This window comes from Alligator mississippiensis, chromosome 3, assembly GCF_030867095.1.
Source record: "Alligator mississippiensis isolate rAllMis1 chromosome 3, rAllMis1, whole genome shotgun sequence".
In the NCBI taxonomy this organism is placed as follows: domain Eukaryota; kingdom Metazoa; phylum Chordata; order Crocodylia; family Alligatoridae; genus Alligator; species Alligator mississippiensis.
The window spans coordinates 103,232,326-103,809,041 of NC_081826.1; the positions used below are offsets into that span (position 1 = coordinate 103,232,326).

General features: G+C 42.6%; 1 protein-coding gene, 1 long non-coding RNA gene and 1 pseudogene across 7 annotated transcripts; 2 read left to right on the forward strand and 1 right to left on the reverse strand.

Moving 5' to 3' along the window:
• The first annotated feature begins 31,985 nt into the window (after positions 1–31,985).
• On the forward strand, positions 31,986–443,048 carry CCDC102B (coiled-coil domain containing 102B). 6 transcript variants are annotated; one of them, XM_014606758.3, is made up of 9 exons: positions 31,986–32,090; positions 44,653–44,752; positions 75,464–76,084; positions 81,499–81,719; positions 92,305–92,407; positions 139,328–139,537; positions 266,145–266,315; positions 324,924–325,023; positions 441,367–441,455. In XM_014606758.3, the coding sequence occupies exons 3-9, from the start codon at positions 75,491–75,493 to the stop codon at positions 441,369–441,371; spliced, it is 1,404 nt and encodes a 467-aa protein (XP_014462244.1). In that variant the 5' UTR covers positions 31,986–32,090; positions 44,653–44,752; positions 75,464–75,490; the 3' UTR covers positions 441,372–441,455. The 6 variants fall into 6 exon arrangements, with proteins under 6 accessions (XP_014462244.1, XP_019346171.1, XP_019346165.1 ...); XM_019490620.2 differs by having other exon boundaries at positions 31,989–32,090; positions 324,924–325,027; positions 441,367–443,048; XM_019490626.2 differs by lacking the exon at positions 324,924–325,023 and having other exon boundaries at positions 31,987–32,090; positions 441,367–443,048.
• LOC109283896 (uncharacterized) lies at positions 281,778–311,550 on the reverse strand. The gene is made up of 3 exons (XR_002091218.2): positions 311,018–311,550; positions 283,516–283,572; positions 281,778–282,897 (listed from the first exon to the last, which is right to left on the reverse strand). It is a non-coding gene; the product is annotated as an uncharacterized LOC109283896 (long non-coding RNA).
• Positions 443,049–484,504: 41,456 nt separating the features above from the next.
• Positions 484,505–485,778, forward strand: LOC102564943 (small kinetochore-associated protein-like; annotated as a pseudogene).
• The last annotated feature ends 90,938 nt before the right edge of the window (positions 485,779–576,716 follow it).

Below are 576,716 nucleotides of genomic sequence, written 5' to 3' on the forward strand. Positions count from 1 at the left end.
TACGCCTGGGTGACATAAATCAGGTGGCCATTTTTAATGTGTCCTAAATTCCCACTAATTTATCCAAGTGTCTGTACCTAGATTTAGAGTTTAGCCTGAACGCAGTTAGTGAATTAGACTTCCTCAATTTTTTTATCTTTATAGTATAGAACTCTGCCTCAATTATTATAAACCATTATTTGCTTGTAGATTTTTGTTGTTATTCTTTTTTACTTTATTTGCTGCAATCACACAGGGAAGTTGAGGTTCCATTCTCTGATTATCTGCACAAGGCAGATGTAATATGTACCTCAGACTGTAATCACATGTTTATTATTAAAATATAATGTCTGATACTGAAAACACTTCTACAAGTAACTTCAGTAATGTGAGTAGTTCAATGGTGCATTGATATAGGTATAGAATCAAATAGAGTCAGACTCCTGAGGTTTACCAGTTAGACTCAATAAAAATTGTCTTCTAATAAAAATAATTTTACTAAACTAGAAGATTTCTAAATGAAATATCATAGAAGCTGATGTAGACAATCCAGCACTATGAAGCCATGTGGAGCTAGGTAAAACTGCTTACATTCCCTCCCCAACCCGACCCCATCCAGCTCTTATTCCCAACTCGACCCCACCAAAAGTTAGCCTATATTTATTCCTACAAGAAAGCAAAATAGCATTTGAAATCACTAAAGCATATGTGTCCAGTCTTAAAAAAAGGTTGGCAGAAGTGATGTCTTTAATGTGTTTGGAATGAAGGCATATATGTTGGGATTTATCCCAGGACACTTTTTATTGATACAAAGCCCTAGACAACAGAGAACAGAAATTTCAGCTGCCTTTAAACATATGTTTAACCGATTCATAAGAAAAATAACTTTTAATTGGAAATGTAAAAGTCTTTCTTCCTACAACATGTTTTTCATCAGTGTTTTGTTATACTAATATGGTAATGCATACCTGCAAAGAGCTATTCTGCAGAAACCTGATTTATGTTTTTTCATCAGATAAATAAATCATGGTCCCAGGAACTAATGTGTCCCCAAAATAAGTTTGGGGACCTTTTAGGCCTGGGAGAGAGAAAAATATGAAATTGTATTTGTTTTGTTTTATTTTGATGAGTTAGTTTTATTCTCACTAGGGCAAATTCTAAGAACTTTAATCTGACAAAACTCTCCTTGACTCCAGCACTTTTTGAATATAAGTAATGTAAACTCGTTTTAAATTGCTTTATCGGAACAACCCATTAAGAGTCGCTTGCAGTTTCCATTTCCCCTATCCTAAACTTTTAATAGTATTATAACCAGAAAAAATTGGGATAAATCTTAAATATGTGCTTTCAGGGAGGAAAAAATATTTTTCAGTAATTCCTGTAGAGAGGAAAATACAGGCTCATTGCAGCTAGTTGATATGAGTAGCCAGAACTCCCAGAATCCTCTGGATGAACCCCAGATTGGCTCAAATAGCTGATGTGCAGTTTTGCACTTAGACCCGGAGACTTAGCAGAACGAACAAACAGCAGATAGGGAAAAAGTCAGGTCAAGAAGTCTGAGTAAAGAGAAAACAAGAAACAGGTTTGTGGTATCTAAGCTCGTGACTAATTGTAAATATTGCTTAGAAAGATAGAAGTACTTAGAGAAATAAAATAGGATAGCAAAAGTACCTAGCAACTGCCTAGCAATGATGTTGTCACACCAAGTCATAAAAGAAACAGCAAAGGACAACAAAGTTGTCTCTGCTGGACTGCATCCCAAGAAACATTGGGTGACCAATGCAGACAGGAACCTGGGAGCATCACCTCAGCATGGTCAACTGATTGAGTACTTGTTAAATGCACCCAAGACTGTTGCAGTGTGGTTAGATTCACTGTAAGGTGTGTAGCATTCTTGGGGGGGAGGTGTGGCCAGTAAAGCTATGCTTGATTTTTAATCGGACAGGTGTGCTATATGGTACAATCTGTATAAATTCCCTGAGCTCTACACCAACAATTCCTAAAATTATCTGAAGTCTTCTGTCAAGCAGCCCGTTTCTACACCCCTTGAAAGCTTATTTAGTTTTTTTAATGTAATAGATAATATTGTTAAATACTCAGCAGCAATCTCTTGACTTTTAGTAGTTTTAGTTCATTTTGTAATTTTGTAATGGAAATTGAAACCATCTGATATTTAATATAATCTAATATTTAATAATATAATATAGTTTGTGTGTGTAATATAAATTCCAAATTTTGTCAATTTGGATTGTGATTTGCCCAGCTAAGTAATTTTCTATTTGGGAAGTACTTGAATAATAAACATGTCAGATGAAAATAGAGGTCAAATTCTCCAGGCCCTACTGCTACTATTTTCTTTGTGCTGGTATATGGAATTATGAGGTGCAAAACAGTGAAGACACAGACTTAGAGTGTTTATTGAAAAGCTGTTGTCATGAGTATGGTTGGGAGAGCATGCTTAAAAGTGATTTCTTGAAGGTGAAATCAAATATAACCAAGATCCTCGGAACTGATATCCATTAATTATCCCATAATCTTTGTAGAAGAAAATGGATGGCCATGAGCAAATTGTGTTGGTCAAATTCCTGTCTAGTTTCAGTTAGACTTAGTATTTTCTCCATTGCCTGACTCCTTATACACTTCATGCTGTTAAATAATGATCAACGGGTTGCGATTGTGAGTAAAACAATTCCTGTCTATATAAAACGTGAAGAATATTTTGAGATAATTTAGGACAACAGGTGTGTGTGTGTGTGTGTGTGTTTGTGTGGTGTTGAGATGGAAGTATTTGGGCTGACAGGTTAAAGTATTCTCACACTCATTATCTGACTGTTAGCTATATCTGAGGTGTATTGCTTGAAAGTAGACTAGCAGAGATAAGATTTTGTTTAGTGTAAATACACTGTTACACATGTATAATTTAACTATATTTACCCTGTTTAGATGCAACCTGGAATTAATCTCAGGAGTAAGAAACTCTCCCAAGGATTCCTTCAGTCCTTAGTTTGTTCATGTAAATTTATCTTTCCCCATGAAATTAGTAGTGTTTTTGTTTGGGTTTTTCATTCTCTGGCAGAGATGGTGGGGAGAAAGGGAGGGTCTGAATTATGGAAGGTGAAGATTCCTAATGTGGAAATAGCCAGAGAAAGGACTGCTTTATAGATTTAACCAGTACCCATCTTGTGACAGCTCTGTTCTTCCTGCTAGCAAAGCTCAACCATTAGCATGATATTCACGCAGCTGCACAATGACAATCCTGAGGATCTTTTAATGAGCCTTAGTAACTCTACTGGCAGTATAAACTGACTAGGTTTCTGGCTGTAAGGCAAAGATGACTGCAGGAGACTGTTTCACAAGGGTAATTTGTACCCTTCTCTGTTTCCTCCAGATTGCATCTGTGCCAGAAAAACCTTGCAAAATTATTTTCACAGATACCCAAAAGGAGGGGACTTTGTAGGATGATAGAGTTCAAGTGGAAGGAAAATGTGAGGCTGGAAATGGCAGTCCCTTTTTTATAGAGGGGAAGTTTTAGAGAGATTGGTATTAAATCTGCCTTCAAGGGTACTCTGCACATGTATACACTGAGAATATTTTCCAGTCCAATGCAGTGTTTAAACTGAAAAGATTAATAACCTGGGGTTACTAGGTCATGTTTCCGTTTCATTTAAATTTATAAAACAGCAATCACTGTTTCTTAGCCAGATGTGAAATTTGGATGCCCCTAATAGAGAGTAGACATGCCAAAATAATGAGATTGATTTTAAATCACCTGTAACACACATCCTAGGTTTATGTATTTGGTAAGGCCATTATGTGCATCGGTGATATTTGGCTGTGTTCAGAAATGATCGTAGAAAATCAATAAGGAAAAAAAAGCAAACAGCAAACATTAGGTGTTTGTATCATTATAAGAATGCTTGTGAGTGAAAATCACACTATTGCTTCCTGTGAAACAGACATGCTCTTCAAGACATAGGTAGATTTGATTAATTTATGCTTCTTATATGTCTAGAGTTGTCTAGTCCCCCTCTGTGAACATACATAACAATCATTAATGGTAATGGAAGTTGCATGTGTATATCAATACAGGAATACATTTAATAGCCAGATTTATTCCGTATGTCATTCCCGTTGGCACAGAATAGTTATACTTCTTAAAGAATCAACATGCAGAAAGTTATAGCTCAATAACATCAATGGTATATCTCATTTTTTTTATATCCGATTAAAGAATCTACAAATTTATTTGGATATCAGGCCTGACTAAAATGTATTGTATTCCAAATATTCCAGAAACATACAGTATTTTTATTTATTTTTTGTCTTTTATGTATAGTTGAGTTAACCTGGTCATAATACAATTGAACATCTTATGTTTGATTAAAATTGTGATTAGATCCACATAGTTTTGGTTTTAAAATATTCTACTATTTAACTTGATAGCTTGGTTCCTAAGTTAGAAATAGCCACAGGTATAGAGGAAACTTAATCCTATTGTATGAGGTAAATGCATGTATATTCCTGGAAAAATAGTCTTTTTTGTCTCAAATCTGATTTCTTAGTCTTTGAAACAGTTGCGACTAGATCATGCAACTCAAAGTCAGATACTCAGAGCCACCTTGCTTCAGTAAGTAATTATTTTTAACACCACCTTAAATTCTTATAAAAGGTAACATTATAAAATTCCTTACTGAAACAAACACACACAACAACTTCAAAATGTCACCAGTAGAATATTTCTATCTCCACTTCACATGATGCCTACATGGTTGGGTGGGTGGCCAACTGGCTTAGGGACCACAACCAGAGAGTGGTGGTGGATGGTTCCTTCTCGGCCTGGAGGGAGGTGGGCAGTGGGGTCCCGCAGGGTTCTGTCCTCAGACCGGTATTATTTAATAACTTCATCAGCGATTTGGACGAGGATGTGGAGAGCACCCTCTCCAAGTTCGCTGATGATACCAAGTTATGGGGCAAAGTTCATAGATTCATAGATGTTAGGGTCGGAAGGGACCTCAATAGATCATCGAGTCCGACCCCCTGCATAGGCAGGAAAGAGTGCTGGGTTTAGATGACCCCAGCTAGATGCCTATCTAACCTCCTCTTGAAGACCCCCAGGGTAGGGGAGAGCACCACCTCCCTTGGGAGCCCATTCCAGACCTTGGCCACTCTAACTGTGAAGAAGTTCTTCCTAATGTCTAGTCTAAATCTGCTCTCTTGTGGCCATTATTTCTTGTAACCCCCGGGGGCGCCTTGGTGAATAAAACCTCACCAATTCACTTCTGTGCCCCCGTGATGAACTTATAGGCAGCCACAAGGTCGCCTCTCAACCTTCTCTTGCGGAGGCTGAAAAAGGTCCAGGTTCTCTAGTCTCTCCTCATAGGGCTTGGCCTACAAGCCCTTAACCATACGAGGGGCCCTTCTCTGGACCCTCTCCAGGTTATCCACATCTCTTTTGAAGTTCAGTGCCCAGAATTGCACGTAGTACTCCAACTGCGGTCTGACCAGTGCCCGATAGAGGGGAAGTATCACCTCCTTGGATCTATTCGTCATGCATCTGCTGATGCACGATAAAGTGCCATTAGCTTTTCTGATGGCTTCGTCACACTGACGACTCACGTTCATCTTAGAGTCCACTAGGACTCCAAGATCCCTTTCTGTTTCCATGCCACCAAGCAGGTAATTTCCTAGGTAGTAGATATGCTGGACATTTTTCCTCCCTAGGTGCAGCACTTTACAATTCTCCTTCCTGAATTGCATTCTGTTGTTTTCTGCCCGTTTGTCTAACCTGTCCAGGTCTGCTTGTAGCTGTTCCCTGCCCTCCGGCGTGTCCACTTCTCTCCACAGTTTTGTGTCATCCACAAACTTGGACAGAGTACACTTCACTCCCTCGTCCAAGTCGCTGATGAAGACATTGAAGAGTATCGGTCCAAGGACCTAGCCCTGCGGGACCTCACTGCCCACACCCTTCCAGGTCGAAACCGACCCATCCACTATGACTCTCCGGGTGCGACCCTCTAGCCAATTCACCACCCACCGGACTGCGTAGTCATCCAAGTCACAGCCTCTTAACTTGTTCACCAGTATGGGGTGGGATACCGTATTGAAGGCCTTCCTGAAGAGTAAGTATACGACATCCACCCCTACTCCTGCGTCCAGGCGTTTTGTAACCTGATCATAAAAAGTGACTAGATTAGTCAGGCACAATCTGCCTGCTACGAACCCATGCTGGTTTCCCCTCAGCATAATTTGTCCTGCCGGGCTCTCGCAAATGTGGGTCTTGATAATTTTTTCAAAGACTTTGCCTAGGATGGAGGTGAGACTGACTGGCCTATAGTTGCCTGGGTACTCCTTCCTCCCCTTCTTGAAAATGGGGACCACATTGGCCCTTTTCCAGTCCTCCGGGACTTGGCCTGTGCGCCACAAGCGTTCGAATATTCCCGCAAGTGGCTGTGCAATAACGTCCGCCAGTGCCTTCAGCACCCTTGGATGGAGCTCATCCGGGCCTGCCGACTTAAATGCATCCAGTTTCTCCAAGTGACTCTGTACCATCTCAGGGTCTACGCATGGTAGTCTGGCGCCTTGCTGCTGCCTATCTACAATCTCAGTGAGAGACTTGTCGTGCCCCTCACTTAGGAACACTGAGGCAAAGAACTCGTTGAGGAGTTCAGCCTTGTCCCCCGTCTGTCACCAATTGCTTCTGCCCATTTAGCAGGGGTCCTATTCCTCCCTGGGCCTTCCTTTTACTCCCTATATATCTGAAAAACAATTTTTTGTTATCCTTAACTTGGGGTGCCATCCTCAGCTCCATGGTAGCTTTGGCCCATCTAACTGCCTCCCTACATGCGCGAGCAGAGGTATACTCCTCTTTGGTGATCTCTCCCTGTTTCCACTTTTTATGTGCCCCCCTTTTGGCCCGTAGGCTGCCCTGGATTTCTCTGGTCAGCCAAGGAAGCCTCCTGGCCCCTTTCCCTCTTTTTCCTCGCGTCGGGATCGTCTCCCTCTGTGCCCGAAGGATCATTTCCTTAAGGCACAGCCACCCTTCCTGGGCTCCCATCTCTTCAAAACTCCTACTCTGCAGTGCATCCTTGACTAATCGCCTGAGTTAATTGAAATCAGCTTTCCTAAAGTCTAGCACTTTCACCCTACTAGTTACCTTACCCACTCGACATCTTATAAAGAATTCTATTATTTGGTGCTCACTGTCCCCCAGATGACCACTGATCTGTAGGTCCCCTACCATATCATCCCCCGTTGCCAGTACCAGGTCCAGTAAGGCAATCCCCCTAGTGGGACCGTGTACCTCCTGCGTCAGGCGGAGGTCCTGTACACAGGTTAGGAACCTGCATGAATGGTGGGACTTTGCTATCTGTATCTCCCAGCAGATGTCTGGGTAGTTTAGGACCCCCATGACTACCGCCTCCTTAGTTTTTATGGTCTCCGAGAGCTGCCTCAGGAGCCCTGAATCTAGTTCCCCCCCTTGGTGTGGGGGTGTCACAGAGCACGGAGGTGCCCTGTTCCTAGAGAGGGGAAAACTGCCAGGGAGAGAGCCCTAGCAAGGAATAAGGAGCCCAGCTGGCGGTTGCCAGGGCAACCAGGAGGTCAGCTGACTGAAATGGGCAGGGCCTGGCTCCTATCTAAAGCGCAGACAGGAGGCCAGAGGCAGTTCCCTGCCAGCAGCCAGAGGGGCAGGAGCTCCTGGAGTTAAGATGCAAGAAGCAGCCTGACTGCAGGTACAGGTCCAGCTGAGTAAAGGGTTGCAGCTGTATGATGTCCGAGTAACATTGTTATAGCCAGGCGGCTTATATTTAAGTTGTAGCCAAGAGGCTTGAGTTTGTGTTCTGCTTTGTTGTTTATAACCGGTGGTTTGGCTAAGGCTATAAGGGGATGGAGGAGGCCTCATAGGAGACTTACAGTGGAGTGTGAGGACCCCAGCGCCAGTGAGGCTGCAGCATAGGGGGTGTGTAGACCCTAGCCCCCAGAGAGGGGCGTTTGAGAAGCCCTAGTGTGTGCGTGGCGAGCCCCAGAGAGGGGGCCCTATTGAGAAGCCCTAGTGTGGGTGTGGCGAACCCCGGAGAAAGGGGGCACTATTGTGAAGCCCCAGTGTGGGCACGGAGAGCCCCAGGAGAAGGCCACATTATTTAGGAGTCCCAGTGTGGGCACTGAGAGCTCCAGGAGAGGGCCAAATTATTGAGGAGCCCCAGTGTGGGTGCAGATGACCCCAGAGCGGGGGCCGCAGTATAGATGAAGCCAGGAGAAGAGGGCACAAGGTGAGATAGGGCCGGGGAGAGCCCTAGCACCGGAGGGAGCGTGTATCCAAGGAAGTAGGGCCCAGAGAGCCCCAGAAGGGGCCAGATAGTGATAGAGCTGAGACAATGGCTATTCCATCGGTGAGGTGTGGACTGCGGTGTAGGGGAGGAAACGGAGCCGCAGATAGCGTCCCCTGGCAACGGGGCAGTATAATGGCAGCCTCCCACTAATTAACATCAACTAATTAATTAACAGCAAGGCATGACAGGCGAGAAGGTGGGCGGTTGCCTCAGGAACAGGTGTGCGAGTCACAGTTTAGCTCGGCCCAGAAAGGTTACTTGTTACAGGGGGTCTGTACCAGACCTTACTACCAAATCCCTTTCTCGTTGCCCCCCATGTAACCTAAACCACAATCCTTCTAGTTTCTCATCTTTTGATTCCATCTTGATGAGGGTCGATGTATATTGCTCATTGACATAGAGCGCAACCCCTCCCCCTTTATTCCCCACCCTGTCTTTTCTGTACAGCCTATAACCCTCAATATGTACCGCCCAGTCGTGGGATGAATCCCACCAGGTTTCTGTTAGCCCTACTAAGTTGTAGGTGTTTTCTGCAAGCAGGAGTGTTAGTTCATCCTGCTTGTTCCCCATGCTCCTAGCATTAGTATATGTTAGTTAGTTACACTGGAGGGCAGTGTAGTTAGTACACTGGAGGGCAGTGTAGTTAGTACACTGGAGGGCAGGGAGCAGATTCAGACCAACCTGGACAGGTTGGATCAGTGGGCAGAGAGAAATAGGATGCAGTTTAATAAAGATAAATTTAAGGTACTCCACCTGGGAAGGAGGAATCCCCAGCATACCTATAGGTTGGGGAGTGTCCTCAGCAGCTCGGAGGCAGAAGGGGATCTTGGAGTCATAATTGACTCCAAGATGAACATGAGCTGGCAGTGTAATGAGGCCATCAACAAGGCCAATTGCACCTTGTCATGCATTAGCAGGTGCATGACTAATTGATCAAAGGAGGTGTTGCTTCTCCTTTATGCAGCACTGGTCAGGCCGCAGTTGGAATACTGTATCCAATTTTGGGCACCACACTTTAAGAGGGATGCGGAGAATCTGGAGAGGGTCCAGAGGAGGGCCACTCACATGATTAGTGGCCTTCAGGAAAGACCCTGCAGGGGGAGGTTGAGAAAGCTGAATCTCTTCAGCCTTCACAAGAGACGGCTGAGGGGAGATCTTATAGGACGCCCCAGGGAGTGACTAGGAATAACGGGTGTAACCTAGTTGAGAGTGGATTTAGGTTAGATATTAGGTAGAAATTTTTCACAGTAAGGGTGGCTAGGTTCTAAAATGGGCTTCCAAGAGAGGTGGTGCTTTCACCTAGCTTGGATGTCTTCAAGAAGAGGCTAGATAGTCACCTGGCTGGGGTCATCTGACCTCGCTCCTCTTTTCTGCCGGGGGCAGGGGGTCGGACATGATGATCCATTGTGGTCCCTTCCGACTCTACAATCTATGAATCTATGACTCTATAATACTATGGTATTACAAATACTATATTTACTTCAATACCATATGCATCTTTCCCGCAAAATTAGCTCCCCAAAACTGGGGTGCATATGCTAAGTGGGGAAGCTACCTGAACTAGAAGCATCACATTATGATATCTGCTTCACTGGGCAGCAACAGTGGCATTTCTATTCAGGTAGCTGAGAGAGTCAGTTGATCAAAAAAGCAGATCTTCACTCTAGAGATGTTTACAATAGCCTTTTCTTTTTATATTCTTGATGTTCCACTAGTCAAGCTAACCTTTCTACAGTCAATTTTGCATCTGCTAGCTGCTCCTAGTCTCTCTCCTCTTATTCTAAAGCCCTGAAGACTCGTATTCTCTTTTTCAAAATCATAGATCCATCCATGGGAACCAGTCTTCTTCAGCAGCTAAGGTTTCAGTTTTTGGTGAAGTGGGAAAGGGAGGGTGAGTGAGTTAAAGATTAGGCTCTGTGCCTGTTATAGGCAGCCAGAACTTGGCTGAAATCACTTTTTTTTCCCTTCATCCTGCCTTTCCAAAAACAAAGTTTGTGGTTTGTTTGGAGGCATGCTGTATGCAGGAAAATATGGCATTATATCACATAATAAATCAATTACACATGATAAATAGATAGGAAAAAGAAGATAAAATTATCTTTAAATCTTTTCCCCCATTTTTATCTCTTTTTACTTGCTCTACTGCCTCTTTGGGGATGAATGAACTGAAGGATACCAAAAGCTCTAGAATGTAAAGATTTCACAGAATATGTATATTGAATTAATCAGCCTCCTTTGAGACTTACAGGAACTTTTTATTCCTCTGAGATTTGAGAAGATTCAAAATTTCTTTAATTTTTCTTCAAAATTTTCAAGTAATTTAAACATTTTCACTATTTTATCTGGCTTTTACCTGCCACCTTGCAAGAATGCCTCAACACTCCAGCTCACTAAAAACCATTATATCCTCATGGTAAAATTGGGGAACTGCAGCCTCAACAACTTTACAGTCTGATAGCTGGGGAACTGGCTCCGTGGTCAGACCCGGAGAGTGAAAGTCAATGGAACCGAGTCAACATGACACATGGTGACCAGTGGCATCCCCCAGGGCTCAGTACTTGGACCAGTACTCTTTAATATATTCATACATGATCTGGATTTGGGTGTCAGAAGTGGACTGCCTAAGTTCGCAGACGACACCGAATTATGGGGAAGTGCGGTCACACTATAGGATAGGCTGGCGATTCAGGCCAACCTGGACAAATTCTCAAGGTGGGCAGCTCAAAACCTGATGACATTCAACACTGAGAAATGTAAGGTGCTCCACCTCAGAAGAAAAAACCCACATCATGCTTTTAGGCTTGGCAGTGCTACACTCACTAGCACCATGACCGAAAGAGACTTTAGGGTTGTGATTGACCACAGGATGAACATGAGCCACCAATGTGATGTTGCAGCCAGCAAAGCAAATATAACTTTGGCTTACATCTACCAATGCATCTCAAGCAAGACACAAGAAGTCATCCTCCCACTTTACTTGGCCTTGGTAAGGCCACAGCTGGAGTACTGCATCCAATTCTGGGCTCCACACTTGAGTCCAGAGGAGAGCCACATGCATGATTAGAGGTCAAGAGAACAGGCCTTTTGAGGAGAGGCTGAGAGGCATGGAACTTTTTAGTTTAGAGAAGCAAAGTCTCGGGGGTGACTTGGTGGCAGCCTATAAGTATATAAGGGGTGTACATCAGGAAGTGGGAGAACATCTGTTCATCAAGGCACCCCAAGGGAAAACAAGGTCTAATCGTCACAAATGCCTGGAAGACCATTTTAGACTGGACATAAAGAAAACTTCTTTACAGTCTGAGTCTCCAGTCTGGAATAGATTCCCCATAGAAATGGTGCAAGCACCTACTTTGGATACCTTTTAAGAAATGCTTGGATGCTTATCTTGCTGGGGTGACCTGACCCCAGCTGACTTCCTGCCCCTTTGGCAGTGGGCTGGACCTGATGATCCTTCAAGGTCCCTTCTAGTCCTAATGTCTATGGAATCTATATTGATACTGATATAGATATTAGATGTTCTTAGCATTTTGTTCCGGTTTTTTCCCAAATTTGTTCTATTTCTTTTTTCTCCTCTCCATACCAGGTTGTTTTTTCCAGATATCTAGGTTATACCCGTTACGTACCTGAACATGGTTCTAATGACCACTAACAACACCTGGAAGAAGAAATATGTTAATACAAACAAATAAGAATGACTTCTGCTTCAAACAACCTTTGCATTTTTTTCTCCTCTACAGCAGTTTGGATTAACCTGTATATATTTACAACAGATTTTAATTTGGGTCTTCAGTTATTGATAGGTATAGCCTTTAGGGAAGATTAAAAAAACAAAACCAAAACACCTGAATAACATGTCACTTAGCTGCAGTCTATTTTGACCAGTTAATGTTTGGAGGGTTGATGTCAGCATTCATTTTATTTTCTAGTTTTATTGCACAGAAATGCCTAAGAATTTCAAATGTTTGCAATTTTGCTCATGTGCATAGTTTCATCTTATTATCAATGAGAAAAAGATAATTAAATTTTCATGAAAGTCTAAAACCTTCAATCAAGACCAACACATGTCTTCAAGTTTATTTCAGAGAGAAAACAGGCCACTTATTTGGAGATGCAACTTGTTCTCAAAAAGGTGCATCACCCATATTTATAATATTGGATTGGATCCATTGTCACTCATTTCCTCTACTCAGGGAGCTATCATAAGAGCCTTGGACACTGTATTAAGTACATAAATTATTCCTTAGGCCTTCTATAATTACCAACTTTTGGCCTGATATAAGGTTAACGCACTTATTCTATCTGCATGTCATCCTCTTGTATCCAACTTCAAGAACTGTGGCCTGATATCAGAATAACATGTTTAGATGTATCCACTCAATAGAGCTTCCATTTACTTACTCTTAGGTTGAGGATCACATTTATACAATCTTGACATGCATTGCAATCCTTCCTCCTCTTCATCCCACCAAGTTTTAGTAATAAGAATTAAGTCATAGTTCTTTTTGTGTAACATGCCCTCATCTTCATCATCATCCTTTTTAGGCATGTCTGCATATCGCTCTATGGCAATGTTGTTACTGCACCGTACTTTAGTACTTCTGTACTGCCCTGTGTGTGGCACATGGTCAGTTTTAGCCACTGCTGCTCTGTAATGGTGTACTAAAATGGGGCAATGTGCTGCTATGGTGAAGTAGCTGCCGGTCACGTATATACTCACGTGATCACTATATCGCCATAGTGCGTCATCGTATGGTGACATAGCACATCGCTACAGTGACGTAGGGTCATGTGTACATGCACCCTTTGTTTACATGCGCCCTTTGTTTCTCATGGTCCTTGCATTGGTGTATAGGCATTGAAGATACTTTGTGGACTGCCCTGCAATTTTCCTTTTTGTATCTTTTTTTACTCCTTTTATGGTTTACTATCCTTCTTCCAGAATGTAGCCCCTTTTCCTAATCCTCATCTCTGGATCCTGAGTATTGACTGATATATTTTTATTTTCATTCCTCATAGGATCTAATATAAAGCCCTACTCAGCAAGTGAGCCAAATGATGTCCAAAATGTTGTTCTTACTCCTTCACTGGAAAGCACTTAAAATAATACTAGCTTAAATAATAATTTAATTTTATATTCAAAAGCAAAATTATGGGTGTTTGAATGGCTGAGAAAAGTAGAGTGTGAGAAATGAAATTATAATATATGCTTTTCTACATCATCAGGCTGTTTGTGTCACCATATGAGCATAGACATCTTTGCTTTTAAATTCTGTCCTGTAGGGCTGTGTGAAATTTCAGCCGCTATTTCATTTTGGAGGTGTTTCTCCCCATTTCATTGCCCAAAACACTGAATCCAAATGAAATGGAAGGCTTTGAAACATCTCCAAGATTTCATAGATATCAGATTTCATAGCCATTAGGGCTGGAAGGGACCTCGGAAGATCATCAAGTTCAGCCCTCTGCCCCAGGGGCAGGAAGTCAGCTGGGGTCATAGGATCCCAGCCAGATAAGCATCCAAATTTCTCTTGAAGGCATTCAATGTAGGTGCTTGAACCACCTTCAGTGGCAGGCTATTTCAGACCTTGGGGGCTCAGACAGTGAGGAAATTCTTCCTTATGTCCCGCCTGAAATGGTCTTGCAGGAGTTTATACCCGTTTGACCTTGTCATCCCCTGGGGCACTCTGGGGAACAATCTTTCCCCCAGATCTTGGTGAACACCCTTGATAAACTTATAGGTGGCCACCAGATCACCCCTGAGCCTGCGCTTTTCCAGGCTAAAGAGTCCCATAGCTCTCAGCCTGTTGTTGTAAGGTTTGTTTTCCTCACCTCTGATCATGTGCGTGGCTCTTCTCTGGACTCTCTCAAGCTTCTCCACATCCTTTTTGAACTGTGGAGACCAAAACTGGATGCAGTACTCCAGCTGCGGCCTCACCAAGGCCGAGTGCAACAGGAGAATCACATCCTGGGATTTGCTTGAGAAGCATCTCTGGATGCAAGCCAACATTTTGCTTGCTTTACTAGCCACAACATCACATTGAAGGCTTATGTTCATCTTGTGGTCAATCATGACCCTCAAGTCCCTTTCATCCATAGTGCTAGCCAGCGTAGCACTGCCAAGCCTATAAGGATGCTGCAGGTTTTTCCTCCCAAGGTGGAGAACCTTGCTTTTTTTTGGTGTTAAACACCATCAGGTTCTCATCTGCCCATTTCCTGAGCCTGTCAAGGTCAACCTGGATCACCCTCCTGTCCTCAGGTGTGGATGCTTTACCCCAGAGTTTGGTATCATCAGCGAACTTGGCCAGTCCGCTTCTCACTCCAATGTCCACATCATTAATGAAGATGTTGAACAATATAGGTCCAAGGACAGAGCCTTGGGGGACCCCACTGGTTTCAGGGCACCATGACGATTGACTTCCATCAACCACCATCCTCTGGGTCTGACCACGGAGCCAATTTCCCAGTCAGTGGATCGTGGTGGACCTGAGGCCACAGTTGGCCCATTTTGCCAAGAGGTGATCATGGGATACGAGATTGAAGGCTTTTTTTAAGTCAAGATATACAACATCAATCTCTTCTCCCTTGTCCAGGTGATAGGTCATATGGTAGTAAAAGGAAATAAGATTGGTCAAGCAAGACCTACCCGAACAAACCCATGCTGGCTATCACTCAGGATATTGCTGTCGGCCAGTCTATTAAGAATGGCTTCTTTAATAATCTTTTCTAAGACCTTTCCCAGTATAGAGGTCAGGCTAATGGGCCTGTAGTTTGCCAGATCCACTGTTCTCCCTTCCTTGAAGATAGGCACCACATTGGCCTTCTTCCAATCTTCAGGCACCGAACCTGAGCACCAGGAGTTCTAGAAGATCCATGCCAGGGGCTAGGCTATGATGCTAGCCAGCTCCTTGATTACCCTGGGGTGTAGATTGTCAGGGCCAGCTGACTTCAAGGTGTCCAGCCATTGAAGGTGTTCCTTCACGAGGTTAGCATTCATGGAGGGCAGGGAATCTCCCTCACCCAGAGATAAAACACAACCATTCGAAACATTTTGGAAATGTTTTGAAAGTTTTGGAGGTGCCCCCCTGGAATAGTCCGGCACAACCCCACAGCCCTCTTTTAGAGTGTCAGGAGGCTGGGGCCGGGTGGGGGATGGGGCCAGGCAGGGCAGCCAGGGGGGCTCCCCCCCACTGGGGCAGAGCCAGTCACAGCTGGAGGAGCCGCTGGAAAAGTCCCCATAGTTGCCCTGCCTGGCCCCATTCCCAGCTTCCTGGCACAAAAAAAAATAGCACCCTACACTCACCAGCTGCAGCACGGGTGATTGGGGCCTCTTACAGCTTGTGGCAGAGCCACCCTGCACAGTGAGGGGCAGTGGGGGGCAGTGGGAATTGTCCTCTCCTGCTTGTCACCCGCGTGACAACTGTCACATTGCATGGGTGCAGCACGGCTTGGCAGGGCACCGCACACTGTCTGGGAGTTGGGGTGGCTGCACCTGTCAGCCAGAGCCCAGCACTGCTCAGGCCCAGTGGCCCCAGCTCCCAGACAGCACACAGTGCCCTGCCAAGCCCTGCTGCACCCATGCCATGGGGTGACTTCTGCCCAGGTGCCAGGTGTGGGGGGGCAATCCATGCTGCCCCCACTATGCCACGCTATGCGGGGGGGCTGTGCCACAAGCCCTCAGAGGCCCTGATCACTGCTGCTGCAGCCAGTGAGTGTGGCGCTTTTCTTTTTATGTGCTAGGAGGCTGGGAATGGAGCCAGGCAGGGCAGCCATGGGGGCTTCTCCTGTGGTTCCCCCCACCAGGGCAGAGGTTGATACAGCCGGAGGAGCTGCCAGTGTTACTTTAAATTCCAATGCCAAATCAAGAGCAAGACCTTACAAAGAGGGATAAGTTTAAAATGCCACGTTTATTGATTACATGAATTGGACATAGAGGTTCAGACATACCACTCATATAGACGCACACATGCACATTATTACACACAGGCACACACAAACACAAAACAACCATTGCATTCAGACATTATAGTTACCAGCAGCAGTTGTTCAATAATGGCACTGAGTGGCCGGCCCAGGCCTTGTTGAGGGAGAGAAGGATCCTGGAGATAGCAGCTTTGGAGTGGGGTGGAACAGATGCGGCTGTGCTCTGAAGAAACAGCAGTTAAGAAAGAGACTCACCCAACTTGGCATTTTTAAAGTCCTCTTTCCTAGGGATTGATATGCTTTGTTTCAGTGCTTTGGAATTTTTTTCCATACCCAGCATCCGGTTTTGCAGTTGTTCTTCATTCATCTTCAGCTTATCTCAGCCCAAGGTCAGTTTGGTCATAAAAGTTGGTATCTCAGCCTTGGAGTGTCCTTGCTGCCCATCTGGCAGGAGGTGTGCCTCCCTCCTCCTCATTATCTCCTTTGTGCCCTAGGCCTCAAAGGGATTCTTCAGCCATCCATTAATTAGCTTACTGACTGGTAACTTACATTTGGCACCTTGTTTTTACATAAACAGTTAAATCTTCTTTTCCCATCTCTATGCCATTCTCTCACCATTCATCCTTTTACATACATTTATTCAAAAAAGGGAATACAGAGTTCATTCACTTGTGTCAAGCAGAAGAATACAAAATGGAGTTTTCAAGTTACTTACAGGACAAAACTAACACATTTACATTTCACTACTATTACACTCTATGTTAACATCAGCTACATTAGTTTAGTTCCTGCTACACCAGTGAATCTGCAGCCATCAGAGTGTGCTTGCCTCTCCTCAGTCGATCCAAACCTATGAAACAGCATCAAAACTCTGAAATGGATAGAGCTGAATTGAAACGGAACAGTGATCCAAAACACTGAAACAAATCACCATCCCCCAAAACCGCTGAATCTGAAACTGAAATGGAACAGCCGTTTTGCAAAGCCCTACTATTTAGATAAGCATTGACCAAGTGCAATAATGTTCATGCAATTTGTTGGTTGGACGCTATGTCTGAAAAGAGTTCTTTGTAGGATTGGGATCCACATTTTTAATTCAGTTAATATCATACAACTTTTTAAATGCATTTTTGGGTACACATAGCTTCTGACCTTGCACGATTTATGATTTCCAATATTATATTGTTAGGTGTAAGTTATGTCTATTTCCTTCACCATAGTATCCATGAAGACTTTATGCAAAATATGTTTTTACTAATTTATCTTAGAGTAAAGTAGTGTTTGAATTAAATTAAAATACCACTGGTATAATGGCTATTTTGCACAAGAGAAGTTTATAGCATATTTTTTCAGATAAATAATATTTAAAAATTTTGAGGAGATATCAAATATTTACTTTTCTGGAGCACAGAAAACATGCAAATATACTGTCATACTTTACCTACTTGGTATTTTACAAAGTATAGACATTTTCCTGGTAACAAAAGATAGAAATTAAAAAACCAAATATTTTGCTTGTTGATTACTCAGAATACCCTCTCAGGTCAGAGAAGGTATGTGAAGAACTAATGCAGGATCAGAAGTTAGAGCCAAGATGAACAGCAGCCCAAATAATATGAAGACTTATCCATGTACCTAAAATTAAGTATGTGAGTAACCTTACTTAAGTCAGTGGAACCATTTACATGTTTAATGGTTGTAAATGCTTGTAAGACCAAGATCAGACTAAGCATGATACTTGAAATGAAGCATCAGATAAAGCATGCGAGTTCAAGTAAAGAATCAGAAACAGAGAATATTGGAAAAAAACAGCACATGAAGAATTTTGTGCATGACTGAACAAGATGGAGAAACATCCTGGGAGGACAAGAAATGAGAGAACTGCACCCTTTCAACATTTTTCATTGAAAAAAACCCAACAATACAATGAAACATCTCATATATCCTGGGATTAAGGTTTATATTTGAGATGTGGAACATACAAGTTTAAGTTTCTGCTTTGCCTAGAAAATGATAATTCACTGAAATTAAAAATTTGATAGGAATATACTGATGATGGCAAAATTTTGTTTAAAATTAAAATTAAATTATTTTGAGCTTGCTACATTGTTTCAGTTTTTTAAAACTAAATACTGCAGCTATCTGTTTTTTTTAAATGGCTTAGATTCAATTTATTTTTAAAGTTTATATTCAGAAAGTTAACTAGAATGAAACATTCAAGTCAAGCCAAAATGATTTTGGATTAGCTGGTTCCATTTATTTGTTTAATTTTATTCTATTCTGAAATGGAAAAAAAAGAAGAGAATCATTTTCCTACGAGACAAAAAAATCTTGTGCTGCCCAGTTCTAGGTGGGTTGTGATGAAAAACAACAGTAAGAATGGCAATAGGAAGAAACAACAGGACTTGTTCTATAATAAAATAAGAAGTCTACCTAAACTATGGATTTACACCCCCACTTTTCTGTCCATTTTGCCAGCTGCAAGTGAAAATATTGCCCCAAATATCTGTCCATTCATTGCTTGGGATATTTTTCATTCTTACAATTAATCCTTTTTTTGGTTTACCAGTCAGGAAAGACCTTTAATTCACTTCCTTATATGTTATAACAGCTCTAAGTCGTATCCATTTACCAAATAATTATTTCTTTCTAATTTATCTCCATCTTATATGAATCCTTTCTGAAATGCAGATCATTGAGGCTGTGAGAGTGGAGTTGTTATGGATATTTGACAGTTGTAATGAGGGAAATGTGTTGGTGTTTTGGGAGAGGGAAAGGGGCTGGTTATTTTTTAAAATTTTTGTAAGACTATAGCATTACTACTTCACTTAAAGTAACTTCTATTTAGAAGCAAATTGTGGCTTATATTATGTGGGTGCACTGAAATCATCTGAAATGAGTCATAATCGTCTGCTTGTACAAAGAAGCAAGCTTGAACATACCTATGGTAGCACGGATAGCAAGTGTGACAGCAATAAGCTGATGTCTGTACTTCTTTAGCTTCACTGGACAACAGAAGGACCCACATCTGTTTGACTTACCCCTTCTTTGGCACTCCATGGTGGGAAGAAGTAATAAGACTCCCTCATATTCCCTCTTCAAAATAAAAACTGCATACTTTATTCTAGATTTGATTCCTAATTGAATAAATATCTTGGGTATTTCCATACTGAGGATTTATTTTACCACTAACAATTTATTCTCAGTTAATGATCAAATATGAACATTTAATAGTATTTTTGCCCTACAGGTATCTCAGACCTTGTAAATGTGGTGCATTTGTTCAGAGATTCTTTGGAGACCATTTTGTTAAGTAATTTGTAATTTATGAAAAAGGAAAACTTTCAAAACAAATCCAGTTGCAGTTAATATAAACATTTCAGAGGGACACAGATCTTTTTGCATGTTTTATTCCTATTTCTTGTTGTAAAACATTTGGAATGTGTCTGAGTTGTGCAGTTTTCAAGAGAAATTAGTATAAATTCCTTCCAACAGGACAGGCAAATTTTACCTGACAAACACACCATTAAGTGATTAGGAAACATCTGGGAGATAAAACAGGAACAGTCCAAATAGCTCAGTTGACTTCTTATGGAAAACTTTAATCTGATTTTCTTCCACAGTAGAAGCCAGTTCTGCCACCATGTGAGAGTAGCTTTATATATAGGCATGGTACCATTGAGTGAGTATACAATAATAACTCACCTGCACACGTATTGGCAGATTTGGGACCTATTTTACAACCTATGTTGATTATACTTCAATCCATAGTGAAACCACAAATCAGTGGCAGCTTCTGCATGACTAGACACTGCAGCAGTTTTTAAGGTAACATGTATAATGTGCATCATCCAGTCTAGGATTCATTAATTACCAATATGAAGTTTTATTCATCTTTAAAAAAAAATGAAGAAGAATTTTCCCAGGGTATTGAAAGAAAACTCATGATCCAGAATGTGGAAAGATTTGTGAACTGACTTGTTAAAAATGTTTGACCTAAAGAAAATGGGTTGGATCACCAAGTGCTGTAAATTGTCAGTTGACAGCAAGGTACTTAGGACAACTTAAACCAACTGAGGGTCTGCTACCAGCTGCTGTCAGTACAAGGACAAAACAGGACTTGGAGTTGACATACTGTTAAATTATATACTTTTCACGGTATTTGCAGAATATTTCAGTATAAAGGCATTTTTTCAAGATTCACCACTAAACTGCTTTTACTAATGTGAAACATATAAAGCTGCTTAGTTATGCAATAGAAAAAAGATTGAAAATTTGAAAAAAATCCCTCAACAGCTGAGCTAATTTTATCTACAGTTTACCACACATGATGTGAACATGAATACTATATAGTTTCTATCAAATTACCCTATGGTTCTTACTGGTCCTTTTCCAATTGATATTAGGATTGCAGTTAGCAACAGAATTTTAGAACTTTTGGAATACAAATTATCTGCAGCTGTGGACTTCTTGAACTGAAATGATGAACATGTTTAAACTGTAAATTACAAAAAAATTATTTCTAATCATGGTCATTTTTTCCTAGCCTTACAAGATATTGAGAAGACTGCAACAAAATAACAAATCAGCTCAGATGGATTTTTTTCATATTGAAACAAGGTATTTTGATTGTATACTAATTTTCTCAATTCTTTAGTCTTATTTTTTACATTAAATTGTGCCAAATGTTGCTATTGTTGCAATACAATTTTTGTACTTATTTAATCAAACTTGATTGCACTTTCCCCGCATTATCTTTTATTCTTCCACCCCTGGGAAGGAGTAGACATATGAAAATCTTATTCACCTTCCATGATGATTTTAATCTGTTACACTTATAGAGTGAGTGAGGACTATTCCTATGTTTATGGACCATAAGATTGGTCTCTAGTAAACTGTAAAATATTCATCATGGAAGCCAGTCTTTTATTTTCTCTCTAGAGAGAAGCACACTGGTAGTGAAAATGTATAAATCACAACTAAGAAATGAACTTTGAAGCATGGGTCAGTTATCTTATTTCTTGCCATTATAAAAATAGGGTATGTAATTGTCAGCAGAGGTCCTTGTGCTGCTTGTGAAGTATTTTGACAAAAGTGGTTTCATTTCACCTTCCCATAGTAGAAATCAGCTGATGGTATGGTGCTACAGAAATTAGTTCTTTGCAAGGTTCATAAAGTGAGTAAAGGGAGAGGTCAGGAGGGATGGTCTGAAGGCTTGTTCACAGAATAGTTTTACAGCCTCATGGAAGTTTAAATCTAAACTTGAACTTTGTGAACAGAGGGGACATCCACAATGTTACAAAGAAAATTGGCTCCAAATGGCCTGAACTGATTGTGGAGTATCCAGTAGTTTGTAGTCATACTTGGGTCCTGATCATCATCGATCTCTGGAAAGACAGGGTGAGTTTGCAAGAGATTCCTTATGGAACCCTCTCAAGGAAGAGAGCTTGCCCTCCCTGAAGCTGCCTTTTGATCTGATGCAGATATTTTTTTAAAGAATTGGAATAATGGTTGTTATATGGATAATTAAGTTATCTTAAATACTCTGGAAGAAATTGTTCTAGCAGGAAACTTTTTGCATCTTGAGCAACAGTACTGATTCTAAGTCCTTGCAAGCCTGAGATCAGGGCCAAACAGGTTAACAAGTTGAATGTTGAACTTGCTTGTAGTACTTTAGTAAGAACTGTGCTCATTCTTATAAAATCAGTTGCCATTATAAATGACTGTGAAACTAGAAGTAAGTCCAAGTACCTTAAATTATTTTAACTGAAAAGCATCATTCTGATTTTTGGGAGGTCTTATCTTACAAGTATTGTCCAAAAGCTTATAGCCCTACTAAATATTTTCTAACCTTTAAGTGATAAAACAAGTAGTTTTATTGTGGCTTGTATTTTGAAGAGAATGGCTTTGGTTTCTTTGGAAAGAGCTATAATGTAACTTTAATTTTAATACTTGAGATAGTATAAGAGATTGCATTGCTTTGGAGAATGTTGACTTCTGCTCTTTTGAGAAAGACCTGACCCAGTTTGGTCCTCTGAGGCAAATTAAACAAACCTTTTTACTTGCTCTGCTAATCCTTGGATGGATTATGTCTCTTCCTTTTGTTAAGTCCCTGAGAGGGTCTTGTTATTAGGAAATTCTGAGTTTTGTTTTTCACATTCTATTAGCACTCTTCTTTGGATCTTCTAGTAGGATTTGGTCTAAGTGGGGAGAGTATCTGGAATGTTTTCAAAGATCAAATGTACCAGAATTCAAAGGAGTTCATCCCACACTATGCAAAGGGGCAACAATCCAATGTACTCCTACTGCCATGTATTGAAACATGTGCTCTCAATTACCAACATTGCATATACCATGTCTAATTAAATATTCCTAGTGTGAATGATTTTTTTACAAGAGAAATCTAAGCCCCATTCCTTTGGTGAACATCTGATGATTCAACTTGATTTAAACCCTCTGATAATCTTGGAAGATGACTAAACTATTTATACTAACATGCACCTCCAGTATTACTTGGTTTCTGTTTTGTAATTGTCGTCAAGTATAGACTTTGGATCAAGCAAATATTAAAATCAGCCTGAACATGGGGCACCTAACTACTTAGTATCGAATGCAAACCTGAAATAACTACTGACATATTTTTAGATGGTTTATAAAATTCTTTTTCCTGGTGTATTCTGTGTAACACAGCACTAGAGATATACATAGCAAAATCTAGACCTATACACAATCCAGGTGCCTATATACAATCAGGCACCTGAATTTTAAGTTGATCTAATAAAAGATATCAGATTCACCCAAAGCACCTTATCTGCATGTGTCCTTAGACCAACACGGCTACAACCTACAGCCCTATATACAAACAGTGAGGCTACTGTGACGCACTGTAATTAATTGAGTCTGCCAGTCCACGGTAATTACCGTGCTCCAGCCGACTCCAGTGTCTCTTGTATTCATGTCCCTGAGCTTAAAAATGGCAGTGGGCGCACTTTATATAAAACTTGAATGAGCTTTAGATAAAGCGCCCTTGCTGCCATTTTTAAGCACAGGGACATGGATACACGAGATGTTCTGGGCACTTTAATTAGAGTGGCTCTGGCCAGAGCTGCACACAGCGGCAAGAAGCAGAACCTGCATGGCCTGCGTCTATCTCACAGGGCTCCCCATGGCATATGTGCAGCCCCAAGCATGCATGTGCCATCAGGGGAAGCCCTGAAGCCCTGTGCGATGGAGCTGACAGCCTTCCTCACTGCATGCAGCTGCTGGGATTCCACTAGAAATGATGGGGAGCCCCTCCCCCTGCTCCTATGGTGGCAGGCAGTGGGGAAGGCTGCTTGTTCCTTCGCACATGTGCCATAGAGAGCCCTATGCAGTAGCAGCAGGCTGTGCTCCTTGCTGCCATGTGTAGTTTCCGCTCTGTCCCCGCCACAGCTCCCCCTGCCCCTGCCACTTCCCTACCTGCTGCCCGGAGCGAGTGCTGCAGCAGGGACAGGAGGAGAGCTGGTGGAGGCCAGGGAAGCCAAGAAGGTCCCCCAGTGGCTGTAGCAATGGCAGCAACAGCCCCTCCTGAAAGCTGCCAGCTGACTGGGCTGGGGCCTTCTGTGTGCCAGGGTGGGAGCGAGGCACAGGGGCTGAGTGGGATACAATTGATGGGTGCCTATGGGCTGGATGGAATTGCCTGGTGGGTCAAATCCAGCATGCAGACTGTATTTTGCCCGCCTCTGGCCTAATAGATAGTGAACTCGATTGTAATATGGGTTTTATATCTGGCCCTCTTACTGGTCTGTCAAATACTTTGGGCACTTCACCTCTCTGTTACTGACCCCGTTTTGCCGTCTCTTAAATGGGGATCACACTTATTTCTTCTTTTGTAATTATTTTTGCACGAGTGACAAGAGCTAGGTATCCTTATTATTCTCATGTGACTTGTTTTTTTTTAAAGCCAGAGGCAATAGAGATGCTACGTTATACCTCTCAGTAACTTCTTTCAGGTCTGGTTTCTCCTTGCTATTAAAAATAAAAATGCAACTTATTTTGCAATTGAATTTACTTAGCATCCATTTTTAGACATAGACTTGAATATAATAATGTATATTGTCATAAACACTATCAGGTAGACGAGGGTGGATCCAGGATTTTTTAAAAAGGGGGTGAGGAGCAGCAACCAGTATTTTAGGGGTGGCTGGAACCCATCTCCAAGCCACCAGACTAATGGGCAGATCATGCTGTGGGAGCAGCAGACAGGGCCTTTTTTTTTTTAAAGTCCTCATTCAAGTAAGAATCTTCTCCCTGTCCCACTCTTGGCACTGCCTCCTTTTCCATCTGTGCTCATGGTACATCTCTTCTCATTTCTTTCCCTTGGCTTCTCCACTTATTTTGCTAGGTACAGGAAGGGTTTGGGGTGATCTGCCTGTCACTGCCACTGTTGTCCTAGCTGCTGCTGCCCCACTCCAACCAGGGCTACAAGGAACAGCTTTTTAGGGTCCTGTTCCCTCTCCCTGCCTCTGCCCCTGCTCTTGGGCTCTTGGGGAATACTGGAGGGGAGGAACCTTTCTGCTGCCGCACTGCCACTAACCCTGATATGCCTAGCTCCAAGCAGTCTGGCTAGAATGGGGCAGCAGCTTCATTAGGTATGGGAAGAGGAAACGAGAGGACGGGGGAGGTATCCCTTCACGTGGAGGGCACAAACGAGGGTGTGGGGCAGAGTGGGGGTGGGTCAGATTTTTATCTATTTCTAGAATTTAAAGGCCCCAGCTGCTTCTCCTGTGATCCAAACGGGGCGGGGGGGAGGTTGTGATTGGAGCACTGTACCCCCTCTGGATCTGCCCATGCATATAGGTATTCACAAACCTTAAGTGGTGTTTTTCTAGCCACCTCATAACATCCTCTTGTATTAATATAATATGTAAAGGTTTGTTTCAAAGTTGGGGGACTTTTTCTGAATAAAAGCTTTTGAACAGACTTGTTAAGAGATGCTGCTACTGTCAGAGCTGATTTGAATCAGTGCCTTGACACAGTGGGACTTTCTAGCACAAGGCACAGTAAGGCAGGGGAAGTCTCGGCATGGTGAAGAGTTCCGGCGTGAATAGAGTTCCCGCCGAGGAAATGCAGATTTGCATAATGTGATTGGCTGATGTTAAATTATTCCCACATGGCGGCTGGCAATTGGCTCGCTAGCCGTATAAAAGGTTAGGGGCATTTCCGCCCTAGTTGGAGAACTCCGCGATTCCCCCTGGAGTGGAACTCTGGCAGCTTGATCACCTGCCAATGACTCCCCGTCAGCGAAGCCTTGCGACGTACCCTCCGTGTTGCATGCCCGAGTTAGACCCGAGCTACCCGGTCTACAAGAGCTCCTCGATTACCGATTAGAGAATAGAATTGTTGCAACTACGATTGCCTGCGCTGTATATGACTCTACAGTGTAAGTAAAGCTACCTCTGTTTTCCAATTGATACGTGTCTCGTTTGTGCCTAATTCCACTCCGGTGATAGAGAGTACCCATTTTCCCATCATGGGATCGCAGCCACAACCCCAGCTAGCATTCCCGAGGACTTCTGATCCTCGATTCCCCCTTGGCCCCCACATGGCGTCACGAACAGGATCAGCGGGATCGGGATTAGGATCAGCGGGATCGGAGTCAGCATTTGGGGAAGATCTAATGGAGCAGGAGCTAGTGAGAAGTTGCCCCTGGCGTAGCGGGAGACGCCACGTGGCCAGCTCCGAGGAACTAGGCGCCCACATCGCGTATCACCAGGCAGGCGGAGTGGGTGAACGGTTCATCGATGGCTACCTTTCACTGAAGGAAAAAGGAGAAGAGGTATCGAAAGTATGGGAGGCACATCTGCACCCCAAGGCGTTCGGATGTGTGATGGGCGGCGAGAGAGTCCAGTTCAGGCCCCGGGAGAGAGGGAACACTGCACCCCTCACCAGATGGGAATCGGGCGACGTGAACCCGGCTCTCAGCCAGGAGTTTGCTTGCTGCGTGCAGCTTGCACGGGAGGGTGAGGAGCCGACGACGGCTGATCGGTTTAACCCCCCGCTGGCACTCGGGTTGAGAGGCCATACGAGTGTAGCCCCGAGGGGTAAGAGAGAGAGAGTATTGGATGTGTTGCTTTGCGCTGCGACAACTTTGCTGTGGAGGAATGCAGACCTAGAAGCCCGACTGCTCACGGCCGTTGCGGCGGCACAAGAAGCGGCAAAGGAGAGAAGCCCCGAGTTGATGCCACTCCAAGATGGCGCCGAGGAAGGAGTGAGCTGCCTGGAACTGGAAGAGAAGGGAGGAGCTCCGGGAGAATCGGCGGGAACCCGTCCGGTGACCCTGCCTACTGACGCGACGTCGCTTCCGGCAGTCCCGTCTCCTTTCCACGGGGAGGGGGCAGTGAGCGGAGGACATCTGCCCCTCTCCACAGATGCAGCAGCAGCTTCGACAGCAGCTACGTGTTCTGTAGCAGCAAGCAGCTGAGTGTGGGAGACAATCCACACCACCCATCACACTAGGACCTGGACTGAGCTACAGGAACTGTGTAAGGAGTCGAAGATTAAGCCCGATGAGACCTTGGCTGTATGGTTAGGACGTCTGGTCGTGGAGTTTGGATCCGACCTGCTTGATCTAGAAGAGGCTAGTTTCTTCACTCGACAAGCCTCGTGGAGTGGAGTTTACGCCACCGATATAGAGTGGCTGACGTATAACACTCACTGGCCTGTTCCGCTCCCAGCACTCGTCGCGGGTCAAGTGGATCACAAGCCCCACGTCTGGCACGAGGGTCGTCCGGCGAGGATCAGTGCAGAGCAGATCCTACTGGGGGTGATAGGAAGCTCGTACGGTTCCTGGAACCCCAGGGAGCACGTGCTGGGATTGACACCGACCCAGCAGCGGAGACCGTGGCCGCATCGCCACCTGCAAAACCCTGGAACTGTTCCAGTAACTTTTGACAGCATAGAGGCTTGTGTTGAGGTGTATGGAGGGAGGAACAATGTGTGTTGGTCCACCGTCCTTCGAGCCCTCCTCAACCCGTTAGCCGGCCAACTGGCCTGCAGCCTTTTCGACAGCTTCTGTGAGTCCAAGCGCTCATGAAGTCAGACACAGGGACTTCGAATGACCCAGAGTGAGTGTGGCAACCGCCGCAGAGGACGAAAGAGGAGAGGATTATGTTTGGTTTCCTATTGCACCACTCCAGACTCACGAAGCGACAGCTGTGGATCCTGGGAGACGAGGGTCAATGGCAGTTGGCCCATGAGTTGGGTTTCCAGTATCCAAAGGATCTAGACGGTGACTCCGGAGCATCCTCATCGTGTTAGGCTTCATTCGTGACGGTGCATTTGGGGGCGTGCAAGAGCCATCCGGAGCTGAGTCGAGTTCAAGCACCTGTGTCACGTGCTTGAAGGGGAGTGGGGAACCAAGAAAAGAGATCTGATTACCTCTCCATATGCATAATGTTATATAAGTTGATTAACAGTGTCTAAGAATTCCTTTTTCTACAGTGTCTACCCAAGGTTCAAAATACATGTCAGAAGCGGATCCAGAGAGAGAAAGAGAGACGCAGAGGTCGTCTGATGTGTGACTCCACCATGACACCTATTGAACTCCTCGTCACTGAACTCTTTGTAACCAATATATTGATGTGTATGTGTGTTGGTTATTATTTGGTTCGGTCCGTAGAGGACAAACTACTGTCGTTGTATACTTTTGTACATAGTCATTTATCTTTAAAAAGGAGCGATAACTTGGATGGTGTGCACGTGCTTCAAGTCCCAACTGTGTCTTTGGCAAGGGGGCATGTCAGAGCTGATTTGAATCAGTGCCTCGACACAGTGGAACTTTCTAGCACAAGGCACGGTAAGGCAGGGGAAGTCTTGGCATGGTGAAGAGTTCCGACGTGGATAGAGTTCCCGCCAAGGAAATGCAGATTTGCATAATGTGATTGGCTGATGTTAAATTATTCCCATGTGGCGGCTGGCAATTGGCTCGCTAGCCATATAAAAGGTTAGGGGCGTTTCCGCCCTAGTTGGAGAACTCTGCGATTCCCCCTGGAGTGGAACTCCGGCAGCTTGATCACCTGCCAACGACTCCCCGTCGGCGAAGCCTTGCGACGTACCCTCCGTGTTGCATGCCCGAGTTAGACCCGAGCTACCCTGTCTACAAGAGCTCCTTGATTACCGATTAGAGAATAGAATTGTTGCAACTACGATTGCCTGCGCTGTATACGACTCTACAGTGTAAGTAAAGCTACCTCTGTTTTCCAATTGATACATGTCTCGTTTGTGCCTAATTCTGCTCCGGTGATAGAGAGTACCCATCTTCCCGTCACGGGATCGCAGCCGCAACCCCAGCTAGCGTTCCCAAGGACTCCTGATCCTCGATTCCCCCTTGGCCCCCACAGCTACAAAATGTCTCGGCCGGGCTGAGCCGACTCGAGGTGATTTAAAAACTGCTCGTTCGTCAGGGCGGGCTGGTGAATGGAGAGGCTGACAAGGCTTAATGGTTGTAAAAAACTTTACTTACGTCGCGGGTGGCTGCGACGGAAACGGTTTGGTCGTCTGGACAACAATGTGAGTTGCTTCAGCTGGTGAGGCCAATGCCAGTAAATTCGTCCGTAATTCAAGCCGGTGGAAAAAGGGTACGTCTGGGACTGCGTTCGGCGACGGGAAGAAGGATCGATAGGTGATCAGTCTATCGATCAGCTAGCCGCAAGTCGGATCTCTTTCGAGGCACTCTGCAGCGTGCTCAAAGCTCTTTGACTTGGGCGGAAGTCGCGCTAGTTTTTAAACGGCCAGCAAGCCAATTACCGGCCGCCACGTGTGAATAATTTAGCACTAGCCAATTACGGGGCACAAATTTACATCCGAATGGCAGGAACTCTTTGCACCATGCATTTCTGTGCTGCAAAGAGAATGCATCCTGCAAAAACAGCTGCAAAGTGGCGGGAACTCTCTCCTGCACGCGGGCTCTCTATGCAGCAAAAACCCTCGCTGTGCAAGAGACTCTCGTGTGTCAAGAAAATTCCATAGTGCCGAGGCACCAAACTCACTGGGTTATGACACAAAAGACCAAAGGAAACGTGTTATGGTGAGTGCTGGAAACATGAACTATGTCATGGAAATAGCATGCAATATGTTTCAAGTAATGTGCATAACTGTGTGGGGGCTTGTCCCTAATACATTAGTGATTATGGAGTGCCTACAGTATAGTCTAGTACCTCTTTTTTTTGGATATTGCGGTTTTTAGGGTGCCATTCTGTATGTGGATTGTGGCATCAAGAAAATTTATTTTAGTGTAGGAATATTACAGAGAAAGTTTTATGGAGGGGGGATAGTTGGAAACCATATATAAAAAAAACCCCCATGGAGAACCATATTTATGTTCACAAGACCAGCAAAAGAAGCTATAAGCTACAGTCAAGCCCTCAGGTGCTACTGTATCTGCTCCGAGGAAAATAGTAGTGATTCCTACTTGGGCAGCCTAAAATCTGTCATTATGCAAGGACCCTACAGTACCAAAATAGACTGTACCTTTGAAAGAAATACTCTGCAGTAACCTGCTACAATACAAAAAGAAACCCCACTGTTGCCACCTACCACCACACACTAGAACTGATTAGAAGAATCAAGAAACAACCACAGCTTCTGCTCAACAAAGATGAGACATTAGGGAAAATATTCCATGCCCCTCCACTCCTGGCTTTCAGAGAACCCAGTTCTCGCCCAGTTCACTGTCAGAGGCAAACTCCTCACTGTTCAACAGGCATCAAGTGGGACACAGCCTTAGCAATAAATGCTTAAACTGTCAACACACATCTCCGCTTCTACTATAATCAACACACCCCTCCGCCACAACAAACAATTCAGAATTCATGGAGAGACATATTTTCCCAAAATTACATTTCTGATTCAATGTACCAGATGCCCTCATGGAAATTACATGGATGAAACTAATCAACAGCTATGCATTGGAGTCTAGGGACAGACATTACACACACACCGGTTTAAACGATCAGAAACTTGTTTAAATTTGTAACACAACAGATGTTCAGTGCACATAAACCAGTTTGAAAATGGCTGAATCCGGTTTGAGATAAACCTGGTTGAACGTAGTATCAGACTTAACTGATTTGGCTCAAACTGGTTTAGGCAATGTCTGTCCCAGACCAGAGTGAACCTTCACGGGAAGCAGTATAAAGGACACAGACACACACATGTTGATAAGGAGCACATGTTTTATAGAACAAGCACTTCCTTTTTGACCTCACTATTCTCCTGCTCAAGGGATATCTACCAAAAACCTTTAAAAGGTGAGCTTGGGAACAGAAATTCATAAGCTGGCTGGACACTAGGAACTGAGGACTGAACACCAATATTGATTTTATAACACACTATAATCTACCTGATTCCTGAAATTATTCCTACACACTACAGGTGATAATGACCCTTTTCCTCTTGAAAGGTCTTGATCTCCCATCAATTGATCTTCTTTTCTTCTGCTAATTCTTTGTCTGCTACCCCTGGGAATTTCTCTCCCTCTCTAATTTCATAGATCTACCCACTGTGCCTAACAATTTCTGTGCTTGCTTTCTTCTTCAGACCTGAAGAAAAATGCTTTGCATTTAAAGGCTTATCTAATTCCAAATAAAGGAGCTGGTCCAATAAAATATATCACATAAAAAAGTCCTTGCCTCTCACATAACTCCTGGACCATTACAGTTACCACATGTCTCTAGCACTACCATGTCTTATTACATGACATACAAGAATGGATCCTAAATCTGTGGTTAGGGAGTTTTAGGCTAGGGGTTTTAGGCTTTATAACAAAGTTATTGAATTATGGCACAACCTAGGCCCTGAAATCATGGGATTTTTCAGGGTGCATGTGTGGAGTTTTCTTTTTAAATTAAAAACTTCAAATATTAAGTTTCTCAAGAGACTCATGACCTGTTACATCACATACATGTCTGACTTTATGCCCCTAAGAGTTCCAACTCCACCAGTGCTTAGAGGTTCCAGAAATTTGGCAACAGGGGAGCAGCAATTAATGCTGCCACTGCTCCTCTGCCACCAAATTCTTGGACCCATGGGGAGATTCATGGGCTGCATGACATGACCTCATGAGCCAGGTCTGGCCAATGGCCTGGAGGTTGATTACTACTGATGTAGTATATCACAAGTCTTTGTTGTTTTGCAGCCTTAATAAGTAGTTTGTTTGTCACAGGAAAACCCAAGGTGTGCTAGTACTATACAGCAGTGGTTCTCAACCTTTTTTTGTATCAGGACCCATTTGTAAACATTAATGGCCAGTCCCAACCCAGTGCCCCTCACACCCCAGCCCCCCACTGTGTGGGGCAGGTGGTGGATATGTGGGGCATGGGGGTTCACAAACACTGCTATACAAAAATGTAAGAGGGATTTTTTCCATCCCCAAGGTTATTCTTTTTTAAATCTGAAAGACACCAAAATAAATAAGTGGCCTTGTTTCATTTGAAGATGCTAATTCTGAAATGAATCATTGAAGTCAATGGTACACTTAGATTAGAATATTCTGAAATCTTTGAACAAATTGGGGTCATAATTTATAACCGACAATGAAAGAAGGGTTAGAAACACAAAGAGAAGCAATGTTTAGTAAACAATAATAAGCACAGTTTTAATTTTGAGTGAATGACCTGTATTTAAAAAAAATGTTGTGGCATTAGTTTTGATAAATCCTGACCAATGGGAATTGTTTTTCAAGTTACTGTGGAATGGCCTTAATGCTGCGAATAATCCTGTTGGCCAAGACCCCAGTGCTCTGCAGATGAGAAAAGGATGCAGGAAATTCTGTTGTTTACACATATGTCTGTAACACTGAGAAGCGAGAGCAGCCCAGCAAGCCTGAGGGTAAGGGGATTTAATATGCTTGCGAGTTTATGATTTAATTTTTTAATGTTCCTGTTGGGATAGAAGTTGTTGTCATACCCAGGGTGAAGCTGTAGAACAGCAGATGTGCATACCACCTGAAAAGATAATATGTCTGAAAAGAAATGTAATTTTTGAGTACACAACTAGTTTGAACTTTCCTTTCCTTTCCTTTCCAATTTGCCTCCGCTCGGTAAAGTTTATCCAGATATGTAAACTATACTTTGACTACTTAGATATAGTGTTTGCTTATCTAGACTAATCAGGGAAGATTTTAAAATCTTCAGAATATGTTAAGTGCTTTAGATTTTTATAAGTGATGATAACTTCTGAAAAATGAGTGTAAATATGTATTATTTGAAAGCTTCTACTGTCTTGGTGTGTATACGTGTATGTATAAAAGAATCAAAACTTGCTTTATTTTCTATTGCAATAGGAAGAGGTGGTGATGTTTTGGTCATTTTCCACAACCTCATACTGTACTGTACAGAACTTTGTCTCTGGAGTATAGTATTGTTTGAGTTTTGCTGCCGTGCTCATAAATTTCTGTTATTGTTAGCAGGAAGTTTTGTGGTCAGAAAGAATTTCTAATTTCAACAATGTAGATAGTGATAGTTATCTTAATTTCCTTCTGAAAAATACTTGAGTGCAGGCATGATTATGGACTAAGGGAAAAAACAGTGTTAGTCTTTTGCTTAGTTTTATTGCACAAGTGTAATGTAATAGGCTGGCACTACAGAAAGATATATAATTTGTCCACTCTTTGAAGGGGTGGATTCCCAGATGGAATGTGAATATGTGGAATATGTAGACCTATCCCTAGCCAGAGCTCCAAATTCACCAAATGATGTAGAACAGTCTAATAAACACATAGCAAATAGTTATAACAGAGTTTTTGTTCTTTTTTTAAAAATAGTAATGACCTGTCTTTCCATTCTCACTAATTTCATTACAGTTCCCCACATCATCAGTGTTTCTATAAATCAGCCTTGTTCTGTTAAGCATGTCAGAATATTGTTTATTTTGCATCTTCATAGATTTCTGCTGCAATTATTTGCCAGTGCACTGAAGATGCAAAACATTATATAAAAGCTAAGTATTATTAATTGGGCCAATTCTGTCTCATGCACTCAAACATTCCATTGAATTCTGTAGGAGTTTAGGCATGACATTTCAGTCCTTGAACCTAATCTTGCTTGCTTTTTTTGCATTTGTTAAATTCAGCCTGATATTTCCCTTAAAAATATAAAAAAGTTATGCTCTTAATTTCAGATTTGTAAAAGAAATGATTTATCAACATACATGGGCCCTAATCCAGCTGCTAGTACAATCAAAGCATTGCTATTGATTTTTGTAAATCAGAATAAATTAAAAGACTCAAAGGCTCCATCTTGTTTATCCTAATCTGCTAGTTGAATAATCAGATTAGTAAATTGATTAGTCATTATTGTTAAGACCTGCATGTATTCTTCAGCATTTCACATAACACAGCAAGAAACCTGCCCTACTTTTGTTGCACACAGAGGTCACAGTGAGACTGTTGCCACACAGAAGTTTCAGAGGTGGTTGTAAAGCACTGCTGGCCAATAGCAAGTTTTTAATGGCAGCTGCTCTCCACAAAAAATATTCTAGTACAATCTTGTTTCATGGTTCCTATATTTTCTGTTTTTCTTTGAGTTGTCCAGTAGAACTACTGCAACAAGCATGTATCCTCTTCCATTTAAATATTGCATTTTATACTTGCCCCTTTTCCTGAATAAAATGGTTATTGATCACTAGAAATAAATGAAAAACAGCTGGCAGGTTAGTACAATTTAATAATAGTGACAGAAGGACTTGACAAAAAAAAGTCTGTTATAAATCATTGGATCCTTTCATATCTCTTTATAAACAGGCTGTCCTGTAATTTGTAGACTTCATTTTGTGAATATGTTGAATTTGGTTTCATTTATTTTAACCGACTAGATTAAAAACAAAAACAAACAAAACAAACTTGAATTTTCCCAGCACCAGAAGAGGGAGCTATATGCTAAAAGATTCATATTGGGAGGGGGGGGGGGGGGAACAGGCAGTTATGTACCTCTGCTAGCTGTATGGTTAGAGAGAGCTGTGGTTTGAGTTTTTATTTTTTGTTTTCACTTTTTTTCTCTCAGCTCTGATTAACAGCAGAGCTGTGACACCTTTCTGACTGACACTGCCATGATTACTTCTATATAAAATGGTCCACAGAGTGGACTAAACAACATGACTTACCTAACCATAAATCTGCATATGCCTGGTTTAAGTTAAACCTGCTGGGTATATATCCATTCTGTAGAGGAAAATTTCTATGATGGTAGCAGAGATGTATTTTACTATCTTTACTTGAAACTATATATGTTATGGAAAAGTGGTTAAAAAGAACAGAAGAATCTGGGCAGGTCCTTCAAAATTTAAACATGCAGACACGTGCACACTTTTTCAAGAAGGATCCATAGAAATGGATACATAGAAATTTAAGGTTTTATCTTCTGATGTCATTATTTCTTTAAGTTTTAAGCCTCATTCTTCCTTCATTATCTTGGCCTCTGGTTCATGTCCTTTGCTTTTACTTGCTTCCTTCCCTAGCCCAGCAATTTCTGTTTCACTGAATACTTTAAATAGCAATACCAATATAACACTGCCACTATAAATTTATAAGGGTTTAATTGATCCCTTGACCTAACTGCATATCCTGTAATAGGAAATCCTTACTGCTCTTAGGTTTTTCCATATTGTTCTAAGCCAGGGGTTGCAAACATTATTTGGTTGTGGAAAGACCCAGCTCTTGGTAAAGCTGGACCAGTGCTAGTACCCAGATGCTCCTACTACCACTTCCCTCTACGACCAAGCTGAGACATGCCATGGGTGAAGTGCACGGCTGTGGCACAGTGCAGTGTGGTGCTGCTGAGCCCTCTACTGCTGAAGCCCCCTGCTCTGTTAGCCAGATCTATGAGTGTAGGTTGCTGACCCCTGTTCTAACCCTACTAGGAGGCTCAGTTACCTTAATCCACATACAGATAGATAAATGTGCTCTTAAATGGTATTATTAATGGTGAAATGCTTGAGTCCAGCCTCATTACAGAACATAATTGACTCTCTTCATGCCCTGCTCCTAAGATTTTTAATCTATTGTACATTCTTTTTTTTTTGCAGCACAATGAATAAGATTTAATGGACATGATTCAACATTAAAACTTTGTGATCACATAATACTAGCATTCATTTCTTGTGCTGCATGTAGAAGACAGGTGAAATGATAGGAAATATTTTCCTAACATGCCACAATCATTAGGAAAAGTGGCCTGGAGCCAGATATTTTTGTGCAGAACTTTCCACCACCTGTTATGGTCAATGCAATAATCTTTCATTGATTCATTGATAGATCTGTTGTGAAAAGACCTCCCTGAAGGCATTGTACCCAATTCTTTTCTCTTACTTAACTGCATTAAATTCATCAGACCTAGTCTTGATTTTATATCAGTCAAAGTAATAGAAGAGCAAGGATTCTTGTGCCAAATTCAGCCTGGTTTAACTCCAATAACTTTGCTTACCTCCAATAATTCTGCAAGGAAGGAATTGGCTGGATAATTCCTTACTGCTTATGTGTTACTGTATCTTTTCCAGTTGACTTGTAAACCTTTTCTATCATTTTTCTAAATGTTATTGTTGGCTAAAAGTATGTCAGCTTCTCTTCTGCCTGAAACACATAAAGAAAAAATGTGCAGAAAGACTCCAACTTGTGTCCTTACTCATGCAATTAATCTAGTCACTTTCTGTGGGACTATCATGAACCCACCAAATCTTGGTGGGGAGAGGGTTTGTGGGGTGTTTCACAGATTTTTTTTGCAGTTGTACTGATGTGGCATGCGTGGTCTCATTGAAAAACCCATGTTGTGCTGTATCTATTTATATCTCTTTTATCACTTTATAAATTGTTGTGCTTTCTGTATATATCGTTATGATTTTGACTTAGTTCAGCCAAAGAAAATGAGGAATGCATAGTTAAGGGGAAAAAAGAGTAGGAGAAACTGTTAACTATCTCTTGCCACTGTGTTCTGGGACCCTGATGGTTGCCACTCCCAACTGCAGATAAAAAAGGGCCACTCTTGGAAAGGGACCCAAGTTATTGTTTGCTTGTAATGGGAAAAACTGCACAATAGCATAGAAATCTGAGTGAAATGGCCCATTAGCTAGAGAATATTAGCTTTCCATGCCAGGATAGAAATTTCTAGAGGATTCTGAGACGCTTGAGGAATGGGGACTATACTGGTGCAGGGACTTTCTTGAAGGTATTTTAAAGGCTATCTGTGGGGTGGCAAAGGTCCTTGGAATTTCTCAAGCTTTGGAGGATCAGGCTTTGGAGGAGTCCAAGTCCCTAGCAGGATCAGTAGGAAGGCTGGTCTTGGAAAATACCGGCTGGTATCTCTGAGGCTAAATACAGATGGTCAAAAAGCCTGAGGCCGAATCTATTCGGTCTTTGCAGGTCAGTCTAAATTACATAGATTGAACCAATAAGTAAGTGAACAGACATTCAAATCTGATTCCAGAAATGCAGCCACATGCCTGCAGTGGCCCAAGCCAGAAGCCGGGGGCACTAGAGCACACCTCCCTGCTTGGCTGGAGCAGACAGCTTGGGTCAAGGCTAGCCTGCTCATGTTGTGAGGGGGGTTAATAGGGGAGGTGCAAAGTATCCTGGGATGCTGTGACAGTATGTGTGAAAAATCTGTAATGTGGCCTGAAGTTAAATGAACAAATAATCTGATGCCAGGGAGGAACAAAACATATTCTTTTCTCCAGATGAGAAAGAAATGTGGTAAGGCAGAAAGGGGAGAGTATGCTGGACACAGACTATAGCACTGAAAGGAAAGGATTGTTGCAGGAGCTAGAATTGAGATCAGACATGGACGACTGGTGCCTCCCAAGTCTGGGGAGGCACCAGATTGCCAACTGCGGGGGTTCCCCCAGAATCTGATTGCCAACCGGGGGGGGGGGGTGGGAACAGTGGCCAATCACCGAGCCAGTGGCGAAACCAGAAGTGCACTTCCACCGGCACTTCTGGTTTTGCAGCTGGTCCTTCCAGGGTGTGCACGGCTGATCTCAGGGGGTGCACCCCCTATGCATGTACCCCTTACACATCGCCAATGAGATTAGGCATATGCCCTAACTAGTTTAAGTATATAAGGGTTTTGTTACACGTTACTCTTTAAACGTCTGAAAAGTTGATCGGTGTTAGTGTTAGCTTGAATTTAGAGTAGCTGCACATACAGCCTGAAAACCTTCTCTGACTGTCCCTGACTTGCACATCTATGACTTGCCACTGGAGGGCTGGTTAGCCAGGACAGCCTTCTATCCCTGCTGTTAGGTGGAAGCAGGTTGAAGAGATGGGGTGGGAGCGTGAGGCTGGAAGGGGGAGAATTAAGAATGGGGACTGCGTAGTGAAATGGGAGGTGGAGAGGTAATGGGTGGAAATGGTGGTGGGGGCTGGGTGGTGAAATGAAGTCAGCCTGTCACTGAAGCCACTAAAGGATAAAATAAAAAAAAGTAAAAAAAAAATACAATTTTAAAAGAAATATAAAGAGTAAATAAAATAGAGAAAGTCTCCAATTTTAATATATTGGAGTTGAGATTGAGTAGCTCCAGCTAGCTCAGTTCCCACCTCTGGCCCACCCTCCCTCCCTCCCAGATCAGTCTATGCCCCTGTGAGGTGCCCAGGTCACACCCCTAGGGGCAGGAGGGGAAGTTGCCTTGGTGCCAATATCATCCACTGGGTAGTAGAGTTCAACAGGTCGAAAGCTTGTCCACACAGAACAGGAGACTGGGGGAGGGGGACACTGCATCCTGTGATGCTGGCAGACTGAATCTTAGGCACCTTGTCTCTAGAAATTGGCTACACATTCATGGAACACAAGCTGGGTAGCCTAGGCCAGAGAGAAAATTGCCTTGGAGTAGCATAACTTTAAGACACCGAAAGGGTTCTAAAAACTAGTTTATATAGCCTAATGTGTGGACAAGCCAAGGAGTTAAATGTTCTTTGAGCCACCTAAAATTAATGTGTAATAAGACCTTTAGGGGCTTGTCATAGCTGCTGCTTTTATAAAGAATAGTTTCCAATGTATCAGGCTCTTGATATTGGCATATAAACCATATTCAGGATGTGGCAAGGACCAACTCTTCTAGTCTTTAGTGAAATGTTTTCTAGGTATGGTGCACAGTTAGAAAATATGAAGTCCCTGTTAAACTGTTTAGAAATGTTGCCATGAAATTGCTTCTTTAAGTTAGTGTTACCACATTTTTACTGTTCAGTATATCTGTTTCCATTATTGGCTTCATCAAAAGGCATAGTCTGAAGACAGTAGTTCTAAGAATTAGGATTTTTGAATGAAGTTGGAGAACGAAGATGTCTATAGTGCAAGTCTTTATTGTACTATTGTTACCATGAAATAGTACCTATGTTATCTCTACATGAATTACTTTCAAAGTAGGGACTGCTTGAAAGTGGGAGTCATTAACATGTTTGTTAGGTGATTTCACATCTGCTTTCTAGTAAGTAACCCTAGCTGATATGAACGCATACTTAGAATCATAGAAAATTAGGATTGGAAAGGACCTTAGAAGGTCATCTAGTGCAACCCCCTGCCCAAAGTGGGAACTTCCCCAACTAGATCGTCACAGCCAAAGCTTTGTCTATCTGGGTCTTGAAAACCTCCAAGGATGGAGATTGCGCCACTTCTCTGGGTAACCTGTTCCAGTGTTTTCATAGATTTCATAGACATGCGGGCTGGTAGGGACCTTGGAAGATCATTAAATCCAGCCCACTGTCCCAGGGGCAGGAAGTCAGCAGGGATCATAGGATCCCATTTTACTACCCTTCTAGTGAGAATATGCTTCCTAATATGCAACCCAAATTTCCCTTGCTGCAACTTAAGACCCTTGCTTCTTGTTCTGTCTTCTGCCACCACTTAAACAGTCTGGCTCCATCCTATTTTGAACACCCCCTTCAGGTAGTTGAAGGTTGCTATTAAATCCCACTTTAGTCTTCTCTTCTTTAGACTAAATAAGCCCAGCTTCTTCAGCCCATCCTCATCAGTCATGTGCCCCAGCCCCCTCACTATTTCTGTTGCCCTTCACTGGACACTCTCCAATCCTTTCTGTAGTGAGGGGCCCCAAAACTGAACACAGTACTCCAGATGTGGCCTCACCAGTGCTGAATAGAGTGGAATAATCACTTCCCTCAACCTACTGGCGTCACACTTACCAATACAACCCAGTATGCTGTTAACCTTCTTGGCAACAAGGGCACAATGCTGCCTCATATGCAGCTTATTGTCCACTGTAACCCCCAGTTCCTTTTCTGTAGAGCTCCTTCCTAGCCAGTCAGTCCCCAGCCTGTACTAGTGCATAGGATTGTTCCGTTCTAAGTGCAGGACTTTGCACTTGTCCTTGCTGAACCTCATGAGATTCCTTTTGGCCCAATCCTCCAGTTTGTCCAGGTCACTCTGAATCCTAGTTGTACATTCCAGCGTATCTAACTACTCCCCCGCCCCTCCCACCTTGGTGTCATTTGCAAACTTGCTGAGGGTGCACTCTATGCCATGTTCCACGTCATTGATGAAGACTTTGAACAAAACTGGCCCCAAGCCCAACACTTGGAGCACTCTACTTGATACTGGCTGTCAAGTAGACATTGAGCCATTGATTACTACTCTCTAAGCCCAATGCTTCAGCCAGTATTCTATCCACATTAAAGTCCATTCATTCATCCCATACTTCCTTAGTTTGCCTGCAAAAATGTTGTGGGAGACTGTATTAAAAGCCTTGCTAAAATCAAGGTACACCACATCCATCAGTCTCGCCACATCCACAAAGCCAGTCATTTTATCATAGAAGGCAGTCAGGTTGGTCAGACATGACTTGCCCCTGGTGAATCCAAGCTGACTGTTCCTTAGAAATGGTTTTCTTGAGGGTTGCTCTGTGATTTTTCCAGGGATTGTTTCCTGGATCCTCTTTTTTCCCTTTTTTAAATATGGCTACTATGTTTGCCCTTTTCCAGTCATCAAGGACGTGTCCTGATGGCTAGTGGCTTTGCAATCACATCACCCAACTCCCTCAGATCCTTAGTTGCACCCTTAGTAAGGTATCTTTAAAGTACAGTCAGCTTTCTTAACTTACTTAACTGATTAAATACTCTCTAAAAAGAATCCTTGATAAATTTTAAGGTAGTGTAAGGGACCAAGTGTAATCAGGTAATATCTAAGCTGCAAACATATGTTGTTTTTGTTGTGGAATCGATTGTGCTGGGATGCATCTCAGCACAGATTATCCGGTTGCTTGGCAGGTACAGATGTTGTCTCTCAGGATCAGGCTCCTGTTGCTCCTAGGTCTTCATTGATCTAGTCATACAGGACAGTGGCCCTGGGTTCCTGGCCCTAACCAGGGGATCCCCATGGGGTTACCTTGTTCTGCATCATGAAACATACACCCTGGAATCCCTTCTGGTGCAGTTGGAAAAATATGAGCAGCCCTGGGCTGCAGGGATTGTATGATAAGTGAGCAGGTGTCCTCTGCAATAAGGCACAACAGACAGTTACAGTGAATTGTGAGGTAACCATATTTGGGCATTTGGGATGTGACAAGTGAAAAGGATGCCTGTTTGTTCACATGCATGACTGGTGCCTCCTGAGTCAGGGTGCACTTGCCACCCCCCCCGCCCCAGCAGGCAGTGAGAGACTGGGGGTGTCCCCACCGTGGCCAATTGTACCCACTGGAGGGGGTCCCCCTGTGGCCAATTCCCTGCCAGTTGTGCTCACTGACCCAGTAGTGCCAGCGACGCTTCTCCTGGAGCACCCACCCCCCGGCTGGCACTTTCAGGGAGGCCACCAGTGCTCCTGCCTGCCCATCGCCTAAGCCATGAGTGCTGGCTGTGAGGGGGTGCAGTGGCGCTCTCAGGGATTGCACATGCACCCCTGTGCACCCCCTATGCATCACCACTGTTTGTTCATGTTCTGTGCTCCCCTAATTTTTTCTGGTGTGATAAGGGTGACATTTGTTTGCTGTCTTAGCATAGCTGGAAGAAATATATCAGTATAACTGTATCAAAATAACACACTGTTTGGTGCTATAAAGGTACCAGAGATAGAGGTGTACCATTAAGAAGTACTTTCTTGAAAACTTAAGGACCTTGTTGCACGTTGCCCTGTGAGCTGCTCAAATGTTGATTGGTGTTAGTGTTAGTTCCAGTTTGGAGCAGTCGCACATTCAGACCAGCAGGGGCCTTGGGGAATGAATAGTATGAAAATCTCCACTCTCTTTCCCTCCCTTCCCATTCCAGGCTTCCCCCTTGCCCTCTGGCCCTCAGGGCTCCCTTTACCCTCCCTGCCCCTGGATAACCCTCCACCCCTGCCACTCAGCCTGATAGCTCACCTGCACCCCTTGTGTCCTCCAGCTTAATTGTGGCCACTCAGACCAGGGAGTGGTAGAAGCATCAGCAGTGGCTAAGCAGGCAGGTTCCCCTTCCCTGCCTGCTCCCCTGGGAGCCAGCAGATAAAAGGGAGCTGAAAAGGGTAGGATGGTGAGGGACCGGGGTGGGGGGGGGGAGGTAGAGTGGAGAGCTGGGAGTCTGATGGAGTGGGGGAGGCAGTGACCTGATTCAGGCTGGCAGGGGCTGGTGGTGAGAGGCAGTGGGCCTGATCTGGGCTGGTGAGGAAGTGGGGGTTGCGAAGGATGGAGGCCCAATTGGGTGGGCAGGTGGAGAGTGGGCCCAATCTGGGTCAGCGTGCAGGGAGTGTTTACACTAACATGTAGCCTAAAGCAACCCCACATTAGTGTAACATGAGTTGGGTAATACAGAAGTGAAATAAACCTTCTCTGGAGTGGTGTAACCGCCTAAAGGTTGCTTACAACTAGTTTCACATATTGTGTGGACAGTCAAGTGGTTAAGAGCTTCAGGAGCCACCTATTGTTAACAAGTAACAAAGCCCTAACTTTTAGAGGCCGGGGAGAGGGACGGAGAGAGAGTTGTTGTATGTTCCTTCTTGAATAGTTATGAATTCAGAATATTTATCTATCTATTTATCTATTTATTATAAATTTAGCTGTATCTCAGTAATACACTCTTGTACACACTGAAGGCATAGTTCTCTATGGCCTTATACATTTGCATCTAAGCAAAGTTGGTATAAAATGCCAAATGCCACCATTCTGATTTGGTAATATTTTTCTATTCCCATGAATAGAAAGAACAGCTGTACAGGGCAGTTAATAATCTGGGTAATGAACATGAATGACCAAAACTATAAATAAAAAAAGAAATTACTCTTCCTTTCCAGCCTGTAGAAAAACACTTGAGACATGTGGAAGGCTTTTACATTTCTGCTTTTAATGATTTGGGCAGTATTTGTCTTTTTAGGTACTTGGATGCTACAGTGACAAATGGAAAGCACAACAGGTTTACATGGGAAGTAGGCATATTGTTGGGAGTGAATTTGTTTCAGATTCCACAGTTCTGTTATAGGGGTTTTTTGAGGGAAATGTTGTGAAGCCCTGAAAAATGCTGGGGTGACTCATTTTGTTTTGAGTTCATATAAAATAATTGTTGAAAGTAGGTCACTGTTTGGGTGGGTAAAAGTCAGAGGATTATGACCAGAGTGCAATGTGGGTTTTTCTAACATTTTTAAGTAAATATAGGACGCTGCCAGAATACTTCTCAGATGAAAATTTAAACTTTAGACTGAAGAAAAGCAAAATCTAGGATTTTAAGAGTAGTTCAGTGAAACACTTCCCTGAAGCATAAACTTCCTCCACGTGGTAATAACAACACACATGTTCTAGTAGAAATAACCAGAAATTAAAATAATGTTATTATAATAAAGAAAACCAGTTTAGTATCAAATGATACTGTTTTATCATTTTCAAGAAGCTAAACGAATGGCACCCCAAAAAAGGTAAAAAGTTACTTATGTGACAAGAATAATACTGGAAGGGGTCTGTTTGTTTTAAATTCTGAATTTACTTGTTTAGCTAACATAAAACAAGTGCTGCTCATGTCAATTTAGGTACTTCTTTTAAAGGAGGCTCAGCAACTTATAGGACTAACTCCCTTTATTAAAACAAAACTAGGGGGGAGGGGAAACCCACGCTAAAAAATCAGGCACCATGGTAAGTCTTCAAGCCTAAATGGCTTGACAGAAGTTTATTTAATACATGTGGGTTTACAAATTCTTCTGTGCTTCAGATAATATAAGAATTAGCGTAAATTCAATAACAAGTTTGTTGGATGAACATAAGCAGCTGACCTCATCTTTTAGCTTTCCTTTGTTCTTTGATTTCTGTTACAAGTGACTTTTTTTCTACATAATGCTTGTAATTAAAAAAAAAACAAAAACAAATTAACAACCCCCCTCCCACCCATGGTTAATTATAAGTGACACAAGCAAAGGCAGGTCTCTCTCTTGCAAACAATTTATATCTCATTATTCCAAGACTTCATGATATTCCTTTTGTTGCAGGGTGTGTAATGGGTTCTTAATGAATATAGAAAGATGGCAGAGGATGCATGTACAAAGGTAACTCTTGGCTTCTGTCTGAACCTAGAGACCCCACTGGGTTAGTGTAATTAAGGCATTTCAGCTTTCTTGACAGACAACACACAAGAAGCCAAGTGGCTAGCAGTCGCATCCAGTTGATTTCCAGCCCAAATAACCAAGCCGGCTTTTACAGTTTGATTGACTGGCGGCAGTATTTAGCAAGGCTTGAACCTTTTCTCTGGAACCATGCAAGGTACCTCAACATTATGCTATTCCACTCTCAAGAATTATATATGCAACCAAGGTAATAGGTGTGTGTGTAATGGCTGATCTGCTGGAAGAGTTTGAGCAGCACGTTATGGACTGTGTTACTTTTAAATCTTTTTGATACTTAAGTGTTGACATTAAGCTAGAGATTAGACATGTAAGTTATCTATGTAAAACCACTGTTGGGCAAAAGTATTTCAAACTTTCTTTTACCTCGAAACAACACTTGTACCTCTGCATGAACTGAAAAAGATACTGAGTCACGTATCTGCACCCTTGGGCTTATAAATAGGGTTTAATCAACTCACCTACATGAATTAAATGCCTTGGTACTTTTTTAAAAATCCTTCTAGATAGCCAGCAGGGTCTGTAAGCATGATGACATTTTTTTAAAAAAGGGGGGTGGAGGTGGAAGAAAAGGGGAGGAGAGAAGCCAGAAAAAATGAACTAACATTAACCAGTGCAAACTGTTCTGTTCTGCACATTTTACTTGGGTAGTACAAGGTCTGTTCTCTGCTGTCATTTTTGTTACAAACTTCAGTGGAAACAGAATTGTGTCCAAGTAACTCTTGCTATTCATCAGGAGGTATTTGGTATTTTCTGGACTAGGCAGGTTAAATACCTGTGCAAGTAAACATTACTGTAGTTAAAAGAAAAGTTAACTTAATTTTCTTAAATGGATTCACTGTCTATGGAATGAATTGACTAGATTACTCATATGGTTGACTTTCCAGATGATCCTAATGAGCATCAATCAGGAAATGAAGAATTTCATGCAAAATTACTAAACCTGCTCTGCACATTACTGAAATGACATCAGTCTCCATTGCTGAGGTAGGCTTTTGGTCTCACAGGGAATTAGTGTTAAAATAAATTAAATCAGGGTTTTTTGGGGGGAGGGGGAGGAGGAGAAAGGAGTACACTTTTTCAATGAATAGGATTATCTGAAATGGAAAGAGACCATATTCTATTAACTGATTAAATTAGTGGCTACAAAAAGGGAATACAGACTGTTATGGGAATGTAACATTTTACTTTTCTAGTTAATTTAGTTGCAGATTTCTGCTATGTCATATGAAAAACACTTGTATATACATAATGAGTGCTAGAGAAACCATCTGTATTTCAAATTCCCATTTTCCTGAAAGTGATTACAATTAGGGTCCTGTTTTCCTGCTTTTGAAATGAAAGTATTAGGAATATACAAAATCTGAATCTAGTTCATCTCATGACAGAAAAAGGCAATAGGTTAACAAGAACTTTGTTGCTTTTATTTTTATATAAGGTCATATTGTATCACATCTGGTTCTTTGAATTAGGAAAAGGATTCTTTTAAAGATGAGATTGCATTTCTTAGTTACTTCATGCATTATGGCATGACAACTGTAGCCTGCAGCGTTGGGTAGCAGAGTACAAAAAGGAAAATTGGAACTGGTAGTAGACCTTGATTATGCTGCTGCTAGGCTGCTGGGTGATCCTGGGCATTTCTCCCTGTTCTACAGTTTCCACATCTGTAAAATACAGCTAATGATACTGACTCCTTTTGACATATAGGCTAGGTACAAACACTCAAAAAGTCTGAGGCAGAATTGATCCGAGTTATGCAGTTTTCTGTAAGCAGCATAGTTTAGATCTGTAGCAAACAAAACACACATTCACCTTTTGGTGAGGGAGGCAAATCTTAGGCTGGATTCTGCCATTTTTAAATAAGCTTGTGCGCCAAACTTCTGCTGTGTTTCAGGTATGGACCCATTTCTGATCATTTATACCAGTAAAACTGTAATGTCTACACTTTCCCTGATGTTTAGCACTACAATATTTTATTTACTTATTCTTTTATCCAGAGGTGATACCCTTAGACTGAAGAACTCACAGGCAGTTGGTCTACCTGTGGGTGGTCTGGTAAAGATGCCTGGGCTAGCATGAAACCTAGCTTAGCATAGACTGGCTGTGAGTTCTGCAGTCTGTTCTGTGTTCTCTGTTTCTGTGCCTAGGCTGCTACTAGTACCTGAAGTAGCTAATTTAAACCTGGCTGCAGCAAAACTATGTTACATTACAGTCAAGGGAGTGTCTGAAATACATATACGGTTTTGGCAAAGTAGAAAATATGATTTTGTGTTGCAAACAACTTGCCAAAGGTTGCAGAGCCAATTGATGAAAGTAGCAGGCCTGGGACCCACCTGTGCTGACTCTCAGGCATGTCTATATTGCAGTCAAAGGGGTTTAGAAAGACAACAAACAAGTTGCAAAAGTTTGTAAAGTAAATCAATGAAAAAAGGAGACTGATACCTGGGTATACTGACTCACAGTTCTCTGTTTTTAAATAGTGTTGCTAACCCTAATTCTTCAAAAGTTGTGAGACTTTAAAACTTGAGAATTTCATGGCTGTAGAGGAGTAAAAGGACTCAACACTAGTTACAATTCTTATGGGCCTACCAGCTTCCCAGATCTATGTAATTAAGAAAAACACTGAATTGCATAGGTTTTGACAATATTCATAGAGCTTGATGCTTACTTGCACTTACTTCAAGGCTCCTTTGCAATAGCAAGAGTGAAGTAAAGCAGCCTTAGTGTAAATTAGTTTTGCAGAATGGCCTGGCCCCTACCACTCAGTAATGCAGATTGCAAAATCCTTTCCCAGACCTCGGAGGCCTTGTTAAAAGATGAGTATGCATAAACATTTGGAAGATCCATTGGGATCTCCTGTTGACTTGAAACATTAACCCAGAGTGTCCTCATGAAGAAGATATATTTCAAGATGAGAAAGAGCAATCAATCAAACTTTCAAGATGGGAGGCCCCCTCAATCCAACTCTGGCGGAAAATGAAAACATTCCAAGTCTCCATCTAAACATGTAAATACATATATATTAAGGTTAGAAATGTCAGTAGCAATTTTAATTGGTATAAATGACACTTGCATCATAATCTTATAAAATATTTCTAATATTATAGCAATTCTCCTCCTGTCCCGGCTTATAGTTTGCAAAGAAAAATTCAGTGTTTTTCTTTTGATGTAACTGTGCTGAGAAAGTCATAGCTACAATAAATCATCCTGTCATTCTAATCATGCTGGTATTATTTTGATGCCTTCTGTGAAACAGTATTTCTTTTCCTTTAAAAAGGAAAAGTCTCCAAGCTTTTTCTTGCAAGATATTGGTGGATACTTGTTAAGGAAGGACAATTTTTTAAGGCAATTTGGAAATCTTATTTTGAACCATGCACTTTCTACACTAGATTCTATTCTACCTATTAAGTTTCTAAGTATGATCCTGTCCACAATTCTCAAGTCCCTAAAACATTAATTAACATGAAAGGTAATTTGGTCCATGTCATCTTTGCTGCTTTTTGTCATATAGTATTACAATTAAGAGGAAGATGCATTACAAAAGTTAGGGGTTCTAAGCAAGATGGACTAAGACTATGGTTAAACAGTGAAAAAATAGAATGGATCTGACCCTAAGTGTCCAAAAATCACTTGATTAGGTTTAGGGAAAAAAAAACTTGCTGCAAGCAAAACTCAGAGAGATGCTGAATGAATTGTGTAGTTGCATGTCAGGGGATGACTGTGATCCTGTGCAAAAATATATAGCATGTGTTCCTTTTAAAAACCTGCCAAATATTGATTACCTGACATTGAAACCATAATAGTAGAAATGGTTTATTTAAACAGCCTGAAGCTTAATAGGTTTGCCTGATACATCAGTGATAAGTAAATTTTCACCTACCAAGTAGTGGACAAACTATTGAACCTATCCAAACCCTGAGGATTTCAATTTTATAATTTTTCTCTGTTGCAGAGGGGATTAGAACCTATAAAGTTCTGGGAGCCAGTTCCATGTTCAGACCTCAAGTTTATACTGGCCCTCTGATAAAGTGTGGTCAGTATATCTTGAAAATATCTATCACTTGGTCATAGAGATTGGTTATCCTAGTTACTCCAGGAAGCAACATTGCATCTGGCTTCCCTAGATGAGCCCATAAAAAAAATTGGAAAAAAAAATTAGTCGGCCAAAATTAAGCCACAGGTAGCTGGTGAACCGTACACAAGCCAAAGCACTCTTGTTGCAGTACCTAGTTTCTCTTGCAGCTTTGTTAGTCATACAGCTGGGAAAGTTATTGTCGATATGTTGTAAAAGTTTATAATGGAACAAAATATTTTGAAAAGTCATTATCGTATTGTAGATGATAGTTAAAGCTGCTGTGCTTAAATGTTGTGTTTTGACCTTATGAGCTGTAAGTGACAACACTTGTGTATATAAATATTTGCATCCATATTTAATTTTGAGCCTTTGAGTACAATGTATCATATTTCAAAGACCTTATAATAAATGTCAAACTTACATATGTTAAGAATTTTGCAAGATACTAAAACAACACTTGATGAATTAACCAACAAACTGAAATTCCAAAAAATGTATGTTGTTAATTATTGGGCCATATCTTTTAGAATAAGTCCATCCAGTATACAGCTTATTAAAAATGACAGTGAAAAAAGTATTGGAGGGAAAGAGTTGCTTGCTCTTTGAATGTCTGGCCAACTATGGAGTATATGTGTGTAAGTTAAATAGAGAACGTCATTTAAACAGGCATTAAACCATGTAAGCATTTAAAACATTTACAGATATTCATTAGCATTGAATTATCACATCTGGCATTTCTTCAGAGTATAATTTCTGTGGTCTCAACATTTTTCTTGTTTTCTGTAATAGACGTATGCAGTCTCTGCACCATTGTTTTACGAGGGTATTAGTTAGCTTTTTCCACAGCAGTAGCTAAATGGACAATGTTGGATGTTCAAGGTCTGTCTCAGGGAAAATACTTTTTTGGACTTTAGGAATACCATTTGCCATCCCTCCTCCCCCCTGCAAAATGGTCTTTTAAGATATTCTTTGTATCATCCACTGTAATCCAGGAAAATATTAGACCAACTTCCTTGCAGGTGTAAACAGTCAAGTTGCACTGATTTATACCTTCAAAAATTTGGCTCTGTAGTTTAATTTAGCAACAGGAAGTACTGTAAGAGATTAGATGAATTTTAAGGCAATCTTGCAAAAAGGTTACTTATAAAAAGAGAAATACATTTTTTTAATTGTGTGAGATTAGACCTTAATTCAAATTACTAATAACATCATGTGGAAACATTAATGTATAGAATTAGACACCTTAGACCAGCCCACATGCATTTTATATAATAAAATAACTAAATTGCAATGTTACAAAGTTTATTAGTTATTGAACAAGGCAATAAAATACATCTCAGTGGTTCCCAGTGTAATAGGGCCAAGCCCTGTTACTGAGAATGGAGCTAGGACAACAGAGTTGGAAGGCTTGATAGCTCCACATAATAAGCAGCAGGCAGCTAATTAGGTAATGGCCTGCTGAGGAGGAGCAAGGTTATATAAACCCTAAGCCAAAAGAAAAGGCCATTCTCACTCTGGTGGAGCGAGTGACAGCCCCTTGGAATTTCATCAGTAACGGCATGTGTAGATGAAACAGGAGCCCTAAATTGAAGCAGTGAGTTTTTAAAAACACCGCTTCAATTTAGGGCCAAGTAAACCGCCATGTTGTGCACACACCCATGCACTTACCTGCCTCTCTGGTGGCGGGGTGGGGAGGGCGAGCTGCCGGTGGGTAGAGCGGTCCCTGGGCGACAGTGGGGCCAATGCTTCCCTCCACAGCAGCAGTGGCCCCCCCTCCAGGCGGCACCCACTTGCAGGCACCTGGCTCGGGCAGTCCCAGGGGGCGCCACAGCCACGGAGGGAAGCATTGGGCCTGCGCAGCTCAGGCAGGCAGGCTCTGGAGGAGGTTGGAGGGGGGGAAATCATCAGGCTCTTTTTTTTTAAGAACAGAAAACTTACATTGGAAAAAATGGATTCCAGCTCTATTGGATACTTTAATTAGTTGCCTTCCAAATAAAACACACAATAATTTGTTTATCAGGAGGTTTTTTACAAGTCTGACTTCCTTGTAATTTTTAACTGTACTGATGAAAATTAAGTAGTCAACTTCAACTGCTTACCCAACAGACCCACATATATAACTTCTGTTAATGGGTTTTACACACATTTATCAGTCATAAATGTGTCAATAAAATGGAATAGATAAATGGATAAATATGACCAGCAATCCTACTCTAAAGTTCTACAGGATTTTATTAAATAAGAAATCCTGTCATTTTCTCAGTTCTTATACCTCTGCTATAAAGTTATCTAGGTCTTTAGATTTCTGTTTTCCCCTAAATCTATATGGATGGGCCCTAGTACAGCATGGAAAGCATATATTCAAGAACAGAGTGAAATGAATTTGTTGCTACAATAAATCAGTGTTTTCATAGAATGGAATTATTTCTGAAAGTGTAAAGTTAGAAGGAAGTTTTATGGACTTGTAATTGGAAATAGTGGAAATATGTAATAACATGCAAGAAATCGTGATTTCATATGAAAGTAGAGCTGGAAGGGACCTCACAAGTTAATCTAGTCCAGCCCCTGTCCAAGGCAGGATCATTCCCTATTAAACCATCCCAGCCAAGTGTCCATCCCACCTGCTCTTAAATTGCCGAGGATGGAAAGGGCACAATATCTCTAGGTAGCCTATTCCAATTCTTGACCACCCTCATAATCAGAAAGTTCCTCCTAATCTCCAATCTAAATTTCTCCTGCTGCAGCTTGAGGCCATTGCTCCTAGTCCTATCCCCCGTGACTATAAAGAAATGCCTATCTCTAGGCTCTCTATAATTGCCCTTCAGGGATTTGAAAACTGATATCAAATCCCCTCTCACTCTTCTGTTTTCTAGAATAAATAACCCTAGTTCTTTCAGCCTTTCCTCATAAGTCTTACTTTATAAGCCTCCAATTATTTTGTTGATCTGCAAAGAACTCTTTCTAAACTGTTCACATGGTGTATGAAGTGTAGGGCCCAAACCAGACACTGTACTCCAGGTGAGGTCTCACCAGTGCTGAAGAGAGCAGAAGAATCACATTCCTATTAAAATTACTCTCTATGCTGTTGGCTTTTTTCCAATAAGAGCACACTGTTGTCTTGCATTCCACTTATAATCAAGATCAGGTATTTGTAATTTGTAATTCTTGATCTTGGTGTTCTCTCCCCTTTTGGGATATGGAGATAAAGTGGGTTAGCTTTTTCAAGAGGAGGGACTTCCCAATTGCTTAGGAGTCATCTTTCTAGCTAAATGGAAGCATGACATGTTCTGAAGAGAAGTACCTCATTCTCCTAAAAAAGAGCCTGTTATAGTTGAATTTGTCAATCTTGTTTTGAAATACCATTATTCATGAGCTAGATTCTGGGAAAGGATAAGGGACAATACATTTAAAGGTTCCTCATGCTCCTTCTGTATCTTCTGTTGTGCCATGTTTTAGTGAGGAGTGCAAACCTAATCTTTATTCTTGGGTCCCAATTATTATCTTCTAACACTTTCATGCATGGGATGCCTGAGTCAGAAGCCTGTAGATTCAAACTGTTAAATTCACTCTGGTTGTCTTTATTGTCACAATTTTTGGTAGTCACCAGCATATTTAGCTATTTCAGAAATAATGCTTTTTAAAGTCATGGAATCTAATCTATGGACCTAGCTTCCTTTGTGCTGTAAGAGGCTTCTTTATGTAGATCCTGACCTGCCCATGCAGAAAAAGTGGCCACCTGCCTTCAGAGCCTGCCTTTATCTCTGGACCTTATGGAAAGCTCCAAAGTAGTCAAGTAGCCAGGAGGTGGAAAGATAGATGGTGAGAAAATGGAGATACAGAAGAGGTACACACCTGACCACTGTAGCTCCCCGGGGTCTGTGGGGTTAGTTAGGGAGATGAGTGAAGGATACTTCCTACAACTTTGCTCAGTTTGGGTGATCATGTTCATCAAAGTCCTCTTCTATAGATTTTCCTTTTGCTTGGGAGCCTGTTAATCTAGTCTACTGTAAAGCTAGACTGTACTCTAGATCAGTTGTCCTTAACTAGGGTGCTATGAGATCATTTTAAGGGAGTCATGCAGTATTTGCAATTTTGGGAGTAGAAACATCTACAAACATTTTATAAGATAAACCCAGAGATTTCAGATAGGAATCAATAGTATCAAAAACCATTCTGACTTGTTGTGGTCTGAGTTCTTTGCAACAGAAAAATAGCTGTATGATTTCTCCTTATTCAAGAAATGAGCAAAAGTTCTAAAAATTGGGATTTTCCAAGGGATCCCTTGACTCTAATGAGGGGTGCCTTGAGTCTAAAAAGGTTAAGTAGCATTACTTTACAATGGTTTGTGGGATAGAAATGTAGTAGGTTGGGAAAGGAAAACCAATATTCTGTTGGCATATTTTATTCTTCCCTCTTCTCTGTTGTCTAGATTGTTTAAGAAAAAATCTGTTTCCAGATCTGTAACTGGTAGCAGCTCAAGCTTTCTATAACTGGAGGCAACTAGTAAGTAGACAAATATTTTTAAACTTCTGAAAAATCCTGTGTTTAAAAAAAACAAAACCCAAAAGCTAGGTTTCTCAGATTCGTGCTGTACCCCTAGGACTTATTCTACACAATTCATCTCTAGCTGGGCTCATCATGTGTAAATCTTCATTTAGATACATGACATTTGCTCTGAAATGTTGCCATCCCTTTGACATACTGTAAAAACCATTTTGTTGAGTTCTTCAACCATGTTTTGAAAGTCACAGAAAATGAAGACTATTATTAAGATAAAAGAAAGTAAAATGCATATTAATTCATAAAACTTTAATGATGCGCTGGTCCCTTCTCATTCAAGGAGCACGATAATGCTATGTGGTTTTTAAGGCTAACTATGAACGTTAAACCTATCCCACTTAAGCAGGCAGAAAGTGCTGTAAAGCCATAACTGAGCAGAAGTTCATGGCTCTTGGAGCACTTTAAAAATGATTACTTACACCTAATTAATCCTTGAGGGATGAGGTATTAGATTAAAGCTCTTCATAGATTCATAGATTCATAGATGTTAGGGTCGGAAGGGACCTCAATAGATCATCGAGTCTGACCACCTGCATAGGCAGGAAAGAGTGCTGGGTCTAGACGACCCCAGTTAGATGCCTATCTAACCTCCTCTTGAAGACCCCCAAGGTAGGGGAGAACACCACCTCCCTTGGGAGCCCGTTCCAGACCTTGGCCACTCGAACTGTGAAGAAGTTCTTCTGTCCAGTCTAAATCTGCTCTCTGCTAGCTTGTGGCCATTATTTCTTGTAACCCCCGGGGGCGCCTTGGTGAATAAAACCTCACCAATTCCTTTCTGTGCCCCCGTGATGAACTTATAGGCAGCCACAAGGCCGCCTCTCAACCTTCTCTTGCGGAGGCTGAAAAGGTCCAGGTTCTTTAGTCTCTCCTCGTAGGGCTTGGCCTGCAGGCCCTTAACCATACGAGTGGCCCTTCTCTGGGCCCTCTCCATGTTATCCGCATCCCTCTTGAAGTGCGGTGCCCAGAATTGCACGCAGTACTCCAACTGCAGTCTGACCAGCACCTGATAGAGGGGAAGTATCACCTCTTTGGATCTATTCATCATGCATCTGCTGATGTATGATAAAGTGCCATTAGCTTTTCTGATGGCTTCGTCATACTGCCGACTCATGTTCATCTTGGAGTCCACTAGGACTCCAAGATCTCTTTCCGCTTCTGTGCCACCCAGCAGGTCATTTCCTAGGCAGTAGGTATGCTGGACATTTTTCCTCCCAAGGTGCAGCACTTTGCATTTCTCCTTGTTGAATCGCATTCTGTTGTTTTCTGCCCACTTGTCCAACCTGTCCAGGTCTGCTTGCAGCTGTTCGCTGCCCTCCGGCTTGTCCACTTCTCCCCACATTTTTGTGTCTTCTGCAAACTTGGACAGAGTACACTTCACTCCCTCGTCTAAGTCGCTGATGAAGACATTAAAGAGTATCGGTCTAAGGACCGAGCCCTGCGGGACCCCACTGCCCACACACTTCCATGTCGAGCCCGACCCATCCACCACGACTCTCTGGGTGCGACCCTCTAGCCAATTTGCCGCCCACCGGACTGTATAATCATCCAAGTTACAGCCTCTTAACTTGTTCACCAGTATGGGGTGGGATACCGTATCAAAGGCCTTCCTGAAGTCTAAGTATATGACATCCACCCCAACTCTTGTGTTCAGGCGTTTTGTAACCTGGTCATAAAAAGAGACTAGATTAGTTAGGCATGATCTGCCTGCTATGAACCCGTGCTAGTTTCCCCTCAGGATAATTTGTCCTGCCGGACTCTCACAAATGTGGGCCTTGATAATTTTTTCAAAGACTTTGCCAAGGATGGAGGTGAGACTGACTGGCCTATAGTTGCCCGGGTCCTCCTTCCTCCCCTTCTTGAAAATGGGGACCACATTGGCCCTTTTCCAGTCCTCCAGGACTTGGCCCGTGCGCCACAAGCATTCAAATATTCCCGCCAGTGGCTGTGCAATGACGTTGGCCAGTGCCTTCAGTACCCTCGGATGGAGCTTATCTGGGCCTGCCAACTTAAAGGCATCCAGTTCCTCCAAGTGACTCTGCACCATCTCAGGGTCTATGCATGGTAGTCTGGTGCCTTGCTGCTGCTTCTCTACAATCCCAGTGAGAGACTTGTCTTGCCCCTTACTTAGGAACAGTGAGGCAAAGAACTCGTTGAGGAGTTCAGCCTTGTCCCCCCTGTCCATCACCAATTGCTTCTGCCCATTTAGTAGGGATCCTATTCCTCCCTGGGCCTTCCTTTTACTCCCTATATATCTGAAAAACAATTTCTTGTTATCCTTTACTTGGGATGCCATCCTTAGCTCCATGGTAGCTTTGGCCCATCTAACTGCCTCCCTACAAGCACAAGCAGAGGAGGTATACTCCTCTTTGGTGATCTCTCCCTGTTTCCACTTTTTATGTGCCCCCCTTTTGGCCCGTAGGCTGCCCTGGATTTCTCTGGTCAGCCAAGGAAGCCTCCTGGCCCCTTTCCCTCTTTTTCCTCGCATCGGGATCGTCTCCGTTTGTGCCCGAATGATCATTTCCTTAAGGCACAGCCACCCTTCTTGGTCTCCCATCACTTCAAAACTCCTACTCTGCAGTGCATCCTTGACAAATCGCCTGAGTTAATTGAAATCAGCTTTCCTAAAGTCTAGCACTTTCACCCTACTAGTTACCTTACCCACTCAACGTCTTATGAAGAATTCTATTATTAGGTGATCATTGACCTCGAGATGGCCACCAATCTGTAGGTCCCCTACCATATCATCCCTCGTTGCCAATACCAGATCCAGTACGGCATTCCCCCTAGTGGGACTGTGTACCTCCTGTGTCAGGTGGAGGTCCTGTACACAGGATAGGAACCTGCGTGAATGGTTGGGCTTTGCTATCTGCATCTCCCAGCAGATGTCTGGGTAGTTTAGGTCCCCCATGACTACCGCCTCCTTAGCTTTTATGGTCTCCGAGAGCTGCCTCAGGAGCCCCGAATCTAGTTCTTCCCCTTGGTGTGGGGGTCTGTAGCAGACCCCTACCACCAAATCCCTTTCTCCTTGCCCCCCATGTAACCTAACCCACAATCCTTCTACTTCCTCATCCTTTGATTCCGTCTTGATGAGGATCAATGTATATTGCTCATTGACATAGAGCGCAACCCCTCCCCCTTTCTTCCCCACCCTGTCCTTTCTGTACAGCCTATAACCTTCAATATGTACCGTCCAGTCGTGGGACGAATTCCACCAGGTTTCTGTTAGCCCTACTAAGTCATAGGTGTTTTCTGCAAGCAGGAGCGCTAGTTCATCCTGCTTGTTCCCCATGCTCCTAGCATTAGTATATAGGCACTTGAGCCCCATGACTGGTGCCTTTGCTGCCCCCCAGCTCCGAATCCCAAGGGGCCCCTTATTTCTTACCTTCTTATTGCTTACCTGTGCTGTACTGCTGGCCGTCCCATGGCTTGCAGGTTCCCAATGTTCTTCTTCTTCAGGCTGGGCTGTCCTTGTGGATGCCACATGGTTTGGTGGTCCACAGCTTCCCCCGCCTTCATCTTCCCCTCCCCCCGAAGTGTTTAGTTTAAAGTCCGCCGGAGGAGATCCGCCAATCTAATAGAAAACACACGCTTAGCTTTGGGGGACAGGTGAAGCCCATCCCAACTGCATATGTCCCTCGTCGTCCCTTTCTATTAGAGCGTTTTATCGAACATCTGTGCCAGATCCTATAAAAGGTTAACTTAGCATGAGATCACTGCTATCCCAGGCAGCATTGTCCAGGTCTGTGCTCTAGCCTTGGGCAGAGCTCCTGTGCTCTGCCCAAGTGCTCAGCCTGCCCTGCCCTCTTGGCTCTCCCTGACCCGAGTCAGTAACAGCTTCTGATCCCAGTCCTGAGTACAGCCTGTCTGTAGGGAGGGAGTGGAAGGAGGGGAATTTCTGTCTCTGCCCCACCCGAGTCCCACGCACGTGGGGGTGGTGTGAGGGATGGGAGTCTGGGGTCTCTCCTGGCAGCTACGTAGGCCAGGTCTGCGTGACAGAGACGCTCAGGAACCTGCTGTAGCTGGAGAAACCAAGCCTTTCTGCTGTGCAGATCCTTCCCCCTTCCTCTCCCACAAGCTTGTGGTCACAGGCCAGAGGCTCCATTTTCCCAGCTGTAGTCAGAAGCCTGGGGAAATAGAGCCTGTCTGCCATGCAGTCCTATCCTGTGCCTGCAAGCTTGCACAGTTGGGTCTTGGTTGGGGCAGGGCTGGGTCCATGGGGTAGAGAGGCTCCATTTCCCTCCACTCTCTCCCCCCAGCTGCTGGTGCTGCCAGCTGGTGGAGGGAGCAGTTGGGGCTGGCTGGGGAGAGGTGCCCTGCTGGCCATTCAGGGGTGGCCAGCTGCTCGGCTGCTGCTGCAGCCTGTTCAGGCAGGCTCAACCCTTGTCCCCTGAGCTGAACAGCATTTGTCCAGTTCTGTCTCAACCTAATCTAGATCATTTTGAGTATAGCTCTATAATTAGAGTGCATCCACCTTGGGCTTGAATGTCTGGTCTTAGCTGAAGAGTCCTGATCTTGGGTAATCCGTACCTGCAACAGAGCCAGGGAAAGGGCTAAATGGTCCTATCTACATCTCTGTTTCTCTGCATTCTACTTATCCCTACTCTCTTTATTTCCCTGGGGCTTTAATAAATCGCACATGTAGTTCAGAGTCCTAGGTTCAGTCTTTTTGTTGTCTGCTTTTGTTTTCAAGCATATATATCCTACATAACTTCCCAAATGACTGTGGAACAGTTTATCCAGTCCTCTGCTGCTTCAAAACTTTCATTCAGAATGACAGAACAACACTCATGGTCTGAAGACCTGCTAAAACTGAACTTTCTTTTTATGAACCCCAGTTTTTATAAAGGTCATATTTTAGTCTTTCACAGAAATAACTTTTTATGAGAACTATTCATTGTCTACAATTAAAATGAATATAGAAAAGTTTGCTGAATGTGCCTATTCTCCATCCAGTCTAATTGCATATGCTTGTTCTCTTGGGGGATGTAGAAAGTCCACAGTGACACATGAGGTCTGATTACTTCCAATATACAATACAGTAATTGGGCTGTTTTAACCTCAGTATCTGCTTCTAATGTCTTCATATGCTGTTGCTTATCTTTTATTTCCTTTTAGACCCTTTATTTATTGTTTGGGTTCCAATATACTTGAGTAGGTCAGGCAAAATATTCAGTTTCTTTAAAGGATGCTTTTAATAAACTTGTCTGTTGTAATTATTAGAATGACCTTGTTTTCATTGTCCTTGATTGTCTTGTTTTCCTATCCTTCCTGTGTGTTTTAACTTAAAACAGTCACCTTTCTTCCTGGTCAATTTTGAAGAAAAATAATTTGATACAGTATTCCCCTTCCCCCTCCCCCCATCCCACCTACCTTGTATTTTGGGTTTCCATGTGCCAAAGACTTTTGTGGAAAACTGAGTCACAGGTGAGTGTTTATATAACTTTCTTTGTGTTATGGTCAGAGCTCCAACTTGACTTTTGTAATAATGGGCTTTGTGCCTGTGAAAATTCCTTCCATCCCAGAAGGTCAAGAGATTAATGCTGGAAAAATGGAGCTCCCATTCTGTAAGAAATTGCAACATATAGGAACATCATTTTCCTCTTGAATCAGAAGAAGTATCTAATCTATCCTGTAAAATGAAAATTCCAAAACTCTTCAATTCAGGAACATCTTATAACTTCAAGGACAAAAATGTTGTTATTAAAATGTTTAATCTAATTATACATTTTATCATATTTTGTATTAAATGATTGAAACACATTTTTATAATATCTAGTTTTGTTGAAATCAGCATTTATGTAGACCATTTTAATGTTAACAAACAGCTATTTTCTGTTGCAAAACATCATTGAAAATTTGACCCACTTTAGTTAACGGTTTCAGTGGAAAGTAATTGTAAATTAATGAAGGGAGAGGTTTCAGTGAATTTATTTATTTATTTATTTGTGGTTATTAAGGACACTCCTAAAGAAAGTTTGGATTTATTGGGAGAGACCCTTTCAGTCTTCGTATCAATGGGGATATAGTACTGAATTTGAAGAGGTCACAGTGATGGAAGATTTTATTGCTTAACAGAAGATCTATGGCATTTCTTACTGTATATGAATTTATCTGAATTGTTATGGCCAGTTCCAGAGATGACCCTAGGGATGTATGGAGCTCGGGGCATATCAGCCTGTGTGGGGGGAAAGGTGGTGGCGATCTGTCGGAGTGGGGGGCAGGAAGGGTGGCGAGTAGCCAGAGTGTGGAGCAGGGGCCGGGGGTGGCGAGCGGCCAGTGTGTGAAGCTGGTGGCATATGGCAGCCGTGCAGAGTGGTGGAGTCGTCGGCATGCAGGTCTGTGGGGCCCCCCAAAATGCGGGGCCTAAGACAGTCGACCCAATTCCCCTCCACCCCCCCCAAAGGGATGGCTTTGGCCAGTTCTTTTTGCCCATGATGCCTAGGCTTCCATTGGAAATAATAGGCATAATGTCTAGACAAATATGTGGTCGTTGGTATGGTTTTTCCTGCAGTATCCAAATAGCATTGAAGAGTACAAAATTCATATAATCCTATACCCTTTTCAGAAGTCCTCTGTTGTTGATATTATAATTTTTGAGGGAAATGATTTGAAATATTTCCTGGTTTCCTTGATTTTGCTTATGTTTTAACTTTTAACCAATGCCCTTCATCCAGCCACCAATTTTAGTGAGGCATTTTAAAAGGTGAGAGACTATGCTATTAACAAACCTGAAGGATACAGATCAAAGTTGGGTGTCACCCGCTCATTACATTTCATCAGCTGTTTTGTCCCATCAGCTTGGCATGCTAGAGAGAAATGGTAGTCTAATTTTTGTCGGCACAATACATTTCATTTCTCCTGTAACTTCACAGGTAATCTTCACCTTAGATGTGATGACTAAACACAATTCATGATGATTATATGCTGTTGGAGACCTCATTTTTTTGGAGCCACTCATTTTCTGTATGTTCCCCACACGAATCATACGTTTTATATATATATATATATATATATATATATATATATATATATAAAATTAAAGTTCTGTGGAATTGCTTGGAGAATCCCACCTCCTTTATATTCCTAATGGTGTAATGATGACTTCTCTTAACTCAGCAATGTTGTCATTTCTCATTTCCTTTGTTCCTCTCTTGATTCTAATCTCCTGAGTGACTAAATTAGGAAGCTAATTTAGTCCTTCCACACTCAGCAGTAGTGTAAAAATAACAGGTCAACTCCTCTCTTCTTCCCAGATCACAGCTGTCCTTGGAGAGCTTGAGCTGTCTGTCTTCCTTTGTACATAAAGGGAAATAAATAGCTTCCTCTCAAGTCCTGCTCTCTTTCGGTATTTGTGCCCTAATCCATTGCTATTTCCTTAATTTCAGCCAACATCACTATTCCTTACCAAACAAAACCTTTGTTACAGTGTACTATTGGGAATAAAGACTACACAACTTTGACCTCATGGAGGTTCCATACCCTTATATACATTAACTTTTTTAGGCCTCTTACTACATTATTGCAAAGAATTTCTCTGAGGATTTTTAAGCTTGTAACCACACTGCAATTTGCCTCTTCCCTACTTTTTCTGTTTTCTTTTCTCTCTTCCTTCCTTTTTAACCAGCAGTAGTTATCATATTTTCCTGCATATAACACATAGCTTTAAAAAAAATCTGCTGGAAACTGCTGTGCACATTATATGCAAACATATGGTAAGAACCGGTTTTCCCACTTACAAGTAAAATAAAAAATATAATTTGCAGTGATCCACAGGGAGCAGAAGAATGACCAGGCTCTGATCTCTAGTTGTTCAGTTATGTGCTACAAGGAAAGTTTTTTTCATGCTGCTTTTGAAAACTAAGATACGCATTATATTTTGGGGAATGTATGAGAGAAAATATGGTATTTCAGGGAATGTTGTATGTGAGAAAATATGGTATTTTACTCACATTGTGGCTTCCAACTCTGAAGTCCTTATTTGAAAACTGAATTCAGGATACGTAAAGAACATTATTTAAGGATAAATTTTGAGCAGTCCTGGCTGCTTCAAAACCTGTGAACAAAATTCTATGAGATGACCACTCCTTGGTTGGATCAATAAGGATGCTGGCAGATATTGTGGGGGGGAAGCTTTACGGGAAGCAACAGTGTGTTACTTCGACTCGGCTCTGGAGCATCTGTATAGATCAGGCACTTCAGCAGGACTTTTTGGCGCTTTTAAAGTGCGCTGAGTTTAAAGTAAAGTGCTGTTTTTTCCCCACATCTGCAAGCAGCCTAAGTGCTATGTAAAACTTGATTCAGTTGTGAATTTTGTTTCATATACTGCCTTTTCTGCCTTTTCAAGTAATAAGCAGAGCTGTCCCTAGAGTACGGCTGGTGACTCAGCCCCATGCCACAGAAGAAGCATGGAGATACCCCTCTCTGCCCCTTTGCGGGGGTACCACAGCTCTGCACAGTGTTAAGGGGGCCCTGCACAGGCTGATTTGCCCTGGGTCCTACACCCCGCTAGGGTCAGCTCTGAAAGTAGGTGTAGGGTTTTCCCCCCTATTTGGGGGGATCTAAAGGTTTTATTGTGTGAACTTTCTCTCACTACATTACAAAAGTTTTAAAATGTCACATCTTGATCTCTTTACAAGGGATCTCTGGGATCAGGCCTTATGCACTGGGGTGTAAATGGATTGTTTTGATTTCTCAAAATCTCAAAAGGCCAACTAAAGGAACCAGTCAGTGCTTTGGCTCTACGCTATAAGAAAAGATGTTTCTTTCAGATTTTTATATTTGAGGATAAGAAAAAAAGCTTACAGATTAAAATTTCCCATATGACCAGTCTGGAAAATAACTTCTTTTTTTTCATATGAGAAAACTGTCTTAGTCTCTTTTCAGGAAAAAGATGGGTGCTAATTGTCAGGGCCGAGGGGCTGTGGCCAGCAGCCCGGGCACGTGGGCCAGGGAAGTCAGCACGGCGGACTAGAATTAAGCACTGACGTGTGGAGGTTGATTAAAGATTGTTTTACTTACACCGTAGATGGTCGTGGTGCAGGCAGGAAAACTTGCTTAGTTACAGTTATAGATAGAAGAAAAGAAGAAAACTCGAACAATGAGAGCTCTCTGAACCGATATAAGAGTCCAAGCTGTGACTCTCAACGAGCGCGCAGGGTAGGGATATGTCAGGGATCGTTCGGTGACAGGGAGAGACTCTTGATGGCTGATCAAACCACCATTCGGTCCGAGATTTACGTAGAAATCCACGAGGTAATCATGGACTCCTTGCCAGAATTCTCTCGGATTTCTCCCGGAATTCTCAGAATCGGGGTTCTCAGGATCCTCCTGAGATTCTCAGAGATCTCCGACTTGGGCGGAAACTGCTCAAGCCTCTTATATGGCTAGCAAGCCAATCGCTAGCCGCCACGTGGGAATAATTTAGAAACAGCCAATAATGGGGAACAAATTTACATACGGGTGGCGGGAACTCCTTTGCACTAGGGTTTTCTCTCTGCAGCTGAGAATTGCACCGTGCAAAGAAAGCTCCATGTGGCGAGAAATAATTCTGCAGTGCCGAAGCGCGCACACAATCATTGGGTCATGACACTAATAATTGAAATTGCAGTGCTACTTTATAAAGAAAGGAATGCATCAACGAATGTACAGATAGATGCAAAACTTAGAGAGCAAATTTTTAAAGTTGCATTCTTATTTGTTGCTGCTTTCTTTTCGTTTCAGCTTTTTTGTCTAGCACATACAAGGAATACAATGTCTGAAGAATCAAAATAAACAGCTTGTTAAAATAGCCCATGCTGTCATTTGTGTGTGTGTGCATGTGCTTGTATTTAAAAACAAAAAACACAATGCAAATCTTTAGCTGCACAGTTCAGATGTTTTGAAATGCTCCTTTTCCCCTTTCTTTAAAAAAACAACAAACAAAAATAACAAAGCTTGCTAACATCTGAGCCTGGAATCAGATCTGTGTGGGTGGACCCCTACAGAGCTTTGACTGAATGGAGTCAATGGGGCTCGGCACATGTCCGTTTGTTTTGATCCATGGACTTCCAGACATTCAAGAAAGAGTAAATCATTGAGAAGAGATTTTGATCAAACTGTTCTTTTGAAAACAACATTTTTAATTTTTAAGAATGTCTCTTGTTTTCATTGTGAGGGGATGCATTGTGTGCCAGTGCCTAGTCTTTATTGTCTTTTTAGTAGAGCAGTCCTCATAATTATTATAAATGACAGTAATATATATGAGAGATTTTACATCTTATTAACATACTGAATTTTTTATCGTAGTTACTGAGATTTCTATGCAGCTTTAGAGCAAGTTGTTGATAAAGTGTGAAGAAAATGGGAACAACGTAGTACATTTTAAATATGGCAAAACTCTAACACTTATAAAAGGGGGGAAATGATGCATTCCTCAATTTAAAACAGAGCACTTAAGAAGTAGGGAAATATTTCTTTAAAAAGGAAGGGGGGGTGTTAAAGAAATATTAAAAAAAAAAATTCTGGACTACGGTATTTTGTACGCTGTGGTCTGCTGTAACTCCAGTAATGTCTGGAAAGTTATAGTAGCATAAAATGGGGTAACTTAGTGATCTGGGAGCATTTTTGTTCTGACCCAAACTTGTTAAGCTGCTGGCAGATGTGCTGCATCTGTTACTGGAACTCCTTGACAGCAACTGATATTTAATAATACCATAGGGCTGGGGTATATCCAGAAATAGCTGTACTAAATTGGTTCGTTCCACTATCCTTCATGTCGTGAATACCACACACAGTTTTGCTTTTTTTTATCCCTTCATCTTTTGGGCTTCAACAGTTGGAAGGAAGTCCTAAATTGTCAGAAATCACATGTATTTAGCACAAAAATATAAAGCTAACCTCCCCTCCCCTACCTCCAGCCCACACCACTGAGAAGTATGAAGATTATCCTGTGTCCAGAAAATATGATCCTCTCCCACTCCTCCCCACAAAAAAAAAAACTTCAAGATGCATGGATTCTTCATTGAACAAACTCACATTTTTGGATATATTCCTTTTTATGTATTCAGTTGTTGCCTTTGTTCCAGTTTTTAGATTGAATGATTTTGCTGTGCAATACAGCTGGCTTTTTTCTGCCTTCTGTTAGAATGGGGGTGCTTACAGGGTTGTGTGTGTTGCTGCCTTGTAAGACTTCTTCCATTCCTCTATCTGGTAGAAGAGATGAAAGCAGTAAAGGATGTGATCTCATTTGAGATAAGCTTGTTTATAAAGATAATGACATCTCCTTAACTCAAAGTATTGGTACGATTGTGAACTTTATTAATCCATGATCATGGCACCTGTTTTAGACTCTGGGAATGCCTTGGTTGAATTATCAGGTATAATTTCTCTTTCTCTTTTTGTTCTAAAGAATTTTGGTAAGAATCTGCAATAAAAAAAAAAATCCCTGAGACAGATGTATGACAACACCTGTTTAAGGCCTATGTCCTAATTTACTTCTAAGGCACCTACATGTAAATATTGCAACCCTTAATATTTGGGTGCTTGGCTTCACCCAGAAGTGAAGGATCACTGGAATCAACCAGTTAGGTTCCCAGACTGCCTATACATTGAATTGGGATGGGGAAACTTCTGTTAGGCAAGAATCCAGCCCTACCCTTCCCAAGGCTATAACAGCTGGACCACAGACTCACACTTCCTTTTGCTTGTTCTCCTCCTGGCTCCCTAATCTTTCTTCCTTGGCTGCCCAGTGGGCTAGGTTCAATGCAAGAAGGTTTCTCACCTAGATTAGGCCACCGTCCGTTTATCTGTCAGAACATGCAGAATATTTTACATGTTCTTTGGAATGTTTTTTTCACAAAAATGAAGGCATTCAGGCTGTTTGGATTTAGGATTGCTCTTTGGGGTAGATAACCATCTCATCTTAAATGACATATATGTTCTATAAAAACAGTTATAGTTTATAGATAAAAAATAATAAGAGTCAATGAAGGCATGTAGAAGCATAGTGGGGCTGTTTTGTGGTCCAGGGTTTCATAGCAAAGATTCTGCATAATGCTGCATAATTGCTTCTGTTGGCATACTGCCTGTTTTCATGTTACCCTAAATAGAAATTTGTGGAGCTAAGGGACAGCTAACACGGAGAGACCTGGGGTACACTAGGCCCTGAATGGATGTTTTAGGGACTTGTAAACTCTGGTAAAAGGTTTAGGCTAAGGTTTATGTTGAACTATTATTTTTAAAGAACTAGGAAGACTAAACTCCAAAAGGAGAGGATAAGCCTAGGTACTGAGCAAGGGCCTTTGTGAAAAGTTAAAGATGACATAATGGCCCAGCCTAAACGCAGGACCCTATTTAGAGGTGCAGAGGGAGAGGAAGGGGGCGGGGGAAAGCTCTCATATTTACACATGCATTTCTGTCAAACAAACCAAAAATTCAGGCACAGTTCTTACCCTGAAAAAGGGAAAAATCTAGGAGCTGTAATAATGGAATTTTCTTGTGTCTACCAACTAAACCATAAACATGAAAGGTTAAATACATTGGTGCTCAAACTTTGGCCCAAGAGCCATGTTGTCTAGCCCATGGAGCTCACCATGAGTCCATAAATTTGGTGGTGGGGGAACAGTGGTAGCATTAATTGCTGCTCCCCTACTGCCAAATTTCTGGACTTGTTGAATAATGCCTGCAGGGCCCTTGCACGTGGGAATGGGTGGATGCATAGTCTGGGAAGCAGGCAGAATTCATGGCCAGACCTAGGCAGACAAGCCTGGATCAGGGTGGGATCCTTGGCCAGATCCTGGCACACAGAGATGGGTTTGGGCCAGTGGGCAGGGTTGGGCTGGTGCATAGCTGAACCTGACCTGGCACATAGCTAGGATTGGGTGTGTGGGGTTGGAAGATTGGGTGCCTCCGTTTTAATACTTGTCTTATTACCAGCTTTCACAACATAAGTCAAGAATTCTTCATTACCTAGATAATGGCACAGTGCATTATTCATGATTGCTAATAACTAAACCCAACCAACCAACCAAATAAAAAAAAATCCCCAAAACAAGGCAAATATTATCTTATTTAGGTGTTTTCAAATACTGTGGCTTTTAAAAAAATAGCTTAGAACTACTAGATGCCTGTTTCATGTTGTTTCATATATCACTCACTGTGATATCATAAGAATGTATTCATATCTTCTGTGTATGCTATGCTATTTTAAATTAGTTAACTAGAGAAATTCTTTATGGAGAGTCTGTGCATAAGCCAGAGACAAGTCATTTGGCTTATCAATAATAAGTACACTATTGGCAGGAAAAAGGAAGGGATCCTCTGGGCTGACTGCTGTACTCACTTCTCCACTGTCTAGAAGAGAAAGCTGGAATGCAAGAGGAAGGAGATTCAGACAATGGAAGCAGTATGGCACAGTCCTCTGAAACATCAGGAGAGTATGTGTTTAAAAACATAGGAGAGTATGAGTTTAAAATGGCAATAGTCTTAGCAGGGCATATGCTTCTGGTTTCTTAAATGACTTGTACTGTATACATAAGACACAGCAGATTTGCACCTTATGGGCACATCCACACATGCAAGCACGTGTGCTTGAAGCAGCTCAAATAGAAGTGGCGCAAATTTCAGCCGGGGCTTTTTGCCTCAGTGCATGTGCCTGGACATGCACTTTGTTGTGAACAAATTGGGTCACTTGGAGCAAAATAACCCAGTCTGGCTCCTCCCGGATCTGCAGCCAGGGGGAGCTAGAGCCCAGGACCAGCACCTGTGCTGGCCCCAGCAGTATAAAAACCTGCCCTGGCTAGTAGCTCAGGGCTAGTTGCCCTCAGGAACTTCTGAGGCCCAGCCAGTTGGTATCTGGGGACACTAGCTCCTTGTGTCAGCTAGACTGCTGAAGCAGCATCCCAAATTCACTTTTTAAAATACCCCTAAATCCACATTCTTCCACAATTAGAACAAGAAAGAGAGAGAGAGGGATTGAACAGATGGGCAATGTTTTATTGCTATATTTACAATGTTAAAGAAATTTAGAAGCCTCTAGCATCATAATAAAATAAATCCTAAATATCTATATGTTTGAATGTTTGCTTTTGGTTTCTTTATCACATGGTGGATGTGTGATGGGGTGATGTGGGGTTTGCATGACGGGGTGGGAAGGGGGTGGGGGAATGTGAGTGGGTGTGTGGGTAGATGTGGGGGATGTCAGTGTGTGAGTAGGTGTAGGGGGACTGTGGGTGTGGGGGCTGCTTAGGTGGGGTGGGTCTCCTGCATGAACGCCGCATGCCCCCAGTAGCAGCAGGAGTGTGGCGGCAGCGGTAAGCAGGGAGCTCCCACAGATGCCGCCAGCGCTGTCAGCGGCAGGGGTGACCGCTTACCAGGAGGAGTGACCACCCACAGATGTCGGCAGCAGCTAGCAGTGATCGCTGACTGCCCACCAGATGCTGCCAGTGGCAGGGGGGCATGGTGGCAAGCGGCGACTGCCCACAGGCACTGCCGACAGTGTCAGCGGCGCCTGTTCTGAGGGTGTGCACCGCCATGTTCAGGGGATTCATGTGCACCTGCAGGGGGTATATGTGCTGCTAATGGTCCCCTACCCCCCACAGGGCAGAGCCTCCCCCCACCCCCCCCACAGCACGTGGACTACCCTGCCTGGAGGGTCCCAGCCCCCCCGGAGGTTACGGCTCCTTGCCAACCCCGCTGCTGGTCTCCAGCCCTCTGCTCGTACCTCTGCTCCTCGCCAGCCTCCAGAGGCTAGAGAGGAGCACGAGAACAAGCAGGAGGCTGGAGAGAATAGGAGAATGAGCAGGAGTCTCATTCCCCCCACCCCCTGCCCCCCATTCGTTCCCCCTGCTCCCCGTTCATTTCTCCCCCCCCCACACACACACACACTCCCTGGCAGTAGCAGAGAAGGAGCAGAAGGCTGAAGAGAGCAGGGGAAGTCTCCAGCTCATTTCCAGGGGCTTGTCTCCAGCCTCCTGCTTGTCTCCAGCCCTCTGCTCATTCTCCTGCTTGTCTCCAGCCTCGGGAGGCTAGAGATGGGCAGGAGACTGGAGACGAACAGGGAGACATTCCCCTGGTGTCTCCAGCCTTCTGCTCATTCCCCTGCTCATCTCCAGCCTCAGGAGATGAGCAGGGGAACAAGTAGGAGCCTGGAGAATGAGCATCTTCAGGGGCTGTCTCCAGCTTCCTGCTTGTTCTCCTGCTCCTGCTCTAATTTTTTAGTTCCCTCACATGTCTCTTGCAGTGTCTCAAAGGGGTTTGAGGTGCTGCAAGAGGCACATGCACACTCATCTGGATGTGCCTTATAAGCTAACTAAATTAGAGATGTATAATGTGAGCTTTCATGAGCCTGAGCTCATTTCATCACATGCTGTGAGAGGACATGCACAGAGCAGTTATCAAAAAAAAAAAAAATGGATAGGGGAAGGTGGAAAGGGGGGGAAATAGGGCAGTTGTACTGGGAGAGGCAAACAAGTAATAAATCCATAAGAAAAAAGGTCACAAAAGCTAATTCAGGTAATGGGTAAAAATCTGTAGTCTCTGTTTTTAAACCATCCAACACAATCCAGTCTGTGGATGATTTCTTACTCCACAATTTAACGTTCAGGTTTATTTTTAAAGTTTTGGTGCCTAGGAACCTACTCTGAAATCTAAAATAGTTGTGTAAGGACAAAGCAGGAGAGTGCCATGGAAGCAGAAGTAATGTTCTCATCAGTAGGGCCCCACCAAATTCACAGTGGAAGTGGGATGTGCAGTAGCTACTTTATCTTGCAGGTTCCCCCATTCACCCCCTCCCCTTCTGGTTGGTGGAGGGGTCATGCCACTTGTTCCTGATTGGCAGGGAGGCGAAAACTGTGTTTTAAATGTGGTGCTGTTTTTACTTCCTGGCCGGTCAACAGCAAACAGCAGAGCCACTTGGGCTCCTCAGCCAGTCAGCAACACGGGGGAGGGGATGCAGGGAAACCTGCAAGATTAAAGGAGTTCTGCACAGCCCACTTCTACTGCAAATTCAGTAGGGCCCTACTCAACAGGGATAATATTCTTTATACCTTGCAGTCCACCCCAAGAGGGATATTGGTGTACAGGAGAATGACACCCATGGTAGTTAATATAGTATTAGCTAGAAACTTGTCAATGGAGCCTGGTTTCTTAAAAAAATCATGGTGTCTTTCAAATGGCAGCTCTAGTTGCATATCGGAATAGGATAGAGGTAATATAACTAGAAACTCCCTCCATAATGGTGCCAATGTCAGGGGCTTTCTGGGTTGCCAGATTTTGTGGATCTTGGGTAGTAAGCAATAGTTGCCTGGCCAAAGTTCCTGGGAGGTTGAAGTATTAATTCTTTTAAAGAGTTTCTTGTCTGATGCTGCTTTATCCATGTCAAAAGTTGTTCTCTTATCAGCCTGTTGTATGATAATATCAAGATAGTTTTTACGATTGAGTATGGCTTTCCATTTCACAGGACTGAGGTTCTAACATAAGTGATGTTCTTTTTTTGGCAATCTCAGAGTGAGTGCAGAGGTGGAAACAGGTTATATACAAGTCCATAGTGGGGCTGTGACTCTCGGGTAGTGTCTAGGAGCTGTTGGGGGGAGGGGGTTGTGCTGTGTATGGGTCTGGCCTTTTAGCAGGTTGATTTTGCTGCATGACTCCTTGTCATAGAAATATTTCCTTAGTCTTAAATGACAGAAAGCAGTCTCAAGGTCTCCCTGTTGAGTTGTGTAATAGAACAGAAGGAAAGACAATGAGAGAGTACTGACACCTCAGCTGGGCTGAGAGTGGCTGGATAGCTTGATGCTATTACTGTGAATAGCAGCGGTGTTTCAGCATTTGAGTTTGGAAGGTTTGGACCGATACTCTTTAATGTCTTCATCAGTGACTTGGACAAGGGAGTCAAATGTACTCTGTCCAAGTTTGCAGATGACACAAAGCTATGGGGAGAAGTGGACATGCCGGAGGGCAGGGAACAGCTGCAGGTGGACCTGGATAGGTTGGACAAGTGGGCAGAAAAAAACAGGATGCAGTTCAACAAGGAGAAATGCAAAGTGCTGCACCTAGGGAGGAAAAATGTCCGGCACACCTACAGCCTAGGGAATGACCTGCTGGGTGGCACAGAGGTGGAAAGGGATCTTGGAGTCCTAGTGGACTCCAAGATGAACATGAGCCGGCAGTGTGACGAAGCCATCAGAAAAGCCAATGGCACTTTATCGTGCATCAGCAGATGCATGACAAATAGGTCCAAGGAGGTGATACTTCCCCTCTACAGGGCGCTGGTCAGACCGCAGTTGGAGTACTGCGTGCAATTCTGGGCGCCACACTTCAAGAAGGATGCGGATAACCTGGAGAGGGTCCAGAGAAGGGCAACTCGTATGGTCAAGGGCCTGCAGACCAAGCCCTATGAGGAGAGACTAGAGAAACTGGACCTTTTCAGCCTCCACAAGAGAAGGTTGAGAGGTGACCTTGTGGCTGCCTATAAGTTCATCACGGGGGCACAGAAGGGAATTGGTGAGTATTTATTCACCAAGGCACCCCCGGGGGTTACAAGAAATAATGGCCACAAGCTAGCAGAGAGCAGATTTAGATTGGACATGAGGAAGAACTTCTTAACAGTTAGAGTGGCCAAGGTCTGGAACGGGCTCCCAAGGGAGGTGGTGCTCTCCCCTACCCTGGGGGTCTTCAAGAGGAGGTTAGATGAGTATCTAGCTGGGGTCATCTAGACCCAGCACTCTTTCCTGCTTATGCAGGGGGTCGGACTCGATGATCTATTGAGGTCCCTTCCGACCCTAACATCTATGAATCTATGAATCTATAAGGTTATGCTTTCTCTTTGCTATTTTTTTTAAATTCCATTTTGCCTATCTTCTCATACATGGGTTTCCTGCTTACATTCCATCTGTATGTGTGCAAAGGAGACAGCATAGGACAAAAACATCTGGTCTTAAGTAGTTGTCTTTCAACTACTGTTTGCATGGAGATGATCAGGAAGCGAGTTTTTTGCCTTATGAAATGTGAAATGGTGAGATTAAAAAAATGCATGTTGGGACAGAACCAAGATATTTCCGTTTCTGTAGAAACCAGAGAGACACCTACCCCAGAGTCGCCAGTGGTCAAGACACTCACCTGAGATGTTGGCTAATCAAGTCAACAATTCAAGTCACAGATCAGGCAGAGAAGCAAATTGAAATTGAACCTGCATGTACTGGGTTTGTTTTGTTTTTTTTAATTCTAGAAGGAGAGATTAAAGATGCACCCAGATGGGAGCCTCAGAACTTGCACTTCTGTGAACTTAGGCAGCCCAGTTTTCAGAGTCTGTTTTTTCGCTTGACAGCTTGGGTCCATCTCCAGTGTTTTCTTTTCTGCTATAGTATATAGTACAGCAACCACCTATTTACTTAACATAAAAATCTATTCATTTTCTTACAGCTTGGAATGCTCCCTTCTTTCTCTTTGCTTTTGTTTTTCTGTCATAGAGTATTGGGTAGATGACAAGTTCAGTGCTGCTCTGAATCATGTGGGTGATCCCTGAGCTCTAGATCACCCGAGTTGTCAGCTGAACTCATCTCGAGGAAATATCGAGTATCATGGGAGAAGCAGGCAGTTAAATGTATTCCATTTATATTCTAAATTGGGGAATCAATTATATATAATGGGGAGAATGAATTCAGTCCTATTTCTCTTGGCTGTTGTCCTGGTTTCATTTATATACTTGGGGACCATATTTTTGCCTCGTCTATAAAGTGACTTCAAGTCTTTATTTACTGAACATCCATTTTTGATTGGAAATATAAATCCTTTTACATAATCTTCCACTCCTTTTTAGATCAGCAGTGCATAGATGGTCTCCATTACCAATCTGGTGCATATAGTTAGTGATAAAAGAGCTTAAGTTTCAGGGTGTTCCTGTTCTCCTCTCTTTCTGACTCCTTCAGAGGAGGTGGGATGGGGACTTACCGTTTCACTGAAATAGTTATGAAACGCTATTACGTTCTTTTCTTATTTTACACCACCTCTAACTTTTGCCCTTACCACTGTTTCTGATGCTGAATGGCATAGCTTTTTATTCTTAATTTTATTCTGTGATTTTTGTATACAAAGATCAAACACATATATTCACTACAAATAATATACTTGGTTCTTTTTTAGCATAAATTTCTTTTATAAAAGGAAAATAGTAAAAGCTTCCATGGGAGAGAGAGAACAGTCAACATTCTGCATAATTGGTTGCTGTTTCTGAACATATGCAAATCTGAATCTGTTAATTGGATGCCTAAAAGGGACTTGAGGATAAATTAACTGCCCAAGTCACAGAAAGTGATCCAGATCAACCCGTATTCAGTATCTACAAAAAAAAAGTGCACTTGAACACTTCTGTTTTTGCAGAGAGAAAGAGTATGCTCAGGAGCATTCCAGCTAAGGCATATAAGCTGCTGAGCGCACTGGCCCCCTACACATGCAGGTAAAGGGGCTATGGGATCCAATGAGTGATTCACACAATTGCGCATCCTGCAATACCACATGTGCATGGCAGGATGGGTGACTGTGGAATTGTGCATTAGTTCCCATTATACCTTATTACTGGTGCAGGGGGAGCCCAACCTGGGACTCTCTCTGCACCAGCAAGAAGCAAGTTCTTGCAACTGGGACCCCCCTTAGCTGAGGAGCTCCCAGATGCTGGGGCACCCCATGCACCACCACCCTCTCCTAGGAGATCACTGCTGTGGCAATCCCCACATCCTGGAAGTCTGTGGAACTACTTGGGCAAGGTTCACTCCTGTGGCTGAGGCCCATAGCTAACAGGGCTCCTCGCCTCAGGGGAGACCCTACTACACATGCAAATTAAAGCTCGAACACAACCAGCTATAAAATTAGTACACATTTTCAATGTCTAACTTTATAGCTAGTTGGAACTTTTTATTGTGTGAAAGCTGCTTTGCATGTATAGCTGGTATCAAGGTAATTGTGCAATTAACCAGTTAATTGCACAACACCTGTAATGCATAAAGCAGGGCCGTAGGTACCTAAATTTTACCTAGGCTTCTGGAGCAGCTTTGTCTTTTAAGCATCCCCAGAGCACATCTAACTCATACAAAGACCATTTAATGCTGGTCCAAGTTATAACACCCACATATCTTGAAAACTTGTTATGTTGCACTTTTTGTGTTTGTTTTTTTCTTACAGTCTGTTTAGATCTTTGGAGACTTCCATGTCTGTGAGCTTTCCTTAGTTTCTGCAGGACTTTCTGTAACATTTTAGAATCTTTTCTAGTTAGATACCAGACTTGTGGACCTGTTTTGTTCCACTCATATAGTCTGTGGACAAAATATGTTCTATCTTACTGTGAATTTGTTTTCCCCTTGTCAGGGTTCATTTGTTTTCCTTGCAAAACTTCTGGGATTTATATTTAATAATATTTTATAAGATGCCTGGCAAAATGGAACTGTGATCCAGAGGTTGATTGATAATGATCAATATACTAATAATAAGCAATTTCTGTTCAGGATAGTAGCAAAAATTATAGAACAAAGCTGATTTATCAGCCACTTCAAAAAATATAAATGTAAATTGTTGCATCATATTTAGACCTAGTTTTGTCCTCAGGAAGCAGATTTTAGTGCAACAAAGCAAAATTTAAAATAACAACATACCACACAGTGGGTGCGTCTACATGACATTATGTCACGGTAGCAATGTGCTATGGCAACATAGCATTCACAAGCAAAACCCATGATGCTGCAGTTATGTCACCATAGTGATGAACTCCCCCATTATAGCACATCACTATGGTGACATATGTGCGCGCCGGGTCTGACCCCGGGTCGCTTTCGTCGCTCTGCATGCGGGCTGTGGCCGGCAGCCCGGGCAGGCCGGGTCGGAGAGGGAGGTCGCCGAGCTAGAATTAGGCACAGACGCGTAACGGTTGATTTTAAGATTGTTTACTTACACCGAGATGGTCGCGGTGCAGGCTGAAAAACTTGCTTGAGTTACAGTTGCGGATAGAAAAGAAGAGAGGCGGACTAGAGTTCCTCCGGAAACACTCTTCTAGCCCATCCGGTTGGAGGCTCTAAACCGCGAGCCTGTTGGACCAACCGGAGAAAGTCTGTCCGGTAAAGAGCTCTGAATAGACTCACTCACACGAAGTTTGCTAGGCTCCGTGGATCTGTCTCTTTGGCGCGCAGGGAAGGATACGTCTAGGATCGTACGGCGATGGGGAAAGGCTAGAGGCTGATCAGACCTCTGTTGCCTGCTTAGAATGCATTGGGTCCGTGAGGATCCGCAGCACTTACAGATCTTCACACAGTGCGAAGTCTCCTTCTCCTGGTGTTCGTGGAGTTCTCCAACTAGGGCGGAAACCACACAAGCCTTTTATACGGCTAACAGGCCAATCGCTAGCTGCCACATGTGAATAATTTAACGTAAACCAATAATGGGGCTCGAATTAGAATACAAATGGCGGGAACTCTTTGCAACGTGCATCACTGTGCTGCAACTTAGAAATGCACACTGCAAAGAAAGCTACGAATTGGCGGGAACTTCTTTTGCACCCGAGGTTCTCTGTTGCAGCAGAAAACTCCACTGTGCAAAGAAGCTGCAATTTGGCGGGAACAATTTAGCGGGGAGCAATTTAGCTGTGCCGAAGCACACAAAACTAAAATTCACAACTTGGGTTGTGACAACATAGTGCCAAAAAATAACCATGTGTGGTGCACATGGCTCAATAGAGGCTGTTACTGTAACAGTGGTTCCATAGTGGTATGTGTAGACATGTCCAGTGTTATTAACCACTTCAGCTCTTAACAGGAATAATCTAAAGTTGTCTTTGAGAGTAATTGTCTTAGCTTTGAAGTGCAGTCAGTCCAAAAAAAGGACTATTAGAGAAGTCCAGATTGCATCTTTGTTAAAACAAAGTGTGAAACCTCTAATAATAAATGTCAAGCAGTGTTGTAAATATTCTGCAAAGAATTGTACCAACTGAAAATGGTGGCTGCAAACAACTGGTTCATCTGATTCATGACCAAGAATTTCAAAGCTTCTAATTTAATTAGCATAAATCAAAAACAAAGCATAATGGCACCTCACCCTCCCTCCCCACCACACACCATATATTATTCATTTGAATTATTAAAAGTTGAAATGGTACGTATGTATCTTGTTTGCTAGACTCTATCATTTAGGTTGTGTTTCAGGTCAGTGCATTAATTTTAAAATTAACATAACCACATCAGATGAACTACTGAAAAAAACTGGATGTTAGACTGCAGAAGCATTTAATCTTCTGTTAGTATGGCAAGATTGTCACATGCATTTAAAATATAAAACAGGATGTTAATGTTGAGTAGGGATGGGAGTAGGAGTAAGTTCTTAGAGGCTGCTATTAACCCCTTCCCCCAGCCCATGAGTTGATGTAGATAGTTAGAATCTTCTCTCTAAATATTCCTTAATTTTGTTTTTCACTTGTGTGTGCTAGCAGAATGAAATTTGCTAGACAGGGAGTATGCCATGCTCTGTAGATTACTGTATAGCAGTTTATGCTCTCTGAAAGAGAAATGGGAAGAGAAATTCCGCAGACTGCTCTTAGAGTTGGGACAGGCAAATGCCACTCAGTATATAAGCAATAATTTGCCCTAAGAAACAAAAGATGACATCCAGAATTGGTTAGGCAGTTAATTTAATTATTACTTTACATGGCTAAATTTGGAGACATTATTCAGCTGAAAATGTTAATAAGGACCTCGACTTCAGGGTGAAATAATACTCTGTGGACTACAACTTGCCATGAGGCATACTTTGGTTTTAGGGAATTTCTCATCTGTTCCATGCTTTATATACTGGCTTCAATTTAGTAATATGCTAAAGGTAGAAAGCTTCTTTTAAATAAGTTCTTTAGTTTCCAAGGATTTTTGATACTTTGATGCACCTAACAGTTTGCCTATGGGCTATCTGATGGGCACTTATACTTTACTCAAAGCTCAAGTAGGAGAAAATTATTAAATATTTATTTTTTAAACTTGTGTTTTTGAAATTCATTGAAACTGAAGCTACTGCAAACAAGTACTTAACTATTTTCAGACATATTATTTTTTCTGTTTCAGAGGTGAAATCTAAATAAGAATTGAAACATGGATCTAGACTCAGTCCCTAAATTAGATGAAGAGACAGAGATTTTCAGGACCCAACAAAGACAGACTTATGAACTGCTGGGAATTGGCCAGGGGACTGGTATTTCCTGTGACTCAAGTTTGCCATCTGAAAGATCCTATCCTTACTCATCTCATCATCCTTGTGTGCATATTAATAGCAGCAATGATTGGGGGATTTCTGAAGAGCTACGAATTCGAGAACTGGAAGAAATCAAGTCTAGAGCAGCCCAAATGGAGAAAACCATGCGTTGGTGGTCAGACTGCACTGCCAACTGGCGGGAGAAATGGAGTAAAGTTAGAGTAGAAAGGAATAAAGCCCGGGAGGAAGGGAGGCAACTGAGACTCCAACTGGAGACTACAATGAAGGAACTGAGTGTTCTGAAAAAAATGAACCAAGACTTAGCAAAAGAAAAGGAGGAGTTAAAAGCTGAAATTGCTCAGAAAAAGAAATATAGTTTCTTAGAGGTACCTTATTTGAGAGAAGATGGTCACCATTTTATGTCTCTGGAACAAGAACCTGTTAAAGAAGTGGTCAAGAACAACATCATCTGTGGTATGAAGGATTCTTGTAAGGTAAAGAATTTTAGCTCAGTGAGACTTTTTCCAACTCCAGGAGAAGAATGAGCTATGAATTTGTATCTAAACATTTTGGGAAATTTCTATTTCTGGTCAGTATATGCAAGATACACTTATTTATGCTCTCTGACAACATTGTACAGCTTTGCTTTTCTCTACACCCAAAAATTCAGTACATATTTACATATGCATTTGAAGTCCAAGTTTTACCATTAACTACATATACACTATTGTGTCAGAGTAGTGCTGTACCTAGACTTCTGGCGGCCCTGGGTAAACTTTTAGTATTGGCCCCCCCTTTACTGGGGATAATGATTTTTTTGGTTGCAAAAGTCTTTATCACATCTATGATATCAATGTCTTTAAATAGTTCATTTTCAATTGATAACATTGCTAGTCACGTATATGCTCAATATTATTATTATTAATTTTTTTTTTGCAATTGTAATTTTTTTTTTCATTTTTGGTCCTCCTTTCTGTCTGGGCCCTGGGCAGCTGCCCAGTTCACCCATATCTATGTCTGGGTCTGTGTTAGAGAGGTAGTCTGTTAGGTCAGTAATATTATTTAAAGTTATTTTGAGTTCCTCCAACCCTTATGTACCCTCTTCCAAAATGCAGTGTGGATTTCATGGTGTCCAAAGGTATTGTTAAACAGTCTTTACTGACTTGTGGATGCAGGCACAGATGAAAGTGAGAAGTACCTAGTCGTAGTCCTAGCCTTTCAACATTCCTCCTGCCCTTCATCATTAATTAAAGTTTCTGTAAGAAAAAGGACAGCCCTTCTCTATAGAATGGGAGGATTTTTATGGAGCTAGGTTTACAATGATATTGCTTCATATTAGTGATGATGTCTGTGGACTTTTAATGAGTAGAATAATTTGCTGCAGCTCTACTCTTCTGTGTCAATATAAAGATACAGGGTGGACATTTTTGGCTAATGTAATTCCATGGACTTTAAAGAAAACTATACTACAGCAGGGAGTCTGACCTATAGTTTATTTTCAATTTTAAGATTATTGCAGCTATTGGAAAAATGGAATTGTCTCCCACTTAAAAGGATTTCATTCGAATAGGCTCTGCAGGTCTTTCTCTTCAGTCACCAGGCTTAAAGAAAGATCGGTTTCTTCCTGCATAGCTTATATTAGTAGGTGTGAAGTTAATGATGCATTAATGATGCAACCTTTTTATTAGATGGATTTCAATATAATGACTCATCTTGTAATGTAAGTAAGATATAATTTTAGTCGCTCTAAAAATGTGTTGAATTCAAATGTGAATTAACCACTATTGTGACAAAGTACTCATTAACTTAAATTTGCAATACTGATTTACCAGTGTATTCATTTAATTAAATAAGGCAACTACAAAAATATAGAAATCTCTTTGAATTGGTACATTTAATCTTAGTTGATGTCCATAAAAGCTAAGTAATTTTCCTGACTTGAATAATGTGCACTCAGTGACGTTATGCATGTGAGTTTGTTATGGAGTTGTATAAAACTCCTAAACACAGACTTTCAACCTCAGATTTAAACAGTAAGTGTTGTTTTCTGTTAAAGTCCAAAAAAAAAAAATAGTCTTATTTCAATCAGTCTGTTTGCCACTGAATTAAATAAGGCCAGGATTCCACCCTAAGGTTACAAACCTGCAAAGACTTATGTTTATACTTTAGTATAACCATATTTCCAGTTCCAAAAAACAGGACACCTGTTGCACGGGGGGATCGGGGGTATATAATTGTGGGGCTAAGTGATGCCAGTTCCCTGCCCCTACCCATTCTGGTGCCTTTCACTCCCAAGCCATAGCCACCCCAGCCCTGCTGGTGCCCTTCACTCCTAACCTGTAGCCCCCTGCCCCAGACCTGGAGGGGCAGGCACCTTTGCCCCCCCTTCCCCTGCCCCCCCCAACAGTCCCCAAGCCCTGGTTCTCTGACCCCTCCCCACAGATTTACCTGTCTGCAGCTGTGGAGCTGCTCCCACCCCCCTGACAAGTGCATGCCGGGCCCCGTATGTGTGCACCCTGTCTCCAGTTGCCCTCCCCCGCTCCACCCAGCCCCAAGTAGCTCCTTGCTAGGGCAAGCCAAGAAGTGCAGGGAACAACTTCAGAGCTGAGCTGACCAAAATCCCAGACATTTGATCATATTTTTTTTAAACCACCTGGACGGAGATGGGATGATCCAAAAAGATAACAAGTTCGGGAAAACCTGGACATATGGTAACTCTATATTATACCTTTACTTCTGAAATAAATGTAAATGATTTAATGTTGATCTGTCCAACTTTCATGTAGTCCAGAGTTGCTTGCCATGCCAATGCACAGTCTTGGACCATACACTGCAGGGCAGCTCTGTCAGGATCCCAACCCTTCCTCCCTTGTGGGCTATATCAACAGCATGTAGCCCCTTACCTGCTTTCACTCTGGACTTTGCCAGTGGTACACAGACCCCCAGGAGACCAGCCCCACTGCATGGGTGGTGCCAGAAACATGTAGCATCCTGTTTCAGAAACATGTGGCATCCTGTCCCACAGGCTGTGCCAGGAGTATACAGACCCTGCCTGGTCACTTCCTCGCTGTGTGGCAGTGGGAGAAGCAGCCACTAGGGCCTGTTGGCTTAATGTAGCCAATGAGCCTCCAGTTGAACAATCTTGATGTAATGTATCAAGTTAACTACATAGATTAATATGCATTGGACTAAGACCCGAAGAAGTGAGCAGAAAACATATCTCTAAATTATTTACCATCTTCATCAGTGTAGGTTAATGTACTATCTGCTATTTAAAGCATTATAGCTCCTGTTCATTTTAGTTTGACTGGAATGTCCATTTAGCTAACCTGAGAATCATTTAATACAACTTTCAGGCATAAGTCTAAAAAATTCATATGAATGGATTTCTCCAGACTCGCACTGCATCTTGAGATGACCTACATTACTTTAAGAACTGACTGGAATTCTTAATGAGTATTCTTAACGGGAGAATTTTTTTTAAATGTCCCCTCATTTGTATCTACAATTTTGTGCACAAAATCAAAAATCCTTTGCCAACAAAAACCAAATGATATGCCCTCCCTTTGCCACCAGGGATTTAAAAAAAGGGTAATGCATATTGCACATGCAGAAATGGGCCTGATACAAAAGCCAATGAGGTTAGCAGAAAGACCCTAATTGACTTCAATGTCACTTGGAGCAAACACTTAAGAGCAAAATCTGGGTCTTTCTGAAAAGGTTGTACAAGTATAAATTTCTCATGTGAGGGTGGGTGTGACAAGTTTAACTGAAAACTTACCAATTGCAGCTAATATGCAAGCAGACCCATGTTCTAGCATTTTAGTATGTGTTAAGTGCTCTTGTGGCATTGCAAAGTTGTTCCCTTTCAAGTGAGGGAACTTAATACCTACTCACTTTAATACATCACTACATTCCAATGATTTTCCACTGCTGTAAGTGAATGTGTCAAACCATACTAATGGAACTTTGCTGCTCCCAAAACTCTGTCCTGTAGAAGTGAGTAAGTGGGGCTTAAGCTTTCTGTGCTAGGTTTACTCCATATCCTTCCACAGGGATGTAACCTGATGTCCCAATGCTGACTTAATTTAATTACATCATTTAGGAATCGAGGGCACTTGTACACATGATGCCATTAATATGGACACGTGATGAAAATTTTACTGTGTGTGGCTTAATGGCATCACAGTGTACACATGAAAGATTTTAGGGGGCTTTAAATGACTTTGCATCATTGCAAACTAAACTACATATAGATATAATTTAGTTTGCAACTTTGTAAATTGCAATGATGCTGCTATCAGCTCGCCCCCTGGCCACAGGAGAGGTGGGCAGGCTCTGCTGGAAAAAAGGATCATGCCCCTTGCCACTTTTGCCTTCAGCAGGCAGAAGCAGCAAGGGGCCCAATCCTTTTTTTTTGGCTGAGCCTTCCTGCAACTGGGTGGCGAGCTGCCAGCGGGCCGAGGAGCCCCCTGAGCTGCAGGAGGCCCTCATCCTTCCCTCCACAGTAGCGGCACCCCCCAGGGCCACTCAAGTGGATTGCTAGCAGGCCGGGTGCTGCCCCAGCTTGAAGGCAGCACCTGGCCCAATCCAACTATTCCCTGAGTAGCTTCAGTGCCCCATGCACTGTCCCCATCGCCTGGGACTACCCAGGAATGGGCTGGCTTGCCCTGGGGCAGCACAGGAAGGTGGCAGGTGGGCACCTGAGTATGCTGGTAGCCAGAGAGGGCACTGGGGACGGTGCACAGAACACAGAAAGCCTGCTGAGCCCAAGCTTCCCCAAGCCCACCCAGGCTTCCCACACCCTGTGTGCCATCTCTGCTGCCTGGCAGCCAGCACACCCAACCGCCCTCGTGCTGCCTCCCTGAGCTGCCCCAGGGGCAAGCCAGCCTGTTTCTGGGCAGTCCCAGATGGTGGGACGTCAGTGAGGACAGTGCACAGGGCACTGGGAGCCCCGGCAGGCTCAGGAAGAGTTGGATCTGGGCCAGTGCTACCTCCAAAGTGGGGCAGCACCCAGCCCACTAGGTGGCCCCAGGGGGCACTGCTGCCATGGAGGGAAGGACTAGGGTCCCCTACAGCTCGGGATCTACTCGGCCCTCCAGCAGCTCATCCTCTTCCCAGCCATGGGCAGGCTCTGGCTCCAAAAAAAAAGAAAAAGGATTGGGATCCTCACCATAATGTGACAGAAAAATTGAAATGGTTTAGTTCTCAGGGTTTTATTTTATGCCCCACTGTTTCAATTTAGGGGGCATAGAATAAAACCTTGGGGATTAAATCCCTGTCACGTGTACAGGTGCCCAGAGTGCTGTCTGACGCACCAGCTGATTTAGTGTCCCAGTCAAGGACATTACTAAAAACATTTTGTATGGATCAAAAACTAATAAAAGGAAATTCCTTTTCACATTGCGTGTAATTTAGGTGTGGAACTCATTGCCACCAGGTGTTGTGGAAGCTGACTGTTTAGCCAGATTCAGACACGTATTGGACATAGACCTGGAAGAAAGGGACATTGGTAGGTTTTGAGCATGGGAGTTAGGGATACAGCCTATGAATTTTAACTTCCTATACCTTAAATGCTGGAGGCTGCAAGTGAGAGAGGAACAGTGGAAAAAAATCCGGGTCATACCCAGCTCCCTTTCAGCATCTACTCTCGGCCATTGTGTCACACAGGATACTGGGCAAGATGGACCTATGGTCTGACCCAATAAATAGTAGTTCTTATGTTCATCTTTTCCTGATGTGCAAGAGCCCCTGATATTCTTCCTGTGTGGCAGTATGTGCTTATGCCATGGCAGGCCCTTCAGACTTCATATTGAGATTACTTATCCCATAAATGGCTGCCTTTTTAAGCTTAGGATATCATATCTTCACTTTTTTTTTGGTTTGTTTTGCTCCCTCCTTTCCTCAGGATATGAAAATTACCGAAGACATGATAAGAGACAATCAAGATACAAGATTCAGTCTACAACTTCATGACTCCTTGATTGAAGGATCTCTTGGCAGATGTCATGAAAAGCCTAGGCAAAGGATGGAAAGCATAGCCCAGCCTCTAGAGAATGAATCGATATCTGTTTCTGCCTTACATTTGCATTTGGATGAGACTCAGGATGTCTTAGAAAAGGAAAGACAGTAAGTGCAAATTATATCCTCCTTAAAGTAAATCACATTTTAAAATATTTTTTAAAAGAGTTTTAAAAGGGTGATGCAACTCTGTGTGCATTTATGGCTCATACATTTCCTTGGATAATGTCAAGTTCTGTTAGCAGTCATCTGATTAATATTTTTAGGGGGACACACCTAGCATAAGGAATTTGTTTTTGTTTTGTGGTGACAGCCATTTTTATGCTATTTGAAGATGTTTCAATATTTTTGTATGTTTTTGGTCCATATACTTGAGAAATATTCCATATGGGCCTAAAATAGGCAGGTGGGATTAGCAAAGGATGCTTGTTGCAATTTCATATTAGGATTATTTTATCTGGTCTTTTGTATATAAAGTTCCTGGAATGTTCTACCATAGGGTTACTCTTACAGACCCATATGGAAGCTTCAACTAGTTCAGAGTATAATTCCATATATTCTCCGTGATACAGGATTTTGAGATGAAAGGTGTTATAAATGTGAAAAATATCAGTAACAGTAATGCCTTTTCATTTAAGTTTTATATAGAAAATTGAAAGCTTGAGGGACTAGAAATGGAATACAAAACTTTCATTATAGGACATTGATATGAATCAGTTGGCATAAATATTGAATTAGTTATTCAGTGCCCGGAAGGAAGTGACTTGTTTATTTCATATTAGTTGCTAGAAGACAGATGTCTGTATTAGGATTGTTTGTAGCCATTGGGAATTAACTGATGATCCCTGTGGACGAGATTGAGGCACATTGACCTAACCTTCAAGGAAGCTTGCAATGTGTGCTTAAACCCGTGAAGACTAAAAGATTTCAGTCGCCAGCACACTCTCTCTGATTTATTTAACTCAGTGTCTTGTCCATAGCAACAGCAGCAGTAAATTCAACATCTTTAGTTCAAGAAACTGGCAAAAACAGGCTATTTTATGGTACTTCTTTTCATAATTGTCCTGTTGCTATTGTGAATCTGTGGCTATACATCTGTTTACGAATTGGTTGTGGCATGCAAGCCATGCAGGACTCACACAGCTATTCTTTCATCACAACAAAATGTTTCCCAAGGATATGGTGAATGTGTTTATCTTTGTGTTTAAAACTGCCTACTTTCCTAATTTCCTCACAAATCTCTGAAAATTGATAGCTGATGTGAGCAATCCTAAAGAGCAATCTCTGGTATTCCTGTCAGTTGCTACTACCACCAATATGCCATGTTGTATTATATCTGTCACTGCATCACCAGGTTATATGTTACATAGTATGTTTTCCTTATTGTGTTATCAAAAGAGCCGGTCAGAAAATGAGTGGTAAAAATACACTAGTTGTAGTTCCCTTTATGTCAGATAAACACCTCCATTCCCACTGATGTCAAAAGTAATTGAAAGCACTGAGATTTTGTAGGATTTTCAGTGTTTTGAAGAATCAGTTCCCTTAACAGGTAGTTCCTTCCTTGTTTCCATCCACTTCTGATCTTACTTAGTGTCACTTGTTCAAAATTGTGAAGTGTCTGCAAATTTCTTTGCTCTCCTTCCATATAGGTATGGATTGAAAATTTGAGGCTTATGAATGTTTAAAGGAGAAGCAATCAGGATTATAGAGAACTATGAATGGAAGAGACATTGCAAGAGTATTTAGTTCAGCCTTCTGCTCAAGGCAGGATCATCGCTGACTAAACCATCCTAGTAAATATCTGTCCAACCTGCTTTTGAAAATTTCCAGGGATGGGGATTGCACAGTATTTCTAGGTAGCCTGCTCTAATACTTGACCACCCTCAGGGTCAAATATGTCCTCCTAATCTCCAACCTAAATTTCCCCTGCTGCAGCTTGAGACCATTGCACTAGTCCTGTCCTCTATGGCCACATACTACTATATAATAATTTTTCAGCTGTTTGAAGACTATTATTAAATCCCGCCTTAGTCTGGAGAAAAGAAGACTAAATAACCCTAGTTCTTTCAGCCTTTCCTCACAATTTTCTATCTCAGATCTCTAATAATTTTTGTCAAAACTCTTTCCAATCTGTCTATATCCTTCCTCAGATGTGGGACCCAAAATGGACATAGTACTTCAAGTGAGGCCTCACCAGTGCTCAGTAGAGCAAAAGAATCACTTCACTTGATTTGTAAGCGACAATCCTATTCCTCCAATATAGTCTTGTCATATTTTGTAAGAAGATACCTTTGACTCGTATTCAGCTAATAGTCCTCTGTAACCCCTGGCCGTTCTTTACAGTACTGCAGCCTAGCCAGTATTTCCCCAGTCTGTATTTGTGCATGCAATTATTCTGTCCCAAGTGCATTACTTGGAGCTTGTCCTTGTTGAGTCTCATCTGATTGCAGACCATTTTTCTAGTCTACTCAAGTCATTCCAGATCCTAGCCCTGCTCTCCAGAGTGTCTGCTATTCCACCCAATTTGGTTTCATCTGTAAATTAGCTATCCATGCATTCAATCCCATTATACTAATCATTAGGGAAGCTCAGGAGAGGAGCATCAAGGAGCATATCTGTGGGGGCGTGCAGGGGAGATCATGATCAGGGGCAATCAGCATGGGTTCACCAAAGGCAGGTCCTGCCAGACCAACCTGATTGCCTTTTATGACTAAGTAACTAAATCCTTGGACAATGGTGTCACTGTGGACATAGTCTTTCTAGACTTTAAGAAGGCCTTTGACACTGTCTCTCACCCCATCCTCATCAATAAATTAAGTGACTGCGGCATTGATGCCTGCACAGTTGGATGGGTAAAAAATTGGCTGACGGGGCGCACCCAGAGAGTAGTGGTGGATGGGTTGTACTCAACCTGGTGAGGTGTGAGCAGTGGGGTACCCCAGGGCTCAGTCCTTGGGCCCACACTGTTTAACATCTTCATCAGCGACTTGGACGAGGGGGTGGAAAGCATGCTGTCCAAGTTTGCTGATGACACTAAAATGTGGGGCGAGGTGGACATACTTGGAGGGAGAGAAAGGCTGCAACTAGATTTAGACAGACTACAAAAGTGGGCAGATGAGAATAGGATGGGGTTCAACGTAGATAAATGCAGGGTGCTGCACCTTGGGAGAAGGAATCCACAGCATACATACAGGCTGGGGAGTTCCCTTCTTGAAAGCACAGAGGCAGAAAGGGATCTCGGAGTTATTATTGACTCCAAGATGAACATGAGCCGCCAATGCCAGACCGCAGCCAGCAAGGCCAGCCATACCTTGTCATGCATCCAAAGGTGCATCTCAAGCCGGTCCAGAGAGGTGATACTCCCCTTCTATGCGACTTTGGTCAGGCTGCAGTTGGAGTACTGCATCCAGTACCGGGCACTGCACTTCAAAAAGGATGTGGCCAGCCTGGAGAGGGTTCAGAGGAGGGTCACCCGCTTGGTGAGAGGGCAGCAGGACAGGCCTTATGAGGAGAGACTGAAGGACCTTAACCTGTTCAGCCTCAGCAAAAGGAGGCTGAGGAGGGACCTGGTGGCTGCCTACAAGCTCATCATGGGGGATCAACAGCAAATAGGCAGAGCTCTTTTCTACCCAGCACCACCTGGGGTGACGAGGAACAATGGTCATAAGCTGATGGAGAATAGGTTTAGGTTGGAGATCAGAAGGCAATATTTTACAGTTAGGGTGGCCAAAATCTGGAACCAACTTCCCAGGGAAGTGGTCCTCTCCCCTACCTTGGGCATATTCAAGAGGAGGTTGGACGATCACCTGTCTGGGGTCTTGTGAACCCAGCATTGATTCCTGCCTGTGGTAGGGGGTCAGGCTAGATGATATGTTCAGGTCCCTCCTGACCCTAGCTACTATGAAACTACCTAATTTGGCATTTCATGGAAATCATGAAACTGGACATTGTTGATGAAATCCACAACACCAGAGAAAAGAAAAACTTAATAAAAATAAAATTCTGGTTTCCCAGTGGGATCCAACAGTCCTCATGGCCACTGCAGCCCAGCCTCACAGCTGGCCCAAAGGGGAGCAGCCAAGATGGTGGTTGCTCCCCCCCCCTCCGATTGGATCAGAGGGCCACCCATCATGTGGCCCCAACCCTCTCTGCCAATCAGGGATGGTGAGGTGATGAGCTGAACAGTGAACAGCACTCCCAGCCAGTGAGTGGCATTCAGCAACCAGCAGGAGTCAGTACTGGAGATGCACTATTGTTTTCTGGAAGAGAAAAATGAACAGAGACACCCAGTTTTTATTCTTTTAGCATTTGTTATTCTTCTGCTTATTAACTTCACACTAAGTCAGTTTACCTCTCTGTGCCTGTGTTTTCTTTCTACTCTATTTCTTTCCTCTTAGAATAAGCTCTTAGAATAAGGCAGGAACTGTTTCTAGGTAATAGATAGTGCCCATATTATACATTTTACTGACTGGGGCCTTTACAATCTACTGTAACACAAATAATAATAGAGCCCCTTATACCCTTAATTATACCCTTATCAGGTGACTTATATGTAGACTACACTGGGAAGTTCCATTTTCTTTTTCAGAAGATGTATTTTACATAGACTTTTCAATATGTGCATTCATTGTAACTACCCACATAGAATTCTATACACATTATGGAACATTTTACTTAAGTGTTCATTCTTTTGCTGTCCAGTGTCATAAAATGTCCTGCTAGTTAGTTCTCCCTCTTCTTCTATAGGGTCTGGATTACAGTATAATTCGCATCTCTACAATGTATAATGTCCTCTCCTCAGTTGTCCTATGCTTCATGTTCTGCTGTAACTGATCAGAACAACATCATTCTTCTAATTCAACTATACTACTGATGGAGTCAGTATTTTTATCCTTTTCAGCTCTCATTTTATTATGGCTAATGGTGATGGTGTGAGGAAGCAGCATTGTTTTCCCAGAAGTTATTTCAAATGTCTTTGAAAAATCCTGGTGATTATTTAAGAGTTCATAAGCTCTATTAAGGTTGATTTTCCTGGCTGCTTATGTTTTGCTATGAATTTATATGGGATATAGATTTCTTTTTAACAAAATGTCCACAGAACTGTCTCACATGAAAATCACTTTTTGTAGAGGTACACCGATACATTGGTCCGATATCAGATTGGCACTGATATAAAGAAAATTGGCTGTATCAGAAATCAACCCAATGAGGATGATAATTTGGCCAATTGTGAAGGAGTGAGAGAGAACAAACCAAAGCCCTGAGGTGCCTTGCATGCTGGGCAGTGGAGGTCAGGAGAAGAAAAGGAGCCTGCAGCAACAGACAGAGAGAGTGAAAACAAACAACACTCACAGCATGCAGGGCTGCAGCTGGAGGCCGGAAGGGAAGAGAAACACTCATCACATTTCCGGAGCAGTATCTCACTTTGGATTGGAGGAGGGAGTCTGCTGAGAGGTATTTCCAGCCCCGGAGAGGGGCAGAAGGGGGTCAGTCCCCAGCAGGCCGCAGGGAGAGAGGAGCAGCTGAGCATCTGGGCAGGCAAGGGTTACGAAACTTGCGGAGGAATGCTGCAGGAGTGACCCTGAGCAGGAGGCAGGTGGAGGCCTGCACGCACATGGCTTTTGATAATCTCTGGAGCGGAGTGTTAGCTGAGGATCTGGGAAGAGAGAATACATGCTGCCTTTGATAAAATCCGGAGTGTAGTGTCTGGAGGAAGAGGCCTGAGGAAACTGCTGTTCCAGGTTAGAGCCTTGCTGCGCATGGGAGAGATTCCACTGGGACTGTGAATGTTCACAAGGGAGCTGGGCAGGCCTGTGCACAACAGCAACTGGACTAATTGGTTTGTTTTGCTGTTGCAATTGGGATTTTGAAAACCTGACCCCAGGTGAAAGGGGTCATGGATTGAGCCTGGCAAGGAAACTGAGAGCATTTGGGGGTTTTCTTGTTTTTGTTCCTTTTTTTGATATTTTGAGCACAGGCCAAGACCAGCCCTGGAAGGGGTGCAGCTAACGAAAGCCAAAAGTCACCCTGGTGCTAGAGGGCTGAACAATAGACTAACTGGCAGTACTGCAACCTGGCTGCAGAAGGACTTTGAGTACCAGCTGGAGAGGCTAGGCTGGGGTAAATGGGAGGTTTGGAGCCCCACAGAACAAAACATGAATTGAGACCGGGCAGGATCACCTTGGGCAGTGCCTCCTAGGAATATAATTTCATCAAAGTCGTGGCAGGAGAGAAACACAAGACCAACTTCCTGGCAGACTAGGTGATCTGCAACCGAGGTCCACCCTGTCACCGCCTGTAGGAAAACAAACTCAGGGCAGTGGTAGCAAGCCCTACAACACCATCAACCATCACACCAATAAATGCCTGTGTGAGTGTGCAGCCACAGCACAGCGCACAGATGGTGAGGAGCAGAGCCTGCCAGTGTGGAAAGCTGCGTGCAGCTGGTAAGTCCATTGTGGGGCATGGAGGGGGTAGATCAATGCCCCTTATGTTGAGGGTGGGAGGGAGTGGGAGAGGGATAGATGCTGCTCAGCTGCGGGGCACGGGATGGAACTGCGGCTTGTCTGGAGGGGGTGGGGGTGGGAGTGGCTCCCACCGCTGCTTGCTCCCCAGGAGGGCATGGGATGGAGGGAGGCGTGTGCCACCGGATCTGTGCAGGGTAGGGTGGGCAAACAGGCTGCAGCTGCAGGCTGGGGCTGGGGCTGCACCAGGTTCTTCTCCGCAGGGGTTGGGCTTGGAAGGGCAGCTACCCAAATTTCAACATAGCTCCCCCCTAGCCCGCTCCTCCCAGCACCACCTCTGCCCGCCCCAAGCCCAGCCCCAACAAGAAGAGCGTGGTTCATCCCCAGTTCCAGCCTACAGCTGCAGCTCACCTGTTCCACAAAGATCTGGGGGCACATGCCCCCCAAGCCCTCTCAGGGTGCAAGAAGCGGTGGGAGCCGCCCCCCCCTTCATTCCCCCCAAACGACCCATGGCTCCAACATATGCCCTGCCCCACTCCAGCTGGGCAGTCTGCCCCTGCCCCACTCCCTCCCTCAGCTCCGGGGACATTGATCTGCCCCCCCATGCCCCTTCTCTCCCCCCCCGCCCCTTCCTGCCTCCACCACAAGGGACTTACCAGCTGCATGCAGTTGTATTGGAAATCAGATTGGTATCGGTCGATATGCCAACTTAAAAATCAGCTATCGGTATCAACCCCCAAAATCTCTATTTGTGCACCCCTAACTTTTTACTTAATTCTTCGTAGTCTCTCAGTGTTAAAACACAAAACAAAACTCTTGTGCCACAGAATTATTTTCTCATCAAATATTAATATATGAGGCTTCTGTTTTTTCAGCTCTTATCCAGCCCTTTTGCCTTTTTGAAGCATCTAAACCATATATAAAATACTTTCCTTCTAAAGCTAAATATAAGACTGCAATAACTCTGCATGTTAAGACACTGAACATTTTCAGCGCATGCTTTTAAATCATGATTTTAGTCATATTTAATTCAGATGCTTAGGATCTAATGGAAAGTACAGATGCTTTTATGTTTACTGTTAATCTAATAATATTGTTGTGATGAGGATCCAAAAGCTATTTTTATAGTAACTAGTTACACTTTTTTCTAATTTTGATTAATGGCTATGGACAAAAACCTATCTTTGGTTAAAGGAATTTGGATGGCTCACAGTGGCATTAAACAAATAGGATAAGATACTGAAAATATAGGTATAAATAATCTTGATTTTTTTTTTTTATCGTATTTTTTGACCACAAACTTCAATTATGAACTGGATTTTTAGTTATACTCAAAGTAAAGAATCTAAGTAGTGCACTCTGCTGCTTCTAAATGATATTTCTTTACTTAATCTCTGGATAGTAGAAATAACACTTAATTGCTCTGAATTAAAGGGCAAAAGTAGCAATCAGAGTTCATTATGTAAGTATGACAGTACCTTTCTCAAAGGAATCCTAGAATACTGTATTCTTAATATTTTTTAGATATTTTTCTGGATGTAGGAAGAGTAGATCTTCATGCTCAAGTATCCTCCTGGAGGCAAATAAATATTTAAGTTGTCACCTTAATGAGAATGTACTACTTCTGAACTAAATGGATCTGTATTTTGAAAATGTTTCTAACACCTTCTTTCAGGAGCAATTAACATTTGAAATGGTTAGGGAATACAAACAATATTTTAAAGCATTTCATTTTTTTTTTAATATTTTAAAAAAATATGGTTTCTATTTTAGCACAGTACATATGTTTTGTGCAGTATCTTGTGGTACTTCTCTGCCTGTTCTCAGAAAAAGTGGTTAGACTGACTATATCGTTGCAAAATACCCAAGTGTAAGGAATGGAGATAAATTAAAAAAAAAAAAAGTCTTAAGTATTTAAATTCCAGTCAGACAACCCTCTTCAAACAAAAATATTTTATGTTTTCTAGAATAAACACAGCAGTGGAATCATAGGAAAAAATCCTTTGCCACCCATCTAGCTGAAGTACCCCAGACTGTGGTGCTTGATTTTTGCTGGAGAAATCCTTGAAGCTGGATGGAAAGTTGAGAGTGCAAAGAGCCTGATAGCTCTAAGACACTGGTAAAGCACAAAAGATGAGCATTTTGGCTAAGGACAGACATTACACTTAAACTGGTTTAAGTGCTCAGAAACTGGTTTAAACCTGTAACAAAACAGATGTTTAGTGTACATAAACCAATTTGAAAATGGCTGAAACTGGTTTCAGATAAACCTGGTTGAATGTAGTATCAGACTTAACTGATTTGGCTCAAACTGGTTTATGCAATGTCTGTCCCAGACCCCTTCCTAGTTCAAGATAAGCCAGACACCTCCAGCATCTTAGCATGCTCTCTGGGCTGGATGGGGCTCTCTGGTTCACAGCAGGGCTGGCCCCTCCCCTTTGCTCCCTGGGCAAAGCTCCTTTGGCACAGACTTGCAGACACAGCAGGGTCTGCTGGCTTCCCTGTGCCCCCCACCCCTCTCACCACTTGATGCTTAAGCAGGGATCCCTTCCTCCCCTCTCCCAAAGCACAGACCATAGCCAGCATGTGGTATGCTAGCTAGTGCTGTATAAAGCTCCTTCAGAGACATCAGGGTCTCCTGGCTTCCCCCTGCCCTACTCCCCACCTTTTGCTGCTCAAACAGGAATCCTCCCCTCCCTCCCATCTCCCACAGCACAGACCCCAGGCATGTAGTGTGCTAACTAATGCCGAGAGATGTCTTTGTGTGTGTGTCTCTCTCAAATTTCACTGGAACAGGCAGGCAGAGAGAACAGGGGTTTTGGAGCTAATCAACAGGTCACCCCAGTAAGCTGTTTGAGAAGAGTTTGAAGTAATGGGAGAGAGGCTACTGTTTTGCTGATCAGGTGATAAAGACTCTTATCAGCTCTGGGCTACCTTGCTCACCTCACCTGTCAGTTTGCTGCAGACAGTCTGACAATCAGGGAGGGAGATTGAAAAGCTCCATATCATCAACAGATACATGAACTGTACACCCCCTCTTGCCTCAGAGTGCTACCAGGGGGCTGGGGGCTGACAACTCTTCCACTCTTTGAACAGCCAGCAGGAAAAAGCTTGGGATGGTGCAGGCAGACCTCCCTAATGAGAAAGTCCTGCCAGGGCCTGGCCACACCCCTCTCAGCTCAACTCTGTGCAAGGGAAGGGAGGGCTGCTCTAGAACCCCCCAGCTTCTAACCTGAGCCACTGCAGGCATGTGCCTGAATTTCCTCAGTCCAGAGAGAATGTCTGTCCAGTTTCCAACTGGTTCAGCCTAGCCAGGTTAGACTAACTTGCAAAGGTTGAATCAATTCAGGCTCAGGCTTTTTGAATGTCTGTCCTTAGCCTTTTTGGTGAGAAGTTCATAGGAAGAGCAGTAACACTTAATGCTCCTTACCCACCAACCATAGGAGGAAATCTGATAGGCCTTTCCTGGTGGTACAAGGTGAAAAATTTCATTTTTGAAATGCTAAAACAAGAATGGGCAGGAACTGGATACAACACATTTGTAGATGTTTCCTTCAAGATTGTATGTCTAAGGTGAAATGGAAGAGATGGATAGTGATAGATAAACTTCTTAGTGTTGAACATGATCTACACCAACTTAAAGTTATTGAGATAAGCAAGTGAGGACTAAGTCCCAAGGAACTTAAAAAGCTGGTGCAGAAATATGCCAAGTCAATTATAAATAACTTTACCTAGAAAGGGGAATGGAGCAAAAGAAAAAATATAGTTGAAAAAGAGTTGCTATTCATTGTATAAACAGGGAAAGCAGCCTAGACAGAACGAAAACATTGGAATGTAGTACTATAGTTGTCAAATGGTAGGTGTATTGTGCACTTACCTTTCTTAGTGCTCTGTTTCATTGTTTCATCTCTTTGATGCATTTACTCTGGCAGTTTTTGCCCTCACACAGTATATTGGGTTAAAGGAACTGATGGTTGAAGTGTATTTAAGTCTCTTTTTAGCCTTGTATTTCATTCATGTTTTGCAATACTAAGTTGTTTTCCTTTCCTTTGCCATAGGTAAATCTGTTAGATAAATTTGTGCAAATGCTGTGGTGGGGAAAAATCTTGCAATAAAGACTTTTAAAAGGGAGAAAAGCAGAGAGTTAGAAACAATACAGAGGAGGTTAAAAGCAATAACTAGATTATTTGAATATTTTTGTGACTATATTTGTTGATACATTTTTGTAGAATGAATTTATTTCTGGAAGTAGAGAAGCTGGAATCTGATTTATCTCTGTGGAAATGGAAATATGAAGAACTGAGACAGTCTAAGATGGAGAACCTGAAACAGGTATGTTGGCAAAAGAGTTATGGGGAACACAGAACAACATTGAAGATGTGGACAAGTATAATAAGAGAATGTTGAATTTGCATAATTCAGGGAACAACATGACAAGGAGCTACCTTGAAATTTTCTGTTTAAAAAAAAAAAGTCTATGTTGTTTGAAATTTAGTTGTGTGAGGAGTCTTACTACTGAACTTGAAAAAGAACTATTTGAAAGTTGAGTAAGAGGGTCTTAGACGGGACCACTTCCATACATTTTATGTACGTATTCTAACTATTACAGTGCTAGGATTTTTCTGGCTGCTGTCAAAAATGTATACCATGCACATTAACTACTTTTTATGTTTTAGAATCAGTCATTGCTTACTCTACACTTATTATATGCTACTTTTGCATTGCTGCAAGATTTTTTTATATATGCATGTTATCTGTGTTTGAAATCTGAGGTAATTTAAAAGCTCATACTTTTGGTGATATGGTTTCATGAGTCTATGTATGTGTTCGTGCAGGCTTTTAGGTATTTTTGAGTTTTTAAATGTTCTCATGGTTAGTTTAGCAAAGTTTTTGAAAAAGTTTTACCTGGGTGATATCCACTTGTCTATAGGACTGAAAGATACAGGTGTTAAGGATTGAGATTTCATGGGTGTTTTTATACATGCTTTGGGGACGGAGAGGGGCACTTTAATTACAGCAGCTCTGGGAGCTGCTCTAATTAAAGCACCTGCACAGGACACTAATACAGAAAACATGGAGGCTTCTGGAGTGCACTAATTAGCATGCTCCAGAAGACTCAATTAATCACGTCTGCTCTGATGCCGTGTAATTACAGTGCATTGGAGCTGCCTGTGCACACCTACAGGTGATGTCTTAAAATGATTTGGAATAATTGTTTTGCTCTAGCTGTAGTCTTAAATGTAAAACTAGTGGTTATTCATCTTTCTAAACATCTCAGTATAGCATGTAAAATACAAAAAAGCTTTACCCTTCTGATCTACTAATGCAAAGAGCTGGATAAATATTTTTTATTTCTGTTTTTTTATTAACTGTAATTTTTTCACAAAATTCACATGTAGGGAGGAGACATGAAAGGATTTTATAAAGTATCTTGAATAGTTTTATGTGAAAATATTGAGAGAGGAAGTTTTGGAAAACAAACGTTTTTACAGACATTTTCAAAATCTTGCTTCAGCTTTCAGAGAAGTCAAAATGTTCTTTTTTGTCTTGGAAACACATATGTTTTAAGGGTTACAAAATTAGGAGGAGCTTTGGTTAAACCACAGGTCTCAGCAAATGGTACATTTTAGATTGATTCACAATGATTTTTCTATTAGATTTTGTTTAATCAAAGTAACTCTGTAAGCTTCTCTCAACAACACTTCTTGGTTTGACTTAAACCCACTTTTCCCCAGTGTTGACCACCAAACTAAGAAAATTATTATTCACATATCTGTACTAGCTACTCCCTCTCTCTCTCTCTCTCTCTCTCTCTATATATATATATATATATATATGTTAAAATATCTTATCTATTTTCATATTAGCTCCACCAATTTATGGATTCACTGGACTTGGTTCAGTAATGTTAATTCAGCTATGCATGAAGGGAGCTGTATGTTGAACCCTTTTTTCTCACTTTTTTGGCTATCTACAGTTAAGTTGTTGTCCTTGTGGGGATAATGCATCATTCATTGTGGTTTAGAGTTCAATGTTTGGGGAAAAAAAACAAATCCCTTCTACCAACAATAATAAATATTGGCCACTATATCCTGTGGGATTTGGTGAAATACTGAAACAGACTCATGCACAGTGCTTTTCAAGGATGCTTGTAGGGCAAGTGAAGTTTATTGTTGTGAACTAACAAATACAATTGGATATTTTCCATGTCCTTAACTTTGAGAGTCTAATGCTTTGGTTCAAATTTAGGTGACATGTCCAGATCATTTTTTACAAAATCTCAAAAATCCTGAGAGCCAATAAATCCCAGTTTTTTCAAGGTTCATGCCACTTAAAATAGTCACATTGCTGTAAGTGACAATTAGTGCTTTGTTTCTTTTAAAAGACCAAAATCCAACTAATCTCACCTGGCCTAAGCAATAAGTAAAGGAGTACAGAAACTTTAAAATTATCATACTAAAACATAGCCAAGTTCAGTTGCAAGAAGCATATTTGCATATCTTAAAAGCAGGAGACACAATCTGCTTTTGTCTGTGTGTGTGTTTAAAGCTTCACTGAATCACTGCAACAGTGTTTAAAAATTATAAACCAGTTTCTAGCCTTCAATTAGAAGAAGCTCTGACAATAAAAGTAAAACAATTTTGATATAATATTGAAGAAGGATAGAGCATTATGATGCCTGTACAGTAGATACAGCACTGCATCTGTCCTGGTCAAAGTCATAAGCCTGAGACAACTCATTTAGGGAATAGCAATTAGGAGTCTTGAGTTCTTTTCACCAATTTTCCATTGTGCAATCACTTTGTGTCTGTGCCTTCCTTTATTCATTTGTGAAATAGTTGTAATTGTATTTTTTTGTTACAATGTTTGGGACAGATGGTGTGGTGGAGGGACTGTATTTTTATAAAAAAGGATATATATTGTTGGTTTGAATGAGTCCTGTGGCGATGGGCACCATAGCACATGCCTGTGAATGAATGAATAAATAAATAAATAAGTCCTTCTTCTGACATTGATGTTCATCCCACCTTAACAATATCCCTTTCACACCAGTTTGCTGGTCTCTTCTAGCCCTCCTGGAAAACATGACGGCTATGACAAAAGGAGCTAATATGGTTTTAGCTGAAAGTTACATGCCAGGCCTGACATCTGTGACATTAGATGACTGTGCACTCTTAGACAGTTATTGCTTTTTGATTTTTTCCCTTTGAACTCTTCAGTGGTTATATGGAATATCACACGTACAAGAATCAGAGGTAGCTATGTTAAGTCCTTGGAACTCTTCTTAAAAATGCAAAATTAGAAGCAATATACCAGGAGTCTTCAAACAAGGAACAATCTTTGGAAGTCTGCTGTGGAAGATTTATATTCTACAGTTCTTGTTTTTCTACCACAAAATTGTTTTCACATATTTCAGTGTTCTGATAAATGCTACACAGCAAGCATTGTACACTTTTAGTAGTTTTCAGTGATGGGGTTTTTTTTTAGCAGTCTTAAAGCTAAATAAAACATAATTTTTACTTAGTAATTTTACAATAAATTAGAAATGGAAAAAATATGTGCATATACTGCTACTTGCCACTGGTGTGCAGTGTAGACTTAAAAATGCTTCAGTAGAGACTAATACCTTTTCATTTATTTAAGTTAATTCTGTTTTTGAGGCAGTTAACAAGTTTAAACTGCAGAGCATAAACTCTTAACTGAGCATATAAGTTAAGAGTTTAAACTGCACCTTTTACTCTGGCTTGTCTAATTTTCTGAAACAGATTTTTTTTAAAGTCAGTTCTCAAAACAAATGATAAAAAAAATCACCAAAACTGGCACTTAATGCCAACAGGAGTACCGATACTGGGAGAAGTGCCTGGAACCGAGTGGACATTGCCATGAAATGAATAAGCGTTCTTCTTTAGTTGAGGCATATTTACAAGGAAGCATCAGGATGCCTGACCTGTCACTGCTCTTCATGTTCTGTGTATAAATAGGAGAGTCAGAACCTGATCACCAGCTGTTGATCTTTGTGCAAGTTTAGTGCTAGGGAAAATCTCTTTAAATGTCTTTCAAAAAAAGTGTTCCAATCTCTACATGCTTTAAATGATAACTTATGGGTCTCTCTACATACTTCTTTTGATTTAAAAAAAAAAAGCTAAGACAGCTGAGATGTAATAGTTTTTCCTGGTAGGGAAAGGAGGACGACAATGCACTGGATGAAGGTGCTAGACGTTTAATCTTTCTATACGTCTCAGAATAGGAACCTAAAGTTGGATCCACAAAAATTTCAAAATTTGAACCATGAGAGAAGCTAACTTCACAATTGTTCTCATAATGATGGGTATCTATACAAACATGAGATTATCCCCTAGTACAGTGATGCTTTAGCCACCTGATAGATACTTCCAGTAATCCATTCCAGTAAAGTACATACCAGATTTCAGCATAATATCACATTTAGAATGCTAGAGAATTCGTGTTGTTTTCTTACAGCGTTCAGAAACATAAGCAGTGGTGCATGATGAAGCATCAGGGGCTGTGACGCCAGCAGTAGCACCTATCTTTTTGTGACCTTCTCCACCCCCTTCCTGGGGTTAGTGCCTGGGCCTGGTATGCCAGTTATTCCCCTTTGTTACAGTACTGATGGCATTTATAATTTGCTTTATGTTGTTGCATGGTGTTATGGCACTTTCCCCTAAACAATACATTTTATCTTAACCTGGAAGAAAATGATTATCAATAAAAATGATACGCTAAATGACAATATGTTCAACTATCATAACTATTTCTTTAGTGTGCTGGTTTCAGGATAAATTTGATCCAGGAATCACAGAGGAGTCCCTAGTCATTAGTCTACATGACCGAGCCAAGGTCAACGGTTCTGGGAAACTTTTGTTATTGTTTGAAGATTGTGATATTCAGAGTTCTCATGAAACCAGATGACAGCCAAGGTGAAATAAGTGGAGTCTAGTTCACCTCATATCAGTGGCTGCATCTAGTGTCATTTGTAAGATAGAACTGGAAAGGCAGAAAAATCACATATTTTGCCTGGGCTAATGCTTTGTCTTTCTATATTAATAGACCAAAAAGAGTTCTAAGCCTCAGTAAAATATTACTGTTCAACAACCACATGATTGTGCCAATGGTTTAATAACTGTCTTAAAAGGAGTACCATGTAGGTGCTAAAAGAGTACCATGTAGATGCTAAAAAGAGTACCATGTAGCTGCTTTGTCTTCCTAAATTACTGTAGTTTACATATAATCTAGTAGTGGTAAAACAACAATGTCTGGAAATGTTGTTCCAATCCTTCTTATAAGAAGAAATTTACAAGAAAGAAAGCTGCTATTCTATCTGTATATAAGGTTGCCAATTTGTCATCCCTTTTTTATACCAATGAATATAGAACTAGCAGAGCTCCTTTTCCTGTCTAGCATTAGGCAGAGTTTCCATGAGTAAATAACATTTCACTATACCTGATTATAATAGAAAGCAGGTAGTTACTATCTTAAGAGCACTAGTTTGGTTGGTTTACCTGAGCCTTCCCCTATTCCATAGATCATGAAACTTAGAAATGATGACAAGACATACTAGCTCACCCTATAGCCCGTGTGGAACTTTTTGATTATGTTCCAATGGTATGGTTAGCATATGCTGGCTCTTTTTCATTCAGAAGGTGCCTGCTTACTGGACTGCAGTTAGGCCCCCCTAGTATAAACCCCATAACTCTTTTCCACTCAGAGCACCAGCTTCAGCAGGAAGGTTTAGTCCATAGCCTTCATACTAGGAGTCTAAGCAAATGAGAGATATGGGTTAAAACCCCTTGTTTTTGCATTATTTGCAAAAAAAGATACGAGCCAAAATCAAATAGAATTCCTGTTTTTAGTTTATTTTATTTCTTTTTCTACTCTACTCTTGTATATTGTTTCATTGTATCTATTTTTAATATTATCATATACTATGCTTTTTTTTAATTTTGTTTAAACTGATAGAATATGTAATTCTCTAGTATGCTTCTACCAATAGCTGCAGATTGGTAGCCTTCCCCCATTATTTAGATTTTGGTTTCCTTTGGTTGAAAAGCCATCAATTTCTCCCCACAGGAATTTTGAAAGATAAGTTTTAATTTAATTTATATTTGACCAGCTCTTGTCATATATTGTAAGGCTTAGCTGGAATAAGATGCTTTTCATGAATAAATACCCATTCAGGTGAGTGTCCATTTCCCAACTTAACCCTTAATGTTAAACCTAATTACTAATGAACAGGGATCCAGGTCTTCTGTTTGCTGTGGAAAAAACACATTTTCTCCTTTAACAGAGAAAAACATGGATGCTGTCCTTTAAAGAAGAAAAATACAGGAAACTGTGGGTTTCCCCTTGCAGGCTGGCAGAGTTTTGGCCTGCAAGGGGCTGCATGGGGCTGGGGGAGGGCGGATGCAGGGGGCGCCACATGTACATGTGTACACACACATGCACATAGCAACCAGGCAGGGTGGTGGAGAGCAGTTCCCGCAGCTCCCTCCAGGTAAGTCTATGGAGGTAGGAGGGGAGGGGGTACAGTCAACACATTGGGGGGTGAGGGATCACAGCCAACATAGTGGGAAGCACAGGCTTCCCAAGATTTCTGCACCCACAGTTGGGCATGGGGTGCGGGGCTCAATTGGGTTGGACCAGTTCCAGGCAGGAAGGTGAGGTACCTCCTGTCCAACTGGCAGCAGCAGGTGGCACAACTCCATGCCACCACTGCCACTGCCCCTCATCTTGATGGCTATGGTGGCACTGCACTCCCTCCTGTACCAGTTCTCTTCCACTGTGCCACGGAGGTGGCTCCTGCCTGGAGCTGCTTTGATCTTGCTACAGCCCTGTACCCTGCTGTGGGTGCAGACATCTTGGGGGGCACATGCTCCCCCACTCCTCCATGCATCACCTGTGCTCCTCACCCTCCTGTCACGAGTGAGGAGCACCAGTAGGGCCAGGGGGCTGTGGGTTGGGAGTGAGGCGCAACAGCACAGGCAGGGCAGGACACTGGCATATCAGTGCTGCTCAGCACCACAAAACAGTGAGGAAGACAGCTGCAGCTTGGCCCACATCCTGGTGAGCAAAAGAGGCAGGGGGAGCTTTGATTTTCCATGATAAAAAATAAACAATGCCAAAACATATAGGTATTTAGAGTTTATTTTATTATAATGATTTGAGGCACTAGTAGGCTTCCAAAATGCTTTAAAGTTGTAAATATATCAGTAAAACATTGTGTTCAACTGATACCTATCATACCTGTATATGGAGAGCGCCATTTCATTTTAATTGTGGAAAAACGCATATTTAGGGGAATGGGTTAGCCAGAGAACTTGGGATTTTTAAACAGAGAAAACCAGGATCCCTGCTAATGAGCTAGAAATATAAGGAAACATAAGACATATCTACCGTACCTCAGTTCCTATACTTCTGCATGATTTACATAACTGCCTTGGCAGGACTTCTGAATATTATTGTGTTGTATGCCTCCACTTTTCAAGTCATACAGGCAGCTCAACCCCATTTTATAATTTAAATTAAATCAGAATACTGATGTTATTCTCCTGGTTTCAAAAGATTTTGCCAGGATACATTAGGAAACGACAGATGGATCAGCAGATGGTAGAGCTCCACAACTGGAGAAGCCCCAAGCATTTAGTGCTGTGATAATTCAGAGGTATTTTCTCTATATTCCTGTGATCCAGATCATACAGAGAATTCACATGAATTTTGGGATTTTTTTGGTAAAATTGTGCATTTGCTGCTTATGTAAATACACTTTGCTACCTTAATCAAGCATGTAGGGGGCAGGGGCGGGGAATAAAATCAGATTTGTTTTAGAAAAAGAAGTTTGTTTTTGTCAGGCATAATCTACACTCAAAAATGTTGTATCACTTTCAGATCAAAAATAAAACTTGCTTTTTGGGGAGTGGGGGAGAAAGTTGCAGTAAACCAATCAAGCATTATTCTTATGTTTAATTTGTTCTGTGAATTTGTCTTTTCAGTCTTTGTGCTTAGGAAGGTTAACTGAGTGACAGTTAGATGAGTGCCTTTGAGCTCTTGCATTGCATTTTCAGTTTCTAATTAAGACAATGGGCTCAACTTTAGGGGGGAAAAATCATGTTGTTTTGTTTATTTAAAGTCAAATGTCTGCTCTCATTTAGACTTTTGGAACAGCTCTGCTTTCTGTAACAACCCCTGAAGTGAAATTGTTCAAAGCTGAAGCTGCTGAAGTCAATGGGATTGTTTTGATTTTAGTGGGCTTTGAATAGAGTCCCAAATTGGGTTGGTAGCTGACAACAGGATAGAATTTATCCCAGAAGACTCTTCATGGGCAAGGGTCATTTAATAACTAAATTAACTTTCTTTTTTTTTTTTGGTGTGCCCTAGATAGATTGGGTAGGAAGTGCCCTCTAAAACACATTGCAGTATGTGGTTACAGGCACATAGGGTCCTGGGGGCATGCACACAATGGGATGATTACCATGTTCTAAAACTGGCTCATTTAGCTGCCTGTGTGTGTCAGATGGTAGAAGATTGAAGGTACTGTGTTCCACCATGAAAGCATCCAGGTGGACAGTAGCGACATGTAGGAGGTGTCTCAGGGGGTGTGCATGCACCCCCTGAGAGCTCTGGTGCACCCCCTGACAGGCTGCGCTCTCCGCTTAGGCGATGGGCAGGCAGGAGCACCAGTGCCCTCTTTGCGAGCACCAGACGGGGAGTGGGCGTATCAGGTGAAGCACCGCAGCCACTTCCCGGTCGGCGAGATTGGCCACGGGGGATCTCCCCTCCCCGCCCCCCCCAGTCACTGACAGGTCGCTGGTGGGGCACATGCCCATCTGACTCAGGTGGCACCAGTCGCCCATACAGTGGAGACAATGTTATATGCAGTCTGGGGGATGCAATTATAATCTCCTTTACAGTTATTCATGTAAACTTAATGCAACATCTTTTGTATTCAGTTTGCACTACCTTAACTCAGACTTACAGAAGATTAAGTACAGATCATTTGTTATGATTTTTGTGACTGCAGAAATCAACATCTACAAACTCTAATATGGATTCAGGGGATTCTATGAATCTCATACTGAAATAAATTAATTTATGCTACAGTCTCCATTTTGAACTGTTAAAGAGTTCAAGAGTAGCTAATTAAGAGAGGAGCTATGTAATTAATTTGTGGAAGGGAAACAGCACAGAAAAATACTAATGCTTGTGTAGGGCAGTGTTTATTACTCTCTTTATACTAGTTCTGTTGGCTGATAGTGGAGAAAAATATTACTGGTAGTGCCACAAAGGGTACCTTTCTATACCATTTTAGTATTACAACTGGCTTGATAACTTGCAATGAATCAATTGGTATGTTTGTTGTTTTCTGCTTTTGCATTATTCATGTATAGATAACAGGTTTGAAAGCATCCATTTGTTCAATTATTTGTAGAAAAAATTCTACAAATAATTCTTGGTCTGAAGATTATCAGTCATATTATTTTAAATATTTGATCAAGTTTTTGTTCATGCAGTGTTTCTGTTCCCTGGTTAGATAAATACAATTCTTAGAATCAGATTTCCGTTATACAGTAAAATCCCTGTTATTCGTCACGAGTCAGGAATTGGGAGTGCTGGGTATCTAAAAATGCTGGTTACCTGAGGCTGGTAGTTGTCGGCCAGATGTGGATGGGGGTGGGTGGGTAGGGTGGCAGCTGCATGTGGAGTAGGAGGCGGGGGTGGGGGGGTGGTTGCACCCAGAGCACCTGCAGCACAGGGTGGTGGATGGTGGTGGCAGCCACTGAATGTGAGCTTCCCCCCCACTCCTCCCCCCTCCAATCCATGTCTGGCCAGCCAACCAGCCGGAAATTCCAGTTAATAGAGTGTTCCAGTTACTCAAATGCCAGATAACAGAGATTTTACTGTATTTGGTAATATTCACTTAGGTTTTTTCTGCTGCAGTGAAAATATCACTTACAAGAATAATCATAAAAAAGAAGGGAGCAAAGGCACTTAAAGCAAGCTTTGTTTGTTCATGGCTTTATCATGATGCTATTCTTGATATTCAGTTCTGTTAAAATAGGTTAAACTGGAATTTGGGACTTATGGAATATCTGATGTTCAACATTGCTTAGTGTGCCACAGTTTGGCTCGTTTACAGTTACACACAACATACCGAGAAACATCTCACTCTCTGTCTGCTTTAGTCCATAGGCACGATGATATTGTTCTCTTATGAACACACCCACTGAAGTACTGTTAACCTGAAAGTCTTTAAAGGCCTTCTATTCTAGTCTCCAATACCAAACACTTTTTTGCTTCAAAGTTAAACTGGAAAGAAAGATAGGAGGTTATAACTTTGAAGAAGGACTCTTGTGGTTTGAACTGAGAAGAGTGACCTAAGTGCCACTTTATAATGACTCACAATAGATATTCACCCGCTTTTATGAAACAATATGCCATGCTCTGAAAACTAATTGTACTGGTGAGTTGTTGTGAGGTAATTTTTATTATTTTTGTAGCTTTGGTATTCACAGTTAGCTGTCATTGGTGGTAACTATACAACTGCTGAACCTTTATTTTTGGAGGAATTTCCATTAGGAGCTTACAAATCTCAGCCAGCTACTCTGCAAGACCACCAAAGCATATGAAGGACCTCAGAATGTAGATAATGAGGCTTTGCTTTACCTTATGAAGTCCAGTACCACGTCAAGTATGGCTGTCATCTTTTTTTTTTTATTTTCTCCATTCTTGTGAGTTTTGGGGCTGTCTCATAACAGCAGTGTTTTTGACTTTGCAGAATTCACTAAACAGTTAAATTCACCAGAGGATTCATTTTTAGGAATACTCTTTATGTATGCAAGAAACTTTTTTAGTCAGTAACTTAGTATGCATTCATTTTAGGGAGGGAATATTGTCTAAAGGTAGAAGCCTATTTTAGGTACTATTGTCAATTGTCACTGACTCATTCTGCAACCTTGGGGAAGATGGGGATTCTCTTTGTGCCTCTGTCATGGTGTCCCTTCTCTGCTCTATCACTCTTCCCTCACCACTCTAGGAGGGCATTTGCTTGGGACTACTCCAGCTTTGCCAGCCCTGGCATGGCTTCTAGAGCAGGGGATGGAGCATTGCTTTTTTCCTACTCTGATATCGTGGCCTTTTGGTCACCAACTGTCCCTGGTTGGGGCAAAGACCACACAGCCAGAGTTTCTCTTCCACCTTCAAAGACACAAATCTAGTCTACACAGCACAGAACACCCCAAAATTAACTCAGCTGTTCCCTTTCCAATCTCCCAAACTCCTGAGTCCCAAAGCTCCTATACTGGTCTTTCTCCAGACCGTTTCAGCCAGGATGGTGGTGCTGGTGGTGCCAGGGTTAGGTGTCTCTTGAAGTCTCTGTCTTGTGTACATCCTACATCCCATTGCTGTCTCTTTAACCATTCTTTTCACTGGCAATCGACATTATAAGAACATGAGCACTTATAACAGAAATGTTATAGTAAAACCTATAGTTCAACACAGACTTTTTTTGTATATTGAGTACATAAGATAACATCCATCTTGTATAGGTGCTGACATAAAATTTGTAAAGTGTTTTTTTCGTGAGTGAATAAATAGAATTTCTTAGATATTATAAGTTTACATATCTGCAGCTACCAGGCTTTGCTTAACAGTTAGTCAAATAAGTCTCTACAAACTACTGAAATAGTTCCAGGCAGTGTTTTCTTACCTAATACTTCTATCACTTTATTAAATAAGATATGGGTAGTAGGAATGTGCAAAATGGGCCATTTGATTTGGATTTGAATTCGGCCCAAATCAGGGACAGTAATTTGATTTGTTGATTAGGATTACAGTCCTGATTCAATTCAGCCAAATCCGAATCTGAAGAGCCCAGGGGGCACCAGTCGCCAAGCTGAAGGCGTTCCCCAGCAGACCCAGAAATGGACCGGAAGTGTTACTGGTCCACTTCCAGGTCTGCTGCCAAGCACACTAGGGACCCCCCCACTCCCCACACTCCTGTGGGATGCTCCATCTGCCCCAGCATCTCAGCATTTACAAGCCACCTGGTACCTTGAGATATGTAGAAAAAAACATTTAAAGCTGTGTTTTTTGTCCGAATCATTCAATCTTTCTGAATCTCTCTGAATTGATTGGGAGGGTTCCAATTCGATTTGGAGAAATTAAAGGGTCTCCTGATTCGATTCAGATTCAAAGATTCAGCCGCTGAATTGAGCCAAATCTCTGCCAAATCGAATCAGGAACTGAAGCTCCACACAACCCTAATGGGTAGCTTTCCTTAGCTATATTGAAGAGTGCTACAATTCATTCTGCTGAAATTAAGGGTTGTTTGCATGATGCATGGCAGTTCCACAAGATGTTAGAGATGCCTGAGTTAGGTACTCCATTTCCATGCCCAGGCTATATTACCTAAGCATTTCACCCAGCATATCTGACTTTTCGCCAGAGCAAATTAGCTTAGGCTGTTTCTGGTATCAGAGCTATGCCAGGTATCACACACTGGGTTGTATGGGTATAACTTAGAAGTAAAACTTGTGAAGGTGACTACAAACTGAAGTTACTGAGATCTCTTAAAATCATGCTGAACACCATTACTCTCCCCTTTCTTTAATCACATCTCTTATCTTTTATCTTAAATTGTAGGCATTCTGTGGCAGAGACTCTTTTAAATTTATTTACTGCACATTGTTCAGAAATCTGCAGTAGACCACTCAAGTCAGAAATCCAAACTTGTTTATCCTTGGTTTGGAAAATTAAGATTCTTTTAAGACTTGACCATGGTATTATTTGCTGTCTAATAGAGAAGGTGACTTCTACTGATTTCAGAGATTCACACAATTTTTTTTCCAGACATAGAAGCACGCTGTCCAAAAAGAAAAAGTAGTTTTATCAGCTGTTTGATAGCATGATAGATTGGCATTATCAAACTCAAGTCCCTAACAACTGTTAGAGAGACTATGGTAAATGGCTTTTAAAGAAACTCATGAACACGCACACCACTGACACAATTGCCCAATCCATTTAGTTCATGAACATCCCTTCCCCTCCCCACAAAGACACTTTTCTCTATCATTTAAATATTACTTGCATGAAAAGGGCAATAGGCACAATTTATTACACTTTCCAGTACTGTTTTTGAAAGAAAACTTGTTCTCAACGGAGACATGTTACACCCTCTTTGAAATGTAAACCAAAAGTCTATTACTGAACCCTGAAACACATGGGGGAATTAGTGAACAGGCTTTTAGATTCTCATAAAGCTAAAATGTCATTGAGGCAAATTAAAGGATGAAAGCTTGTGCTTTGCTTCAGATCTTTTGGTTAAGAATGCTCCAAAGCAGCTGCCCTTCGAGATTTAAAATTAAATTAGAAGAAATAATTGCTATAATCCCTTTGCCTAAAACAATCTTTGCCATTTACATAGGTTTTTGAACACAGTTTGTGTAATCTTTTACTGCTGCCACCCCTGCTGTGTATTTCTGTCATAATCCAATCAACTACACGAAAAGCATGCTAATGTTTGTAAAAATCCCATTTGAAATGAACATCAGGGACTCCAATTTCCCTACCCAGCTGTGGAACATAAAAATGAAGGTGTGATTTCTGCGCCCCCTGCCCCCCTCCCCCCAACCCACAGATACTGTCTAGGTCAGAAAAGAAAGTTTAATATATGGATTTGTGTTTGTTTATTCTGTTGGATGAAAATCTCACTTTTTCTTGTATATTAGCAAAGACGTCTCTTTTGTGGTTTTGCAGATAGAGAAGTGCTGATTCTTCAAATAAGTGATGTCTTGTCAAGTTCTAAGGATTTTAGTTATTGTGAGTCATTTATCTTTTTTTTTTTTAAAGGAGGTCTTCAGGGATTAGTCAACATTAATTGTTTCTTCACTGAGGTTGGAACATCCTTAAAGTCCACTAAAACCTTATAGAACATTCATTTAGATTATTCTTGGTTTGGACTATAGTCATTTATATGCAGCTTTAGGCAAAAAAAATAAAATGCAGTTAGAAAATTAAATCATACTAATCCTGTTTTAAATATCATTTACACATAGAAATATATCTAACTGTGCATATTATACAACACATTTTGAAGGAAAATGATTTCAAATGTTGAGTGAAAAGGCTTTTGGAAGGTGATATGCCACATAATGGATTTTAAAAGATTTTATATTGTAGCTGCAGAAATTAATAGTTGTATGATCCATTGCCAATATTAAACACAGGATACAAAATTAAGGATTATACCTGTACAACAGATCTTACAACTAAAGACAAACATTTATTAAAGGATGCACCAGCATTCCCACAGAAAATGAATTAATTTTCCTATTCAAGCCTGAAACTCACAAAGGCACTTTAACAGGTGTTTACATCCATTGCTTCAGGCCTCAGGCATTGTCAGGGAAGATTTAACCCTATAATCCAACTCCTGAAGTTAGAATACTCTTTTTGGATAGAAGTCTTCGAATATGTGAGCATAGTGGAAAATAGAGAGCGTATTTGCAAATTATTATTAGCAATTTTCAAGGAATGAGTGCACCTTTTAGAAGCATGGGATAGAAGCTAGGGATTGAGCCAGACTAGAAAAAATGGTGCTGTATATCATCAGGGTTCATCACTGGTGCAGCTACAACAGTGCCAAATACAGAGAGAATGTTTTAAAGCTGTGCAATAGAAACCTACCCTGAATCATAGCACTGTGTCAAAAGTTCATGTAGTCTGTCAGTCTAACTATCAAATTAGCCCTGTTGCTCTCATGGTATAGCTGCACTAGTGATAGTAGTTTCTATAATAATAAAAGGAGTACTAATTCTAAAGGGAAGATCAATCCTACACTTGGGAGGAGACTCTAACATAAATGTGTCCCCCTGTTTGTAGAATGAGTACAAACTATAAATGCTTCTTCTGTAGATAGAAGTGTAATAGGATAGGAGTGGAGTGAAAGTAATTGATGTGCCTACTTAAAATATGTATTTTTCTTCTAAAATACCATAAGACTGTTTCAAAGTCTGGAAAAAGCAGGGGAGGATGGAGGTGGTGGGAGGGGCAGGGAAGCAACCTGGAGAGATGGATGAATTAAAGTGTTGCATTTAGTTTCCAAATTTGAAAAATTCTTCCTGCTTCTGGGTGCCTCTGGGATTTGTAGTCCATAGTTGCAGCCAGCAGTAAGTTGGAGTGGGGGAGGGGTCTTTAACCCCACCTCCCTGATCCCAGACCCAGGATTTGCTGAGGTTTGCTTGGCGGGGAGGGGGACAGTCCTCCCCTCCCCTCCCCTCCCCGCTTCAGACTGGGCTGTATCCCCAGCAGGACTTGCCCTCCCCCAACCTCTTGTCAGCCATCCCTTACTGCTCCAGCTAGGGAGCATAGGGACAGGGCCAGCGCAGCTCTCTGGAGTAGACAGCACAGCCCAGCCCCGGGTTGAAAAACATTCTGGGATGCTGGGGGCTATGATGTAACTTGAACCAGGAAGGGGTCTGGGACAGAAATTTCATAAACCAGTTTGACCCAAATCAGTTAAGTCTGATGCTATGTTCAACCAGGTTTATCTTAAACCAGTTTCAACCATTTTGAAACTGGTTTATGTGCCCTGAACTTGTGTTCTGTTATAGGTTTAAACCAGTTTCTGATCAATTAAACCAATGTATGTGTGACTTCTGCCCCTATCCCTGTTCTGTTGATTTATACTAGATTTAAACTGGTTTCTGATCACTTAAACTGATTTATACAGGTTTCCCTCACTTTGTGCGGGTTCTGTATGTGCAAATTGGCTCTTATGCGATGATCCTATTTATAACAAAAATTCGTTATATGTGAAGTAAATTCACTCTTATGCGACTGGTGTGGTGGAAGCCCTCAGTTAGCTGCTTTGTGCAGTGCATAGTGGGAGTGACGCACACCAAATTATAGTCTCCTGTTTGGATCTGTGCTCTTCACTTGCTGTCTGCGATACGTGTTTCTGTAGTTGCCATCCCCATTATGGCTTCTAAGTGTTCCGCTAATTTATCTCCTGTTCCTCTCCCTGGTCCATCAATGAAGCGCAAGAGAACTTCACTAACAGTAACACCCTTCACCACCCTCTCTTCACACCAACTAAATATTCACCACCACCTTGTGCTTGTGTGTACTGTCTGCTGTTGGTGAGTACCAAAATTGTCTTGTAAAAGTGGTAGAAATGGGTCTGGGGGTCAGTACAGTCGAGGTCTTGAAATGTATCCCTATTTGTTACATTGTAAAGTGGGTTCCCTTTATGCGAATTCGAGTTATGCACCTTTTCCAGCAATGCATGTACAGTGTAAAGTGAGGGAAACCTGTGTATAACTTCTGTCCCTAGCCACGGTGTTTTGAAAATCCATACTATTTATTGATGTTTGAAGTAAATATCAACAGTTATCCTTGAGAATCAAATGTGAGATTTTTTTTCCCCAGTGGTTTTATCACTGCATATTTTTGAGTAAAGAGAAATCAGCTTTAAAAACTAAGATCTAAAATTCAGGTAATTTTAAAAAAATTAAAAGGAGTAGAACTAAGAAGTCTTCTAGGGACTGAAAGACTTGCTTCTAATTTAGGATTCTAAATATTATTTAATATAGGAAATTAAAATGATTTAAATGGAAAAAAAAATCAATTTATGCAAAAGCACAAAACTAAATTCCCTTCCTGATGCTAAAACAAATAAAATAAAATATTTACTTTGGAACTTGAAAGGAATACCAACCCAATGCCACATCGCAGCAGATTTTACTTTAGATGCCTTTGGTGCTGCAAAATCTGGGAACCAAGGCTGGAAATGAAGTCTTTATAACTGGAACTGGTGTCTCCCAGTTCAAATCCATAAAGTGATATATCGCTGCAGTGACTACTGTTTATGCTTATCATGTATATCTTCTGGTGCTCCCTGCCTTTCTACAAACATCTGTTATATTGTGTTTTACATAAACTCCTTCCTTGAAACAGAATTTTTGTACCGTGCTTAGCACAATGGGAGGTCTGGGACACAACTGGAACCTCCAGATTCTATCGAGTGTATATAAACTTACTAATAACTACAAGTCATGTAACAACACATATCATGGATGCCCATAAGGGCCTAAATCCCTTTCCTTCTTACTGTCCAAGAACCGTTTTGGCAGTCTTCTAAGACATGTCCAGAGACAAACCTTTTTAACAAGTTTTCTGTTAAACAGTAGCAATCCATTATAGGTGACTGATTAGATGTATCTAGTCTAATTACAATGACCTTGTAGGGTGGCAAAAGGACTGTCATTATCTCTGCCTGTGTAGTATGCCATCCTTATAGGAGTGTGATGCTTGCTTTGAACTATGTCATACATCTGAATTTGTATTGATGAAATGGTGTATTTGTCATGCCAAATATTACTATTTGATAGCAATAGTATTAGTGTTGAAATGCAGTTTTTCTAGTATTTAATCTTTTCCCTGATAGAAATTATTGACGCCAGTAGTTTAGAACTACAAATAAAAAGTTATATTTTAGATGTATTTGAGGATATTAACATTGTAGTGCATGTTTGCTTTTGTTTTGTTTCCATTTTGCCTCCTTACTTTGGCAAGTGCCCTTCATCAGCTAATTTCTTTTCTAGAGGAGAATAATTTCCATTGAGAGAAAAGATGTTCTCTTCCCTTCCACATCTGTTCACATCCCTATAAAGTCCTACGAATCCATTAATAAAGTTTTATGGGAAAGAGTTTTGATGACATTATTAGTGATGGCTGGCAAAATTAAGACTTGTTCTAGTTACCCAAACTCATGAGTGGTACCAAGTGAAATTTTGTTTGTCTTTCGATTTAACAAAGCTTTGTTTGTTTGGAAGTGGGTTACAGTGTGTTGAAAATGTTACAATATGATTTAGATTTCTCTACTCATACAACTTAAATTCATTATTAGTCTGACTGTATTATATGTTGTCAGGGAGAAAAGTAGACCATGTATTATACAAACTACTTCAATAATTTTGCAAAAATATAGCTACCTAAGTGTATCAAACAGACATAGAGGAAGTAGAAAAAAAATAATCAGTGAGGAGAAATATCCTTTCGAGAAAGTTATGGATCAGTCTTTTTCATTGGGTAAAAATCTGGGGGGTAAAAGGCAACATAACAGGTAGTGTATAATCGTATGGTGTCCATAGGGAAAAAAATAGAGGAGGATGTGGCTATTTACTGTGAATTCCTTCTTTGTGGTCTGTGCAGTATTGATAAAAACATGAAAGTGCTTATTTAAAAATTTGATAAACAGATGACAATGAGAGTAGGAAATAAAAAACTAAGTAGCATATTACAAAAGACTGGTAGCATGAAATAAGCAGTAAAACTATACAAATGAGAGTTATCTAATTTAATTGAAAGCTTAATCTATCTCCTTGAACACACAGCATTTATCCAGTTTTTTAATTTTTATGCTTTCGTTCTCTCTTTGTAGGAGGCTTATCATAAAAAATGGCTAGAGATATCTTGTCTGTCATCAGTCAGTATGAAATTTAACTATGTTTAAATGGACTCTAGACTATATGGGAACTTTGTTTTTTGGGGATTTTTTTTTTTCCTAAGAAAATATACTTGGGACAAAGTCCACAATACAGATGCATTTTAGTAGGCCAGAAGAATTCTAATGATCAACAGTGCTATCTGCCAGTGTGCAAACAAAAGCCAATATTTATCTGAAAATAGCAGCCAGTGAATGTTTAAATGACCTTAAAATAAAAGATAAAGAAATGAGGGATCAGTATATAACAATAATTTGACTGAAATAGAAATATACACAGTTGTGATACTACACAGTCTTGTAGGACAATATCTCTATCTTATTCCAAAGGTCCTGCTATTGCTTCTGAAATTTAATTGAAAGGACTTTGTTATAGCCTTACATTTTTATACAGAAAAGGAACAAAGAAAGGGTTTTTGTTTTGAAACAAGGTGGCTTTCCAGCTCTGGTTATTACTAAACACGGTGTGTGAAATTGATCCAATGTGCAAATTAAATAGTTTATCACTTAGACTGATGGTTTCAATAGTCTGCTTCCAACTTGAAGTTGGAAAAGGCATTAATGCTGACTGTTTTATCACAACTACTTCAATATACATTGATTTTGATTGTTAAGTGATATTGTTCATGAACAAACATTAACGACGCTTTCATGTTGTTGTCTAGTATGGACAAATTCACCTTTTAGAGCTCTTGCTTGCAAATAAAATGCACAGAGATAATTGTTTTGAATATCTCTCTAACTAGAACAGGAGATCAATACATATAAATGTTTGGGTAAATTATTACTTCTAGTAAGGAACCAACTCATTGGCACATTTTGAAGGAGGTGGTGGTAGGCAACCAGTCATCTTTTCCATGCACTCTTGTCCCAGTTTCTCTTTGTGGTTAAATTTTATGAATTTAATACATACCTCATTGCTTATGAAGAGGACAGATACTATGGCTATTTTATATATGATTCAGGAATCTATAGTTCGTCTGTTGACCTTTAGCTTTCCCTCTCTGTAATACAGTTAGCTGAAGTGAACAATACAAAGCACGGGGTTTTGTTTTTTGTGGACTGGAAATGAATCAAATTACATGCTGCTGAGATTATTGAGGCTTAATTCAACAAGGTGCTTAGGCATATGATAACCTTTTGACTATGGTGTGGTTACTTATGGCTATGCATGCACTTTAGTACATCAGAATTTTGCTAAATCAGGACCTTATTTGATTACCAAGCCAGCCACTCTATGTAGACAAAAGCACTGTACCAAATGTGTTGTACCCTGAACCTGCATGAACTTCACCTAAGGAAAAGTTCATGCATCCAAAACTCATTGCAAGATCAGGACTGAGCAGAGATGGAGCAAGATGGGGCACAGTGGTGCCATCACATCCCCCTTCACTGTCTAGAGGTCCCATCTTGGCTGCCAGATGCATTTACCCGTGAGCTCACTCTGTGCGTGCAGTAAGCTCTCAACTGCCATTGCATCCCTCCTTTTTGCCATCCTGGATCTGCTACCTGAGACGAGCATTTTTCTCTGTCTTACTCTCACCTACTTGAAATGAATAGCTACCTCTTAGCAAGTTTAGCAAAGGGACAAAGCCTGAACGCCCAATAAGGAACCAATAAGGTTCCTTGAGAAGCTTTTAATACCTTGTAATTTTATAATTAATAAACACTTTTTACTCGTGAAAATGGTGCATCTCCTATCAAAACAGAAACCAATCCCACAAAACTAAACTAAAACAACTGGAACCTAAAAAAAAAAAAATTAAAAATCACATTCATTATATACATGATAAGTATATTATTCAAATGCAAATGTATAGACTGAAATATATTTAAACATGTAAATATATGAATAAATATTGTCTATACAAAATAAAAGCTGAGAGAGAGAGACCAGTTCAGAATAGCTGTAGTCATAATTGTGAGAAGTTGTTTCTCCTAAATGGTGTAAAGAAATGTCAAGGCAACGCAAGAACCACCCACTTCTGTTTATTATGCAAATAGAGCAACCAGCTGTAGGGTAAAGAGATTTCCATTCTTCGTTTCAGGCTATGAATATTGGGAGTAATGACATTTTTAAAAAGCTATTTAAATTGTTATGTATGTATGTGTTAATTTACAAAAAACTGACATTTCCATAAGTTTAGGAAAAAGTGTCCTTTTTTGAAATATTTTTTTGTAAAATAGAAAATGATAATTGCATTGCCAGATTAGTTGACATCTGCCAGTGAGAATGTTTATTACATAAGTTATGATGGTATTTCATATTAAATTAATAGTTTTTCCATTATATTTTGGCTTGGATAGATACTGCATTGTAAACAGTAGTCTATAAGTTATGTCCTCCATCTTGCAATCACTCACTCATATGCTTAACTTTACACACTTCAGTGTTTCCATGACGTACACACACATATTTTATTAAAAGTGTGTGCACAGGTCAAGACTCTGGTATGCTTGAGACTTTATTAGGTAACTTTATTGGCAGATAATATGCTATTGGCAAGAATTCTGAGTGGAATATTTGTATAGGAATCTAGGTCTTAGGAGTCCATGGTTATTATTTATTTTTTAAGTAGCATACTCCCCTTTGAAACTGCTTTTTCTTTTGGGATTTACTGCCTTCTCATAGACTTCATGTGCATTTAGTGTGTTATCAGAGGGTTTTTTTAGAGTTTTTAGTTTGTTTAATATAGTGTTAGGGTTACCATATTTCCAGCAGCAATAAAGAGGACACTTGGGGGAAGGGAGGAGGAGAGGGGTGAGGGGCATATAATTAGCAGGGGGGGCAGTGATATGCCTGTGCCCTGCCTTAGCCCCTCACTCCTAAGCCCCTGCTCCCACAGCCTCCTGCCCCGCAGCCCTGTTAGTGCCCCATGCTCTGGACCTGCTGCCCCCTGCTCCACTACCCCTGCCGGTGCCCCTCACTTCTGACCTGCAGCCCTGCTGCTCAAGCAGTGCGTGTGCGCGCATGTGTGTGTGCGCGCGCACACACACACACACACACACACTCTCTTTCTTTACTTGGCTTACTGGGGCCTGTGTGGGGACCATGTGACCCCTGACAGCCAGTTACATTGCCCTCTACTCCCAGTTCCAAGCAGCCAGCCTGGGAGAGTAGAGCGAACAACAAAAAACCCGGACATTTGCTCTTATTTTAAAAACCTGCCCAGACGCAGCACACAGGGCCAAAAAAGAGGACAAATCCAGGAAAACCTGGCGGTATGGTAACCCTAGTGTAGCTTATTGGTTCTGTATATTTATGCATTTGATGTTGATATTATTTAGAGCTAATTTGAGGGCTGGGCTGGGCTGTCTGCTCCAGAGAGCAGGGCTGGCCCCACCCCTTTCCTCTCTAGCCAGAGATCCAGTTGGCGAAGAAAAGGGGTGAGAGACTGCAGCCTGGAGACAGCAGTGTCTGCCTGGCTTCCCCTTACCCAGCCTTCCTCTTGCTTGCTGCTCAAGCAGTGATTCCCCACTCTTCCACAGCAGGGACCCCAGCTGATATCTTCCACACTGCCGTCACGCTAGCTAATGCGGATAGGTGTCTGTGTGTGTGTCTCCAATTTCACTGGAACAAAGGCAGAGAGAACAGTGCCTGCTTAGGGCTTTCTGGAGCTAATCAACAGGTCAGCTGGTAATGTCCCTCCGTTCCTTCCTTGGAAATAGCTGTTTAAGAATAGCATGAACTAATGAGAGAGGCTTTGTTTTCCTGATGTTCTGATAAGCTGCCTGCTGGCTTGCTTGCTTCAAAGGCTGCAATCTGTCAGTGTTCAAGAGGGGACAGAGAGAGGTCTGAGAAATTACCTGGTTTGCAATGAGTGCAGTGCCTGTCACTGCTGCAGACAGTATGAAGAAGTAGGGAGAGGGAGATTGAAGTGCTCAGTATCATCAACAGATGCATGCACTCAACACAAGCAGTCTTCCCTCCTAAAATCCCCTGTCCCTCCTCCCCACTGCCTTTTGCCTCACAGTGCTAGCCAGGGGCTGGGGGCCAGGGGCTGGCAACACTCCCATCCCTTGAGCAGCAAGCCAGGAAAAGCCTGGTGAGAGCTGCTTCCCCTACCAGCCCCTTCAGACATACCCCGGCTGGGAACCGTGCAGACCAGGGTAGGGGTTTAAACCCCTCCATAATCATAACATCCTGCTGGGGCCTGGCCATGTCCCCCTCAGCTCTGCAATGTGAAAGGGAAGGGAGGGCTTGCTTTAGCCCGCACCCTTCCAGACTGAGCCACTGCAGGCTTGAGCCTCCATTTCCTGATTCACAAGTGAATGTCTATCCACTTGCAAATTTGTTCAGTCTCTGCAGGTTAGATTAACTTGCAAAGATTGAATCAATTCAGGCTCATGCTTTTTGAATGTTTGTCCCTAGCCAAGGTGTCATGGATACGAAAACTCATTAAGCCACAAAAGACCTGAATGACTGATCATACAGAAATTAATAATAATTCTAAAAAAAAGTAAAAATTCTAGCAAGCCAGGTGAAAAAAAAAAGTTGAGTTTAAATGGTAGAAAGCAGAAACATCTACTCTTTTTAATGGAAATATTGTGAGGATAAATTCTTAGATTTTTTTTTCTGGAAAAACCTTGAAGTGCTGTTGTCTGTCAAAATTGCCCTTGCATTGTATGGCTCTGAAATATATATGCATATTAAAGCCAAGTGTTGACAGCCTCTTTAGTTTTAATTGGTTTCCTAGATACTTGTTAGTATAACCTGTCACTCACCATCTTTTATGCCCATGAACTCTGCTTTCTTTCTTTTAAGCTTCAGACTGTCTATTTGCATAAATGTCAACAGGTGTGCACAGAAGTGTTTGATATAAAAATTATACTCCTAGTCCTATTAGAAGGAGAAAGCTTCTGAAGAACTATAGCATGGTAGAGATTTCTCAACATACTCAAAAATTTTCTCAGTTTTAACTCTGTTGAAATAGGCAGGGCTATATCAATAGAAATTGTCTGGAATCCTTTGGGCCAGTGTGAAACTCTCTGTTAGTGAGTTACGTGCTAATAATATTAAAGATGTTCAAAGCATTTTGGAATTTCAAAATTTTAATTAGGATGAAACATAAAAATCTCCATATAATTTTAGGGTAAATAATTGTTTCAGGGTATTCAAAACATTTTTTCTAATTTTACCTTTTTTGTATTATATTTGTGGAAAATCAAGTAATATGAAGAAAATGAAAATTAATTTCAAAAGTCAGCTAGGATGATGTAATTTAAAAATGTTGAAGTGAAATGCTGATGATGTTACTTTTCTGTGTATGTTCAAATGGCACTAAGAACATAAGAACATACTGGATCAGACCAATGGTCTATCTCACCCCAGATCTTGTCTCCAACAGTGGCAGTAGTTGGTGTTTTAGTGGGAGAGCATATGAACAGGGTATATCTAGTGACCTATGTCTTGTCGTACCCACCCTGGTATCCACCATTGCTTTAGAAATGCCAGAGAATACATCCCTGATTGTTCTGTTTAATAGCTATTAATGGCTCTATCATTCATGATTTTGTCTAGTCCCTTTTTGAACTTGGTTATACTATCTGTCCTACAACCTCCTGTGGTAAACCTATCTCCTACTAATTTCAGTGGTTGTAATCTCCCATAACTTCAGAATACTTCTAGTATTCTGGGAGTTAGTGAAGAACAGCTCCCTATTCACTTTGTCCAAACACTTCATGATTTTATAAACTCATATATCATATATTGTTTCCCCTTCTTCTTTACAAACTGAAAAGTCTTAGACTGTTTTAATCTTTCCTGGTATGGCAGCTCCATCACCTTGATCATCCCCTTCTGTGTACTTTTTCTAAATCCACTATATCTTTTTGAGATGTTGAGACCAGTACTGCACACAGTATTCAAGATGTACTTGCACCATGAATTTGTATAGTGGCATGATGATATTTCTCATTTTGTTTTTAATTCCCTTATTAATGGAGCCCAATGTTTTATTGGCTTTTTTTGATTGCCAGTCTGCACTACGCTTATGTATAAGAGAACCATGAATTCAAGGTCTCTTTACAGAGTTGTAGCTAGCTGTAACAGCTGATATATATAATCTAGGTTATTTTTCTCCATGTCTATTACCTTGCAGTCATTGACATTAAAGTTCATTTCCCATTTTTTGCTCATTCAGCTTTGTGAGATCTTTCTGCATTTTGTCTCCATCAGCTTGGGGATTTCACTGTGCACTCCCATTTTGAGGTCATCGATGAATATGTTGAACAAAACCAGGCCCACCAATCTCTTCATGACTGCAATTCTTACCTTGTGCCACCACTACTTGTCCCTGGGGAACACCCCTTCCATGCACACAGCATTACTGGGTGGTGGGGAGAAGGGGAGGCTGGGGCCAGCACTGGGGTCCCAGGGGTCTCCTGGGGCTGCAGCAGTGGCGATTCTGCCATGCAGAGCCTGGCTGGCAGTGGAGTGTGACTCAGGCTGGCCAGGCTCTGGCTGGCATATGCTGCTGCCATGTGCACCACTCTGCTTTTTTTCTCCACCCCTGGATATCCAGGGATCAAAAAAACCCTCCATGCTGCTCCCTTGCAATGTGGAGAACTTGTGGTATGAGGCGTCATAGCCGTGTTATGCTTCTCCATAGAAATAGCTGCTTCTCTCAGTTTTAAATCTAAATTCTGTTAATAAACAGAAGTGGGTGTGATTCAGATATTTTCAACCCTTAAAAAAAAATTCAGACCCAGAATTCAGAGTTTTGGCCAAACTTTTCCATTTAGGGAAGCATGAAAAAAATGCCTTCAGTATTTTTTTCTAAGACGATAAGAGAGAAATATATAGATAAAATATATTGCAGGGCTTGAGCTAGATGTAAATCTTATAGAAGGATCATAAAATTTGAGACATATTGTTGATTTGAAAATAATACCATCTCTCCTAATGTAGTCTCGAGTAATAACTAAAATTATTATTACTAACTTATTATTTTAGTAAAATTATTATTATTATTTTATTAAAATTATTTTAGTAAAATTATTATTACTAACATATTATTTTAGTAATAACTAAAATAAGTAAAAGAATTTAACTAAACACATTATATGTTTTATTTTAGCATATGTTTAATTATTTTTTCTGCTTAGTAAGTTTCTTCTGAAAAGCATTTTTAATAAAACTTGAAGGAGCAGAAAATCTGTTTTCATAATTTTAAAATGAATCTCATCTTACTTCTAGTTATCAATCAGTATTGTCACTATTATTGTCAGCGCATACTGTTAAAAGTTCTCTACTAGAAACTGAAAACCTTTAAAACTTAGTAAGTTTAAACGTATGTGTATCTTGACTTAGAAAAAAACACATTGAAATTCCTTTTAGATAGTGGGTATAAGTAAGATTTTGAGAGTTTAGATATGCTTGTGTATTAAATACACTTGCATCCTCCTGATTGTAGTGTCCAGTGCATGTGTTGGTGCCCTACTGCCTCTCTATAGACTTGTAAAGGCTTGAACTAATTTTTTGTGTAGGTGCAACAGTCAGTGCATATACTACATTTGTAGGTCTGGAGCTATAAACTGGCTGAAATACCAATAGCATTATGATGATGGATGAGGCTTTCTTCAACCAGCTAGCAAAGTTTCCCAATCACAGGCCCTGGTTCTCGAGGGAGACTTCAATCACTCTGACATCTGCTGGGAGGGCAATACAGCAGTGCACAGATGATCCAGGAAGTTTTTGGAGAGTACTGCAAGTACCAGAGCAGCCAACTAGGTACAATGTTCTTTCCTGCTCACAAACAGGGAAGAATTTGTGGGGAATGTAGTAGTTAATGGCAGCTTGGGCAGCTGTGACCATGAGATAATTGCATTCAGGATCCTGAGGAAAGGAAGGATGTAGAGCAGCAGAGTAAGGACCCTAGACTTCAGAAAAGCAGACTTTGACTCACTCAGGGAGCTCAGAGGCAGGATCCCCATGGAAACCAGACTGAAGGGGAGAGGAGTCCAGGAGAGCTGGCTGTATTTTAAAGCCTTAGTGTGAGTGTAGGAACAAATCATCCTGATGCACATGAAGACTAACAAGTATGGCAGAAGACCAGCTTGGCTTAGCAGGGAACTCTTCAGTAAACTAAAACACAAAAAGGAACCTTATAAGAAGTGGAAACTTGGACAAATAACTAGAGAAGAGTATAAGAGCACTACTCGGGCATGCAGGGATGAAATCAGAAAGGCCAAAGTGCAGTTGGAGTTACAGCTAGCAAGGGATGTAAAGGGTAACAAGAAGGGTTTCAACAAGTGTGTTGGTAGCAAGAGGAGGATCAGGGAACATGTGGGTCCCTCACTGGACGGGGGAGGCAGCCTTGTCACAGAGGATACAGGAAGGCTAAAGTGCCCAATGCCTTGTTTGCCTTAGTCTTCACAGCTAAGGTCAGCATCCAGTCTACTGCACTTGGCAGCACGGTTTGCGGGAGAGGTGAATAGCCCGTGGTGGTGAAAGAACAGGTTAGAGACTACCTTGAAAAGCTGGACAGGTACAAGTCTATGGGGCCAGATGGGATGCATCCAAGGGTGCTGCGGGAGTTGGCTAATGTGATTGCAGGTAGGTCCCAGATGATTGGAAAAGAGCAAATGTAGTGTTCATATTTAAGAAAGGGAAAAAGGAGGATCCAGGGAACTACAGACCAACCTCACCTCAGTCCCTGGAAAAATCATACAGCAGATCCTCAGGGAATCCATTTCTAAGCACTAGGAGGAGAAGGTGATTAGGAACAGTCAGCATGGATTCACCAGGGGCAAGTCATGCCTGACCAAACTGATTGCCATCTATGATGAGATGACTGTCTGTGTGGATGTGGGAAGATTGATGGATGTGGTGTACTTTGATTTTAGCAAGGCTTTTGATACCGTGTCCCACAACATTTTCCCAGGCAAGCTAAGGAAGTATGGACTGGATATGGGCTGGATGAATGGAATGTAAGGTGGATAGAAACCTGATTGGAGCTTTAGGTTTAGAGTAGTAGTCAATGGCTCGATTTCTAGTTGGCAGCCAGTATCATGTGCCCTGGGGTCGGGCCTGGGGCCTATTTTGTTCAATGTGTTTATCAGCTACCTGGACGATGGCAGACAATGCACGCTCAACAAGTTTGCAGATGACACCAAGCTGGGGGGAGTAGTAGATACACTGGAGTGTAGGGTTAGGATTCAGAGTAACCTAGACAAATTGGAGGATTGGGCCAAAATGAATCTCATGAGGTTCAACAAGGAAAAGTGCAAATTCCTGCACTCAGGACAGAACAGTCCCATGTACCAGTACAGGCTGAGGGCTGACTGGCTGGGCAGCAGCTCTGCAGAAAAGGACCTGGGGGTCACAGTGGACAATAAGTTGAATATGAGCCAGCAGTGTGCCTTTGTTGCCAAGAAGGCTAAAGGCAGGGCTGTCCCTGGGGGGGGGGGAATCGGGGTGACTGGCCTGGGCCCTCCATTTTAGGGGGCTCCCCATGGACCTGGGTGGAGTGGCAGCGGCAATAATTCCTATGTATTACTATATAATACTCATACCACATAAAAATGAAGTGGAAAGGATTTCTGAAAACCTAGAAGAAACTGGTGCCCATAACAAGATGAAAAGAAAGATTTATTAAATAAAAGTAGGGGTAATGTTTTGTTGATTTCCCCCCTTCCCTCCCCCCCCCCCCGCATCTCTCATCTTGTACACATTCATAACCCTCTGCATATATTAAGCAATAGATTTTGTAAAGTTTCAGCTTGTAACTCATGTATCTTTGGACAATTTAATGACTCATATGTACAAATCACTGTAATGGTAAATTTATCATTTGTACAAAAGACTGTTCTCTTGGAAGCAGACAGGCAAGAAAAAATAAATAAATTGCTTATTTGTTGTCATTTAATGTCAACATAGTGCAGTGATATCAGCTCGCACCAGATGCAGAAACATTTGAATGATACAGAAAAGAAGAAATATTTGATTACTAAAGATGCCTGAACTCAGATGCATGTCTCATTGTGAATAAAAACTCATTAAAAGTTCAATCTGTTGCAGAATTTAGTGTTTCAAGATATTGTCAGCTGCAGTGGCATATATCATGTAGTCACTTTATTTCTGGTGGACTTAATGGTGTTCTCGGCAGACATGCTTGCAGCAACAAACAAGCAGAGTGATTTTTTTCTGGTATCAAATTGATGTTTGAGGTATTTGTCATATAAAATGATGGCAAACATTGGTCTTTCTCTTCTCCCATGGAAGGAATGCCATGGATTCTGCAGATCTTTGTTTATCTGCTTTTAATGAAAAGGGAGACTAATCCAGAAACCCTTAAGTATGCTGTAATAATCATTGTAGAGCCACTAGCTATTATCTATATTGAGTGATTACCATGCTTGCAGACCATCATTGTGCTTACCCAGAGCACAGCTGGGAACTCAGAGGCAGCTCTGAGGATTTCCTGAATATCAAATGAACCCTCATAGCCAGAGTAAGAAGCAGTAAGAAGAGCAGGAATGTGATGACAGAATAACAAGCAAGATGAATGTTTTGATCCAACCTGTCTTGGTACCTGAGGGCGCTTGTCCATATGACACCTCTCCTGTTTCCACGTTACCCTTTTCCTGTGTCCACATGACAACAATCACCATTAAGCTAGCTACGTAGCACTGTGTCCATGTTATCAGCTGATTTTATCATTTTTTATTTTTTTTATTGTGGTAATTTAAAACACTTCAAGCATGTGTTAGTTTTAGCTCCTGAATTTCTTCCATGAGGATTATTTTTATCATTTTAAATTTGTAATGTGGGTCTGACTGATGCCCAAAAACGTGATTTTCCCTACTTTGCAACTGTTGCACCACTGGGTTCACTTGAAAATCTACGGAAATCCATGGAAGTTCATCTAATTTTTTCTGCACTGATTTTTCCAGACGCCAGGTACTAATCTTGCAAATTTTTACTGATTATTTTATTGCTTATATTAGATTAATGAAAAATGAGATTTCCAAAAAATGTGTTCCACCTTTGCACATGCACCGAGCTTCTGGCTGTCCCTATCAGCCTCAGACTCTTTCCACATTTCCCCCCACCCCTGCTTGCTCTTGCTGGGACTTGGGGGAGAGAAGGGGGAGGGGGCATCCCTGCCTCCAGGCCCTCCCCAACAGTGCCACGATGCCCTTCTCACAGTCAGATGGCTGGCCAAGCCAGCCACAGCCTCTTTCCACCTGGACCCCAATTTTTTTTTTCCCCTGCTTGTTACTGCCGGGACTTGGGGGGGCACCCCACCCCCAGGCTCCCCCCAACAGTGCTATGATCACCTTCTCACAGTGACCCAGCTCCTTCTGGCATGCCCTCTAGTGCATTTTACTAGTCATAGCATAATAAGTCCTTATGTTGTAAATCACAACCCATGTTACTTATTTAACTGTCTTAAACTAAGACAAAAAAATTAAACCAGGAACATTTTTAGTGACTAAATGCCGAGTGCATGTACAAGGCCCCTGAGACACCCATCCTGAAAATTGTTTTCTAGCTGCTTCCTGGCAAAAAAGTACCTTGTCTCACCCCATGGTTATAGAACAGTGATTTTTCAACCAGGGGTGTGGCAGCACCTTGGAGTACCTAGAAAACCTTTCAAGGATGACATGAGGTGACACACAATCATAGCACTGTTAGGTGTGCAAACATAATTCACAAGATAAACCCAGAAATTTCAAATGGAAATTCATGGTGTTAAAAGCATTCTAACCTGCGGTGCTTTTTCTGAATCCTTTTCAACAGAAGATTGCTTTATTATTTTTCTGTAGGCAAAAAATCTATGAAAACCAAGAGCTGACATTTCCCAAGGGGTGCTTTGAATCTAAGGAGGAGTTCCTTGAGTCTAAAAAGCTTGAGAACCACAGCTGTATAGTATCTGCCTACTGGTCAGGAGATGATGGAAGGGAGAGACTGTTTGTTATCTCCTGACACTGCTGTGAATCGGACAGTGTGATGGGAGTAGGAATCTGTCATATGCAGGAAGCATTGCATCTAGATCTGCGGGGCAAAATATGTTAGGTATGATTTAGAATAGTTACTAAAATCATAGCAGTATTTTGGGTTATTTTAAATCCTATCCAACTAAATACCAGAATGCCTAAAAACAGTTTGGAGGAGAGGAATTGATAGTGCAAATAGGAACAATTATTTGTTAGTTAATTCAGTGGTCTAGGATTTGGGTTTAGGTTTGCTTTTTAGCTCTGCTGCATACTTTGAATAATGTGGAGGAGTCCAACCTGTAAATGGAGATAAGAAATCTGTGTCTCACTAGGGATGAACAGGAAGCAATTGAGATGTTCAGGTTCTCTACTGATGGGATGCCAAATGGCAATTTTATAGTACTGGAAAGGTTTTTGGCCTCTATCTAGATACAGTATTCCTTCAATTATAAAATGTCCAATTAATTTCTGTGTACTGTAATTCAGCTGCAAATTGTGTTATGCAATTTGCCTTTTATACTTCTGTTTTCAAGAGTGAGAAAGCTATGATGTGCTTTGAATGAAACAATGCTTGTAGCTCTATCTCACATTGCCTGCATGAACTATATATAAATACATATTCTATTTCCCTATACATAAAAGTATTTAAAAGGCCTTTTTTCCTCACCTGTTTGCATGTATGCTAAGGTAACTTAAAACTAATTAAAGAGACATTCTCTTTGATCTATATATTTTAAATTACTTTAAAAATAAATTAACTAGATATAGATGCAGTGTATCCTGACTAGAAAAAAAACCTGTACAAATATTTTAACAGGGTTTTTCTTCTTAGAATGAACTTGAGTCTGGGAGAAGTTGACCATACCAGGAAACAATGAAATTGACTATACAAAAAGATGTGTCAAATACCCCAAGAAAAGTAAACAAAAATATTTTTTGAATAACGAACTGGTTTGGTAGAGGTAGATTTAAAAATAGTAATATGGGAAGCTACACCATTTTAGAGAAATGTGCATTATAAAGAAGAATGATAGATTTTTGCATTATAAATTACTTAAATGATAACGTTAGTTATGAACTAATGGATACAAAAGCTTTCTCAAGCAGCAGCATGTATGAGAGAGGGAGAGAAGGCTATGGGGATGAAAAAGAAATGGACATACTTTTAGGAAGTAAGCAAAGCAACTTCTTTGTTGGTTAATATCATTTTACTTGTATTCAGTACATTCCTAAGAATCTAGTATATTGGCTGTAGTGGCAGAAATGTGGTGAAATATATAATAAATGTAAACGCAGTTTTGCCAGTTTTAGGAAAACTAAATTAGATCAGTAAAGAATGAATGAGAGTATTCTCTTTGCTGTGTGTCTGTGAAGACATTAAATTAAAAAGTGTTCCTTCATCAAATTTTGGTTTTGGAAGAATGTTTCTTTATGAACTTAATAGTTTAATATCTTCCTTCTTGATAAAAACATTACTTGATCAACAGAATGATAAATTTCAAGAGATTTCTTTATGTTTGCCCTTTATCACAGAATTCAAAATGTCCTTTGTTCATCTTTTTCTTTTCTTAGTTGTCTAGCAGATCAGACTCAGAGTTTACTGTTGTAACTATGTGGCAAATCTTTCTTCATGGTCCAATGTTCTCTGCGCTAGTGACGCTATTAAAAACTCAAATTAATGTCTCCAGTCCTTCAAACTGATAGCCCATAGTCTTAAGTACCCTTCAAACTGTTAAAATGTTTAACTTATTTGTCTATTTGGTATTTGCATAAAATAGTTTTTGCAACTATGAACCTGAACTGTTTTGACAAAGTGGAACCCTTTTAGATGCACTTTGCTGTAATAATGCTTTTAGTTTTATTTCTAGTATCTAGCTTGTAGCTGCAAGGGGAATACAGTATTGTTACATATGTCAGTATCTACAACAAAAAGGGCAGAAAAATACAAGGAATTTTAAGTGTTCTAAAGCTAGGGGAGTAATGTGACAGCCCTGGTATGTTAAGAAGTGACTGACAAAAGGCACATGCAAGCGTTCAAATGAATAGGTGGAAGCAGGGCCAGACGCAGGCATGGGCAAACTGGGTGGCCATCCGGGGCTCAGACAGAAAGGGGGCCCTAAAATGGTAATTTTGTAATTATTATTATTATTATCATCTCTGGCAAAGGAGGGCCTGATACTAAAAGTTCACCCAAGGCCACCGGGAGTCTAGGTAGGGTGCTGGGTGGAAGTTAAACCATTCAATTCAGCCAGTTAAAAACCTCAATGACAGAAATGTGTACAAGTATTTATCAGGCCCTGTTCTGCAAACAGCCTGTACTGCTGATGGCACCCAGGCAGGGGGCCCCAGAGCATACATCCCAGCATGCTTTGCTGGCTCTGCAGACTTCCGGGAAACAAATGATAGCAACCAGGGCAGAGGTCAGGGCTGATTGGCTGGTATCCCCAGGGGGCAATGGATTACACTGAATCAGGCTCCCAATGGAAAATTAAAGGGAAAAAAAAGGAAACAATTTGTCACATAAGGAAAAATGTTTCACTAGAATTTTTTCAATGGTCTGTCAAGGTTCTTTGGGTAAATGTGATATCTTTTATTACACCAACTAAATAGTTGGGCACGTTCTTTGTAAGCTTTCAGGCACAGACACCCTTATTCATGCATAGGGAGAGTTTACTGGTGTTTTGTGATCTCCTGGGTAGAATAGAAGCCAATATGCAAAATGCAGGTCTGTGAAAATGCAAATGCATGGCAGTGAGGATCACAGGTTATGGGAGACCATAGGTGTGAGACAGGTAGGTGGGAGGGGAAAAGGGGAATGTTGACCTGATGATAGAACATAGCTGGTAAAATGTAGAGAGGTTACCTGGGGTTATATTGTCTGTGGTTTGTGTTTTGCCAGCTGCACTGGGGTTATATGGTCCAATGGTCTGTGTTTTGCCAGCTGCACTGCTAGCTTTGTCTGCCCCTCATGCCCTATCGATTCATGCAGGGAAGATACATTGGCAGATAAGGTTCTTTGGGTAAATGTGAAATCTTTTATTAGACCAACTAAATAGTTGGAAAAATTGCTCTTTGCAAGCTTTTGCAGGCTCAAGGGTTATTTCCCATCCCCACAGGATTTAAATGTTGCATGTGGTGCCCAGGTGAGGGGCACATATGGTGATTTAATGTCTGTTGGGCCAGGGAAGCTCTTAGAGAAGCAGGGCAAAAATCCCACCTGCTCCTCACACTGGAGGTCCAGGGTTTAGAGAGAACAATTTTTCCAACTAATTTAGTTGGTCTAATAAAAGATATCACATTTATCCAAAGAATCTTGTCTGCCTACGTCCTTAAACCAACACAACTACAACCAACAACCCTGAAACAGGGAAGACACATTTGCACTGGTGTAGATATGATTAAATGAGCTACTCTACCCATCCCTCTTAATGGATGGGAGTAGGTGTACTTGTCCTCAGATGTATTTTTGGCCCCTTGTGCCTGTGCGTAGTTTGCTGTAAAATCAGAAAAAACTTTGGGTGATATTGAGAGGGGACATGTCCCATACAGATAAGGAAGGGAGACATGTCCTATGCAGAGCAGCAGCAGGATAAGAAGCTGGTCATGCTTATCTTTGTTTGTCTGTCTGGCTGTCTTTCAACAGTTGTATCTGTTGGAGAAAACCACAGCAGAGATGATCAACTTAATTTTTTGGAGCAGAATGCACCAGTGAGAGTGGGTGCTCACAAGCTGAAAAATGAGTCTGGGCAAATTGATCAGATAAACCAGAAAACCAGCCACAATATCTGAAAACTGAACCTGAACCTGCAGCTTTTTAGGGGTACCAGAAAGTTTTTAGTTAACTTTTAAAGCTGTCATGGGCCACCGCATTTAATTTTCACTGGAAACTGAAGTCCTAAGCTGTTGTTATGATGGCACTTGCAACTAGGCTGAAACCCAGCAGCCCTGGATGCTTTAAGGATTTCAGTCCAACTTGATGGAAGCCTTTCAATCCGAATTGATGTGAAAGGGATCATTCAGCATTTTAGATTTTGGTGGTTCTTCTTAACTTAATTCCAGGGCTTCTGGTTTTTGCTCATTCCTGCAGTTTTCCTAACTATGGCCAGGGGATAAGGTGAATGATGCAGATATTGGGATCAAAAGATGAATCAGGTTGTACATGCAAATATTGGATCTCTTACCTAAGAATATAAATCCCAGACTTTTTCCCAATAGCAACATTAAAAGTATAGTTCTTGAGCCAGCCATTTCCAATGCAGATTTCTTTATCTAAAGAGGAGGCATACTTTTACAGCATTTTTAAATGCTAATTAATAGACATCACTGGAACTAACTGAAACTACTGATATAGTATTTTTATTTATGTAGTCATCAGGTCATAATCCTGGTAGCAAATGTAGCATATGCAGATCTCTTATGATGAAACAGATAAATGGATGCATTACTGCCGTTGAAGAATTGGTAAGACATAAAGTTCTTTTGGTTTGGTAATATAAATCACAACCCTTGGTCTCCGACTAGATGGCAGGGGCAGCAAGGGGAACCTTGGTTCCCAAGGAAGCAGGCTTGAGGTGGCTTTCCCATCCCATGGGATGGGAAAAGGCTTTGAAATGGGCTTTAAATGCTGCATGTAGTGCCCAGGTGGGGGGCACATGTGGTGATTTAAAGTCTACTGGGCCAGGGAAGCTCTCCTTAGAAAAGCGGCTCCTCACACTGCAGTTCCAGGGTGTAGAGTGGATGGGGGCTTTGCCACAGAGCTGTTGGGAGCTTAGTGGAAAGGACAGTGCTGTGAGCCCCCCTGTTCACTTCTCACACCAGTCACCAGTGTGAGAAGCAGGCAGAGTGCTTTACCCCACTGCTCCATTCCTCCTGGGAATGGGAAGACTGAAGCAGCTCACACTTTCCCTAGAACAGGATTACTTCTGTCTTGGGAAGGCATAAGAACCAGGGGAGAGGGCTCAGTTGCAGATTGAATGTCTGTACTGTCCCCTCACCTGGAATCATTTCTAGTAGTGGAAATTTCCTGCTGCTAGAAATAAACATTTGTATATAGCCACTAATTGATTCTGGGACTTGAGAACATCTCTGTTACTCCAACCTGACTGAGAAGATGCTTCTATATGAAAAGTACTCCTTGCAAGATCTGTTCCTTTTGGATAACTATTCTGTTCCTTTTGGATAACTGTTCTCTCATTTCCAGAGGTTCTTCTTTATTCTTGTTGTCTGTTTTACTTTTTCCTTCCCTCCCCTCCCCACAAAAAAAGATCTTTATGATCAGGCCGTAGAATAGGCAAGTAGGAGCTTTAGTTCTATTCCTTAGCCACAGGCTTGAACGAACCACTTAACCTCTCTGTGCTTCATTTCTCCCCACCATAAAATTGGGGTCATGAGTACTTACCTTGTCAAAATTCATTTCTAAATGCTATTGAAGTGCTTTGAGACTTCTGTATGGAAGATGCTGTGTTGAATAAGTAGGAGGTTTTTTGTTTGTTTTGCTCTTTGACCATTTTAATGAAACAGTGAGCTAATCAGGACTTACCAATACCCTATAGGTTTTACTATATGATGCTTTAGAGAAGTGAATGATGTAGAATTTCAGAGGAATAATGGATGTGATTTTCTGGAGTGAGGACATTGAATTATAATAAATCAAATGTTACCAAAATTGCCTATTAATGATTAATTATGTCTCTCCTCTCTCTTTGTGCAGGTACCTAGAGGCCTTTGAGTGTATAAAATATTTAAATTTACTATTATTGTAGTTTGAAGACATTCTTGGGTGCTATGAATTTAATTTCACAGACATGAAGATAAGTAAATTTAATCTTTTACATCAGATCTTGGCCTGGTAGTCTCCTTCTTGTCTGTCTGACTGAAATCAGAGCTCAGATGGCCATGTAATTTGCTCTACTTGAATCCAGCCAATAATGAATTTCTATTGATTAGTGTAAGATGACAGTATTCAAGGGTGAATTTGCTGGCTTTGAGTTTGGTGGATGGGTCTATTTTGAGTCTTAGGGTTATCTTGGATTCCAAGTCCTCTGTGTGCATGTATGTTTCTGTCCTTGCAAACTGCACTTTAATATCTAAATAAGACATGTTCCTTCAATGAGTGCTGTAGAAATTGTTGTTACTGAATGTTAACTAAAAAACATTAGGTTCATTTTTACTAAGTGCAGAATTTGGCATGATGATCTCCTTGAATTTGATTCAAATAATTAGACAGTAATTTCTGACTAGAACTATAGCTATTGTATGCTATCCAGTCTCACATCACCTACATATACTTATTCATTAGAGACTTAATTCATTTAGATTTATAAAATGCTAATCGCACTGCACTTTATTGAAGAGTTGTTCCTAACATTATGTTGTCTTTTTTGGGAATGAGGGAACTGTGTTTCAAGAGTTGGTTGCCTGGCCCTTTTCCTCCAATTTAAAAGCTTTGGGAGCACCAAAGAACCCAATTCCTGTCAGATTTCTTAAGAACACTTTCATGTGACACGTTAACTTGTTTGATCCTGGTTAGCATCAGCAGATAGACTTTGTGGCTTCTACCTCTAAAAAGAACTTTTGAGTAGTAATGACCCCAAACACTGCAGATGTATTACCATAATGCTTTGCAGTGCTTTTAGCTGTTTCTCTAGAATACTATGTATATACTATTTTTGGTTAGCGCAGGCTATGATGTCCTTGCTATACCTTCTTTTTGGCTTGGCTAAACGGGAATCCTTATATTGAAAGCTTCCTGTTATCTTGTTTGAATACTGGGATATATAATAACTTCTGAACAAACAGTACAGGAGCATTTTCCTTTGACTGTGAAGCAGTGAACTTTCTGTTCCTCCTGAAAGTTTTCTGTGAAGTTGGAAAGTGCACATATGTTAGGAGGGGAGAAGTATTGCAAGAGGTAAGCCCAGGTTTTACAGAAGGTGTTTTATGTTTTGTGGAGAAAAGGGTGTGTTTTCAGAAGAAAAGGTCTCTGGATAGACTAAATTGTGTGGGTTTTCATGCTTACATAGTATACGCAAATGTTAGAGTTAATACAGCTTTATATGTAGGTTATCTGTTGGTAACATCCTATTATCCCAACTAGTTTACTTAAGAAAGGCTAAGCTAGACTATACTGTGATGATCAAACTTTATAGTGATTTGTGTGTATCATTCGTATTGCATTGACTCTGTATCATATTTTAAGGTATCCAGGTTGTTGCCATATTGGTCTAGAGGAAAAAGTAATTAGGACTTGTGGTAGCAGTGATATTTTTTATTAGACCAACTAGATATTTGCAAAAAAAAAAAAAATAGTTAATTGCAAGCTTTGAGGTACAAACACTCTTCATCAGGCATCAGAGAAAAGATTGTAAAAGTTATCCTGGGTACAAATGAAAGTTCATACTTTATAGGAGAGTTGAAGGTGGTAAAATTTCCTATTTAGAAAAGTTCATTTTATATACAGACTCGGCTCAGAGAAAAGGTGGAGTTTACACACAGCATTGAACTAAAGACTACCTTTATTGTGAAAGAATGATGTTCAAGAAAATTACCAGATGTGATTTTGGTTTTACACCTTGACTAAAGTATGGCATCACCTATAGGATTCTGTGCTTTCCTCAGGCTTCTGTATTGCATACCAACAGTGGTTGGTTTGATCCCAAGTTTTCAGAGAGATTTAACCAGATTTTGGTGGCTGAGTTTGCACTAATTGTGCATACAGTATATGCATTTCCATCAAGACCACTTCCCAAATGCTTTACAGTTTGTGTAACTGGCCTGAGGTTAATTTATAAATGTATAGATTTTATATAACCATGATAATTTTTTTTCATACATGCTTTCATCTAGAGGATGTAGATGTAGGTGTTATGAAAAGAACATTGCACACCTACTCCATTATGAGAAATATTAACATTTTTGGAAACTAATGGAAAGGAAATTATTATTATTTTTTAATTTTGCTGCAAATGTAGTTTCTTCCACATACACTCCAGTGGAGTAGAAATGGGCAGGGGTTAAGAGGAACTGGAGTTTGATTTGTATTTTCTAAAAGTCTAAATTTTTCTATTTTGTATGTCTTTTTTCTTGGCTAAATAAAAACAATTTCATTTTTCATTGGGGAATCATAGTAGATTTTTATTTAGGAAGACAAGTATTTGATTTTTCTTTCTCGCTTACCTACATTAATTTTGATTCATGCTTGTATCAGAAGTAGATAAATTATCTTGGCTATTTCATTTCTCCTTGAATTTTTTTTTGAGTTATAAATTAGGTTGTGTACCCATTACTTAAGCAAACTCCAACTGTATAAAATGTCATTAAATAATGCAACTGAAATGGAATGATAATGTTATCTTTTGGATATAAGGAATATTAACAAATGCTGGATTATCTTTAGCACAAGACATATTTGCAACTGCTTATCTTTTAACTTACATGACCCAGGATGGCCTGTGGTCATGCCAGAAAGTTGGGGGAGCTTATGAAATGTTTCATTTTCTCTCATATTTTTAACCCGGAGGGTACCCGCTCTCCAATTGAAGGGATGTTAGCAGGTATGGGAATGCTGTAAGAGCATCGTGGTTTAGCTGTAGGCCAGCTCGCCTCCTTACCCTACAGAATGAGGCAGAGACCAGGACACCCAGGCTAGGGACAGACATTAAAAAATTTCATAGACATTAGGGCTGGAAGGGACCTCGGAAGATCATCGAGTCCAGCCCCCTGCCCAAGGGGCAGGAAGTCACCTGGGGTCATAGGAGCCCAGTAAGATAAGCATCCAAATTTCTCTTGAAGGTGTTCAATGTAGGTGCTTGAACCACCTCTGATGGCAGGCTATTCCAGACCTTGTGGGCTCGGACAGTAAAGAAATTCTTCCTTATGTCCAGCCTGAAACGGTCTTGCAGTAGTTTATAACCGTTTGACCTCGTCATCCCTTGGGGCTCTCTGGTGAACAAACATTCCCCCAGATACTGGTGGTCACCCCTGATAAACTTATAGGTGGCTATCAGATCACCCCTGAGCCTGTGCTTTTCCAGGCTAAAGAGCCCCATAGCTCTCAGCCTGTCATCATAAGGTCTGTTTTCCTGACCTCTGATCATGCATGTGGCTCTTCTCTGGACTCTCTCAAGCTTCTCCACATCCTTTTTGAATTGTGGGGCCCAAAACTGGATGCAGTACTCCAGCTGCAGCCTTACCAAGGCCAAGTACAAGGGGAGAATGACATCCCGGGATTCGCTTGGGAAGCATCTATGGATGCAAGCCAGTGTTTTGCTCACTTTACTAGCTGCAGCATCACATTGAAGGCTCATGTTCATCTTGTGGTCGTTCATGACCCCCAAGTCTCTTCCATAGTGCTAGCCAGCATAGCACTGCTGAGCCTATAAAGATGCTGCAGGTTTTTCCTCCCAAGGTGGAGAACCTTGCATTTTTCAGTGTTAAACACCATCAGGTTCTTGTCCGCCCATTTCCTGAGCCTGTCGAGGTCAGCCTGGATCACCCTCTTGTCTTCGGGTGTGGATGCTTTGCCCCAGAGTTTGGTGTCATTGGCGAATTTGGCCAGTCTGCTTCTCACTCCAATGTTCACATCATTAATGATGTTGAACAATATGGGTCCAAGGACAGAGTCTTGGGGGACCCCACTGGTCACAGGGTACCATGACAATTGACTTCCATCAATTACCACCCTCTGGGTCTGACCACGGAGCCAATTTCCCAGCCAGCAGATCGTGGTGGACCCAAGGCCACAGTTTGCCACTTTTGGCAAGAGGTGATCATGGGATACCAGATCGAAGGGGTTTTTTTAAGTCAAGATATATGACATCAATCTCTTCTCCCTTGTCCAGGTGATAGGTCACCTGGTCATAGAAGGAAGTGAGATTGGTCAAGCAAGACCTACCCGCAACAAACCCATGCTGGCTATCGTTCAGGATGTTGGCGTTGGCCAGTCCATTAAGGATGGCCTCTTTAATAAACTTTTCTAAGACCGGGATAGGGGTCAGGCTGATGGGCCTGTAGTTTGCTGGATCCACTTTCCTCCCTTTCTTGAAGATAGGCACCACATTGACCTTCTTCCAGTCTTCGGGCACTATACCAGAGTGCCACGAGTTCTCAAAGATCCATGCCAGGGGCTGGATTATGATGCTTACCAGGTCCTTGAGTACCCTGGGGTGTAGATTGTCAGGGCCAGCTAACTTAGATTGGAGGTTAGATAAGCATCTAGCTGGGGACATCTGAACCCAGCACTCTTTCCTGCCTATGCAGGGGGTCGGACTCGATGATCTTTTGACGTCCCTTCCGACCCTAGCATCTATGAATCTATGAACTTGAAGGTATCAGCCAAAAAGCCTGAGCCTGCCTGAATTTATTCAGTCTTTGCAGGTTAGTCTAACCTGGCTAAGCTAAATCAGTTTTGTAACCAGAGAGACATCCCAGAAAAGCAGTCACATGCCTGCGGTGGCTCAGGTCAGAAACTGAGTGGTGCTAGAGCAGCCCTGCCATCCCTTGTACAGCACTGAGCTGAGGGAGGGGACATGGCCAGACCTTGGAGGGTTGCTTTGATTACCCCAGTAGGGAATTGATAACAGTGTTTATCACCCTCCTAACAAAGTATTTATCACCCAATTAAGAAAACAACAGAGGGACATTACCAGCTACCTGTTGATTTTGTCTATTGATTCTACCTGTTGATTCAGCACAGACTGTAGCCAGCATGTGGTCTGCTAGCTAATACACAGACACCTCCGCAGCAAGGCAGAAGGGAGAGGGGAATTCATGCTTAGCAGGGAGTGTTGAGAGGAGTGGGGAAGCAGCCTGCAGTCTGTGCTGAAGCTCCAGCAGAAGGGAAGGGCCAGCTCTGCTGTGAAGCAGAGACCCCCACCCCACCCAGCCCAGAGAGCATGCTGGGATGCTGGGGGTGTCTGGTTTATCTTAAACCAGCAAGGGGTCTGGGACAGACATTGCATAAACAGGTTTGAGCCAAATCAGTTGAGTCTGATACTACATTCAACCAGGTTTATCTCAAACTGGTTTCAGCCATTTTCAAACTGGTTTATGTGCACTGAACATCTGTTCTGTCACAGGTTTAAACCAGTTTCTGATCACTTAAACTAGTTTGTGTAATGTCTGTCCATAGCCCCAGTGCTACTTAACTATTTACAGATTTAATGATACAACATAACATAAAACTTATAACCATAAATTTACATTCAAATATTTCTTTCTCCCTCTCTCCCCCAACAATAACTCTTGTTCACTCTTATCTTAGGCACAGGCTCAATCTTGTGTGGCCTCCTGTTCAGTGTGTAGCCCCTGCCCCTCAACAGGCAAAGGAGCTCTCAACAACAAAACTCAGGTTAATTACAATTCAGCGACAGGAATAGCTGGCAGTGACAGGAGAATAATTGAACACAATAAGGTTACATCACGTGTACAGAAATAACCAATACAGTAAATTCAAACATAAGCATCTTACAATCCTGTTATCCTCAGAGGAAGAGCTAGACTTGGAGTTCATGAGGCAGCTCTCAGAGACTGTATGGTCTAGGGATATAGTTGTCATGGGGGACCTAAACTACCCTGACATCTGCTGGGAGGAGCAGTCACCCAAATCCAACCATTCACATAGGTTCTTAACCTGCATACAGAACCTTCACGTAACACAGGAGGTATACAGTCCCCCTAGAGAGAATGCCTTACTGGACTTGCTGTTGGCTACTGGGGATGACCTGGTAGGGGAGTTGCAGATTCGTGGTCACCTTGGGGACAGCGACCATCAATCAGTTGAATTCAGCATACAGTGCAGGGTGGGAAAAATAACTAGTAGGGTGGAAATGCTTGATTTTAGGAAGGCTAACTTCAGTGTGCTCAGGTGTTTAGTCAGTGATGCACTGCAGGATAGGAGCATAGGCAAGATGGAAGTCCAGAAAGGGTGGTCATTCCTAAAGGGAGCGATTCTTTGGGTGCAGAGGGAGATGATTCCATTTTGAGGGAAATGGAGGAAAGGGGCCACAAAACCTCCGTGGCTAAACAGAGAAATCCAGGGAAGCCTAAGGGCAAAAAAAGAGGCATATAGGCAGTGGAAGCAGGGGGAAGCTACCAAGGAGGAGTATACCTACTTGGTCCGCACTTGCAGAGAGGCAGTTAGAAAGACCAAAGCAAATAGGGAGCTGAGGCTGGCAACAGAAATTAAAGACAAGAAAATGTCAATTTTTAGGTATGTAGGGAGTAAAAGGAAGGTGCAGGGCATTATAGGACCCCTAGTGAACAAGCAGGAGCAATTAAGGATAGACAAGGGGGACAAGACTGAGCTCTTCAATGAGTTTTTTGCCTCAGTTGCCTTACTTGGATGGACTTGCTGTGTTTAAGTCAGTAGGCCCAGGTGAACTGCATCTGAGGGTGCTGAAGGAATTGGCCAGAAACCACTAGCATGGCTGTTTGAGTACTTGTGGCTCTTGGGTCAGGTCCCACAGGACTGGAAAAGGGCCGATGTGGTCCCTATTTTCAAGAAGAAAAGGAAGGAGGATCTGAGTAATTATAGGCCAGTCAGTCTCGCCTCCATCCTTGGAAAAGTCTTTGAAAAAATTATTAAGCATCATATTTGTGCGAGTCCAGTGGGAAAAGTAATGCAGCAAGGCAACCAGCATGGATTCATAGCAGGTAGATTGTGCCCGAGTAATCTGGTTTCTTTTTATGACCAGGTGACAAAATGCTTAGATGCAGGAGTAGAGGTGCATGTCATTTACTTGGATTTTAGGAAGGCCTTCAATATGGTATCTCATCCCATTCTCATAAATAAATTAAGAGGCTGTGACTTAGATGATTACATGGTCTGGTGGGTGGCAAATTGGCTCGGGGGTCGCACACAGACAGTGGTGGTGGGTGGGTCGATATGGTCCTAGAAGGATGTGGGCAATGGGGTCCCTCAGGCCTCGGTCCTTGGAGCTGTGCTCTTCAATGTTTTCATCAGTGACCTGGACGTAGGTGTGAAGTGTACTCTGTCCAAGTTTGCAGATGATACTAAATTGTGGGGCAGAGTGAACACACCGGCGGGTAGGGAATGATTGCAGGTGAACTTGGACAGCTTGGAACACAATATGATGCAGTTCAATAAGGACAAATAAAGAGTGCTGCACCTAGGGTATAAAAATATCCAGCACATCTATTGGCTGGGAAATGACCCTCTCAGCAGCACAGAAGCAGAAAGGGATCTTGGAGTCATAGTGGACTCCAAGGTGAACATGAGTCATCAGCGAAATCATCAGCAAAGCTAACCACACTTTATCATGCCTCATGCAGCTGCTGTGGTCGCATCCACACCTGAAGTCTCCATGCACCATTTTGTGCACTGGCTCTCCAGCCCTGTGCACCAGTCCGTGCACCAAGGGTTTCTGCTCCTGCCTCATGCAGGTTTGGGGATGCAGGCTGCCTCATGCAGCTACCCGGGCCCATCCACTCCCGGACCCTCTGTGCACTGTCATCACGGGTCTCTCCACGGCAGGGCTGGGATCCAGCCACTTGCTGCTTCCCATCTGGCAAAGACATCTTCAGGGCTCTCCTGGAGCAACTGCTCCACCGCTGCTGGTCAGCTCCACCAGCTCGTCTCAAACCTTTTTCATCGTTCCTTGACAAAGCTACTTCATGTGCTGGGCACGCTGGCTTTTTATCCCTTTTTGAGGCTCCAGCCTCAGATTGGGAGCAGACCAATAGTAAAGCCTCAGGAGTTAGTTCCCTTTCAAGTCCTCTCTTTCACCTAGTTCCTGGGTCAGGGCAGGGCTGCCTTCTTTCTGCCTTGCTCTGATTGATGGGGAAGGAAAACTGTCTCCAGCAATGGAGTCCGAGCCCTTCAGGCTCAAGCTAACAACAGTTCAGGGCTGCTGGCGAGCTGACCAGCCAGCCTGCCACATATTAATTCCCCGTAAATTCATATAGGGGAACACATGAGTGTATGATTAGTGGCAGGTGAGCATGTGACCATTCTTAGCACTCTATTTAGTTCTAGAAATTTCCTCAACTTATGTAGCCCACACAATATGGTCTTGGCATTTTAATTTTGTGTTATATTAACAACTTTTTCTCCTTGCAGCTTTATTTCCTTTTGCATTATGCTGTCTAAACAGGCTTAGAATAGGCAAAACAGAACAAGCCCATCCCAGGCACCTAATTTTTGCCCGAGAAGGGACTTTTCGTATACAGGAGACATACCCTTGTATCCTTTGGGACTGCAAAAGATGGGGTCCACAGCAAGATCAGTGCCTGTATAGGATAGCTCTCGTGACTTTGGAGACCATTAACTTTGAGGGTCCACAAAGGTTTTGACGTTTGATTACATGGATTTAAAATGGAAAATATGGATTGGCTCCATTTTGTTTGTTAAGATCAGCTGATACGGTAGATTCAAGTCCAAACTTTTTCAGCGTGGAAGGTAAAGATTTCTAGACACTGAAAACTTGTGTTGTCTGAATTAAGCTATGAGTCTCCAACCACTTGCACACGTACATGCACACGCACACACACACACCCTTAGTTGTTCAGTACTTCCATTTAGATAAATAGGACAGCCCCCAGATGTGGGCCACAGTGAGTTAAATGTGGAAAAAATAGTGTATCTCATATTTATAGACTGAGCAATCTTCCCTCCTATCTTGACTTGCTTGTATAATTACTAATAGTGGAGTTTTTGGGGGGACATGAAGAGGGAAGTGAACAGGTTTGCAATTTAATTTACCTAAGTAATATGCCTAAAACTATTATTGCTTCTTTGATGCTATGAATGCCAACAACTACTGTACCTTGAACACGATTGTTTTTTAATGTTTGCTACAAAGGTAATTTAAAATAGAACTAGGCAGTGCCTCCAAAGAGCAAATCTAAAATAAGACCATATCAGCCTTCTTTCTAAAGTCTTGCTGGCTTGTACTGTCTTTTTCTGCTGTAGAAGCTGGATATCTTATAGCTTTTAGCTTTTGGCAGACCATATAATTTTATCAAATAATTGGCTTTGGTCTTTACAAAACTGCAAGTTGCAAAGTTCACATTATTTTATGTAAAACTTTTTTGCTATTTTATTGATGGATTCCTCCTCTTGTCCTTTTCCTGTGTTATGTTGCTCGGATCTCTCATTTTTGACCATTTCCAACCTATTTAAAGCTTTGATAAGTGCCTGTTATCTGATTTCTGGAAGAAAAAAAATCAATTCCTTTGACCACAGCTTTTCCTTTGAAATCTGGAGAACAATTGATACACCCTTGACATAACCTCCATCCAGTTGTCCTTAAAGAGTAAAATAAAATTCCTCTTCAGGTGTTTATTCTCTCTCACTTAATAGGATGGCATTTTGTTGATACTTAACTTCATTCGTCAATATTGCACTGTTTAACATTTAAGGAAAAAAAAAAGTCACGACCATCTTGAATTAAGGGAGTACTGTGTCCTACCTTGAAATACAAGTTTTCATCCAAAGACTGCTAAGCGAAGAAACAAGTTGTGTAAGATCTTTGACTCACTTGCTCTGGATACTGAGCTATTTGGCTTTGGTACTAAAATTAAAGCACAGAGTTTCTCTGATAGAGCTGTACATTAAAACATTGTTTGCTTCATACACAATGTTTAGATTTTTGTATTCAGTTTTGTGTATTCTGTTTTGTATTCATCCCAACATTAATTGTCTTTTGATCAAAATAGGTGGCATATGTTTGCATACAGTATAAGAAGCTTCTTCTTTAGAATATGAATAATCCAAGGTGTGTGTGTGTGTGTGTGTGTGTGTGTGTGTGTGTGTGTGTGTGTGTGTGTGGGAAGATATGATAGAATTCTATAAAATAATGACTAGTGTGAAGAAGGTTTAAAACAAAGTTCTGTCTTGCGTAGTATGTAATTAACTTGTGGCACTAGCTGCCACAAAATCTTTAAAAAGTCTAATGACTTAACCAGGTTTGAAAGAGGAATAGGTCCATCAGTGGTTATTAAACATCATAACAGGGCTGTAACCTACAAATTAGGACTCTGTAGGCATCTAAATGCTGGAAGTTGTAAAGGAAAAGGAGGGACAGGTTCATCTACATTAGGCTCTTCATAAATACTCTTTGCCTTAGCATAACTGTGAGATATGGGAACCTGGGTTAGATGGACCAGTTATCTGACCCAGTATGGCATTTCTTATATTCTTGTTCATTTTGAAGGGCGTTTCGGGAACCTAAACATGAGCTGAGAGGCTGCTCCAACGTGCTGCAATTACAGTGCATCAGAGCAGACTCAATCAAGTCTGCTGAAGCAGGGTAATTGCCACACACTAGCCAGCCTCCTTGTCTCGTGTATCAGTGTCCCTGCACTTCAATATGGTGGCTGGGGAGCTTTAAATAAAGCTCATTCAACCAGCTTTAAATAAAGCACCCCCACCACCATTTTGAAGTGCGGGGATGCTGATATACAAGACGCTCCAGGCACATTAATTAGAGCAGCTCTCAGAGTCTTGGCCTCCAGGGAAGGCAAGATGAGGAAAGCACCACTGGCTGCCCATCCCGCTTGAGAAGAAGGGCTGGGCAGCCTTGGGTCCAATATGATCAGGCCTTCAACTTTGATGAACAGTAGGAGTGGAAAAAGAATTAAAGCAGTATGAAACTGTACCATTGCAAGAAGGGATCCATCCCTTCTTACATATTTCCTGGATCATCATAGCTACAACAACACTTTAACCCTATTTTTTAAATATTTTTTTAAAGATGTCCTCTGTAGGGATAGCCCTTCACCTCACACTAGAAGTACATCTTTTACAAATGTTATTCTGTTTTTCTTTTCAGCTGGAAAGACTACAGTCTGAGAATGCCTCTGAGTGGGGAAAAAGAGAGATTATTGATGCAGAAAAGCAAGGTCTGAAGAGAGAGAATCGAATGTTGAAGGCCCAGGTGAAAGAAATTCAGGAACTGGTTGACAGGAAAAATGAACTTGCACCAAGCAACTTGGGTTCTGATTCTGAGATGGCACAAAATGAACTTCTGAAGAAAAATAAGGTATGAACTTTAATTGTCACAATCATTTGGGGAAATACATCTGCATAACAGTTGAATTTGGATTGATACAAAATGTTACTATGAAAACAGCTGTATTACAACATGCCTCTGTTTATCTGCACCCACCATAGGCCAGCAGAAAGATTTATTTCAGCCCAGAGGCAATGGTGAGATGGTGGAACTCAACAACTGGCTATTCAATGCATTTGCTTAGCCTGGGAGAAGGTACCTTACTCCTCCCGTGTTTCAGAATTGACAGTGAAATGGGTAGATGAGAGTGAAAACTTAGCAACAATAAAGAAGGGATATAGATGACTAAATAGAGTTTTAAAAAGTCTTGGAGAGGAGGACTGGCTTTTTGTAGCAGGAGGGGCCTGGTTTAGATTCATAGATTCATAGATGTTAGGGTCAGAAGGGACCTCAATAGATCATCAAGTCCGACCCCCTGCATAAGTAGGAAAGAGTGCTGGGTCTAGATGACCCCAGCTAGATACTCGTCTAACCTCCTCTTGAAGACCCCCAGGGTAGGGGAGAGCACCACCTCCCTTGGGAGCCCGTTCCAGACCTTGGCCACTCTAACTGTGAAGAAGTTCTTCCTAATGTCTAGTCTAAATCTGCTCTCTGCTAGCTTGTGGCCATTGTTTCTTGAAACCCCTGGGGGCGCCTTGGTGAATAAATCCTCACCTATTCCCTTCTGTGCCCCCGTGATGAACTTATAGGCAGCCACAAGGTCGCCTCTCAACCTTCTCTTGCGGAGGCTGAAAAGGTCCAGTTTCTCTAGTCTCTCCTCGTAGGGCTTGGTCTGCAGGCCCTTGACCATACGAGTTGCCCTTCTCTGGACCCTCTCCAGGTTATCTGCACCCTTCTTGAAGTGTGGCACCCAGAATTGCACGCAGTACTCCAACTGCGGTCTGACCAACGCCCTATAGAGGGGAAGTATCACCTCCCTGGACCTATTTGTCATGCATCTGCTGATGCACGATAAAGTGCCATTAGCTTTTCTGATGGCTTTGTCACACTGCCGACTCATGTTCATCTTGGAGTCCACTAGGACTCCAAGATCCCTTTCCACCTCTGTGCCACCCAGCAGGTCATTCCCTAGGCTGTAGGTGTGCTGGACATTTTTCCTCCCTAGGTGCAGCACTTTGCATTTCTCCTTGTTGAACTGCATCCTGTTGTTTTCTGCCCACTTGTGCAACCTATTCAGGTCTGCTTGCAGCTGTTCCCTGCCCTCCGGCGTGTCCACTTCTCCCCATAGCTTTGTGTCATCTGCAAACTTGGACAGAGTACATTTCACTCCCTCATCCAAGTCGCTGATGAAGACATTAAAGAGTATCGGTCCAAGGACCGAATCCTGCGGGACCCCACTGCCCACACCCTTCCAGGTCGAGACCGACCCATCCACCACGACTCTTTGGGTGCGACCCTCTAGCCAATTCGCCACCCACCAGACTGTGCAGTCATCCACATCACAGCCTCTTAACTTGTTCACCAGTATGGGGTGGGATACCGTATCGAAGGCCTTCCTGAAGTCTTAGCTGGGAGGTTGACCAAGTTCAGGTAAGACAAACCATTGGTTTACTGCCAGGCTGCCTTGATGAATACAGGTGGATACATAGAGATTTCCAAGAGAAGGATGAGCTAGGTAGGGGCCTTATGTTTAGGAAGATTTCTTTCTTTCTCAATCTGTTTACTCTTGGGTCTTGTGTTTTAACTGAACGTAAATTTTATGCAAAAGCTTTTTGTATCCAAATATGTTACATCTGCTATGTTATTTCTGAAGAATTAATATACATACCAGAACACACACCATTAATGAGAATCTGGGAAAGTATTTTTAAGTTATGGCAGATGTCTGAAATCAGGATTGGATTCTGTAGATGTGCAATTTGACAGAAAGGTACAGCTCTTAATAGGGAATGCAGACAAAGGGTCCTCATTGATGTGCCTAGGAACCCCTCCATAGAGGAATGTCTGGAGGGGCTCAAGACTGCATGGGATCCAGTGATTGGCTCCTTCAACAACCATTTAGGCAGTGAACAGTAGAAACAGTTGGCCAGATACTGCTCTTAACAGGGGAGCCTGACTCATTTCAGAGAAGCTCTCAGACTTCAGCAAAGTTTGGCATAGATGCACATGGGTATTCCCTTTAAAATCCATGGGACTTGTTCATGCATCAAGCTATGAGTGGCCAAGTGTTTGCAGTACTGTGGCTCTAATGTATTGCTTGTATCAAGGCCTCTGGTTAGTCAGGCCTGGCCAGTCCAAGCTCTTGAGCTTCCACACCTGATCTTGATCCCTGGGTAATGTGACTGCCCCATTACTTTGGTACTGGATTGGCTGCTGAGCCCTCAGGACTCAGCCCTTTTAAGCACACTTGCAGCCTCAGGCTGCAGCATTCCTTGACAACAGCCTCAGTCTACTCTGCCAAGCATCGCATTCACTACTATTTCTGGCTCCGCATTCAGCTTTGGTTCTCCCTGCTCTTGGATCTTCCCTGGAACTTGGTACTGGCTCTCTCTTTCGTCTGGCTCCTCACTTGGCTTCAGCTTTCTCTCTTACCCTATTCTTAGATCTTCTCTGGAACTCGGCACCAACTCTCTTGATTCTCCTGGCTTCTGACCACGGCTTGCACCCCAGACTATGTCTCTTGGGGTGTCTTTACACGTGCTTCAAAGGTGAAAGGCGGCACTTTAATTAGAGCATCTCTCAGGAGCTTCTCTAATAAAAGTGCCTGCAGCATCTCATGTATTCAGTATCACTTCCAAATGGTGGCAGGGGCAATTTAAATAAAGCTCATTTGATGAGTAAGCTAATTAGCATGCTCCAACAGACTTGATTAATTGCTTCTGCCCCAATGCTCTGTAATTAGAGTATGTTGGAGCAGGTGTCCCACATGTCTACAGGCACCTGCTCCACTGATTCAGATCCACCCTGATGCCTCAGTAACCTGCACCCCCACCCAGCTGACCTCCTAATTGCCCTTCAGGGACTGAACTCTTACAGCTTAGCTTCACTTTTCATTGGATGAAAAACTCTGTATACCAATTCTCTGTTGGAAGTCATTATTCCATAAAACAGAATGGTGTAACCCCTCTCACAATGAGGTACAGGTGTGTGGCTGGGGTAGCTCAATTCAATGGGAGGGTACAAACCAGCTTGATTTATTTTTGCATATAAACATACAGACAGTAAATTGTAACCCAGCATGGAAACCTGATAACAAAATTATCCCTCCAGATTTTTTGTTCTAGGTTTTCAAATGATTAAACCTCTGCTTTAAAATATGCTTTTCTTTTTTCATAATATTAGAATAACTTCTATAGAAGTCATTTCTTTCACACTATGATACTGAAAAATCTCACTCTTATTGTCTTCTGTAGTGACTAAGAAACCACAGATTATATTCCTAATGTTCTATCTTCCTGAAAATATTTCCATATTATGACTTACTTTTAAATATTCTAGACTAAGATTTATTTGAACTGATCAGTACATATGATATTCCTGTGTAGTGAAATGCAGTTTGATGATTGAAGACCTATTGCTTTTGAGTTGGTGAGTGGGCCATTTGTGTCTCACATGTACATATGGTCCTTGCACATGAGTGAGTGCTTTTGGCTAACAGTGGTGGAATTGTTGTGTTTTCACTATAGATGCTCTTGTGCCTTTAACACCAAAGGTTATAAATGGCAGATAAATCCCCACTGTATCTCAATTTCATTTTGCCTCTTATAGCAATGACACAGAAACCCTGTACTTCCCTAATTAGCATTCCTATGATGGAGCTTGGGTAGCCTTTTGCAGGCTTATCTTTCAGTATATCTTATATGCTTCCCATTAGTCTAAATAAGGGAAAATTGAATGCCATCATTTTTAGTGATAGGAGGAACAATGTAAAACACTACTCTGGGTACTGATAACAAATATTACTATCTAAGGAATAGACAGAAACAGACATAGAGGCCTAGGGATTGCTGAAATGTCTGCCTGTGAGTCAGAAGAATCAGACAAAGACACTAAGCTGAAAAGACAAAGAGCAATGCTTGTAATATTGCTGCAGAGAATATGTGCTTTTTAAAATGGCTTGGAACTGTAAAAATACTTTTTTGAGTAGAGTGCTGACTTGAAGGAGGCTTGGAAGTATGAGGAAGAATTTGATTGCAACTAGGATCTGGATATTTAACTTTCAGTCCATTCCTTGTACATAAACAGGATTGCATCAAGTATCTGATTCTGTCATCAATTTATGCTTTTCATGGAAGCAAATGGCAAGAACCTAAATTCCCTCCCCTGTGGACAGAGGCTTGATCAGCATTTTCTTTTTGTATTTGAAGACTCTCATCAATACCTTGTTCAGCCTTCTGTTTTCTAGTCTCAATAATAGCAACTCTTCCAGCTCAAGTAAATAGAAGCCACAGTAATGTGATTGGGTAGTGCTGCTTACTAAGTCTATAATAAGATACTAGTTGTTCTATCAACCACTATTACCATCTTCCCCCTCCCAATCTCTCCCCCAACACTCCATTTAGGTAATTTTTAGTTAGGCTGGATATGTTAGGCAACATCATTTTGAGCTTGCACTGCTGTAGGCACACTCAAATGCAAGTAGTACAGTACAGAGATTCCAAACCATTAGGCCGCAGCCCACAGGTTGGCTGCCAGGTTGTGGCACGAGTCCCCTGCTTGCCTCCCCCCACATCTGTTTGCCAGCACAAGCATCTTCTATCGCTGACATGCGGGGTTAAAGCTGGGGGGTGGGGCAGCCCTGGAGGGAGGCAGCCAGCTCTGCCACTCTCGTGCTGGTCTGCGGCACAAAAATGGTTGGGAACCAATGGTTTAGTATACACAAGCATTTAAGCTAGCAAATTGTGCACAAGTGCCATGAATAAAATTTAAATTTTATACAACATTGCTATTATGAAGAATTGTGTTTACAAAATGTCATTATACATTAGACATTCTTAGCTGACAGAATACTGGCTAAATATTCAAAATATTTCTATTGGCAGTTTTGAAAAGGTTAACATACCTTGTTGTTTGATATCTGAAAAAAAATGATGAAATACTTGAAATCAGACTTTGTTTTTACATGGTTCTATTGATTGCACTTCTTGGAATGGAATATGTATTTAAAATAATAGTTATAACATTTGACAAATAGTCTGGCAACAAGTGTTAAATAGATCCAAGTGATGTGCTTTAGAAAGAGATAGAAGATAAAATATTGATAATATAAATCAATCCCTAAAACATTATTCACTGAAGAGTTTTATTATCTTCAACTTCAAAGATCAGCTTGAGCCAGAGTCTGAAATTAATTTTGTTGAACAGAAATGTTGCTTTTCAGTCTTAGCTCTATTCTTAAGTAAAGGTCTAGAAGACGAGAGATTTTAATTCAACTTTTATAAAGCTCTACAGAAGGTTAAGGTGTATTTTTCTTTTTATATTTTAAGTAAAATATTCTTAAAGATGGTCTCGTACAGACAGTTCATTTCTCCTGAGAGTGTAATTGCCTGGAGAAACCAGAAGTATACAAAAATCCAGGTTTTTTCTTCCAGTGTAAAAATGGCCACACATGGAGAAAAGTAACCTGGGAACACACAACGTTAGATCACTCCCTGGGGAGTTTATCCTGGGAGAGCAAATGTGTACATGGCAGAACATGTCCCTTTTAACAATCCCTACATAGTGCTGACCTTGGGCACTCTGGGTCAGCCAATCAGGCTGCTCTTCTGCCATCTGTCACCATATAGACCAAGAGAGCCTGTAAAGCATGTTGTAATATGGGCAGAGCACCTCCGCCCGCACCTTTCTGCACAGTGTGAGTACTGCAAGCGCCAGTCTGTATGCCTGTATACCTGGCTCTGGGTAACTTTTTCTACCAGGAGAACAAACCTGGGAGAGTTCTCCCAGATTATTTCTGTGCATGCAGCCTATCCCATGCAAAAATCTTGTTACTGGGAGAATGTTGACCCAAGTGAAATAAATTTAATCTTTAGTGCTCCTCTAAGATGCTATATGGTTAACAGTGGAATCCTGAAGCCTTTTAAGCATCTGCAGTGACAATACAACTTAATCACACTGTTAGGGATGTACCAAAATTATGATTTTGTGATTGTTGCAGAAAATACAAAATCTGGCATTTTCCACAAAATCCAAGAAAATGGAGTCCCAGAAAAAAGCAGGATTCCATGCAAAAATAAGAGGTTTTCCTTTCCCCCACTCTCCCCCAGGCAGCAGCCAAGATGGCTACTGCCCCAAACCCTCACTGTTGATTAGGAAAGAGGGCTGCCCTCATGCAGATTCTCAAACCTACAGCCCAGGCAGACAGGGGCAGGCCCAGGCCTTCCATGTTTTCTCCATTAAGTGGGTGCTATGGGGGAGCAGAGCCAGGTCAGGCTGAGGGTGGTGGGGACAGTGTGGCCCAGCTGGGGTGAAGGGAGCAGTGAGGCCTGGTAGCAGGGTGGCAGCAACCTGTCTCCATGCCTGCATGGGTCTGGGGAGGAGCTGGAAGGAGGGGTATAAGAGAAGGCCTTCGTGGGGCCGATTTAACCATGGCCCACCCACCTGTTTCTGGGCTAACCACCCACCTTCTCACCCACCATGCCTTGTTGGTAGTTAATTAATAGATGTTGCTAAGTGGGAGGCTGCCCATGTCCTGCCCCGATGCCAGGGGTCCCTATCTGCGGCTCCATTCCTCTTCTACACCACAGCCCAAGCCTTGCAGATGGCATCTTGGTGTTATCATAATTACCAGCCCCCACACTGGGCTCCAGAATCAAACCCTGCCTGTATTCCTCTCCTCAGGCAGTCTCATCCGCCTTCATGCTAGGCAGCATAGCTCCCTGAACTGCTTCCCCTTTGGGTGTGGTCCCCCCGGGACCTTTGGCTCACTAGCCCTGGCCCACCTCCAAGCCAGTCAGAACCCAGGCCCAGGGTCGAAGGGCCAGGGGCCCACCGTGAGCAACGCTCTTGGGCGTTGCTCACGGTGGGCCCCTGGCCCTTCGACCCTTCCGGTTCTGGCCCTGGCATAGACCAGTCACGGGAAGTCCGGACAGGCCTGAGTCTATGGCCCATTTTTCTCTCTCAGGGGGTCCATTCTCCAGGCCCTCCAAACAAGGGGTAACCCACCTGGTTGTGGGGGCTAGGGGTTAAGGCGCCCTGACCCTCATTTCACCGGGGTGGTAACTGGCCTGGCATTTCCTGGGGGCTCCCGTGCCACTGAGAGCCACACCAGGCCATCCACTCCCAGCAGGGTGCAGTTTTAGGTCATACCCAGGACCAGGAATCTCCTGACCATCCCCTACAGCTCCTCCCTTACCTCCAGATGATACCAGCAGTCCTCCAGCCAGGCACTTTTGTTGCCTGGCCTCCAGCAGCAGAACTGCCAGTTTATATGGGCAGCCCTGAATCTAAAATGGCTGCCCTAATCAGGCATCTGCCAGCTGCTGCCTTCTGGCCCTTAAAGTGGCAAGCACAAACAGTGCCCTGCCACAGGGGGCTTATTTTTTTCCCCTCGTGCAGGCCAGGTCTGGACAGGGAGGAAGGCCAGATCCGGGGGGGGGGGGGGAGAGCAGGGAGTGGGGCAGGGGTGGCTTGTTGTTCCTCTCTTGCAGGCTAGGGTCAGGTGCAGAGCTGGTGTGTGATTTAAAAAAAAAAAAAAAAAAGATTAGTTTCTCATCCATTCCATTACTTTCTGAGACTGTCTAGGGAAGGGTATCTCAGCACTAGCTGAGATTGATTTTTTGTGTGAAACCTGGACTGAGATCACTAAGAAAATAGGTAACAAAGACTTGTAGAACTTACAATATGTGATTGGTTTGTTAGGACGAGGGAGAAATATTGGTGGTAAATTTATATGAACAAAATATCTTTTGTTAAAAAAACAGTTTTATATCATTTGAAAATATTTACAGTGTTTACCCAGTTAATAGGAGTAAGGCAAACCTAGCAAAAGGATTAGTCATGGCTACACAGATCTCTCTAGGCCCTATCTCTTTAAGCTAAACCTAATGGCTACATTCTACAGAAATACTGGAATCAGTGACCTCCTATGTATGTATGGGAAGCAATGAGCATGTTCTCACTCTCCTTTTATCTAAAGTATCTTTGCTGCCTACATTTTAACTTGGAGGATATCAAGTAGAGCTGGTCAGAAAGGTAAAGACATTTTAGTGTAAAATCTGACATTTTTTTTCATTGCAAATATTCAGTCTCTGTTCCCTGGCCATATGTCCCCTTCCCTTCTTGCCTCCCTCCCAGAAAAAAAAATAACTCTAGGAAGAAAGAAGCACATATTGCACATGGCTTCAAAATTGTTATAAAAAGTCATAGAACAAATTAAATATTTTGTTTGTTTCAAAATTATGGGAAAGATCACCTTTCTTAAAAGGCTATGAAAGGAAAGTGAAAGTGAGACTACTGTTTGAATTCAAAATTTAAAAAAAAAATCAATGGGAAAAAAATCAGTACATATCCCTTCATAGAAGTCTGAGTAATTGTAGGGAAGATAAAATACAGATTTTTTTCCCCATAGCTACAAATGGCATACAGGACAATCACCTTCCTGAAAAGACCAACTGCCTACACCTCAAGTGAGAAAAATAGAACCAGATAGCCATTTTGAAACAGGGCAAAACAAAACAAAACCTTTGTCATGATGAGTCTCCTCAGAAGATGACCATTATTCCTTTAAAAAAAAACTCAGATCACCAGAAATGTTCACACAAAAGCAGAGCCTAGAGAAGTCAGGAGGCTGGCAGAAGTAGGAAATGGAGTGTGTTTGTATGGGAATGTGAAGGTTGAAAGTTGGGAGAGTCTGGAAGCTCACAATGCAGTGAAGTAGGCAGAGTAGGAACATAGAAACCACTATATGCTGCTGACAGTTCCTAAAATGAAAGCTTTTCCTGTTGATTTTATTTTGTTATTTTTGAGGTTGATGCCACAGACACCCAGATGATTAGAAATATTGAATGGTAATAATCTTAGGTTTTTTTTATTTAGCATTCAAGTATGACAATTTCAAATTAGAAGAAATCTGAACCATTTCTACAGATCTGTGCTAAGATGAACTTAAGGTTGAAAATGCATGTCTGCAATTTACGTAAAATACACCAAATTAATACCCTCTGTCTCCCCAATGAAAAACCCTTGGAAATCCAAAGTTAACCTTAACCTGGATGTTTTCTGATTTTTTGAGCTATATACATGACTAGTCATGGTACCCAGTAAACCTCAGTCTCTGCCTTTTATTTGATACTGAAAGTAAGATAAGTAGTTAAAAAATCTACTTTCTTTTAAATATTAGTTTTGATGATATCTGAGAACAAGCATTATTATGTACTAATTATAATGCCATGGAGATTACATATGTAATCCTAAATCAGACATTACTGAGTTTAGAGCAGCCCCATTGTTATATTTAGTGTATTCCTTTTATAACCAGATAATTTAATGAAGGTTTGAGTTTAAGCCCACTGAGTTTGTGTTTTAGATGGGTACAGAGTCTTGTTACACAGCTTGCAAAAATCAGTAGATAAATATTTGAGATGACTTAGATGATTATCATCCATGCTCTATAACTGAACGAATATATTTTAAAAAAATGCTAATTGATTTAAGGAATTGTGAAATTGCAACAATTTGAATGGTCATTTATTCATCTGCAATACCTATAACTATGTACACATATCTGCTTCTGATAGTATATAATTATAGAGCTGAAGAGTAGATATCCGATAGAGAAAGCTCATAACTTCCTGGTCATTTATCATGTCACAAAATGGCAAATTTGTTGAAATTTAAGAGTAGGCTTCATAAAACCAGAAGAGGTTACAGTATTTCTTTTTCCTGTTAAATTTTGAAGTGGCTCAGATGAAACCAAATGAGAATTTATCATGTGTAGATAACAATATATAAACAGAACACACATCAAACTATGAACATTTTTAAAGGATATTATATTAGGATCTAAGATTTTAAACAAAACAAAACAATATTACTTGGAAGAGAAACCATAATTTATTTCTGTGCCCATATGTGTGTGGTGTCTTGGTGACCTGGATATAATACAAGACTAGATGAGATTTTAAATAATGTTATACTCACTTAGTTTAGTGAAAGTAATGTAAACAATACAGTCTCTTTTACTACAGAATGAAAACAACAATGTAAAGAGAAAATGTCTGCCTGCATATTTTCCAGGAACTGAGCAGTACTTAATATGTATCCTAAAATTACAAGAGCATACTGAGTCTCTACATGTATGTATGTGTGTGTAGAAAGGGGAAGGCACTTCTATATTTAAAGCAAACTCTTTCATACTTCAAAATTGAAAGGTAATGGGAGATTATATTTTTCAGGTTGATTACAGCAAAAAAACCTAATAGCTCTATGTTAAAAATATTATATACATATACACATATATTTATGTGTGTGAAGGGTAGGCTCACAGACACTAAACATGATGAAGCCATTCTGTGTGCGCACACTCTGAGTGTCTTGAGTCAACTAGATACAGCAATGGGGCTTTCACAGAAAGATAGTAAGTTGTTTCTAACAGAAAAGCCAACTTCCTGCTCTCTCCTTTCTCTTGGTGGTTTCCCATGTGAGAATATGGTGTAGTCGTTCTCTTGGATAGAATCAGTATGTAAGAGCTGAGTTTTTGAAAATGCAGAATGTCAATTCTAAGTCTAACCAATTTGTAGTTTAGTCATGCTGTTTTCCATAAATCAGACTCCAAATCCAATGCATGGGTCAGAGTCCAAACATTCCAATGTGTGAGTTGCTTTATTTCATTTTCACATGGATAAATTGGGTTGGGGCATTGTTTTTTTTTCATCCACCATTTCTAGGACCTTCCTCAAGAGAGGCAAACACCAAGCAGGCCACCCCTGAATAGGACTGCTTGGACACCTCAGTAGCTGCCTCACGTTCCTTATTCCTCTTACAGAGTCCTGCAACCATCACACCCGGACCTTCAATGCATACATCTAGGCAAGAGTATGGAGGAGTGGAAGCTGTCCTGGACTTAGACCTGTGTCCATCCCCCTTTTGACCACTGAGACTGTGTCCAAAGGCCAGACTGAGTCCAGATGTTCAGTACCTCAGTGGTTGTACCTTCTGCCACAGAGCAACAGATTAGAGCTGCTGCTGACACCTCAGCGAGGGTGTGTTTGTGTCAGGGTGATGTCCCTTACTCTTACTCCAACTAAAGAATACCCATAAGGCAGTGGGGTCTAGGGTTTTGATGTGCCCTATGCTTGCTTTACTCTGGAGTTTGCAGTCTTGTTGTATTGTATAGGACATAGGACCCCCCCCCCCCCCGCCATGAGTAACCCCATTATGTTGCCACCAGGCCGCCCAGTTGGATGCACTTTACAGCCTTACCCATATATATATATATATATATATATATATATATATATATATATATATATATATAAAATGCATAAGTGAAAACAGTAGTAATAGAACTGAAAAACAAAGCATTCAAGTGTATGTTAAGTCCTATTAGTCTATTTAGGAAGGGAAGATATAAAGTTAAATGTATTATTGACCATTTGAAAGGCAAGGAATGTTGTCATTCATATATTTTATTGGTTCATCTCTGTAGTTGGGAGGGCCACACAAGCTTTCAGGTACCACTGTTCACTTCCTCATGTCTCTGACAGGAGTGGGGGAAAGCAGGCACAGCAGAGCTAAATTACAGATAGAACAAGGACTTGTGCAAGCTTCCAATGCAAATAAAAACAAGATATAAAAGATGAGATTATCAGATTGCTATCAGACAAGAGAAATTCAGCGGAAAGGGTAACCTGATAGGTTGAAAGAGGTAGTTACTCAGGTTAGTCTGAAGGTAAGCGGAAGACAGGGCAGGTTGGCACCTTGTAAACTAATTTGGTCAGAGGCACAAGCTTTTGTGGATGACAGGCTACATTGTTTGATGCAGGCTATTGCATCTGATGAAGGCTGTAGCCTATGAAAGCTTATAACTCTCAGAACAAGTTTTAGTTTGTAACATGCCACCCTACCCTAACTTCTGGTAAGTGGAAGAGCATAACCATTCAAGGGGGTCTTTATTACTTTTGGAGAGCAGTAAGATTAGGGAGAGATCATGAAGTCAATGGCCATGGACAGGCATTACATTTGTTCTGGGAGAAAAGCCCCTGTCAAACAAAAACAGAAAATATAGCCATTCAAGAGATTTCTTGTAGAAGAGAACTGGGCTTTCTGCAATAAAGTTAGATTGGATACCTACGAGGAAGATTCCCATCCTACCCGTTTAATTTGAATAACTGTACTTTTCTCTCAGGACAGAGGGACACCCAATATGCCACTGTCCTCTGTTCTCCTTCCCTCCCTCCCTCTGAGGGACAGCCCACCCAAAGGTGAGCTAGGTCTTAGTATCTCTGTTCTGGTGACTAGGATTATTTCTCTCAGTTTAGTCCTTTTTGGGTATAGGCTATAATTGATGATCTTTCTTATCAGTTCAAATGTGGGATGGTAGGTGACAACCAAAGGTATGCAGTCAGTGAGGATTTTCTTCTCACATTGCAATAGATTGCTGTGGGATATTTGATGGCTCTTTCAAAGGTACTCATTTTTAAATAGTTTAAGATTAATTTTATCCCCAAAAGAGGGAAAATGTATTATTCTTATAACTTTTTAGTAGTAGCAGATGTTGGATGTGTCTGTGTGATACAATCAAAGCAGACAAGTTTTCCCTTTTGACAACATTTCATAAGATAAAATAATTAAATCCAGTGGCAGCATGAACACAAAAACTAACATCCTTCAAGTCTTCAGTCCAGCCTGAACAAAATGGAATGAATTACATTTCATTTGGCTGAAATAAAATATACGGGATTCAAACACTGGTATCAATTCTCTCCCACTCCAACCAATACTTTATCATCTCTGTAAACCTATTTGCTTAACTACATTTTATGTGAACTACTAGTACATCAATGATACCCATACTAATAGTACAGTACAACAGTGCTCTTTAAACACTGACACAATATATTTTTTTAACTTTCTTTTTTCCTAAGCAGGGATTGTTTCAGATGACCTGTTAGAAGACACATCTTACAAGTTTCCGTACAATAGATAAGAGCACTTACTTCCTCAATCTGATTTTTAAAGTTGACAAGTGAATTTTAAATGCATTTCTCCAGAGGGTGAAGTAGGAACAACAGTTGAATGTAAAAGTCTGTCTGTCTTTAAAATAAAAAGAAAGGCAGGGTGGCATCTTAGGGTATAAAAAGCTGTAGCCAAATGAAGTGGATCAGCTATGCTGGAATGCGTGTCATCCTACAGCTCATCCACTTCATTGGGTGAAACATATTGCCTTTTGTCCCATTCATTGATGCTGCAGGATAGTGGGCAGTGTGTTCTCTCAGGGTTTGAGGGTCCCAGTTGTGTGGACTGCAGGAATTCCCTTGCAAGTTTGGGCCCCTCAAGCTCTGGTAGCTCTTGTCCAGCTTTCCCTGCTTACTGAGAGATGTGCCTAGGATCTTTGGGATGCATCTTGTTAAGTGGGAAGAGTTGGGGAATCTCTGCTTACTAAGAGGAACCCCTAGGATCTCTTGGGCATGTCTTGGAAAGAGGGATAAGTTGAGCTTTAGCCACATACAGAGATGCACCTCCTGGATCTCTGGGATGTATCTTGGTAAGCAGGGAAAGATGTGGTGTTCTTGTGTATTGAAATGTGCCCCTAGGATCTCCAGGGCACATCTCTGTAGGTGGAAAAAGTGAGGGTTTCCCCACTTACTGTGGTGCTCCCCAGAGATCCTGGAGGCACATTTCTGTAAGTGAGGAAACCTGGACAGGCACTCCTATGGCTTAAGGGGCCCAGTACTGCCTGGGAATTCCTAAGGTACACAGACTTGGGCCCTGAAAGCCCTTGCAGCACCTAGGGCTGGGGAGTGTTGGTAATTCTGGGTGCCTGAGCTCTTATGCCTTAAATAGACTGCTGCCAGTAAACAGTGGTAAGAACTGATACTACTTTTATTGCAAGCCACTATCTGTGACAGAATGAGGGATATGAATGTGTGTTTGCTTGATCTTTGTTCCTTCTTAAAAAATGTTATGGCAGTACAAGTTGACAAAGAGCAGGGTCTGGTTCAACCCTTAAGTGCTTCGGAGAGGTGTAAGCTTTTGTACGTTGGACAGACTGAGTGATCCCTTTGTGCAAGAATTAATGGACAGCAATCTGACTTAATTCTAGAAATATATAAAAACTTTTGGTAGAACAATTTATCTTCCTGGGGCATGCCACCATTAACCTCAGAATAGCTGTTTTTAGCAAACAAAACTTTAAAATACAACTTGAACTTGAAACTGTGGGATAGAATTCATCTAAGATTGTGTGAAGTGTGGTCTCAACAGACACTACAGGTTCTTATCCCCTTACCTGGACCAACCTAGGGATTAATTGCCTTTTTAAAATTTCTTTTGACCTATTTGGCCCACCTTCTGCTCCCTCAGCAATGCCCTTTCTATATCCTTTGTATTTAAATTTCCTTCTTTTTAGAACCCCAGTTTTCTGCAAATCCATTCATAGCATCTGATGAAGTAGCCTGTCCTCTAGGAAAGCTTATGCCTCTCTGAAACACTTAGCCTCTAAGGTCCTTCCTGTCCTACATTCTGTCTGTCTTAGGGTTTGTTTCATACAAAGATAGACTTGTAACACATGTGTAATTACCACAAAAAGGTGACTTACCTCATTTCCTTTGGTGGGGAAGGACAGAATTGTACAGGTGGTCCTCAACTTATGATTTTTCAAGTTACAATGAACAGCACTTAAGATACTTATAAACTGACACCCTTTTTTGACCTTCCAATGTGGGGTTTGACTTTACCACTCTCAATACAGCTGCATCCAGCTGGTAAGACTGGTGTGGTGGAAGGGGAATGAGAGGGGGAAGGGAAGGCATGTGGGGTGCAGATAATGGCCCCTCGTGTTGAGGGAGGGGCTGGGGCTGAGGCAAGATGCTCATCAGGTGATGCACTCATATGGGGGGCGTGTGCCCCAGATCTGTGAGGGATGGGGCAGGTGGGGCCAGGGCTGCACGGGACTGTGCTGGGAGCAGGGGATTTGCCCTCCTGCTGCTTGCCCAGCCAGGGCAGGGTGAGCGCAGGACAGGGCTATTGCGCTGTCTCCGGACAAGTGGCGCACAGCAATGGAAGCCACCTCACACAATGAGCCGTGGCTCCATCCTGTGCCCGCCCTCCCCTGGCATGGGGGTCATGTGCCCCCAGATTGGGGTGGGTGGTGGAGTGGAGGCTGTGGTGGAGCTGTAGCTCCTCCATAGGCCCTGCCATGCACCTGAAGCACAGCCCGGTGCAGCCCTGGTCCTGCCCGCCTTGCCCTGATCTGTGGGCACATGCCCCCCCATGCCCTGCCACCACTTGCCCAGCTGGGGTAGGGCGGGTGTGGTATGGAGTCGCAGCTTCTTGGTGGGGGAACGGCTCCTACTGCTGCGTGCCATTTGTCCGGAGTTCTCACAGCGGCCCCATCCCACACCTGCCCTGCCCCAGCTGGGTGAGCAGCGGGAGGGCATAGCCCATGCTCCCAATGCAGCCCTGGCCCCGCCTGCCCTGTTCCACCCTGTTCTGCACAGATCCAGGGGCATATGCCCCCCACCCCATGACCTCCTGGACGAGTGGTGGGAGCCGCTAGACAAGCAACTTGCCCCAGCCCCTCCCTCACCACGGGGGACGTTGTTCCTATGGGGAAATTGGTTCCAAGTTACAACATTTCAACTTGAGACGTGGTTTCCAGGAACCAATTATGTCATAAGTCTGAGGACTGCCTTTACTGAAGTTTTGTATGATTATTGTTTCAAAATGTACTACTATATATCCTCCTTTTGATAGTACTATTACTGTAGTATTATAAACTATATGGTACTTATAGCCCTTAACATGAACACTGATGTGAGAGGATGAAGAAATAAAGCTAGAGATGATCCCTTATATGCTATGGATCTGGTAATGTTCCATCACCTGGCACAATGTGGCTTTGCAGTAACCTGTTTTCAGAAACCTGTTTGCCCAGAAGGCTAATCTTTTACATTTTCTAGAATTTTATTTTATCTGCTCTTTTTTTCTTGCATCTCCCCAGTGCAGCTCACTTATTGAATCTTTATAGCATTATATGATGCTACAGGCCCGTTAGTCTTACCTCAGTCCTAGGGAAGCTCTTTGAGAAAATTATCCAGGAGCACATCTGCGAGGGACCAGCAGGGGGGGATCATGCTTAGGGGCAACCAACATGGATTCATTCGAAGCAGGTCCTGTCAGACCAACCTGGTGGCCTTCTACGATCAGGTCACAAAATCCTTGGATGCAGGTGTCGTGGTGGACATAGTCTTTCTGGACTTTAGGAAGGCCTTCGACACTGTCTTTCACCTCATTCTCATTAAGAAATTAGGTGACTGTGGCGTTGATGCCTACACACTCAGATGGGTCTCAAATTGGCTGCAGGGCCGCACCCAGAGAGTGGTGGTGGACGGGTCTTTTTTGACCTGGAGGAATGTGGGCTGTGGGGTCCCCCAGGGTTCGGTCCTCAGGCCTGCACTGCTCAACATCTTCATCAGTGACTTGAATGAGGGGGTGAAAAGCACCTTTTCAAATTTGCGGATGACACTAAGATGTGGGGAGAAGTGGGCATGCTGGAGGAGAGGGACAGGCTGCAACTAGATCTAGACAGGTTACAGGGGTGGGCAGATGAGAACAGGATGGGATTCAATACTGACAAGTGCAAGGTACTGCACCTAGGGAGGAAGAACCAGCAGCATACCTACAGGCTGGGGAACTCTCTTCAAATTCAGCACAGAGACAGAAAAGGATCTTGGTGTCATTGATTCCAAGATGAATGTGGCAGTGCACTGTGTGTGTCTGCCACTTGCAACCGGTGGGTTGCGTGCAGCGTGCATAGACCCCGGCCCCAGAGTGAGGGGGGCAGCGACGAGAGCCCTATTGAGGGGGCCAGCGATGAGGAGCCCGAGAGGGGCCATACATCGAGCCCGGTAGAAGGCCAGCACAGTAATAGGCCTCGAGGGGGCAGGGTCCTGTGGTGGTCAGCCTGAAGGAAAGAGTACCCTCGACTGGCCCAAGCTGGGGCCAGGACCAAAAGGGTCAAAAGGGCCGGGGGCCCACTGCGAGGGATGCCCAAGAGCCAGGGGCCTGGAGTCCCGACTGGCCTGGAGGTGGGCCAGGGTAAGACGCCAAAGGTTCCGGGGGGAACCACACCCGAGATGGAAAGATAGCTTCGGGAAAGGGGATAGCAGGATGGTGAGCCCAGTTGAGAGGATAGCAGTGCGTGGGGCCTAGAAGACCGGAGGCTCAAGAACATGAGGAGCCCCAGTGTGACGGGGCCGCGATGATTTAAAGGGGGAGGTGTGTGGCAGCGCACTGTGTGTGCTGCCACTTTAAGGGCCTGGAGCTGGCAGCCTCCAGGTGCCTGATTAGGGCAGCCATTTTAGAGGCAAGGGCTGCCTATATAAACAAGGTAGTTTGGCTGCAGGAGGACAGGCAGCAACATTGACTGGCTGAAGGGCTGCTGTGAATGACCCAGAGGTAAGGGGGAGCTGAAGGGGTGGTTAGGAGGCTCCTGGTCCTGGGCATGACCTGAAACTGCACCCTGCCGGGAGTGGGTGGCCTGGTGGGGCTCTCAGTGGCGCGGGAGCCCCCAGGAAATACCAGGCCACTTATCACCCCGGTGAAAGGCGGGTCGGGGTGCCTTAACCCCTAGCTCCCACCACTGGGTGGGTTACCTCATGTGTTGTTGGAGGGGCCGGGGTGGCCAGTGTTGTGAGGGGCCCAGAGGGCGGACCCTGAGGGAGAGAGAGAGGGGCTAGAGACCCAACCTGAAGGGAATAGTACCCTCGACTGGCCCATGCTGGGGCCAGGACCAGAGAGGGTCAAAAGGGCCAGGGGCCTACCGCGAGGGACGCCCAAGAGCCAGGGGCCTGGGGTCCCAACTGGCCTGGAGATGGGCCAGGGCCAGTTAGCCAAAGGTCCTGGGGGGACCACACCCGAGAGGGGAAAATAGCTTCGGGGGGGCTAGTAGCCCGGATGAAGGCGGAGAGGCCGCCTGATCAGGAGGGATCATAGAGGGGTCCTGTTTAGAAGATTCTGGGGCCCAGCGTGGGGGCCGGAAGAGATGAACACCATGATGCCATCTGCGAGGCTTGGGCTGCGGTATTAGGGGAGGTCAGAGCCGCAGAGCGCCCCTGGCATCGGGGCATTACAATGGGTAGCCTCTCGCTTAATTAACATTGTAATTGAACTAATTATCATCAAAGGCGTAGCGGGCGAGAGAAGTGGGCGGTTGGCCCATTGAGACAGGGGGCGGGCCGTGGAGATCGGCCCCCGGGAGGCCCCCGAGCACATCGATCGATGTTCCCGGCCAATGCACCACTGTGCTCGGGGGCCTCCCGGGGGCCGATCTCCATGGCCCGCCCCCTGTCTCAATGGGCCAACCGCCAGCTTCTCTCCCCCACCACGCCTTTGATGATAATTAGTTCAATTACGATGTTAATTAAGCGAGAGGCTACCCATTGTAATGCCCCGATGCCAGGGGCGCTCTGCGGCTCTGACCTCCCCTAATACCGCAGCCCAGGCCTCGCAGATGGCATCATGGTGTTCATCTCTTCCGGCCCCCACGCTGGGCCCCAGAATCTTCTAAACAGGGACCCCTCTATGATCCCTCCTGATCAGGCGGCCTCTCCACCTTCATCCGGGCTACTAGCCCCCCCGAAGCCATTTTCCCCTCTCGGGTGTGGTCCCCCCGGGACCTTCGGCTAACTGGCCCTGGCCCACCTCCAGGCCAGTCGGGACCCCAGGCCCCTGGCTCTTGGGCGTCCCTCGCGGTGGGCCCCTGGCCCTTTTGACCCTCTCTGGTCCTGGCCACAGCATGGGCCAGTCGAGGGTACTATCCCCTTCGGGCTGGGTCTCTAGCCCTTCTCTCTCTCCCTCAGGGTCCGCCCTCTGGGCCCCTCACAACACTGGCCGCCCCAGCCCCTCCAACAACACATGGGGTAACCCACCCAGTGGTGGGAGCTAGGGGTTAAGGCGCCCCGACCTGCCTTTCACCGGGGTGATAAGTGGCCTGGTATTTCCTGGGGGCTCCCGCGCCACTGAGAGCCCCACCAGGCCACCCACTCCCAGCAGGGTGCAGTTTCAGGTCATGCCCAGGACCTGGAGCCTCCTAACCACCCCTTCAGCTCCCCCTTACCTCTGGGTCGTTCACAGCAGCCCTTCAGCCAGTCGATGTTGCTGCCTGTCCTCCTGCAGCCAAACTGCCTTGTTTATATAGGCAGCCCTTGCCTCTAAAATGGCTGCCCTAATCAGGCACCTGGAGGCTGCCAGCTCCAGGCCCTTAAAGTGGCAGCACACACAGTGCACTGCCACAATGAACATGGACCACCAATGTGGGGATGCAGTAAGGAAGGCTAACCGCACCTTGTCATGCATCCACAGATGCATCATGAGCAGATCCAAGGAGGTGATCCTCCCCCTCTACGCGACACTGGTCAGGCCGCAGTTGGAGTACTCTGTCCAGTTCTGGGTGCCGCACTTGAGGAGGGATGTGGCCAGCATTGAGAGGGTCCAGAGGAGGACCACTCGCATGATCAGGGGGCAGCAAGGCAGGCCCTACAGGCGGAGGCTATGGGACCTGAACCTGTTCAGCTTCCACAAAAGAAGGCTGAGAGGGGATCTGGTGGCCATCTACAAACTGGCCAAGGGGGACCAGCAGGCTATGGGAGAATCCCTGTTCCCCTGAGCACTACTAGGAGTAACAAGGAATAATGGCCATAAGTTGACTGAGAGTAGATTCAGGTTAGATTTCAGGAGGCACTACTTCAGTCAAGGTGACTAGGATCTGGAGCCAACTTGCAAGGGAAGTGGTGCTCACTTCTACCATGGGGATCTTCAAAAGGAGGCTAGATAATCACCTAGCCGGGGTCATTTGACCCCAGCATTCTTCCCTGCCCGTGGCAGGGGGTCAGACTTGATGATCTGCTCAGGTCCCTTCCTTTCAACTATGAAACTAGCATTTCTATGTGGTGGTAGTGTTAGAGGGATGTTGTAGCCATGATGGTCCAGGAAATGTGTGTGGGGCAAGGACTTCTGTGGGTGATTTTTTTTTTTTTTTATTGGACCAACTACATCATTGGGATAAACAGGATTGCATAGGACTTAAAAAGAGTTTCATGGGTTGAGTGGGGTCTATTGTAGGGTTGCATAGCTTTGTCCCTCACATTTTAGCTTCTAGTATGATCATCATGAAATAAGGAAGCTTATAGTACAGCTCTGTGTATTTAGACCATAAACCTACTAGTTTGCTACTCATCTTTTAATCAAGTAAGTTTTCATCGTAAAAGAGTCTGCATATACCTGAACGAATAGAAAGACTATTATACCTAAAATTAGATGAACCATAAAGTTCCGATTAAATGTACTAGAGCATTCATTTATTTGAACAATGCCTATGGATTGTAGTCATATAAAGACTATCTAAAAGAAAGATGTGACAGTTCCATAATAGGAATCTTTAAATTGTGTACTGATATTAAAGGTGACCAATAAGCAAATCCATTTCTTAACGAGTTTTCCAATGTATGATTTTAACATCACCATATTTATTAATTTATCAATTAACTTCTAGGTTTTAGTATGTACTAAAACCAACTTAGTTTGTGGCTTATTAAATGGAAGAGATAAGTGCAAGATTCTTTCCCTCTATAGCTTAGAAGAACTCCAGTTAATGTAATAGCAAACATTTTTACCTATAGCTTTTACTCGAGGAAATTAAGTTTTTTGCAAATTGAAATTGACTGTATCTTCTTCATATGTTTCTCTGTCATATGTGAATCAGTATGGAAATCAGCAAACAAACACACAAAATTGTACTATGGGAGATTGAGAAAAGCCTATCTTCATTTATAAGATTTATCTTTGATTAAGAATCTCTTAGTTAAACAGATGTTAAATTAATTTCATAATGCAAACTTTCAGTATATCAGAAGGTGAATGATGATAACGTAAGAAAAGAATAATAGCCAATTATTTTTGTTGTCATAGCTTTAGTTAACCATTCATTTTTTGTGGTATAGGAACACAGGAATGCAAAAGGCTTTGTAGGTTACTAAGTCCAGTCCTCTGCATTTAGTTGTCCAAAGGATCCAAAAATATTCTAGATAGGAACCTGGGTAGTTTTCAGGATTAGTTGTTGGCAGCAACAGTCCCTCAGTTTGAGGATGATCTCTTCCATGGCTCATTCATAGGCCTTGAAGAGTCTTAGGAGTCCAATCCTTAAGCCACAGATCTGCCCATAGAAGTTTTGCAAGTCTTTCTGCAGGAAAGAGTAGACTGCAGGCTGGGATTCCTGTCCTTGTCCTTCCTCTGCTCTCTCTTCTCTGCTTCAAGGAAAAGATACTTTATCTGAAAATGGGCTGCCGCTTGGTTGCAGTGCCATTGGAGTCAGCAGCTAGTTCCTTGCAACTCTTGATGTCGGGATTTTGATGTCAGCATCCGTTTTATTGAGGAATGCCTTAAAAATGTCCTTGTAGTATTTCTTCTGTTTACAATATTTCAGGCCACTACTAAGCTGGGAGTAAAGCACTTGTTTTGGGAGTCAAGACCTGTGCATCTGCACACAATGTCCAGTCCAGTGAAGATGGTGCTTAAGGATCACCAATTCAATGCTGGTAATATTCAACAAGGTTGCTGGCATTTGTGTAACAATCTTCCTTTTTAATGTAGAGGATTTTTTAGAGGCCTCATTGTTAATTCCTTTTCAGACTCTTGAGATGATGGTAGTAGGTGACCTACATTTCATATCCATAGAGGTGAGTAGGGAAGATGACTGCATTGTAGACCTGCATCATGGTGTCTTTCTGAAGATCATGATAAATAAAGATATGATGAAGCAGTATCTCTGAGACAGATTTCATAGACATTAGGGACTAGAAGGGACATTGTGAGATCGAATCTAGTGCCCCTGCCATAGGCAGGAAGTCTGTGGGGATCAAATGATCCCAGCAAGATAAACATCCAAACACCTTCTGAATAAGTCCACAGTAGGTGCTCAAACACCACCTCAGGGGGTGGGAGGGAGGGGGAGGTCTGTTCCAGAGTTTGGGTTACTTTGCTAGCTACGGCATCATATTGGTGGCTCATATTCATTTTGTGATCAATCAAGACCCCTGAGTCACTTTCGGTCATGCTGCTAGCAAGCATCGCACTGCCAAGCCTATAAGTATGGTGCTGGTTTTTCTTCCCAAGATGAAATACCCTGCACTTCTCTACGTTGAATGTCATCAGGTTTTGGTCCACCCACCTTGGGAGGGTGTCCAGGTTGGCCTGTATCCTCCACCTGACTTCTAGTGTGGCCGCCTTCCCCCATAGTTTAGTGTTGTATGTGAACTTTACCAGTCTGCATCTGACACCTGAGTCCAGATCATTAATGAAGATGTTGAAAAGTACTGGCCTGAGAACTGAGCCCTGAGGGACCTCACTGGTCACCTTGCACCACATTGATTCGCTCCCATCAACTAGTATTCGTTGGTTCCAACCCTGGAACCATTTCCCCAGCCATTGGACCATGACAGTGTCGAGCCCGCAGTTCCCCAGATTAACCATAAGGACATTGTGGGAGACAAAGTCAAAGCCTTTCTTGAAATCAACCTTGTGTCCCTTATCAAGGCAATGCATCACCTGGTCATAGAAGCTGACGAGGTTGGTGAGGCAAGACCTTCCAGTGACAAAGCCATGTTAGCTGACATTCAGAAAGCTGTCTTCCATTAGCTTGTTGCTGATTGATCCCTTGATGATTTTCTCCAGGATCTTTCCAGGGGTGGACATCAGGCTGATTGGCCTGTAGTTCCCTGGATCTTCCTTCCTTCCTTTTTTCCTTCAGTGGCTACTGAGGTAGCAGAAGTGATTGACCACCTCAACAGTCTTATCTTCAATGGTAATTTGGGGAGGAGATCCTTACAAAACAGCAAGAGAAGGCTTGCTTGGCAAGGTGACATCTCATCTTAGCAGAAAAAGGAGATGTATCAACTCCTCAAAGATGAAGATCAAAGGAGGATTCAGGAAATCAAAAATCAATGCTACCAAGATAAAACCAAAGAGATCCAGCAATATGTTGACAAACACAAAATGCACAGATTTTTCCAGGCTACAACAACCATTTACGGCTTACCTTCCCACAGTCCTACTTTCCTGTGATTGCAAGATGGCTTGACACACCTGATCCCCTCTCCCCTTCACCCTTGCACCCAGAGCCTTGTAGTCACTTTTGATATGTTCAGGGGTCACCCCAAGCAGTATCATTGGTGCCTACATGGATTAACAGTATAGGGTAGTATTCAGAGTTCCAAATGAGGCTCAGTTATCTTTCTGTGATGTCTCAGATCCAGGTTCTGGGTAATGCAGACCAATGTCAATATCAGACAGCAACAATAGTCAATCAGAGCTTCATGCACCCTTAATCAGTGCAGGCTAAAAATATTGAAATGATTCATTTATTAGAATAATTACTAGATTTTACAAAGTAGGTATTGTCTCGGAAACAAGCAAGCACATTTGTTTGTTTCATGTTTGTATATTCCTTCAAGGCAAGATACTTTAATTTCACTGATCCAATGTTTCTGAATTGGTTTCCAGTTCTGACAGCTTGGAGTATTACAGGAGTCCAGCTATCAGAAATTAATCTGAAGGATTTATGTAATCCATGTATTAGTAATACTCAACTGTTGGTTAGAATATATTTTAAATATTGTTTCTATTATAATCAACTGAAATTTCTTTTTCAAGAAGATCTAACATTATTTATACCTTACACCTATATTTTTATCCCATTTTTCAATGTGTATGTAATTATCACATATTTAAATTCTATCCTCATTGCAGAAAATATAATAGGACAGTTCAATACAAATCAATCAATGCTGTGCCAGAGATAGTACAAAAAAAATCCTCATTTTTAAATCCTCATTTTTAACATTTGTTATCAAGATAAGTAGAATGTTGTCTCTGTTACATTCTAGATGATAACTGATCTCAAAAGAAATGCAATGAATAGATGAGCTGTAAAACCTGTAATTAGCCGGGCTACTGATGTTTTATATTTGTGTAAAATTTGTTTTTATCTGAAAACACTAAATCATACAAAATGAGATTTCAAACTAACATAAACCTCAAACCAAACAGCTTGTATCTAATGAGTAGTAAATCATAAAATTATTATAGACCATTGGGAATTGGGCATGGAGTAGGAGAGGAGGAGGAAAAGTATGACATTTTTTAGTTCTTAAATCAAAGGCACTATTTTATTTTAGCTGGATCTGCCCATTTTACTTAAAAACTAAGTTCCTGAAAAACTAGAATTAATTCTGCTCTTTTAATACAGTTTTGCTGCTTTTGCACAGAAAGCTGAAGCATATAAAACAATCAGCTGTGTATAGAGGGAAACGCTTGGTGGGCAGGATTGTTTTGTTTTGTTTTAATAATGATGAACAGCTCAACCATCACTACATCAGTTTTTAACACAAGACAGCAAGCTTTGCCTTTTTGGTCACTTTTCTTGACATTTTAAAGGAACCAGAAATTCATCATAATGCCATTTCTTTACTACCATAAAATCAATGTCTCTCAGTAGCTTCATCCTGCTCTTTGAGGTTGATTGTTCATGTGTGAAAATCTTTCTTTGAACAGAAGGCTGCTACCTCAACTACACCACTTGATGCCAAGTTCCTTTTTTCCTTCACTTATTGTGAAATGGACAGAAGTACTGGCAAATGCATACACAGACATCTCACCAAAGATACTGTTGCTTTATCACCTTAATTATTGCATCATATCAAAATACAGTCAGTTTTGAAGATCACTTATGAACTCTAACTAGTGTGTACTTTTTAGGTGGGATGCATCTGTGGGAATGCACTTCAAATTTATTCCATCCTCTGCATAGGTTTCCAGTTGAATTCCAAAATACACTCAATTTGCTGCTGCTTGTATGCAAAGCTATTTGGAAAAGGATCTGTGGGTTACAGTGGACAATAGGCTGAATATGAGACAACAGTGTGCCCTTGTTGCTAAGAAGGCAAACGTCATACTGGGCTACGTTGGTAGGAGTGTTTCCAGCAGATAAAGGAAAGTGGTTCTTCCCCTCTGTTCTGCACTGGTGAGGTCACATCTGGAGTACTGTGTCCAGGTTTGGGTCCTCCCACTATAGAAAAGATGTGGACAAATTGGAGCAAGTCCAGCAGAGGGTAACAACAATGATTAGGGGGATGGGGCACGTGACTTATGAGGAGAGGCAGAGGGAACTGGGCTTATTAGTCTGAATAGGAGCTATCAACTATCTGAAGGGTAGTTATAAAGATGATGGAGCTAGACTCAGTGGTGGCAGATAATAGAACAAAGAGCAATGGTGTCAAGTTGCAAGCAAGGAGAGTCTAGGTTAGATATTAGGAAAAACATTCTCACTAGGAGGGTAGTAAAGCACTGGAACAGGTTACCCAGAAAGGTTGTAGAATCTCCATCCTTGAAGGCTTTTAAGACCAGGTAGAAAAAGCCTTGGCTGAGATGATATAGTTGGAGATGGTCTTGCTTTGAGCAGAGGGTTGGAGTAGATGAACTCCTGACCTTAATTTTCTATTATTCTATGATTGCTGTGGCACAGAAAGGCTACAACCATGCTGGATCCCGATATCTGAAGTACAGTACAAACCATAATAAATTATAGTCTCTGCCCTAAAGAGTTTACAGTTTATAAGGCAAAACTTAGTGGTGAAGGAAAGTAAGTGGGATGAGATAAGATATGGGTAACTAATACAGTAGCATTTGCAGTTTGTTAGCTAGTCAGTGCTAGTAGTCATAATTCTGTCTACCCAACTGTTGCTGGCTGTCTTGATTATGGAAGTGTTGAGTTTTGAGGAGAAAATGGAATTATGTCAAAGTGGTAGCTCTTTACAGATTTTGCCTGCATGGTATGAGTGAATGTTTAGTACCAAGAATTTGTACTAAATAACATACTTTTATAATGTACATCTGATAATTATTGTGTCATTGTTGTGCTTTAAATTAATTGGTTTTACTTATTCTAGAACTAGCTAGAGAATACTGAACTCATGTGTGACAACACCCCTTTGGGTGTCTGTCACTTTAAGGGCTGGAGCCGCCAGGTGACTGATGAGAGTGGCCATTTTGGAGAGTGACTATTTTGGTAGAGGGACTAACATCTCCCAGTGGAGCTGCTACTCTGAGAATATCTTGGAGTTAAGGGTGAGCCTAAGAGAAGAAGGAGGCCTCATTGGTTCTGGGCATGACCAAAAATTGCACCCTGCCAAGATAAGGAGGCCTGGTGGTCCTGCCTGTGGCGGGGCAGGGCCATGCAAATACCAGGATTGAGAACTTCCCTGGTGCAAAGTGGGTTGAGGCACCTAAACCCCTGCCCCTACCTTCAGGTGAGTTATTAAGAGAGTTAGACAGGGGGCTAGGCATGCAGAGTATCTGCACCTGAGCCCTATGGGGTGTTAGACCCTGAAACAGAGCCAGGCACACTGAAGAACAGCACCTGAGTCCTAGGGGTGTCAGACGCCAGCCCTGGGAGAGGGCGGAGTGAAGGTCAGGCACTCTGAAGGAAGAGAAGCACCTAAACCTATCGGAGAGAAGACCCCAGGCCCCAGAGAGTAGGGGGTGGAGTTGTGGCCTGAGAGAGGGGTGTAGTGGCCTGGTTAGGTGCCAGGGCTAAAGTAGGCCCATAGTTGAGAAATTGCTTAGTCCTGTTCAGGTGAGGGTCATGGGAGCAGCCCAAAAGACCATGCCAGGGCTGACTGAGGGGTGGAGAGAAAAGCCTGAGGATCTCTCCAGAGTTGGGTGGAGTGCGTGCGGCCTGGATAGTATCCAAGAGACTGAGTGAGAGCCAATGGAGTGCAAGAAGCCCCAGTGAGACAGGGGTGGTGTATGTGTGGCTTGGGAAGGCAGCATAGGAAAGATGCAACTGTGTTTCCAGTTGGACCCAGCTTTGAACCAGAGATGAAACACACTGGGACATCAGTGAGGCATGGGGCATGTGTAGGGATGGTAAGAGCGTGTACTTATCGCCCATGGTCATTTGGGTGCACGAAGGGCAGCCTCCTGCCTATTTAATGTCACAATCATTTATCAACAAGGCATGGCAGATGAACAAGGCGGGCAGTTTGCCCAGAGACAAGAATGGGGCCATACTAGTACCAAGCCTGGAAGATGCTCTTGTCACATCATGTTATTTTTAACTAATGCAGTTTGGTAGACAAGCACAATAGCACGCCTTAACACTTGTTGATCTGATGACAAATCCTTTGTTACTATTAAAGTCCTATAATGCTTTTGTGGTGGATAAACTGTGGTGACCTCCATGATTTGTTCTTTTGTTAGATTTTTAGCTGAGGTTTATTTTATTGGAACTACTACTTAGGATGCAATTGATTTTGTTTTTAAATCTCATTTCTACTGAAAAGTAAGAGGGGAAGAAGAGACCAAAACAACTCCTTGTACCAGTCCAACAATGATGTGTTCATTTGCTCTATTAATGGAATTGCAGTTTAGTCAAAAGAAAGTCCTTTTAACCCTGGAAATTGGCATTGATCAACACTTGCTACTTTTCACTTTCTTTTCCAGATGGTTTCTAATTGTCTAAGTAAAGACTATAGTTAACACTGATGCAGAAAAGCTTGTGATCAATTTATAGAGATAGACTTGATCAGACTGTTTCTGATGTGACTGCTATATAATTTTAAGAGTTTCCAAGTACAGAGTTAATGCTTTATTAGCACACACTTCAAATTTTAGTAATGGATTTTCATCCAAATTGCATATTCCTTTTCCTGCTTTTCAATCTCTCAAATGGATCTTTAAAACTTCAGTTATAAAACTTGCATAAGCTATATAAAATCTTTTTACTGTCATATTTTACATTTACAGTAAAAAAGAAAAGCTAGATTTTTTTTGACACATGTTAAAGCAAAACTACAATATCAATAATTAAGTAAACAAGATTTCAATATCTACTACAGTATGTATTTGCTATTGATATATCTGTCATAAAATTAACACAACCCCATCTGTATCTTCTCATGGCAAACAATAAATGCATACCAAATGTAAAGTGGACAAGGTTCCTTGGGTGAATCTGATATCTTTTATTAGACCAATAAACGATCTAATAAAAGATATCAGATTCACCCAAGGAACCTTGTCTGCCTATGTCCTTAGACCAACACGGCTACAACCTACACCCTTACCAAATGTAAGAGATTTCTGGAGTTATCCAACTTCAGTTGAAAGGCTGCAAAGGAGGCTGTAGAAAATCTTTAAGTTGTGTCTGGGGAATTTTCAATTTGGTATTTCAGTGACTGAAAACACTTCTTCTTTTCATCTTTAAATCTCATTGTCTTCCCTAATTTAAAAATAGGAACAATTTCAGGGAAAAATGTTTAAAGAATGTTGGAACTATGATGTGGGATACAATTGATTTTGTTTTTAAATTTAACATCTACAGAAGGATTAGGAGAGGAAGAAAAACTGAAAACATTTCCTTGTACCATTTCCAGCAGTGATGTGGCTGCCACAAAGAGCTTACAGTTTAAAGGCCAAAATGCAGGTGCTAGTGTCTCAGAAAGCCTCTGTTGAACTGTAGCCAAAAAGTACTTGAAAAATATTGCTTAACTTAAAAATCCAACTCTTTGAGTTAACCTAACTACATCAGAATAGAAACTTCCAGCTTTGGCTTACTTTAACTGACCAAACTTTCAGATGAGGAAAAGAGGGACACTCAAGCTTAAACATATAATGTATATTTCTGAACGTTGGCCCCTCATTTTCCTGAAATATTCTATTTTCTGCCTTCATAGTACATTTGGCAATCTATTATCTGGATTAATGACACTTCTTTTTCAGAATTAATGTGTCAATTGAAAATAAAAAAATGCAGGCAATTAGAAAATAGTTGAGTGAAGATGTTTCCACAGAATTGGTATTTTTGTAATTTTCAAAGGAATGGAAGATATGACTATGACCCTATTTTTAGGCAAACAGAGGAATAAAATGTGTGGGCTTCTTTAGTTTCCCCTCTTTCCCAATAGAAAATAACCTAGTCCTGAATGTCATAGTCTTCACTCTGGTGAGTGATAATTGAAAGAACACAACTTGAATTTAAGAGGCAGGAAATTAATTTGAGCTAATTTAAAATACTATATGAGAAGTCTTTATTAAATGCAGAGAAAACATTTCTATCAATACATCTCTTCCCTGTCTGTCCACTGTAAAGAACAAAGGTACAAAATCTTTGGAAGTCCCGTAACATCAAGCTGCACCCTAGGTATTTCATAAATCATTCTCCAAATTTTTCCAGATAGCTCTGTTAGATGCATACTTTTGGCAAGCCTGTACATTTTCTCTCATCCTGTTGGAATATTAATGTATTGTATTGGATTTCCATTTTTCCCTTAATTTTCCATCTCTTCTTTCTTCTGTGCTTCATATTTTATGAATGAAAAAAAAACTAAACTACTTTTTTATTAGCCATTTGAATTATGCTTAATTTTATAAGAAGCAGCATTTGAAGCAAGCATGACTAGTACAAAAGTAAATCGGGAACAAAGTGCTACAGGCATGAAACCCTAATATACAGTGTTTTGTGCAAAGGTCCCGAGACTGCAGTCAACAGATGTGGAGCTGGCAGTGAGTGACCCCTTTAATAAAGTTACCTAAAAGTTTCCATTAAAATGTTTTTTGCGAAATCTTTTATATGCCAATTGTTTGCAGCAACCCTTTGAAATACAGCAAGTTGCTAGCTGTTCTGCACAAAGTGGCTTTTTGTCAGTCCCCTGAGATTCCATTGAAATATGATCAGGTTTATAAGGTGCCAAAAGCTAGAATTTCCCAGACAGATTTTAGCAAAATTCTTACATTCCTGAACACCCTTGTCCTGCATTCTTGCATCAGCTCTTCTGACTCTGCATAAGGAGCAGCCTGGAACAGAATCTTATTTTGGTGCAACCATAGTAGCTGTAGCGCTGGGAGAGAAGAGGAGTGGGAGAGGAAGAATAAGATTAAGTCAAGCCATCCTGTGCACTGGTGAAGACAGGGTGCCATGGAGAAAACAGTTTATGCAAAATGTGAAAAAAGGGTAAATTAATCTTTCTATGTTGGCTGAGATGATATAAACTGCGTTTAAGTATGATGTTCCGCAATTGTTGAATATTTCATAGATTTCATAGACATTAGGGCTGGAAGGGACCTCAGAAGATCATCGAGTCCAGCCCCCTGCCCCAGGGGCAGGAAGTCAGCTGGCATCAAAGGATCCCAGCAAGATAAGCATCCAAATGTCTCTTAAAGGAGTCCAGAGGAGGTGCTTGCACCACCTCTGGAGTCAGTCTGTTCCAGGCCTTTGGGGCTCGGACAGTAAAGAAGTTCTTCCTTATGTCCAGCCTGAAATGGTCTTGAAGGAATTTGTGACCGGTTGACCTTGTCATCCCTTGGTGTGCTCTGGTGAACAGGCATTCCTGCAGGTCCTGATGTACACCCCTTAACTTATAGGGGTATATATATTGTATTGGTTCCTCTCATAACTTTGGTAATTTTGGGTACAACATTTAATTTGTTATTGATAGCCCTGTTAAAAATTGCCCTTTAAATGGGTACCTGTGCAAGTATCTGATTCTGGAATAGTTGAGCATTTTTTTTCTTCCATGTCTAATCCTTACTATGCTTAGAACTGATTACATTTAAAATGATTACTCTCCATTTACACTTTCTAGTTTTATGAATGATAGGAGTATAGGTATTGGCAATTCTGAGTTGTCATAAATCTTTGGATTTTATCAAAGAGTGTCCAGTTGTCACATACCATGAATTGAAAAGAAATGTTTTTTAGACCCAGAAGTTAATTTTCCAGATGCTAAATGCAAGTGAGTGCATCAGGCATTTCCCAATCCTTGGCATTAAGGGTTTAAAGCTGCATCAATTTACATCAAAGATATTGATGATAGGAGCTGAGAGATCAAGGTGCTTATACATTTTTCCCAGTCTGCTTTTCTGAAAAGTCCATCTGGCTGCAGTGATTAAATGAAGAAAACTACTGATGCTTCAAAACACAGCCCTGCTATGCTGAGAATAAATTTTCCTTTTATTAATTTGGTTTGGTTTTGAAGCTAACAAAGAAACTCATATAGGAAAGGCGTAAGCAGTAAATCTGTTAAGTGCATCTATAAAATGGGTAGTAAAGTGGGAAATAAAGAAAAGATGTAGTAATGTTACAAGAAGGAAGCTGATTGTATGTTGCAGAAATATACTGGGATAAATCACTTTATAATACTTTCACGGCAGGAACTGAGAGGAGAGAAAAAGTGAGGTGTGTAAGTGCTTGATAAACAGTGCATGTAATGAAATACATGAAGAAGGGAACAGGAACAATACATCTTTATGGATTAGGATGAGAGAGAACAAATGGGATTTCAAAGCAAATTGGCTGCTGTGGACCACCAAGTTGGAAAGAAAGAATTAGTTATTTGCTTCAGAAACAAATCTCAGAATCAGATTTGGTATGGTAGACATGCTCAGATGCTTGTTGTAGAAAAGTTTTGAATACTAAATCTGATACTAACTAGGATTAAAATCCCTTTTAATAAGAATTTATGCAGAAATCTCCCCCTCCCCCCCCCCCCCCAGCTTCTGAAGTCCTACATAACTTTGTGATGGGTATAAGAACTTAAAGAAACAAATTTTTCATGTATAAAACTGTTCACAACCACCACCATAGAAGGAAACAATGCTGCTTGCCAGACATTTTCATTTTCTTCTGCATGCTGTATGGATTGTACAAATGAAATTATAGCACAAACTGCAAACTGAGGGTGGAGTTGGTGATCTGTGAAAAAAGGATCTGGGATTCTCCACTTACATACATTTTAGCACATGATTTACCTTCACCATCTCCATTTTAAAAGAAAATGTTTTCCATAAGCCTTTTTATATGCCTCCCAGAAATAAGTTGGCTCTACCAGAAATGATCTACTGGCTCCACATTGGAGCTGGGAGAAGGTAAACAGAGCTGACTGGGACCTTGTACTCAAAAACATACCTGTTTTGAAAAGACACTCACTGGGAAAAGTTTCTTGGGTTCAGGATACAGAGGGGATGCTGTATCAGAATAACTAATAGTCGGGGTTGTCAGGACTTTTATCCAGAATGTGGGAGACCCAGACTCAAGTTCCTTGTCAGTGACTGAAATCTGAGTCTCCTGTATCTTAGCTGAGTACCCCAACTACCACCCTGTTGGCTATTCTGGGTCAGCACACATGTTCTAATAAAAGTCTGTTTTCACCCAATGCAGAATGGGAGAGAGCATAGAATCTTGATGTGGGAAATCTATCTTTTCCTTCAGATTCCTTCAGCAGAGCCAACAAATAGGAAAGATCTATGAATCTGGAGGAAAAGGGAAATTTTGATGCAAGTGAGTCCTGGAATCTCTTAGTATGAAATAGATGGAAGGAAATGGAGCAAGGCAGTGATAGGGGGTTCAACCAATTAACATTGTTTATGTATTCCCCATCTCTGAGGAGACTGGTGAAAAAGGTCTATTTTTGACCAGATTAGGTTACTTCACTTTCTCCCAAGAACTAAAGCGAGGTCTTTTGCTTGTAATTAACATGTCAGTTTGCCCTAATCACCTGTGTGGCAGACACCTGGGATTTATGAGACATTTGTCTCTTAAGCCTTTCCTTTTAATGCAAGTTGCAACCTAATCCATTAATTTAGATCGTGGTTACACTGCTATTTAGATCTGGATGGGTTACAAAAGTGGGCAGATGAGAATAGAATGGAATTCAATGCAGAGAAGTGCAAGGTGCTGCGTCTAGGGAGAAGGAACCTGAAATATACTTATAGGCTGGGGAACACCCTTCTCAGTAACACAATAGCTGAAAGGGATCTTGGAGTCATTGTTGACTCCAGGATGAACATGAGCTGCCAATGCGAGGAAATTATCAGTAAGGCTAACCGCACCTTGTCGTGCATATACAGATGCATCACAAGCAGGTCCAGGGAGGTGATTCTTCCCCTCTATGCAGCAGTGGTCAGGCTGCAGTTGGAATACTGTGTCCAGTTCTGGGCACCACACTTCAAGAGGGATGTGGCTAACCTTGAGAGGGTCCAGAGGAAGGCCACTTGCGTGGTCGGGGAGCAGCAGGCCAGGCCCTATGAAGATAGACTAAAGGGCCTGAATCTATTCAGCCTCCACAAGAGAAGACTGAGAGGGGATCTGGTGGCCATCTATAAACTCACCAGGGGGAACCAGCGGAAAATAGGTGAGGCTCTGTTCCCCCAAGCACCACCTGGGATAACAAGGAATAATGGCCACAAATTGATTGAGAGCAGGTTCAGGCTAGATATCAGGAGGCATTACTTTACAGTTAGGGCTGCCAGGCTCTGGAATGGGCTCCCAAGGGAGGTAGTGCTCTCCCCTACCTTGGGGGTCTTCAAGAGAAGGTTGGATAAATATCTGGCTGGGGTATTATGATCCCAGCACTCATTCCTGCCCAGGGCAGGGGGTCGGACTTGATGATCTGTTCAGATCCTTTCTGACCCTAGTAACTATGAAACTAAAAAAATGCGTGGAAGGACTTGTAAGAATCCTACTTCTTTCCATTTTGAATACAAGCATCAGAACTACAGAGGCTCACACTCTTCTTTGGAGCTAATCTGTGAGTCTCTGGGTTGTTTTTTATATACCCCACTTAAAATTTCGATTTTACTTAGGCAACTATCCGCTGCTATTTTATCTTAAGATAAGCATAGGAGAAACTAGGGATGGCTGGTTAATTTGGGAGGTGCTTTTTCCTGAAAATCTCTTGGTCTGTTGCACTGAAAAAAGAGCTAGGGTGAAATGTTTATGTTTTGGTAAGCTATCAAAATTATTTTGGATTTTTCATATTTATGGCAAGAAAAGCAGAAAAACTCAATTTTTTCCCTGTGTGACAGCTAAAACCCCTTTCACAGATGACTGTCATTATGCACCGTCTGTTTCTTTATGTTAATGGAACACATTGTATGTAGGAAGAATCATCTTTTGAAAGCCAACATTATTTCATGCTTCATTACATGAAATGCCTTCTAACTCTTTGATTATATATAAATTTGTTACCAAAAATCTCAAAAAAGCAGCTTGTGATTTACAACTTAATGAGTTCTCATTATTGTATCATACAATATTATTATTGTATAATAATTATTATTCTGATATTATTATGCAATTTCTCATTATTGATTTTTTTTTTAAATGGGAGGGAAGCTAAATCGCTATTTCACTTCTAAGTTATTTCAGTGTACCCAAATCAGTTCATGCACATACATTTGTTCCATATTGTGACCTTTGTAATGACATATTCTATACATCATAAACTCTTTTGTTTTAAAGTACTTTATTAACTGTACATAACTATAACATACATGAGGAAATTAGACTGTACTCATAACTATTTTATATGGGAAGATTTTAAGTATTTAAGTGGTAATAGTGGCTGCTGAAGTATTTCCCTGGAATAGAAAGTGTCTTGCGACATTAGGTTCTCATTCTTCAGAAAAGTGTAAGTGAAAGGACTAAATAGAAAACTTCTGATGGTATCCCTTTCAAGTTCCCTCCTCAGATCTTTGGAAAAGCCAGCAAAACATATTCTAGAGAATCCACCACAAACTCTATTGCTGAGATCAATGTATCCAAAAAGGTGGAGATGCAATAAATGGCATCAAATACACTACTGCTTTCCTGTATATCATAATGCAGAAAGAGATAGGTGCTGTCTTCACAAAACCAAGTGTAGGCCAATGGTTTATGGGGTTGAATAAACCTAGTTTGGAATTTTCTGATGGAAATCATGTTCAGGAAACCCTGACCTGTTAAAAATTAAACTTTTAATGAAATGTTTCAACCAAACTATCATCAAGTTCCTAATATGCCAGGTGGAATTTCTGATAGGCAGGTGAGGGCAGAGGCAGACCTTAGAAGAGCTGATCAGGCTGCTGGACAAAACACTAGCCTGGAAAATGGCAAATCTGGGCACCAAGGTATTTTTTCAGTTCTGGAGTGGGGCTGTTCTTATTCTACCCTAGCAGAGCACTTATTTTGGGGGTAAACAAATATACACTAAGGTAGGGACTTGAACCTGGATCTTCCACATTCCTGGCCAGCGCTGCACTAAGCATTGGTCATTTTGGAGAGAGGTATTTTGTTCTGCTCCCTATTCAGGTTAAGAAAAACTTGACAAGTTGATGGGATGTGAAAATTAATTCTACCTAGTGATACTTTGGGCTTCAAAAATATTGCATGTTCTAGAGCATATGCAAGGATTTTGCTGCCCTTATGGCATTTCCTGGCATTGCTTACTCCAGTGCCAGCTGAGGGCTACCTTTGTGTTTTGTTGCCAGAGGCTTCCTAGGAGCAAAACTTTTTCTATAATGGGGGTCACCAAGGTATATAAGATTTTTACAGGGGATGAAGCAGAGTTAATCACCATTGCAAACTTCTGTTTAAATTCCCAGGTGTTCAATGGGTAGCATACTGTGCAGAACAACTCTATTTTTTAATGTCTTTTGCCTCCCCTGACTGTTACGATGTCATACAAAGTACATATGTGATAGCTGTAGCTGCCTTAGAGAGTCTGCCTGCACCACTAAAGTGGAAACTAGCGCACACTGTTCATATACTTCTGTCTGGGTTGCAGTCTAAATTGCTGCCCTTCTATTTGCCTTTGATTTTTATAAGGTATGTGCCAGTGGGTCCTTAAACAAACCAATCTAACTCTGAGATGAGACATAATGGTCAGGTAGAGACATTACACTTTTACCAGTCTAAGTGATTGGAAACTGGTCTAAACCCATAACAGAGCAGAAGTTTGGTGCACATAGACTGGTCTAAAAATGGCAGAACCCAGTCTAAGATAAACGTGGATTGATGTGCACTCAAACTTAATCGATTTTTGGTTAGGCCAGTTAATAGAACTTCAGTACCAGTTCCCCTGTCAATTCCAATTAAGTTGCTGTTCATCAGCATTCCAGGTGCCTTTGCCTTCTGCCCTTGCAAGGAGGCATGCTAGCGCTGCCCACACTCAGCTGCTCTGGCTGACTGCCCAGTGGGCCCCGCCCCCAAGCTCTCCCAGACCTGAGCCACCATAGCACCTCTCCCATGCCCTGCCTCCTACCTCCAGCCATCTGTCAGTTGCAGCCAGGTAGCAAGCAGGAGGGGAGAATAGAGGCTTCTACATCTCTTGCATCAGCCCCAGGACTGGGACACTCATGTCCTGGGGCCATGTCCCTGTACCCCATGATGTGTACACACACATCTGACACCAAGCCCAGGATTTACCCCTGCAGTTGAGCACAGCCCCACAGACCTGGCCCTGGCTCTCCCAGACCTGAGCCAGCACAGCAGAGCCCTTCTTCCCAACCCTACCTCCCACCTCTGGCCACAGCCATGTGAGGGGGGTACAGAGGCTTTTGTGTCCCCTGTATTCACCCCAGGACCTAGGCACCCCTCTTCCCAAGCCATGCCCCCAGACCCCATCATGAAGCACCCCACGATGTACACACAAACCTGACACTGAAATCAAGAGAACTCCCATAAGCCAATGCAGTACCACAAGGCCTGACAGGCCTGCAGGGCACAGGCAGGAACACAGATGCCTCCCTTCCCCCCACCCTGCTTTTAGCTGGCAGATGCCTGTGGCTGACAGATGATGTGGCAGGGGGAGTGGGGCATGCTCTCCCATGCCAATCTGGGCTGACCCAGGCACTTGGCTTCACTCAGCAATCTTCAGTAGTCTGGGGAGCCTGCAAGGCATGCTGCGAGGTATGAAGTATCCCCAAGTTGATGGCCTCAGCCAGTTCAGGCAGCCTGTGCCCCAACCCCCTGCCCCCACCAAAAGGCAAATGCGTGTTCTGTTTGCCACTGATCTAACCTACACTGCTTACAGAAAACCATGCAACCTAAATCAAGTATGCCTTGGGCTTTTTAAATATCTGTACTTATCCAATGTGAAAGTGATATCTAAATAAAGCATCTGCTCTATGTACATTGAATTATATTTGTTTATATTCATGAAAACTGTCTACTGCTCTTTTAGCAATGCAGAGTTCACACAGCTATGTAAAAATAAGACAGATTTGTTTTCATCTGATCCCTCCTCAACATAACTACTGGTATGTAGCAAAGTTCTACTTGCAGAATCAAAGTTTTTGATGATGCAAAAAAGCAGCTAGAAAATTTATGAGATTTCAGGTGAAATTTGCAGGCTAGGCAGCTCTAGATAGGGACCTACTGAAATCGCAAAGGAAGTATGACGCATAGTGGCTCCATTAATCTTGCTCATTTCACCAGGTGCCGCCCGTCCTGCCCTGATTGTCACAGGGGCCCCAGTGGCCCTGCTACTTGTGCTGATCAGCTGAGGCAAAAACTGTGACATATTTAAAAATGCATATGTATTTAAATATACAGGGTATGTGCAAGTATTACATTTTGATCGACCTAACCAACCTTGATTAGGTCAATCTAAATGTCCTATCATACGGGCATTCACAGGCTTTAAATCAAACAAAATTTGTCACACACCTCATCTATTCATTAACCTCCAGAGGTGAACTAACTTGAGATTGATAAAGGGTTAATCTGAATGTCTGTACATGTTCACAGCCTTGGGTCTGGGAAAGCCCTGGTTAGTGGGATCAGAGCAGATACATTTTTATAGCAAAGCTTGGCTGTAGACAGTAGATCTAATAGTGCATTTTGGATGAAAACACCAGCTGTCCTGGTGATAATGGCCATTGCAGACATTTGCATTGGTGTTTAGGAAATTAATTTGCTGGGTGGAATATTTCAGAGTCAGTTTTATTGGTGTCAGAACTAGGGGGAAGGAAGGAGTTGTTAAAGTCCTAGTGAAATTTCTGTAGAGATTACTTCCCATGTGTCTATATGATGAAAAGATCATCAGTGCAACTTATGTGTACCAGGGGGATGTGAGGACAGCTGTGGAGAAAGTGGACTTCAGGTTCTGTCATAAATGTATTGGTATATTGGACAGTTATAAATGTGACCATTGTAATGCCATTCATTTGTAAGTATAGGTAGTCATCAAATCTGAAATAGTTGTGTTCACACACAGCAGGAAAATTCAGGAGAATGTGATGGAAATAGAAGTAGTGTCCTTGTTGGGAATAATATGATTTATGGCTTGTAATTTGTCCTCATGGGGAATGTTGGTGTGCAGAGATATGACATCCATGGTAGCTAATATGATGGTAGCTATCTTTCAAATAACTGTCAGCTCCTGTAGCATTTGTGAATAAGATTGAGTCAACCTAGCCAGAAACTCCCTCCACAATGGTGCTAATGCCAGAAACAATGGGATGTCCTGTTTGTAGGTCTGGGTAATAGGTCAAAGTTTCCTAGTCTTTTACTAGCACTAAGCCATGAGTGTTGCTCATTCAGCAGTTTTTAAAAATGAGGCTGAAAACATGGCAGCAAGTTAGTAATCAAATACTCACTCAGGAACATAGTACTGCAGTCTTTGTGTTGGAAAATATTTTACAAAGATAATATTTTACCTCTCCAGCCATGCAAAAGCTAGAAGAGGGCACGTGCTCTACTGTCCCATATAAATTTTCTGCCTGTAATAAAATTTAAATGTAATCAGGTATAGAATCGGTCTTTCACTATGTCCTCCTTAGAGTGAACTACACCTGTGATATTGCTTGGGAGCAAGCAGAAATTATTATTGATTTGTATTGTGTTATTATCTTAGTCTTCAGAGAGTAAAATAGACATTTAGGGATATTTATAACAATGTGCAAAAAGGGTAATTATGTCATCAATGTTGGGCTTGCACATTGTTATAAGGAGTTTATAAGCTTATTGACTTTCCTTTCTTGTGAATATTCTCTGTGTATTCATATGTTTTACTTTAATATAATTTTGGTTATTTAGAATTGGTGGAAGATCATTAGAATGATATCAAGGATCAGATATAAGATTGTATTTTTTTAATATTGCTTTGCTACATTTCAGTTTACAGTGCATAGAAGTTGATTCATGACACGTTAAAACTACATAACTTTGGGTTGGTGTGGAGTGGTAAAATATTATGTATGTAAAACATTATTTCCTTCACAGAGTGACTGAGCACTCTTACACCACTTCTCAGACATACTTTCTGTCTTATGTGCTTGAATAAGGTCTGTTCTAGAAATACACGATAAACTATAAATCATTTTACTGAGTACTGGCTTACTTAGCACACAGCTAAAGTATTACTCAGCTTGTCCTATACTGTAAAGGCGGGGAGTATTTTCTGTTTTTTAAGCTCTCTTCAGAGCAGGAAAATACATCAAATTCTTTATTACTAACAAGAAGAATTCAGATGCTTCAGTATGGATGGCCTTTCTGATTCAATTACATATAAGACTTTTGTAGCGATGATTTTCTCATAAGGGTAGGGAAAGGAGAAAGGGAAAGTGTGGCATGAGACATTTACAGCATGGCTGACAAGACTCAAACACAGATTCTAGTCATCAGATGCACTTTCTACTCTCTTTAAGAGCTATGGAAGCAACTTTTTCCATAGTCCACCCTATTCAGGTCATGGTCTCCTGTTAGGCATAATTCTTATCTATAGCTCCTCCTTTAGATCAACCAGTGCAACTGCACCTGCCTTTTGAATACTAATCCTGTACTTGGATTCACATTTGACTGCCTTCCCTGCTTATCTTTTTAAAAACAGTACTTTCCACATACAGTTCTCATGTCCTATGCTCAGGCTTAATGGGTCCACAGATATTTATTAAAGTAGTAATCTAAATGACAACTAGATCTTCCATTAAGTTTTGAATTGTTCTGCTCTATTGTGTTTTCAGGAAGAGTAGCACCCCATGTGCTGCCCGCCCCATGGTTTTTTTCCTACCTTTTGCATGTTTTTTCTACCTTTTGCATGTTTTTTCTTATCTTTCTAGACTTTTTTTTAATAGTGGTTCTTAACCTTTTTTGGTCCTGAGAACTGGATGAGTGATGTGGGGCTGGTCCATGATCAGGCCCCACACTGCCCCAGCCCTATGTCTGGATCAGGGCTGTGTTGCCTCTGCTTAACCCTGTGCTGCCAGATCAGTCCCTCTGCTGATTCAGCCAGTCCCTGTGTGTCTGAATCAGCCTCACATCACCTCACCTGGCCCCCGCATGCTTAGATTTGGGCCCCGCACCTCCTCCACCCATCTCTATATGCCTGGATGAGGCCCTGAGATGCCTCTGCCTGGCCCTGCCTCCACCTGGCCAAATCTAGAACACAGGCTCATGCATAGTAACCCACAATGTTTCCCATGGGTGCAAGAACTTTGCAGTCAGGGAGTGACAATTAAAGCTGCTACTGTTCCCCCACAATCACCAAATTTCTAGGCCTGTGGGGAGCTCTGAGGGCTAGATGACATGGCTACATGGACGGGGGGTTTAGTACACCTGTTTTATACTGTCTAGATACTTTTTTCAAGTACATGTGCTAAAATAATCTATTTTAGATGCAAAGCTAAACACACTGTGCTGGAAAATAAAGACACTCATGTGTATCATTTGCTGCAACGGTGGATCAAATTTTGACACATTTACTTATGCACTTCATGCATACTATCATTTCTCCTTTAAGGATGGCAGATTCTGCCTTTTTATGGTTTTAATCTCACTGAGAGCATCTCTCATTTTGATTACTAAATAATTGCAAACATAAAGAATGAGAGCAATGTAGAAGAAAAATACCTGCTTGGGAGAGAGCAAAGTTCAATAAGTTGTATAAGGAGGCTTGGAAGTTTGTAGTTTACTAGAATATAGATGAAGATCAAGGTCAGTCTTTTATTTTATTTTCTGATGTGTGCAGATTGTACTTAGACACTGGAATCTAGCATTTCTTTTTCTAAACAACACTATAAATGCCACTTAATTTGTAACGTATTACTGACACCAAGGATAAAGGACTGACGTTTTGTAGCCATTGAAGTGTGATATAAACAGGCCTTTTTCTAGTTCAGTGGATCAGAAAAAAGGAAGTGTACAGTCTAGAAAAATCTTGACTTTTCAAAAAATTATAATGTAGTTTTTTTATATATTCATGTGTACATATATTTCATATATATATTTCATATAGATATCATTTCATAGATTCACTTTCAGCTGAATTTATTTGGGATTTTGTTTTTGAAGAAAAATAATTTTTGGAGGGAAGTAAAACTTTTGTTTAGTCAAAGACCCATGGTTTTTAGTAAGAACTTTCTTAAAGGTTTTTTTCTTTCAGTCGGTCTTTTTTCAAAACTAGCTTGTCCTTTCAAGGAAAGCCAGGCTCTTAAATGGAATGTTTATGCTATAAAAATAGATATATTATGTTGAAATTAGTTATTTGGAATTAATTATTATGTTGGAACTAGTATATTTCTATATAAACATAATATAAGTATGCTAGTTCCAACAAAGTAATTTTGTGTTCCCATAAGCAGCTGATTCTGAAGGCTTCCTTTGGGAAAGCTGTCTGAAATATGAATATTAGAGGACAAAATATATTGTTATTTTACTGAAAATGAGTAGAAATCTTTATGTATTATATTTAGAGAACATAAATTTTGTCTTTCTAGTTTATTTCAGTCATTTTCGGCTCCTTTCCTTGCTTATTGATCTATTATTCTTCATTCTTCTTACTATGATTCTTTTCCAAGAAAGAAAATATGTTTTGTTTACTACCAAAAATAGTACAGCAAGGTAGTTTCCTTTAGCAAACTGTTTCTTTTCTAATATTTTTAAAAAGTTTTTCTGTCTACTGTATAGCACTTCCACACACAACAGGCAGGACAGTAAGTGAATCAGACTTTCCAAAGAAAACCACAAACAAACAAACAAAAAATCCTAAGTTTGCCTTCTCCTCCTGAGGGTGAAAGGATGCTAAATACTGAGAGATTGCAGCAGTGCCCCACGGCATCCAGGGCTGAGAGTCCTGCAGCTGACGGGACTGTGGCTGCACCACACAATGGGATCCAATACGCGATCCCACAATCACACCTCCTGCCATGCACTTAGAATCCTATTCCTATCCTAAATCTCAGTTATCACTTTTTTTGTTGGCTTTATTCCAGCTAAGTCAACGCAGTAACAATGAGCATTGAGAAATGTTGTATACATGCTTTAGACAAAAGAAATAAAGTGCCTCACTATAGTATCCCTGAGACAATATTGTACAACAAAATGTGAAAAGTCCATTCATGGTTTCAGTGATACAACTATGTTGCACGCAGTCAGTGTGGTTTATAGTTCAGCTGTTGATTCCTAGTAGATAATGGATTGTAACGATTTTTAATAGTGTGGCTTACTGAAGCATGCTAATACAATGCAACCTCAAGGTATTTGTCATAAATGTTCTGGAAACTCTTGTAGAACATCAGGAAGGAGGTTGTTTGTCCATGTTTATCTGTGAGTGAGGGCCAAAGTTATATGCTCATATAGTAGTACCCTTTTGTCACTTTTATGTTTAGGGTTGCTTGCTATTGAATATAGCATATTTGGTAACTGTTCACCCTGAAGTGATAAAAATATGTTTGTTGCAGTTCTTTCTTTGGGTGTAGGAAAATGTATCTAAGTAAAAATATTTTTATGTACTTACTACTATTGAGGATACTGAGAGTCTTTATTTTGGCTTTTTGTTTTCTCAGAAGTAGTTTCCAATCCATGCACTGTTTGGATAGCCCATTACAGAATTTTGATAAAAGTAAAAGCATAGTGATCAATAAGCAATACCCAGTTAGCTGGGCAAGCCAATACTTTAAGAAAACAGAGGCTTGATCAAGCATGTCTGGCTCAAACTTGTCTATGAATGAAATGATGGAAGGACTTTAGTATTATTTCAAAGATAATAACCCCTTATTCTAGTTCAGAACATTGAGAGGGGACATGCAAGAAAAAATCATCGGGGTTCCTTTTACAAGATAGGAGGACATGTCTACACATGCACACTTACTGCACAATAATTTAGGTTACTGTGCAATAACTATGGTGGCTTACACTGATTTGGTTATAAATTTGCTACCTGCATGATGCAGGTAATAAATTTGTGCCCAAGTAGTTACTACACAGTAACACACACACAGACACATTACTGTGCAGAAACACTGTGTATAGAATGACTTGGGACTAACTTTACTCCCAAGTCGGTCTATACACAGCATTACTGCGCTATAATGCCTGCACATGTAAACACCATCTTAAAAACATCTTACTGTGCACTAACTTACTGTGCAATAAATGCACGTGTAGATATGCCTAGAGTGTAGGACCTGGTATGTTGAGTCAGGGAGCTGTGCGCGATAGGGCTCAATTGTCATCACAGATATGTCAACTCTCAAGATGTTTTCTAGAGGCAAATAGTTCCAAGAAGAATCTAAAGGTTGTGAAGCCACATGTCTTGAATGAGCCAAACTGCAGCTAGTTTGGCATTCTAGAATGTGCTATATATAGAAGAAGAAGAATCCAGGGTACACTGAAACTCAATCTTAAATTAGACCGTCATTGTGTCTGATTTTTCTTTTTCATGTGGGTAGATCACTATAACCTTCGAGTGCAATAAAAGCATGTTTTTTTATTTAGTCTTTGTGGTGGACTACCAGAAGGGTGCTAGCCACTTAAGGGTGGTTGCAGGCTCGGAGTGAGCCTACTGAGTGAGACACAGGGAAAAGCCTCCCCCAGGAACCATTATAAGGGGGAAGGTGAGTGGCAGTGCACCTTTGGTCCCTGCCACTTTAAGGGTTGGAGCAGGCAGCTGGCAGGTGCCTGATTAAGGCAGCCATTTTCAAACTTAGGCAGGCAGGGGAGCGGTTTGCAGCCAGTAACTGAGGAAGCAACACCACCTGGCTGAATTGCTGCTCAAGGAATGGGATGGAGGTAGGGGTAGGAGCTATGGGGATGGTTGGAGGCTACTGGTCCTGGGCATGACTTGAAATTACACCCTGCCAGGGAAGGGTGGCCTGGTGGGACTTCTTGTGGCAAGGGAGTCCTCAAGAAATGCCAAGCCAGTTACCTCCCCGGTGAAAGGTGGATAGGAGCGTCTTAACCCCAGCCCTTACTATCTTGGTGGGTTAACATCGGAGTGAGTAGTGAGGCCAGGCACACCTGAGTGACACCTGAGCCCATTGGGATGTAAAACCCTGGAGAGGAGTAGTGGGCCCAGGCATGCCCAAGGGTGGACCCTGAGCCCATAGGGGTGTAAGATCCATGAGAGGAGTAGTGCGGCCAGGCATGCCCAAGGAGGTACCTGAGCCCATTGGGGTGTAAGACCATGGAGGCCCTGACCAAGAGGTGAGTGTGTTGAGGCCCTGAGAGAAAGGGGCAGAGAGGTCCAGGTTGTGGGGGCCAGGGGGGATCCAGGAAAGGGTCGGCTGGGTTGTGGCCACAAATCCGGCATGTACAGATGGGTACTTTCGACTGCTGGAGTAGAATTAGGCACAAACGTGTACTGGTTCAAACAAAGATGGCTTTACTTACACTGTCGAGGTGTACAGCGTAGGAAGAAAGTTAACTTGAAACTTCAGTTTCAGTTTAACCGAGGAGCTCTGATAAGACGAGATATCTTTCTAAACACGAGCATGCAGGACACGGGGGTACGTCGGGGTCGGTCAGCGACGGGGAGTCGTCAGTGGTTGATCAGTCCACCACGTTCACTCCGAGATGGGCACAGAGTTCTCCAACTTGGGCGGAAACTGCTCCAACCTTTTATACGGCTAGCGAGCCAATTGCTAGTCGCCACGTAGGAATAATTTAGAACCGGCCAATAATAATGTGTGAATTTGCATATGAGTGGCGGGAACCTTTCCACGCCGGGGTTCTCCACCGTGCTGAGAAATTCCCTCGTACAAAATCTCACCGTGCCTTGTGCTAGAAAGTTCCACTGTGCCGAGGCACTCAACCACTAAGCTCTGCTCTGACACAGGTAAGCCTTTGGGTACCTGAGGCCAAGTGAGGCAGCAGAGAGGGAGCTGCAAGTAGAAGGGGTGAGTCACTAGCCCCAAATTCTGAGTGAGTGGGAGGTGTTACTCAGTAAAGGGCCAGGGATGGAGTCAGCACAATATCCTACTAATTGCCCAGCCACCGTTCAGCTGAGGGTCAGAGGAGAGGCCCAAAAGGCTGTGCTAGGGCTGGCCAAGAAGTGCAGAGTCCTGTATGATTCATAGATTCATAGATTCATAGATGTTAGGGTCGGAAGGGACCTCAATAGATCATCGATTCCAACCCCCTGCATAAGCAGGGAAGAGTGCTGGGTCTAGATGACCCCAGCTAGATGCTCATCTAACCTCCTCTTGAAGACCCCCAGGGTAGGGAGAGCACCACCTCCCTTGGGAGCCCGTTCCAGACCCTGGCCACTCGAACTGTGAAGAAGTGTTTCCTAATGTCCAATCTAAATCTGCTCTCTGCTAGCTTGTGGCCATTATTTCTTGTAACCCCCGGGGGCGCCTTGGTGAATAAATACTCACCAATACCCTTCTGTGCCCCCGTGATGAACTTATAGGCGGCCACAAGGTCGCCTCTCAACCTTCTCTTGCAGAGGCTGAAAAGATCCAGTTTCTCTAGTCTCTCCTCGTAGGGCTTGGTCTGCAGGCCCTTAACCATACGAGTGGCCCTTCTCTGGACCCTCTCTAGGTTATCCGCATCCCTCTTGAATTGTGGCGCCCAGAATTGCACGCAGTACTCCAACTGCAGTCTGACCAGCGCCCGATAGAGGGTGCGACCCTCCAGCCAATTCGCCACCCACCGGACTGTGTAGTCATCCAAGTCACATCCTGTTAACTTGTTCACCAGTATGGGGTGGGATACCGTATCGAAGGCCTTCCTGAAGTCTAAGTATACGACATCCACCTCTCCTCCTGTGTCCAGGCGTTTCGTAACCTGGTCATAAAAAGAACCTAGATTGGTCAGGCACGATCTGCCTGCCACAAACCCGTGCTGATTTCCCTTCAGCATAATTTGTCCTGCCAGGCTCTCACAAATGTGAGCCTTGATAATTTTTTCAAAGGCTTTGCCAAGGATGGAGGTGAGACTGATTGGCCTATAGTTGCCCGGGTCCTCCTTCCTCCCCTTCTTGAAAATGGGGACCACGTTGGCCCTTTTCCAGTCCTCTGGGACTTGGCCCGTGCGCCACGAGCTTTCAAATATTCCCACCAGTGGCTCTGCAATGACATCGGCCAGTGCCTTCAGCACCCTCGGATGGAGCTCATCCGGGCCTGCCGACTTAAAGGCATCCAGTTCTTCCAAGTGCCTCTGCACCATCTCAGGGTCTACGCATGGCAGTCTGGCGCCTTGCTGCTGCCTCTCTACAACCCCAGTGAGAGACTTGTCGTGCCCTTCACTTAGGAACACTGAGGCAAAGAACTCGTTGAGGAGTTCAGCCTTGTCCCCCCTGTCTGTCACCAATTGTTTCTGCCCATTTAGCAGGGGTCCTATTCCTCCCTGGGCCTTCCTTTTACTCTCTATATATCCAAAAAACAATTTCTTGTTGTCTTTTACTTGGGTTGCCATCCTCAGCTCCATGGTAGCTTTGGCCCGTCTAACTGCCTCCCTACAAGCACGAGCAGAGGAGGTATATTCATCTTTGGTGATCTCTCCCTGTTTCCACTTTTTATGTGCTCCTCTTTTGTCCCTTAGGCTGCCCTGGATTTCTCTGGTCAGCCAGGGAAGCCTCCTGGCCCCTTTCCCTCTTTTGCCTCGCTCAGGGATCGTCTTGCTTTGTGCCCGAAGGATCGATTCCTTAAGGCACAGCCACCCTTCTTGGGCTTCCATTTCTTCAAATCTCCTACTCTGCAGTGTGTCCTTGACTAATCGCCTGAGTTCATTGAAATCAGCTTTCCTAAAATCTAGCACTTTCACCCTACTAGTTACCTTACCCACTCGACGTCTTATGGTGTATTCTATTATTAGGTGATCACTGTCCCCCAGATGGCTACCGATCTGGAGGTCCGCTACCATGTCATCTCCCATTGCCAATACCAGATCCAGTATGGCATTCCCCCTAGTGGGACCGTGTACCTCCTGAGTCAGGTGGAGGTCCTGTACACAGGTTAGAAACCTGCGTGAGCGGTGGGACTTTGCTGTCTGTGACTCCCAGCAGATGTCCGGGTAGTTTATGTCCCCCATGACTACCGCCTCTTTAGCTTTTATGGTCTCCGAGAGCTGCCTCAGGAGCCCCGAATCTCTTTCTTCCCCTTGATGTGCGGGTCTGTAGCAGACCCCTACCACCAAATCCCTTTCTCCTTGCCCCCCATGTAGCCTAACCCACAATCCTTCTACTTCCTCATCCTTGGATTCTGTCTTGATGAGGGTTGACGTATATTGCTCACTGACATAGAGCGCAACCCCTCCCCCTTTCTTCCCCTCCCTGTCCTTTCTGTACAAGATGGCCCTCTGGGGTCACTCAAGGGAACAGGGCAGGGTAAATGTGGCCCAGCAAGGGGCAGGAGTGAAAGAGGAGGCCCGATGAGAGAGGTTGGAGTGAGAGAGGCCCCAGTCAGAGCAGGGCAGTATGAGTGAGGCCCTTGATCAGGGCAATATGAGAGAGGCTTAACACTGTGTTGAGTTGGGCCCGGCCTCAAGCCAGAGTTTGGCACAGCTCATGGGTACATCAGTGAGGCATGGGACATGAGAAGGGAAGGTAGGATTTGTGTGTTTACTGCCCTTGGACATCAGGGTACTCGAAGGGCAGCCTCCTGCCTAATTAACATCGTTAATTTACAACAAAGCATGGCAGGCGAGTAAAGTGGGCAGTTTGCCCAAAGACAGGCAAGCAGGCCAGTACTGTGACTACATCTGGGAGTATGCCCCCTGTCATAGTCTTGATTTATGGAACTTCTGTTCCATTTGTTAACAAATCCAGATAATAGTAGCTGACCTAATCATAGAAATTATTATTACTTTTCCTTTTTATAGACGCCTCTGATTGGCATAGATTCTACCTTCCACATGAGCGGATAAAATTTGATTTTTAACTTAAAGATAACTTCAGAGTGTTGAAAAAGGAAGTGCTAAAGAAATGGAGATAGAGGAAAAGAGCAGTTAATTTATGAGAGAGGAAAATGAGATGACCAAATTTCAAAAGCAAGAAACCCCCCCCCAGGAAACCAAGAACACTATTTTCTCTTATTTTCTAAACATTCCACGACAAACATACTGAGCTTCTAACCACTGACATATTTGTTTCGTTTGCTAAATGACCGGGAAAATGTATCACTAATACCTACTTAAAGACAGAATATATAGAGAGCGCTATTTAAAAAAACTGTATGATTAGTGCTTTTGGATGATCTATTTGTGTTGTATGAGGTGGAAGAAAATTCTAAGTCCTAATACTGATAATCCATTATGACTATATTTAGAAGTAGTGAAATTATATTTGAACAACTATAGAACTGTGGCACATAACAGGTTAAGCTATGAAACCAGGGAAATGGGACCTTTTAATTCCAATTCAGCCTTTCCTTGTTTCGGTTATTATCCATAGCAATTACCAACTTTTTGAAGGGACTTACTATTTCTGCAGTGTTACAGATCAAGAAATCCATCTTAATAATTTATTTATAAAGCATTTAATATTAATGACCCAGATATGTTGGCAGAACTCAAAATGCTTTAAAAAAGATACTTCACAGTATATGTGCTGCTTGCTTATAAATGCAGATAAGTCAGTTTAATTGAACAACAGATGCAGCCCTCAAAAACATGTTAAATGAAGTGCACCAGTATATTTCTATATTAAATTTTATAAGAGCAAATCTGCCTCATATGCCTGAAGCACAGAGGTTTACATTTTGGAATGGTGAAGGTCACATGCCAATCAAACAGAAGTGGTGAAAACTAGTGTTGTAAGGAACAATGACTAGAAAAGCTTCAAATTCTATTAATTCTCCCTGCAGAGATGGAGATTGTTTTTCTTAAGAGACAATAACATTTTGCCTCCAAGGCTTTTGGGTAGCTCAGATGGTGCTTCAACTTGCATGCAATACAAGTAGTAAGAGGCTGCTATTCTATTTTATTCCTTTTAGAATTGGTTTTAACCCCTCTGTAATTGTACCCTAAGGAATGTACAGTCCTTTATAATGGTATATTTAAGCACTGAAGTAATCTAGTTAAATTTGATGTGAACTCAGGATGATGTAAATAATCAATTGAACTCGATATTTAAAAAAAAAAGTGTCTGTGTCTGTATGCATGTGTACTTCTAAAGAGGATGAAAAAGTGGGGAGAAGTGAGGCTAAAACTAATCTGCCTCTTATTTCCTCTGGTTTAAATAGAGTAGACTGTTAGTTCTTTACCCCTAAAATGACAACAAATGTTTCAGGCAGAACGTGAAACTCACTTGGAATTCAGTGGTAAAATTCTATAACTGGCCATGCAAAGTATGACACTCCAGAAACACTTGTTTTTCTACAGTTCAGATGGGGCTGCAAAATCATTTATAGTATTTTGGGAGATACTACTGCTGATACTGTGCAAATAGTACTGTATCAAATAATATAGCTTGTTTTTTACTTGTGTTAGAATATTTACAGTGAAACTGTGTTAGGTTGGATTTGTCCAATGGCAGCCTTAAATGCTGCAGTCCAGACAGCTGCCCATACTGGTGATTAACCACTTTTTGAAGGATCATCACTGAGAGTCCTCAAGGTACCAAGCTGGGGTATTGACTGATTCCAAGCTATTGATCTGTCCCAAGGAAGCAAAAGTCTCCCTACACAGGAGCCTACAAAAATTGTTGGGGGGAGGGTGGTGGTGGACATGGCTCATGGATGTGAAACGTAACAGTTGAGCACATAGAACCATAGAATCATAGAAAATTAGGACTGGAAAAGACCTCAGGGCGTCATCTCATTCAACCACCTGGTCAAAGCAGGACCAGCCCCAACTAGATCATCTCACCCAAGGCTTTGTCTAGTTGGGTCTTTAAAACCTCCAAGGATGGAGATTCCACAACCTCTCTGGGTAACCTTTCTCGCTAGGAGGGTAATAAAGCTCTAGAACAGGTGTTCCAGAGCTTTACTACCCTCCTAGTGAGAGAGATTTTCTTAATATCTAACCTAAACTTCCCTTTGTGCAATTTGAGACTATTGCTCCTTGTTCTGTTATCTGCCACCACTGAGAACAGCCTAGTTCCATCCACTTTGGAACCACTCTTCAGGTAGTTGAAGGCTGCTGTTAAATCCCCTCTCAGTCTTCTCTTCTCCAGATTAAATAAGCCTAGTCCCCTCAGACTTTACTCAAAAGTCATGTGCCCCAGCCCCTAACCATTTTTGTTGCCCTCTGTGAACTCTCTCCAATTTTTCCACATCCTTTCTGTAGTGAGGGCCCAAAACTGGACACAGTACTGCAGATGTGGCCTCACCAGTGCTAAATAGAGAGAAATAATCCTTTCCCTCTATCTACTGGCAACACTCCTACTAATTTGGCCCAGTATGCTGGTAGCCTTCTTCACAACAAGGGCACACTGTCGGCTCTTATTCAGCTTCTTGTCCACTGTAACTTCCAGGTCTTTTTCTGCAGAGTTGCAGCTTAGTCAGTCGGTCCCCATCTTATACCGGTGCATGGGATCATTCTATCCCAAATCCAAGAACTTGCATTTGTCCTTATGGAATCTCATGAGATTTCTTTTGATCCAATCCTCCAATTTGTCTAGGTCTCTCTGAATCCTAGCCCTACCCTCCACTGTATCTACTACTCCCCACAGCATGGTGCCATTGGAAAACTTACTGAGGGTGCACTCCACCCTATCCTCCACGTCGCTGATGAAGATATTGAACAAAATCAGCCCCAGGACCCAATGCCTGGGGAACTGCACTTGATGCCAGCTGCCATCTAGTCATAGAACCATTGATTACTAACCTCTGAACCCAGCCAGTTTTCTATTATCTATACAGTCCATTCATCCAGCTTGTACATCCTTAGCTTGCTTGCACGAGCACGGTATGGAGACATGAACCAGTTCTTCTCAGGAGGGCTATCCAGTGTTGGACATAAAAAAGACTGACAGGAGGGGTTCTATCTAGCTTGGAACATTGACAAAACCTGAACTGCAGAAATGCCAGGTTAATGCTAGGTAAATGTGCATATTGGGTCAGTTATTTTCAAATACAGATTTTTTTTTTGGTAAGCTTGTGTTTCTTTGCTATTCCGCTATATTGTCTTCTAAGGGCTTAAAAGATATGGGCTCGGCATCCTCACAGCTTAGTTTGAGGCCTGAGAGATTGTGCCTAAAAATTGGAGGACTTTTGTCTCAGAGAAGGTCTAAAGAGTCTTCTTTATATTGCCTTTCTGCCTGATTGGGACAGGCAGAAACATGAAGGCCTGAGAATGGAGCCAGTGTATGTGCTCTGTGCTTTTATTGCCTTTTATTGGGCACCTGTACACACCACAGGTTTTAATTCTCATTAAATTAAATAGGTTTATAAAATTAAAACTCATTTATTTTGGACAGTCCAGCACTGCCCCCCCTCAGCTTGGAGCCCCCACATCTGCCCCATGCCCATGGCCTGCCATGCAGCTGTGGAAATAGAGAGCCGGCAAACCGCAGGAGGAAAAAAAATTAGAAGCAATTTGGAAGAGAAAGCAATTAGAATGGGGTGAACTACAAAAAAGTTGCATCACCATCTGGTGGACAAAGAGGCTCATTACATGTCTTTGAGTGCCTTTGTGTTTGCATGCAACAAATCCATGGACAGTACACTTTAATTCCTGGTGAATGAAGCTAAACTATGTCCGAGGAGTTTTAGTTTAATGTGCCAGAAAGATTTTTAAAGCTCCCAGAAAACCTGCTCATGCAAACAGTCACACAGTTGCAGCGCAAGAAATGGCAAAAAACGTGGCATGTACTAAAGCCCTTTGTGTTTAGAAGTGAGGTATGAGAAAAAACTAATGTAAACTTCTTGCTTTAATTGCTTAAAATCAGTAATAGCAAAATATACCAAAATTGAATGGATTCCAAATGTCCCTTTTCCTGTATATGTATGTTATAACCTGTTAGAAAATATTATAAAGGCCCCTTGATTTTAAATACATACAGCATAAGCTTTGTCAGACCTCAGATTCTGTTACACACCAATTTTAAATCAAGGGAAACAGTAAAACTCCCTTGTCTGGAACCTGATTCTAAGATGGCCTTAAGTGTCGGAACAGGTAGAACAAACTTGTGCTACACAAATGGTATGATGAGAAGTTGTTAGAAAAAAGTTTAAACCATCTTGTGACTTTCCCTGCTAAATTATTCTACAATTAAAACATCCTGCTTTTCTTGATGTAGAGCTGCCACTGTATGCTTTCTAGGTAGCTGTCATTTGTGAATTACTTAGTGTATCTAAAAGGCTAGTCCATTCAGCTTAAGGAGAGCAATCAGTGAACATACGATTCACCAAACGAATTTATCATAAAAACTATCACCGCATTCTTTGCAATGACATACTCAGTCTTGTGGCATATGCATGGTTTGCAACATCTACCATTGTTATTTAAATCTATTGATCTTTTCTTGCAGACTGATACTGTATCACTCTTTGAAGCGGTCAAGCCTTCTTTCCTTCTCATGTCACTGCCACAGCCAACATTTCCCAGCATTTAGCTGCTATCCTGTTCTCAACAAAGTGGTACTTCAGTAGGGCAGAAATGCATTTTTTAGCTGGCCTTCCTTTGCCTAACTGTATTCTACCTCTGAGTGTAACAGTTGTTTAGGAGTGCACTCATCACCCATGGCTACTATTGGTGCATCCAGATGAGCTCACATGTGCCTCTTGCAGTGTCTTAAACCCCTTTGAGAAGCTGCAAGAGGCATGTGTGGGAACAAAAAAAATTCTCAAATATGCAGGGGGGAGCAAGACAATACCCCAGGGGAAAAAATCGGGTCAAGGCATGGTCCCAGACCGTGCCCTGAGGCAACCGGAGGCTTGGTCCTCTACAGAGATGCCCTGGTAGCCTGCCGGAGTGTCTTTGTTGTTCACCCTTTCCCCAGTCGTGAAGTACGCTGCCTGCCCATGAGGGGCAGGCAGCGGTGCAAGCTGCAGGGACCTGGACCCAGCTTCTGCCAGGTAAGTAGGGGGTTGGGGGGGGTTGGAGGAGGGGGGAGGGGACCTTCCCCAAATCCCCGTTCATTCCCCCAAGCCCCCCATTCATTCCCCCCTGTTTGTTCCCCCCGCTCCCCACCTGCTTTTCCACCCCACCCCCCACATTCACCAACAGTAGCAGAGAAGGAGCAGGAGGCTGGAGAGAGCACAGGAATGTCTCCAGCTCATTTCTGGGGGCTTGTCTCCAGCCTCCTGCTGGTCTCCCGCCCCCTGCTCTTTCCTGTGCTCGTCTCCAGCCTTGGGAGGCTAGAGATGAGCAAAAGTACCAGCAAGAGGCTGGAGACAGCCGCTGGAGATGAGCTGGAGACATTCCCCTGCTGTCTTCAGCCTCCTGCTCATTCTCCATCCTCCTGCTTATTCTCCTGCTCATATCCAGCCTTCTGAGGCTTGAGACAAGCAGGGGAACAAGCAGGAGCCTGGAGACAGCAGGGGAATGTCTTCAGGGGCTGTCTCCAGCCTCCTGCTCATTCCCCTGCTGTCTCTAGCCTCCTGCTTGTTCTCTGCTACTGCTGGTGAGTGTGGCAAGGCTAGGAGAGCAAGCAGGGAGCTGGGGGAATGAAGGAGGGCGGGGGAATGAATGGCAGATGGGAGGAATGAACGGGAGTGCAGGGGGAATGAATGGGAGCAGGGGAATGAACGGGGGCAGCAGGAATGAACAGGAGATGGGGCAACGAATGGGGGGGCAGGGGAATGAATGGGCAGGAGCAATGAATGGGCTGGGGGAACCAACCGGGGTGGGGGTGCAGGGAACAAGCCTCCTGCTTGTTCTCCTGCTCCTCTGCAGCCTCCAGAGGCTGGAGAAGAGCAGGGGAATGAGCAGGGGGCTGGAGCCCAGCAGGGAAGCTGGGGGGGAGGGGCTGGAGCAACCTGGGATTTTGCAGGCAGGGTAGTCCATTTCCTGTGGGGCGGGGGGCTGTGCCCTGTGGGGGGCAGGGGACCATTGGTGATGCATAGGAAGTGCACACGGATGCACGTGCACCCCCTAAGTGTGGTGGTGCACCCCCTCAGAAAAGATGCCACTGACACTGTTGGCAGTGCCTATGGGCAGTCGCTGCTTGCCACTACGCCCCCATGCTGCTGGCGATGTCTGCGGGCAGTCAGCGATCGCCTCTCGCCATTGCTGTCACTGCCAGTGGCATCTGCGGGTGGTCGTGACCCCTCCCCCCACTGCTGACAGCACCAGTGGCATCCGTGGGAGCTCTCCACTTACTGCTGCCACCATGCTCCCACCGCCACCAGCACTGCCGTGCCCCCCCAGCCAACAGGGGCATGCGGCATTCATGCAGGAGACCCGCTGCTCCTAAGCAGCCCCCACACCCACAGTGCCCTCACACCCACAGACCCTCCACACCCACCCACACAGACTCACATCCCCCCACATCTCTCCACACACCCACCCACATCCCCTCACCTCCCTTCCCACCCCCTCCTGCGAACCCCACATCCTCCCCCATCACACTTCCACCATGTGATAAGGAAATCAAAGCAAACATTAAAACATAGATATTTAGGATTTATTTTATTATGATGCTAGAGACACTAGTAGGCTTCCAAATTTCTTTAACATTGTAAATATAGCAATAAAACATTGCCCATCTGATCAGTCCCCCTTTCTCTCTCTCTTTTGTTCTAATTGTGGAAGAATGTGGATTTTGGGTTATTTTAAAAAGTGAATTTGGGATGCCGCTTCAGCAGTCTAGCTGACATAAGGGGCTAGTATCCCGAGATACCAAGTGGCTGAGCCTTAGAAGCTCCTGAGGGCACGTAGCCCTGAGCTGCAGGCCAGGGCAGGCTTTTATACTGCTGGGGCCACCACAGGTGCTGGCCCCAGCCTCTAGATCTGGGAGGAGCCAGGCAGGGTTATTTTGCCCCGAGTGGCACAACTTGCTCCATAACAAAATGCATATCTGGGCACGTGCTCCGAGGCAAAAAGCCCTGTCTCAAATTTGCACCCCTTCTATTTGAGCTGCTGCAAGTGCACATGCTTGCATATGCAGACATTCCCTATGTGTCCAGTCGAAATGAGTTGCTTCTCTTTTGTCAATGGGTTCTTTCAGCATATTAGTACTGGATACCTGTCAAACCATGTTGATCCCTTAGAAGGGGACATAAGAAATATTAGTGGACCTTCTCCAGCTGCCAGGCATGTCTTGTGAAGTATCCAGGTTTACACTCATAAAACAAAATGCTAAGAACCACATCCATATAAACATCTTTACCTTTGAGACCTCGATTCCTCATTGCCTCCATCTCTCTGTCATTTTGTCAAGGATTGCATTTGCTTTCAGGATGTAGGAAACAGCTTCCTCAGTGATGTTAAATTGATCTGTCAGTATACTGCTTAGGTAGCAGAACTCATGAGACATAGGAAGTTGCTCTCTGCCAATGTACATAACTGTGCCAACTGATATAAGACCTTGGTTTAGTTAAACTGAGATGCCAAAGCTGCCTGTGGCAGCCTCAAATGCACAGTTTATGCACAGTCATTTATGTAGACCAATTTATAGAGCAGCTGAATCATGACCTGCAGTTTTGCTTGTAACCTCACATGATTGCTCAATTATGATTACATGAGTAAATGGTACTGAATCTTAACATTGCACCAAATGAAATGCCGCGAACCACCTTTTTTTGCAGAGTGAATAGAATTGATCCAAGAATGCAACCTCATTTTACTCTATTAGAGATAGGTCACTTGCTACATATTGCTTCATGAAAGTGGCTTGGGATTATGAGAAACTTTTCAGGATGCCCAGCCTTTGCAGTTGATCCAGTTTCTGGAGCTTGCTACAAGTAAGAAATGGATTCTTGGTATCAATAAAAGTGATGGAAGTCACAGTTCTGTTGCAGACTTTTGTGGCTCTGCTGGGCAACAGAAATCCTGGTCACCATGCCCTGGTTTGCTTCAAAGCCAAAATGAGACTCTGGAGGCTTGCAATGTAGCATATAGTTAAGGAGAATATGATCCAGTAATTAACCCACAGTTGCTAAAAATTAGGTTCCCTCATAATAGTTGCTGCACTCTGTTCAGTCTCTTGTCCTGGTGAAATCTGAGTTTTTAAGGGACATATCTCTTTTGTTAGATTCAGCAGAAGAATTTGTATAGTCTGAAAGTTAGCATGTATGACTTAGAGTGACTCCTGAAAAATCATCAGGACCTTCACATTTTTCAACATCCGCACAGCATCCAGAACTACTTCCAGAATAGGTTTATGGTTTAGGATGTCAATACATTTCTCCAGGGACACCTTGTTGACTGCTTCACATTAGAGTGAAAGTCCAACAAGTGCTGCTGTTATTGCAGAGTCTGACTGTCACTGCTTTTACTGTCATTGATATGTCCTACATTTGATCAAGGCTGACATGAATTTCCTGACAAATCTCTCGCTAATCCCATGAACATACAAGAAAATAAGAATTTTGGGGATATTTGATGGATTGTCACTTTTAGTTTTTAACCTAACAAATGTTGGATGACATCATTTGAAATAAACCAAATCTAGGGTACTATCCCATCTGTTACTTATCATACTAACATATATATCCTGAATGATCAGCCAGGTTTGTTTGCTAGCTACTTGTGTATTCTGCTTTCTCATTGGTGAGACGATGGTCTAAAGTTCAGAGAGACTGCCCTTCCTTAGCTGCTCATTATCCTTGGCAATTGCCATATTAGAAAATGGATGGTGTGGATCTAGTCTGGTTTGGCCTCTCCCTCTGAATTGGTCCTGCATGAATGGCACTTAAACTCCCACAGGCACAGTTTTGGGAATTACTGAGGTATGCAAACTCTTCTATCAACAAGATCATAACCCATGGGAAGGGTAGAGGTAGAGTAATAACGTCCAAATTCACATTAATTCTAAGATCCACTCTAACTAAATGAGTGAGTCCAGTGATTTAGCAAATGCACGTCATGGTCCAAAATAAAAGGAGATAACGTCATTTATGAATGTGAATTTGCTCGAGGCCTTAAATGAACAAGCGGTATAAAAATTATATCAAGAACGGAGTAATACAAAAAGTTCTTTTTATTTTGTCAGTTGTAAGTTTTATTCCCTGTGCACAAAAAATTGTTCTCAGGCAAGGGATCTTCTCTTACACCAGAATGTTTGTTCTGTTCTGCCCTGGAGAAATCAGGTCTGCTTTTCATAAAATCAGGAATTGGTATTTAGAAATGTCATCACAGATACAGTGGCATTTTCTAATGTATTCCAAGATAAATATAACCTTTCACTTTATTTTTGTTGTTGAAATTATGTGCTGCCATACACAGATGCTTATTTTTGAGATTTATTTTAAAATAGTATCAAGTCATTAGATTCACAAGCAATTTTTCTTCTGTTGAGACTTCCATGCAGTAATTAAGCCATAAAGTATAATACAGCAAAATTATAAATAATAAAATGAAACAGCTGGATATCAGTATGTGGTAAAGTCAAGGGAAAGAAGAATAATTATATATAATAGTTCTTTATATTATTTAATCCATGCTTTGGTCATAAGCAACCCGATATGGGTGCACTGAAGTATTTCATTTCACAACAAAGGGATGTTACTAATTCTGGCAGTGTTTTAGACATATGTTGTAGTGAACTGGAAAATCAGATTGGACATTAACCATGCCCGCTGTATGGAACTTTATGAAATAGTGAAATCAGTCTGTTTTTGTTTCATGATACTGAAATAAAGACTTGCTTTCTCCTTCTCAATAAATGGCATACATTATATCCAACTGTTCTGCTGTCTCTCACCCAACACAACTCAATGGTAGGAAAAAAGCTTTCCAAAGAGTCTTCAACATTAATTTGCCTTCTTCTATGGTCTTGAGAGACACTTTGTTAGAATTGAATATCCTTTACTGAAGAAAAGGAAAACAATCTAGGTCTCTCACATTTCTGTTAATATGGAAAGATAAATTGAGTATCATTTAATCACACGGAAACTACTTGTAGTTACTTTGCATCTGGTAAGTGATTCAGTGATAGCTATTCCCTTATTAAATGTAATCCTAGAAAGAAATAAAACCCTACTCTTCAATACTATCTTGAGGAGATTTTTTGAGTTATATTTTATCATATTGATTGCATTATTATAAACTAAATCAGTGTTTTCTTCATGACAATCAAGGGTGAATGTGACAGGGTGCCTGAAGCACCCTGCCATGAACAGAATGAGAGAGAACCAAAAGACAAAAACTTACCCTGAGGAGCAGGAGGAGCTGCGGCAAACCTGGAGACATCAAACACTGCACTTGAAACAACTGGGGGAGTCAGCTGGGTCCGTGGCAGATCAAAGGCTGCCATGGCAAACCCAGCCACTGGGGTTCAAACCCAAGAACAGGAAGGTGGCACAGAAAGAGAAGGAGGGGGAAAAAAAAAGAGAAACCACACTGGAGACCTAAGGAGGAACAGCTGGATCAGATGGGCAGTGAATAGGAAGCTGCCATGATGGACCCAGCTGGGGAGAGGGAGATTTAGGAGATGCCGAGAGAGGATCCCAGGGCAGAGGAAGGGAGGAAACAGAGACAGGAACAGAAGAGAAGAGAAGGGAACAGGGAAGGAGATCAACTGAGGAGCCAAAGTGAAAGCTCCAGCCTCGTGACTTACCTGATATAAGACCCAGCGGGGAATTGGAGCTGACGGTGAGGTTTGAATGACCGGTGAATCCAGTACCAGAGGGTGAGAAGAACCACTTCAGGGACCTAGGGGAAGAAGGCATTGGCGAAGTTACTCCCCAGGGAGGGGAGGCAGAAGAGAGACTGGGTCCCAGTCACATGAGGGTGATGGGGGAACCAGAAGAGAGACCGCTGTCTTGTGACCCATGCAGAGAAGAACGAGGCAAGCAGCCACAGGGCAAACAGCCACCTAGACAAGGGCCCCAGTCCAGGGCCCTTTGAACAGGAATAGAATCGATCTTAGAGGCAATCAACAACGCCTGGAACATCAATTGTGGTGAGGGTAGGATATGGGAATGGTGGAGCCCTGAGAAGAACCGCTGACATCTTGAGTCCATAGACATTGTCAGTTGTCTCCCAGAAGTGTCTAAGTGTATCTCCCGTAACACCGAAGGTGTGGCAGGAAGTCTGCAACAACAAGAAACTACTATTCCAGCCAGGAGGCGACGTCACTGGGCAGCGCGGCAACCCCCTTACAGTTCAGTTATACATTATACTTCGACCATAATAAGGACACTTAAAATATGACTACCTGCATGTTAAAGCTCACAAACTCATGCAAAGTTCCCTCTGAGCATCGCAAAGTTGAAGGCCGAAGGTTAACTCTGAGCCATACTACACAGCTCATGTTAGGGTAACTTCATGTCTGTTCTATGGAGATAAAACAAGCAATTTGCAGTCCTCCAACATCCCAGGATGCACTGCTCCAAGCCCTCTCCTTCCACAGAGCAGGGATAGAGTCCAGGTATCCTAGTTGCATCCCTACTCACCAGCCCTCTAATGGCAAGTCAGAGATGTGCAGGCTAGAAACTAGATTAATTTTCAATGTGACTGCTCACAGCATGTTCTAACTTTCACAACTTTTATTACTGCTAGTAAATGTTTCCCAACAAAATTTGCTGACTCAATGGCTTTTTATGCTAGGAGACACCTGAGTTGGAAGCAAAACTTAAATTACATAGGCCCCAGACAGACGCATGTCCATGGCAGGATGTGTGATTTGGGGATTGTGGATTAGATCCCAATCACATTTTACTCGGAAGCTTGGACCCCTGAATCTGCAAGATGAAACCAATCAGCTGATTGTCACCTGGGGCTGGGAACCTTGGCCAGTAATCAGCTAGACCGGGGTGGGCAAAATGCGGCCTGCCAAGCCATTCTATCTGGCCTGCAATGCCCCTTAAAAATTAAGAAAATTTATATTTATCTGCCCTGGCTGCCTGTCATGTGGCCCTCAATGGCTTGCCAAAACTCACTAAGTGGCCCTCTGCCCAAAATAATTGCCCACCCCTGAGCTAGACACACATGGAGCTTAGCATCAGGCTACAAGAGATTGGTGCCAAGCTCCCCATAGACCAGGAGTTATAAAAACTGTGTGCTGCCCAACTGAACAGCACACATGGTTTTGACAGGTCCTGGTGAATGGAGAGCCCAGCATGGGGTTGCCTCAGCCTGATGGCCAGCTCCCTGTGTTTGGGGAGCTATAAAACCATGGGTGCTGCCCAGATGGGTGACACAATGGCACAATAGGTCTTGACAAATCTCAGTCACACCATTAATTTAAGATGCGATACAAATGAGTCAGAAAGTCATTCCTCATTCTATGTGGAATCACTTTGCGGCTCTTTTACTGCATTAGCATGCCTTAAACTGAGTTGCATGTGTGGCTGGTTACTATTTAAGGTGCAATTAACCTGTTTACCAAGTCTTAAGTCTAACTTGTGTCGGGGCCTTAGAGCCACAAAAGTTGGAATCCTGGATAATCTACATTCTAGAATAATAAAGGAATTGGCACTGGAATTCATCTAGCATGGGTGTTCACTGATTCTGTTACTTTGGAGTTAGTATCCTAAATAGCAAAGATATAGTCCCTTTTATTTAAAAAAAAAAAAAAAAAAAGAAGAGGTGTGGAGGTTGGAGGAGGTGGAGATGCTTTACCTCTGGTATGTTCTTACTGTTTTGCATATAGTGTCATGCTATGTGTGTGAGGGTGTGCAGTGGTCCTGTAGATTATTTGGATAAATTACTGCATGCAAATACAGGGGACTGAACTTGATAATCTTGGGGCCCCACTTTAGATCTATGTATCTATGCAAAAGAGGCTGGATTGATGTGAGGTATGGGTTTGGATCTTTTAAGCCTAGTAGAATCTCTTCATGAATTACTTCAGAAATCAGTTTCTCATGTCCATGAAAATAAAATTATATTATTAGTATTACGTTCAGAAATGCTATTCTTTTTGTATTAACGATAATGTAACGTTCAGGTCATTATGGATCAGTGAGACCCACAATGTGTAATTCAAAAGTATATGGCATGGCATAGAATAGTACAGCAGTATACATCTAAGTCAACCTGTTACATGGCTATTTTAGATTATTTGATCTTCATTCTTGAAGACATAACATTTTAGCAACAGCAGCTGTATGGCACCAGTGAAATGGATTGCCACAGTGTATATAGACAATTTATTGGGTATTCAAATAAACCTGGGGTTATAGAATAGTCTTTCATTTAAAGGAAATAATATACATAGGCAAGGGTAAAAAATATTATTTTATATACATGCCCTTTGTGTGCTAGCATCAAATTCAGGAAGTCGCATATGATTAAATGATCATTTAGGGTGTTGTACTCAGTTGTGTGTGTGTATGTGAAAGAGGTTAGTTAAACACAATCCAATACTGTTGTGGTCAGTTCTAATTGCATTTTCTTGGTGGGTAAGAATCCTACACATTTTTTTTCTTGCCACCCTGTCTCACCCAAGCCCTATCCCAATGTTCAAGTTTCTCATCCACCCATTGTTTTGTCATGTCTCTTCCACAGCCTAAGCCCTAACACAGCATCTACCACAATGGGGCCCCAGTCTTTAATTGTGTTCTGGGAGTTACCTAAAGGAAAATATTAAATAATGAAGAAATCAAGGTATCTCTTATCCTCTTGTTCTTGATTCAAAGACAGAATGTTTGCAGGTAATGAAGTAGCTTGTGTTTTACAGTATTTTAGCAAAATTTGCAGTACATATTGCCAAGGAAAGATAATTACAGTTGATCTTAACCCGCAAGAGGCTGAGTACTAAATGACTCTCCAAACAATAAATAAATAAAATATTTAAGTTTACTTTGACCCCAAAGAGACCAACATCACTTATACTTAGGCATTTCCTACAGTATCAGTTTCTTGTTTCTTTTTCTTTCTTCATGATTAGTCTACATTGATGTCTAATTTTTCTTTGTAATTTTTTAATTCCCTCTTCTTCCTGGTAGCTGAGCTCTGGCCTCAAAACTGACCTCAGGAATCCTTCAAGACTGAGTATATAGGTACAAAGGATTTCTTCCTTTAATTAAGCTAGTCTTTTTTTTCATGTAGTAAGGACTACTTTGCCAAGACTACATTTGTATGAATAGCATTAGGCAGATTTGCTAAATACACTTCCCCTTTACATTAAAAGGAAAAGCAGAACATTAAAAAAGTCACAACTTCTCAGAATGTATAGTAGTTCTGCATTTTTATTTTTAGAAACTTTTAAAATATCTTCTAATTAACTACTTTTCTAGAATTGAAGTAACTGCCAAAGTTTGACAGAGTAAGAATTGTAAGTTTTAGTTATGATTCTGGGGTGCATCAGATTCCCATATGCTGCTTTAAGGAAAAATAAGTATTACATCTGTGGTTTTTATTATAACATATGGGGCAAGCTAACCACATTTTTCAAAACAAAATGCTGTCTCTCATGTGATTAAGGACTACTTCAGACTTGTGTGTTGTGTTTATTCTTTTAAGTGATCATTTTATGGTAGCCAGTTATATGGTTAAACACATTATTTTAATTCTCAGTGCAAATTTGGTGGTATCAGAAGGCTTGGCTATATATTATAGCTTTCTTGGTGTGTTTAGGGGATTGCTGGTTCTGTGTAGATACATAGGGTGGTCTGTGGGTTTCTTGTGTATGGTGGCTTGTATTTTACCATTCTGGATATTGATCATAGTGTCTAAAAAGGAAATGTTGGTGCTGGAATTTTCAAGAGATAGTCTGATGGAGGGGTGATGGTTATTGAATTTGTGATGGAAATCAATTGGAGACTACAGGTTTTTGGTCCAAATGATGAAAATGTCATCTATACATCTTAGGTATAGCATGAGTTTGATAGTGCAGTTCTTGAAGAATTCTTCTTCCAGGTGGGCCCTAAAATGTTGTTACATTTGCCCGGGGATTGCAGGAGGGAACAGCAGAACCACAGGCAAAGTACTGCTCTCTGAATAAACTAGCTTTATTGTTCTATAGCTTAACTCCTTGGTCTTCTGAGAGCAACACATGGTACCAGAAGTGGGGTAGGAACCTACACAGGGAAACTGAAAAAGGAATTAGATTAGTTAACATGGACATAATATAAAAAGAGCAACCAACTGCTTTGGTTCAATCACTAGTCATAATAGGGAAAAAAAAAGGATGGATCCGTAAGATTGTATCTGGATCCTAAGCAAATGAACAGATGCATCAAAAGGGAGCATTTTCTCATTCCCACCAGGGAAGAGGTTTTTGGCAACATGGCAGAAGCTACATCTTTCTCCGCTTGGGATGCCTCTTCTGGGTTTTGGCAAGTTCCCCTAGAAAAGAACAGCACTAGATCATGTACCTTCAGTACACCCTTCAGAAGGTATTGCTTTTATAGGCTTCCTTTTGCACTGTGTTCTGCATCTGAAGTATTTCACAGAAAGGTAAAATTAATTTTTGAAGGTCTTGATGAAACTGTGGTTTATATTGATGATGTATTAGTTTAAGGAAATACTATGGAAGAACATGACTTGAGGCTAAGAAAGGCACTAGAAAGAGCCTGCAGAGCAGGTTTGAAACTGAACAAACAAAAATTCGAATTCAGGGTCAAAGAAGTAACATATCTTAGAGAAAAGCTCTCTGAGAAAGGGGTGCAAATCAATCCTGCAAGGGTTGAAGACTTTACAAACATGCAGCCCCCTACAGATAAGGAAGGAATACAAAGATAAGTGGAAGTGATCAATTTTGTAGGGAAATAAGCCACCTAACTTAGCAGAGAAGACCAAACACCTTAGACCAGTCCTACAAAAGAATACTCAGTGGATATGGGAACGTGAGCATGAAGCTGAATTAAAAAACTTGAAGGAAAAAATAATGAAAGCTCTGGTACTAAAATACTATGATCCTAAAAAAAACATTAAATTGTCAACAGATCCTTCTAAAAAAAACATTGGAGCAGCTTAGCTTCAAAAACATTGGGAATAGCTGGAGATCAGGAGCATATGCATATAGGACACTCTCTAAGTCAGTGTGTCAATATACACAAATTGAGAAAAGAAAGTTTAGCTGTTGTATGTGGCTGTAAGAAATGTCATATATTCATCTATGGGAAGCCTAAGATAACTGAAACTGATGATAAACCTTTTGTAATGATAGCAAAGAAAGGGTTATCAGACATGCCACCTAGATTAGAGACTTTTCTTTCAACTACAAATGTATGATCTAGACATACAATACATGCCAGGACAACATCTACTTATTGCAGATATGTTGTTCAGAGCATATGACACAATAGAAAATGACAGAATTCCAGACTCAGACATAGTACAATGGTAATCTAATTAAGAGAGTGATTCCTGTCACAGATAAAATGTGGGCACTAATTGCAGTAGCTACTGCTCAAAACAACACATTGCAAAACATGATAAAAGCTATTTGTGCTGGTTGGGCTGAAAAGCATATACCTAGCCCCTACTTTCAGTTCAAGGAAGAGCTATCAGCATTGGATGGCATTTTGTTCAAAGGCTCACAACTTCTTGTTCCAGCAGTGCTAAAGAAAGACCTGTTAAACAGAATATATGAGGGGCATCTGGGCATTGAAAAATGCAAAAGAAGAGCAAGGGGTGCTCTATAGTGGCCCAACATAAATAATGACCTAGAAGATGCTGTAAAGGTTTGTACAATGTGTCTAAAGTACAGATCAACACAAAGAGAAGGGACCATGATGGTCATGAAAGAGCCTGTAACTCCATGGTATCAAGGTGGCATTGACCTATGCATGGATGCAGAAAAGAACATGCATTATTGCTGGATTATTATTCTCACTATCCTGAAATTGCATTGCTCAAAAGCACAACAGTCCTAAATACTCACAATCCAATAGTCTGGTGGAAAATGGAGTACAAATAGTGTTTACAAACAAACTATTTAAATCCTACAACACATTGATTATTATTTTTCTTGTTAATATCCATGTAATGACCCAAATAATGGGGGTCTCTAGTTAAACCTGCCCCTTATTCTTTGAAAGCCTTAAAATGGTTGTGGCTACTTACATGATTAACTAAATACTTAATAAGTCAGTTCAACTCCTCAAACTTGTTTTGAAATAGGCATGGCTGAAAATCCTCTAAAACATCATGAATATGGAAAAAAAAAAAGATTCCTATCATTTTTATCTCTGGCAAACAGCTTTGAAAGTTGAGTAAATCAATTTTAATAAAGTACAGTTCAACTGTAAGGGAATTGTGAGCTGCCTAATTAGGTCTTTCCCAGTCTCCTGTTAGTCAATTCCTCTGTTATAATGCTTGTATCTTTTGCACCACCTTTGAAACATCATTCATGTTTGTCCTCTCCAGTTGATGTTATTACAGTCTTCCAGAAAAAAACCCACATTCTTTTGTCAGTATATACCATCAGACAGTTCATAAGGCAGTCTCCTCCTCTGTTGCTTGGCAGGACTGAGATAAGGGAAAAAGAAAAGTTGCTTGTTGTCTTCACAATTTTATACTTTTATAGATTGGTCATTTCTAGAAATGGTCTTTTAACAGTTTTGTTGAGCACAATATATAAAATAGACCTAAAGAGCTGTATAACAGTAAAATCTTATACTGCTGGTTTGGCCTTAAATGCACAATGTATATCTATACATAATTCCATTCTTTTTACATAAAAAAGCTCTAAAATCAAAACTTCTTCATTATGATGCTTACTTCTTTCAGAGAGACATAAATTATTAGGGGGTGCTTGCCAGTCCAAAGCATGCTGAGCCAGGGTACTTACTCCCATCCTCTGATAGCAGTTCCACAGCACTACAGTACCTAAAAGGTGGATGTTCTTAGAACTGTTTTAGATGTGGACACCTCTGCACTGCAACAATTGTGAACAGGTTCCCTATCAATGACATTCTTGGAACAATTCAGTTTCAAGTTCAGTTCTCGTGTGTCTGTACCCAAGATTCGTTTGCCTAGTATTGCTAACCACTACTGAAGACTCTCCTTTTGTTCAATCAAGATAGTTTGGATGGAAGAGGATCTGGTAGCTGTCTCACTGCTCCCATATAACTATAACAGACACCATAGTGAAGTCCACAGTTTCAGATTTATTATGTTTTTAATTTTGGAGCCTCTGGGAACTACACTAGCACAATACAAATACTAGCAGCCCATGGTTAATTAATTGCTCCGCCTCTGATTGTTTCCTACTGCTGTTATAAAACCATTTTTCACTAGGAGGGTAGTAAAGCACTGGAACAAGTTACCCAGATAGGTTGTGGAATATCCATCCTTGGAGGTTTTTAAGAGCCAGGTAGACAAAGCCTTATCTGAGAAGGTATAGTTGGGCATGGTCCTGCTTTGATTAAGGGTTTGGACTAGATGACCTCCTGTTGTCTCTTCTAGCCCTAATTTTCTATGATTCTATGATTACATTATAATATCACAGTTAATCATTGCTGCTTCTCTGAGTATTAACAAGGCTTTGGTACGCTTGATACAAATTCTTCCCTCTCTGCCCCCTCCGTGCCAAATAGGGCTCTGGGAATGTATGTGCTCCCATCTTTCACTAACAAAACATTCATTCGTAACAAATTCTCTTGAGTACTTTTAGTTACACAATACTTGCTTTTGAATGGATCTCAGAAAAGTAAGATGATGGGAAGAGAACAGCATGCATCTAGTCTGTTGAGTGACAGACTGAATTACAATTTTTTCCACTTCAGGTACAAAGTGCTGATGGAAGATTCCAATTATTTAGGATGATTAGTACAGGTAGTTTCTAATAAAACTATCTTTTGTTGTAATTATTCAAGGGTGTGCAAGTGACTTAAATTTTATATGAAATGTATTAAACTAGAAAATTGTGATAAAAATCATCACAGATATTAGCATTCTCAGAGAGTTTTTGTCCCCATTTGAGCATAAGAGGAAGAATGAGCAAAGAGTGTCTTCATTTACATAATGAACAGAATTTAAGTGGTATATATCTTGTAAAGCACAACCTTATGAATAATGCATCACTTTCAAGTGACAACAAGATTCTATGGCAGTTGTGATGCTTTTTAAGTCCCCAAATGAAAAATGCCTCTAGTTCCCCAGAACATACTAAAACATTTAACATTAAAATAGAACAGATCGTAGCAAAGAGTATCATGTTGTTATCATGGCATCATAGGGGGAAAAAAGGATGGAAGGGACATTTAAGAAGTCATTTAGTACAATTCTGTGCTCAGGACAGGATCATCCCTTTCTATACTATTTCAAACAAATATTTATCTAACTTGTATTTAAATTCCCATGAAAGATCCAGTAAAATGTATAAGTAATCTGTTCCAGTACTTAGCCACCTTTATACTTCGAAACTTCTCCTTAATATGTAACCTAAATATCCCTTGTTGCAATTAAGTTCATTACTACTTGTCCTTACAAATGATCATTATTCTCTTTATAAGAATCTTCAAGTAAAATAGTGTTTTTATCAAATCTCATTTGTCTTCTGTTTTCTTAACTATATAATCCCAATCATTCTAATTTCTTTATTTATCACTTCTTCTAGAAATCTAATCTCTTCTGTAGCTCTCCTCAGGACTGTTTTACAGTTTATTCACATATTTCGTGACGGATGATACCTACAACTGGACAGGGTACTTCAGGTGACATCCCGCCAGTACTGAACACAATGGAATAATCATCTTCTATTACTTTTATTTCAACTCTCTGGTCAAAAAATCTCAGCATGCTTTGAGCCTTTTATTTTGTTTTCAAAAACATTATACTCTTGACTCATTCAGCTTGTGGCCCTGGTCCCTCATGTCTATTTCAGTAGTATATACAGTATAACCTCATAAATCCAGATATAAAAAATCCAGAATTACTGAAAATGTGGCACTTTTTTAAACTACACTCCATCAGGGAGTAGGGGCTACCAGTCCTGGAGCAGCAGAGAGGGAAGCTTGCATGCGGCAGCTGCCACCACTATCCACCACCCTGTGCCACTACTCGCACTGCTCCGGGACTGGCCGCCGCTACCTGCCCTCCCCCACCCCAGTCTCCCCCCCTTTCCGCCCTCCCCCTCCCCCCCCCCCAGCTCCGGGACTGGCCACCACTCCAGGATAGGCCACCACTCTGGTTTCAGAAATCTGGAATGTTCACATTTCTGGCAGGTGCTCACTCCTGAGCATGCCAGATTCATGAGATTATACTGTATAACTAAGCTTTCCCCATTTTGTATTTCTGCATGGATCCTTCCTAAGTGTGGTACTTTGCACCTATTATCATCAAATTTCCTTCTATTTATTCCAGCCTTTTTTCAAGTTTACAAAAAGATTATAAATCCTCCACTACTCTACCCAAATTTGGACCATTAGTAAATGTATTACATGTGACCCCTATTCCATCTTCCAAGTCATTTAATCATGAAATTGAACAGCACAGCACCCAGAACAGACTTTGTGGAACTACCCTTGATATATCCTCCTATTTTGATGTTGAACAGTGAATAACTGTTTTGAACAGGGTTATCCAACTAGTTGTGCACCCACTTTATAGTTTCATAATGACTGTATTTCTTTAGCTTGCTTACAAGAATGTCAAGGGGAAGAGTGTTAAAAAACGTTACTCAGGTCAAGGTATATCACTTATCCTGTTCATATTCACAAGATCAGTCACCTTGTCCACATGGAAAATTGGTTCAGTTAGGCATGATTTATCCATAAAAAACCTGTGTCACTTGTTACTTATCTTGCTATCCTCTGGGAGCTTTTCAATATCTTTCCAGGTATCAAAGTTAGACTGAGTAGTCTAATTCTTTGGGCCCAACAAGGTAATATATTTGCCCTTTTCCAATTTTCCAGGATTTCACATGACCTCTGAGCTCTCAAAGATAATACCCAAAGGCTTTGCTATTAATTTATGTAGAAGGACAGCTGATATGATGTCCATTACAGAGAGAAAAGGGGATACACCAGCAGGAGCAAAGGAAAAAAAAAAAGTTACCTGCGGCCAGACCACAGAGGGAAAAGCAGGACAATGCTGAGCACTGGGAACACAGGTGCTCCCAGTGAAGTGCTACCTGTACTCCGGCAGAGCCAAGGCAGATTGGCTTTTGAGGGAGGAGCTGGAAGGTAAAAAGGAAACAGAGAGTGGAGACAGATTGCCCCCAGGGCAGGGGCCAACAAGAGAGAGAGAAGAGCTGTGGCAAGAAGCAAGTCTGGATCAGCGAGCAGGGCAACTCTGAAGACATAGGTATTTGCTGGGCGGGAAGGAGAGCTCTGGGAGGAACACTGAGTGGGGGGAGGGCTTCCCCTGTGTATATGAGATCAGGAGATGCCAGAGTGAGGAGCAGCTGGATGAAAGGCAAACCCCCTCCTCTCCATCTGGGGAGAGAACCCAAGGTGAGAGATGCCGCAGCAAGCAGCTGCCAGAGTAGTTAGAAGGCTACAGAGGCTATGACCCTGAAGATTAAAAGGGCCAGCCAGCAAGGGTCAGCTGCCAGTTGACATCTGTTCAACTTGCACAAAGGGCTTTGAAGAGAACAGCTCCAGTCCAGGGGAGGGCAGAGGAATGCCATCCCACTAGGAATCAGGGAAACAGGACAGGAAAAGGACAGAGGGATTGTCATGACCACAAGACCTGTTAGAAAAAGAGAAATTGAAGTGATATTTGGAGTGACACCAAAGCCTGGGTTCTCAGGTGTGGTCAGGACAGGGTGAAGGGAAGGTAGGAGCCCTTTGAAGAAAATCCTGTCATATCTCTGACGCCTACTTGGAAGACCACCTCCCAAGCTCGGGGTTCTTTCTTAATGTATGTATTTTTCCATCAAGGTGTGGTGGGCAAGTGAGAAAGAACCACAAGACTAAATGCCAGGGAGTGACTAACACTTGTGGTACCAGCATAACGTTTACAGTATGTTAGTTGACTTTTTTGGGAAGAGGGAAGTGAAAAAGTTATTAAACACTTGAGTCTTTTCTGCATTGTTCATTATTAGCTTCTTTCTCCTAATTTAGTAAAGAACCTCCAGTTTTCTTTGTCTTCCTCTTACTTATTTTTCTTCATTTATTCTTATCTCATCTTTTATGTCCCTTGATAGCTTTATCTCAATTTGTGCTTTGGCCTTACTGATTTTTGTCTTTTTATGTTCACACTATATTCTTATACTCATCTTTAGTCATGTGGTTAAGTTTCCATTTTTGGTAAGATTCCTTTTTAAGTTACAAGCTATTGAAATGCATTGTTTAGCCATGTAGGTCTTTTGCTTCATTTCTTATTTTTACCTTGCATCAGGGTTACCTGCTTTTGTACCCTCATTATCAGCTTTTTGAGGCTAAACAGTTCTACTGGAAAACCTGCCCTTGGCCTCGCCACCCATGAGATCTTACCATGTCTCTGAATTCGTTAATGTGCTTTTTTGAAGTCTAATGATTTTATTCTATTTGTCTTCTTTCTTCTTTTGCTTAGAATCATGAACTATCATTTCATGATCATTTTCAATCAGGTTTCTTTCTACCTTCAGATTCTAACTTAGTTTCTTCTTGTTGGGGGTAAGTATCAGATGGAAAAGAACACAGCCCTACTTGGTTTCTCCACTATCTCTACCCACGCAACTTAAGAACATACTGGACTGCACTGACGGTACCTTTTCTTCAAATATCACAGTAATTACAATCTCAACAATAAGCACCAGGACTTGTGGTTTGGGTGCTTCAGCTGATTGGCTGGTTTTTTGTTTTTTTTCTTTTGTGGGGGCAGGGGTTCTTGTTGTTGTTCAAAACACAAACCAACCAAACAAAAACAAAAAACTTGTCAACCACCTGCTTTGGTGGCTTTATGGTAGACATTTACCATGACATCTCCTTTTCTGATTTCCTATTTTAACTTAACTCGGAGACTATCAAAAGGTTTCTCTCCCAGTATGTTCTATATCTCAGAATATGCTTATATAAGGTAACATCTCTTTTTTTTCCTCCTGGCTTGTCTTTCCTGGACAATTATCCCCCATTTTGCAGACTTAGTAGCGCCTTTAACCAAAATGGTGAAGGCAGCAGCTCCAACCAAAATGAAATGGACACCTGAAGCAGAAACAGCATTCTCAAAGGTGAGGGAGGCCCTGTGTACGCAGCTATTACTGTATATGCCAAACTTCAATGAACTGTTTATGGTGTTGACGGATGCATCTAACTGCACTATTGGGGCAGTGTTGGTTCAAATGGAGAAAGGAGAAGAATGTCTACTATCATATATTAGTAGAAAATTACACCCCCTGAAAAAGAATTATGCAACGATAGAAAAAGACTGTTTAGCAATCAAATGAGCTATAGAAACATTGCAATATTACCTGTTAGGTAGGAAATTTACATTGATTACAGATCACACACCACTACAATGGCTTCAGAGCATGAAGACTGATAACTGTAGACTGATGAGGTGGGCCCTCAGTCTCCAACCGTACTGCTTTGAGGTGGAGCATCGTCCAGGGACTAAAAACATGAGTTCAGATTTTTTATCTAGACAATATGAAGAGGAAAAGGGTTCAGAGGGAAAAAGAGTACCCCAGACAAAAAAGAGAGGGGGGTGTGTAACAGGGAACCCTACCCTGCCACGAGGAAACAGGTTCACCCCTTTAAGGCCAGGACTTTCTGGGCATGGAGGGCTGGTGAGATAAGCGTCATAGAGAGGCAAGAAACCACACAATCTGCCCTAAGAAAGAGACCAGGAGGCAAGGGTCAAAGATAGACGAGCCAGATGTTAGAGGGAGAAAAACCCCCAAAAGGTAGTCAAAGAGCTCAACCAACAGAGAGTGCAGCTTACCAAGGTTGACTAGTGTGTGCGGGGGGGCTGCCTGTGGTGGGGCAACTCCCATAAAATCCCACATGGTGCACCTTGGGGAAAAGGTGAGAAGGAGGTGCCTGAAAACCTCCGCCTCTATGTATTCGAATTGTCAGTGAGCAAGAACAAGAGTGAAGACCCATCCTGGTGAGTCTGGGTCTTAAGGGGGGAGGTGTGTAGCAGGGCACTAAGGTGCCTACTGCTCTAGGAGTAGAGATAAGAACCCAGGTGCAGGTTGCCAGGACAAATAGGCAATGAGGGGGCTAGTGGCCCACACCTGCCAGAGGTCAGCTGACCAGAAGGGGCGGGGCGGGGCCTGGTGCACTTATAAACACCAGGGCTGAGGCCAGGAGGGCAGTTCCCTGCTGACAGCCAAGGGGGAAGGAGCTCTGCCTGAGTGAGCAAAGGGGAGAGGCCTGACGGCACAAGCAGCTCCTGATACTGGTGAGAGAAGGAACAACCCTGGGGTGGCTTGAATGAGATTTTAGCCGGGCAGCTTGAATTTACGTTATAGCCCAGGGATCTGAATTTACATTCTAGCTGCAACCGTCTTTTGTTTGCTGTTTAATGACCAGTGGCTTGGGTGAGGCTATAAGGGGATGGAGGAGGCCTCATAGGGGACCCACAGCAGTGTGCAGACCCCAACCCCCAGAGAGGGGGCAGCAAGAAGCCCCCAGAGAGGGGGCAGCGATTGACAAGTGCCAGGGAGGGCGCAGAGCAAGACAGGGTTGCAGAGGCCCCGAGCACTAGCGAGCGCACGCGGGCTGCGGAGAGCCCAAGCACCCATGAGGTGCAATGCCAGACAAGGCTGTGGACAGTCCAGGCGCCAGTGAGGCACAGAGTGAGACAGGGCTGTGGGGAGCCCAGGAAGGACAAGGGGGCCAAAGGGTAATGAGGCCCAACACTGGAGAAGGCTAGAGCCTCAGAGTCGAACCCTGTTTGGTGGGTTTTGGATGGGGAGGTCTAGCTAGAGAAAAACAGGGGTCAGGCCTGGGTGGACAAAAGACCCCAACATACAAAATACAATAAGCAGTTTCCCACTCGCAAGAACAACAGCAATAATTTCCATCAAGACATGGCAGACGAGTAGAGGGCGGGACATAAGAGTTCCAAAGCAGAGTCCAAGGGCACCCCATGTAAGGTGCAGATTAACAGGGAAGATGATGCTGGGGAGGGCAACCTGTTACAAGGGGGTTGGACTAGATGACTTCCTGACATCCCTGCCAACCCTAATTTTCTATGATTCTTTGATCTCCATCCCTTATTGTTCCTATTTCAAAGGAATCCTCCCTCAGTTTGTGTCTTTTTTTCAAAACTGGTCTTACCACTCTCAGGATCTCATTTCTGTTTAATACTCCTATTCCATGGTCAAAGAAATCCAATCCCTGTGCGGAACACACATCTCATTCTTTATGATACATCCTTCTGCAGCTGGTCCTTTATCTTGGACAAGAAGGATAAAGTAGAAAACATTGTCTCTGTCTCCTTCATGTCAGAGTAGTACTCACTTTCTATCTACTCAAGGTCACATCTTCATTTTCACTAACAGAATTAGCTCTTTCTCCTGTGAAACTCAGCTGTTCTTCCCCTCAATGATTGGGGCTCAGAGGAGTGGATCATTGTCTTATGGGAAATGTGATCAGCTGCCAGCTTTTTTTCTTAACGACCTGTTTTTACTCTTCCCTATAGTCTTTTCTTACTGACTCTTCCCTAGTCTCATAGGCCTCCTACTGCATCATGTCAGCTAAATTTCTCCTGTCCTTGGATGTTTCTCAGTCTAGCTACCAAATCCTTCAACTTCATTTCTTTTTCCTGGGGAAATCTACTTTGCCCTACCTGTTAATCTTTTCCTGTAAAAGAAAACCATGAGCTGTATGAAGGCATGTGAGGTCAGAAGGTTCGTTTGCTTATTTTACTGAATGTGTGAAGTAAACTAACTGTAGTAATAGCTTAGGGGCAACACAGAGTGTTCCAGTCATTGTACCTTTTCAGTTTCTTGTTAGAACAAAAATATTCCTTCACTTCCTTTGATCTGCCAATACCTCAGCTAACAAAACAAGCCTCTGAAACACAGAGGAAACTTCCCTTGTAAACTCCCCCATTAACTGGCTTGTTTGTTTGCTGCTGGCGTTGATTGCACCTAGTGTTGCTGGTGTCTGACTGGATTAGGTTTGTTGCCTAGCATACCCCGACTTCTTGTTAACAACTGTTAAGGTTCAGCAATTTTGAACAGCTCACTTCCCCCTGCAAACTGTGCCACAGATTACCTTTTTATTTGAAAGGCTTGTTGGAATAGTGGTTTTAGGAGGACAGTAATCTCAAACTTGATTTGGTCATTAATTCATGTTAGTGCTTACCCTGGTGACTTGAATACTTAAGGTCAAATTAATCTCTGATATGTCTGTAAGTGGGCACAAGCTCCGCTGAATTCAAAAGTAGCTCACCCCCTTTGGGTCTCTGTGCCCATATAAAGAGAGGGATGGATTTTTATATGAGATAAGACCCCGTTTGATCTCACCTGTGTGCAACTATTAGCTAATTTACAACCTTTTGAATCTCATGGCTGAATACATTAGTGTAACTTGCACCAGGAGAAGGGGGTTATAAAAAGTCCTATACCCAGCTAGCAGTAATTACTGTTAGAATTTAAGGTATACTTAGAAGAGTACATAGGGTGTTCAAAAGGATTTGGAACTTATGGTAGAGGTGATATATCTTTTATTAGACCGACTAGATTTTTGCAAAAAAAAAAATTCTTTAATTCAAATACACCCTTCTTATCTATGGCTTCGTGTAAACTGAATAATCTTTTGAACCTGCTACCAGGGAAGTAAAATGCTCATAGACTTAATGGGAGTAAGACTGTGCCCTAACCAAGATGACTGGAGCAAACTATCTGCCCCAAATTATTCAGGCAATACAAAGGAAGTGGAAACCTCCAAAGCATACCTTCAGGTAAAGGAAGTTGCCAATGGCATAGAGATCTTTATACCTTCTGCCACACAAACATAGATGAAGGGGATGTGGTACGCCCTGAATAAAAGTGCATGAAGGGAATGGATGGAGACCACTGCATTTAGATTTCCCACCAGCTGGAGAACTTGTAGGGATCATAGGAAGCTGGTGCAAGGTACAGAAATGTGTTGTTAAAGCCCCTTGTTTTCTCATCAGTGTGTTTCACACAGTTCAAGCTGAATACATGTGGTTGGCTGATAAAGCAAATGTTTGTGCCAAAAAGAGGAGCGAACTAAGAGATGAGAAAACCATGGCATCAAAAGAAGAAAATGTGAATTGCTTTTTCTAGTTGTTCATGATTGTCCTAAAGTTGTCTTTGGCATTATGGAAATATTCCTTTAATAAGGCAAGCTAATTATTATTAACTGTAATACCCATCTTATTTTTAAAATATGATCTTTAAAAAAAAATGTCTTTCAATTTTAGTTACAGTTTTCTTTGGAAGAAGTACCATGGTTTCTCTACATAAACTCCACAAGTCTAAATTTTTATCCTGTTTTTAGGGATATGAATCAATGTGGGCCTGTTCTCTTGGGATTAATATACCAGTGGTGATTAAATGTATGAATTTCTGTAATAGATACTGGCATTTACTTCTATTCTGTAGCTCACCTACACATTGACAAAACATGCATAAAATTCCTAGACTTGAATCTGTACAAACTTCATAGAAGTATCATTAGCATTTTACAAACTTGCTATGTAATTATAAATTAAATTCACCAAGGTTCAAATTCAATATAAATATATGAAACTACGGTTTATTCTGCACCTGAGAGTTGGTTTGTGTTTCTGTACAGATGTTTATCAATTACCAAGTACAGTCCAACTGGGATACTCATAATTGAGTTACACCTTCAATAGTTATTTAATAATTGAAGCTAGTCCCAGTATTATATGGTGTTTCTGCCATAAAGAAGGGCTGTCACTATTAGCTTAGTAAACAGAAAGTTCTTCTAAAGCAGTAAGAACATTCATTCCTTTTTGCATATGTACCATAAATTATCTTTTATTAATAAGGCTTATGGAGACAGTGATCTCAAAATTAATTTGGTTATAGACCTCACAGAAAGAAGACCCCAATTATTTGCTTTTTATCCTTGGAAGGGAGACAGTTATTTTATTGCTGTTCATGTTTTGTCTACTTTGGTAAATGTGCTATTTAATGGATAGCAAAATATGACTGGTCAAATGATCATGAACAATTTGTAGGTTCTCTAGCAGAGGAAAAATCAAACTAACAGTGGTCGAAATTTGAAAAACTATTTAAAAATAAGAAATAGTCTGCTCTATTTCTTTTGACCCCAGCTCCATATTTGTGTGTGTTTGAAGGGCTCCTGTGGCTTGAAACTCAACTGAGACATGTACTATTTTGTCATGTACCAATCTCTGAGCAAATCAACTGGTATCTAAATCCTTTCTGCAAAGATTAGCTCTCATTACTGTAGATAAATAGGAATTCATCTGCACCACGATGTTGATGAGTCATATCAGGTATTTTATGGCTAAGTATTTCGTATGAAAGGTTAAAGATTTTAAGAAATCAATGTCTCCCCTTGAAAATTGCCTACATATCAGTTGTGCAGCTTAATGAGATTTTTTTTCTGAACACCAAGGGCTCCTTTGGAGCAATCCTGAGAGTAGTATATTTATCAACCATTGACTTCAACCTCTCAACCATTATTGGGAAGCAGAGTATTTGCATTTAATTAACACTACTGTGACAAATTATATGAATAATCAAAACAAAGAGCTTGCTTATACCTTTTTGCCTGTCTTTTTTTTGTCACCTATGGTAAATGAGAGATTTTTATTATAGACAGAAGCCCTACTCAGGCCAACCTTTCCATTTACTTAAATTTGAATTGCTCCCATTGACCTCAGAGGTTAGAATAGTAGATATTGAAACCTCAATATTGTTTCAAAACACCTTGAAGGACTTTGCTTTTAACCTTATACTTCCTATAGCCTGTTCACATGTTTACAATTCAAATTAAAAAAACTAGAGGGCTCTGACTCCTAGCAGGTGAGGGAAAATGCATGTACCTAAAACCAGTGAGAACTGCAAAGTGATTATTTATTTATTTATTTATTTAGCAAATGCAAATCTGCAGAGCTGAGCAATAGTCTTCTTGTCAACTGAGTTTAAAGTTATTAATCCACCACTTTGTTTGTAGAGGGGACACTCCTCAATAAGGTACAACATTGTTTGCGTCTTTCCACAAGAACATTGTGTTAGCACTGAGGCCCCAGCAGTGGAGTTTGGCTGAGCCAGGGGCCCTGGCCTGTCCTGATCCTGTTTAGCAGACACCACTCTTTACAATGTTAATTCAAAGCCAGCAAGTTGACGAGTGGGGTTTGTCACAAGGAACTTATTTGTGACTTCCCATGTTCCCCATTCCTTGATCCAAAAGGTATCTGCAGGCAGGTCCTGATCCAGGAGCTCCATAAGGGTCATCATAAGGAAAGGTGGGCTACTTGGCCCAGCCCCCCAGGGAGAGAGAGAGGTAGGGGGGTACTCACCTGTCCCCCTCCAGTAGGGCAGGGTCCCCCAAATCCCGGGCAGGGCCCCCTTTTGCCCAAGAGCAGCTTCCTCGACAGCAGGCCCACTGCGCATGCGCACAGTTTAAAAGAGCCCGCCGACTGGGAAAAAGCCCCAGTTAGACGCGGGAGTGGCGAGAGACGCGCGGGTAGAAGCCCTCTGCGCCCCCACTCCACCGAAGCCCCCCAGATACCCTCCAGCAGCCACGGAGCCCCCCGTTGACCCCCAGCACAGCCGGAGGTAAGCAGGGCCTGTGGAGAGAGGGGGCTAACCCCTTAGTGTGTGTGTGGGAGGCGGCGGCTGAGTGGAGCTGGGCTGGGTCAAGCCCCACCCAGGCCCCTACTTCGCCCAGCCCCACAGGGAGTCACGTGACCAGGCTGCGCAAACAGGCGCGCTTCTCTGCCGGCATGTGAGTTAGCACCGAGTTCGCGCGGGAGGGACCAGGACCCTGCCTGCGCACCCCCCAGGGTAGACAGTCCCAGCCATAGCCAGCCTACCAGCGGCATGCCACGGATGGGCACACGCCGCACCCCGAGGGTCCCCTCGGGCTCCGCAGCCCCCCCCTCTGGCACCTCAGAGACGGCCACCCAGACGGAGCCCCTGGTTCCGGGCTCCATGCAGACGGAGCCCCTGGCTCTCGGCTGCGGGGGTTGCCTGTCCCTTTTTCAGGCTCTGGGGCCTGGGAGCATGGTGACCTCCCCTTGTGGAGTCTGCTCCCTTTTGGGGTCTCTGGCACGCCAGCTGGAGGAGCTCCAGGCCACAGTCCAGAGACTGCGTGCCATCAGGGACTGCGAGCAGGACATAGACTCCTACTGCCAGGCCCTTCTCCCCCCGGAGGCAGATGGTAGACCACAGTCTCCCTCCAGGCCAAAGAAGGACTCCGGGACCTCCCGCTCTGTCCATCCAGGGGCATGGACCACGGTGGTCAAGGGCCCTAAGGCCCACCGCACCAAGGCCCCTGCCCCGCCGGAGCTGAGCAACAGGTATGCACCTCTTGCTGCTCCAGCAGAGCCTGCTGAGTTGCCAGCTCCTGCAGGCAACATGGGCCCAACTGCAGCTCCCACCCCTGCTCTCCCCAAGACAAAACGTAAGGTGTTTGTTGTGGGAGACTCCCTCCTGAGGGGGACGGAGGGGGCAATCTGCCGCCCCGACCCCTTAGCCCGGGAAATCTGCTGCTTCCCGGGGGCCCACATCTGGGACATTGCGGAGAGGATCCCAGAGCTCCTAAAACCCACAGACCACTATCCCATGCTCCTAATTCATGTGGGCACCAATGACACAGCTCAGAGCGCTCCCAGCCAGGTCATGAGGCGCTACAGGGATTTGGGAGCGGGGCTAAAGGGTCTGGGGGCACAGGTGGTGGTCTCGTCGATCCTCCCAGTCTCAGGCTATGGGCCGAGGAGGGAGAGGAGGATCCACGTGGTCAACCAAAGACTGCGGCGCTGATGTCGTCGGGAAGACTTTGGCTTTCATGACCACAGCCCACTCTTTGGCGAGAGAGGCAGTGAGCTGCTGGGAAGAGATGGCCTCCACCTCTCTCCCCTAGGGAGGAGGCTCTTCTCAGCCAGACTGGCTGACCTGCTCCACCGGGCTTTAAACTAAGCCCACTGGAGGACGGGGGGACTACCACCACTGCTGGCCCACTCAGCAATCCTTGCAAAGCCAGCAGTTCAAGGCACTTAAGGGAGCCCACCCCTGCCCCAGCCCTGGTAAAATCTGTGGGCAAGGAAGGAGCCCCCCAGGGGGCACTTGCTTGCCTGTACACAAATGCCAGGAGCTTGGGGAATAAGCAGGAGGAACTCATCCTCCTGCTCAATGGAAATAATTATGATGTCATAGGGATAACGGAGACCTGGTGGGACTCCACCCATGACTGGACAACGGGTATAGATGGCTATACCCTGTACAGGAGGGATCGTGTACAGAAAAGGGGCGGGGGTGTAGCTCTCTATGTTAAGGAAAGCTACGCGTCCCTGCAAGCCGATATTGGCGACCAGGGTGGATGGCTGGAGACCCTCTGGGTTAAAATCCATGGGAAACATGGCACAGGGGACACAATGGTGGGAGTCTACTACAGACCTCCCACCCAAAGTCCTGAGCTTGACCAGGAGTTTGCCCGGGAACTGGCTGAGGCCACATGCTCCAGGACCACGGTTGTCATGGGTGACTTCAATTACCCGGACATCTCGTGGGAGGATCGCTCAGCAAAATCTGAGCGGTCACAAAGCTTCCTCTCGTGCGTGGATGACCTCTACCTGACTGAAGAAGTCTATGGGCCAACGAGAGGCAAAGCGCTGCTCGACCTGGTACTGGCTACTGGGGATGACCTAGTTGGCGACCTAGTGATCAATGGGAAGCTGGGTGACAGCGACCACGAGCTGATCACCTTCACCATCCGCTGAAAAGCTGGCAAGTCAGTCAGCAACACGGAAGTCCTTGACTTCAGGAAAGCCGACTTTGACAAGCTCAGGAGGCTTGTCAGTGAGGCCCTAAGGGACCATGACCATGGGAAGAGGGGAGTTCAAGAAGAGTGGTTGCTCCTCAAGGGAGCGATCCTCAATCACAAACTAAGTCTATTCCATCTCGGAGGAAAGGCAGCAAGAGGGCACAGCAGCCCCCCTGGCTCTCCAGGGACCTAGCAGACCTCCTGAGGCTAAAAAGAAAGGCCTACAAAGGATGGAGGATGGGAGTCACCTCCAAGGAGGAATATTCTGCACTGGTCCGGTCCTGTAGGGAGCAGACCAGGAAAGCCAAGGCTGCAACTGAACTCCAGCTAGCTTTGAGCATCAAGGACAATAAAAAGTCCTTTTTCAGATATGTGGGGAGCCGGAGGAAAAGCAGGGGCAATGTTGGACCCCTGCTGAACCAGATGGGGCAACTGACACCCAGAAAAAAGCCAACCTATTAAATAGGTACTTTGCGTCGGTCTTTCATCAGTCCCATGGGACGCCCATGCCCACTACGGGACAGGGAAGTCCGGGTGAGGGTGATCCCCTGCCCTCCATTGATGCTGATTTTGTGAAGGAATGTCTTGAGAAGCTGGATACCTTCAAGTCAGCTGGCCCTGACAATCTTCACCCCAGGGTACTCAAGGAGCTGGCGAGCATCATAGCCCAGCCTCTAGCACGGATCTTTGAAAACTCTTGGAGCTCTGGTGTAGTGCCCGAAGACTAGAAGAAGGCCAATGTGGTACCTATCTTCAAGAAAGGGAGGAAAGTGGATCCGGCTAACTATAGGCCCATTAGCCTGACTTCTATCTCGGGGAAGATCTTAGAAAAGTTTATTAAAGAGGCCATCCTTAATGGACTGGCCAACGCCAACATCCTGAAGGATAGCCAGCACGGGTTTGTTGCGGGTAGGTCTTGCTTGACCAATCTCATTTCCTTCTACAACCAGGTGACCTATCACCTGGACAAGGGAGAAGAGATTGATGTCATATATCTTGACTTCAAAAAAGCCTTCAATCTGGTTTCCCATGATTGCCTCTTGGAGAAACTGGCCAATTGTTGCCTTGGGTCCTCCACGATCCACTGGCTGGAAAATTGGCTCCAGGGTCGGACCCAGAGGGTAGTAATTGATGGAAGTCACTCATCATGGTGTCCTGTGACCAGTGGGGTCCCCCAAGGCTCTGTCCTTGGACCCATACTGTTCAACATCTTCATTAATGATGTGGACACTGGAGTCAGAATCGGACTGGCCAAGTTCACCGATGACACCAAACTTTGGGGCAAAGCATCCACACCAGAAGACAGGCGGGTGATCCAGGCTGACCTGGACAGGCTCAGCAAGTGTGCGGACGAGAATCTGATGGTGTTCAACGCCGATAAATTCAAGGTTCTCCACCTTGGGAAGAAAAACCCGCAACATCCTTATAGTCTCGGCAGTGCTATGTTGGCTAGCACTATGGAAGAAAGAGACTTGGGGGTCATCATTGACCACAAGATGAACATGAGCCTGCAGTACGATGCTGCGGCTAGTAAAGCAACCAAAACGCTGGCTTGCATCCATAGATGCTTCTCAAGCAAATCCCGGGACGTCACTCTCCCCTTGTACTCGGCCTTAGTGAGGCCGCAGCTGGAGTACTGCATCCAGTTTTGGGCTCCACAATTCAAAAAGGATGTGGAGAAGCTTGAGAGAGTCCAGAGAAGAGCCACGCGCATGATCAGAGGTCAGGGAAGCAGACCCTACAATGACAGGCTGAGAGCCCTGGGGCTCTTTAGCCTGGAAAAGCGCAGGCTCAGGGGTGATCTGATGGCCACCTATAAGTTTATCAGGGGTGACCACCAGTATCTGGGGGAATGTTTGTTCACCAGAGCACCCCAAGGGATGACGACTAGGTCGAATGGTCATAAGCTACTACAAGACCGTTTTAGGCTGGACATAAGGAAGAATTTCTTTACTGTCCGAGCCCCCAAGGTCTGGAACAGCCTGCCACCGGAGGTGGTTCAAGCGCCTACATTGAACACCTTGAAGAGCAAACTGGTTGCTTATCTTGCTGGGATCCTATGACCCCAGCTGACTTCCTGCCCTTTGGGCAGGGGGCTGGACTCTATGATCTTCCGAGGTCCCTTCCAGCCCTAATGTCTATGAAATCTATGAAATTTGGGTGGATTAAACATATCATTGTAAAATGGTAGATGAGATGCAGCATGAATGGTTTTGACCAGCTTTCGAGTCACCATCAATCAGTGGATGTGTTAGGGAGTGATATTTGCAAGGACAGGAAGCCAGGGGAGGGGAGCTGAATGGAGGGTTCCAGTTATGATATGCGTGGTTGCGTTCAGCTGTGTGATAAGCAGTTGATATATGTACCAGAGTTCTGGTTTAGAAGTGGGAGAATCTCGGGATTCCACCATTAAACAAGTGAGGACAAGACGCCTGATCAATTTGTAGGTCTTTTTAGGCCAGAAAAGGAAATGGTGGTACAGCTGTACTGTTAGCTCTCAATGTCAGGTTTATATACTTACTTTTCTATAGCTGAATCATACTGTAAGAAATACATTTGGGATTTTTGACCATCTTTGCTCTAAAAAGAGAAAAATATGGTAAAGTAGGATATTATAAAAATTTTACAGCATTTATTATGGGAATGGAATATAAATAAAAAAATTAACTGTAAAGGATTTTGTAATCAAGAGGTTTGTAGTAAATAGGGAGGTCATACATTACTGATAACAAGCAAGAAAACTCATTCACAAGAGAACTTACATTTTAATAACAGTGTTGTGGATAAGCTTTTAGATGTGCAATACCATTCAAAAGCTATTGACCATTATTTAACGCAAGACAGAGTAGTCTTGAAATGGCCCCAAGCAGTTTGTTAGAGAATACATTCACCATCCTGCCTATACTTTGAATGTTTCATTTAAAAAAAAATACATGTAGGACACAAACCATTTTTCAACAAAATAAGCTTTCAGCTTTATTACTAAAGTTTCAGACCTTATTCAGATATCCCTAGGAGGCATGAATTGTTTGAGTGCTAGGCAAGTTTGAAGGCAACTCACCCCTTTTACTGGGATCATAAATTACTACTTTAAAATGCCTAATCGTATCCTAAGAATCATTATATCTTTGGCATTGCACATGACATGATGGACAGCCCTGTCCTGAAGGAAGAGCTCTAGCTGAGTGTGTTGGAAAACAGTAAAGCAGAGAGAAAAGTTGATGCTTTTACTACTTAAATTATTGGTTTTAATGAGAATTCCCAGTTCTTTTCACTTAATCTTCCATGCTTTCAAGCCATTTAAATCGGCCTCTGATGATTCATTGCAGACAATGAAATGAATGCTATTTATTTTATCATATTTTATGTACTTTTTAATTAAGGCAACTTGGATGAAACTGAAGTTTTATTTCTTGACTTATTTTCCACCTTCTACTTAGCGTAAACCACTGGTGGGGAATAATATTGTGTTTATAACCTCATTTTTGTTGCATCTAGTTCTAACACTAAAAATACAACTGTGTCAGGCTTGTCAGTTCATTTTCCAGTGAATTCAGAGAAGTATTTAAAAGGGCTTTCTTTCAAGTGTGAAAGACTTCAAAACAAAGCAAAATGTGATTTTCTTTTTAATCTAGTACTCCTAAAACCAATGTGCTTAAGCTCTTGATTTCTTTGAGTGTTTTCCAAGCCCACACAGTTTGCAAATCATCTTTTCACTTTTGGTTGAGAGATTTGTTGATCTTCTATATGGGGAATATAAACTCAGTCCATGGGGATTATATGCAAGAAGTGTAAGAAGCAGAGTTGGTGTCCTAGGCAAACCCTGATAAATAGACATGTGGATTCCAAGAACTGGGGTTGGGGAGGGGAGGCAACAGGAGTCTTACCCATGCTGGGAGCTCCTAAACTGTCCCTGGCTGAGACGTTGCTACTCCTACCGTGTGGTCTGGCTTCCCCAGCTGTTCTTAAAACAGTAGTTGAATATTGTTTTGAAGATCCTGGCATGGATAAGCCATAGGGCTGTTCATGCGGCCAGGGAGCAGACTCTGACAGGGGTGACAGTGATTCTGGCATCCCTTCTAGCTTAGTGCCCAGGGCGGGTGCCCCTCTCTTACCCACCCTTAGTTATACTACTGTTTATATGAAGTGAAATCTTTCTTGATTCGAATACTAGAAGTTCTAGCATTGTGGATCAATTTGGTTCCTCCATAAAAATTACTTCATGAATTATCTAAATTGAGAATATTAAAAAAATTATTGAAACAAAAATACTGTACGACTTTCATGTTGATGAGAAAGTTGTCGGCTTTTCAAAGTAATATCCTAGCAAATTGATTTTATGTATGAACTGAAAAGCATCTGTTTTGCTGGAAACATTTCTTGTGGATCTAGTCACCAACAGTGTTATAACTTTTGGTGAGAAATAAACAGGAGCAAAAGGCTACAGTTTTCATGCAAATGTGCCATAGAAGGAGAGAGCAGATGAGAAAATCTCTTTATAAATAACAGGTTCAGCTTTAGCCCTTTATTTTTTTTCTAATCAATTTAGAAATATTGCTAAAGGGCTTCGGATAACACATATGTCATTATGTTGCATTCCCGTCCCCGTTCCCTTCACGTTTTTCGTCCTTTCTTGCACTCATTTGTTTCTAAAGACCTGGACTTGAATGGTATCCTGTGTAATAACAGAAAATTTGTTCTATTGGATGGTCTGTCTCAACCTACTACCTGTGCTGAAAAGCTACAACCATGTGGCACAACTGACAATTTCTTTTCAAGAGAAGCCCAGGATAAAGCTACAAGGATAGTTGCTGCGACAGGAACCAATGGAAGAAGCTTGTTCCCATTGTGAATGAGTGTCTTCCATCAGATAAGCTGGAGGTATGTGATGTCTATAACTACAGCTATGTTAAATATCTCCTATAAACCGTAGTGTGTGCTGATTCTCCTTTGAAGTAAACACTAAGCAATTAGAGAGGTCTGTAAAAGCAATACAAAAGTGTTCCTGTACACCAGGGGTAGGCAATTATTTTGGCTAGAGACCCGCTTAATGACTTACAACCCTTGACAGCTCACTGTAAAGATACACCCCTTGTCAAACTGCTATGCCTTGCCACCTGGCAGGTACCCTTTCCCCTGGCCTCCATCTTGGGACCAGAAGTCCCACTCCTAACCCCTGACCTTTGCCATCACATGTCCCGCCCCTTGCCCTGGAAGTACTCTTTTTGGGAGGGGTGAGTTACCATCTTGAAATCGGAAGTCCTGCCCTGTCACATGGTCCATGACATAAGAATGCCGACCTACCCATCACCAAACCTTGCCCCCTCACTGCCATGTTGGTCCCAGAGTCCCCTGGCCCCATCATATAGTCCCTGACATCAGAAGGTCCTCCCCTGGACTGGGAAACACTAGGCCTCCACAGGACCTGCCCTCATGGTGTGTGGCCTACCCCTGAGGCCCCAGAAGTTCTGCATTCTAGGCCATGAAGTACAAGCATGACCTTTAAGGTAGCGAGGGGTTGTGACCCCTCTAAAAACTTGCCCCATCACCTTTGACCTATTGGTGGAGGTTTCAGGGGCACCAGACCTCCCTGAGAATGGCACCAAACCAATCTAGTTGAGGGCACACACACACAATCTTTCAGAAGAAATCATTTTAACAAAGTATAGATAAAAAGTCAATCATATATTAAAACATCTACTATAATATATTTTAATTTTATTCCAGAAAATACTTTTGTTCTGATTTGTTTGTGTTTTAGTAGTGTATATAGAGGCAATTGCATAAAATAGTTCAGAGTAGTTTTACTTTTTATTTATTGTGTGTGAAGGGGTAGGGGAATCTGTGTGGGGTGGGGGGACGTGTATGTGGTATAGGGTGTGGGTATGGTGGGGTGTGTGGTTCAGGTGTAGGTGTATGTGAGGTGGGTTGGGTGTGTGCATGTTGGGGGCTGTCCAAACACTAAATCCTGAGAAATAGCCACAGGTGGTCAGGGTGAGGGAGGGTCAGGGGGTCATGCAGACTGGATGGTGCAGGTGCAGTCCTCCCCCCAACCCCCAGCACTTCATGTGGGACTGAGCCCCATGCACTCCCACCTGGGACAGCCCCCCCACCATGCTTCAGCCAGCTCTGTGCTCCCACTAGCTCCAGTCCCATGCTCCCACTGGCCCCAGCCCTAGCCCTGCACTGGCACCAACTCTGTGCTCCTGCCAGCTCTGGCCCCATGCTCCTCCTAGCCCTGCCGTCCCACCGGCCTGGGCTCTGAGTTCCTGCAGGTCCCTGGCCCATGCTCTATCTGGCTCCATGCTCCCACCAGCTCTGGCCCTGCACTTCCACCAGCCCTGTGCTCCTGCCAGCCCCACACTCAGCCCCCAGCTGCAGCTTCCCCCCTGCCTACCCACTGCTGCTTCCTGTCCCTACCTGCTTCCCAGAGCACTGTAGCAGGGACAAGACGAGGAGCTGCTGGAGTTGGGGGAACAAAGCAGTTCCCCAGGTGTCTGCAGCAGTGGCAGTGGCAGCCCCATCCAGAAGCTGTGCACACTGATCAGGGCCAGGCTGGGCCCTCTGGCAGTTAAGGGTGGAAGCATGCTGCCCTGAGTGAGAGTGGGCAAGGCTCAGCCTCTGCAGCATGCAGTGGGCTGGGCTGGGCTGGGCCAGGCCAGATACAGTTAGTTGGTGGGCACCTGCCCACGAGCTAGATCCAATCAGCTGGTGGGCTGGGCTTGGTCCATGGGCTGTATTTTGCCCACCCCTGCTAATCACCAAAAAGACAAAATTCCATGGAAAGGCCCAGTTCAGAAAGACTAAAACTAACAAGAGACGGTATGTTTTATTCAGTATGTTATTTTATTTTATATTTATATTTTATTCAGTAGTTAACTTGTGGAACTTATTACCACATGAAGCTTCCGATAAATTAATTGGGCTCAAAAATGGACTAGACAAATTAATGGATGACAGATCTATTAATAGCTATTAAACAGAATAGTAGGGAATATAAAATCTAGTATCCCTACATCAGTAATGAAGAGGAGATAGATCACTCTACATGTATTTGGTTCAATGTTCTCCCTCTAAACATCCACTCTTGTTACTGTCAGAAACAAGATACTGGGCTAGATGAACCATTGGCCTGATCTAGTATAGCACTCCTTATATTCTGAGTTTGTGAATTTGATTTCTTAGTTTATTGGTAACTGTCTTTTTACAGACCTCAAAAATATTCTGGTGCTTGGGAATGACTCCTTCTTTCAGAGAATGAGGCCTTTAAACCCAGGTATTCCTGGGCACAAAATACCAGCAGCCCCTTTGCCTCCTAGAAGCACTAAGTTGGGAGACTGACTAAATGGTTTATAGAAGAAGGGGGATAGAAGGTTAGGCAGACCAGCAGGAATTATGCTAATTTTTCCACTTTGACTTTGAAGTTCATGAGGTTTGATCCCAACCTCACCCCATTTAAAGTAATTTAAACCATTTAAAGCAATGACTTCTGGCATTGACTAATTACTTGAGAATTTCAACTTGTTTTTCCTTTTTTTTTCTTTAAGACTTTGGCCATTATAGTTGTGGACAGATGTTTGAACTTTAATCTTAACTTCTCAAATCCAAAAGATAAATAAAAGGTATGCCAAACTTTCCATTTTAAATCTCACTATTTTAAGTCAATCTTGTGATTTTGGGGGGCAGGGGACAGCAGAATGTATGCTTCTCTGCTGACCAGCACATTTTGTCGTTATCTGAAATCTGTAGAGATTTGCCTCTGCACAGAATCTGAGAACAGCAAAGAAACAAAGCATATGCTTATTTGTCAAATATTGAATTCAAGGGGATGTCAGCATGTACTGAGATTGACTTTTTTCCCTTCTCCTCTTTTAAATTTAAATTAGGCAGATTTTCCAGCCAGCTATAATCCAAACACATTAGCCTTCAAGTTGGCGACTGTGGCACATGTGAGAAATTACTGGGTCAGCTCTGAGAGAAGATTTTAAAGGAAAAGGGATTCAGTAGCAAACTAAATCATTTGTGCCTCCCCACTTTCCTCTGCAAGTTTGAGGGAGGACAGATCAAAGAAGTATTACTAGCTTGGCAGGAGGAAATCCTTCTCAACATCAAAAAGGGTCATTAGTCAGTGTCTCTAGTATAAAATAATCTCCCCTTTCCTTTATTTATTATGTTCCATAATCTTTGTTGGTTTGTTGACAAGGCTGCTCTTGATGTTGAAAATACGGGTGGGAGATATCAGAAATCATTATGCAAGGCAATTGATCCTAGTCTAGAGGAAAAGATTCAGTGCCTTGTGAACAGTAAATTGTATGGTTGAGTGAAGTCACAATTTATTGAATCTGCCCAACTGACAATAAAACTGTAAACACAGGAGGTTTGAGGGCATACTCCATACCTTTTATCCAAGAATATTTTCAAATGATGTGAGATGTGCATAAATTCCATTAGCAAATGGGCTACATGGAAATAATTCTCATGCCCAGCTGTAAATTCTCACTACTCTTTTTCTGCCACTGAGTACACATGTCAGTAAGAGGGAAATCCTCAGTGGAAAATATTAAGAGGTGGAAACAATAGTATTTGCCGTAATTAGAAGCATGCCACCAACACAACACAATTTTGAGTTGTGCACTTGATATACTTTCCTTATCCTTCATATTTCAAATGTAATGGCACACTGAACACATTCTACTATTTTGTGGAATTTAACATAAGGCTGTATTTCTCTGAAGCAAAGTCGCTTCAAGGGCATCTACTGGTATACATATAGAAGAAGGAAATTGATGTAAAAGATTTGATGCCCATTAAGGGGCCTTCTAGCAGCGAAATCAAAACTGAAAGAGAAGCCTCCCAGATTTTTTTCCATTGCAATTTTATGCCTGTTTCCCAGACAAAACTTTAAGTGTGCACATAATTGGACTAAACTACATGTTATGGCTAGGGACAGACTACGCATAAACTGATCAGAGACTGGTTTAAAGCTGTAATACAGCTTATGTTCAGTGCACATAAACCAGTTTCAAAATGGCTGAAACTGGTTTAAGATAAACCATGAATCTCTTGAATGTAGTATCAGACTTAACTGATTTAGGACAAACCAGTTTATGCAATGCCTGTCCTAGACCCCTTCCTGGTTTAAGTTAAACCAGAGTCCCCCAGCATCCCAGATGCTTTGCGGCCCTGGGCTGGGCTGTCTGCTCTAGAGAACAGGGCTGGCTCCTCCCCTCTGCTCCCTAGCCAGAACTGTGGTGAAGACTGCAGGCACAGCAGGGTCTTCCTTGTTTCCCCTGCTGTCCGCCTTCCCTGCACTGCTTGCTGCTCAAGCAGGGATTCCCCCCTCCCTTCTTCCCATTTCCCACAGCATGGACAGACCCTAGGCATCTGGTATGCTAGCTTATGCTGAGAGATGTGTGTGTGTCTCCAATTTCACTGGGACAGGCAGACAAAACAATGTCTGCTAAGGGCTTTTTGGAGCTAATCATCAGGTCAGCTGGTAATGTCCCTCCATTCTTTCCTTGGAAAAAGCGGTTTAAGAAGAGTTTAAATTAATGAGAAAGCCTTTTGTTTTGTTGATGAGCTCATAAACACTGTTATCAGCCTCCTGCTGGCTCTCTCACCTGTCAGGTTTGCCAACAGTATGGAGAAGCAGGGAGAGGGAGATTGAAAAGCTCAGTATCATCAACAGATGCATGAACTGTACCCCCCTCCCCCCATGCCCTGCCTCAGCTCAGCACTGTGGAAAGGAAGAGAGGGATGCTCTAGTGCCCCCTGGCTTCTAGCCTGAGCCACTGCAGGCATGTGCCTCTATTTCCTCAGACCAGAGGGAATGTCTGTGTAGTTACAAACTGGTTCAACCTAGGCAGGTTAGACTAACCTGCCTAGATTGAATCAATTCAGGCTCAGGTTTTTTGAATGTCTGTCCCTAGCCTATGAAAATAAATTCTACCTGTTGTTAAATAAAACTTTCTATCCCTCTTGAGTTACAGGAACAAACTTATAGCATCTATAGGGTGATGATAGTATTGAAGCAAGTTGTTCTGAATGTGACCAAAAAAAGTGTCTTTGCTGGGGCATTCTGTTTGCTTGAATGTTCATGCTTTCATGAGGTAGCTGCTTGTGATAGCTGGAAGCCAGTGTAATAATGCCATTGCCATTTAATTGAATTGTTTAATTTACTATAAGAGTATAAATATTACTGAAGATAGAGCTCTGTCTAAATGGGATGATAATGAAAACACAAAATATAGATAGGTTGAATAATCTAAACTGATCATTTATTTTGCACTTTGAAAGACATACATTTGTTAATTTTGTATCTCTTAAAAAAAAAAAAGAACTTCTTGCTAGTTGATCATTTTTTCAATACATTTCTCTATTGATTATGCTGCCTTGAGGTTGCAAATACATCAAGCACACTTTCTCTTGTCTTATTTCTGGCATGTCATTAATTTGTTTACACTTCTAATGAAATCTACATACGTACAGTACTAAAAATCAATAAGCAATTCAAGTAAAACATCTCAAAGGCTCATTTATATGCCTGGTGAGTTTTCACATGCCTGACAAAGCGCATTGATAATTGAAAATGAGCAGATGGCATGTTAACCGTTATAATAGTCACCTTTGCTTGATAAAGTAATGGATTCCCCATTTGCGTCTCCATGTAATTTTGAAAATGTTTGGGACCTTTTCTATTTTAGCATTCTGAAAAAGATTGTCAATCATTAAAAGCAAAAATTTAATGGACAACCAAATCCCAGAGTAGTTAGATTTTGTTCCTTTTAAACATTTAGGTCATGCAAATTACCGGTATGATTGCTTTTCATACTTTTTTTATTACACAATCTCAGCTAGATCAAAGCACAAGATTGCTCTACAGATGATAATTTATATTCCCCATATATTGTATACATGATCAGCTCAGCTCAGTACTTATCTAGCCGTAGCAAGACCCCCCCAGTTTTTCTTTCTTTTTTTTTTTTAAATGCATTCCTTCCCTAACCATTTCTAACTTTCTTTCTGATCTCTGTATTCCGTATAAGTAATTAGTAGTATTAGGTAAGCTAAGTTCTTATATGACAAGCCCCCTTTTTTTTTATATATATTGTAAATAGTGTTTTGCTAGGTTTGTATTGATTTTTACTGTTGCATATTGTATTATTATCATTTTTGTATTGATTTTTATTGTTTCATATGGATATTGTATGGTTTAGGCCTGTGTTTGTAAGTGAATCAAGGTAATGTTAAGTTTCCATTTTGAATGGCGAGCCTCCATCTTGTGTTCTCTGCCTGGGTATCTCCTGTGTTGCAACTGTATGACTCATGTACCCCTCCCATATAAATTGGCTCCCGGATGAGTGGGAGTAATTGGGAATGATTGAAATACAATGGTAGCAGGCCTCTACTGAATGGCCTGTAACAACCGGGCCATCACCTCACATTGATTCATCCAGGAACCACAAACCTCACCCAGGAACAGAGACAAGACCAGCATTTGAAAGACAAAAGACACTGCAGAACCAGCAACTCTACCATTGTACCCCACCATTACAGACACCCGAAACTGCACATCCCTACTTACAGCACACATGCTCAGTACACCAGGGGCTAACCCTTGCCTGGGCATGCCTCCTGTCACTAGGGTCACACAAGGTCTGCCCCTATAAAAAGGGGCAGTGAAGACAGACCCAGTGGGAAAGCCATCTCTATCTGAACCAGACCAGCTCTACGTCACGCTGCCTATCCACCCCAGAGGCCCTGCCAGCAACCCCCTCTGGACAACACTGAGCTGAAGGAGACCCAGAGTGGCCATCAAGGACCAACTTTCAGCCTGGGATAGGTAGCTATCACCTGCACATTTCCTCCTCCAATTTGGACTCTCTCTCTCTTTCTTCCCACACTTCAGCCCCTGCACCAAGCCTCTTTAAACCCTGCTGCCATTGTGCGTGCGTGCGCGTGCGCGCGCACGCAAACAAAGGAACCAATAAGATATTGTGTCACCGTCTCCCCTGTTCAATAAAACCACTGTCATTTGTAACCCTGAGTTGGGCTGTATTTTACTGAGCCCCAGTCCCTTCCTCCATCTTAAATTCCAATTTCTGTCTCTCAGCTTCCCCCTCTTTTCCCTGCCACCTCTCAGCTCCTCTCTGTCCCTTCCCTGTTCCCCTGCTGCAGCCTCTTGGCCCCATTGCTTTCTGCCATCTCTCAGCTCCACTCTCGCCTCTTGGCCCTGTTGCTTTTTGCTGTCTCTCACTCCCGTTCCTGCCATCCACCACCTTCTTCCTGCAGCCCTTCCTGGCATTTCTGCTGCTTTTAGCCTCCTGGCCCCATTTCTGCTGTCCACCGCCTCCTTCCCATGTCATTCCCCAGCTCTTCCTGCCATTTTCAGCCTCTCAGCCCCCTCGTTTCTGCCTCCTGCTACCTCTCCCCATCTCTCTCCCTCTCCACCTTCTGTTCCCAACCTTTCCTGCCCCCCTTCCCTCTGTGTTATCCAGCTTTCCCCCACACCATCTCTAGCCGCCCCTTCTCCCACACAGTCCTCTGGCCTTCCACTAACTTCCCCATAGCTACTTTGGGCTGCCCCACAGGTTTCCCAGCAGCTGGAGTCCTTCTCCAGTTCCTGGCACCAGCAGCCCCTCCCCCTGTAGCTTTCTGAGCTCCCCGGCACTCCCTCTCAAGCACCCCTGGTTCCTGGAGCCAGCCCCCAGTTTCCTCTGCACCCTCTCTAGCTCCCCTGCACCCTCTGTCCCAGTTTCCCTCTCCCCACTTACCTTTTGGTTCCCCTGTAGCTCCAGCTTCAGCCCTAACCTCTGTGCCGGCTTCTCTCCGGCATCACTCCCCTGTTCTGCAGGGTTTGGGCATTGTCCTTTAATCAATTAAGGTCAATTAAACTAAAGTAACCCCTAAGCCTTAGTTCTTCAGCCCAGCTCTCTCTAGTCTACCAGTTCTAATCCCGGTCCCGGTAACTTTCACTCCCAGCAACCTTGCAATCCCTACACTTCCATTTTCTTACCTTAACCTTTCCCCAGGTATCCCAAATACACCAAGCAAATACACACACACATACATACATACATACATACATACATACATACATACATACATACACATCACAACACCCTCATTAGGAACTCACCTGTGTGTACATGTAGGTGAATGGTATGTATGTGAACTGATATACATATATGTCACTGTGTGCATGATATACGAATTAGTGATCCATGTGTGTGTATTGGGTGTGCAGGTATTGATAACTGATAATTGATTCTGGTCTAATTTTTTGGTCTGTATAGTGTGTGCAGGTGTTTGAACTGGTGACAGGTCTGCATATGCCTAGGCTGGAAATTGACTCTGTGTGTGTGTATATACACCTAATTGATTTCTTTGTTTGTGCATGTGCAATTGTACACTGTGCCCTCATGTCTAGCAGCACAATTTTGAGATCCTGGGAGTTGGCCTGACCCCACAGGGCAACATAGCTACCTATTTTCATATTTCAAATATGGGAGCAGTGGATTTCTTCTTTAAAATCGTAAACAGCATAAGTACTAATGTTGAGAGTGTTTAATAGCACAGTTGTATTTTTCATTAATATTAAGGTCTAGCAGCTGAATACCCATTTTTTATAAAATAGATGGCCGATTATTGTTCCACTTCTTTCCTATTAAAAAGCTAGTTGGAGTAGTGCCCTTTGTATGTGTACATATAATAGACATGCAGAGGACTTAGATATCAATTTTGTTTGCTGCTTATTTCTTAGATGATTATGTAGATAATCTTTTCTTAAGCATTGTACAGAAATTGATTTTAATTAGTAAAAACCAATTGAGAATATCCAGAAATTTGGATAAGCAATAGGTCTGTGTGTAGCTTCAGTCGTTGAGTCAATTCAGTGGAGATTTGACCCAACTCGGTGGCCAAATCTCTTAATCTGAATTGAATTAAGAGACCCTTTAATCTCTCTGAGTTGAATCGGAACCCTCCAAATCAATTCAAAGAGATTCAATGATTCAAACATAGACACAGCTTTATATGTTTTGTCTACATACCTCAAGGTACCAGGTGGCTCGTGAACATTGAGATGGTGGGGCAGATAGAGAATCCCATGGGAGTGTGGGGGGGGGGTCCCCAGCGCACTTGGCAGCAGACCCAGAAGTGGACCAGAAGCACTTCCAGTACACTTCCAAGTCCACTGTGGAGCACATAGGAGTGGGGGGGGGCCTGCACTTCTGTGGGATGCTCCCTCTACCCCACCATCTCAGAATTCACAACCTGTGCCTGGTACCTCAAGGTATATAGAAAAAACATTTAAAGCTGTGTCTATGGCTGAATTGCTGATTCTCCGAATTGGCATTGAATCTTCAGATTCGGATTCAGCCGAATCGAATTGGAACAGTAATCCGAACAAATGTCCCCTGAATCAAGCCAAATCTGAATCCAAATTGAATACAGCCTGATTTGCACACCCCTAATAAGCAATATTAAGTGAACCACAAAATTTTCTGTAGCTGCCCCAAACTCTGAGTTGTAATAAGTAGAGAAGAATTTAGAGCCGCATGAAGATCAAACTGTTTTGCATCTGAAAGCTGGTCTTAGACCTTTTCTTTTCTAATGTAATAATAGACTGTATACATCAGCGTAAGGAAGGTATGCCTGGCAAACTGAACTGGTCAAATCAACAAAAGGTAGCCCATGGCATGATGCCCATCAGCAGCCCATGGCATGATGCTCATTTATTCAGCCAAATACTCTTAATTTTTTTGCATATTCTCAAGATTTCCTTTTTCTGGACCATCTTTTACCAGAGAAGAATCATTCTGTAACTATATTGGCATTTTGTTTAAAACAAAACAAAACAAAACCCTAGATTTTTTTTCTTTTAATTTTTATTTTTGTGTGTTCTTTTCCTGACTCTCGTCAGGAATGGAAACCAAAGGAAGCAATATAGGACAGGAGATCAGGAAGTGAGGAAACAGCTTGCAATGATACAGCTTTATATTCTTTAAAATCAATCTGGAAAAGCTTTCTATTTTAAGATCTTAAATCATACCATTACCAGGAATGCTAAACCTGATGGGACAACTGACAACCAATGCCAAGGAAAAAGCCAACTTGCTAAATGGGTACTTTGCATTTGGTCTTTCAGCAGTCCCATGGGATGCCTCTGCCCATTATGGGACAGGGAGGCCTGGGTGAGGGAGATTCCTTACCTTCCATCAATGCTGACCTTGTGAAGGAACACCTTGAGAGGCTGGATACCTTCAAGTCAGCCGGCCCTGACAGTTTACACCCCAGGGTACTCAAGGAGCTGGCTAGCATCATAGCTCAGCCCCTGGTATGGATCTTCAAGAATTCCTGGCACTGGAGAAGTGCCCAAAGATTGGAAGAAGGCCATTGTGGTGCCTATCTTCAAGAAAGGGAGGAAAGTGCATCTGGCAAACTATAGGCCCATCAGCCTGACCTCTATCCTGGGGAAGGTCTTAGAAAAGATTATCAAAGAGGACATTCTTAACAGACTGACCAATGGCAAAATCCTGAGGGATAGCCAACATGTGTTTGTTATGGGTAGGTCTTGCTTGACCAATCTTATTTCCTTTTACGACCAGGTGACCTATCACCTGGAAAAGGGAGAAGAGACTGATGTCATATATCTTGACTTTAAAAAAGCCTTCGATCTGGTATCCCATGATCATCTCTCAGCAAAACTGGCTAACTGCAGCCTCGGCCTCACCACGATCCACTGGCTGGGGAATTGGCTCTGTTGTAGGACCCAGAGGGTGGTGGTTGACGGAAGTCAATTGTCCTAGTACCCTGTGACCAGTGGGGTCCCTCAAGGCTCTTTCCTTGGGCCTACACTATTCAACCTCTTCATTAATGATGTGGACATTGGAATCAGAAGCAGACTGGCCAAGTTTGATGACACCAAACTCTGGGGTAAAGCGTCCACACCTGAGGACAGAACGGTGATCTAGGCTAACCTTGACAGGCTCAGGAAATGGGCGGACAAAAACCTGATGGTTTTTAACACCAAAAAATACAAGGTTCTTCACCTTGGGAAGAAAAACCTGCAGCATGCTTATAGACTTGGCAGTGCTATGCTGGCTAGCACTACAGGCAAAAGGGACTTGGGAGTCATGATTGAGCCTTCAATGTGATGCTACAGCCAGTAAAGCAAGCAAAATGCTGACTTGCATCCATAGATGCTTCTCAAGCAAATCCCAGGACATCATTCTCCTGTTGTACTTGGCCTTGGTGAGGCTGCAGCTGGAGTACTGCATCCAGTTTTGGACTCCACAATTCAAAAAGGATCTGGAGAAGCTTGAGAGAGTTCAGAGGAGAGCTACACTCATAATTAGAGGTCAGGAAAACAGACCTTATGATGAGAGGCTGAGAGCCCTGGGACTCTTCAGCCTGGAAAAGCGCAGGCTCAGGAGTGATCTGGTGGCCACCTATAAATTTATCAGGGGCGCTCACCAGGATCTGGGGGAATGTCTGTTCACCAGAGCACCCTAAGGGATGACAGGGTCAAACAGTCGCAAACTCCTCCATGACCATTTCAGGCTAGAAATAAGGAAGAACTTCTTCACTGTCCAAGCCCCCAAGGTTTGGAATAGACTGCTGCCAGAGGTGGTTCAAGCATCTACTTTGAATGCCTTCAAGAGACATTTGGATGTTTATCTTCCTGGGATCCTTTGACCCCAGCTGACTTCCTGCCCCTGGGTTTGGGGTCTGGACTCGATCTTCTGAGGTCCTTTCCAGCCCTAATGTCTATGAAATCTATATTTAGATGCATTTCAAAATGCTTTTTTTTTTTAGGAACGGGTGCGCTGATAAAGATTTTTTAGGCCAAAACCAATGTCTGATTATTGACTAGCCATATCAGCTGATACTGATCCACTTGCTGTTATGCAGCCTGGCAGCTTGGAGAGCAGCATTCTGTTGGTAAGTCTGTTGGGGGAAAAGGCGTGTGGGGGAAAGAAGGAGCATGGGGGTGCAGATAACAGTGAGGGAAGGAGTCGGGCAGGGGTAGGCACTGTCCAGCCAGGGCAGGGCAATAGACAGAGCTGTGGGCAGCTCATTTGGGGGAGAGGGGGGCAGCTACCACTGCTGTATGCACCCCTGGAGGAGGCATGGGGGGCTCCTGGATTTGTGCTCAGGAAAAGGGTGGGCTTCTCATTGTGCACTTGGGGCCAGGGCTGCACTGGCCTCTTCCTGGTGGGGGGGGCTGGGCCACTGCTGTGCTCAGAGTAGGCCCGGATGGGGGTTGGGGTGGGGCGGGCGGCGGTGGTGGCACTGGGAGGGGAGCTACAGGGTCGGCTATAGCCACCCCAGAATTTACCATAGCCCCCCATAACCCTACTCCCAGTGCTGCCACTGCATGCCCTGAGCACAGTGCTGGCTCAGCCCCCCAACTGGTAAGAGGCTGGTGCAATGCTGGCCCTTGCCCACAGCAGGCAGCCCAACCTCACCCTGCACACAGATCCAGTGGGCACATGCCCCCCATGTCTCTCCTAGGGGTGTGCGCAGTGGTGGCAGCTGCCCCCCCCCACTGCGCCTGGACAATCTGCCCACAGCTCTGCCCTGTGCCTTTCCCTGCCCCGGCTGGGCAGTGCCTGCCCCAGCCCCACTTCTTCCCTCACCGTGGGAGCCTCAATCTGCCCTCCCCACCCCTTCTGCCCTATACCTTCCCCCCCCCCCCCCCCCAGATTTCCTGGCTGGACACTATACTCCAAGCTGCAAGACTTCACTCCTGGCCACGTGCATGCTGCAGCTGCGCACATGCATGTGGCATTTGTCAGCGACATTATTGGCCACATCAGCCAAAAAAAAAAACAATTGCTGATATGGCAGAGCATCAGTGGGGCGCTCACCACTAAGGAAGGTTGGAAGCTCTGTGGGAGCTTGTGGGATGAGCAACAGGGAAAACCCTCCCCAGGAGACATTTTAAGGGGGAAGGCATATGTCAGAGCACACAGGGTGTTCTGCCACTTTAAGAACAGGTCCAGGCAGCAGGCAGGTGCAGCCCAGTCCTGATGAGTGGCCATCTTAAGACTCAGGCCAGCAGGGCTGAAGGCAGTAGTTGCTGCCTGGTGCAGAGGAAAGAACATCTCCCAGCGGAGCTGCTGCTCTGGAGACAATACAGAGGTAATGGCAGGAGCTTATGGGAATGGCTTGGAGGCTTCTGGTCCTGGGCATGATCTAAAACTGCAGCCTGCTGGGATAGGGAGGCCTGGTGGTCCTGCCTGTGGTGGGGCAGAGCCACTTAAATGCTATGTTCGAGGACTATCCTGGTGAAAGGTGGGTTGGATGCCTAAACCTCTGCCCCCACCGTCCAATGGTTTACATGATAACATTGGAGAGAGAGTAGTGGGGTGAGGGATGTCCATAGGGGATACCTGAGCCCACTGAGGTGCAAGACCCCAAAGGGGAGTCGTGGAGGCCAGTTAGCTTTCAGAAGTGCCTGAGCCTGAAGGGTTGGAAGATCCCGTAAGAGGAGCAGTTAAGACCCTGAGAGAGCAGGTGAATTGTGGGCCACGCATGCCAATGAGCAGCACCTGAGTCTGTGGGGGTGTTCGACCCCAGAGTATGGGGTGGAGTAGAGAGTGGCAGTTGTGAAGCCCTGTGAGTGAGGGGCATGAGTTGGGGCCCTGTGGGCAGGGGCTTGTGTGGAGTCCCTGCTAGATTTGGGGCTGGAGTTAGTCCAGGTAAGCCTTTGGGTGCCTGAGGGCACAGGTGGACCAGAGGCCAATTGGAAGGCAGCAGAGGAGGAGCTGCAAGAACAGGGGGCAAGCCATCAGCCCCTTGATGGAGAGCAGCTGGTGGAGTTACCCAGCTACAAGACCAGGGGCAGAGTCAGCACAGCATTTTGTGAAACGCCCAGCTCTCACTCAGATGAGGGTAGCGGGAGCTGCCCAAAAGGCTGCACACTTGCTGGCCAAGGAGTGAAGAGTAGCAAGCCTGAGGACCCTCCGAGTCAGGGTAGGGTGAATGTGGTCCCCGGAAGAGAAGCGGGGGGGGGATACGAATGAAGGATGGGATGAAAGAGACAGTGAGAGCCAGTGCAGTGTGAGAGGCATCAGTGAGAGGGAGGTAGAATGAGTGTGGCCCTAGCAGGGCTGAATGAAAGAGACTCAATACTATGAGGAGTTGGACCCAGCCTTGGGTCAGAGCTTAGCACAGCTGTGAGCAACATCTGCGAGGCTTGGGACACTTAAGGGGAGGTTGGAGCATGTACTCAAGGCCCTAGACACCAGGGCCCAGAATGGGCAGCCTCCCACCTAATTAAAATTGTAATTATTTAACAGCAAGGCATGGCAAATGAGATGGGTGGGCAGCGTGCCCAGAGGCAGTGGGAGACCAACACTGTGGCTGATTGGGGGGGTGCCCACATTTGCCACATCTGATAAGTCAAATGTCCTTTTTTTCAGGTCCAGTGTGAAAATCAATGTATCGGTGCACCCCTACTTTCAGTACGCAGGTCTTGGATTCAAAGATGCTTGGTCTCTCATGAATTACTTGTTTTTTATGGTCAAAATGATTTAGGTCTCCCTGACTAACCACATAAAAAATCACTGGCTATTATTCTAACTTTATTAAATGATGAATACTTTTGAAAACAATAGACTTTATAAAGTTAAGGTGAATTGAGTAGAAGTTCTGTAAATCCAAAATTTTGACTTTTGCCTTAAAAAAAATTTTTCCTATTCAAAATAACTAATCTTTTAAAAATAAATATAGGCTATTTCTTCTAAATCACAAAGCCACGTGGCAGCAGAACACAGACTTTACTGGGACTACCCAGAAGTAGGAGGATCAAATGAGATATAGGAAACCCTCAAAAAGAGGAAATTCCAATTGAAAGAGAAATGTTTTGAGGCAGAAAGGATACAGTTAATATCCTGACTAAACCAGGCTATTTGGATAATAATTTGCTGCTACTTATTGTGAGAACTCTTTAAATTCTTAAGGTATTTTATCTAGATCTTGAGCACGTTCTTCTGTGTATAGAAGGTGGAGACTGGAGGAAGAACAAGTATAGACTCTTCCCTAAGTTTCAGTGGATGTGTCTACACTGCACTGCAGACGCCCACTGCACAGTTGTTACTATATAGTCATTTAGTACTTGCATAACTAAGTGCTAAATGACTGCACAGTAACTGGCATTACTGCACAGTAATGTCTTGGCATGGTTGCCTAGTGACACTTACTCTGCAGTAGCATCACATCATGCCTGGCAATGCTACTGAGCAGTAGTAATGAAAGTAAGTAAGTTTTGCTCAAACTTTGGGGGTGCTAAGGATATATGTATTACATCTGAATTATGTCAGTTACATTCTTTTCTGGTAAAAATCAGTGAGGAGATCGATATGTTCAAAATACCTGCCTGGAGGAGTGCAATGTGTTAACATCTGGTATAGTAATTGTTATCATAGTGTGTTTTGTGACAAACTGTTCTGAGTGATCATTAACTATCGTATTTCTTCTACAAATGCTGAGTCTTAAATTCCAGTTTAAACAAAAATGAAAATGAAAAAATTCTTACATGTGGCAGATGTATCTTTGCTAGATGTCTGTTTTTTTCAGAATGAGAGTCAGAAAATTTGGATCTGCCATTCAAATCAAAGCTGTTTTTATGTCTGTATGGACACACTATCTTTAAGCAATAGAGAGAGAGTTTACAAGGGAGGTTACAGAACCAAATTAATTTTCATGGATATCTTATCAAACATGACTTGTTGCTGACGATACTGCAGACCTCAGCAGGTGTGAATGGATTCATCCTAGAGTGTCAGTTTATACTTGATAGATCTAGAAGGTACTATCAAACAGATTTCTTTTTTGTTGCCCCTCCCTTTCAGTGTGTATTGGAGCCAAAAGATGGATTTTTGAGGGATGGCAGTTTATAGGGTCTTTAGGAACTTGCTAGTTGCATCTAGACTGATATTTCCATTTGTTCAGATCTGGCTGAAGTAATGCAGTCAGATAGAGATTTGTGTATGGAAGCAGTCTAGTTGGCTGTCACCCAACAGATAGGGCTTAAATAATGTGTTTTATATGAGGGGAGAAAACAGATTTTTTTCGATGGTGCTCTTGGCTTTCAAAAGGCTTAGGCTGCTTCTTGGAAACCCCAAAAATATTAAGCACTGCTTAGGAAGAAAGATCACTACACCTGTGTTTCACAAGCTATCTTTTTGTTTATGGATGATGGCTATGATGTTTTCTTTTTACTAATAGGGAATTAAATGGGTTGTGGCCTCTCTGCCTGAAGGATATTGTTCCATGTCAATATAGTCCACTAAAGCCCTCTGGCTTATGTAAACAGTGTTTGACTTGAAGGATTCCTGTGAGAATTCCTCAACAAAGATTTTTATAATCTACAAATCCTGTAGGATTCCTCTGTTATTCCCAGCTTTCCTTGCATGAGGCAAATAAATGTTATTGTAGGCGATATTGATAACTGAAAGCTTTTTCATCACTTCCTACTTTCTATCTTGATCTGAAGTATTTTAGGGAAGGCTTACCATGATTAAGTGAGGTTTAGCATCCAGGAAAAGTGCGTGTGTGTGTGTGTGTGTGTGTGTGTGTGTGTGTGTGTGTGTGTGTGTGTGTGTGTGTGTGTGTGTGTGTGAACATACATGCCCAGTCTGGAGGAGAAAGTTTCTCCACCTATCTTTGATAGGATTTTGTGTCACAGGATGAAATTACTGAAGCACAGGAAAAGGAAATCTTTCTATTGGACAAACTGGGTAAACTCCCAGAATTCTGTGTGCGGGGGAAAGAACAGGGAGAAAGAGTGTGTATATGTATGTACATTAAAGTATTATAGTAGTTTGAATTCATACCTTTTCAATTAGAGAAACACTAGGCATCAGTAAAAAGAGAAAATTCATAGGTGAGATTTAACTTTATGTTTGTTGCAGTCCTGAATACTGTGTTAGTCTAAGATGTATATGGATGAAGAATGGTACAACCCAAAACAGATCTTATAGAACACAAACATCATTCTTCACTGCCTGAGTAATCCTTTTTTGACATTTATCTAACAGCAAGATAAGGCCATAAGGAACTTTAACTTGGTTGGCCTGGAAAAATATCAGCACATCAAAACAGCAGAGTAACTGATAATATCAAAAGATGATAAATCTTTCACTCAGACACATATGAAATCCCTAAACTCTTCTCTCAGTAGATTAATGATATTAACCCTAAGTATGGTGGAGTAAGTATGGATAAAACAAAGCATTCTCAAGGTTTCCTTTTAAAAATCATTAAATCAAATCTGGGACTAATCTAAAATGTAGATATTTTGTAACCTTTTGTGCCATTTGCACAGTGCATAAAGTGCTATACTTCTGGTAAACGGGTTTATTAATATGAAAACACGCTAATACTTAACGGAGTTTTAATTTCCATTTCAAGGTACTATTAACATAAAAGAAATTACTATTTATATTTGTTGGCCAGCTTGTAAGTTTAAATGTCCAGAGTGCTCCAATTAGCTGTGCAAAACAAAAGAATTGTAAGAAATCTGCATAAATCTATGCTAACAATAAAAAGTTAGTGGCATTACAGGAGACTAAAGTATCCTCATGGTTGTGTGTGCTTTATTCTGGACTGTCACACTTTATTTAGGAAGTGTTTCAACCCAAGTTCATTGAAGTTAATGGGAAGACTCATGGTTTCCAGTGGGTTAAAGTTCAGGCTGAAATGGAATAAAATCTAAATATAACTCTTCAGGTCATTTAATGAAAAAAAACAATTTTTAAAAATCCAATCTTAAAGGTAGAGGAATGTACCTACTGACAATAAAACTGAAAGCAAGTCTGAAAAGTTTAAATATATTTTAAAGTACCCATGGAATAGCAATGTTGGTTGTAATTTCATACAAGTTAACCTTTCATGTAATTTCCACTAGTGTTTACTTTACTGCTCTTGTGTTGGATATTAAGCACTTGGAAAGACATTTGGGAAGTAAGTTTATTTTCATGCATAAGATTTTTGTCTATAAGTCCATCCACAGTCATACAAATAAATTCCTAATTAGCATCCTTTCAAATACAAACTGTTCCTTTAAGCAATTTTGTATTATGATAAGTTTATAAAAGTATACTTTTTTATGAATGAAGCCTTGATCTTGCTTTCATATGTCGCAAAACCTAGAACAAATTATCATAGTTGTCAGCAGTTCCCATGCTAGTGTGCAGACGAATGGCATGGCAACTGTAATGCATAAATCACCACCAGCTGCCATAGTGCTGATGGCAATGGTGCAGTCCACCACTGCTGTGACAGTGGCTATTTTTTGTGATATTCCCCCACTCAGTTACTGTATTGCTAGTACAGTGATTCTCAACCAGGGTGCCATGGCACCCTGGAGTGCCTTGAGAACCTTTAAAGAGTGCCCTGGGGTATCACTCAGTTTCAGCAGTGTTAGGTGTACAGATGTGTGTCGCATAATAAAACCAGAGGGTGCATCCAGACGAGTGCACACATGTTTCCCCGGGGACAGATAGCAGCAGCATGTAGTTGTGATGCTGCTACTTGTCCCCAGGGAATACTTGTGCACATGCACTCTGGTGTGTGGCAAGTTACCTCAAGTGGGGTAGGGGAGGGAGCAGAGAAGGCTGGGACCAGCAGCTGGGCTGGATGCAGTAGCCTTACCTGGGGGCATCCTGAAGCTACAGCGGTCCAGGTGTGTGGAGCCTGGCCAGCAGCTGAAGTGTGGCTCCAGCCAACCAGGCTCCAGTTTTAGGTGGTACATACTGCTGCCACATGTGCTTCCGTGCTTTTTTCTGCTGCAGGTTTTTTGACACCTCAGGGAATGTGCGAGTCTCTTACTGAATTGGAGGCAACCTAGTGACACATGATGCAAAAAAAGGCTGAAGTACTCAATGCCTTTTTAACTTCAGTCTTCACAGGCAAGGTCAGTTCCCAGAATATTGCCCCAGGCAGCACAGTTTGGGGAGAAGCAGCCCTCAGTGGTGAAAGAACAGGTTAGAGACTATTTAGAAAAGCTAGATGTGTACAAGTTCATGGGGTCAGATGCAGTGCATCTGAAGGAACTAAGGGAGTTGGCTGATGTGATTGCAAAATGGCCATTATTTTTGAAAATTTATGGCAATAGGGAGAAGTCCCACATGATTGCAAAAGGGCAAATATAGTGCCTATCTTTAAGAAAGGAAAGAAGTAGGATCCAGGGAACTACAGACAAGTCAGCTTCACTTCAGTCCCCTGAAATGTACTTGGAGGAGAAGAAGGCAATTGAAAACAGTCAGCATGGATTCACCGGGGCAAGTCATGCCTGACCAACCCAATTGGCCTAACCATCCAACTCTGTGGATGTGCGGAAAGCAGTGGATGTAATATACCTTGACTTTAGCAAGGCTTTTGCTACCATCTCTCACAGCGTTCTTCTAGCTAAGCAGCAGCTCTGCAGAAAAGGGGTTACAGTGAACAAAAAGCTGAGTATGAGTCAGCAGTGTGCCCTTGTTGCCAAGAAGGCTAACAGCATACTGAGGTGCATTACTTGGGGTGTTGCCAGCAGATGTAGGCAAGTCATTATTCTGCTCTATTCTGCATCAGTAAGGCCACATCTGGAGTACTATGTCCAGTTTTGGTCCCCACACTATAAAAAGGCTCTGGACAAGGTGGAAAGAAGACAGCGAAGAGCAAGGAAAATGGTTCAGGGGGCTAGGGCACATGACTTCTGAGGAGAAGCTGAGGGAACTGAGTTTATTTAGTTTGGAAAAGAAAAGACTGATAGGGGACTTGATAGCAGCCTTTAACTACTTAAAGGGTGGTTCCAAAGAGATTGGAGCTGGACTGTTCTCAGTGGTGACAGATGACAGAACAAAGAGCAATGATCTCAAGTTGAAGCAAGGGCAGTTTAGGTTGGATATTAGGTAAACCTTTCTCACTGGGTGAGTGGTAAAATACTGGAACAGGTTACCTAGAGAGGAGGTGAAATCTCCATCCTTGGAGGTTTTTAAGGTCAGGCTTGACAAAGCCTTGGCTGGGATGACCTAGTTGGGGATGGTCCTGCTTTGAGCAGGGGGTTGAACTAGATGATCTCTTAAGATCCCTCCCAAACCTAATTTTCTATGATTCTATAATCTCCCAGTGTCAAAAAACCCTGCCGGACTGCAAATTACCAGTGAGGCGAACACCTGCATGTGTGGCATGCTGCAGATGGGTCTGCAGCATCACAATCACATTAAGTTTGGCCCCAGGAGCAGTGTGAGATGCACTGGTGTAAGCCTGTCATGCCCCCACACCCCAAGGCCCCCCCCCCCCAGCAACTGCAGAGCACTGCTGGAGGTAAGCGGGGCCCATGATGAGAGGGACTTAGCCCGGTGGCAGAGTAGAGCCAAGGAGGGCCTTGCCCTGCCCCGGCTCCTACTTGGCCCAGCCCCCCAGGGAGAGAGAAGAGGGGGAGAGGGTACTTACCAGTCCCTCTCTGGAAGATCAGGGTCCCCCAAACCCCCAGGTAGGGTCCCCCTCAACAGAGAGTAGCACATTGCCCACTACAAATGTGTGGAGTTTAAAAGGGACCACCAACCAGAAAAAACATCAGTTTGGCCCGGGGAGTGACATGAAATGCACAGGTGTAAGCCCGTCATGCCTCTGCAACCTGAGCCCCCCCCCCCCCCCAGTAACCCTCAGTTATCACAGAGCACCCTGCCACCCCCAGCATTGCTGGAGGTGAGCAGGGCCTGTGGTGGGAGGGACATAGCCCAGCTGCGGGGCGGCGGAGTGGAGACGAGGAGAGCCTTGCCCCACCCCGGCTCCTACTTCGCCCAGCTCCCCAGGGAGCTGTGCGACTGGAGCCTCGCAAACAGGCCATGCGAACAGGCACGCTTCTTGGCCTGGCACGTGAGTTAGCACAGAGTTTGCACAGGAGGGTGAACGGGAGGGCCTGAGCCCCCACCTGTGAGCCCCCTAGGGTAGGCAGTCCCAGCCGCAGCCAGCCTACCAGCGGTATCATGTGGATGGGCATGTGCCGCAACCCGAGAGTCCCCTCGGGGTCTGCGCCCCCCCTCCCCCGGCACCTCAGAGGCCTCCACCCAGATGGACCCCATAGTTCCAGGCTCCACGCAGATGGAGCCTCAGGCTCTCAGCTGTGGGGGCTGCCTGACACTTTTTCAGGCTCTGGGGTCCGGGAGCATGGCCACCTCCCCTTGTGAGTTCTGCTCCCTTTTGGGGTCTCTGGCACGCCAGCTGGAGGAGCTCCAGGCTGCAGTCCAGAGACTGCGTGCCATCAGGGATGGTGAGCAGGAGATAGACTTCTACAACCAGGCCCTTCTCCCCCTGCAGGCAGAGGATAGACCAAGGTCACCTTCCAGGATGAGAGAGGACTCGGGGACCTCCCATTCTGTCCAGCCAAAGAGTTGGACCAAGGTGGTTAAGGGCCCCAAGGCCCGCTGCACCAAGGTCCCCACCCCGCTGGAGCTTTGCTACAGGTACGAACCTCTTGCAGCCCCAGCAGAGCCTGCCAAGCTGCCAGCTCCTGCAAGCAACACAGTCTCAACTGTAGCTATCACCCCTGCTTTTCCCTAAGACAAAATGCAAAGTATTTGTCATGAGAGACTCCATCCTGAAAGGGACTGAGGGAGCAAACTGCCACCCAGACCCCTTAGCCCGGGAAGTCTGCTGCTTCCCGGGAGCCCGAATACGAGACATTGCAGACAAGATCCATGAGCTCCTCTGGCCCACTGACCACTACCCTATGCTCCTTATCCATGTGAGCACAAATGACACGGCTCGGAGCAACACCAGCCAGTCATGAAGTGCTACAGGGATTTGGGAGCGGGGCTTAAGGGGCTGGGGGTGCAGATGGTGTATTCATTGATCCTCCCAGTTTCAGGCTATGGGCTGAGGAGAATCATAGAATCATAGAAGTAGGGTCGGAAGGGACCTTGCAGATCTTCAGGTCTGACCCCCTGCCTGGGCAGGAAGAAAACTGGGCTCAAATGACCCCAGCCAGGTAGGCATCAAGCTGCTTCTTAAAGACCCCCAGGGTAGGAGCCAGCACCACTTCCCTTGGAAGTTGGTTCCAGATCCTAGCCGCCCTAACTGTGAAGTAGTTCTTACGGATGTCTAATCTAAACCTACTCTCCAACAACTTGTGGCCGTTATTCCTTGTTATCCCAGGGGGCGCTAGGGGAAACAAGGTCTCCCCCAAACCCTTCTGGTTCCCCCTAGTGAGTTTATAGACGGTCACCAGGTCCCCCCTCAACCTTCTCTTGTGAAGGCTGAACAGGTTCAGGTCCAGTAACCTCTCATTGTAGGGTCTGCCCTGCAGTCCCCAGATCATGCGGGTGCCCCTCTTCTGGACCCTCTCAATGTTGTCCACGTTCCTCTTGAAGTGGGGTGCCCAGAACTGGACACAGTACTCCAGCTGTGGCCTGACCAGTGTCGCGTAGAAGGGGAGGATCACCTCCTTGGCCCTACTTGAGATGCACCTGTGGATGTACGATAAGGTCCGGTTAGCCCTGCTGACTGTGACCTCGCATTGTTGGCCCATGTTCATCTTGGAGTCAGTAATGACTCCAAGATCCCTTTCTGCCTCCGTGCTCTCAAGAAGGGAGTTTCCTATCTTATAAGTGTGCTGCTGGTTACTACTACCCAAGTGTAGCACCCTGCACTTGCCAGTATTGAAACTCATCCTGTTTTTGTTAGCCCACCCCTGCAACCTATCCAGGTCTTTCTGCAGTCTCTCCCTCCCTGCTAACGTGCCCACCTCTCCCCATATTTTGATATCATCAGCAAATTTGAACAGGTTGCTTTTCACCCCGTCGTCCAAATTGCTGATAAAGAAATTGAACAGCCCGGGCCCAAGGACCGAGCCCTGGGGGACTCCGCTGCCCACTTCCCCCCAGGTCGAATATGACCCGTCCACCAGGAGGGAGAGGAGGATCGAGGTAGTGAACCAAAGACTGTGGTGCTGGTGTCATCGGGAAGGCTTTGGCTTCCATGACCACAGTTCACTCTTTGAGAGAGGCAGTGAGCTGCTGGGAAGGGACACCCTCCACCTCTCTCCACTGGGGAGGATGCACTTCTCAGCAGACTTGCTGACCTGCTCCACCAGGCTTTAAACTAAGCCCGCCGGTGGATGGGGGGACCACAGCCACTGCTGGCCCACTGAGCAACCCTCTCAAAGCCAGCAGGCCAAGGCACTTAAGGGAGCCCACCCCTGCCCCAGCCCTGGAGTTAGTTGTAGGTAAGGCAAGGGCCCCCAAAGCGACACTTGCATGCCTGTAAACAAATGCCAGGAGCTTTGGGAATAAACAGGAGGAACTTGTCCTCCTGCTTAACACAAATAATTACGATGTCAAAGGATAACGGAGACCTGGTGGGATTCCACCCATGACTGGGCCACAGGTATAGATGGCTATACCCTGTACAGGAGAGATTGAGTGGACAAAAGGGGTGGGGGTGTAGCTCTCTATGTCAAGGACAGCTACGCATCCCTGCAAGCTGACCCTGGCAACCAGGGTGGACAACTGGAGATCCTCTGGGTTAAAATCCATGGGGAACACGACACAGGGGACACAATGGTGGGAGTCTACTACAGACCTCCTATCCAGGATCAAGAGCTTGACCAGTTCACCAGGGAATTGGCTGAGGCTGCATTCTCCCACTGCATGGTTGTCATGGGAGACTTCAGCTACCCAGACATCTCATGGGAAGAGCGCTCAGCCAAATCTGAGCGGTTGCAAAGCTTTCTTTCGTGTGTGGATGAGCTCTATCTGATGCAAGAAGTCTATGAGCCAATGAGAAGTAAAGCGCTGCTCAACCTGGTTGTGGCAATGGGGGATGACCTAATCAATGACCTAATGATCGAAGGGAAGATGGGTGACAGTGACCACGAGCTCATCACCTTCACCATCAGCTGTAAAGCTGGCAAGTCAGTCAGCAATACAGAAGTCCTTGACTTCAGGAAAGCTGACTTTGACAAGCTCAGGAGGCTTGTCAGTGAAGCTCTAAAGGGCCACAACACAAAGGGGAGGGGAGTTCAGGACAAGTGGTCGCTCCTCAAAGGAGCGATCCTGGATGCACAAGCAAAGTCTATTCCATCTTGGAGGAAAGGCAGCAAAAGGGCACAGCAGCCTTCTTGGCTCTCCCGAGAACTAGCGGACCTCCTCTGTCTAAAAAGACAGACGTACAAAGGATGGAGGACTGGATCCACCTCCAAGGAGGAATACTCTGCACTGGTCCAGACCTGCAGGGAGTGAACCAGGAAAGTCAAGGCTGCAACGGAACTCGGACTTGCTACAAGTATCAAGAACAATAAAAAGTCTTTTTAGGTATGTGGAGAGTCAGAGGAAAAGCAAGGGCAACATTGGACCCCTGCTAAACCAGATGGGAGAACTGACAACTGACTCCCAGGAAAAATCAACTTCCTAAATGGGTACTTTGTGTCGGTCTTTCAGCAGTCTCACAGGGCGCCCCTGCCCATTATGGAACAGGGAGGCCCGGGTGAGGGAAATTCCTTACCCTCCATCAATGCTGACCTCATGAAGGAACACCTTGAGAGGCTGGATACCTTCAAGTCAGCTGGCCCTGACAGTCTATACCCGAGGGTACTGAAGGAGCTGATTAGCATCATAACTCAGCCCCTGGCATGGATCTTTGAGAACTGGTGCTCTGGTGAAGTGCCTGAAGATTGGAAGAAGGCCAAGTGGTGCCTATCTTCAAGAAAGGGAGGAAAGTGCATCTGGCAAACTACAGGCCTATCAGCCTGACCTCTATCCCAAGGAAGGTCTTAGAAAAGATTATCAAAGAGACCATTCTTAACAGACTAGCCAATGGCAACATCCTGAGGGGTAGCCAGCATGGGTTTGTTGCGGGTAGGTCTTGCTTGACCAATTTTATTTCCTTTCACGACCAGGTCACCTATCACCTGGACAAGGGAGAAGAGATTGATGTCATATATCTTGACTTTAAAAAGCCTTTCATCTGGTGTCCCATGATCACCTCTCAGCAAAATTGGCTAACTGCAGCTTCAGCCTCACCACAATCCACTGGCTGGCGAATTGGCTCTATGGTAGGACCCAGAGGGTGGTGGTTGAAAGAAGTCAATTGTCATGGTGCCCTGTAACCAGTGGGATCCCCCAAGGCTCTGTCCTTGGGCCTACACTATTCAACATCTTCATTAATGATGTGGAAATTGGTATCAGAAGCGAACTGGCGAAGTTCTTCACCTTGGGAAGAAAAACCTGCAGTATGCTTATAGACTCGGCAGTGCTATGCTGGCTAGCATTACAGGCAAAAGGGACTTGGGGTTCATGATTGACCACAAGATGAACATGAGCCTTCAATGTGATGCTGCAGTTAGTAAAGCGAGCAAAACACTGGTTTGCATCCATAAATTCTTCTCAAGCAAATCCCAGGACGTCATTCTCCCATTGTACTCAACCTTGGTGAAGTTGCAGCTGGAGTACTGCTTCCAGTTTTGGGCTCCACAATTCAAAAAGGATGTGGAGAAGCTTGAGAGAGTGTAGAGGAGAACCACATGCATAATCAGAGGCCAGGAAAACAGACCTTATGGTAAAAGGCTGAGTGCCCTGGGACTCTTCAGCTTGGAAAAGTGCAGGCTCAGGGGTGATCTGGTGGCCACCTATAAGTTTATAAGGGGTGCTCACCGGGACCTGGGGGAATGTTTGTTCACCAGAGCACCCCAAGGGATGACAAGGTCAAAGAGTCACAAACTCCTCCATGACCGTTTCAGGCTGGACATAAGGAAGATTTCTTCACTGTCCAAGTCCCCAAGGTTTGGAATACACTGCCGCCAGAGGTGGTTCAAGCACCTACTTTGAATGCCTTCAAGAGACATTTGGATATTTATCTTGTTGGGATCCTATGATCCCAGCTGACTTCCTGCCCCTGGGGCAGGGGGCTGGATTTGATGACTTTCCGAGGTCCCTTCCAGCCCTAATGTGTATGAAATCTAAATCTAAATCCACATGTACATTCTCATCTGAACATTCCCAGAGATTTTGAAGAGAAATCTATAGTGCCTTGAGTTTAATGAAAGGCCTCTCAAATTTATCAAGGGGTGCCCAAGCTTTAAAAAGATAGAAAACTACTATGCTAGTATATAGGATCAAGGTGCCTAATTCTTACCTACATATGTTGAAAGGAAATATAGAAGATCATTTTTGCCTGGAACCCAAAATTTTCAATGATCCTAGGCAGTCTTCTATCCAGATTTTTCCCCTGATATTGTCATCCTTCAAATGGAGACCTGCATCCTCATTTTGCTTCCTAATAAATCAACCATGCCATGTAGTGAGGAGTTATTGCAGTGTTGCATAAACTGTTTTTCTTCTAGTTGTGATCTACACCACCTTCAAAAGTTGGGCCATAGTCCCAAGGATGCCACCTTAATCCACACGTGGAGAAAACATTCAGTTGAAAGACAAAATAATGTTTTGACTGCGTTTGGCACCACACAACTGTATCTTGAAATTTGCCAACACTGTAGGAAGCAGGATAGCTAAATTAGTTTGTTCACCACCTACCAGCACAACCATGCTGTTCTATGGAATATTTTGCTTAGTTCACATGCAGAGCTGGTTCTGGAGTTTCCTTCTTGGCCCTTACCTTAAGGCAGCAGAGATCACATAGAAAATTATTCTAAACATAGTTGGCAATGAAATGGGAATCACAGGGAAGGTAGACTGCTGTTAGCTTGCTCTTAAGGGAAAGATAATCTGACTGCTCTTTTAGTTCAAATTTCCCATTTTAGAAATATTTATTCTAGTTCATTATTTGAAACAGTTTTCTCAGTAACAGAGAGGAAAGGAGGTCTCTTGCTCAAAGCATTCATCTGGTAATAATGGACCAAGATTGTGAAAAAGTTTAGGAAGACTTTATCCCTCAAACTGTCCATGTATTACTGGCCAGTTCAAACATGCCTCATGGCTGTTAGCCCTAGCTGCTGCATCCCAAATGTAAAAGACAGTCTTCCCTCGTTCTGGTAATTAATAGGTCTAGGCTCTATACGTTGCCCTGCTAGGGTCTTCCTATGAGAGCAAGTCATTTTATAGACCTGTGCTTCAGTTTTCCTCTCTGATTAAACAGGGGTGATATTTCTCTGCGTTGCTACATTGTTGTGGCCACAAAGCGGTTGTTTTATGAGGCTTTTGGAGAATTTAGTACTGAGTATCATAGTGAAGCCAAAAAGAGTACTAAATAAGTAGCATTATTTTTACTACATTGTAACATCTACATAGGAGTAGCACAGCATTGAGCTCACTGTTTGTCAGGTCTTTTCCTTGGAAATTCTCTGATTACATGTTACGCAAGTGGATATGGTTTTTAGATGTTTTTCATAGCTGGAGTATACATATGGATGGGTGTGTGTGTGTGTGTTCCTTGCCCCACAGCGTATGTGCCCTTCAAACTTAAAATTGACTTAATCCAACAAGTTTTGTTTTTTTATATAAAAATATAATATCGAAGCTCTTGCCACTTTTTTAAAATGCAAAAGATATTTACTACAAAGAGTTCTCTGACTTTCCTGATTAAAGTGTGTTTTAAAATGTAGCAAAGGACCTAGACTCGATATTAATTGTAATATAGATTTTGTCCTTGTTATTCTACTCATTCTTTTCTTATTTGATGTGTAAAACCTCTTGGTCTCTACCACACACTTACATATGCCTAAGTACAGGACAATATTTAGCCAACTATTTATAAATTCCCAGTTTTGCCACAGTAGTTTTCCCTACAGTAGTGCTCCAAATAAAATATCAAGAAACAAACCACAGGTGACCTAGTAGCACAAGAGTGTTTCTTTAATGAAAAGGACCTTTAATTACACTCTACTGCTATGGGATGTGCAAGACTATAAAATTGCTGAGGAGCAGAGTAAGTAATTGAATAACACTTTAAGTATAAATTTATTAAATGAATTACATTTACCGAAGTGATTAGAGACACGGTACAACTATATTGAGCACACCAAGTATATAAAAATCTAAAGCAGTTGCTTGTAACTGTGGCATAGTTTCTAATGGGAATTTGTCTTGGTTATAATAGTAAAAGTGATTGATTCTACAGATCTTCCAAAGCTTATTCTGTAAGTTATTCTTACCCTAATAGCACCTCTGAGGTAGGCCATTTCATTTTATATTGCCTGGGAATATTTGGCCTAATAAAGGATTTCATAAACTAGTAAGAATTTATAACATGAATGCAAACTGAGCTGTGCTTACCAAACAATATTTTATACCACATTATCTTTAGTCACATTTTATACGAACAGATTTCACACTAATTTTTTGATACCTAATGTATTCTTCATCATCTATAGTGGTACTATTAAAATGCAAACAAAATGACATTGTATTACATAATTTTATGTGCCATGAAATCCCTAAAGAGGAGAGTAAACAGCATAAAATGAGCATAGGAGCATAAGCAAGTAAGGCTGGAAGGGGCCTCACAAGGTCATCTAGTCCACCCCCTGCTCAAAGCAGCATGGTTCCTGACTAAATCATCCCAGCCAAGTGTCTATCCAACCTGCTCATGAAAATTTTTAGAGATAGAGATTCCACAGCCTCTCCCAGTAGCCTGTTCCAGTGCTTGACTACCCTCATATAGTTGGAAACTCCCTGTTAATCTCTAGCCTAAATTTTCTCTTTTGCAGCTTGAGGTTATGGCTCCTAGTCCTGTCCCCTACAACTGCCAAGTAAATCCCATCATCATCCTTTCTATAATTGTCCTTCAGTTATTTGAAGATAACAATCAAATCCCCCCCTTAGTCTTGTCTTATCCATACTAAAGGGGGAAGGGGAGTTGGGAGGGACAAGGATCCCTTGGTAAGTACTTTCAACCTTTCCTCAAATCTTGCTTTTGAGGCCTCTAATCATTTATGTCACTGCACATGGACTCTGGTCTGTACACATCTTTCTTAAAGTGGGAGGCTCAAAACTGGACACAGGTACTCCAAGTTAGGTCTCGCCAGTGTTGAATAGAGCAGAAGAATCACTTGATCACTTGATTTGAAGTGGCACTCCTGTTGATTCAAGCCAGTATCCTGGGGGGTTTTTTTGTTGCTGTTGGTTTCTGTTTTTGTTTTGTTGTGTTTCAGCTTTTTTGGATTTTTTTTTTTTTGTTTTTTGCAACAAGAGCACAATGTTGGCTTGATTTCAGTTTTGGGATCACTGTAACCCACAAGTTCTTTGCAGTACTGCGACCTAGCTAGCCATTACCCATTCTGTATTTGTGCATACAATTATTTTGTCTCATATTCAGGCTTTGCACTTGTCCTTACTGAATCTCATTCAGTTGATTGAGGACCATACATTTGGTCTATCCAGGCCATTTTGGATTCTATCCCAACTTCCTGGAGTGTCTGCAACTCCCCCCAACTTGGAGTCATCAGCAGATTTGTTAAGCATGCACTCAATCCCATCATCCAAATCATTAATGAATATTTTGAGCAATACTGGTTGCAGAACATACTCCTGGGGAACCCCACTTGATACCTCCTCCCAATTGGACATTGAGCCATTGAGGGCTACTCACTAAATACAACAATCCAATCAGTTATGTATCTATCTTATAGTACTTTCATCTAGTCTATGAGGATGTCATGGGAGACCATGTCTCTGGTCTTCCTCTTGCTTTTGGTATACTTATCCCTGTAGAAGGACACAGGCTGAGTGGCCACATGGATGGAGTCTGGGTGTCACACATTCAACAGGTGTCTTACTCCCATATTTTTATATCTTTCCTGCCACAACTTTGGTGTAGCTGGAAAAAGGTGTCAGGAAGTAGTACCTGATTGTATAGCTTTCACTGAGACCAGCGTGGGCTACAATGTCCCAGACCTAGAGTCTTCTGTGGGGCTTCCCTACACCCCATCCCTTTCCACTTCAGTGTTTTGTTGGTGCTTGGAATAGAGACCTGGTTTCACTAGGCATCTGGCTTCATTGTTAGGCAGAAGTGTCCATGAAGGAAGGAAACTGAACAGCCCGGGGTCAGTATGCATTGACTGACCCCAGAGGTCTTGATAAAGTTCTATAGCCAGCGGAGTCCAGCCCACATCAGAAAATGAGTAAACTAATATAACTTAAATAATGGTGTCTGTGCCTGCTTCAGGAATTGCCTTGGCCCAGCAGCATATCTCAGCCACCTTCCTCCAGGTGGTTGGAGCTCTTCAAGGGTTTACCCCTTCTATCAACCCAATCTGAGCCGGCAGGTCTGTCCTGGGTGAAGCCCTTTGCATAATCTGGGGCCACAAGTATTACAAACCCCATTGGAACCCCTAAACACACCTGAACTCCAGTGGCTGAGTGGCAGTCAGGGTTCCACAAGGAGAGCCAGTGTTGTGCTGGTCCTTGATCCCTGGTCCTTGGCCACAGCCTTTCTGGGGTTGGTGCTGTCTTACGTAGGGAGTTTTGGGTTGGTCTGGGCCAACCCAGATCCCTGCCTTCCCCCACGTGTCCCATGGCTACTGCCAGGTATTGAGAGCCCCAAAGGGGCTTATCAGCCCCTGCTTCTGTGCCTTCCAGGCCCTAGTTGGCACTATCTGTGCCAGCCACCTGCCATCTTCTTGGGCTGAGGCCCGTGTCCATTTGGAGCCCAGGTTCCAGCTGTCAGCCTGGCTTGGGTAATGGACCAGCAGAGAGCCCACGGTCTGTTCGCTGCCCATCCCACCCAAGGAACGCTAGTACGGCAGAGTGTGTTGTCAGCCTGCGGGCTTGCTGCTTTTCCACAGGGTTAATTGGGAGTCCACTGCCTGTGGAGCATGCCAGCAGTTGTCACCCTGGTAAGTACAGGGCTTGGCCATTCTCAGCTACAGTCCCTTTTTATTGCCCTTTTATGCCCCTTACCAGCTGCATCTAAAATTGTGCTGTGGTCTTTATGATTTTCTTCCTGCATGTATATGCAATACTCTTATATTCTTCCTTAGTACTACAATTAAGTTTCTACTTATAGGTTTCCTCTTGAGTTTTGACTCATTGAAGAGATTGCTGTCTATCCAGCCTGACCTCCTCTTGTACTTCCCATTTTTCTGTTGCATTGGAATAGCTTGCTCTAGTGCCCCTGCTCCTGTGCCTTTCTGGGAGTACAGCCACCTGGACTCCTTTACCCAAAAGACTTACTTCCCAGGGGATCCTGCCCACCAGGTCCTTGAGTTTGCTTAAGTCTATTTTATGAAGTCTAGTGTCTTTATTCTGCTTCTCTACTTCCTTCCTCCCCTTAGCATGATCATCAGTGACTTTAATAGTCATAGCGTCACATGGAGTTATAGCAAAAGTTATGAGAATGACAACTTGGTCAAGATGTGGGCCGAGGCGTATCACCTAAGTCTGATCTACAATTCAGAGCTATCTGGGTGTTTGTCTAGCTCCTGACAGAGACAAAGCTACAATCCAAACCTCGCCTTTGTTGAGAGCAATATAAAAGTTATGTGCAAAAAGCTGTGTTGGAACTATTTCCCCACACACAGCACAGGTCAATTGTTATAGATGTCACAGCAGTCATAATTCCAAATATGGCACCAATGCATATATGTTTCAATTTTAAGTAATCAGACTGAAGAGACTTTTCTGAAGACCTTTACAAGTAAGTAGCACACATCAGGCAATTAGTCAAGGATGCACTGCAGAGTAGGAGTTTTGAAGAGATGGGAGCCCAGGAAGGGTGACTGGACCTTAAGGAAATGATCCTTCAGGCACAAAGGGAGATGATCCCAATGCGAGGAAAAAGAGGGAAAGGGGCCAGGAGGCTTCCTTGGCTGACCAGAGAAATCCAGGGCAGCCTGCGGACTAAAAGGGGAGCATATAAAAAGTGGAAATGGGGAGAGATTACCAAAGAGGAGTATACCTCCTCTGCTCGCACTTATATGGAGGCAGTTAGACAGGCCAAAGCTACCATGGAGGTGAGGATGGCATCCCAAGTAAAGGATAACAAAAAATTGTTTTTTAGATATATAGGGAGTAAAAGGAAGGCCCAGGGTGGAATAGGATCCCTACTAAATGGGCAGAAGCAATTGGTGATGGACAGGGGGGACAAAGCTGAACTCCTCAACGAGTTCTTTGCCTCAGTGTTCCTAAGTGAGGGGCAAGACAAGTCTCTCACTGGGATTGTAGAGAGGCAGCAGCAAGGCACCAGACTGCCATGTGTAGACCCTGAGATGGTGCAGAGTCACTTGGAGGAACTGAATGTGTTTAAGTCGGCAGGCCCGGATGAGCTCCATCCGAGGGTACTGAAGGCACTGGCCGACATCATTGCAGAGCCATTGGCAGTAATATTTGAACATTCGTGGCACAGGGGCCAGGTCCCAGAGGACTGGAAAAGGGCCAATGTGGTCCCCATTTTCAAGAAGGGGAGGAAGGAGAACCCAGGCAACTATAAGCCAGTCAGTCTCACCTCCGTCCTAAGCAAAGTCTTCGAAAAAATTATCAAGGCTCAGATTTGCGAGAGCCCGGCAGGACAAATTATGCTGAGGGGAAACCAGCACGGGTTCATAGCAGGTAGATCATGGCTGACTAATCTAGTCTCTTTTTATGACCAGGTTACAAAACACCTGGACACAGGAGTAGGGGTGGATGTCGTATACTTAGACTTCAGGAAGGCCTTCGATACGGTATCCCACACCGTACTGGTGAACAAGTTAAGAGGCTGTGACTTGGATGACTACACAGTCCGGTGGGTGGCGAATTGGCTAGAGGGTCGCATCCAGAGAGTCGTGGTGGATGGGTCGGTTTTGACCTGGAAGGGTGTGGGCAATGGGGTCCCGCAGGGCTCGGTCCTTGGACCAATACTCTTCAATATCTTCATCAGCGACTTGGACGAGGTAGTGAAGTGTACTCTGTCCAAGTTTGCAGATGACACAAAACTGTGGGGAGAAGTGGACACGCTGGAGGGTAGGGAACAACTACAAGCAGACCTGGACAGGTTGGACATATGGGCAGAAAACAACAGAATGCGATTCAACAAGGAGAAATGCAAAGTGCTGCACCTAGGGAGGAAAAATGTTCAGCATACCTACTACCTAGGGAAAGACCTGCTTGGTGGAACGGAAGCGGAAAGAGATCATGGAGTCCTAGCGGACTCCAAGATGAACATGAGTCGGCAGTGTGACGAAGCCATCAGAAAAGCCAATGGCACTTTATCGTGCATCAGCAGATGCATGACGAACAGATCCAAGGAGGTGATACTTCCCCTCTATCAGGCGCTGCTCAGACCACAGTTGGAATACTGCATGCAGTTTTGGGCACCACACTTCAAGAGGGATGTGGATAACCTGGAGAGGGTCCAGAGAAGGGCCACTCGTATTGTTAAGGGCTTGCAGGCCAAGCCCTGTGAGGAGAGACTAGGGCACCTGGACCTCTTCAGCCTCCGCAAGAGAAGGTTGAGAGGCGACCTTGTGGCTGCCTATAAGTTCATCACGGGTGCACAGAAGGGAATTGGTGAGGTTTTATTCACCAAGGCGCCCCCAGGGGTTACAAGAAATAATGGCCACAAGCTAGCAGAGAGCAGATTTAGACAAGACATTAGGAAGAAGTTCTTCACAGTTCGAGTGGCCAAGGTCTGGAACGGGCTCCCAAGGGAGGTGGTGCTCTCCCCTACCCTGGGCGTCTTCAAGAGGAGGTTAGATAAGCATCTAGCTGGGGTCATCTGAACCCAGCACTCTTTCCTGCCTATGCAGGGGGTTGGACTCGATGATCTATTGAGGTCCCTTCCGACCCTAGCATCTATGAATCAAACTAGTCTAGACAGATAACTATGACCTCTTTGTAAATGCACTAGGCAAAATCTCCAAGAGGCATATACCTTGAGGAGGCAGAGCTGAGTATATATTAGGGTTTACTCTGATGGTAGGAACTGAATACGGAAAATATCAGCAAATATTTCAAAGAGATCTTTTTTCAGAAAACACCGTTGCAACACGAACACCCCTAACTGACAAGCCCCAAGAAGAAAGATGATGGAAATGGAAAAAATTGATTGAAGGAATAGATATGACCCACACTAGCAGCAAAGCATAGTTAACCATTCACAAGCTGAGTAATGACCCAAAGAAAGTACATCAATACTACAACATCACCGCCAACGGGGTGGGTCACTAACTTCTATTCAATGGTAAATCTTCAAACAAATAGCCTAAAATATGGATTAGATGGCAAACTGCTCTGAAGGAAGATCAGTTTAGCACGCTATACACAATGGATTAACTTGATGCTGGAATAAGTCATGTGAAGAACAGCAAAGCAGTTGGACTCAATGACATGCATGGAGCAGATTAATCTCTACAGTGCTGCAAGTTAGGTGTATTACGCCTTTTTAAGAATTGCTCATCAACCCTTAGAATACATAAACCATGGTGACAAACCCATGTAATAGTTCTGTAAAGCCAGGGAAGGATGCCTCTAGCCCAGATAACTTTAGTCATTTCTGTGCCATCGTTGTAAACTACATGAACTTCTTATTTTCAGTTAATGCCTTTCACCTCATATTGGACAACATCTAATACTAGATAGGTGACAGCAGGCACACGGTATTCTGAGGCAGCAGCAACGGGGCATAGAGCCCAGCCCACAGCAGCAGCCTACCTCTGCCCTGCACATAAATCCAGGGGGCATGTATATGCCCCCCATACCTCCCCAGGAGAACCCCACTGTCCCCCTGGATGAGCCGCCCGGGTTTCAACTGTCCCACAACCTGCCCTGGGCCCCCATTCACCCCAGAACCTGGCCCTGCCTCTGCCCCATTACCTTCCACACTTGATCTACCTCCCCACCTCCCCCCCATTCCCCTTCCCCTTCACATACTTGTTTGCCATGCTGGACAGTGCTTCATATACTGCTGAGCTGCAATCCTGGCTGCATACAAACTGTGGCTGCAGCTGTGTGTCTGAGTTTGTGCCTGCCCCTCCCCTCTTGCTGCTGCTGCCCAAAGCCCACACCCAAGCTGCCCTGCAGTCCTCTGCGCTGCCACCGCTGCCCCACGCATGGGGAAGCTAAGCCCCATTAGCCCTGACCTTCCACCGCCTTTGGCAATCAGATGCTTTGAAATGGACCTGGGACCCCAAAAGGACCTTCCCAGAGGGACTAATGTAGACTGGCCAACATGGGAATACCTGAATCACCTCTGCACGCAAACTGGAAGATCAAAACCAAACATGATCAAATGGGGCTACTCTAATGACACAAATATATGTGACTGTGGTGAAGTGCAGACTATGGAGCACCTGCTCATTTGCCAGCTCCTTTATGAGACCTGTATAAAGGAGGACCTTGCTTCAGCAAGCAAAAGCACCATCACTTGTGCATGATTCTGGAAGAAACATCTAATTTATGACAAGGACATAAGAAAAAGAAGCAGCATGTTGAAATGCTTAATAGCTACTTTACCTCCGCCTTCTTTAAACCAGCGCTATAATTATGTTATTATTAACTATATTAACAATTTACCTGAAGAGGCAAGAAGTTGTATAGCATCACATCATAGATCTGGTAGAACTCTCCTTCCTGGATAGTCACCAGGCTGCATTATTTGGTTCTCACCATGCTGGAAACACTTAGTTCTGTTATTTTGGTTTTGCTATTGTAATCTTTCACACAAATGAGATCTCATGGTTCAGCTGCCCCGGGTTGGTACTAGATTCACAGCCCAGCCCTGATAGCTTGCTCTGGGTGACCACAGCTTTCAGACCAACCACAGTTCCTCTGGTTCATATTATGTGAATTTTATTGATACACAGTATTGGGAAATAAGAGCAATGCAGGCAAAGCAAGTAAGATGATTACAACACATATTACTCATATTCCCCAGTGCCCAGAATATATGGAAGGCAAGTGGTGCGACCAGCCAGTACGTAAATGCCACTTCGAGGTTTTTTGCTTCAATGTCTGACATCAGCAACTTTGGAGGTCAGGATCCGATGCTCGCTTGGTATTTTGAAAACTTGTTTTGTATTCTTTTTCCACTGATGACTCTTCACTTCTGGGTATCATCAATTGGTTTCCTTGGGGCCATCATGCTGTCCATTTTTTCAGCTAAAATCCGGTCTTCATAAACCGAACACATACCCACGTCTTAATTTGGTCATTTAATTTAAAACTGGAAATCCCCAGGGTTTTTGCAAGTGAGCACTGTAGCCCTGGAGGCAGGCCTATCTCTATTAGGAAAATAAAGTTAGGATGTTTTCTGTTTCCCAGGATGTGTATGTTTTTTGGTCTCAAACACCTTATCTGCCTTGAAGGCTGTAAAACTGCGACAAACAGGCTTTTAGAAATCAATCATCCCTTGCCATTCCCCTCAACTATTGTTCTAATACAATCTCTATTTTACCTACAAGCCAATTCCTAAAAGCAAACCTCTAAATATCATTTTCTAGCCATCCCCCTATACCTTCAGACATATGCTGAACCCTCTCCTCTATAAAATATCCCTGTCCAGGTATGCCTTTTCCATACTTCCAGCCCTGTGGGTTTTCTAGTTATAGTTGACCATTCACTGAATACAGATTCAGTGTAAGTACATAACGCTTAGTGTAAGTACATAACACTTTAAGCATTACAGAGGTTACAAAGTCAGTTGCTCTTTAGATAGCACAAGATGTGTGTGTATACAACCAAAAGCACTAAAGCAGTAAAATAAAGCCTTGTTCTTCACTTGATGCAAGTCTGGGATCTGTAGTGTGTACAGGATCATTTCTCTTTTTCCTTCTCTGGAGCAGTGATTTCTACTTCTGGTTTATTGTCATTCTCTCTATAATGTCTGGTGAAAATCTGCCTCTTGTAAAGTTGCAGTCTTTCTATTGCATGAACCTGTGGTCACCCTCCTGTCATGTTCAAACAAAGTTCCCCACCAGTTTTTCTCTTGCTTTGTAAACAGCCTCTACGGGCAGACTAATTTTTCTTATTCTTGACATTTTGTTCATGAATGCTTCTTTTTCAATGGAAGAATATCAAGGTTTAATAATCCTCCATTATTGGCACTCTGTCAGGAACTACATTTCTTCCTCACCTCCCCAACATCTACTTGTTTCAACATAATACACAGGATAAAGAATAGCTTTTTGGGTGTATAAGTCTCTGAGAATAAAATCAAGGTTATAGTTTGATAATGAAATATACAGATGAATATACAGATACATTAGAGCTACTGAAATCCTACACTAATGGCAATTCTGAAAAGAATTATTTCCCATCCCTTTTTGCTTTGTGATATTTATTTTCATCAAATGTATCTCATAAACTTCCCATGACCGAAAGTTTTAAATGGATAATTAACTAGGCAGGCTGCTTTCCGCCCCCACCGCCCCCATTCTGCTGGTACTTTAGATATCCAGGCCATCTCCATCTTAATTCCAGGATATTGTGACTGAAAAGGTAGGCTTAAATTCTGTGTTTAATGTTCCTCTCTTTATGTAATCAAGTTCCCATGGTTCTTTGAATTCTGTGATTTCTGATGAAAGTAAAAAGTTCTGTGATCTTTTATTATACTTCTTATCAATGTAAAGCCAGATAGATTGATTTCCTGGGTAAAATCATGCCCTGGGTCTGCCAAGCTTTAATGGAAGCTAAGCTCTTATAAGTAGGAAACAGATATCACCTGGGCCAGTGCACCCTGAGAATTCTTATAGAGGATCAGGGCTCTCGAACCCTGGAAGCATTTGCTCAGCATTCCCCGCTTACAGACATGCCTACATGAATCTTCAGGGCAAGTATCTGTACGCATGGAACCCCAGCTTTCCCAGTTTACAGAGATACACCCTGAACATAGGGAACATGTTGCTTGTTGTCCTGCATGATCACTGGGCAGGATAGTGGGCCATATGTGCTTTGTCAAATGAAATGAACCAGCTGTGCTGGGACATATCTAAAAACAACCCAATCTTCTTCTTTTGTTGATATCTATTTATACCCTTAGTTTCTTCTGTTCCTTCTGCAATCAATGTGGAAGAAGACAACAATGATATGGGTCATGTCGTTTTTAGACCTCCTGTGTGTTCCTTATGCTATACAATCTACTTTGGAGAAGCCCTTTCCATCTAGCATCATACTTCAGAAATTAACATGTACTTTGGAATAAATTATGGATGGAAGTTTAGGCCAATTTTATTTGTTGCTTTCCTCTTCCTCTCCCTTTGGCAGCATATCATGGAGGAATGGAGTGGAGTTACCTTACACCTTTGGATTTTCAGAGCAATTCTGTGAAGATACACAGTGCAATTCTACTCCAGGCTATTTCTCAACCCTTGCTCCCCATCCTTTTTCTTACAGGGAAAATAAGATAGCTGTCAATGAAATGTCTTTCCCCTTAGCCTCTACAACAGCACATTTTTACTTTGTGCTTGGTGGACAGCATGCATTAGCCGGAGGGAAGGGAACAGCTGCAAGCAGACCTGGATAGGTTGGACAAGTGAGCAGAAAACAACAGAATGCAGTTCAACAAGGAGAAATGCAAAGTGCTGCACCTAGGGAGGAAAAATGTCCAGCACACTTACTGCCTAGGAAATGACCTGCTGGGTGGCACAGAAGTGGAAAGGGATCTTGGAGTCCTAGTGGACTCCAAGATGAACATGAGTCGGCAGTGTGACGAAGCCATCAGAAAAGCCAATGGCACTTTATCGTGCATCAGCAGATGCATGATGAATAGATCCAAAGAGGTGATACTTCCCCTCTATCAGGCGCTGGTCAGACCGCAGTTGGAGTACTGTGTGCAATTCTGGGTGCCGCACTTCAAGAGGGATGCGGATAACCTGGAGAGGGTCCAGAGAAGGGCCACTCATATGGTTAAGGGCTTGCAGACCAAGCCCTACGAGGAGAGACTAGAGAACCTGGACCTTTTCAGCCTCCGCAAGAGAAGGTTGAGAGGCGACCTTGTGGCTGCCTATAAATTCATCACGAGGGCACAGAAGGGAATTGGTGAGGTTTTATTCACCAAGGCGCCCCTGGGGGTTACAAGAAATAATGGCCACAAGCTAGCAGAGAGCAGATTTAGACTGGACATTAGGATGAACTTCTTCACAGTTAGAGTGGCCAAGGTCTGGAATGGGCTCTCAAGGGAGGTGGTGCTCTCCCCTACCCTGGGGGTCTACTTTTTAAAGTATCAGCTAGGGATGGCAGGTTATGGTACATGCAACTCAGGACTCCTGAGAATGGACCATAACATTTATGTCATAAGAACAGACTCATTAGCTGAGCTTTAAAAAGTAATGTTATTCACCAGTTTTAGCAAAGGAATTTCATGAGAGGGAACACAAGGTAACTGATCTCAAAAGAACCGCTATAAGACTTGGAGGATTCATGTACATGAAAGGGAGATTTCTTTTCATCTCTGGCACCACAGTAAGTCTGAATGGGGATAGATTAAATTTCCCCTGCTTTCCAGCACTGTAGAAAGAAAATTGCACCACTTTAAGATCCATAAAATGGAAGGATTCAGAAAGGGAAATGAGATGGCCTAATTAGACAACAAAGAAAATATTATCATTTTTTAATGATGGCTATCTAACATCTACTAAGTTTTCCAAATAAAAGCTTAACTACAATATCAGTCATCTTGCATTAGCTTGAAGTGTGCTCATGTTTGATGTATTCAGAAAAGGGGTTCTGTTTGTGTTTAAACTGACTTTAGTGCAATGGAGAGAGAGATATGGAGCCAGAGAGAGAACAAATTCATGATAAGTTGTTCATAAGCAAAGTTTTTATTTAAGCAAAGAAAGGTTCCTGATAGATGTTACATTTGAAATGCAATTAATCTTTTAATAGAGCAATACATTGTAACATGCCACACATTTAAGCAATTTACCACTTGATAGCAAGCCACAGAGATGGCCATCCAGCCACAAAGGTGTTACTTGTAAAACATAGAATATCTTTGCAGCTCATTTGTGCTGCACATTAATTTGAATATGTGACATGCTACATGTAGGGTAATTGTATACGGTCCTCCAGCATCCCAGGTTAGACTGCTCTGTCCCCTCACTCCCCTTCCTGCAAGGTAACTCTGTGGCTCATGCTGAACTCTGTTGCCACAGGGCGCCTCTGCAGAAGAAGTAATGATTCACTCTCTTCCCTTTCATCAACCACCCTTCAAACCTGCTTCATTGAAGAGAGATTAGTACTTCTCCCCGCTGAGAAGCAAAGTGTAAACAGACACACAACACAACAGGATTAACATACACATAATAATAATCTCAGAGGAAGGGAGGGGATTTATTTGGAAATCTGCTGGTGGGGACAAGATGGGGAGAGGTAAACCATATACACCAAAGCACCTCATAAGGTGGTCCAGGAGAGTACAAGCCCTGCCACTCCTTTCTCTTCCTGCCCATTTGCACAGGTCTCCCCTGCCATGTGCTAGGGTCAGGGAAGCAGCTTCTCCCAGGGGAGCTCAGAAATCATTTCTCATTTAGCAGCACACATGAAGGTGTGGAAGGGGGGCTGATAGCCCCTGCCAGCAGCTCTCCAGCTCTGCCAGCTCTTTGCTGGCAAGTGCTGGCAGAGCAAGTTCCCAGGGCCCTATGTTCCACTCTGGAGAGCTTGCCCTCTGAACGTGAAGCAGGTCACATGGCCTGACAGTTTCCATCAACAACATTACCTGTTGCTTAATGGAAATAACATTTGCTAGGGAACTAACTCTCATATGCATATTGTTTCTTTCCAAGGTAACACTTTTTTTTTCACTTCACTCTCATCTTGCTTTGTACATGTTCCAGATTTATGGCCAAACAATCACTCCCTTAGCACAAACGAGAGGGGTTAATGAATCATGAAAGTACATAATGTACTTATATAAAAGTTGGCAAGAGAAAACAGTTATGTGCAGTATATTGTTGTTGTTGTTGTTGTTGTTGCTATTATTATTCCATTGTTCCAGAAACTGATTCACATTTATTGTAATATTTGTTTCCTCTGCCTTGAAATGGTCACCACAAGGATTTTGGTCATTTGGAATCTTCTCTTGATTACCTGTAACAACAACTGTGTATTGTGGTAAAATATCTCTTAATTTTCAGAGCACTATTTCTCAGACACAAATACCCGTGACATTTTTTATGGCTACAGTATAATATGCACTATGCCACTGAGGGGACTTTTTCTTCTTCAGTAGTAGGATGACATGGCCACAATACTGTGATAAAATGCCTTGGGACAGATATTCTACTGGTTATAATTTTATACAGTTTCAACACTTTACAACAGCTTAGATCTGCAATTACATTTTTTGTAAGATGTTCTGAATAGGTCCCTGCATTTTAAATTTTACTCTAGAAATACAATATTCTGCCTGTGTGACTAAAAATAAGTGGAACACACTGGTCTTTTGATATGAGAGTCTGGTAGTGGTAATCCCTATAGAAAGCTTCATTTAGGAGGGTTTGGGTTTTTTTTTAATGTACAGCAGCTCCTGAATGTGTCTTATGCCTGGTATACACTAGTAACTTTTGCTATTATAATAAAATTGGCATAGTGGTAGATGTTTCTTTGGCCTTATTATGTTTGCAAATGACCTAGTTTAGACACAGTTAGACTGATAAAAAATGGCTTTTGCTGGTTCACACTACAGGGGAATTGCTGGTATAGCTGTAGACATGATACAGTGTTTAACTGCCTTTTTTCCCTCTCTTTAAAAGGAGATCCTTGATCTGCAGCATGCTCACAACAAGCTAAACAAGCAGTATCAAGATAAAGTGGCAGAACTGATGCATACAAACAAGATAGTCGAACAACATGAGGCTGAAGTTAAGCAGCTGAGAATTCGTGTGCAAGACCTAAAAAGGGAGCTAAATCAGGCAGAAGATGAGGTATTTAAAAATTTCACATGACTAAAAAACCTCTTGTCACTTGCTTTTTATTCATGTATCTAAGAGTAATACAGTTACTATGTTTAAATATTTGTAGAGTTGTATCGGTTGATGGACCCAGTCTTGGAAATGAGACATAGAATTTGACATATTTGGTCATTTTATCTATTGTCCTACCCATGCAAGATTATTGTGATTCTACATAAATAGACTTGTATTGCATTTGCACTAAAAATGTCAAATAAGCATTGGACAGCTGGATGAATTCTACAAAACGTGTATGCATATAAAACCTAAACACAAAAGAGATTGTATTTTAACATACCATGGGGAACACATTATGGAAATACTGATTGTTCAGCTCCAAGAATGCATTTGCAGAAGGGGGCTTTATATATAAAATAACAGTTAAAAATCACCACAGCACAAATATCTGCTGCTGAATATTTTCTTTTAGGTACCAAACTGTAAATTAACCCATTTTTTCATTAATTACCCTTACCTTGTTTACCTAATTTAGGAACAAAATCCTCCATGATGATTTAATTTATGCTTGCTCAAAAGAAGTGTGTTGAGGAATGTATTGATTAGACATGTATCCCTATTTAAAAATGTATATACCTGTGCTCCATTTCTTCTTGCCTCGCTTCAATTATTTCTTCTTCTCTGTCTGGTAAAGGGGGACTTTAATCTGAGGAAGTGATGGTTTAAAGTGGTTCATGCTTTGCGAATAGTACCCTCCCCACAAAAATGTATAAATTTTTTTAATGAGGAAATGATATAAATCCTCAGCCACCTTATGGAGGGCAAAATGTAGGAAAGAACATCTTTTGCATTCATAGAATGTTTAGTGATATTGCCTGAAGAAGAGCACTCCATAAATCTTTGCTATGGGCTTCTTCTCTCCTCTTTAAAAAACTGTCTAGATATTCCAAAGCATGTAAAGAAAGATGGCTTGTATTTTGAAAAGTGACTAGTGAATTAGGGTTCACCATCATTCAGTGGTCCAACCTGACATAGCTAAAATGAATTTGAAAGTTATTGAAAAATGAAGGGAAAAAATAACTCAGTTCAGGCTGGGGTGTGTGTATATATATTTCCCTGAAAGACAGCTTTGTTGAGTATCTTTCAGGGCCTACAAGGAACATCTGTCACAACATGAGAAAATGCTACTTTGCCACTTCTGCAGAAATTTGTGCTAATTCTATGACAGAGGAGAAATATCTTAATGACTAGGGCAAAATAGAATATTGTTATTGTAGTTTAAAACCTGAGTATCTCCCTGCTGTATTTCTGAGTTTGGATTATGCAGTGGTTTGGAAGCACCTAAGAATGACCTGATTACTGTGCTACAGATAAGCCCTCTGATACTGAACTTCACATATTTGCTAAAAACATTTCACCAATCTCTACTGATGATGCATTTCTTTCCCTTAAGATATGTAGCCTGTCCCCAGTGCCATAATTAGTAGCTACTTTCTTGTAGGATAATCAGTATTCCCAATAACAAGAGTCTCCAGGGCTGAAAACTTAGTTTATTACTCTGATTGCTGTTTGCTGTACACAGCCATTACAGTAAGGCTCCTCTTATTCCCTATATTTTAGAAGAACAGCCTTTGCTTTAGAGGCAGTATGCTTTCCTGGCCCTATATGCATTTGATTTTTAGAGTCCATTAATTACATAGTAGAAGATGAAATGAGAAAAAGCAAAACTTGTACAATGAAGAAATCTAGAAAAATAATAGTTTTATAAAGAAAATCCTGATGGATATGGGACAGTCAGGAAATCGGTAGTGAAGCATAAAAACTTTCACTCCTTATCTAAATCAATAGCAGAAACACAGTCACTGTTGTTATCTGACACACAGCTGCTTTTATTGGAAATTAATTGGTAGGCCTCTCTTTTAGAAACTGGTCTAAGAAGTGAGCAATCCAAATTAAAGCTCTGGTTAAAATTGTCAGAAGGAGGGTTAACTAAGGAAAGTATAGACATAAAGAAAAAAAAAAAACTTTTTAGAGTTGAAATGCACACGTTGTAAGTAGGGATTGTCCAAAGCTACTGCCCACTGTGTCCCTACATTGTGAAAAAATGTAAGATTTCCATTTCTTTCGTGCCAATCTCCTCCTAAATTCACTCTGATAAAATATAGGGAGTACTTTCTTCAGCAGTTGTCCTTTATGAACTATAATTATGGGGTTATCAGCAGAATAAAGAAAATAATTTCAGCCATTAGCAAGAGGAGCTAAGACTATTACCAAGTACATGATGCTGAAACCAGCATGTTGAGAGAGATATTATAGATGTCACTTTTTTGTCCCCTGCCTATAGAGCTTGTGTCAGCTATATTAGTAAAATGCTGCTGCAGGATTAATCACCTAAACACAATATTACACGATTGCTATGAAAATTCTTGTTTAAGAGGAAGAGAAAGCAGATATATACTCTATATTTCAAGAAACTATCAGATTAGTTATTTATCTTATCTATCCTATTGCAGTTGTTTACCTATGATTTAGCAGAAACATGGAAATGTTCTTAAGTACTGTCTGAGGAAGATTATTTTTGCAAATAAGGTTTCCCTTTTATTCCTAACACTCAGATTTAAATTATCAGTAGCACATTGATACATTCAGTAGACTAAAAAATTGTGTTTGTGATACAATAAGCAATATGTCTTTAATCAACCTCAAAAGCAGTTTGCTGCTCTATATGCTCTATTGCCAGGAAATTATCTTGTGTATTCAGGGTGAAATGTTCAACCTGATTATTTCTATTCTTGAACCCACAGGAAAATGGAAAGTTTTCAGTCTTTCTGACTCTGCTGTTTTTTATTTTATTGCATGATCCATATTAATTTTCACTGGCACTCTTAGGAGTTCATTTATAGCTGTAGTCTGTCTTAGCAGATTTTGAAGGCATATTTGAAGACATTCTAGACATTCAGTTAAGACCCTGGAAGTCTGATTTATGCAGAATAATGCAGCAATCTGTGCTGATTCCAGATTTACTCCTTATTCTATGTAGTATTTAGAACACAAGTAGTTAAAACTGGCATGGAGATTTCAATGAAAAAAACCCAAATACAGTCTTTACTGAGATTATTATAAACTTTTCACAATTTTTTTGTCTGCAACTAGAGTTTTTCTTTTTTGTTTGTTTCTGGAGTTCTTTGGTAAAACAAATATCATCTTGTATAGTGGTAGCACCCATTGTTTAACTTCTTTTATATGAAGCTCAGTGTTTGTACAGTGCCTACCATAATGAGATCTATAACTCAAGCTGAGGAAAATAGAAAATTGCAGAAACCCCGGCAACCTAAGTGTAAAAGCATGATAAGGACAGCCAAAAAAATTTGAAGACTGTTTTGCCAGAGACCTAAAAGGTCATAATATGTCTTTATATATACACATCTTTTCTATTTTTATATATATAGAGTACATCAGAACTGGGAAGCCTGCCAGAGAGTTGGTGGGGCCCTTAGATCACTAGGGTGCAAAGGTGGACTCAGGGTAGATAAGACAGCAGCAGTGACACTAAATGAATATTTTGTATAAGATGATGTTGAGGAGATTCCCACATCAGATAAATTGTTTTTATGCGATAAATATAAAGGACTGGCTCAAACTGAGATGATGATAAATGAGATATTAGAAGATATTCATAAATTGTACAGTGAGAAGTAACAGGTGGTATTTTCTCAAGATCAGAAGTGACTCAAATACAAAATTGCAGAAATGTTAGTGACAGCATGTAACCTCTCTCTAAAATCAGCCTTTCTGCCAAAGGATTGAGTGGTTGCCCATGTAACATCAGTCTTTAAAAAGGTGCTGGAGGTGAGCCATGGAACAACAGACTGGTGACAGCAGCCATGGAACAGCAGACTCATCTAAGGAAGAGACAACATAAGTTTATAAAGCGATCTCATCTCACCAATGTGTTGGAATTCTTGGGGGTGTCACAATCATGTTGATAAGTGACATCCAGTTGATTATACTGTATTTGGATTTTCAAAGAAACTGAGCTGTCATTGGAACAGAGGAAAGATCCTCTTGTGGATTGAAAAAAGAGACACACAAAAGAATGACAATTGGCCATTTTTCACAATGGAGGCAGGTAAGCAGTGGGCTTCTGGAAAGATTTGTGCTGCAGCCTATTTTCATAAGTGACCTGGAAAAGTCAGCAAAGAGGAGGTGGAACAAAAAGAGGATATCCCAATAGGGAGGTGGCAAAAAAGCCTGCATGTGATGCAAAATAATTTTGTTTAGTGAAATTGAAACTTGTTGGCAAAGAATTTTAGTGTCATATAGAAAGATTTCAGAAAACTCTATAAGTGAACAGTAAAGTGGTAGATGAAATTCAATTTTGAAAATTACAAAGTAAGGCTCATGGGGGAAAATAATTCTAATTGTACACACACACAATGATGGGATCTTAATTAGCCATTTCCACTCGAGAGATCATGGAATCATTGCAGATAGCTTGCTAAAAACTTTGACTCAATATGCAGAGATGGTCAAAATAGTGGGGGAGGGAAAGAGGAATAATTAACTATTGACAATAAAACAGAAAACATCATTATACAAACTCATGGTGCATCCATGTCTCGAATACTGTGTGCAGGTCTGGTCATCCATGTCAAAATGTATATGCTTACAAAAGTTATAGAGAATGGCAGCAAAGATGTTCAGGATTACAAAACTGGTTCCACATAGAGAGAGAGTGAAAAACCTAGGACTCTTCAGCTTGGAAAAAGAGGTAACTTAATGGGAATATGATAGAGGGGATTTGTGAATGCTATAAAAAATAAATATGAGACTATAATTTATGATGCTTAAATTTAATTCTATGCACATTAGTTCTTGTATTCTATCAGGCAGCCTATTTAAATTAAAAAAGGCAGTGCCTTTCTGTCACCCCACTTGTCACTACTCTGTCACTTAACTTGTGGAACTCATTGCTGCAAGATGCTGATGAGACCAGCATTATACCTGTATTCAAACAGGGATTAGACAAATTTGTGGAGGATATTTATGTCAGTGTGAGCATTTGGGGGGGGGGGGGGCGGAGAGGGGGGCGGAATCTTAAGTTCATCTCCCTACTGTACTCGCCTGCCATAACTTGGATGAAGAAGGAAAGGAAGGGAATTAGTGCCTTTTGATGTTAGAAATTAGTAACCGCCACCCAGATGTTGTAGGCTCAAAATGTTAGTTTATTTTCTCAACAAAAGAGTTACAGTAACGGTAGTCTTCATCAGTTGCTTCATTGATGAGGGCAGCCCGGTCTGTAGATTTGAAGTTTCTACCCCAGATAATGCCGATACTTGGTAAATGATTGTTGCTGACAATTGTTTCATTAGTGGGACGCAGATGCCATGTCTCTTACTCCTTACAAGCATCTCGCACTGGGAGCAGCCCCCTGCAGCTCCCTCTCAGTTTATCTTACCGCTTTCAGTGCTGCCGCCTTCATGACCAGTTCAGGGGTTATATTAATTCCAGTCACCCCCCATATACATCGAGAGATCCTAGCCCTCTTTTCTCAGACTCTCAGCAGATCCTCCTCCCAATGCCTTTAGCATTCCCGCACTCACCAGTGCCATTGCTTATTTCTGAGGAGAATACTTTCTTTCATACCAGACCGGCCGAGCCTCCCGGAGTCCCACACTCCCAGCGTCCTCCCTAGTTATCAATCAGTCTAGTAATTTCTTCTCTGAAGTCTCAGAGACTCCCTGTTCCTCTTCTTGTGCCCAAAGGCAATCAGTCCTTACTCCGCTGCTGGCTTTATGCCAGTTTTGGTGGGCTAATCACCCAATCCTTCTCGGGTGTGTAATTCCCTCCACCTGGCAGAGTTCAATCTTGGGTCAATCTTGCCTGACTTTACCCAAGTAACAGGGCTCCTGCCTGAGTCCCTGTTACAGTCAGGAGCTATTAAACACAACAATCATGGATATATAATCCAAGGTTTAGGACATCATTGAGCCTATGACTGCTGGGAAGTGGAAGGATGCATTACTTTCTGCTTAAATTCTTCTTCCTCTAAATAATTTGCCTTCTCCCCACTGTCTGACAAGTAGTCCTGGATCCCTAGTTGCTGGACATATTTCTTAAAGCACTGATGGTGTCCTTTTATTAAAAAAAAAAGCAATTCATGAAGATTTTTGTTTACAGTTTTGATTGATTTGGGCCATTCAAGTTTCACTTAACTTTCTGTGGAAAGCAGATACTTTCTGTGAAAAAAACACTCTTCCATCAAGGCTACACATGCCCATTGATAGCAACTCCATAGCTAAGGATACATTAGATTGGTGCTTGAAACAGAGCAAAAAAATCTCTTATAAATAAATTATATGGAAATCTGTAAATGATAACAAGGAGGTGAGAAAAGGAAAGGAAATGGTGATACTGAAGAGAATATAGGGAAAGATGGGAAAAAGGCAGGAGAGAGAAAATGGTGCAGTCGGGCTTGTGAGGAGCAGGCTTAGGAACAAACTGACAGATGGAAAATAAAATCTGCTTATATCACCAACTGTGAAGGTATGCTGTGACATATGGTGTGGTCCAGGCATTGCTTGGACCAACTGCTCCTCAGGGCTGAGTCTGCAAAACATCCCATTGATACTGGTTGACCCCTGAAGTGTTTGCTTTATTTTTCTTGACTCGTATGTATAATGTATATCACTTCAGTTTAATGCAGGATGCTGAATATAAAATAGCTAGGAACAGCCTGAAGCAACAACAGTTTATGGAGATGACCATAGGAGCAGCAAAACTTTCTCAGGGGCAAGAGTAGCAGCAGTTGCAAGACATGAGAAAGAAAACAAGTCAGATGGCCTATTTTCTTCTTGATATTTAGAAATCTGCATTAAAAAAAAAATTGTAAATGTGTCATTTGTACCTGGACTTCTGTGCACAATCCCAAAAGATCAAACTAATTGATTTGTGCATGCAACATGCAAAGAAATACATAAATCAAGTGATTTATTATATTAAAATTTCAAATTGGGTTCAAGGTTTCTGGAGACTCTGTATACTATCACAGGAAATATTTAAGTGTGCTATAAAGTAGGGCTGTGTGAAGCTTCCATAGCTGATTCAATTCAGAGGAGATTCTGCCCAATTCGGGGACCAAATCTCTGAATCCAAATCAAACGGAAGACCAAATGAAAGCTCTAAATTGATTCAAAGCATCCGAATCAATTTGGAAAAGCTTCAGAAAAGATTCGGCCAATTCGGAGATTTGGCCATAGACTAAAGAGGCAGCTAACAGCTGCCTCCAGCTGGTAAGTCTGTTGGGGTTGGGGGAGGGAGGGATTGGGGCTGGGACAAGCTGCCCAGCTGGGGGGAGGGGGGGGGCACATTACTCAGGAAGGGGGACAGAGGGGCATGGGATATGGGCATGGCAGTGGTGGGAACAGGGGCTCTGCCCTACTGCCACTTGCCCAGCTGGGGCTGAGGGGACGGGATGTGGGTGTGGCTCACTTCTGGCAGAAAGAGGCAAGTGGCAGTAGGGTGTAGGCCCCACACCCAGCACTGCCGCATCCACAACCTGTGCCTGCCATGCCAGCTGGCAAGCGGTGGCAGGACAGAGCCCCTGCTCCCAGTGCTAATGAGGGTGTAGCAGTGCCGGGAGTGGGGCTATGCCATGCTTCCCCCTGGAGTGAACCGTGCCTGCATCACACCCCCCACCCCACCCCACGCCGGCTGGGCAAGTGGCAGCAGGGCATACCCCCTGTGGTTTCCCCATGGGGGCAGAGGCAGGCACAGCTGGAGGAGCCACAGAAGCCCCCATGGCTGCCCTGCTAAGCCCCATCCCCCACCCAGCCCAGCCTCCTGCACTCACCGACTCTGGCAGCAGTGATTGGGGCCTCTAGGGCTTGTGGCAGATTCCCCCATGCAGCATGAGGCTGTGGGGGGCAGCAGGGATCACCCCCTCATCTGGCACCCACACACCAGCTGTCACATTGTGTGGGTGGAGCGCAGCTCAGCCGGTGCTGCGAGCTGTCTGGGAGCTGGGGCCACTCCACCTGTCAGTTGGAGCCCAGCACCACACAGCCCCCATGGCCCCAGATCCCGGACAGCATGGAGCGCCATGCCAAGCCAAGCCATACTGCACCTGTGTGATATGACAGCTGCCATGTGGGTGCCAGGCAAGGGGGCAATCCCCGCTGCCTCACACTGCCCTGCACTGTATGGGGGGGGAGGGGGGCTCTGCCACAAGTGCTCAGAAGCCCTGATCCCCGCTGCTTCAGCTGGTGAGTGTAGGACATTTATTTAAAGCTTTGCACTCACCAGCTCTGGCAGCAGCAACTGGGGCCTCTGGGCACTAATAGCAGAGCCCCCTGTGCAGAGAAGGGCAGTGGGGGACAGTGGGGATCACCCCCATGCACTTGGCACCCACTCTGCAGCTGCCCCATGATGCAGGTGCAATGCGCCTCAGCAGGGCACCATGCACTGAGAGCTGGCGCAGCTACATGCATCAGCCCGGAGCCTGGTACTGCTGGGCCCCAGCTCCCAGACAGCGTGCAGCACCCTGCTAAGCTGCACTGCACCTGCACCATGGGGCAGCTGCTACACGGATGCCAGGTGGGGAGGGCAATCCTTTCTCCCCAATGCTGTGCATGTGCCACGAGTGCCCAGAGGCCCCAATTGCTGCTGCTGCAGCCAGTGATTGCAGGGCTTTAAGGGTTTTTTTAAGTGCTGGGACTAGGATGGGGCTGGGCAGGGCAGCCATGGGGGCTTCTCCCACAGCTCCCCCTGCCCAAGGAAAGGCAGGCACAGCTGGAGGAGCCATGGGAGAATCTGCAGCTACCCAGCTGTGCCTGCCTCTCCCCAGCCAATCTGAATCACCAAATCTTCCAAAACTGATTTGGCTGAATCAATTCAGGACTGATCCAAATCTCCGAATCGAATTGCTGTCCTCTGAATCGGCCAAATCTGAATTGAATACTTCCCTATTCTCACAGGCCTACTATAAAGTAGATTAAAGTTTTAAGTAAAATACAGTTCGCCCACTCCCTATCTGCTTATACCAAATTTAATCCCACATACCCTTTTTGTACGGCTAAGAAATAAAGCCTTGTAAAGAGTGACATACAATTAAAATGTTAACAGAAACTTTACTAGTGTCAGTAATATAGGGCCAAAATGCAATTGTCTCAGAATTCATCTTTTTTTAAGTATTATCACATAGGGGAACATTATGATTTCAGTATGAAACCCACATTAAATCAATATGAATTAGTAATTTTTTTTCTTACATTGCATCTACTGTGAAGATATTCAAATTAATTCACTAAGCAGTTAATTCATAAAACAGTTCATTTGAGACTGCTGGAAAAGCCTAAAGAAGCAGGCTAACGGCCAAGGTCTGGAACGGGCTCCCAAGGGAGGTGGTGCTCTCCCCTACCCTGGGGGTCTTCAAGAGGAGGTTAGATGAGTATCTAGCTGGGGTCATCTAGACCCAGCACTCTTTCCTGCTTATGCAGGGGGTCGGACTCGATGATCTATTGAGGTCCCTTCCAACCCTAACATCTATGAATCTATGAAACGGGGTGGGGGGCGTGAAACAAGCTAAAAACCTAGTAAATAAGCTATTTGCAAGATGATTTGCTGAAAACAATGATGTTGAATTGGTTGTATTTAATTCAGCCAGGAGTCCTCTCACCTCCTTCAAGCAACAACCCCCCCCTCCAACCCAAAAAAAACCCCAAAAAAGCAAAACTAGATTTTGCATGTCCCCTTGGGAAGAGAAAAAAGCTGGACAGCACTTATTAAGATGCTGCTGCTCAGTTTAACCTCTGCCCTTGAAGGTCCTTTTTTTTCTTTTTTAAAGAATGTATGTTTACTATATCTGAGAAGAACAAGCTACTTGTTACTACTTGCTACTGTTACTGCTTCAGAGGTCACAGTTAGACTTGGGGGATGAGAGTAGGGAGAAATGTATATTTTACACTGTTTTGTCTTCAATTAATAATTCATTAGATAACTAATTCATTTTAATAGAATGCAGAGAATCCTCCGGGATCAACCTTCCCACCTTCCTCACTCCCCCACATGCTTTTTTTTAAATCTACTTGTTTACTCCTCCATCACTCTTAATGTCCATATGAAATAGAGTAGATATGGCCAGAGGTGTTGGTACCCATCGGAATGGAAAAAAAGATGGACTTGTGGGTAAGTTGCTATATTAAGACATGGGAGTTTTTTTATGCTTTTAGGCTTCCTGTGTAATCTTGGTCAAATTACTCCACATCTGCCTGAGTTCCTCATCTGTAAAATAAGGATAATATTCACCTACCTTGGGGGAGTATATGAAAATAAATTCAGTATTGCTTGTGTCAAAGTTAAAATAATAAACTGGGGCAGAAATTGGAGGTACTATGATATGACCATCCCTTAGGTAAAAGGAGCACTCTGCACTCAGCCTAATCTAGACAAGAAAATGTTTTTAAAAGTGGTCAGTATTGACTCCCAATGGAATCAATAATATTGAATAGCCTTCAGCATTCAGTATAGTTATATATTATGCTCATTGTCAAATCTTATTTTTCAAAGTTTTATCTGGTCATAGGAAGGACTTTGAAAGAACTTTATCCCTGATATATAATTTTGGCTTTGTTGTGGTTTTCTTCTTCATGCTGAAGCATCAAAGAGTGACCACAGTAGGAAATCAGATACCCACTGAGTTGGGGTATTGCTGCCTAGTGGTACAGACATGTTTCCAAGGCTGGACTTGGCAAATGTTACTGACTTGCTTAGGGCCAGGCTGATGGCCAGATTTAGAGATGAGAAGGAGTTTTCCTCAAGGTCAGATTGGTAGCCTGATTGGGCACAATTTACTGGCTAGGGATCATTTGTATATGCCTCATTCAATGAGTTCCTCACTATCCGGTATTGCTGGCATCTTAATATCTCCTATTCTCTGTCTGTGGTGCAAAGTTTAATTTTTTTGATTATTCAAATATTTGGTTAAACAAAAGCCTTTGGTTTTTATACAGGGTACTTGGAAGAAAATAGTAGCATGACATACATAGGATCTGATGCTCCTATCTGACCTTAATTTCTGTTAAAGTATGAAATTATGAGACAGTCAAAAATGTTTACTTGTAACACCAGAAGATCATTTTCTGCTTGTTTCTGTAAAATTGTAAACACAAGAAAGTTCTTGACATAGTTTCTGATCATGAACATTTACTTTAGGTTTGGATTTTCAAAAGCATCTCCCTTTCAAGCACTCTTGGAAAATCTCTTCTCTAAACAGAGATAACTCAGTGCTTGTATAGACTCCATTTTGCTTGAAGAATGTTCAACAGTATTATAGTTCTGTGATGGGAAATAAGCCATTGAATTTTATTTTGCAGTCCTGTATGCCTTTTCTTTATAACTTTTCTGTTCAATTAATGATGAATAAGGTACAACTGAGATTATGGCATATGTTATAGGTATGCTAGTCTGACAAAGTTCTTCTGCTGTGGATGTAGCTCTTCTGATTAAGCCATACCTTATACTGGTATTGTAAAACCATACTCTCTCCCTAGCAAAACATACTGAAAGGGCAATTTGCTGAAATAACTGTGTGCATATTAACTGCTTTTGCCAATGATTTCTTACCTTTGATCAACAATATTAGGCTGGAAGAAATCTGAATTTTAGATATTACCTGAATCAAACTTGTCAAACTTGTGCTTCAAAACACAGTTTTGAACTCATTCTTTCCCAGTGAAGAAGCTAATCAGGGAAACTAAGGCACAACATTATTATAACACAAACACATTGATTTCTGAAATATTACAAATAAAACCATAGCCTGTCAAAATGGGTATTTTTCAGTATTTTCATTACCATGGAAAGGACATTTGGCTGGTCTTCATTGTTGTTATTCCATTTTTCCTTTTGTTTTTCTTGATTTTCTGCTCCAAGGCACAACTCTCATGGATATAAAGCTTAGCAAACCATGGCTCATAATGAGTATCCAGCTTTATTGTAGTCCCAAATTTGGTTTTGCTTCTGGCTTCTGCACTATGTGGGGAGGGGTTGGGTGGGAATTAATCTAGAAGTACAATTGCACCTCCATTCCAGTCTTTTTGGCTTGAGCTGAAATGAAACAGTAACAATTCTACAATGCTTGCCTGAAATAGTTATGACTGACCTAAAGCTGCCAAAAAGTCACCGCCCATCTCTCAACAGATCAGTAAAGAAGAGCACCCCTTTCATATTTTTGGGTTGTGTTGGTTTGGGTTTTTTTGTTTGCTTTTTGGGGGTCTGTTTCTATGTGTGTGCATTTGGAAGCACTAATAAGAAAAAAAATTTAGACCCGTAAGCAAGATATAAACACTTTTCCTTGTAACAGCCCCCACTCACTATGCCAGGAAAGGGATGAGAAACCAAAGCCAGTTTTGTAACTCTCAGTTTTACCTGGTGTGACAGAATCTAGCCAAGCTCTTCCCCTTGGGATGTCACTGGACTGCTTTCAGGGAAACTGGCTGACCCTCCTGTGTGTTTAAGACTGTGGAGTCTGAACAAAATCTAGGTACTTGCTGTGTGTAGATGGAACAAGGGGCATGTGTGCACAACACTTTAAAGCGTGTTAAATGCTTTTGCAAGGCTTTAATGGTGTTGGTGTTTGCACACCTCAGTGGTGTATTGCACAGTAATCCCAGGCACTGTAGCTAATTCAGCAGCATAATACACCTTAAATGATTTGGGGCGCAGCAAACTAAAATTCCTCCAAGGAGTTTGCTGCCCTACAACTGCAGAGTGACGCACCGGGCTCTGTGCAGCTCAGGGGCTCTGCAGGAAGCACGTGTGGGCAGCCTGGCAGCAGCCTGGGAAGGCAGGCTCCGCCCCAGAAAACGAGCAAGCCTGATCTTTTATTTTATTTTTTTCCCTGGAGCTTCCCTGCCTCCCTGAGCTGTGTGGGGGCCTGGTGCTTCCTTCCACAGCTGCGTTGCCCCCAGGAATGCCCGAGCCAGGTGCCTGTGGGCGGGTGCTGCCTGGGGATGGAGGGGATTGCTGCTGCTGTGGAGGGAAGGACCAGCCCTCCCCACCCCACCCCCCACAGCCCAGGGACTGTTCCACCCAGCAACAGCTTACCCTCCCCTCCCCACCACTGGAGAAGCAAGTAAGTTCAGGTATGAGCACAACACAGAGGTTTAAAGCGCCTTAAATTGAAGTGGTGTTTTCAAAAACCCACCGCTTCAATTTAGGGCCCCTGTTTCATCTGCACACTGGCTTTAATGTGCACACCATTAGGGTTTAGATCCACAGTCTGCTACCTTTTCCTGAGAGCCAAAACCAGTTGATTGTTCCATTGAGTGAAGTACTGAATACTGGATGCATCTACACCAGGGGCAGGCAATTATTTTGGGTGGAGGGCCACTTCATAGATTTCATAGACATTAGGCCTGGAAGGGACCTCAGAAGATCATCGAGTCCAGCCCCCTGCCCAAAGGGCAGGAAGTCAGCTGGGGTCACAGGATCCCAGCAAGATAAGCATCCAGTTTGCTCTTGAAGGTGTTCAATGTAGGCGCTTGAACCACCTCCGGTGGCAGACTGTTCCAGACCTTGGGGGCTCGGACAGTAAAGAAATTCTTCCTTATGTCCAGCCTGAAACGGTCTTGTAGTAGTTTATGACCATTCGACCTAGTCATCATCCCTTGGGGCGCTCTGGTGAACAAACTTTCCCCCAGATACTGGTGGTCACCCCTGATAAACTTATAGGTGGCCATCAGGTCACCCCTGAGCTTGTGCTTTTCCAGGCTAAAGAGCCCCAGGGCTCTCAGCCTGTCATTGTAGGGTCTGCTTCCCTGACCTCTGATCATGCATGTGGCTCTTCTCTGGACTCTCTCAAGGTTCTCCACATCCTTTTTGAATTGTGGAGCCCAAAACTGGACGCAGTACTCCAGCTGCGGCCTCACTAAGGCCGAGTACAAGGGGAGAATGACGTCCTGGGATTTGCTTGAGAAGCATCTATGGATGCAAGCTAGCGTTTTGGTTGCTTTACTAGCCGCAGCATCGCACTGCAGGCTCATGTTCATTTTGTGGTCAATGATGACCCCCAAGTCTCTTTCTTCCATAGTGTTAGCCAACATAGCACTGCCGAGCCTATAAGGATGCTGCGGGTTTTTCTTCCCAAGGTGGAGAACCTTGCATTTATCGGTGTTGAACACCATCAGATTCTCATCCGCCCACTTGCTGAGCCTGTCCAGGTCAGCCTGGATCACCCGCCTGTCTTCTGGTGTGGATGCTTTGCCCCAAAGTTTGGTGTCATCGGCGAACTTGGCCAGTCCGCTTCTGACTCCAGTGTCCACATCATTACTGAAGATGTTGAACAGTATGGGTCCAAGGACAGAGCCTTGGGGGACACCACTGGTCACAGGACACCACGATGAGTGACTTCCATCAATTACTACCCTCTGGGTCTGACCACGGAGCCAATTTTCCAGCCAGTGGATCGTGGAGGACCCAAGGCGACAATTGGCCAGTTTCTCCAAGAGGTGATCATGGGAAACCAGATCAAAGTCTTTTTTGAAGTCAAGATATATGACATCAATCTCTTCTCCCTTGTCCAGGTGATAGGTCACCTGGTCATAGAAGGAAATGAGATTGGTCAAGCAAGACCTACCCACAACAAACCCGTGCTGGCTATCCTTCAGGATGTTGGCGTTGGCCAGTCCATTAAGGATGGCCTCTTTAATAAACTTTTCTAAGATCTTCCCCGGGATAGAAGTTAGGCTAATGGGCCTATAGTTAGCCGGATCCACTTTCCTCCCTTTCTTGAAGATAGGCACCACATTGGCCTTCTTCCAGTCTTCGGACACTACACCAGAGCACCAAAAGTTTTCAAAGATCCATGCTAGAGGCTGGGCTATGATGCTCGCCAGCTCCTTGAGTACCCTGGGGTGAAGATTGTCAGGGCCGGCTGACTTGAAGGTATCCAGTGCATCGAGATGTTCCTTCACGAAGTCAGCATTAATGCAGGGCAGGGGATCACCCTCACCCGGACTTCCCTGTCCCGTAGCGAGTTTATTAAAACTTAATAAGTTTTGGTGAGCTATCAAGGGCCAGCCCTTCCTTTGACAGCTGCCCCACCCCCTGGTTGCCATTTTGGGACTGGAAGTCTCACCCACTGACACCTTACCCCCAACACCTGACCTTTACCACTGGAAGTTCCTCCCTTTGCCCCCTCAAAATACTCCTCTTGGAAGGGGGGTTGCCATCTTATAACCACAAAAAACAAAAACAAATCATACACAAACACCTACTGGAACATATTTTAATTTTATTACAAAAAATATTTTTGTCATGATTTGTGTTTGCCTACTGTATATAGGGGGGATTGCATAATAGCTCAAAAATAAGTTCTTAATCTTGTATATTGTGTGTGGGTGTGTGTGGTGGGGTAGGGTTCTGTGTGTGTACATATAGGGTGGGGGGTGTATGGTGGGGTGTGGAGGGGGTGGCTGTGTGGCGGGGCATAAGGTATATTAGGGGATATGTGGGGAGTTGTGGGGCAGGGTGTGGAGGTGTAAGCTTTGTAGGGTGTGAGGAGGGTGGGGGGGTGTGGAGATGCCTGCAGCACCCCCCCCCCCATGGCACAGCAGCAGCATTTGAGGGTGTTCAGGGCTCTGGAGCCTGGTGTGGTGCAGGTCTGGCCAGTGCTGCACATCTTGGCGAGGAGCACAGCCTTCCACCGAGCAATCTCTATCACCAGCACTCCCCGCACTCTCTGGGCATGGGAGTGCCCCAAGCACTGGAAACAGCTGCCTTCCCCACCCCCCAGGGAAAGGTGCCTGGGGCTTCTCTCCCATGCCATGTAGCCCTGGTAGGGAAGACAGGCGGTTCCATCACCTGGGGCTTCCCTCCCATGCTGCACAAGTGCGGGAAGTGCTAATGATACAGATGGCCCAGTGGAGGCTGTGCCCCTTGCCACGATGTGCAATACTGGATGTAGCTGTGCCCCACCGGGTGCCTGCACCCCTGGTCTACACGTTCATTAATGTGCTTTTGCTAATGCACCTTAAATTTAGCACCTCCATTGTTAGGTACTAGAAAATCTCACATTATCTGATTTTAATGCACATTAGCGAAAGCGCATGGGGTTTTTTGTGACACTTTAATGTGCATCAAAATAAGCTAATTCAGATTAAAATGCACATGTAGATGTGCCCACTGTGAGCCTTCTTATTTATGTTTTAATTCATCAGGAGCTAGGTAGGCGCAGAGATGGACAAATAGGCATTGTGCAGAGTTTTTAGAAACAGCATTGCTCTTTGCTTAAAATCTAACATATAACAGAGGATAGGTGATTAGAAAATGTAAATGGCATGAATACAGTGCACCTTACTCTTGGTTCAGATGAGAAGTTTTTGTCTTCTCTTATCTTGGCTAGTCCTGCCCCTAAATTGGGCCCTTCCTGCTACAAAAGCCTATTAATGAATATGCTTTTGTAATTATCCTTTCTTGTCCAAAACATCTATCTCTGTGAGGGAATTTCTTGCTTTTTTCCCTTTGTAATCCCATTCATTGTCAGCTGGGCTCTTTGTTCAGCCTTTAATAACTTTCTGCATCTCCAGACTTCAGCCATCTATAGACAAATATTTATAAATTGGTTTCAGATTACTCACCATCCTAAAATGTCTCCACCTTATAAATTCATTATTAAGATTTAATGACTGATCTAAGGGGAAAGTTGTGAAAGTCTTGTCAGAGAAGGTGAATGCAGATTGATGGAGGGGAACACATGATTCTCCAATTGTGATAGCACCATCTAGATAATAACTTCATAATATCATTGTAACAAAGAGAGAACCCCAAAGGGGAACTCACCTGGGGTCAGAGAACAAAGGCAGTGTGAGACCGCGCCAAGCCAAGACAGCAGCGGGCCCACAGCCATGGCAAGAGAAAGTGCCACATCAAAAAAAAACAACCCATGAAAAGAACAGCTGAGCTGGGGAGAGCCAGGATTGGCTCCCACACCAGCGTGAGCATGTTTTATGGCCACGTGCCAGCGCCAATTCAGCAGCCAGCCCACAGAACCGGGGATAAAAACCCTGATGAGCAAGAAGCCCGGGGGACTGGAAGTAGGTTTCCTTGTGGGCACTCAGCATCTCACAGCAGAGCCATGCCCCGCAGAAACCAAGTGGTGGCAGCCCCAAGAATGGGCTGAAAGACAGCATGAGCCCAGGAGTGCGCAATTACTTACCAGCAATAGAGCTGTGGATTCCAGACATGTTCCAGGTGGACTGGGCTGTCTCAGAACCTGTGGAAAGAAAGAAAGACTGCTGTCTATGCCACAGCAACATCAGGTCAAAAGGATTGAGACTAACACTGGGGAGCCAGGTAACCCAGGGACAGATAGAAACTAAGTCAGTCCCTCTGAGGCAAGTGCTAACTGAGGCGAACTGACATTTCTGCACGGATGACCATCTTGGTTGGTCAAGGCATGAACCAAGACCATGACCCAAACCCAGAAGATCGGGAGATGACAACATTGGTTGGCCCTAGGTGGGGTGTACGGGAGGTGGAGCCCCAAAACAGGAAGATCGACGAAAGGATCGGAGGGGACCAGGCGGGAAGGAACGTACATCTTCCTCCCTACTAAACATATTTATTTCAGCAAAGGCCTGGGAGGCGAGAACTACTGAGGAACCTCAGGAACCTGTCTCGATCATTGACCATCTTTCCCGCGAACAATGGCAACATTCGATAAACTGGCACACACCAGACGTTCTGGTGAACGACATGGTCGCTTACAATAATCTATAATGAATAATTAATAAATAGGCTCTGCAAATCACCATATCAACTCACTTAGTAAATTGGAAGAGTTAATATTATATGTGTTCTTTGTGAAGTAAATGCTGGAGACCATTAAAATGAATCCCAAAACAGAACAGTAGTTGCTAAGATTTATTTAGATGCTACTTATATTCATAGATTCATAGATGTTAGGGTCGGAAGGGACCTCAATAGATCATCGAGTCGGACCCCCTGCATAGGCAGGAAAGAGTGCTGGGTCTAGATGACCCCAGCTAGGTACTCATCTAACCTCCTCTTGAAGATCCCCAGGGTAGGGGAGAGCACCACCTCCCTTGGGAGCCCATTCCAGACCTTGGCCACTCGAACTGTGAAGAAGTTCTTCCTAATGTCCAGTCTAAATCTGCTCTCTGCTAGCTTGTGGCCATTATTTCTTGTAACCCCCGGGGGCGCCTTGGTGAATAAAAACTCACCAATTCCCTTCTGTGCCCCCGTGATGAACTTATAGGCAGCCACAAGGTCGCCTCTCAACCTTCTCTACTTGCAAACTTAATATATGACAAAGCTCAAGTATAGCACCAAAGTTTACACTAAATATTTCTTTTATGTCATTTCTCAAGGATATATCTTTCAGGATATTTTGTAAATGATCCCAGCCTTGTGATTTAGGGCTGAAATTTCTTGGAGAATGGTATGTTATCCTTAGGATCATAGGTAAATTTCAGGTTACTCTTAGGACGTTATGTGACTTACTGTTATGATCCTGATAGTTAAATTTCAGGATGCTGTTACAGTTTATTTTTAAAACATTTTAAATCCTTGAAATGTTATGCCATCATAAAGTTAGAACAGTGCTATCTCAAATATGCATACTGTGACATGCTGCTAGAGGCCCTGGTGAGCAGAATCGTGGACCGAAGCCAGGATTCTATCTGTTTGGCTAGAGGAGGGGAGGGTTGCACACAACTCAGAGGCAGAGAAACAGCATGTGTGGCTTCCCTCACACCACAGCCAGCAGGAGCCACCTGAAGCCACAGGTGGGAGAGGAAGTCTTGAAAAAGAAAACTGCTTGAAGTGAATGGGCAGGGAGGAGAAGTAAAGAGAAAGGAGTTAAATAATAATAAGTATTATTATAATTATAAAGGACCAAAACCTTGCACGTGTTTCATTGGATTGGGATTAGGATGGGGATGGGGATGGGAGTTGGGTTGGGCAGAGCTGAGACCCAGTAGGCTTGCTGTATGTGACACCTGTAACACCATCCTTATATTGTCCAAACTGCTTTGCCTATGGCCGTTTTCCTCTGGGACTCCAAAGTCTGGATATCTGAACACGGTAATCACCCAAATCCGTTTTAGATTATCATTGTTTGTTTCTTGCCTCTGATGGAAGGGCCTTTTGTTTCCTCTCAGTCTGGCTCTACCTTGTGATGCAGGGATTTTGTAAGAAACTGTTAGGTATTTTTCTTTTCTTTTCTTTTACCCCACCAGACCATAGGTGTGAATTTAAATCCAAATCCTCAGGTGATGTAAATTAGCATAGTTCCATTCACCAGCTAAAGAGCTGGTTGCTAATGTGGATCTTGCTGCTGACAGCAGCAAATAGATTATGAAAATAAAATTACAACAGGTGACTCATAATTTAGTACATCTTGCATGACATTTTCAGGCACAGCTGTCTTGCTCCATAACACTATTCTGTGCAGCATACATTTACCTTATGTGTTTATAATAGTATTGCAAGCGGTAATATTAGTTGCCAAGTCAAGTATTGGGCAATTGTATAGACTATTACAATTTAAAATTCTTAGAAGCTAAATTTGGAGAGGCTCAGTGCTCTGAATCCTATCAAATTGGTAGTTTATTCCTTTTCAGGTAATACCTCCTTGAGCATGTAATTTCTGTACAATTTTAACTGCTGCATGGATGTAGTTATCTTAGGAAGTAATAAGCATCTTCCAAGACCCACTTTTAGAAGAAAGATATGACTGTACTTAATTTCTTACCATTTTATCTCTGTATCAAGCACAACAAAACTTTGACTTTTCTCTTATTGCACTAAACAAATTGGAAATGTTTTTGATTAACTCTAAGTTTGAAAGTTGTTAAATCATAGCATGAAACCTCACTTCTTATTCCCAAATAGCTAAATACTCACCCAGAGTTCTTGTGAAATATGTTTTGGTTTGGTTTGGGGTTTTTTTTACTAGCAAAAGGAAAACAGTTTATGGCTTCTTTAAGATTCCCCAGTACTTTGGATAATGAGGTAGAGGCATCCCCCTGACCAGGAGATGAGTCATGTAAAGAGGCAGGACACAGGACTGGCTGGGGAGCAGAAACTTTCCTGCCTCAGCTCTGTGACAGCTTGAGGGCAGAGGTGGCCCAGTGCTCATCTGGAGCAGACAAATACAGGCTGAGGCTAGCCCACCTAACCTGCAAGGAGGCATTAGTGGGGCCCCACAAAAGACCCTGGGATGCCAGAGGACTGCAACCTAAGTTAATTTGGGAGGAGATCTGGCACAGAATTTCAATAGACTGGCCTAACTTAAATTGATTACATCTGATACTACATCAGTCCAGGTCTGTTTTAGACCAGGTTCCACTATTTTTTTCCTCGATCAGTGTACACAGAATTTCTGTTCTCTTTATGGGGTTAGACCAGTTTCTGATCACTTATTGTGGTTTATGTATAATGTCTGTACCTAGCCTGCCTTAGTGGCCTGAAATGAAAATGAACTTAAGGGTAGGGTCTATAGGAAGCTGAAAAGGGGAATAGGGCTCTTTAAGTATAATACAACTCCTTAAAGTAATACAACTCCTAAAAAGTATCAATACTTTTTACCTTATGCAAAAGGAATGAGATCACTCTTTAACCACCATATGAAGGGAGCAGGAGATGAGGTGCCAGTAATAGGCTCGGGATCAGTTTAGAAAGAGGAGTACCAAATAGGTGAGGATGATTAAGAAAAGAATGATGATGTACAGTGTATTATTTATTTTCAGGTAATGTTAACAGGTGACTTAATTAAGATGGAGCCTAATTGAACCACATCCCTTGCATCCTGTCTTGTCTTCCTCCATCTTGTAGCTTACTGTGTCCTTAAGAAAGTGAGACAGGCTTTTGTTTCTTCCTTTCAGAAGGCATTTTAGCTCACTCTTGTTCTTTGTTGCAAAACAAAGGGTCTAGAGAAAGTGAAAACTCTAAATAGGGTGGGAGTGTTGACTCATACAGGAAGTAGTTGCTTTTGCTTTCCAAAATTCTCCAACAGAATTTAAATTTACAAGAAAGGGCGATCTGGCAAGTAGAGACTGGAGATTGTGTGTTTACATTCATTAATGAAAGCAGGAGAGAGATTTGAATTGAAGTTAGAAGGGTGATCAGAGGAGATACTACAGTTCTGATCTTTTATTTTCTGAATTTGACACGCGTCTCGGACTCCACTTGCTTGGCTGATACACTCATGTTGTCTGAAGGACTTTCCTGAGCAAAAGAAAAGCAATCTTGTTCTTTATAATCCAAGATTAAGAATAGCAGGATTTACACAACATCTTAAGAAAGATCAGCAACAGCCCAAGAGTGCACTAGCAGGAAGATTTCATGTACCAGGGCTTTGGACATTCCAACCAGTGCCTGCATGGGTGAAGGTCAACTCTTGTTTCTGCCTGTAAAACATGTGCTAGTTAGAAAAATCACGATCTGGTTAAGAAGACTAATATATGTCTGAAAGTCATATTTTGCCCTGTTTTGGATTCTCATAGGCAAGTCATACTTGTTATGGCAGGAGGGGCAGTACACAATTCTTCAACTTTCAATCTGCTTCCTAAAACACTCTGTTCAATGGCTTCTCATCATTATAGAGCCCCCATAAGCATCAGTCATCTGGTTCACTTGTTACTCTTCTGTTTGAAATGAATGTTCAGTAGCTTGTTTTTACAAGTTGTTAAACCACTTGGAACATTTTGCATAGAAAACAAAAAATGTTAATATTTTAATGAAAAATAGGGGAAAGTTTGAATCTCAAATCTTCTTTCTTCCTTACAGAGTTTGTACTTTGGAGTTCAAGAGCTATGTAACTGAGCATATCCTGGCTCTCAGTTATTCTACATTATGTTGTGTGCAAGTCTCAAGCTACACTGAGGCTCTTATAAAATGTTTTTAAATACCTAATGAGTATTCCTCTGCCCCTTTTTCATTTCTTATTTGCAATATTTTTTTCTTCCATTTTTTGGTGTAAATCCTATTTATTTTAATGGGTAGTGGTAGATTCCTTATTTTCTTGAAGAGGTGATGCTAGTTTTATCCTTTCAGCCCAACCCGGGTCATCAAAATCCCCCCTCCACTCCTGAGGCGGTATGAAACCTTGGGATGCCCATATATTTATTCATTAAAACCAAGAACTTTTCTTTCTGTTTCAATAATGCCTGCTGTTTCAACTCAGAAGTATACTTGGGAGTAAGATTGATTTGAGATATATATATATATATAGTACCTAAATCACCTTAAGATAGAATCTGAAATAATGTATAGAAAATGTAAGTGCCAGCTGCAGTTTTTAATTTACAGTACTGCTCTCTTTCTTAAGATCTTGTGGATCTTGTTGTTTATTGCAAGTGGTAATATTGGTTGCTAATTCAAGTATTGGGCAATCTTATAGAATATTTAAGATTCAAAATATTTAGACTAAAATTGGAGAGGGTCAGTGCTCTGAATCCTATCAAATTGGTAGTTTATTCCTGTTCAGATAATCTTTTATCTGTTGGTAGAATTGGTAAACATTAAGTAATATAAACAGTCCTATTCCCTTCTGTGAGTGAACCCCCCCAAACAAAACAGATAAAGAGAGAGTTTATCAATAAAAATGCCGGTGGTTAAATATGGAAGGAAGTAAATATAAGTAAATATAACCAAGAATAAACATTTTATTGCTGGAGTGATTCTTTAAATGTCTATTTTGTATGGAAATGATTTTTATTCCCTCAGCCCTGTTAGCCCTGATGAAGACCAGATGGATGAAAAGCTGTTGTTCTGATGTGTGACCAGCAAAAAACAAAGTAAAAGTGCTTACAATTACTGCAGTGGTATCAGTAATTAGTGATTTCTGTTGGAATAACTTGATGTGTACCAAAGCAGAAACCTCTAATGTAATAGAGTGCTTTCAGATTGCCACAAAACATACAGTAAGACCTATGGAGGCCTACTGTGCTAAGGAGATTAACTATACTTTTTATTAAGCATGCCTACAATTCATGCTTCATTAAACTTTGGTATTGATCCCAAGTTCAGTTTGTAAGATATGATGGATTTGGGAGGGGGGGTGGAGAAAACAGCATCCTAGCAGTAGGAACAAATATCAGAAAAAGCATCTTAGCTAGGTAGTGCTGCCATCAACTGGCAAATATCTTTGATCAGGTGGTGAGATACTATCATTCTGCATATGGCTTTAAATCAGTAAGCAATTATACCAGGAACTGGTGTGCCCTAGATGTCTCTATCACTTTTCATATAAAAGTTAGTCACACATAACTTTGTTAAACTTTACCAATTCAAGTAGAAGTTTACCATACCTCAGACATTCTTTTCCCTTGAATCTTTGAAAATAAAAAGGATCAGACTGTTCTGAGATGGATGTAAAGGAAAGGAAAACAGTTTTTTCAGATAAAAGTCCTACCATTTTAATTGAGAAGTTTTGTACCTCCATGATTTGGTGCAAGGGGCTGAAATCTGGCAGGAAGATTGTTCTAATGTCAGATGATCAGGGATCCTGGTTTTCTCTCTTTCAAACACCCAAAATTCTCTGACTAAACCTCCCCAAATCTGTGTTTTTTCACAATTAAAATGAAACACCACTGTGTGTGTATGTGTATCTGTATTATTATATGTTACCTATATATATATATATGTATATATATATATATATGTGTGTGTGTATATATATATATAATGTATATGTGTGTGTGTTTGTGCATGTTTGTGCATACACACACACACACACAGTATAGGGTACAGGTAGCAGTTGAACACAATGTTTTCTTGATATGTTTTCTGCCAGAGGGTAACCCCCAGCTGGCCCTAAACCCCAGACCCCCAGTTTGTGAGGCAGGTGGTGGTTGTGTTAGGGGAAGGCAGTGGGCATGTGGAGAAGTGGTTGTGTGGAGCTTCCCAGAGCATGGCCCTTGTCCTGATGGTGCAGGGCTGGTCTGGACTCACCAGAGCTTGACCCCTGTTGGCCTGGATGGGCCCCACACTATCAGGGCTGTGCACCAAGCTCTGGCATGCCCAGACCACTTTGTGCTATGGGTGGGCCCCCCAATGATATGCAGCTAGTCTTGGCCATCAGGGGCAAAGCTTTGGTGAACCCAAACTGTCTTGCATCACTGGGGGGGGGGGGGCACGGGGGAGGGGGCCTGAATGCAAAGGGGTGGTCTGGGCACACATATTGGTGACACACTGGGAGGAATAGGGAAGCACGTGCCTTCCAGATTTCTACAGGCTGCAGGGCATAGGGCTTCAGCCTGACTGAACCAGGAGACTCACTACTGCCACTGCTGCTGTTGCCAGGAGTCCTGCGCTGCTGCCACTGCCAGGAACCCCACGCCACCACCCCTGGGAGTCCTGTGCTGCCACTGCCTCCCCAGCCCCAGTCACCAATTCTGCCCTAGGGGTGCCCAGCCTGGTGGGCAGGGATGCAGCATGTGCTCCCCACCACCCTCACTGAGCCACCGCTGCTGCCTCAATCTTGGTGTTGTGTGGAGCAGGACATGGGGCTGCATCCTGGCTGGACCCAACACCCCACAGCGTTGGGGTGGCTGTGGAGATCTCGTATAAACTTACCCACAGCTGCTCCTATCACCCTGCCTGCCTGTATTGCTCACCGTGTGTGTGTATGCACATGCATGTGGCACCCCTGCCTCTGATCACCTTCCCCCATTGCCCTCAGCCCCAAGCAGCTCCTTGCAGACTGGAATTCTGCCAGCCTGTAAGGGGACACCCACAGTTTCCCACTTCTAAAGGAAAAATCTGGGTTTTTCTCCTTTAAAGGGGAAAATCTGCATTTTTCTGTGGGAAATAGAAAACCCAGATCTCTGAAGATGATGATGCCTTACCCTGTTCTCATGGAAAAACCACTGAAGTAGGTATGAGTATATACACCCAAAAAATCTAATTTATACATATTCAGTGGTAAATTTAGATACCATAATTTCTCCGAAGAAGCCAGCTGTAACAAGCATTCTTCTGCCTGAAAGTGGAGGACCTGAGCAGAACTTTTTTCTGAAATTGCTGCTGTTGGCTGCTCTGGAATTGAGCAGCAGCACTGAGAGAAGGAAAACTTGCTCACATGCTCTCAATATTCCCTCTGCTGCTGGTTAGTCAATTTGAAGGTAAAAGTTATGCATCTTGATTGCAATGGAGAGAAGATTGGGAGGTTAAGGAGGTATTGAGAGTAGAAAAAACAGTGAGAGGAACTTTCCTCATGGGGAGCCTAACCTATCTAAGCAAGGAGCCTTTAACAGAGAGAAGAAAGCCACAAGGAGCAGGAGGTAATGCTCAAAGATTTCCACCATCAGTAGAGGAGCCAAATGGCAGAAGCAGGAAAAGGAGTGTCACAAGGTCTGACTGGATAAAAAGAGCCTGGTGGAAAGTTGAGATTAGGAGTCCAAGGAGTATCATGGAGAGGCTGGCTTGGTAAAAATACTGAGGATCTTAGAGATTGCAGCTGGTTGAATAAGTGGGCAGGCATAAGAAGCCAGGGAAGTTTACAAGGGGGAACAGGACATGGGCAGGATGGAATAGTCTTGGAACTTTGGAACACACTTCCTCCAGATCTTGGACTTGAACTCAAGATGCCAGGGTCTCAGTGCTCCTTCCACAAACATCTGTGAAACAATACAAAAGAGAAGGGATATAGCAAAGTGGCTGGGCACCCAAGGCAACTGTCACACCCAGGGGTAGTGGCAACTTCCAGCTGCTGCCATGTCACTGGTGCAGTCATGCAGCTCTGGTGGCAACCTTTATTTCCCACTCAGTCCTCCCCTCTAGTTGATGCCCAGGGCAGCTGCCCTGGGCACCCTGCCCTAGTTATGCTACTGTAAGAGCATCCATCTTATAACCTTCCAGCTCCAAAGATGCAAGTTACCAAGGATGCTACATTTTGTAATATCTTTATCTGATACTTTGTGCAATGGGGGGGGGGGGGGGGGGTCAGCTTTTTCACCCAATCTGCCATTTTTAAGCTGTTTGTAGCCATGCACTATAAACTGTTTCCTGTGGCCAGATCAGGTGAAAATTGTCACTTCTGTCTCCACCTCAGATGCTCAGAAATGCAGTGGGTAGCAAGCTACTACTGCTAACAATTTTTTTTTTCAGTGCCAGTGGTCTGTGTTGTGGATGTAAAGATTTCAATCCACAACATAAAATATAATGAGTATGATAACAAATAACAGACATTTTGTCGTGTCTTTTTAATTTTTTTCCTCCTTTAAAACTAGGAAATTGTGTGAGATAACTAATTAAAATAATTGTAAGACTGCAAAGTTAAGCACTAAAGGGTCAGGTAGAACCAGAAGTCAGGTCGTCTGTGATTATATAATCTGACTCGTTTGTCTGAGCTGTGGTCTTTTTTTCCCATGCTATTTTTTATGGGAAGTTAAGGGATTATTTCCTTTTGCATTCCTTACCATAGAACTGTATATGGCCTAATTTTGTAATAATAGTTATTAGTTATCATATTTTTATCACATCTCATTAGGGAGGAGTTCTGGTTACCTGAATTACTCTTCTCTAACAGCAAACCTGATACTCAATTTTTCTATTAATTCCAGAAGAATGTTGAATGCATATGTATAGGTTATAACCATAGAAATTCTGTGTTGCCTCTTGGTTTACAGTGAGATTTGGTCATGGTAAAATGGAGTAGTTCAGACTGGAAAATTCTTGAGGCTTTCAGATCTATGAAAAGTGCTATTAAAAAAAAATTATAAGCCCTTTTGAACCAAACTGAGTGGAGTTCACGCAGATCTAAGTTCTATGTTCATTCTATTAAACCATGCTGCTCCCTAATAACAAAGCTGCTGTCTCGGTACTCAACTTTATGTAACCAGATTGCTTCTTTCTGTGAAAAGATAAATTCTCAAATACCAGGCTAAAGGGTCAAATTGGTCTGTGACACACTCTCTAACTTAAATCACAGTTGAGTTCAAGCCTTAACCTGGGTAAAACTCCAGACCAATACCAGCTGTTTTAGAGTTATAGACTTGCTTGAACTTTCAATCATGTTTTGTTCAAATGATTCAGCTGGTCAGGTAAGCACGGAAGGTTTCAGAGAAGAAGAAATAAAAAGATAAAGTAGGGGAATTTAAGTGAAGCAGTTCACTAGTCTTACTCATTAGTAACTATTTTGAACTAATCTCACAGGTGCCTCTACAGATCACCAAGGTTAGTTTGAAAAATGCTATCAAAGCTTTTCTTAGCAAGTTGAATTTTGTTTGAATGACAAGACCTGACTACTCTTAAGCAGAATAAAAAATGTCATTCTTTGAAGACATATTCCTTAAATCTTTCTGGATCAAAATTTCCTTTTAGTGGCCCTGGAAGAAAAAAACCCCAAAAAAACAGCTCTGCTTCTCCCATCTTTGCTGTACAGACAGGCATTGCTTTTCCTCATCTGCTTTAAGCAGCATACATTTTTGTAAGGCTGAATAATTCGCAGTGAATTCTGGGATGCTTCAAATTAAGGAACCCTCTTGCATTGTGTGCATCACCCTTCTAAAATTGATTGAGTAACTTCAGGTGCTGATGGGGTGTCTCTCTGTGCCCTTTTCCCGTGTCATATTTTTTTTGGCAGATATACTCAACCCATTTTTTGTGACCTTCTCTTTTTCATATCTTCTAAATCTCTCTTCTGTATTTTCCTTGTTTTTAATTATTTGATGCTCCTCTTTTATGGGGTTTTACACTTCTCTGCTGTACAGCCACTGTTTAAACTACCTGAAAATATTGAACATAGTGGATCAAATTCTCCCCTCATGTAACACTTTTGCAGAAGGCTATATGAAAATTAAAAATTCCAATTGAGAAGGCACAGTCCTCCTGGCAGTTGATTTTTTAAAAGAGTAACAAAATTGTAATAAATAGCACAGATTAAAGGATGACAATGGCAACATATTTTTAGATGCATGGCCACTTTTAATTGCGTGGACCAACAAAGTGGTATTTTAGACTTTGCATTTGACATATAGATGAACTTTAACGTACATACTTTATATGCACTGAATATCTGCATTTTGCCCTTCAGATGCTTGTAGCTATCAAAAACAGTGCTCTCTTCATGCATACACCACCACTAATCTGCATTGTTTTAAATGTTACAACATCAAATGTTATTGATGTTTAATGATCAGTCTGTATGATCCTTTAAAGCCACTTATTCTTAATCAATGATTTTTTTTTCGACTTCATAATATTTTTAAATACAGAAATGTAATTAAGTGGCTTTGAAATACTGCTTTGAATACTTTGAAATACTGCTAACTTGGTAAAAAGGTTAAATTATTATAGTTTGTGATAAGGTGATAAGGTGTAGAATTGCATCACTTTCACTTACAGATTTTAATTGAGCATAAGGAATACCAATGCTATATTTTCAACTCATCCACTTCTTAGTAGAGTACCTAAATGCTCGTAAGCATATACAGTGTCCCTGTATTATTGTGTATTCGTAATCACATTGCGGTAAAGGATTGGATGGAAATATACTTGGCTAAATTAGAACCTTAGGACTTCTGAAGACCTTCATTCCCCACTTTCCTCCACCCTTTTTAGTTCATCTGACTTGCTTATAGAAAGAGTCCATAAAAACTTTGTAGCCGAGAGCAGATAAAACCTACAGTGACCCTGATGACTTAACTAGGGCTTGGTAACCCTATTAAGTCTCTCCTAGAACTTAAACAATATTACATACTGTCAGAACCAAATAGTTGTATGCCTATGGCACAGTGGAACATTCCTTTGATTTGATCCATAGTGGAAGATTCCTTTGATTTGATCCATAGTGGAACATTCTGCTGTCAATCATTCTGCATGCCTGTGCCATGGTGAAAAATTTTGATACATATGGCACAGGGAGAAAGTAGGTCACAGTAGGAAAATTCCACTATGTAACTATATGCCACAGTAATGGAAAGTTACAGCTTAGAAAAAGTTCCCGCCAAAACTTATGCAAACACGCACACCGCCATTGGCCAGTTCCAAATTATTCATATTGGTGACTAGCGATTGGTTTGTTAGTCATATAAAAGGTAAATCAGTTTCCGTCCACGTTGGAGAACTCAGCACATTTCTCAGAGTTAGGAGAACTCCTCATATTCCTCCAGGTTGGAGAGCGCATATTTCTCCAGGCTGGAGAACTCCGCATACACCTCGGAGAAGGAGGACTCAGAGAGTTCAGAGAACTAGCAATCCTCCGCACGTATCTCAGAGTAAAACTGGCGAACTGATCACTCACCAGGACTCCCCATCATCGACCTACCCGACATACCCCCCTTCATCTGGCTAGCCTGTTCAGCCATTCACTGACATCTCATCTTGTTCTCGGAAAGCTTTCATTTGTTCGGTTTGCAACTGTAACCTAAGTCAATTCTTCTTCCTGCGCTGTGTACACCGACGGCGTAAGTAAATAATTTCTTTGTTCAACCAATACGCTTCAGTGCCTAATTCCGCTCCATCAGTCAAAAAGTACCCACCTGCCGCTTCAGGCTACTGGCCATAGCCCCCGCCTACCACTTGACCGCCACATGGCGTCACGAACAGGATCTGGGGAAGACATGATGGAGTCGGAACTAGTTAAACATTGCCCATGGCGCAGTGGGGAGCGCCTGATGTCCGACTCGAATGAGCTATGGGCGCACATTGCCTATCATCAGGCAAGCGGAAGAAGTTCAGCCCCAGTCGCGGGTTACTTCTCCCTCAGAGAAGAGGGAGTCGGAAAGGAGTGGGCCGCCCAACTGGGCCCAAGCTCTTTCAGGTGTGTTATGAGCAGAAAAGGGGTCGTGTAACGACCGCTGGACGAGATAGAAAAGCTGTCCCTGGCCCGAGTAAAAGCAGCGGGCACGGAGAATCCGCACCCCGCACAAGAGTTTGCACACTGCATTCGGTGTGCACGAGACAGTGGGGAAGGGATAACCCCTGACAAGTTCCACTGTCCGGCCCCGACACCCCAGTCGCGCAGCCAAGAACTGCTCGCTCAGCTTTGTAAAAGCTTAAAAGCGGAGGGCCACACCACAATAAGCTTGTTATTTCAAAAGGTAGCAGGGTTGTTGAGAGAAAGCGCCAACCCAGAAATGAAATTGCAAACAGCAAGCGTGAAGTCACTGGAGCAGGCGGTGGGGGGCTCTGAGCCAACGCTCGAAAATGGCGCCGGCCGCATGGCGCCACCACCAGAAAATTGCACCGAGAAAAAAATGAGCCACCCGGAGGACCTGGAAAAGAAGGGCTGAGCCACAGAAGAACAGGCGGGTCTCCACCCAGCAACCCCACCCCAGGAGGTGATGTCACTCCCAACGGCCCCACCTCCGCACCACGGGGAGGGGGCAACGAGCAGGAAATTGTATCCAACCCTCCCACCAGATACAGTAACTATTTCAGCAGCCGCTCACCCTGTAGCAATAACCAAGCAAGTAACCAACCCTCAGGGTGCAACCACCACCACCTATCGCACTCGCAACAGGACTGAGCTACAGGAATTATGTAAAGAATTAAAAGTGAAACGACAACTGGCATATAAACTAGGCTTCCAATATAATAAGAAACCTCGACCGATCCTGCCAACTGGTCCGGGCCCCGGAGGCACTCACGCCTAACAGCGCACTCTGGATAACACCGCAGCCTGCCCCAACAAGCAACTACTCGAAGGGGGCATCTATAAACTATTCCTTATTGTTCTCCCAGTTTCCTCTTTCCTTTTGTTTGTTTGTTTGTTCCCTTCAGGCTCGACGGTGACGAAGAATCTGTGACTGCCTGATCACGAGAACCACCGAGTACTTTGCGAGCAGAGTCGTCACTCTATTCCTGCTGTTACCGACAGGTTCCTCGACGAATGGAAGCTAGCTTCGAAACATCCAACTCGGTTCTAAACCTTGTTATCGTTCTAGGCCAAAGCCATAACTAACGGACTCATCAACAGATAACCTCACCGTGTGCTTATAGTTCCTCCTTCTATTGTTAATGACCCCGTGTTTACACCCTTAGTTTACAAAATTGTCTTGTACATACTTGTTTTGTTTAAAGTTTGTTCAAAACTTTACGCAGTGAAGCCAAGCCATAATGTTTTGAGTGGGAAGCTCTGAATTACTGAAAGAGAACAGCATTGGTAATCTGAAGGTTTGGGGGATGTCGCAGAAAGGTTGGGTGTAGACAGAAGCATTGAATGAGAGAGAAGAGGGGAATTTTGCCTTTTTAGTTTGGTTTCAGAATTAAGTCTTGTTCTTAACTGGAACACGAGAGCACAAGAGGCAAATGTGAAGGCTTATTGTATGTCGTAGGTGGATGGAGGGCAGGAAGTGTTTGGTGTCAAATCATTGAGGGGAGAAGCAGGTAGTGATGCATGAAGCAAAGAAGTAAAGAAAGGCCACTAATGACGGCACGGAAAATCAGTGTTCCAAGAGCTACAATTTAACTCAAGTATAGTAGGAGCATAATGAAGTTACTCCACAATTATAGGAACTCTCCGTATAGGGGGCATTGGTCTGATGCCCCGCTCTCAGTTGCCTTAGAAAGTCGAATTAGAGAAAATTACATAAAGTTAAGGGTAACAATTTGCTGCGTTTGGGTTAATTCGGTTGTCGACATCTTTAATTACCTTGTGTTTACCATTAATAATAATAGCCATTGTTGTATGTGTTAATTGTTGTTTTGTACAGTGCCTTAAAAACAAACTTGTTTCGATACAGGTTTTTGTATATACTTTTTACCATTTAAGAATCCTGAACGAGATGATGACATGTGATCGGCTTGTAAATGAAATAGTTCCAACTGTGCCATCGGCAAGGGGGCATGTCAGAACCAAATAGTCGTATGCCTATGGCACAGTGGAACATTCCTTTGATTTGATCCATAGTGGAACATTTTGCTGTCAATCATTCTGCATGCCTGTGCCATGGTGAAAAATTTTGATACATATGGCACAGGGAGAAAGTAGGTCACAGTAGGAAAATTCCGCTATGTAACTATATGCCACAGTAATGGAAAGTTACAGCTTAGAAAAAGTTCCCGCCAAAACTTATGCAAACATGCACACCACCATTGGCCAGTTCCAAATTATTCATATTGGTGACTAGCAATTGGTTTGTTAGTCATATAAAAGGTAAATCAGTTTCCGCCCACGTTGGAGAACTCAGCACATTTCTCGGAGTTAGGACAACTCCTCATATTCCTCCAGGTTGGAGAGCACGTATTTCTCCAGGCTGGAGAACTCCACATACACCTCGGAGAAGGAGGACTCAGGAAGTTCAGAGAACTAGCAATCCTCCGCACGTATCTCAGAGTAAAACTGGTGGACTGATCACCCACCAGGACTCCCCATCATCGACCTACCCGATGTACCCCCCTTCATCTGGCTAGCCTGTTCAGCCGTTCATGGACATCTCATCTTGTTCTCAGAAAGCTTTCATTTGTTCGGTTTGCAACTGTAACCTAAGTCAATTCTTCTTCCTGCGCTGTGTACACCGACGGCGTAAGTAAATAATTTCTTTGTTCAACCAATATACTTCAGTGCCTAATTCCACTCCATCAGTCAAAAAGTACCCACCTGCCGCTTCGGGCTACTGGCCATAGCCCCGGCCTACCACTCAACCGCCACACATACTACAAGAGAATGCTCCTAAGTCCTTACCTAGGGACAGGTGTGGTCATGGTGAAGCTGGAATCTGAGATAATTCAGTACAACAAGGACACTTCAGACCACTTTCCTCCTAAAACACCAAGAGTTTTATATATCCAAGTTGGCTGGAAGGATGAATCAAGGGAAGAGATGTACCAGTGCAGTGTTAGGTAGAATAGCTGTTTAACACTGAGGGTGCTGGAGAAGACAACCCCATTCAATAGTTAGTCAGAGGGGAAGATGTGGTTACACATTTTGGCATCCTCATAGATATGTGTGCACTTGAACACAAATGCTGATTCCAATACAAAGAACTATTCTACCTGTAAAAAAAATTAAGCAAAGTACAGTAGTACCTTAATTTCAGTGGTTCATCAATTCTATGTGCATATCTTGGGCTGTGTGTAGAGAAAATGAGGGGCATGTGTGTATGACACTTTAAAGCAGGTTAAATGCTTTTTCACCGCTTTAACAGTGTTGGTGTTTCCATGTGTCGGAGGCATATTGCACAGTAAGTCCAGCTGCTGTAGCAAACTTGGTGGCATAATACACCTTAAATGACTTGAGGCGCAGCAAACTAAAACTCCTCCAAGCAGTTTCAGTTTGCTGCCCTAACAGCTGCAGAGCAAAGCATCGGGCTCTGTGCAGCTCAGGGGCTCTTCAGGAAGCCCGTGAAGGCAGCCTGGGAAGGCAGGCTCTGCCCAAGAAAATTTAAAGAAGCAGTGACCCTGATCTTTTTTTTTTTCCCCCACCCCTGGAGCCTGCCTGCCTGAGCTGCGCAGGGTCTCAGTGCTTCTCTCCATGGCTGTCCCCCGGAACTGCCCAAGCTGGGTGCCTATGGCAGGTGCTGCCTTGTGGGGGCCTCTGCTGCCATGAAGGGAAGCACCAGCCCTCCCCACAGCCCAGGGACTGCTCTGCCACTGGTAGCTTGCCCTCCCCTCCCCGCCACTGGAGAGGCAGGTAAGTGCATGGGTATGTGCACACAAGGTTCCTTGAGTGAATTTGATATCTTTTATTTGACCAACCCAAATGGTTGGAGAATGGTTATTAAGCAAGCTTTCAGGTTCAAAAACCCTTCCTCATGCTAAGGAAGCTTCAGCAGTTGTTGTGTGGTGGGTATGTGCACGACACAGGGGTTTACCTTGGCCCAAAATTGAAGTGGCGTTTTTAAATGCTTGAACAGTAGACTGAATGGATTCTGCCACTTGCAGAATTTATGCTTGCACTTTGAACTAATTTCCATGTCAAAGGTGGTCTATGCTTGACATTTTGTGTGCACAAGGATCTGAAAATTAGTCATTTGAAAATAGTTTTATTTTTCAATAGCTAAATGGCTTGAAGTTCTGTCTCTTTTATTTGCCTTACTCTGTAAATCTGCATTCTGTTCTGTTCTTCTCCTCTGGTAAGAAGTGTTAACAGAAAGAGAGACTGAGAGAGAGAAAGAGATCTTTAGGATCTGTGATTTCTGGACATTTTTGTCGTGGAATATATTATGCATTTTAAAGGAATATAGCACAGGAAGGAAGAAAATGCCTAAACCAGCAATTCTCAATGAAGTGATATAGCACCCTTGGGTAGCTTGAGATCTTTTCAAGGGTGACACAGAGTGCTACACAATTTTAGTACTATTAGGTTTGCAAACATGAAGCCAGGGCTTTCAAATAGGAATTTGGAGATTTAAAAGCATTCTGCCCTGCCGTGGTCTTTATGAGTTCTTTTCAGCAGCAGAATTCTTCTATGTTGTCATGCTGGGTTGTAGGCAGCCAGGTCTGAGGGTAGTGTCTGGAGTCCAAATGTAGGGAAGCCAGGAATCCAGAAACCAGAAGATCCATTTGAGGGAACAAATCAGAGATTCACAGGGTCAGACAGAGCACAGAAGGCAGAGCTAGCCTCTTTACATGGCTAGGTTAGGAGGCTAGCCAGGTCAGGTATCCAGAAAACCAGAATGAGATCAAATATCCAAAAGGTCAGGCAAAACTGGGTTCCATGGGCATGCTGGGTCAGCTGTCCAGCATCTGTCAGGGAGCCAGTAGCAGCACAAGCCAAGGGCACAACAGGCTAGGTACAAGGTTATATCTTGTTGCCCAGACACTCCCTTTTCTGAGTCAGTGTTTTATATTGGAAGAGGTGAAGGGTCAGCTGACCTAGGCTGGCCACTCCAGTGCCAGGGAGTAAGTGTGTGTCTAGGCCCAGATGGAGGGTTCTGGCCACCTGTGCCCACCCAAGAGTTTTCCTGGGAAGGTTCCAGAGCTATGCCAGGCAGGCAGGGTTCAAGGCCACAGCCTTGAACCATTATTTCTCTGTAGTAAAAAAACAAGGGCAAACCAAGAGCTGGCGTTTTTCGAGGGGTGCTTTGAGTTTAGGGAAAGGTATCTTGAGTTGAAAAAGGATGAGAACCACTGCCCTAAACTATTAAGTCACAGACAGTTGCATAATTTTGTTCAGGCAGTGGAAGATATATATATGTTATATCTTTGTTCCTGGCCTGTGGAACCATATATATATATAATGTATACATATTTTAGAAATTGATCACCACAGCACTGCTGCAAAGAACAGGAAACGTATTAAGTGGCTTGATATTTACCTCTACATTAAATGGTAACAACTGTTTTTAGAGGTTTCTTTTCCTGGCTCTGCTATTGTTTTAATTTGGAAGTTTATTTTTCTCTTTTATGATAAAGGTCATTGGAAGAATAAATGGAATAGTGTTTAAATAATTCACTTAGTTTATGCCATCTACAGTGCTAATTCTGTATACGCTTAGGAGTATCCTGTGACAAATCCAATTGAATGATTATTGGAAGCAAATGCATGCATTTGTTGTTTTTAGCAGAAGGATCTATAGAGGGAAGAGAAGATTGCAGTTCTCCTCTCTTTCTCCTCTTGTTCTTTTTTAATAGGTGTATAGGGTGTAGTAATAAACATTGTGAATATACTGTGCTGCCCATAAAAGTAGGCAAATGGTCTGAGACTGTCAGATTTAGGAGTTTTGCTGCTCATATTAATGTAGAAGAGACACCAACTTAGTCCCATGTTGCACATGTCTTTCTGCCTAACACATTACTTATATAATGGAGAAGGCTAAAAAAACCTTAATAACAACAGTACTACTTTAAAGAATGTAGTAGCACCATTGGGCTCTCTATCACATAATCTTTTCAAAAGGAAGCTGTAGAACCAGGATATAAATTGGCAGTCTTTTCTTCTTTTCCATTCTACAGGGATCTAGATAACTTTGTAACTGTAACAAGGGTTTTGGCAGGTTCCTTTTTTGCCACTGGGCCAGTTATTTGTTTTCAGTGTTTGTTTTCAGCGCCATATTATTTCTGGAATCTTACACCAGGAAGTTCTAGTTACTTTCCCCCCCTGTGTAGGTCTAACCTTCTAGATGTGAGGACAAAAACAAGACCTTAGTGTTTATGAAAAGTTTTTATTATTACTATTTGCAAAATGAAAGAGAAGTGTGTGTGTAGAGAGAGAGGCATGTAACAGAAATAAGTATCTGATTTTTTTATTTTTTCTTCTTTTGTCCTTTTGGTAATTATACTCAAAATCAGTAACAGTTTTCTTCTAAATATTAAAATGGATATGTGGATATCCTAGTCAGACGGAAGCAAACAATCATCGTTAAAATAGATAGCAAATAATTCTAAGCATGAGTCCTCAAATTGATGCACAGAAAGAGAAATCTACTAAGCAGAAGAATAGATTTTTTCTCTAAACTTTTGATCTCTGTCTAGAGGTGGCTGAATACTTGTTACAATTTATTTAATTCACTTCTGTCTTCTTGAATGTACAGTTAAAAATGTATGTTTTAAAATAATTATTTAGCTCAGTTCTTTGAGGTTCTCCTCTGTCTGTGAGCAAAGTTAAAAGCAGGGCCTGAGGAAAACTTTGTACTATTTTAGGCAAAGTACCGTAATTGAATATGTGCAGTAAGAAGGGAGAACATAGAGCATGCTGTTATATTGTGAGCTTCTTATGTAGGGCCTGAAATTAAATGCTTTTGATCCCCATTGATTCAGGAGAGTACTTTTCACATTTGGCCTGTTAGGTTATGAGATTCTTTGGAGTTGGAATCATACCTTCTTCACTGTCATATGCAACTCTGAACATTTGGCCCAAGTTTAACAAAATAATATAAATTCAGCATAGTGCCTTTAGGTTATATAATGTATGAATGGTTATATAGGTTATATAAGCTATCAGTTGTTGTTGCTACACTTAAATACTTATTTTTAAACAAGAAAGTAATCTTTTTTATACCAAGGGAATTATGTCACATATTTCTCTAATGTCTTTTGTGGGTATCCCAGATCTAATTGGTGGGGGTGTAGCTCTCTATGTCAAGGAGAGCTACGCATCCCTGCAAGCCGATATTGGTAACCAGGTGGCTGACTGGAGACCCTCTGGGTTAAAATTTGTGGGGAATACGGCACAGGGGACACAATGGTGGGAGTCTACTACATACCTCCCCACCCCAAAGTCAAGAGCTTGACCAGGAGTTCACCAGGGAATTGGTTGAGGCTGCATGCTCCCAGTCCATGGTTGTCATGGGAGACTTCAACTACCCAGAGATCTTGTGGGAAGAGTGCTCAGCTAAATTCAAGCGGTTGCAAAGCTTCCTCTTGTGCGTGGATGACGTCTATCTGACATAAGAAGTCTATAGGCCAATGAGAGGTAAAGTGCTGTTCAACCTGGTACTGGCAACGAGGGACGACCTAATCAGTGACCTAATTATCGATGGGAAGCTGGGTGACAGTGACCACAAGCTGATCACCTTCACCATTTGCTGTAAAGCTGGCAAGTCAGTCAGCAATACAGAAGTCCTTGACTTTAGGAAAGCTGACTTTGACAAGCTCAGGAGGCTTGTCAGTGAGGCCCTAAGGGACCATGACCCTAAGGGGAGGGGAGTTCAGGAAGAGTGGTTGCTCCTTAAGGGAGTGATCTTCGATGCACAAGCTAATGCTATTCAATCTCGGAGGAAAGGCAGCAAAAGGGCACAGCAGCCCCCTTGGCTCTGCAGGGAGCTAGCGGACCTCCTGCGGCTAAAAAGACAGACCTACAAAGGATGGAGGATGGGATCCACCCCCAAGGAGGAATATTCTGCACTGGTCTGGACCTGCAGGGAGCAAACCAGGAAAGCCAAGGCTGTGACAGAACTCCAACTGGCTACAAGTATCAAGGATAATAAAAGTCCTTTTTTAGATATGTGGGGAGCCAGAGGAACAGCAAGGGCAACATTGGACCTCTGATAAACCAGATGGGACAACCGACGCCCAGGAAAAAGCCAACCTATTAAATGGGTACTTTGCCTCAGTCTTTCATCAGTCCCATGGGATGCCCCTGTTCATTACGAGACAGGGAGGCCCAGGTGAGGGAGATTCCCTGCCCTCCATCAATTCTGATCTTGTGCAGGAACACCTTGCGAGGCTGGATACGTTCAAGTCAGCTGGCCCTGACAATTTACACCCCAGGGTACTCAAGGAGCTGGCTAGCATCATAGCTCAGCCCCTGGCATGGATCTTCAAGTACTCCTGGCTCTCTGATGAAGTGCCCGAAGATTGGAAGAGGCCAGCATGGTGCCTATCTTCAAGAAAAGGAAGGAAAGTGCATCCGGCAAACTACAGGCCCATCAGCCTGACCTCTATCCTGGGTAAGGTCTTAGAAAAGATTATCAAAGAGACCATTCTTAATAGACTGGCCAATAGGAACATCCTGAGGGATAGCCAGCATGGGTTTGTTGCGGGTAGGTCTTGCTTGACCAATCTTATTCCTTTTACGACCAGGTGATCTATCACCTGGATAAGGGAGAAGAGATTGATGTTGTATATCTTGACTCCAAAAAAGCCTTCAATCTGGTATCCCATGATCACTTCTTGGCAAAACTAGCTAACTGCAGCCTCGGCCTCACCACAATCTGCTGGCTGGGGAATTGGCTCTGCAATAGGACACAGAGGGTGGAGTCCCTCAAGGCTCTGTCCTTGGGCCTACACTATTCAACATCTTCATTAATGATGTGGACATTGGTATCAGAAGCAGACCGGCCAAGTTCACCAATGATACCAAACCCTGGGGTAAACCATCCACACCTGAGAACAGGAGAGCAATCCAGGCTGACCTTGACAGGCTCAGGAAATGGGCAGATGAGAACCTGATGGTGTTTAACACCAAAAAATGCAAGGTTCTCCACCTTGGGAAGAAAAACCTGCAGCATCCTTATAGGTTTGGCAGTGCTATGCTGGCTAGCACTACGGATGAAAGGGACTTGGGGATCATGATTGAATCCCAGGACATCGTTCTCCCATTGTACTCAGCCTTGGTGAGGCCACAGCTGTAGTGATGCATCCAGTTTTGAGCTCCACAATTCAAAAAGGATGTGGAGAAACTTGTGAGAGTCCAGAGAAGAGCCACATGCATGATCAGAGGTCAGGAAAACAGACCTTACGACAACAGGCTGAGAGCTATGGGACTCTTTTGCCTGGAAAAGCACAGGCTCAGGGGCAATCTGATGGCCACCTATAAGTTTATCAGGGGTGTTCACCAGGATCTGGGAGAACGATTGTTCACCAGAGCACCCCAAGGGATGACAAGGTCAAACAGTTATAAACTCCTGCAAGACCGTTTCAGGCTGGACAAAAGAAAGACTTTCTTTACTGTCTGAGCCCCCAAGGTCTGGGATAGCCTGCTGCTGGAGGTGGTTCAAGCACCTACATTGAATGCCTTCAAGAGAAATTTATATGCTTATCTTGCTGAGATCCTATGACCCCAGCTGACTACCTGCCCCTCGGGCAGGGGACTGGACTTAATGATCTTCCGAGTTCCCTTCCAGCCCTTATGTCTATGAAGTCTATGAAATCTATGAAATAATAACAAAATCATGATGGAAGATGATTGGGGAAAGATCACAAAATCTTTGCTAGTGACCAAATTAGAGGCCACTGAACAGGCACTACAATTTCCTATCAGCATCCATTTTAAACATTTTTGTATACATGTATTAAGGTGATACATGGGTTTTAGGTTAATGATTTTTGGAATAGAATTGGTGTCCTAGTAAGATAAAATTTTGCTTCTGACAAATTATTTTAGCATTCCAAGCAGTTTTGCTGGGGGTATGCATGGTGCCTGTCAGTAATCGTGTGTTAGATTTATTGTGGTTTAGGGTGCAGAGAAAGTTAAGCTTAATTATTTTGATTTAAGAGTCCCCACAATGGAAAAAATTGTTCCTGATCTTACAGGTTTTCTATGAGATGAATCTGTTAGGTGCCATCTCCTGTCTCTTAATTTAATTTAATGTGTCATTTTTTTTCACACTTCTGTCTGTTGATCCAATGGCCTTCTAAAATGTGCTCCGACCATTGGATAAGAATCCTAACAACAAAAAGACACTTATGAGTGTTGCAAAAGAAGTATAGCAAAATGAAAGCAAGTGAAATTTTAGGATAAGTGCCATACTACTTCCTTATGGTAAGTGTAGGTCTCGCTGGTGTATAGATTAATACAACCATTAATCAGCGCATACACAGATCGCACAGAGGGCATGTGAACAGTAGCTCCAAGGCCAAGAGAGAGAGAGAGAGAGAGAGTGAATTGATCAGACCAGTACAGGGTACCAAAAAAAATCAGAGTGACTTGGCAAACTTAAGTCCCTATTTAGTGAGGAGGTCACATCAATTGGTGAGTACTAGGCTGTGTATGCTGTAAGCACAGGGTTGTTTTGATAAGTGTACAAAAAGGAGTCTGGGAACATGTGATACTTTGTACTAGGCTTAGGGAGTTTTTTCATGCTTATACCATGCCTGCAAATGACCAGGCTCGCACTATGAACCAGCCAATCATGAATATTCATGTCTAGTCTTGTTTGTAGACAGTAAACCTGGGTGAGCTTTTTGTCACTAAGAAATGAAGCTGGCAGTCTCTTTCTTGTAATAATGAGATAGGGGCACAGGATCATAGGCATAATCTTGGAAGTGCACACACAGATCACCTAAACTAAGGAAGTCTAACATGATTGGTAACATCTAACTCCTAACAACACTAAGAGTCAGATAACAAGACTTATGGAGTCTGCCCTGACAACACTGGTAACTCCTCTGAGTCCTGCAGTAAGATATTTTGGGCCCTGAGATGCAGCATAGTCTAGTGAAAGGGGATCTGGAAACAGGCTCTATTCCCAGCTCTGCCAATGACTTGTTATATGATCTTGAAGAAATACTTTAGTTTCACCATATGAAGTTAGTGATCGTTACCTACTGTATTTTAATAAGAACTTTAGAATGTACTGATTAAAAACCTTGTATAAGAGTCAGAAGTGGGTTTTGGTACTCTATTAAATGAAATTTCTTAAGTGAGGTGGTGGAAAATCAAATTCAAACCAAAGTTCCTTTCATTAATTATTTTTCCACGTTGTATGAACCAGGACATTCTATTGGTAGGACCGAAGTAATCTACAGAGGGCCTTAAAACAGTGGAAATTTACTGTTACTTTTGCAACAGAGAGGAGGAGCCATTGGATGTAATGTAAACTGTTGTTTGCATTGCTACAGCACCTAGAAGCAACATTCAAGGACTGTAACTCTATCTGTACACATAAAAAAAAGAATGATCCATTCCCCAGAGATCTTATAGGCTAGGGACAAACATTACACATAACCAGATATAAGTGATCAGAAACCAGTTTAAACCTGTAACAGAACAGAAGTATAGTGCGCATATAGACCGGTTTCAAAATGGCCAAAACCAATTTAAGATGGACCTGGATGGATGTACTGTAGTATCAGACCTAACTAATTTAGGTTAAACTGGTCTATGAAATTTCTGTCACAAATCCTCTCATGACTCCAGTTAGGTTGCAGTCCCCCAGCATCCCAGCATGATTTGCAAATCCCCTGCCAACCCCACTTCACAGGGCAGATGGACAAGCCTCTGCCCCACTGTCTGCTTCAGCTGAGCCCACCCAAACCCACCCATGGGATATCACAGAGATAAGGCAGCAAAGCTCCTGCTCCCCAGCCTAGTAGGGGGCACAGGGGACTGGTGGGGGGAAGGCAACCTGCCTTTCCTCCCCCCAGCTGGGGTTTGCACAGCTTGGGGAGCCCTCCATGGTAGATGCTTTTCCCCCACAGGCCTGGCTTTCCTCTCCACAACCTGGCTGGGTGATCACCCCAGCCCCAGCCCCACAGCAGGAGTGAGGGAGAACAGAGTCCCCCTTCCCTGGCCATGGCCCCCACAGCTGGAGTCTGCACAGCATGGGGAGGGCCCATGGTAGGGGCTTTTCTCCCACAGCTCATTTTTCTTCCCTCTGCAGGCCAGCTGGGTGATTGCCTAAGGCCCAGCCCCTGTACTAGATCTGGCCTCTCAGCCACAGGAGTCAGAGGCAGAAGAGAACAGGGACCCCTGCCCCAGGCACAGCCCCCCACCTGGGGTCTACACAGTATGCCCCCCCACATGGTGGGGGCTTTTGTCCCTAAAGCCCAGCTTTCTTCCCCTTGCAGCTTGGCTGGCCAGTCACTCAAGCCCAACCCCTGGACTGGATCCAGCTTCTCCACCCCAGGGGGGGCAGCTGAGGGCCCTCCACCCCTGCCTGCCATGGCTGTGAGACTATATCCATTACAGGGATGGGGCTGTGGCAGTATCTCAGCTGGGCTGTGAGGAGGAAAGCTGGGCTGTGGCGGGGGAGGGGAAGTCCCCACTGTGGGGTCCCCTGCACTGCGTAGACCCCAAATGGAGGGGTTATGGGGGTGCTCTTCCCCCCCCCGCCCCTGTCCCCTCTTGGGGCCACCATGGCTACCAGCTCTGGGAGCCTGGGGCTGGGCGCAGGGAAAGGTCTGCAGTGACAGCAGGGGCCATGTGTTTGACAGCCAGTCAGGAATGGCCCTGCTTGGCTAGGCTCAGCTGCCAAGCTGGGAAGTGAGCAGGAGCACCCGCCACTCCTCCTCCCCTCTTTAGCCATAATGGTTAAAGACAAGAAGGCTGAACTACTTAATGCCTTTTTTACTTCAGTTTTCACAAATAGGGGCAGCTACCAGATGATCAGTTGGCAGCAGACATAAAGAAGGAAGCAAAAGCACTCTTGTCCAGCACTAGGATCCAGAATGACCTGTATATGACCTGGGTTGACTGGAGAAATGTTGCACAATCAATGAAATGAGATTCAACAAGTACCTGTGTAAAGTCCCGCACTTGGGATGGAATAGCCACATGCAAAGTCTGAAATTGGAAAAATCGAAGTTCCAGCTGCCTTGGTAGTGACTTTTAGTTTCACTTTAAAGCTACTCATTTAAGGCACCACAAGAAGGTAATCACTATCAATCTCATAGTGACTACAACTACAGAGAAAATTGATATCTGACGCCATACCAAAGCGAGAGCTGCATGCTCAAGTACAGACTGGGGAATTACTGGCTAGGTTGCAGTTCTGCAGAAAAGGATCTGTGGTTTATGGTGTATCATATGCTGAATATGAGCCAACAGTGTGCTCTTCTTGCAAAAAAAAAAAATAATAATAAAATCCAGCAGCATCCTGGGCTATATTAACAGGAGTGTCACTTGCAAATCAAGGGAAATGATTCTTCCATTCTGTTCAGCACGGGGGTGGCCTTACCTGGAGTACTGTGTCCACTTTTGGGCCTCACATTTCAAGAAGGAGGTGGATGTTTTGGAAAGAGTCCAGTTCAGGGCATCAAAAATTATTAGGAGTCTCAGGGGCAAGACTTAGGAAAAGCTGAAAGAACTAGTGTTATTTAGCCTGGAGAAAAGAAGATTGGTCGGCTGATAATGGTCTTCAAACAACAGAAAGGTGATTATTATAGACATGGTGGAAATGGGCTTTTCTGTGTTGTCATAGGGGACAGGACTAGGAACAATGGCCTCAAGCATTTAGGTTGGAGATTAGGAGGAACTTTCTGACTCTGAGTGGTCAAACATTGGAAGTCTACCTAGAGAACTTGTGAAATCACCATTCCTGGAAGTTTTTAAGAGCCAGTTAGACAGACACTTGGCTGGGATGGTTTAACCACAGATGATCTTGCCTTGAGCAGGGGGCTGGACTATATATGACCTTGTGAGGTCCCTTCCAGCCCTTTTCTATGATCATATGAAGCAAGAGACAGCTACAGAGAGAGTGATGGGTGTACAAGGAAGCCATGAGGTAAGTTTGGTTTACATATGGTGCTAGTTTCTGCACATCAACAGCCTAACTGTGACGTTGTGAGAGAATGCTGTACCTAAGACAGAACATGGACTAGTTGCATCCATCTTTCAATGACTTTTGTTTCACATACACAATTTTCATGCAGCCTTTTTAAAAAATATGGTCGCACATACCCAAACAAATTGCATGTCTAATTAGATGTCATCTGATGATTTTTTTTCTCTCAAGCAGTGTTCTCATCCCCTTATTGTAGCAACTTAAGTTTCTTAGACTTAAGAAAACTGAAAGTATTTCTATAAGACTCGGCTGTTTAAAGATAATGTATTGATAGTTTTGATATTGAAAGTGCATTATTTCTTCTTTGGAAAAGATACAAATCCAAAGTCATGACAACTTGTGCTTATTAAGCGTCAGGCCATGAAAGGTTTAACCAATGTTGAGCCAAATCTGCCCGTTGATTTTAATGTGATTATAAGAGTTTAACAGAATTTGGCTGTAGGTGTCCTGGTTTAATTCCAAATTGGGTAACCACATTCTGCCTAACTAAATTTCCTTCTTCATTCTCAGTTCAAGTTGCTGTTCATTTCCTACCTCTCTATGCAGACTACTTAGGAGGTAGTTATACTTCTGTTGTGGATGACTGTGAAATGATGTTTGTTAGCATAACTGTCAACAGAATAGTGCTTAGGGATCGTTAAGGCACAATTAACCCTTGAATGGAATGTGAAATATGAATGAAGACAACTCTGTGTCCTAAAATCAAAGTTTCACTTAAATGCAGACAACTCAGTGTCTTAAATTCAACAGCTTAGACATCTCAAATCCTAAAATCAAAATCTAACTTTATTCATGCAACAAGTATTATCTTAGCAGTTTCTATATTCAGAGAGAGAAAAGCATTCAGTACAATAATCTCACCCAGTCCCAGATGTTACTCTGCTCAACAGAAAAGATGGCCACTCAGTTCCTGGAAGCAAAGGATAAAGCATGGGCTGGGACGGTCCATACAGGTATTGAAGGCTGGATTTATGATGATGATGATGAACTTTCTTGCTCCCCCCTTTTATGCTTTTCTTGAACTCCACTTCTTTGATGGCTCTTTGCTTTCATATTGGTCTGTCTGCAGTCAGCATACTGTCCATCTTTTATCCCGTGAGCATTTTTTTTTTGTGTGTCTAACAAGCCCATTACAGGTACACCTCTTAATTTGGCCTTTTTCCAGTGTCTTACTTTGGCCATTATCCATTGGTCTCCCTTATTACCTTTCCAATCCTTTCATCCCTCTGATTCAGCTGGTTAGTGCCAAGTTCAGTTAATTGGCAATGGTAACAAGGCTATTGCTATGTTATGTTAAAAGAACATCTCACAGCAATAAAAAAAGAAAAGATATAATATAATGAGCACCTTTGAGCTCTACAAAAACAACTCAAAGCTAGCTAATAATAAAAACAAAAAAGTTAATAAGGACAAAACTTAAGTAATGTTTAAATAAGGATAAAATATAAACAATATTATAAACAGATGCAACTTCAAAGCATTAAATATAACAAGCTAGTTTAACAAGTTATTCAGTAGTGTCTGTCTATGACATTATTGTTTGAATTAAAAGAGTACCCATATTAAGCCTAGGCAGTTTTATACATATACACAAAGTATCCTGTATCATGTATCCTGAAGAATTTAGAGTCATTCATCAATAGTTATATACATAAAGGTTTTTTGGATCCTTAGAGGCTTACATTGTATAAATGACATATGATGCCATTAAAACAGCCACCATCCACTGATCAAAACAATGATCAAATGAAAGGTAGTTTATGGGACAACATGACAGATCCTGATGACTCATACCTTTCATTTGGATACAGTATTGTAGGTTTTTACTGATGAAGTAGAAACATGTTTCAGAAAGCATTACCATTAGATTGCTTTCCTCATGTCTTAATTACAGTTAGGAGCAGCAGATGCAAGATAAGATAAAATTACTAAAATGTCTAGCATAGAATGTGATGGAAGCAATATAAGAAATCCAAATAAACAATAAAGGAAGGAAATTATGAAAGCAAGAGATGAATATATGTGAACAACAGAAAAAAAACTAGTATATGTGTATATGCACAAATATGTTTTTAAAAACAATTCATTTAAGATAATTAATTACCAATCTAACTGGAACTAATTCTAGATTTACCAAGAACCTGTCATAGCCATTTCATTGTCTTAGAAATGCTCTTTTTCATATTCTACAAAAAATGTCCATGCTAATTACATATTTTTTTCTTCTAATTTCAGGAAAGATCAGTTTTACTTAAGACTCTGAAGCAGAACTTTAGCTGGTATAAATTGTCACATACCCACTGAAAGCAATTGAACTGTGATGATTTTGCTCAGGTTCTTCCCTTCTAGTTGAAGCTATTCAGGGTACTGTCTTCTCCACTATTGGGCTTTCGAAGCAGGGTGACAAAAAACCCCTTTGTATGTAGATTTAAACCCTAAAAGGACCTGGAGGACAGGAGATGCATCCAGGTTCCAGAAAACTTGTTTGGAAGGTTTTTGCATCATAGTTGATATAAGGCTAAGCCTTTTAAAAACTCTAAATATGTAAAGTCTCTAACCTATTGTTCTATGTTTTGTTCCTCAGATTTTTATTTTGACTTCCTACCACACTGACATCTTTGGTTAGCATATGGTTAAGTAGCTTCTCAAAACAAAGCCACTGTCTTAAAAGTATTTATTTGAATTCTGAGACCCCCTGTGCCTAGTATCTATCTGTACAGTGCTATGGATGTGCATGCTTTTGGAACAGTTGATGGAAAAAGAGAATCAAGAAAGCCTTTGCTTGGCATCTGATGACTACATTTATTAAGGAAGTAAATTATATGATGCATAAATGAGTGAACAAACTGGGAGACAGCTTGAACCATTTTATCTGTGATTGTTCAGAAATTCTCTCCATAACTTCAGGGATTTCAGAGGTCATAAATAGGAGAGATAGTGACATATCTGCAGTTCTCTTAATTACTCCACTTTTACTGAGTTTTATTCTCTTGACTCTATTGCTGGGACTGAACCATCTGTCTGGGAGATGTTTTATTATTTCTTAGGGACTCTGCAAACAAGACTCATTTTTGTGGCTTTTGTTGACTATAAACTTATTGATATGGTACTTAGTGAGATTCTCTGCAGATTTGATGTTGTTGTTGTCCCAGAGTGAATGCAAATTTATGAGAAATAACACGAAGTTGCAGATATAATGAGCTGTTTTGTATATGCTGTGCAAGAAAACCCTTGCACATTTTTCCTCCCCTTCATTGAGGCCTTTTAACCACAAAGCATTAAAAATGCTTTACCTCAAAAGACTTGATTACCCCTTGTTTCCCTTCCTACAAACATCACCTTTGCCATTTATGCAAATGTAATGAGTAAGATAAATATGACTACTAACCTATGGGGAGATTTGTTAAGGGATAAAGACTAAAGGGGTGTTTGGAGGGAAAGAAGCTGGATGTGACCTTTTAATACAGACTTCACTGTACTTTATGAACCTTTGTAAAAGTGAGTGTTGGGATGCCTATGATCTCCCATTATATTGTGTATATTTTAGTGGCTTTCCAAGCAATCTTCCATCCCAAAGAGGGATACTTGTCAGTAGTCCACACCTATCTAGTTGTATAAAGGTTTTTTCGGAAGCCTTGGAATGAAGGGACATGATACAAAATAATGTAGTATTCTCAAATGTCTATCCTGCATTTCTGCTTTATTTATAGTCCAGGAAGTTTTTCATAACATCATTGCTATGCACCAAAGCTTTAAACCCTGAACTTTTGAATATTTAGAGACTTGCCTTACATTTAAATGTCACCAAGCCTATTTCATTCTTTTTTTCTTTTAAACACAGTATTTCCATTTCTCTGGGATAATTAAAGAGTACTCACCAATAGCTCTGTTGCTCCTTCTCATTTGTAAGCTACATAGATTCATAGATGTTAGGGTCGGAAGGGACCTCAATAGATCATCAAGTCCGACCCCCTGCATAAGCAGGAAAGAGTGCTGGGTCTAAATGACCCCAGCTAGATACTCGTCTAACCTCCTCTTGAAGACCCCCAGGGTAGGGGAGAGCACCACCTCCCTTGGGAGCCCGTTCCAGACCTTGGCCACTCGAACTGTGAAGAAGTTCTTCCTAATGTCCACATGGTCATTCCCAGCTCTTAAAAATAAATAGTATTCATTCCCCTTGATTTTCATTATTACTAAACACTATTGAATGTTCTTTTTCAGTTCCTAGTAGAAAATAGTTTTCCTCATGGTGTTGCTAAGTATGTGTATCACCCTAGACTGCTTTTTTTATGCCTACCAAGCCCTGAGGATGGACCCTATGACTGACAACCATAGTCTCTTCATGTAAACAATAAATCACAAGCCAACTCTGAGAGCACAAGAAAGAAAGCACAAGAGCAAGCTTTCTCTTGCCATATTGTTAATGCATGTGACAATTAATGACCAATACTGCTATTGTATATGGCAGGAGGTACAGCAGTACCATATCTTTTTTCCTTCATATGCACACTCTAAACTATGTGAACCCTTTCATCTAATCAAACATAAAAATAAGACTCTTCTTTACCAGGAAGGACAACAAAGATCACTGAGAACAGATGTTCTGGCTAGAACAAGACCCTGTCTGCATTATAGGAGATAAGAGAGATAAGGAGAACAAAGATCCAAAAGAAGAAAGAAAAGGTCATTCTCATCATTACATAGGAAAAAAGCCAGCAGCTGTCCTTTGTATGACTGCTTCTATGTCTAAACCCAAGATGTTTGAATCTGATTGCCAAGTTGAAATAATTTTCCTGATGCACATTCTCGAAGTCTTCCCAGTAGATCCTCCATCCTTTTAGTCAACACAAGAGAACAGATGAAGGACCATTTTTAACAATGATGAGGCAGTGTGGATTACCTATATTTTCAGGAGGAGCAGAATTGTTAAACATCATTGACCGGGAGGAGGACAGTTTCAGAAAGTAAACTTAATAGTATCCTGTTCTAACTTATCAGGGCTCAGGGTGAGGTGATATCTTTTATTAAACCAACTAGATTTTTGCAAAAAAATTCTTTAATTGCAATGTTTCGAGCACAAACACCCTTCATCAGGCATCAGAGAAAAGATGGTAAAAGTTCTCCTGGGTACAAATGAAAGTTCATATTTCATAGGATTTCACAGAGGAGTCAGTACATGGAATACTCCTCTCGGCAGACAGTTCTTAGCTGGTAAGGTGTCTCTCAGCTCTCTTGTGAAGCTCTGTGATGATGCAAATTACCTTGAACAAAGGCAGGAGCAGTGGGTCTAATAAAAGATATCACCTCTACCACGATTTTCCTCTAGACCAATATGGCTACAACCTGGATACCTGTTCTAACTTAGCCCTTCATTTCTGCAAAGCCAACCCACATAAAATTGCATCAAAAATGACTCAATGCCTGATGAGAAAATTGTATGAAATACATGATGCCTCCATTTTGCCTGTGGACCAGGGTCTCTGTCCAGACTGCACACCCACTAATGCAACTCAGTGTCCCTTGACACCACTCACTGTGATACATCAGGGAACTTGTTTGTTTGCACATACATCATGAGAGAGAGAGTCTGATCAGACTGCCAAACCCACAGAGGAGAAATTGGGGCATCAGGAACCCAAACTACCACTGTCAAGTGCCAATATTAAAAAATGTAGTTAATGTTGAGCTGACTTGAAATAAAGCATAAAGTATCAGTTCAATAAACTGAAAAAATATTTAGATTATGGTATATGAAAAAGTTTCTCTATTTCAATGCTGAAAAATGTTAAGAGCTTTCTATTCCATGTGAAAATTTAATTTTTCAACCTTTTTGTCCCAATTTTGAATGACAACAAATGTTAAAATATCACAATAAATTATCAGAATATATTTTTTCAAGTTATATTTGCCTCGAAATCCATGTTTTGGGCAGCCCTGTGATAGCATTTTTAGCTTTGGTATCATTTTTTGTGAAATGTAAATTTGTCCAAAAAAACCCCACACATTTTTGTTCATTGAAAGAATATTTATGATTTTGATCTAAGTTAACCAAATAGTTTCAGTGTGGAAGGGAACATACCTTTTTTAGGGCTACATACCCACAAGTAATAGAGGAAGAGGAGAAGACTATGGGATTCTATTTTATCTAACAGTCTTGTGGTAAAGGCATTTAGGATACAGTCCCAGGTTTACTTCCTCTGTCCAGGATGATTTGAATTCCCAGTTCCTACCTCCCAGGAGGAAGCCTAATCAATAGGTAGATTATGTTCAACTTTTCATAAATAATTAAAAAATTACTGAAGCAGCAACTGGACCTCAGATCTCCTTCCTCCCAGTAACTAACTTATTAGCTTAGTGGTTAGGACATTCTCATTCTGGGACATTGACTATTTAATTATTTTTTACAAAATGGAACAGCTCCAGCAGGATGAATTGAGAGAGCCAACCCAGAATACCATATTATATGGTGGTCAGGCCATGAGTATGTTTAATCAGATCTTGTTATCTAGCAAGTAACTGTGTACATGATTCATTTGAGTGCTCTCAGTAGTGCCTTTAATTCAATAGCTTTCTTCTTCATTACAAAGAAAAATAGATGGATACGATTTTACTCTGCTCTGATACAAACAAATTTTACTTCTTAGAAAACAAAAAGATGAAAGATGCAATACAAAAAAAATCAATTTTAAAGGCTGAAAACTTGTAATACCTGTCCTTTAGCAATGCCTTTGCTGCAGATTCTAAATCATGAGGAACACAAAGGGGTAAGACTGTGATATTGAAGTAATTATGAAAGGCAAATGAGCACAAAGAAAGATAGTTGAAGTAGTCCAAAGACTTGTCATTTATAAAAGAAAAATGAACATCTGTTTTGGACTTGTTCATAAATAAATTATTAATGTGTTGATGTGTCATGTTTTGGGAGAATAGGGCAGAGCTGCGAGTGTGATTTGATGGCAGTCTTTATAAACTACTCGCAATAGGAATAAGATAACATAGTGAATAAAATGCAAGATGTTTCCTGGGGATGAAATGGCTAGCTAACTGAAAGTACTGTGCCCTATTATTTCTCTCAGATAATTATTTCCCTTGAAATGCCTTAAGCTAAGATTGATACTATTAAAATTTCAAAAACAATTATTTGTTCCTCTCCTTTCTTCTCCTCCCCTCCCCCACCCCTGCAACCATTTTTGGTATCATGCAAGATTACTGATGATAACATTAATCTTAGTCTCTTCTAGTCCTACTCTCTTATACAGTGTCTTCAGTGTGCAAATGGCTCCTGTAGAATTGTACATGCAATGACATATATAGCCTTCAGCATTCCCAGTGTCCTCATCCTACACTGGCCAATTACATTCATTGGGAGCTGTCGGTTTCAGGAGATCGTGGGGTTGTGCCTTTGGTAGGTTACCGAGTACAACCACAGCTTCGTGGCTGGCTGAGTCTGATGTGCAACTGGCAGACTGTCTGGGAAGTTGCACATACAAACTCAGTTGAGCTTGCATTGGCATGCCAAGTACCGTTTTGTTGTCTGCCTCTGACACCTCTTCTTTAGCTCATCATTGACCCACTCCATCTTAAAGCAACATGTGCCCTGCTTCACAGTGACTTTCCACTCACAGCAGTCTGAAGTGATTGATTCCCAGTGTTGGCCATCAATGTGCAGCTCACAAAAGTTTTTCTTGCAGACATCAACAAAATGGAGTGTGGGCTGTCCACAGCTTTTTTTCAGCTTTTGTTCTAACTCTTTCCACTTTTTTCCAAGTCCTGAAAAAAGTATTTGAGAAAAGAACTCCTTATTTAAAAATACTGAAAAAACCTACTCTAATGCTTTTAGATTTATTCATCCATTCCTGTAAGACCAAATAAAAAGAGTGAAGACTGAACTTGCTAATTGAATTTTAACTTGGGTTATAGTCAAGATCAAAATCAAACAGAGATAATGTCTGTTTTACATATCTTGCTGCCTGGATTCTTCGACGCTGGGATAAAATCCTGATCCCCCATTGAATTAAGTTGAATCATTGCCATTGATGTCACCCTGAGCAGTATTTCATTTTAAGTCTCTATAAGTACTGTCCTCGAGCCAAATCCTTATCACATTGAATTCAATAGAATCAATGCTTAAAATAATTCCTTTGTTGAAGAGCAACTTGCTGTCTTTTCTCTGCCTTTAAAAACAAACCACCTGAAAACTTAAATCCTGCCTGTCCACTCTTCAGAAATTTTGCTTCTGTAAGATTATGAGGCAGTCTAAGGAGGATAATTGGCAGCAGTGAGCTTCCAAATTTCACAAGAGCCTACATACACTGTGACAAATTATATGAAGGTTGACTCTCCAATTTAAAAATGTGTTGTGTCATCTGTTGTGTTGGCCAGAAAATGTTGCACAATTGGGCTGCAAAGAGCTGTTTGAGTTGGTCTCATCAATAATCTAAATTACAGGTAAGTACCAGGCACCATTCAGGTTATTTACAGTTCTCATAGTATAGTAAAATAAAGGATTGATCCTGAAAAATCACTTACCACCTTCCAGGATTGGTATTTTCCAGTGGCCAGCTCACCGTAGAGCAGAGTTAGGGAACCTCAGGCCCACAGACAGCCGCCCCTGCCCACAAGGCTTGTGCCAGTCTCCATGGAGACCCCAGCCTCAGCCATGTCGGCAGCGTGGGCAGCAGAGCACGGTGGGGGGCTGCTATGGAGCCACTGGGAAATGGAGTTCCTGGCCAACTCCAAAGGAAAAAAAAAAAAAAAAAAAAAGGAAGCTTACTGCAGAGCCAGGGCAGAGCTGTGATCTGTAGCCTGCATGCTCCAGGCAGGGGCTTGTATGCGGCTCTGCTCTGGTTCCTTGCAGCACTAAACTTTTTTTTTGTGTTGGCCAGGGACTCCATTTCCCTGTCGTGCTCTGCCGTGCACACTACCAGCATGGCTGAAGCTGGGGTATCCATGGAGACAGGCACAAGCCATGCAGGCAGGGGCAGCTGGGAAATGGAGTCTCTGGCTGACCAGCGGGCCAGAGGTTCCCCATCCCTGCCATAGAGTATGTCCTTGGGGATTCAGCCACCTCTCATGCAGTTCACTTGTCCTGACCAGCAGAGGCATCTCTGTCTCAAGAGCACAAAGATACCGGGTATCTTGGCCCATTCCAGAACAGTGAAGTTGCAGATTTTGTCATGCCATGTTATGCCTAGGAAACGGCACAGACATCAAAGACGGAAATTGTTCAATTTTCTTCCTTCCCTGGCACTAGAAGACCATGCTCCCTGCCATACACTAGAGAACTAAGTAGACAAACACTGTAGATGGATATCTTGTCATCAGAGTGAGCACTCTTTTTTCCAAACTCTCTTTTGAAGTTTAGCATTGGCATTACTTGACTTTCCAATGCAAGCATTAATTTTGGGAAGGCAGTCAACTTGCTGACCCATGACTACTGTCTTCTTTAAGCTAATGGTCAAACTGAAATTATCACAAGCATGAGAAACATGATCCATGAGACTTTGCAGTCCTGATTCTGAATGACTAACAGTTGCTGGGTCATCAGCAAAGAGCATTTCACAGACAAGAACTTGGGTTTCTGTTTTCGCTTTGAAACAAAAATGGTTGTCTGAAGGTTTCCCATTGGGTCTGGTCTGAAGCTATACTCCTTCTGAACAGCCACTGAATACATATTTGAGTAAGACAGTGAAGAAAATCCCAAAAAACATTGGAGCTAGGACATAGCCCTGTTTGACACCAGTCTTGATTTCAAATTCTTGCAGACATGACCCATTTAATAGTACCGTTCCCTGCATATCAATGTAGAAGGACTTCATGATTCTCAGGAGCTTAGGAGAGCAGCCAATCTTCTTCAGGATTCAGAACAAGCCATCTCTTCTGACAAGATCAAAAGTTTTGGTGAGATCAATAAATGCTATGTATATAGATTTCCTGCGTTCATGGCATTTTTCTTGTAGCTGTCTCAGGGAGAATATCATATCTGTCATGGATCTACCAGATCTGAAACCACATTGGGACTCAGGGTAGACTCTGTCCACAAGGGTCTGCAGTCTTAGCAGGGCAACTTTGGCAAACAGTTTCCCAGTGATGCAAAGTAAGAATATACCGCGATAGTTATTGCACTCATTCATATCACCTTTTTTTTTTTTTTGTACAAAGTGACTATGCTTGCATCCTTCATATCTTGGGGAACTTCACCTTCTTTCCTTTCTTCAGCTTCCTCTGTGCAAAAATGAAGTTTATTTCTTACTTATGAGGACTTTTTACCATCTTTAATTTTCCCTGAGCCTGATGAAGGGCATGTGAGCCTGAAAGCTTGCAGAAAAAGGGTTTTTTTTGGTTTGGGGTTTTTTGGGGTTTTTTGTAATTTCTTAATTGATTCAATAAAAGGTATTATCTCTGAACCAAGAGTTCTAGAGTTTTGCATTTCACCTTCTTTCCAACACATACATACATATTAGTTCATGCAGATGAAAGAGGAGGATGGATTTCCCACACTTAGTAACTTCAGCCAGTATGCAAGCTGCACCTGAGGCTTTACCACAAGCAAGGTGATCAATGGCTTTTTCTGCTTTGTCTATGGTAGGTTCATGGTCAAGTGCTGTCAGGGTTGAGAGGTCTTCAAGTGCACCAAGAGTGAAGTCACAGACCACATTTTCACAAGAGTAGAGTTCTGAGTAATGTTCAATCCATCGATCCATCTGCTTATTGTAGTCATTGATGACTTCACCTGTGGAGGATTTTAGAAGGATGGTCTTCCTTGGAACAGACCTGAGGGCTTTCCTGATGCCCCTGTACATTGCTTGCATGTCGCCTCATTCAGCAGCTTTTTGGATACTTTTGCACAGTTGTGGTCAATAATCATTTGCATACCGTCTTGCTTTATGTTTGACCTTTTGCTGGATTTCTCAAAGTGCCTGCAAGTTGGTGTGGCTTGGGTCACACTTATATTTAAGGAGAGCTGACCGTTTCTTTTCTGTGAGTGGGTTCATTTCAGACAAGTTCTAATTAAACCAGTCATTTGAGCTGCGATGCAAGATACCACAAGAGTCCAAGGCAGTTTGATAGATGGCTCATTTGAGCTGAACCCATTTCTCCTCAGCAGTATTACATGGCTTATGATATGCTAGTACCCCAGAGAGTGTTTTAATTAATTAATTGAGATGATGTGTCTTCAGCTTTCGGTTGTGTGACATTTATTCATAGTAAGGAGAGTTTCTTGCTCTTGTACAATTTCCTGGGATGCAATTTGACTGTAGTGGTTGAAAGATCAGTATCACAGTCAGTCACAGAATTCTCATGAGCAAGTGAGAATGAAGTCAAGTTGATACGAGTGTCCAGATCATGGGTGGTGCCAGGATACTTTGTGTTGAGGTTTCAACCCTTGCAATGAGGTCTCAGAGCAGGAGGATTTTTTTGTTAGGTGAAATACATTGATTATAAGGCACTAAACTCATAGTAGAAGTAGTCTTTTGATTTGAATGAAGCAGTGAGAGCACATAAGAGACTGACAGGACCAGAGGCACTAGCGAGTTGAAGCACCATTAATCTTTCAAAGCCTTTGTTTGAGGGTTCTATTGCAAAAAAACAGCTTATTTTTTACTCCAAAGCCAACACTATGCTCTCTGATTTTTTGAGTTGTTTCCCACACCAGAAAAAGGTGTAGTTCTTCCCTTTAAGGCATCCTTGCCTGGTAGTCTGGTCTTTTGTACACCAACAACATCAACATTCAGTCTCAGCAGTTCTGCATCAATGACTGCAGCTTTGCATGTGTCATAAATGGTTTGGAGGTCATCAGATATACCTGAAGTCACTGTATGTACATTGTAGCTTCCAATCTTTTGGATTGAAAGGTTTTTCCTTGCATTCTTGGAGTAGATGGTGGTGTGTGATAGCAGTCTGCTTTCAAGTTAAATCTCTAAGCTCCAAAAACCCATTAAAGCAGCAGATTGGGGTGAAAAAAACACCTTATTGACTTGAAACTGTCCAGCTTGAGGTGAGCAGTAGTTTTCTAATGATGCATGATGATCTCTTCCACTGTCAGAGACAGCCCTGGCACCTGGATCTACATCGATCAATCCATGGCTTATGACCGGTATCTGTTGACACCCATTTGTTTCAATACATTGGTGAAACTGGAGTAACCTCTCCAGGGTGCAAAAGCCTTGGTATTTGACAGGTGATCAGGACTTGCCCAAGCCTCAGAATCACCCTTTTGACTTTGCCAACTTATCCACTGGAAAGGTAAAACCAATAAGATATAGGGCCGGGAAAGTTGTAGGAGGTGCCAGAAAGAAGACCAAATGATTTACTAATCACCTTGGGAGCTCCACTGCACATTTTCTGTCCCTTAGCCTTCACCTCTCCCAAGATAATCCATTTTACTCCTTTAGCTTGCACCTCTCCCAAGGTAGTCCACAAGGCAGTGGTTATGGTAACTGTCATCTTCATCCACCAGTTTCGTCATTGAAAAATAACCTATTTCACCACAACTGCCACTGTGATGATCAGAGGACAGCTCTTAATGACAATAACTGTCCTCCCTTACTGAGTTTAGCCTGCTGGTGAAAGTGGTTGCCCAAGGTGTGGCACATGGAGTCATTAGTAAGAGTTGGAGATGAGTGAGGACCAGTAATCCCAAACCACCTTAACAAGTGTCACCATTTGAGAAACAAAGGTTCTACCCCTCCTCAAACACCCCATGAACCTCTAGCCAGTTACACTGCTAATATAAAACTTAAGACATTCTTTAGTTGTACATGGATATTGTCACCTAATGCAGATCTGGTCTTAAGCCCATACTTAACTTTATGAATGCGCATAGACCCAGTTAAATTAATAACATTGGGCATATCTACATATGCACTTTACTGTGCATTAGACTAAACTAATGTTCAATAAAGCATTACCATTTACATGTGCATCATAATTACTGTGTAGTAGATTAATGCAAAGCACCATTCATTGGCTAGTACTGGCAGGTACTAACCAATGGTGCTTTACATTAATAGGCCCAAACACATGTATATATTGAGCAATTTGCTCCTGGTCAGCCCAAACATCAGGGAGCCACAACTGTTGCAAGGAAAGAGTTGTCCCTGGTCAGTTCTGAGTGGCACAGACCCAAGCTTCGGGGGGTGAGGGAGGAGCTGTCCCTGGATCTGGAGACAGAGCAGCACAGAGCTCGAGGTTGCCCTCAGAGCTGGGGACAAGTCCTGCCCCACTCCCTAGAGCTGAGGCCTGACTCCCTGTACCCCCTGCCAAGGGGAAGAGCAAGGCAGGAACAGGCCTGGGCTAAGCTGCTTCTGTTGGGCTCAATTTGGTTCCAACCTGGGAGCATATGTAGACATGCTCCTGGGCCCAGTTAAATGCACCTGAATTTTCTGCACAGAAAATTACGTGGTGGCATTAGAACAGGTTGGCTAATGAACTGGTTCTAAAAGTCTAGTATAGATAAAGACAAGTAGTCCTCTTTGCTGATTATGTGTTAAGCTGGTTGTGACCTAGGGTCTTCTAGGGGGAACCAAGATTAGCATGAGTTAGTGTGGATGAGTAAGTGTGCACTAGAGTTCCCTAAACATGAGTTTTTACATTCTTATGATGCTACAGCACTTTTTGAACTTTTTAAAGGCAAACCCTGTGAAACTGCCTATTCCCCATTCTATAATGATTGTTGATCTTGATAGACTATCAAGTCTGAGCTCTCCATGTGTAAATGAAAGAGCTGATGATTGGATGAAGGGACTTAAAAATTATAATTCATTTTCTGCATTGAGCTATTGGGTCCCAAAGAGGTTACAAACTCGACTGTTTTCTTGGGACTTTGCTTATGAGTTGAGGGCTAGAGTTATGGACTGTCTTATATTTGCAATTAGGTGTTGATTATTTTCCAGATAGATTAAATTTTATTAGTAGATGTTTAGGATTGCGAATACAAGAAGATGACAAAGCCAGTAGGGAAATACAAATTGCCTGAGCGGGTGACTAACATTAGACGGATGGGGGTGAGGAGGGGAATGCAACTAGGTTACAGAAAATACAATGTTAGTCAACTAATTATGAATGTTAAACTGTAAAAGCTTAAATAAGCACCCATCCAATTCTTTTAGTCTTTATTTCACAAAATGTAATAATAATAATAATAATAATAAATCATGATGGAAGGCCCTTGAGTTTATAAAACTATTGTGGAGATGAGACAGGGGTACCAATTCAGCTATTAAGACTTTCACAATGGTTTGAGGAGAATGTTGTCTTGATCAGAGGCTAAGAGAGTAAAAGCCACTGGGATGTTGTTAAGTTATCATTGACAAAGATGATTTATTGCTAAGGCTCCTAAAATTAATCTGGGAGAAAAGGCTTAAGAAATGGACTAGATTGTCCTGAAAAGACCCTATATTCAGAACAAAACTATTACAGAATTAGAACTGCCACTCTCTCTATAAACCTATCTACAAATATTTAACATTTTCAGTTACCCGAGTTGACCCCTATAATTTGTTTTGCATACAGGCAGTATATTTTTTGGAACAAAAAGATCCCTCTTCCTCCCCAGTGTGGTGAAGTAGGGGAAAAAAAATCAGGAACCATTATTCCTGTTTGATCCTCTTATTATATTTTTAATACAGGTGTAGTAATATTGTATATGCACTGTTTTTTTTAATTGAGCTTCAAATATTACTGGATATTCCTGGTGCACTGTAACACTCAAGGTGAAAATCTTTTTGAGACATTTGGAAACCAATCAGGGTCTGTTTGCTTTCAGCTCGATGACTCATTAAATCAGATTCGAAAGCTGCAGCGATCTCTAGATGAGCAGACAGAAGCCAACAACAATCTACAGGTTCATCTTAATCATTTGAAAAGTAGGTAAGTGATGGACACATTTAACACTTTGAGTCTGGATGGTGATGTTAAGGAAGGACTATCAAGTGGAAATGTAGTTTTTCATTGAAATTTGGGGGGGTTGAAGTAGAGTGGATGCCAAGGCACATGTTTGACAGTTCAGTGGTTACAAGTTCAAGGCCATATCAGATTCCAACAAATCTGCAAATTCTGCTAAATACCTTGTCACAAGGACATGAAAAAGGAAACGATTGACATTTTTCACATTTTATATCTATGGATATTTGAACCTATTGCTTTTGGTCATTTTGTTCTATGCTTTCTTTCAAAGAAATGTATTTTATACATAATGTGTTTTGTTTTCTAATTGGTCTGTATTAGAATGGATTAAATCATACCATAATAAAAGTAAAAAATCAGGAGACACTATATTCTGTAGCCAGTTGAGGGCGATATCCAATTGAAATACCCAGTGGTATGTGAGGTGCATTCACTGCCACAGTATGATATCCAGCATCCAGAAGTTTACCTTCTGCTCCACCCCCAAGAAGGATGTACATCTGGTGTCAGCCAGCTCTTCTGGTCCTTGCTTTCTTTCAAGTCATCTCCCCTCCTTCACATGCTTTGTAGGGCTGTGTGAAACAGGTATATTTTGTTTAAGTTTCACACTTGGCATTTTGGAGGGACAGTGATTCATTTCAGTATTTTGGATCACACTCCCATTTCGATTTGGCTGAATCTGTTTCAGAGTTTCGATGCTGTATAGGTGTTTCCGCCATAGGCTATAATGGGGAATCACAAAAATGCCTTTAACTTTGTCATTTCTTGCCTGACTCAGGTGCAAATTGCAGAGATGGTAGCCCCTCCTGGAGTCATAAATCCTGCCAAGTTTCAAGAAAATAAATGCAGGGGGGGGGTTGAAACTGCACCTCAAATGTTCATAGCAAAACTAGTATCACTTGCCAGCAGCAGTAACATGCTGTCATCCTGCACATAAATCCAGGGGCCCATGTCCCCCATAGGAACTTGGCACAGCCCTGCAGACCTCCTGGGGAGTGCGAGCCCCCAGATCTGTGTGTGGGATGCCAGCAGGCTGGTGCTGCTGGCTGGGGTCAGCGCCAGCACTGGGTCCTTCCCAGCACGTGGCTTGGGCTGCGCCGGGCAGATTCAAGTGCTGGTGCTGGCCCCAGCTGGCAGCAACACCCTGCTGTCATCCACATGCTCTGCAGTCAGTGAATACAGAGCTTAAAATAAATAAAATTTAAAAAGCCTCATACTCACTGGCTCTGGCCATGGCAATTGGGGCCTCTGAGGACTCATGGTGGAGCCTTCCCTGTGCAGCACAGAGCAGTGGGGGGCAGTGGAGATAGCCCCCTCCCCCACCTGGCACCACTGCAGCAGCTGCACCATTGCACGGGTTCAGTGCAGCTCAGCAGGGCACCGTATGCTGTCCCGGAGCTGGGGCAGATCCACCTGTCAGCTGGAGCTTCTGGTTTGATTCCCCAGCTCTCTGATCATTCCCCCAGCTTTTCCTAGGGGTAGGAGGGGGCATGGCCCCTGGATCTGCATGCAGGGTTTCAGTAGGCTGCTGCTGCTGCCAGCTAGGGAAATAGCCCAGAGCCGCCACCATCCCCAGCTGGCAGTGGCAGTCTGCTGTCATCCCCCATCATGGGGAAAGATTGGGGACCTAGGGAATCAAACAGGGAACTGGAGGAATGTTCAGGGACCTGAACATTCCCCTAGTCTCCAGTTCAATCCCCCAGCTCTGATCACTTCCCCAGCTCTTCCTGGGTGGCGCAGGCCCTGGGATCTGTACAGCAGGTTTCAGCAGGCTGCCACTGCAGGCTGAAGCCAGCAGCAGCACCGCAGTCTTTCCAGCCCTCAGCGCAAGCTGCGCCAAACAGCTGCCGCTGGCCCCAGCCTGCAGCAGCAGCCTGCTGAAGCCTCATGTGTGCAGATCAGGGGGCCCACACCCCTTAGGAAGAGCTGGGGAAATGATCAGAGAGCTGGGGAATCGAACTGGGAGCTAAATGTCAACACTGAAGTAGTCCTTCCCCTGCTCTTTCCCTTCCATCTTCTTAGTTTTTGTTTCCCTGCAAGCCTGGCTCCAAAACTCCAAAATTTTCTGAAACATTTTGGAGCTGTCTCAGAGCCTTCTGTTTCAATTTGGATTTGGTGTTTCAGGTGCTGAAATGGCCCAAAACACCTCCGAAACTAAACGGCTGCCAAAATTTCACACAGCCCTAAGGCTTAGTGGTCCTTGAAGAGACACAGTTTTTTCCTATTCCTCAGTATACATGGGGTCGGTTACAGTTGAAGTCTCTGTACATCATGCCTGGAAGAACTCACACCTGTGTGTGTCACCTAAATCAGTAATCACAATGAGAAAGGAAAGAGGCAGGACTGGATCTGGTACCTGGATCTTTGTACAGTACTCATTTATGCCTTTGGTTCTCTATAATGCAGGTCTAATTGAAAACCTACAGGCATCTATACTTATGCCCAATGCCTGCTCCAACTCATTCTAATTAGAATGTATTAGACCAGACTCAATTAATAGAGTCTGCTGGAGTGTGCTAATTAGCACATGCCAACAGGCTCAGCATCATGTGTATTCAGTATCCCCATGCTTCAAAATAGTGGTGGGGGTGCCTTAACTAAAGCTCATTGAATGTGTGTATTCAGTGAGCTTTAGTTAAAGCTTTAATGACACATTCAGTGAGCCTTAGTTAAAGCACCCCCACCACCATTTTGAAGCCCAGAAGTGCTGTGGTCACTTGAATTGGAACGGCTCCCAAAATATTATCTTGCCTTGCATTTAAGTTGACTCTGATCCACATGTGTGTACACTCTGACAGTTGAGTTGACTTAAGAAAGTTAAGTTGACGTAACTGTCAGAAAGTTGGTATGTTTTTAGACACCCACAGTGAACAAAATCCAGCTTCAAAACAAAGAGCTTTGTTATCAAGCAGAACAAATCATTTGTTCAAAATAACCTATATGGATATTTAGTTTATGTTTTGTTACAAGCCAAATTGGTCAGAATTCCCTCTCAAATTCCATAAAAGAGTGGGTCCAATATAGATTGTTTAAGGCAAGGGTACCCAACATGTGTCAAACATGCCACCATTGGCATGGGAAGCCCATGTGTGGCATGCAGCAGATCAGGGAAAGGAAAGGTAGCACAGCAGCAAATAAGACAGGAAGCATGAGGCAGTGAAGCCGGTTGAACAGGGGAGTTGCACTTAGGGGGTACGTCCAGATGAGCAGGAACATGTGAAATGCAGCATCGTGGACTCACCTGCAACACCACATATGCAGGGATTCCCCACATGGCTACTTTGCAGTGTGGGGGGCTTTTTTGACCCTGGGGGGATTCTGGGGTCAAAAAAACCCATGCCTAAAAAAAGCAAGGAAGCACACATGGCGACAGAGTGCACCATCCAAAACTGGAGCCTGGCCAGATGGAGCCAAGCTCCAACTGTTGGCCAGGCTCCCTGATGCAGGTTCACCATGACTGCAGCTCTCAGAGACCCTTAGGACCTCAGGCAAGGCTGCTGGGGCCAGCACAGTTGGTGGCTGTAGCCTCCCCTACCCCACCCAGGGTAACATGCCATGCACCAGTGTGTGCATGGCATGGGCATTCCCTGGGGACACGTAGCAGCAGTATAAGGTGTGTTGCTGCTACATGTCCCCAGGGAGGGAGCCAAGCTAATTTATGACACTCTAGCCAAAAATATTGGTCCCCATTTATTTAAGGAATTTAAGAAGCTCCTAGCACCCAAACTAGCCAGCCTACTTTCTAGACAGGTCAAGTCCTTTAATCTGCCCAATTTCCCCAGCCTTCTCAAAGTCTTATCTTATTTGCATATGTTTGACTTCCTTTCACCATGTAGCTCACAGGCTTTTGCTACAAGACTTGGGTGCAACATCGCCTTCTTTTAATAACTGTTTTTTCCTCGGTCAGCCAGCTCAGCATCCAAGGGTATGAATGTACATTCAAATTACTGTTGCGACAGGGGGGAGACAGTGCAAGGCTTTAATCAGCATCAGTTGCTCCACAGACGGTACCCATTTGTGTAGTCTTACCCCATGGTAAGTTACTGTGGTTTACCTTCCTCTTATTCTGTGTTAAAAGCAGCCACATGGAGACTGTGGAGCATATGATTTACAATAAAACCTATCCCTTTTAACTCGCACAGGATTGTTCATGTATTCATGCCCTAAGGGAATATCCTTGTAATAGTTGTTCTTTTGTAGCTTGTAGTTCAAGTCTGGGGAAAAAACAACTGTGTACAGGGAGTGGGGTATATGCTGACTGTCTATGCTCTTGTGAAATGTCAATCTAATGTCTAAAGCATTAACCACAGTCCAGTATTCACCACTGAGCAGTCATGGTCTCTGTCACAGCGGGGTCCTTCAGGAGGGCCGTGATCTCCCTGAGGTCCCTCTCACCATGCCAAGTCGGCCCAAGGGCACCCTCAAATTCTCGCCCGACACATCTTTGATGTTTGTATATAGTTGGGAAGCTGCCTCACGTCTCCTTGGGCACAGTTAGCTGGGACCTCTGTCCCCGTGTGTTCCCAGACCCCCTGGGGGGGGGGGTCTTCCGGTATGATGGGTGCTCCCCAGGCACCCTAGCCTTATGGGCTACGCGTGGCTCCTACCAACCCCTAATACCACGCCCCAAGCCTTGCTGATGTGCTGGACGTTGGTCTGTCACAATACATGCCCGTTCTCCCGGGCCTCCTCTGTAATCTAGCCCACTCCTGGGCCTCCCCTGTAGTCTAGCCCACTCCTGGGCTCTCTCCAATACACAGCCCCTCACTGGGACTCTCGTCGAGCCCACTCTGGGCCTTCTCTAAAAGTGTTGTCCCGCTCAGGGACCCTCTAGCGGGTCTCCGGTCCTTTAGGCCAACCGCACGGCTACCCTCTCTGATCCCGGCTCACCGCACTGCTATCCCCTTTCTCCGGGGACCACCGTAGCACCCTGCCCCTATCCGAGGGCTGTTGCTGCACTGGCCTACAGCCATGCTTGCTACACCCGTCTTGGGCTTCTCAATATGGTTCTCCCCCTCTTCGAGGCTCGCCGTGCCCACCTTGGGCTTCTCAATAGTCCCCCCCTTTCTCGGGGACTCATTGGGCCCACGCTGGGCTCCTCTAGAGTGCGCTCCCCCTTTCTGGGGCTTGCCACGCCCATGCTAGGGCTTCCTAGCAGTGCCCCCTTCTGGGGCTCGTCATACCCGCGCTGGGGCTTCTCAAAGCCACCCCTCTCCGGGGCTGGGGTCTACGTACCCCGCACACAACCCGGGGTCTATGTTCCCTGCCCGCAACCCACTGGTTGCGCTCCACGCCGCAAGCTGCACCTTCACTGGCACCGGGGTTCCCATACCATTGGGGTTCCCCCTTAAAGTACTGTGCCCTCACTCAGGCACTGGGGCCCCACCCCTCTGGGGTCCCTATGAGGCCTCCTCCAACCCCTATAGCCTCACCCAAACCTCCAGTGTAATATCAAAGCCGAACATAAACTTGAGCCTCCTGGCTATAACTCAAACACAACCCAAAGCCGCCTGGCTATAACTTAACATCATGGCTTAACTCCACTCGAGCGGTACTTGCTGTTAGGCTTCTCTCTGCATCCTAACTCCAGGAGCTCCTGCTCCTGCTCCTGCTCCTGCTCCTGCTCCTGCTCCTGCTCCTGCTCCTGCTCCTGCTCCTGCTCCTGCTCCTGCTCCTGCTCCTGCTCCTGCTCCTGCTCCTGCTCCTGCTCCTGCTCCTCTGGCTGCTAGCAGAGAACTGCCAGCCTGGCCTCAGCCCTGGGCTTTATAAGGGCCAGGCCCTGCCCCCTACAGGCAGCTGGCTCCCCTTAGTTGCTCCGGCAACCCGCAGCTGCGCTTGTTACCCTGGCAACCCTCAGCTGGGCTCGTTATGTCATGCCAGGGCTCGCTCTCTCCCTGGCAGTTTCTCCTCTCTAAGAGCAGGCACTGAGGTGCCCTGTGACAGTCTCTAATACTTTTGGAGGGGATAAATACTAACATCACGTTGGCAGGAGACAGAAATTAATTGTGGTATAGTTTGAAAAAGAAGGAAGCAAGAGCTTGAGAAGGAAAGCTCATGGGAAAGTAATCATGGGAGAGTAATCTTGAGCACATAGTTGGCCCTGTATATATACACAAGGAACCAGACAGCCTGAAATGGAGAGAAATAGAACTGTATTTCCAAGAGGATATGGAGCTAGCATCAGAGGTAAATAAAATGAAAAATATCTGATGAAGGACTTGCAAGAGCATCCACCCATGATAACCCAGGGAATTCAATCCCAGGGAATTTTAAAGCCAAACAATGTAATGAGTCTCAGGTGACTTCCTATGATATGCTAGTAGAAAACATATTGAATACTACTTAATATTGTCAGAAATGTTACTGACTTGATAGGTAATTTGTCAGAATGAAATGTTCTGAAGGCACATCCTGAAAAGGACCTCTGCAAGGCCACTAGATAGTTTTCCTGAAGTCATGGTGTGTGCATTTCTCATTCCTCAAGAGCAAAATTTGGATGCAATTAGCCTGTCCCTCATATCAGTAAGGAGTAATGTCTTGTAGGAAACTATAATGCACTGCCTAGGTGTTGGACTAGGCATTGTAATAGATTTATTGTATCACATCTTGATTGTATAAAAATGCTTTGGCCACAGTAAAAAGCATTCTGTAACAATTCCAGAGCACTTTACAATTTACTTCCCCACTTTGTTATGACAACCACAATTAATGTGGTATATTGGACAAAGTAGGATGCTTAGTTGCCTTATTCTGCAATGGAAAATATTATGGGATTTCCACAAAAACCTGAGTGCTTGCCTTAAAATGCAAGATTATCCCAATAAACATGGTGGTATGTTCTTGACAGAGATGGATGTATAGCAGAGAAGACTGTGAAAGGTCAGAGAAATAGCATTGTTTCATGGTAATATAAATATGTTTACCACCCAGTGAAATCGATAGCTGTTCTCTTCTTTTTAACATGTGCCTGTGTATTTTATAAGTATAACAAAGAAATCCAACTACTACAGTCCTGACGCGGGTTAAGCCTTGCTAATGTACACTACTCTTTTGTTAAAGAGACAGTAATGCATATTATAATGAGTTGAAATCTTGTTATGTGGCTCAAAATCCCTTGTAGATTCCATTAATAAGTATTGTAATTTTTTCTCATGCAGTATCAAGCAACATGGCAGCTTGGTCATTAGGGACTTTTAAAATGTCTCTACTGTTAACCACACACTTCAGCAAGTAGATAATACCTGTAGTAAAGCTGCTGTACTCCAGTAATACCTGCGCCTTTCAGAAATCCGTATCTGAGTTGGAGAATTTAGTTGAGTTAGAGGCTACATGTTTCAATAAGATGATATTGGAGTATTGGCATGTATGCCTCCATAAAGAGAAGTTCTCAGCAAGGGCTAAGTGTTCCCCAGCTGCTGGAGACTGAATGTGTTGGAGAAGCTTCATTCCAGCTAGATGGCTAACACCTCATGGCAGCACATAGTTATATAGCCACTTCACTACCGATAATGTGCAAAAATTCTGTTGAAAGATGGTTACTGTTAGGGAAAGTTGGTAGTCCTATCAACTGTTTCTGTATAGCTCCATATACAAATACATAATCTCCTTCTGATATGCTGTTAGTCATCTAGCACTGTTTGTTTTTATAGTGCCACGTAGGATGGTTGTACAATGTAGGTAATAAGAAATATAATCCATTTTGCACTTTTCTTTAAGACCTTTTTTCCCTTTGTAATTATGCATTGCAATATTTTAGGTACATTTCTCCCTTGTGGTTTTCTTATTGGACAATTTGTCTGAAAGGATCTTTTGTTTAGTACATAATGTTCTCTCCTTTTACTTGCTCCTCACATACATGAATAACTTATTTAATATTATGAAAATCCTAATCCATTACTGTGCAAATTGCTGTCATGTTACAAAATTTCTAGAAGGGGAATAACTGGAAATGATGCGCATTTGATAATAGCGGTTACATTTTTATTTAAACTTTAATAGAAAATAGATGGTTAAAATAATGTTTTTTAAGTTTTCAATGAGAAGTCTTCTGATCTTAAAAATCAATTTAATACTTTTTGTGCTAAGGGCTAATGTGTGAAAGTGACACAGATTCCTGGCCATTGATGTACAATATAATCTGGAACAGAGAAAGGAGGCCAAAGGACAGCAATGACTTATGCAAATACATTGATAAATGTCTTGACATAAAATCTGTATCTAGCAAGCTCATGGAAGAAAAATAGCTTTCCCAGCACACTGAATTATCTAGCTGGAATATAGAGAAAATATTTTCTATCTTGATTCTATTTTTTAAAATTTTAGTGGCTATTTGGAAAAACATTTTTGTACATAACTGTTACCCATAAGGCTTACAAAATATTAGCTGACCAGCAACATACCCATGAACTGATATAACTGTTTGCATGAATTGCTCTGTGCTTAACACTGCAATTCATGTATCAAATTACAGCACTTCATGTGCAGCCGTCTGTAAATTTAAGTTTTAAATTTTGAAATGTTATTCTCATGCTGTCATCTAGTCCATAATTTTTTTTCCCATGGTCTTTCAGCTGAAACTGTGCCACAGTTGCCTTGTAGTAGGTCAATTAAATATTACTAGGCCTTTAACACCAAGCTGACAGTGAAGAGGAAATAATATTGCAACAAGGAAACAAGCTGTTTAAACAAATCTGGAACAATGTCATTCTTCACTAAACAGAATACCATATTGAATGAATGTGGTATTCCTTTTTGCCTGAGGGGAAGCCTATTGAACAACCATTATATTTTACAAAAAAGGAAAATTAAAGCACACTGAAGAGCATATTAAGGCAATTTATCATTTTTTTTCTCTATGTATTGTTTTCTGCATCATTGAAAAAGCAACTTACCTTATGGGAAACTGAAATCTGGGTATAGGTTTCAGCTCTTGGAGGTTATTCATTCTTGCCATAAAAAAATAATAGGAAAACTTGCTTCAGGCATTTTTGGTATTTTCATCCTTTTGTTTCTATTTTTGTGATTTACTTTTAGAATGGCTCCATTTTATTTTATAACATTGAAGTTACCCCTGTCAGTTCATGAGACTGAAGAATTTTAACACAAAATTGACTCCTTTTGTACAATAAATCTGTAAAAAGTCATCTTTCAGGATTCAGTCTATAACGTTGGTCAGTATGATCCTGTAAGTTAGATGAGATGGGGTGTGCTTTGTAAAGTCAAAACGGATGTCCTCACCAGTGCCCCACAGAAGTCATACATGATGCTCATTGGAGTAACTGCTCATTTACATGAACAAGGCCCTTAATAAAGGTAAAGATAAGCACATAGGATAATTGCAGCCATTCAGGCAGTTAGAGGGAGGTTAGATTGGGTTCCAAATGGACACCTGATCTAAGGTACCTCAGGATGGGGGGGACTAGCAAGAAGGGGTGGGAAAATGGGGGGCAGGCAGGTTCAGGGGGGATCAGAGGAGGGTGATCAGAGGGATTGGGGGCAGGTGGGATCCACAGGGTGGGTGGGGGGCAGGAAGCATCTACAGGGCAATGAGGAAAAGACAGGGTGGGGGGACAGGCAGCATCTGCAGAGGGGTGGGGGGGTGGCAGGTAGCATCCACAGGAAGATGGTGGGGCTGGAGAGATTCATGGTGGAATAGGGGGTAGGTGGCATGTACAGGAGAGATGGGGGGCAGGTGGTGTCTGTAGAGGATTGCTGGGGTCTGAGTGAGTTTGGCAGGATCAGGGGGTCAGTGGGTCTGCCAGGGATCTTGGGGATGGGGGGCAGAGGCTATTTTTAGCCCCTCACCCCCACTAGTAAACCTCCCCCACCATGCTTATCTGCACCAATACTTATTTCCTTGGTGTTGGCAGCAGTGAATATGGATAAATACAGTGGCACCTGAAGTGTCATGGGGGATGGGGTATTAGGGGGCCTGACTGGTCCATAATGGGAGGGAGGGGGAGGTGCTGGGAGGCTAATAATAGCCTGGGGGAGGGCAAGGGGTGTGAAAAGTGCAGCCCCAGGGCTGGGGCAGTTTGGACTTTTCCAGCCCTGGGTTTGCACAGGTAACTATAGAGAAACTCCATGGCCCAGTCTAACCTTGATCAAGTAAGTCTGATACTACATCAATCCAGGTTTATCTTACGCTGGGTTCAACAATTTTTAGATGCGTCTATATGCACAGAACTTCTGTACAGTTATGAGTTTAGACTGATTTCCTATCACTGAGACTGGGTCTGAGTGTAAGGGCCTCACCTGAGGAAAATTAAGTTAGATCAGGTGGCCATTTTGAACCCAATCTAGACATACAAAAAACTAGAACTCTTGGTTCCAATATGATACCTTTTATTAGACCAACTGGGAAATCACAAGATATGGATCTGTACAACTCCAGATCTGTTCTGAGTTTAGCTAAAAGACCTTGGAAGTTTCAGAGACCTGGAGATGAGGATGGGGATGGGGATGGAGAGTGAACCACTAGTGCTGACATCCCATCCAAATCAGCACCTCTCCAAACATGAGTTATACAATTGGTCTCAATGCACCTATGATCTGCTGGTGGCTTCCATTGGTCTGCTATACAGTTTGGACAAGGCAATTCACTTCTTTTTCCTCTCCCTTTTGCTGTCTGTTTTCTGTTTCCATGAGCAGAGAGACGTAGTTAGCTGTGTTAGTCTGAAATCAAGTAGAAGGTATGGTAAATCTCCACCTTATAGACTAACCAAGGTATATAGATAGATAGCCAGCCAGCCAAGCTTTCATGAGCTATAGCTTATGAAAGCTACACTCATTTGCCACTTTTGAACAAAATCAAAATGCCACTGTTACATTTAATATGGTAATGACCTGACACCCCACATGAGATGGCTGCTTTACTGTTCTGAGTACCATGGAAAGTACAGTCATTTCCCTGACAGCAATAGAAAACACAGGGTCTATTTGCACCTTATAGACTAAACAGAGTGTGTGGGTGTGTGATTATAGAGAGAAAAAGAGCTACAGCTCATAAAAGCTTGAGCTATCTATATATAGGAGTGGGAGAAAATATATCCCAATGCTGCAAGGTAGGTTTAGAGCTAACTAACCTACAACCAAGTCTGTAACCCCAGCTTGAGCTTTTGAAAATAATTCAGGGTTTATGTCAGTTTATTTGAAACTAGAGACATATCAGGGGTATGAGAGTGATGGGCACAAAATAAAAATAACTAAACAGAATGAAATTGAAGAACAAAAAATAAGTATAACGAGTTAACTAGATTAGGGATTTATACAGACTCTACAGCTAGCAGTTTGAGGGGTTAGACTGGATTCTTATCTTGACCCAAGTTAAATTGGGGTCGGGGGGCAGACAGGAAGGGGGAGATACAATTGGGCTTTGGGGCCTAGTGGGGACTGCCAGAGAGGGGTTGGGAAGATTGGGGGTGTTACTGGGCTCCATGGGGGTCTGGCAGGTTCAGAGGGGCTAACGGCAATCACAGAGGGACTGGGGGCAGGGGCTGGGAGGGTTTGGTGAGATTGCAGGGGGGCTAGCAGGTCCTATGCAGGAACTTGTGGGGATCAGGGGGGTAGTGGGGTCTGTAGGCACTGGATTTACAACCCAGCCCTGATACCCAGCTCCAAGCAAGCACAGCCTTCAGACTGACCACAACTCTTCTGGTTGATAATAGGTGAATTTTATTGATACACAGTGATAGAAAATAAGAGCAATGCAGGCAAAGCAAGCAAAATGATTACAAAATACATTGTCTGAATTCCCCAGTGCCCAGAATATACACAAAATGAGTGGTGTGTCCACCTGGTACATAAATGCCACCTTGAGGTTCTTTGCTTGGATGTCTGATGTCAGCAACATTGGGGGTTGGGGGCCAATATCAACTTGTTTTTCTGAAAACTCCTCCTTTTGCATTCTTTCTCCTCTGATGACTCTTCATTTTCAGGTACCTTTGATTGGTTTCCCTGTGGCCCTCATGCTGTCCACATTCAGTTTTGTCAGCAAAAATTCTATCTTCCTAAACCTGTCACATGCCCCACCTTAATTTGGTCATTTCCTTACAAACAGCAAATCCCAAGGTTTATTCCACGTGGGCACTATAACCCTGGAGGCAGGTCTATCTTTGCTATGAAAATAAAATTTGGATGTTTTCAGTTTCTCAGGATGTGTATGTCTGTTAGCCTCAGATACTGTGTCTGCTTCTGAGGCTGTGAAACTGTGTGAGAAACAGACTCTCAGAAATCAGTTAACCCTTGCTGTTCCCCTAGACCATTGTTCTAATACAATATCTACTTTCCCTACAAGCCAATTCCTAAAAGCAAACCTCCAAATATCACTTTCTAGCCATCATGGTCTATGGGAGGCAATTGGAAGGATCACAGAAAGACTCCAATCCTGCCAACCCCCCTCCCCCCCGATTCCCCTCAGCACCCCTTTATGATCAGGGGATACTTCTAGCCCTCCAACCTCCCACACCACCCCTGGTGAACAACTGCACCCCACTCCCCAGCAAAGCAACTTCCCAGTCCTGCCTACTCCTTCCCCTAGTCTGATTTATTTGTATCCACTTCCAGCACTGGCAGACACCAGTAAAACCAGCACCAGAAGTGGCTTGCAGGATCAGGGGGTTTGGCAGGCTCAGGGGGTTGGGGGCTGTCTGGTCTACAAGGAGGAGAGGTGTATGCGGGTGGGAGGAGGGGCCAGGAAGCTAAATATAGCCCAGTACTGGGGTGGTAATAGGAAAAGTGCACCCATGTAGCCAGTGTTTGGGTTTTTCCAGCCCTAGGGCTGTACTGGGAATGTGTATCGAAGTTCAGTTAGATCTGTCTATCTGTACCTGATCTAACATAGCACACTTCAGTGATACAGTTAAATTAGATCAGGTTGGCCCTTTTTGACCAACCTAATCTTCCCAGAACTTCTGTAGAGTTTGCACTTTGACCTAACTAGGATCTAAGTGTAAGGTTTGCACATGGATGCACTAAGTTAGATCAGGTTGCCCTTTTTAATATGATCTGACTTCCCCAAATGTCTGTACATACCCTAGAAAGCATCACTCACTTTCACTTTATAGAGATATAAGATGTTCCCCATCCTCACTGATAGGTTTACCTAAACATTTTTTGCCTTCCTTTTTATTATACTCTATCCAGATATCTGTTTATTTTGTATTAGAATTCAACACCTTTTTAGCTAGTTGAACTTTGGTTAGCTGGCAGATTTAATTAGGTCTACAGGACTGTACTATGTACAGTTACCCTTTGTGTCCTTACCTTCATCAAGATCAAGGGCAGAGAATGTGGTTTTTACATAATATTACCATAAGTCTCTTAATGTAATTTTTATGTAGCATTTTAAAGCACATTTGTATGTGTTTATTTTAAAGTTTTCCAGAAACTTCAGATAAATATTCATAAGGCAAAATAAACTTGTAATCTTACCCTTATAGAAATATTGGCTCTGGTAAAAGCTAGAACAACTTTATGGTGAATATGTCCCGTTTTTCAGTTAGTACACTGTCTATATTAAATGGTTGTACAGTAGCTAATCTGCCTTCCTCAAGTTGTTGCAGTGTTGTTAACTTGATCATTTTACTGATAAATGAGTGGTATTGCTGACTTAACTTCAAGAGTATGAACAGGGAAAGAATAGGGAAAGAGGAAAGCATTCTGGAGATTGCCAAACTGTTTGTGTGGTGACAGTTGCTAGAAATAACACTTTCAAAACATTACTTAAATGCTTATTTAAATGTCATAAATACTATATAAACAATTGGTTGTCCATTTATAAATATATATATTTTCACACTTTAAGTATCCCTTATTATTCTTAGCTGGTTGTCAGGGGATTGCAGTTTCTGGGAGTTATATTCTACTGCAGTACTTCTGGAATTTGTCTGTATTTGCAAGGGAATTCATCGTTATTTGTGGGTTGGTTGCTACAAATTCTCCTAATTTTTCCAGCTGTCCTATGCAGTGAATTATTAGCGGCATAAAAATGTATTATGGAAATATGCTGTCTTGGGAAAATATGCCTGACTAATCAAGGATACCCAAATGCACAGAAATGTTTTCAATGTACAATCTGTAGATGCTAAAAAAAGTTGCACTAACTTAATCAATATATAATAAAGACCTTGTTTCTCCTAGCGCCCCCCGGGATAACAAGGAACAACAGCCACAAGTTGTTGGAGAGTAGGTTTAGATTAGACATCCGTAGGAACTACTTCACAGTCAGGGCAGCTAGGATCTGGAACCAACTTCCAAGGGAAGTGGTGCTGGCTCCTACCCTGGTGGTCTTTAAGAAGTAGCTTGATGCCTACCTGGCTGGGGTCATTTGAACGCAGTTTTCTTCCTGCCCAGGCAGGGGGTCGGACCTGAAGATATACAAGGTCCCTTCCGACCTTACTTCTATGATTCTATGATTCTATGACGCAAGAAACTTATCACCATATTAAAGCAGAGACCCAGAAAAAAATTCAAGAGCAAAAGAACAAGTGGTGGGCAGGCAAAGCCCACCATCTCCTCAGTAGGCTCACGCCTCTCACTAAGGAGATTCGACCCGAGTCCCAAGGTGCTTTCAGACCATTCAGAACTACAGTAGACATGTTCTTTGTTGCTCAGCAGCTTCAGAAGAAGTGGTGCACATAGCTCTTTACATAGCCTTCATTGACCTGACTAAGACCTTTGATTCATTCATCAGAGAGGCCCTATAGAAGAGCCTTATTAGATTTGGATGCCTGCCAAAATCTGTTACCATCACCAGACTTCATGGCAACATGACAGCAACTGTCCTAAGCACTGCCTTGGAAACAGAACACTTCACCATGAGAACTGGAATCAAGCAAGGATGTGTGATTCTTCCAACACTTTTTTTTCCAACCGTATCACAACTATGCCACATCTCATGGCTAATAGACCCTCATCCAGAATCAGTATTCAGTATCTCATGTACAAGAATCTCTTTAACATTAACTGGTTACATTAATCAACCTCTCCATTACTGATCTTCAGGATGCTGACAATTGTATTTTTGTGCCCACTCAGTTGAAGAGCTCCAGGTCACCCTCAACAATTTCTGTGAAGCTTATGAAATGCTTGGAGTCACTGTCAACTTCATAAAAACCAAGATATTTTACCAATCTGCCCCAGCAACCAGCTGCTTCCCCACATATTACAATTAGACAACAGTCCTTAGAGAATGTTGAGCATTTCCCCTATGTCTGCAGTTGACTTTCCCAAAAGGTTAACATAGAAAATAATATTCAATACTAGATAAATTATGTCAGTGCTGCCTTTGGACATCTCCAATATCATCTTTTGATGTTCATGACACCAGGCCTGAAACCAAATTTCTCATCTACCAGCCTGTTGTCATGCCTACCCTGCTCTATGGGTGTGGAACCTGGGCAACTTATCGGAAACACATGAAAGCATTGGAACCATCAGCAACATCTTTGGAAAGTCCTCCATAGCAAATGGAAGGACAGAAGCAGAATGCCAGCATTCTGGCTGAAGTAAACACTATGCCATCACTGAAGCTATGTTTATACAGCACCAGCTTTGGTGGACAAGCTATATTCTGCAAAGGATGTCATTTGTATCACTCCAAAAGTAGCAAGTAAAACATACATTTTTACTTCATCATTATACTATGGTTTTATATTTCTCATTTGATCTTTTATCTGATCATGTGCACATTGAGTGTTCAGTACTTAAGGATCTGGTTCTGTTGTACTACTGACGAATACATGAGGTTTAGCAGCTCACAGATTCAGTGTCCCTGTATGCATTTTTCAATATATATACTTTGTTTGATGTACTTTGTTTGCTCACTTGATTAAACAATAAAGAAATAAATCTGTTAAAATACTAGATTTACTTCTTGCTGACCTACTGCAGAGGCCTTCTTTGTAAAAGTAACTAAGTCTTAGATATAGAGCAACAATTTTGAATATTTTATAGTCCTTACTACTTTTCCAAGTTCCCTTTTTTGTAGGGAAGGACAGTAATTCTCACTAACCATTTTTCTATTAAATAAGGTCAAGCAAGTCATAAATATGTTACTAGTATCCTTTTGAGAGTTTTGCTTCATGGTCCTGTTGCTCTCATGACATATCTCAGCAAGATCAGCATGTAGGCTGCACCTCTCTCCAGGCATTTTATCTTCCTTGAGAAAGGACACTGACAATAAATCATCCAAAAAGCCCTGAATTCCCATCTTCTCATTAGGGCACCATTCTGCCAACTGGCTCATTGTATAATAACCAACCATTTATATATTTTAAGGGGTCACTAGAGTGTTTTTCTTTCTCAGCTCAGGGTCATAACCCATAAAATGCACTTGTGAGCATCTTCTTGCACGTTTCTTCATCTGTGGGATACATTTGAATTTCAAGATAATTTATTGCTAACACTCAGTATACTAACATTTTACCAATATACCTTATGTTTTTAAATATGATGGCTTTCTATTTGTAAAACTCTGAATTTAAATGTAGCTATTAAGAATTTTTAAACCTATAAACACCTTAAATGATTTTAAATGGTACTTTTTGTGTTTTTAATTGATTTTGTCTCGAGGAGTGATCAGATGCTTGTTTTCCAACCTTACACATGTAGAAGTAAATAGTGAGGGCTATCATTACTTTGGACAAGAATCCTTTAAATGCATGGTCAAGAAACTGGATTTGCTTCCTGAAATTAGTGTTTGGAAATACAAATTTAGATATCAGATTCAAGTCATATGTAACCAAGTTCTTTATCATTATAACTAGTTCTGTTTTCATAGAGCATCTTCAATGAATAAGGAACATGACACTTGACTTGTAAAGGCTTTATGCTATTTGTGTATACATTAATGAAATAGTTCCATTTTCTAGAAAAAAAAGACCCATACGGTGTCTTTTGTGTATATCTATGTGTATATGCTTATTTCTAGAAAAAACCTAAACCTAAACATCTATATGTTACTATTAAACCATACATTTTAGTTATGTAGATATTTGTAACTGATAAGGAAAAAATGGGTCTTGGTTATTGAGAAATACAAATATTTACATTTCTTTAAAGAAAAATATGATTAATGAAATTTTTTTCACAAAACCAAAAAGAGTTCTTTCTCCAGAAAAAAAATCCCAATCATGTCTACTTTATACATTGTCTTCAAACTAGATGTAAATGAACATTTGTCCAACTCAGTTTATTCTATTCAAAACCAAGTAACAAGTAGTGGGAAGCCTCCTCATATCTAGAAATTCTGGAATTTTGGGAACACTATTATTCATCAACTTTAACCTATACTGACTAGATCTGGCCCACGGGCTGGAAGCCAAGCACCTCTGGTTCAATCCACTGACCTCTGTTTACTTTCTGAAACTCCACTTGTAGGCATCATCTTAAAAATAGCAACTTATACAAAAAATTTAAGGTTTTTTTTATTTCTTATGAATGGGAATTGAAACAGGAATGTGATTTCTCTTTCACAAGAAACTGACCTGCATTGTAAGACGGTGTGATTCATGAACCCACATTAAAATATTAAACAATAGAGAGTTGGAGTAGTGATAATTAAGATTTTGAAAGCGAGAGAGTTTACATAGACATTATTTCCCTTTGCTTGTAGATCAAGGTGGTTATTGAGGGTTTAATGTTTTATGGTGCTAGTTTGGTGTTTAATGTTGATTAAATAATATAGGGGCAGAAAAATGTATTACATTTAGGTGGTGTGGAGTAGTTTGTGCTTCTTCAGGGTTTGTTGAATTTAAGGAAGAGAGTGGAGGACTTTCTTAATTCTCCGTTTGGGAGACAGACATGAAGTGTGGGCATAGGATATTTTTATGTTTTCACAAATTGATTTTCCTGATGTTTCCTGATGTTTAAAAAACATATAGCTCAGCCCAGTATATAGAAATCTCAACAAGGATGTCCCCTTCCCAGCTGTGTTGTACTTCTAAGATTTTGTGGGGATTTTTAATGACAGACTTTTTCCCAATTTTATTGCTTGCTTGACTTGACTGAGAAGGGAGCGTAAAGCAAAACTCCACGCTCTACTGCTTGAGTCCTTCATGTCACAAAGGAATTAAAATAAAAATTAGATTTAATCAAGCTTCATGAATGAATAATCAGATTGTACATTAAATCTTAATTACTTTTTCTAAAATATAACCAAATAATTCAAAATCATTGTTGCAGTGAGGTGGCACTTACATTAGCACTACTGAGGCTAGTAATTAGAACATTTTATGAAATGTTCTGAACATAGTTAACTTGCACCTTTTTTATCCTTTTATTATTCCTTCATCTTTTATGTATGAAAGTTCTTCGTGTTTTTAATGGAAGAGTTGTGCGGGGAAAAAAATACCTCAACTTCTCATAGCTTTAGATTGTTCTCCCTAATATGCATCTCTGCGTAGGCAGGTCAGCTTTTGGGCAGTTTGAGTGCCCTGGATTTTTTAAGATAAAAAAGTCCCACATAGGAAGAGAATGATTACACTGAGACTCTGCTTCAGAACATATTTTCACTTTTCTTCAGAATATCTAATAGACCTGATTGTACAAGCCCTAATGCAGATAATTGAGAGGTTACTACTGTTCATTATGTAGTACTCAGCACCTGCTGAAAGAGTAACTAGCTTCTCAGAAATTATTAAACAAACCCAAGACTAGATCAAGTTATGAAAAAGTGCACAATGTATTGCAACCTGCCTATCCTGCCTATGTATTTACTATAACCAGACTTCAGTGTATGGGTAAAATCACCTATGCATCATCTTCCTGATATTATACTCTCACTATAAACTTTGCTATTTGCTTCTTGAACCCATTTCTTGACATTCATATTTACTAGAGGAGTAGCTCCATTAATTTAAACGGGGCAGTTTTGTAGTAAGATACTATGTGGTTTCTGTAAGGCAAAACGCTTCTTCAAAGGCATTTTATTTACCTCTTAAAAGAATTAATATGTGGAGGTAGAAATAGGCAGTCAAGGTTCATGAATTTTATATAAAGCCACTTTATAGGTTATAAAAGGAGATAACCAATGTGGTACTTGTCAGTGACACAGGGTAAAAAACCCACTTAAAGTGAATAATAGTAATGAAATGACCTCCAGTCAAGGAAAACTTACTGCTACTCTGTTCTATTAAGATTATTTTTATCAGCAATAGAGATATTAATTTAAAAGTCTAATTTATGACTTTGCAGAAAATACACTTGTCATCTCCCATTTTAACATGGCACTACCTGTGTGAGTAAATATGTATCAGTGTGAGGAAGGGGTTTTCAGCAAGATATACTAAAAAATGTCTGAAAGCTAACTTGTAACTTATTTTTCTTCCACATCATCGTTGTTTAGCCCACAGTATAAGCAAGCTTGGATTTATGAGTTTGTTTCTAGTAATCATTTTAGCATTCATTTGGGGGTTTGCTTTTGATTGTTTTTACACAGGGTGATTATTTAATATCTTATCTCATTACATCAGAAATGGTACTCCTGAAATCACTCCGACTACTTATGGAATAATATGCCTTGCATATAAGTGCAGATTTCATAATCTGGGCTGTAGTTGTTAGCTGGCAAGTCATGCGAGCATGACTATGTCTTGTACTCATAGAAATCACAGAAATATAGGACTGGGAGGGACCTCAAGAGTTCACTGTTTCCATGCCCCAGCTCTGGGGCAGGATTCATAGATTCATAGATGCTATTGTCTGAAGGGACCTCAACAGAACATCGAGTCCGCCCCCCTGCCTAGGCAGGAAAAAGTGCTGGGGTCAGATGAACCCAGCCATATGTCTATCCAGGATGTTTATACCTGGGCCATCCCTATTATTAACTAGCTCTTTAAAACTTCCAATAAAGGAGATTCTATACATTTCCTGGTAGCTTGTGTAATAATGAATAGTGCATTACTTTTATCAAATATTCTTTTTCATGGAAAAGGTGCTGCTCCTATGGTAATGGCCAACTCCATCTGAATAAGTGCCAGAATTTAGCTCTTAAAAATGGGTCTTGAAAAGGGATTTACTAGTTTGTATACTGCAAAATATCTCTGACCAAGTATGATGCAGTTCCAAATAAAAAGTATTAGTAAACAGTTATGTGACTGATGATGGAAAGTTGCATTTCTAATGTTACTCTTAACACTACTGTTGTCACATCTGTCAAGTACAATACAGAACTCTGCCCTTACAACTTGCTTACACTGTCAAGTATAAGTATAAATGTATTGATCCAATCAAAGGTGATTTTCTTGCCACCCCACTGATGCATACAGTTTGTTTTCACTCATTAAAAAGTGACTATTAATCATCATTAGGGTACATTTGAATGAATCACTAGCAAAGAGAAGAGTTAATTGTTACTAGGCAAAGTGACCTTTTTAATAAATGCTATTTTTAAAAGGGACAATCTTGTAACAGACTATTCATGATCTGAAATAATTATATGCACTACATACACCATATGCTAAATATTGCTTTTTAACACCAAATGAGTGTTATTGATCTACTCATTTTTTCCTTTTGGAGGCAGAACTTCTGTTAAAGGTGATGTGAATTTGTCCTTATACAAAGAATGCAGAATTGTGCCCTAAGTTGACTTGGAACAAAAGTGAAAAAGGAAACCGTTCCTATTTTACACAATGCATTGTTATTTGCAAAGCTTACCCCCCGCAAAGAATGTCAGATCTTTATTGATCTGTAAATATAAGAAATCAGTTTAGTGAACCACAGCATAGGCTCTAGTGGCTAATTTACCTATTAGATGTGACTTGCAAAAGATGATTATCAACCTAGTTGTTCTCCTATAACTTGTATTAAGACCATAAAACTTGCACCTCATTTTTACCTACCATGATTTTTTGTAGTTCTATTAAATTCTTTTTTGTAGATCAAATGAGGTCTGGAGGTTTTTTAAAGGACATTCATAAGTAATAAGTATTCTTTCACCACAAAGATATGGAATAAAAATAGCAGTCCTTCATAAATGATACAATCATTTAGCTTGGGGATCTCTTCTTTTTGGGGGTGAAGGGAAGGAGCCATAACTCCATATAGGAGTTTTAAAAATATTTTATGTGCATATACAGTCTAGCAGACAATGCAATTAGATGATTGCAGAACACTATTTATTTTACGTTTCATGGTGATGAGGCATAAAATGGTGTTTGGAAGCACTTAGCCAAGGCTTCCCTTAGTTTGTACTCAGTACTTCTCCTGCATTAAAATTTATAATTTCATTGTGTTCATGAAAACTGGAAAGCCTTGAAAACAGGTACATATACCACCTTCCCAGCAGCCTTGAGGACAGAGGCCTCCCGACATACCCCTCCCACTAGCTCACATGGATACCGTGTATAAACTACTCTGGGGCTGTTCTATATGCCTACTTTGGGAAAGGTTAATTGTGCCATTTGCATAGTCGTCTCATAATCTTGTTTTCACTTTTGCTTCCTTTTAAAAAAAAAGAAATATTCAGTCTTGCACTTGGGAACAAGAACTCACCATCCAACTCTAATAACAAAAGTAAACGGTGAATTGTTAAAATATATAGTTCCAGTACAAGTGTTAGGATGAAGAACATTTTTATGATATGTAACATTAAACAATTTAAAAAATATATATATAGAAATCTGCTTCAGCTCCAGAAAAAAAAACCCTGCAAATTTTGTCAAGGTATTTATCTTCAAGTTGTCTGCTCAGCTCTTATGCTGAGATTAGCACAGCAGCTATACCTCATTTGTCTTACTATTTGGGACATATTCAGTCTCTTCCTCCTACTTTATATTCCTTGGAAATGTTTAATTATATGGCAAGCTTTTATTTTTTAAGTATTTTTAAGTCATTGTATCACTGTCATAAAGATGTAGATAAGTTCATCCTGGATTTGAGTTTTTCCAAAATATATGTATATTTTTTCCTGTGAATATCATTAAAATGTGGCAGTGGGGCAGGGTATGTGCTCTGAGATTCCTCATGGTTGGCTGAATTGCTATCTGATTGGCAGTGATTGGTGCTGGGTGGGGGACTTCAAGTCCAAATGACCTAACCTAGTCAGTTACAGTCAGTTCAGCCCAGGAGGGGAGCCTAAAAGTAGGCTGTCCAAGCAACCAGAGAAGAGCAAACAGGGCAGTTTGCTTGCAGTTCATGGGTCAGTTTGCTACCCCCCTCTTTGAAGTGAGGACATTAGCTTTCTCAGAGGAAAGAGGCTTGCAAAGGATTTAGATATGGTGGGGATGCATCACACAGTCAGACCTCCCACTATTGCCATGTCACCTCTGGCTCCTCTAAAGTTTCTACCCAGACAGACCTCTCAGTGGTAGAGGCTTCAGCCCAGGTCCTTTGCTGTGAGGGGTGCCTAGCATGGCTCCTGGTGGCTGGGAGCAGGGACAGGGATAGCCCCATTTGTAGGGGGTGCACGGTGGTGGAATCTCTAGAGAGCTAGGTGAAGGAACTCCAGGTGGAGGTGAACAGGCTGTGCGGCACCAGGGCTGTCAAGCAGGAGATAGATGAGTTGAACAGCAAGGCTTTACAGCAGAAGAATGAGTACAAAAAAATGAAGTGGGAGGACCTGAATGGAGCTGAGCAGAAGGTGATTGCTTCAGGCTCCCAGCCATGTGCTGCAAGAGAAACTTCTCTGGTTTAGCTGTGCAACAGGTATGAGACCCTTGCACTACTGGCACCACTAGTGGAGGAAGGGCTGGAGGCACTTGCTCCAGAGGAGGAAAGGAGGCAAGCTCCTGTCCAGAAGAGGAGATGTAGGGTAAAAGAAGCAGGCAACTCACTCCTGAGGGGGTGGAGGGTACCATCTACCACTACAACATGCTGCTTATCCATGTGGGCACAACAGACACTGCCAAAAACAACCTTGGCCAGGTCATGAGTGAATACAGGGCTGTGGGGGCTGGGGTCAAAGGGTTGGAGGCACAGATGGTTTTCTCTTCCATCCTCACAGTCAGGAGTCAGCTATCCCTGGAGGGATATTTGTATTGAGAAGGTCAACTGGAGGCTTAGGAGATGGTGTCACAGCAAGGGTTTCAGATTTTATGATCATGGAACACTGTTCCAGGATAGAGGCTTTTTGGGTAGAGATGGCATCCACCTCACACCAAAGGGGAAGAAACTGTTTTCTCCCAGGATGGCTGACTTGCTGGAAAGGGCTTTAAACTAGGTGCATTGGGGTATGGGTGTGCAGACAGGAAGGCAAGCCAGGGGGCAGCCAAGCAGGAAGGACAAAGAGAGGTCAGTCAACAAGGTGCTGAGAGGCTGGAATGACATCAGGGCATTGGGGAACTGGGGGTTACCAATGGGGGACTTCAATGTCTATACACAAATGCTAGGAGTATGAGGAATAAGGAGGAACTGGCACTCCTGCTAGCAAATAGGGAATATGATCTAATCAGAATAATGGAGCACTGGTGGGATGCCATGCATGACTGGGTTGTATGCATAGATGGCTACAGGCTGCACAGAAGGATACAGACAGGAATGAACAAAGGAGGTGTAGCTCTCTATGTAAAAGAGTGGTATGGCTCCTCAGAGACCCAAATTGGTTCAAGAGAAGGGTGACTCTAGACCCTGTGGATCAAGATAGTGGGGAGGGTGGGGGTGAGGAATGAGGAGAAGGGAACTTGATGGTAGGTGTCTACTATAGACTGCTACACCAAGAGGAGGAACTGGACCTGGAATTTTACAGGATGCACATTCAAGGGACATGGCTGTCATGGGTGATCTCAGTTACCCTGACATATACTGGAAGGAGCGCTTGGCCGGTCACATAAGTTTACCAATGTGGAAGAACTTTATTTAATACAGGAGGTGAACAGGCCAACCAGGGGGAAGTCTTTGTTGGATTTGGTTCTAGCCAAAGGGGATGACCTGCTGGCAGATCTCAGGATTGAGGGTAATCTGGGAGATAGTGATCATGAGATGATAGAATTCACTAGCTGTCATAGGGCAGAGAAGTCTGCCAGTAGCGCAATGGTGCTTGACTTCAGGAAGGCTGATTTCAATGAGCTTAGGAAATTAGTGGGAGAGACCCTATGGGAAGAGGGACTAGAGGGGAAGAGAGTTCCAAAAGGGTGGTCATTCCTCAAAGGAGAGATCCTCGGAGCTCAGAAAAGGTCCATTACTGTATGTAGGAAAGGTGGTAAAGAGGCCAAAAAGCCCTCTTGGTTTACCAGAGGAGTCAAGGAGTGCTTAAAAAAGAAAAAGGAGGCTTACAGACAGTGGAAACAAGGGGCAGTCACCAAGGAGGAATACACAAGTATGGCCCATATTTCTAGGGAGAGGATTGAAAAAAGGCAAGGGCGGCAACCGAGATCAGGTTGGCAACCAAAATCAAGGACAATAGGAAGTCCTTCTTTAAGCATATAGGGAGCAGGAGGAAAACCGAGGGAAATGTGGGGCCCTTGCACAATGGTACGGGATGGCTAATAACAGTCAGTCATGAGAAAGCTGAATCTTTATGAATACTTTGCATCAGTGTTCCTGCATGTGAACGGCTGCCTGCCTGTTTGGATGTGGGGTGGAGTGCGATTGCCAACCCATAGTCAGGGAGGGGAGCACTTAATGCCACTGAATGTCTTCAAGTCGGCAGGACCAGATGGACTATACCCAAGAGTGCTGAGGGAGTTGACTCAAGTCATTGCGGGACCTTTGTTGAAGGTATTTGAAGACTTGTGGTGCTCAAGACAGGTCTCAGAGGACTGGAAAAGGGCCAATGTGGTGCCAGTCTTTAATAAGGGGTGGAGGGAGGATCTGGGAAACTATGGGCCAGGGTATACTGGGTAAAATTTGGGGGAAAATTATCAAGAAATCTATTTGTGAGAGACTGGCAGAAGGCATGATGCTGAAGTATAGCCAGCATGGTTTTGTTACAGGCAGGTCATGTTCAACCATGTTCTTACATGGCAGGTTCACTAGACCAACCTTCTCTCCTATGATCAAGTAATGAGCTGCTTAGATGTGGAAGATGTGGTTGATGTCATATACTTGGATTTTAAAAAGGCTTTTGATAGGGTCTCCCATGATGCTCTTATTAAAAAAAACAGAGGGATTGTGGGCTGGCAGAGTGCACGGTCAGATGGGTTGGGAACTAGCTAAGGGGTCAAACCCAGAGATTTTTAGTGGATGGGTCTGTATTGTCTTGGTGGGAGGTGGCCAGTGGTGTCCCGCACGGTTCGGTTCTTGGCCCTGTACTGCTCAACATCATTATCAATAATTCAGATGAGGATGTAGAAAGCATGCTGGCCAAGTTTGTGGACAGTACTAAGTTATGGGGAAAAGCTATCATGCTAGGGGATAGGATGCAGATCCAAGTGGACCTGGACAAGCTGGAAAGGTGGGAGGAGCAGAACCGGATGCAGTTCAATAAAGATAAATACAGAGTGCTTCATCTGGAGAGAAGTAACCAGCGACATGAATATAGGTTAGGAGGAGATGTCCTGGCCAGCACAATGGCTGAAAAATACCTCAGGATTATGCTGATCACAGGATGAACATGAACTGCCAGTGCAACGCTGTAGTCTACAGAGCTAATAGCATACTGGGATGCATTAGCTGATGTATTGTAAGCAGGGTTAAGGAAGTGATATGTCCTCTCAACTCAGCACTGGTGAGACCCCAGCTGGAGTACTATGTCCAGTTCTGGGTGCCACACTTAAAAAAAAAAAATGTGGAGAATCTTGAAAGGGTTCAAAGAAGGGCCACTAGAATGATTAAGGGCCTGGAGGACAAACCTTATGAGGAAAGACTAAGGGATCTGGGACTGTTCAGCCTTTGGAAGAGAAGACTGATGGGGGGATTTGGTGGCTATCTATAAGTATGTAAAGGGTGAATATCAGGAGCTGGGAGAAAAACTGTTCACTAGAGCAGCTCAAGGGAGGACAAGGAACAATGGCCATAAACTGTAGAGGATGGTTTCAGGTTGGATGCAAGGAAGAACTTTAAGGATGACCAGAATCTGGAACAGATTCTGGAAGGAGGTGGTGAAGTCCCCAACCTTGGAAGTCTTCAAGAGGAGACTGGACAGACACCTTGCTGGGATCATTTGATCTCAGTAGTATTCCTGCCAGAGCAGGGGGGTCAGACTGGATATTTCAAGGTCCCCTCCAGCCCTTAATTTCTATGATTGTATGAAATCTTCTAATGTAGAAATCTAATTTTAGTATGGAAATGGGTTTTTTTTCTGCAGACTTATAAGTTTGTATTGTTGCTTTTGGAATGTATTAATAATTGGCTATATAGTAAATCATTTTTAAACCGTATACTACTAACATTCAATCTTATCAAAATTGTCATTATTTAAACTCATCTAAATTAAAACAAAGCTTTATACTGGGATTGATTCTTTATACTGTCACCTTTTAATAAAAAGAAACATTTTTATTGTGCAAATTCTTCTCAGTAGTAAAGTTGGAGTTGAATAGGACCGGTACTATTCTGATTTATTGTATATTCTTTTCTGGTAAATTCATGACTCCAGGGAAGGCAATCAGTTCCCTTCACCTTCTCAAAGACATTTAGACTCCACCCAGAAAAGCAGTTCATGTGCTGTTCATTAACATTCAATAGCATTACGTTTTACGAACATTTCATGACAAAACCATAGTATCTTTCAGAAACAAGTAGGCAACCATCGATCTTCTGGATCATGGCATATACGTGAGAGGTCTAGTCAGATGCTTAATGAATCTGTTTGTGCCTGACAAGCCCAATTCAAGAGCGACACAAGCTTGTTACAAATTTAACAAACCATATGTTATCTGAGTTGGAGTCCAAGTTTACAGCACACTACTTTCTTGTTTCTCACCTTACTTCCACTCTCTGGATCAAAGCCGCTTCATGTTGAGCTGCACCCAGTGCCAGATGTTCCCTCCAGATCGAATGGGATTCTATTCACTCCTCCCAGCTTTCTACACTGAAAGTTTAATTTATTTTACACTGAAAGTAAATTACTTTGCATACATCATGGTACCACCATAAAGGGTGACCCCAGTTTCTAGATCCATCTCAAATCTCGCTATAGTAGTTTCTAGGAGTGTCAGTCCTGTGTACTCCAGTACCTCTATGTTTGGTATTCTGTCTTACCACTTTATTTTCAGGGTCTTATGCAGACATGTCATGTGGAAGCTGTTCTGTCTCTTGATGTATATGTAGCATATACATATGTAGTCCACATTTCTAAACCATAAAGCAGGGATGACAGCACACAAGTCTTGTAGATTCTCATCTTCACCTTAGCTGACAGTTTTCTGTTATTCCATGTGCATTTTTGCAATAGCCGAAAATTATTACCTGCTTTTGTGATTCTGTTAGTCAGCTCAGTCTGAAGGTCAAGATTCCTTCTGATAGTAGAACCCAAGTAGCAAAAACTGTCAATGGCACCAAGAAATGTATCTTCCAGAGTGATGTCTGGTATTGGTTCTTCCACCCCTTGGTGCATGATCACAGTCTTCTTGAGTCTAATTACCAAAGTTCTTTCACGACTCAGAAAATCTGCCCAAGAGATTGTCAGGGGAAGATTCACTGTGGCCAGCCAAGGCTGCATCATCCACTAACAGGAAAAGTCTCAACCAATTCTTTCACCTGGTTTTTGCTCTAAACCTTGCCATATTGAATATGTCTCTGTTTAATTGGTTCAAAGATAAATGTCATCATTGCTGTCCTTGAATGCATGAAGAAACAGGAATGAAAAGTAGATGTCAAAAAGCATGGGGGCTAAGATATACCCCTGTTTCACCCTGTTGTTGATGTCAAAGGTATTTGATTCTTTGTTTTCATACACTACACTTACCTTCATACCTGGATATTATGAACAAATGATGTTGAACAGTTTGGGGGGACAGTTTCTTCAGAACAGGGAAAGGCCCTGTCTGTTGACTGTATCAAAGGCCTTCATCAGACCAATTTATTTTTTCTCTACACTTCCCTTGAAGTTGCTTGACTGAAAATAACATATCAATGGTGGAATGTCCTGAGCAAAAACTGCACTGACTTTCAGGATACATTCTTTCACATAGAGATTACAAATCTAGAGAGCAAAATGCATAGTGTTCAATTGGGAAATGCCACTATAGTTGTCACAGTCACTTTTATCTTCTTTGTTTTTATATACTTGTGCAAACCAAGCATCTTTGAAATCCTGTGGTACTGATTCCTCTTTTCAACAGAGCAGTATAACTTCATGAAGCTTTCAAAGTAATTCATTGTTGGCATTTTTGTAGATGTCAGCAAGCAAGCAGTTGTTGCCTGATGCCTTGTTCCCAGATATCGATTTAATGGCTTTCTGCAAATCTTCTAACGTAGTCTCATTGTCCAAATCCATCATAACTTCAAACTGTGGTAATCCTTCAACCTCTTCATGTTTGATTTTAGTCTCACTGGGGCATAGAATTCCATAAGGTTTGATCCAGTGCTAAACTTGTTCTTGTTTATCAGTAATGACGTTCAGTTTAACTCTTTCAGCAGAGCTGTTTCCAAGGCCCTAGTGGCTGAGTTGTTAGGTAAACTTGCTTTCACAACTTCATCACTGAATAGTCTTTATTTTCCTATGACTTTGTTTGGCTGATGTTGGAATGACTGGTAGTTTTGCTACAGTGGATCTTTTTTACATTGATTCTGACTGCAGCAGACTAATGCATGGCCAGTGTCGCAGTCAGCACTGTGATAAGACCTCGTATTCAATATTTCTTTCAGGTGGTTTGGCTTGGTCAATACTAGATCTAACATCTGATGCCAGTGCTCTGATTGCGGATGTTTCCACGGTGGGTGTCTTGTGATTCTCCTAGCAAAGTAGGTGTTGGGAACACATAGATTTTGACTTGCATAAAGTTGTAATACTCGCTGGCCATTTTCACTCATATTACCAAATATGTGTTTGCCCAGAATGCCAGGACAATTCTCAACACTACGTTCAACTCTTGCATTGAAGTTGCTCAGTATTATAATGGTCTAATTTCTGTGAGTATTCTCAATCTCTTCTTTAAGTTGTTGGCAGAAAACATTCTTGTCTTCATAACTAGCTTGAAGGGTAGATACATAGACACTAAGTAATGTAATGAAGCTGTTCTGAACTCCAAGTTATGAGTCAGATACAGCAGTGGGCTTTCATAGGAAGATAGTAAGTTGCTTCTAATAGCAAAGCCTTGCTCTCTCCTTTCTCTGGCTGGCTTCCCATGCCAGAAAATGGTGTAATTATTCTCTTGAATATAACCTGTATTTGAGAGCTGAGTTTTTGATAACGTAGCAATGTCAATTCCAAATCTAAGCAATTCATAATTTAGTAGTACCGTTTTCCATAAATCGGAGTCTGAATCAAACCCAGGGGTCAGAGTCTGAACATATCAGCATGCAAGTTGCTTTATTTTGACCTGAAAACCTTCAGCACAAATGGCTAGGCAAAAGTATGGAAGAGTGGAAGCTGCCTTACACCTGCCATCTCCCCTTTAGACTATTGAGGCAGAGCTCAAAGGCCAGATTGAATCCAGATGTTCAGTGTCTCAGTGGTTGCAGCTTCTGCCGGAGAGCACCAGATTAAAGCTGCTACTGATTGTCTGTCATTTCAGTGAAGGCACATTTCTGTTAGAGTGATGTCCCTTAGATTTTTTCCAAATAAGGAATACCCACAAGGCAGTGGAGGCTAGGGTTTTGAGGCTTCCTAAATTTTCCTTACTCTGCAAGTACTCTGCAATTTACCTTGCAATATTGTAGTATCTTATAGGGGCTATCCCACCATGAGTAGTCCCATCATGTTGCCACCAAGGCTTCCAAGTCAAATGCAGTTTACAGTCAGACCCAGAACCAATTACACATATACACCCACATGCTAACTGAATCTTTGTCAGTAAGAAACAAGTAAGGTAGTCATAAACTAAGTATCCTGGGTCATTTGATGAGAAAATGTGGCTTCAGGCTTTTATACTTCCAAGGAACGTGGCACTTTGATTTTGTATATATTATTCATGTTCATTTCTTGATCTATATTTTATCTACTGTTTTTTTCCTTGCTTAAATATTCTGAACAAGTGTACTAAATTGGCCTCCATTTTAGCACATTTGGGTGTACAGATGATAAAATTTACCCATTTGTGCTCAGTTTTTTTATAAATTTAATTGAATAAAGTGTCTCTTCATGTGCAGTTTAACATTCTGTGTGTACAGGTAAGAGTATGAGAAAATGATGCACAAGTGCAAATCTGTGCATGTTGGAGTAAGTAGATGGCTTAAAAACTGTGACCTTTCTACATTTTTACAAGACATATTTCATGTTTCTGGGAACTGTCCCTTGCTGTTGTACTGTTTAACAGCATAAACATGTTGAATAGAACCCATCATCGGCACAGAGTAAACATTTAGAGCTTTTTCTTCTTATTTTTAACTTGGCTTTTAATATTAAAATGTGATTTTTTTTCTTCACTTGTCTTTCCTGTGACACAGCAACTACAGTAATAATTTCCTCTCATCATACCTCTTTTTTTCTGTCATTCCCATTTCTGTGTCTTTTAACTGTTTGATTGCTATGATCTGCTGCATTTTCCAAGGCAGTCATAGAGTCTTGCTGAATCTCTGTTACACTTAGTTGAAAGAGCAATTGACCTTTCCTGTTTGACCACTCACGAGGTGACTGGTGAGGCTGCACCTGAAGTATTGTGTCCGGTTTTGGGCCTCCCACTATAGAAAGGATATGGACAAATTAGAGTAAGTCCAGCAAAGGACAACAAAAATGGTGAGAGGGCTGGGAAACATAACTTATGAAGAGAGGCTGAGGGAACTTGGCTTATTTAGTCTGGAGAAGAAAAGACTGAGGGGGCATTTAATAACAGCCTTCAACTACCTGAAAGGTGATTACAAAAAGGATGGAGCTAGACAGTTCTCAGCAGTGGCAGACGACTGAACAAAAGGAGTGATGGTCTCAAGTTGCAGCAAGAAAAATTTAGATTTGATATTAGCAAGGACTTTTTCATTAGGAGGGCAGTAAAACACTGGAACAGGCTACCCAGAGAAGTGAAACCTCTATCCTTTGAGGGTTTTAAGACCTGAGCAGACAAAGCCGTGACTGGGATGATCTAGTTGGGGATGATTGTGGTTTGAGCAGGGGGTTGGACTAGATGACCTCCTGAGGTCCCTTCCAACTCTAATTGTCTATGATTCTGTAAATCTATTGCTACAGATTTCAGTTACCAAAGAAATTGCTACCGAAGTAATTTCTGGGCCCTTAATTTACCTGGGATTCTGTTAATGTTTCTGATCTGTCATGTACAATTGGAAAGCCTCTATCCCTGGATGAGTTCTTCCCATTTTGGTAACTTGCTACATTGATTGAGTCTAGGCTTCTTCTTTGCTGAGCAAAAGGCCAATACAGACGCTTCCCAGTAGGTTGTTACTATTTTTAACATTTATGGCAGAACTTCTAACTATAGGATTGGTTTTGCTCATTATTTCTTTCTGTTAAGAATGTCACTCCCTTGAAAGCTATTTTTCTGTCTGGATTCTTTTATCCTACCAATAACTTGTTGTGACCCACTTAATTATATTATGTTATTTAATAGATATAACTCTCAAGGATATGCCTCAGATCATAAGCAGTATTAAGCATGAATTTAAGCCTGACTCTGGCATAGATACAGCATTTTTTTTTGGCCTCCCAACAGAGAATGTGTAAGAGTCAGGATTGTAATAAGTCACTTATTTACTCCTGCAAGTTTATTATCTGGTAATTTTGGAACTTCAGATGGAAGTTCAGGTTTACCCTATTGAAAATACCTTGTATTTCAAGATAGAAATTATTGTTTCATGAGGGGGGAAATGATACATTGTCTTTCATAAGTGGGTATTTAATGAAACCTTTAGGATGGCTTGAAAATGAGCACCACCAGTCCTATTTCCATCCTATGTTTACATGTTGTCATCACAAGTGGCCCTCTTTTTCTTTCCCAATACAGTTTTAGTTGTGCCATGCCAAGTTGAAGGGTTTGTTTCACCATAGAGTCAGAATACCTTACAGTCATGAAACTAGAGCAATTCTCTTCTGAGTTTGGAGATGTGAATTTAAATTTCCAGAGGCAGGGAAAGGAATTTAACCTTATTCTCCCACTTCCTGGATGAGTTCACTAGCCACAGAGTTCTTCTACAAAAAGAGCTAACACTACATCCGTTACATCCTCTGTACGGTTCTTGAAAGAAAGAATTTGGACATCTATCTTCAGGAATAGGTTTCAGGCTGTGAATCCCAAGAAAAAGCAACTGATTATAGTAATGCTGGCAAAATTTAAGACCCCTCTACTCCTCCAGCCTCAATGTTTCATATTGACCAGCATGTATAGTTCCCTGCTCAGTTTGCTGCCTGTCATCAAGCCCATTCTGAGGAACTGAAGCATTGTATAGGGAAACTGAATGCCTAAATCAGGGCTATGGATTCAGATACAGGGTCCATCAGTAAAAAATTGATTTCCGTGCCAGGTGCCAAAATCACTTTTCATATCTGGTTTTGAGTGTTTATATACTTCTAAGCCCCAAGTCCTCCTCCTCAGAAGTGTCATGGAACTAACATGTTATTTAATACTATCTTATAATTCATTTTTACTTATTTTAGAGATTTTCCTCCTACCTGTGTCATCAGTCTTGGGGGGTGGGGGGTTATTATTTGTAAATATTTCAGGTCACTATCTGATTCTCTGTAGAATATCTACCAAAATTGCTCCCCACCCCATATGATTCTTGGGGCACAAGCACAAAAACAAGGCACGGTGTCATAATAGTAGTGTGGGTTCACAGCACATCTAATGCTTTATGATAGAGGTCCATATGCACATTCTTACCCTACAGTAAATGAAGGTGCTTGATGATGACTTCTATATTGTTTGCATCCTATATTTTTTTAACTGTCTTTAAAGACTGAATGAATTGAAAGGTTCTTTTATAATATCTTTTATTTGACCAGCTTATAGTTGGCAAAGATGTTGGACATGCTTTTAGGCACAAAAACATCTAGGGCACTTTATGCCTGAAAGCCTATTCAGTATCTCTCCCAACTATATAATTTGTCCAATAAAAGATATCACAAAAAACCCCTTGCCTCATACATTTCCTGGACCATCGCAGCCATAACAATATACCAGCTCTGCTTTAAAGATTACAGGCTCTTAAGGCTTCAGGATACAAGTACAGTATACATCTTTTGACCAGGGTGGCTTTACCTTTTAAAGCTATTGTTTCATGTGTTTCATGGTCTGTTTTCATGAGTTATAAAAGGCAGATTAACTCCAATTTTGCAAACAAGTTTCAAAATTCAAATTCATACTTTTGTGAACTGGTCTACAAATAGCTATGTTAATTTGCTATCTTTTAGTGGCTAAGTACATTATAAATCTTTCTTTTATACTAGGCTTGCTTTACTTGGTCCTTATAATGGTTCATCTTAGTAGCATTTGGTTTGATATAACTTTAATAAAATATGGTGGGGGCGTTATTTGGTATAAGATGAAAATTAAAATGAAGAAGAGTCCTTTTTTCCTTTCTAACAGTACCTTCTGCTTTAGAATTGTTCTGGAAACCTATAGCAGACCTCAAAAACCTAAAGTGCTTTCTAGTTTGTAATTGCCAAGACTTCATCTCTTTTTCACTCCGTCCTAGCTTTCCAACTACAGTTTTTGTAGATCATTAGTTTCAGATAGATTTTTCTCCTTGTATTAAAAAGCAAGCCTTGCACAATATATGATACCATAACCATTTGAAGGTAATGTACAAACTGTTAAAGGTTTGTACTGCTCTTACCTTTGTATTAACTGTTTCCAAATTCAATATCTCTTGTTATTTATCTTGTAGTTGCTTTCATGTTCTTTTTCCAACTTAATTATTTTTATGTCATTTTGCCAGTCCCTATACACTCTTTCTCCATACTAAGATATAATATTTCAAAAGGAGCATCTGGAAACCTTTGCTCTAACATATTAATTAATTAGTCTATTGACAAGCAACACTTGCTGCTCATACCTATTTTGTGAAGATAAACAGTTCACAAGTGGTGTGAGAACCTTGCTTATTCCACTATGCTGTTTTTTTTACTTTACAAATTCAGATGTTAACAGCATAAACTTTTGGACCTAAGGTTTATGTCCAGAAATAGAAATGAATAACTTTTTAATTACATTTCACTTTGTAGACACTTCTATATTTTGCCATTATTGTATTTTGTAGATTTGAATATCACTAATTGGTAAAAAGTAAGTTGGATATTATCTAGTCAGATCCATATTTTAATTAGGGAAGTACCCAAATTTGAAACACACTGGATTTTCTGGCATTTATATCAAACCCCTAAGTATTCTGGATGCTACCAGAATCTAAACATAGGAGATCTAATTTCAGTATGCAAGTTCAAGGTTGGGAAAATGCTAAACAATGCTGTTTAATTCAAGTTTCTCTCATACCCCCCAAACCTCTAACCATGTATCTGCCTCTGTCTTCAACTTCAACTGTTTCCTTAATACAGGGTGCATCTACACAAGACATTAATTTTACTGCACATTAGCATGATGGGTAAAACCCATGCTAATGCATGAACGCACTAACACACAGTAAAATTAGTCTACCACACATTGGCATTGCAAAAAAGCATGCTCCAGTGCTAATGCACAGTAGTGCCAATTTACAGCATATTTAGTACCTGCAACTACAGGGCATTTATAGATGTGTTCTGTGAGGCAGGGGTTGGGGGCTGGTTTAATTAGCACAGCTCCAAGACCCATGCTAATTCAAGTGCCTGGAGCATCACGTGTATCATCATTGCCATGCTGAAAAGTGTCAGTGGGATGCTTTGAACTAAAAGCTCATCAAATGAGCTTTAGTTCAAAGTGCCCCACCATTTTTCAGTGTGGGGACACTGATACAAGTGGCACTGGAGTCTGCTGGAGTGCAGTCTACTCAGATGTGCTGTAATTACAGTGTGTTGGAGCAGCCTCCCTGCACATGTATAGGAGCCCACAGTACTAAACTTAATGTGCCATAATTATAGCACATTAATGAACGTGTAGAGGTGCCCACAGTCTTGCTTCTCTTCCCATCCATTTTCTCTTTGAATTTTCATTGTCCTCTGACAAAGAATGTCTTCAGGCTCCTTTTTGTATTGGCTCCTTTAGCCTTTGCCAGCTGCCATTTTCTGCTCTCCTCCAAAAACATCTCTCTGCAACAATATCCCCCTACTCTCTTTCTATCTCAGCTAGTTCCACCATCCACTTTCCATTATCTTCCAACCTTTTACTTTTCCATTCCATGAGACAATCCAAGCCTATTATTTGCAACCACTTCTCTTTCTTAGAGAGACCTCAACCTTCTTCCTGTTGACTTGTTTTTTACCTTTCACTTACTTACGATCTTCTGTTCCTAAGACTCCCATCTTCATCCACTGTAAAGCATTTCATTGTATGATGTTATTTGAATTTTGATTTAGTTTGTGCTCCTATACAGTGTTTACATTTGTAATGATGAATGTGTAGTTAGAATATATTTTTAAGTTATATTTGTTCAGAAATATTAATAGTTTTAAACAGCAGTATGACTTATTTAAAAGGAAGAGGGGAGATTGTGTTGCCTTGTTGATTTCCAACCTTAAATAGTGAAAATTGCTTCATTTTTCCTATAAGCTAAGAATACAAAATTGATTCCCTAGGAAAAATATGTTGAACAACATTTTACAGGCACAAAAACCAGGGGCAAATGAGCTCATATTAATTTTTCATAGCTATTCTCATAATGAAAATACTTGATGCTTTTCTACATTTAGTTGATTTGTATACAGAGACTTATCTTCCATAATTCACTTGTCCCAATTCTTGTAAGATTGATGGTAGCCAAAATACTTTTATTGCCAGATGGCTTCTTGAGTTCTAATGTGAAATGAGTGGGTAGTATCAGCATTTTTGCTAGTGGACAAATCGTCAATCCACAGAAACTGTGAAGTTGGCATCCTTTTTAGTAGTCTCAGCAAGGAGTCCAAGGCTGAATGGTTATCAGCTTTTATCAGCAGATGTGATTTGTAGGGCTATATTGGCAGGGTAATGTAAGGAAAATTGTATTACTTCTGCCATGTTTATTATCTGGATAAACAAAGGAGTTAAAACATAGTTTTGCTTTTAAAATGGTTCGGTAAAATGTCATTAGGAAGTATTATATTTGTTGTGTCTCAGGTTTGAGCTAGGAAACCCAATGTATGGTTGTGAATATTCATTCACATGAGTAGTCCCTTTCACTTCATGACCACTGACCAATATGAGTGGCCAGTGTTTGCATACAGAATCAGTTTAGTAAGGGTCCTTTCCCCAACTGGTGCACAAAGACGAGGATTAGGGCCCATGTTCCTAACTCCTTTCCCATTGGCTCATAGAATTAAGCTACTGTGGTGGGGGGGAGTGCAAAGAAAAAGGAGTGGGAGTTGCAAGCTGTACCCAAAAGTGAATGGACCAGAAGTTATTCTTTCCCTGTTGCCCAGAAACTTGGGAAAGATGGCTACCTCTGTCAGGAAGAATGCGGGGGCGATGTGCCTATTCCTTTTCCTTTTGTTGTGGTTTGTGCTTATGGGGTAAAATTGAGACCTATTAGACTTGCTAGAAAAGCTTGATTACATTCATGGATGGATCTGGAGGGGTGGATGGGACAGCATGGCCTCGTGCTCCCTTTCCAATCATGGCACTAGAGCAACAGCCAGGAACTTGTCTCAAAGAAGGTAAGTATCTTCCCCTCCCTCTCCCTCTGCATCAAGGGCATATTCCCTTCCCTGCCTGCTGCTGGGACAGCATCTGGGAGTTGAGTGGAGGTCCTGCCTGCTCCAGCTGGGCTTCATGGGGCCTGCACTCTGTGGCAGCAGTAGCAGTGAGTAGACCCTTTCCCCTCCTCCTTGCTAGCTTGCTCCAGGTGTTCTCTGCCAGCCTAGAGCAAATGTGGGGAGGGGGAACATGCTCCCTGGCCATTGCCACTGATGCTGTAGTCCCTGTAGTGCAGGCCCCATGCAACCCAGCTGAAGCAAGCAGGAGCTTTTCTCACCCCCAGGACAGCACCTGGAAGTGGCAGTGGCAGGCAGAGGTAGTTGAGGGGAATGGGAGGGGAAGGGACCAAGAGAGGAGGGAAGGGGAGCGGATGTTCCTCTGAACAAAGAAGGGAAGATAGAGGGGAAATGCTTACCTTCCTTGGGACATAAGTCCTTGGCTGGTGCTCCTTCAGTGCAATCTGCATTCCCTGGTTGGGTAGGAAGGGTGAGAAGACTGAGAGCAGGGGGTACAGCTCCCCTGCAGCTCTATTCACTGCAATCACACTCACCTCAGTAAAATCCTGGATCCATTTCTAATAGTATTTAATAGACATGATTTCATGGGGCTTTGTCGCCAGTATTCTCAAAATGACCATTTCAACTCTTAATTTATTATATTTAAAATATATTTACCTCAAACTGAATGAACAGATATTGTGAGATAAAGAAACTTGCTACCCCCAGTAAGCAATTTTCAGTGAATAACCATAAGAAAGGTTGAATTCTCCATAAAGCATGGCGTTTTATCCATTTACTTGAAATCCAGTCTCACTTCCCACCCTCCACCCCCCTTAGGTTCTGGTTTCATTTGCTATTTTCCATTACTAGGGAGACTTAATGCATTTTTAATGACTACTAGGCAATTTATAGACTGTTGCTCAAAAAGAAAATCATAACTATGTAGTTTGTAGAACAGACAAACGGATTGTTCATATTCAATGATGTCTGTAACTTCTACAAATTTGGGTTTATGCTTAGTAATCTTGGAAGAGTAAATCCCCTCCCCTTTAAGCCAACTAAAAAAGAGAACTAAAGTTCTGGAGCCCAGGCATATCACTTTGATTGAATGATCAACATATTTTTAATATGCAATTTCTTTAGGATTGCTTGAGCACAGTTAATTGCAAGTGCTGTGCATTTGGGCTGAAGTCTGAAATAATTTGAGCTGGAGCCTACAAACAACATCAGGCTTGAGCTCAAATATGTAGAAGCCACTAAGTTAATTGCATTTCATTAATCATCCAAATATCTTCTCTTTTGATATCAGCTGACTACATCTGAAATCTTGCTGTTAAAATGTGGGCCACGTCAGTCTGGTGTGGCTTATTTTCCATTGAAAAATGCTGAACGTTCAAAAGGTTCCCTAAAGCTCAGTTGTGCAATCAAGTAGTAATCTTTTAAAACAAAAGTCTATAATAAAATAGGAGCTTAGGATACTGGGCTTTCCAACCACGGATTTCAAAGTACTTTATATGCATGAATGTTTTTAGCTTAATGATCACACTATTATAAGAAGGAAAACTGAAGCGCATAACTTTGAATTGCAATCATGTGGAAATGCTTCAGTGAACGATTGATACCCCATATGGCTGGGCACTGCAACATATGTGATACATCTTATGACTATAGGGTAAGCATCTGATAAAATACAGTAGCTTCAGAAAAAATCAAATACATTAAAAAATGTACAGTTTGTTCAGTATAGCAAACTGCAGTTACAAACATCAGTTGCCTGCCTTTTATCAAGAACTATGTAGGTAGCACAGTTGACATAAGCTTTTAAATGGAGAATGAATGATGGATGTGAAAGTTAAAGACAAGAGTTTAAATTCTTATCTGGTTAAAATGTTCAGTGCTATTGATTTAGCTTGAACTATATTGATCTTTAATAGTCAAGGGGTCTTCCTTAAAGTATTTTAGCTTAAGACCCCAGTTCAGGATTTACTGTTTATTGTTTCCCTCTGGTATTTTTATTCCATAACAGCTCCAAGTCTGAGAATAGTAAAATGCAAGAGAACACTTTCAATCATAATTCCTCTTTGCCAAATGATGTCTTCCACTTCAGCTTCACTCAGTTCCTCTCACTTTCCAGTCTTTTCTACTACATTCAAACAGAAAGAGTCTGAGATTTCTCCTAGTTGTCTTTCTATTCTGTTCTGCTATATTTGTGTATATACATCAATATTCTTTTTCTTTCACTAATAATAACAAAATCTATATTTAATTTTTTTTAAAAGAGCTAAGTCTTCCTTCTTCAAGTTTCAGTGCTTTGAGACCCCAGGTTAAGGGGGTAAAGGAAAATCTTGGGAAATCAGTAGCAATGTTCTGGTGAACAATAAAACTCTCTGAGCATTGGCCAAATGTGTGATTCCTGGTACCTTATATTGGCCTTTGGGCCACAAAATTAGAGGAGCGCATGCTTGCTGTCCCCAAGAAGGTAGAATTAAAGGTGTTATGCTTCAGGACTAGATGAACGAGGGGGATGGATAATTTGGCTGTACAGGAGTTCAGCTAAAACTATGATAGTCTGATAACATTAATAATCAATGCTTCTAGCATAGCATGGTACCTTGTGCCCTAGCCAGCCTGTCACTCAGAAAAAAGTGTATAATTCTTTCATCTTAACACAACTACTCTGTGCAACCAGAAAGAGAAGGAATTACCTCTACTGATGCACAGAGTAAGGTAGGACTCTTGTTAATTAGGCCTGTGCAAAGCGGCTAATATTCGCTTTGGATTCAGCCGATTCAGAGGATAGTGATTCCATTCAGTGATTCAAATCACTGTCCTGAATCAACTCACCAGGTGCTGCTGGGTGGGGGCAATCCCCATTGCCCCACACTGCATGGGGGACTCTGCATGAGCCCCCCACAGCTGCCCTGCCTGCCCCAGCTCCAGCCCTTAAAGGAAAAAAAAACAACCCAGATTCACCAGTTCCTGCCCGGTGGGGTGTGATCCCTGCTGGCCCCCACTGCCCCATGCCACATGGGGGGTTCTTCCATGAGTCTCCCGAAGCCCTGAGGCTGCCGCAGGAACCAGAGTGTGTCAGGGTTTTTTTCATTTTTCTTTCTTAAAGGGCCGGAGCTGGGGTGGGAGGGGCAGTGGGGGGGGTTGGAGGGCTCATGGTAGAGCCCCCCATGCAGCGTGGGGCAGCGGGGATCACCCCTCCACCCGGCAGCACCAGCTGAGTGGGGGCTTTTGTTTTTAAAGCACCGGGAGCTGGGGTGGGTGGGGCAGCCATGGAGGGGCTGGGGGAGCAGGCAAGAGTCAGAGGACTGGGGCAGCAAGCAGGGGACAGGGCCTGGCAGAAATTGGGCTGAATCTCCTCTGAATTGAATCAGCACCCAAAGCTTCGCACAGCCCTATTGTAAACCATTTACAATCCAACCCTAAGTGTTTAGTCTACAAGTGATCAAATGAGTGTCACAGTAGTATTTAAAGATGAATACAAGAAACTATCAGAGAAGAGTCTAAAATTTAAAGAAAAAAGCTGAAGACTGATGTGATTTTCAGAAGTATTCGATCTTTTTTTAAATGGTGGTGTTGCTAGTGTGTAACTGCATGAACGTGAAGCTCAGTATAGACCAAGTGGTCAAGTATTTACTGAGCTATTTATATATGTTTGTGCTTAACTCTGTGCAACTGTGGCTGCAGTATTGGCAGCGTGCAAGCTATTCCATTTAAGCCTAGCTTGGGTTTATCACTGTGAGCTGTAGCCTTAACAGTGACTGCAATATGTGGGTCTTCCCATAGAGAAAAGTGTATTTATATCCTTTCTTTCCTGCATAGTACAATGATCTACATCTGTTACTTGATAGTTTTCTTGCAGTCAGAGACATAATTGGATGCTTGAGCATCCTGGGCAGCAACCACATTAGTCGCTGCAGTGCTGGCAGCAGGCTGTTGCTAATTTTGTGGCCTCCTTTCCCCCATGGTTGATGCCTGGGGTTGGTTCCCTAATCACTCCCTCTCCCCACCTCCTGCTTTCACTACACTACTTGTTGTAGTACGTTTTTTCTCCCTTCTGGAGATGGTGTGAGCTGTAAGTAGTGGAAATGGTTTCCTGGGGACATAGCAGTAATATAGTCACTTGACTATAGAAGTCTGTTTTTGTTTCTCTTGGTTCACTGGGTATGGTGAGTTATATATGACTTACATTAAATAGTAATGAAGCAGTGAATTATGTTACCATCAGGGACCTTAAGTTCAAGGCTCAAATTCATTCTTCAGTCTTAAGAAAGGGAGCCCCAAGTATGCCCCAAGAGAAAAGTCTTTCTCTCAGCACAAAAAGAGAGCATACTGCTATTCAAGGGATTTCTTGCAGAAGAGAACTGGTTCTTCCACAAGAAAGTTAGCTCAATTTCTACCAGGAAAATCTCCCTCCTCTCTCACTAACTTGAACCATAGTCTTCTCTTGGATGTTGAAGACAACTGAAATCCCATAGTCCTTTGCTTTCCCTCCAGGGGAAAGGGTTGGAGGGAGAGTACTGGCTCCCTGATAGCCTGTTCAGGGGTGAATCCACATGAGGATCCTGCAGGGAAGCTTCCCACTGATTAGTGAGAGAAAGGGACATACTACATCATGAAACCTCCCATAATGGATTTCAGTGATGGGAGAAAGTCTTCAACCCACACTTCTCCCCTGCACTTCTGTGGGTGAACTTGATAGAGTGCACAGGGTGGTGGATAGCTGTGGCATGGGGGCAACCTCCACAGGCTCCAGTAGCATTGCTGCCATGAAAGAATGTCCCCTGTGTTCCTTTGGGTCAGCCCTGAGGAGTGTGGGGGTAGCAGGGACCTGTACCACAGCACCCGCCTCACCCTCCCCACCCAGCTCCAGGTGTATTACTGCCATGGAAGAATGCCCCCCCATCCCTACCCCCAGGCCACACACACACACACACACACACGTACACTTTTATGGGTTGATCCAAAAAAGTGCACAGAGTGGGAGTTATTCCCCTGTGGCCCCACCAAACAGTGATTGGTGGGATGTTTTGGGGAGCATTCTCCCAAGGCTGGAACCCACTTGGAATATTGGTAGCAGCTGTTGTTATTCAGCATCTGCCAGTTCGCTATTGATAGCCTGCCTCCTTTCCAGATAGGGGAGGACAGGCTGCCAATCAGTGGATTTCTCTAAAGGCCGGGATGACCCATGGAGCAGACCCCTAGTGCCCCCTGGCTGGAGAGGTCACTTATGTACCACGGCTGGAATACATTTATGTTCCAACTCTTGGGCTATTCTTCTAGCAGTACGAATTTTGGAGACATTCTTCCTGCTAGAAATGAATGCCTGCCTCTGCCTTATTCTTAGGGAGGTGTAACTTTTTTTTTCCAGTGTATTGATTCTAGTTAACTTGCAGCTGATGTCTGAAGGATTTAACACCAAGCCACATCCTGCCTTTCTTAGCTAAGAACCCATTATGACACCAGGTCCTTCAAAGTAAAGAAATAGTAACTGATTGAATCAGCATGGCTAAAGAGCAGAAATTTGACTAACCATTTCCTCACAAGGGGAGGGAAAAGACAACCAGTAAGGAAACAGTGTGCTTGTCTTTTTGTTGGAGTATGCATGTATATACATTTTTACCAAGTATCTTAAGGGATGGGCTTATGAACAAATTCTTAAAATGCATAAGTAGGTGTGGCTACACAGCTGTTCTTTGGAGATTTCCTGTGTCCGTACTCTGACCTGTGATAAATGAAAGCTATCACATGGCAGTTCAGTCCTCAATGCAAAAAGGGTAGGTTACTGTGTTTGAACTTCCATTTATCATGTGGTAAGAGCGCATACACAGGCAGTTTCTGAGTAGTTGCTGATATGCAGCAAATTTGTGCTTGTGTCCCTGCCTTTAGGCACGTGAAAAGTGCCTATTTCTGTAGTGTCTACATTCCTCACAATTTTTATCCCCATAGTGAGATGTGAAAATGTTATTATCCTTGCTTTTGTAGGTGGCAAAGTGCTGGATAGAGAGGTTTATTGGTCTTGCTACATAAAGTCTGTGGCAGAGCAGAGAATTGAACTCAGACCTTCCATATTCTCAACTGTCACCATAACCACTGGACAATACTTACTCAATAGCATAATCATGAGTATATGTCTGCATCCTTTCTACATGCCACCAGATCTAATTTATATACACAAATGATTAATAATTATATGCTCTGCAATTCTAGGTAATATTATGTATTTACAGCAATCCATCTTAAATTCAGTACAAATTAATTTGGTCTCTGTGAGAGGATACTCTGTTCAGTAATTTAGGCCAATCATCTAGATTTAGTTTTAAAATATATATTTATAGATTTTTCCCTGGCTTGTGCTTGCCTCTTACAGGTTTTGCTTATAAATTTTCATTCCTTATTTTGGAAAGGCACATGTTCTTTTTCATTTTTTTTTCATATTAATCCTGCAACATTGTAATGCTTGCTTCAGTTAAAGCCTTAACTATCTAATGATCTACCAGTGGTAGGTCAATATCTGATATTTTTCTCTGAAATGATTTTATTTAACTGCCAAACATCAAAAAGCAAACAAAATAAAAAATAAGAAAAAGTACTGTATCTGCTTGAATATAAAACAACCCTGAATATAAGAAGGGTCTTCAGTAAAAAGGTTCTACATATAGAAAATTTATAAAGTTGTTATAATTCTCTAGTTATAGAATCTAATTATTGGAGTGCTTTCTTATATTCATCCCTCTCCCACTGCTACAGCAAGGAAAATAGTCAGGTGGCCCTTTTGCCTTCTGCCCTCCCCAAACATCTTCCTCTGCAACCTTCCTACACCCCTCCCTTTACTGTCAGACCCTGCTCAGCTGCTGTTACCTCCCTAAGCACAATGTGGAAGTGAGCTGCATGTGACAGTAAGGTGGTGGGAGTGGTGGAGCAGGAAAGGGACAGAAAAGGGAACAGGAGACTGCTCTGAGTCCGACTCTGGCCCCACCCCTGACTGCTGCAAGTTTCAGCACAGGTATTCTATAAACACACTTCTGAGCACCACTTTTGTACCTACTTATACATAGTACAACCTGTGCATGTTATTAGTTCAGCACCAAAAAGCTCTGGACTTATCATATAGATCATTGGACTGGGCTCCAGCAGAGTCAAAAGTGTTTTAAGCCACTCTGATCTCACAGCCCAGCACTGCTCAGTATGTGTGTGTTCTCCAGATGCCCCTTCCGCAAAGGATCCATGTGCTAATTAACTCCTCACCCATGACTAGAGCCAGGTGTTCTTGTCACAAGTCCTGGGACCTTTCAAAAATGTATATGCAGATGAGACGCAGGGCTACATGTTCTGTCTCCATCCCATAGAGGTTAGGGCCACATTAATTACATTTGACAGGCTCAGATAGGGGGTGACAGAGCCTCTCACCTACATAAAAATTTGGCAATGTTTGCCAGTCATTTAAAGCTCATGAAGAAACAGGAATAATTGGAAATGGGAAAGAAAGGTGCAGCTTAGCTGTGGGAGTAAAGAGGAAGACAAAATGTATTTGTTGTAGTGGCTCACCATGACTTGGAAAAGAGTTGGCACTAAGGGGACATTAAGGAACTGACCACAATGGGCATGTCTTATTCAGATGGGCTACAGTAATCTTTCCTTATGGTGGGTTCACATCAGTGGACAGTGGGCAATGCTTGCCAAGCCGTCTGGGAACACATCTTCCACAAGGACCTGCATAAAGACCACAGACACCTGAACTGGCTGGTAGCACACTGAGCCCTCCCAGTAAGGGCTTGGAGATATAGAGAAAGGCAGCCAGTGAGACCCAGCTGCTTGAGGGAAACCTGTCAAGGAGCCACAGAGATACTGACCACCTCCTATGGCTCACCAAGGGAGTGTGGAGAAGAGTAAAGGGGCTCTGTGAGGCAGTAACAGGGATCAGACAGTTGTCAATAGAGGCAACACTGTACAGGCACCTGACCAAACACCAGGGGAGCCTGTCAGCCCACTTCAATCAGTTCGTGTTCTGCATCAGAGGGCCCTGTGGAAGTCCAGAAACCTTCTGATGTACAAACATATGAACCTAGAGGTGTTAAAATGGCGCTGAGCAAACTCCAGTCCTATTACCTAAAATCAGTAGCAGGGGACAGTGAGAACACAGCCAAATCTACCTGGCAAAGAGACACTTGGCACAGGATCTTCCAAACACGCCCCAGTGGGGAAACGGGCAGTGACAGTGAGGAGGACAATGACAACTGGATCTGGAGGCAGCTACAAGGACAGAAGTGACAACAGCAGTGGACCCTCCAGTGGTAGTAACAGTGACAGTGGATTAACTAAGAATCGGAACCCAGTAACCTGGGTGTGGCATATGGGGCTATGTGTTCGGGGAAGGGAGGCTGGCAAGCATTTTGTGTGAAAGCACAGGTCCATGCATGCATGTATTCTAATGGGTTTATGGGTTTTTTTGGGTGAGTTAAGGCATGGGAAGAAAAGTGTGCTAGAAAGTGTATATATATGTGACAAATGTAGGTGTTGTAGGACTTGCTGCCACTGCCCTGAGCTTGTTTTCCTACAGGTGGTGACAGAGTGGACCTTGGTTTCAGATCACCTGGTCTGCCAGAAAGTTGGTCTTATGTTTCTCACCTGCCACGACTTTGATGATATTATATTGCTAGGAGGCAATGCCTAAATTGATTTTACCCAGTCTCCATCCCTGTTTTCTTCTTTGGGGCTCCAAACCTCCCCTTTACTCCACCCTAGCCTCTCCTAATGGCACTAGTAGTTCTCTGCAGCCAGATCTTAATGCTGCCTGCTGGTCTATTGTTCCGCCCTCAGCCACCAGGGTGACAGTTGGCTTTAGTTAGGTGCATACCCTTCCAGGGCTGGCCTTGGCCTGCACTCAAATATCCAAAAAAAGAGAAAGCAAAACCCGACTGCTCTCAGTCTCTTTGTCAGACGCAGCCCATGTCCCCTTCACCTGGGGTCAGGCTGTCATGTCCAAATCGCAACAAAAAAACCCAGTTAATCCAGTCACTGCTCCGCACAGGCCTTCCCCAGCTTACTCATGAGCATTCACAGTCCCCATGGGATCTCTACCATGTGCAGTAAGGCTGTAACTTGAAAACAGCAATTCTTCTGGCCTCTCCTCCAGATCCTCAGCCGTCACTCCTCTCCAGGGATTATCAGAAGCCTTGTGTGTGCAGGCTACCGCCTGCCTCCTTCTCAGGGTCACACCCACAGCATTTCTCCGGCAAGTTTTGCAACATTTGTCTCCTGGGATGCTCAGCTGCTCTTCTCTCTGCGGCTTGCAGGGAACTGACACCACTCTGTCCCTCTTCGCAGATGGAAATACCTCTGAGCAGCCTCCCTCCTCCAATTCAGAGCAAGATGTTGCTTTGGAAGTACGGTAATGGCTTCTCTTCCCTTCCGGTCTCCAGCTGCAGCCCTGCTGGCCCACCATGCTGTAAGCATTGCTTGCTTTCACTTTCCCTGTCTGTGTCTGCCAGCTGCTTTTCTTCTCCTTACCTCCCCTGCCCAGCATGTATGGTGCCTCAGAGCTTTTATTTACTCTCTCACTCCTTCACACATATATGTATGTGTGTATAGAGAGAGAGAGAGAGAGAGAGAGAGACATATATTAAAAAAAAAAAATCTAATTTGCATTTTTGGTACCATGGGGAGGGTGTCAACTATGGTCCTCCCAGTGCTGGCCTGGTATTGCAGTACCTCCAGGCCTGATGTTAGTTTCTTGAGGAGGGAATACCTGCTTTCTTGTTTTCAGGGACACACACAGAGTCCCCATCAGCATCTTGGCCTTTTTGGATAAGATCAAATGTAGGACCCCACTAGATGGCCGATCAAAAGCGATGCCGAGAAGACTTCCTGACCACCCTTCGCTTCTACACCTAAAGGACTTTAAGAACTGTTTAAATCCTGGGCTCTTCCTTACCCCCACAGTTGTATCCCACATTTTACTATTTGTAACTGTGTATGTGCCCATAAACCATCTCCCTACTCCAATGCAGTATTGAAGTGCCGAGTCTCCTGTCGATTCTTGTTTGTGTAAGTGTTGTATCCCCTCCCCTCTTTTCCCCCTTCCCACTTCCTCACCCCCTGTGTATTTCATATGTAACTTAGTTGTGTTTACACCCCTACCTCCGCCCTTTACTATATAGCCCCTCACTTAGGTCTTCTGTATTTCCTTATGCCTCAAACTTTGTTATCTTGAGCTTTAACATTTTTGGTACCAAGCGTATTAGAGCTGGTTCTGGCCCAGCCAATACTGGCCTAGTATTGCAGTACCTCCAGGCCCAGTGCCAGTTCCCTGTGTAGAACACTGTCACGGCGGGGTCCTCACGGAGGGCCGTGATCTCCTTGAGGCCCTCTCACCGCGCTACTTCGGCCCGAGGGCACCCTCCATTCTCGCCCGCCACGTCTTGATGGAATATATAATAGGGAGGCTGCCTTGTGTTTCCTCGGGCATGTAAGCTCCTGGGCCCCTCGTGGGTCTCCCCGTACAATGGCGCTACCCAAGCGCCCCAGCCTTATGGGCTATGCGTGGCTCCTACCTCCCTTGATACCACGCCCCAAGCCTCGCAGATGTAATAGACGTTGTCCGGTCTGTACGCCCGCTTCCCGGGCCTCCTCTATAGTGTAGCCCACTCTGGGCTCTCTCTCTCATACCCAGTCTCTTGCTGGGACTCCCCTGATGGTATGGTCCCGCTCAGGGACTCCCTAGCGGGCCCTGGTCCTATGTGCCAACCGCACGGGCACCCTCTCTGACCCTGGCTCCCCGCGCTGCTACTCCCTGTCTTCTCGGGGCAACCGCAGCGCCCTGCCTCAGTCTGAGGGGTGTTACCGCACTAGCCTGCAGCCGGGCTCGCTATGCCCGTCTCGGGCTCCTCGGTAATTGCCCTTCTCTCTAGGGCTCCTTAGTATGGCGCCCCCCCCTCCTTGGGGTTCACCGTGCCCACACTGGGCTACTCAATAATATTGCCCCTTTCCTGGGGCCGGGGTCTATATTCCCCCCCACACGCAATCCGGGGTCTAGGTCCCCGTCCGCAACCTACGGGTTGCGCCCGCGACCCACTGGCTGCGCTCCTCGCCGCCAGCTGCTCACGCCCTGGCGTGCGAGCTGCGCCTTTCCTGGCGCTATGCAGATAATACGCCCTCTTGGCACTAGGGCAACCACACTCTCTGGGGTCCCTGTGATTGAGGCCTCCTCCAACCCCTACAGCCTCACCCAAGCCTCCGGGTGTAATAACACAAACACAAACACAAAGCAAAACCACAAGCCCCTAGGCTGTAACATAACCACAAGCCGCATGGCCATAACTCATTATCATAGCTCGAGCCTCCAGGGCTATCATGAGCTGTACTTGCAACTCAGGCTCCTTCCCATATCTCGGCTGAGGGAGCTCCTGCCTCTCTGGCTGCTGGCAGAGCACTGCCAGCCTGGCTTCGGCCCTGGGCTTTATAAGGGCCAGGCCCTGCCCCCTACAGGCAGCTGGCTCCCCTTAGTTGCTCCGGCAACCCACAGCTGTGCTCAATTAGCTCTGCCAGGGCTCTCTCCCTGGCAGTTTCTCCTCTCTAGGAGCAGGCACTGAGGTGCCCTGCGACAAACACTTACCTGGTTTTTTTTAAGGGCCACACAGACAATAAAAAGGGCTCCCATAAATGTGTGGACTGAATAAAGGCCATGTGTTTTATGGGCATGCTCACCATGGACAGCATTTAATCAACTTCATAGTTGGTTTCCATGACTAAGCACATGCCCCTTCTAGCAGTAGTTTAATGACAGCCAATGTATTTAATGTAGGAGAAGGGGGAGGTTCCTGGTTCGTGAATATAAGACAAGGGTCTGTTTTCCCTATGCTAACTTGGAAGAAAAAACCTCATCTTATGTTTGAATAAATACAGTAAATAATACAATTCATTTTCAGTGAATACAAACATGTAGGAATTCTCTATTAGTCCTTCTGGCTTATGCTAGTTTTCCCCCTGTGTACTAACTCATCAAAATGATTGCTTTCTGATATCTTTGTCCAAATTGTAATTATTCTTCTAATTTTCTCACATTATCTCTATTCTAGCAGTCTTTAACCCATCAGTTCTCTTTAGCAATAAGCTAATTTCTCTTTCATGTAAAGGCACATATCTAATAGAACGTTACCTGATAGAACATTTTATGCCTATACCTGCAGGAAATCTGTGGAATTTTCTTAGTCAATACATTTTCCTCTTCTATTTTTCTGTAGCATATGGTACCTTTGGCTGCCTACATATAAAGGGGAGGTAATTTTTTCTAGCTATTATCCTACCAATTCAGTTTATTTTTGTCGAATCTTTATGCTATCCCAATTTACATATAATAATTAGTATTGTTTAGTTTGATTAGAGCATGCAGCTGCTACTGAAAATGAATATGCTTCAGTTTTATTTTACTGTTTACTCTCATTATAATGACAAGCCATTGCCAGTAATTAGATTATTGTTTACTTCAAAACCTGAAGCTGAGCTATAGTCATCTGCCTTCAGCAGCATCTGTATGCATCCATATAGTACCTGCCATCTGTTCATCTTTGTGTGGTCATAAAGGTTCATTTGTAAAAATTTTCTTTCTGTTACAGCATTTCAGTGTATAGTATCTTATCGCTCCTAATATCTGTTACCAAGCAATGCACTTTCTCTTCTATATTTGGAATCATGAGGAACTGCAGCATAATATCGTTCTCTTCAAGTTACTTTTATTTTTAGGGGAAAGTTTGTGTATGCTACAGCTTTATATTTTAGTAATAATTTTAATAAGAAAAACATGCTTTACTGTAAGAGCTAGACAGCAATAAATGAACAAGTTCTTTAAGCTGAGGATCGCAGCTATTCCAAGTAAATTTGTTTGCATTTTTCATATAGTGAGAATATGTAAACAGGTACAAAAGGTTGCATTGAAATTATTGTTGTGATATAAATTAAGAAAAAAAGAAATAAAAAATTAGATAGAACAAACTATCTTCACTCTTGTTTTTTGAGTAAATAACTTGCTAGGAATTTAACTTTACATTTAGTTTTAAAAGAAGAAGAACTGCTACTTTGTTGAGGGAATCATAGAATTTGACTAAAGCAGTTTGTGGTTTGCATGGTAGATGGAATTCAGCTGAATTTTAATCTGGTTGAAGTTTTGGATTTTAGCACAGTTGGAAACACAGATTTTCATCCTAGAATACCAAACCATATATTAACCATTTTGTTGAGGGGAACCTACAGTACTGTTTAATTTAATAGAAAAAACTTAGAATTAGTACTTGTCAGCTTATTTTACAATATTTGCATTTTTTGATTGAGTATTTTCTTCATTATCATTAGTGATCAGTTTAACAATGGGAGGGCTTTACTAGACCAGTTTTATAGCAGATTTGTTGGAGAATATAAAGAAACAAACATAATGAGGGGCAAAAACAGCTTGTTTTTAACTTGTTTGGATTTTCCATTTTAGAACAGCACCACTATGATCTATTCAGGGCTGGGTACAGGCATTCAGGGAGGTTAGAGGTGGTTAGATCAAGTTAAAATGGCCACCTGATCTAAGATAAATCAGGATTGGAAGGCTGGTGCGGTTTGGGGAAATCAAGGGGACAAGCAGGCTTGTGGCAAATCAGGTATGCAGGGGGATTGGGGGAGTGGCCAGCAGGATCTACAGGATGGATTGTGGGGATGGGGGCCTAGCGGACTCTGTGGGGGTGATTGGGAGTATCGGGGGGAAGTGGGGGGAATGGGACAAGTGGAATCCATGGGAGGGATGCAGAGACTGGGGAGCATGAGAGGGATCAGAAGGATCTGGAGAGCAGATGGAATGCATGCGGGGATGACAGAGGCAGGCAGGATCCATGGAGAAGATCAGGGGGGTTGGGGAAGCAGGCAGCCTCCACAGGAGGGATTGGTGGGAGTCTAGGGGGGTTAGTGGGGTATTTGGGGCAGATTGGAAGGCCAACTAGGGTCCATGGTGGGGCTTGGGAGGATTGGGGGGGAAGGCAACATCTGCGTGGTGATCACAGGGGGTGGGGCTGTGACCCCACCAACCTGCTTGTTCTCTTGAACCCCACACCTCCTACCAGTCCTCCCATCCCAATGTATTTACCTTAGATCAGGTGGCCATTTTTAACTTGATCTAACTTCCCCTTAACCTCCCTGAATGTCTATACCCAACCCTGAATAGATCATAGCAGCAGAGAGGGTCTGTTGGGGTTTGCTGGGGTATGGGAGGATTTGGCAGCATCAGAAGGCCTTGCAGGGTCTGTGAGGAGTTTTGGAGGGATGGGGGCCTCTCTCCCCCACCCCTAGGACCAGGGACTATTTTTAGCCTCCCCCCAACCCCATCCCCCCTCCAGCAAACCTTCCCATTCCTCCCACCTTTCCCCACCAGCAGGACTTACTTCCTTGGTTCCCAGTATCAGCAAATATTGATACAACTGGCACTGAAAGAAGCTTGTGGGATGGGGGCTTTAGTGGGCTGGTGGGGGTGCTGGCTGATCCATGGAGGGGGTTGTCCATTTGGGGGTGAGGGAAAGGACCAGTGGGATAAAAGGAGCCCAATGCCCGGGTGGGACAAGTCCAAAAAGTACAGCCCCAGGGCTGGGGCCAGTGCCTGGGATTTCCCAGCCCTGGGGGTGCTCTGGGAATGGTAGAGAGGTTGGGATAGTTAGATTGGTCTAAAACTGGCTGCCCCTATCTAAATTAGACCACATCAGAGATTAATTTAGATGAGGTTGGCCATTTTTACTTCCTGGAACTTCTGTACATTTCACACTTAGATGCACATAGATGGACCTAACTAGGGATCTAAATGTAAGGTCTGCATCTGGGCAAACTAAGTCAAATTAGGTGGCCATTTTTAATGTGATCTAACCTCCCTGAACATCTGTACTCACCCCAGGTTTTGTTAAGTGTTTTTAGGTAGAGCAACACAGAAAATATGTTCATGTTGCAAAAAGAGACAGAGCAGGAAATAGCAAGCAGAAAGAAAAGAGGGTTTTTTTATAAAGGAAATAGATTGAGTGGAATATTGCCAAAAAGATAACGTTAAATGTCTTCCTTAAAAGGAAAAAAAATTAAAAGGCACTTACATCAGTATCATACTTGTCTCTGTTTCAGAATCAACTATTACATCAGTTATTATTAGTGTTATTAAGTCACCATTCAAGCAGGGGGCAAAAGAAGAGGAGAAATGGAGGGAGGGGAAGGAGTCTGGATACGCTCAACAGCATTGTGGCATTGTGGGGACAGTACAAATATAAAACAAAGAGCTAGTCCCTGCCCCAAGGAGCTTAAAGTCTAAGAATATGATGAGTGGTAACAGCTGGATACAGACAGGCAAAGGAGCACAAGACAATGATGAGAGAGTTCTCATCGTCTTTATCCTATCTTTCATCGACTTCCTCTCCCCCTCCCTCACTGGCTGTATACATAAGGAATTGTGGCAGTACAAATGAGCTTATTTCATGACTTAAAGCAATGTACTCATTAGTATTTTCACAGGAGCTTAGAAAATATATCATACTGAATGCTAGCCTTTTCATCTTCCAGATACTTTGTCATTGTCACTAGATAAATCATCAGCTATTTGACTTTCAAGTTGAGCTTTCAGAGAACAGAAAGATTAAAAATGTCAGCTCATCCTGTGCATTGAACTGGTAATTTAAATAAACACTGTTGTTTAAGCGAAGTTGTGTGTTTCCTGGACATAGGATGAAAAAGTATAAATTCATAGTAAAATGTATGATTCTGGTAAGGTTTGTTTAATACATTAGCACCACAACTAGGCTTGAAAAAATGGTGGTCAAATTTAGGATGAAAATTACAAGGAAGGGAAAATATTATAACATTGAAGGCATCTAATGGTCTTTTATAGGCGCAAATCAACTTTAAAATTAATTTCAAGAGGAAAAGCTAATATTTGGCTGATAAGCCATAATTTTCTGCTTAATAATTATCTTTTAAGAAACAGTCACATTTTATTAAAATGACTAATTAACTCACTGTACTGCTGTGCTAATAAGAGGAGGAAGCACACTAATTGAATATTGATAGTATGAGTTTTTAATAAAAGGAAAAAAGTTAAATGGTGATGTGTTCCCCATATTCCAGAGCAGTAATTTAAATGCAAATGTATATTTCAAATATAAAATGGGCCTATCTGTAGAGTCAGGGAGTTGGCACACTCTGGTCAAGCAGATGTCACAAAATGGGCTTTCATAGTGGATCTTACATTCATCCTGAGAAGAGAGAGACAAGTTAATGGGAAAAATGCCAGGCTGTCAAGATATAGGATAAAATCCTCTCCCTGCTGGAAGTAGGAGTTTCGACACTGAATTCATTAGGACCAGGCATTACCGGATTCTGGGCTAAGAAAGAAACCTCAACAGAGACTTTTATAAATTTCTAAATCTTACTGTCTTCAATGATCACAAAATCTACACATGATTTCTTACCAAAATTGGGACTCCGGCATTTTGCAGAATAAAATTTCTATAGCCAGAACCTCCAAGGCCCTTCTGGACCAAACTCCTATTTATCTCAGTGGCATTTATGTATGTGGAAATGTCAAAGTTATGGCCTGCTGTGTGCTATGAACAATGCACAAAATAACAGCACACACATGCAGCTACACCAGAACCTCTATAATTTCAGCTCTCTCTGAAAACCCAAAATATATCTGGGTGCCATCTGCTCCCTAAGAGGACAGGGGCTTTAAAAATGGAGCTCCTCATAAATCTTTTATTCTAAGATTTGCCATGAATGATTTCAGATTGTATATAACTATCTGTGAATCGCTTATTCAAATAAGAAACCTAGCTAAATCAGAAGGTCAGATTTACATGATGTTTCACGGCACACCTGAATAATGAATGAGAGCTGTTCTAACATTGTTTCCACAAAGCAATATTCAAATTTAGAATTGTCCTTATCTTTCAGATGCAAAGAACTGACATCCGAACTTTGCATCTAACCGGATATTTCATCGCTACTACCATATTCATAGCCTGATAACCTTAGTTTCCTCTGGCATTTCTAATTTATAACACAGGGAGCTATCTGAATAATTTAAAATGAATGTTTGCACTTGCAAAATGGAAAAATGCAAAAGCAAACATGAAAGAAAAATGCATAAGCACTTACTAATACCTTCTAATTGAGCTTTATTGCCAAACTAAGTGTGATATGATTTGGATATTTCTTAAATATTTTTTTATAAAGCTAAATAATCTGAAGCCAGAACTAGATTCATGTCAGTGCAATATATATGATTACCCTCCACCCTACTGTGGGGCGTGCAAGGTTGGATGTGGAGAGCGTTTCTCTGCAATCAGCTAGGAATGTGCACTAGGGCAGTGTATACATCACCTATTATATGGATGAAGTAAAGGCCACCCTGACATGTTTTATTTGGACAGTTTGGGTCAGGTGCGGTTCTTTGTGGAGTATTCAACTGAACAGAGTGGCTTTGCATTCTCAATGCCTGGCAGTGGCTTAAAAATTCAGCTTGCCCAAGCTGTATTCAGCTCTCTGGATGTGAGAGAAGCCTTTGTTTACTCTATTGTTTCTCTAATGAGGGTCAACAGAAATGTAAGGCCTTGTCCATCTGAATTTGTAATTGGGACTGATGCCTGCTCTGTTTTGGCTGAATCTGTAGCTGAAGCTGTAATGGAATGGATTTATCTTCTTTGCAGTGTTGTCTCCTATTGTGTCAGTTTATAGCTGAAAGTAATGAGAACACACACACGGGTCAAAATTAAAATACAAATGAAGGTAAAAACTGAAGATCAAATAGTTCAGTGAGACAAGAATTGACACCAGCCTCATCACAGATTCCAATCAAAACTGAACTGCTGCTTATCATTTTTAGAGATGTAATTTTACAGAGTAGTTCATAACCTTTGCCAGGCTACAGGTAGATATAACCATGATGAGCAGCTGATGCCTGTATATTATTAAACAAATATGATTGATCAGTCAGTAGCAGCTTCTTGCAGGCTCATCATAGCTATAGGAGCAGCCCTGCACCCCTGTTGCTTCTTGTTCAACCCAAGTTTAATTGTTAAAACAAAACAAAAAAAATCTTTTCTTGTGAGTTGGGGGCTAGATTGGACACTTTCAGTCACATGATTTTTCATCAGGGACTGCTGGATCACCACAGCAGATGTGGTTATAAAAGTTTCTTGGGAAGGTTTCTCAAATCCAGGATAGGTCTTTTATGCATCTTCTATGCAAAAAGAGACCAGTCTCCCAAGTGAATATCCTAACTTCAATTTTCTGCTTTGCCTGATTCAGGTAGACTAGTATCTCTTGTGGGCTCACTGGTTTTTGTTTGTCATGGGAAAAAATTCTAAAAGTCTTCATTCCATTTTACACTGGAAAAGAAACAAAGCATCAAACTCTGAAACAGAATTTTTGTCTTCTGGCCAGACCTATTTATGAGCTCATAGCTGAAGAGATCATTATGATCATTATTACCTCATTCTGGATATTCAAACAATATTTTTCGTCTATGAGAAAAATAACTTGTCCTATTGAGAGCCATTTGCTACATTTTCACTCAGCTTTACTTTTGTTTAGTAAGCAGTGCCTTCAGGAAAGGAAGAAAGAGGTTTTCTGTGTGTGGAGATTGCATAGCATTAGTTGGTAATTCTGGTCAACTGAGAAAAGGGCTACTTTGTCCCTTGGTTACAAAAAAACGTATTTTTCAAAAGGGATGTGCAGAAGAACTGTAATACCTGTGGCATCCTAATACTCTCTCATGACTCCTGGTAAAAAGTTTTGTTTTCTCTTTTTCCAGATATGAATATTCATTAGACCTTCTCCTGTGATGGGACCAAAAAGCAAATATGTGGTCCTGTACTTCAATAAACTTTTCAAATTGGTCTTGGAGATAATTTTTGTGTTCTATTTAGTCATATTCAGTGGGAGTATTATAATAAAAAATGCCACTCACTTGCAAGTAGATAATGTGAATATAAATTATAGTGACTCATTTCTGGAGACATCAGCAGCAAATTACATTAAAATAGCCAAAGAGATATGTGCATACTGCTGCTCTTTTTTTTACCTGGTGAATGGTTACTTAACAGGAATTTAGTAGAATCAATCAAGAAAGACATTTTCCTATCCTGATAATCCATAAGAAACAATTGGTCAGATCCTGGGGCTAGGCGCATTACCTAATTTGGCAGCTCATATATTCATTGCCTAAAAGACCTTATTACAGATGCAGAAAATGTGATCAGTATAAAGTACAATAAATACATTCTAGTGCTAATCTGTAGCCTTTTCATAGCGGATGGTAACTAAACTGTAAACTCCTATGTACTTACTAATGCAATGAACTTTTTTTTTCTCCCTGTCTACTTCTTTGGCTCAGTTATTCTGATAATCATTTAAACTCAATTTACCCATCAAACTGCTTGAAGGGACACTCCTCAGTGGCCTGCTTCTAATGGTTTTAGATGTTTATTCAGATTTGGGTGGGGATTTTCTTTTGTTTTTTCTTTCTTTTTTGTAGCACTTAATCTTCAAATCTTCCTTTAGTTTAGACATTAAGAAAACAATCAGAAAAAGACTGGCGTGAGATGTAAAACAGAAGAAATAGATTACATCTGGAAAAACTGCATGCAGAAGCTGAGGAACTTTCAAATCATCTAAATGGTCAAATCTATCAGGTGTTTTATTTTTCTTTTTGATTAATGCATCCATAAGATGCAATTCAACTCCCAAGCCTTTTGGTTTCAGAATCCTTTGATTTTTAAAAATGAGCTTAGTGGTTTCTGTGCTGTCACTAGTTGAAAGTCAGGTGATAAAGGAGAATATGTTTAAATAACTTTTAGACATTAATAGTTATGGCTAGCAAAACACAACATGGCGTCCGTATTTTGTCTCACCTGCATAGCAAAAAGCCTAACAAATTCTTAAATGTATACACATTCCAGAAACAAGAGCTCCTTCTAAGCTCAAGTTTAGGGTATTACAGAATTATGATTATACGTACACTATAGAACTCTGATGTTAGAATTTTTGCTGGACCTTCCTCAAAATATGCTTGAATGCTGATGGTCATGCCTTTTGAAATCTGATATTGCCAGGTCCATGTGTAATTCCAAAGATTTTGTGATGGTTGTGTTGAGCTGCAGTCCCACATGCAGAAGGTAATTTGTGATTTTAGACTTCAGCATCATTCATTGCTAAATTTAAGCTTTAACTCTGTTTTTGTCCTTGTGGCCCCTTGACATGCTTGCCACAAAGTGCCAGCAAATTTCCCTTAAGTGCTGACTCACAGTGCAAAAGTTAGGGCTTGGGCTTATTGCAGAGCCATGTACTGACAGAATGCAGTTATTTCAAGTGTGAGCTATAAAATACCATGATCTGAAGATCACATGAGATTCTACTGGCATGCTAAAGGCTTTTAGGTAGGTGGACAGTGGTCATGAATTATGTAAATAGATGGCCATGTCTTATTACATCAGCAATTTCTCTTGCATCTTCCATTAGCATTAATTTGGCTACTGTTCTTGTGGTTCTCCACTCTCTTTTTATGAGGCATGCAGTAATGCACAACCACATACTGGAGGCCGTGGTCAAACCCTAAGCACTCTAAAAAGAATTAATTTTAACTTTACTGGCTCTTTATTAGGGGTTTGATGGATGGTAATGTGTTTTCTGCAGTTCTTTAAAAATGAATGTGAATCTTGGGTGTCTGAAACAAAGTGATTCAAACAGAATGAAATCCCATTTTTGAGGCTAAGTTTACAAATATTAACTTAAAAAAAGTGTGACGCATAAAGCAACAGAACATGTTATTATAGTCAGTAATTCAAAGTTCAATAGGAAGCCCCCTGCCTCCCCCCCTCCCCTCCCCCACCTCTTTTGCCTATAATAACTTTGGAGTGCTTATTACACTTCCAGACCTACTCATGAAATTATCAGATGAAATTATCATCTTTTACCTTCAAGTTACTTTTTCAGAATGGGAGGTGTAGGGGGGCAGGGAGGAGAGGTCGTGACAAAATAGTTAACTGTTGACTATTTTAACCATGAGCAAACTAGATAAATTATTTTATCAGGAAAACAACTTCACTCTTGATATTACTGACATAAATATATAGATATCAGAACAAAGAAGTTGTTCTGATACTTGCTGTATCCTTTTATCTCATAAACCAGGGTAGAATAAGTTTCAGGCTCCTTGACTACAGGTCTTCCCATAATGACATGGCTTACGCTCTAAAAGAGTTTAGAGGCAAGACTTTTTGTGATATCTGTAATTGGATCAACTGTATCATATGGAAAGCTGTTGGACAAGCTTCTCGTGGACACCTAATGCCCAAAAGCTTGTCCAACAGCTCTCTCAACTGTACAATTGATCCAATAACAGATATCACAAAAAAGTCTCATCTCTCAGCACTTCCTGGACAGTCATGGTTACAACAATGCTCCAAGCCTCCTAGAAATGTTGTAATTGCTCATCTGAATTTCTAATTTGGATGGTGTGGATAAGGCTTAATTTGGCATATGGAGAATTGTTTTATGAAGAGTAATTGCTTATCCTTTAAAGATCTGATTGCAAGTGGATCTGATTATGGTACAGAAATAAATACAAAGGGGTTATACAAAAATCTAGAAATGGCATGTTAATGGTGTAAAGAAACAGCCTTTGATATAAAGTGAATTTAAGAAAAGGGAAGTTTATGTGGATCAGGTTATGCAATAGTTTACCAAATGGAACAGTTCAAGTTACTACTAAGTCCAGAATTCCTCCAATTCCTGAAAGATGGTTACAGAAAAGATGGAGATGGGCATTTTTCTCTGTGACTGTAGGGGAGTGGATTAGGAGCAATGACCTCAGGCTGCAGCATGGGGAAATCTAGGTTGGAGATTACAGAAATGTTCTGAGTACGAGGGTGGTCAAGCATTGGAGTAAGCTATCTAGAGAAACTGAGGAATCTCCATCCTTGGAAGTTTTCAAGAGCAGGTTAGACAGACACTTGCCTGAGATTGTTTAGTCAGGGATGATCCCACCTTGAGCAGGGGACTTTACTAGATGATCTTGTGGGGTCCTTTACAGCCCTACTTTCCTACAATCCCCATATTGTGCATATTGATTTTGAGATTGACTTGTCCTTCTGGAATGCATCAATGAGGTTGACAACAAACCCATGAAAAGATATTTGGGGAACCTGTGGAAAGGTTTATGACAGGATATTTGTATTGTGTTTGGATCTATTGGAATTGTTAATATTTAGGGACCTACGGACCTACGGACCATCATTTTGTTACTATTTAAATAAAAGAGCCTGTATATTCTTCGTCGTTTTTATCCAAAAACATCTGTTTCTCTTGATAAAGCATATTTGGGAATATGGACATTAAACATTGGCACAGCCAGAGTATGTTACATTGTTTTTACAAAGTCAACAGAAAAATCACAAAAAATGTTGAGCTAGCTTTAGGATTTTGTTGTTATGAAAGGTGTGAATTCTATTTTTAATTTATTTCATTTCTTTTTTTGCTGCTAAGTGGTAGATATAAAATAAGAATATGATACTTAAGAAAGATGGATTTAAGTTTAGAGCAAATGAGTCGGACCTGGGAAATCCACATTCTGCCCCAAGATTACTATTGGTTTCTATAGTTTGTTATGTCCTGACATCTTGACAGTTTCTGACACTATTTTATATCACTAAGATATTACCTTTTTTTTTTTTTACCTGGGTCACTGTTACTAATGCATTTTTAGGAAATAATAAAAACATGTTAATGTTGTTTAAAATATTTCTGAATATGCAGAAAGTGAATACTTTGATACACATATGAACATTAAAGGAGGGTAAAATTACACCAAAAAATAACTGCTTCTTATTCAGATACTTTCCTACTCTATTTTTCCCTTCCCTTAGTGAGAATAAGGATATTTATTCACTTCTGCAAGAGTTTTCTGCTCATTATAGTTTGAATGAGAGATCTGACATGCAGAGAACTTCTGTTTGGCATTAGAATGGGGTTTGAGGAGCATTCTAGCTCATGTCATATATGAGTTAGGAGTCAAAGAGGATTTTTCAGTTATCTAACAAAGCTTCAGAGTCAGAACCTTAAATGACTAAATACATGCATAATTCCATTTAATGTAACTGCTTTTATTGTTGGAAAATCAGTATGAGGCTCAGCATACTAGGCAGTTTTATTAGGATTTTCAGTTATTCCCAGGATATCCAAATGCAGGTCATTTGTTTAATCTATTTTATATTTCTGTAAGAGAGATTACTAGGATTCCTCTCAAAAATATTTTCTTCAAATGCCTACAATAGAAATACATGTTAAACTAACGTCCTCTAAAAATAATCTCTCTAGTAAGTCATTACAAGCATTTAATATTCAGTTTCTCAGTGATCCTCAGAAGCTAGCTTCTAGGACAAGTTTTTAATAATTTTACAGTAAACAAAAACAGCTATTTCAGAAAAAATAGTCATGCTCATGTGCTGTTGATTAGTAGGCCTGTGTGCAGCGGCTAGTATTCGCTTCAGATTCAGATTCAGCCAAATTGGGAGACAGTGATTTGATTTATTGATTCAAATCACTGTCCTGAATCGATTCGGCTGAATCTGATTCGAAGTTTTGGCTACTGCCGAATCTCCAAATCAGCCAGGCCCGTCCCCTGCCAGTTCTCCCAGCCCGGCAATGGCTGCCCCACTCACCCCTGCACTTGGGGGGGGAAAAAAAGCCCGAACTCAGCAGGTGCTGCCAGAGGCTTTTCTCCATTTGTTTTTTTCTTAAAGAGCCAGAGCTGGGGTGAGCAGGGCAGCTGTGGTGGGGCTGGGGGAGTGGTAGGGGCATTGGGGGGCTTGTGGAGAGCCCCCCACACAGTATGGAGCAGTGGGGGGCAGCAGGGATCACCCCCCCCCCCGCCTGGCAGCACCTGGTGAGCACCAGAGCTTTTCTTTAAAGTACCGGAAGCTGGGGCAGACGGGGCAGCTGTGGGGGGGCTGGGGGAGCAGGCAGGGGCCTTGCAGGGGTCTCCCCCCTCCCCCAGCCCCACCCTCACCCACCCCCTACTTATCAGCTTGGAGTCTGGCTGCAGGTCCCTGCTGTAGCCACTGGGGACTGTCTGAACCATTAAAGCTCTCCAAATGTTTTCTGAAGATTTAGAGATCTTTGAATCAATTCGGACCTTTTAATTCGTCCCTTGATTTGATTCGGATTCAAAGATTCGGCCACCAAACTGGGCCGAATCTCCTCCGAATCAAATCACCACCCAAAGCTTCACACAGCCCTAGTGATTAGCAGTTTAGAGAATTTTAGATAGAGAGTCCTGACGATATTTTTAAGGCTGCTAATAAACTCATTTCTGAATCTGATTTTTTCAAATATCTAAGTTTGTTCAGACCTGAATATTCAAGTTTACTATCCTTTTCAGGGTGCAGGCTGGCCTGCAGTAAGAAATTTCTTTGACATACACTAGTAAAAGCTACTTATAAAGTTGTCTAAATATAACTATTACTCTTGTATTAAAAAAAGAACTGGAAGTAGTTCAGTTGTGTTAACTCCATGTGTTAGTGTAATAGGGGGCCTATGGCTTACTTTAAGGGGGAAAACAGCAGTATACCATGTTCAGGCAGCCTAATTAAGGTGACCTGCAAGGGAATAAACAGCCAAAGTGCCTATCACTGTGCTAGTTACACAACAATAGTACAATAGGACAGAGTCTATTGAAGCAATAGCACCACTGCAATAGGAGTCAGGGTAGCAACAGCAAGTTGCCCATTAGAATTGGAGAGAGACAGCTGGGTCAAGGTTAGCAAGCCACCTGACCACAAGTGGGCAGGGCATGAGCAAAATATAAGCTATGGCCTGAGCCAGGGTAGCCATTGTGGCCCTGAAAGTTGCAGAGGAAGGAGCTCCAGAACACGGAGGCTAAAGGCGACTGCCTGGCTTACAGGACAGGCCCAGAGTCCTGCAAACTAGACACATACAGCCTATGGGGAAGTAAGGCCCAATATGGAGGAGAGCATGGTGGTTCAGCCAGGGAGCAGATGCTTATTGGTAGGTTCTGTTTAACTTTTTTTGTTTATATGAGAAGATAGGTACTGAGCTATTATATGGAAAATATGCCAGGAAAAAGAAGTTGATTGAACACTATCTTCTCCTGTAAATGGTTTAATGTTTATGAAACTCAAATAATTTATAGTTAGTGACATTTTTTTCTGGCTACTGAACAGCGATTGTCATTTTATTTCATTTATCTTCAAAGGAAAGCATCTGTTGAAGTTGAAGCTATGTAAACTAAAAATCTTAGAAACAATAGTAATTTTTCATTTCAGATAATTTAAATTAAAACGTAAAATAATAATGGCAGCCGTATTCCAGTAATGATATGCAGCCATTCCATTAAAGAGCTTCACCTTTGCTTTTCTGAATGTGATCTAGGCATGTGTTAAGGGTTAATAAATAATCTGGTAAGAATCTTGACCCCCATTGGTGTGACAGAACTACTTACTTTTAAAATGGGAAAGTAAAGTAGGATTCATATTTCTCATCTGGAATATTTTCCATAGTACACTTGACTGTTTCTAATTAGCCTAGTTTGTCTGGCTTGAATGAGGCATTCATTGGCACAGAACCTCCAGCATTGCTTCTCTGAAATTGGCATTGATGTTGCCCATTGGCTTTGATAATTAAATTGTACACCTGTTCAAAAATAAGCACCAGATTGTTAATGATTCTTGGCTATCACACTGTCAGTAATTTTCCAACACTATTTCTCTTCAAATTATCAATACATTTTTGTGTTCATCTAATTGTGACACAAACTGTTTCAAGTCTTGCAGTGCAACATATTGGTAAATCCTTAAGCATCTGTATTCTTAACCAATATACTTTAGTTAAAGAGGGGAAGCTGTTGGAAAAGATTAGCATTTTTAATATGTGTTTCTTTAAATAATGAACTCCTAATCATTTTTGATAAAGGCGTTTTTGCACAATTTTGTTATGACTATATAATATACAATCTGATGGATCCATAACAAAAAAATTGCTGTATGCTCAAGTAATTCAGTAATCTGGTGTCTGTCATGTCACGGTGTTTGAGAATAAGAAGTTGCCTTAATTACATTAACAGTTTCATAGCATTGAATAAAAAAGATCTAAGAATGATCAGTTGAGTTTGTATAGGAAATAAAAGCTACCAAATATGAGATAATTACTTGTTAGACTTTTTTCCATAATAGCATATGCAATAACACTATTAACGTATTAAATTCATATGAACAAGCTTTTTTGCATTCTATATTACCAAATGTGCCATAACAAGAATTATCAACCTTCTGTTTCACACAAGCCATGCTTTCAAACCTGTTCCCATTGTGCTAGTTTACAAGTTGATTAGGGACACAAATATTACATGCAACAGCGACTTGATTTCTTTTGCTGCATCATATTTTGGGTGAGGTATTTTAAATCTGAGCAAGAAGGGCAATATGGCTGCCTGCAAGGCTGGGATTATCCAACAGATAATACAACTTCCAATTCAAGCTTCTTCACTCATTTAAAGAACCAGGGTAAGGCCAAAACTAAGCTGATTTCCTTTATAGGGTATTGTGCAAGATGCTGAGATGTAAAAAATGACATACTGTAACTTTGTTTCATAATTCCTTTCACACAAGGAAACTTTCATTTGAAATAACTGGTGCTGCAGTCCCAGTTTTTAACTGTGCGGGCCGGGGGCGATCTGGGCCCTTTTTCACGCTGCGCGGGCTGTGGCCAGCAGCCCGGGCACGCTGGGTCGGAGAAAACAGGCAGTACACTAGAATTAGTCATGGACGCGTAATGGTTGATTTAAGATTGTTTACTTACACCGAAGATGGTCGCAGTGTAGGCTGGAAAACTTGCTTGAGTTGTGGTTGCAGATAGAAAAGAAGAGAGGCGGACTAGAGTTCCTTCCCGTGAACATTCTTCTAGCCCATCCAGTTGGAGGCTCTAAACCGTGAGCCCGTTGCGCCAACCGAAGAAAGTACTCGAAGTAGAGAGCTCTGAATAGACTCACACGAAGTTTGCTAGGCTCTGTGGATCCTTTTTGCGCGCAGGGAAGAGGGATACATCGAGGATTGCGCTTGGCAACGGGGAGAGGCTAGAGGCTGATCAGACCCCTGTTGCCTGCTTGAAATACGCTGGGTCCAGTAGGCTCCGCAGCGCTTGGAGAACTTCACACAGTATGAAGTCTCCTCCTCCTGGTGTTCGTGGAGTCCTCCAACTTGGGCGGAAACCACTCAAGCTTTTTATACGGCTAGCAAGCCAATCACTAGCTGCCACGTGTGAATAATTTAGAACTAGCCAATGGTGGGGCACAAATTTGAATACAAATGGTGGGAACTCCTTGCAACGTGCATTTCTGTGCTGCAACAAAGAAATGCACCCTGCAAAGAAAGCTACTGGTGGCGGGAATTCTTTTGCACCGGGGTTTTCCTCTGCAGCAGAAAACTCCACCGTGCAAAGAAGCTGCAATTTAGCGGGAACAATTTAGCAGTGCCGAAGCACTCACAAAACAAAAATCATACCCTTGGATTGTGACATTAACAACCTAGACCACTACTGTAATATGCATCCCAAATATGGAAACAAATCTGTGTCATGGGCGTAAAAAGCTCTCAATCTCTCTATTGTATCTAATTCCAAAGAGTAAAGATTTTGGTGGAACTCTTGTGTGTGTTGCATTTCAGTTGATATTGAATTCATATTCCCTACCACCAACAACTTGGAAGACCAATATTTGAAAGTGAAAGAGGTGTGTTCCAGTCTTTTCTTAGGGTTGGGTTGAGATTTCATGAGGAGATAGTCTTTTTCTATGGTTGATCACTATAGGCTTTGCATATCTTGTTTCATGTATGTTTTCAGTTGGAAATCTGTACCTGGCTATAAGACTGTTTCCATAGCTTATGTAACCCTAGCCATAGTGCTACCTGTGGCCACATCTGGATCCTTGGTCCCGGGGCGTCAAATAGCCTCGGTCAACCTCCAAGCCCCTAAAGCTGGGGCCACCTCGCCATAGAGTGCTTTCTTCTGGTTTCCCCACACACTGGAGTACATATGGTCTAACTGTTTACAAGTTTATTATTTACAAAACAGTCAACATATGAATGAGGTTAATAGCAGAACAGGATACCAATAATCTAATTGTCAAAGGCAGGCATCAATGAACTAAAACACTGTACAAACTGAATCAAAGACACCCTCGGTACAACTCCCCAACTTAAACCTTGGGACTCCAGTGAATTTCAGCAGGAGCACACAGGGTTAACAAGACATCAGCTCTCCTTCACACTGGCAACACAATACTCATGGCTGGTGCTGCTGCTTCAGAAAGTCCTGCTCTCTGCTAGAGCTTCATGAGGAACAGCAGCTCTCCTCTGCTCCAGCTGTCTGTGGCATCTGCAAAGAAACACACACTGTCCCCTCTCCCCAAAAGCACCATTCTCCAATTCCCAGACACGACTGGTTGTGCTGGTAACTGAAATATCCCTGGGTTGATCACCCACCCGGCCCCAGGCTGGATCTCAGTCAACTCTCACCAGAGCCTTCCTAAATCAACACCCTGCCCTCCTAGGCAAGTCTACCTTACCACCCTTTTTCCTCTGCGTGGATCCCTGTGCCTCACAGAGGGGAAAAGGATACCAGGTTGTCTTCTTCCCATCACTAAGGGCAGACTCACTTCACAGGCAGGCTACTCTTCCCTTCTCTGAGCCTGGCTGAGTCCCCTGGGTTGAGTTCCCTCCCCTCTCCTGCCTCAGGAGCCCGTCAAACACATGCATGTGCTCTCGCAAACAACACATTTCTGCAACTTTCTGCAAACTTTCCCTCTCTGCCTTTGCAGGGATCCGGAGCCCTGCTGCAAGTCCAGCAGCAGCTGTTACACTTACATGGGTCATGCTTCCTTTTGTCAGCAGTAAAGCCTGTATTTCTCATTGCCAATTCTTAAATTTGGAGGAATGACTGCTTTGGGCTCTTTAAACAAAATCCTTTATGTGCAGAGCTCTTTCCTCTCCTGTTGCTAGGAGGTAACCTTTAGTGGCACTTGTCACATGGCCAGCCTGAAAGCCTGTTTTCCTGTTAGTAGCACTCCATCTAGTTTAGTACTTTATTGTAATGCCTGGAGCCTGCCATCAGTGACAAAGGTATCGTGGCAGGCTAATGCACTCTTCTCTTCCCAGTCGCACAGAAACATCTGTGCTCTGGGAGTTCTGCCCTGCTTCGTGTGTTTGCCACCAATGGCAACACTGTGTCCTCGTGTTACAGTGTTTGAACCCTTAGTAAGAAGAATTAGCGAAACTAGTATATGGTTTCATGTCTATCTGTTGGGTGCCCAACACTGTATTGGTGGAACTGGTCCATTCTAAAATGCACAGCCAGTAGCTCCTTTTCCATCTGATCATACTGCCTAGCCGTTTTGTCCAAATTCAACTAGGAAAATGTTATGGGCTTTGCATCAGGGTTACTCCTGGACCTCCTTTCGAGACAACACATTGTAGCTCTATCCTCACTACAGGGCTAAGCAATTTATGCCTGGTGCTTTGCTTTTGCTTTTCCTTCCTACATTGAAAGATTATTCTGGTATTTCTGACTGTTTTCATGTTGCATTATTTTGTGTTAAATTGTAGCAAGGGATTATGGCCTTCTGGAAAAACAATTGGCAGTCCCTGCAAATCACTTGACATGGTTCACATCTTTGTGCCTGGGCAGCTAAAACCCAGCGGTACCTGCCATAAATGTGGATTTTGCATCTCTTTCAGTATACCAGGACCTATCATTAGCATCACAAACTGTAGGCAGTTTTGCCTTAAAAGATTGAGTAATGTTATCTTTAATCACTGGTAATGGGTAGTGATTTCTTTTCAATGCTGTGTTTAATGGTCTGGGAGTAATGGAGCTTCTCAGTTTACCTGAAGCTTTTCTCACCACTGTATGCTTGCTGACACACTCTGTGGCATTTTCAGAGGGTGAAACAATGACTTTTCTCTTCAGGCTCCTTCTTCACAGTAGCTTCACCAACGCTAATAGAATTCTGCTTTTAATGGACTCATGGACACAGGATTCTGTTTCCACCTTCAGCTGCCCACTAAGCTTTCAATTGCTTTAAAATACATCCTTATGTTCTGTTAGAATGCTAGAAAAGCGTCTATAATGGTTGTTTGCTTCTCATCCTGTGCAACGAGGAGGATTTTCTGCTATTGTACTGTAGCCAAATCCAGGACATACACAGTCCTTCTGTCCAACTGCAAAGGATACTCCTGTGTGTTAACTACTGCAAATTTCAAGAGATAATGCATCTTGTTTTGTGGATATCTCATTAACAACTCACATTTACTTACCAGCTTCAGAAAGATTTTTATTGAACATAACCAGTATCTGGTCTCATTTCTCCAGTCTAACATTGCTATTTATCAGTGTGGCAGAGTTTAATTTGCAGCTGGCTCCATAATCCAGCTAGGATCATATTGGTCATTGATCTAATAACATTGTTATAGATACACGAATTAAATGGCTGGCATCTTTCTTCTGTACTGTGTGTATACTGAGAGTTACCGGATCTCTGAAGGTCATGCTCCAGGTATCTTCTTCATCAGTAGAAGTATCTCAGTTGCTGTATGTACTGCTGCTACTTTCACACTGAGGTAGCTGCAGCATTGGAACATAAATTGGTACTGTCTTTCATGCCCTGGATTCCTCACCTTAGCATTTTTTTTCTTCTGTTCCCAAGGTTTTCCAAAATATATGCATGAAATCATAATGCATGCATTATTTCTTAGTCTATATCTCTCTTGTTTGCTTTAACTAAAGTTGGCACCAGTCTGCTTAGTAGCTTCTATTGTTTGATCCTTTTCCTTTTGCTGGATAGTTCAGCTGTCCTTGCTATTTACAGACATTTCTCTAGGGTTAGATTGCTCTCTCTCTCAACAATCTCTCCATAAGCTGGAAGCATTCATCACACAACTCTGTTCATAATTGGGAAACTTTTAATGACTCCAAAGTTACCTGAATGTGCTACAGTACTCAACTCAACCATATAAATATGCCTTCCTATTGCTGCTGGTTCTTGGGTTTCATAGTTAAAACCTGCCATCTGTAGTATCTCTTGACAGTCTCATTCTGTTAGGAGTCAGAATACCTATCAAATATCTTTATGAGCCAATCCTGCATTTGGAGCATTTATCCCCAACAACACCATCTCCCTGCACAAAAGAACATTATCTTCTCTTTTTCATCTTCCCCACTCAGTTCTTTAGACAGGTTCAGTTTTTGTTTCCACTTTCTTCATCCTGGGCAAGATTTGCCCTGCTACTCCAACCTATAAAGCATGGGTGACTGGTGCCTCTCAAGTCTGGGGGTGCAGCAGATCGCTGGCCGGGGGGTGTCCCTCAGTGGCTGATCGCCAATCAGGGGTGTCCCTCAGCGGCCAATCATGGAGCCAGTTGTGAAACTAAAAGTGTCCTTCTGGTTTCATGGCTGACGCTTCCAGGGGGTGCATGGCCAATCTCAGGGGGTGCATGTGCACCCACGTACACCCCCTAGAAGTTGCCAATGCTATAAATCCATCTTTCCCTGTTGTCCATTGCTCTCTTTCCAGGTGTGGCCTTGTTTTGTTTTTTTGAGGGTATGTACAGACATTTGGGGAGATTAGGGGGAGGTTAGATGTGTTTAAAAATGACTACCTGATCTTAGTTCTCCCACATGAAGATCTTAGTTCTCTCCTTACACTTAGATTTCTAGTTAGGTCGATCTAAGTGCAAGCTCTACGGAAGTTCCAGGAAAGTTAGAGCAATTAGAAAATGGCCAACCTGATCTAATTTAACTGTATCTCAGACATGCACTAAGTTAGATTGGGTATGGGTAGACCGATCTAACTGAACTTCAGTACATGTTCCTAGAACAGCCCCAGGGCTGGGAAAGCCCATCCACTGGCTCCAGCTCTAGGCTTCACTTATCTTATTTCTATCCCCTCTAGCCCCTCCCCAATGCCTAGACAGTCGCCCCATGGACCAGCCAGCCACCCTCCCACAAGCCCACCAGCATCCTTGATCCCACAAACTGCTCCCAGTGCTGGTTTTACCAGCATTTGCCGGTGTCAGGAGCAACTGCAAATAAGTCAGGATGGAGGGAGGGATGGGCAGGATCAGGAGGGTTTGGTTTGCTGTGGGGATTCTTTGTCTTGGGGTAGAAGAGGCAGGGGGCTAAAAATAGACCCTGGCCATAGGGAAAGAGAGCTTCCCCAATCCTGTAACCCCCCCCCCAACACACACACACACGCACACGCACACCAGCCCCCACAATCCCTCCCCAGGAAGCATCCAGTTCCCCCAATTCACCTGCCCCTTCCCCCACCTAAACTTACTTCAGTCAAGCTCTGAGACCCAAGAATGTTGGTAAAACTGGCTCCAGGAGCAGTATGTGGGATCAGGGACTGTTCCGTGTCATTAAGGAGTCTGGGGGGTTTGGTGGGATCAAAGAGCCTTTCCAGTCCTGCCAACCACTCCCAATCCTTCCCAAGCCCCCCACTAGACCCCTGAACCCCCCCCCACATCACCCCCTACTAGCTCCTGTATCCCGCTTGCCATTCCCCCTACCCTAAGCCACCTTCACTCAAGCTCTTTGCATCTATCTAATTACTAAGTTAGATTGGAGGGCCATTTTTAACCCCATCTAAACCCCCAAACTTCTGGCTGTAATATCTGTACAAAGCCCTAGTCTCTTCTTTCCATGGGTCTGACTAAACTCATAAGTGCAACCATGTTTCCTGTGCCACACTCTAGGCAATAACATGAGTAATCCATGTGATAATTAGGGACCTACCAAAATTGCAATTTTGTGATTTTCACAGAAACCTGCAGGGACCTTGCATGCAGACAAAGGCTGACTCTTCTGTACCTCCTGCAATGTAATTTCGAGTCTGAGGTACACGTGAAGAGGAAGGCTTTTGCACAGATTGAAGATCAGAGAAAGAAGCAAGCCACTTTGTCCTCTCACCACTGTCCATGTCACTTGCAATGTCTACATTCTGATCCCTAATAAGTGACATCCAGTGCATGTAGTTCCCCAAGGTGGATAGCCTGGTGTCTTCCTTCAGGAAAGCCTTCAAGCACTGTCCAGGCCATAAGGTCTGGTACAGGGAGTCCGTTGCCAGTCAAAGTCGGGATTCATGTGACACTGTTTTTGCTACCAGAGCCTGTACTCACACGGTGGAATTCCTGGCGCATTGTGGTCCATTACCATGCCAAGCATATGCAGCACTACCAGCACTTTGTAAGTGAGGAGCTTGAAATTCCACTCAGCACACAGCAAATACTCAAGCTTTGTGATCTAGGATGAGGCAACATTCAAAATCAAGTGACGTTTGTGCCTAACAATGCCACCTGGTTCATTCAGCTTCTGATCTGGTTTGAAGGCTGGCAGGCTGTTATCCACCACACACACAGCAAGGTGATGGACTTGTTAAGCTGGGTCAAAGACAGGGCATTGCAAGAACTGGCAAGCTGCCCCTGTGAAAACCAGTGCATAAGGGAACTGTTCCAGGCAATAGCTACAAAGTTGAACCATTACTACAGGTATGAACCATTACTGCCACCGCAGCTCAGACAGCCAGCTGCCTCCTTAGTGCTGTTCACATATTGAACCCCAACCAGGTGTCTCTGCTGAGTTGTGCAATCCCAGGATGGGGGAAACAGCATGACAATGAATGTGCTGCCTACATGAACTTCATCAGAGTGCCAGATTCCTGTATCCGTACCTGTGTTCTGGGACTCCGTCTATGACCGGTTTCCACATCTTTACACCATGAACAAGATGCTTCCTCACCATTCCAATGAAATTATTGAACACTGAGCATGCCATCTCTGTGTATGGACAAGTGTGCAACCCACAGAGGCAGAGAATGTCTCTAGTCACTGTGGCTGGGTGCACCATGCTTCAGTTTAATACATAGCCTGATACGCCCTTCTTAAGGTTAGCAGCATTCAGTTTCAGTAAATTCCTTTTAATAATGTCCATTAACAAAATGTATACAGTTGGTGTTAGTTACAATTCATGTTGTGCATAGTACAGCTTTATTTTCATAGGATATTTCAATTTAGAGTTTCATTTAGTGCTTAGATGGTATTATTTAATAAAGTGTATATAAGTTGATATTTTTTAATAAAGTGTATATAGTTGGTATTACTTGGAATTCATGGTGTCCATTTTAATAGGATATTTCGTTTTACAGATTAAATAGATGCTTAGACTGCTTTAATAATAACATGGCAATGAATGGCTTTCATGGGCTTGATCAGGGGATTAAGCCCGGTGAAGCCATTAACCACATCCTAGACTGCTTGCTAATGTGGTAATCCCCTAATCAAAGATGAAGAAGGCATTATTTGCTGCAGTAGCAAACAGTTTAGGACCCAGATAATGGCTTCCCCAGGATGCAGCTAATGACCTGAGAAGGCCTTTTAATAGTGCAGCAGTTAATGGCTTCCTCAGGTTTAATCCCCTGATCAAACCTTGGGGGAGCCATTGCTGCATCAATAAGCAAGCCCTGGCAGTTTTCAAGGATGGGGCAGGACTTCCAGCAGCCCTTGGCCCGTAAGAGACGGGGGTTTCTACTGCATTCTGCTACAAAAATGGTGCCTTGCCAGGACTGTGAAATCAGAGGGCAGCTGCTCTTACTTAGGTAGGTTTTTAGTTATAATTAAATTGGTTCTTATAAAGAACAATGCCCTGAGCTGCTGAAACTGCTACTAGTATTCTATCTTGGGGCACTTACACATGACAGGGATCAGGGTTTTATTGTATGACCCCTAAATCGAAACAATGGCTTTTTAATTGAAACCCATTGTTTCAATTTTTCCATCACATTACAACAAGGGACCTGATCCTTCTTTTTTTTTTTTTTTTGGAGGTGGAGCCTGCCCCTGGCTGGGGGAGTTACTTGCCAGCAGGTTGAGTGGCCACTGAGCTGTAGGGGGCCCCAGTTCTTCCCTCCATGGCAGTGGCACACCTTCAGGGCCACCCAGGCAGGCTGCTAGTGGGCTGGGTGCTACCCTAGCTCAGAGACAGTACCTGGCCTAATCCAACTGTCCCCTGAGCCCATCTGAGGAGCAGTGCCCCTTGGACTTCCAGTGGATGGGTTTGGGGAACAGTTGGATCGGGCCAGAGTATTCCTCTGAGCTGGGGCATCACCCAGCCCACTTGCAGCCCATGCAGGTGGCCCTGGGGGGATGCTGCTACCACAGAGGGAAGGATCTGGACCCCCCCCACAGTTCAGGTACTACTCAGCTCACTGGCAACTCCCAGCTGTGGGAGAGGCGGGCAAGCTCTGTCAGAAAAAAAAAAGGATCAGGCCCCTCACCCTGCCTTCAGCAGGCACCTGCTGAAGGCAGAAGTGGTAAAGGGGCCCAATTCTTTTTTTTCTTTGGCGCTTGCCTGTGTCTCTCACAGCTGGAGGGGTGGGGGGTGAGCTGACAGCTTCATCGTTGTAATTTACAATGTTGCAAACTGAACTACACCCTGATGCAGTTTAGTTTGCAACAATGCAAATCAATCTAAAACCCCAAAACTAGCACGCCTGTGATGTGTGATGGCATTAAGCCACCCAAATAACCTTTTCGTCATGTGTACGTCGTGATGACCATCATGTGTACAAGCACCTTTGGTGAGTTCAGACTGACATTCTGATGCCAAACTCTTCCATTTTGCAATCCTTCAAGTTCCAAGCAAGTTACTATGTAAGACCATGAGAGAATTCCCTCAGCTGCTCCCAGGTCCTCTGACCAGATAACATAAGCAAAGAACCATACCCTTGTTATCCCCCAAAATATTTGAAGAAAAATGGAGTGATAAAATGGGAGAGAGAAGTGAGGCAGATGAATTTTTATTAAATAAATAGCCTTGGATCCTTCATCTATTCTAATTTTCTTGCCATTAGTGTAATAGGGTGAGACAATGAGCCCAACTGCCCTGGGTTCTGACTTGGTGATGGGGGTATGGGAAAATATCAGCTGCCACCACAGGCACATGATCACAATGTCCCTCCACTTGGCTGCTTTGTTATGCCCCTTCTCTTTGCTCTTCTAACCTTGATGGCATCCATATCTGGGGAATCATCTGGTCAAATTAATATAAGATAAGTAATAAATATAACTTGTTACTGAACTGTTCAACAAAGTAAAATGAAATTAAAACCTAACTGCACAAGTTGGTTGGGATTGGAAAAGCTAGGGAGAATGGGAGAAGGTGAATGAGTGAGCAGTGACATGGGAAGAGTAGGGGAATTGTTGGAAATACCAGCCAAGAATTACAGATGAATGATTGATTCTGTGTTTTGTCCCAGGGTCTGTTAATCCTGGCTGCAGCCTTTCTTTGTTTGTTTTTGTTTTCTCTAAAATGAAATGTCAAAACAGTAATTCAATATAATTATTCAAATGGCTGAACATTCTTGGGCGCATCATAATGTAGTTTAAACCCGTGTTTCTCAAGCAACGATGTGTGAAACTGGCAGCATTTTTAGTGAGGCACAGTACAAAATCCAACAAGTGCTTTGAAGCAACAGTAAAATTTATACACAGGCACAAAGTTCATTATATCCCAAAGCTCTATGGTTTCTCTACCTTATGTCATGGCAGTTGTTATTTCTAACACAGTAATTCCAGTGCTGCTGAATTATAGGAGTAGTTTGGAAATGCTGAAGTATCTGAAGGTATGAATTAGAATTGGAAAAGAGTTGGAAAATAAGATTGATTAAATGAGACTTCTGGTGGGTGTCCATGCAATAGATGGAACAGCAATGGTAATAAAAAGAACTTGGAGTAACCTTCTGATGATGATGATTCATATAAAGAAAATAAGAATAATTGAAATAGTTCATTAAAAATGCAAATGAACTCCTATGCTATTAATATATATAATCTTCATTCAATTGCTCATATTTTTAATAATAGTTTTTGCTGTAAACAACAGGTGTTCGAATTCCAATGTGCAAGCTCAAAGGACAGGTAGGAATATTTTGAGCTAGTGGCACAGTTGATACTAAAGGATGAAACTGAAATCTATAGGCAACTTTACACATGCTCTGGGCTTTCAGGAGCCACTAATTAAAGTGCCCACAGCATCTTGTGTATTCAGTGTTCTACACTTCAAAATGGTGGTGGGGCACTTTAAAGTTCATTCGATGAGCTTTAGTAAAAGCACCTCTGCCACCATTTTGAAGTGAAGGGACACTGAATACATGTGATTTCTAGGCTTCTGGAGAGTGCTAATTAGATTTATTGAGTCTGTTCTGATGCATTCTAATTAGAACATGTCAGAGTAGGCATCAGACATGTATGGGGCCCTATGATAGCAAAATTTTAAAAAATGGGATTAGATACTTCTATGGATAAAAAGAATATCCAGAGTTCTTAAATTAATGCTAACAAACATTTTGGAAGGGATATTAAGTATCAGGGATTAAGAAAAATAATAAATATTAATGAACAGGATGAGATTTAATATAAATATGTAACTATAAAATCTATATATGTATAATTGTAGTTTATTTTACAGGTAATTTATACAAATTCCAGCATACAAATTTATTTTAAGTTATAGAAGCGTATTTGTAACACACAACTAAAAATTCATTCTTCACCTTACTAAATTTCCATAAAAGCTACTGAGATTTAAAGCTGTAAAATATACTAAACTAAATTTATAGCAAACTGATATGGATTTAAATATAGAGGAGAAGAAAAACAGGTTGAAATGATAATGGGTTAGGTGTCTGTTGCATATTGCTGGGATTCATTCAAGCTTTTTGGAGTACAAACATGTCACAATTTTACCATGGCTATCTTAATCTCTTTGCCTTCCCATTTATATTAGAAATCTTAGATGACTTGAGAAAAACTTATATTTGTTTGATATTCTCAGAATATGAAATTTCTATTTGACATTTAGAATTGTAGGTTCCAAATGATGCTCAAGATTTTCTTTTAATCAGAAATTATGTCAACAACTTGCACTTGAATAAAACAATGGAAAACTTAGGAAGTGATGTAATATTGTGTGGTAATATCTTCCACCGATATTGATCTGGAGACAACAGTACTTGTTTGCTCTTTTTTTTTAAGAAGGGCTTAGTTTATGGTGTTTATAAACAAAGCTTAACAGACCAAAAATATCTTCAGTCATTATGGGCTCTGGCATTACAGACACTACATTTATAGTACGTTTAATGTGTTAAAAAGCCAACATGTCACATGTTCAGCCAATTTCATGTTCAACCAGCCATGAAGCTGTCCCATACTTTATTAATGGCACATAAACTTGAACATGTGGAAGGCCTCTGTCCCCATGCCAACAGTCAACAATTATCATCATCAGTAAGGGGGACAGCTCCAGCCTGGTTTGAGACTCTGGGCTGCTGAAAACAATCTCATTGTCACCTTGAGGGCTAATTGTAGGCTTTATATGCCATAATAGCAAAAATGTATGTTTGCCTGCCTTGAACCATAATTCAGATTATGCTTAAGTTAGGCTCATACTTAAATATTTTGATGATTTAGACCTAAATCTCTTGCTTTCAACAACTACACTTGTTTAGGTCAGTAGCTACTGTACAATCCATAATGCTTTATGAAACTTATAAATAAATAAATAAATATGACATCTGATTGCTACTTTAAATACCACCTTTTTGCACAAATTCCTGTGCATTAGCTCCTTATGCCCATACATACTTTATGGAAAGTTCGGCATAGGTATAATAATAAATATCTAGACAGAAGAGGAAAAGACATAAAAAGGTCACTTAATGTTAAGACACTAGCTGGTGTAGCCAGACTGTTATTGAGTTCTTGATACCAGCCCATTTTTCCCACATAAATTGTGTATCTCAAAAAAAATATAAAAATATGCAGTTTCTTTCTGCTTTTAACCTGTGTGGAAAAGGTTTTAACAACTTGCCACAACAAGTATATATCTCGCATCTTTCACTTTGATTTGTTTCAGTCTTCAAAACTTTGAAAAAGATTTTGGTGTCCTTTATCAAAGTTTAGTCTTCCCATGGATTGTTTTGTGTACAGCATTGCATATATACATGCATTGCACATTACAAAATATTTGGATTTAACTGTTTACCCAGATGCCTATTACAATACAATCCATAATATTTGATACGTGGTAATTCAGAAAGTGTAATTGCCTTTATCAGAGCATCAGTAAGTCAGTCTGTTTATTCTTTCAAGGGCAGTTTTGGATGGTAGATGGTATCCATCTTCTTTGAGAACCATGTATCAGTATTACCATTCTCTGAAGGTGTTCTGCATTTCAGCTTCATCTAGGTTCATAACTGTCAATTGAAATCAATTCTGGGAAGAAAATAAGGACTCTATTTTTCCCTGTAATCATGGGAGTGATGCCAAGAGCTCCTTTAATAGCTTTAGACCTAAAATCAGTGGAAGCCATGTAGGCTGCTGTGAAACCTGCAGTCCTGAAAATAATGAACAATGCAGCTGTGCAAGTAATACACTTTGATTTTTGTGCTTAGTGAAGAAAACAAGAACTTTCTGTTTAAAACAGAATAGTACAGCAAATCCCCCATGGACTTCAGCAAAAACTGTACCAATAAATGTTCAAAATAGTTCCAACAGGGTAAAATGAATAGATAGAGACATCAGGTACACAGACCTGGATATTCAGATCACTGAAGGAATTGGTTTTGTGAAAAGAACCTACTTTTATTTGCAAGATCTCCTACTATTACTACTACAATCTGCTGTTGCTGTTATATTGCTTTCAGTAAAAGACTGTTCATCCTTGCAGTAATGTTTATAGTCGAAACGGAGAGCAACACCTATAATTAAAGTTGCTTTCAGCACTTTCCATTAGAAGAAGAGCCTCTTTTCAATTGTGTATAACTTTGCTAAGATTTAACTTGATATTTTCTGGGACTCCTTGAGGACACTCATGGGTTCAGCAGTTTGTTTTGTTTTTTGGAGGGAGAGGTAGGGGGGAAACAGTACTGTCTATCTCATGTTAATCTGAGCCTGGTTGGTAATATATAGATACATTGAGGCCGAGCTAATGTTTTATGGGAAGCCTTTATATCTTATGTTTCTTAGTGCTTAACTTTGAAACCATAATCTATTTTTAATAAATTTTAATTTACATTTCCACTCCTCACTGGGACATCTCCAGGAACAATGGAGGAATCAAGGAAGGGTTGTGACTGCACCTTATCTGCTCCTTGGATGGGGTGTTTATATTCTTCCTACATATTACAGAAAAGATTTTTATTATGATTGATTGTACAATTAAAAAATTATACCTCATATATTTTTGTCTCATTTATCAGTGGTTCTCAACCTGTTTAGACTTGAAGCACTCCTTGGAAAATAGCATTTCTTAATTTTCACACTTTTTTGAGTACAGAAAAGTAGTACAGCAGTCTTTCTGTTACAAAAAACTCAGACCACAAGTATGGATTTCTATTTGAAATACCCAGGTTTATCTTGTGAATCACTTGTACAAACCTAACAGTACTAGCATTGAGTGGTACCCCATGGCATACCTAAAAGAGTCTCAAGGAACCCAAGGTGCTACGGCACCCTGGGTGAGAAATACTGGTCTATATGATAGCTTATAAATATAAATCTGACACTTTTTAATATTGAGTCTGAAATCAATTTATGTTAACCCTGGCGTAGTTTACATTGTTTTCTTCCACTGATGAAAAAGAGATGTACAATGATGTAAGCATGTTGTGTCTCCAGGCCCTGAGGAAAATAAAATTGTAGAGACATATCATACATATTTTACTTAGATAAACTCGTGGGCCAATTCTTGTATTCCTTACTTAAATAAAGATCGGACATTTTAGGTAAAGTCATAGTTTGCTAAAGGGTTTCACAGTGCAGGTTATATCACACTGGGTAGTCTTCCTCATGTATTACTTTCTCTCCCACTCATGTTGACATGAACTGCCTAACCTCTCTTTTTTGCATGTATTTTGTTTTCTGAGGGAAAATCCTTTTAAGGCTTTGATCAGGTCTTACTAAAGATTTTTTCTTTTTTATTTACAGAAAGGAGAAAGAGTGAAGTCCAATTAAAACTGTTTTAAAGATTAGTTTACTAACAGAATTAAGTAACAAATTAATAAAGCCAGTTTTGAAATAATAATTTAAGGAAATAATTCTACTGAAAATAAAAATGTACTTATTCAGATTCTTCTAGGTGGGAAATGACAAAGGTGAAGGTTACAACAAGTTTCTACAGATTTGGAACTTGCAAATCCTAAATGACATAAAATCCACTTATTGTGTGTTCTATGGCATAACCTTTTCTGGAAGCAGTAAATCATGATTAAAAATAAATACACTGAAACCAAGGCAAAGTTGTTAAAGTTTTATGCATGCATCACTTAAAAAAAAAAAAAAGTATTTGAAAGTTGGCTCTCAAGAGGCCTTTTTCTTCAGGACAAAAGCTTAAAAAATTGTATTCAACATTCTTCCCACTACAGAGGAGAAATTAAGCATTCTGAAAGATGTCTTTTATTTTTTTCCACACTGTCAATGTGTAGTGAAGTGACACTTCAATGAGCTGAGAGATCCTTGTGTGTCAAATAACTTCACATGAACCAGCTAAGACCACTTTTTGCAACCCCATATTACCACGGCAGCCCTACTTGTACTAAATAATTAAATTAAAGTCTTCAAGTTTGTGTTACCTCCCTGGTCACTGCTAAAGTAACAGACAAAATAATGCGTTATTTCATGTATATAATTCAAGTTTGGTTTGTACAACCCAACCCAAGAGTAGTAGTTTGCTCTTTTCTGTGGGAGGGTGTAACAGGGAACCCTCGTCCTGTTACTAGGAGGCAGGGTGGCCCCTTTAAGACCAGAGTCTTTAGGAACACCAAGTACCAGGAGAGCAGGGGTTAAAAGCTCAACCACATAGGCCAGTCAGCTGACTGGAAGGAGATAGGGTTCTGGGCACATATAAACCCCAGGGCTGAGGCGGGCAGGACTTAGGTCTCTGGCTAGCTGCTAGGGGAAGGAGCTCCTGCAGGAAAGGACCCATGCATGCTGTGGCTGCTGGATAGGGTAATGAGGCTCCAGGAGTCTACAAGGTATAGATAATAATATATTAATAATTACAATAATTCTTATTTCTTTGCTTAAGGTTCTACTTGTGCCATATACAGCATTCAGCACAGTCAGGTGGCAGCAATCAATTGGGTTAGGGACAGACATTCAAAAAGCCGGAGCCTAAATTGGTCCAATCTTTGCAGGTTAGTCTAATCTGTCTAAATTGAACTAAGTTGCAAGTGAATAAACATTCAGGAAATGCAGGCACATGCCTGCAGTGGCTCAGACCAGAAGCCCAGGGGTGCTAGAGCAGCAGGGAAGCTGTGCTGGGGCGGGGGACATGGCCAACCCCTGCAGTAGCCTCAAGTGAACTGTCCGGGGGGGGGCTGTAATTCCCCCCTCCCTGTCCCACTGGCACCAACCCCTTAGCTGGGGTCCATTAGGTGCTCCCCCCTCTTCTCCTCTGCAGCGGCAGGGGTGGGGATGTGGACAGATGCTGGCCAGCATGGCCCCCTGAGGCAGAGGAGGGAAGGAGGGGGTTTATTCCTCTCTCTCTGTCCCTGGGGTACCACAGCCAGGGTCTGCCCACCCCGACTGCCACCGGTGATCACTCCCTGACTGTAGCAAGTCAGGGAATAAGCTTCTTCCCTGCCCCCTCCACCAGATGCCAGAGAGAGGGGGGAAATAACCGCCCCCCCTGCCTCCTCACCTAAGGGGGCCATGCTGGCCAGCCTCTGGCTGCACCCCTGCCCCTGCTGCTGGAGTGACAAGGGGGCAGGGATCTTGATGGGGGCAGCAGCCTCTCTCGCAGTGTCCCAGGAGTGCAAACCGCTTCCCAATGCAGGGGCTGTACTGCAGGCAGGAGCAGGGTGGTCAGAGCTGCCACAGACTCTGTGCGGTGAGTGGCAGTGGCGCTAGGGAGGGTTTGGGGGACTATGGCAACCCCTCCAAGCCCAGGTACTGCCACTCACCCTGCACAGTCTGCAGTAGCTCTGACTGCTCTGCCCCACCCTGTTTACTGCCCACAGCTCAGCCCTTCACTGGGAAGAGGCTTCCACTCCCAGAAAACTATGACAGAGGGTGCTACCTGCATCAGTGTCCCTGCCACCTCACCAATACAGTGGTAGCGGTGGGGGCACAGCCAGAGAGTGGCCAGCATGTCTCCCTTAGGTTGGGGAGCAAGGTGGGGGGTTATTTCCCCCCTCCATCTGGTGTCTGGAGGGGGCAGGGAAGGAGCTTATTCTGCCTCTAGCCCATGCAAGGAGTGATTGACAGCAGCTGTGGACTTTCGGGGATGGAGGGGGAATAAACCCCCTCCCTGCCCCCTCAGTCTTAGGGTGGTCATGATGGCTGGTGCGTAGCCACACCCACACCCCTGATGCTGCAGCAGCAAAGAGGGAGTGCCAGGTGGCCCCCGCTCAGGTCTGTGCTGGTGGGGCATGGAGGGGGAAATTAAACTCCCTCCCTAGCCAGTTCAATTGAAGTTACTGCTGGGGCTGGCCATGCCCCTACTGCTGGAGCAGCAAGCAGAGAATTTCCTGGCAGGTCAGTGCTTGTGAAACGGGAGGGAGGGAGGAATAAACCTCTTTCTTCCCTGCCTGCTTCCTTAGGGGGCCCAGTCTCTGGCCATGGCCATGCTGCTGCCCCTGCCTGCTCCTGCTCTGGCTGCTCCTCTGAAGCAGAGAATGCAGCCCCACCCAGGGCTACAGAGCATGCTGGGATGCTGTGGGACTCTGGTTTAACTTAAACCAGGAAAGGCTCTGGGACAGAAATTCTATAAATGAGTTTGAGCTCAATCAGTTAAGTCTGATATTACATTCAACCAGGTTTATCTCAAACCAGTTTCAGCCATTTTAAAACTGATTATGTGGACTGGACTTATGTTCTGTTACAGGTTAAACCAGTTTCTTATCACTTAAACCAGTTTATATGTAACTTCTGTTCCTTGCATTGATGTGTGATATGGACTAGTGTGCTTTAACATCCCACTGTTAATTCCATGAGACATCCTAACATTTTTTTTAACTCTTAGGAAACCACATAGCAGGCTTCCAAGTTTGTTTTTATTTAACTGAGAATGTTACTACATTGAGCCCTGAGGCATTGCATGCATGTTGCGTTAGGCTGTGGAGAAGTTCAAGTTAATGCTGTTCAGTTATGTCCATAACTAAAACACAATAATTTTGGTAAATTAATCTACTCACCTATAAGAGAGATTTCATTAAAATATCTTTTCTTTCAGGTATTTTTATGTGATCAAAAAAAGAACTCCTATAGTACTGGGTATCTGAAATCTGTCTATAACTGGCCTATTTCAAAACCAATCATATTACATTGTGGGGATAAATTTTTCCTTTTTCAGGTTAGAAGTAGGTAAATTCATTAGTAGAGCACATTTGTTGCTTTACTGTATAATGAATGTCCTTTTTAAAATCAGTAATTGTTCAGGACAATTTATTAGGTTCAAGGGAAAAGAAGAATAATAATTAAAAGGCGATTCCTTTTATATGCAAGTTTCAAATCAGTAAGAATAACCCATGTCCCCCATGAAATTGAGCTGGTGGAATTGTTGGCATACAAAATAAATAGAAAACATTATGAACTTATAGACACTAGTGGATACTAGCCTGAAGTAGCATTGAGTTTTAATAGTCTTCTTGTATCTATTTCTAAAGTGGGAGGAAGAATACCACTATAATTGTGTCCTTAAAATGAGTCATTGATCCTTGCTAAAATTGTTCTGTCAGTAAACACAAATACCATTTGTAGAATGATGAATGGAATTATTAGCTTGGTAATTAAATAGCCAAGTGATTTACTGTTAATACTAAATATTATAATCTTGAAAAGTAACTTTACTTGCAAAGTAGTCTTAGGAAAGTGCTGTAGATCTTTTTTATTGGTTATAAAAGAGAAAGCATTTCCATATAAATACTGTTTACTAAAACAATGTTAACTTTTCTAAACATACCATTTTAACAAGTAATCTTATATTATGCATTGTGGTCTATGACTGGCTGGGTGTCCCAGGGAAGATCTTAAAGCATGTCTTGTAGTCATAATTCTATCTTTGCAGTCACAGAAGTCCAACAACAGACAATTTGTCATTAATGTTTCTATGTCAATAGCTCTATTCCTCAAAGTTTAATTACATCTATTAAAAGTGCATATCAAGTCTCAGCACAGATTTCAGTCTGGTTTCTCTAGAGATGACCAGACACTTTCTTCCTGCAATTACCTAATGATAGGTAGCACTCATTTAATATAGATTAATATCTTCAAAAAGTTAAAATTTGCCCTACATATTCACTTTAGGAGAATGTGGTGAGGTCCTTTTAGTTTTTCACTTGCAAGCCTTAGGCTACAATTTGTATTTACAATATATTATACAGCGGTGTCAAAGAAACAGCACTACAGGCTGGATGATAGGACTCTGTGGTCTGGATCCCATACTGGGTGTCTGACCAGTATGCCACATGCACTGACCTAGACCCACACACTGCATGTGATGTGACAAGCCCACCTAGCATGGGCTACACCTGGCACATGGGGCCAATCTCAGGCAGCACCTGTGCTGGACCAGTCCCACATGTTGGATCTGGGGCCAGTTCAGATCAGACCCACAGACTAGCTGTTTTTTACGTCAGATCCAGCATGCAAAATCAGGCTGGTGTGGATGCCACATGCCACAGATGCCCCATACTGGCCCTGTGTACCATGTGCCCCATAGGGCTGAGCCAGCAAGCACTGCTAGCAGTGAACAAGGCCTGCCTGGGGCAAGTGCTGTGTGAGATATCCATGCCGAACCAGCCTCATATGCTGAATATGGGTCCAGTTCAAATTGGGCCCATAGCCTGACTCCAGCATGCCTGATCCAGGTCTGTTCTGTGACATGGTTGCCACATATAGCACACCCCTTGGACCGGCCCCATGAGCTGGATCTGGCAAGAGAGGCCAATCTGTGGGCCCAATCTGGCCCCAGACTGGCCCCACGCAGAGTATGGAGCCTGTGCCAGACAGGTTCTGCAAGCCATATGCAGCATGAACAGCCAGAGTCACCATGTACTGCATTGAGCACGCTGGTCATAGACCCACAGGCAGTACTGTGGGTCAAATCTTTGACAGCTCTGCCCTACATGGTAATCCGAGATAATGACATTTCAGGGCAGTCTGTATTTGTCATTGGATCTAAGGTGAAGCATTCTATAGTTTAAGCTGAAAAGGTTTGTCCAACATTACATATTGGTGAAACCAATTTATTTTTGACAAAGTAGGTTTTGGGGTTTTTTTTGCATTTGAGAACACAAGTAGTTAGTACAACTATATTATTTATACCGTATCTTTAAATACAGACCAATTCTGGTAATTTAACGACAATAGTCAGTTATTCTTTGAAGCAGAAAAATGTGTTGCTGTATTTTAAGGATTGGCAAACTAGGTCAGAAAAATTGCTGCTTCTATCAGGCACAGGAAACTTTACCTAACAGGTTCGGTTTTTTGTCTGAGTTTCTAATCAGGAGTGAAATGTTAGTAAGTCTGTCTTCTGCTGGGATTGGAGGCAGGTGAATGAAGGTTTATTAAGAAATGTCTTAAAATAATAACAAAAGAGAAAAATTAGAAAAATGAAAAAGTGAGGGGGGAAAAGTGAGTGAATAGTAAGGACAACTAGATAAAGAAGCTATGTACAGCCATCTTATGAGAGAGACCATGTGTTTGCACAGGTTCCAGAGCAAACTCTTTGAATGGATATTTTTCTTATAAACACCAAAATGAGCTCTCATTTCCAAGTTGTTTCTTCATAGGCATTGGTGATTTTCCTTAGAGAGGATTCTCACAGCCCAAGCTAAATTTTATAAGACATATAAAATGTGAACATCTTCATTTAGTCTAATGGCTAGTTGGTGGTGTAATGGGAAACTGTAATACCTGGTAAGTAAAACTTTGTGTGATACAGCTTATTGTCATCAACATACTATACTATACATACTATAGCATCAGCTATAGTATATGAATGGAGATGCTAAAGAGTGATGACACTGCCAATATTTTGTACTCTTAGGCTTGGTCCACACTACATAGTTTTACCAGCAGTTCACACTCTTAGCTCCCTTGTGTTAGCAGACCCCTTCTTTTTGCTGGAAGAGTAACAGCAACTCAGCACATGAAAAATGTCTCTTACCACTTAGGAACAAAGAGAAGGTGAATGACAGCTTCTTTAACAGCTGGAGCCACATAGGTCAGTCTGTATACCCTACCACCACAGCTAATATAGTGGAACTACACAGTTCTACCCATACTCCTGTAGTTTCTCTGCTGTCTGCTCACAGAACCCTGTAATGTAGAAATGCCCTCAGTTTAATTGACTACAGTTCTGGGGGAGTCCAGCAATTTCTGTTTATTTACCTAAGTAAGGAACGAGTGAGTTATGAAGATGTTGTTTTGACATTTGTCCATCTTTTCACCTGAAAGAATGAAATAAAGTTGTTCATTTGAAATTCCTTTGGATGGATTTTAGTTACCAGCTTAATGGAAGCAATTGACAAGAAAAGTTTAGCTCAAATATCACCTACAGGTGATAGCTTAGATCTTTCAAATCTGTACTTCTAAATAGTATACGGTTCAAATATAGCATAAATGTATTTATCCTAGCTAGAATGGTACAAGTTAATACTACTGTGTTTTTGTCAATGTGAGACATCTCTCAGGAGACTGCTTGTCTATGCACCTTTCTTCTGCCCATGAGAAATTGCTACACCATATTGATTTTGTTCTAAAACAGAAAGATTCCTTTCATTGCTGTTCTTTTCATTTGGAAACCTTCCTTCAGACATTAAAGCTAAATGTTTGAAAAATGTTGAAGAAGAGACATCTGTAGCACTGGTACTGCAAAACCCAAAAACTCTTGGAGCAGTACTCAGGGTCTTGTTACATGGTAATTTTGGGCAGCTCCTGGAGCTCTTAACACCTGGACTGTCCACATACTAACACCTGAAACTTTTATGCAAGACAGTCCTTATGTGGCTCTAAGTTATGCCACACCAGGGGAGGATTATCTCGGATCCATTTTAACCCAGTTCATGTTACCACTAAGGTATGGCCACGCTAGGCTACACCTTAATGTACACACCCCACCCACCCCTCCCTCCCCTCCAGCCTGGATCAGGCCCACTGCCCCCCACCCCAGCTTACTTGTGGCTGCTCCTACACATGATTGCAGCGCTGCTTCAGGTGCTTTTCAAAGTGCTGGGCACTGCAGCGCGTGCATTTGTATAAATGGCAAAATGCATATTAGTGCTGAGAAAATGGTGCCAGCGTGCTTTTGAACTAAAACACATCAAAGGTGTTTTAGCTCAAAAGCGCACTGCTACCATTTTCTCAGCACTGATGCACATTTTGCCATTTATACAAATTCATGTGGCACCGTTTATACAAATTCACTGCCAAGCACATCAGCTCATGTGCAGAGCAGACTCAATTAATAGAGTCAGCTCCAGTTCACTGGATCTCTGGGCCATCAGAGCAGACGTATGTGTATAAATGCCCTGTCTGTCTTGGGGAAGCAGTCAGGGAGGGGTTAAATCTCTGGGTGGGCTCTGCCCAGATAAGAACAGCAGCCCAGGTGCAGTGGGGGCTCAGGCAGGCAGGTTAACCATTCCTGCCTGTTCCCCTGGGACAGAACTTGGGCAGCCACAAATAAGGGGTTGGGGATAGAGGGAGCCCTGGCAGGGGGTGAGGGAACAACACAGAATGGGATTAGAGAGGATTCTTACCTGTCGGTCCTCCAGGCCCCTGCTGGCCTCAACTTGTGACTGCTCTAAACTTGAGCTAGCACTAACAGTGATCAATATCCGTGAGGCTCGCAGTGTAAGGTGTAACAAGACCCGCAGAGTATCGTTCTTCAGTGGCTTCATGAGAATTCTACAAATCTGAATTTGATGTGCTCTTTTATGAAAGCATGTGCTCAAAAGTAAAGTTAAACTATCTGAACACTTTATAAATGCTACACAATCATACCAACAGTTTCTTAAAGGTATTTACCATATATGGGTCTCAGTGTACATCTGAAAAGATAATTAGTGTTAGATGGGATTACACTTTAATAGTTCCTTGCTGTCAGTCCAACATTCAGATTATTAGAACCTGCCTTTTTCTAGATAATGTTTCAAGTTAACTACCCAGTGGCCTTTTAAGTCAGAAACTATGTTACCCTATTTCAATTTCCATGTAAATGACCTGAAAGTAACAAATATATAATATACCAATTAAATTTATTTTCTTACTTTAAATTTAGCAGGTTTTGCACTGTTTTTCTAAATGTTTAGAACTATTGCTTGTTTAACAATAAAGAATTATGAGAAAATAACTTTTCTGTAAATCTGCTATTTTCTTGTCTATTCTTTATAGCTTTCTATCACCAGGTTGCCATTTTTCTTCCTTTTTCACCTTCAACCCTGTTTTGTTTTTAAAATGACCTTTTCATTACTGTTGGTCAGTGACAGACTAATTTTGCAGTGCCTGAGTGCTTGTTGGGCAGCTTGCCAAATGTCAAAAGCTTGCCCTTAACATGTATATGCATTTACTTAGTATTTTATTCAGATGTATGCCCACAGTTATTTTTTTTATTTCAAAAGTCCTTAGGCATATTTAGCCCTTTAAAATGCATGCCCTTTTAGGCATATTTAGCCTTTTTAAAAATCAAAGATATCTGAAAGACTGAAGCAAGGAAATTATGCATAGCTTCCCTCTTGTCCCTTTAAAAGAATATCATCGAATCATACAAAATTGGGGTTCTTGGGGACCTCAGGAAGTCATCTAGTCCAACCACATGCTCAAAGCGGGACCATCCCCAACTAGGTTATTAAAAACCTCCAAGGGTGGAGATTCCACAACCTCTCTGGATGACCTGTTCCAGTGCTTTACTACCCTTCTTGTGAGAGAGTTTTTTCCAAATATAATAGGTGGTGAAAGGCTGGGGCTAACAGGGTTTAGCCCTCCCAAATGGGGGGCAGCAAATAGAGCCACAGAGCAGCTGGTTGCAGGGTCCAGGCTGCTGCAGCAGTGTGGGGAGAGGGGCATGCACACTCAGACACAGCCAGGATTGCAGCCCCCGTGTGTGGATTACTACCCAGCATGGCAGCCAGGCAAATTTCAGTTTACTCTGTGAAGGGGAAGGAACTTGGGGGGCCAGATCAAGGCCCTAGTGTGGGAGAGAGTGGGGCAGGGGTGGCTTATCCAAGAGTGCAGGGGGGCTCCTGGCACTGCACACACCCCAACAGAGGCCCAAGGGACACAACCCCCCCCCCCAATCTGTGTGTGGGGAGAAGGTGTGCTGCTGCTGCTGGCTGGGGCTCTGTGTCCCACTGTCCCAGGAGTGACACAACACCATGTGCTTGCTGCTGCTGGGATGCGCCCCATTCCCTTCCCTCCCAGGAGCAGCAGGCACATGGCATCACGTGGCTCTTGAGGCAAAGGCAGCAGGATGCAGAGCCCCAGCATGCAGCTGCAGCCTGCCTCCACGCAGCACACAGATCAGTGAGCACGTGCCCACTGGGCCTCCGCTGAGGTGAGTGCAACAGCAGGAGTCCTACCCCCGCCACCACCACCCTTGTGCCCCTGGACAAGCCACCCGAGGCTCCAATAGTTCCACAATCTGCCTCGGTGCCCCATTCACCCCAACTGCTGCCCCTGCCTCTGCCCCACTCCCTCTCTCATTGTGTGGGGGCCTTGATCTGTCCTTCCATTCCCCTTTCCCATGACAGACTTACCTGCTGGGGGGTGTAGGTGCATGTGAGCCCTTGTGTGCATATGCTCAGCCCCCCCCAGATAATATTTTCTCCCTCCACCTATGCCTAATATCCAGCCTAAACTTCCCTTGCTGCAACTTGAGAGTTCCTTGTTCTTTTATTTGCCATCACTGAAAACAGTCTAGCTTCATCCTCTTTGGAAATATTCTTCAGGTAGTTGAAGGCTGCTATTAAATCCCCCTTCTGTCTTCTCTTTTTCAGATTAAATGATGAGAATGAACAATCTGATCAAAGAAAATCTGACATTTTAATTATTTTGCTTATTTTTATATTTCTGTAGGTGTGTGTGGTATTTTACAAACAATAGGCAAGTTGCTGCTCAAAGAGAAAAAATAACTTTATCAAAAGACATCAAGTGATCACAAGAAAAGAGAAGTCTTAAAGAAGTTTCCTTAAAATTCTCCTTTTGCTATTATGTCCACAAAAAACCTGGTGACTGATAGGCTACTGCTATCATTACTATCATTGACAGACATCTGCATTGTGACACTTTCATTTCATGATCCCTCTGTCTGGCAAAGCTACTTACTCTCTCTTGTAATATAAACTATTTGGGATAAATACTATTTTAAATTTTTTGTTATGTACTTGTTAACATCCTACTTCAGAAGAGCCCTTAACCATTATAGGAGCCATTATTTGGTGCCATAATGCGTATAATAATTGGATTGGATCATATCCCTTGATAATTCTTGTCGCAGATTAAAGTATCATCTTTATTCTCAGTTACCATTCATCACAGAGAAAAGTTAGCATTTCAGCATTGTCACATCACATAATCTTAAAATATCACTGAAATGCCTGATGTTGGGAAGTTTTTCTTTGCAATCATAACTTCTTGTCAGTTAAAGTCTTAAAATGAAAGTTTCAAAATTTTAAAGTTGGGCAAAAATGATCCAAAGGAAGCTCTTTTTTCTTTTTTTTTAAGCACTTATCTTTAGATATTCTTCAATGAATATTTGGATTATAATCAGGAAAGAGGGCTGCAATATCAGTATGACTATTTGAGAATCTGTTTACGAATTCCAGTTTGATTTTATAAACTGTCAGTATTCCTCTACTATTTAGTTTTTCATAATCACCACATTAATAAAACATAGATTAGTACCAGTATCTTTATCTATGGTAATACTGTTATGGTCTATTAGCAACTGATCAAAAATAAGTGCATCATAGGTGAAACCTACTTAGGTCAACACGAAGCTTAATAGCATGTAAATCCCAGCAGCCAGCATCATAGGAGTCCTAATGGGGTGGGGGGGGATGACAAGTGGAACAACTATCAAGTTCTGTTTTGGGGGGGTGGGGGCGGGGGGGTTACATATTTTTAGTGAGCCAGAAATTCTCTGAAGAATGTTCAGCTTTATTTGGAAACTTAACTTGAAAATAAGACACAGAACTAATTTAATCTTGTCTGAAATTTGGAAATGTAAATCCTTAGGTATGGCCGCATGATTCATGAAGCATGAAATCCACTGTACTATTGTTGTGCCCCAGCTCAAGTCTGGGATCGTGCCTGGTATGCAAAGGCCAATAATGATACCAGGGGTGAAAGTACAAAGCAGGTTTATTGCTAGCAATAAAAGGTGCGAGCGGAATAATTTCACGTAACAAGCACACCAGATTACTATTTCTAAGCATCTTTTATACAGGAGTTTTTGAACCTTCATAAGCATGCTTGTTTGCTGATTGGTTATAAGTGAGTGATGCAAGAAGTTCTTTACTGAGCATGTCTCTATACCTGTGTTTTAGCCATGTATCTCATTTACATACATGTGTGTTTCATTAGCATACTTCTTCCCCACCTAGGGGCGTGATTTTTAGTATTTTAATGAGCCCTTTAAACCAGTACCCTGGCTTCTGCTTTTGTTTTCAAGCCCCCTTTATCTAGGACTGTCTCCTCCTTATTGCAGATGGGCATTCGTCACATAACATTCTCTTCTGCTTAGCCTTTGAGTAGTGGTTTCTAGGTCACTCCTTACACTATCTGTAATCCATACCAATGTATATACTACATTCATAATTAAAATAATAAATGGAAGATAACATATTCAAGCTTTCCTTCTGTAAAATTTATCCTATTATTTTTGTCTTATTCAAATGTTTTCATGTAGTATCGTGTATACTATATGTTAATCAGTAGATTACTACAACATATTCTTTGACTTGTAGCAGTTACAACTGGTAAACTGCAAATCTACTATCTACTCTGTTCACCAGGGAAACTATTGTGTGTGTGTGTGTGCATGCACACATGGGCACATGAATGTTATTGCAGTTATATATATTATTGATATTTTGCACTATTTGATCTAAAGCACATCATTGAAGTTATAATAGTTCAGACATAGAGGCCTAATTATTGACCATAAAAATTTCTTTGGGTTCTGAGTATGAATACTGCATTTTTTTTTCCTTACCTCTGATCCAAATGGACTATGAGCAACAAAGCTTCTATGAATATTTGAAGGAAATACTGCTAAGGAGAAAAGCTCTCCTGTGTCCTTCCAACCCAAACACAGGCCCCTTGCCATTAAAGAACCCCAGGTGAGAATAAGATCCTCCAACAGAACTGTTCACTTTTCCTCTTTGAGTTTTTGCACATCAGAGCATCTTACCAACCCTTGTGATCTCAAAACGTGAAGTTTATTTTACAGTATGGTAAATAGGTATTAGATTCCTTAGTTATCTGAATTTGGTTACCAATCATTTTGTTTTTTAATGTAAGTCAAGTGCCTTACTCTGACAAGTTGTAGCAATGTACACCTGTTCCCTGAGGCCTGATTCTACCTTTGCTTACATTGGTATAAATCAGTTGAAACCAGTGGCACTACACTGGTGGAAAACCAATCAAACTAAATTCATTCAAAAACACATGCATACAATTTAGAAATACAAGAATTGAACAAAATTGTGCTTTCATCCTCAGTACTTGCAGACTTGAGGTAATTTCAAGGGTGCTGCAGGGGGCTGCACAATGTTAACACTCTTAGGTATACAAATGTGATTCATAAGAAAAACCCAGAATTTCAAATAGGAATCCATAGTGTCAAAAACATGAAAATTTGACCTGTTGTGATCTTTCTGAGTTCTTTGTAACAGAAATTGCTCTATTATTTTTCTATAGTCAAAAACCAAGTAAAAATGAAGAGTTGGCATTTTCCAAGGGGTGCCAAGAGTCTAAAAAGGTTGAGAACCACTGTTGTATTGTATTCATAGATGTTAGGGTCAGAAGGGACCTCAATAGATCATCGAGTCCGACCCTGTGCACAGGCAGGAAAGAGTGCTGGGTTTAGATGACCCCAGCTAGATGCCTATCTAACCTCCTCTTGAAAACCCCCAGGGTAGGGGAGAGCACCACCTCCCTTGGGAGCCCATTCCAGACCTTGGCTACTCTAACTGTCAAGAAGTTCTTCCTAATGTCCAGTCTAAATCTGCTCTCTGCTAGCTTGTGGCCATCATTTCTTGTAACCCCCAAGGGTGCCTTGGTGAGTAAAGCCTCACCAATTCCCTTCTGCGCCCCTGTGATGAACTTATAGGCAGCCACAAGGTCGCCTCTCAACCTTCTCTTGTGGAGGCTGAAGAGGTCCAGGTGCCCTAGTCTCTCCTCATAGGGCTTGGCCTGCAAGCCCTTAACCATACGAGTGGCCCTTCTCTGGACCCTCTCCAGGTTATCCACATCCCTCTTGAAGTCTGGCGCCCAAAATTGCACGCAGTACTCCAAATGCAGTCTGACCAGCGACCAATAGAGGGGAAGTATCACCTCCTTGGTTCTGTTCGTCATGCATCTGCTGATGCACGATAAAGTGCCATTAGCTTTTCTGATGACTTCATCACACTGACGACTCATTTTCATGTTGGAGTCCACTAGGACTCCAAGATCCCTTTCCACTTCCGTGCCACCAAGCAGGTCATTTCCTAGGCAGTAGGTATGCTGGACATTTTTCCTCCCTAGGTGCAGCACTTTGCATTTCTCCTTGTTGAATTGCATTCTGTTGTTTTCTGCCCATATGTCCAACCTGTCCACGTCTGCTTGTAGTTGTTCCCTGCCCCCTGGTGTGTCCACTTCTCCCCTCAGTTTTGTGTCATCTGCAAACTTGGACAGAGTACATTTCACTCCCTCGTCCAAGTCGCTGATAAAGACATTGAAGAGTATCGGTCCAAGGACCGAGCCCTGCAGGACCCCACTGCCCACACCCTTGCAGGTCGATACCGGCCCATCCACTATGACTCTCTGTGTACAACCCTCTAGCCAATTCACCACCCACCGGACTGTGTAGTCATCCAAGTCACAGCCTCTTAACTTGTTCACCAGTATGGGGTGGGATACCATATCGAAGGCCTTCCTGAAGTCTAAGTAAACAAAGTCAACCCCTCCTCCTGCGTCCAGGTGTTTTGTAACCTGGTCATAAAAAGAGACTAGATTAGTTAGGCATGATCTACCTGCTACAAACCTGTGCTGGTTTCCCCTCAGCATAATTTTTCCTGCCGGGCTCTCGCAAATGTGAACCTTGATATTTTTTCAAAGACTTTGCCTAGGATGGAGGTGAGACTGATTGGCCTATAGTTGCCTGGGTCCTCCTTCCTCCCCTTCGTGAAAATGGGGACCATACTGGCCCTTTTCCAGTCCTCTGGGACCTGGCCCATGTGCCACAAGTGTTCAAATATTCCCGCCAGTGGCTGCGCAATGACGTCAGCCAGTGCCTTCAGTACCCTCGGATGGAGCTCATCCCGGCCTGCCAACTTAGGCATCCAGTTCCTCCAAGTGCCTCTGCACCACCTCCGGGTCTACGCTTAGTAGTCTGGTGCTCTGCTGCTGCCTCTCTACAATCCCAGTGAGAGACGGGTCTTGCCCCTCACTTAGGAACACTGAGGCAAAGAACTCGTTGAGGACTTCAGCCTTGTCCCCCCTGTCCGTCACCAATTGCTTCTGCCTATTTAGTAGGGGTCCTATTCCACCCCGGGCCTTCCTTTTACTCCCTATATATCTAAAAAACAATATTTTGTTATCCTAAACTTGGGATGCCATCCTCAGCTCCATAGTAGCTTTGGCCCGTCTAACTGCCTCCCTACAAGCACGAGCAGAGGAGGTATACTTCTCTTTGGTAATCTCTCCCCGTTTCCACTTTTTATATGCCCCCCTTCTTGCCCGTAGGCTGCTCTGGATTTCTCTGGTCAGCCAAGGAAGCCTCTTGGCCCCTTTCCCCCTTTTTCCCCGCATCGGAATCATCTCCCTCTGTGCCCGAAGGATCATTTCCTTAAGGCACAGCCACCCTTCCTGGGCTCCCATCTCTTCAAAACTCTTACTCTGCAGTGCGTCCTTGACTAAACACCTGAGTTCATTGAAATCAGCTTTCCTAAAGTCTAGCACTTTCACCCTACTAATTACCTTACCCACTCGAGGTCTTATGATGAATTCTGTTATTTGGTGATCACTGTCCCCCAGGTGACCACCAATCTGTAGGTCTCCTACCATGTCATCCCCTGTTGCCAATACCAGGTCCAGTAAGGCATTCCACCTAGTGGGACCATGTACCTCCTGCGTCAGATGGAGGTCCTATACACAGGATAGGAACCTGCGTGAACAGTGGGATTTTGCTGTCTGCGTCTCCCAGCAGATGTCTGGGTAGTTTAGGTCCCCCATGACTACCACCTCCCTAGTTTTTATGGTCTCCGAGAGCTACCTCAGGAGCCCCAAATCTAGTTCTTCCCTTTGGTGTGGGGGTCTGTAGCAGACCCCTACCATCAAATCCCTTTCTCCTTGACCTCCATGTAACCTAACCCACAATCCTTCTACTTTCTTCTCCTCTGATTCCGTTTTGATAAGGGTCAATGTATATCGCTCATTGACATAGAGCGCCACCCCTCCCCCTCTCTTCCCCACTCTATCCTTTCTGTACAGCTTATAACCCTCAATGTGTACCGCCCAGTCATGGGAAGAATCCCACCAGGTTTCTGTTAGCCCTACTAAGTCGTAGGTTTTTTCTGCAAGCAGGAGTGCTAGTTCATCCTGGTTGCTCCCCATGCTCCTAGCATTATTGTATAGGCACTTCAGCCCTGTGACTGGCGCCTTTGTTGTCCCCCGGCTCTGATGCCCAAAGGGCCCCTTATTGCTCACCTGCTTATTGCTTACCTGTGGTGTACTGCTAGCAGCCCCATGGATTGCAGGTTCCCGATGTTCTCCTTCAGGCTGGGCTGTCCTTGTGGGTGCCACATGGTTTGGTGGTCCATGGCTTCCCCCGCCCTCATCTTCCCCTCCCCCCAACGAGCCTAGTTTAAAGCCCGCCGAAGGAGATCCACCAACCTAGAAGAGAACACACGCTTACCTTTGGGGGACAGGTGAAGCCCATCCCAACTGAGCATGTCTCTCGTCGTGATGTGCGGGTCATAGATTCATAGATGTTAGGGTCAGAAGGGACCTCAATAGATCATTGAGTCCGACCCCCTGCATAGGCAGGAAAGAGTGCTGGGTCTAGATGACCCCAGCTAGATGGTTATCTAACCTCCTCTTGAAGACCCCCAGGGTAGGGGAGAGCACCACCTCCCCTGGGAGCCTGTTCCAGACCTTGGCCACTCGAACTGTGAAGAAGTTCTTCCTAATATCCAATCTAAATCTGCTCTCTGCTAGCTTGTGACCATTATTTCTTGTAACCCCCAGGGGCACCTTGGTGAATAAATACTCACCAATTCCCTTCTGTGCCCCCGTGATGAATTTATAGGCAGCCACAAGGTTGCCTCTTAACCTTCTCTTGCAGAGGCTGAAAAGGTCCAGTTTCTCTAGTCTCTCCTCGTAGGGCTTGGTCTGCAGGCCCTTAACCATACGAGTGGCCCTTCTCTGGACCCTCTCCAGGTTATCCGCATCCCTCTTGAATTGCGGTGCCCAGAATTGCACGCAGTACTCCAAATGCGGTCTGACCAGCGCCCAATAGAGGGGAAGTATCACTTCCTTGGACCTATTCGTCATGCATCTGCTGATGCACGATAAAGTGCCATTGGCTTTTCTGATGGCTTCGTCACACTGCTGACTCATGTTCATCTTGGAGTCCACTAGGACTCCAAGATCCCTTTCCACTTCCGTGCCACCCAGCAGGTCTGGTCATTGTCAAAGAAGCCGAAGCCTGCCTCGAGACACCATTGCCAAAGCCGCCAGTTGGTGTATTGTCACTTTCCCTAATATATTGTAATTAGCATCTTATATAACAGTTTCTTTTGAGAATGTGGCCCATTGCATAAAAACCTTTTCTGTTTCTGAACATTTAAAAATCTCTAGTGACTGGGCAAAGTTTGGTTGGGTTTTTTTTTCACATTCTGTTGTTTGCTCCAAATCCTTTCCTCTTCATATGAATGCACAATTTTGAATGAAAAGTCAAAAGTCACACTCTGGAGACTTCATATGCCAGTATAACAAAAAAATAAAATCAATATCTATTCCCAAAAGAAAAAGAAAGCATTATTGTTCTAGTGTGTCACTCTATGTATACAGCTACTTTTGTTGGCAAAAGTTCCTACACCCACAGAGTTGAAAACCCAGATTTTGTACTTTAGCAATTTCCTTAAAAATTGGAGGAGCCATTATAAAAAAAAAAAAAAAAAAAAAAGCAGGGGGGGAGATGTTTGTTTTTGTCTCTGGGGTTTTCTTTAATGTAGGTAGAGACCCAAAGTAAGGTAATGCAAGGAATTTTGAAAGATGAAATTTTTAATTATTTCTGAGCTGGGCTTGGTGAGAGTGATACTTTCATAGTAGCAAAAGTTAAAGGTTTGAATCACCTGAATGACCCATTGGGCTAGTGTTAAGTCATGTTTCTGTAGTCAGTGGCATGCAAAGGCGCATGTCTGGCCACTTTTGACTCCTCAGTCTGAAACACTAGGTAGCCATAAGATTGAGAGAATCTGTAGCAGGGTTCAATTTGTGTCTTGAGTGATCGCAGGATGTTTTAACCTCTCTGGCACCATGGCCTGTGTTCACAGTATAGGCCATGATAAACCTAAATAATCAAGATCTAGTTCCTTTATCTTATTGTAACCTGGATGGTACCCAGTGTTGTACTCCCCTCTCCAAATGAAGGGAATGTTAGTAGGGCAGGTGTGCTGTGGGGTAAAGCTGCCTGTGGCACACAGTTTCCCTGCTTCCACCTATAGAGCAAGGCCATAACATGTGTCAAGGCTTAACTATATACAAATTTAATAAGATATAAAAATTATAGTGTTAGTATATTTACACATAAGCTATAAGAGCTAAACAGCTTATATACGGGCAATCTAAATGTTCTATACACAGGTGAGAATCAAAAGAGGTCAAAGCAAAGAGTCTCATTAAAAGTCATTCAACCTTATACTCTAATGAGGTGTGAAGTTTACAAAGCATAGGGCACAAGGTTCACAAGGTATGAGGCACAGAAACATCAGGTGAAACAGCTAGATCTCTAAAAGGAACAAAAGAACAGTCTTTGTTGTCCTGGGGCAGTGGCAGTGCCCCAAAGATAAGGAGAGGGAAAGGATCCCCAGGGCCCTTCAGGCTTCCCACTACCCAGCTTGACTAGCCCATGAAAGGGAACCCTCATGACCCCTGAGAACCCCTCCCTTTGGGGCTTTTCCTCCAGCTGCTAGCCCCAACTGATGGTGGGGGGAAACCTATTCCCCTGTGAAAATCCCGCTTCCCAGGGCAGCTCACAACTCTCCAGGCTGGATGCAGCTGCACTGGTTTCCCCAGGTGGGGAGTTTCCTCTCTCCGCAGGGAAGTCCCCAGCTGCTCATGGCTCTCTCTCCAGCCTGGGTCCTGCTTAGGCCCTGTGCACAGTCCTGTGCACCGATGGCCCTTCTATGCCTCTGTCTGGCCTTATGCCAGGGGTTGGAGGCCTAAGCAACCTCGTGCAGCTCCCAGGGTCTCAGTCCCTCCATGTATCAACCTGTGCACTGCTTGCCGTGCTCCCTTGCAGCAGGGCTGAGGGATGCAGCCACTTCACTGCTCCTTTCCTGATGAGGAGGCTTTGGGCTCTTCCGAGGCAACAGCTCCACCCTGCTGACCAGCTCTTCATGGCCCTCTTCTCCATCCTGTGTTGCAGCAGCCTGTGTGCTGGGCATGCTGCCTTTTTATTCTCCTCTGGGGCTCTGCCCCAGATTAAAAACAGACCAATCAAAAGGGAGGGTTAGTCCCCTCTCAGGTCCAGCTTTTCACCTCACCCCTGAGTAGGGGCAGGGCAAGCCTCTCCCATGCCGTTCTCTGATTGGTGGGAATGCCCCACCAATCACTTGGAGCCTTTCCAAGCCGGCATGGTGCACTGCTGCCAACAAGCCGCTACATTGTGTTAAAAACAGGGATTTTTGAGAAGTGATTTAGGATTCCTTCTTTCTCTGAAAATTATTACCTACAGTAAATGAGACCACTAAGTTCATGTTATATTTGGATTGAGCTGCCAGTTATTCACCTTAACTTGAATATGTAGCCCTTCTAAAGAGCCAAGAGTAGATCTTAAGGAAATCATCTTGCTCATGTTTCATCTTCTGAATGCCCACTAGTCCCATAACATAGTACCTCTTGGATAGCTCTGTTGCAGTATTTGTGTGCAACAGTTATGTACCAAATTCTGCCACATTGTATAAATGCTACCTCAATAAGAAACACCTAAAAAAGTATCCATAGAACATTACAGGTTGGATTTCCAAAATAAATAAGTTGAGGGGTCCAACTCAATTGAAAATGTTGATAGGTATTTCATGAATATAATTCATTTGGGAAAACTGTAGGAAATATTGCCTAATTTGAAAGATGCCTACTCTTTGTTTCATGGCAAATAAAATAATAATAATAATAAAAAGACAGCAGCATACTAGTCCTTTGGTCTATATGAACTTGATAAATATTAAACAAAACCTATTCTCAAAAATATACGAGTACAGCAAAAAAGATTGGTGTAACCTATTTGGTTCTGCTTTCTTCTAACCCATTAATCTGCTTTACTTTGTTTTAGGGATCAGTGCTTTTTTAATTTCTCTTCGTATGCTTGGAAAACTTTATTGGCCCTGAAAGCACTTATGCTTGTCCATAAGACTACATAGGTCCTGTGATAATGAATCCTAAAAATCGTCTCATTCTGATTACCATCTTCCATTTTTTGCTTCCTGCTTCAATTCCAACATAATTTCAGCAGTCAAAAGCTTACAAACCATAGCAGGGGAGATTAATGCTTTGTGATGTTTGAAAAGTGGGTTTCACATTTCCAGATAGATACAATTTCATAGCTGCATATTATCTCTAGCAGTTTGTGAGATAGTAGCTACTATCATGTCAAATTTTAAGTTGGGGTGGAGTGGTCGGGAGCAAGATAGTAATTGTAATGATGTACATTCACTCTGTCACAACTTCTCAAGGCTTAAAGTAAATTCTATGCACCATTGCAAAGCCCACAGTCACAGCTTTGCAATGATGGATAGCATTGTTACTATCCCTGCCTCTTTGTGAGATATCAGACTGTAATACCATCACAGTCTAGCAATGTTACTTTGGCAGTGGTCCAACATTAAATATGGTGAGTCCCAGAACTCACACCCATGTAATTTCTATTCCATGACTATAAAGCAATTTGTAGAAGTAGTGCCTGTAGGAAACATTATATGGAAAGCTACTGCGTTATGGTCAGTAGATTCTTGAGTCACAAACACCTCACCCTGAAGGTGTGTGTACATACCCTCCCCTTACTGGAAAGATGATATTTGTAGCTATGAAAATGTGATGGTTTTTGTAGTCTATATCCAAATTAGCTTCATACATTTAAAATAGATTTAGCTAAAGAAGTGGATATGAAAAATAGCACAAAGCAAAGAACCTATATCACATGATTCCCAAAAGTATGCACATAGACTTAAATCAAACTCAGTGGGGAGCTAGGAAGTGGAAGACAAAAAGAAAGATATATTCAGCAAGTTATTGAGAGGACTGGCATACCTGGTAGAGGTAAAAGGGAAGATAATGAAGTTGCATATTGAACAGCTTTTAAAGATAAGAGTTCTGAAAGGGTAAAAGGAGTAAAAATTGAAGCTGGCAACCATGTAATTACTGAGAAGGAAAATGATTGTGCTTTTTATTGGCCTGAAGATTACGGCAGTAAAAATATAGCTGTACAAAGTGAATCCTAAGGTGTGGAAAAGGAAGTAAAAAAAATATCATATGACAAATACAGGGTTTTTTTTAGGTACCTCGGGCTGCTAAAACCCCCACAAACCTCCCTTACAAATCATACCTTTTTTAAAATAGTTATGGAGGAGGAATGCAATATTGATAGCAATGAAAATGATTTTGCCTTCTTAATCATGCCCTTTAAAGAACTTTTCTTAAGATCAGAATTCAGCAGCTGTTTTGTATCTGTTACCTGTATTTGTATCTGTATCTTGTTACACTGGGGTATCCACTGTATTCTCTCAGGAAGACCTTACATTTGCTCATCCTTGTTGTTTTCCTTAATCCAAAGCAAGTCATTTTGACTAACAAGTTCATATCTAGCTTTTTAGGTCTACAACTATAACAAGATGTAATGGATCTTTCTGACGTAAAGTTGTATTTGCTGGTTCTAATAACAGTATGTTTACCTTCAGTCCACCTCTCTTTTATATTTTTAATTTTCAATGAGAGATGAGTTTGAATTGCCATAGATGAGTGCCAGCCATGGTAATGTATCAATAATGGTGACTGAAGCCATTTATTTCTATTTAGAGTCAGCCCATACTAGAATGCATAGAGGATCTAAATCAATTTTGCTCTGAACGGTGTTGAGTCTTATTGGCTGTAAATAAATGGTGTGTTCATTATGCAAAAATCAAACTTGTTTACAGGTACCTTGGAATACATGTGACATAATTTGGCTCACAGCACTCTCAGGCATGTTGGAAAGTTGATTTTCTTAGCTGCTGCATTGTAAAATGAAAGCCATTTTTAGATTAAACTGTTAGACATTACTAGCAATAATACACTTGAAATTCTACCAGGCTCTACCTTATCAATAATAAGTTTAGGAGTTTCAGGAAGGCACAGATATTAGATGGTGATGTTTGATAACCACATGAAAGATAACAGTTTCTTCCTCCCTTTTAGTAGTAAATGAAAGAAGAGATTTTTTTTTCTTTTAACCAGTTTTTCTTTGGATGTTTCTGGGTCATCAAAGATTAGTAAGGAGGCATTTGCATATAAATAAGGAATATAGAAACCAGCTAACCAGAGAGATGTGATTATCTGAGAGATGGGATGAGAATCCAAGATCTTTTAAGAAACTGGTTCAATTCATACCATATGTTAGGCCCAAGAATCTCTGAGAAGCTTCTGAGATTTTGCTTTTGGAAAAAAAAATATTGATACCAAATGCTGTATTAGCACATAGTTGTTATTTGAATTGGTCCTTTGTTTTTGGTCTGTTCTTTACTCAGTGTATTGTAATGATCACTTCCCTGGTTTAAAGGTTTGCACAGTGTACCCCAAAAGTATTGTAAATTATATAAGCCAAGTCTGAAAGAACCAGGATTATTTAGTCTGGAAAAGAGAATCCTGGGTGGGAGGCAGAGGTGCGGAGGCCAGGGAAGCAGGACGGAGGGTCAATAACAGTCTTCAAATACTTGATGGTGACTGAGGAGGATGAAAGTGGGATTTTTTCTGTGAGGGACAGGGCTAGGAGAAACAGCCTCAAGCAAAAATTTAAATTGGAGATTAGAAGGAACTTTCTGACTCTAAAAGTGATCAAACATTGGAAGAGATGACCTTGAGAAATTATGGAATCTCCACCCCTGGAAGTTTTCAAGAACGGGTTAGACACACTTGCCTGGGATGGTTTAGTCGGGGATGATCCTGCCTTGAGCAGGTGACTAGACTAGATGACCTTGTCAGGTCCCTTCCAGTCCTACTTGCCTATGATCTAGAAATCTTTGGGTAGACCCTGATCTTCTGTGAATATAATTCTGGTCATGAACAAATGTACATTTAACTATTTGAAAATATGAGGGGAAATTGCTGCTTAGGAGTGTCCATCAGCTGCTACACTAACTGTTGTTTCTGCATGTTTCTTAGTGGCACAGGTTGCCACTAAATTGCCTTCATTGTAACAGTGAATGAAGTAGGGTTAAAGCCAGAGCAATTTTCTACATTTGTATAAATACAGAGTCATGCAGATGTAACAGTTACATTATAACCATTTATATGGGTATCCTTTAATATTGCTACAATTGTTATACCTGTCTATACCCTCTATTTATTCACTTAGAAGCTACTAGTCTAAGATTATTTACAATCATACAGGTGAGATTATAAACTGGTCCTCTGCATCATATTTTATCCTACCCAAAGGAAAATATTAAACCCAAGGGTTAAATAAAACCCAACCATTCTCATACTAAAGTACTATTTTTGCATTTTGATGCATGCTGTGCTGCATACCAATAGCATAACTTGGGGTGGGAATTATCTCATTTTTAAAATGAGAAAATTATAAGGCATAAAAGAGAAACTGATTTTGTAGGAGAAAATAATTTTCACATGAATTTCTAAAAACTTAAACTGGTCAAACAAGGAAGTAATAAAAGAAATTCCTAAACTGGAAATTAACCAATTTTTACATAGTATGAAATCATTGGCATTCATACAGTATACTCTGCATTGTTAGTGATACAGATTTTCCATGGTGATGTGGTTGAATTTAGCCATTGCCAGTGGAAATTTTAATCACATAAAAGGAAGCAAAACATAAAAAATATAAAGGCCAGAAATAAATATAAAGGGCAGATACACAGACACCATGAGTAGGAGCACATTTTTCACAGAACACCCACTTCTTTTCTGATCTCCCTATCCTCGTACTCAAGGGAACTCTGCCAAACACCTTCAAAAGGTGAGTTTGAGAAAAAAAAATCATAAACTGGCTGGACACTGTAATCTAATCTGTAAGAACCAAAACCTGACCACTGATATTCTCTTACTGGCACACTGTAATCTACTTGTGCCCTAAAATGTTTCCTTCACACTACTGGTAATAATGACTCTTCTCCCATTTTATTGGTTTTGAACTGCCATTAATCTAGTTTTTCTTCTGCTAATTGTTTGTCTGTTAGCCCTGGGAATTTCTCCCCTGTCCTACACACTGTGTGAATCCTTGGCCTGTTTCTTTCTTCGGCCCTGATGAAGAATGTGTTTCATTCAAAAGGGTTTCTAGCTATCCCAGTCATGTGGTTGGTCCAATTTAAGATATCACCCCCAAAAAATCCTTTAGGGTTGTTGGTTGTAGCCATGTTGGTCTAAGGACATGGGCAGGCAAGGTTCTTTGGGTAGATGTGATATCTTTTATTAAACCAACTAAATAGGTGGAAAATATGCCTGAAGAAGGTTGTTTGCTAGGGGTGTGCAAAATGGGCTGTATTCAATTCGGATTCAGATTCGGCCTGAATCAGGGACAGTGATTCTTTTGTTGATTCGGATCACTGGCCCCAATTTGATACGGCCAAGTCTGAATCTGAAGATTCGATGCTGATTCAGAGAATCAGTGATTCAGCCATAGGCATAGCTTTAAATGTTTTTTCTACATACCTTGAGGTACCAAGCGTGGCTCGTGAATGCTGCAATGCTGGGGGCAGATGGAGCATCCCACAGGAGCACGGGCAGGGGTCAGAAAGGGGACCTGCATGCTTGGTGATGAACCTGGAGGTTGACTGGAATTACTTCCAGTCCACTTCTGGGTCTGCCAGGGAGCACGCTAGGCCAAGCCTTGGGGGCGTGGGGGAGGATCCTCAGCACACTCCCCAGCGGACCCAGAAATGGACTGGAAGTGCTTCTGGTCCACTTCTGGGTCTGCTGTCAAGTGCACTGGGGAGCTCCCTGAGCTCCTGTGGGATGCTCCATCCACCCCATCATCCCAACATTCACGAGCCACCTGGTACCTTGAGATACATAGAAAAAACATTTAAAGCTGCGTCTATGTCCGAATCTTTCTGAATCTCTCCGAATCAATTCAGAGGGTTCGAATTTGATTCAGAGAGATTAAAAGGTCTCCTGATTCAATTTGGATTTGGAGATTCAGCCATCTAATCAGGCTGAATCTATGCTGATTTGAGTCGGACTGAACCTTTGCACAGCCCTAATGTTTGTACCTGAAAGCTTGCAAAGAACATTTTTTTTAACTATTTAGTTGGTCTAATAAAAGAGATCACATCTACCCAAAGAACCTTGTCCCCTTCTTTAACTTATTTTCATTTAGATATACATCAGTGATAAAAATCTTATTATAAAGGTGCATTACCTGATAGATTCTCAATTTCCCTGCCAGATAGACCTCAGTCTCATAATAAGGTCAAGATCTTATTCATAAAGGAATAGTTTACAAATGCCCATGCAAAAAGAGGGGGAAAAGTCAATTTCATTGCAGTATGGGCTGTCTGGACATTTGAGTATCAGTTTAAAAAAGAAACTTGTGAGTTAGAGAGAGAGAGAGAGAGAGAGAGTTTGAAATGGCCCTGGCTCAAAATGCAGGGGTTTATGAAGAATATATGATTTTGCCTTCCATTATTGTGCATCACAAAATGATCTGGCCATACCCATGCAGGAGCTTGTAAAAGCTACATTTGTCAGTTTTTAAAAGTAGTCTTAAAATTATAAAAAGAAAAAGCAAATTAGCCCAGACAGGTTTTTTTTTCTGCAGCCAGACTACTAAACCCAAAGGCAATTCCAAAAGCAACCATCATTATCTAAGGATTTTGCCAAGGGGACAGATGCTATTTCTGGAAACATAGTCTTTCACAATGTGAAGTCTGGTTCTTCCATTCTTCCAAAAAATAGGAGGCTCGTGCTGAAAGAGGTTTTGTTGGATTTTTCTTAAAAAAGAAAAAGAAATGGCTTATATAGCCACTATCACTTGTGAACCAGTCAAATACACTCATTAGCTGTAAAAATGAGCATGACTTATTTTGAAAAAAAAAGCCCTTAAAACATTGCTACTTCTAAATAAAAATGGTCTGTTCCCATTTTTATTTGTATAGAGCAGATAAACTATTATTAAAACCACTGATCATCCCACTGAAGTCCAATATTAGCTATTCAGGTTTTTTATTGGAGATAAATGTGGTCATGAAATGCACTTGAATTTTGAGCAACAGATTCTAAAGTACATTTTTAATTGAAAGTTTATTTTTGAATACAGTTTACTGACTGTATCTATAAAGCATATATTTAGCTATTCTTCATTCCACAACAAGCATGTGCTTAAAGTATTGCATTAAAATCACTCCCTGCTCCTGTCACCAAACTTATTATGGAATGGGATGAAGTCACCCAAAAAATATTTCAAGATGGTCCTACAGGCATTTTTTTGATGTGAACGTTTTCATAAAAAACATTTACTAAAGAATCTGTGAGACCTTTCATGCTCTAAGTTTAGAAGTGGCAGGAGCAAGGCTGAGAAGATGAGATCAGTACAATAGGGAGAAGCTGAGAGCCCTTTTTACATGATAGAACCACTGGTAATCAGAACGGCTGGTGCCGGGGTCATTGGGCCAGCAGCTCAAAAGGAGATGCTGAATGTTTGAGCAGTAGGTGTAGAAGGAAGAGGTGTGTGACACATTGTGTACTTGTTTTGAGGGTTTTGAAAATTTCTGTGAAAGAGGAAGAAATCTAATAGAAAAAATAGATTTGTTGACAAAAAATAAGTTTCTACAGTATTTGCTGGACATTATAGGATGAATGAGAGAATGTGAGGACCTTAGAATGAAAACTTCCAGCCATAAAGGAAAATTAGGATTGTGCACCTCATATATATTGTAAGAGCAGGTATAGTTGGACACAGAATATGTCATCCCACAACAAAACATTTTCATTCTTGCTAGTAGTTGCGGGGGTCGGGGAGGGGATGGATGAACAAATTTTGATTGGCCAAAAATGACAGTTTGCATCCTGAAAAGGACAAAAATTCCCAACCAGGCTTAATTTTTTAATCCTTTTCCACATGTTTATTATATTCAGGCTTTAATTTTTTGTGACTGCTAACAGGTGTTGCTTAATGTATTTTGAGTGGCCAAATCATCAAGTGGTCTAGAAACTCAGCAGAGCCATTTTGTCTCGTCTCTTAAGAAAGAATTTAAACAAAATACTGCTTCACTATGGCAGTGAGGGTGCTTAAGACCCTTGCTCCACCCAGAAAGATCATCCAGAACTTTTTGAAAGCAGTGCTCCTGATTTGCTTTCTATAAGACCATTAGATATCTACACAGAATATACCTTGATATGCTGTAGACCTTTCTCTTAGCTCATCCCATGCAGTCAGGTGTTCTCCTAGCATAGTCCGATGCATCTTTTTCTCTTATCACACTGCTTCATGAGTCTTTTGGGGCACTTTTACACATGCTCTAGGGACATGGGAGCAGTGCTTTAATTAGAGCAGCTCCAAGAGCCACTCTAATTAAAGTGCTGCAGCATCTCGTGTATCAGTCTCCCTGTACTTTAAAATGGCATTGGGCTCACTTGAACTAAAGCTTGTTCGACAAGCTTTAGTTTAACCTCCCCACTGCCATTTTGAAGTGCAGGGATGCTGATACACGAGATGCAGGAGGGTGCTGGAGCATGGTAATTACTGGATTAAATGAGTTGGCTCTGACGCACTGTAATTACAATGCATCAGAACAGCCTACTCACTCATGTACAGGCACTCTTGGTGTATTGCCTTCAATGTACATTTCTGAGATGTATACATTTTTCTAGCCCTTGTCCTTGGAAAGACTTATTTTATTAAAAGTAAGAATAATACCAATGCTCTAATGTCTCCCTATAGTGATATTATAATAAATTGCATGATTTGAATAACAGACAGTGATGATTTATATATTCACGCCCAGTGATCTGCTACATTTAGGCAATTCCATCTCATCAACTGCTTGCATTTAGATTTGTAAACAAGAACCACCCCATGTTGATACTTTAGGGCAGCTGCATTGTCATTAGGTCACTTCTAAATAGAAACAAAGAATTTCAAAATACTAAACAGAGAAATTTACAATACTGAATAGAGAAATTCACATACACAAACTGTATTAATCAAGCCTTAAGCTAGTGACACTGAGAAAAGCAAAGCAATGCACAGTTAAGCAGGAAATGTACCATATGTTATCCTGTACCTGGGCACAATAAGGACACTACCTTAATGGCTTCCTTAATGTCTCCATTGTGCTAGATATTGATGGACATATGGTATACTGCCTGTTTAACTGTGCATTTCCATGATTTTGTCAGTTGACTTTGATGGCACTTTCTATTTATCTGTTGCCAGGCCAAGGGCTTTCAAAATGTTTTGCTTTTCTGTTCAGAGCTGAGCAACCATACATTTTATCTTTGTCCTTTCTTTTGTACCAGGTTGTTTTTGCTTGTTTGTTTTTCCTACATTTGCATTATTCCCATTAATGCCAAGCCTTTCAAATTGTTTTACTCTGTGGAACCTGATGAGTGATCTGTGGAGAATGCCACTGTGTAATCCTATGAGTAATGAAGGGTTTTTGATTGAATCTCTAGTCTAACAATAGACAAACAACCTGGTTTTCCTAATGGTCTAGGGCAGGGGTATCAAACACACCTTATGCCTAGGGCTCCATATGGACTGGATCCAATCCAGGGCATGAAGTGGTGGCCACTGTGGTGACAGCACCCATAGCAGCACTGATGGCAGTGAGGCAAACAGCCACTAGTCAGATGGCTGCAGACCATGGTGCAGGCAGTGGGTCAAGCAACAGTGGGACAAGTGAGTAGTATATGGAGACATCCCTTGCTTGAACCTCTGCTGCTAATGATTATGTCTATGCACACTGTCACAGCACACCTTTGGGTGCTTGCCACTTCAAGGGCTGGAGCAGGCAGCAGCCAGGTGCTTTATTATGGTAGCCATTTTGATACCCAGGATATATATCAGGTGAAGCAGCAGTTTGCTGCTAGCAGTCATGAGAGAGACATCAGCCGGCTGAGCTGAGGCTCAGAAACATCGTGGAGGTAAGGGAAGGAGCTAAGGGGATGGTTTGGAGGCTCCTGGCCCTGGGCATGACCTAAAACTGCATCCCCGCTAGGATAGGGAGGCCTGGTGGGACTGCTGGTGGTGCGGCAGCCCCACTCAAATACCAGGACCGCCCACCTCCCCAGTGAAAGGCAGGTGAGGGGACCTTGATAACCTTTAGCCCCCACAACACTGGGTATAAGGGAGCCAGGCATGGCTATAGCCACCTGAGCCCAGGGGGTGTAAGACCCCAGGTGGGGCCCGGCACAGTTGTGGCCACATGAGTCCGCACAGGGGAATGAGCCTCTGGAGGCCCCAGAGAGGAGATAGATATGTAGCCCCAGAGAGGGGGCAGTAGTAAGGGCCCTGATGAGGGTTGAGTAGGGCTGAGGGTCAGCCTGAAGGGCATCCCAAGGAGATGTGCTGAGTAGGGCTGTGGGACGGCCTGAAGGGCTGCACATGAGCCAACACCCTGAGGAACAAGTGTTGGTACAAGAAGCCCAGTGAGGAGCTAGCACGGAGTTAGCCCTCCATGTGGTGACCCAACAGACTGCATCTTGCCACTCAAGGTATGAGTCAGATAAAGCCCCAAGGTCTACAGGAGCCACCCCAAAGGGAGCAGGGTAGAATAAGTTGTTGATGCGAGAAAGAGACCCTGTGAGTAGGGGTGGAGTGCGAGAGGCCCTAGTGAGAGGAGGGCGGTGTGAATGCGCATGTGAAAGAGGCCTGACAGCAAGGGCTAAGCTTGGTCTGGTTTTAGGCCGGGGGTATAACAAGAACTTATGACACCATCTGCAAGGCATGGGCCACTCTGTAGGGGAGGTTTGGAGTGGTGGATAGCACCCCCTAGCATTGCGGCATGTAATGGGTAGTCTCCCACATTTTCCACCAGTTTTGGAAACAGCGAAGTCATGGCAGGCAAGACTGGGCCAACTTCCCCATAGAGACAGGTGGGCAGGCCTACTCAAGACTCAGCCCCCGGCCTGCCCCCAGTCGCACACACCATTGTCCATTACCCAAACTCCCTGGCCCTCTGGTAATCATATGGGCTGGATAAAGCATTACTCCAGCATTAAAGACCATATATTCATATGGTCAATGTAGCGGTCAATGAAAGCCAAGCCACTTGCCCCAATCTCAAAGCTGCACTCTCCCTACTCGCCTCCTGGCACCAAGCTATTTTTAGCCCCCTGGCCCCTTACATCTCCCCCTCCACCATGAACCAGCCATTCCCCACCAACACCCATCCTGCAAGCCACTCCAGCTGGTGCCAGATTTATCGGTGTTTACTGCTGCCAGAGCTGAGGACATAAGCATTGGTGGAAGGAGGAACGTAACCCCCCACAGATCCCATTTGCCCCCTGTTCCCCCATGAATGTCCAATATTCACCTAGAGCCTGCTTGTCCCCCCAAATCTCCTAACCCTCCTCCACTAACTCCCCCATCCTGAGTTAGATCAGGTGGCCATTTTAAATGCATTATAAAATTCCCCTAACCTCCCCAAATATCTGCACTTAGCCATATAATCCAATCAACTCTTAGTTCCAATCCATTTATTTTATAGGTGGAATGCTTTTCCCCACAATAAACAACACAAACAACATTATAAGCCACAGACAAGTTACAAACAAAAGTAAAACTTCTAGTCTTTCTCCAGACCTTGTGAGAGAACTCAGGCTTGGTTCTTTTCCCACAGCATCCTATCTCCCTCAACTACCCTCCCTGGGAACTTTTAACTTCCCCTAGGGCCAGTGAATCATCCCTATCACCTGACCCAGGGCTCCTAGGCAGACTGGCTCTTTTCTCTAACCCCCTACAGCTAGGCTTCAGTTCCTAAGCCACACCCCTTGTTACAGTCATCAAGAGGAAATTATTTTGGAAATACTTCATGTCCTCAAACCTTTTGTGATCACTACTAATAAGGATGGGGTTGGGGAAAATCTTAAAGGAACTTCAAGCAATTTGATCTAATGACGAGGAATCTTTGGTAGCATTGAGGTGATGCTGTCACCTTGATGGTCTAGGAAAAATATACAAGAGGTAAGAATATGTGAGAGGCAAGAATTCTTGTGGGTAATATCTTTTATTGGACCACCTATGTAGTCGGGATAGACATAGTCAAACTTTCAGGCATCACATTACCCTTTCCATTCCTTTCTAAAGGCCTACTTTTTCTCATTCATCAGCCGATCAGTCAGATTTCTTGACCAAAATCCTTTGAGTTTCACACACATACTGCCTTTTATCAGCTTTCCTGATCTTAAAATTAATCTGCACATTATATTCAGTCAACAACTGGCCTTTCAGCAAAACCCAAATACAGAAACATTCCTCTCTCTTTTTTTAGATCCAGAGTTTTTTCTCCAAGCTTTTAGGTCCATATAGTATCCTTCTGTGACAGGATAAGTGAGTTTTTAGATCATGACAATATACTGCATCTGGTTATCTGTGATTGAAAAAGATGGATTTAAACTAGAATGGATGCAGTACAGGTCTCTTAGGATAGTTATGGTAATAAAGAATATTTTATAAGAGGAAGAGTAAAAGAGCTTGGTTTATTCATCTTAGGGAACAAGTCTGAGAGGCCTCTTGAATATTTATTATGCTTACAATATATATTGCAGTATACTATAATGAATTACTCCCAGGCATCAGGGTCTATGCTAGTCTCCTGCTGGGACCAGAAAGAATATATTTTTCTCTGTGAAATTGTATTACATGGCTTTTTTCCTCCTCTCTTTGTTTTCCTCTTCTCTTTCCACTTAAACAATACATTAGCATGGAGGACCAAGGTGGGGGACTGGCAGAACTGGTTGCTAATACAGATAATTATTCCTTAGCCATTTCTGGGAGATTTTAACACTCATTCTGCAAACCAGAGCATCTGGTCCATTTTCTTTCGCTCCTCTGCAGACATGCCTTTTCCCTCCAAATTTTATCAGTTCGGTTATTTGCACCTAGTTCGCTTAAATTCAACTATTTCTTATGAAATGTATCGAGGCCTGAGTTGACCACCATATGAAATGGTCACTTCTCTTTTCTGTGGCCACATCTACATGAGACGCTGACTGTGAAATAGCTTGTTACTACTGCGCAGTAGCATTGCATGGCACAAAGCATGATGCAATGCTACTGTACAGTAGTAAGGAGCTACTGTGCAGTCAGTATCACCAACAAGCCATCCAGGGACACTACTGAGCAGTAATGATGGTTAAAGCACAGTATTTAGTACTCGTGTATGCAAGTACTAAGTGACTGCACAGTAACAACTGTGCAGTCTGTGTCTCATGTAGACGTGGCCAGTATGTGCAAGCAGGTGATTTGTATTCTAAGCAGTTCAGAGTCTTATAGCAGAAAAAAATAAAGTTCTTTTCTTTTAAAGAATTGCTAAAAAAAAAAGTAGATATGCATTGACTTTCAATATGTTTTTAAAATTCCGAAATCACATAGGTGCTTTTGAAAACCCCATCTTTCAAGCCTAGTTGTATAATTTAACTTTTATTGGTGTTTGATTTTTGTACCAATATCAGTAGAAGACAATTGAGTATTTTCTACACTAATTGATTTTTGGAGATTTCAGCTTTTTCTTTGATAGCACATAGGGAGATTTAAAATATGATTTCATTGTGAAGTGACTACATAAAATGGTATCATGACGATCTGGGTTTAGAAAATGTATTGTGGAATCAATAAGATTAATTGGAGTAGAATAATACAATTTTTTTTAAACTTCCATCCTGCTAGATTGTACTGAGGCTCTGAGTCAAACTACTGTATGCTTTTTCCTCCTGGAACATTATAAACAGTAAAAGTAATTCTGCAAGGCAAACAATTAAATCTCTGAGACTTGGGGTTCCTCGTTGTTTTCATGCTATACCTGGATGTTGTTTTTTTATATATTGTCTAAATATTAACTTGCAGTATCAGATGTATAGAGCCAAAATTATTTGCAGTGACTTGCAAAACACAGCAGGAGAGAGGAGAGGCATAACAGTGCAGGTAGACACCTAGGGCAGCTGCCATACTTCTGGTTGCTGCCATTGCTGTAATCTAAGCAGTAATTTGTTTCTGCTCCCTCCCCCCTCCACATCTGCCCTGGTGTCCTTGCCGTAGTGATACCATTGGGAGAGATTTCAACTCTTCCTCACGAGGATGTGTACAAACATTTGGGGAGGTTAGGTCATGTTAAAAATATCTGTCCAATCTAACTTAGCTCACCCAGGTGCAGACTTTGCACTAGTTAGGTGGCACTACATGCAAACTGTACAGAAGTTCAACACAGTTAAATTGGTTTAATAGTGGCTGACCCAATATAAATTAAGTGAACTTGCAAGACAGTCAAGGTTCTTTGGGTAAATCTGATATCTTTTATTAGACCAACAAAATAGGTGGAAAATTTTGTCTTTGCAAATTGTTGGGTACAAAATACGAATCTGTGGCAGTGAAGGTCAGAATGGGGGAAAGAGAATGGGTGTCACACTGAATGGGTCCAGACCATGCTATGACAAGAAATGTAAAACCTGCCAACATATCTCCACCACTCCCACAATAACTACACCACAGAACCATCAACATTCCTGAATCTTGAACCTGCAATTCCAGAAATGTAATACATCTCATCCAGTGCACTAAATGCCCTGATGGAAAATATGTAGGAGAAACCAAACAACAATCACCTGTCAGAATGAATGCGCACCAAAAATCTATCAGAGACAGAAATACCTAATAACCTGTGGGTGCACATTTCTCACAAGATAAACACTTTCTCTCCAATCTCTTAGTTCTAATCCTCAAAGAGAATTTACAAAACACCTTTTATAGACAAGCCTATGAACTTCACTTCATCAACTTAGTGAATACAAAAAATCATGGACTAAATATAGACATTGGATTTATGGCACATTATAACCTGCCTACCTTCTGATACCCCAGGTAACCTCTCTACTATTTACCAGCTACATTTTATCACCAGGTGACCATTTTCCTTTTTATGTGCCCCCTACCTGTTTCTCACCTATTGTCTCTCACTCCTGACCCTCACTGCCACATTTGCATTTTCACTGACCTACATTTTTGCATACTGGCATCTATCTGATTCAGGGAGAACACAAAACAATTGCAGATGCTCCCTCTGCATGAAGAAAGGTGTTTATACCCAAACATTTGGAAAGAAGAATTTTTCCAACTATTTTAGTTGATCTAATACAAGATATCAGATTTATCCAAAGCACCTTGTCTGCCTGTGTCTTTAGACCAACGCGGCTACAACCAACACTGCAGATGTAGTCTAACTTAGCTTGGGTCTGGCAAGACCAATCAAATTGAATTTCTGTACAATTCCCAGTGCAGCACCAGGGCTGGGAAAGCCCAGATACTGGCCCTAGCCCTGGGGCTGCACTTTTTCTACCCCTTCCCTTGCACAAGGCTATTTTTAGCCCTTCAGCCCCTCCCTCACCCCCAGATGGACAACCACTTCCATGGACCAGTGAGCCCCTCCCAGTCTACTAAACCCCCATCCCACAAGCTGCTCCCAGTGCTAGGTTTATCAGAGTTTGCTGATTCTGGGAGCTGAGGAAGTAAGTCATGGTGGGGGAGGGGAGGGTTGGGTGGGATCAGGAGTATTGGTTTGCTGGGGAGAGTTATTTTTCTTGGGGTGGAGGGGTTGTGAGCTAAAAATAGCCTGTCATCCCAGGAGATGGGGAGAGAGGCCTTCCATGGACCCCACAAGCCCCTGATCCTGCCAAACCCTCCTGGACCCCATCAAACCCCTCACAGATCCCACCTGCCCCCCCCCCAAACTCCCTGGATCTCCCAATTTCCCCTTCCCCCCCCCCCCCCCGGAGCCTGTTGGCCCCTCAAATCCCCCCTTCACTAACCCCCTGTGAATTAGTTGTTGTCTTATCCATGTCTTTGGGTCCAAAGTGCAGCCCACCTCCTCACATTCACTCACCACACCTTGATGGTATGAATCATTCTTTCTTAGGGACTATCCCAATAAACAGTCTTACCCTGAATTGAAGTCCAAATCTTAGTGCCAAGGACCACCATCCTCTATATTAGCTTCCTTCTGTCGACTTAGTGGAGTCTCCTCACCCCATGTCCTTCAGCCCATCATGGTTCTCTAATAGTTTTCCATCCTCAAACACTCAGCTTAGTGATTCCAACTGCCTCACTGTTCCTATTCCTGTGCACTTCACTGAGACATGAAATGCCTGATATGTGTGTGCTGCATCCAGAAATGGATGTCTTTCCCCACAGATAAAAAAGGTTCCTTGCCACCCTCAAGACCCTCCACCAGCACTCACAGGAAGGACCTCCCTGCAGCTTACTCACAGTAAGCCTCCAAGCTGGGCTAAGCCCCCATTCAAGTTTCAGAATTGGGCACAGTGCACGTGGCTATCACCATCATCGGGCATGTAACAGGGACTGAGAAATGGCTCCTTGTTACACCCCTCTATCCTGACTTATGTATAGCTAGTCAATATTGCATTTTTTATGCAATCTGACCTCCCTCTAACTTCCCCAAATGTCTGTACCCAGCTTAAGTGAGAGGCTCGACATTCCACTTGAGAGTCAAAGGAATGGGATTCCAGTTGTGCTCAACCTGTCCAACCTTTCAGGTCACATGAGTGGCACAAAGTTGGTCCACAAGCTGCTTCCTACATATTGGCTTGCAGCTCTGCAAGATGTAGCAATAAGCACTGCCATTCCTGACCTCACTGATCTGGCCCAAGGGGCATAGGTTGAGCACCACTGGATGAGACGAATTCCTCAGAATCCTAATAGTGATGATGTGAAAGTTAAAGACATAAAGCAATTAACTTATTTTCCCATCCTACAATGTAATGTACTTAATTTCTAATCTGTTTCAGTCCCTTGGACAGATTGTACCTGACCTTAATGCAGGAATTAAAATAGAGAAGACTCCATAGGTGCTTCCTGCTCTTTAACCAACTGCAACCTTATATTTAATATTAAGTTAAGAAAGTTTAGAGCTCACTTATACCCCAGTCACTGCATTATTTTTCATCTTGTGGTACAAAAAGCTGATAATATCTGCTTTGCTCAGATATGTTTTATTACTCATTTAAGGTTTTGAATATAGTATACTGGCAGTAACATTAATGTGAACCTGAGTTTCTGCAGTGATATTGAGATGCTGTTTTTGGAAAAATAATATCTTGGCCTCATCTCAGAATTTCTCCATTAGCAATAGACCATTTCTGGAGCACACTCACTCACATTCTGTAAGTGTTCTCACTTAAACAGGGCATTACAACTGTAATATATAATACTGGCATAGAAGCCATAAAAGTACAGAACTTCAGTGCTGTTACAAGTATATGTTGTAAATAAAAAGGAAAAACTGAGCCAAAACCATTTGACATCTGTGCAATGTATTCCAGATATACCTTGATAAAGATTAGCTTAAATAGAATAAAAATCCCAGTAGTTTCCAAACAGTGGGAGCTGTTTCTGATTTGCAGTTTTGCAGATGGTTGTAAACTAGCATAGCTGTGGAGGGAGTTCCTGTACATTAATAGCTTAGGAGACATTTTGCATATTGTAGTTCATTATAAATTTATGGTAGCCTTGAAAAAAAAAGGTCAGTGGAGTTCTGCAGAGGTTCACAAACATTTTTCTATAATGTTTTCATAAAAGAGTATATCATTCTAAATATTTTAAAAGGTATTAGGATACTGTTTTTACTTTAAGTTTATAATATATGGCATACCTGGATATAATGTAACTGCCATAGCATGGTGCTGGGCTCTTGTCAATAAAAACTCTCTCTGATAATATAAACTTGCTGTTTGTGTTGAAATAGCATCATACTGCATTCCTTGAATGTTTCTGTCAAAACAGAGACCGAGTTTTTTGGGCCCATGATTTACGTGATAGTCCTGCTTATGGCCAAATGAATACAGATATATTAAATCAGTTAGTAAATAACTACCTAAAATGAAATTCTCTCAGTGTATTAAATGTATTAGAAAAGCCACCAGCTATTTTTAAATTTAAGTATCAGAACAACTATAAACTAAACTACAAACAAAAAATATAGAGCTGTTATTAAAGGAGCTAACTCTGTTCCTACTAGGAAAAAATACTAAAGTGTAGCATGTATATTTCTGAAGAAACTGGGTGTATCTTGGAAGTTCTCACATCTGTGACTCCCATTCAGCATTCTTCAGTTCTAAAGTCTCAAGATTGTCTAGATCTTTGGGGAAAAAGAAAAGGGTAGAAAAAAGTGCAAGTTGAACTGTTCATTGATTTCTTGAAAATGAACAAATTAATATGCTATTTTAGTGCTGATGTCATTGGATAAATATTTGTAATAGTGTCTCTAGCTTGATCAAGTGAGATCAGATAATAGTTGAAAAGCAAATTACAATAATAATAGGATATTGTTCGGTTGAAATTACCAGGATTTTTCCAATAGAACAGGTTTTTACTGGAAATTGATGATGACCATCTCTGCTCAATAAACAGACTGAGCTAAGGAGCACTTCACTGAGACATGAAATGCCTATTATATGTGTGCTGCATCCAAAAATGGATGTAATGCAATGGCCTTAGTGTGGTGTTGGGCTTTTACCAGTAAGTGCTCCCTCTGATGGTATTAACTTGTTGTTTGTGTCAAAATCAAAATGTTTGATTGAAACGTGTCTCTTTGTAATGCATGTTTCTGTCAAAATGCAGCCTGAACTTGTAGGGACTGTGATTGCAGGGCAGTCCTATCTGTAGACATCCCTAGGTCCAGATGTTCTCCAGGCTTCCAGGCTCACATCTACAGGGAAGTCCAGGGAGCCCCAAATCTAACTGGGGCTTGACTCCCAGTTGAGAAGCTGGGAATCTCACAGCACTGAGTATCCCAGCTCCAGCCAGGACTCTCTCAGGACTTCCAGACTCCCTACTCCAGAAAGGTTCACTAGGCTCATTGCCAAAGAACGGGAAGCAACATGAGTCCTAGTTCTATCTGTAGGGAACCCAAGCTTCTGCTGGTAAACCCTAACCCAAGACTCTTATTAGCCATAAGAAGTGGATAGGATTTGTAGATTCCCTATCCATAGTAATAAAAATGAGCAAAGGTGATTATCAGCTTTTTGTACCATGAGGTTGCTGGATTTCCAGATCCATTCAAGTTAGAAATGTTTTAACATTAAATAGTGACTATTCCTAAACTTTAAGTGTGTGTGTGTTCCCTTCTGCAAGAAATTTGAAAATCTACTTTTCCTTTCTATGGAACAAGAAAAATAATGACTATCAATTAACTGTTGCTGTTTTTATTCTTCTAAAGGATCCGTTAAAGCCTAAGCAGTGGCTCAGAGTCATTGCAAAGCAAAAAAAGCATGCTGACTTTGTTTCATTTTGTAAAACATGATTCCAAATAATATAGTCTGAGACTGTGTGATTCCTTTAGATGCATTAAGGAATCAATTGTTGCAGAAGTAGCCAATCTGCATCCTAAAGTTAACTCTGCCAAAAGTTTCTTCTCTGCTGCTCTGTACTTGGGTGATAATACAACTTTTTGTTTTGTTTTCTGAAAGATGTTTTGATCTGCCATCATTTAAAATTTAAATTTCATTTTTCAGCTTCATTTTCTAGTAATACTTTTTATGTTTCCTTTCAGATTAAAGAGTCAGCAAAAAGTGAGCTCAGGACTTGGGATCAAACAAAGTTCCTTATATGTTGCCGGGGGCTCCACTGAGACAATGAGTGAAGATGAGGGGGACCAGCATGCTTCATAGAACAGCCCTGCAGTGACAAGTATAACTCTAATGAAGAACAGAAGGAAGCTAATAGTGTTAGAGGAAAAGGACAGCTCTGAAAAATGTCATTTTTTGTACAAAGAAATCCTATATATATTATTCTACATATTAAAATTGTTGCTAAGGCTTGATGGAAAAGTGCTTGTTTCAATATGTACCCAATCTGAATTTGAGTTTTCAGTTGTGGATTTTCCTTCTCAAGGGTCTTTATTGCTGTCACTTAAAGCAAAAACGTTGCTTGCTTGTGATAACTCCCTAGTTTATCATCCAGAACAGTTGACTTCAAAACCACATAAAGTGGAAGCCAGCTTGTTCCAATTAGCTGTGATCCAAGGGACAGAGCAATGGACTGAGATTCAAGAGACTCAGGGTCTCTTGTCTGCTGTGCTACTGAAATTGCATATAACCTTGGACCGGTCATTTTACCTCAACTTGTCCCACTATGAAACAGAGATACACCGTGCCTTTGGAAACCATTTTGAGAGAGAGACCAAAAAAAAACCTTATAAAAGTTAAAAAATTATTATTTAAAACACTGAACTTTCCTCTCTCTCTTGCTCGTTCCCCTACCCCATGCTCACAAACCAGCATGTCTCAGCTTTATTATAAGGTCTGCCCCTTGCATTTCTTTCAATCTCTGTTTTATTAACTGCAAATGTAAATATTTTTACATTGTTTCAGTAGCTCCTGAAGTAACTCTATGCCTGTTAGCACTATCTCAAAATGGAAGTTTTTTTCTGAAGTCTGAAATACTATTTTCATTTAAAATAAATAATAATGTAAGACAAGCAGCTGTCTAGGGGTCATTAACAAGGAAAATATTGCTTCTCTGGTACAGATCATCTACACATGTAATTCAGGAGTTCGGAAGCTCAGCATTAGGATGTGATATATTTTGTCCATATGAGCTGCAAACCCCCCCCCGAGGAATTCCTGATTTCCTAGTGAACGCACCAATTTTTGCTACCCCCTTCAGGTTACGAGCATACTGGATGGTCTACCCACCCAGTGAGTAGTCTCTTGGGCCACTTCTTATTTCCTTTGCAGTGGCTTATATTGATCCTCCTTGGTTGCAGGGACACCTGCACCACTCCTCAACTGCTGCCTTTAGTGAAATGGTCAAATAGCCTACTTCCCTTTCCTAGGTATACATCACTTCTATACACATCCTTCTCCTTTGGGGTACAGAAGCACTCTGAGACAAATAATTTTAAACACCATTTTATTTTAGAATTTATGGGAATTAGCACTCCTAGGATGCTTGGGATAGTAATTTTGCATTTCTGTCCACTCTTTTTCCCCCCTCATAACTTTGTTCCTATCCTTGCAAAGCTGACCGTAGTCAGAATTCACAGTTTCTTAGAACTTTCTGAATGTTGATCCTCAACAGAATATCCTGTTCCTCCTTATTTTTTAGTTTGCAAGCCACAGAAGGAAGGAAGGGAACCATGTCAGGTAAAATCATTATTTCCTTATTATGCGCAAAGATATATTGCATTAGATAATGATTGTGTTATAAATAAAACTGTTTTATAATGTTAAATATTTTGTCAGTGTGAATTAGCTTCAAAGCTATTCCACATAGTTCCATTTTTTCTATGCTTAATGGTCTCCCTAGTGCAGTTTTGAGGGAGTGTAGATATTTCAGGTCTCCTTAAAAAGCTAGCAGCTGCTCACTCAGCATTTTCATATCTGCCTAAGTGAATTCATCACTCCCCAATGTATAATTTAGTCATATTGAAAATGTCAGTGTTCATGGTATAAATGAAGTGTATGATTATTGATTTTTCAAACACTTTAAAAGTGCATCTCTACAATTGCATTAAAGTACTTAGAAATACAGTAAAGTCATACAGTATGCTTGGTGATAACATGTGGTATTCCTTACACTTTTGAAAGTATGTTTTCCCTGAACAGGCATAAAATAAAGAGTTCTTTTTACAGTTAGAGTCCTGGAGACCTGAAAGCTGAGCAAAATTCTTAGTTTTAGAATCAAAGTTAATTAAGTTATTGTAGCATCACTTATTAAAATATGAAACCAAAGCAACTGACAGTGTTCCTGAAGAGCCAAGGCTCTGTGTTTTCCCCAATAGGTAAGAGGTACAACACAAAGAAACAAGAGTTAATTAATCTTTTCAGTCTTGAAAAGCGCTTGATTTTGTGATAATAACTAGCATAGTATTAATGGGCACATATAAAAAAGTCAACATTCCTTCTAAAACTCAATCTACCAATTTACTTAGTTTTAATCTATGCTTCTGATGTTTACCACTTACCACATATGTTACAAGTAGTATTCAAAGTGATGCATCACAGTGGGACAGTCTAGTTGTAGAAAGTAAAATTCTTAAATAATCCTCAATATTAGAATAGGCAAATACCTCACAGTGCAAGCACATCTAGCATCTTGCCCTGCACATGGAATATTCATGAGAAAATTATAATTTCTTCAGATGTAGCCACTGTTCATATCACTTCAAAAAGCATTGAAAAAATATAGTGGAAGTCATATTCATCTTCCAAATGCCAAATAATATTGGCTTGAAAATTATGTGGCTTGATTGGAATGGGTTGGGTAGATCACATGCTGGGTTTTTTTTTATCCTGCCTGAATAAGTACTACTTAGCTACTTCCATGAAGTACAGTCATACATACAAATATAAAATCTTATTTTGCAAATTTTGTATATACATAAGATAAGTTTGAATTCTTTTGTTGTAAAAGATCATTCCAGTAAGTCAGTTGCCCAAGTGTGGGCCACAAGAGAACAGAATCATGGTGAATTGAATTTAAATGCTCAGAAAATAGCTTTATATATATATGGCCTTTGTAATCATGTGAAGGTGTGATGTTCTTTACTTATGCATCCACAATAATGCTTCCACTGATGATCCACAAGTACATGTGTAGCAGCAAGGAATGTTTGAAGCCATTGCTGCCATACATGATAACTATGTGGTCTATACATGCCCCGAGTCTAAGTTTAGTGCCCTAATAACATAACTTAAATTCCTTTATCTCATTAAAGAATTGGCAGTACATGCTTTGCTTTACTAAATGCAACATTTTGGAACGTGAGTCTTCCATGAAACCATTATAGCAAAAGACCTATAAATGATTGTTTCTGCAGCAGCTTTTCTACATTGAACAGGTGAAAAACATCATTTTTTTTGTATATGAATTAGTCATATAAATTGATTTTTATACACAATAACTGGAAATCTTACAAGTCATTTCCACAACTGATTCTGTTCTTATAAAGACTTAATCTCAAGGATCTACTCTGGTGATATGGATATTATTACATGAATGTACAGAGTTCTGAAATGTCAGAAAAGTAAATAACATGACATTTTGGATTAGTTATTAAAAGAGTTTGAATGAAACTTTGCTGTCCCTCCAGTCCCAAATAAAAAGCAAGAATAGAGGTAAATATCTTCTGATTAAATTTGCCCTGGTTTATATATGTTTTGCTTTCTTTGAAATATCCTCCTAGCTTTACCTGCATTGATTAAATAAACAATGCTCTGAAATAAATACCAAAATGATTGAACAAAATAAGGAGCTTATCCCATTTTGCACCTGATGGAAAAATGGAGTATATGGATGAAATTGGTTCTCCAAGAGCAGCACAAAATTTGCAGCCCCAAAAGAAGCAATGAATATTGTGTCTTTAAGCAAACTTTGTGCCCTTCCCATCTTAAACTCCACATCCTCTTTGAGGAGTCTTTTAAGCTAGGGACAGACATTCAAAAAACCTGAGCCTAAATCGATTTGGCCTTTTCAGGTTAGTCTAACCTGGCCAGGTTGAACTGGCTTGTAACTGGACAGACATTCTCTCTGGACTGAGGAAATTCAGGCACATGCCTGCAGTGGCTCAGGCTAGAAGCCAGGGTGCACTAGAAAAGCCCTCTCTTTCCATATATAGTGCTGAGGTGAGGAGTGGCATGGCCAGGCCCCAGCAAGATGTTCTGATTAGGGAGGTCTGCCTGCACCATCCAAGGCTTTTCCCTGCTTGCTGCTCAAGGGGCAAGAGTGTTGCCAGACCCCAGCTCCCAGCTAACACTCTGAGATGGGGGGGGGGAGGGGGGGGCAGTGCAGTGCATGCATTTGTTGATGATATGGAGCTTTTCAATCTCCCTCCCTGCTTCTTTATACTGTCTACAGCAAACTGACAGGCAAGCAAGCCAGCAGGGGGCTGATAAATAGTGTTTTCCACCCCATCAGCAAAACAATAGCCTCTCTCCATTAGTTCAAACTCGTCTTAATCAGCTTACAAGCTGACCTGTTGATTAGATTCAAAAAGCCATAAGCGATTACTGTTCTGTCTGCCTGTCCCAGTGAAATTGGAGACACACATATACAGATACCTCTCAGCATTAGCTAGCATGCCACATGCCTAGCATCTGTAGGGCTGGGATCTCTGCTGTGGGAGATGGGAGGGAGGGGAAGATTCCTGCTTGAGCAATGAGCAGTGGAGGAGGTAGGGCAGGGGAAAGCCAGGCAGACCCTGCTGTGCCTGCAGTCTCTGCCAGAGTTCCAGCCAGGGAGCAGAGGGGAGGGGCCAGCTCTGTTGTGGAGCAGAGAGCCCTGCCCAGCCCAGAAAGCATGCTGGGATGCTGGGGGAGCCTAGTTTGTCTTAAACCAGCAAGGGGTCTGGGACAGACATTGCATAAACCGGTTTGACATAAATCAGTTATGTCTGATGCTACATTCAACTAGGTTTATCTTAAACCAGTTTCAGCCATTTTTAAACTGGTTTATGTGCACTGAACATATGTTCTATTACAGGTTTAAACCAGTTTTTGATCACTTAAACAATTTAATGTGTAATGTTTGTCCCTAGCCCTAAAGACTGTTTTGTAGCTATTCTTCCAACTTCCTGGAAAAAGAAAAATGCCTGTCTATACTGGATCATAAAATCCATCAATGGGTGCTGCTAAACATATGTTTTAAGGCCCCTTTACAACATTCCAATCCTTTTACCTAGTATAAAGCTACTGGGGTACAAGATCAGAATCTTTAATCAATGCCTGAAGCAGGAAAGGAACCATTTGCACAATCAAAAGTAAAAATCTAAGATTCAAATGCTGTTTCTTTTCATTAACATTCTTAGTTATGTTGAGCAAACACAAGCATGTTAGAACACAAATGTAATTATGTTGGCTGTTTTAATCACAAACAGAATATTTTCAAAGTGATGCCATTTCAGGAGCTAATTAATCATAATCATACAAGGACTCTGAGAATATTAGTTTCATTGCATATCATGGTACTTAGGTTATTTTCATGGGTACATCTGGAATTTTGAAAAGGGGGAGGTTCATATGGTGTGGCATATCATCTCATATAACACAACACATAATCTTCTTTTAAAGAGAAACTATATGCTTATTATTATGCTAGGGGGACTATCATTATATTATTTAGTTTATATCAAAGCAAAAATAAATATAATCATTGGAATGTGCACTAATTTACTAGAGTATATATAAAGTTTTAAAAACACAATGAATTAGGCAAAAAAAATAGTCAAAGGATATGGTATTGTTAGTCCTATAGTCATTATGGTTAAATGCAAATTCAGATTCATAAAACAAAATCTAGCCTTCTGAGTGTCTTGATAGTGGCTCCAATACTTCACTGTCAGTTATTTTTACACCTGAGTTAATATTATCATGCCTGAGTTAAGATTTTTAACTGAAGTTAAAGTAGTCTACAGGGCTGTAAAATAAAAAATAGCCATTCCTGGTAATGTTTAAGAGACAGCAAAATTACAGAAGAAAGAACAACTTGAACAGTGGAATATAAAAACCATTAAAAGGGAGAGAGGGTCATGAAGACCTGTGGAGTGGAAAGAGATTAGCAGGAATCTGAGGGGTGATAATGAGCCATGAAGTCAATGGACTTGGTGCTGTCTGAATAGAAATGCCACTGCCCCTCCAAGGAAGTAGGTTTTAAAGTTTAGATAGATCAGGTATTAAACTCGGGGAAGGCAGGTCAACTACACCACTACATCTCTATAGATCCATCTCTTCAAGGCGGGAAATACCTAAAGGAAAAGGACAAAATACCCTGTGCCATTTTTATATAGATTTTGATTTCTATGTAAGAGAACAGAAGAGGGAAGTATTCTATATACTGAATCAGTGATTATATCAGAAGACATCATTGGTTTTGCTGAACTCATTAGGCTAGCACATTGCCTACGGTACACATATAGTGCAGTCTATTTCTGTTAATGAATTTGCAACACTTTTCCAGTCAGATAATCAATATGAAAATAAATGGTTTCAACATCCAGCTTTCTATACTGTCACATTATACATGCCTATACTTCATTGGTAACTAATTGGTAGAACTTTTAGTTAAAGGTATGATTTTAGGGCAGTTTGGAACCACATATTTTATGCCTTCAGACTATAGCAACTGAGTTCAGTTGCTGTGGGCACAGGCTAGAGCCCACAGAAGCCAATCAAAAGACTCTAAAACAAACAGTATGAAGTACTACAAGCCATTTATGCATTATAAGAATGTATATGAAAAAGATGGAATTAAAGACTGTCTAGAATAAGTGCTTTTCAGAGTCTGCACTTTAAAAGAGAAAATCCCAAATGTATTTTATAGACAGACAGGGGAGTAATAGGAATAATCATATTACATCATATCTAGTCTACTGCATTGATGTAAACCAGGCTTTTCTGTCTACTAATCCTGTGCTGCATTTTGTTCTCTACTAAGTTGTCTACTACATTATTAAAAAGTTTATTGAATGAATCATGGGGTTCATATAGGGAGTAGCTTTTGCTTCATCAATGTAACTAATTTGTTTTTCACTTGCAGCTCCTTATGAATATTTTCATGTAATATGAAAATATTGACAAACTTTCTTCTTTGCAGTGTATTCTTGCCAGCAGTAAATCATTCATTAATGGGCTTTATAAGCTGGGAAAAACAAAAGCAATACATTACCCCCTTGTATTCATATTTTAATAAATTATATTTGTGATCTCATTAAATATTGCACCTTGTTCTTTCCTGGGGTGTTGCATTAGCCCTCAGGGTCTCAAGGAACCCATTTCTAAGCACATCGAGGAGAAGAAGGTGATTAGGAACAGTCACCATGGATTCACCAAGGGCAAGTCATGTCTGACCAACCTGATTGCCTTCTATGATCAGATGACCGGCTCTGTGGATGTGGTATACCTTGATTTTAGCAAGGCTTTTTATGCAGTGTCCCACAACATTCTTGCAGGCAAACTAAGCAAGTATGGGCTGGATGAATGGACTGCAAGTTGGATAAAAAACTGGCTGAACCATCGGGCTCAAAGGGTAGTAATCAATGACTCAGCATCTAGTTGGCAGCTGGTATCAAGTGGAGTACCCCAGGGGTGGGTCCTGAGGTCATTTTTGTTCAATATTTTTATCAACTACCTGGAAGATGGCATAGAGTGCACCCTCAGCCAGTTTTTTTTTATCCACCTTACAGTCCATTCATCCAGCCCATACTTGCTTAGTTTGCTTACAAGAATGTTGTGGGACACTGCATGAAAAGGCTTGCTAAAATCGAGGTATACTACGTCCACTGGTCTCCCTGCATCCACAGAGCCAGTCATCTGATCATAGAAGGCAATCAAGTTGGTCAGACAAGGTGGAACAAGGCTAAAGTTGCATCAAGGGAAGTTTAGGTTAGATATTAGGAAGAATTTTCTTACTAGGAGGGTAGTAAAACACTGGAACAGGTTAGCCAGAGAGGTTGTGGACCAGGGGTGGGTAAAATGCAGCCCAGGGGGCAGATGCAGCCCACCAAGCCATTCTATCTGGCCTGCGGGGCCCCTAACAAATTTAGAAAATTAATATTAATCTGCCCTGGACTGCCTGTCATGTGGCCCTCAATGGCTTGCCAAAACTCAGTAAGTGGCCCTCTGCCCAAAATAATTGCCCACCCCTGTTGTGGACTCTCCATCCTTAGAGATTTTTAAAACACAGCTAGACATGGCCTTAGCTGTGATGATCTAGTTAGGAATGGTTCTGCTTTGAGCAGAGGGATGAACTAGATGACCTCCTGAAGTCCCTTCCACCCTAATAGTCTATGATTCTAAGTCTCTCCAAACTGAATGATTCTCTATGGCTGAATGTGACTCTGGCTGTATTGTATAAGAAAGCACTCCAAAGCAGTCAAAACTAATAAGAGTATCAGTTCACTTTTCCATCATTGATTCTAGCTGCAGCCATTATCAAGATCCAGTATTCCAAATAGCAATGGAAAGTCAGCATATAGTGATGTAATCTAAGCATAAGTGACTAAACAAAAATATATTAGCATTAGGCCCTTACAATTAAATTACTATCATTTTCAAAGAAAGTACCTTACAGTTACTTCTTTGTTAACAGAGCTATGGAAAATGTATACAATTAGTTGCCTATTGTCCACAGGTTGAAGCATAGTCTATAGCTTGTGACAAATTTACTTTTCAAGAGTTCGTTTGTAAGAGCTTTTCATTTCTTAGATCTTCTTTCAAACTCTACCTTATTCATATCAATGGAATAAAATGTGATATTTTTCTTTGGGGCTCAGAGGAAGTTCTTAGGCCAAAAAAAAATGTTTCTTTTATCAAGGGATAGGGAGACTGATTTTTTTAATCAAACTTTTTTCATCAAGCTTTTATGAAAACATGTAAAGAAGAAGCCCTTTTCATTTTTTCATTCACCTCTACAGGGAAGTATGTCCAGTTCTCAGAAAGCGAGAGTTGGTCATCAGCAACCTAATAATTAGAACTTCCTTTTTAGAGATGCAAAAGATCACTTGCAGACTTCCAGTAGTGGCAGATACAATGGCAACTTCTGTGCACCCCTGCACTGCACCAGTCAAGGCAAAGGTTGATGATTATTATATTTCATAGGCATATTACCAGAAACTTGGACATTTTAATTACTGGTGCTATTTAAGCTAGTCTGCAAGCACACATTCAAATCATCCAGGGCACTTCTCCCAAGTTTGTTTTCCTGAGAGAAAAATTAACCTGTACAGAAGTTCAAACAGAGAAACAAAGTAACTGCAGGGCAGCTGCTAGGCTGACAAGAGTCCTTAGAGCATGCAGCCCAGGGAGCTTTCTCGGGTTTTTTGTTGTTTTTTTTTTTTTAATGCATGTAGGCAGGGATCATCAGGGTCAGGGAAAGTTGGGAAGAGGTACATTCTGTATGTAGTCCTCCAGCCTTTCCCTTCCCCATGCTGGGTTGGAGTCCAACCAAGCCTGGGCAGAATATGCTTGAATACCTCCCGGCACCAAGTGCTGAGGTGTGATTCAGGCAAGGAGCACACCAGGAGCAGAACAGGCCCCCAAAGTGCTTCAGCACTGCGCTTTTCCAGCCCCAAGCACTCAGGGCTGTGTTCTACTCCCTGCTTGGCTGACATACACCTGCCCCTGTAGGAGGGGAAGAAGCAGTAGCAAAGCACAGTAGCTGCCTGTATAAAAGTTGTTTCTCCTGAGAGATATTCTCCAGGGAGCCACCTCACTTGTGTAGTTCCTAAGTTATTTTTCTTCCAGAGTGGCCACTTTTACTCTTGAGAAAAAAAAAATCCAACTTTTTTACACTCATGGCTTCTCCTGAGAGATCAGGGACTCTCCTTGGAGAAACTGAATGTCTAAATGTCTAGACTCCATCTCAACTAGTTCATAGGTATATTACCTGTCTGACATCAATTTTCTGCTACAGTCACTTAAAAAAAAAAAAAAAAGCCCAGAAAGCTCCCTGGGCTGCATGCTCTTGTCAGCCCAGCATCTGCACTGCAGACTCTTTGCTTCTCCATTTGAACTTCTGTACAGGTCAATATTTCTCCCAGGAAAACAAACCTGAGAGAGTTTTCCTGAATGACTCAAATGCGTGTTCACAGACTAGCTTAAGTAGTACTGGTAATTAAAGTATCTGAGTTACTATGGAGATACGCTAAGCCTGCAGAAAGCTGTAAATCATTTCAAACTTAATTGAAAATTTCTAGGGACAAATTCAAAAAGCTTGGTCATTATGACCAGAATGTGTACTTGTTCTCCCTGCGAGTGCCCAAGGGAAAAAAAGAAGAAGAAAAAGTTTTAAAATTGAACTGAAAGTGCAACCTAGTTAATTGGTGTGTGTTACTGCTTGTTAGTACTATAATAGCAGAAGTTAGGACTGCTTTTTGCTTTGCTTATGCTTTTGAGAGACACTTCCATGCATATTACTTGAATGTATAAAACAATGGTAAAAGGGGAGAAAAAAGCAAGCAGGTTTTTTTTTGTTTTAAATATATGCAACGCTATTCCTCATGAGGATGGGTTCTAGACCTTTAACCTAACAGGGTCAAGGAAATTGGAAGGCAGTGATTGCAAAGTCCTGAAAATTAAATAAAGATAATGGGCAAGATCTGCTGGTGTAAAAGTAAATAAAATGATTGCTCTTCCTTTATTGTGGCTGAGAAGTTACCCCGGTATTACCCTAAATGAAAAGATTTTGTCTTGACTTTGATTTGAGTGGATTAATATCTCTGAATGGATTGGAGACAAATGAACGCAAAGATCCAGTTTATTAAGCTCAGTTTTTATCCAGCTGATTTATTATGCGATTTAGAAGCTTTTTGGTTTAAAATACTAATGGCTGTCAAACATGCCAGGCAGGCAGCCATGAAGACCAAATGCCAATATTTATTCACTTGCATCAGTAGTGCAAACTTCCCCAGGCCACCTTGTCTATTTTGTCTATTTACCTTTACATTGTTGTATTCCTTGGTATAATCTCACAGAATACATGTAGGTTTGGATCTATAAACATAAAAAATTAACTCAGAAATTAAAGTAAAATGAAATGTGTGGGATTGTCCCTTTGTTTATTTTCTTACTTATAATACCATTAGCTTTTGTTTTCTTTTATCCTTTAATCTCTCCTTGCCCATATATTTCTGTTCTTTATATTCCTGGAATGAACTGCTTTTTGATGGATTAAAAATCTAAGGAGTGTGAAGTACAGGTTTGTCAGTCAAGGGCTACTACTTATAAGAGTCCCTGAATGTAAGTGCTACATTTAAAAGTAAGCTAATTCTTGAGAGTTAAAAAAAACAAGTTAAGTATCATTCCTGCCTATTGGATCTGGGTTTTGCAAGCCCTCACCTGGTACTAGATGTTGCTGAACCTGAATTATTCAATAGGAAAAGTGTAATTTATTTTTCCATTCTAATCTAGCCTGCTACTCCATGTTGAAATACTGTGCTTTGTGGACTGGGTCTTTCACTGTGAATATTTTCTGTTTCACTACAACTTGCCAAGCTTGTTAGATAACACTATGAATGTCTTGAAGGATGAGGAACTGCTACCCTGAGGGAAACGAAGGAAAATTAGGCCCAGTTGGGACTCCGAACTAGTCTGGGGAGAAACTAGGATCCAGGTACTGCCTTTCCAATGTAGCTATGGAGAAATTCATGCTGACAGGAAGCAAGCAGCCAAAGAAGAAACCTTTGTACACTGAGTTTTCTACAGTTCTGACTGGACTTCCTCTGCCCTATGCTGATTGGTTGTTTGCTCCAAACTCTTTCCCAAATCTTTGCTAAAGTCTCTTTACCTCTGCTTGACTCTGCATCTACTCATCTCTTGTCCTCTTCTCCCCTCGTTCTTTCAAATGCCCCTCTTTCCTTTGTTTTTCTTTTCATTTAGCTTATTTCCTAGAGACCCATATACCTTTTCCTAGACACAAAAAAGCGAACAAGACATTTTCTGCTGATCCCATTGTTCAGTCTGCTTGTGCATTATGCCCCTTTACCCCCTGGCTTCTACGTATGGTACCCATTTGCATTGCAAACTGTCTTGGGCAGTGGCTTTCTGCCACTCTACATATGTGAAGTACCTTGCTCACAGGAGCCCCATTCTTGGTTGTCCTTACACAGCAGCAATAAACACGGATGCTAATAATGATAAAAACTCAAATGAGAAGAGCAAGTTGTGGATAGGATTTTGAATATGTTTTCTATTCCTGTAAATTAACTTCCTTTAGAGGCATCTGCCATTTAACATTATATTATCAGTCCAACAGACTGATTTTTCTATGGTTCTTCATCTTAGACTGACAAGGCTACATGAGTCTTGCCTGAAAACACGATCATATTTCAGCTTCACTTTCCCACAGGGCTGCAGTTGATGATGTATGTATGACTTGTTTACCTTTCCATATGAATCTGCCTTCCTAGAGGTACAGTAGCTACTGCTCTCCCTCATCCCTCTGTCTTTTCTTTCTCTCTGCTCTGCCCTTTGGGTCTCTACTTCTGTTAACATGCTCATTACCAAGAGCACACTTATCCTAGAAAAATTGTCTCTTGCATGCGCATACATAATTTGGAGTGTGCCAAGGGCTAATATTTGACCATGATGTAATGTAACTGGGTTATTAATGTTAAAGTTGATGAAGAATATTGTACATATGGCAGTTAACATAGATCTTTTTTTAAAGAATAGCTTGGTATAGACCATAAGTTTTGTTTTGTTTCAGTTTGGATTTGTTTTTTTGTTTGTTTGTTTTTTTGTTTTTTGTGGGGGGAGAGGTTTGCATCTCTCAGTTCTAGAAAACTGGAAATAAGAATTTGTTTGAATGTCTGCCACTCTGAGCTGAAAATTATAATACTGGAGAAGAACCATGCATAAATAGGCAGCTAATCACATTTTCCCACAGGAACCTTATTTCTGTCCCATATATAGAAGAGCAAAGGTCAGAGAAAGTAGTTTGCCTTAGAAATTGATAAGTAAATTTTTGCATGAAACCTATGCACATGCGAGTTATCTTCACTTTGGGACTACGTTTGTAAATGCTTTCAGATGTTTGCACTGTCTGTGCTTCAGGTGGTTCTTTTTTTAGTTCATTGCTATGAAGTATTCATCCCATTAAGGAATGTAAAGAAACACTGGTAAGGAAGATATAAATGTTGCAATGAATTCCAAGACTGTACATCCCATATATAATAATATATATTTGTTCTACCTAAAGATGTTAAAAAAACCATAATGATATTTACACACTAAAATAATTGCTCTGTTTCTGTATACAAAAAGTCATATGTTTAACAAATTATAGCATGACTATAGCTATAAAATCCTGTGGCTCTCTAAGCATATTCCTAATATGGAGATGTATTAGTTTGTGTAATAAATTTCTAGGCCAGCAGAAAAAGCTGTTACCTCAGACCTTTACAGTTACAGTGGACAAAATACTAGAAATTAGGTTTGTGCTAAGCTTCGAGTGCTGATTTGATTCAGAGGAGATTTGGCCCGCTTCAGTGGCCGAATCTCCAAATCTGAATAGAATCAGGGGAGCAATTGAAAGGCCCAAATTGATTCAAAGCTCTCTGAATCAGTTTGGAAAAGATTTGGAGAGCTTTGGCGATTTTGGCAGTCTCTACTGGCTGCATCAGGGAGCTGGACCCGGACTCCATGCTGGTCAGTAAGGGGCACGGGAGGGGACCATGGGGGGACCCCTGCCAGGCCCCAGCCCCTGCCTGCTCCCCCAGCCCCCCTGAGCACCCCCTGACCCCCAACCACTCTCCCAGCTCCCCATAGCTGCCCTGCCTGCCCCAGCATCCGGTTGTTTAAAATAAGCCCCCACTCACCAGGTGCTGCTGGGCCGGGGGGTGATCCCCACCCCCCCATGCTGCATGGGGGGCTCTGTCAAGAGCCATCTAACCCCTGCACACTGTCCCAGCCCACCTCCCCATGGCTGCCTTGCCCACCCCAACTCCTGGCCCTTAAAAAAACAAAAAAAATCCTCAGGACTCACCAGCTGCTACAGTAGTTTTGGGGCTTCTGGGGGCTCCTGGAAGAGCCCCCCATGCAGTGCAGGGAAGTTGGTGGCAGCAGGGATCACGCCGCCCACCCTCTCCCCCACCATACAGTAGCCGGTCAGTCCAGGTTTTGGGGATTTTTTAAAGGGCTATGAGCTGGGGTGGGTGAGGCAGCCATGGCGAGGGGCGGGGAGAGTGGGTGGGGGTTGCGGGGTTTGTGGTGGAGCCCTCCATGTGGCATAGGGCAGGAGCCAGTGAGTAGGGTCTTTTTTTTTTTTCAAAGAGCCAGCAGACTTTGAAAGTGGGCGAGGGATGAGGCCTGCATGATTTGGAGATTTGGCTGATTCGGCAGCAGCCTCTGAATCCAATTCAGTCGAATCCAAATCCAAATTGAATAATACTAGCCACTTTGCACAGGCCTACTACAAATGATATGGGGGGAAAATTCTACCCTGGCAAGGAGATGAATTCACTGATATATTCTAGTCTTATCTATGCACAAATTTTACTGCTTGACTATATGACATTGTTAAATAGCACAATCCCCTATCATGAACCTAGTTATATTATTATAAACTATATGGTTTATAATGATATAGTTATTCTCATATGAAGAGGGTAACAAGCCATATCAGAATAAAAATGTATATACTGATGTAAGTGCATCCACACTCACAAATCATGCCTCTAACCATCATAGTTGTTTTGCCAGTGTAACTGTGTGTTTCTGACTTCCATGATTTTAACTAGAAATGAGGGTGCTGCTCTGATCCATAAAATCTAAAAATGTTTTACTGTATGATTTAAGGAAGCAAAAACATGCTGCACTCAGCCTTTTTTCAATTATAGTGATTTTACACACACACACACACACACACATATTATATTTGTATATTATTATATCTATTAAATATACATATTAAAAATCAAATAGTGGTTGCACATAAAAACATGCCATTTTCCTTTGATACTTGTGTAATATTACCTCAGTATTAGCAGTATTGCCTTATCATTCCCATCTCTAAATATCAGAAATGCTGAAAATGCCATGATAATGATATCAAGTTATCTGAGGAATTATTAAAATATTTCTCCATCTCAAATACTGCATAAGGAAGAAAAAAAAAGCGCACACTGGAACTCATATGAGTAATTTTTGATTTTCTGGTTTTAGACTTTCTTTGATGCCTGAACAGTCTCAGCAATGCTTCTTGGAGGTTGTTAGGTTTATAAATAGGCATGAGAATGCTATAAAAGGATGATTCTGCCTCTAAGGGTGCTGACAGACATGCAGTTCCTCAGTCTATCTCATGGTGCTTCACAAAAAGCACCATGAGTTAGACTGACCCTCCCAACCCAACAGACATTTGCTACTGGGTCAGGAGGGTGGGGAATCAAGCTCCACTTTAGAGCCAATCTAACCAAGGAGCTGACTTTTCATGGTAACATGCTGATAAGCTTGTAGGAAAAAAGGTGGTTGATTGATGAACATTTGATACTTCTCCATATACTATAGACAATGGGGTGACAGATCAAAGTCTGTATTGCTTTGCTTGTATCCCATTGTCAAGCATTATAAAAATAGTAATTGCTACAGCTAATACTTATTCTATGTTAAGTACTTCTATTTTTACAGCAAACCAGTGAGAAATAGTGAATGGAGGGCAGTAACAGGGGAGTGTGTTAGGGATTTGTAAGGGTAGTTTGTTGTGTTTTCCTGTTCCTGCCTTAAAAGAGAGAGAGGCAGCTGTGGAGGAACCCCAAAGAATGACAGCAAAATGAAGATGACCAAAATGCAGAAGTTGCAGGCATACATTCTTGTTGTGTGGGCACTTAAAAGAAACTATATGTGCATGAAATGTCACTTTTTACCAAACAGAGAAAATACAATGTGAGGGCCTGCATGGGGAGTATATTGAAGTTTAGAAGAGATGTTGAGATCATGATAGAAGGCTGGAGAGAATTGGATGCACATACAATTGAAGAATTGGAGATACCTGCAAAACAAGAGGAAATGAAGGGCAGCCACTAGACAAGGAAGGTGATTGTTTTTCGGGGGGGAGGGCTTTAGTAAAGCATTTGATAATGTGCCATGTGAGAAATTATTAATGAAGCTGCAGAAGATGGAGATTGATGGAGAAACTGGTAAAGTAAGTGTCCCAGGGGAGCGGGGGCACCGGGAGACCCCCGCGGCAGCCAAGGGTTCTGCTTACCTCCCGCAGGGCCGGAAGACCCGAAGAAACTCCACGCGCCAGCGCTGCCAGCGCGGGTCATCAGCCGGGTGTTTATCCGGCTGCGGCTGAGCGGTGGGGGCGGGGCACGCCGGCCGGGAGGAACAAAAGGCGGCCCCACCGAAGCAGCGGGGCGGCTGGAGGGAGAGAGCAGGAGCGCGGCGCTCCAGCGAGCAGGGGATCAGCCGCCACCCGCGGAGTGCGGGACGCCGCCGGATAGAGGCGGAGCAGGCTGCGAGCAGCGCAGCGGAGAGCCCAGAGGGGCAGAGACAGGGGGAGAAGTCAGCCCCAGAGGCGGGGCAGCAGCCGGCGGGGAACTCACCACCCGAGGCAGCGGGAGGCGTAGCAGCTACCCCGAGAGCGGGGCCAGCTGTAGCCGGTGTTGCGGAGCAGGCTGCGAGCAGCACAGCAGAGAACCCAGAAGGGAAGAGACAGAGGGAGAAGTCACCCCCAGAGGCGGGGCAGCAGCCAGCGGGGAACCCAACACCCGAGGCAGCATGAGGCGTAGCAGCTACCCTGAGAGCGGGGCCAGCTGTAGCCGGTATTGCGGAGCCGCCGGAGTGGGTAATGGCGGCCGAGACTATTGGGGGAGGCAGAGAGGACGGCTGCCTCCCAAGGAAGGAGGGATCAGGGCAGCACCCTCCAACTGGGTGAGGCATACCCGGCCCGAAGACAGCCTGTAGGGGCTAGGGTGCCTGAGCCGAGAGAGAGGACGAGACAAGGACGGGTGAGAGGCCAGGACAGGAAGACCTGAGGTGGCATATGGCCGGGGTGTAGGGGAGGACGGAGCCCCGAGTGTACCTGCGAAGAGGCGTGCCGGCACCAGGGGATACCCCAAGGGAAGACCCCCCACTGAGAGAGTCATCAAAGTCGTGGCAGGAGAGTTCTGGGGTCCCCCTTAATACCAGCCGGGGTAAACCCTGGGGCGTACCAATGAAGCTCGGGGGCACAAGATCCCGAGCCCGGGCTAAGGTGGCACGCGAGCTCCTAATCGAACGGAGGCGGGTACAGTAAGGAACTAGCTAAAGGTGAAAATGTTAAGTGAAAGCATTGAAAGTGTTAGATTGGAGGGAGGTTTCTAATGTATTTCTAAGGTATTTCTCTTAGAGATAGGGAAGACATTGTGAGATGTCATCTAGAATCCTGTGTACAGGTTTAATCACTTGCATTCAACTAAGGAAATTAGTAAAAGAGACATTGGGTGGTTGTTCCTTAAGGAGACAATCCTCTGAGCTTAGAGGGAGTCAGTCCCAACATGATCTAAAGTGGGCAAGAGTGCTAAAAAGCTCCTTTGTCTCAGTAAAGCCATCCAGGAGGGCCTGAGGGCAAAAAAGTGGTATACAATCAGTGGAAGAAGCAAGGGGCAATCATCAAGGAGGATTACACCTCCGTTGCTCATGATTGCAGGGAGGTGGCTAGGAAGGCCAAGGCAGAGACTGAACTAGGGCTGGTGACCAGAATTAAGGAAAACAAAAAATCCTTTTTCAAATACATAGGAAGTAAGAAGAAGGTACCAGGTAATGTGGGGCCCGTACAGGATGGGCTTGGCAATCTGGTGATTGCAGCAAAGGACAAAGCTGATCTCTTCAACAAGTTCTTTGCCTCCATATTTCTGAGCAGGGATCAGGACAACTCTCCCACTAGGATTACAGACAGGCTCAGGGGACATGATGCCAAGCCTAGGGTCAGGGATGATCTAGCTAGGGAATACTTGGAGGGGCTAGATGTGTATAAATCAGCAGGTCTGGATGCTCTTCCTCCAAGGGTACTCAGGGAATTGGCGGAGGTTATAGCAGGGCCCCTGGCACGGCGGTATGAGCGCTCATGGTGCTCTGGCCAGGTCCCAGAGGACTGGAAAAGGTCCAATGTGGCCCCCATTTACAAGAAGGGGAGACAGGAGGACCTGGGTAACTATAGGCCAGTTACTCTCACCTCAGTCCTTGGGAAGACCTTTGAGAAAATTATCAAGAAACACATCTGCAGGGGCCCAGCATGGGAGGTAATGCTCGGGACACCCAACACGGATTTATTGCAGGCAGATCCTGCCTGACTAACCTTGTTTCCTTTGATGACTAGGTCACAAAGTCCTTGGATGCGGGTGTTGAGGTGGATGTCATCTACCTGGACTTCAAGAAGGCCTTTGACACTGTTTCTCACCCCATTCTCGTACAAAAGCTAGGCAACTGTGGCATTGATACCTACACAGTCAGATGGGTGGCAAATTGGCTCAATGGTCACACCCAGAGAGTGGTGGTGGGTGGGTTATTTTTGGCCTGGAGGGATGTGGGCAGTGGAGTCCTCGGGCTTGTGCTATTCAACATCTTTATCAGTGACTTGGAGGTGGGTGTGGAAAGCATGCTGTCCAAATTCACTGATGACACAAAAATATGGAGAGAAATGGGCACACCAGAGGGGAGGGACAGAATCCAACTAGATCTAGACAAATTACAGAGGTGGGCAGATGAGAATAGACTGGAATTCAATGCAAGACAAGTGCATGGTGCTGCATCTAGAGAGAAGGAACCTGCAACGTATCTATAGGCTGGGGAACACCCTTCTCAATAACACAATGGCTGAAAGGGATCTTGGAGTCATTGTTGAATCCAGGATGGACGTGAGCCACCAATGCGAGGAAGCAGTCAGTACAGCTAACTACACCTTGTCGTGCATCTACAGATGCATCACAAGCAGGTCCAGGGAGGTGATCCTTCCCCTCTACGCAGCAGTGGTCAGGCTGCAGTTGGAGTACTGCATCCAGTTCTGGGAGCCACATTACAAGAGGGATGTGGCTAACCTTGAGAGGGTCCAGAGGAGAGCCACCTGCATGGTCAGGGGGCAGCAGGACAGGCCCTATGAAGTAGACTAAAGGGCCTGAATCTATTCAGTCTCCACAAGGGAAGACTGAGAGGGGATCTGGTGGCTGTCTATAAAAGCACCCCGGGGGGGACCAGCGGAAAATAGGGGTTCCTGGGGTAACAAGGAATAATGGTGGTAAATTGATTGAGAGCAGGTTCAGGCTTGATATCAGGAGGCATTACTTTACGGTTAGGGCTGCCAGGGTCTGAAATGGGCTCCCAAGGGAGGTGGTGCTCTCCCCTACCTTGGGGGTCTTCAAGAGGAGGTTGGATAGATATCTGGCTGGGGTATTATGATCCCAGCACTCATTCCTGCCCAGGACAGGGGGTCGGACTTGATGATCTGTTCAGGTCCCTTCCAACCCTAGAAACTATGAAACTATGAAACTAAGAAAGAGGTGTGCAAAATGGAGCAGTGAAGAGAACTTGGAGAGTGACTGGGGAAAGAAACAACTATGAAGGGGAAATTAAGAAAAAGTTTGTTTAGTCTGGAAAAATGGAAGCATGTATATGCTAGAAATGGGAAGATTGCTAAAGCTTAGACCAATGAAACTTTGAACAGTAGTGGAGCAAAATAACTGACTACTTTTAAGATAGAGCTTGTAAAGAGGCTTGTGCGAAGTGGCTAGTATTCACTTCAGATTTGGTCGATTCAGGGGACAGTGATTCGAATCACTGTCCCAAATTGATTCAGCTGAATCTCCAAATCAACATGGCCCATCCCTCTCAGCCCACTCTCCCAGCCCGGCAATGGCTGCCCTGCCCACTCCAGCTCCTGGCACTTTGAAAAAAAAAAAATCTTCAGCTCACCAGGTGCTGCCAGGACGGGGGATGATCCCCACTGCCCCACACTGTGTGGGGGGCTCTGCACGAGCCTCCAGCTTACCCACAGGTGCCCTGCCCAAACTAGCTCTGGTTTAAGAAAATTTTTTCCTTTAAGAAAAAAAATTAGAAAAGCCCCGGACTCACCATTCCTGCTGGTGGGGATGATCCCTGCTCCCCACATTGTCCCGCACTGCATGGAGGGGCTCTTCCACACCCCCTGAGGCCCCAAGGATGCTGCAGGAGTGGTGAGTCCTGGGACTTTTTCTGGGTTTTTTTTCTTAAATGGCCAGAGCTGACCCAGGCAGGGCATCCGTGGGGGGGCTGGGGGAGCGAGGAGGGGTTGGGGGGCTCATGCATAACCCCCCACACAGCATGGGGCAGTGGGGGGCAGCAGGGATAGCCCCCCTGCCTGGCAGCACCCAGTGAACACTGGGATTTTTCTTTAAAGGGCCGGGAGCTGGAGTGAGCAGGACAGCCATGGGCGGGGCTGGGGGAATGGATGGGGGTCAGTGGGCCTGGGGGAGTGGGGGGTTGTGGGAGCTGGCAGGGGTTCCCCCATGGTCCTCTCCCCCCTTCTCCTACCCCTAGTACTTACCAGCTTGGAGTCTGGCTGCAGCTCCCTGCTGCAGGCACTGGGGACTGTCTGAATCATCTGAAGATTCAGAGAGCTTTGAATCGATTCAGACCTTTCAATTGGTCCCCTGATTCAATTTGGATTTGGAGATTTGGCCCCCAACTTGGGCCGAATCTCCTCCAAATCGAATCACCACCCGAAGCTGCGCACAGCGCTACTTGTATATTTATAAAAGGAGTTATAGTACATGGTGTTTGCAATAGCAGGGGGCTGGACTCAGTGACCCTTGATATCCCTACCAGTTGTATGTTCTTATACATGCTGTGCATTGAAATACAGAATGATTTGTTAGAATTTGCCAAGAATAAATTAATCCTGTAGTAATATAAAATAAAATAAAAACAAACAAGCCAGCATTTAGCTTTGTTTCCAGTTAACCTTTAATCCAGTCAACACTTTTACAACTCCTAAATTGTCAATTTAAATGTATATTCCACTGACATCTATTGTTTCTTATGCTATAGGACATATGTTCAGCATCCAATCTTCTGGCTCTTCCCATGAATTTAGCAGCATTTAGTCAGAAAAAATCTTGTTTTCTTAATGGGGAAATATTGTTATTCTGATCCAAAGTAACTCAGCACACAATTTCTGCATACAACTAAAAACAAAATGCTATATTTTTTATGCCCAGGAGAGTCCCCATTTATTGTTGTGAAGATAATTGTATTGGATGGCAGCTATTTTGCTGAGTGGGGGTATCAAAGTGACAGATGCATTGCTTTCCTTGCTTAAGGGGGCCAGTGCCCCCTATTGTATTTCTATTGCCATAGTTGTTAAGCACCTCTATGCTTAGGTCTCCACAGTCCTGAGACAGTGGGCAAAAATTTTATACATATGTGTGCACACTTCAGCCACTGTCCAAAGGCTGTGAACTTTGTTTATTTTGGTTTAGTGATTTCACCCAGACTCTCTCTCTATTTTTTTTTAAAATAAATGTTAGTAAATGCAGGGGAAAAAATTGTTGGTCTGATTTTAAGAATAAGCAGCCGATATTCAGTTATGGGTAGAGTGCAGCATCTCTAAAATGACCAATTGCAACATATCCCATTGATAACTTGGAGACCTTTATTGATACACAGTGGGTGTGTCTACACATCCTTTTGATCTGGGAGCAGTTTACACTTGAGTAAATGCTCCTGAGCAGGCATCTACATGTGCAGGGAAGTGGGAGCAGATTTGCTGCTCCTAGTAGCTAACTGCTCCCCATTCCTGGGGCCCTGTAACAGACCTGTGCCACCACCAGGAGGATCTGGAGGCTCCGGCTGCAGTTGCATCCAGGCAGAGGCCATCTTTAAAAGGCAGCCCCACTCCCTGCTCCCTAACCAGCCACTTCTCTGTCTGGAAGCGGTGTGTGCTGTTTCATCCAGGCTCTGCCCTTGGCAATGATGCCCAGTGACCTGGGCTCCTGCTGGCCACTTTGCTGGACCTGCTGATCCACCATGGTGACCACCATCTGGCCCAGGGCAGTCTGAGCTCCGCCTGCTCCCCTGTATGCAGTAACTACCTGGCCGGCCTCACTACACCACCCCAAGCGCCCCAGCACCATGCAGCTGCTGCTTGGACCCCATCCTGCTGGCCAGACCCCAGCTGGGGCACTAGTGACCTGCTCCTGGATGCCACTGCCTGGGTCTCCAGCCATGCTACCTCTGGGGCCACCCAGCCAGCCAGAACTGGTGGCTTCACGTTGTCCAGGCCATCTGGGATGATGAGCAGTGGCTGGAGGCATTCTGCATGACCCAGGCCACCTTCCTGGACCTCCTGGAGCAACTCTGCCTGTACTGGAGAGGCACACCACCATGCAGCAGCCCTCCATGGGGGCACCCTGCTGGCCATCACCCTGCTCAGGCTGGCCACACCTACCAACCTCCACTATGTCGACCACCTCTTCAGTGTGGGCAAAGACATTAATGGGGATGCCATCCTGGAGGCATGTGGCACGCTCCAGGGCATTCTGGGGCACATGGTGCTCTGCATGCATGACCCCCTGGTGGTGGTGGCAGGGTTCCACACCCTGGGATTTCTTCAGTGCATCAGGGCCCTAGACAGGACCCACACCCCTGTCACCTGCCCACCCTGCAGTGACCACCCCTACTACAGCCAGCAGAGCTTCCATTCCATCATGCTCCAAGCCATCATCAACCACTGTGGCATCTTCACAAACATGAGTGCCACCTGGGCATGCAGTGCACGCAATTCTTGTGTCTTCCAGAACTCCACCCTACCAGCCCTGGTGCAGAGCAAGCACTTCATGCCTGGGACTTTAGACTTCAGCTGGGTGTGGTGGTGGTCCTGCCCCTCCTCATTGGGGATCCCACCCACCCATCCACTCCTCCCCTGGCTCAGGCAGCCCTACACCAGTTGGCTGGACCCCCACCATGCCCAATTCAAAAATTGCCTGGGCCATACCTGCACCCTTGTGGAGTGTGCTCTCAGCTACCTCAAGCGATTCTGGTGCACCCTCACCACTTCTACTCAGAAGTCATGTGCCCCAGCCTCCTAATCCTTTTTTATCTAGGCATTTTTCTCTTCACTTGGCAAAGTTCTTGAAGTTGCATTTCAGAGAGACTTCATGTGCAATGTTATTAATAAAACTCAGTTTCTCAGACACAGGAAAACAAAACATTTTTAAAAAGTGCAGCATATATATGAAAATTAAAAGCACTGATGAAGAAAACACAAACCAGTATGTTGATATTATTCTTGCTGTGATAATATAATGATAACATTTTTTTCTGTGTAAAGAAGATTTTCAAATAGGGTTATTTGTATTACTTACATTTGAGAAAGGAGATTAGTATGATTTGTTTTATTCTGTTTTCCCTGTAAGTCATGGATTTGAATGACAGAGTAAAAAGTAAATAAAAGGTCGGCGGGGTGAGTGTTGGAGAATGAGCATTAATTATCAAGGGACAATAAGTAATAAGGAATGGAAAATGAGGCTAAAACAGGAAATAAAATATGCAAGAATGCACAGACAACAACAACAAATTATAGCCCCTGAGCACATTCTTTTTGTCTGATCAAGGTTTCTAATAAGCAATACAAAGAATAAATTATAAGAGAAATATAGTGCAAACTATGGCAACATAACCAATTATACCATGAAAATGGATCATACAAATGATTAAAGTGAAAATGCAGAGACTTTTTAAAATTTATTTTTACATAGTATCATTCTGTAAGCCTTCTCTCAAGATTTATCAGAATAAGTTTCTGATTCCGTCAATATAAGTGTACATATTCAGGCAACTTACAGTGAATCTAGAAAGTTGTGTGGTGGGAGAAACCTCCCTAAGGTCCGTTGTCTAGCTGTAATTTGATTGACAGACAACGCGGGTAAAGAAAGACAGCTGTTTATTTGCTCGAGCAAAGACCATAAAGCCAGCAAAAGGCAAAATGGCCCCCCCTCAAGGGTGAGGCGATCTTTTATACTTCTTACAACAAAGCAAGACTATATGGTTAACAAAAAGCAATACTTGGGGCGGTGCTCTACAAATCTTTGTAACAGCATATTTCTATTAAGCTGAACTAGCACTTTTAAAAGCTAAAAGTTAAGTAACAGTAACATTATAATATGTTAGCAAAACCTTACACAGTAGAAGATACTCCTCAAGGACGCAACCAGTAAGCTCAAAACAATGGTTTCTCTGTCTTATCTTACTTCTTGCTGTAGCTGATTTTTTTTAGCACACAGACACAGATTCACTTTTTAACTCAGAAAATGCTTGGTGCAGTTAAAATGATTACTTGACACAATCAAAGGCCTAGCTATCATTCTGCCTTGTGGTCAGCTGCATTGCTAGGTCACAGGTCATGCCTTGTATTCAGCTGTAAAGCTAATACTTCTTAATAATCCAAATTATTGTAAACCTAACAGTATGCTTTCAGAAAACTATTCTATTTCAGGGTAATAACAAACCTGCGCACTACAGTTGGAAAATCCTTTTTTCAAGTACCTTATGTAGCTTCTGTGTTATATATTACCAATTTGATTTGTTATGTTGTTTATTGATGAGCATTTAAACAAACAAAAGGTTGGTGCGTTAGCTATAAATATTTTTATAAATGATATGGCTTTTGGGGTATTTTGTTTTTATACTTCTTGCCATAGGGACATTTTCATGAAAATAACTGTTTCTTAAAGTACAACTGAACTTTCAAATCTGACTGTGCAAAATAGTATCGATTTACTGTGTGCTCTTAGTCACCCCAATTGATTTTTTTTAATTTTTGTTATCCTCTAGAGCCAGTTCAGCTAAAGAAGGAAGAATCTATACTGCTTAGAATCCCCTCTTCGTAATGCCATTAGTTCGTATGGCTGGATGGTGTGTTTTAAAGAATTTCGAACATCAAATGCCCAGCAAGTAGATCTGTCACTTTTTAAATTAAATTTCACAAAATTTTCATAGGAAATAACAATTAGAGAAACTTTTATTTGTTATTCTTTTAAGTTTTAGTTTTATGTTGCACTCATAATAATGGGATAGGTAAAGTGAGGTGATGCTGCATGTAAGCTGAGTGCCTGGACGCCATTGCTGGAGTCAGACTCCTTTATTTTCTCATGCAAAGAAAAGCATGAAAACAGAAACAAAACAAATGTGATCTGTCTGAGTTTACAAGCAACCTGAACGAGTATCTCTGAAAGGTTTCATTCTCCCGCATATATATCAATGGGATTTAACTGCACAATACATTGCAGTGATTGGCTCTGCTAACACTACCTCATTTAAGAATTTTGTAAATAGCATAGCAAGCATACGACACGCCTAGACTGCCTATAAACACATATACAGTCTAGCTTCTAGGGTAAGTATCGAGGGGTCTCTTAAGAAAGGGGACCTCTGGTACCTCTCTTGGTGAGTGAAAGAAGCAGTTTGAAATTGCACTCATCTGTCTTGGGGGGGGGGGGGAAGATGCTTTCCACTACCTACTTCTCAAGGCAATATTACGGAGCCAGAGAAGGCTTGTTTCATGATACATTTTCAGTTGGCCTTAATTTAATCCTGGACTAAATCTGAGATGCCAGAAACCTCAAGTGCTGGAGCTGGCTGCCTTCCCCTCAGGGGCTGCGCTGCAAAGGAGGGAAGCCCCAGGCAGGGAAAGCAGCCAGCTCCAAGCCTGAAGTTTCTCTTTGGTGCTACGCAGCCCTGGCAGGGAAGACAGCTAGCTTCAGCATGTGGGGCTTCCCTCGCTGTTGTGCGAGTGACAGGGACCACTAGCAATACAGGAAGCCTGTGGAGGCTGCGCCCTCACTGTGATGTGCAGTGCTGGCCAGAGCCACAGCCTGCTGGGTGCCTCCACCCTGAGCCCCCCGCCTGCTGCTCCTGCCACTGCCTGCTGGGGCTGCACACCATGGGGGGGCATGTGGGGGATCTCCACACCCCCACTCTCCCTCACACCCACATGATGCCTACCCCAGCTCCACGGTGCCACCAGCCCCAGCCCCATGCTCCAGGCTCCCTCCCAACTGCAGTCTCACCCCTGCTACTTCCCTACCTGCTGCCTGGAGCCAGTAGGAGACCAGGGAAGTGAGCAAGTCCTGGGGGCTGCAGTAGCAGCATCCCCACACAGAAGCTGCAGGCTGCCTAGCTGGGCCCTTTGACCCATGAGGGTGGGATCTAGGCAATAGGGTATGTTTTTGGGACAGCCAAACTTTCAGAGCCTTTCTTTCCTCTCCTGAAGGAGTTTCATGTTCAGCAGCTGCCAGAGTACTCTCCCTGCCAGCCCCAGCCCTGGGGCTTAGATGTGCCCAGGGCCCTGCATCCTTCCAGTCGGCTGACTGAACACAGGTGCTAGGGGTGTTGGTCTAAGCACATGGCAGTGGCAGACAAGGTCCTTTGTGTCAATCTAATCCAATATCTTTTAGTAGACAAACTGAATAGTTATAGAAATATATCTTAGCAAGGTTTCAGTCCCTGGTGGTCACATAGACAGTGGATTTCTGACACACTACAACCTGCCAGACATCTGACTCCCCAGGTACCTCTCCACTTTTACTTGCTACATCTCCCTCTCCCCACTACACCCCAGCCTGTCCCTCACCCCCTGACACCTCCATTTCCATTTTCACTGACTGGCTTTCTTGCCTGCATTGCGTGCCAGCCTCTGGCTTCTTTACTATTCCTTCCATCCAGGAACAGTGCACACACCAACTGCAGGTGCTGCCTCAGCCTGACAAAGGGTTTTTCAACCTGAAAGTTGGCATCCTAGGCAGCTAAGCTGAGCTCACCTGGAGCGTCACAACTCCACAGCAACCAGCAAGCTTCAGGCCTGTCAAAGACATGACAGGTCTGGGCTTTCCCCAGCCAGGACTGTGTACATGCATGTGGTACCTGGAGGTTATGGCATCTCCTACCTGCCTTTCACCACAGGGATCCTTGGTCCTGGCATTTCTTGGGGCTGCCACACCACCAGCAGTTCCACCAGGCCTCCTGACCCTGGCAGAGTGCAGTTTTAGTGATCATGCCCAGGACCTGGGGCCTTCTCCTTCCCCATAGCCCCAACCCATACCTCCAAGTTCATCCTGGCATGGAAGATCATCAGGGACATGTTCTTTCTCTGCTGGCTGGTGATATAATGAGTGCCCCCCTCCAGCTCTGAGAGCAGGGCATTACATGGTTTTTAAAAAATTTAAAAAGGAAATGGGTACAGATGGAGTGAGGAGGGTGGCCGCACTCCATCAGTACCTGAGCTTGGGGAACCCCAGCAGCAGGAGGTTCACTTTCAAGAACACCAGCTGCTCCACCAAACCAGGATACAAGCAGGGGCCGTGGGGTGTCACTACATCCCCGGCAATGCTGAACACCCTCTCACTTGCAGCACTGGCCGGTGGATTGAACAGGTGTTTCCAGGCAGCCATTGCCAAATCCAGCCACATCTGGCTGCAGCTTGCCCAGTAAACCAAGGGGTCACACAGCAGCTGCTCCACATCTTCGGCAAGATAGGCAGCCTCCAAGGCCTAAGTGCTACCTGCCTGATGGTGGGATCTGGTGCCTCTGGGCCCCGCCATGGAAGCTATGCCCTTGGCCCACATTGGCAGTGCCTGTGGTGGAGGAGAAGACTGGCTGGTGGATGGCGTGCTAGCATGGGACAGTGGATACCCCTCTTCCACATCCCCCTGCCTCTGCCGTTCTGCCATCAGCACCTCAGTCCACTGATTCAAACTTTGGCTGTTGAATATGCTTCCCATTCACCCTCAGGTCACACATGGTGGCCAGCACGTGGACCATACTGGACCGCAAAGGATCAAGCCATTTCCTGCCCTTCTTCAGCTGCCTCACCAGTGGCTGCACATCTGTTGACAGTGGCTTGCTGCAGCCAGGAACATTGATCCCCTGGAAGCTCTCCATTTGGCTCTGAAGTTCCCTGGCTACAGGGATCACCTGGCTAAGGAGGGCAGCGCCAATGCTGAGGGTCTCGGTGGCCTCAAAGAAGGGCTTGAGGACCACCAAGATCTGGGAGATGTTATCCCACTCAGTTCTGTTGAGGGGGCCACTGATCCCAATCTCCCCAGCCAAGGCCATTTTACTTCTGTTGCTCCACGAACCTCTCAAATGTCAGATATGTGGAGTTCCACCAAGTTTCCACATCCTGCATTATTTTGTGTTGCAGGATATTCAACTCTGCTTCTTTGTCCTGCAGCATCTTGCCCTGCTTGATGCTCTGGTGGAAGTAGCCTGCCACCTTCCTGCATTTGGAAATAAGCTTGCTGGTGGTGCTGGTGCCATCACTGGCAGCCCTGTCCTTCTCCAAGGCATCCCTGATAATGAGGTGGAACTTGTGTGCCACACAGAGGATGCCAACAAAGTTGGCATCACGGACCACCTCGACCATATTGGCCCCATTGTCTACGGCCATGAACCTGTGGGTGAGCTCACCCTGCCTAATGAGCCACTGCTGCACCAAGTGGTTCATGGCCCCTATGATCTCTGTTGCTGTGTGGGACTCATCCATCAACTCAGCTTGAAGAAGAGCCCACCAACAGCCTGACTGATCACACCAGCGCGCTGGGAGGGAGAGGTAGGCATGATCTCCGCCCTGGCTGCTCCAGATGTCCAAGGTGAAGTGCAAGGCTACCTGCAACCCTGCCTTACACAGTTCCTCCCTCAAGTATTCCCTGCATGCCTCATACAGGGAGGGCACCACTGTCCTGCTGAAGGTGGTGCATGCAGGCACTTGGTATGAATGGGCCACAAGTGCCATAAGTCTCCTGAACCCTGGCCGCTCAACTAAGGAGAAGGGCTGGCCATCAACAGGAAGCATGTTCCCAATGTTCTGCAGACCCCACCATGCACACATTACCCCCCTGCACTGCCATACATTCAGACCCCCTCACATACCCCAGCCACCCTCCCCCTGACACAGACCCCCACAAACCCCATACCCACCTACACCCCACATAGCCACACCCACATGCTCCCTCACCCCACACCTATCCAGCTCCCACAGGCACACCCACACCTCCCCAATACCCCCACATCCACAGGCCCCACAAACCTATACCCACCCCCCACAATATATAAAAGTGAACTCCCTACACACAGTCCCTCCCTACACATACACACACACACACACACACACACACACACACACAGGATATTGGCTCAGGGCCCTATGCTCCCACAGTCTGGTGATGCAGCTGGGAGCCATGTGGTGGTGGAGTGGTCTGGGGGCAGGAAGGCAGGGAAATGGCTGGGGGTGGGGCAGGGCTGGGCTGCTGTATCCTGTTGCTGGCTCCCCCTGGGTACTACTGCTCTTGGCTCCTGTCATCTTTGACAGGCAGCCAGGAGCAGATAAATATCCATTTTCTAAATTTTGCGGGGGACCCTGTGGGCCAGACAGAATGGCCTGGCATGCCAGGTTCAGCCCACGGGCCATATTTTGCCCACCTTTTGGTTTAGTTGCTGTTGCTCTTCAAAGAGTGCATTCGAGTCAGGCATAGAGACACACCATTAAGTGTCCCAGGGTCTTTAAAGTAAAAATAAGAAAGATACCTACAGAATTGAAGTACATCCCTGGATGGGCAGCAGCTGAGCACAGGCTTTCAGAATCCTGGTGAGGAGCCTAATTCCTTCTTGAGTTTCACTTTCAGCCACCAAATCATTTTTCAGGTGTCCAAAGTGCCTTGCCCAAAGTGCCTTGCCCAAAGTACCTTGCTCAAGTAGAGATTTAGTCTATTTCCTGTTGCAGGGCTGTCCTCAAATAGCTTAATTTCATCATATGTATTTGTTGTCAGAAATCATTTGTTAATTAATCATTTCTGGAAATGAGTACCTCTCCATTTTCAGCAGGCAGTTCAGTCAGACCAGCAGAGTGATCTCCAGCTCCTGGCAAATGAAAATATGTGGATGTCAAACACTTGGATTTTAGGAAGGCCTATACTAGGATTTTAGGAAGGTCATCAATACGGTATCTCATCCCATTCCCATAAATAAATTAAGAGGATGTGACTTAGATGATCACACAGTCCGGTGGGTGGCAAATTGGCTTAGGGGTTGCACTCAGAGAATGGTAATGGACAGGTTGGTATTGACCTGGAAGGATGTGGGCAGTGGGGTCCTGCTAAGCTCAATCTTTGGACCTGTACTTTTCAATGTCTTCATCAGTGACTTGGATGTGGGCGTGAAGTGTATTCTGTCCAAGTCTGTGGATGATACTAAATTGTGGGGTGAAGTGAACACACCGGAGGGTAGAGAACAATTGCAGGCAGACCTGGACAGGTTGGAAAAGTGGGCAGAACACAATAGGATGCAGTTCAACAAGGACAAATGCAGAGTGCTGCACCTAGGGCATAAAAATATCCAGCACACCTATGAGCTGGGAAATGACCCTCTCAGCAGCACAGAAATGGAAAGGGATCTCAGAGTCATAGTGAACTCCAAGATTTACATGAGTCATCAGTGTGACAAAATCATCAGCAAAGCTAACTATACTTTATCATTCATCAGCAGATGCATGACTAATAGAACCAAGGAGGTGATACTTCCCCTCTATGTGGCATTGGTCAGACTGCAGTTGGAGTACCGTGTCCAATTTTGGGCACTGTACTTTAAGAAGGATGTGGATAACCTTGAGAGGGTCCAGAAGAGGGCCACTCATATGGTTAAGGGTTTGCAGGCCAAGCCCTATGAGGAGAGACTAAGGGACCTGGATCTCTTCAGCCTCTGCAAGACAAGTCTGAGAGGGGATCTTGTGGCTGCCTACTAATTTATTAGCGGGGCCCAGCAAGGAACCAGAGGTGTTCTGTTCACCAGGATGCCTCTTGGGGTAACAAGTAACAATGGTCACAAACTGACAGAGAGCAGATTTAGGTTAGATATCAGGAAGAACTTCTTCATGGTGAAGATGGCCAAAATTTGCAATGGGCTTCCAAGGGACGTGCTGCTGTCCTCTACCTTGGGGGTCTTTAAGAGAAGTCAGGATAGGCATCTGGCTGGGGTCATCTGACCCCAGCACTCTTTCCTGCCCAGGCAGGGGGTCGAACTCGATGATCTGTTGAGGTCCCTTCCGCCCCTAGCATCTATGAATCTATGTGGCTAGACATAGAAGGCCCTTGCCCCTTCTCATGTCTCATAGTTATGTAAAGGAGTGTGCTTGGAAAAAAAAAAGGGTGTCTTTCTCTATCAATCTTCAACCAGGGGGAGTTTAGGGAGCCAGTTGGCTTTAGGTTTCCTACTCCTCTAAATTAAAGAGTTGCTGGGTGTCCATCTGGTTGTCTTGGCTTAATTTCCTGAGTTTAACAGATTTGTCTGGTTTGGGAATTAGGAATGGATATTTCCCTTTGAACCAAACTAACAGGGGGCTGGAGTCTTTCTCACCTTCTGCCTAGAGTGATTCATTGAGATACACTTAAGGTTAAAATGCATAAGATTAGCAATCTTAATGTTAGTAAATAATATAGGAAAGTTTAGTTTCTTACAATCTATGACTAGGATAGAGAAAAACCAAAAGGGTCCAAATATTTAATCTGAAAAGAAAAGGTGAAACCATAAGTCTTTCCAGACTTGGGCCCCCCAACCCTTCAAACTTCTTACAGAAGAATCAAAATCTTTGTTTTCATATAGTATTGATCCTTATTGAGACTTTCTATTGAGACAATATAGATAATAGTAACAAGCAGCACCAATTTAAGAAAATGCTTTGTTTAAAGGCATCTGCAATGGGAAGAAAACTGAGGAAATACAGGTCTCTACATAATAAAAAATAGGGTAAGAAAGTCCATAATTTTAGTCCATTAGAGAAATCTGAACACAGGTCATGGATTCTTACTATGGGGGCATTGGAGGAATGTTACAGAGAAATTACTGACAGAAATCTGAGGATTGAGCTTTATATGTATTCGTTTTTTCTGCATGAAGCTATTACTGTATGCTTCTACTATTTTGTAGAGGAAATGTGTTTTAAAGTATAGCAAATCATGGCCCTTACTATTTCTCTCCATGATTAGAAAACTAACAGTGCAAAGCCAAGCTCTGAGGACTCCACCAGAGCTTTTAGCTGCAGCTTTTAAATATAGTTTAAGCTCTCGGCTACTTGCTGAGTCTGTGGGAGTTCAGAAGCAATGCTTGCTATATTCCAATTGTGAAGTTAACCTCTGCATCCCTGTACCACTGGTCCACCATTATACAGTATTTTTGGTTTGGATATTTTAAGAATCCAGGCTATGATTATCCACTGGTGTATCACTTGTATGCTTATTTACCCTCTCATAGACTCAGTTTACATTGGATGTAAAATAGTATATAATCTATGTGCTCATGTTGCACCATTATAAACGTCTACATGACACACAGAAATCATTGGAAAATCACACCATCACTACTCATCTAAACAGAAGTCTCCACACTGTGTTAGAACTCCATAAAGCCATCATCTTCTCTCTCAGATGTCCTAAAGTAGGATGTTTTGTTGCTATTTCTATGCCCTCAGTGCAAGAAATGATCGATAGCAACTATGATCAATGGCACTAAGAAAAGACAGAATGGCCCAAACAGCTGAGGATGCAAATTACATTTTGGCTTTTGGGGCAAATTTTCTTTAGCAAAAATTCTTATAAGAAACATCCCTTCTATTCAATCAGCACTTGTTTGAAGATCCCTGCTCTCAGGGAATAAATTACAGAGACTCCAGTCACCTTATGGTTGCAAGCATATCTTAAGCTTCACAGCTGGCTGCAGAAGTTGCTATTGTGATGAATGACCCCCAGCTCCCAACATCACATCTCTTTCTCTAACTATTCTCTAGCTTTACTTCTCTTGCTCCTTTTCCTACCAGCCAGTGTCTCCACATCTTTCTCCCCCTCTGCTTTTCTTATCTCTCCCACCCCTTCTTTTTATTTTTCCCTTCCTCATATACAAATCAAAGTCTTCACTCTAACCCTCTTCTCCAACCTGCTTTTATTAAGCAATGCTGGATACTTCTCAGCAAGACTTTAGTACAGTTCAGAGAGATAACACACATTGCTCTGGTGGATAATCTCTTACTGTACACAGAAAAAGAGACACAACTATAGTTATTTTGCTGAGTCTCTCTGGCATTCAAGTCCACTAGCCACCAAAGACTCTTTACCCATCTCCAAGGGTGCCTATACACATGCTCCAACACATTCTAATTAGAACGCATTGGAGCAGACTCAATTAATCAACTGAATTAATTGAATCTGCTATGCGATCTAATTAGAAGACTGTAGCATTGCCACAGCATCATGCATATAAGCCTCTGCAGATTTAAAAATGGCCACTGGAGCCATTTTTACTCATTGAATGAGCTTTAGTTAAAGCATCCCCTGGTCATTTTTAAGTTCACAGGGACTTAACACGTTTGAAGCTGCAGCATTCTAATTAGAGCAGCTCTCTGGGAACTGCTCTAATTAAAATACTCTCCCCCAACTCCCAAGTACATGTATTGGCACCCCAAATGTCTGCAGATAGAAACACTGTAAAATTGCTTATATCCTTTCTTTCAGAATGAAACAAGTGCACTGAAATCAACAGTTTCTCTCTATCCAGAAGGCATTATCTGCAGAATCTTCAATTTGAAGCCTGTGGGAAATGGTTGAAGTGCCAAAAATACATAGAAAGCACATTTTTTCCTTAGGTCAGGTACAGACATTACACTTTTACTGGTATAAGTGATAGGAAACCAGTCTATACCCATAACAGGACCAAACAAAGACTGGTTTAAAAATGGTGGAACCCAGTCTAAGATTTTCTCCCTCCCCCCATCCCAAAGGGTGAATGTGTCTTCTGATTGCTACTGATCTAAACAATGCTGCTTACAGAACACCACAAAACTTAGATCCATTCTGCCTTGGGCTTTTTGAATGTCTGTACCTAGCCTCAGTGTCAAATTCAGAGAGGGTCTTTCCCAAGCTTTCTCAATGCCACATCTGATGCAGCAGAAGCTGAAGTTCAAATCAGGCCAGACTGAAGTGGTTCTGGTAAGAAGATAGAGGGAAACATTACAAAAATCTTGCCACCTTATTACATCCTTCACTTTCCAAAACATCTGTTCTCAGACTGTTTGAATTATTCAGCTATTTTTTGTCAGATTTCTGTCGTTTGATCAATGACAAGATCTTGCAAGATCTTTAGTCCTGTGGAATCTAACACTGAGCCTTAACTCTTATCATACCTCTCACCCAAATCCAGACCTGGACACAGCCTCCTTGGCCTACTCTCACATTTCTACATAAAATCAAAATGAAAAGCTGGACCTAACATTTCTAAGAAATCTAGATCCTGAATTACTGAACCATAGTGCCGTCCAGAATTTCAATTCCTAAAACTGCTTTGCTCCTTCTCTCCTCTCTTTGTGCTCCCATAGTCCACTGAGGCTGCAGTGTTCCACTGAACATTAGAGTATCATTAGCTGCATGAAGCAAGACCTACACCTGATGTGTCTTGCACAAAAAGTAACACTGAAGTGCTTACTTAACAAATGACATCATTAGTTTGCTTTATTCCAAAACAGTAGTTCTCAACCTTTTTAGACATGAGGCACCCCTCCATAACTTTTGTGAATTGTGCCACACCCATTTAAAAAACAAACTTATTACAGTGCTTAACACCCTGCAAAGGGACCTGGCAATGAGAAAATGGGATGGGCCAGGCAGAGAAGAGCTTGAGCCTCTACTTATCTGCTTATTTCCTTACATCTTGCATCACCTTTCAAAGAATCTTATAGCACTCCAGGGTGCTGCAGCATGCTGGTTGGGAATCACTGTTCTAGAACCAGTTCTGATGTTCAAAATTCAGATCAAGATTTGTATTTTTTCAAATTGTAAAGTTTATACACAGAACTCAGGTTTGGGGAAATATCATACTCATTACTTGTCAGAATGTTTAGGTATAGAATACATTTGGAAATCATATGTATTATATGAAATATAAATATGGAAGTCATATGTGTGGAGAAATCCCCTTCTCTTTGCCCCTCACTTGGACCAACCTGGGTGACCCCTCTATCTCCTGGTTTTCTTCTTGCTACAGGCTGGTCAGCCAGGTGACATGGCCAGATAAATTCCTAGTGGGTGGGTAAAGCACTTTCTTCTTCCAGTGAGTATTTTGAAACCATCAAGCAAAGACCTCAGGCTGCTGCCTGAAGATTTTGTATAAGTAAAATCCTCAAAATTAGTCTGGAGTTAGGAATGATGTGTAGACAAGTCATGTCTTAAAAGGATTATCGCATCCAATTTCTGTAAAGACTCATGTGCTTATGTTTACTCAAAGTATATTCTGACTTCCTCGTACTACCCCCCCACCTCTGATCAATAAGGTGCTGGGTTACAGCATGCCTTCCTGTGGTGGGAAAGAGAGAAGAGTCTTTCTGCCCCTTTGATTGGCCAGAGAAGTTTGGCTTTTTTAATTTTCCCTCAGTTATCGGATACTATCTTTGGATGCTTTGGGATGAAAGAATCACCCAGAAATATTACTGTGGGCAAAGCACCCTCAAAGTTTGCAGGGTCTGTATGCCCCGGGCTGCACAGAGCCCTACCAGAGACCAGTGACTGGGTGGTGGCAGTGATACCCCAGGCTTGTGGGTGTTCTCCAGGAAGCGGGACAGCCAGCTGTAGGCTCCCTTAGGGAGACTCTCAAACAGTGGTTTTGAGCCTGGCACAGTGAGGTGGGTGGCTCTGCGTAGTAGCACCCCCTACTGTGCCACCACAATATGTATAAAAAGTATATGGTCATATGGAAATCAGCTCATTATTTCACTGTTATTTAGGGAAATGTGTTTGAAAATATATTGATTGATGCAGACCTATGTAATTTAAACTCTAAAATGAGCCAGAACTGTTATAGTCATATGTGAAAGTTCATTCAGTAGTTAATACTTCCTCAGGCAGCTGCAATTATTTCTTCATATTATAATTGCATTCAAAAGATGTCTTCAGCTTGGAATTATTGTATTCTCACTCTGTATGGTGCAGATTGCTCTTTAAATTGATTATGCTATTTGTACTATGTAGGTAAATCCTACATACAAATAAGTGTTGGTAACCTTTGCTGAAATGACTGTCTTCCATTGTTTCTGCTTAGAGAAAGAAATATTCTGTTAGTTACTAGTTGAACCCGTGCTTTGCCGTGGAAGATTAATTTTATTATTTAATTTTTTATAACTTTTTGTCATCATCATCATCATCTTCACCTTATGGTTTATGCATCACTGCCTGTTCCAACTTCAAAATCTTTCAGACTATTGTTTCCATATGATTTCTTCCCTTGTAGACTGTAATTGAAGTTTTTGACATGGGTGAGCTACCAACCCCTTGCACTACCCCCAAACTGGAGGACCAGTACAGAGCCCTTTTACCCAACATTTTCACAGTTCTCTGGAGACCTTTATGGCACTTTAATAGCATAGCAAGCATCATTAGATGCACTGTAACTGGTATCTAGGCAACACTGAATCTTGAGCAAAGCTTTTACTGAATGGCCCTTCATCATTGTATCACTATGAATTGCACATAGGCCAGGGGTGGGCAAAATATGGCCTGTGGGCTGGATCTGGCCTGCCAAGCACTTTATGAGCTGTTGAGGGCTGCACAAGGCCCCACAACAAATTGTGTCCTGCTCAGCCCTTCTGCCCATGAGCGTGGGAGCAAGGCACCCATGAATACACACAGCCCCAAAAACATACCCTTTTTCCTGGCTCACACCCTCATAGGCAGCATGTTGCTTGTGTTTGGGGCTGCTGCTGCTGCAGCCCCCTGGATCTGCTCAATTCCCTTGTCTCCTGCTGGCTCCAGGCAGCAGGTAGGAAAGCACAGGGGTGAGGCTGCAGTTGGAAGGAAGCCTGGAGCATGGGGCTGGGGCTGGTGGCAGCATGGAGCTGGGGTGTGAGAGAGAATGGGAGGTGTGGAGACCCCCCTTTGTGCCCCGCATGGTGTGCAGCCCTGGCAGACAGTGGCACAACAGCAGGCAGGGTGCTCAAGGTGCAGGCACCCAACAGGGTGTGGCTCTGGCCAGCACTGCGCATCTCAGTGAGGGCATAGCCTCCACATGGCTGCCTGTATTGCCAGTGGTCCCTGCCACTCACACAACAGGGGGGGAAGCCCCATGTGCTAGACCAGGTGTCTCTCCTGCCACGGCTACACAGCACCAGAGAGAAACATCAGTCTCCGGAGCTAGCTGCCTTCCCTGCTTGGGGCTTCCTTCCCCTGCAGTGCAGCTCCTGAGGGGAAGGAAGCCAGCTCCAGCACCAGAGGTTTCTCTCTGGTGCTGTGCAGCCCCGGCATGGAAGGCCCATGGATCTAGCACGTGGGAGTTCCCTCCCTGCTGTGCTACTGCAGAGGCTGCACATGAGTGGCAGAGAGTGCCAGTGATACAGGCAGCCATACGGAGGCTGCACCCCTTGCTGTGGTGTTCAGCGCTGGCCAGAGCCATGCCATGCTGGATGCCTGCACTCTGAGTGCCCGCCTGCTACTTCACCATGGGGGGAATGTTCGGGCCCCAACCTCCCTCACACCCACACCCTGCTCCCACAACCGCCCACACATACACAACCCCCCAGCATACCCGATGCCCCCCACACACAACCATAACCCCTCATAAATCCCCACACACACCCAAATTCTACCACACATCCACACACCCCACCATACATATCCACCATACACACACACACCACACACACATACCCATACCACATACACCACACAGACACATACCACACATACACCACATACCCCCCACACACCACACATATCATGCACACATACTATGCATACCACACATGCCATGCACACACCACATACCCTGCCACACACCACCATGTGCACACACCCTCCTGCCACAATATGCAAAACTAAGAATTTTTTAATTATTATGCAATCCCTTCTATATACACTATGGAAGCACAAATCATGACAAAAATATTTTTTGTAATGAAATTAAAATATGTTATAGTAGGTGTTTTACTTTTAGTGTATGATCTGGTTTTTTTTCCTGGTTCCAAGATGGTAACCTTCACTTCCCAAAAGGAGTATTTCCAGATGGTGACAAGGGGGTAGGGCAACTGTCAAGGGATGGGACTACCCATGCAGCCCTCAACAGCTCATTAAAACACATTACACGGCCCTCCACCCAAAACAATTGCCCGCCCCGGTGTAAGCTGATAGATCTGGCCTCTGGAATAAGAGATTTAATGTATATAGATTATGGAAGTCCAGAGAAGCAGGAGGGTATTTGTTTATCCCCAGAATTGGCCCAGTACACATGGTCACTGTTTCAGAACCCTTTGTTAAGCTTCAATAAAGACATGGTCTACCACTGGAGCATGACCAATGGTAGGCCATCAAATGTCTCAGACCTTTGATAATTAGGAGGTGGTGGCCATTGCTGTTCATCTCTCAATAATATGCTGCTGCTCTTCTGGTATTCTGGATTCAGTCTAACTGTTTATGTATGTGTTGACACTCATGGTAGTTTTCTAATGATTGCATATCTCTTCCTTCTTTCTCTTCTTCTTATCAATGAATAAGAAAGCAAAATAACACATTGATAGAAAAATGCTCACTTGACAGCTTGTTAATGATGAAGTACTGTGGTCATTGTTATTGACATTAGTACTGGTCTGAATCAATGACTTTTTTATTAGCTCGTAATAACATTCAGTGCCATGTCGTAGGTGTGTTTTACTTCTTCTGACCCAGCTTTGTTAAGCTAATAGATACTTTCTCATTCTGAGTCTCAAAAATGGAATTCCTTTTACAACCAAGTATATCAGCAAAACTATGCATATATAAAAGTCAGAATGTTCCTGTAGAGTGCAGCGTGGGATAACAATTGCAGCAAAAGAAGATTGATTGTGACATTTAATAGGTGCTAGAAGTGAAGTTCTGATTTACAATTTTGAATTGGGGGTTTGGGAGGAAGAAACAAAAAAGGCTTGAATAAACTTTAACATTTAAGAAGATATAAAACTGTTCAGCAAATTCTGTTTTATTCCTTGAAGTATAAATAGAATAGACTTCTAGTGTCAAAAATGTAAGAATAATCTGTTAGCTTGTGGAAACAAAGAAAAATTGTTATTATATAGCTTTCTACTATAACAGAATCTATTTCCTGATAATGCCCCTTTTGGTGTTGGAGATGTTATGAACTAGTTATGTTTTATTGTTTGTTCTACTGTAGAAACATACACGATTGATCAAGGAGAACGCTTTCAAAGACAGACTTCAGTTTCAATCCTTAACTCCTGATGACAGGCAATTTAGTGTTGAGTAACATAGACAAATGAATAATATTTTCAGTATATTCACATGAAGCATGCCAAGTCTGCTATTATTCTGCATAAGTATCATGAAAGTCTAGTGTAGATGGAGTTTAAATATTTATTAATGTCTGAAGTCCCTTCATCATTCTCTCTCTCTCTTTCTCATACTCTAACAGGCAGCCTAAGGCTCCTGTTACTTTAAGGGACAAACAGCAGGAAGGAGATCTTCAGGTGGGGAAGGCTCCCTATTATGGGCTGCAAGAGAACATGTCCCCAGGGATTTATCTCTATGGCAGAGCAAGCCATGCTGCAGCAGTACATTAAAGCCGAGCCTGCATGGGCAGCAGAGTGCCTATCGCAGTGCTAGCTGTTCAGTAATGGTACTGTGAGGTAGAACCCAACTTAGGACATAAGGCAATGCCACAGCAGCTAGGCCAGCAGCAGCAGGCTACCATTGAGATCAGTAAGCAAGCCTAATCAGGCAACACCTGCAGCCTATCTAGGATAGTCACCTAAATGGAAAGGGGCAGGGCCTGGGAGTTGCATAAACCCAGGGCTTGAGTCAGGTCAGGCAGTCTAGGCCCAGAGGCCAAAGGAGAAGGAGTTTTCTTGTGAGTTGGCTGGCTGGATAACTGAGACCCACTAAGCTTGAGAACAGCAAGTAAGTAGCTAAGGGCTGGTAGAGGGGACTGAGACCCAGAAGCAAGAAAGAGTTCAAGACTAGGGACTGACATTACACATAACCCAGTTTAAGTGATCAGAAACTGGTTTAAGCCTGTAACAAAGCAGATGTTCAGTGCACATAAACCGGTTTGAGATAAACCTGGTTGAATGTAATATCAGACTTAACTGATTTGGCTCAAACTGGCTTATGCAATGTCTGTCCCAGACCCCTTGCTGGTTTAAGATAAACCAAACACCCCCAGCATCCCAGCATGCTCTCTGGGCTGGGCAGAGCTCTCTGCTCCACAGCATGGCTAGCCCCTCCCCTCTACTCCCTGGCTGCAGCTCCAGAGACTGTGGGCTGCTTCCCCCATCCCCTCACCACTCCTTGCTAAGCAGGAATTCCACCCTCCCCTCTGCCTTGCTGAGGAGGTACCTGTGTATTAGCTAGCAGACCACATGCTGGCTATGGTCCATGCTGAATCAACAGCTAGAATCAACAGGCAGAATCAACAAGTAGCTGGTAATGTCTCTCTGTTGTTTTCTTAATTGAGTGATAAACACTGTTATCGATTCCCTGTTGGGATAATCATGGCATCCTGCTGAAGCCTGGCCAGGACCCCCTCAGATCCATGCTGTGGAAGGAAGGGAAGGCTGCTTTAATCCTCCCCTCTCCCCCCCCGGCTTCTAGTCTGAGCCACTGCAGGAACATGCCTGCATTTCTGGGATGTCTGTCTGGTTACAAAACTGATTTGGCATAGCCAGGTTAGACTAACCTGCAAAGATTGAATCGATTCAAACTCAGGCTTTTTGAATGCCTGTCCTTAGCCCAAGAGACAAACAGCAGGCTGGGAGTTTGTTAGAGCCAGAGTACCTGTGTTATTCTGTTTGAGTTTTAGCTAGTGGTTTGGGTTTGGGGCTATTGGGGATGCAGAGGTCCCAGCTGTGCCAGAGAGGCACATGACTTCCTTAAGCCTAGCCAGGGGTTGGGATAAAACAACAAAAGAAATAGAGACAGGGCCAGGGGCCCAGTGCCTGAGCAGAGCAGAAACCAGGGTCAGTGACCCCCAGCCCAAGAAGGATGAAACAAGTGCCCAGAGTGATGAGAACCAAGGTCAGGGACTCGTAGCATAGGAGGGGCAAGATCAGCCCAGAAGGGCAGAGAGCAGCTGCCCAGCTCCCCAGAAGAGCAAATTCTGGGGCCAGGGGCCCAGAGTGAGGGAAACAAGCACGAAGGGCCCAGAGACATTGTTACCTGGCAGGGGTGAAGCCAAGAGAGCCCGATCCAAATCCATGGGCCACAGGGCAGAGACTTGTAGCCAGAAGAAAGGGAAGCTGAAGCCAGGAGAGCTGAAGCCTCCACTGTGGGTGAAATGGTATAGTAACACCTGTGAGGCATGGGCATGGCTACAGGGGAGGTCAGAGACTGTGAACAGCCTACAAGACAACAGGTTCCCTGGGGAGGCATGTATATGCCAGGACCAACTTAGAGTGAAGATGGGATTGGGAACCAGTAAGTTCTGAGGGGGATTTGCTGGTAGAAGGATAAAGTGGAGCTCACTCTAGGACCCTTGGCAACATCCCTTTCAAAAATCAATTAAGAACATCAAGGTATGGCAGAAAGGATAGAAGGGAGGATACACTAGAGCTTGAGATGAACAAGAGCCATGGCCACCCCTGAAGCAGCAGAACTGTTACATTCACACAAACAGTGTCACCTTATAGTGAATCCTGTATGATTTTTAGCAATAGTTACACAATACAATCTAAGATGATAAATTTATCTTTAAAATTAGAGTAGGGAATATTTAAGATAAAAGGGTACTAAACATTGGCGAATGTTGACTTTATGACCTTCTAAAATTCTCTAATTGGAGATAGATAAAGAATAACAAAAATCTATATGCACCCTGAACCATTTCATAATATTTATATGCATAATACTACGTTAAAGGTAATCAGATATCTAGAACTGAACATCATTTAAAAAATATTACAGATATTTACCTTTAGACTGTCATGAAATCCTCATTCTTCTTAGATGAACGTATAGGTAAAAGTCTAAAATAGACACAAATTTTCTTACCTTTTTGTAAAATGTGTACACTTGAGAGAAATTTCTGATAGCTCTTTCTGAAATGTGTCCTATGTACGGCATCTTGGACACCCTAAAGTAATGTTGTTGGTCTCTTTAACTAATATGCAAGGAATATCATTTAACTTTTACAGCTAATCAACTCTTTAATAACTAGAACAGTATATTTTATAGAATTTTTTTTACCAAAAAAGATATGAATTCAAGTTTATTCTCATCTTAATAGCAACTAAGTATGCTTTTCTAGTATGGATCAGCATTTTTTCTTTGATATAGGGGCCAAATCTGTGCAGTGAATCCTAATATTTTAAATCTGAGAAAAGTTTAGATTTGGATTAAGACACAAAGTCCAAACTCAGAATTTTAGGCTGAAGCCAAAGCCTTAGATCAGGGTCTGGCAACATTTTTACACATGCAGAACCTGAGGTGGTTGGCCTGATGTCCAGGTGAGATTTGGAAACAGCAGGACAACTCCCCTCATTAGAGATCTCAAAGCATATTACCAGACTAAGAATCCAAATCACTTTTTAAGATGAATTAACATTAGACTCATTTTTCAAGGGGAAGTTGATGGAGATGAAGTAGCCACACTGCTGCCCTTTGCCAAATTTTGCCAGAGCCAAGAATAGAACTCAACCCAATAGAACAGCTGTGTTAATTTTTTTTAATGGAAATGCTTTAGCCAGTCTGAATTTGAGGTTGCTGTTACACCTTTCTGAAGATTTTCCTTTCAGTTCCATAGCTACATTATTTCTTAGTCAGAGTTTCTTGAATGCTCATTTCCATAATAACAATACAGTTATATCTCAGTAACCATATAGCATGCAAATCTCCACACTCTGAATGGCAAAAAGCCATTATTAACTAAACAGAGTACAGGGATTTACATTAATCAATGTATGGCTATTTCTCAGTAATGGTACTGCAATTATCTAAATCTCTCAACTTTGATTAGTAAGGATGAGAAAGGAAGGTATTAAAAAAACAGAGCTGAAGTCAATTGAGGTTTCAAAGTTGCTATGCTTATTTTGGGCATGTGGATGGTGTGTTTCCAGGATGGTGTCATTTTGAGATTGCACAGAGGGAGTATAATATACAGTTTCAGCATAATTTGGAGGCTACTCTGTTAACTTATTAGTAACCCTTCATAAAGCCAAATCACATTACTCATTTGCAGGCATCAAGGTGGACGTCGCCAGGCCCGGCTGCCTCCCTGGTGTGGCCTGATGCATCTCACGTGGCCTGGCCCTCATGATCCATCTGCACAGCAGCATGAAGGGCAAGCTGTCCCACATCTCCATCTACTCCTCTTCGCACACTAGCATGCTGCCCAGGGCAGAAACACCGGCAGAAACACAGACACTCATTGTCTCCAAGACACAATGTATTAAGAAAACTGTTGAATCCAAATTCAGCGAAGTTCTTAATTTCAATTTTAGTTCAAATGTTCCATAAGATGGTGTTTTCAAAGCTTTAAATCCAAGGTTTACTAAGAAGAAGGACCCTCTTTCTAGGAAGATGGCAACAAATGTGAGAGCACCTCTAAGCCGATACAGAATGGAAGCAGAACTAAAGACAAAGAACCAAATGTTGGAAATGGCCAAACGGCAGCTACATTCACAGCTAGAAGGAGCCCAGGATACTATACAGGATCTGAAGGAAAAAAATTAGGTCCTGGAAGAAGAAATTGAGAAGCTGAAAGAATTTAAAGAGAGCTGCATGTTGATCTTAGAAAGCAGAAATATTGATCCATACAATACAGGTAAAAAATCTTTTTACAGGTAAAAAATCTTGGAAGGGGAAGAAAACATGAAGGAGTGTCAGAAGCCAACAATGTTGTTGACAGAGAACCTCAAGGAAGAATTGCAACAGTTCAGTCAAATGGCTGCAAAACAGACGGAAGAATTTCAGATGGCAAAAGAGAACTGGAAACTGGCTGGAGAGGAGAGGGACCAGTTCCTGGAGAAGCAGCTCTGCTTTTGAACAGAAATGGAGGAGTTTGCTACTGTCCTTAGTCAGGTGGAAAACTTCATGAATATGTAAGAAGGAAAGTCGCCTCTGCCTCAGCTTCTCGGCACTGGGACTTGGAGCTGGACACCCTGGGGCTGCAGGACACGGGGCTTCTCCCTTGTTCAAAAGACTGCGTGTGCATTGTTGCCTTATGCAGCCCCTGCTTCCCCTACCAGTCCAGCCCAATAAACAGGCGGGCTGGGCTGCTGTCTGTCACCTGCCCCCTAAATTAAAAAAAAATAATAATTTTTTTTACTCATTTGCAAAATATAGAACTAAGATGACTATAAGTAGCCCTAATCCATATGGTCTGTGCATTTTCCTTGATAACCAGACCCAGTGGGTATTACATATTTCTGTAGCTTGGCAAGGAGGTCTCTCCCCTAGGAGAGAGGAAACCCTGGGTTCTGGTGCCTGCTCCCAGTGCTCTTTGTGCTTGGTTTTGAGGGTTGGGCTTTGGGGTTTTTTTACATTAAGTAGTCATTGAATAAAATGCATAAAGAGATGAATAGAGTTTCCTCTCTCCTTGGAAGTGCTCTGTTCACTAACCTACAGAATCAAGCACTCCTTCTGGCCTCCTGACTGTTGCTTTCTTTTCCTTTTGGTGGGCCAGCTTCAGCAGGAGGGGTGGAGTGTGCCCTCTTGCCTGCCCAGCATGCAGCCTTGCTTTCCAAGGAAGTAAGATATGTGGGTATGGACCTTAAAGCATAACTTCACTCTTTTGAATAAGTGTTGTAACCACATGGCTATTGGATAGAAGGGACATAGGTTGCCCTCTTATGCTTCTTCACTTGCTATGCTTTGCACTGAAATCCATTGAGGCCACCTCTCAGTTAGATGCAGCCGTCCAAGTAGATATCTCCCTTCTCAATACACTGCATCCTAGCATGGCAGAAGTACATGTATTGCAAAAACAGAAGTCTTACGTGCATAAGATCACCCTCTGGAGTCTCATGTGGGAAGGCAAAGCATCTCCACAGGGCAAAATGGGATTGTCTTTCAGAGGACTTTTTTGGCTGCCCACTGAGAAAATGGGGGAACTAGACTTCTCAAGTCAAATAGGATCACCATTCTGAGACAAGCTTCACTTTGGGGCTGTGTCTTAGAGGTGAAGTAGGATATGAGTCTAAGTACTTAAGAATACAAGCTTCTCAGTCACTTAGGCCTAGCCTTTCATTTGCTCCAGAAGAGATTTAAGGATGTCAGAATTTATACATGTTCTTAGATTTCACCTCTCCCATTTCAGAGGCACTTAAGCTGGTATAATTGAGGGAGAAAATATGCTGCATGTAACAAGCACAATTTTTCATTTTTAGGAGACAAATTCTGCACTGGCAGCACAGCTTTTTCTGCTGTTACTGACGAGTAGGAAGAAAGAAGTATGGCCAAGCTCTCCCATTTGTTTTCCACAATCCCCGTGGTTAATTTAGTGAATTCAGTGGAGTGACAGAAATGTTTATTACATAGGTGCTGAACAAGCTGAACGTGAATCAAATAACTGACAAACTAGAGTATTCCCTAGTTTGTAGAGGACACTTACCCATCAGCTGCAGTTCCATCTGTCAGCTTTATTTCAGGTCACACACTGAGTGGTAGCAGGTATCTAGGAGAAAATATGAGTTTTCTCCTTTGCTTTTCATCACCTTTTCTGGGAAAGAAAAAAGTGACTGGAACCCAATTAAAGTCTGCCTGGACCTCGGCCCAAATCTCTAATCGGAAGTAGAGTTCCTATGGAGTAAATGAAGGGGTCTTTCTGAAAACAGTTATGTTTACTGAACATCCCCAGTTCTTTCTCACATTACCTTTGGTCTTGTGCACTGAATGAGGCAGCAGCACTGGAAAACATATTCTGTAATCAGACAGTTAAAGAGTGCATTGTAATACATTTGGGGCAATGTGAGGGAGGAAAAATGAAGTTGCACAGGCCATATTTTGGTGTTATATAGAATGACTTATCAATGTTCCCTTAGGCACATGCAAGAGGCAAAAAAAAAAAAAGCTTTCTAAATATTGGGCTCAGCTCTGATCTGCATAAAGTTAACAATAAGAGCAAGTTTATCTGAATTATGGCTCAGAGGCTCCCGTACCTGAGGCTCTGATATTGTGTGTTCTGCTCCACATTCCCTCCCATCCTGTCATACCCTCTCCTTCTCTCAGGAAATGCAAGTGTGGGAAGGATGGTGATGTCCAGCTGTGATAAGACAAAGTATGTATCTACATGAGAGCCTTTACTGAAACAGTAGCATAGTTTACTGTGCAGTAAGCACGTGTCTAAATGTGCACACGCTTACTGTGCAGTAAATGACACTACTCAAGAGTAAATTTGCTACCTGCAAATGCAAGTAGCAAATTTACTTGTGAGTAGTAACTGCACATAACACATGTATAGATGCCAGCCTCCAGGACTGGGTTGGCTCTATGGCAGCCTCAGCCTCAGGCCTTTAAAAGACTGGAGATGCTGTGAGCCCTGGGGCACATGCAAGCAGCTTGAAGCCACTCCAGGCCCCTGTGTCCCCCTGGGCAAGCTGCAGGCCAGTTGTACTAGCCTGCCTGCTCCCTGGTGCAGCTGCCTGGCACTGCAGTGCTACGCAGCCGCCAGGCCTGCACCTGACTCCTGCCAGGGCTGTCAGAACCCAGGCCCAGCTGCAGGCAGCTCCTGGCCACTGGAGCTAGCTCCAGCTGCCCTCAGCCCATCCCCAGCAACCTGCCCAGAGCCTGCAGGTGGTGTGGGGCATTGCTTCTCTGCGCAGCTGCCAGTCCCATGCCATGCCCACGTGCTAGGCACTGTAGGCAGCTGCCCAGGCTTCACAGTACAGGAACAGCCATGCAGAGGCCTGGAAAGCTGGCGTGGGAGCCCCAATGGCCTCATCATCACCCACACCAGTGCCCACCACCTGGGGCCCCAACTGGTCACAGGAGGAGACTGGTGATGTTGTGGCACTGTGGGGAGAAGTGGAGGTGCAGCTCCTGTTTACACAGGGTGGGCACTCCAAAGCCCATTTGTATGAGAGGCTGTCAGACTGGATGTGGGAGTGTGGGCACAACCTGTCAGCACAGCAGTGCCACATAAAGGTCAAAGTCTTGTGGGCACAGTGGGTCACCATCACCAACCACCATCGTCAGTCAGGATGTGACCTCAAATCCATACCCTTTATACAGCAACTGACAGAGATCCTCCTGCCCCAGGACCCAGGCTGCAGCTGTGCTGTGTACAGCAGCATGGGGGCCTGCCTGATCCCCTGCCCTGGCCTGGCACTCACAGTGATGTGTCACTAGGGGAGGACCCTTTGGGGTACCAGCAACCCATCCTGCCAAGCTCCCCATCTGCACCCCCTACCAGCAACTTGGGGAACCCAGGCCAGCACCTGCCGTGACAGCTCCTCAGCCCCAGCCATGAGGCATGGCCAGCCATGTCATTGCCAGACACCAGCAATGCCAGCTCCTCCCTGGGGGGCCCTGCCCAGGTGCCCAGATGCTGTGCCCTGCCATCTGAAGAGTCCACCCAGAGCCACATGCCATCGCTACCTGCTGGCACCAAGTGGAACCACTGGCCATGTCAGCAATGGCCATACGGTAAGCCCTACACTGGGAGGAGGGCACTCTCCACCCTGGCTCCTGCCCCACTTGGCCCAGCTGCACTCCTCTGGTCCCCAGGTTCCTCCTCAATAGCATGCAGGGAGGTGGAACGCTGAGAGACAATGCCAGACTTTATTGTGTAGCCCGTGCCCTCACAGCTAAGTGGGCACGAGCCTCTCCCACACCAAGGCATGCATCAATGCTGGCACCGGTGTCCTGCAAGTAAACTGATCTCAGTTCAAAGGAGCCTATGTTTTTAGTTTCATATAAAAGTCTCAGAATTAGGTGTCATTAATACTTATAATTGCTTGGAAGATTGCAACAATGAAAATAAAATAGTCACCAAGCCTGGTCTTCATTTTCTATTGATGAATGTCAAATAGCATTGATTTTTGTTCAACAAAATGTGTATATAAAACTAAATATAAACTTGCCATCTATTTTTCTGTTTTCACCGTTGGCCAATAGAAATAATATGAAAATTACTGGTTCTATATAAATAGTTGTAAAATAACTAGCTATTTCATGTTACAGCATTTAGGCCTTATATTGGCAATGACTTCTGAAACTTCATATTTTTATGCTGTGTTCAACCCCATTAGAGCAACAAAAAAAGAAAAGGTACATATTTGCCAGTGAAAGACTGAGGTATAGATCTAGCTGGCCAAAAAGTCTGGCATTACTAGTAGGTTAATAATAATAATAATAATACCTAGCTCTTACATAAGACTTTTCATCAATATATCTCAAAGCACTGTGCGAAGTACTATCCCTATTTCATTTATGGGAAAATTGAAATATTCAGTGGTTATTAAACTTTTTAGCATCACCCAGAAAGATATAGAGGACAACAAAACATACTCTAACACAGGGGTTTCAGCAAAGCTGGTGGCGCACAGTGACATGGGGAAGCGGCACAGAATGGTGAATGGTGGCAGTGGGGGTGGGGAAGAGGCACACAGAGCTGGACAGGAGTAGCCCTGTTTTGAATTGCTCCCATCTGGAGCAAATTTGCTCCTGACAGGCACTAATGTAGATGTTGGAAAGCTTACTGCATCTAATTTTACTGTGCAGTAAACTTAAAGTACATAAATAGCATATGTAGACACACCCAATACCTACTTTTCAGGCTTTTGATCTCTGGAGTGACTACAAAACTCTTTTAGAAGCTTAGCGTCTCTGTATAACATAGACAGTTAGGTGCCCCAAAATACAGTTCAAAGCAACCAGTCTGTTCATCCAGCAGGGGCCTACAGGTAGAAAATAGGAAACTTGGAGATCAGGGGTATGTCCTAAACCTCACTACTCTCTGGAGCTTATGTACCTGAATCAGCATAGCAGTGCCACTTTCCAAAGCCAGGAACCCTCTCTTTACAACAGACTCCTACAACCTCTCTTCCAAAAAACCAAACAGCGTCACACTTTTTGCTGGTAGTTGTGTTACTGCCCTCCTCCTATCCTATATATCAGTGAGCTCATTCCCAAGGTTCAATTCTGTCCTCACCTAAGAAGATTCACACCAAAATCCCTGAACCCCCAACTACCAGGTAGGGGGTGAAGGCTACAATGCAGAAAGGATATGAGTTGCATAGGGTCACAAAGAGAGACAGATTAGGCTCAGAAAGGAGCTTTCAGAAAATGATGATTGTTGCTGCAGCCTGATACTGTAGGTGTATGTTAGGCTTGGTCTAAGAAGGCCTACCAGAAAAAATATCTGGTTTCTGGATCCTGCTCATTTCTATGAAGACTGAGGTGTGTCTGACCATGCACAGAAAAAACATTTTAGGCACCTTATGATATATAATATAAAAATGTGATACCTGTGGAGGATAAGCACCTCCTAGATTAAGCGGCATAAAATCATATGGTTAGGAAGGCCCCCAGAGGCTCATCTAATTCAACTGCCTGCTAAGGGTAGGAGCATCAGTGTCTAAACCATTCCAGACAAATGCTTCCCTTACCTGCACTTAAAAACTTACCTGCACTAAAAACTTACAATAACAGAGATTCCACAATCACTCCAGATAATGTTACAGTACTTAAAAACCTCATATTCAGAAAGTTCTTCCTACGACCCCATCTTAATGTTGTTGCGATTTAAGCCCATTACTACTTGTCCTGTGCCCTGTGCACACAGAAAACAATTGAGCACCATCCTCCTTATAACAACCCCTTTTGTATGTTTGAATGGTGACTTTCAGGATAGAAATTCTGGACTTAGTAACTTCCTAACTTCCAACAAAGTCATGATTTTAAACACCTAAGACCTTTCTTTTGGATCTGTCCCTATCTCTTTTCAAGAGGCCATTACACCTCTCCTTTCCTTAATTGTTATATAAATCATCCTTGCCAATATTTAAATTAAGTTGTTCTTTAAAAGCCATCACTAAATTGGATTCTCATTACTGAGAAGAAAATAGTAACTCTATTTCCATTGAAAATGGGAGGAGTTTGATTGAGTTTAGTCATAACACTTCAGTGAGGAACCAAGGACCATTAACTGTAATAGGGGAATCTAGTAAATAATTCACTGGAAGAACTGTGAAATTCCTTACAGTTTGTCATGTGGCAATTGTAAAAAAATCACAGATTTGCTTTCTTCTAAGACTGGACAAGGGACTTTATTAAAAAAAAGAAAAATATTCTCCAGCCTCTCCAGCCCCTGAACTACTGATAGATTTAGTAGTATGTCTCTCCTCTCATACACATTTTATATGTCAATATAGGATGTAAAATGTTCACAACAAAACTTGAAATTAAGCAAACTTTTCTAGTTTTCATTTCCTTTCAAAATTAATGAAGTACAGATTAAACAAAAGCTTAATTAACAAAATTATAGAATTAATCTGTTTTCAGTTTTAAGAAAGCCAGATCTGTATTTATGATGTCATGGAGAATTGCTATGAAATAAACATTTGCATGTGGTTTACATTAAAAAAAAAATGTTCTATGGCAAGGGTTGTCAACCAGGGGTATGCGTACCCCCTGGGGTACTTGGGATGGCCCCAGGGGGTATGCGCAGCAGTGCAGGAAAGCAGCACACGGCAGTGGCGCAGAGTGGTGAATGGTAGAGGCGTCTGCCGTGTGTGAGCTCCCTGCCCTCTGCTGCTGCCATTCACCATGCCGCATCACCGCTGCATGCCTCCAGCTTTGTGTCCAGCTGGCCATCAGCACCCCCTTCCCCTGCTTGCCAGCCAGCCAGCCATTAGCTCCCCATCCCCATGTGGAAGAGGGTAAACTCCAGAAGGGGTACACACTAGAAGGAGTACACTGCTTAAAAAAAGGTTGAAATCTCCTGTCTATGGAATTTTGACAGGCATTTCATTTGAGATTCGAAGTATATTTTAATCCAAAATTCACTGTGGAAATTGAGTCCAAAAAAATCAAATATTAAAAAGCAAACTAATGAACAACAGCAACAACAACAAACATTTTCCAAGGGTGCAAAGGGAAAACATCCTGTTCCAGAGAGTTTAAAATATACGGGGAGCAAAGGATTAGGGCAAATAGGGTAGCAGTTACTGAGGACAGTGTGAATGTCCTACAATGATGGTGAAATACTCTGTTTGCTAAGATAAATATGACATATGAAGTGACAAATTACTAAGGGGGCAAAAAATATGAGTTTTGAGGACACTAAATGTGCTCCTCAAGGATTAAATTCACACCAATATTTTTCCTTAATTGGACTTTTACAGTCACAGTAGGGGCATTAAATGGTTACTATATAGCTCTTATATGCGTGGTGGGGTGAACATGCATAGAAAGGTCAAACTTGCATTTAATTAGTTCCTTTGAACTTTGATTCATCAAAGGATTAATATAGAGTAAATCTGAGGCTATGGACAGATGAATAATTATATTAGTTCAAGGGAGTACAAGTGGCACTCATGAATGTTCCTCAACTGATCTATTGCTTCTGCTTCTATCCCACAATAACTGGAGGTAACCCCTGACAACACAACCTGGCTTCAGCCAGGAGTAAATATTCTGCTTTAGCTTTCACTTGCTAGGTGCATCTACATGTTCATTAATGTTCTGTAGTTACTGTGCATTAAGTTTAGGACTTGGATAACCAAGTACTAAATCTGTGCACAGCAACTCATGCTACTGTGCAGTAGCGCCAGCATATGGGTTTTTAGTGACACTTACTGTGCAGTACCTAATACTACTGTGCAGTAGTGTATTAGCATGGTTTTTGCCTGGCACACTACTGCACAGTGTTATTAAGCTACTGTGCAGTGAGCATCTAGTGTAATCACACCCACTGTGTGATAAGTATGGGCAGCAAAACAGTTGCAATGGATTTAGCTGAATCACAGTAGGTTGTTCCTTTGTTCTCCCTTAAAATATATAATTTTGTAATTTTGTGAGCTTTTCTGAAATTTAGAACAGGCTTCTGGGTTGTACATAGCTCTCATCATTAACCACTTGGAGATATTTACAGAATCACAAATTGATATAAAAATCATTTGGATGTGAGCAAAATGTCTCTCATAAAGGATCTAACTTTAGCCTGATATCAACCAGGAGTTTATATATAGTCTCATATCTTGAATTTGAATAGCTTGGTTTAATCCTCCTTTAATTATCTCTCCCTGCTACTGAAAAAATTGCTTCAAAGGTCACAAGAACTGTGGAATCAAAATCCCTTTTGTTATTTATTTTTAATCAATAGATTTTTTTAAGTGGTCCAAGCTGCAGGAAGTACCCATTTTTTAGTGTGTAGATTTGTCTAAATCTTCTCAATGAGACAAAAGATATGTTAAAAGAACTGCATCTTACCATCCATCACTTGAACCCATTTCCTTTTTAACTAAGAATCAGTATTCATCAGGGCAAAACATGAGACAGGTCATCAATTTGCCAATGCAAAAGTGTGCATTCCCCCACAACTCTATTTAAATATTAAATAGATTAGATGGTTATATTTATGATGAGCCAAATATTTATAAATAACTTGACATGGAGCAAATCCATCTTATGCACAGAATAGTAATAGCATTCTTACAAAAATTAAGCCCTAGTCCTAAGGGGATAATGGAAGCCTGTTGAGTCCAGGACCTGCTTGAAGCTGCTCTAAATTATATTAGGAGACAGAACCAAAAGACCTGGAAATAATGGTCAGTGGAGAGCAGTGGTAGCTTAAATTAGCTTTTCCTTTCTCTTCAACTGAAGTAGAGTTCTAATTTTTATCTTCAGATAGCCAGGAGGCTACCATCTGTCCCAATGGCCCTCAACCTTTTTAGACTCAAGGGATCCCTCTATAACTTTTGTGAATTGAGCAGCACCCCATTTAAAAAATCATCTTGTTTATTATGGTGGCTACCTAGTTGTTGAGAGGCTGAATAGTGGGGGCAGGGGAATGGCCAGGCAGGGACTGAGCCTGACCCTGGTTATCTCCTCACACCTGGTTCATATCCTTACACATCTCCTGGCACCCTTAAAAGTATTTCACAGCAGCCCTACATGCCTTGGCACCCTGGCTGAGAACTATCCATCTGCTGAAGTCCAAAGTAAAATAAATTAATTAAGGGATTTGATGTCAAAGTACTATGCAAGGTTTCTCTGTTGGCTTCAATTGTGTTTCTTGTTCTTTATTATGTGCCACCCTAGTTCCTATAAGTTTGAGGGTCTTTTTGCGGGGGGTGTTTGTATCTACAGCTATAGTCATTCAGGTGTTTTAGGCAAATGAGTTTTATAGCTGTTGCTTTTGAACTTTGTAAGATTTGTCTACAGTTTGGGAGTCTCAAACAAGTACTCTTGTTTTGACTTATCTTCCTGATTGCTAACTGTGACATTTGGCAAAACCTGATCCTGGGAATCTGGGACAGAAGTTCAATAAACCAATTTAACCTAAATCAGTTAACTATGTTACTACATCCATCCAGGCTTATCTTAAACTAGTTTCAGCCATTTTGAAAGAAGTTTATGTGCACTGAACTTCTGTTGTATTACAGATTTGAAACTGTTTCCAGTCACTTTTATTGGTTTATGTGTAATTTCTGTCCCTAGCTTTGGATTTTTTCATGACACGATCCAGATCCCATTAAATGTTTTTTCAAATGTGACTCAGGAATCCAGGATCCATTAATGTCAAGGTTAAAATTCTCCTTCGCTTCAGTGGAGCAGGGTTTAGTTAACATGCTTCTCTACACAGTAAAGCAGTTTACTGTGCAGTAAGCATCCCTCAAACTACATGTGCTGCTGCTTACTGCACAGTAAACTGCTTTAATCATGAGTAATTTTGCTACCTGTAAATGCAAGTAGCAAATTTACTCGCAAGTAGTTACTACATAGTAGCACACATGTAGATACTGCCTGGGAGCTAATTTACTCCTGGTCAGCCCCACCACTAGGAGGCTAGCCCCAGAGCCCTGGGGCTGGGAGCCACTCCTGCCCCAGGGCTGAGCCAGCTCTGTGCCTGCCCCAGCCCCAGGCCCTTAAAACCCTGTGGGGATACTGGGGCCCAGGCGCATATGCTGGCAACCTGTGGCCACAGCTGGCCACTGTGTCCCCCAGCACAGGCTGCAGGGCAGCTGCAGCAACCTGCCCACACCCTGGCACTATTCCCTGGCAGCACAGTACTATGCAACTGCCAGGGCCATGCTATCCAGGGGGCTGCAGGCACCTGTCAGGCCTGGCAGCACCCAGGCCCAGCTGCAGACTGCAACAATGACCCATGGGATGTTGGCCTCAGCAAACTCAAGGCTGGTGGTGAGGGTGCACCAGCGTTCCTCCAGCTGATTGAAGGCACACTCCACGAGGGTGTGGGTCTGGCCCAGGCACCAGTTGAAGTGTGCCTGGTGGGGGTCCAGCTGGCTGGTGTAGGGCTAGAGGAGGAGTGGATATGTGGGTTCCCCAATGAGGAGGCATGGAACCACCACCGTACCCAGCCAGAGGTCTGGCACCTCCGGCGCAAAACACCTGCTCTTCACCAGAGCTGGCAGGGCAGAGTTCTGAAACACAAGGGCATCTTGGGCACTGCCCGCCCAGCTCGCACTCAAGTTTCTGAAGGCACTGTGGTGGTCAACAAGGCCCTGGAGCATAACAGAGTGGAAGCCCCACTGGCTGAAGTAGGAGCAGTCACCATGGAGCAGGCCAGCAATGGAGATGTGGTCCTGACCAGATCCCTGATACGCTGGGGGAAGCCCAGGGTATGAAACCCACTGCCACTGCCAGGTGGTCATACACATAGAGCACCACGTGCCCCAGCACATCCTGGAAGCACCACACACCTCCAGGATGACCTCCTCAGCAGTGGCCTTGCTCATGCCAAAGAGGCGGCCAAAGTAGCAGAGGTTCACAAGCATGGCCAGCTTGAGCAGGGCAATGGCCAGTCAGGTGTCTGTGGGGAGGCACTGCCATATGATGCTCTCCTGCTACTCCTGTGTGGGTGGAGTTGCTTCAGGAGGTCTTGGAAGGTGGCCCAGATCATCTGGAATACCTCCAGTCACTGCTTGTCTTCCCAGGTGATCTGGATGATATGCAGCTACCAGTTCTGGCTGGCTGTGTAGGCCTGGAGGCGATGGGGCTGGAGACCCAGGATGGCATGGATGGGCCTGTTATTGGCATCCAGAGGTGCATCGCTGGCATGCCTGCCAGGGTCAGGCCAGCAGGACAGGGTCCAGGTAGCGGCTGTGGGGCCAGACTGCAGTGCAGTGTGACTGTTGAGGCAGCTGCTGCATGGAGAGAAACCAGCAGGAGCCAGACTGCCCTGGACCAGATGATGGTCACTGTGGTAGGCCGGTAGGATCACGGGGTGCTGGATGTCATTGCCCTGGCCAGGGGTTGAAACAGCCATGGCACAGGGAGGCAGAGGCTGCAGCAAGAACCATCACTGTGCATGCTGTTCCTGGCCAGAAAAGTGGTTAGCCAGGGAGCAGGGAGTGGGGCTACCTTTAAAGATGGCCTTTGCCCACAGGCACCTGTGGCTGAAGTGTCCAGTTCCCCCTGATGGTGGCAGATGCCTGTTGCAGGGCTGCAGGAAGAAGGAACAGTTTGCTGCTAGGAGCAGCAGAATCTGCTTCTGCTTCCCTGCACATGTAGATGCATGGCCAGAAGCATTTACCTTCAAGTAGTTTACTCAAAAGTAAACTGCTCCGAGATCATTTGCACATGTAGACATGTCCACTGAACACTTTTAGAAACTCCAACCTATTATAACAGCAGTCTGATATAACTGTTACTGTATTCATAGAAAAAAAATCCTATTGATCTCAATGGCAGACTGGCCATGCAGCAAATCATGAGGATTACTGGGACATATCCCAGCATAATAAAGAGCAGCCTCAGGTACACTAAATGCTCAGTAGGCTTGTTACCAGCTACCAAGATCTGACCCTTGGGGTCATTTCTGATTAAAAACATTGTCTTTTCCTTGAAAATACAACTTGGGATGAACTGGAAATGCTCCATTGACTACTAATAACTGTTGAATACCAAGGCTCAACAATGGTCTGAAGTATAACACAATTATACAACTTTTTTAAAATTCCCCCAATAAATGTAAAAAAAAAAAGTAGAAAGTAGCTGATATTTTGTTTTTAGCACTGTTATATGCACAGATAAGTTTTAACTGATTTTTCTTAAATGTTTCATAAGCTCTTAAGTAGTCATGATATTAAATTAGAAGTAAAAGGTAGAAATGAAAGTGAAAATTATCTTGTTTTCTAGTTTTTTTCAGGACTACCAACAGTTTACCTGTAGAAATGAATAGAAAATGTGCGTCTTCTAAAAAGTATTTTCTGCATGAAAAGAGTTTTGGAATCTAAGATTCCAAAGAGCCTATAGAAGAAATAAATGGGAAAAAATGAATGTTGTTTTCCTGTACTTGCAGTTCTGTGCGTTTTAATTATTTGATTTTTTTGTATACATATCTACATTCCTTATTCTTTTTATACACTGTTGTTTTTTATGTTAAGCTTATTGCCTCACCTGATCCAACTGTCCGGTGCCCAAACTATTTTTTATAATTGACCATTTTATTTATAACTTCTATAAATCTTACCTCCTTTTCTGTAGCTCTCTTCTTGCAATGGAAGAGCTGTGTTTTCTCCAAAGAAAATTCAAATATTCATACTATCTAATTGAAGTGTTTACACACATCTTTTATTTACCCATTAACTTTATCTAATACTTAAGACACACTAGTAGAATACTCTGGTGTTGTTTATCCTCCTTTTATATTTTCCTCATCAATTCTAATCCTAAATACTCTAGCTGACACAGTCAGTAATTGAAATACAGAGAGGATTTTTAAGGTCAGTAATGGAATTACTAGAGCAGAGGTTCCCAAATTTTTTTTTATTGAGTACCCCTTTCCAGATTTACCAGCTGCCCACCACCCCTACCAGCATACAGTTTATATTTTAACCCCTTAAAATCTGCCATTACACAATTTCTCCCACTTACCCTACAGAGATGTCTTGTATTTTCCCAGGGGTAAGCATATCACAGTTTGGGAACCCTTGTGCTTAAGCATTTTCTTTCTCCTTGTGTAACAAGTTGACAGTTTTGATTGCACATAGAACTGCTGTCTCTTTCAATTTCTTTCTCAAAATAAATTTTGTTTTAATAAACAATTCTCTTTCAATATTATTTAGCTTAATTATGCAAATGTATAGAATCTGACAGGAAAACAGATGTGGCCTAAAGTTATTATTACTTATGATCAAATAAACAATCAGTGAGAAGAATCCATTACATTAGACAGAAATTATTTAGGTAGCTAGGATCTGATAAATGAATGTGAGCTGACCAAACACCCCTGAAACTTCCTGGGTTTTTTGTTTGTTTGGTTTGGTTTTGGGTTTGTTTTTTTTTACTTCTGTAAAAGATGCAGTAAAAATATGAAACAGAAAAAGAGTTTGGTGTTGGTCCTTTGTATATTTTCATTCAGTTTCATCTGTCTGTATCTCCTCCAAATTAAGAATTCAAGAATTCTAGGTATGCTCTAAGGCCCTCGAGTTTTCAAACTGCAATAGCTTTATTATAAAGAACTTACAAAAGAGTATGAGACAATAATTAATACAAAAGGGAAGAATAGAGGCTCATGTTCACTAATAAAGGGGCTTAACACTCACACAATTTTTCACATCCTACTGTGAGATCTGTGCCTAAAAAAACAATTTGTCACTAAAGACTTGTTGGGTAAGACTGCTGTATGGAAAAGGATGGAAAAGAGTTATCATTTGATAATAGGATGACTACAGCTACATACAGATGCTATACTTCTAACTCATCTAAGTGCTACACTATACATACATTTGGGGAGTTTAGATCAGACAAAAAATCGCCAACCCAATTTAACTTAGTTCCTGAGGAAATGCACTATGTAGATCAGGCTAACCCATGCCCAGTCTAACCAAATGTGTATGCATGTTCAGAGTGAAGCCCCAGGACTAGGGAAGTCCAGCTGCTCACCCCAACCCTGGGGCTGTACTTTTCTGAATTCCACTCCCCAACCGGGCTACTTTCATCCCTCCAATCCTCCCACTCCTGGATGGAAAACCCTTCCCTTGCAGAGCTACCAACGCTCCTCAGCTCTGTAGACCCACCAGCTCTGGCTTAAAGTAAGCCACATGATTGCAGTTCAGATCCTGGGAATATGCTCCCTACTCTTTTAATGTTGTAGGAAATAAGGGGTAGTGCAGAATGCTCGGCTACAGTGTGTAAATTCAGCCTGAGATTGAGTTTCAGTGGCCTTACGGAAATTAAAGATGGCCAGACATATGATATGACTATCTTTGTGAGGGAAGAGGTCCAAAAGATCAGGGTATTCCATAAAAAATTACCATTTTTTAGAGGTACCACGTCAACCTTTGGGCAAGCTCATCTAAAGAAAAATTGTAAATTAACACCAATATGGACAATTCAGGATATAAAACATGTCTGGGGAATAAATGTCATGATTTTCAGTCCTGTTTTGCAAAGTCATTACAGAGTATGCCTACTCATTAATTCTATTTCCTGCCTTTTTTTTTTTTTTTTTTTTTTTGCATTTAGCTAATGGGAATCTATAGCTTTTACTGTTTGTATCCCTCTGGAATTCATACCTGCACCTTTACAGTTTTTGCAGCCATCAGCAGTCTGAAAAATGTGCTCCACCTCTTATTCCCACGCATCTATTTGTGCAACAAAGAGTTTCTAAACATTTTGCTGCCCATAATAATTTGCTGCCCTAGGCAGCTTTTTATTTTGCCTATGTGGTGGAACCTACTCTGGGAATTAGTGATGTCTGATATCCAGGTTTCTTCCTGGCTTGCTTTTTCATTTGGCTATCCATACACAACTTATTGGCTCAGTTGGCTGAATAGCTCCTAAGGTGGCTCCTTTCCCAAATGTGTTGGCTACCATCAAATGGCTTTCTTCCTAGCCTCTGAGCTATTTATCTGACTTTCTTAACAACTTGCAGCTGGGCAGCCTGACTTTCTATTTCTTCTAGCAGGCTTATAAATCCAGGCTGAGAATCCATATATGTCAAAAGCTGAACTTTTATAAGCACTCTCACTTTCTTCCATCCTCTCGCTCCCTAAGTCACTCACTTACTCTCTCCATCTTCCCCTTTCAGTTTCTGGCAGGCTACAGCTTTGTTGTCATTTTGACTGCCCTGCAGTTGATGGTAGGCGCTTTGATAGTCTTTTGAAGTACTGGTAACTACTGCACTACTTCTTGAGGTATGGCACGAAGCCACAGACTTAAACATAAAATAAATAAATAGCATGAAGTGTTACTAAACTGCAAACTCTAAAGTTCCTCCTTCTTCTCTTTCAACTCAGTTCTAGTCCCTAAAATGAATATGCCGTATGATTCCTTGTAAGAAGAAAATGGTTGGACAATTAAACCTCTAAGTATTCACTTCTGGGTTCACAGACTGACAGATTTTCCCTTGAAAAGCAAGTTTTATTTCACTGTGGCTAGGTACAGACATTCAAGAAACTTGAGGCAGAATCGATCAAACCTACACAGGTTTCTGTAAGCAGTGTTGCCAAAACGGCTAGTTTCGTTCCCCTGGAGGCTTGTTCAATTACCCTCAAGGAAAGAGTCACACATACATACAGACTGGGTCCATCTAGGTTTATTGTTTGCAAACAGTTCGACCGAGGAGCAGAGAGCTCAAATCAGGGCCGACGATGAGTCCGGCCTGGAATCACATTTTTATAGCTTACATTCAACAGAGTCTTGACGTACTAGAAGTTTATTGGCTGCAGTACCAGTTCCTAATTGTGACGTCTTATCTTGTAGGCTGTACTTAACTAGTTATTGGTTAATGTGATTTATCAGGGTTAGTACGTGCGCACTCAAAGGTAGAATTGCAGCATGCTCAGAAGAAAAGAGCAATTTCAACAAAGTTAGTTAAACTTTAGTAACTTCTTATCTTAACGTAACCTTAAGGCACTGGACAGAGATGATTTCAAAATGCAAGGCAAGCAGTAAGAACCACAGCTTGGACATTAGACCTCCTGATCTTTACACAAAAGGGTCATAAGATGGTCATAAGACACTTCTATCATATGGTTGTTGCTCAAGCATTACTGCAAAATTATGGGGGCTAACATCTTTTTACTACAGCAGTGTAGGTTATTCTGGGAGCAAACAGGACACATGTTCCCCCTTTGCTGGGGGAGGCATGCAGGATGCCTGCACTGGTCAAGGCCAGCAGGTTGGATGTGCTCCTGCATGTCTCCCAGCAGGCTCCATGTGCTCCCCGGGTAGCTGGAAGTTGCCGAGTGCAGCTGAGTGGCTGGGCCACTCCTAATTAGCTGTTGGGTCCATGTAGCAGAAGCCTCCATTCCCTCCTTCCTTCCCTCCCCAGCTGCCTGGCTGCAGCTGACAGTTGGCCACAGGCAGGAGGTGGGCTGGGGAGAGAATCTGTGCTGGCTCAGGTCTGGGGCAGCCAAGGTCAGATCCATGTGGCAGTAGCCTCCATTTCCTCCCATCACCACCGCTTTTCCCACTGCCTGTCTGTGAGTGACAGCTGGCCGCAGGTAAGAGGTGGAGCTTGGGATAGAGTCTGTGCTGGCTTGGCCTTGTGATAGCCTGGGGGTAAGATGTGCTAGGCTGCGTGTAGACAAAACAAGGATGTGTGCACGACACTTTAAAGTGGACTAAATGCTTTTGCACCACTTTAATGGTGTTGGTGTTTGTGTGCCTTGGCGATGTATTGAGCATTAATTCCAATCACTGTAGGAAATTCAGCAGTGTAATATGCCTTAAATTACTTGGGGTGCAGCGAACTAAAACTCTTGAGGAGTTTTAGTTTGCTGCCCCTACAGCCGTGGAGTGAAGCACCAGGCTCCGTGCAGCTCCACGGCTCTGCAGGAAGCCCTGCAGGCAGCCTGGCAGCAACCCGGGAAAGCAGGCTCTGCCCAAGAAAAGTGGTGAGCCTGATTTTTCTTTTTTTCCCCTGGAGCCTGCCTGCCTGAGCTGCACGGGGGCCTGGTGCTCTCCTCCATGGCTGCAGTGCCCCCCGGGACCACCCAAGCTGGGTGCCTGCAGGAGGGTGCAACCTGGGGAGGGGTTGCACCAGCCTCCCTTCCCCCACAGTCCAGGGCCTGTTCCACCCACCAGCAGCTCACCCTCCCCTCCCTGCCAAAGAGACAGGTAAGTCAGCAGGGTGTGTGCATGATGCAGGGGTTTAATCAGCCCTAAATTGAAGTGGTGTTTTTTAAAACCCACCACTTCAATTTAGGGCTCCTGTTTCATCTACACATGCCCCTAGGTGCTTGGCTGAAGTAGCCAAGCACAGGTTGCATGCTAGCATGCTTCCCAGGGAGGGGGAGCTAGCAGGGGGCTGCAAAGGTGCCTAGGATGCTGGCAGATAGTGATCAAACTAGAATCAATAGGGAAACTGGTACAGAAGTTTAATTTAGGTCTAACCTAAATCAATTAAGTTTGAGTGCACATCGATCCAGGTCTATCTTAGACTAGGTTCTGCCATTTTTTAATCAGTCTGTATGTGCCAAACTTCTGTTCTGTTACAGATATAGTCTGGCTTCTGATCATTTATACCAGTATAAGTATAATGTCTGTTACCTAGCCTATGTGGACAATTCTAGTCAGTCACCTAGACCTCAATTCTGAAAAAGCATTTTCCTGTTTTATCTGTTATTCCTTCTTTCCTCCTTACATTGCTAACATTTTACATTCATTTCCAGTGCACCCGGGGACAATACTGAGTGATTTTTTCATATGGGAGTAAAAAAAATAAAAAGGAAAATCTCATTAAAAACTGCATCACTGTTTAAGTTCCCCAAAGAGATGAAAAATATTTGACTGCTCAACCAATTCTCTTTCCTCCTATCCAAATATATCCTCTTCCTGTTCAAAAAAATATGCCAGATTTCTTGAGATGTAACCTTTCTCAGCAATACCTTTTCTAGAAATAAAACTCCTTATTTTTGTTATATAATCTTCTAAAAATCTTGCTGGGAAACAATACAATACTCTTTCATGAACTATCAATAATTCAGTAAACTGGCCAGGTCACAGGTCAGGATGGTTTACTCTAAGCACATATTGAATATAACACCTCCCTTGTGCAGGCATTTGCCTTCTCCTCACTCTGTCCAGTACACCAACAACTTAACTGATGATTCTTGAAGTTGCTGAATAGTACTTGGCTACTGTTTGGCAGGGGAATGGGATTGCAGAGTGAGCTAATATTAGTGCTGCTAAATAAATAGAGATTTGCTGTCCTGCATGAATAACATCATTTTGAGATCCCAAGTCCCAAGACACTATTAAAAATGTTGTGGTCCTGAAATGATCTATACCATTTATTTTTGACAAAAACCTGTTACAATATTTCCAAAATAAAAAGATGGGGGGAGGGGGATTGCCTCAAAATCAATGTAGAGTAAAATATGTAAAATGTTCAAAGACTGAAATTTATAGACAGCATTTTGAACTTATTAAATGAAACATTTCAATTGATAACATCCAATATTTGCATTTTAATTTCATAATTTTTTAAAAGAGTGGTTTTTTTCTTTTACATTTGATTCAGGCCAGGAATTGTTGGTCCAGATGCTTTACAACCCCAAAATTCTCAGGAGACAGGAAAATCAGTGTCTTGCTCCACTTTGACCCTGATAAAAAGTGAGTTTAGTTTTTAAAAATGTTTTTACAAATTCCATTCATCTGCCTTGATACTCCCCTGCCATATCAGTGGCCTTTATTTAATCTCTGACCCCATGATGCCTGAACTTCCCACAAATCTGGACAAAGTTGGTGTTGCAATGTTAGCAGCTTGACTGCAAATCAATCAAAATGATTTTGAAAGTACATGTTGGGAATAAAAGAAAAGGCTAAAGGTGACATTTTGGCCTGGGGGTTTTCTTCATGCTGTGGGAATATAAAGCATATTTTTCCCCCTTATTGCCTGAAGAAAAATTTCTGGAGGGCAAGGACAAAAGTGGTATTTCTATATGTACTGATCTATATACAGTATCAGTCTGCCTTCATTCACTGCTGGCACTAGTATTGCCTACGGCCATGGGTATACTTTAAGTTCATTTAAGTTAGGCACAGACACTGGGTTCATGGTGTGAATTATTAGACAGTTCTCTACTTAGGCATTTTCCTGATATTTTGCATCTGAGACATGAGTAACACAAAAAAAAAATGAACTAGATTTTTCCTCTGAAATGGATGCTGGGTACTGTTTGGCTGAACTTGTATTTCTTCTTTTTCTCCACTATAATACTTTTTGTGTGCTTATACACAAACGATTCTCTATTCCCAAATGGAAAGGCTGTAAGGAGGAAAAGTAGCCTCCTCTGAAAGCAAGTAAAAGGTTTATGGCCATCTTCAACATTTATTACCCTGACAAAAGATCCCTGGGGCCCCAGATTGCTCAACATAACTGAGTAGGATTCATTATTTTACAGCTTCCAACATTAATAAAAGTGAGGAATTCTGAAGGAAGGGGTGATGTAAATGCAAATAGACAGATTCCCTCTATTTGTCTCCTTACATGTACATTCCTGAGACAACTGCTGAGCTTTTACTTACAAGCAAAGTTCAAGGTCAGTCTTTCTACCCAAGGTTTCATAGTATAGATTTAATCCCTTGAAGAAAATAGGCTTTTTTACTCAAAGAAAACACTTCATTTTATTTAGTTTCTTGTGTTTAGTTTCTTTTCTACTGCAAATGAAACTAGCCTTCTTGTGGTGTAATGAATTGTTGGTCCAGGAAGACTTGATTATAAAAAATACATTGAAAGAACTATTCAGAAGAATCTTGCTGTAGCTCAGAAGAAGTGCTTGACATCAGATTTTATGGAACAGTATCCCAAATGATCTGGATACCTATTTGTAATGTCCAAGTAGGTGTTCTAGCAATCTCATGAATGACTAGAAAAGCAAGCTTACCTATTATAAGTTTGCACTATATTAATTGAATTTCCTCCAACTTTTGTTTATTATCAAATATCATTTTCAAGATTTGGAATCATGTGGTCCTACCACTCATAAACTAGATCCTTGAAAGCATTTGCCACCCTGGCCCTATTAAATTCAGCTCCTGAATTTTTTTCTCCAGGAGTCTGAGAGTAATTTAGGACACTTAAAACAAGTTCTTCAGAGTAAGCCATTATTTGTGCTTTCAACCAAAGGTGAAAAGCACAAAATTCACAAGAACAAAGATGAAAAAAGGCCTATATACATAATTTCCTTCAGTTATATCTCAACTCTTTCTAGCAGTCTCTTATAAGATCCATTCAAAACAATTAGTTCCACTTCTAACCTGAAAGAAGGAGACTATTGGCACATTTACACATGCACCCGACTGCACAGTTGTTACTGTGTAGTCATTTAGTACTTGCTGAAGCTGTGCAGTAACTGCCATTACTGTGCTGTCCTGGAGGTGCATGGGTTGTTTCTGACCCTACTGTGCAGTAGCAATGGGCTACTAATAGTGTCAGCATCATGGTTCATGACTGCCAATGCTACATTGCCGTAGTGACAAGCTACATTGCTATAGCTTGTCGCTATGGCGATGTAGCATCTTGTGTAGATATGCCCTGCTTGTGGCATCTTCTATCTGTGACCCACTTAGTCCATATGTTAACCTATGCTTGTTGACAATCCAGTCTTTCTCACTTCCTGACTGTTAGTATCTTTCAGGATTATAATACTCTTTGATCCCAGTTTGGATCTAGGAAAAATAAACTGTGCCAACCTTTTTTAATATCTTCTATCTTGTTTCCCCTTTGCATCCCCTATGACAGTATGTCTTCCATTGTTTAATAGTTCCCTATGGGCATTGATACACATGCTCCAGGAGGCAGGGGGGACAGGGAGATGCTTTAGAGTGGCTCTAAGAGCCACTCTAATTAAAGAGCCCAGAGCATCACGTGTATCCCCGTACTGAAAAATGATGGCGGGGGTGCTCAGGGGTGCTTTAGTTAAAGCACCCTTGTCACCATTTTTCAGCATGGGGACACTGATACACATCACACTGGAGTCTGCTACAGCATGCTAATTACCACACTCCAACAGACTCAATTAACTCTGAGACGCTGTAATTACAGTGTGTCGGAGCAGCCTTGATGCGTGTGTATAGGTGCCCTATGGTACAGCCTTCTTTGATTTAAGTCCATACATTCAAGAGAAAAACAAGCATATGTATTTAAAGAAGAATGTACACAATGTCTTCATTCTTCACAGGATAGTTAAAGGAAATGTGCAGTCCCATAGAATAAGCAAATCTAAAATATCCTGTTGTTTTCAGGGGCCCCTACAGGCTAGGAAATGGAACCCTCCTCAAATCCTGCTGTTCCTGGCAGATACACGGGGACTGACAGAGAATACTTCAGAAAGTTAAATTAAAATGAGATATACTTAGCGGTTCATCATGGAACTACAGAAGTGGTATGATAGTGTGACAATATAGTGACTGGGTGTAAGAGGGCTGTTAATTGAAATAAGTTTGATGGAGGTTTTTATTATGCAATATTTAGCTTTGACCTCACTTTGCATTGCATCCAATTATTTAATTTTATTCTTAAAAATGTCAGTAGGATTTTTTTGTTTTCTGAGAAAACATTGGAAAGCAAGAAAATGAGGAACTTGTTTTTCTGAGTGATTGAAAACCTGAATACTTTAAAAAAATTATATAACAAAATCTATTTTTATAAGAATTAGCAAGGGAAGACAATTGTACCCTTGCTTTGTAGAACTGCAAATAATGAGGGCTGGTCTTGCAGTTATGGTTTGGATTCAGAAATTACAGCAGGTTGTAATCTTTTCAGTGAGATTTGTTCCCATCCAAAAATATCAATATACTGAAACCAGAATATTTTTCCTAACCTCAGTTTTGATTGCTGGTTCATAAGGTAAGCTTCTTGGTCCAAGGTGGACTTATTGACTGGCTTTCTCACTCTCTTATCCATTGCTTAGGGCAGTGAGACTGGGTTGTACAGCCATAGAGTCAAGCCCTTGGTCCAAATAAGGAATAAGGTAGCACTCAAACTGGAAACTCTCATAGGCCTGGCTCCTAAGCAAAAGTTAATAACTTTAAAAAAAAGTCTCTCCATTTTGTGAACATTTTTGACAGGTCTCTGCTTTTAAAGAAAACCAAATTTCAAACTATAATGTTTCATAAAATGGAATTATTGTTTTCTAGCAGCTGTTTTGTTGTAGAAAAAACTAAAAAATACTTCCAGCTACCATATTGTAGAAATAACTTTGGCAGCAATAGGATTGCTTTAGGTAGTAAGCACTAGCCTTACAGAACCCTTTATAGGATTGGGCATAATGTCAAGCCAAATAGTGAAAAGATTTCAATGCACCAAAAGCAGGGATCATAACACTGGGCAATACAAAAAGCAGCAAATCACTACTTGGACCTCAGGTTCCAAATGACCCTCTTTTTAGAGCCTCCTTCTTGTTCATTAAAATGTTCAGCCTATTCAACTGTATATATTCATTTTTTAAGTATTCCTTACTTCTAAATTTCCCAGTAGTTATTACTTCTCCTACAACTGCTTTGGAGAGTTTAAATACTTGATCTCGGGGATCATATTAGATAACTGATAAATGAAGTATCCAGCATGCATACTCTTCCAGCAAATACTCTCCCAAGACAGCCGAAAAAACTGTGAAGAAAAGACATGGGACACATAAGGACATGCACAACACACACTACATTAAGTCCAAACATGAAATATCTCCAGAAATGGACAAAAAATCCTTTCCAAGTTCCAAGGCAGGTTAGGTAAATTCCAACTTCATTGCATTATAGTGATATAGCATTAAGATTATAGTCATATAATCAATGGTTCAAAATATTTTCTATCAAAATTTTCTTGTTCTAGGTAGCTGAAAAGACAGCTGAATGAAAAATAGGTCTAGACATAAATATTTGGAAGTCAGTTTTGCCATCACCATTTTACTAGCATCATAATATTGAAATTTTCTAAGTGTTTTATAGTGTTTTAAATGCCTAGTTCAGCTTAGTGTCAGTGTTGTTGTATTTTAAACTTGTTGCTATTAGATTTAAAGCTTAAGTGAGACTTCCTAAAGATAATCTTGTCTCTCTTTCACTAATCCATAGCTGAAAAAGTTGTAAGGTTAAAAAAACAAGTCAGAAATCCAAATAAATGATTAAGCATGTGTTGTCCTCACCCCGTGGCGCCCCCCCCCCCCCCCCCTTATTTTGTACAGTCAGGAATTAGAAATGACTGAGATGACAAACACTGTCCCGTTCCTATTCCTTCCTGGTAGCAGTAGTGAAAAGTTGTGCTTTCTTTTTAAGAAGCTACTTAAGGCAAAGACACCACTTCATTTTTTTTCCATGAAAGAAAGGTAACATGGCAGTATTTACCTGTCTTTGGTTCAAAATGTTATGACATTGTGACAAAGCTATCTGAGCTCTGTATTCATTACTGGTAATAATTGAGACAATGAACCATAGCTGAAAGATGGGTATTAACATTTTCAGTGCAGGCAAGGCCAGAGAATGAGAATTAAGCAGACTTTCCATAATATGCCTGAAAGTAAATACATCTTCTTTTCAGTTTTAGAAACCATTATGCTGCCTTGAATAGTTACTTCCTAAACAGTGATTCATTCTTTATTCAGACACATTTTTTAAATAGAAACAAAAAGGATGGACAAATATATGCTGCCTTCATAGCAGAGCATAATATCTCACTGAAATCCAATTTAAATAAGTGTAATTAAAAACTGCTTTGCTTTATTGATTAAAACATCCTATCTGCCAGTTCCAAAAATAAGGAGGCAGCTGTTTACACATTCTCCAACTGCAAACTCATTTGCTCTTTACTTCACATAACACTAACAATGAGCTAAACACTGTGCACACTAATATGTAGACACAGTATATGCTCGAAGGAGCTAAAGTGGTAGGTTGGCATTGCACTGCTTTTCTTCCTAGCTGCAAATTTCACCCAACATAAAAGAGTTCATTGTTTATACTGGCTCCCATGAGAAACAAAAATTTCATTTCTGTGTTCTAAAGTTAAAAAGATCCAGGTTTCATTTTAACCACTTCTGTAACAGGCCGAGCAACATAAACATATCAATTTAGGTTGATATTTCTCATAATGTGCATTTTGAAGCTCAAAATGGACTGGAGACTGAAGCTAGGTGTAGACATTACACTTATTGTGTGATAAGCATGCAAAAAGTGCTCTACAGCTGTAACTGAACAGACAGTCATGACACACAGAGCACTTTAAAAATGGTGGTTCCCACTCTAAGTTAACCGTGGATGGATATGGTATCAGACTACAGCACTTTAGGTTAGAGCACTTTATGAAAATTTGTATCAGATTCCACTGCCCATCAAAGTAGGTCATGTTTTGCCAGCATCCCAGGCATCTTTGCATAGGGTGGTAGGTCTAAGCTCGGGCAGAGCTCATTTACTTTGCCCAAGCCCCAGGTGGGTCCAACCCCGGGCTCTCACTGATCTCAGTCAGTGACATCCTCTGATCCCAGCAGCATAAGTTCCCTCCAACCAGCTGCAAGCCACAGTTTGGTGGTGGGGAAGGAGGAGGAGAGGGGAAAGGGTCTGTGTCTTTTGACCAGCCCCAGCAGCAGGGTGCCCACAGGCTGTGCCCCCCCACCATCAAGAATCACCCCACAGACATAACACAGAGCCTGGGAGAACACCCTGCATGTGGGCACAGCCCCATCAGAGCCCAGCCCTGGCAGTAGCACTCCTCTCAGGAAGCCCCAGCCCCAGCATGTTCCAGCCAAGCAGAAGCCAGTGCAGGTGGCAGTGGGCAGAATATTGGCACTAGGCCTGGATGGAGGCAACCTGTGACCTCCATGGCTCAGACACTGCCTGCAGGTATTCAAACAACAGGCATCCAGCTTGCTGCAAGGCCTTTTTGGCCCTCAGCTACAGGGTCCCAAAGTAATGTGTGTATTGTTGGGGAGGGGAACACTGAACATCCAAGCCAGGGCAGACAATAAGATGCCTGTGGAAACCTCAGGAGCAAGTCTGGTGTGGCCAGCTCCCTCTGTGTTGGAGCTAGAGGACAATATACATTTCCAGCCCAAAGCAAAGGGTGTTGTCAGAACCATGTTGTGTCTGCTTTAAGCCCTGGAAAAGTTTGAGGTTGTGGGGGTGCCAGCTCTGGAGTGGCTGGCAAGTGGTACAACACCACTTTTCCCCCTCCCCTCCAATCCCATCTCTCTGATCGTGAAGTTCATTGGACGCTGGCTGATTCCTATTTTCATGGTGCAGGCAGTCAACATACCAACCAGTCAGGGCAATTCCCAACCCCAACTTCCTGCAGTTGTGACCCCATCCCAGCCCTGGACCTCCCCCCGGTACCCAAACTCCTGAAGGCAAAGCCACCCCTCTCCCCACCCCCTCCCAGAGTGTTCTTAGTAAAAGAACAGTGCTAGAAAGCCAAGGGTGATGCATGGTAGGACTTTTGGAGGGCACAACTGAGGTCTGGGAAAATTCTCTCTGTGTCAGGTTATGGGCTGAGCAGCGTGAAAATAGTGGGGGTGATCGCAAACTCTTTTGGGGCTGTCAGTTCACTGTAGTGGAGGCACAGGTAAAACTTGAGGTGGATTCTCATGTTGAATGGTGGTGCAGGGTTTCCTGGCGTGCTGTCAAACATATGTCCTTTCTCCAACTGTCAAGATGTTCCCAGAGTACCAAGGCTCACAGCAGGAGCATTCTATATTGGCTGGCTCTCCTCCAGGAGAACTGGAAAAGCTCATCCCTCCCAGATGGAAGAGCACACACCAACTCCAGATGCTTCCTCAGCCTGATGGAGGGTATTTCAACCCAAAAGCTTGCTAAGATTTTTTCCAGCTATTTGAGTTGGTCTAATAAAAGATATCAGATTAACCTGAAGAACATTGTCTGCCTATATCCTTAGACCAACACAGCTACAACCTACACCTCTCCACAGTTTATTGTGTCATATCTATTGGGCTAATTGCAATTTGATTTGACACTTCCTATTAACACATTTTTAGAGCATACTACTGTCTTATTTCAATCAACTTTTAAGCTTATGGCTTCCTCTTGATGCACAAGATTAACTCATGTATTTCCTTGTAAAGCCATTGGAAGATCTTTATATAAATCTTCACAGGATTTTGCATTAGTGAAGGACAAAAAAAACAACAAAGAATATTGGACACAATGGAGGTCTTTGCTTTAATGGAGATGGTAAAGGATCAGAAGACAGAGTTTGGGAGTGTTCATAAATTATTTAACTTCCTTGCACCTCAGTTTAGGGACTTGTAAAATAGAAATGCTTTGTACTTGCATGGCCTAGTTTTCCCAAGTCTAGTTCCCTCAAATCCTTTAGAATTTCTTTACAATATAATTAAATTACTTTGTATTATTACATAAAACAGCAAACCAGGACTCTGTGACATTTGGGCATTTGCTATTTGTTGGTTAGCCAGTTTCTACTTTCTAATAATTAAAACAAAATCTCTAAAATATCTAATATTTCTCTCTCCATAGTAAGTTTATCGGTTCTGTCCTGGAAGTGTCTCTAGAAAAAAAATAGATAAAAAGATAAGTTAGGATTTTCAAGAGCTCTCAATATTGGCCTAACCCTCATCCCCCTGCAGTTATTGGCAGATACACTTATGTGCCTCACCTACAATAAGAATGACCTTCAATCATTTTATTAGGTATTTGTATTTTTTAAATGTGTTATGATACTAAGTGGCACTAGATAAGTAAGATTTTTATCCTTCATAAGAGTTCATTCATATTTTCAAATAAAATACCCAACCCCCCTAATTAATGCTATTTCTTTTCAAAGGCCACATTTTATCTATTGCCTCAATGGTTATTTAATGAAGATTTAACTGTAGTTAGTGATAAGTACATTAGCATATGTAACTTTAATTCAATACCTGGCTTACATCCTCCTTGAACCCACAGTATAGTGAGCACAAGTAATTATAGTATATAATTTTGCTCAAAATTATTTGTGGATGCAATTTAGATCATTGAGATTTTGAAAATCTAGTTATACCTGCAAATGACTTGCCTAGATCTCTAAATTATCTCAATCGACCTGTAACTGAGGACATAAAACTGCACTTAATATATTTGTGATCACAAAACTGCAAAATGAAACCAGTTGTAAAAACTCTGGCCTAGAATATTAGCCTAGTGCTATTTTAAACCTCATTTGTACTTTATGTCTTGTGCTTATAAACAACCCTATTCCTACAAATTAAGAGGTAATGCTGAGGGAATTAAGCAAAAGTTTTAGCTGGATGTCCTTCTGCCTTGGACTAGTGTCTATAATAGCCCTGAGAAAGTTTACCACAGCCTACAGGGTGCCATGCAGTATGATAGCTGGTTGTTGACTCCTAAAGTTATTCCTGCAGTCTAAAATAGCCAGATCACAGTGGTCTGGGCACACCTGGGGATTTCCAGGTACAAGAGTAGGAAAACATACACTGACTCAAGACCAGCTAAGGAATTCCTTATTTGGAGAGATCTACCAGCTTCCAGCATCTTTCCACCATGAAAGGAGGCTACAGCAATCCACCTCACTTGCATTTTGCATATGCCCATGACAGGGGAGAGACCTGTGCCCAAAACATATACAATGAAATGAAATGTAAATCAATTCTGTAAATTAAAGTATAAGTTGTTTGTATTGCAAAGTGTAGAAAATGTAATAGGAAATTCCAAACATATGAGAAAAAACAGACTGCCTCAAAAAAGTACAAGTAGCACAGAGAACAATAGATAAAATACAATCAACAGCTAGGAAATGATATTAGGCACAAATCACACTAGTTATTTTAATTCCTTTTGCCAGCTCTCTCCTCTTCCTGTCTATCTTCCTCCTGTGTTCTCACTGTTTCACACTAATGCTGCCTCTGTGCACTTTATCTGAATCCCCATAGTATTGCTTCAGGCTAACAAACAGCAGTCAACCAGGTGTAATACTTTTGGCATGTTTCAAAATAACAGTTGTCAATGTATCTGAATACTTCATGAGCACATTCTCATTCAGTTTGTAATGTGCTAGTTCAAAGTGTCAGGAACAGAGAAGGAAGACGAGAGAGAACATAAAAAGTCAGCCATGTCACTGACCTGAGATCTGACCTGGTCCATTCTTATTTTGTAATGGTGCCTGCAGCATCATTGGGGATGAATTGGAGAAAAGGTAGGAACTAAACATTTTCATGATTAATGATCTCAAAAAAACAATAATGGGCTTTTCACAGTGCCTCATGGTCAGCCTTTTCTACAGAAATCACTGGGACATGGGCAAAGATTGAATGCCATTCAGCTGTGTCTAGCATTGCTGGGGAAGAGATAAAATCTATTAAATGATGCCAGTCACTAATGAAATAAGTATTTGGCTGACATTAAAATATGTTGTGGAGGAATGAAGGGGATCTGGGAATGTTCCTCTAGATGTCCAGACTGGCATATTTAATTTCCTCCCATTAATTTTCTGCTGCAAAAATTATCTTCAGTCAATCTGGGTCACCACAGAAGGGTATCTCTTACATTTAATTGTTGCTAAATACTAATTGGTCTATGAGGAGGTTCATAATCACATTTCATTTGTCAATTGAAGCAGCGCAAATCATATACTAACACAATCCTAGCCAAAAGGGTGTGGGAGTTTAAATCTTTTATCTTAATTGAAACACAATAAGAGTGCTGTGGAATTCAGTTTTCTATATTGTACATCAGTGGTGTTATGAAAAATGCATTCACTGCATGTCTTCTGTATAAGATACTGGATTTACTATAAAGGATGAGGTGTACTAAATGTTGTAGGCTTCATTTAATTACAGATCTAATAGATACCAAGATAGTTAATGATCTTGGATTGTTGATAAATGTATCTCATTAACATTATTAAAAGGAAGTTTAGAAACTTCTTGTTGTTGTCCTCATGGTGTTTCATACAGTTATAAAGAAGGCACTTGGGCTCCTGTTCAACTACCTTATTGTCATAATTATAAAGTGAGTGTGGAGAAAGGAAAGGAGTACAAAAGGAAAGATATGTTGCTAGGCAATAGAAGCTCCTAGGAGTGTATGTCTTCACCAGCAGAAGAGGGAAAGGTATGCTCAAGATCAGAGTAAAGAGAGTACACTAAAATAGAAACACACTATATTTTAGGGATTCTAGCTTAACTAAAACAATTCAATTTGGTATAAGTCACTAACTGTCTTACTTTCAGGGTGCTTTTACCTCCAACAAATATGCAAACCAAATATGATAATGGTTATGTTTCCCTAGAGCTCCTTGTCTGAATACCAATCCCTTCCCAATTTTTTGTGGATGTCAGGACTACCCTTAAATGTTCCCTGTTTAAAGCTGAGTAATGCCTAATCACTACAACAAGTGACTGCCTCCCAGAACTAACTGAAGTTTTGGTGGGTATTCACTTTTAAAAACCCAAGCAGATTTCTGACTTGGTGGGGTCTCTCTTTAGTAACACCCTTTGGACAAGGTAAGGCAGAGCTTTAAGGTCCCTGCATGGGAACAGAGGTCTCATCAGAAAATATGAGCATTACTCAGGCATGTGGGGATGAACTCGGGAAGGCCAAAGTGCAACTGGAGTTGCAGGCAGCAAGGGTAGTGAAGGGTAACAAGAACGGTTTCTACAAGTATGTCAGCTACAAGAGGAAGATCAAAGAAATTGTGGGTCCCTTACTGAATGGGGGAGGCAGCCTAGTGACAGATGATGCAAAAAAGGCTGAGGTACTCAATGCCTTTTTCACCTCAGTCTTCACAGGCAAATTTAGCTCCCAAACTACTGCACCTGGCAGCACAGCTTGGGAAAACTGTGAACAGCCAACAGTGGTGCAAGAACAGGTTAGGGACTATTTAGAAAACCTGGATGTGTACAAGTCCATGGGACTGGCAAATGTGTATAAGTCCATGGAAAAGGCAAATATAGTGCCCACCTTTAAGAGAAGGAAGCAGGGGGATCTGTGGAAATACAGAATAATCAGCCCTGGAAAAAAATCATAGAATATGTCCTCAAGAAATCCATTTCCAAGCACTTGGAGAAGAAAGTGATTAGGAAAAGTCAGCATGGTTTCACCAAGGAAAGTCATATCTGACTGACCTGATTGCCTTCTATGATGAGATGACTTGCTATGGATGCAGGGAACGCAGTGGACATGCTATACCTTAAACTTTGATACAGTCTCTCACTACATTCTTGCAAGCAAGCTAAAGAAGTATAGGTTGGATGAAGGGACTGAAAGGTGGATAAAAAAATGGCTGGATCGTAGGGCTCAGAGGGTAGTAGTCAATGTCTCAAAGTCTAGTTGGCAGCCCGTATCAAGTGGAGTCCTCGGGGTGAGTCTTGGGGTCAGTTTTGTTCAATATCTTAATCAACAACCTGGAAGATAGAATGGAGTTCATTCTCAGCAAGTTTGCAGATGACACCAAGCTGGGAGGGAGTAGTAGATATGGTGGAGGGTAGGGCTAGGATCCCTAGAGACCTCAGCAAATTGGAGGATTCGACTAAAAGAAAGCTCACGAGGTTCAATAAGGACAAGTGCAAATTCCTGAACTTAGGATAGAAGACTCCCATATACCAGTGTAAGTCTGGCTAAGTAGCAGCTCTGCAGCAAGGGACTAGGGAGTTACAGAGGAGAATAGGTTGAATGTAAGTCAACAGTGTGCCCTTGTTGGGAAGAAGGCTACCAGTATAATGGACTGCATTTGCAGAATTGCCAGCAGATTGAGGAAAATGATACTTCCCCTATATTCCTCACTGGTGAGGCCACATCTGGAGTACTGTATCCAGTTCTGGGTTCCCCACTACAGGAAAGATGCAGACAAACTGAAGAGAGTCTAGTGGAGGGCAATGAAAATGGCTAGGTGGCTGGGGCACATAACTTATGAGGAGAGGCTTAGGGAACTGCTCTGAACTGTCTAGAGAAGAGAAAACTGAGATGGGATTTATTAGCAGCCTTCAACTACCTGAAGAGTCATTACAAAAAAGACAGAGCTAAACTGTTCTCATTAGTGGCAGATGACAGAACAAGAAGCAGTGGTCTTAAGGTGTAGCAAGGAAAATTTAGGTTAGATATTAGGTAAAATCTTTCTCACTAGGAGGGTAGTGGAACAGCACTGGAACAGGCTACCCAGCGGGGTTGTGGAATCTCTATCTTTAGAGGATTTTAAGACTTGGGTAGATAAAGCTTTGGATGGAATGATCCAGTTGGGGATGCTTTGAGCAGGGGCTTGGACTACCTGACCTCCTGAGGTCCCTTGCAACACTTTAGTAACTCTATAGGTCATGTATAATGGAAGATATAATGAAATGATCAGTGGAGCAGTTGTGTGGATTAGCATTTGAAAGGTACTTCTCCTTCGACCTCTGCTGTTTCTGCAGTGATGTTGTTAGCTTTTGGAGAGGGTCTAGAAGAAGGAATCATAATTTGACTGGAGGAAGACTTTTTTTTCCCCGGAAACTGTAAATAACTGATGTTCAGATAACTGCAATTCAGATTAGCACATTTTGCAGAACATGAAAATGCCACATACATTATAACAGATTATATTTTTGGTCCTCTACATAGGACTGGAACATGAGAGTGAATTTGTGGTTAATAAATTACATTTAGATGAGTCCAGGGGAATTACCTTTTTTTTAATAGTCACCTTTAAGTAAATCAGATCATAATATATGGAAAACAAAACATGTACTCAATTAATGAAAATTAATGATTCACACACAAAAAAAGGTAAGTCATTGGAAGCACAATGATTAATAAGAAAGCTATTTTGGGGGTGCAATTTCTTTATACAGACAGTGCCCAAGTGAACTACATTTTGTTTGTCATGTGGTTCCTTTTTAGCTGGCTCCAGATTTTTTAATCCTAAATGCATTTAGTACTGCTGTAGAGTTCCTATTTCTTCTTGGTCTCAAATTTTTGTTGTTATTTGTTGGTTTGCTTGCTTGAATTCTAGCTCTCAGCTGGAGAAGTTCTTTTGGGAGCAAATACTAGCAACAGTGCCTCATGGGTATATAACCAACTGACATGCAGTGTTATAGGATATTGCAGGCAGCATCCATCACATAGGAGGATGATCTCATGCTTTGAAACCCCCAATGCACAGTAACAGCATCAGAAAGACTGGAGCATTTTCTTCAGTGCAATTATTTCAGCCAATCCTCTAGCCACATAAAGTCACATAGCAGAGCAAAATTGTTTTGTTTTTAAGCTTTACTTCTACCATAACCCCTTTCTTTGAAAATGCTTTCCTTTATCATTATCCACAGTTGCTATACTGTTGAAACAGAATGCTGAATATAGTTTGGATGCTGAAAAATGATAAACCTTACTTAAATGAATGAACGAACTAACTGAAAAGGATAATTTTTTTAATAAGCATGAAAATTTTGAGGAATACTGAGCATTATTTTTACATAGAAAAAAATTCCATGAATTTTACAAAATTAATTAAATAGCTTCAGTCAAGTCCAGCAACTTTACATAGTCACATGAACATGCTTGGCTATTACATCTGAAAGTTTACTATGGTGACTATAGTAGGTTTTTCCTTTTTTTGACTTAGAGTCGTAAGTCATCTCTTTCATTGTCATTCCGGCAGCCACGACATAACAAAAGAGGTCAGCTGTAGTAGAGTTAGGAAAGATTTTGCTAAGTATATTTTCAAAATGCCCACTTATCCATTAAGAATCAAAGGCAAAAAGTTTTCTGAGAAATAAAGAATACAACAACATACAGAGGCTCTTTAGTTAAGGAAACAAATATTGTTAATATTTAGAGCAAAGAATAGTGAGCCACAAAAGTTTTGCATTTCTAATTAGACAGGGAAATCTAATATGACAAAACGCATGCACATTAGACATTTTAAAACTAAAATAGCAACTAGAGCCCATAACATATCAAAGATTCATCCTGGACCAGCAGAACAATTATTTTCAAAAACTTCTGCAAATCCTGTTCCATTGCAAAAGCATTTTTCCTGAGCCCCAATTCCCTAAACTTTATTTAAGTCGAGTTCCCCCTACATTACATTTCTATCAGAAATATATACAATGTGTGATGCATCCTTGGAAAAAAATCTAACTTTTGGCTTTATAATAAAGGCCCATCTCATAGCATTTAATCAATTTCTATGAAGAAATACTTTACAGATATTAGTCTCCTTCAGTTAATAAATGTGTTTACAAATCTGCACACCAGTTTCTTTCACACATGAATTATCAATATTATTTGAGGCTAGATACCATGCCACCTTTCAAGTTTGGATTCTTCCTAATTACCTGACTTGAATAGCTAGTAACATCTTCCCAGGCTCGGTGGGCCAGATTCTATTATGTTGTTGTAAGAGGGGTAGAGAAAAGCCACAGAATGCTCCAGGCATCAAGCTGGATGTACCCTAGAGCTCACACAGCTGTCATACACCAGCCCCCTTTATGAATCTGTGGCTATCTTAATTGTTCCAGGATCCAAAAATATGCCCTCTAAGACCAGAAGGATCTGTTCCACCAGTCAATACTGTAAATATTCACTCCTGCAACACGTGTTGGTCCTTCCAAGCAGACTGCCAGATTTTGGTTTGTAATCATTTTTGCTGTTGGACCTTTAGTGCAAAGAGTTGCTGACCTGTTAGGACTACAGGTCACTAGTATGCAGTTTAATAAGGGGGCACATACTTTACTGCTGTCCTGTTTCAGGTTTTTAGGCTTCATAGTTCCTCAAATATGCTTGTTCTTGGTTACATAAATTGTCACTGTAACCACATAGTTCCTATCATTAAAGTGAACAAGCCTGTTCCAATCTTTTGCCTGGCTCAGTAGTATAGTTGATACACTTGTTGGGTTGTATTAGGCATGCCTCCTTTTTTAGGCGGGAAGCATAGATCCATCTCAGGGCACATGCAGACCTTCCCAGGAACCAATCTACAATCATGCAACTTTAAGCCACATGATTGTGGCTTGGGTCGCACTTGTGCAGTCATTCGTTAGTGCCAGGAGCTACACTGGGAACATGATTTCAACTAGTCAGGGGAAAGGAGGCTAGTGGGTGTGTGGGGGAGTTTGGCTGGATTGCTGGGAGTTGGCATGTCTATGAGGTTGTTTAAAATTGATGGGACCTAGGGAGGTGCTGTCTGTCCAGGGATGGGATGGTCAGAGGGCTAACAATAGGCTGGTCAGAGTGGGACGGAGGTAGGAAAAGCACAGCCCTGGGGCTTTGCTCTGAACATGTACAAATATTTGGTAGTTCAAGGTAGCCCATACCCAATTTAATTTAATGCACCTCCTCATCTGAACTAAGATTAGTCTAGCCATTTTTTGCCCAATATGATCTCCCCCAACGTATGTACAGTTCAGCACTTAGACCTAACCTTGGTTACATCAATCTAAGTGTAACATCTACATATAACCTCACACTATGAGTTCCTATATCTTGACAATGTGTGGCCAGTTCCCTTTAACAAGAATACTGTTTTGCAGGGGTGACTGATGCCTCCTGAGTCTGGAGGGGTACAATTTGTGGGTGGGCCCGGGGGCGGGCCAAAAACCCCATCTCCCTTCCTATACTTCTGTACTGTGGCTTAGTGTCTCCAACCCCCCTGCCTCCCCTCCCAACATGCCACCAGCCCTCACAGCAAAAAACTGCCCCATCCTGAGCGGTACTGAGTTGGGGACCAATCGGGGGGGGGGGGAGGGGCACATGCCAGCCCATGCAGCCCCTACCAGTTGCTTGTGCTGTTTTGCACTCACAACTCATCCCTTTCCTAGTAGTAGGCGATAACTTCCTGTGGTACTTACCAAACCCTAGAGTATGACCTATTTTACTGTTTGTAGCATCCCATCCTGTTCAGTGTATAGTAGGCCTATCTTGAGCCTCCCACCAGAAATGTAAAGGTGTTATAGTATGTTTATAGACTCATTCTTCTGTTCCACAGAGCCATTTGTGATGGATTGGAAAATGTGCCTTGCTATCAGTAGTGTCCTTCCTGGACACTATTATGTTCTCAGATTCATTACACTGAGCCCTCACTAAATTTTGTTGTCACTTGAATGTAACAACAATGACTTCCTCAAATGACTTATGCTCAGACTTGTGACAAAGATTAAATTTTTGATCCATTCCATAGTGTGCAGCCAGAAATTCCTGTGCTATCTGAGCATATTCCCTTTTCTTCTTAGTTTGTAAGGTCTTTGCTCACAAAGACTGACTTTGCATCAGTGTATGCTTCTAGGTGTCACACTGTAGTTCTAGAAGCTCCCCAGGGTTTTAGAAATGTAAGACTGGTCCTCATTGTCCTCTCTGTCATGGAGGAACATTTGTTGTCAGACAGCAAATGCATGGCTTGCACAGCAATGGATGACATTCCAGTGCACTAGCTATTATAAACTCTAGGTGATAATATCTTTTGGTGATAAGAAAGTAAGGAAAAACTCTGCATTTGCCTATTGGCCTCAGAATTATTCTATAGTCTATCACTCTTCTCCAGTAATACTGTGGGTTATCAATTTTGCTGGAATTACTTTGCAATCAACTCTACAATTTGGGTGGGTTCAATAGCATAGTTACTACCATAGCTGTAAATATGGAAGTCAGCCTTCTTCTGCAGTGTTTGCACATTGATAGTCTTTGCATATGCTAGTCACATTGTAAATATCCTCCTCTTCATTGGAAATCTTTGCATCCTGTGTCATTGTACATAACCTAAGAAGCAAAAAGCAGCTGTATGGGCAGCACTAGTGCATAACCAGTCTGTTTCCCACACACTCTGCCTTATTACCCATGAGTTGGACATTTCCCTTTCTACCCTGTTGCCTTCCACGGTATCACCTTTGGACCATGTTGTCTGTGGAATATAATATCTGTCCTACTTTCTAATTTCTTTTTGTTTTAGCCTGTGTACTTCTGCATTAGTGACTGTCTTTGCTTTTATACTTTTCCTGAATAGTTGAATTGCCCTTTCTTAGTTGGAGATATTTATCTAGGTTTCAAAAGTCTCTACTGAAATAGGATCACTTGTCCCATATGATCCTGTCTTTAATAAGGAACTCTTCAGTGTTTCTAAGTTATATATAGATACCAGATTTCTCAATTTTATAATATTAATTTGTATTCTCTCTTCTGTCCCTTGGTTTCAGATATTATAGGTAGTATCTCACTACAGGCTCATTTTGTCTTGGGGCAAAATATTCAACAAACACCTTTATCAACTCCACGACTTCTCAAAAATGAACCCTAACGAGTTTCTGCTGCTTCTTATCCATTTTTACCAATAATTTAAGAGGTTTATTTTTTATTTTTTCCTTGATAAGCTCAGTATTCAGTCCTTGCTTTCACTGCATCACTGGTTGGACAATGTGTGTTGTGTGACAAGACAGCATTTCCAGTTTCCATAGTACCTCCATGTTGCCTGTCTTTTTCTGTATTCATCACACTTCTCTTTACTCTTCTGTTTCTCTACATTGAATGCTGCAAATATATTTCTTGGACCATTTCTGAGTAAAATCTAGGAAGGACTCTACGCTTGTAAAACTAAATATTACAAACTTTATTTATTACTGTTTATAATAAATACAAACTAGTACTATGTGAGTTTCTACAATTAATGTTAACAGTTGTATAATAATTAACATTAAAATTCCCTTGTTCCTCCCCAGATAATCAAATCCTGAGTGCCTTTAAAAATAAGAATACATGCCTCCTCCAACAATCATTTTTCCTCTCAAACTGAGACACGATACAATATTATTTATCCTGTGAACATAGAGTAAAAACAAATTTTGGTAGGAGATTTACAAATGCATAAAAAAAGACTGTTTCTGTTTAGTTCTTAAGAATAAGGAGCCTGATTCTCTACTGCTTGTCATGTTTTACAGTCATTTAAACCACACCTTCATGGTTCACAGACTGCAGGAAATAGAAGTTATCTATGGACCTTACAATTCTTTAAATCCATTCCTTTCTGCTCTAATCCTTTGCCTAATGACCCTGCTTGAAAGAGCTCTTGGAATTCTTATAAAATGGACACCACTGGCTCCAGTGGGCTGTCCTCTACCTCTCCACCAGAAAAGGGGTCAGGTCCTGATCAACCTGGTAATCAGCAGGAATCCAGGTTTTCCATTTCCCATGGAAAAATGGAGAAAACCACAAATTTCTTGCTTTGCAAAGAGCTCTTGCAGACTGGCAGAGTTCCAGCCTGGAAGAGCTGATTGCAAAAAGGGCAGGAAAGCCCCAACCCTGCCCAGAGGGGCAGGGGAAGGGGGAGGGGGAAGGGCGGGGCCTGAGGCTTTTAATCAGTCATAAGGGTTGGGTGAGGCACACTTTCCTTCTGGAGCCTGTAAGGTATATGGGACTTGAAGCAGGCTAGGGGAACAGCTGGCTGGGGCCTGCACTGGCTGGAGGCTGAGGGGTCAGGAAGGTGTTGGGGAAACACACAGAGTGCCCAGTCAGCTGCACATGGAATGCAAACAGCTTGATTGGCCCGACCTGGCTCTGTGCTTCCATGTGTAGCTTCCCTTAAAGGCATAGAGGAGCTGAGCCAGGTTTGGCCAATCAAGTTGCTCACATTCCATTTGCTGCCAGCTGAGCACTCTGCGTCTATCCCAAACAACTCCCCACTCCCCGCCAGAGTGCCCAGCTGGCTGCATATGGAACGTGAGTGGCTAGATCTGCCTGACTGAGCTTGGCACCTCCGTGCCCTTAAGGAAATCCACACATGGAGGTGCTAAGCCCGGTCAAGCTGATAAAAGTGGCTTGCGTTCCATATGCAGCTGTCTGGGCACTCCGGCAGGGAGCAGGGAGGTGTTGGGGGAACCCCTAGAGTGGCCACCCAGCCAGCAGTGCACGAAACTGGAGTGGCCTTGGAGTGGCTGCCAGTGCCACTACCACACCTGCTGCTGTCGTGCCCCACACCACTTGTCTGTGGAGCCGTGTAGCTGCAGAGCTGTGCCAACGGAGCTTGCCTGCAGAGCCATGCGGCCAGCTGTGGGAAGGCAGCACAGGGCAGGGCAGCGGCAATGGCAGTGAGGTGGCAGTGGCTCCGCAGGCAAGTGGTGCAGCCAGCCAGGGTGGAGGAGGCCTCACATGCGGTGGCTACCGCCACACTGCCCCTGCCATGCTCCATTCTGCCTTCCCACAGCTGACTTCATGGCTCCACGGGCCATACACAAGCCGTCCGGTGAGCCGGATGAGGGAAGGACGCTTGCACATGGCGGCTGCCATCACACCACTGCCACCGCTGTCATGCCCTGCACCACTTGCCTGTGGAGCTGTGCGGCTGCAGAGGTGTGCCCATGGAGCCATGTGGCCAGCTGCAGGAAGTCAGGGTGGGCCATGGCAGCAGTGGTGGTGGCAGCTGCCATGTGCGAAGCTCTCTCCCACCCAGACAGCTGTGCCAGTTGCCTGTGGGGCCACTGCCACTGCCGCTGCCGCGTCCCATGCTGCCTTCCTACAGCCAGCTGCACAACTCTGCAGCCAAGTGGCATGGGCCACAGCAGCAGCAGGTGTGGTAGTGGGGGTGATGGCCACCATATGTGAGCCCACCCGCCCGGCTGAGCAGGTTTTGTGCAGCACTACTGCCCTTACCCCCAACCCACCCCTGCTCCTGGGAGTGGGCACAGACACAAACTCCCCTCCCTTTCATTCTCAATCTGCCCTCCCCAGCCCCTGCCCTTCCCCCCATACACACTTACCTGCTGGGGGGGGGTGTGCCTGCATGTGTGAGTGTGCCTATGGGGCTGTTGTGGGGGGACTGGGGTGCACCAGCAGGACTGCGGAGGCTGTGAGGTGCAGTGAGGGGTACCACCAGGTCCAGGGGAGCTGTGGGTGAGGGGCTTTAATTTTAATCATGGAATTTGTGAGTTTTATCACAGAATTCACAGTTTTTTCAAGGAAAACCAGGATCCCTGGTGATCAGGGTGATCGCATTTTGCTTGCAACCCCTTCAGTGCCTGCTCTTTGCTAGTGAGCACCTCCCCTGGCCACAGTTGGCCTTTTCTTTCCTGCATCAGATGAGGGACATCAACCTTGATTGGGAACTTTATCTGTTGGCTCCTGGTCACCTCAGCGGGGATGCCCTCCCACCCTTCTACCACAGCCTCACCCAGACATGGTAGGCCTACCTCTGACTGAGACCCCAGGGCAGGCACCTGTGATTTCCAGAACTGCTACAGGAGCCCCTGGTCCATAACTTGACCTTGTAGCAAGGGCCTAATCTCTGGAACCCTCATTGCTTCCTTGGTCTGGTCGCATACCACCAGTCTTGCCTACTCAGCTAGATCTGACTGGCTCTCAGCTAAAGCCCTGGCTGACTGGCTGACCTTGCGCTTCATCCACTTTGTTTCAAACCTCTTCACTGAAGTGAAAGCTGCCCTCCCCATACCTGAGCTTTCTGCCCTGGAAAACCACCTGTGCACACAACAAGACCTCCCTGATGGCAACTCACTAGACAACCTCTCCCCCTACCCCCCTCATTGCTGCTGGTTTATCTGGCTGTCATTAGAGTGGCAGTACCCTGATGTCCCTTCCCATGCCCAATGAGAAAAGTGGTGAGATTTGCTTTGAGATTCTACCTGGGAAGGCACTGTATAAGTAGACAGTCAAAGTGCACCATGATCATGTCCTTGAAGCCTGCCGTGACACTACTTGGAGACAGCACCCTTTGGCAGCAACACCAGAACAAGGCTGCCAGGCCCTGGTTCACCTGGTACAAGCTTCCCATTGCCAAAAGAACTGGCAAGCTCCAGTGGCAGCTACTTCATGAGGCCATAGGCACCTTTGTCTCCCACTTAGACCCCATGGCATTAGGGGCCTGTCCTTTCTATGAGGAGGAAATAGAGGAGACTCTCTTCTATGTGCTCCTGGACTGTGTTCAGTTGCAGCTGCTTTCTGCTGCTCTCAGCACTGTGTACATCTTCTTTTTCCCATAAGAAGCAGCCAAAGGGAGTGTGACTTGCCTGGACAATTTCCTGCTAAACCAGACCAGATGACTCTGAAAGGACACAGAAACAGACTCACAGGGGCCAGCTCCAATGACATCATCCAACCCTTCTGCTTCTTGGTCCAGGCATGTGTCACATTTGAATTTGAATTCTTCACTTTGCAATAAAATGTGGACCAGTTTGTGTTGATTTGGACCATCAAGGACCTAAACCACCTTGCACTCTGCAAGGTGGAAAATGGCTGGCTGGTCCTACACGTGTAACTCCATGAGGAGTGCAGGAGGGAAGTGATTTCAGTCTCTGATGGCATGGTGTTTTTGTCTCTAACACGTTTCATGCTCAGCACCTGGGAGGGCCACATACCTTTGCATTTCCACCATTTTCTTTTAAAAAGTTTATAATAAAGGTTTACAAAGTTAAAAAAAAAATCTTTTGACAATGATAAATACTCAAAAAATACTATGCATAGGAATACTGATTTATATTATTAAAATATTTTGAAAGTTCCATTATGCGTTTTTTTCAGGTAATAGATGGTGAGCTAAATGTAGAAAATAAAATTTGAAAACTATATCTCCACTAGCTTCCCCTGGCTTCTTAATTTGATATTAACCTCTTTTACGAGGGTTATAGTGTGAAGTCTGAAAACATAACTAGCATTGTCCTTGCTATATACTTAATCACATGAAATGTGAAAGGTACAGTATGTGGTATAAATTGGAAAATTACACAGTGGCTGGACTCTGTTAATGCTAATGGTTTTACTCAATTATAGATGTATTTTATATTATTGTAACTAGCTCATAAATAGCATTATGTGACCTCACAATTTATTTCTTTATGAGTTAGCACAGTTCAGTTCAGCCATTGGTATAATAATGCAGCCAGAAGGCTCAATAAACAACAGAATCTATTTATTACTGCCAGAAGGCATAAAGGTAGGTAAGCCTCCCTATTGCTGGTGGTGATATTTCAGAAGAATTTTGCTTTCTCCTCAGTGAGGAGCACTTCTCATCCTGAATTTCCTCAAAGAACTACTTCCTGAGACAGGGATTCTTCCTGCCTTCTGGGTGGTTTGTGTGGGAGTGACAAGAAATATACTCATATGGCCAAAAGTCCCTCTGTCACGATAGCAATAATTTCTGATGGAAAAATCTGTTAGGAAGACTATAAAACTGAGGATACATCCAGCTTCCCCAAAAAGTTTGATTTTCCTGAAAACTATTATTAAAATGATTTACAGAATACAGAAAACAGAAAGAAAACCCCAACAACAAACCAAACATAAAAAAAGCTAATAAATTAAGATGGAACAATATAGGAGTTTGCCATCCCTTACATGAGTACACTACATGGGAAGAGAAAATAAGTTATTTTACTCTCTACACTTTGCATAGACCCTGTTATATTTGGCCAGAAACAAAGTCCCTATACTTTGGTATGAGAATTGCCCCATAGTTATTCCACAAGGAGTGCACAATGCCGCCAAAGAACTGGACAGATGTATAGAGCATGCAGAAGCAGACTCCAAACCACTTGGGGCTTTAAAAGTTAAAACTAATGTACTGAATTAGATTCAAAATTTCAGAATCAATCATTGCAGTTCTCCTGTCACTGATATAAAGCACATATGGTATAACTCTTTGTTTAACAAATGTGCCACTTTATTCTACAATGGACCTAGTTTCTACCTGCGTGTTTCAAGTATCTTAAACTAGCAGTGATTTACTTTTCAATACCAAAACAAATGGCATCCTTTAACTTACTCTTTTGTGAAAGTAATACATAGCCACAAGTATGTTCTTTTCACTTTTTTATTTAAATGCATTATAGAACATAATGAAGGCCAAGTGAACCACTAAAACAGTCAGTGCATAAAAGGGCACAGTCTAGAAATGTTCATTCAGGATAACTGCAGTGATTCACAACTCTCATTCCAAAAGATAGTTATTTGGTAACTTTATAATATGATCCTTCTTATCAGATACTTCTGATAAGAAAGTTGGCAGAAATGTCTTCCTTAGGTATAAAGTATGGGCAACCACAGTACAGTTCTAGCTGGATTCTAATTCAGGGCTCCAGAGTTATGATATAAAGTTTATAGAAGGTGGTCATCCAATATACCATATTTTCTCACATATAACACATACCTTTTCCCAAAAATTAGTCCCTCAACAGTTTGTATTAAGCAGGGAACCTGATTTTCTGACTAGGATAGAAGAATCCTGCTTTAATTCCTTCTCCACCATGAAGTAGCTCTTGTATTGATATTCTGGCAGCTGAGGGAGTCAGTTGACTTAATGGCTCATTGCACTTCACTGGAGAGGTGTTAACAACTGGCTTTTCTTTTTAATGGTATTTATGTTCCACTAATCAAGCTAACCTTTCTTAGGGAAAATTTGCTGTCTATTCCTTGTTCTTGGTTTCTCTCTCGTATTTCACACTTGGGAGGCTCTTTAGCTATTTGAAGAATCATAGATCTACCCATGGGGACCAGTCTTCATCAGAAGCTAAGGTTTCATCTGTAGTTAAGTAGGAAATATAAAAGTATTGTAAGACAACATTGGTTTATTTTTCAGCTTTTCAGCTTAACACTTAAATGCAAATTCTTTGGATAAGATAAAAGATCCTATCTGCTCTGGTTACCTCACTACCTATTAAAGATGATGGAAGAATCCTATTGACATTGCCGGGATTTTGATCAGACCCAAGTGTGGCGGCGAAGCACCCCCACAGGCGAGTGAGGGGGAGAAGAGGGGACCCACAGACCCTAGACCCTGAGAGCAAGCCCCCAGGAGGGCATACATACCGGCAGAGGGGCAGCGGGAGGAAGAGCCGCAACCGCGGCTGCAGCCGCGCGAGCCGCCATTACGCCGGCTCTGGCAACAGCTGTTCGCTGCGCGGCGAACAGCTGAGCCAATCCCGGCGGCCAGAGCGGCCGCTGCGGGAGGATTCAAAAAGGCCGACAGGACAGGGAAGGAGGGAGAGCCAGGGGGAGAGAGTACGGGTGCGCGGCCTGTGCTGCAGGCTCTCGCACGGAGCGTCAAGGACCCCGCCTGCGGGTCTCAAGCGAGCAGTATAGGCAGGAGCGGGACGCCTTTCGCCAGCAGCCAGGCAAGAGGCGATCAGAGAGTGCACGCCGAGGCACTCTCTCTGCCGCGTCCTGAAGCGGCAGCCGTACAGAAAGCAGGGAAGCGCCCTGCGGACGGGAGGAAAGGGGAGAGAGCGGAGGCCCCAGGAGGGGGCTGGAACCAGGGGAAGCAACCACCAACTCCCCCTGGTTCGGAGGAGTATTATCTTTAAGGAAGGAGAAACCCCTCTTAGCAGGAGGGAGGACGACCGGAACCGGTCAGGGGCCATCATACTGGGCCTGGCAACATCTGGACAACATCGCCCAGCGGTTGGCGTGTGGACGGGGTGTAGGGGAGGCGGAGCCCCGTGGATCACCGCGTCCCGTAACCGTGAGTAACACCGTCTATCGGGAGGTCCCACCCAGGATAAAGATCTCCACTGGAGACCCCTCTGAACGTAATCGATTACATCCAAGTCGTGGCAGACGAGTTGAGGGGAGGGGCCACACCCCGATAGGTCAGACTGAGCGAGGTGCAGGCTCCACACCAAGGTAATCATTAAAAATCTTGTGCGATTTTTCATGAAAGCAGAATTTTGACTAGGACAAAATTTCATTCCCCATTCATATTGTACAACTTGTATTACATCTTTTTTCCACCTGGCTGCTTATTTCTCCCTGCCCAAATATAGGGGATATATGCATTTATAGCTTACGAAGCATCCTAGGGCAGGTGTTCTTCATCAAGTGACTATAGCATGGAGTGAAACACAGCATGCCCACTGTGCATGTGACAGGATGTAACACAGCTCAGTGTGGTTCTCAGTGCATGCTCATTGATGAGTACCCAGCACCTTGACTAGTTCACATTTTTTCATGTTATTATGCATGCAGAACAGTAGAGCATAATATACTTCATTGCAGGATTCCCTACTGTTGTCCTATGGCAATGTAAACATTTCCTTAGCATCTGTTGCGATGCAAAGAACAGTATCACTGTAAAATATTTCCAAATTGCTGAAAATCTAAGTTTTCATTCCACTGAGGGAACTGTGTTATAATGACCAAGAGTTTCCAAAAGTGACCAGTGATTTTGGATACCTCAAGTTTATACTCAATGTGATACCTTAAAAGTGCCTAATCTTCAGGAAGGTACAGCTCTGAAACTCTGCCTCTTTGCAGTCTCTCAGTATCCAATAAAGAAACAATAAATACGGTATCCAAAACTGTGAGTTACATTTGGAAATCTTTGTAGAGACTTGTGAATTCACATGTAAGGTTTTAACTTCCCAGCAACCCAGGGTTTAATTTTTTTTCCTTTTTCTTTTTTTTCTATTGCATTTTCTATCTGTCTGCCTGGCACCTTATTTATGTCAAATTATATTTAAAGAAACTCTGAAAAAAGTTAAGGATAATTTTCCCTGTATTGCCATAATAAGAAAGCTGAGCACACTATATTTTAGACTGCATTACAGTGTGGGAAATTACAGTGCTGTAAATGGACATGGATGTTAAATGAAAAAAAAGAAGCAATGCTTTCTGGCTTAAATTAGATGTGGTTTGTATGATTAATAAAATATTCTGAAAATAAACACACTTCTAAAAGCCAAGCTTGTTTATCTGGAATTTTTGGTTTTTTATTTATTTTTTTTAAATATATATACATAAGCTGAGGTACATAACTTTTGATGTTCATCTGGAACCAACACCCTTAGTGTCTCAGGAGCAAAGCAGATTTGATGCACTATTGATTTTCTAAAGTAGAAGCACAAAAAAAAAATTGCTCTGTACAAAGATCAGTTTTTTTTTCTGGGTCTGTGCCACTCAGCTTTTTTAATATTTGTGCAACACAAATGTTTAGTGTAGAAAAAGGGAAATCAGTCTTAATGCACATATGGAGACAAGGAAAGAAATAAAGTAGTCACAGCTTTTGTCAAAAAAGTTTAGAGCATTTCTACTGCAAACATTATTTCTGAAAAGTACTTCATCTTAAGTATTCCTTCTTATTTTTCCTTTCGAGTGCTATATTACTGAAATGTACTTCCTCTTTAATGGAGGCTAAGGGCAGGAGATGGACAATTCCTTCAAGTCACTCTCCCTTTCCTCCAAAGCATGTGCTTGTCAGGACAGGACAGCAGGGAGGAGATTAATCAGTGGCTGATAGAGGCAGTCCTTGGGGACAGATCTTTGGCAGTATTCTCTTCTAACCCAAAGTCTGGTATAGGAGAGGCATCAGTCAGCCCTTTACAGCTTCCTGATTCTGAGAGTCAGCCCCAGTGGCACTATGAGCTGGTGCCAGCTGCTTTGGGTTGCACTGATGAGATAAGGTCTTTTACATATCCTATTCCCATAAAGGATTGACATAGCATAGTGCAGCTCCTGTCTACTTAGACCTTGTCCTTGGCACACAATGACAGTGAAGGAGAGCACAAGGTCTGGCTGCTGTAGAGTTGCACTTGTAGAGTGTGGTAGTTCTGGTGCAGGGATTTCTCTGCTAGCAAAGTGCAGTCAGTTTCTGGCCCTGTTTCACCAGATGACAAGTATAGGAGCCAGATCTCGACAGTGTGGCCATGCAATCCTGTTACATACTATGACTTGTCATACTGCAACTAAAATATTTTGATGAATTCAAGCAAAGTCATTTGTTTGGGAAAGATCTCATAGAAGTCAAGTGAAAGTGTAACCTTTCTATGATATGTTGTGCTATAAAGACTGTTATACAGTAGCATTCACAAGTCACTGTGAAGTCCAAGGCATGACAATATTTTATACATTTATAGGTGTAAATAGGAGAATATTTAAGGCTATAATGCTGCCTGTTCATAAATTATTAGGGTGAAAGATCCTCAAGTTCACCAAAGAAAAAACACTTTGAAAATGATTTATAGTGGTGTAGATCTCGACTTGATATGTATGAATACTCTAATTCACTCCCTTCCTATATTAAGGAGGAACTCCATAAGAAATTTTCCTTCTCTCCTTCTGTGGGGTCTCATTCTGTAGCTCTTCTCTGATGTGTAATTGTAACACATGCAGATATTAGCAGGGTTGATTAACATTTCAAATGAAACATTTTCCATCATAAAAAGGAGTTTATGAAAATTAATTTTTTCCACAAGAAAGGAATGGTTATGGGGAAATTCTGAATCCAGAAAATCTAAATGAAATATTTGCTTCAGACTGTGTTGACAGGTATCTCTGGAGTCTCTCTTTTCTTTCTTAGGTACCTGGCCTAAAGGTTTAATTTCATTCCTCATGATCTATCAGGTTCTCTTGGACAATTCAGAATGAAAACAAAGAACTATCAAAAGTAATTCCAGATTTTTGGTCATCTTAGTAATAAGCAATGGTTGCAGATACAAATCTCAGATACATATAGATCATTCTACAACTTCTGGAAATGTAAATTACAATAAATAGAAGCATCTTTCATTGTTTTTCTCTGGACATTGCTTTTTGTCTGCTTGTATTTTCATTCTTCACCCGTGCAGTATTCATTGCTGTCTCTTATTCTCTTCACTTTCTTGTCTCTACCCTTGCTGTTTATAGCACTTCCTTTATGTGGCTAAGACAGAGAAATTTACTAACATTTTTAGATCAGGATATCAGCAAGTTTTGTTGGAAAGCTTGCCTGGAAGCAATGTATTAATAGCAACCTGATCAAGAACAAAATAAGCTGCTGGTATACCATAAAATATGTTGCCCCCAGGAAGTTTAAAAAATTGCATGCTCAGTCTGGCGTAACTCTGATTAAGCCAAGGACTGTGTGTTTGCTTCTCTCCATATGTGCCAGCATGCTATTAAATAATTGCATTTTAATGTTTCTGTGCTAAAAGGTATGTGAATAATCTTTATTAACTGTTCTCTGACCATGGATCTAATCCAAAATCCAGTGAATTCAGTGACAGTCTTTCTATTTATTTCAATGTACTTTGGATCAGGCCCACAAATGTCACTTTAGCAAAAATTAAAAGCCCGGTGAATAAATACAAAAAGAAAAATAAACAGAAAAAGAAAGACAAAAAACAACCAACCCTTCCCCAAGATAAAAAAACCCAAAGCAAACCTATAGGCTATTTTCCAAATGCTGCAAATCAGTGCAGCTCTAAGGGCTTCAGGGGATCTATGTTGATTTACATGAAATAAAAACTGACAGATTAACAAAAAAACACATTATAAAGGCATATCAACAGGACAGAGTCCAGGAGAAAGAATTTACCACCTGTTTCTGCTACCTTAACGGGACAGATGGCCTTGAAGTCTGGTAATCAGAGAAACAGGTCTAGAGTTGAGTCACTACACTGAATCCTATGGGACAACCAGATAATTGTTTCTCTCTGACCCTTTTTGATTTGATATTTACCATGCAACCTGAATGGTTGTTAGTACAGTAAAAGCTCCATTATCAGGCACCTTACAAGCCAGCATGTTCTATTAACCGGCATGCTGGCTTGTAAGGTAAAGTGAAACCGGAAGTGCCCACCCTGGCAATTCCAGTTTCTCCAAGCCCCCACAGCCTGGGGGAAAGCAGCCTGCACCGCTGATCCCTGACAGCTCGGGGCATAGCAGGCTGCATGGGGCCTGCCTCCCTCTCCTGTGGGGCCTGCAGGGCCTGCAGGAGGGTCGGCTATGCCAGGGGAGGGTCAGCAATGCTGAGGGAGGGGCGGTGACACCCCAGATGCAGCAGGAGACGCAGCAGCCCAAACAAGCAAGGATGCCTGTTCAGGCCGCTCAATTAACCAGCATATTTTGTTATCCGGTATCCCCCATTCCTGGGGGATGCTGGATAATAGAGCTTTTACTGTAGTTGCTTGTCTTGAAATAAAAATCATGTAAATTAGGAGATAGCACTCTTTAGAAACCTGTCATGAGCAGCTGCTATGTTCAAAACTCACTAATCTAGGGCTGTTCAGCTGGTGGCCTATGGGCAACATGTGGCCTGTAAATTGTAACCCCCGAGCTCCTCCCCAGCTACCACTCCCCAGCAGTCAGAGCCTTCATCCTCCAGCTGCCATTTCCTGCATTTGTCTCAGGGGGCAGAGCAGAGTGGCAAGCAAGCCAGGGAGCTGAGGGTGAGAACAGAGCTGGGGGCTGGGCTTCAGAATGAGGCTGTGTGTGAATGATCACTTCCATATGGTGCAACAGTAAAAGAAGGCATCCTGTTCATCAGTGGGGAAGTTCCCATGAGGGCATGTGTTGCAACTGTTGCAGGGAGGAATCACAATGTATCAGGGAGCAGGGGAGACACACACACTTATTGCAGCTAGGGGGGAAAATGCACTCATGCACCTGCGTTGGGGTGGTATGCCTGATGATCTGTGGAGGAGGGTGCCAACTTGGGTGTGCTGTGCCACAGTTGGTAGGGAAAAGGGGAGTGTCCGAGCAGTTTGCTGGCCTGTAGTGGCCTCTACTACAAAAATAATTTCTGGGAAGTACTTAATATTAATTGCTCCTTCTTCTTTTTCCTTTATAGTGTTATGTTACTGAAATGTAATTCCTCTTCAGTGAAGGCAAGAGGAAGAAGATAAGTAATTGTTTGAACTTGCCCTCACTTTGGCTCAACTGGTATAGCCCACATAGTGTGAGGCCCCCTGACTGGTGCAGCTTCCAGGGCATGTGGCCTTTGGGGGCTTAGAATTTGGACAGCCTAGCTCTAATCATTTTGTCCATATTGATAATATCATTTCAAGAGCTAGGGACTATCCATATTCTGCTGAAAACAGTGAAACCTTTTGATACATGTCTCTATTCAACCAAAGACAAGTATTAAAATCTCTGAAAATGTGGTACACCTGAGAAAATTAAAAATAGTTAATTTTGTGTCACCTAGATGTAAGGGTTTCTGAATTTTTCTTTTAAACCAGATATCATTATTTTCTTTTCAGCTGCAGAATGAGCAGACCTTCTCAAAGAATGATTCTTTGGTTCTGGTTGCTTAGATTCATTCCCATGACTGTGGTAGATTCTTTTCACACCAAGGAGAAACAGAACTGTGAAAATCTTGGGAGATGAAACAATAACATTCTCCAGCTCATTGTGCATTATGTGTATATGAGTGAGAGACAGAGACTTTTTTTTCCTTATTCTGACAACATCAAGAGATGGTTTTTACTGGTTTTTAAGCAATCATACTAGTGAGAGTAAACATATCTTATTTACCGCAAAGCATAGATGAATACATTTGTGGCAAGCAAAACAAAAACTGTGGACAAGCATAAGAAATACCTAAAAGGCAGGCTGGCTGTTATCAAAGTTATGCTGATATAATGTATTTACTCAAATAGAAGATGACCCTGATTATAAGATGACCACCCAATAATTAGATTCTATATATGGAAAATTTATAAATTTGTAATAATTTTCCAGCTACAGAACTTAATTATTGGGTATTGCCTTGAATTTGTCCAATTCCCACTGCTACAGCAGGGCAAATAGATCTGGGGGATGAGAGAACTCATTGATCTCTGCTTTCCCCTAACTTTTCCCCCTGGCAGCCCCTTCCCCTCCCCTTACTGTCAGACCCTGGCTGTAGCTCTTTGCATACAGTACCCAAAGATGTTGTTCATCCAGAATTGATGCATGCTACCTTTTTTTTTTTTTAAATGGCTGCAAGTTTTAGCACAGGCATTTCATAAATGCACCTTTGAGCAGCACTTTGAGCTGTATGATTGATTGCTCCAAGCTCCAGTATGAAACTGGAGATATGCTTATTGAATGTCTCTGGGTTAGGGTCATCAGGGAGAGCAACAAGGGTAATGTTGTGATGGATGTCTGCTATAGACCACCAGGCCAGGATGATGAGGTAGATGAGGCTTTCTTCAGACAACTAATGGAAGTTTCCAGATCACAGACCCTGGTTCTCATAGGGGACTTCAGTCACCCTGACATTTGCTGGAAGGGTATTACAGCAGTGCACAGAGAATCCAGAAAGTTTTTAGAGAGTGTTGTGGACAACTTTCTGGTGGAAGTGTTGGAAAGGCCAGTGTTGCAGTGTTTTTCTTGACCTGATGCTCACAAATATAGAGGGATTGGTGGGGAAGGTAGTAGTGGATAGCACCTTGGGCAGCAGCAACCACAGGATGATTGAGTTCACGATCCTGAGAAAAGAAAGGAAGAACAGCAGCAGAGTAAGGACCCTGGACTTCATAAAAGCAGACTTCGACTCACTCAGGGAACTGATGGGCAGAATCCCCTGGGAGGCCAGTCTGGTGGGCAAAGAGGTCCAGGAGAGCTGGTTGTATTTTAAAGAAACCTTACTGAGGCAGAGGAACAAACCATCCCATTGTGCAGGAAGAATAGCAAATATGGCAAGTGACCAGCTTGGCTTAGCAGAGAACTCTTCAGTAAGCTTAAACACAAACAGGAAGCTTACAAGAAGTGCAAGCTTGGACAAACAACTTAGGAGGAGTGTAAGAATATTGCTTGGGCATGTAGGGATGAGGTCAGGAAGGCCAAAGCACAATTGGACTTGCAGCTAGCAAGGGACATGAAGGGTAATAAGATAATGGCCAGTGGCTCTGCAAACACATCAGCCAACTCCCTCAGCACCACCAGTTGCATTGCATCCGGCCCTTTGGACTTGTACACATCCAGCTTTTCTAAATAGTCCCTAACCTGTTCTTTTGCTGCTGAGGTCTGCTTACCTTCTCAATAAACTGTACTGCCCATTGCAGTAATCTGGGAGCAGACCTTGCCTGTGAAGACTGAGGTAAAAAAGGCCTGGGAACTTTGGAGTTCAGATGCCCCCTAGTCTTGGTTACATCCAACCAAAAGGCCGAGAAGCAAGCTAGGAGAAAAACACAAAAGCAGCACCCCATTGCCACAGAATTCCCAGAATGCAAGGGAAAGGCATCACCCTATAACTTCAATTTTATTAGTGACTGTTAAAAAGGGTAGTTACAAAGTTGAAGGGGTAGAAGGAAATACAAATATCTGTACAAGGGTGGCTACATAGCACAGGGTGGGTGGATGCAGAGGTGTGACTAAATTACATAGTAAGAATGTAATCTACTTATCCCAGGGGTGGGTTATGTTGGGATTGGGGACAGGGAAGCTAAAAGGTGCAACACTTAGAGAAAAGAGAAAATACAAAGTGCCCTGTGCAAGAAGGCTGCATCGTTACAGAGCAGTGGGATTTAAGGGACATACACAGGTACAAGTAATAGCATGTGGGTACAATTGCAGGAGTGAGGGAGAGTCCAGGTGTAAGTGTCCTAGGTCATGATCCTTTGAGGGGTGGGAGGTGGTCAGACCATCCCCCCTAGGTCACTTCCAGATGGTGGTCTGTTGAAGCCCATGTACTGGCGTTCACCTGTGATGTGCTAGAAATAGATGTGTCTCAACCATCTGATGGTGTTAAACACCATGAGGTGCTTCATCAGTTTGGCATAGCAGTGGGCTACTCACAGATACACAGGAGAGTATCATTGCTGGGGTGCCATGCTCCAAGTGCCCTGATGATCAGCACCTCAACAGACACCTCATATCCCTGTCTCCTCAGGTCATCTGCCAGCGGCTGGTACTTCATCTGCCTCCATTTGCAGGCTACACTTTATATTATCCCAGGAAGCCAGTACTTATTCCTTTATGGTTGGACAGTGAAATTCAATAACATCCTTGTTTGTAAGGGCAAATCAGTTCCAAATTCAATTGGGCAGAGCCCAACAGTAAAGTTCCAAAATTCAACTGAGCCAGAGCTCAATTGTTAAGTCTGTGTGGTTCTTCCCCTTGGCAAGAATCCTCTCTCTGAGTTCCATCAGTCTGGGGATTCAAATATTCCCCTCACCCAGGCAGGCATCCTATATGCAAGTCCCAGGCCCAGGGTCCTTGGGGTTCATACCAATGCTGGTATACAAATAAGCACTAGGTCTGTGCAAAATTTCACTGACTGTTTCATGTCAATGCTGTTTCGACTCATTTTGAGCTCAAAACAGCGAAATCAAAATGAAATGAAAGGCTTCAAAACAGCCTCAAAATGAAACGAGGGCAGTCAAAACATCTTGAAAGTTTGAAAATGAGGGCAGTCAAAATGTTTTGAAAGTATCAAAACATTTTGAGTTTCTAAGCTGAAGTTGGGTTTGCTTCCAAGGAAACAGAAAGTAAGGAGAGGGAGGGAGAAGAGGCAGGAAGGACTGCTCTGATATTGACTGTCTAGCTGGCCACTGACTGTGATCCTTCCCTGAGGTCTTTTCCAATCCTAGTGCTCTGAGGAGGGATGGAAAAACAGGATAAAAAACAGCATTGTTTGAACTGAGCTGCTTCCTGCCTTGGGGTCAGTTACTGAGCTGTGTCTTCCAGCAGGTCAGCAGCGTCAGACAACAAAGGCTACCATTCATTTCCTACTTGCTAGCCTAGCAAGTGGGATTCATCAATACCTTTTCTTTCTATAACCTTTTATTTTATTATTATATTAATTCATTCCTTTCAATGTATTCATCCCCCAAAATCCTCTTTTTGTTTTTGTTAGTCTATTTTGACTCTTTTCCTCCAAAAAAGAAATTTGTGCTTTCTCTCACAGTGTGCATTCCATTCACTGTGCAGGGAAGCACAGCATATCATCAGTGACTTGGATGAGGGGGTGAAAAGCACCTTGTTAAAATTTGCAGATGACACTAAGATGTGGGGAAAAGTGGACATGCTAGAAGGGAGGGACAGACTGCAATTGGATCTGGACAGGTTACAGGGGTGGACGGATGAGAATAGGATGGGATTCAATACTGACAAGTGCAGGGTACTTCACCTAGAGAGAAAGAACCAGCAGCATACATACAGGCTGGGAAACTCCCTTCTCATCAGCACAGAGGCAGAAAAGGATCTTGGAGTCATTATAGACTCCAAGATGAACATGGGCCGCCAATGTAGGGACACAGTCAGGAAGGCCAACTGCACCTTGTCATGCATCCACGGATGCATCATGAGTAGGTCCAAGGAGGTGATCCCCCCCTCTATATGATATTGGTCAGGCTGCAGTTGGAGTACTGAGTCCAGTTCTGGGCACCACACTTCAGGAGAGATATGGACAACATCAAGAGGGTCCAGAGGAGGGCCACTCACATAATCAGTGGGCAGCAGGGCAGGCCCTACGAGGAGAGGCTACGAGACCTGAACCTGTTCAGCCTCCACAAGAGAAAGCTGAGAAGGGATCTGGTGGCCATCTATAAAGTGGCCAAGGGAGACCAGCAGGGAATGGGAGAGTTCCTGTTCCCCCGAGCACTACTGGGAGTAACAAGGAATAATGGCCATAAGTTGATGGAGAGTAGATTCAGGCTAGATATCAGGAGGCACTACTTCACAGTCAGCGTGGCTAGAATCTGGAACCAACTTCCAAGGGAAATGGTGCTCACTCCTATTCTGGGGGACTTTAAAAGGAGGCTAGATAAACACCAGGGTCATTTGACCCCAGCATCCTTTCCTGCCTATGGCTGGGGGTCGGACTTCATGATCTACTCAGGTCCCTTCAGACCCTACCAACAATGAAACTATATATTGCACATTATAATATAGAATTTATTCACAACACATATTACATATATCTATTTATTTTATTTATTACATAAATGCATACATACATACATTACATAAATACACATGCATATACAATTATCTACATATATTACATACATCAGATTACATTACAGAAGAGCACACAAATTTTCCAGCACAGCAAGGCAAAAACACTATGAAATACACCATGAAGTGTGCTGGGAAGGCAGCTGGCAAGTCTTCAGGGAGGGGCAGAAGAAGAGATAGAGGGAGAGCTGTAATTTCCCCCTCACCCCAAAACTGAGACACAGCCTCTTTGCTACAACAAGCAGGCATGAGGCTTTCAGTTCTACAAGCAGCAAGAAGAAGGGATCTGGATCTGAGTGCCATAGCAAGGGAAATTCTGGGGAAGAAGGGGCAAATCATCTGAGTTTGTGCTCCACACCTCTCAAGTCTCCCCTAGAGCCATGTCTCCTTCCCCAGAAGGCACTTCGAAGGAGGTTGAGGTAGAGGGTGCAGAGGCAAGTGACTCAGCTGAGTCTACTTCTCTTGTTGCTGTACCTCTGTCTGCTGAGGAGGGGGAAAAGGCAGCATCCGCACATGCATCCACACCCCAGAAGTGAGCAGCAAGCCAAAACCAGCTGGGGCAAAGAAACAAAACACATGAACACCATGGGGATGCTGATGCATCTCCATCGGCACTACTGCCTTGCCCTTTCTCCTCCTCAGCCTGGCACCAGTGGGATCATGCCCAAAAAGAAGTCCCCTTTTCACTTCAAAGCCCCTGTCCCCCCGAAGCAGAGGCAAGCCTGTACTCGGCCTTAGTGAGGCCGCAGCTGGAGTACTGCGTCCAGTTTTGGGCTCCACAATTCAAAAAGGATGTGGAGAAGCTTGAGAGAGTCCAGAGAAGAGCCACGCGCATGATCAGGGGTCAGGGAAGCAGACCCTACGATGACAGGCTGAGAGCCCTGGGGCTCTTTAGCCTGGAAAAGCGCAGGCTCAGGGGTGATCTGATGGCCACCTACAAGTTTATCAGGGGTGACCACCAGTATCTAGGGGAACGTTTGTTCACCAGAGCGCCCCAAAGGATGACGAGGATGAATGGTCACAAACTACTACAAGATCATTTCAGGCTGGACATAAGGAAGAATTTCTTTACTGTCCGAGCCCCCAAGGTCTGGAACAGCCTGCCACCGGAGGTTGTTCAAGCGCCTTCATTGAACACCTTCAAGATGAAACTGGATGCTTATCTTGCTGGGATCCTATGACCCCAGCTGACGTCCTGCCCTTTGGGCGGGGGGCTGGACTCGATGATCTTCCAAGGTCCCTTCCAGCCCTAATGTCTATGAAATCTATGAAATCTATGAAAGCCACTCTGGAACAGTGGGGGAAAGGTGAACAGAAAAAGAGGCCCATTGCAAAGGCAAGCGAGATCACCCAGACCATTGGGGAGATACTTGCTGTGGATGGCCAGCCCTTCTCCTTAGTTGACTGGCCAGGGTTCAGGTGGCTCATGGTGCTCATGGCCCCATCATACCAAGTGCCCGCACACACCACCTTCAGCAGGACGGTAGTGCCCTCCCTGTATGAGGCATACAGGGAGTACTTGAGGGAGGAGCTGCACAAGGCAGGTCCACAGATGGCCTTATACTTCACCTCAGACGTCTGGAGCAGCTGGGGTGGAGATCATGCCTACCTTTCCCTCACAGGGCAGTGGTGTGATTAGTCAGGGTGTCAGTGGGCTCTCCTTCAAGTTGAGGTGATGGATGAGTCCCACATGGCAACAGAGATCATGTGGGCCATGAACCGCTTGTTGCAGGGGTGGCTCATTGGGCAGGGTGAGCTCACCCACGGGTTCATGGTTTCCGACTATTTGGCCAATATGGTCAAGGCATGTAGTATTGCAGTAACTATAATTGCTTTGATTGCTTATATTGTAATTTTTCTTTTTATATAATGAAATGTTTAACCATTAAGATAAAGTTAATCTTGTTATGATTTACTTTTTATAATATTTTGATCAGTCATTATTAGCATTCTGGAATTAGCCATCTATTTTAAATTACCTATTGCTTAGAGGCTGGGCAGTGGGGAAGGGGAATTTAGCAGGTAAAAGTGGAGAAGTACCTGGGGAGTCAGATGTCTCGCAGGTTGTACTGTGTCATAAATCCAATGTTTATATTGAGTCTATGAGTTTCTGTACCTAGGAGGTTGATGAAGTGCAGTTCATAGGCTCATCTGTGAGGCCTCAACAGTTCTGAACGGGGCAGAAGAATCACTTCCTGTGACAGAGATAGCAATGGCATGGCTCACTATGACTTGAAACAGTCAGTGGTGATGGGGATTGAACTTAGTGGGCACTAGCATGTAATGGCCTTTCGGATAGGAGCAAGCAAGATTAAGGGGCATTCAGACTCCAAGGGTTCCAGACCTGGGGCTTACATGTAGGATACCTGCCAAAAGACAAAAAGGTTCTCTTCAGCATATTGGCCCAATATAGGCCATGTGTTTTACACTTGTGCTTAGCATTGGCTGCATTTCATCAGTTTTATAGGTGGTTTCCATTGCTGAGCACATGCTGCTTTTGGCAGCACTTTAATGATATATGATGTATTTAGTGAGACTTCCTTGTATATGATTATAAGTCAAAGGGCTTTTCCCCCCCATGCCAACCGTAGGGAAAGCCTCATCTTGGAATTGCGTAAATATGGTATTTATTTTGGAAGAAGCTGAGGTCTACTTTCTGTTTGTTTTCCTAACATAAAGTTCTCAGAGATTTCAGTACTAGTTGCACAGAAACATGGTAGCTTTTTTTTTTTAAGTATGTGAAGCAAAATTAAGTGAAACCATTACTAAAGCAGTAAATTAAGGGGGAAAAATCAGCTAAGATGAGTTCAGAACCACATATTGTTAAATAACTGTCCTCAGAGGCACAAAATTATGTGATGATGCATCTTACCTTGGAGAAAATTGATTATTAATACAGTGTAAAAAAGAATATGTGATAAACAACTATAAGCCCCATTCAAGCCACTGCATAGAGGTATTAGTACTATAATTTGAACCTTTACATTTGAATTGTATTGTCCTTCTCTTCTTTCTGGCTTTCTACATGTTGCTGTTTAACAGCTGTATACTGGGAATAGCATTGGGAAAAGTCCAAAAGATCTGTGTTATAAATGAACAAATGAAAAAAAGTTAAGTTTGCTCATGTGTGTGTGTGTGTATATATATATATATATATATATATATATATATATATATATATATATATATATATATATATATATTTAGAAAGAGAGAGAGAATATTACTCAGGTAGAATGGAAGGGGAGGAAAGGGGACTGGAATAAGAAGTCAAGGGGGCTCCTGCCTCTTTAAGAGGATACAGCAGGCTCAGCCAACTATGTGGGGCTGTAGCTGCAAGTGTGCAGGTTGGCCCTGGATTAACAGAGAAAACTCCTGTGTAGAGCTGGGAAGGCATGTGACAGAAAGCAGGGCATGGCTTCCAGGCCTCTAAGCCCAGGGTCTGAGCCAGAGAAGACAGTTTGGCCCTGCATGCTGGAGAGAGAGGAGATCCTGAAGGAGATGTCTGCAGCAGATGGACTATCAGGCACCTGAGCTATAACCTGGAGCTGCCCAAAGGAAACTAAGGAGAGCTGATGGCCTGAGTGAGGCAGCAACCCAGAGCTAGGTAGGCTGTCAGTAGGGAAATAGTGTCTTGTAATTTAAGCTTTAGACCAGAAGACTAAGTGTGGCAATAAGAAGTGGACTGGAGGCTACAGGGGCACCCAGCATTGGGACCTGTGTGGATCAAGGACCCACTGGGTTGTGAGGGGCAGAAACCCAAACACTCTAGGAGGAGGAAGAGCCAAGAGCAGCCTTGCCCTGAGCCAGGGATGCCAGGGGGCAAAGCAGAGCCAAGAACAGCCTTGCCCTGGGTCTGTGATGCCAGGGGGGCTTGGCTGAAGCAAGAGCAGCCTTGCCCTGGGTCATGGACACCAGGTGGGCTGTGATGGCTAGAAATTGCTACTAGAGATTTGCTTTTAGGAATTAACTTGTAGGTAAAGTAGACATGCATTAGAATAATGATCCAGGGAAATGGCAAGGGTTAATTGATTTACACGTCTCCTTCGAGGCCCACTCTCTCTGACACACATAAGCAGAAAGCAGACACTCAGGCTGGGCAATTGAAGACAAGTAACACACTATTCCATAACAAAGATAAAGGGGTCTGCAGCATTGATACCAGGTCACAGTGCCCAAGTGCAAAGGCCTTGGGATTTCTGGTTTTGGTAGATGGTCCAAATTAGGAAGACACTAGAAAGAACCAAATTAGGATGTGTGCACGTGATGGGTTTGTAAAACAAGGGGATTTGCCGATAGGACAGAAAGTGGACAGTATGACTATCACAGGGAGATTAATCAATGATGCCCAAAGTTGAAGACTCATCAGGTTGGGAGAAAAAATACAAAAGAAGGTATTTCAGAGCAGCAAAAAGTCCCTGAGAGGGGCACCTGAGGCCACCATGGACAGAAGGCACACCACCAGCCCATCTCACCCACCCTAGGGCAGGAGGTGGGCCTCAGCCTCCAAACTCCAGGCTGCTGACATCTGACATTGAAGAGAGAACCTCAGTAAAGCTTGTGTACTGGCCGGACATACCTGGACTCTGTGAACCCTGGGACTGGTAGATATAGAAATGTTTGCATTATTCTTATCTGCTATCACTGTGTATTAATAAAATCTGCCTATTATCGAATGGAGAGGTTGTGGTCAGTCTGAGGGCTTGTGTCTGCCTGGAACAAGGTATCTGGGTCATAAATCCAGTGCCAACAGGCTAGGAAGAGCTGATAGAAACTTAATCCTGACGGGATTCCAGAAGAGCTGAGCAAAGCTGAGATTAGCTTCACCCTGAGCCAGAGATGGCAGGTGGCTGAGCAGAGCCAAGAACATCCTGGATCGTGCACACCAGGTAAGTGGGGCCAAACCAAGTGCATCCTCAGGTGGGACCAAACCAAGAAAAGCCTTAACCTGGTCTAGGGACACCAAGGGGGCTGAGATACAAGATAGGGCTGAGGGGCCCAGAGATATGGAGAACAGACAGCAGCCTTACCCTTGGTCAGGGACAGTAGGTGGACTGAACTTAACTAAGAATGAGAGTAGGTGCACTGAACTTAACTAAGAATGACTTTCCCTAGATCAGGGACACTGGGGGATCTGGAGCAAGGTACAAGATAGGGCCAAGGGGCAAAGAGACGTTGACAGTGATAAGGCAAAGAGAGCTGATCCCAAATCAGTGAGCCAGGACTGGGGGCCTGCAGCCAGAAGAAAGGGAAACTAAAGCCAAGAGGGATGAAGTCTCTGAAAGGGATGGAATGATGCACAGAGTAACACCTGTGAGGCATGGGAATGCCTGTATGGGTGGAAGGAAGTCACAAATTTATCCTGTAAGGCTAGGAGAACCTAGAGGAAATGAACATGCAGAGAGAGGAAAAGAGGACCCGACCCTAGTCTCCACAGCCCCCAAGGGCAGCCTCCCCATACTACTTGTAACAACAAGACATGGCAGGAAAGGAACCAGGGTAAGGCCTTAGGAGGTAAGGGTTTGAGCCAGGTAGGGTTGAGGCAGCCACTAAGGGGCATCACAGCAACCCCCAGGCACCATACCAGTTACATAATCATTTATGGTTTGATTCTCTCCCAGGTTCAAAGAGCTTTTGTCCCTTCCAGTACTTGCTTTCACCAAAAAATACAATCTGAGATGGGAGTCGATAGTTGGAAGGACCAATAAATGATAGTATCAGAACTTTCCATAAAACAAATAAAAATGAAAAGTGAACATTTGGGCAAAGCAACTAGTTATTTCTTTGTGATTTATGGTGGTACAATGTGGTTCATGTATAGAAGATATTTAGTATTTTAATATTCCTAGATTTTCACCAGGACTCTCCTTTTTTCAATAAATGTTCCTTGTATATTTACCCAGATGCAGTGGGGGCATCCAAGTCACCCCTTAGTGGCCACCTTGATTGCCCTCTCTGGCCTCTCAGGGTCCCACCCTGTTGTCTCTCCTGCCCTGCCTTGATGTTATGGTGGGGGGGCTGCAGTTACTTAAGGTTTTAGTCCACTGTCTGGACTGAGGCCTCCTGATCTTGGCCCACTTGACTCTGGATGGACCCCTCTGCCCAAGGTCCACTGTCTGAGGATCATAGGTTCCTGGGTCCCAGCTCCGGACTTAGCATCATGGGCTCTGGGCCCCTTGCCACCTTGGTCTTGCCCTTTGTAGGCTCTTGGCCCCTCATCTCACCCTTTGCAGTCTAGGACCTGGGGTAGCCTTGGCACCCTTCTTGGTGGTCTCCTCTACCCCTACAGCCACAGCCTGATCCTCCAGTATTTAAGCTTAAATGCAAAAATATGAGCACCTGCACTGAAACAAAAGTTTCCCTGACCCTGAGTCAATGCCACACTGTGGCAATGAGGTACAGCACCAAGCTCAAAATATTTATCATCTGGCTTGTGATACTGGGACTTCCTTCCAGCTTCCCTGCAGTCCTTCCATCCTGGCGAGTCAGGCCCCTCTCTTCCTCAGAGCTCTGTTCTGTGCAGCCTCCCTTACCTCAGTCCCTGAACTTATATGATTCTCTCTGAATCATCTGACCCTTTACTTTTGCCCCAGGCCTGTCAATCACTGACTGCACTGTGCTGGCCGCACCTGGGACCATACTATTCAAGGGCCCTTTGTTGCAGCCTTGCTCAGCAGCCTGTTGTACTCTGTGCTTAAGGGCTAGGGACAGACATTACACATAAACTAGTTTAAGTGCTCAGTAAGTGGTTTAAACCTGTAACAGAACAGATGTTCAGTGCACATAAACCAGTTTGAGAATGGGTGAAACTGACTTGAGATAAACCTGGTTGAATGTAGTATCAGACTTATCTGATTTGGCTCAAACCAGTTTATGCAATGTCTGTCCCAGACCCCTTGCTGGTTTAAGATAAACCAGACACCCACAGCATCCTGGCATGCTCTCTGGGCTGGGCAGGGCTCTCTGTTCCACAACAGGGCTGGTCCCTTTGCTCTGATCTCTGGCTAGAGCTCCACTGAGACTGTGGACTGTTTTCCCTCTCCCCTCACCACCCTCTGCTAAGCAGGAATTCCCCCCTCCCCTCTGCCTTGCTGAGGAGGTGTCTGTGTATTAGCTAGCAGACCACATGCTGTCTACGGTCTGTGCTCAATCAACAGAAATAATCAACAGGCAGAATGAACAAGTAGCTGGTAATGTCCCTCCATTGTTTCTTAATTGGGTGATAAACACAGTTATCAATTCCTTGCTGGGCTAATCAGGGCTCAGCTCAGCCCTGTGCAAGGGAAGGGAGGGCTACTCTAGTGCCCCCCAGCTTCTAGCCTGAGCCACTGCAGGCTAGAAGCTGGGGGGCACTAGAGTAGCCCTGCATTTCTGGGATGTCTGTCCAGTTACAAAACTGATTTATCCTAGCTAGGTTAAACTAACCTGCAAAGACGGAGTCAATTCAGGCTCAGGCTTTTTTAATGTCTGTCCCTAGCCAAAGTGACAGGGGCTTTTGGCTCCCTGTCACACCAGACAATATCAAATATTGAATTGGGATGCAGATTGCAATGGGCCCCACACTTCAAAAAGGATATGGATGGTTTGGAAAGAATCCAGTACAGAGCACCAAAAATGACTAGGGGCCTGGGAGGCAAGACTTAGAAGGAAAGGATGAATGAACTAAGGTTATTTAACCTGGAGAAGAAAAGGCTGAGGGAGGATTTGAAAATGGTCTTCAAATACCTGAAAGATGATTATAGAAAGGATGGAGATTTATTTTTTTTTCTATGATTGCAGAGGACAGGACTAGGAGCAATGGTCTCAAGATGCAGCAGGGAAAACTTAGTTTGGAGATTAGGAGGAACTTTCTGACTATGAGCATTGGCACAGGCTATCGAGAGAAGTTATGGAATCTCCATCCTTGGAAGTTTTTAAGAACCAGTTAGACAAACATTTGCCTAGGATGATTAAGTCATGGTGATCCTGCCTTGAGCAAGGGTCTGAACTAGATGACCTTGTGAAATCCCTTCCGCCCCTACTTTCCTATGATCTCACAGGGACCATTAAAGGCAGATTTTTGTACATGGTGCAATAATGCCTTAATGGCACTGTAAGATGATTTTAGATATCATGCACCTACATTTTAGATTAATATACCTTTAGAAAACAAAAGTTTTTGGTCTGTCTTTAGGGAACAGTAACATGCTTGTGAGTAATGTTATGTGTAACTTTGTCTCTTTGATTCAGTTTAATCGAATTAGCAAAATAAATAAAAAAATAAGATCGAGAAGTTATATTTTCTATATTTTAGAATAGTTTGCACTGCCAGCTGTTTCAGTTTAAACTAACCTGACTTTGCTCCATGTTCTGTTATTTGACCATATGGATTTAACTAAGGCTGTAATCTATTGTATTTAAACTAAAGAACAAGGAACTTAGGGCAAATGGAAATAGAATAGTTTAGTCTCTGCAATTCCCTGCAGGGATGTTTTGCATAATGAAAACAACCTTCCAAATTCATATTGCTGGTATGCTGATATCAAGGGTTCTCTTCCTTTTCTGAGGGACTTTTTTTATTATGCTAAATACCATATTATTTTGCATATAGCAGACACCTTAGCCTGAACTAAAAAAAAATCTTCATTCAAGGAAAGTAAATGGCACTATCTAGGGAGCTGAATCTGCTCCTGAGCTTGCTTCCAGCCCTGCACACCCGTTAGGCCCTGGTGCCTTGGGTCCAGGGCTGTACACTGAGTCCAACTCTACATGGCAGCTCCAGAGCCAGGTGACAGGTTGGACCCAGTTCATGAAGTCCAGGACTGTACTCCAGGTCTGGAGCCACAGACTGGCTCCAAATCTATTCACTGTATCTGACCCCATATTCTGCCTCTAGGGCTGTCTGCTGAGCCTGGGACTGTGTTCCAAATCTAGGACCATGGACTGGCCCAGATCCAGGAGCTGGGTCTGACCCATGTGCTGCCCTGGGGATGTGTACTGAGCCCAGGATCACATGCTGAATCCAGCACACAGAACTAAAACACAGTCCCAAACTTGGCACACAACCCAGAGGCAGCATATGGGGTCAGACCCAGCATGAGGCTCTGATGCATATGGGGTTCAGACCTAGAATGCCAGGACCATGTGCTGGATTAGATGTGGTGCTTTGAGACTGGCCAGCCTGAACGGAGGGGGCTCCCTACAGGTCCAGCAATTTGGTTGTGAGGAAAAGTACCTATGGCAGCATTAATTGCTCTAGCTCTAAAAGCCTCACCCTTTGCCACCTCCTCCCACCAAATTTCTAGACCCATAAGGATCCCTTTTCTTTATATACTGCGACATATATTGCATACCCCAATTTTCCCCAAGTGGTTTTAGGGGAAAGGGTGTAGATTATATATGAGAAAATACAGTATTTTATACTTAATGTTTAAAGTATTTTATTTGTAATACAAAATGAATGTTTATAGTCAGACAAATAAAGATGCTAAATGCCTGATCTCACTGGTCAAATTTCTGATTAAATATTCCATGCAGCATGTATTAAGGATTGAATTTTTAGCACTTAATTACTTTAGCCAGTTGCCATCTGTTCCTTGATTTCCGACCTTTCTTTCTAACTTCAATCTATATGGAGTGTCTGCAGGCAAGCCAATTATATCATGGATGCTTCATGCTGACATTACAACAGACTTAATGTCCACCTGCAGAACTTGGGTTGGGAAATTTAATAGTGGTGACACAATGGCCTTAAGTAACCTTCATCCAGCATGAAAAACACAAATTTATTATACTTGGTATTATTCCTTTAAAATGTGACACAATTTAATGCGGGTAAAGCTACCATTGTTGCCCCCTAAGGGAATGGTCACAGCTTGATGTAGCATGAGACGAAGCCCCCCACTCTCTCCTAAATGAGAACCCACTATGCCACAGTTGAGTCACATCAGTAGAGCAGTACAGAAAAGACTGTTTAGACCCCTTGGTCTGTGGTTAAATAAAGGACTTCATTTCTCCAATGATTTCAGTTTAGTAAATTAAATGAACACTAAAAATTAAGCAGATGTTTGATGATAATATTTCCTAATTAACTGTTGAAATTTCTCCCTGAAATGTTGCAAAATATTTTAATATATTTAATTAACATGTGGTCCCAAGATATAATTCATAATTATATCAATAAATATATGCAGTCTATAATATGGCCTAGTTTTGAAATGTAAGGATCTGAAACAATATCATTCATCTACTCTATCATGCTTTTGTTATCACCAAAATATGGCCATTTGTGTGTTTATATAGCCCTAATTGCCAACAGATACTACTTTGCTGTAAGAGGGCTTCTAGGAAACTTTCAGGCAAAAATTCCTTTTTTTCCATTAAGTAACTGCAAAACAGATAAAATATTTTTTGAGAGAAAGTAACACTGTAGGATAAAAGAGGACAATAAGTGCTGAGACAAACTTGATGGGCATGGTCCAAAGCACATCAAAGTCAAGGAGTCCTTCTATTGATTTTAATGATCCTTGGATTAAGGTCTGAAGCACAGGAAACTGCTATCCTATAAAAGCTTCCACATTTCAAAACTAGACTCCTCATTATCTCAGTAAATAAATCAATATAAATGCTATGAAAAGAACCTGACCCTGCAAGGCAGTTGAAGCTCAGCTCCTTATATACATAAGCAATCTCATTTTATTCAGTGTCTCTATAGTTTCCAATACTCATAGTAGGAGCAGGCCATAATATAACAAAAGAATTATATATGTGGCATGTCATGTTGCAGGGCATCATAAACCATAGACTGGTAATTGAGTAGGTTCATCTTTTACTAAGCCCCTGCTTTTTCTAGGTATGACTCTATAGGCAATGTACCACCTTCCCTGCTGTCCCTGTTTCCTTATTGAAGCAAACTGTTTTTAAAATTGTGTGAAATCTGCTTAATAAGATTGATTCCATGTCAATACTAAGTAACTTCTAATGAGCCACTTGGTATGTTTTGTTTATTTGGCAGCATCAAAACATAGAAAATGAATTTATCAGGGAAGAAAGGCTGGAGGTGATGTCATCTTGCTGAGTTTATCCCCAGATTCACAGTAATGGGAAGATTTCCAGTTCTCTCTGTACAAATTAACTTTGCAGTTCAAGCCAGCAGTGTAAGTAGTGAATTTTGTGCCCTGGGATGCTGAATGCCAGAGGGGTAGGGAGGGAAGGCTTGGGGGATGGTGCTGGAGGGTCTTTCTTGACCCCAGCAGTTGCTGCTCTTGTTGCTCCTCATACCAGCTCCTTGCACCCTGCCTGGCTGCTGATGCTGGAGGCATTGTGGTACTCCCTCTAAATTCAGGGCTAGTGCCCTGTTTGGCCACCCCCATTTATGCTACTGGCAGTCACAAATAGATCTGAATACTACATTTTCTCTATACAGTAATTGAAATAGATCTCTAAAAGAATATACATTTTAGTCTGCAAAATAATAATGTTTTCCATTAGGGAAAGTAAAGCAGAACAACCTAAAAATATTGTCATCCCCCCCCCCACTTCTCAACATTGCTTTTAACTTTCATAAATAAATTTGAAGTATTATTTACTGTTAAAACACCATATTACTAGTAACACCTTCAACAAGGGTATTTAATACTTCAGACCTTCAAAGGTAGATGAGATCTACATCATTTACTTGGACTTTAGGAAGGCCTTTGACTTGGTGTCCCATGAGGACCTCAAGTTAAAACTAGGGGACTATGGGTTCAACAATTCAACAGTCAGATGGGTGGAAAACTGGCTGTGAGGTCAGGCCCAGAGAGTACTAATAGATGCATCTATGTCGACCTGGCAGAAGGTAGGCAGTGGGGTCCCCCCAGGGTTTGGTACTTGGACTGGTTCTTTTCAACATCTACATCAATGATCTGGATGTGGGGGTGAAAAGCTCACTGGCAAAGTTTGCCGATGACACTAAGCTTTGGGGAAGTGCAGCCACGCCTCAGGGTAGCCTGACAATCCAGGTGGACATAGACAGATTAGTTAGATGGATGGAGCAGAACCAGATGCTGTTCAACACTGAGAAGTGTAATGTGCTCCAACTAGGGAGGAAAAATTCACAACAAACTTACGGGCTCAGTGATGCTACGTTGGCTAGCAACACATCCAAAAGGGACCTGGGGGTCATAATTGACCATAAAATGAATATGAGCCACCAGTGTGATGTTATAGTCACCAAAGCAAACAATATGCTGGCATGCATCAACTGATGCATCTCAAGCAAAACTAAAGAAGTTCTTTTTTCAGTGTACTTGGCATTGGTGAGGCCACAGCTGGAGTGCTGCATCCAGTTCTGGGTGCCACACTTCAAGAAGGATGTGGAGAAGCTTGAGAGAGTCCAGAAAAGAGCCACTCATATGATTAGAGGCCTGAAGAGTAAGCCTTACAAGGAAAGACTGACAGATAGGGGACTGTTCAGCCTAGAAAAGAGGAGCGGCTGGTGAACTCATGGACTTGGCACACGGAGGACATTGCAAATGAGTGGGAGAGAGACTGAAAGAGGACCGGGCCGGGGGGGGGGGGGGCGGAGGGCCTGGGCATTCAGGAACAAACTCCTGGCCCTTGAGGAGAGGCACATTGTTCTCCTCAAGAGGCCCAGGAGCAGCAGGCTGCTGTGGTGGCCAGGGCAGTGGAAGACACAGAGGAGGACCACCAGGAGCTGGACCCTGGCCCTGGTGGCGTCCTTCATGCCACGCACTGCCAGCCTCCATCCCACTGCCCTGCGTCTGCCTGCCCCCTAGCTGCCACGCACTGCCCAGCACCAAGTCCTTGAATGGCTGAGGTGCAGCAGTGCCTTCAGCATCCAGGTCCCTGCCGCAGGCTCCTACCAGCCACCTCCCCAACCTGTCCCCTCCCCCTAGGCTCACCAAGGCTCCATGCTGGCCCTGGCCTTAGGCTGCAGGAGGGGGAGCCAGCTACCTTGGCTAAGCAGCATCCACCCTCACCCCTAGGTAAGCCCCCCACCCACCAGCCTCACTGCAGTGTGTGCACCTGCAGTGGTGCAGCCAGAGGCCAGGGCACTGGGTTCCTGTCCCCAGGATCCACCCCATAGATGCCTCCACCCCACTGTCCCCCACCCCAGGAGGGTGCAGAGAGCACAATGTATATAGTTTGCATTGGGAAGAGAATGCTTTATTGGTGGTGGGTGGGGTGGTTGGTGGTGGGGGTCTGGTGTTTGGAAGGGAGGGTGGGATGGGGGCCTGTTGTTTGGGAGGGAGGGTAGGAGAGGATCTGTGTTTGTGGAGGGAAATAAAATGCTTTGCAGAAAACAGTCCACAGTGAGCATACAGCTGAGGGTGCTGGTGTCCATGGCCATCTGGGGTGGTGCAGGAGCAGGTGGCCTGGCCCCCACTGCCAGGTATGCAGCTCACCCAGGGCTTTGGTAAGGGGGTCCCATTGCTTCCACAACTGGTGTTTCTGCTTCCAGACGTCCTCCACCTGCTGCACCTCCTCTGCCCTTGCTTCATGCAGGAGCCCCCTCCAGCTATACAAACAGCCAACCAGCTATAAAATTAGTGCTCAGAAATGTGTAACAGCTCTATAGCTTTCTATCCAGCTTTTATTTGAACACGTAGCAGGGCCCCTACAATAATATTCTTTCTCTCTTTCTAAACATACAAACACACACATGCTTTAATTACTATTGGTGCAACTATTGGAGCAAACTTTAATTTTAATGGTATGCAGCATACAGGCTGTGGTGACCCAGGGTATGTTGGCCTCCATGAGTTTGAGGTGAGTGCTGAGGGTGTGCCAGCATCTCTTCAGGTGGCTGAAGGCACTTTCCACCAGCACATGGGTCCAGTCCAGGCACCTGTTGAAATGTGCCTGGTGGGGGTCCAGCTGGCTGGTGTAGGGCTGCATGAGCCAGAGGAGGACTGTGTAGGTGGGGTTCCCAACAAGAAGGGGCTGGACTGTCACCATGGCCATCTGGAGGTCCATCACACCTGGTGTGAAGTGCCCACTCTCCACCAGGGCTGACAGGGTAGAATTGCAGAAGATGTGGGCACCATGGGTGCTGCCAGCCCAGCCAGCACTTACATTGGTGAAGGAACCCTGGTGGTCCACAACAGCCTGCAACATGACTGAATGAAAGCCCCGCCGGCTGTAGTCCAGGTGGTTGCTGCAGGGTAGGCAGGTGATGGGGATGTGGGTTCTGTCCAGGGCCCCATGCACTGGGGGGAATCCCAGGGCTTGGAACCCTGCCACCACCTTCAGGGGTGTGTGGACCCAGAGCACGGTCTCCCCGGCACATCTTGGAGGGTGCTACAGGCCTCCAGGACAGCCTTCATGGCAGTTGCCTTACCTACCCTGAAGAGGTGGCCAACATAACACAAGCTGATGGGTGTGGCCAGCTTCAGCAGGGCGATGGCCAGCTGGGTCTCCATGGGAGGGGCAGCTGCATGGTGGTGCCCTGCCACTCCAGATTCAGGTAGTGCTAGTTGAGGAGCTCCTGAAATGTAGTCCAGGTCATCCAGAATGACTCCAGCCACTGCTTGTTATCCCAGGTGCACTGGATGATGAGGAGCCACCAGTCTTGGCTGGCAGGGCAGGTCCACAGGCGGTGGGGCTGGAGCCCCAGGAGCTTGTGGACAGCACCTGTGGTGGCATTCATGTGTCCATCATTGATGTCCCTGCTGGTGTCTGGGTGGTGACCCAGTGGCTGATAAGCATCAGTGTGTGAAGAAGTGAGAGAGCCACGGGGACAAAGGAGCACTTGCCAAAGATAGAATCAGCTTCCCCAGCCCCAAAGCCCCAAAGAGCCTGACAGAAAACCCCCTTACCCAGGTGTTTCTGGAGGGGAGGGGCCGGGAATTCAAACACCAGTATAAAGAGGAGCCTGGAGCCGGCAAGAGCAGGGAGCGCAGGGTGGGAAAGAGAGGAGCCAGGCCAATCAAAGGTGCAGGAAAGCCTGAGAGCAGCTTGGAAAACCAGCAGGAGACTCCTGCAGAGAGGGGGCTCCCCAGAGGAAGCCTAGATAAAGGATTGGTGAAGTAGCAGCACCAGAAACTTACTGCAATCTTGCTGGCAGCCTGAAGAGCAGGGCTGGGGAAAAAAAATACCATAAAGACCCTAATAGAAGGGCACTCCAGAGAAAAGGTACCATAAGGACCCTAAAAGGGAGGCAAGACCAAATTATCAATGGTAGACCCGGTGGGGTGAGGGTACTGTAATGACCCCAATAGGAGGTGCATGAAGGTACCATAAAGACTGAAACAAGGTGGCAAGAAAGTGACCGCACAGAGTACTCTTTCATTTGTCCAAAGCCGGGTGAACAATAATCCAGGCCAGGAGCTCTTGGGTTGTTTTTTTTGTGTGTAATACAAAGACAGAGGCCCGGATGAGAACCCGCCGGTCAGATCAGTGACAAGAAAACACTTCAATAGCCAGTGGAACGGGTGAGGGTGTAGGGGATGGTGGAGCCCTCACAAACATAGGATGGTGGACGACGACTGACTGGAACTACATGCCCTGGTACAGAATTCTACCCCATAAACACCAAGTCATGGCAGGAGAGGATGTGGGTATGTGGACCTCTGGTTGGAACTCATCAGTGACAGCAGCCGGCAGGCTGAAGTCCTATGGTGATATTAAAATATATATATATACCTCTTTATAGAAAAAAAAGACAGAAAAAAGGTAACAGACTCTACCCAGAGACTGAGGGCGGGGCTGGAGGACCAAAGACTCCCAGGGCTACTTATGTAGCCCTGTGACACATTGCAGGAACAGCGGGCCTCAGGAACAGCAGTGAGCCTGTCCACATGGCTGCCTGGCATGGGGGGAGAGCAGAAAGGGAAAGGGCTGACCAGAGCCAGGCAGCAGTCACTGCAGCGGTGAAGCATGGTGAAAAGGATGACAAAGAGACCCCCCCCCCCAGGCATGGGTCATCACTGCTGGGTCTGGGAGTGGAGCAGCCATTGCACAGGGGGCACAGGCTGTGCAGACAGTCATAGACTCAGAGGACTGTACCAGCATGCTGCAGACTGCTCTAGCCCACAAAAACAGGTGTCCAAAGAGCACCGCATGGGGCTGCCTTTAAAAAGTGCCCTTGGCACCCAGGCAGCTGTGGCCAGAGCCTCCAGCTCTGCCTAGCTGGTGCAGGGGGGTGCAGCAGGGCTAGAGGCAATCTGGAACAGACTACTCCCATAAGCAGCAAAGCTGGTCCCAGATGACTGCATGTGTAAAGGCCTGCCCAGGGCTGGTTTACTGCACATTAAATTACTGCTCACTACACCAAAGCAAATGCCTAGATTTGAATTTTACCCATTAAATCCTGTAATGATCAAAATTAGGACAACAACAGCAATAAATCTTAGTACAAGCATCAAATTGAAATAATCCCAAAATATTGAGCATTTAATTAAATTAAACACTTGTTGAAAAATAATGTTATTCTGGAAAAAAAATGTATTGCCTTTTGAGGTTATATAATTTGACCAAAATATTTAAAAAATAGAAAAAATAGAATATATTTGACTTAGAATTTTATATTCAGCAAGAACTAGTTGAAGTATTGATTATATGTACAACAACTTCATGGTTAGTAAAATTCTAGAAGTATCTTTCAGTCTGGGTATTAAAACTAGAAGACAACATCAGTCTATCAGTTCTTGCAAATCATCCATTACTGTTACAGCCACCAAGCATAGGACCTTACAAAAAATCTTACAAAAATACTTTAGCAGAGCCGCAGTGTTGATGCTTGTTTGCATGCTTTATATAACATACATTAATGTTATCAGTATCTGCTGAGATTTAGAGAGAAAGCTAAGCATTCCACATGAACAAAGCACTAAATAATCATTTGTATTCTAGTTCAGAATAGCAACATGAAATAGAGTTCATTCACGTTTGCTCATTGATTTGTTTATAATGCTCAAAAAGAAGCTAGTGTACAGTGCTGGCAATCTGTTGGTTTTTTTTTTTTACAGCTTTGTAGTTTAACTAGAAAATAAAAGAACCCTAAATTTAAACCCTTTTCACTTCTTCTTTTTTTGTAAAATGTCTGATCCTTTCAAGTTTTGAAGAAGTTGATTGTACCTTCACTAGCTGTATTTAAGACCAAATTTGCCCATGATGGAAGCAGTAATTGTTTCCAATTATTTCTTTTCAGGCATGCCTGAAGTATTTTAATAGGGTTGGATTCATCCTGGTGACATTTTTAAGTAGTAGATTAATGTGTTTGCAGGATAAAGCTATTCTTTATGTAAAATGAAAGAAGCAGTCTATACTATGCAAAGAAGTTGTTGATATGTTGCCAGACTTTAAATACATGTATTTTAAACAGAATGTTAGCAATTTAAGAGGAAAGATTAAAGCAGTGGTGGTATTTTCTACCTCTGAGCATTTACAGATGATCTGTATCCATGACGTTTGTAGAAATGCAAAGCTTTTTGTGTGGTATCTTCTATTGGGTCAAGTTGGGAGAGCTGTTGGACAAGCATTCAGGCATCAGGCGCCCTTCCTCAGGAGTGAAGGGGAAGCAGATGCAGGCTGAGCTGAATATCAGAGAAAAGACTGTGCACATGCAAATAGTCTGCACGAAAGGATGGAGGAGGGGTGTGAACTTGGAGTGAAAAAGTGTGAACTGAAACTTTATAAGAAAGAAAGAAAGGCAACAGAATAGGCAATCTAATTAGTGACAGAGTGAGACCGCTCAAGATGGTGGTAGTTATTACCTGAGAAGTACACGGAAAAGTTTGGTAGCATTTCTAAGGCTGTAACAAGCCCTAAAGCCACTGTCAATATTAAGACCAGATTTTTTTTACTGGCCAGCATAGTTATAATGATCTGTTCCCAGGCCTGCCTTCTGGAGGTGTTCTGTAAATTCCCTTTGAGCTTAAGGATTGCGAGATCAGAAATGAAACGGCTGTTCTGTGAAAAATGTGCTCCTCCTTGTGGGTGTAGCTGTCCCTTATATTTTTTTCTGTAAGAGTTCATTCTGGTATGTAGTTCCTGTCTAGTTTCACCGCGTCATTTCTGTGGAGGCATCTGGTATGCTGGATAAAACATACCATATTCTGTCATGTGCATGTGTAGGAACATGTATTTCAATGGTTTTGTTGGAGACGTATGCATTGTTGTGGCACTGGAGATTTGTTGACAGTTTTTGCATTTATCATTGTGGCAAAGTTGTATCTCATTTAAAGTCTGTTGATCAGAGGGGAGTTTGCTTCTGATGATGAGTTGGGTTATATTTGGGAGATGCTTGAAAACCAGGAGTGGGGGAATTGGAAATACATCCTTCTACATCTGATCTTTTTCAATTATAGGCTGTAATTGCGTGATGATGCTTCTTATTGTGGGGTATTTATGTGGCTCATACAAAAATATGATCTGTTTCTCTACTGGAGTGTCCTTGCCAAGTAAAGGCTTCAGGATGGTGAGGTGGGTGTTTTGAGTATTCTCCTCAAAGCAGATGCTGAGGCATCTGAGGGTCTGATTGTAGACTACAGCTTTCTCAGTGTGTCTGGGGTAGTTGCTGGCTTTGTGGATGTATGCATAGTGGACTTTGAGTTTTTTGTATACAGTGGTTTGTAGGGTGATTTTCTGGGTGTGGACTGTGATTTAGTATGATATAGACAAAAATAGTTTCCGGTAAAGGATCCTGGACCAATAGCACTACCTCTCCTAACATCAGTGGATCTGTCTTAGATTTTGGACAGTATAGGACAAAACCATTTTTTCATATCATTTGCCATTTAGAATTTAAGCAAGAGACTGAATTTATAGTAAAATAATATTGTTGGCTAAATTTTCTGGCTACCATAGTGAAATACTGAGAGTTAGCTTACCTGTTATATTTTATTAATAGACTTTTTCTGACCTTTTCCTCTATTCAGAAACACTTGCTAGAGGGTCCTTTCACCAGAATCATGGTTTATGCATTGGAGTTATGCAGGGGATCTTATTCAGATGTTCATGTAAGCAAATTGTGGCTATAGTCCACCGAAAAGTATTCCTTTACCACCTGATTAGACTGTGAATTTGATATCGTTTTGATTACAAAGCATGATTCTGCGTCAAGCTCTAAATGGTTTTTGATGCTGGTAAGCCATGGTTCACTTCATAATGCTAGTTATGATGGTGATTGTCTTGTAGTAGAAAAACAGGGGAGGTGAAAGGGGTAAAAAATGAAGGATAAAGAGTAAAATTTTATTTCAATCTATAGAAAGTTACTGGCAAATTATTGTCTCTATATTAACATATAGTAATATAGATTGAAATTACCTTCTTCTCATATACTCAGCAGGATTGCAGAAGTTCTGAGGATATCTCCTTTCATTTGGCCTTTATTGGGGCCTTGCATCATTTAATGCAACTCTTCCTCACTGATGAGGAGCAGGACAACATAACCAGTCTTCATTATTCATCAGGAGTAAGGAAGAGATGCACTGGACAGTTTTTGTTCCCTCCTCACCCTAGGGGCATTATTAAGACCACTGAGAATTTTTTAAAAGTGAAGCTGCAGTGGAAACTTATAACATCTTCTGCTTAAACCACTTTATGGATTTAAAATAGTTTAAAGGTTTTTAAGATGTCTGAGGGCCTTAGGACAGTTTAATAAGCTTAAGCAGTTCATGCTGCTTTGAAGTAAAAAAGCTGCTTAAGGAGTTTGATGTTCTAAGACTTTTTAAATGCTTTAAACTGCTTAGGACAATCTAATCTTTGGTGTATACTAGGGTTTGATGCATGAATATACTTACAGAGCCCAGTGGGTACATATTCCTTCACTTATATAGAAAAGAAGTTCTAGCTTTGGGCCTCACATGCCTGAAGGATCTCACCAGCAAGGTTCTGCTCCCTCTCTTTCTTGCTAGTCCTTCTGGTTCTGCCATGTAGTGTAGGGATGGATATCTTTTTCTTTGGCAACCCCTTCCAGCCGTGGATGATTGTCTTCCATGATTGTCTAAACGTGTGTCCAAAGATGATAGAATGAATATACAAGTGATATGATTAATACTCTCCCTTATGTGTGAGACATGTCATAATAACATAATTTGAAAATAAATTATTTAGGAAAAACTCTTCCAAACTGTCGTTTTAACGAAGCTTCCTTGCAGCATAACATATCCAAATTTTCATCAAGGCTATGATTACATAATTTTATTACTGTTCACTACTGGTAAGGAATTTATCTGTGCTTGTCTGATCCCTCCCCTCTAAGAAAGGGGGCATAAGAGAATAACCGTGATGCTTGTATAGATCATTTAGTCATTGATCCCTGTGGAAGAGGTATCCTTGTAAAGGACCTGTGTTTTCTCTACCATAGTCCCCCTTCTGCTCCAGGTCCTCACTTCCTGGAAGTGCAATATAGCTCCACTGTTTTGAACTCCTGTATTTTTGGCTCCTCCAGAGACACCAAAGGGAAACTGTCAAATGTTGTGTTGCTGTGCCGTCAGTAGCTACTGCAAGATGTCTTAGCATTGTGTCTGTCGCTCCCCTCCTCCCTGAGAGATTTCTCGTGACATGGATCACTTGCTGATGCTCAGGGAGGTTAGGGAGCATTCTTTATGGCATCTTCATGGGTGAAGGAAAGATCCAGGCCTGGAGGATTCCTCCCATCAAACGATCTAGAAAGAATCACCCTGACATACTTCACTTATTCCACAATTTGTTCAAATCTACAGGAAAGTGAGAGACAGGGTCTCTGTGGAAAAGAGAGATCTGAAAAGCTGCTAACTGTGTTACAGCAGGGGGGCATGAACAGCATGTTTGATGAGTATTCAGAATAAGCGAATGCTGAGTCCCTTATCAGTGATAACACAGACAAAGGTTATCAGCATGTGCCACCCATCAAACATTGATTCCACTGCAATTAATTTAAGTGAAAAATTGTCTCTATCAGCAAGTGCTTTAGTGCAACATCAACACTATTTTTTTTTGTTTTTCAAATGAAGGGTATAAACTGCCCAGGCAAGTTAGGAATATATAGTTATTTTCATTTAATACCATTTTCATTCCTTTGTGACCAACATCCAAGGCTCATGGAACACAGGCTAAATGCCATATAAAGTTCCCTCCCCTCCCCACAAATGTCCAGATACATGGCTATTTTTTTAATTGTCATTAGTATTTTTGTATGCTCTAGGAAGCTGATTCAACTCTACTTAAAGTTAGTGGGGGTCCTTCGCTTGACTGTAGTGGGCTTTTGATAAGGTCTTATATTAATTACTTTAAATAACAGATTTGAATTTACAAGACCCTCCATGATTGTTATTTTGTTAGAAGTCAGCTTTGACCAACATGAGATTCTGAGAAGTACACTAGCTAGTTCTTACTCTCAGGACAGACATATTTCAGATGTAATCGTTTGGTATAGGGCAATAATGACTTCTAAATTTTGGTCACAAAAGGAGCACCATTATGTCAGAATAGAACAAAGTTCTGTGAAGACTTTCTACTCCTTTTGATAGATGGGCCAAATGGACTGTTGATCTAAAAAGAGCAAGAAGTGTAATATATATTAAAATAAAAAGAATAAGGAGAATTTTGGTTTCACTGTGATGGGAGATTCAAAAAAGCCTAAGACAGAAGAAACAGAAAAGATTTCATACACTCTGTCACATTCTTCTGTATCATGTTTTTCTGATATTCTTCAGAATTGAACATAATAGTTATTTGAAATATCTTAATATTTGCATATCATCTCAGGGCTCTTTTCCCAGGGCTCTCTAAATTTTGAGATTCTATCGAAGATTGATTATACAAGTATAATTGTAAAAATTGTTTGGCAGAGTCATTTGGTTTTCTGACTGGCTGCCCTTATACCAATAAGCCATATTAGAAATGATTATATCAGAATGCTTTGTGAGATAGTCAGAGCCCTTAGCATCTACTGCCTCATCTCTGTCCATGTGATCTTTGGGATTAGGTTCCCCAATGAAACAATAACAAAAAACCACTGACAAGATACTCCTCAAAACTAATGACTCAGTGGGTATGTCTACAGCCACTGCCCACTGCACAGTTACTATTGTGCAGTCATTTAGTACTTGGATAACCAAGTACTAAATGATTGTGCAGTAACTGGCATTATTGCACAGTAGCATCCTGGCACAGTTGCCTAGTGATTCCTACTGTGCAGTAACTCATTACTACTGCACTGTAGCTTGTTACTATTGTGCAGTAGTGTTGCATCCTGGTTCGTGCATGGTGACGCTGCTGCACAGTAGTAATGAGCTACTGTACAGTAAGCAGCTCGTATAGATGTAGCCAGTTTTATATAGTTGATGAGCTGAGTTAAGAACTAAGTTCTGAAATTATCTCTTGATTGTTACTTAGTATTTATTGTGATAAAACTCCCATTAAAGATATACATCTGTTTTTTGAAAGTTTGATATGTTTCATATATTAGTAGTAGTACATTGTCTATCATAATAATCAGAATCTTATCAGTCATCATCCCCTCAATCTGAATGTTCCTGTGAACTTTCTTATTACACATCCTCCCTACAGTCATCCCTGGAAGCGTCCACATGAGACATTTATGCACCGTATACTAATTAGCTGTATAGTAAAATGGCTTGGAATGTGCCTCTATTAAGCTGGAATAAACTAATTTACTCTGCAGCAGGATAGTATTTGTAAATACAAGTACTATCCTGCTGTGGATTAAAAAACTCCATAGCAGCTCATGTGTAGATGCTGCCCTGGGTGGATGGGGCACAAGTGTACTGACTCTTGTGCCCTTCTGCCAGCCAGGATTGCTCTGACCCAGCTTAACATGCTGCAGTCCCAGGCACATGTTCCAACAGCAATAAACTCCAGAGTTTATTGCTCTGGAGCTTATTGGTCCCAGGCATTCCATTTAAATGTGCACCAGGAACAATAAACTCTATATCAATAAACTCTGGAGTTTATTGCTTTGCATTAATTGGACATGTAGACATGCCCACTGATTATGACATGTCACCGATTATAGTTAAACCATGATCCAATTATATGTGTAAACAATGATTTAATATACTGTTTGCTGAGGTTGAAAGATCATGTAGGCAATTCTTATGAAAACCATTCATAATACAGTTTTAAGATATAACACTATATGTTTTGATGACAAACAAAACTCTTGGGTTAGAGGTGATATCTTTTATTACACCAACTAAATTTTTTGTTTGTTTCTTACAAGTCTTTGGGTCCAAACACAGGTCCTTCTTCAGGCTGAGGAGAATTTGAAGTGTGTAAAAGGTCTCCCAGGTAGAAAAGAAACTTCATTCTGCAAAGGGGATGGAAAGGTTGGAAGTTTACTCCCCTGGATAAGGCAGAGACTTTTTGTGAGAGAGTTGCTCTCTGATATGTTGATTAGGTATGCTTTATCCTTCATGGTATCCGGTGTCAGTTAGGGAGATGAAAACAATCCTCTTTCTTGGCTGGCAATGAAATTTACACTTCCAACCAGCTAAAATATGGTATCTTCCATGTTTCAGGGTATGTGGTAGCCGTGTTGGTCTAAGAGTTATAGACAAACAAAACTCTTGGGTTAGAGGCGATACCTTTTATTAGACCAACTAAATAGTAGCAAAAAAAAAAATCTTTCTTTGCAAGCTTTTTGGTTCAAATACCCTTCTTCAGGCTGAGGAGAATTCAAAGATTGTAAAAGGTCTCCCAGGTAGAAAATGTGTTAATAGTTGGTCACTTCATATAATCCCTTTATATAATCCCTGCATCATGTGGAATGACAATGCAGAGAAAGTGCTTAAACTATATGGGCACATCTAGATGTGCATGGATGTTTGGTTATCCAGAGGTCAAAAAAACCTAAGGAAAAAAAAAATGGTGCAGTGTACACTTGGGCAACACACTCTTGCAGCACAGAGAACACCAGACTGTGCAGTATGTGGTGCTGCAAGCTCGCACAGAACCAGCCCAGCCCAACAGCACACAGAGCCTATGCATACAGGACCTGGCCCAGCATGACAGACAGTCCCTGTGAGTGGTGCGGGACCCTGGGTGACAGCTCGAACATCCTGGAGCCTCCCAAAGGTACAAGGCCCCACACTGAGCCCAGCCAGGCCCGCGCAATTTGGCACAGGCAGTACTGGGTGCCTGGCAGCCAGGGTTGAGCCATGCTGCCCCATGTCATGGGGGGGACTGTGCCAGGAGGGCCCCAAGCACCTTGATAGGCTGCTGCTGCAGGGTGGGGGGGAGCTGTGGGCCATGCAGGGGGCAATCAGAGGACCTCCCTCCCTAGCAGCCCCCCTTGCACCCGAATTCCAGTGCCCCCCTACTCCAGTCCCTCCCACCCCAAGTCCCTCACTTACCTCAGATGGAGCCGGGGTCCATTCAGCCTACACCGCTCCAGGCTGCCCCGCATGTGGAGGCAGCTTGCTTCAGCACTGGGACAAGGGGCAGCCATAGAGATTCTCTGGCCAGCTACCATAGCACCTCTTTGGAGGACCGCAGCTTCTGGTTGTCTCAGAGAATAGTCCAGGACCGTGCCCTGCCCCACATTTTTTCTGGAGGCGGGGTTGATACCTGGATATCCAGGTATCCAATTCTGAGCCCATGCTGCAAATATGCAGTGCAGGGAACATTTTTTTTTGTTCCCAGTATGCCTCTTGCCGCATCTCAAACTGCTTTGAGATGAGGCAAGAGGCACATTTGGGTTCATGTGGATGTGCCCTATGAGGCTGTCTCTTACTGGACTAGTAAAATGTAAGTTGTTTCTCTGTGAGACAACTATACAGGGAACAAGTGTCAACACTATTTCCACATTTTTAAAAATGAAGAAAATATGTTTCTTATTTTTTCAAGAAGAGTTCGGACATTTATCTTGCCGAGATCCTTTGACCCTAGCTGACTTCCTGCCCCTTGGGCAGGGGGCTGGACCCAATGATTTTATGAGGTCCCTTACAGCCCTAATCTCTATGAAATCAATTAAATCTATATTGTAACATTTAATATATCTCTTATTCCTTCCATTTAGGTAAATAAGTCTATCATGTTGTGCAGCACCTGCCTCTTTGTCCCCAGAAAATAAGTGTTTTCAAATCAGGGCACTGATTGGTCCCATTTTAATTAATTAATTTAGAGGGAGAGAGATAGCAGTCTGTCAGTGTTCCTGGAAACTAATAACGTGATAAAGGGGAGGAGAATTGTAAGAAAGGGCTAAGAATAATTACTGGTCATGATGAGATGGGAAAAGAACCTGAAACAATATGTACATGTACATATGTTATCTAAGCTAAACATATTGAATTTTCATCATCAGTAACTGCATTACTCAAAATATAATAGGTCCATAGTCATTCCTTCAGTGGTACTAAGGTTAATTCAGGAACAAAGGAAAGCAGCTTGTATGCATTCCCATTTCTAAGGCACCTGCCCTGTATCAGTCTGCCCTAAATTGTGTCCTTCATGTAATGATCCTTGTGAACCAGTGCAAGGGTAAAAACTTGCTATAGCATAAGATGACCCCATGTCATTGCATTCTCACATATGAGTCCCTGGAATAACATTGGAATAGTACAGCTGGTACACTGATACCTGCACACAACCTCTTGTGCCAGTGATAGTCCACGATGGGGGCTTATGCCAGCCCTGTGGCCTTTTTTACTTCAAGGCAGACAGCATAAATAATCTGTAGTACAAAGATAAATCTTCCCAGTAATGCCTTCACAGCATAGAATATATTATTGCTAGCAAGAAAAAATTTAAGACCTAGGCAATAGCTATAGTTCAAAGCTAGAAAAACTCTGGCAACCTAAAATAATCCACATGGTATAGGAATAGCTGCCTGCTCCTTTTTTCCTTCTAAATATTATTGGACATTTTAACCTGCTCAAAGGCAGGTCATGGAACTGAGTAAATATTGATTTATTGAGTACTCTAGGATTACAGTGAAAATTAAATGGAATTCTTTTTACTAAGATTCAAGTAAAATCAGAATGTCAATTTCATATATACCAGTAATATTTTTAAGCATGGATATGACACTAGGGGTATGTGCCTGTATGTTCACCCAATGTGTGGCAATGGAAGAAGTCAGAAACACTTGTGGCAGGCTCCCCACTTTGCCCGGCATGTTGGGCTCAGAGAAGGGCACTTCTGATTGGTGGAACATTTCCACCAATAAGGTAATAATTGGGAGGGGCTTGCCCTGCCCCTGCCCAGAGGGGGAGTGGGGAAAGAGCCCCGGACCTGAGTGAAGCCTGCGCTTTGCAGGTCCGACAGACTCCGGGGGGTGTGCCTTTCTGGGAGAATAGAAGGACTACATGCTTGGCATGCAGGGGAGACATGTCAGGGGAATGGGGAAGAAGGGGCAGAGAAGAGCTGGGGAAGAACTGCCCAGCAGGTGGAGCAGTGCATAGAAGAGCCCTGAAGACTCCTCTTACCGGGACTGACATCACAGCCTCATCAATGCACAGAGCAGTGCGCGGTGCACAGACCGAGAGGCTGCACAAGGCAGTCTGGTTCTACATTCTCTGACAGACAGCCAGGGTGCGGTGCAGAGATTGCTACATGGAGCTCAGGCCCTGGGGGCTACTTGAGGCAGCTCCTGTCTGTAATCCCTGGCAAGCAGCCAAAGGGCACGGTGCAAAGATCACTGCACGGAGGATCTGGGAGTGGATCAGGGCTCTGGGAGCCACTTTGGGTGGCTCGAGCCCCATTTCCTGGCACGCAACTAGGTAGTTGATGCAGGCAGCATCAGGCCAGAGGGCCCAAGAGCTGATTGAGCCCTGGCACTGCACGAGGTGGCCCAGGCCTCCAACCTATCTGGGCAGAAGGACAAACTCTGCGGTACACAGGTCGGTGCCTGGGGCCACAGCAGGTTGCCTTAAATTTTAACAGTCTGCACCTTATATTTTGTTATATTTGGGTTGTTTTGAGCTTACTATTTTATGAGCATGAATATATGTATATATATCTCTTACTTAATGTTTCTTGGTTAATGGTTTGTCACAATTTGTGAATAGTTACCTGTTGTTTATTCTGTGATAGTGTTGTACTTACCTGCACTTACCTGTTCCAGGATCCACCTGCTCACCTGTGGTGGGTGAGGACTGTTGATATTTGCTTTCACTTATTGTTTTAGGGCTGTGTGGGGTTTGAGGCCACCAGTGGTGTTACTGTTCTTGGGTTGTTGATTATTAAAGATAGCATTGTATGTAAAGTTGAATTGAAGGTTTCACCTGTATCTATGTATATATTTGTGTGTGTGTGTGTGTATGTATATGTATATATATGTGTGTGTGTGTATGTATATATGCATATGCATATGTATGTGTGTGTGTGTGTGTGTGTGTGTGTGTGTGTGTGTGTTAATAAATTTGTAAACAGTTAAGCCATCTTGTCCTGGCCTGGATCTATACAGAATAGAGGAACTGTTACAGTGATGACCAGATCCCTCTCACAGCACTACCACCTGACCACTCATCGCTTCCATTTGCAGATAGGGCTTGCCCTTGGGTGTACCCGGGCTACATACAAATCCTTATACTATTCAGTGAAGATATATAGGGGTATCCTTGAATGCCAGGGGAATAGTGAGATACCTGAGAGGATGGGAAGGAAAAAATATAGAGGCATAAGAGGATAGAAACTGAGGGTCGTGTAAGTTTGATTTGTACACATGCTATGTATACAACATGGTGATGATCTGGTGCCAACAGCAGTAAGCAGAACCTCCCAGACAACCCTGTTCACAACTTGTATCCAGGTTACTAAACAGTATAATTTGAGTTTTTTCACGTTTTAGACCTCAACAATAAACATTATAAAGAAAAGCTTGATAAAATTTTCAGTAATAGGAAAATGCAAACTGAGGCCTGGCAGAGTCATTCTCAAGCAAAGAGTAAAATGAATACAAGACCTACACAAATTACATTGATCTGATACAAGTACACAACACCTTTGCAGGTTCTATAATAAGTCTTCTCTTTTATTCATGGAGTGGAGAGTTGTTTATGAAAATGTATCATCTGGAAAAAATTATCCATTTGAAAAATGAGCTGGCAGTTAACTAAGCATCCAATATTTGTGTTCATGTTAAATAAATTGAGATTCCCTGTGAATGAAGAAGCTTTCTATAGTCAATAGGATTATAAACTAGTATTTTGTCCTCATAACATTCAGTGGAATAAGGAACACTTCATTTAACTTTATTTGCCTGTGCCCTAATTGGTAAGAAAGCAAATACACCCAGCAGTATTGCTTAATTTTAAATACAATTTATGAAACTGACATAGCATATAACAAAATCTATAAAATTGCAATCTGGCATCCAAATTGGTTCTATAGAAATTCTAGTCATGGGGGTTTAATAGTTTAGAGTTTTGAATGCTGGGTGACAAAGGCATGTTTAAGAGACTAAAATGAGAATCCTGCTGAAAAGAATTTACTGCTGGAATAATATGTATGTAGAAGGTATTGGATATTAATGGAATACACCAATCAGAGAAGCACATTTCTTACAAGAAGAGCTGCTTGTGAATTTTTAGAAAGATTACCATGATCACAACAAGGATATCTCTTTTAGTGTTTTTCAGGGTTCCATTTCTCATGAAGTTACCTTAGGAAGAAGATGTGTACAAAAAGAAGATAATCGCAAGGTGCAAGGAGTGACATGGACAGAAGAGGATGTTAGTGTACCTATTGAGAAGCTTTGGTGAAGATGACAAAAAGGAGACAGAGCAAATGGAAAGCAGGTTCTCCAAAGAAAAGCAAACCTAACTTATTGTTAAGGATTCTGGTTAGTATGGACAAGCTGAAAAATTATTTAAAATCTTCTACCTGATAATTCTGCAGAAATTAGAATTATCCTCCTATTATATTCCCCTAAATCAGAAATCATTATATTTTTTTCTTTTTGATCCAGTACTTTTAATCCTTCCCTAAACCAGATTTACACCTGCATAAGTGAGAGCAGAAATTTGCTGTGTGCTACAGCACAAAGATTATTTGATTCTATACAAATGAGACCTTTGCATGCTTTCTTATTCAATACTTCTCTTCGGTGCCCTCCCTTCTCCTGAAAGGTCATTGATAAACCATTTGCTGGGTACCCAACATACACAATAAAAGCAATATTGTTATAATCATTAGGGACTTGGGAAACATTACTCTGTTTTATGGTGCCACCAGGTATCTCTAGATTTCCAGTCCATAAATAATAGTGAGCTTTAAAAGATTTGCAGTAAGAGTCACAAGGTCCAGCAAACAGGCAGAGCAGAGCTACAGTTATTCAGATTTGAGAGCCAACAAATTTTAGAGCCACTCAAACCCTGCCATTTCATGACTCTCAAGTTATATGCATTTGCATAAAATTAAAGCATCCTACTCACTTTTATAAAGATCTGTAGATTTTGCAAACTGAAATATGTACAACTTTAAAAACAAAAATACTTGTTCTGCTTGAAGAGGGGAAGGAGGGTGAAACAACAATGTGTTTTCAGTTGTGAAAGTGAGAGATCCTGTCCTGCAAAATGATGGGAGGCATTTATTTAAAAAAGAGAATTACAGTCTTAATGTAACACAAATCCTGAGTAATTAGATCACCTTCAGCTGGTGAAACAAATGGAAAACTCCATCAAGTGGCACAAATAAGAAAATAATTTGTTAGGATTTTTTCAGATATACCACCTAAAATTGTTACCTGGAAGGATATTTTGAACTTATCACCAAAACAAAGCAGTCTAAGAAGGATTTTTAATTCACCTCTTGTAATAAAAAATTCACTGTTAGCAGCTAAGTATAAATCCTCAACAAAGATGCTGAAAGTTCCTTTTAAGAACGGTGTGTCACTCAGTATTGTCACAATGAGGTGTTCAAACATCTACAAAGCTGGAGATTTCAAATATTGCTCACACTATTCTATTTTCTTTCCCACAGAAGAAGAAAGCTCAGTCACTGGTCTCATACACACCTACCCCAGGCTGCTCTCAGAGGAGAAACTATGAGTGTACAGATGTCCTGTGTTTTCCTCCCTGAAGAAAAATATACTGGGAACAAACAGAATTAAATCACTCCCAGGAGAGTTTCTTCCAGGACAGCAAATGTCTGTATATGCTGTGGCTTCTCTCAGAAGACAACATAGTCCTCCAGCATACTTCCTTCCTGCGCCAGGAAACAGTGTGTCACTTATTGGATTCTGCTGCTCCATCAGGGAGCTGAACACATCCCCATCACAATCCCTACATTGTGCTGCAGGGAAACACAGGCTGACCATGGGCATTCTGGGTCAGCAAATCAGGGCTAACACTGCTGCCAGTGAAACTAAGGGAGCCTGGAGAACATGCTGAGATGTGTGCATGGGACCTTTTTACCCCACCCCACTGGCTGTACAACGTCAGCACTGCAATCTTTCCACTATTCAGGGCCTCTGCATTTGACACTGTGTACACATGGCTCTGGGCAATGTTTTCTATTAGGGGAAAAATTTAGGAAAATTCTCCCATAAAGTAGCAAACCCTCCTACTCTACACAGAATAGGAACACCACTTAAGCTAATGGTCACTCATTATGACCTATGCAAATCACTACTTCTAGCCTGTAAAATAACCACTTAGCATGTACAAAATTGAAAGAATTTTGCCAGCAAATATAACTTTGTAAAGTTGTGATCATCATGCCCTTTTTATAGTTAGGGAGCCTTGGGCCTATGGCTTCACAAATAAAGTTTCCCTAAGATATGTAGTATTCAGGCAAAAGCCTGGAGTTAACAGCTTTAAGATAAGTGTGTGCAACTGAAAATTCATCACGTGAAGAAACTGCCCTGCCCAGGAAAAAAATTACTCTGGATTGGAATGAAGGCAAAAATGAAGTGGGAGATGATTTCACTCAGTTCAAGGGGGTACATCACATACTTCCATTTTTTTCTTTTCTGAAGCCAATTGAAATGTTCCTAGGATATCCTGTTCATGTGTCCATGCCTTTACATCAAGGGATAAAGGAAAATGATTTCCAAAAACCACTAGTAATTTTCCATGACCAATTCAAAACTAATTAAGGTGTTGGATAGTCAGAAAATTCTCAAAATCAGGCCCCTTTATGGAAGCTTGTGTTGCATATCCAGATTTATTAGATAGTTTTGAAAATGCAGGCCAGTTCCAGAAAGGTTCTTACACTCCCCTTGTTTCTAAATAGGACTTGGGCATCTGATTATATTCATGGATGTAACCCTTAGTCATTTGCCCAGGGCCACAAAGAGAGCTGGGTTTAATACTTGAGGAACTCCACTGTACCTGATTTCCATTTCTGTGCTCAAACAGTATCTTTTTCTTCTTCCTTCCTTCACTTCTTAATTAGATTTTTTTTGCGGGGGAGGGGCAGGGGATAGAACAAAAAAAAAAAAACTACAGAATTTGACTAAAAGATATGTAATGCAAAGTTTTTATATAGGAGTGCAGCTTAGTGATGCTTCTTAATATGCATATTGTCTGAATAAGCACTCCAAAAATTGACTCATTTACTATATTGTTTATCTCTGCTTTTCACAGAAGTAAGCCAATTAGCTGGACAATCCTTGGTAATCAATGCTTCAACTCTTTTCAAACATTTTCCAGAGGAATTCTAGATATGTGGATTTAATAAGAATTGGTAAGTTGGTGCATAAAAGGGTTTTCTTTATGTGGGGAAAGGGAGGACAGAACATGAGAGCACTTGTTACTATAAAATGAAACTCAAGGATTTCCAGAATTTCAAAGAAAGGGCAGGTTTCTCCTTCAGCCCCCAGTCATACTTGTTAGCTTAGAAAGAAGTCAGTAGACACAATTCTTTCACAATATCAGGTGTTGGGTTTTTGGTTGTGGCCGTGTTGGTCTAAGGACATAGGCAGGCAAGGTTCTTTGAGTAGATGTGACATCTTTTATTAGACCAACTGATTAAATATCAGGTGTATTAATATCAGGTGTGAATTTCAAGCACAGGAATGAGTAAGAGGATACCAAACGTACACTGTACTATTTGGAAATGTAATATAATAATGATGATAAGACTAAGCCATTTTTTTTAATCTCTGTTTAAATAACTTTGAACTTTGAACTAAAATGAAGCAAATTCATTCACACTTTATGATCAATACTTCTGCCTTAAAAAATGTTTTTTTAACTGATTGGGGAAAAGATATTTCTACGTTTTTATGACAGAGTAGTGCCATCCAGAGGCCAGATAAGTTCATACCTGTGTTTGTTTGCTAGGGTTGTTACAGATCCCAGTCCTTGTGTTCTGTTCAATTTAATGTAATTTTCTTAAGACTAGAATTGTTTCTCAGAAATTACTAATGCTTTAGTCCTCATAATTCTTTGTTTCTTCAAACTTCTTCGCAAGCCCTATCACAAGGTGAGTTTTAACTGTATGGTTTTAAATGGAGAAGCTGAGATGCATTGACTAGCCTAATGTCAAATAGCAGGTCATCAGCACAACTGAAATTAAAAATCAAGTGTTTCTAGGTTCTAGCTACACATTTAGACTATCAGGCCACTCAACTCCTGAGCTGCTCAGAAAGACCCTTTGTTCTGTTTTGCTCTATATTATAGTAGACTGTTTTCTACTCTGTTTTACTCTGCTAGACTTTCTTGTGCTCATACTCATTTATAATATGACTGACACCACTGAGGAGAATTCCTGCAGCAAATACTCACCAACCTGTATCTTTAGCATCTCATTTTCTTTTTCTTTCATCTTTTTCTTCACTTGAGAGAGCAAGTCCTGTTCGGACAGGACATTTGGACAGCCATATTTTTCTGATACTTTGGGGCTCAATTTTCAAATGTGAATACATAAACATGCTGTATTTGGACAATTTGGACAAACTGACATTTTTGACAGTTAAAATGGGAAATTTTGCATGTAATCCTAAATCCAGGTGCTAAGGAACGTTATTTGCACATCATAATTTGGGGCCTCTATTTGAAACCAAAGCTGTCATTCTCAAACATGTTCCTCTCTGTTTCAGTATTCATTAAATGAGGCATATTTATGAGGCATATATATTATTTTCTTCTTATTGACTTCCTGTCAATGGACAATATTCTTGCTCTCCATTTCCCCTCAGGTAAGTCCCAAATGGTACAGAAACACCACTTTCCACTTTGTGGAAGGTTGATTCCACAGTCTCCTGGATAATATAGAGCAATGCTTATTTTTCACATGGAAGGAGGTGAATAATTTTATATGTGCAGCTTGTTGAAAGCCAGTTGAAATCAATGGAAAGACTTCCTTTCATTTTAATGGGCTTTGATTCAGGACAGAAAAGGCTTTAGGTGCTGAAATATATAGTAGCTACAACTTAGTTGTTCAGGTTCCTTATACAGTGTGTGGGCAGAATTAAAAGCCTGAGAATGTGTTTCACAACTGGCATCATGCTGAGCAGGCATATAACTAAAGCAATACACAGCAAACATTGCCAAATGAGATGTAACATAGGCCCTTTATAGACATTATGTTTTTCTAGGTTTAGTCTAGACTACAGCCATCATGATATATACGTGGATGTCTGTAGTCTGAATTAAAATTAGCTCCAGTCCAAAGTAACTAATCCTCATTGAATGATGATTAAAGTTAATGCAGAATGGGCAGTCCAAACTAGGCAATTTACCCTGTATTAATTAACATGTACATACAGCATTGCTTTTAGTAAAAATAGTCCTTAGGAACTCAGCGGATAAGCATTGCAAATATCAACCCCTGCAAGGGAATCTCAGTTGGGTTTTTGCAACATAACAGAGGCTATCATGCACAAAGTAACACCTTTACAAAGTCAAATGGGCCAACAACACTGCACTATGACTAAATATCAGTATCCCAGGGACGGGCAAACTCCAGCCCACAGGCCAGACCCGGTCAGCTGTGGACTCCATTTCCCAGCTGTCTCTGCCCTCATGGTCATTCTCCATGGAGGCCCCAGCCTCACCTGCTGGAAAAGCTCAGGCTGGGGTTGCCATGGAGAGCAGCCTAAGCCGTGCTGGTAGTGCACATGGCAGAGCACCACAGGGGGCTGTTCTGGAGCTGCTGGGAATTTGCAATGGTGACAGGCTGGTCTGGAGCCAGGGCAGAGCCGTGATTGCCTGCCTGCGTAGCCCTGCCCAGAGCATGCAGCCCCATACCCCCCCAAACCTCACCCACACAAACCCTACACCCACCCACAAACTCCCCCAACCCCACCAGAAACCCCACACCTACCCAGTTACCTTATTAATTTAAAGAACACTGGCCTGTGTTGGTGATATCTTTTCAGAAAACGGAGGCAATCCATTTGTAATTGTCTATGGAGTGGAAATCTGTGTTTTCTTTATAGTGCTTAGATTTGCCTCCTCTACCATCAGCAGGGTTCAAGGGACCAGTGTTTGTTTGTCTGGACAGTGTATGCTTATGAAAAACAATGCTGGAAGAATAGCCCATAGTTTCTTAGTTAACATGAAGAGTCTATTAGAGTGATATCATTGACTTACAATTCTGGTTACACTTTTGCAGATAGAAAACTGAATCAAAACATGACAGATTCAGGGAGAATAAATGTTTAGAGTGGTTGCTAGCAAGTAGCTCATCTATTAATCAAGTATTAATCATAGAATCTATGTTACATGGTCTGTTACACTATAATAAATTGATCAACAGACACAGGAAGAGAAAATTATTATTGAACAGCTTACTGCTATTGCAAAATGTGTTCAATCATCATCTTTTCTCCTTATATTTTTATATGAACTGAAAGATTGAAGCATGGAAGCACTAAAGTGTAAAGAGTAATTTATAACCTACTTATACAAGACCAGTTTAATTAATTGAATCAAAATTAAAATTCAGTATGTGCTATGTTAGGTTTATAACAGCATTAGTGATAATTAATCTCAATCAAGTTCTGTATGCATTTTTTCAAAGGTTGTACTTTAAATGCCAGGTTAATATTATAGTTGTTTTAGTAACAGCATGGAAAACATTTATTCCAGTTGCAAAATAACAAAACTAAAATTATAAGTAAATCAGATTGTCCTTTTTTTTTAAATAATGTGTTTTGCTAACATTTATTAGGCTTCATGCTGACCCATCTTGTTATTGCAGTTTTATCATGTTATGGTTGTAATTGACTCAAACTTTACACTTGAGAAACAGCAGATTAGTGTTTTAAATAGGTTACTCTCTCTAGGCGAGATTTACCCCTCTGCACAGGGCCCACATAAACTGTACATACTACTTAAATCTTACTTAAAATCATTTTGAAAGACAATATTAATGGGATTTAGGTGTGCATTTGTCTTGTGCAGACCTCTGCAAATGAATGCATTTCACACTCTGTAGTTGATCATTCTCTGTGCTTTACTTTATTCACTAGAGTTCAAACCCCATTTATTCCATTGTTTTCTCCAACGAACTGCTGCTCTTGCTTAACTGGATGAAGTGAGAGGTGTCCCACTGAAGTAAACATCAATGGAATTATTCATAGTAAGTGAAATAAAGCACACACATATATCTTTGCTAGATAGAGCTGAAATTCAGGATGTGAAGCCAGAAATGGAACAAGATCATAATACTTATTTAAAGGACTCTGTAATGGGTCTCATATCCTGTTACTGTAATGAGAAGGGGACCCAGGGGTACCTGGCCCTTTTCCCCTACTTCACTCTGCTTCCTCCACCTTTTCCTTTCTTACCTACTGATGCATCCTTTCTGCAGTTGAGGTCTCTTTCCTGCTGGTTTCCTTGTTCCATGGTTCTGATTTCCCTCCTATAACAGAAGGAGCCTGCTGGGGTCCATCTACTGGTGGCCCCGCCCATCTGTTATGGGCCAACCACCCGCCTTCTTGCCTATCACGTCTTGTTGTTAATTAATTGTTGTTAATTAAGCAGGAGGCTGCCCATTGTATGCCCCAATGCCAGGGGGTGCTATCTGCGGCTCCATTCCTCCCCTACACAGCAGCCCAAGCCTCGCAGATGGTACTGGTGTTGTCTTGCCTAGGCCTCATGATTCGGCCTCTTGTCCTTGCCAGGCTCTCCACAGCCATTGTCTCTGCACCCCTTGGCGCTGGGGTCTGTGCATCCCAAAATGCCATGCCCTCTCTGGTGCTGGGGTCCCCACGCTGCAGTAAACCCCCAATGAGGCCTCCTCCTTCCCCAAATAGCCTCACCCAAACCCCTAGTGTTAACATTCAACACAAAACATATGCTTCTAATGCCATATAATGAAAAAATGATAATACAGAAACAAGAGAGGCAACATGCCTGCTTACTTTAGATGATCATGAGGATGGCTCACAGCATGGCGCAGTCTTCCGACAGAACCTGCAGCCCCAGCACCATGGTCATTGGAAGTCCCCCTCCCTGCTGCCCCTCTGGCCTTCTCCACTTGCCATTTGTAGGATCCTGGCCTTCCTCTTCCTGTCACCTGACCGACTGGCAGGGCTTGAGCCTTAACCCCTACTTGGCCGACCGGCCATGACTGGAAGGTTCTGGATTTAAAGGGACTACCTTGTCTCTTAGTAACAGGGCTAGGGTTCCCTGTTACACCTCCCCACCCCTTTTTTCCTTCCACTTCATCCCTGTGTGTCTTCTGCCTGTACCCTGGTGGTGACACCAGAGGCAAATTCACAGGCTGGGGAGCCTAAAGCAAGATGACTACCAGGTTCAGGTACAGGCAGAGCCTGATGACCCAGGGGGCAGAAACAGAGGGATCTTGTGACCCAGAGAGACCTGCATAAGCCCAAGCCTCAGGCCAGGAAAGGGTAGTCTGGCTGTGGAAGCCACCGGGGACAGAACTTTTTCTGGAAGCCATGAGGACTAGAGCACAGACTGCAGTGAAAGGACTCAGGAGACAGCCCCAAGTGAAGAGAAGCTGGGGACCTGCTTGAAAAGCAAGCTAAGTACCCCAGGCACTTTCTGTTTTGTGTTCTTTTTTATTTGGAGCCTGCCACCAAGGGGTATGGCAAACCTCATGTAGGACATTCCTTTAAGTGGGACTGGTGCCTATGTTTTGTGGTTTTTGTTTTCTCCTGAGGGCTGAGTTGTGGTTGCAGGGGAGGTGGAGACCACTGAAAGGGGATGACCAGGAACATCCCAAACTTGAAATTCTACTGAGTGGACAAAGAATAAGGACTAGATTATGTTCTGTCTGAGTGAGGGCTGAGCTTGCCTGGACTGTAACGCAGACAGTTGGCAGGGAAAAAACAGGACTCTAGGCCCCTAGCTTCCTATGTAGCAGATATTGCAGGGTCTGTAGCCTGTTTTGACTAGAGCTGAACCATGAGTTTGCGACTCTGAACAGAGGGCTCTGAGCTAGAGGACTCAGTGATAGTAAAATTGGGACAAGGCTGGGGTAGGGGCCTCACGCCAGACAGGGCCCAGATCTTCAAAAGCATGCCTTGCTCTCTGTGTACCCTTTCTTACTAATGTTCGTATCAAGACATGGCAGGAGAGACTATTGAACAGGAGAAAGACTGGAGGGTCTAGGTACTAGTAGGCTTCAAGAGGTGGATAGCCTGTAGCAGCACTTGTAAGCAGCCTCTTACAGACTAGCTCTACACATTTTGATATCCCAGGAAAACTGATACATAACAGAAATATTCTAAACAATCAAATAGCAGCAACTTGTCTAATTTTTAAACATATTGGTAAGTATTTTTTACTTTAACTTGTATTATTATTATAAGTGATACTAAAACAAAGGACATTGCTTAGTCTCTGAGACCTAACTTCACAGAAGCATTGAAAAGTAGGGCTGGAAGGGACCTCTGGAGATCATCTAGTCCAGCCCTGTGCCTGACTGGATCCCAAACCATTCTAACCTATTACTAAAACTATACAGGCAACCCC

What these genes read in the sequence shown, in the direction of transcription:
- CCDC102B (XM_019490620.2), top strand. Translation starts at nt 75,491, where the DNA reads ATGGATCTAGACTCAGTCCCTAAATTAGATGAAGAGACAGAGATTTTC. An exon ending in AGATGGAGAACCTGAAACAG is followed by an intron (nt 92,408 to 139,327) that starts GTATGTTGGCAA and finishes TTTTCTTTTCAG; the next exon opens with CTGGAAAGACTACAGTCTGA. An exon ending in TAAATCAGGCAGAAGATGAG is followed by an intron (nt 266,316 to 324,923) that starts GTATTTAAAAAT and finishes GTTTGCTTTCAG; the next exon opens with CTCGATGACTCATTAAATCA.